The sequence below is a fragment of the Mobula birostris genome, chromosome 19 (assembly GCF_030028105.1).
Source record: "Mobula birostris isolate sMobBir1 chromosome 19, sMobBir1.hap1, whole genome shotgun sequence".
In the NCBI taxonomy this organism is placed as follows: Eukaryota; Metazoa; Chordata; class Chondrichthyes; order Myliobatiformes; family Myliobatidae; genus Mobula; species Mobula birostris.
In genome coordinates this window covers 32,691,034-33,196,869 of record NC_092388.1, presented here as the reverse complement: position 1 = coordinate 33,196,869, position 505,836 = coordinate 32,691,034, and the positions used below count along the sequence as shown (strand labels likewise).

At 41.3% G+C, this 505,836-nt stretch overlaps 4 protein-coding genes and 1 pseudogene across 10 annotated transcripts; 2 read left to right on the top strand and 3 right to left on the bottom strand.

Annotated features, from left to right (window-relative positions):
• Positions 1-93,422: 93,422 nt before the first annotated feature.
• On the bottom strand, positions 93,423-298,030 carry mylk4b (myosin light chain kinase family, member 4b). The gene is made up of 14 exons (XM_072283392.1): positions 297,770-298,030; positions 226,546-226,818; positions 155,753-155,849; positions 154,967-155,660; positions 141,673-141,974; positions 135,106-135,211; positions 134,448-134,541; positions 134,249-134,358; positions 129,366-129,507; positions 127,592-127,662; positions 125,546-125,674; positions 112,915-113,067; positions 103,401-103,533; positions 93,423-98,702 (listed from the first exon to the last, which is right to left on the bottom strand). Exons 2-14 carry the CDS (start codon positions 226,762-226,764, stop codon positions 98,622-98,624), a joined length of 2,331 nt encoding a protein of 776 aa, XP_072139493.1. The 5' UTR covers positions 226,765-226,818; positions 297,770-298,030; the 3' UTR covers positions 93,423-98,621.
• Positions 263,421-334,065, top strand: wrnip1 (WRN helicase interacting protein 1). 5 transcript variants are annotated; one of them, XR_011889735.1, is made up of 8 exons: positions 263,421-264,261; positions 297,314-297,508; positions 297,818-298,053; positions 311,114-311,343; positions 312,292-312,447; positions 320,312-320,391; positions 320,700-324,899; positions 325,259-325,346. XR_011889735.1 is itself a non-coding variant. In XM_072283393.1 (8 exons), the coding sequence occupies exons 1-8, from the start codon at positions 263,641-263,643 to the stop codon at positions 333,973-333,975; spliced, it is 1,791 nt and encodes a 596-aa protein (XP_072139494.1). In that variant the 5' UTR covers positions 263,421-263,640; the 3' UTR covers positions 333,976-334,065. The 5 variants fall into 5 exon arrangements, 4 of the variants coding, with proteins under 4 accessions (XP_072139494.1, XP_072139495.1, XP_072139498.1 ...); XM_072283393.1 differs by lacking the exon at positions 320,700-324,899 and adding an exon at positions 333,936-334,065 and having other exon boundaries at positions 325,259-325,491; XM_072283394.1 differs by lacking the exon at positions 320,700-324,899 and adding an exon at positions 326,679-329,054 and having other exon boundaries at positions 325,259-325,491.
• A 15,298-nt stretch (positions 334,066-349,363) lies between these two features.
• LOC140212509 (leukocyte elastase inhibitor-like) lies at positions 349,364-371,028 on the bottom strand. Its single transcript, XM_072283391.1, has 7 exons — positions 370,776-371,028; positions 367,445-367,621; positions 366,240-366,377; positions 365,153-365,270; positions 359,545-359,687; positions 354,191-354,358; positions 349,364-350,892 (listed from the first exon to the last, which is right to left on the bottom strand). Exons 2-7 carry the CDS (start codon positions 367,610-367,612, stop codon positions 350,488-350,490), a joined length of 1,140 nt encoding a protein of 379 aa, XP_072139492.1. The 5' UTR covers positions 367,613-367,621; positions 370,776-371,028; the 3' UTR covers positions 349,364-350,487.
• A 12,609-nt stretch (positions 371,029-383,637) lies between these two features.
• LOC140212297 (leukocyte elastase inhibitor-like) lies at positions 383,638-421,235 on the bottom strand (annotated as a pseudogene).
• On the top strand, positions 407,264-487,320 carry LOC140212508 (leukocyte elastase inhibitor-like). Of its 3 annotated transcripts, none has more exons than XM_072283388.1 (8): positions 407,264-407,571; positions 451,260-451,335; positions 464,990-465,174; positions 473,877-474,014; positions 475,732-475,849; positions 476,513-476,655; positions 480,389-480,544; positions 485,900-487,320. In XM_072283388.1, exons 2-8 carry the CDS (start codon positions 451,278-451,280, stop codon positions 486,302-486,304), a joined length of 1,203 nt encoding a protein of 400 aa, XP_072139489.1. In that variant the 5' UTR covers positions 407,264-407,571; positions 451,260-451,277; the 3' UTR covers positions 486,305-487,320. The 3 variants fall into 3 exon arrangements, with proteins under 3 accessions (XP_072139489.1, XP_072139491.1, XP_072139490.1); XM_072283389.1 differs by lacking the exon at positions 407,264-407,571 and adding an exon at positions 437,536-437,727; XM_072283390.1 differs by lacking the exon at positions 451,260-451,335.
• Positions 487,321-505,836: the final 18,516 nt, after the last annotated feature.

The following is a 505,836-nucleotide window of genomic DNA, read 5'->3' as shown; positions in this document are numbered from 1 at the left end:
CCTAGACTCACAGCTTCACTGACCTTTAGTTGCTGGCGGGCTCCCAACAGAGCAGAGTGGAATGGACTGCAAGTGGTGATCAGGCCTCCACCCCAATCCATCCCCAGCACTACCTGGATAACCTTTGACAGTCCGTGCTGACAATGAGAGATTTTAAAAACAGTTACATTGGAACAACCAAATTGCAACTAAAAATGAAAAAAAAATTGTTAAGAACACAGATTAAACTGCAGTTAATTAAATTTAAAAAATTAAATTCAAAGAGAAATTAACAAAAAATAAACAAGACTGAGGAAAAAAGCAGTAGATCTGTGGTGTTGTCCCAGTTCTTCAATCCTGTATCACCATTTCAGAGTTACAGTATATAGCAAGGAAACAGGCCCTTTGACTCAACCTATCCATGCTGACATTCCGATCCAGGGACCACCCCTCCATGCCCGCGCATGAAGGCTCCCCCCGGACAAGCTTTGCCTGGCGAAGGAGGAGTTCAAGAGGATGGAGGAATTGGGGATCGTACGGCGGTCCGACAGCCCATGGGCCTCCCCCTTGCAAATGGTGCACAAACCAGCTGGGGGCTGGAGACCATGGAGGGCAGCAGACACCAACAGAATCAACAAACCCATTTGTAAGGCCAGTGATGTTGTGGGGATGGAACTGGACTCTCTGACGGTGGTGTCTGAAAAGAGGATGCTGTCCAAATTGCATGCCATCTTGGACAATGTCTCCCATCCACTACATAACGTACTGGTTGGGCACAGGAGTACATTCAGCCAGAGACTCATTCCACCGAGATGCAGCACAGAGCGTCATAGGAAGTCATTCCTGCCTGTGGCCATCAAACTTTACAACTCCTTCCTTGGAGAGTCAGACACCCTGAGCCAATAGGCTGGTCCTGGACTTATTTCCTGGCATAATTTACATATTACTATTTAACTATTTATGGTTTTATTACTATCTATTATTTATGGTGTAACGAAAACCAATTTCCCACGAGATCAATAAAGTATGACTATGACTACGACTATGACTATGCGGCGACTACCGCAGACTGAACGAGGCTACAACTCCAGATCGCTACCCCGTGCCGCACATACAGGACTTTGCAGCAAACCTGCATGGGGCAAGCATCTTTTCCAAAGTAGACCTCGTCTGGGGATACCATCAAATCCCGGTACACCCTGAAGACATCCCCAAAACAGCACTCATCACCCCGTTCGGCCTGTTTGAATTCCACCCAATGCCGTTCAGCCTGAAGAATACCGCACAGACGTTCCAGCAGCTAATGGATGCGGTGGGACACGACCTGGACTTTGCGTTCATCTATTTGAACAACATCCTCATAGCCAGCAGTAGTCATCAGGAGCATCTGTCCCACCTCCGCTGGCTCTACTCCCGCCTGAGTGATTTCGGCCTTACGATCAACCTGGCCAAATGTCAGTTCGGACTCGACACCATCGACTTCCTGGGCCACAGGATTACCAAAGATGGGGCAACACCTCTGCCCGCCAAGGTAGAGGCGATCCGCCACTTCACCTGGCCCAACACAGTCAAAGGCCTGCAGGAGTTCATTGGTATGGTGAATTTCTACCACTGCTTCCTCCCCTCAGCAGCCCGTATCATGCGCCCTTTGTTCACCCTGATGTCGGGTAAAGGCAAGGACATTACTTGGGACGAAGAGGCCGTGGCCGCTTTCATTAAAGCCAAGAAAGCCTTGCTGGTGCACCCCAGAATGGACGTTCCAACCACCCTCACAGTGGACGCATCCAACACAGCAGTCGGTGGGATGCTGGAGCAACTCATTGAGGGGCGCTGGCAACCCCTGGCATTCTTCAGCAGGCACCTACGGCCACCCGAACTCAAGTACAGTGCCTTCAACCGGGAGCTGTTGGCACTATATCTGGCAATCCGGCATTTCATGTACTTCTTAGAAGGCAGGCTGTTCACCGCGTGCACGGGCCACAAACCGTTGACCTTCGCGTTCACAAAGGTGTCCGATCCCTGGTCGACCCGCCAGCAGCGACATCTGTCCTACATCTCCAAGTACACGACGGGCATCCAGCATGTCTCAGGAAAGGACAACGTCATGGCGGACGCACTCTCCAGGCCCTGTCCCAGGGGGTGGACTATGCAGCACTGGCAGAGGCACAGCAGGCAGACTACGAGATGCCCAGCTACAGGACCGCAGTCTCAGGTTTGCAGCTGCAAGGCTCCCTCATAGGCCCAGGTGAGAGGACCATCTTGTGTGACGTGGCTATCGGCCAACCTCGCCCCATCGACCCGGCAGCCTGGCGATGGCAAGTTTTCGACTCCATACACGGCTTCGCACACCCATCTATCAGGACAACTGTCCGGATGGTCTCCAGCAAGTTCGTGTGGCACAGACTTCGCAAACAGGTCAGCGAATGGGCCAAAACCTGCACGCCCAAAGCCAAAAGCCCCGCCTCAGCAGTTCGAACCCACCCACCGGAAGCTTGACCACATTCATGTGGATATCGTGGGGCCCTTGCCAGTGTCGCGAGGAGCGCGGTACCTCCTAACTATGGTAGACTGGTTCACGAGATGGCCAGAGGCGGTCCCACTCAATGACACCACTGCTGATTCCTGCGCCCAAGCGCTGCTTGCAAACTGGGTAGCACGCTTCAGGATACCGGCCCACATTACCTCCGACAGAGGCGCCCAGTTCACCTCCAGCCTGTGGTCGGCTGAGGCCAGCCTGTTGGGAACACAGCTACACCACACAACTGCCTACCACCCACAGTCGGACGGACTAGTGGAACGCTTCCACCGTCACTTAAAGTCGGCTCCCATGGCCCGCCTGAAAGGGCCTAACTGGGTGGCTGAGCTTCCCTGGGTCCTGCTCGGAATCCGCACAGCGCCCAAAGAGGATCTGCACACCTCGTCGGCCGAGCTGGTGTATGGCATACCCCTGGTCGTCCCAGGAGAGTTCATACCAGCCCCAAGGGGGCAAGAGGAAGAACCCGTAGCAGCCCTGGACAGACTATGCGAAAGGCTCGGCAACCTGGCCCCCGTACCAACTTCACAGCACAGACAGATCCTGACCTGCGTACCCAAAGACCTGCAGAACTGTAAGTTTGTATTCGTACGAAGGGGTGCACACCGGGCACCGCTACAGCGGCCGTACGAGGGGCCATTCAAGGTGATCAGTAACAATGAGTCCACGTACGTTCTGGACATTGGGAGGAAAAGAGGAGGTTTTCATGGTGGACCGACTCAAACTTGCCCATATGGACTTGGCGCAGCCGGTCGAGGTTCAGGCATCGCAGCACAGAGGCAGACCACCCAAACAGGGACTGACCCGGACTGTGGATATTGGGGGTGTATCGCTGGTTCTGGGGGGGGGTTAATGTGGCAACCCACTTTCTACACAAGCGAACCGGCTCACAAAATAGCCCGTGTGCGGGGAGAGACTTTTGTAATGCACGTCTGACGTCATTTCCACCTGGAGAGGGCTGGAAGGGCTGCTTAAAAGCCAGTGCTGCGAAGTTTGAATAAACGAGTCTCGAGTGTGACTTACAGACTGCGTGTCATTATTTCTAGCTCTATGTGTAGCACATCGCTACAGGTTCATAAATAATGAGTACCAGGTGATAATAAAAATAAGCTTAAAAAACAGCAGAAATGGCTGGCTCTATTGGAAAGACAGGCACATTTGAATGTACAACAGATTATGTTACTGAATGAATAGAGCAGTATTTTGAAGGAGGTGAAATAGCCAATGAAAAGCAAGTGCTCGTGTTACTGAGTGTAATAGATGGAAAACAATACAGTTTGCTTAAAAGTTTGAATGTTCCAACCAAACCAGCCAAAATGAGGTTTGCTGATATCATGAATTTAATGCAGAATATTTAGATCCAAAACCATTGTTAGTTGGAGAATGCTTTAGGTTTTATATACAGAATCAAGAGGAAGGGGAGTCTATTACAGCTTACATGTCTGAAATAGGAAATTGTCTGAGCTTTGTAAGTTCAGTGATGGGCTTAATAATGCACTGAGAGATTGTTTAGTTTGTGGAATCTTACAAGAAAGCATTCAAAAATGACTCATAACTGAAGCACAACTTACATTGAAAAGAGCAGTGAAAATTGCTGTATCAATGGAAACAGCAGCCAGAGATGCAATTTAGTTGTATTCAAGAATGAAAGTGAACATGAGCAGAATTGCAATGTCTAAGCAGAATGCTGCCTGGCTGAACAAATGGTTTAACTGTTGCGTCACAGGCTCACATACACCAGGCCAATGCAGGTTTAAAGTCAAAACTTGCAGAAAATCTAACACAGTAGGACACATCAGAGAGTATGTCAAGCAGACAAAAAGAAATGGACTGCACAGGGGAGAGAAAAAGCTAAAAAGTTTCATTGTAGTTTCAAAAAAAGCACTAATCTGCAGTTTGTTGATGAAAAATCTGATAATGATGAGAGTAACACAGGACTGGATAGCCTTGAGACTTATGATATGAAAACTAACAGGAGATAAACAATATGGCTTACATCAGAAGTGAACAGCATATTAAATAAAATAGAATTGGACACTGGTGCGGCTGTTTCAGGCATGTCACAAAGCGAGTTGAACAACATTTCAAAGATACTGAACTGAAGCCTGCAGATTTCCAACTAAGTACTTCCACCAGAGAAAAGATAAGGAATAACATTTGTAACAGTGAAAAACAACAACCAACAAGCCACGTTCCGTGTGTATGTCGTAAAAACAGGAGGGCCAGCATTGTGAGGCCGTGATTGGCTAAGACAACCACAAATTGATTGGAGATCCATCCATAATTAGCATGCCACGTCCTTTGTAACAGAGTCAATTTAAAGTGAATTAAGAAAGGTACTGGATGATGCCACATCAGTGTTTAAGGATGGCATTGGAAATCTCAAACATATCAAGGGTAAACTATTGTTAAATAAAAATGGCACACCCAAATTCCTTATACCATCCATGATAAAGTAGCCAGTGAGTTTGATTGCATGGAGGCTGAAGGAAATATTTTCAATGTTGTCTGGAGCTAATGGGCAACACCAGAGGTCCCAAATAGCCAAGAAAGATGGATCTGTCAGGACCTGTGGTGATTTTTAGGTCACCATCAACCCAATACTAAAAGCAGATTAATACTCTCTGCCCAGAATACAGGATATCTTTGCAAATCTTTTTGGAAGGAAATACTTCAGCAAAGTGGATTTAGCTGAGGCGTAGGAATAGAAGAAGAGTCCAAAGTATTTCTCACCATAAACACTCACAAAGGGCCTTATCTCTATAATAGGCTTATTTTTGGAGTGCTACAGGGCTGCCCAGGCACTCAGTGTTACTTGAATTACATCATTGTTACCGATGCGGTTGACAAGGAACATCTGCAAAATCTCAAGACAGTGTTAACAAGATTAGGAGATTATGGCCTCAGAGAATGATGCAACAAATGTAAATTCTTTAAACCAAACATCATTTATTGTGGTCACATCATTGACACACAAGCAGTAGACAAGTGTGCTAAGAAAAATCAAGCAATTCTGGATGTCCTGAGGCCAAAAGACATGGTACAGTTGTGGTCCTTTGTAGGATTTGTCTTTTACTATAACAGGTTCCTGCCAAACCTGGCTACTGTGCTCCACCCCTTGAACTCAATATTTCACATCAGGCAGAAATGGCAACAGACAAAGCAGGGTGAGGTGGCTTTCTAAAAGGCAAAGGAAATGGGTGATGTCAGACACTGTACTCACACATTATGATCCACATTGTCCAGAGCTGGGCTCTGTTTCTTGGAGGACAAAATTAAAAGATGGAATTCAAAAGGATGACTAACCATGGAAATGCTGATGCATTTCCCACACCCCGCACTTCCCGTTTCTACCTCCTACTCAAGATCCACAAACCTGCCTGTCCTGGCCGACCTATTGTCTCAGCTTGCTCCTGCCCCACCGAACTCGTTTCTGCATACCTCGACACGGTTTTATCCCCCCTTGTTCAATCCCTTCCTACCTATGTTTGTGACACTTCTCATGCTCTTAAACTTTTCGATGATTTTAAGTTCCCTGGCCCCCACCGCTTTATTTTCACCATGGATGTCCAGTCCCTATATACTTCCATCCCCCATCAGGAAGGTCTCAAAGCTCTCCGCTTCTTTTTGGATTCCAGACCTAACCAGTTCCCCTCTACCACCACTCTGCTCCGTCTAGCAGAATTAGTCCTTACTCTTAATAATTTCTCCTTTGGCTCCTCCCATTTCCTCCAAACTAAAGGTGTAGCTATGGGCACCCGTATGGGTCCTAGCTATGCCTGCCTTTTTGTTGGCTTTGTGGAACAATCTATGTTCCGTGCCTATTCTGGTGTCTGTCCCCCACTTTTCCTTCGCTACATCGACGACTGCATTGGCGCTGCTTCCTGCACGCATGCAGAGCTCATTGACTTTATTAACTTTGCCTCCAACTTTCACCCTGCCCTCAAGTTTACTTGGTCCATTTCCGACACCTCCCTCCCCTTTCTAGATCTTTCTGTCTCTGTCTCTGGAGACAGCTTATCCACTGATGTCTACTATAAGCCTACTGACTCTCACAGCTATCTGGACTATTCCTCTTCTCACCCTGTCTCTTGCAAAAACGCCATCCTCTTCTCGCAATTCCTCCGTCTCCAACGCATCTGCTCTCAAGATGAGGCTTTTCATTCTAGGACGAGGGAGATGTCTTCCTTTTTTAAAGAAAGGGGCTTCCCTTCCTCCACTATCAACTCTGCTCTTAAACGCATCTCCCCCATTTCACGTACATCTGCTCTCACTCCATCCTCCCGCCACCCCACTAGGAATAGGGTTCCCCTGGTCCTCACCTACCACCCCACCAGCCTCCGGGTCCAACACATTATTCTCCGTAACTTCCGCCACCTCCAATGGGATCCCACCACTAAGCACATCTTTCCCTCCCCCCCCCTGCATTCCGCAGGGATCTCTCCCTACGCAACTCCCTTGTCCATTCATACCCCCCCATCCCTCCACACTGATCTCCCTCCTGGCACTTATCCGTGTAAGCGGAACAAGTGCTACACATGCCCTTACACTTCCTCCCTTACCACCATTCAGGGCCCCAAACAGTCCTTCCAGGTGGGGCAACACTTCACCTGTGAGTCGGCTGGGGTGATATACTGCGTCCGGTGCTCCCGATGTGGCCTTTTATATATTGGCGAGACCCAACGCAGACTGGGAGACTGCTTTGCTGAACACCTACGCTCTGTCCGCCAGAGAAAGCAGGATCTCCCAGTGGCCACACATTTTAATTCCACATCCCATTCCCATTCTGACATGTCTATCCACGGCCTCCTCTACTGTCAGATGAAGCCACACTCAGGTTGGAGGAACAACACCTTATATTCCGTCTGGGTAGCTTCCAACCTGATGGTAGGAACATCGACTTCTCTAACTTCCGCTAATGCCCCACCTCCCCCTTGTACCCCATCCGTTATTCATATACACACATTCTTTCTCTCACTCTCCTTTTTCTCCCTCTGTCCCTCTGAATATACCCCTTGCCCATCCTCTGGGTCCCCCCCCCCCGCCTCCTTGTCTTTCTTCCTGGACCTCCTGTCCCAAGATCCTCTCGTATCCCTTTTGCCTATCACCTGTCCAGCTCTTGGCTCCATCCCTCCCCCTCCTGTCTTCTCCTATCATTTTGGATCTCCCCCTCTCCCTCCAACTTTCAAATCCCTTACTCACTCTTCATTCAGTTAGTCCTGACGAAGGGTCTTGGCCTGAAACGTCGACTGTACCTCTTCCTAGAGATGCTGCCTGGCCTGCTGCGTTCACCAGCAACTTTTATGTGTGTTGCTTGAATTTCCAGCATCTGCAGAATTCCTGTTGAATGCTGATGCATTGTCCTGTTTACCCTTAGAAAAGAAAATAGCTGGAAAATTTACAAAAGAGGACACTCGTCTTGGCATATTCTCCTTCATGCAAGTCCAAAGTCGCCCTTTTATGGTAGAGATGAGCCAAAGGAAAACCAGAAAAGACCCCACACTTTCTCAGGTCTACATGGTGTGATCAATATGAATGCGTTGGCTCAAAGCCTTGTCTGGTGATCAGCAGATCAAGCAGCATGCCATGAACTGTTTGGGATGTCAACACCTCCAGAAGATGCCAAGAGCAGCACCTCTCCATCCCTGGGTATGGTCTGCATTGCCCTGGCAGAGAATTTGTGTGGATTTTGTCAGATCATTCGTGGGCACAAGTATCTTGGTCGTAGTGGTTGCAGCTACAAAGTGGCCAAAAGTGTTTCCAATAGTATCCACTGAGCTTTACACACTGTTGATGTGTTGAGAAGTCTCTTCTCAAGGACTGGTGTTCCTGACCACTTAGTCAGTGACAATGAACCACAGATTTTTGTGGGACAGTTTCACTCTTTCCTAAAGATGAATGGAATAAGACATATTACATTTGTACTGTACCACCCAGTTACAAATGGCTTGGTGAGTGGTTTGTCCAGAGTCTAAAGAATGCACTGTGAACAATGTCAGTAGAACACACTGCACTGCCATTGAATCAGAAGCTTGCCAATTTCCTCCTTGCATATCACCATGCAGTACATTTAACAACCAAAAACACATCAGCTACAGTGTTCCTGGGTCATTTTTTGCACTCACATTTGGATCTCCTCAAGCACAATATCAATGGGTGTATGCAGGACAAACAGCTGAGACAAACAGAGGGCTCCTCAGCAAGGAGGTTTGATGTTTCAGTCCTAGACAAGTAGTCCTGGCAAGGGACTACAGAGATGACCAAAAGTGGGTACTTCGAAAGATTAAGGACGGAAATGGACCACACTTATACACAATGGAAATTGCGTTTGATGTCAACTAGAAACGACACCTTCAATAGCAAAGAGAGTAGAGTCAATTGTGAGAGAAGAAAGATGGCCAGAGCTTTCAGAGCCACTTCTTGCAGTCCCAGTGTCAATTCCTATCACCACCATGGAGGAGGTCCCAGAACCTGAGATTATTTCACAGCAGTAAGTCTCATCTGCCAAGCAGAGCAACCCCACTTGTCAGGAAAGACATTATCCCACAAGAGTAAGAAATCCTCCACGGCAATGAGGCCAAAATGGGATAGTCTAAAATGTTGTATTCAGTGAATGTCTATATAGTAGATGTATTATGTAGTAGACTGTGTATATAAGGTGTCTAGAGGGCAATACGTTATACTGTATATTTGAATGGAGATGCATTCCATGTTAAGTTGGAGTTTATAACTAAACAGGGAGGAGTGTAGTATATTTAACATTTCAGTAATATTTGAGTAATATTGTAAATATATTGTTTGATTAAGCATTCTTTGTTTAGATAATTCATCCTGGGTTATATGTAAGAAGTTCATGAATGGCCTATATCATTTTGCTGCCACATCATACGTGTGCACCTCACTAAGCACATACGTTCTCACGGGCTCACGTGTTTTTCTTTCAATCAGCTTCTGGAGTTACAAGGCATAACAATGTCATTTTCTGATTTGAGGACATAAGTACCCCATCAACTCCTCAATCAAAACTCACCGTGGTGTCAGAAGACGAGCTGGATCAGAGCTATCATCCACAGTATGAGGATATGGTATCTTGCTGTTCTAGTAAACTCAAGATCTGGAGTCAAGAATGTGTATCTTTTCAAGGCAGACGGGAATTTAAATTTAACCAATTTGCAAAACGTAAGTCAATAATGATGATTACAAAAGCATTAGTTTATTGGAAAAACACGTCTGGCTCATTACGAAGAAATCTGGCATTGTTGCACAGTTTGCCTCATGTGTGACTCTACAGCAACCAAAGTGTTTTGACTCTGAGCTGCCCGTGGAAAAGGCCTAGCAAAATATTTGGTTCAATTTTGACATCCACACACCCTAAATGAACACATTAAATAGTAACTTGAAATCAGAGCAAGATCACGAGTCATAATTAAACATTACCTAATTAAAATGATTTTTAAAACAAATTGATAAGCAAGTTGTCTAGTAATATCAGAGGACTTTATTTATTTAAAATATTATTCTCTTCTTCATACTTGTATCCTATTTAACACATAACTTTTGTCACAACGTTAAAAGGCACTACAGGTATCAAGAAGGTATGCTAATACTGAAAAATAAAGGATGCCCTTTCAGTTCTTTAGAGATACAGAGCAAATGGAATAATGTAACAAAAAGAGGGAAAATCGACATTCTTAATTCTCCTCGACAGACAGCATTTGTCAGTTTATTTATCACAGTGAAACAAAAACAATATTTTAGCAGACCATATTGATATCAGAAACAGCAGATTTAGTATAATGTGCATGTGAACAGAAATTAATCATTTTCAATGTTTTTCTAAAGTTATTCGTTCTTTTTCTATAATGAGGCTGAAATACAACCTAGGATGCGCTGTCACACATCATTAGTGTTGTAACCTGGGGTTATAAGATGTTTCGAGTTTTTTTAACATCAGAACCATTGAACTATTGAAGCTATTGACCCAGCCAGGTTTGATCAGGCCCTGGCTTGTGTCCCAGCAGCATTGGTCCACATATACAGTGAAACCAAGATGGAAGCACAGGAAATTACCAACATTTATGGGCAAGGAGGAGAAAGCAGAATAAACCAAGAGTGTTTGATGAAGCTAAGCCCGGGCTTGAAAAGATTGTTGATTGTTAAAGAAAACACAGGCAGAGTTGGAGTTCTTCAGTTTTTGACGTGCTGAGGAAAAAAATTATTTAGGCAATGATACAATTCACCTTTTTTTTCAACACAGAACGAATTAAGGATCAGAACAAAATTTACAATGTGGAGAAGCAAATAGGTACTTTTGGCTGACCAGACTCTGATCTTCCCCCTCAAGTTCAGTGTGGTTCTAACATCATGTCAATGCATTGGAACTTGGAAGTCAGGTATAAGCTGGAGGTTGAGAAAGCACACCCACTGTGCCAGTGGACTCATTAGTGAACCCACTGGTGGTTCTGGAACATCCTAAGCTGACAGGTCTGTGCCCTGGTACCTTCAAGCTAGTCATACCTGCTATTCAAGTAGAACCAACCTTCATTTGAATGTGGCCACTACTCATTATTAAACGAGCAAGTGCAGATTGTGTTCGCTTATTTTTCTTTAGTTACCATTTACCTTTTATTTACTGCATCTTAACAAAAAGATGTATTATTTTTCAGCTAAGTTCTTTTTAGCTATTTAAATACATTTAAACTGTTCTAAATGTTTCTGAAACCTGGAAACAGTAAAACACTGAAGAATGCATTTGACAGTGTGTCACATGCTGCTGGGGTAGTGCTCGGGGCAGGATTTCAGGTTCATCTATTTGAACCTTGTCACTATTTGAGTCCTGCGTCAACTAATGATACAACCACACTGTACAGATATCAGGCACAATGGATCCTACAGGGTTGCTAAAGGGAAGTCTGACTTTAGGTATTGTGTAGGAATAAAAGGTGATGATAAGCACGACCTGATTCACTGTGGCTTCAAGTCATGACAAGGCTCAAGTTTTCTCAATCTCTTAGTGATCAAAGTGAATTTTTAAAAAGTGGACCTGTAGCCTGAATAACCCACAAAAAGGTTAACTATTTTCTAAATGGATGCAATACAAAAAACTGAGGTGCAAAGGGACTTGGGAGTCCTTGAGCAGGATTGCCTAAAGGTAATTTGCAGCTTGAATCTGTGGTGAGGAAGACAAATGTAAAGTTAGCATTCATTTTAAGAGGACTAGAATATAAAAGCAAGGATGTAATGTTGAGACTTTATGGAGCACTGGTGAGCTCTCAACTGGAGTATTTTGACCAGTTTTGGGCCCCCTGTCTTAGACAGGATGTGCTGAAAATGTAACGGGTTCAAAGGAGGTTCACAAAAATAGTTCCAGGATTGAATGCCTGATCATATGAAGAGCGTTTGATGGCTCTGGGCCTGTATTCACTAAATTCAGGAGAATGAGGGGTGACCTCATTGAAACCTATTGAATGGTGAAAGATCTTGATACAGTGGCTGTTGAGAAGATATTTAGTGGGCGAGCCTAAGGCCAAACAACACATCCTTAGAAGAGAGGTGTGTCCTTTTTAGAACAGAGATGAGGAGGAATTTCTTCAGCCAGAGAGTGGTGAATCAGTGGGATTCTTTGTCACAGGCAGCTGTGGACGCCAAGTCTTTATGTATATTTACTCCAGAGATTGATGAATTCTTGATTGGACAGGGCATGAAGGGATAGGGAGAGAGGGCAGGAGATTGGGGCTGAGAGGAAAATTGGACCAAGATGATGAATTGGTGGAGCAAATTCGGCGGATGAAATGGCCTAATTCTGCTCCTATACCTTATGGTCTTAAGGAACATATTAATTGAAATACATGGAGCAAAAGGAGGAGCACGCAGGAGGAGAAGATGGTGGCGCGACGCAGTGCACAGCGGCCACTCTGGTGAATTGATATCTGTTATCTGTCAAGTAGGGTGCCATGCACAATCTTGATTTGATGGAGACAGATGTGAGAGCACGGAGGAACATCTGGAGAAACTTCTGAAATGCCTTCTTCGCTGCCGCTGTTACTGTGTGATCCGGAATCTCCGGAGGAGAAGGCCCCAAGTCCTTGGCTTTGCTTGTTGCTCAGCGGCCGGGGTGGGGTCGAAGCGCTTGGCAGAGAATGGTGCTTGGGAGGCTGTGTCGGAGGGGCTGGTCAGAGGCTCGAGGTTTCCGGAGGGACTCCGAGTCGGCTGTGGTCGGGTGCTTCCAATGCATCGGCAGTTGTCGGCGCCTGGAGGTTTATGGCAGGGAGGGTTTCTCCCTTTTGCCGCCTGCTATCGAGACTATCGGGAGTCGATCAGAACTTTGAGACTTCGTTTTATGGTGCCTATGGTCTGCTCTTTATCAAATTATGGTATTGCTTTGTACTGCTGTACTGTCAGTGTTAGTCTTTGGTTTGTCCTGTTTTTTTTTTGTGATATCACTCTGGAGGAACATTGTATCATTTCTTAATGCATGCATTTCTAAATGACAGTAAACAAGGACTGAGTGTCCTCATAATCTAATCTAAATCTAAAAACAAATTGTCACGATTGCTCATTGCATTGTGTCACTGACAATGCTGTTTATTGTCTGCCTGAATTGCACTAGATGGTCACTTTATTATGTTCATCTGCTTATTAATGCAAATATATCATCAGCCAACCACGTGGCAGCAACTCAATGCATAAAATCATGCGGACATTGTCAGGAGTTTCAGTTGTTGTTCGGGCTAAATATTAGAATGGGGAAGTAATGTGAATTAACTGACTTTGACCATGGAATGTAGTGTAGTGTTCATCTCTGAATGCAACAACACATCAAACCTTGAAGTGAATGGACTACAGCAGAAGAAAACATTGAACATACCCTCAGTGACCACTTTATTAAGTACAGTAGGTACCAGAGTGGGCACTGAGTGTAGCTTGCCTTTCAAAATTGTAATTTACTGCAACCACTTATAATTGATTTTTTAAATTAATGCTGTAAGGCTGAAGTCATCAGGAGGGGTGTGCCTCATTTGGATGCAGCCGCAGAACTTGGAGGTCCAAGCTGGAGCTCCAAGGCTTCCAATGCACAGGAAGGGGGAGAAATTGTAGTCATTTATCCCCGTCAGACCATCGGGCTGGGGATGTCGAATTGGGCCTGGGTATTCGAGCCAGGCCATTGGGCCACAAATGAAGCTCGATTGGGTTCGAAAGAGCTGACCTGAGTGGAGACTGTGTTGCTGCGTGCTACTCGGAGACACCGGGGTTGGTGCCTTCGAGTTGGCACGAAGGCAGCATGCAGTGAATATGTGAGTGTCTGTCTTGGATATTTCTTTTGTGATCGCAAGACCTTGTTGGATATTGATTGCTGCAGGCCTGCTTCCCTTGTTTGGTGGTGAGACAGGCGGTGAGGCAGCAGTGTCACCTTAGTTATAGCTAAGACTAGGCCTCAGTCCTCAGTCTTGCGTGGTAGAATGGCATCCGGTCTCAGCTGGAGGTGGCCTCTGTCTGTCTGTATCTTGTTTTACGGCGGTTGGCATCCAGCTTAATGGTGCATTACCGCCACCCTCTGCTCTGGAATGTGCACTAGACATACATTCTCAATCCCTTCACCCACACACACACACACACACACACACACACACACACATATATACAAACCTACACTTCACCCTGAGGTGGCCTCTTCTGTTGGTGCTGCCTTCTAGTGGCGGATCAGTGGAAGTACAGGCTGGCCTGCCAGGAACCATCCATTTGTGGGACTTGTCACTCAGGAACTTGAACTAAAAAGTTTTTTCCTTACATGACGATGTTCTTTATTTCCTTTCTTATTATTTTGAATTGTGCATATATGTTTTTGCACCTTGACCCCAGAGGTACATTGTCTCATTTTGTTGTATCCATATATGGTTGAATAACAATTAAACTTGATTTGATTTGATTTGATTTGATTCTGCTCAATTGCACACAGCTCCCACTGGGACTATAAATCACCCATTTTCCTAATACAAATGGTATCCTGCAAGAAACAGGCGGGAACACCAGGCACCCATCTGAGATCTTCACCTCCAGGCATACCTTGTGAACTCTTTGAAGGAGATAGCTTACTTACAGAATTTAGCATTTCAAGTTGGTTGGGGTTACAGAATTTAGCATTTCAAGTTGACTGTTGGTGTTGGGGAATGCGTGGCTGCAGGAAAATTTAGGTTAAGCCTATGTTATTTGTTGTTTCTCTCCATGGCGTGTGGTGCATCAAGGCAACCTTTGCCACTTCCTGTTTTTTATGAGGCCGAGTTGCTAGCTCGATGCTCAACTCAGCACGGATGGAAAGCGTGCAAGGAACCAGCCAGATTCAAACCCAGGACCATTCGCCTCAAAGTCCGGTGTAGATGCCACTACACCACCGGCAGGCTAGATCAAATCTGGATATGAGAAATTCTCCTCTCTCATTAAAACAATTTAAATTTCCCATCCTCCTACTGAGAGCTGTTGGCTATGTACAGCCTGAGCTTCTATTGTTAAACCCCAGAAGTGAACAGGAGGTATATTTAACTTGGGTTTGAGATATTAAAATATTAATTTTCTTTCATCAACCCAAAGCCATATATTTTAATCAACTTGTGACTCAGCGCAGTACACATCTGACAAGTTCTACAATGCATTTTGCTCAATAGCAATCAGCAATTGATTGTGTGCAATTAGCAACCACTGAGGCAAAGAGGCATACGTGATCTATTGAGATTTTTATAAAACAATTGGACATCAGTGGCTGTGAGTTAGTTTTATATTTCCTTTACTAAAGTCATAATTGAACTTAGCTTTGAAGTCAACCATGAATACACACCACTATCGCTTTTCTGTCAATAAAAAATGCTCCTTCAACTTTAAATATGATACTTTGGTAGATTTCTGATGAATGCTGAATAATTATTGAAAACATTTATAAATGTTCATGGATTTTGCGGAGATGGGGGTTTTAAATACTTTAAGATCTGGAAGTTAATTTACCGTAATATTTTGATTCAGCTGCAATCAGGAAATGGACTTTGCATGGTGTGATTTTCAAAGTTGGATTTTCTATTGATTTTAAGACCAAAAGGCCTTCAATGGATAGAGTCACATTGTGTGCTTCTGAACTTACCCAGACTCCTTGAGTGTGGGTGGTACGGCTGCATTCGTGATTGGTGGGGGCAGTGTGGTTTACAGGGTGTGATTGAAGGGGGGAAAAGAGAGTGTGAAATGGCCCACCCAAGTCCTGGGGGTCATTGCTGACAATCCAGTTCTCAGAGCAGGGCAGACACCTGCTTTGCTTGCCAAAACAAACCATCCTGTACCGTGGGCACACTTTAAAGAGTTCACTTTTAACGAAATGTGGCTCCAATTTCACTTTAACCTTCTCAAGTAACTGGTTACTGCATCAGGGCACATCATGTGCAAAACAAAAAGATCTCATTATATATTTGGAAAGCACCAATATGTATGCATGTATTGGTGCTAGAATTTCATGAAGAAAAGTCATTTCAAATTCTTCTATGGTGGTCTTCCAAGAGGAAGCAAAGTGCTATTTGTTATCTTTAGAGCTGCTAAGTACATCTGGTTTTGATTCTGCTAGTATAGTTTGTCTTCAGGATCAGCTTGAAGTTTCAAAGGGATTTTTTTTTCATAAATTGAATTCTCCAGAATTTCAGGCCCAGGATGGGAACCAAAAGAAGTTTGTGCTTGTTATACAAGCCTGCCATTCAGACACTGGCCTTTAGGTTCACAGCCCTGGCATAAATCAATTTCACCTGTTTGGCAGCAGTAGTACATATTGAAAGTAATAAAAAGCCATTAGCAGGATCAGATTTTGCCTGTGTGTTTTCTGATGTAAAATTAAGTGAACCCTTCTTGACCCGAGCTGCCAAATTTCATTTTACTGCTCTTGTAAACTGGTTATAGTGACCCACCAAGTCTTAAGTAATTATGTTTAAAAGATATTACAGTTCCTTTCTTTCACATGTTTGTAATACTTGTGATGTGCCTTACAACTGTCATGGATAAGTTTATATCTTGCAAAAGAAATTCTGGTGATCTGCAATAACACGTTTTCATCGAACGTTAAGAAGTCGAAAGAAAACCATTGATGGAAAATTCTACAAAACTCACAGGCTAGACTTCTTATAAATAAATTTGAAAAATAGTTCCCCATTTTCCCCGTTGCTGCTTTCTTTGGCTGCAGTTCCTCCTCCAACCCCAGTGGGCAGATCTATTTGGGTTATTGGCTTTATTACAGCAGTTCACAGTGATTTTCCGGGAGATGCTCCTTTGCCAAATTTTCAACCCCTCTCTTCCCTCTTTCCCAGATGTGCAGCTCCCGCAAGTTCTGTGGACAATAAGTTACAAAGCTAACCTCAACGGAGGTGAGTTTTGGATTCCTCAGTGTGACTCTGTTGATTATTGAGTCACTTACACAGTTTAAGGGAAAAAATTAAGTTTTTCCAGTGACATCACCGGTAAAGTTTGATGCAGATCAGATTTTTTTCCATCTACTTTCCATCAATGACTTTCTGTAGATTTCTTGACACTTGATGAAAACGTGCTCTGATAGGTCACAAGAATTTCTGTTGCAAGGTATAAATTTATACTGTACATGGGATCTGTGAAGCACATCACAAATATTGCCTGCTGGTGCTTTTTACAGGATGTGGGATTGCTGGCAAAGGCAGCATTTATTGACCATCCCTAATTGCCCTTGAGAAAGTTGGTGATCAATTGCCACCTCAGACAGTTACTCTCCTGTGGGTAAGGAGCATTTGAAGAGCGAGTTTCACGGAGGCTGGAGGAAGAAGTGTAGCCAAAGAAAGCAGCGATAGGGAAATGGGGCACTGTTTCTTAAATTTATTTTCTAAAAGTCTAGCATGCAACATATTTTAGAACTTTCCATCGTTTTCTGTTGACCTACATAGTAATAAAGAAACATTGAAAATAGAAAGTTTGAAGTGCCCTGTCTGATCCTCGCTCCCTATGATTCCTTCTTCCTCCGGACTCAATGTTCCACTTCTCTTGTCAACCATGGCTCGTTCACCCTGTCATCCTTTCACTGCCTCAGTGGAACAAACCTATCCTGAGTCCCTGGAATCAAGAATCAAACAGGACTCTTGAGAGTTATAAGGTAGTCAGGAAGGAGCTTAAGAAGGGATTTATGAGAGCTAGAAGGAGACATGAAAAGGCCTTGGCTAGTAGAATTAGATTAGATTCAACTTTATTGTCATTGTGCTGAGTACAGATACAAAGCCAATAAAATGCAATTAGCATCTGACCGGAAGTGCAAAAGAATACTATTATTTACAATTATGCTCAACCCCAGGGCATTCTACACATACGTAGAGTTCAAAGTAAGTTTATTACCAAAATACATATATGTCACAAGACACAACCCGAGGTTCGTTTGCTTGTGGGCATATTCAGAAAATTCAAGAAACATAATAGAACCAGTGAAAGACCGTACCCAACAGGATGGACAAACAACCAAAGTAGAAAAGACAACAAACAGAGCAAATACAAAAGAAAAAGGAAATAATAATTTATATATTTTTTAATGTGATACCATGTGGAGTAGGCCATTCTGGTCCTTTGAGCACACTGCCCAGCAACCCCCCAATTTAATCCTGGCCAAATCACGGGACAATTTACAACGACCAATTAACCTACCAAATGATACATCTTTGGATTGTGGGAGGAAACCAGAGCACCCGGAGGTCACAGGGAGAAGGTACAAGCTCCTTATAGGCAGTGGCGGAAATTTGTACATTTTCCTTGTGATTGTGTGGGGTTCCTCCGGGTACTTAATAAATAAATAACAATAAATATTAACAACATTAGATGAAAAATCCTTGAAAGTGAATCCATAATTTGTGGGGAACAGTTCAGTGATAGGACAAGTGAAGTTGAATGAAGTTATCCCCACTGGTTCAAGAGTCTAATGGTTGAAGGATGATAATTGTTCCTGAACCTGGTGATGTGGGTCCTGAGACTCCAGTACTTTCTTCGTGATAGCAGCCGCAAGAAGAGAGCATGGCCGGGGTGGTAGGGGTCCTTGATGATGGATGGTGCTTTCTGTGACAGCACTCTGAGTAGATGTGCTCAATGGTGGGTAGGGCTTTACCGAGATGGACTGGGCTGTATAAATTACTTTTTGCAGGTTTTTCCGTTCAAGGGCACTGGTGTTTTTGTTGCTGGCCTTGATGCAACCGGTCAATATACTCTCCACCACACATTTATAACAGCTTGTCAAAGTTTTAGGTGTCTTATCAAAACTTTGCAAACTTCTAAGGAAGTAGAGGCGTTGGTGTGCTTTCTTTGTAACTGCGCTGACGTGCTGGGCCCAGGACAGATCCTCTGAAATGGTAATATTGAGGAATTTAAATTTGTTGACTCTGACCACCTCTGATCCACCAATTAGGACTGGCTCATGGACCTCTGGTTTCCTCCTGAAGTCAATTATCAGCTCCTTGGTCCTGATGAGACTGAGTGAAAGGTTGTTGTTGTGGCACCACTCAGCCACTCTCCTCCCTGTATTCTGGTTCGCTATCACGTTTGATTAGGCCTATGACAGTGGTGCTGTCTGCAAACCTGAAGATGGCATTGCAGCTGTGCTTAGCCTCACAGTCATTCGTATAAAGTGAGTAGAGCAGTGGGCTAAGTACACAGCCTTGAGGTGCACCTGTGCCAATGGTGACTGTGGAGGAGCTGTTGTCGCTAATCTGAACTGACTGCGGCCTGCAACTAAGGAAATCAAGGATTCAATTGCGCAAGGAGGTATTGAGGCCAATGTCTTCAAGCTTATTGATTAGCTTTGAAGGGGTGATAGTATTGAATGCCAAGTTGCAATTAGTAAAAAGGATCCTGATGTATGATGATAAAGAGCAAAGGGATGACTAGAGTTAGGGTAGGACCAATCAGGATTAAAAATGGAAATACTGTATGTGCCTGGAGTGGGAGAGGATAGGAAAGGCCCTTAATAAATACATTGCTTCAGTCTTCACCAGAATGAAGGGCCTTGATGAATGTGAGGTCAGTGTAGATACTGGAACACCTCAAAGATAAGGAACACTATGTGCTAGAACTTCTGGAAACAATTATAAGTTTATGAGGTCAGATGGGCTATATTCTAGGTTACCACAGGAAGCAAAGAAAAAGATTGCGATGATCGTTGCATCCTCACTGGGCACCAGAATGGTATCAGAAGTTGGAGGATGGAAAATGTTATTCCCTTGTTCGAGAAAAGTAATGGGGATAATCGTGGGAATTGTAGACCAGTGAGTTACATCAGTGGTGGGCAAATTATTGGTGAAGATTCTTAGAGATAAGATTTACAACTACTTTCAGAAGAATAGTCATATTAGGGTTAGTTTGTATGGCTTTGTGAAGGGTAGGTCATGCCTCACGAGACTGATTGACTTTGAGGAAGTGACAAAACAAACAGATGAGGGTAGAGCACTGAACATGGTGTATGTGGAGCTTAGTAAAACATTCAACTAAGTTCCCCATGGTAGGCTCATTCAGAAAGTCAGGAGGCATGGGATCAAGTGAAAGTTACTTGCGTAGATTCGGAATTGGCTAACCCACTGAAGGAAGAGGGTGGTAATCGATAGAGCATATTCTGCTTAGAAGCCCATGACTAGTGGTGTTCCACAGGGATCTTTTCTGAGGCCCCTGCTCTTTGTGAGATTTTTATAAATTACTTAGATGAGGAAGTGGAAGACATGAAGGTTGGTGGTATTGTGGATGGCGGAAAAGGCTATCGTAGGTTACAATGGGATATTGAGAGGTTGCCTCATTATAGGAAGGACGTGGAAGCTTTAGGAAGGGTGCAGAAAAGATTTACAAGGATGCTCAAATGAGAAAATCTGCAGTTGCTGGAAATGCTGCAGATGCCGACTGGCCTGCTGAGTTCTTCCAGCATTTTGTGTGTGTGTAGTTTACAAGGGTGCTGTCTGGAATAGAGAGCATGTCTTATGAGAATAGGTTGACTGATCCAGAGCGTTTTTCTTGGCGGTGAAGGAGGATCAGAGATGACTTGATAGAGGTGTGTAAGAAGATAGGAGGAATAGATAGGGTGGCAATGGCTAATACAAGAGGGCATAATTTTAAGGTGATTGGAGGATCATATTGGGGGAATATCAGAGGTAGGCTTTTTTACACAGGAGAGTGGTAAGTACATGGAACGCACTACTGGGTGTGGTGGTAGAGGCTAATATATTAGGGACATTTATGAGACTCTTAGATAGACACATGGATAAAAGCCATGGAGGGTTTGTGGGAGGGAAGGGTTAGATTGATCTTGGAGTGGGTTGAAACGTCATCCCAACATCATGGGCTGAAGTGCCTGTACTGTGCTGTAATGTTCTGTGCTCTATGTTTTAATTTCTAATGTCTAAACTTGAGAAAGAGTGAATTTTATTCACATGATCCAATAGAGTACTGGCCAGTAACCAGAAGGTTACAATACTGCAGAATGTGCAAGCTTTGGGAGAAAGAGATGAGAAAGTGGAGAGCAAAATAGGAAAAATGTAACCAGCAAAATGTTAAAATGTCACAACTCTGGGGCTGATTTAAACTTCTCCTTGTGAAACAACAGGGACCTCAATGTGGGAAAGAAAGCATCCATCCTTCATCAGGTTCATCCGGGTAACTGTAACACCCCTGACAGATGACAGGGTTAGTACAGTGTAAAACAGAGTTCTATATCATTTAAAAGGCCCTGACACTATCTTAATAGCCTATATACGAGGGGTGATTGATAAGTTCGTGACCTAAGGTAGAAGCAGATGAGTTATTAACTTCAAACTTTCTGCATTATCACTCAAAGAGTTGAACTGCACGTGCATGTGACGAGAGCGTCTTGACCTCCAGGTGGTCCACAGCAGGGGTGATTGATAAGTTCGTGGCCTAAGGTAGAAGAAGATGAGTTATACAGATCTCGTTACATGCACGTGCAGTTCAACTCTTTGAGTGGAAGTGCAGAAAGTTTGAAGTTTCTCCTCATCTCCTTCTGCTTTAGGCCACGAACTTATCGATCACCCCTGCTGTGGACCACTTCTGGCAGTCCAAGACACCAATTTCTACAAAGAAGGGATCCGTATGCTCCATGACTGCTGGACTAAGTGTGTAAATGTCGGAAAAATAAATGTGTTAGGTTTTCTAAAATGGACTCCTTCTACCTTAGGCCACAAACTTATCAGTCAGCCCTCGTACATCTAATATCAAATCTAAACTTTAAAAAATCAGTTGTTATAGAAGCTGAGACCCTTTGAAGCAAGTGAAAATGTATTGGGGTGAGAGGTGCTAGCAGTGGGCGGCTGCAACCCTAATAGTCTTTAAGAACATTCAGATATATCAGTGTGTACCTTCCATAAATTAAACCCTTTCCATGACCCTACTGCAAACTATGATTGTCTGAACTCTCCCGACCACCACTTGCAAACCTCCTGAACTTGCCTCAGGGAGCTTTACCGGTTGCCCAATAATGCCTCAGAGGGAACCAGCACTCACCCTCGCCCCACTTAAGATACACTGCAGAACACCGGTTGGGTGGTTGAGGTCAAGTCCTTCTGCTGACATAATCAAACACCCCAGCCAAATTAGTCAACCTGTCAGCTCCCTGAAATGCCAATCTACCTCCTCTCTCCGAGTACATTTCCCAGACTGAGGTGCCACAGTCAGATTACTGTGGCATTTTTAGCTTAATTATTTCTGTTATGCGTAGAATAGTTACATAATATGAACAAATAAAAAATGAAAGAGTGCTTTTCAAAATAAGGTCACGGCAACACTGCAGTTACAATGAAAACAAGACCACAGATGGGTTTCAGAGCCAAGCTTAAGACATTTTAGTATTTCTATTCCTCCAGTGACCTTAGATAAATAATCACATAACTATCTTCTGGATATAATAGGAACTCTGTTTGCACATGTTTAACTGTCTTTGCAGTAGTGCTGGATGACTATTTAACTGATGCAGGATTGAAATTGGAGTGCCCCTTTCTTGAGCATCTTAGAAGACCACCGTTTACTTCCGTTGGCGTAGATTTGCTTAGAAATGAATAGTTCAATAATATAAATTAAGCAAATAAATGCACAATGATGTTTTAAAAAGTTCAAAGCCAATTTATTATCTAAGTACACATATGTCACAACATACAGCCTTGAGATTCATTTTCATGTGAATATACTCAATAAATCCAATAACCATAGTAGAATCAGTGAAAGTCCTCACCAACAGGGCGGACAACCAGCGTGCAAAAGACAACAAACTGCGCAAAGACAAAAAGAAATTAAGAAAAAGAAATAATAATAATAACAGGTAAGCAATATATATCGAGAACATAAGATGAAGAGTCCTTGAAATTGAGTCCATAGGATGTGGGAACGTTTCAATAATAGGGCATATGAAGTTGATTGAAATGATCACCTTTGGTTCAAGAGCCTCCTGATGGTTGCGGGGTAATAACTGGTCCTGAACCCGGCCGTTTGAGTTCTGAGTACCTTCTTCCTGATGGCAGCAGCAAGAAGAGAGCATGGCCTGGGTGCTGTGGGTCCTGATGATGGATGCTGCTTCCCTGCAACAACGGTCCCTGTCAATATGCTCAGTGGTGGGGAGGGTTGTATCCACTGTTTTTTGTATTAATTTCCATTCAAGGGCATTGGTGTTTCAATATCAGACTCTGATGCAGCCAATCAATATACTCTCCACCACACATCTATAGAAGTTTGTCGAAGTTTTGGATGTCAGGCGAATCTTTGTAAACTCCTAAGGAAGTAGAGGTGCTGCCCTGCTTTCTTAGTAATTGCACTTATGTGTTGGGCCCGGGACAGACCCTCTGAAATGATAACATCAAGGAATTTAATGTTGTTGACCCTGCCCACCTCTGATCCCTTGATAAGGACTGGGTTATGAACCTCTGGTTTCCTCCTCCTGAAGTCAATTATCAGCTCCTTGGTCTTGCTGACATTGAATGAAAGGTTGTTGTCATGGCACCACTCAGCCATATCCTCAATCACCAGCATGTCTGCCAATTCATCATACGACAGTGGCATCATCGGCAAACTTAAACATGACAATGGAGCTGTGCTTAGCCACACAGTCATAAATGTGAAGTGAGTAGAGCAGGGGGATAAGCACACAGCCTTGTGGTGCACCTGTGCTGAAGGAGATTGCGGAGGAGACGTTGTTGCCAATCCAAACCGACTGGGGTCTGCAAGTGAGGAAATCAAGGGGGTATTGAGGTCAAGGTCTTAACGCTTACTCATTAGCTTTGAGGGGATGATAGTATTCATTGCTGAGCTGTAGTTGATCTTCGCCGTCCAGATGTTCCAGGATTGACTAAAGAGCCAATGAAATAGTAACAGCTGTGTATCTGTTTTGCTGGTGGGAAAATTGGAGCTCTTCCAAGTCACTTCTCAGGCACGAGTTGATATGTTTCATCACAAACATTCAGATTTCATAGACTGAGTGCATGAATTTTCTCGATTTCTGAAATGGCGAATAATAGTCTTAATGCACTGGAGTTGCTGCATTTTGAGGGTACCAAGTTTTTTTCCTCCTATGTAATTACCACCAGTCTTTAAAAACTCTGATGAATATTTGCTGAAGAAAGAATTAAGCTGAAAAAAACTAATGATATTTTGAGGGACTTTCTGAGATCTCAAAGTACCAATGATTTAGAGTCTGACAGAATTAAAAAGGTCATGATTATAGTGACTAATGTTTCTGATCCTTTTTTTTTGGACAGTGGTTGACCATTATCTTGGTTACCCTTTACAAGGAATATCTTCTTTTGTTGATGATCTTTCAGTTTAGTTTACCATGTCCATACCTTGGACTATAGCCTGAATGTCATAAGCCTGTTTTCTTTAAAATCAAACAGTGATATGACATCAAATGAATGTCGGGGTAGTATATGGTGATCTACTTTGATCATAAATTTACTTTGAATTTTGAAATGCATTATTTGCATATTTGCTGTAATCAGTCACAACCATGACTGGGTCATGCTTCTCACTAACAAGCGGCTCGTCAGAGAACTGTTGTTTGGCTGCGGTTCTGGGTCTCAGCATTTGTGTAAAACAACACCTAGTCTGGATCAAGAAGGTGACAGATGCTGACACACCCAACCTTCTGCTTCGCCACTAGATATGACATTTTAGAGGAAAGGGCTTAACCCTAAATGTCAACTGTCCATCTCCCCCCACAGATACTACTTCACCTGCCGAGTTCCTCCATCAATTTGTTCTTTATCCAATTCATAGAGCTGGAAGTTAAGTCTACAGGCTCTACCTAATTCTAACTCTGAGCACATGTCTTCATGCTAATTATCGGCCGAGGAGTGATTTAAGATTCAAGGCCAGTGATAATACTGACATGTGCATATAACTCATGTTCTAAACTTATCTGATGTATCAGCTTAGGTTGCTCTTTTCCTGCCTCTTATGGTGGATCTGCTTACACATAGATCCACTGCTTTATTTCTCTGAGTAAGTCAGGGGAAAGACCATAGTCTGCAGTGCAGGTGTGCATCTTGGATAAGAATGGTAGATCACTCTGCTAATCTCTGCGAATGTGCCCACCAATTTTGCAGAGAGTGACATGATTTAATCGCCAATTGCACTTCCGAGATGTGTTGTACACACTGGATACTAAACTACTACTACTACTACGTCGACTCAGGCCTAGGGGGCTGGCGTTGGACACGATGACAGACTCTCCACTTCTCCCTCTCCCTCATCAGTGTGTTCAGTTCATCTACATTAGCCGCGCCCGCTGTCTTCTAGGAGCGTGTTGACCATAGTCATGGGAGGGCGCCCAGGGTTCATCCTCCCGTGCTTGGGCTCCCATATGATGACCAGGCTGGCAGGTAGCTCGAGATGGCGTAGACAGTGCCCCACTAGTTGCAGTCTTCTCACCTCGATTTTAGTGGAGGGCATCGGTAGGTTGTTATAGAGCTCAACATTCGTCATGTGCTGTTGGCAGCTCACATCAAGAGCCATCCGGAGCATTCGTGTATAGCAACCATCTAGAGACTTTCGCATAGTCTTGGTGACTGTCCACGTCTCGCATCCATACGTGAGAATGGACTCTATAACTGCTATGAAAATCCTCTTTTCAAGCCCTCTGGTCAGGTTCGACTTCCAGATTTCCTTCATGTCATTCATAGCCCTCCACGCCAGCACCTTCCGTATCTTTATGTCCTTCTCCGAACTCATCATTCTTGACCCGAGGTGCTTGTACTTGTAGCCAAAGACTTTCTTAATACTTAAACCATATGTCATCAGTGGCAGAAAAGAAGCAACAGGAGTCCTTCTTCAGATATTCTGATCAAAGACAACAGAAAGAAGATTGCTAAACACAGGAGATTCTGCAGATGTTGGAAACCTTGATGAACACACATGAATGCTGGAGGAACGTAGCAAGTCAAGAAGCATCTGTAATGTTTAGAAGTCAGGAAGATTTGTGTACATTTTGCCCAGCAATTCAGGACAAAGCAGGCATCAAGGCCAATGCAAAAATTATTACCACCCACTCCTATCCCTTTCCAGACAACAATAGCCACACTAGGCATTCTAATTCATATCTACTTTTATTTTTGAATATTCATTGTTCTGTAGTGTTCAGTACTCTTTCCCCACTCAACTCTACTGGGCTATTACAAGTATTTTGACACAGTATAGTCAAGACCTTACCACATAAATGTCTTCCCTACACATTGCAGATGGCAGATTAGTCCAGCTTGTGCACATGAATGGACACAGGGATACTCCTGTAACAAGGGCATGGCAAGGGTTGGGATAAATCTATCCTAATAGTGAATGAAGTCGTAAGCTGAAATGAATCAATCCAAACAACATCAGGGGGCCAAAAGAGTACATGCTTCTGTTCTACATATCTTAAATTAAATATTTAATCACCTCTACCAGGTAGATTCCAGATAAAAAATCCTGTTGATAATTTTCATCACTGTAGATAAAAATTGCACAGTTTATTCCACAAATTTTAAAAATGCATAGCCACTTTGCAGATGATGTCGGCACCTTGATTGCAATCAAGATTCTTCTTCCCTCTAGGTTTGCAGCCAAGGTCGCAGCACAGTTCCATTGCTTTGAGCTGCTCATGACCCAAGCAGTTTACAGCTCAGAAATACGCATGTCTGCAAACACATTTGAAAATGAATGCAACCTCCACTGAGATCACAGTTCAGATTTATGTAGTTATTTTTTAGGTTCTTTTAGGTTGGTAAAATGGTTTTGAGGACAAAGAGGGGGGTCAGGGAACAGCATAGAGTCTTAGGAACATGTCGGGGGCAATTAACGAATGGGCCAGAGTCTAAGCCTCTCTCTGCATTCAAAAGTCAGAAACATGGATGAGTTCAGATGTTGAACCAGCAGACCAGCGAGGATGAGGGTTTGTAGTGCCTCCCCCCTCCCACCCAGGTCAATGAATTGTTGGTAGATTCTGGGATCGGAGTTCCTTACGGGCAGGAGGCATGAGGGCTGCTGACTCCCTAGGTATGCAAATCTCGAGACTAGATTTCAGGACCTAGGGTTTGGGGGCCCCTCATTGGCAAGTCTGGCATTTGAGGTCTTAAGTTTGGGCCCTCATCCAGGATTCCTCATATGTCATCATCTGTGAGTCCTGAGTTGATATCACAACCAAAGTCCCAAGGTGAATTGGACGTCCAAGAGTCGGGACCCGATGGCTGGAGCCTTAAGACTCTGAATCTCTGCGAGACCACTGGGAAAGCTGAAGGCCCAGTGTCTGCAAACCCATGAGTCTGCTGGGGGCTGGAGGCCGAAGACAGCCTATGCTGGGTTAGACCACTGTGCGTGTAGGTGGGTGGGAGGGAGTGAGGATGGGTCATGCTTTGCTGTTGTTGTTTGATATATTCTGCATGTTGCATTCTGCGTTGTTCTGCTGAGCATGGTGAGCATGCTATGTTGATGCTAGAATGCATCACGACACTTGTGTGCTGCCCGTAACAGATCCTTGGAAGTGTTGCTTGTTAACACAAGTACTTTTCACTGTATGTTTCAAAGTGCATGTGATATATAAATCTGAACATCTGAATCTGAATTAGAAACTGATGCCTGCAGCCCCACAGCAGCTGGAAATTTTAGTTCCCCAAACACTCATTCATAAGTAGAGGCTGTGCACAAGTTGGGTGTTCTTAAGCTGGGGAGAACTTGTAGCTTTTTCTCTTAACCGCAGACCAAGAACATATTCAGTCATTGACTCCTGACTTCATTAGATCACAGGTCCAGTGTATTAACTATTCCCAGTTAAAATTACAGAAGTTAGCACTGGGTTAATAGAATTAGTTTGTCCACATTTGCAGGCTGGATCAAGAGACACAGACTCAAAGTGCCTGGAAAAGAAAGCTAGTTATGTCGTGATGTGTGAAGGCAAACTCAACTGTGCATTGCAAAAGAATTTAGCTGAATTTTTGAAAGTAAAATATTTGCAAGGCTGTGGAGAGGATAATGAGAATGATTGATTACTCTACAAAGAGATGGCACAGAATTGCTGGGCTGAACAGCCTTCTCCTTTGAAGTAAGAATTCTGCTCTGTGGTTCTATAGCAACTTTAGAGCATTAGTTCTCATATCCATTAACTCGATGAGGGACACATACTAATTCAAAGAGTCAAACAGTTCCTTCCAAGGTCATTAATTTGACAAAATTATCTCAATCTTGCTTACATTTAATTAAGAGGATTAATTTACTGTTGACAGATTTACTGTTACAACAATAAATTGGCTTTAACCCTAATAACCAGTTCCATATTGCAAAGTGAAACAGCTTGACAAACTGTTGAAGCAACAAAGCTGACTGCTTATCTCAATAAAAAAAGCACTTTATAATAAAGTGATGATTCTATTATATAAAATTTGTTATGTTTAAATAGAGCTATATAGCTGTTTCAGTAATATTCGAATACAGGTGTAACAAAGAGAGAATTTTTATTTTTCAGATTTGGTTAACATGTATCAAGGTAAGAATGGGAAGTCGGTGCAAAATTATTCAGAAAGAAAGGCGGTCATGAAAAAGAAAAGCTAGTCATCAGAAAAGAGCTTTTGGGGGCATAACATGAAGCCAGTGGCTGTGACCTGATATCTTTTGATTCAGCACAGCAGCAGAGACTAATTCTGGCGTGCAGGAATGTGTAACAGGTGCAGTATATACGGAAGAGGAATCGTTTTGATTATGTCAGATCTTCCGTGCAAAAATTGCCTTTCAGCCCCGTATGACTGCAGCAAAATTGCCTAATTTTAATTTGAAAGAGTTAAGTTTGTTTTAGAGCGGAAAATTTCATGTTAAAACAAATATAGAAAGTGAATAAAAATATGGAAAAGAAGATAGGATTAAAATACAGTGTAAAAAATAAGTGAACAAACATGACAACAATAAATTAATCTTGAATGAATAGGATCTCAAGCTAATTATTAGTATGATTAAGACTGAATCACAGAATAACAAAAAGGTACAAGATTGCAGGAAGACATTTTGCTAATCTTGCTCATGTGTCCCTAATCCACTCCTCTTTTCTCTTCCTTAGTTCGGTGCTTTTATCTATCAACTATTTATCCAGTTCCCTTCTGAATGACAACAAACGAGTCTGCATCCAATGCACACCTAGCAACACATGCCAGACCACAACCAGTTCGATGCATTAAAAAAATACTAGTGTTCCTTTCTTCCCCTTCGCCATCAGGTTTCTGAATGAGCACTGCACCCTTTTAGCACTATTTATTTATTTATTACTAAATATATTTCTTGTAACTTACAGTAATGTCTTTTAGGCATTGCACTGTACTGCTGCCCCAAAACAAATTTCACAACATGTACTGCATCAATGATAATAAACCTGATTCTGATTCTATTGCAGACAGCCATAATTCCATGTCCTCCGGGTCATAACAATTGCTCTCTCCCTCTTACCTTTTTTTTCCTCTCTTTCTCCTCTCCTACCCCCTCTCTCTCTTCCCCTTCTCTTTCTAGATTCTTCATTAACCAAAAATACTGATCATAATGTGATTTCCTCTCTTCCCCCTCTATTACACTGAGTCCATTCATGCTTCTCCTGTATACCAACATACTGTAACTAAGGCCCGTGATCATCTGTACCCACTCTACAATTGCCAGATATTATAAATCTGGTGACCAAGCCTGGAGATAACACTTCAGCTGTAATCATACTAGTGTTTTATAAATGTTCATCATGTCAGCTTTGCTCTTGTATTCTACATCTCAGTTTTAAAAGCAGAGGCTTAAAATTGTCAACCTGCATTGCTAATATCAATGCTAAAGTCGAAGTTGTGGTTATTGCCATATGCACAAATTCATGTCTACACAGATGCATACATGCAGCAGATCACAGGTAGATAGCATCATGTAAGCAGCATTCATAGGAACAGCTTAAAGGTGATATCTATAAAAAGAACACAATTAAAGGTTGGATAGGTTAGAACATAGGTAGAATGAATGAGAAGAGATTTGATAGAGGTATATAAAATTATGGAAGGTATAAATGCAAACAGGTTTTTTCCACTGAAGTTGGGTGCGACCAGAACTAGAGGTCATGGATTAAAGATGAAAGACGAAATGCTTAAGGGGAACATGAAGGAGAACTTCTTAACTCAGAGGGCGGAAAGTGTGGAACTGAAGGTCCTGTTCCTGTGCTGTAGTGCTTTATAATTCTTGAACCAGAGATACCACAAAATCAATTTTAGTGCAAGTATGTCTGTATATAATTTATACATATATATTTTCAGAACTATTTGCTCCTCTATCCATTTTAGAATCACATCCTCCAACTTGTATTTCCTCTCCAAATTCTTTTTCCAGAAATGGAATGCTTCACGTTTTTCTGTGTTAAATGTTACCTGCCACGTGATTGTCTGTTCTACCAGCCTATCCCACAACTCTGAAATCTCCTTCTATGCCCCTCATTGTTTGCATCACTTTCAAACGTGGCATCACGTTCTAATCTGTAGGGCGTACATCACATCCAAGTATAAATGTATTGATTTCACAATTAATGACAAATATTAATGCATATTTTCACGTCATCAGTTGAATATCGAGATGCAAAGGATGCTTTAGAATCCCATGGTGTTTATTTCATGTTCACTGTCCTCAAGAAGAAACTTTACAAAATTTTATTTATTTCAGTGCTGAAGCACATAGCTGAAGTATATCTAAATACATGGACATATGGTTCTGTGTGCTGTATTTGTGTATATAGATATTATTCGTGTTGGTCAGAGGAGTGTTTTATTATGTCTATATTGTAACAATGTAACACTAACAGGACCAATTTGTGGCAGAAATCTGAAACCTCAATATACAGTATATATCAAAGTGAACTTCACAATGAACTTATTTTTACTCTGATGCAGATATACCGAACATTATTATATTTGGCTCAACCTTACAAAGTGGCAATAATGATTGAATCCTAAACAGATTTTCATCAGGATTATTGGAGGTTATTGATGATTCCCACTGAGTGACCTTGTAGCACCAAAACTGATTTTCTCTAATTCTTCTCCTGTCACCTTTTGCATGGAATGCCAGGCAACAAATGCCTCTGTGTGCATGAAAAAGAGTGCAGAGCACACACAGCAAGACACAGTGGTGTTAACTCTGACACCTCCCACGTCCCTGAGGATGTTTTAAATGTCTCTCTGTAATTTCTGCAGGCACTAAAATTTAAGACATGGAATGAAATCCACTCTTACAGAATTTGTTTTTAAAACGTGAATAAAAAAGCGCAAGGTTATTTTTTTTCAACTCGTTCCTGAATCATGAATATGGTTTCGTGTTACAAAAAATCTACAATATGGATCATTTGCCAGTAAGTGATTCCCCCCCAACCCCATAATGCAGGGGTCAGATCTTCAAATCAAAAGATATGCTGGGGATTACATCAGATGTGATATTGCAAGAGTGTAAAATGATCAAATCTGCCTGTATAAAAAGGAATACTATTTTTTTTGGAGGGACAAATGTTGTTTGAAGTTGTATGGAGATTGAAAGTCTACGGAGGCTGAAAGGTAATGCTAAAATGAGTAAGTTTTGGACAAAGAATCAAAATCAAGATTAGTTATTTTGTTGAGAAAATTATTCTTTCTTTGCACTTTTGGGCCTCTAAAAAATTCTGCTGTACTCAATAGATACGAATATGTAGACAGGGAGACATCAAGTTCAATTACACCTATTCAACACACTAAATCTGAAATTCAAACTTGTATGTCAATTTGCTGTGTTGATAGAAATGGCATTCAAGTATGACAGTTTCATTAGCAAGTGAATGGGGTATAGATACAGTCCACAGTCAAAGAGCTATAGCAAACTTCAAGGAGTGACACATTCGATGAAATGAACCGTTTTCCTTCATTTCAATAGCTATTACTCACTGCAATGATGAGAACAACCAAATGTTTCCATTAGACTCAAAGAAACATTTCAGCAATTTGTAGATCCAAGGAAAAGATAAGTAACAAAAAGGAATCATTGGCAATTTGAAATGTCATTAGCAGGAAGGACTTGAACATTTTATTTCAATGGGGAGCTAGAATTGCACAGTATCAATGCCACAATCATACATAAGGATTCAGAACACAAGGTAATAAGATCAGGAATAGGCCACCTGGCTCTTCAGACCTGCTTGACCATGCAGTATGACAATGATGCTGTAAGCCAAGATGGTGCTGATGAACCATGGCAACATTCTGTGGGCTCTGTACAATGCTTCTAAATATACCTCTTTTGAAATACTCTCACTGCAATCTGCAGCAGATAATTTCCCTTTAAGTCACATACTTTTAAATTGACTAAATGAACTACAGATATCATGATCTTATGAAGGATTCGATGGACTTAACTGTCAACCAAGCAGGTACTGCATGTTTAAGTGGGTGAAGGTTCAGTGCTATAGCCAGAAGCAAGGCGGTGGGGGGAGGGGGGGTGCTCTAAGACAGTCTGAAACAGAGAGATGAGGCTGCCTCTCCCCAGCATCTTGTTAGCAACTGTGCAGTCACAGGAGAACAAAATTGAGGACCTGAGGGCAAGATTGCTGAATCAAAGGGAAATGAAAAAGTGTTGTGTTCAGTGTTTTACCGAGACATGGCTTACTCAGAGTACACCCAAAGGTTTCTCGATACACAGCGTGGCTCAAACTGCTGAATGGGAAAAGGCAAAAGGTGGGTGTGTGTGTTTCATGATGAACACTCTGTGGTGATGTGGCAGTTTTGTTCATGTTTTTGTTCGCCTGACCTTGACCACCTAATAATCTAATGCTGAACATTCTGCTTACCACAAGATCTTCCATGATCCTGACCGCAGTTTACATACCACCAATGGTCAACTGTATTCAAGCACTTAAGATTCTGCATGATGCCATCACCAAACAAAAAACAGTCCACCTTGACACATTTCAAATCATAGTCAGGGATTTCAATAAGGTTTGTTTGAAGAAATCCCTGTTCAGTTCCCTGCCCTTCAGACCAGATATCCCAACCCACTAGAACACAGCTAAATGAAAATAAGGAAAGCCTACCATTCCATTCCCAGACCGCAGTTTGGGAAATCTGATCACATGACTGTCCTCCTCCTACATGCATACAGGCAGAGGCTCTGGAACAAGGCTCCAGAGATTAGGACAACAAAGAGGTTGTCACAAGAGTCAGAAGAGTGGCTATGGGATTACTTCAAGATGGTGGACCAGGCTGTGTTCATTGACTCATTTGTGGAAGTGAATGAAATTGTTGTAGCTGTCATGGACTTTATAAAAACAATCATAGATGAATGCGTCGCTACAAAATCATTCAGAGCCTTCTAGGACAACCAGAAGCTATGGGTGAACCATGAAATCCACAATCTGTTTAGAGGTAGATCAAAGACATTCAAGTCTGGCAACCAACGAAGTTAAAAGAGGTCCAGGTTGAATCCCTGGAAAGCCATCTCATGAAGAGGCAATTCTAGACTAAAGTTGAGTCAACAGATGTGGCAGGGCTTGAACGTTATCACTTCTTACAAAGTGAAATCAAGCAACATAGGTAACACAGAGCTTCACTTCCAGGTGAACTCAATGCCTTCTAGGCTCACCTTGAATACCAAAACATGGAGGAACCATCACGAACTCACACTTAACCCAATGATCCTGTGATTTCAGTCTCTGAGACCAATGTGAGAGCATCTATCAGGCAGGTGAACCCACGAAAAGCATCCAACACAAAATGGGGTTCCTGGCTGGGTATGAAAGACCTGTGCTGATCAACTGGCTGGGGGGGGGGGGTTCAATGGTTCAACGGTTTAGTTTAATATCAGAGAGTGATGTTATAGTATACAACCCGAAATCCTTACTCTTCACAGACATCCACGAAACAGAAGAAAAACACCGAAGAATGAATACAGAAGAACGTTAGAACACCTCCCCCTCCCACGCACAAGCAGCAGCAAAAACATCAGCCCTCCTCCCTCCCCCTCCCACCACTTTTCCAGCAAAAGCATTGGACCCCACCATCCAAGCAGTAGCAAAGGTCCCAAAGACCACGACGTGAAGTCCATCAAAAACTACTGTCCACGACACTTCGACATCTCAGAAGGCTCTCTCTCTTACTAGCGAGGGAGAGAGATATCGCTCCAGTAACAGACAATAGGGGAGCCCAACAGCTCACTGCTTTGATGTTACAATCTGCAGCGTCACTTATTCGAGCTGCCCCGACTCGAGGACCAGCAGACTTTCACTCATCATCAAAACTGAGAAAGAGAAAGAGATTGCTTGAATGCAGGGGCCTCTGGCCCCCGTCTCAACATTTCAGACTCCCACAATGCTTCAGTCAGCAACATCGTCGAGGAACCGAGTCATCCACACCTCGAAAGTGCACTCCTTTCAGGCCACACCTGGAGATACAAAACACCAGGCGATTGGCGAGTTCGGAGAGCAGGAATCCACTGCTCATGAAGAACCATAGTTTGAGTGCAGCTGTAGATCACAGACTCCGACAGGACCCCAGCCACTTCGAAAACGCAAAAAAATATGAGAAGAAAAGGAATTAAACTGTTTTGCGGACATCCTGGAAGAAGTCGTCCAAGTCTGTAAAAACCTCTGGCACCATCTTTAGCTCCTTCCACTTGTACTGTGTTTACTGTAACCTCTTGCTTCAGCAATCTGAGGTCCTCACCTGCTTTAAGCAGGCTTCAATTACACTGAGGTCCAAGAAGAATATGATAACCTGCCTCAATGACTATTGTCCAGTTGCACTTATATCCACAGTGATGAATTATTTTAAGAGGTTGTGATGAAACCTACCAACTCCTGCCTGAGAAGTGACTTGGATCCTCTCCAATCTGCCTACTGGCACAACAGGTAGTAGATGTTCACTCAACCCTGGAATATCCGGAGAACTCTTTATTGACTACAGCTCATTATTCAGCTCTATCATCTCCTAACAACCAATTAATAAGCTTCAAGACCTTGTGCAATTGCATTCCTGATTTCCTCACTTGCAGACCCCAGTCTGTTTGGATAGGCAATAACATCTCCTTCACAATCTCCATCAGCACAGGTGCACGACAAGGCTGCATGGTTAGTCCCCTGCTCTGCTCTCTTTACTTGTTGCAGTTGTTCTGAGTTGTGGATGACCCAGTTCCTCGCCAAGTCGGGGAAATTCAAATAAGTTCTAATATCTTATTTAAGTTTGCTGATGACACAACTGTTGTTGGCCTAATCAAAGATGGTGATGAATCAGCACAGAGGAAAGTGACTGAAAATCTGGGTGAGTGGTGCTACAACAACCTCTAACTCAATGTCAGCAAGACCAAGGAGCTGATGATTAACATCAGAGGAGGAAACTGGAGGTCCATGATCCAGTCCTCATTGGAGAATCAGAGGTGGCGAAGGTCAGCAACTTTGAGTTCCTTGGTGTTACGAGTTCAGAGGAGCTGTTCTGGGTCCAGCATGTAAATGCCATCATGAAGAAAGCATGGCAGTGCTTCTCTCTTCTTAGTGGTTTGCGAAGATTCAGCATGGCATCTAAACTTTGACTAACTTAACTAGATGTGTGGCAGAGAGTATATTGATTGGCTGCACCATAGCCTGGTATGGAAACTCCAATGGCCTTGAATGGAAAATCCTGCAAAAAGTAGTGGATACAGCCCAGTATGTCATGGGTAAAGCCCTCCCCACCATTGAGCCCAGCTGCACAGCATTGTCACAGGAAAGCAGCATCTATCATCACGGACACCCACCGCCCTGGTCATGCTTTCTTCTCACTGCTCTCATCAGGAAGAAGGTGCATGAATCTCAGGTCTCACACCACTAGGCTCAGAAACAGTTATTATCCCTTGACGACCCTACAGAATGGTTATAAAGCGAAGGACATCAACTGGGGGCCTTTAAAAGTGCTGAAGGAAAAACCAGGAAACCTAACAACAAGGAGGAACCCGTCATCACCACCTGTCTTCCCTGTTTTTCCAAAGTTTCTGGAGGATCACCAGGATCCTGAAGAAATACTGGATTAATACCATCCACAAAACCAGTAAGGAAGCTCAAATCACAGCTTATGAGGGTCAAAGATAAGCTGGGACTCAGGTCGGCTGGTGTTTACAGAATTCCCTGTGAATGCAGAGTAGCATATATAGGTCAGATGGGACACACAGTGGAAACCCCCATGAAGGAGCACAGGGGTGTACCAATTTGGGTTACCAGGAGAAACCAGCGGTAGCAGAACATTGCATTCGCAATGGCCATAGGATTGATTTTGAATGCACAAAACTACTGTACTGTGCCAATGGTTTTTGGGACCACCTGGTAAAGGAAGCCGTTGAAATAAAACTAGAGGAAAAGAATTTTAACAAAGATGAAGGTCTCACTCTATGTAAGAACTGGAATTCAATTGTAAACAAGGTGGGAGATTGGAACCTGATTGGATGAGGGCTAACCAATCAGGAGGGATGGACGACGAGGGATGAATACCACTGGAGTAGATATGCCCCGGTGTCATCCCTGATGAAGATGGCAGAGTTTGTCATCGAAACATCGGTTATAATTGATACCTGTACCCAGCTGGAGGCCCAAGAAAAGTTTATTCATCATATATGCCAGGAAAGCACTAGACCCTTTTTTGAACTATATAGTTTGACAATGCTATCATATTCTTTCTTAGGCAAGGGAACTAAAACAATACTCCAGCTCAAACACACGAGACCAGATTTGCTGGGTGCGTCCAGCATTTTGTATGTGTTACTACGTTACTCCAGCTGTGGCCTTGGCCATACACTGTACAATTGTAAAAAATCTTCCCTATTTCTTAATTCCAAACCCTTTACAATAAAAGCCAATAAACTATTTCATCTCTTAACTACATATGTACTGCACTTGCCTGTGAACTTTTTGTGAGTAAAACACAAGAAGACTTTGTTCTCTCTGTACTTCATTCAGCACTTTTTTTTCCTTTTTAGATAATCTGGCTTTTGATTCCTCTTACCAAAGTGCATGACCTCAGAACCTCTGAATCAGAATCAGTGGCATATGCTGTGAAGTCTACTGTTTTACAGCAACAGTACATTGCAATCCATAATAATAAAAAATATAAATTACAAATAATGCTAAAAGAGAGAAAAAGATACCAAGGCAACGTTCATGGGTTCATTGTCCATTCAGAAAACTGATGGTAGAGGGAAAGAAGCTGTTTCTGAAATGTTCAGTGTGTGTCTTCAGGCTCTTGTACCTCCTCGTTGATGGTAGCAATGAGAAGAGGGCATGTCCTAAGTGACGAGAGTCCTTAACAAAGGACGCCACCTTCTTGAGCCATCACTTTTGAAGGTGTCCTGGATGCTGGGGAAACTAGTGGCCCTGATGGAGCAGGCTGAGTTTATATCTTTCTGCAGCTTTTTCAGAAGCTGTGCAGAGGCCCTTCCATACCAGATGGTGATGCAACCAGTTAGAAGGCTCCCTATAACGCAAACAACGCTATGGTACATCTGTAGAAATTTGCGAGTGTCCTTGGTGACATACCAAATCACATCAAACTCCTAATGTCATGTCATCTTTGTAATTGTATCAATATGTTTGACCCAGGATAGATCCTCAGAGATGTTGACACTCAGAAATGTGAAACTACTCACCCATTCCACTTCTGATCCCTCAATAAGAACTGATGTGTGTCCCCTTGGCTTCCCTTCCTGAAATCCACAATCAATTCCTTGGTCTTATGAATGTTGAGTGCAAGGTTGTTGCTACGGCACCACTCAACCAGCTGGTTTATCTTGCTTCTGTATGCCTCCTTGTCACCATTAGAAATTCTGCTAACAACAGTATGTTGTCAGCAAATTTATAGATGGAACTTGAGCTGTGCCTAGCCACACATTCATGGGTGTAGAAAGAGTAGAGAAGTGAGCTAAACACATCCTTGATTGTCAGCGGGGAGGAGATGTTAATTTTGATCTGCACAGATTGGTCTCCTGGTGAGGAAGTCAAGGATCCAGTTGCAGAGGGAGGTATAGAGTTTATTAGAACTTAGGGCTTATTGATTAGACCTGAGGGTATCATTGTGTTGAACATGCGAGTGTTAATCCTCTTGAAAGATGTTCTGAAGTCGGCCTCCAAGACAGAGTCACAGGGTTAGGGTGCTGCAGAGATTCATACAGATGTAGTTTTATTCTCTGTTTCAAAGCATGCATAAAAGGTGTTGAGCTCATCTGGAAGTGAAAAGTCTCAGCCGTTTATGATGTTAAGTTTCACTTTGTTGGAAGTAATAGCCTGCAAATCTTGCCAGAGCTGACATGACGTGCATCCAGTTCTATCTCTAACCTAAACTAGGATCATTTTCTTGCCCTTAAAATAACCCTCTGCAAGTCACACCTGAATTTTTTGTACAGTTCAGGATCACTGATCTTGAATGCTACAGATCTAGCCCTCAGAAGACTGATTTTCCTGGTACACCCACAGTTGTTGGATTGAGTACGTCTGGTACATTCTCAAAGGCACACACTCATCCACACTGGTCTTGATGAAGTCAGTGACAACTGTGGAGTATTCATTCAGACTCAAAGATGAATCCCTGAATATTGTCCAGTCTACCAACTTGAAGCAGTCCTGTAATCACTACTCCATCACCTTCACAATACCTTCTTGGTCCTCACCTCTGGTGCTGCGGTCCTTAGTATTTGCCTATACGCTGGGATAGAAGTACAGCCAGATGATCGGACTTTTCAAAACGTTGGCACGGGATGACACAGTAAGCATTCTTCATGGTCGAATAACAATGGTTAAGTGTGCTGTGAATTAAACTAATTTGGCAGGGGGATGGGAACCATGGTGACAGTGCTGAGGATGAGGTAGTTGGTTTACAAAGGCAACCTGTAGTAAGACTCCTAGCAAGGGACTTCTCCAGAGAAAGAAAGAAAATACATGCCAAAAGGTCAATGTTGCAATAGTCATGGGGGATTTCAATATGCAATAGATTGTGAAATTCAAGTTAGTGCTGGATCCCAAGAGGGGGAAATTCTAGAATGCCTACGAGATGGTTTTTTGGAGCAGCTTGTGCATGAGCCCACTAGAGACCAGCTATTCTGGATTGGGTGTTACGCAAAGAACCGGATTTGATTAGAGAGCTTAAGGTAAAAGTACCCTTAGAGGCCAGTGATCATAATATGATAGAATTCACCCTGCAATTTGAGAAGGCGAAGCTAAGGTCAGATGTATCATTATTACAATGGAGTAAAAGGGAATTATAGAGGTATGAGAGAGGAGCTGGGCGAAGTTGATTGGAAGGGGATACTAGCAGGGATGACGCAGAGCAGAAATGGCTGAAGATTCTGGGAGCAATTCGAAAGGTAGAGGATAGATACAGTATATCCCAAAGAAATAGTAGTATTCTAAAGGCAGGATGATGAAAATGTAACTGGCAAAATAAAAGTCAAAGAGAGGGCCTATATAGTAACAGAGCAAAAATTAGTGGGAAATTAGAGGATTGGGAAGCTTTTAAAAACTAACAGAAAAAGTCATTAATAAGGAAAAGATGGAATACAAAGGTAAGCTAGCCAATAATATTAAAGAGGATTCCAAAAGTTTATTCACTTATATAAAGTAAAAGAGAGGTGAGAGTGGATATTGGACCATTGTAAAGCGATGCTGGAGAGGTAGTAATGGGAGACAAGGAAATGGCAGACAAACTGAATAAGTCTTCACTGTAGAGGACACTAACAGTATGGTTGAAGTTCCAGAGTGTCAGGAGTCAGAAGTGTATGAACTTGCCATTACTAGGGAGAAAGTTCTCTGGAAAATGAAAGGTCTGAATCACCTGGACTAGATGGTGGATACCCCAGAGCTGTGAAAGAAGTGGCTGAAGAGATGGTGGAGGCATTAGTAATGATCTTTCAAGAATCGCTAGATTCTGGACTGATTCTGGAAGGCTGGAAAATTGCAAATATCACTCCACTTTTCAAGAAGGGAGAGAGGCAGAAGAAAGAAAATTATAGGCCAGTTATTCTGACTTCAGTGGTTGGGCTGACGTTGGAATCGATTGTTAAAGGGGCACTTGGAGGTACATGATAAAATAGGCCATAGTGAGCATGAACTCCTAAAGAAAAATCTTGCCTGACAAATATGTTGGAATTATTTGAAGAAAAACAAGCAGGATAGACAAAGGAAAATTGGTTGATGTAGAATACTTGGATTTTCAGAAGGCCTCTGACAGGAGGTGTTACAACACACACCCATCTGCACCAGTTTCTGAGGTTAAGACGCTCTAACTCCCCGGAGTATGGATGGCTGGTGTGGCCCCTTTGAAGATTCAGGACAGTCCTGCTAATTGGCTGGGTGCCAAGTATTGTGCATTAAAGGAGCCCCTGAACTGAGGTTCGGTGCTCAATCATAAGCCTACTTGTGATTCCGTCTCGAGATTGTTTTGTGCTTAGATTCTTGATGTAGTTTGAAACCATGTCTCGATCCTTGCCATGGATACTCCAGCATTTGGGTCCAAGCCATTCTTGCCAAGGACTCTTGTCACATGAGGCTGCTTAACAAGTTAAGAGTCCATTGTATTACAGGAAAGATACTAGCATGAAGAATGCAGTGGCCAATTGGCAGGCAATAAAGAGTGGGAATAAAGGGACCTTTTTCTAGTTGGCTGCCAGAGACTAGTGGTGTTCCACGGTGTTCTGTGTTGGGACTGATTCTTGTTGATGTTATATCTCAATGACTTGTATGATGAAATTGATGGCTTTGTTGCAAAGTTTGCTGACGATATGAAGATGGGTGGAAGAGCAGGTAGTTTTGAGGAAGTGGAGAAGCTATAGAAGGACTTAGGTAGATTAGGAGAATGGGCAAGGAAGTGGCAGATGGAATACAGTGTCGGGAATTATATGGTCATGCACTTTGGTAGAGAAAATAAAAGGGCAGACTATTTTCTAAATGTAGAGAAAATTCAAAAATATGAGATGCAAAGGGACTTAGGACCCTTGTGCAGGCTTCCTTGAAGGTTAATTTGCAGGTTAAGTCAGTGATGAGGAAGGCAAATGTGATGTTAGCAATTCCTTTCAAGAGGACTAGAGTATAAAAGCAAGGATGTGATGTAGAGGCTTTATAATGCACTGGTGAGGCCTCAATGGAGTATTATGAGCAATTTTGGGGCACATGGCCAAGTGGTTAAGGCGTTCGTCTAGTGATCTCAAGATCGCTAGTTCGAGCCTCAGCTGTGGCAGCGTGTTGGTGCAGTTAATCCCACATTGCTCTAGTGTCTGTGTGAGGAGTGGTGCCCCACACAAACTTCCAATCTGCACCTTGTAAGGCATGAAAATGCCCGACGCAGGCCTCTCATGGTCTGAGTTGACGTTCCCTCCTCCCTCCCTCCCCTTCTGGGGCCCTTATCTTAGAAAGGATGTGCTGACGCTGGAGAGGGTTCAAAGGAGATTCACAAAAATGATTCCAGGATTGAAAGGCTTGTTATATGAAGAGTGTTTGAAGGCTCTAGGCCTGTAGGTATTTGCCAGAATTCAGAAGAATAAAGGGTGACTGAATTGAAACCTATAAAATAGTGAAAGGTCCTGATAGAGTGGACGTGGAGAGGATGTTTCCTATGATGCGAGAGTCTAAATACAGAAGACACAGCCTTGGAATAGAAGGGCATCCTTATAACATGAAAATGTGGAGGAATTTCTTTAACCAGAGAGTGATGAATCTGGAATTCATTGCCACAGGCAGCTGTGAATATTTCAGGCAAAGCTTGATAGATTCTTGATTAGTCGAGGCATGCAAGGATTCGGTGAGCATGCAGGAGATTGGGGCTAAGAGGAATGATGGATCAGCCATGAAGAAATGGCAGAGCAGACTCGATGGGTTAAATGGCCTACTTCTGCTCCTATATCTTATCGTCTCCTCTGGTTCCACAAGTGCGATGTTGGTGGAAGTTGTTCAGAGATTTCTTCAAGCTGGCCTGGGTGAAGTCTCCTGCAATGCTAGCGAAGGCCTGACATTAAGCTCCTTTTGCCAAGTATTTGCCTACTCAGTCTATCGATATCCTTTTGCAGAATGAGACTGTCATCACCACAACTTGCTAATTTATCTATTTTGATATCACCAGAAGCAAAGGGCAGGGTGCTGATGAACAATCAGTTCATTAATGTGTGAGCTGACACTGTAATAACTGATGAAGGGGCTCAGCCTGGAATGTCAACTGTTCAATCTTTTCAATAGGTGCTGCCTGGCCTGCTGATTTCCTGTAATAATGTCAAGGCACTTAAACAAGTTTAGCCAGTTGCATTGATAGAAATCACTAACACACGGAAACCCACCCTGGTCAGGATTTATAAACAGCAGGGAAAATGAAGTGCTTTGGTTTATTCAGTGCCAAAAATTGGATCTCTCACATTTATTGTGTACTAAACACATGCTGTGTTAGTGCTGATCTTCAGGTAGATTTCCAGCAATAATAAATTAAATTGATCAAAAAAAAAGTTTAAAACAATGTTGTTAACTTGCTCTAATACAGGCACAAAAACAGGACTGTGCATTTTATATCAGGAGCCTGAAACTGAAAATGTCCAGAAGACCATAAGACGTAGGAGCAGAATTAGGCCATCTGGCCCCTCGAGTCCGCTCCGTCATTCAATCATGGCTAATCCTTTTTTCTATCTCCTCCTCAACCCCAGTTCCCATCCTTCTCCCCGTGACCTTTGATGCTATGACCAATTGAGCACCTATCAATCTCTGCCTTAAATACACCCAACAACCTGGCCTCCACAGCTGCATTTGGCAACAAATTCCACAAATTCACCACCCCTTGGCTAAAGAAATTTCTCTGCATTTCTGTTCTGAAAGGGCACCCTTCTATCCTGAGGCTGTGCTCCCTTGTCCAAACCCTCCTACCATGGGAAACATCCTTACCACATCTACTCTGTCTAGGCCTTTCAACATCCAAAAGGTTTCAATGAGATCCCCCTCATCCTTCTGAATTCCAGCGAGCACAGACCCAGAGCCATCAAACGTTCCTTGTATGATAACCTTTTCATTCCTGGAATTATCCTTGTGAACCTCCTCTGGATCATCTCCAATGCCAGCTCATCTTTTCTAAGATGAGGGGCCCAAAACTGTTCACAATATTCAAGGTGAGGCCTCACCAGTACCTTATAAAGCCTCAGCATCTCATCCTTGCTCTTGTATTCTAGACCTCTTGAAATGAATGCTAACATGGCATTTGCCTTCCTCACCACCAACTCAACCTGCAAGTTAACCTTTAGGGTGTTCTGCACAAGGACTCCCAAGTCCCCTTGCATCTCAGATTTTTGGACTTTTCTCCCCGTTTAGAAAATAGTCCACACATTTATTTCTACTACCAAAGTGCATGACCATGCATTTTCCAACATTGTATTTCATTTGCCACTTTCTTGCCTCTTCTCCTAATCTGTCTAAGTCCTTCTGCATCCTACCTGTTTCTTCAACACTACCTGACCCTCCACCAATCTTCGTATCATCTGCAAACTTGGCAACAAAGCTATCTATTCCATCACCTAAATCATTTATAAACAGCATAGAAAGAAGCAGTCCCAACACCGACCCCTCTGGAACACCACTAGTCACTGCCAGCCAACCAGAAAAGGATCTTTTTATTCCCACTCACTACCTCCTACCAATCAGCCAATGCTCTAACCACGTTAGTAACTCTCCTGTAATACCATGGGCTCTTAACTTGGTAAGCAGCCTCATGTGTGGCACCTTGTCAAAGGCCTTCTGAAAGTCCAAATATACAACATCCACTGCATCCCCTTTATCTATCCTACTTGTAATCTCCTAAAAGAATTCCAACAGGTTCGTCAGGCAGGATTTTCCCTTAAGGAAACCATGTTAACTTTGTCTTATCTTGTCCTCTGTCACAAAGTACTCCATCACCTCATCCTTAACAATTGACTCTAACATCTTCCCAACCATTGAGGTCAGGCTAACTGGTCTATAATTTCCTTTCTGCTGCCTTCCTCCTTTCTTAAAGAGTGGAGTAACATTTGCAATTTTCCAGTTCTCTGGCACCATGCCAGAGTCCAATGATTTTTGAAAGATCATTTCTAATGCCACCACAATCTCTAATGCTACCTCTTTCAGAACCTTAGGGTGCAGTTCATCTGGTCCAGGTGACATATATACCTTTAGGTCTTTCAGCTTTTTGAGCACCTTCTCTTTTTTAACAGTAACTGCACCCACTTCTGTTCCTTCACACACTACAACATCGCATACTGTTAGTGGCTTCCACAGTTCAGCAGTTATCTCCTTGTCCCCCTGTTATTATTTCTCCTGCCTCATTTTCTAGTGGTCCTATATCCACTCTCATTCCTCTTTTATTTTTAACATGCTTGAAATACTTTTACTATCCACTTTGATATTATTTGCTTGCTTGCTTTCATATTTCATCTTTTCCCTTCTAATGATTTTTTTAATTGCTCTCTGTAGCTTTTAAAAGCTTCCCAATCCTCTATCTTCCCACTAATTTTTGCTTTGTTGTATGCCCTATCTTTTGCTTTTACAATAGCTCTGACCTCCCTTGTCAGCCGTGGTTGTACTATTTTACCATTTGAGTATATCTTCATTTTTGAAATACACGTGCCCTGCACCATCCTCATTTTTCCCAGAAGCGCACGCCATTGTTGCTCTGCTGACATCCCTGCCGGCAGCTCCTTCCAATTTACTTTGGCCAACTCCTCTCTCATACCAATGTAATTTGCCTTACTCTGCTGAAATACTGCTACATCAGACTTTACTTTCTCCCTATCAGATTTCAAGTTGAACACAATCATTTGTGATCACTGGTTCCTCAGGGTTCTTTTACCTTAAGCTCCCTAATCGCCCCTGGTTCATTACATAGCACCGAATCCAGTATATCTGATTCTGTAGTAGACTCAATGACAAACTGCTCTAAAAAGCCATCTCTTAGGCATTCAACAAACCCACTCTCTTGAGATCCATTACCAACCTGATTTTCCCCAATGGACCTGCATGTTAAAATCTCCCATAACTACCATAACGTTGCCCTTTTGACTTGCCTTTTCTATTTACTGTTGTAACCTGTTATCCACCTCCCAGCCACTGTTAGGAGGCCTGTATATAACTGCCATCAACGTTCTTTTACCCTTGCAGTTTCTTTACTCAACCCACAAGGATTCAACATCTTCTGATCCTATGATTTGATGCCATTCTTTACTAACCGAGCCACACCTCCCCCTCTGCCTACCTTCCTATCCCTCTGATATAATGTGTAACCTTCGACATTCAGCTTCCAATTACAACCATCCTTCAGCCACGATTCAGTGATGGCCATAACATCATACCTGACAATCTATAATATTGCAACAAGATCATCCACCTTATTTCTTATACTACGTTCGTTCACATACAACACCTTGAGTACTGTATTTGCTATCCTTTCTCACTCTACATCCCTAATGATGTGATACTCAGTCTGGTGGCTGTAACTAAGTCCCATCACCTGCCTGCCCTTCCTGACAATCTAACTGCACTCTATCTTCACTTTTTTACCATCCATCCTTTCCTGAGTCCCTTTGCTCCTGTTCCCACCCCCGCCACATCTTTTGAAATACTGACTACAGGGAAGTGAGTCAAAGCTTAAAGAGCTCTCACATGGGAACCACAGAAGAGCTGCAGGAAAGATAGCCATGAAGCTGTGGGAAAATGTTGGTGAGAGGAGACCTTACTACATGGTTTGTTATCTTTTGCCACAAGTGATGTCACAGCACTACAAGTTGATAGTGCTCTCAGCATACAGCTCCAAAATGATTTGCCCAAGATGTTTCCATTAACTCCACAGATGCCTGGTAGATGCTGTGTAAAAATCACTTGCGTGCAAGTGTATATCATTTGTTTATTGCCGTTTGTCCAAGGGAGATGTGTTCCTCATTCTTTTATGAGTACTTTACCAGTGTCATATTGCAGCCAAAAACTCCAATTTACAAAGCAATGGAGCAAGCATTTGGTGTGCAACTGATACTGAGAATGTTGACCCCATGATAGTGAATAGCTCATGAAAGCCCTCAAGAAAATTTCCTGATGGACATAATCTCAACTGGAAATCATTGTTGGCATGATCTAATCAGATTAAAGTCACTTTAATGTTCAGGTAAAACACTAAAAGTTTGCCAATTATATCACTTCCACCTGTACTGGCCACAGTGTGGTTATTACAGGAGAGAGGAATACTCTTTTGGTGAATTGACAGAAGAAAATCTGGCCTATTGTCATTCTTCCTTAGCTCTATCCCAGGATCTTCCATCTCTCCTTTCCTCAGGTACTATCTTTCAGTTAACTTGCTTTATTATCTTTCATCATTCAAAATGAGTAAGTATGAAATAAAGTCTGAACCTCTAAATTCTGGGCATCTTTGGCAAGCCAATGGCTTTATGTCAAAGTTCAAAATTCCTGCTCGTCCTTCCAATGTTTTTACAATATTATAAGGTTTTGTAACACTTGCCACATAACATGCATCTAGCTCAGTAACAGCTCTTGGGTAGATATAATGAACCCTGCTTTTGTGAAAAATTCTCTCAGGTAATATTATCTAAAGTTAATAAGGGAGCTGTTCTATTATTTTTGATGGATATTACTTTTATTGATACATATCTATAATATTCAAGAAACCCTTTTTATTTAAGATTCGTCTCCAATCTGCATGTAAATGAGTAGCAGAAGTCTAAGAAGCTGTACTTTAATCTGTTTTATATACAATGAGCACACCAACATTAAAAAGTGAAGAAATATAATATTTATTTCTTGTCCAAAATATCTAATCTTTGAGGTTTAGATACATGGTTTCATTTCTTCATGGTTTGTTGTTTGCCTATTCATAAAATGTTTGGAAGACCATTATTAAATACCTCAAACCATCCTTGAATGGTAACTATCTTCTGCTATGATGAGGCTACTCTCAGGTAGGAAGATCAACCGCTCATATTCCATCAAGCAGCCTCCAACCTGAGAGCACGAACATCGATTTCTCCAACTTTTGGTTATTTTCCACTCTCCCTTCCATCTTCTTCATTTCGCTACACTGGCCTCTTAACTCTTCACCTCACCTGCCTATCACCTCCCCCTAATGTCCCTCCGCCTTCCCTTCCGGTAAGATGGCGACGCTTTCAATTGCAGTTGCTTCTGTGGGATCAACAAAGGTGTAATTATCCTTTTTAAACATAATTTTTATGATCGCAAGATCCTGCTGGACGTTAAGAACTTGAAGTTTTGGAAGCCTACCTCATCAGCGAGTTGCTCATTGGTGGAAAAGCTGAAGGAGCTGGACCTGGTGCAGATCGTGCTGCTGCCGGCGTCAGAGAAGTCGATTTGTGAAGGAGGTATGCATTCTAACAGTGAGTGACCATTTTAGTTGCTTTCCTAATGATTGTAAGGTCCTGTTGGATATTGCTAATGTGGACTGCTGCAAGTCCGATTTGTTTGTGGACAGTGGGGGAGCTGCATGGCCTCAGTCGTAGTGAGGATTAGGCCTCAAGCTGCGGTGTTGCCTGTTTACAGCCACCCAGGAGAGAGGGATTAGCCAGCGTGCTCCACCGGAGGCGGTTTGCCGTTGTGTACAGGTCGAACTTGGAGCTGCCCCCACAGTGTTTGCTCGGCAGCCGACAAGCTGTATTATGTTTGACTGCAGACTCCTGCAACATTCATGGACTCAGGGTCTTTGATTATATATTTTTGCGTGACTGTATTTTACTGATATCTTATACTGTATGTGCTTTGTGCTATGTATGACTGTTAGAACTGTGTTTTGCACCTTGGACGCAGAGTAATGCTGTTTTGTTTGGCTGTATTCATGAATATTCATATACAGTTGAATGTCAATGAACTTGAACTTGATCCACTCTCCTCTACTCTCAGATTCCTTCTTCTCTAGCCCTTTTCATTTTCCTCTTATCATCTCCCAGCTTCTTGCCTCATATCCACTCCCTCACCCACTTGGCTCAACATATCACCTGCTACCTTGTCCTTCCCCTCCCCCTTCCTTCTTATTCTGGCATCCTCCTTCTTCCTTTCCAGTCCTGATGGAAGGTCTTGGCCCGAAATGTTGACAATCTATTCATTTCCATAGGTACTAACTGATCTGCTGAGTTCCTCCAGCATTTTGTGTGCGTTGCTCTGGATTTCCAGCATCTGCAGGATGTGTTAATGGTAACTATAGTTCCTAATTGGCCAAGAAGACTGGTTCTATTTCCAGGAAATCCAGAGAAAGCATGGATTCAGGAAATATACCACAAATCTCTTTACTTCAGCTACTATGTGATCATTTGAGATGCTTTCTATCTTTGAAAGGCAGCAAAATGCATATTGGAAACATTTTAGTATTATATCTTCACCTGCCAAGGACGTTAAACCTTGGAATTCCCTACTAAAAAGATTCTTCCTTTCTATTTTTCTCTGATCCTTTAAGATGTTTGCTGAAGCTTACCTCTTGGAGCAAGCTTTTGGGCACCTGTCTTATTAATTCCTTACGTGCTGAAGTGTCAAATTTAGTTTTCATTCTTGTTGAATGCCTTGGGTTTTTTTTACTGTGTTAAAGGCCATATATAAATTCAAGTTGTTGATGTTCTAATTAGGCTTTAACTGGGAAACAAGTTTATTAATGAAGGAGTTTAAGAGAAAGTGAGTAGTGGTAGGGATGCTCCATATATTTTCACAGGTTATTATGTTGGCTTGATCTTTATGCAACAGATTTAATGTTTTGCAATCGTCGTACGTAACTATGCTATTCGCAATGTGTCAAGAAATGCCGATTAAAGTTGGGAGAACTGTTGCCTCATCTGTGCAAAGGTGAGAAACTCAAAATTCCTTCCAAGTGCTGAGTACATCATCTAGGAAGGCACAAAGGAATCACGCACTTGGAGATGCTGTTTGCCAGATGACATATTGATTCCAAAACAGATGCGGAATCAGAATCATTCTTACTGACAAAATTTGTTGAATTTTGTGGCATCAGTATAGTGCAGCATAACAAATTACTAGAAGTTGCAGTAATAAATAAGTAAATAGATAAATTAATAGTCAGATGGATAAATAGATAAAAAACAAATGAACAAGTAAATATATAGTGCAAAAGAGGAATTGCAAGGTAGTAGTCAAGGGCTGTTCATGAATCTAATGGCAGAGGGCAAGAAACTGTTCCTAAAACATTGAGTGTGTGTCTTCAGACTCCTATATCTCCTCCCTGATGGCAGTGGTGAGGGTCCTTAACGATAGATGCCACTTTCTTGAGGCACCATATTTTGAAGATGCCCTCAATAGTGGGGAGGCTTGCGCCCATAATGGAGCCAGCTGAGTCTATAGCTCTCTGCAGCCACCGTATTTTGAATACTGTCTTCGATGGTGGGGATGCATGTGTCTGTGATGGAACGAGCTGAGTCTACAACCCTCTGGAGCCTCTATACCAGACGGTGATCTGAGCAGTCAGAATGCTGTTCACGGTACATCTGCAGAAACTTTGCTGACGTACCAAATTTCCTCAGACTCCAAATGAAGTACAGTCATCATGATTGCATCCTCTGAGGTGCTGACACACCGGAACATGAAGGCATTCACCCTTTCCACCGCTAATACCCCCAGTGATGATTGGTGTGTGTTCTCCCAACTTCCCCTTCCTGAAGTCTACAGTTAGTTCTTTGGTCTTGATGACATTGAGTGCAAGTTTGTTGTTGCAATGCCACTCAACCAGCTGATCTACCTGACTCTGGTACATCTCCTCGTCACGGCTTGAGATTCTGCCGACAACAGTGGCATTATCAAAGAACTTACAGATGGTGTTTGAGCAGTACGTTAAATGGTGCCTGGCTGTTCCATGGCAGCAGTTAAAGAACAGGTAGAATTTGTCAGGAGTCTGACTAAATTTGTTTGTTTAATCAGAACTTGAACAAATTGGTCATTGATTCAGTGATGTTTTTCTGCCTTGTACTGAGGTAGGCTGACATGGTGCTTTACATATTAATAGCAATTACATTGGAATAGCAAACAAAATGCCATTTTTCCCTTTACTACTTGCACATTGAAGTGCAGGTATTTTATTCTGCTGCAGTCAGTCTAGTCTACTTTTAAAGCTCAAACTTAAAAAATGAGAAGATAACAGATATAGTAAAAAAGCGACTAGCCCTGACTAGAGCCGAGGAGTGACTTTTATCTCAATGGAGCCCTGGAACACCGGAGTAGCTCCACAACACTGAGGAAGTGAAATGTGATGCTGCAATCGTACAAGATGTTGGTGAAGCTGCACTTGGAAAACTGTGTTTAGTTTTGGTCGCCCTGCTATAGGGAAGATGTTCTTAAACTGGAAAGAGTGCAGAAAAGATTTACAAAGATGTTGCCAGAACTCGAGACACTGAGTTACAGAGAGATTATGTATAGGCTAGGACTTTATTCCTTGGAGTGTAGGAAACTGAGAGGTGATCTTATAGAGGTATATAATCTAATGGGGGACATAGATAGGGTGAATACAGTCAGTTCCCCCGCCCCCCAGGGTTGGAGAATGAAGAACTAGAAAGCACAGGTTTAAGGTGAGTAAGAAAAAATTCATTGGAATTTGAGGGACAACCTTTGTTAAGACAAATCTATGTGGAATCAGCTGCAGAGGAAGTTATTGAGATAAGTGTACTAGCAGCTTTTAAAAGACTGTTGGAAAGCTGCATGTATTGGAAAGATTCAGAATATTATGGGCCAAATGCTGGCAGCTTGGATGGGGCATGTTGGATGGAGATATGTTCAACTAAATGTTGATTGCTCATGACTGTTTGCATTATGTCTTGTAATTTCATGGTTGCTGTTGTACTGTCTGTTATGGCATTAGAACATGAACCTAGAAATTTACAGCACATCACAGGCCCTTCGGCACACAATATTGTGCCGACCACATAACCTACTCTAGAGACTGCCTAGAATTTCCCTAGTGCATAGCCCTCTATTTATCTAAGCTCCATGTACCTATCTAAAAGTCTCGTAAAAGACACTATTGTATCTGTTTCTTCCACTGTCACTGGCAGTGCATTCTATGCACCTACCAATCTCTGTGTGAAAACCTTACCCTTGACATCACCTTGGCACCTATTTCCAAGCATCTTAAAACTATGCTCCCTCATGTCAGCCATTTTAGCCCTGGGAAAAAGCCTCTGGCTATCCACACAATCAATGCCCCTCATCATCTTATACACCTCTATCAGGTCACCTCTCATCCTCCATTGCTCCAAGGAGAAAAGGCCAAGTACACTCAAACTATTCTCATAAGGTACTCCCTCCAATCCAGGCAACATCCTTGTAAATCTCCTCTGCACTCTCTCTATAGTATCCACATCCTACCTGTAGTGAGGTGACCAGAACTGAGCGCAGTACTCTAAGTGGGGTCTGACCAAGGTCTTATATAGCTGTAACATTACCTCTCAGCTCTTGAACTCAATCCCATGATTGATGAGTGCCAGCACACCATACACCTTCTTAACAACGCTGTCAACTTGCCCAGCAGCTTTGAGTGTCCAATCGACACAAACCCCAAGATCTCTCAGATCCTCCACACTGCCAAGAGTCTTACCATTTATATTATATTCTGTCTTCAAATTGGACCTACCAAAATTAAACAACTCGCATTTATTTGGGTTGAAGTCCATCTGCCACTTCTCAGCCCAGTTCTGCATCCTATCGATGTCCCACTGTAACCTCTGACTACCGTCAATACCTTCCATAACACCCCCAATCTTTGTGTCATCTGCAAACTTACTAACCCACCCTTCTACTTCTTCATCCAGGTCAATTATAAAAATCACAAAGACAAGGGGTCCTAGAATAGATCCCTGCAGAACACCATTGGTCACCGACCTCCATGCAGATTATGAACCATCTACAACTACACTTTGCCTTCTGTGGGCAAGCCAATTCTGGATCTACAAGGCAAGGTCTCCCTGGATCACATGCCTCCTTACTTTGTGAAGGAGCCTTCCATGGGGAACCTTATCAAATGCCTTACTGAAATCCATATACACTACATCCACTGCTCTGCTTTCATCAATGTATTTTATTACATCCTCAAAGAAATCAATTAGGCTCGTAAGGAACGACCTGCCCTTGACAAAGCCATGCTGACCATCCCTAATCAGATTATGTTTCTCCAAATGCTAATAAATCCTGCCTCTCAGGATCTTCTTCAATAACTTGCCTACCACTGAAGTCAGATTTGCTGGTCTATAATTTCCTGGTTATCTCTACTCCCTTTCTTGAACAAGGGAACAACATTTGCAACCCTCCAATCCTCCGGTACTTCTCCCATCCCTATTGATTATCACAAGAGACTCAACAATCTTCTCCTTCGCTTCCCACAGTAGTCTGGGGTATATCTCATCCGGTCCTGGTGACTTATCTAACTTACTGCTTTTCAAAAGCTCCAGCGCTTCCTCTTTTTTAATGTCTATATGCTCAAGCATTTCAATCCACTGCAAGTCATCCCCACAACTGCCAATGTCTTTCTTCCCTGATGAATACTGAAGCAAAGTATTCATTAAGTACCTCTGCTACCTCCTCCAAATCCATGCGCACGTTTCCACTGTCACACTTCATTGGTCCTAGTCCCTCACATCTTATCCTCTTGCTCGTCACATACTTGTAGAATGCCTTGGGGTTTTCCTTAATCCTGTTCGCCAAGGCCTTCTCACGGCCCCTTTTCGCTATCCTAATTTCATCCTTAAACTCCTTCCTGCTAGCCTTGTGAAGGATGTAAGAAATAAAGTCAATTCAGTTAATTCAATTCAGTTCAATTCATCCCCACAATTGCCAAGGTCTTTTTCCCTGGTGAATACTGAAGCAAAGTATTCATTAAGTACCTCCGCTACCTCTTCCGACTCCATGCACATGTTTCCACTATCACACCTGATTGGTCCTATTCTTACACGGCTCATCCTCTTGCTCTTCACATACTTGTAGAATGCCTTGGGGTTTTTCTCAATCCTGCTCACCAGGGCCTTCTCATGGCCCCTTCTGGCTCTCCTAATTCCATTCTCAAGCTCCTTCCTAGCAACCTTGTAATTTTCTAGAGCTCTAACTGTACCTAGTTTCTTAAACCTTTCATAAGTTTTTCTTTTCTTCTTAACTAGATTTTCTACATACTTTGTACACCATGGTTCTTTAACTCTACCATCCTTTCCCTGCCTCAATGGAACATACCTATGCAGAACTCCATGCAAATGTTCCCTATCTCTGTTACTGTTGGTGGGGGGGGGGGGAGCCTATAAAAAACACCCAGTAGAGTTATTGCCCCTTTCCCCTTTCCTGTTTCTGACTTCCACCCACACTAACTCAGTAGACAATCCCTCCATGACTTCCTCCTTTTCTGCAGCTGTGACACTATCCCTAATTAGCAATGCACACCCCATGTCTTTTGCCTCCCTCTCTGTTCTTTTTGAAATGTCTAAAGCCTGGCACACTTAGCAGCCATTCCTGTTCCTGAGACATCTAAGTCTCTGTAATGGCCACAACGTCACAGTTCCATGTATTGATCCACCCTCTAAATTCATCCACCTTGTTAATGATACTCCTTGCATTAAAATAGACACATCTCAAACCATCTGGCTGAGTGCACCTTTGCTCTAATATTTGCCTATCCTTTCTCACAAACTCCCTACAAGTTGTCTCTACTTGTGCTCAAACCTCCCCATCCTCTGCTTCTTCACTTCGGTTCCCACCCCCCTGCAAATCTAGTTTAAACCCTCCCCAATAGCAATAGCAAACCTCTCCGCCAGGATATTGGTCCCCCTCGGATTCAAGTGCAACCCATCATTTTTGTACAGGTCACACCTGCCCCAGAAGAGGTCCCAATGATCCAAATATCTGAATCCCTGCCTCCTGCTCCAATCTTTTAGCCACGCATTTGTCCTCCACCCCAATCTATTCTACCCATGTCGTCGGTACCAATATGTACCATGACCTCTGGCTGCTCACTCTCCTATTTTAGGATATTGTGGACATGCTCAGAAACATCACAAACCCTGGCACCTGGGAGGCAAACTACCATCCTTGCTTTTTTTTCATGTCCACAGAATCACCTATCTGTCCCCCTAACTATAGAGTCCCCTATTACTGCCGCCCTCCTTTTATGTTCCCTACCCTTTTGAGCCACGGAAGGGTATTGTTCCGTAATCTCTGCTTGGCACCAAAGCACAATCAACCCTGGCATGTTTCACTTACTGGCAATAAAGTTATTCTGATTCCTCCTCTCTGCCATCAGATTTCTGAAAGGACAATGAATCCATGTACACTATCTCACTACTTTTTTTGCTCTCTTTCCGTACAACTTATTTTTTATATATACTCTATTTCTCATTGTAAATTATAGTTTAAAAATCTATCATGCATTGCAAATTACTGCTACTGCAAAACAACAACTTCCACAAAATATACTAGTGATATTAAGCCTAATTCTGATCCTGATTTTGATTCAGTTTCAAGTTCCTGGGTGTCACCATCTCTGATGATCTATCCTGGGCCCAATTGATGCAATTACAAGGAAGGCTTAACAGTGACTATGTTTCATTAGGAGTTTGAGGGGACTTGGTATGTCACCAAAGACTCTCGCAAATTTCTACAGATGCACTATGGGAGTATTCTAACTGGTTGTGTCACTGCCTCATATGGAAGAACCACTGTACAGGATCAGAAAAAGCTGCAGATGGTTGTAAATTCAGTCAGCTCCATCATGGACACCAGTCTCCCCAGCATTGAGGACACTTTCAAAAATTGATGCCTCAAAAAGACGGCATCCATCATTAAGGAACCCCCCCCCCCAACCCCTGCCGCCCCGTTCACCCAGGGCATGTCTCAGGAACAGCTTCTCCCCTCCGTCATCAGATTTCTGAATGGACAATGAAATCATGTACACTACCTCACTGTCTTGCTTTCTTTTTTCTTACTCTCTTTTTGCACACTTACTTAATTTTAAAAATATATTTCTTACTGTAATTTATTGTTATGTATGGCAATATACATGGAACACAAAATTTCACAACATATGCCTGTGATGTTAAACCTGACTCTGATTTTGAGTTTAAATTCCACCTTGGCGGCTGGAGAATTTAATTTGAAGTGATTAAATCAATCTAGAATTTTAAAAAAATTAAATAATACTATCTTCAGCAATTGTGACAGGAATCTATTAAATTGCAAAAATCACATTTGGATTACTAACATTCACAGACTTTTTCATATAAAAATATAATCTTATCTGGTTTAATCTATCAGTGACACCGTCCCCTTCAATGTGAATAATACTTAACTATGTTGACATTCCCCTGGAGAGGCAGAGTTTGTAATCAACAATAATTTGACTATTGGCTTGAAGGCAATATCCACAGCCTATGAATGAGTCAAAAACCTGTGATCATCTAGATTGGCCTCACCTGAAAATGGCCTTGCCAATATTTTTGTTCCAGGTGGGCATTCGTTCTGTTAAAAAAATAGACACCAATGGACTACGAATGTGGACAAATTTATTTAGCTGTGTTAAGTGCTAAAATCCAATCTGCCAACAAGTTATCAAAGGCTGTCAAAGCTATCAAACATCAAAGAACCCATTCAAAACCTATCAAAGATCAAACATGCTGTTGAAATTTCTTGAAATTATTGAAATATTGATAACAAACAAAGAAATAATACAACACTTAGAAACAGAGACAAAATTCTAGACAAGTCCAATATGCTTATATTAGCTGAACCAGTCCCAAACAAAAGTTAGTTAAGACTTACATTTTGCATTGAAACAAATCACTGAACCAGCGCAAGGTCTTTTCTGAAAAGAGTGAAAGTTCATGCCCTATTGGAGATGTCAGTGAGGGGTCTAGTGTTGGAGTACAGTGGGCTTGCAGTCTGCTGTGCTGAGGTTTGGGGCTTCTGCTTTTGAAAAGTAAGCACTGGAAGTGAAAACTTCCTCACAATTTGAGGATAAAATCAAGGATCAGGCTCATTTTGGGACAAGAAGCTTTACCTCCAGCTCCAGGTATTTTCTTGCTACTTGGTAGTTCCAAATAATCCTGTACTGTAAATATAAGCTGCTGATGACTTTAGCCATTATTCCCTAAAATGCTTGTAACTGGGCTTTAACGTCCACCCAGTGGGGAGATTTACAAATGGAGTCATTGTATCAAATAAGACTAAACATGGTCTTGCAATTATATGAAAATCAGGAACCTGGACAGAGGCGTGGACACATTAACTCCTCAAGCCTGTTCTGGTAATCAGTACAATCATAAACTGATTTGTGACTGAGCTCCATATAAAACCTTAATCAAATATATCTACAAGGAGCTGACCAAGACAGGTTTTGCATTTGATAAATACTACTATTTGACTAGACTGGGAACTCAACATTTGGTGGACTTACACTCAGTGGCCACTTTATTAGGTACACCTGTATGCTTGCTCATTAATGCAAATATCAAATTAACCAATCATGTGGCAGCAGCTCATTGCATAAAGTCAAGCAGACATGGTCAAAAGGTTCAGCTGTTGTTTAGACCAGATATCAGAATGGGGGAGAAATATGATCTAAATGAATTTGACCATGGAATGATTGTTGGTGATACATGGGGTGGTTTGAGTATCTCAGAAACTGCCGATATCCTGGGACTTTCATGCACAGCAGTCTCTAGAGTTTGCAGAGAATAGTGTAAAAAAAACAACAAAAAACACCCGGTGAGCAGCAATTCTGTGAGCAAAATTACCTTGTTAATGAAGGAGGTCAAAGGAGAATGGCCAGACAGGTTCAAGCTGACAGGAAGGTGACAATAACTCCAAAAAATGTGTAACAACGGTCGTGTGCTGAAGAGCATCTCTGAATGCACAACACGTTGAACCTTGAAGTGGATGGGCTACAGCAGCAGAAGACCATGAACATACACTCACTGGCCACTTTATAAGATATGGGAGGTACTGAGTATAGATGGTCCCACCTATTGTGAACTTTGCAATGACCAAGCAACATGAAAATCATCTTGACACCAAATTTCACTGTCCTTGCCTGGCTATGTGCAGTCAGGTACTTAGCTGTAGAGTTGCTTATTGTGCTGGAAGAGTCACCCTGGAACGAGCCTACTTTGTTTCTCATTCTGTGGCAGATTCCGATTGTTGGCATTGTGCAAGAATCGATTGCAAGCAAGCTTTTGTGCTCTCACTGAAGTCTCTGTTGATACAGGTTTCATAAACAAATAATCTTTATTTCTAAACAGCTGCATTCATATTTTATTTAAATTTTTTAAAGCTTTTGTGTCTAATCTTCTGTGCCCAGTCTGACCCCAAGATTCGTTAATGCTATGCTGTGAGCCGCAAAACATCTGAATCAAGTCCAAAACCAATATAAGTTTTGAATGTTCCATTTTGTCATATTGTCCTGTGACAGACTGAACCTGAGCAGACCATGGTGAAGTTTATGTGACACCGTATTGGCCAGCACACCATGGTGCATTGTCTGCATGCACAGTCCATTTATTTAAACTTCTCCCATGGCCAGTTGGATAGCGCAAGGAATTGTACTCTCCAATATCAGATGCAAGGATGTTTCTTGACATCAAACTATACCTTTTTAAATTCAAATAAGGGAGTGCCTTTAAAGAAAGTCCGTCTGAGTTTTTTTTTTCAGTCATCTGAAACGAAGAATGTTAATAGGTCTATAAATTCAGTGTACAAGGAAATCATTCTACTTTGGATGTTAAAAACCAAAAAGCAGGGTGAACAGAAAGCAGCAATGGGAGAGCCAGCAGTCAGTTATGATTCTGGTTTAAATTTCTGAAGTTACAGGAAATAGAGTTGTAGAGCTCTGCGGAGGGACTGGTCAGTAAACCTTACAGGATTTATCATTGTGGTATCTTCCTGATTTATGCACCCAAATTCCTGAAAATATATAGACTTCTTTATAGCACCACAACTTCATAAAACAAATAATATGGTGCAAGGCAGACCTACAGAAGTTTTTAAATTGACCGATCAATGTCAATATCTAGAAGCTTTCCTTTATTAAAAAAATAAACCAGCAAGTAACAAATTATTTTAAAAAATGAAACAAGTTGGCTAAATTTAGGTGCTACATTAGGCAATCGTATAGATCATGAGTGAATATTGAGAAGAGAACATAGGAGACTGAAACGTAACTTAGCATTGGTAAAGTGAACATTCATCCCTGATCTCTATGTAACTGTTCATGTAATCTGTAAAGTGCAACGTTTTACTATCATTAAATCATCTCAAAGCTGTTCTAGATGCACAGAAAGATTATTTTGAACTAACATGGGATTTGCCTTGTTGTAACTGTGTTCCTTGTTAAATTTCTGGATAGTTTTTGTTTAATTTTATGTTTTTTTGTGAATGCTGCTTATATGATGCCGTGTGCCTGCAATTATGTTTTTCACTGCACCTGTGCATACATGTTTTTGTGCATTGGACAATCAACTTGAGTTTAACTTTGAAATATGTCTCCTTATATGATTTTCTTTTTTATATAGTGAAGCCTCATATATAGTCATAGACTCTATATCCATATATGCAAATGCTTCTTGCTCTCCAGATGCTGCCCTATTTGCTTGACTTGCTGAATTTTTTTGCATTTTCTGTGCATTGCAGATTGTGTTCCTACTCATTAGTTCTCACAGCTATGCAGATCTAAATATAAATATTACAAATATTATTTGCACAGAAGTCTTGATTCAGATTGGAGACACCTGTTTGCTGTTCTTAATTCACATTCTTTATTCTGCCAGATTAAATTCTGTTTCAATATAAAGATGAATAAAAATGAAAATTGAGGCCATTTCTGAGATTCTTTTTAACTAAAGGGCTAGCATTTGAATTCTCAATGTGTGCAATTTTGAGTAAAATCATTTTATTCAGGGAAATGAGAATCAATCATGATACAGTCCCTTTCCTTCCACATTGGGGAAAACAGCCGCAAAATATTGAACTGGCTATACCTCGCAATTCTTAGTAACACAACAGCTGGAGAGTACAAACAATTAGATCTGGTTCCCTGACAATTTTAGTTACTCCACTTCTCTAAACTTCCCTTTCATTTAAGAATGGCATACATAAAATACCGATTTTCAGAAAAAAAAATCATGTTCTGGAAATCGATTATTGATCCAATAGCACAATTTAGCCCTTCCAATGTCTTTCAATTCTCCAAAACACAGAAATAAACACTTTGACTGATAATTCACTTCACTGCTGTTCGTGGTGCATGGCTGAGCAAATAACATAGGAAATGTGGCAAGAGAATTTGTTGAGCTTAGAAAATCATATAGAGCATGAACAATTTGGTCAACAACCAAAACATTGGGGGCCATTTGCACTAAAGCTCCATTTTTATTCAATTACTGTACAAGTTTTCAAGAATGATCTCAATAAAGCTATTAGAGAGGCTAAGGGTGAGTACCAGTCCAAAATTGTATCCCAGTCCAGCCATCAGCCATGACAGGGCTTTCATATTATGACTCGTTACAAAATGAAGTTTGTAGCAATTCCAACAACAACATATCCCCTCCTGATGAGCTTATTGTATTCTATGTATGTTTTGAACAGAAAGGGTGTAGATAGGTCACCACCCATCTGGGCAGTCTCCAATTGTACATCAATCCACAGTCACTATCACAGACATAATATCAGCCTTTCATATGGTGACCCCGTATAAAGCATCAGGCCCAGATGGTGTCCCTGGCTGTGTCCTTAGATCCTATGTGAATCAGCTGGCAGGGGTATTTGCAGACATTTTTAACCTCCCCCTGTTTTAGGTTGTGGCTCTCTCCTACTTTAAGAAGACCACAAATATCCCAGTACCAAAGAAAATGAGCAAACATGGCTTAACGACTACCACTCAATGGCTCTGACATATACCATCAAGAAGTACTTCGACAGGCTGGTCATGGTTCCAGACAACTTTGACCTACTGTAATTTGAACAGTTCTACAACAGACACCATCTCACTGGCCTTATGCTCATGCCTGGAGCATATGGGCAGTAGATATCTATGTCAGACTATTGTTTACAGTTCTGCCTTCACTACTATTATTCCAAGCAGACACATCACAAAACTCCAGACACTGGGAGTCAATGACCTTTCTGAAACTGGATCCCTGATGTGCAGGGGCGAGATAGATCAGCTGGTGGAGTGGTGTCGCAGCAATGACCTTTGCACTCAACGTCGGTAAGACCAAAGAACTGATTGTGGACATCAGAAAGGGTAGGACGAGGGAACACACACCAGCCCTCACCGAGGGATCAGAAGTGCAAAGAATGAGCAATTTTAAGTTGCTGGGTGTCAACATCTCTGAGGATCAAAACCAGGACCCAACATATTGATGCAGTTACAAAGAAAGCGCAACAGTAGTTAAATTTCATTTGGAGCTTGAGGGGACTTGGTATGCCACCAAAGACACTTGCAAATTTCTACAGATGTACCTTGGAGAGCACATTCTAACTGGCTGCATCTCTGTCTGGTATGGGGGCAGGGGGTAATGGATGGGTCAATGTACAGGATTGAGATAAGCTGCAGAAGTTTTAAACTCAATCAGCTCCATGATGGGCACCAGCCTTCTCAGCATCCAGGACACCTTCAAGGAGCGATGCTTCAAAAAGGCGGCATTCATTGTTAGAGACGCCCATCACCCAAGGCATGGCCTCTTCCCATTGCTACCATCAGGGAGGAGGTACTGCAGCCTGAAGGCACTCACTCAACGATTCAGGAATAACTTCCTCTCCTCTGCCATCAGACTTCTGAATGGACATTGAATCCCATGTACACTTCCTCTACAACAGGAATTCTGCAGATGCTGGAAATTCAAGCAACACACATAAAAGTTGCTGGTGAACGCAGCAGGCCAGGCAGCATCTCTAGGAAGAGGTGCAGTCGACGTTTCAGGCTGAGACCCTTCGTCAGGACTCCTTCCTCTACATTTTTTTTTTCTTTTTGCACTACTTAATTTAACTTATTAAAAATATATACACTTCTTCCTGTAATTCATAGTTTTTAATATTAAATACTCCAATGTACTGCTGCCACAGAACAACAAATTTCACAATATATCCCAGTGATATTAAACCTGCTTCTGATTCTGATTGACTTCCTGATCAACAGACTACAATCAGTAAAGATAGGCAGCAGCGCCTTCAGCGTAATTATTCTAAACACTGGTGCTCCACAGAGTTGCAACCTATCCAACTCCCTCTGCACTCATGACCGTGTGGGCAGATTCTGCTTGAACTCCATCTGAAAATTTGCAGGTGATCTCACTGTGGTGGGCCGTGTCTTTAATAATGATGAGTCAGAGTACAGGAAGGAGGTAGCGAGCTTAGTGACATGACGTCATGATGACAATTTTTACCTCAATGTCATTAAGACAAAAGAGCTGGTCATTGACTTCAGAAAGGGGTCGGTGGACATATACTTGTCTATATCAGCGGCTGAGAAATCCAAGTTCCTCGGTATGAACATTAGCAGTTGCCTGTCCTGGTCCAATCATTTTGATGTCATGGCTTAGAAAGCTCACCAATGCTTCTACTTTCTCAGGGAGACTAAACAAATCTGGCATGTCCCCAGTAATCCTTACCAATTTTTGTCAATGCACCATGGAAAGCATTCGATCTGCGAACATAATGGACTGGTTTGACAACTGCTCTGAGAGTTGTGAATGCAGCTCAGCACATCACTGAAACCAGCCTCCTCTCTGTCTATACTTTTCACTGCTTCATGAAAGCAGGCAGCATTATGAAAGACCACACCCACCCCGGATATTTTCTCTTCTCCCTCTCCCAGAAGGGAGGAGATACAAAAGCCTAAAACATGTACCACCAGTCTCAAGGACAGCTTCTACCACACTGCCATCAGACTCTTGAATGGACCTCTTGTATGATCAAGTGGATTTCTGACCTCGCAATCTATCTCTTTCTTATACTTTATTGTTTACTGGATTTTACCTTATTTTACCCTTTATTCTGAATAACTATTGTTTTACCTTGTTCTAACTCAATCTCCTGTGTAATGATCAGTATGAACTGTATCCAAGACATGATTTTTACTGTAACTTTGTACATGAATTAATAATAAACCAATACCAATCACCTCCTTTCTCCATCAACAATTGATTCTTCCTCACTTCACCAGGAACTGCTTTCTCCCCCTCCCCTGTTAAAAGATATTATTTATTCTATTATTATACCAGCAACTAACTGGCTGCTAGAACTCTCTTCTTTGGTTTCTTTATCATCACTGTTAATGGAAAGGTATGAACCTTTATCTCTAACCCTGAGAGCATCTGATTAGCTGCCGCTGTAATCCACAAATGGAACTGATTGTCCCGTTATTCCATATCCAAATTCATATTTTCCTCCCATATTTTGCTGATTTCTTAACTAAATTTCACTAAGCAAGCGCTTCCTAGATGAGACCCACTTCTTGTATACTGCATGGAACTCTAATCTGTACAATCTGTCAGTATTTCCCCTTCCTAGGGTTTGCTCTCCTACCCAAAATACCTGATGCCCTAATTCCCTCTTCAAATAAAGCACAGCCTTGCATCCACAGTTTTTTCTCTTTCATTTGCACGGTGTAGTTAGATTGTTAAAAACTTCATATTTTCTATAATGAGTTTGCACATTCTCCCTGTGACTTCATGGGATTCCTCCAGGTGCTCTAGTTTCCTCCCACATTCCAAAGACATATGAGTTAGTGGGTTAATCGGTCACAGCCTCTAAATAAATAAATAAACAACAACAACAATATTACACGGTGTTTAAGTCCCACAAGAGAAAGCTTCAAAATCAAAGGCTTTCCCTGTAAGGACATGCAAAGATGGAGAAAAATCCCAAGAGGAGATTTGTGGCAGAAAAAGGAGAGAGTATACTCCAGAGCCTAGAGTGGAACACCTGAAATATCTGCTATGATTGTAGATATAGTGTGAGAATTACAGAGAAAGTAAACATTGGAAAAGCAGAAGACGTATTCACAATTGGAAGGAAAAGTGGAAGAAGGATGGATTCATTAGGATCAACATCAGACGCAGAGAACAGGTGTGATGGAAATCTGATTCCACTTTCAAGCCCTGAGTTATTCTTCAAATCCTATACCCTATTTTCAAATTTGCTGTAGCACCTATAGTTTGGATAAGTACATGGATGGGAAGGCCAGGAAGTAAATTAAGGTTTGGCATTAAATGCTGGCATTGCATCATATCGTGTGGGTAAATGATAAAAGCAATTATTTAATCTACCAACCCATTGCTGGTCTATGCTAACCATATTAAATACCGGCACATATTAACCGGAAACTTTTAATAAGTGTTTGATACTTTTTCTTTCCCTTCTGCATTTTTGTCAATAATCATACATGCTTTAAGTAAAGACTTCATTATTGCCAAATACTTCTAGTTATCAATGTTTGCATTACTCAAGAAATTGTTTGAATGCCATCAACGTCACTTCAATGCTTTCCTATATTTCTTGCATAAGATTAGAGACACAAAACGCCTACCATTCTTACCTCTCTAGAACCCCTTGTTTATTTATCAACATCTGTGCTTTTCAAATGATTAATTATGATGCAGTTAATTTACCTATCTATATATTTGTTCGTGCATTCCTAACTGATCTCAACATAATGCTGCAGATTCCAGAGGTTGCTTAGCTGGACCAGGAATTGGCCAGTCATCAGTCATGAAAAGTAATTTAATACAACTGTCTCTATGAGAATTTAATTTCTGTCTTCGCATTAGGTGTTGCAAATAACTTCAACATCAGCCATGTGTTCCTCTCCCTGTGGCTTCACTCTCAAGCAAAGGCGATGTATCAGAAAGACTAGCATGTCTATGGAACAGCTTTGATTCCATTCTGAAGAACGTCTTGATTGAAGTACTTGATTTTTAACTGAGAGGTCTAATAGAGGTCTATTTGATTGTTCATCTCCAACAGCCAATTAGAATTAATGTTGCAGCCAAAAAAAAGGGTTCCATTGGTACAGTGTGTCTCCTCTTAATCAGCAGTTAAATTTATGGACATGAGCTTTGCTACACAATGGCAGGGTGCTCAAAGACTCAAATACTATCAGCCCCAATCAGAGCTTCATACTTATCCATTTCCTATTAGTCTATCACAAAACTGTAAAATCTAAATCCATTTCTCTATTAAGAGAAGGAGAATATTTCTTCCAAACCTCTCTAGATTATTTTTAAGGAGATTCAAGGTGTAAATATCATAGGTGGGTCTTGGGTAGTATCATAGAATTACGTAGTGGGCTGCAGTAGTTTGGACCAAAAATGGGCCTTGGAATTAATTTGAGGTAAGCTCTTGTAGCTTTGATAGGCAGCAGGAAAAGAATCAATGAAGATCAAGCCATAAGATACTTCAACTGTATGAAGGCTTGTGGGTTAGGGACAGGTAAACAGAGGGTCAAAGACCATGGACTGGAAACAGAGAGGAGGGAAGACGTGAAAGTCACACAACTTCAAGCCAGTCATATCGTTGGAGCTTCAGACAAACATTAAGACCTTTCAATGAAAATTCCCCCCAAAAAAAACAATAGGTGGCTTCAGGTGAGCATATGAAGGCAGAGTACAATCCAACACTGAGACATATTTCCATGCCTTCTGCCGTCCATAATGGCTACTTACAGGACTACTCTACAAACTGAATACTGCACAACCAGATTTGTCAGTAACAGCAGAGGCTGGGATCAGGGCACATGTACCTTTATTTGGAATCAAAGGGATTATATATAAAGTAGCCTTATTTGCAGAGGGTATTAATGAATGAAAATACACTTAAGTACTTGTTCTATGGAGACTGCAGAACGCTGAAGCACCAGCTGGTTCTGCCCATTGATAAGACTTTAAACTTCTGTAATTGACTAATATGGTAGATGGTTATAATATATTTAAAGACTTCGTATTCCATAGCATTATCATTGATGATAATATTCTTGAGGAAGAACAAGTTTTGAAGCATTTTATTTTATTGATGTCTATCACAGACAGCAATATTTTTATAGTGGCTTTCTTGAGAAGCAATCTAGAACTAAAAATTATTGTCCTCTAGTGGTAGATAAATAGTAAAATGGATACAACTCACTCATGTAATTATAGATAATGGTCATCTTGCAGTAGAATTTAATCATGGAAAGAGGTTTTTACCAATTGGCATCCAGTGACATTATTACATATGTTTTGTGGACCTTTGATCTGACTTTTAAGTTTAGCCATATTCTTCTTGTTCATCCATCGTCGACGTCGATGAAGACCTCAACACCATTATTGATGGTGTCGAGACTAGCGCGTGACTTGGATTTAAGTGAGGGAGAATTGCGCAGCGTCAGCCTCACTCTCTCTTCCCAATTCCCATCTGGATTCCGTGGCAAAACAGAGTCGAGACGGCTGGAGATGGGACTAGGCGCAGTGGATGACCAGGATGTCTTCTGTGTCTTGTCCTGCTCTACACGTACCACGACGCTTGCAGAGACCGCCTTCTTGACCGTTGGACCTCCCATTGGTCTCGTCTGCTCAAACCGCCGGAGTCTGTCTTCACATGCTGGGATAGACAACTCCCTATCTCACCGAGGGTTTGAGACCCGTCGGCTACCCTCACCTGGTTTAGCCAGCTAGTCGAAGCCGTTGCCCGGGGTGTGGCCGCTGTCGCATGCAAACAGCTACGGGGAGCCACAGATGAGAGCTGAGTGCCAGGTGGGGACCAAAGGTGGACTAACCGCCTTGAAAAGGACGCGACATATTACCCCACCAGAGGTGCTACCCCTCCCTGACACCCCATAGCCATATACTAGAACAATATACATTTTAGCACAAGCTTTTTATATCCCAAAAATTGTGGTCAAGCAAATAAAACATTTTAAAAGGATTGAAGAAAAAGAATGGGAAAACAATGTTATATTAACAATGTTATGTTGTTCATAAAACTGAAACAATGGTTCTATTGTCCAAACACCCCTTTCTCCAAAAACTTTGAGTAATCAAATAAAATCAAATCAAGTCTAATTATCACTCAACCATATGCACCTCCATCATCCTGGAAGATGATCAATCACACATTCAAGCAACACACATAAAAGTTGCTGGTGAACGCAGCAGGCCAGGCAGCATCTCTAGGAAGAGGTGCAGTCGACGTTTCAGACTGAGACCCTTACGAAGGTTTCCTCCTCCTGAAGTCAGTAATCAACACCTTGGTCTTGTTAATATTGAGTGAGAGGTTGTTGTGATACCACTCAGCCAGATTTTCAATCTTCTTCTTATATGCTGATTTGTCACCACCTTTGATTCAGCCTGTGACAGTGGTGTCATCAGCAGACTTAAATATAGCTTTGGAGCTGTGCTTAGCCTCATGGTCATAAGTATAATGCAAGCAGACAAGGGGCTAAAACAGTCAGCCTTGTCGTACACTGGTACTGATGGAGATTGTGGAGAGATGTTGTTGCCAATCCAAACTGACTGGGGTTTGTAAGCGAGGGCATTGAGGATCTAGGTACACAAGGAGATATTGAGGCCAAGGTCTTGAATCCTATTGACCATTTTAAGGGGGTGATAGTATTGAATGCCAAGCAGTAGTCAATGAAGAGCACCCTGATGTATGCATCTTTGCTGTTCAGATATTCCAGGGTTGAGTGAAGAGGCAACGAAATGGCCTGTTGTGAAGGTAGGCCGGAACAGATTCAAGTCACTTCTCAGGCAGGAGTTAATGTGTTTCATCTTGGAGTGGGATGGTGAATTGTGTTAGAGGCAAGAGGAATCTCCAAGTTTCCATCAAGCTATTACCCTTTATGCAATTGATATCTCCACTGTGGGGGAGATTACATTGTAAACAATGCACAGTACACTAGATTGTGAAATCACTGCCTCACTTGGAAAAACAATTCGGTCTTTGCTAGTGGGAAGGGAAGAGGTAAAAGGACAAATGTTGTTCTCTCCTCTGGTTGCATGGGAAAGTACAATAGGAAGGAAAGTACTTGGTGGATTGGAAGAAAGGTTGGCTTTATGTGTCAAGGTATATCAAAACATCAAACCATACAGTGATATGCGTTATTTTTGCATTAATGATAAACACATTCTGAGGATTATGCTGGGGATAGCCCTTAAGTGACGCCACGCTTCCAATGCCAAAATAGCATGCTCGCAATTCACTAACCAAGAGTAAAAATGGGAAGTAATTGAGATATGGTCAAGGCTTTGACCACTGTGGGAGGAAGAAACCCATGGTTCAGAAAGAAAGTGGACAACTCATAGGCTTTTGTGTGTAAGGTTTCATCATTGGAACAAATGCAGTGGTGACTGAGGAAATGGAAGAATAGTATGGATTCCTTATAGAGCTAGTGTGGAAGGAAGCGCAGTCAGGAGAGCAATGGGAGTCTTTAGAATTGTATTTGCTAATGATGGTTAGAACTAACTTGTAAAAATTGCTTCATGGGTATCTTGAGTTAGTGTATGACTGATTTATTAGCAGACAGCAGGGGAGCTGCGTGGTCTTTGGTTGTAATGAGGAGTAGGCCCAAAGCCATGGTGTCACCTGTTTACAGCTGCCCAGGAGAGAGATAGTGAAGTTTGCCTGCCGGTCTGGTATGTCGTCCAAGCTGGAGTCAGTGCTGCCCCCAGTGTTCGCTCAGCATAAGAAAAGCTGTATTGTGTTCGACTGCAGACTGCTGCAACATTCATGGACCCTGAGTCTTGGACTACTTATTTTTTTGTGTGACTGTATTTTACTGACATCTTATATGTGTTTGCAATCTTATATATGCTACATGTGCCCTGTGCTGTGTGTGACTGTTGGTATTGTGTTTTGCAGCTTGATCCCAGAGTAAGGCTGTTCTGTTTGGCTGTATTCACGTATGGTTGAATGACAATTAAACTTGAAATTGAAACACGTCACGATGAATTAGGCAAAAAGGGATACTAGTAATCACCTTGTCATGTACTGCAACTTATCATAGTTCAGATTGGTCCATGAAAAGATAATAACACTCCCATGCACATCATCTTTCTGCCCTAGCATTCTTGTAAAAACGAGCCTGATACTAACTAGTTTGATTTTCCATATACACTCAGTAGCCACTTTATTAGGTAGACATGTACACCTGCTTGCTAATGCAAATATCTAATCAGCCAATTATGTAGCCGCCATGCAATGCAAAAAGCATGCAGTCATGGTCAAGAGGTTCAGTTGTTGCTCAGAACAAACATCAGAGTGGGGAAGAAATGTGATCTAAATGACTTTGACCATGGAATGATTGTTGGTGCTACACAGGGTGCTTTGAGTATCACAGAAACGGCTGCTCCCCTGGAATTTTCACAGACAAGAGTTAGCAGAGAATGGTGCAAAAAAACAATAAAAATCCAGTGACTGGCAGTTCAGTGGGTGAAAGTGCCTTGTTAATGAGAGAGGTCAGAGAAGAATGTTCAGACTTGTTCAAGCAGACGAGAAGGCAGCAGCAACTCACATAACCATGCATTAAAAGTGGTGTGCAGAAGAGCACCTCTAAACCACAACATGTTGAACCTTGAAGTAGATAGGCCACAGCAGCAGATTCATATGTATGGGAGGTACCTAATAAAATAGCCACTGAGTGTATGCGCAGTCACTGGTAATGAAATATTGAATCATGCTGTGCCATTGTGTAATATTGTTGAATTCTGCCAGGAAGAATTGGCCTCTACTTCACACGTATAATGATATTAAAATCTGATTGTCCTGTGATCCTTGCCAGAATGCAACATCTCTTTGTGTTAGGCTTTAGCACAAAGAAAGATTCTTTTATTTTGGATGCTGTACCAAAGGTTTATCTGAAATCTCTGGAATATAGAGATTTCACTTGTCAAGATCATTACAATTAAAAGCAGCTGTTATGAATTCCTTAATCCTCAACAGCTGCCATGAATGAATTTTGCAATAAGAAATGACTGGCGAGGTGTATGAAGTTGTGTAGCCAAGCTTAGTGATTATTAGGTAAACTTACAAAACTCAAGTACTTCAGGAGATCCATAAATTCAGAATGTTTCCATTCATTCCTTCATTATTATTCTTTCAGGGGACAATGAACAAGGTCACCTTCAATGACATAGTGAATGAATAAACTGCACATTATAGTCAGTCATCAAACTGGGTGCAAAGCACTATTTTACAAGACCAAACAACTTCTTAAATATGATTGTAGCAATGCATTCATTAAATAAAGGATGCTGAAATGATTCAGTTTGGGTAAGCACACTGCACCTCAAACTAAGCTCCTCCAGTGAGTTCACAGCTCTGACACTCATTCAGCAATGTAGAAAATAACCGCTGCGCCTATTACATTCAAAGGTGCTGGAGCAGGATTTTGGTGTCTGCATAATCATACGTCTAGGTGGTGTGTTTCACAGAGCTTTGGCACAATCGCACACATTGGCCAATTTCAAGTTAATGCACAATATGCTAGTTAACTTGCACATATGGCCAGAACTCTTAAAGCTGTGGTTTTTTTTTTGTTGAAAGCATTACTGGAATTGGTGGGTCAGTTTGCTGAGACCTAATGAAAACAGGTCTTCCTGCTTTTCCAATGCTGATGTGCACATTAGGGTGGAAAATCCAGTCCTCTAGGGAGATGATCCGATCAGACAGACTCTATCTCTTCCAGAAAAGGAGAAGGTTTCAGCTACAGAACACAGGAAAAACCTGCTCTATTCTCACTCTCACACCAATTTCCTGTAAATAACTCTATTACAGAAATGTATGTAAGGTCCGTCCATTTAAAGAACATTCAAATTAAGTCTCCTTCGTCTAGAGGCTGCTCTCTAGTGGACCATGCTGTTTCTTTATTATTTATCTAAGGTCCAAAGTTGTACAACATGCAAATAGAAAAACAGAAGTATCATAAAATTTTATCGGGGCACCCGCCATCATCTTCAGTGGGATCGACCAAGAATAGATCTGGGAGCTCAAAACTCCATGAAGTATTGAGAAAGACCTGCAGCATTGAAATCTTCATCATCAATATCTGTAACCCCATTGCCTCATCACATCTTTCACTCTACCCTTTCTATCAGTCCAAGTAACCAGCCGTGGTTTGTTTGAGTGCAGGAGGTACCTGGAAATGAGGTTAAACCAGTGATGTTGCAGTACAAACCAATAGCCATCTCAAACAGCAGAAGTCATTATGCACTGGGCAGAATCAAGTAATATCACAACCACAGAAGCTCGGTAGTCCTGTCACACTTAGTCATAGAAGGTGGTGGACAATTAAAGGGTTAACAAGTGGAGAAAGCACCAAGGTGAAATCCTCATGAACATGCTTAACCAGAAGGGATTAGATTAGATTAGATTAACTTTACTTGTCACATACTGTATACATCGAAACATCAAAACATACATTGAACATAGAACAGTACAGCATAGGAACAGGCTATTTGGTGCACAGTTTTGTGTTGAACCAGCTAAAAAGCAAATCAAAAACACCCAAACACTGATCCCTCCTGCCTACACCATGTACATATCCCTCTATCTTCCTTACATCCATGTGCCTATCCAAACGTCCCCTAAAAGCCTTTAAACGTTTCTCCTTCATGTGTTCTACCAGTCTGTTGTCCCCAGTTGAATCTTCTATGTGGTGGTGTGCTGGGGCAATGGCATCAACACTGGCGATGCCAACAGGCTCAATAAACTGATTAAAAAGGCTGGTTCTGTCAGGAGTCAAACTGGACACATTGGAGGCTGTGGTAGAACAAAGGACTGGACAATCTTTCCCATCCCCTGCATGCTACCTTGGCCGAACAGAGGAGCACTTTCAGTAATAGACTAAGAAAACTGCGCTGCTCCAAAGAGCACTATACCCTCGACCTTCAGGCTCTATAATGAGTCAACCTATAGCCAGGAAAGTCATCTTGTACAGCTTGTACTTCTTATTTTAAAGGTAACTTATTTTTATTCTTTCTTTCTTCTCTTCTAATATCTGCATAGCTGTGCACTTTGTAATGCGACTGTGACACTATAATTTCCTTTGGGATCAATAAAGTATCTACCTAATGTATTTGCCTCTACCACCATACCAGGCAGCACATCCACCATTCTCTGAGTAAAAAATTTACCACTCACATCCCCCTTGAACCTACTCCCTCTCACCTTCAATGCATGCTCTCTGGTATTAGACATTTCAACCCTGGAAACAGATGCTCTCTGTCCAGTCTATCTATAGCTCTCATAATCTCGTAAACATCTATCAGATCTCCTCTCAGCTTCTGGTGCTCCAGAGAAAAAAATTCAAGTTTATCCAGCATTTTGTGATAGCACATACCCTCTAAACCAGGCAGCATCCTGGTAAACCTCTTCTGCACCTTCTCCAAAGCCACATCCTGCCTATAGTGGGGTAACCAGAACTGTATGCAATTCTCCAGATGTGGCCTAACCAGAGTTTTGTGAAGTTGCAACATAATCTCTTACCTTTTGAACTCAGTGTCTCGACGAATAAAAGCAAGCATTCCATAAGCCTTCTTAACCACCTTCTCGACTCATGCAGCCACTTTCAAGGAGCTATGAACTTGGATCCCAAGATCTCTCTCCTTAGCAACACTGTTAAGGATCTTGCCCTTAACAGTGTACTGTCTCCTTGCATTTGCCCTACCAAGATGCAACACCTCACACTTATCTGGGTTAAACTCTGTCTGACTCTTCCATTATGTCTTCCCTGAGTCTAAGGCATCCGTTAGTCTTGCGAGACCATGGATCTGTGCCTGGAAAGTCTTCACTCTCCAGGGCGCAGGCCTAGGCAAGGTTGTATGGAAGACCAGCAGTTGCCCATGTTGCAAGTCTCCCCTCTCCACAACACCAATGTTGTCCAAGGGAAGGGCATTAGGACCCATACAGCTTGGCACCAGTGTCGTCGCAGAGCAATGTGTGATTAAGTGCCTTGCTCAAGGACACAACACGTTCCCTCGGCTGGGGCTCAAACTCACGACCAATGCCAATGCTAGTCCAATGCCTTAACCACTTGGCCACGTGCAGTTGTGATATTGTCCCTCATTAGTAGTGCAACTAACCCCTGCTTTTTACCTCCTCCTATATCTTTCCTAAAACTTCGAAAACCTGGTACATTAATCACCTATTCCAGCCCCTTTGATACCCTGACCAGTCAGGAAATGATCAACATCTGCCTTAAATATACCCACAGACTTGGCCTCCACTGCAGTCTGTGGCAGAGCATTCCACAGATTCACTACTCTCTAGCTAAAAAAAAATTCCTCTTTACCTCTGTTATAAAAGGTCACTCCTCAATTTTGAGGCTGTGCCCTCTAGTTCTGGACATCCCCACCATAGGAAACATCCTCTCCACAGCCACCCTATCGAGTCCTTTTGGCATTTCGTAGGTTTCAATGAGATTCTCCCCCATTCTTCTAAATTCCAGTGAGTACAGGGCCAAAGTTGCCAAACTCTCCGCATATATTAACCCTTCATTCCCAGAATCATCCTCGTGAACCTCCTCTGGACTCTCTCCAATGACAACACATCCTTTCTGAGATATGGGGCCCAAAATTGTTGATAATACTCCAAATGTGGCCTGACTAGTGTCTTGCAAAGGCTCAATATTATCTCTTTGGTTTTATATTCTATTCTCCTTATCAATATTGCATTTGCCTTCTTTACCATAGATTCATCCTGTAAATTAACATTCTGGGAGTCTTGCACGAGGACTCCTAAGTTTCTCTGCACCTCTGATGTTGGAACCTTCTCCCCATTTAGATAATAGTCTGCACTATTGTTCCTTTTACCAAAATGCATTATCATACATTTCCCAACACTGTATTCCATCTGCTACTTTTTCACCCATTCTTCCAACTTGCTGCAATATCCTTGCTTCCTCAGCACTACCTACCCTTCCACCTATCTTTGATTCATCCACAAACTTTGCCACAAAGCCATCAATTCCATTATCCAAATCATTGACAAACAATGTGAAAAATAGCGGTCCCAATACTGACCCCTAAGGAACACCATTAGTCACTGGCAGCAAACCAAAAAAGGCTCCTTTTATTCCCACTCGCTGCCTTCTGCCTGTCAGCCCGTCCTCTATCCACACTAGTATATTTCCTGTAAGGCCATAGGATTCTGTCTTGTTAAGCAGCCTCAATGCAAGAATCAGAATTTTGATGGAATACTCCCCATTTGAATGGACAAGTACTAATCTAATCACAGTCAGAATTTTGACAACATCTAGGACAGAGCAGCCCACTTTACCCTATTGTTACCCTATCCAACTCCCGAACCCTCCATTTCCTCCACCTTCTGCAAAATGCACTGCAAATACTCACCCAGCTATTCCATCAACACCTCCTAAATCCACCATCATTACCATGTGCTTCCAACCATCAACGAGTTCCTTTCCAAGAATCCTCAGGATGCAGAGGGCCTAATCGGTTCACAAGTGGCTTTGCAGTGGCCTAAATCAAAATACCTCTGACAGATTTTGATAACTGCAAGACTGTAGTTAGCATTTTATTTACTTTCTAGCTGTCAGTGATTTTAATTGCTTTAGACTTGTCTGATCTTGAGAGATAAACAAACCAGTTCAAATTGAAATAGAAAATAATGGGGTAATTTTCTACCTCTTTCATTAGAGGCATATATTATATCCAAACATGTGGAGATCTCAGACAAGGTTGTGGGGGGTGGGGAATGCTACCAGTGGGTGAGAAACACTATGATTAACAGGAAAGTAGTCATTCTTTGGTATCTGTGCAAGAATATACCTGTGCAATGGCTCTCAATTGACTGTGGTTTGATGTTCTGTTTGATCAAATGGCCCTCTACCACTTTCCAGTGAAAAGTAATCACATAGTAATGTATTGAAAGCTACTAATGTCAGGATGTGAACTATTAAAAAGTGATAATAGGGTGAAAAATACAATGGAAGATGAATTTCATTGAAAGTAGGTTTGTAAACTGGTAATCTCAGCTGGCAAAATAAAACTTGATTGTAGTTGTGTATCAGTCAGTGCAAAACAACTGTACAAAATGATGGAAGTCCTCTTCCCTGAATTTGTCTTGGCACCTTCACCTGAAATCTCTTGACGTCCATAAAACTTAAGAACTGTAATGTAATAGTTTTGTTTAATAAACATAAGTGAACAATCCTCTCAATGTATGTAACCTGTCATAATGTTCAGGCATGAGGTCTTAAATCACACAGCACTGTTTCAGACAGCAATGAGCACACAATTACTTTCAGCCTTGACAAGGAATTGGTTGTGAACACTAACGATGTATTCACTGTATGTTTCAATGTGCATGTGATAAGTAAATTTGAATCTTGAGTCTTGTCTAGGTTGTGAGGGCATTTCTCTCATCAGGGTTGTGTGTACAACATGAACTCTAGTTCAATGAATTTACCATAGTGTTCCAATAGAAACCTCTAAAACATGGATACGTCTACTGCAGTTACAAAATGTTATGATTTCTTTCTATATCTTTGTGTAGGCCCCCTGGCCACCCTCAGGGTCGCTCGGCTCGCTGTCGTCCAGGGAAACAGCCCTCGGCCCCGCCAAACTGGGTAATAAGTTTGTGTGGATGCTGTGTGATGTACCCCACCCCGCCCAAATAACAGACAATACACCAGATACAATTAAATGATTTAGTTTATAGATATTACTGGAACTATATAATTAATAGAGAATAAAATATAAAAGAAAAATAAAAGGCGCCACACTTATCAAAGTTCAATCTCCTCGTGCACAAAACAGTTGGAGCTCAAGAACCTTCTTCTTCACCCTGTGACCCCTCGGACCACCTCGACCGGCCGCCTGGGACCAACAACGGTGGTCGACCAGAGGCTCCACACGAGTCCGTCTCCGTCTCCTCGCCGAACGCCCTCCTCGGGGTCCGACCCCGTTAGCAGACATCACAGCACCTGGTCCATCCTCTGTCTCGCTCTGCCACCTTCTGCTCCAAAACCCAGCACATACAAATCTCCCAGATACACCAAAATCATAACAACTATCACAATTGGTTAATAGCACACTGCTATCTGTATTAACTCAAGTAAATGTCTAGCTAAAGACCTTCTCAGCATTTAACATAACAAAGAAGCATTCCCGAATACAACATAACAAAGAAGCCATTTTAATTAGCTTACGGAGTAAAAGACGAAAACCCCTTACATTTGTTTTAAGAAAAGCATCGAGAAGTAATCATTGGCATCCAAAGAAGCTGCCAGTGTTGGTCTAGAAATTCCATTTCACGTTCACGGGTGCAGTAGGCAGTTGCAGTGAGGGTGATATTGAAGTTTTCAGTAGTTGGCCTCTCCACTGAAATAGAATGGCTGTTGCTTTCCTTCTGAAATAAATATGTGCTGACTGACACCAAGGCCATGCTGTGAGGGGCTTGGTGGGGAGTGAAGGTCAGCCGCTTTGAGGTGTGCGAATGAGTGATCTGGGCCCGATTTTGTGGTTAATGTGGGATCAGGGTAGTTAGAGGAGGGCTATGGAATTTATTTATTTAACAATACTGTGTGGAGTAGGCCCTTCCTGCTCTTCGAGTCACGCCCCACCAGAATCCCCGACAAAGCCGATTAGCCCTAACCTAATTTACAATGACCAATTCACTCTGGACTGTGCAAGGAAACCGGATCACCTGTGGAATACCATCATATTCCATGGGGAGGGTGTACAGATGGTGCCGGAATTGAACTCCGAACTCGGAATGCCACAAGCTGTAATAGCGTCATGCTAATCGCTACGCTGCTGCGATGCCCGATTTAGAGGGGTGGTTGTGAAGGAACTGGGCAGAGCTGTGGATGAGTAATCATCATCTAGGATCAAGATGTCTTTTGCATAAGTGATGGTGATTTGCTAAGTAGGAGGCAGGTTGTTTTTTCCCCAGGAAATTATGGGATAAGGTACATGCAGACTTGAAGGGGTTTGGGAATGGGCTAAGTGTGTTTGGAGGTTGCAGGTGAGACAAGGCTTCTGGTGGCTGTGTGCAACATCAGAGTGTGGGGTGTGGGCTCCAATGGAATCATTGCATTGTAGGGTGTGTGATGGGCAGAAGAAGGAAAGGTAAATAAAATGTTTACCTTTCACTGATCCCAATCTACTGTTAGAGTGAGTTTTTGGGTAGATGATTCATTCACACTTAAGTGACTTTGGCCACCAGACTTCTATTTGACAAACTACCGTGGATTGTGTCCACAACAATGCACTTCTTAAAAAGGTGTGAATATCATATGCTTCTGGCGCCGTAGTTTGACCAGATGCTGTAGTTTGACCTGATGCTGTAGTTTCGAAGACAATGTTATCTATACTTTATAAATATGAATTGTCTTCTATGTTAGCACGTAAAATGCCAAATAAATGTATTGTGGATTTAACTTGCATTCCTAAAGGCTGTGGATACCAACTCAGACATGTTGGCATTGGAAGGAAAGGATGAAGTTAGGAGGTGTGATGTTTTGTATGTAGCTTCAAAAGGAAGCATTGTCTATGCATTGTCTATAACTTTTTAAATAGCGATTGCCTTTGCGTCTAGCCTATAAATATCAAGCCCACATTGGGCTAGCAGACCTTTCTACCGAAAGCGTCTCTGTCCGTATGATGCCTGCTGTACCTTGTTGTGTCGAATAAAGAAGCTGTTTTGTATCTACCAGTGACTCTGTCTCTCTGGTGATTTCATCTACGCTAAAACATCTACCACTACAAAGAGAATATCCAGCTACCCTGGGAGTGCCCAATAATGGCTGCTTCCTACAATAATCAGTCGATTTTGACCAGCAAAGCTCCAAAAACATCATTGCACAGGGAAAGATGTGGTCTTGTGCACAACCAAGTGGAAACCTCATAAGGTGCACGAGGATGATTTATACCAGAAAACACCTACTTAAATTTCCATACTGAAAGAAAATACACTGGAAATGGTTCATATTGTATTTCAGTCTGGAAAAGAATGATGTTTACTTATGTTAGGCAGGAAATAAGTATAACATATCTAATTTTTTAGACGATTAGCATTAAGTATTTTTAATCAGTTGATCTGAAAGGAAGGAAGATAAATACTGTTTCCTTAATGTATGTTCTCTGCTGTACTGAGACCTTGTCATTCCCAATGTCCCTAATCATTTTCCCTCACTCTCGTGTATTGCCGAAATCAAACAGGGGAGGAATATAATACCATTTCCTGCCAATATTCTGTGCTAAATAAGACAAGGACATTCCTATCGAGTGCATTAACCATTCCTGAAGTGAAAAAGAGAAATGCTGGAAGCACTTTGTGATAAAGTAACACCAATGAGGAAGGAGAGAAGGGTTTACAGTTCAGGTCAGGGAATCTTTTTCATGTTGCTCTAAAATATTGACCAATTAGTTCTGACTGTTTATTATTTTCCAATTATAGACAGGTGTATAACTGACGAAGGGCCTCGGCCCAAAACGTCGTCTACCGTTTATTCATTTCCATAGATGCTGCCTGACCTGCTGAGTTCCTCCAACAGTTTGTGAGTTGCTCTGAATTTCCCGCATCTGCAGAACCACTTGTGTTTAGGTGTAAACCTTTATTTTATATTTCTATTTGATTTACAGATACAGGTCCTTCCAGTCCAATGAGCTATACTGCCCACCTATTTAACCCTACCAATCACAGGGCAATTTATAATGACCAGTTGATCCCCTAACCAGTACACCTTTTGACTGTGGGAGGAAACCAGAGCACCCAGAGGAATTGCACACAGCCATGGGGAGAACGTAGAAACTCCTTACAGACTTATGGCATTAAACTTCGAACTCTGATGTCCCAAACTGTAACAGTGTCACGCGAACTGCTACACGACCTGGGTACCCCGTTAATAGGAAATCAGTGAATGGCTACACCATTCTAAAAAGGTCTTTTGGCTTTTTGTGTCCACATCAGCTCCCTACCTGGGCAATTCTCCAGCTCCACCCTCCTGCACCCTCTATGTCACCTTGTAGATTTTCCTTCTTTTGGAGGCTAATGGGAAATGTTGCATTTAGTGACAGAGCTATGGACAGAAGTAAAATGGTTCAGATGGTTCAACTTAATATCAGAGAATGTATACAATATGCAACTTGAAATTCCTACTCTTCACAGACATCCACAAAACAAAAAACCCACAAAGAATGAATGACAGAAATATCAGAACACCAAATAGTGAGATAATTCCCTTTGTTAGGCATCACAGTAGAGTAGCATTTAGTGAAACAGCTGAAAGCACTGGCGATCCTAGTTCAATTCCTGCCACTGTCTGTAAGATGTTTGTACGTTTTCCACGTGAGGGTTTCCTCCAGGTGCTCCAGCTTCCACCCACATTCTTTATGGGTTAGTAGGCATTGGCATACTATGTTGGCACTGGAAGAATGGCAACACTTGTGGGCTGCCCCCAGCACATCCTCAGACTGTATCAGTTGTGGAAGCAACTGATGCATTTCTCTGTATGTTTCGATGTATATGTGACAAATAAAGCTAATCGATCAAGGCTGTTAACCCGTCTGATGGACAATGATATTATTGCACATAATTGATACGTAATCATCTCCAGCCACAACATCTTCCTTGGGAAATTACCTTGCTTTTGTCTTTTATATAGACTATGAATGTACAATATTATTTATGCTGAATTATACATTCTGTCCACCTCAGTACTGACCACAAGTGGTCTGTACATTAAAGTCATTTGTTGCCTCAATTGAAGTTTTAAGATCAATGTATCCAGTAGAGACAGTCTCCAGATTAGTTCCCATGAACTGGGTATGAACTGAAGGAGTGTGTGGGGATGGAGCACTGAAATAGCTTTGACAGGTGGGCAAGCAGACAGTCATCCACCCGCCACACTGACTCACTGAGCGGATGAACGAGTCTGCTCTGCGTTTCCCAGCTCAGCATGGCTTGATCCTGGCTCCTGTTATTTATAGCTCAGTGGGGGAGGGTGGTGGGTGGTGGTGCTTGACGACGACGAGTTGACTGAAGGTGAGGGCTGGGTAAGGTTAGGTAGAGAAGGGACTTGGAAATACCCTGTTAACTTTTAGCAGAAGTTGGCAGCAGCCCCTCATCAGATGGAAAATCTATCTCCATTTACCCTATTGGCCTTCCAAGTACTCATTCATATGCATGGGGTTTCCAGAAGTTGGGTGTTGGTAGCCTGTGGAGGACCTGTATAATAACTATCTCACATTTGCTCCCCAGTGTAGTTAAAAAAAAAGCAGAATTAGCCTTTGGAAGACAAAACTCACTGATGAGTGACATACGACGCTGGAGTCTAGAGCCGAAAAGAAGCTGCTGGAAGGAACTCAGCAGATCAAGCAGCACCCATGGAGGCAAAGGGATAGCTGTTTTTTTTCCATTGGGCCTCTGCATCAGGGCTGAGGCGAAAGGGCAAAGGTGACCAGTAAATAGGGGTCCAGTAGGGGAGGCGTGGGACAGGAACTGATAAGTGAAGGGCAGAAGACAGCCAGGTGGGTGAGGAGCGGAAGAATGGAAAAAGCGAACAAAGGGAGAGGAAATCAGGGTGGACCAGTGAATGTTAGTTACCTGAATATGGAAAATTCAATGTATAGTACATACCATTCATCGCCATTGCAATCAGAATATGAGGCACTGTTCTTTTAGTTTATGTTTGGCCTGCCGATGGCATTGGAGAAGGTCAGGAACAGACATGCTAGTGTCGGATTGCAAATGGAAGTTGAAATGAGATGCGATGGAAACTCAAAATGGCCTATGCAGGCAGAATACAGGTCAACTGCAAAGCAGTTGCCTAGTCTATACTTGACCTCAGTGATGTAGAGGAGGCCATATTGTGAGTGCTGAATGCAGTACATGAAGTTGGAGGAACTGCGTGTGAATTGTTGCCTTCTCTGGAGCTATTTAAATCAACACACAAAATGCAGGAGGAACTCAGCAGGTTAGGCAGCATTTATGGAGGGAAATAGACAGTCATTGTTTCAGGACAAGGCCCTTCCTTTGGACTGAAGGATAAAAAAAGTGAATGAAATGGGTGTAGCAAGAACTGACAGGTGATAGGTGGATCCAGGTGGGACAGGAGGTGGTTGATAGGCAGTTGGGAGGGGGGACAGTGCCAAAAGCTGGGAGAAGATCAGTGTAAGTGACAAAACCTGAGGATAATGCAATATAATAGGAGAAAAAGATGGAGCATGGAATAAGGAGAGGGAGAAGAGGATAGTGAGGGAAGGGAACCAGTCGGAGGAGTTGGAGCCTTGGATGATAGTGAGGAAGGAGAGAGTGAATATTATTTTTGTAGACTAAATTGTGAATGAGATTTCACATAACTTGAAATAAAATGGAATACCAATAGAAACCTTTGCAGAATACCAAAGAAGGAATTTGCATTCTTGAATGTGAATGGATCCTGTAACCAAAACTTCTAGTGTTTAGCTTTTATTGAATTGAACATTTCCACATAGAGAACATCTTCCATATCTATTGCACAATAGCTTGCATTGATATAGCTCTTTAATTAAATGTCCCACTGTTCAACAAAATTTGATACTGAAACACACAAAGGTATATGAGGAAAGACTGATCAAGGCATAAGATTTCAAGGAGCATTGTAAAGGATTGATAAGGCTTGGACAGAGAATTCCTGAGTTTGGAGTCTTGAAGTTGAAGGAAGTTAGGTGAACCAAATAAAATAGAGGATGTACCTGAATTGGTGAAGCACAAAGATCTTGTAGGTTGGAACATGCATGGAGATTATGAAAGGGATATTTGAAAACAAGGGTGAATATTTTAAACTTTGGAGCCAATGAGGATGAGGGTAATGGGAGGGTGTATTTGGTGTGGAAAATGTCACAGGTCATATGTTTTGAGTGAGTTCAAGTTTATGAAGTGTAACAGATGGTGTAATAACCACAAAATGCTTGCAATAGTCAGATCTTTAGGTAACTCACACAAAAAAAAGGCTTCATTAGTGGCTTAGATAACTATATCAGAGCTTCTTTTCGTATGCTTTATATTTCCTATTATAAAGCATAATTTGTTGGTCAGACAGCAGAGTATTAGCATGCCCAGTAGTTGTCATGGAAACCGAAATGGCAGAAACTCAAAGGCAGTACAGGGGAGGCTGACATTTCTCATTTGGTATTGTTTGTGGTAAGAGGCTCAACTCCATCTTTGCCAATGCAGGAATCCTGTGCATTAATTCAGAACAATCAGAATGATTAAATTCACAAAGCAGCAACAATAAATTTAGGCATTTTGGTAATTATCAAGCAGGGCACAAATAACTCATTGTAACATGGTGTGTTCTGAATATGGTGGAAGTTTATTAGAAAAATATAAATATTCCCTGTTTCACCAGCAAAAAAGTTTTTATCCTTATTAATGCAAATATGTTGGATTTGATTTAATTATTTAAGGCACTTGGGTTTGATTTAATTATCTGAAACATTATCAATAAGTAAAAACACCTGTTCTTTTATTAAACCTTTCACTTACACAAGTAACAAAGAGTAGAAGAGGTATTTAAATGCACACAACCTTTCTGTCAACTTCCATTTACACAGTTCAGCTTCAACAAAAAATGTTCCCAGACAGATGTATTTGCTTCTTTTTACAAGGCAAGTTAATGATTTATGGAACAAAATAATCACCTGGATTCCTGACAGATCTGATTCCAAACTGAGAACGTCATCAGCACATAAAGTGTCTATGTGAAGATGCTTCAAGTTCCCAAGTTAGTGCTGGCAATCATTGGCGATGTTCTGTGGGCTGCAGAAAATTGTTCCAAAATTTCTTTTAAATATATCTCCCTTGAATTACTTTCACTGCAACCTGCAGCAGGTAACTTCTCTCTGAGCAACAAACTTGTAAATCAGCTCAATAATCTTCATATCTCATGATCGACTGAAGGACCCAATAGACTAGACAGACTCGGCATCTTTAAGAAGGTTTATCGACATGGCCGAAAGCGAGGTGAGGGGTGGGGGGTACTCAAGCTAGGCCGAAACACAGATGAATGAGGCCTCCTCTACCCAGCATCTTTTTGGCAAGTGTGCAGTCTCTGGAGAGTAAAACTAGGACCTGAGGGCAAGACTGCTGTATTGGAGGTAACTGAGAGACTGTTCACAAACAAGAGAAAATCTGCAGATGCTGGAAGTCTGAGCAACACACACACACACACACAATGCTGGAGGAACTCTGCAGGCCAGGCAGCATCTATGGAAAAAAGTGGTGGTTGTAGGAAGTAGAGGAGCAGTAATGGGATTGCCTTATGTCAGTGAACTGGGGCATGTTCAAGAACTCATCTAGGGATCTGAATGAATACATCATGATTGTAACTGATCGCTGCTACACTGTGATAAGGAATGCCTATCGTTCCTTCCCGAGACCGCACTTTGGCAAATCGGATCATTTGGCTGTACTCCTACTACCTGCATACCCTCAGAGCCCAAAGAGTAAGGCTCCAGAGATCAAGACAATCAAGAGGTGGTTACGGGACGCTGAAGAACGGTTGCAGGTTTGCATTGGGTCAGTGGACTGGGCCATGTTCAAGAACCCATCTGATGACCTGAATAACTACACCAGGGTCTAAACAGACTTTATTAAAACAGCTGTAAATGAGTGTGTCCCCATGAAATTGTTCAGTGTTTATCCCAACCAGAAACCCTGGATGAACCATGAAATCAGGAATTTGCTAGAGCCAGATCAGAGGCATTCAAGTCTGGAGATCAAGAATGCTACAAGAGGTGGAAGTATGATCTCCGGAAGGCCATCTTAAGGGTGAAGTGGAGATTCCATACTAGAATCAATGAGGGTTGCTCGACTGCTGTGGCAGGGTTTGAATGCCATAACCTCCTATAAAGTTAAATCTTGCGACATAGGGGACAGCAGAGCTACAGTTCCAGATGAGCTCAATGCCTTCTATGCTCACTTTGACCACCAGAACAGGGAGGAACCACCACACACCCCCATGTCTCCAGGTAATCCTGTGGTCTCAGTATCTGGCGATGATGTGCAGGCTGCCTTCAAGAGAGTGAATCGAAGGAACACATCCGGTCCGGACAGAGTTCCTGGCCGAGTACTGAAGACCTGTGCTGACCAACTGGCTGGAGAGTTCACTGATATTTTCAGCCTCTCACTCCGGCAGTGTGTGGTACCCACCTGGTTCAAGCAGGCTTCAATCGTACCGGTGCCCAAGAAGAGTGTGGTAACCCCCCTCGATGACTATCACCCAGTGGCATTTACATCCACAGTGATGGAATGTTCTGAGACGTTGGTGTTGGAGCATATCAGCTCCTGTCTGAGTGACAACTTGGATCCAGTCCAATTCAGCTACTGAAGCAACAGGTCTATAGCAGATGCCTTCTCATTAGCTCTTCACAAAACCCTGGAATATCTGGACAGCAAAGGTGCTCTTTATCGATTAAAGCTCAGCATTTAATGCCATCATCCCCTTCAAAACTAATCTGTAAACTCCAAGACAGAGGACTCAATACCCCCTTGTGCAATTGGATCCGGGATTTCCTCACTTGCAGACTGCAGTCAGTTCGGATTGGCAAAATCATCCCCTCCGCTACCCCCATCAGCAGGAGAGCACCACAGGGATGTGCTCTGAGCTCCCAGCTCTACTCACTTTACACCAATGACTGTATGGCTAAGTACAACTCCTGCACCATATACAAGTTTGCTGATGACACCACTGTTGTGGGCCGTATCAAAGGTAGTGATGAATCAGCACACACGAGGGAGACTGAAAATTTTGTTGAGTGGTGTAATAACAACAACCTCTCACTCAATGTCAATAAGACCAAGGAACTGATTGTAGACTTTAGGAGAGGAAAACCAGAGGTCGATGAGCCAGTACTCATCCGAGGATCAGAGGTGGAGACGGTCAGTAACTATACTGCTGGGTGTCACTATCTCAGAGGACCTGTCCTGTGACCCATCAGATAAATGTGGTTGTAAAGAAAGCACGATAGCAGCTCTATTTCCTCAGGAATTTGTGGAGATTCAGCATGTCATCAAAAAGCTTGGCAAACTTCTATAGATGCGTGGTGGAAAGTGTGCTGACTGGCTGCATTATGACCTGGTATGGGAACACCGATGCCTTTGAGAGGAAATCCTACATAAGGTAATGGATTCAGCCCAATACATCATGGGTAAAGCCCTCCTAACCATTGAGCACATCTACATGAAATGCTGCCATAGAAAAGCAGCATCCATCATCAAAGATCCTCACCATTCCGGCCAAATTCTTTTCTCCCTTCTGCCACCAGACAGAAGGTACAAATGCTTCAGAAGTCATACTAACAGGTTCAAGAACAGTTACTACCCCTCAGCCATCAGGGTCTTGAACAAAGAGGACAACTACACTCATTCTATTTCTGGTGTTCCACAACTGATGGTCTCAATTTAAGGACTCTCTATCTTATTTCATACTCTTGTTACTTATTGCTATTTATTTATATTTGCATTTGCACAGCTTGTTGTTCATTGATCCTGTTTGCAGTTACTGTTCTCTAGATTGGTTAAGTATGTCCACAGGAAAAAGAATGTCAGGGTTGTTTGTGATGGTGTGTATAAACCCTGATAATAAATTTTACTTTGAACTTTGGAATTTATTGAAAGAGCTGTAGATGAGTGTATCCCCTCTAAATCATTCAGTGTTTTCCCCATCAGAAACCCTGAATGAACCATTAAATCTGAAATCTGCTGAGGGCCAGATCAAAGGCATTCAAGTCTGGAGACCAAGAAAGTTACAAGAGGGGAGGCATGATCTCCAAAGAGCCATCTCATGGGCGAAGTGGAAATTTCAGACCAACTTGAATCAATAAGGGATGCTTGACAGTTGTGGTAGGGGTTGAATGCTTTTACCCGTTATAAAGACACATCAAGTGACATGGGGGCAGCAGGGCTTTGCTTCCAGATGAATTCAGTGTCTTCAGTGCTGGCTTTGATGATCGGAACATCACAAGCTCTCACAACCCCCGTTGATTCTATGATTTCAGTTTCTGAAGCTGATGGCGGGCTGCCTTCAGGAGAGCGAACCCACAAAAATAATCTGGATGGGACGGGGTACCTTATCACATGCTAAAGACCTGTGCTGATCAACTGGTTGATGTGTTCACTGAGACCTTTAACCTCTTGTTTTGGCAGTGAGTAGTGCCCACCTGCTTCAAGCAGACTTTAGTTATACCGATGCCCAAGAAAAGCGTGGTGACCTGCGTCAATGATTATTGCCTGGTTGCACTTACATCCACAGGGACGAAGTGTTTTGAGAGTTTGACAATGAAACATATCGGCTTGTGCCTGCGAGTGACTTGGATCCACTCCAGTTTGCCTGCCAGAGCAATAGGTTCACAGCAGATGCCGTCTCATGGGCTCTTCACTCAACCCTGGAACATCTGAACAGCAAAGGCGCATACATCAGGATGCTGTTTATAGACTACAGCTCAGCATTTAATACCATCATGCCCTCAAACTTAATAAGCTTCACAACCTTGGCCTCAATACTTCCTTGTGCAATTGGATCCTGGAGCTCCACACTGATAGACCTCTGTCAGTTCAGATTGACAACAACATCTCCTCTACAATCTCCATCAGCACAGGTGCACAACAAGACCACATGCTCGTCCCCCTACGCTACAATTTATGACTATGAGGGTAAGCACAGCTCCAATGCTATATTCAAGGTGCTGATGACACCACTGTTGCGGGCTGAATCAAAGGTGGAGATGAATCAGCATGCAGGAGGGAGATTGAAAATTTGGCTGAGTGATGTCATAACAACAACCTCTCACTCAATGTCAGTAAGACCAAGGAACTGATTGTAGACCTCAGGAGAGGGAAACCAAAGGTCCATGAGCCAGTTCTCATTGGAGGATCCGAGGTGGAAAGTGTTATAAACTTTAAATTCCTGGATGTTACTATTTCAGAGGACCTGTCTGGGCCCAGCACGTAAGTTCAATTACAAATGAAGCCTCTATTTCCTCAGGAATTTGTGGAGATTAGTGGAGAGTATATTGACTGGCTAATCACAACCTGGTATGAACAGAAAATCCTACAAAAAGTGGACTTGGCCCAGTACATCACAGATAAAGCCCACCCAACCATTGAGCACATCTACATGAAATGCTGTTGTAGGAAAGCAGCAACCATCATCAGAGATCCCCACCACCCAGGTCATACTATCTTCTCACTGCTGCCATCAGGAAGAAGGTACAAAGGCCTCAGGGCTTGTACCAACAGGTTCAGGAACAGTTACTACCCCTCAACAATCAGACACTTGAACATAAGGGGATAACTTCACTTAACCACACTTCCCATCATTGAAATGTTCCCAAAACCAATAGACTCATTGTAAAGGAATCTTCAACTTATGTTCTCAATATTTATTGCTATTTATTTATATTTACGTTAGCATAGTTTGGTGTCTTCTGCACTCTGGTTGAACACTCCAGATGGGTGATCTTTGATTGATTCTGTTATAGTTACTATTCTACTGATTGGTTCAATATTCCCACAGGAAAATTAATCTCATGGTTGTATATGGTGACATATATGTACTTTGATAATAAAATTTATTTGAACTTTTCAATTGCAATCTGTTGTTTTGGAGCTCTTTTTGAAGGAAAACGCTGATGTGAAATTTACCTTCACACCCACATGATTTAAGTCCATTTTCCTTTTATTCTCACAGAAAGTTTGTGCATCATAGAAACACACAGCAGTTCATCATTGATTTCTAATTGTTGCTGAACATAACCTCTAGCTAGATCGTTTAAGGGGCAATTGGGAGTGAACTGTATTGCTGGAGGTCTAGAGTCCTTTAGAGGCCAGATCAGATAAAAATTAATTCCTATAAGAAACTGGTGAAACAAATGTACTTTTACATCAACGCAATGGCTTCAATGTCATCAGTACTGCAATTCAGGGTTTTAGAAAATATTGTTGTTTAACTAACTGAACTTAAATTTCTTGCTACTTTGGAGTGATTTGAACTCATATTTCATCTAGTCTGGATTAATGAAAGACCAGAAACTCCTGGGAATATGCAGCAGATCAAATGTAACTTCTGAGGAAAGATCATTTACTTGAACTTTTATCTTCAGTCATAGTCATTGTCATACTTTATTGATCCCAAGGGAAATTGGTTTTCCTTACAGTTGCACCATAAATAATTAAATAGTAATAAAACCATAAATAATTAAATAGCAATATGTAAATTATGCCAGGAAATAAGTCCAGGACCAGCCTATTGGCTCAGGGTGTCTGAACCTCCAAGGGAGGAGTTGTAAAGTTTGATGGCCACAGGCAGGAATGACTTCCTATGATTTCCTATCTTTATTTCTCTCTCTGCTGATGCTGCATGACCTGCTGAGTATTTCCACCATGTTCTGTTTATATATCAGACTTTTACTATTTGCAGAATTTTGCAAAATTTGATGTATGCAGTCTTTGGATCTAAAAGCTATAAACATGACAATTTCTTCCCCTTGGCTGCCAGTATGTATGTATGTATTTGTTCAGTTATTCATTACTTCCAACATAACCAAACCCAGTTCCATGAATGGCAGGGTTGCTTCACTACCAGGATGAGCTCAATACCATTTTTGCCTGGTTTGATAGGAGAATATAACTGCATCTGTGAAGATCCATGCTGCACCTGGTGACGCTGTGATCTTTGTCTCGGAGGCTATTGTCAGGCTATCTTTCAGGAGGGTGAACCCGACAGGCCCTGATGGAGTACCTGGTAGGGCCCTGAAAACTTGTGCCAATCAACTGGCGGGTGTTTGCAAGAACATTTTCAGCCTCTCACTGCTATGGTTGGAAGGTCCCACCTGCTTCAAAAGGGCAACAATTATACCAGTGGCCAAGAAGAGTAGTGTGAGCTGCCTTAATGAATATCCTCCAGCAGCACTCACATTTATGGTGATAAAGTGCTTTGAGAGGTTGGTCATGGCTGGAATCAACTCCTGCCTCAGCAAGGACCTGGGCCCACTACAACTGGTCTACGGCAGATGCAAATTCAATGGCTCTTCATGCAGCTTTGGATCACCAGGACAATATAAACACCTATGTCAGGATATTGTTTATTGACTGTAGCTCAGCATTTAACACCATCATTCCCACAGTCCTGATCGATAAGCTACAGAACCTGGGCTTCTGTAACTCCCTCTGCAATTGGAAGACCTAACTGACAGACCACAATCTGTGCAGATTGGTAATAATATCTTCTCCTCGCTAATGATCAACACTGGCGCACCTCAGAGATGTGTACATAGCTCATTGCTCTACTCTCTCTATAGCCATGACTGTGTGGCTCAAAAGCCATCTATATGAAGGCAACCATTGCAGCAGAAGCTCAGATGAGACAAGGGGGGTACAGGAGTGAGATAAACCATCTAGTTGAGTGGTATCACATCAATAACCTTGCACTCAATGTCAGTAAGACTAAAGAACTGATTGTGGACGTTCAGAAGGTGGAGGACGAAGGAATATGAACCAGTCTTCATAGAGGGATCAGAAGCCAAGAGAGTGAGAATTTTCAAGTTCCTGGGTCTCAAGTTCTCTGAGGGTCCCAACACATCAATGCAGCAAAAAAGAAGGCAAGACAATGGCTATGTTTCATTAAGAGTTTGAGAGATTTGGTTTGCCACCTAAAACACTTGAAAACTTCTACAGATATACTGTGGAGAACATTCTGACAGGCTGCAACACTGTCTGGTATTGGATGGGTGGGGGGGGGGTCCACTGCACAGGATTGAAAGAAGGTACAGAAAATTGTAAAATTAGTCAGCTTCATCTTGGGTCTGTAATTGTACATCTGTGTGACTATCTTTGTGTGGTTACTTACTGTGCATCGTGGGCTTTTTGGTTTCACACTCTTTAACTTACCATAAATTCAACAACAGTAAAAGAGATTTTTAAAAAAACCATTTTTGTTTTTAACCAGGGTCCTTGACAACTTCAAGGAGTGGTGCCCCAGAAATACAGTGTCCATTATTAAGGACCCCCATCACCCAGGACATGCCCTTTTCTCATTGTTACTGTCAGGAGGGAGGTACAGGAGCCTGAAGGCACACACTCAGTGATTCAGAAACAGCTTCTTCCCCTCTACCATCCGATTTCGAAATGGACATTGAACCCGTGAACACTACCTCACATTTTTAAAAATTATTTCTGTTTTTGCACTATGTAAATCTAACTTTTTAATATACATATGTATACTTACTGTATTGATTTACTTATTTATTTTTTCTATATTTCTCATGTATTACATTGTACTGTTGCCGCTAAGTTAACGCAGTTCACGACGTATGTTGGAGATAATAAACCTGATTCTGATTCTGATTCATTGATTAACTCATTCATGTTTTCAGATCTGAGCATCAATGACAAAACCAGTGTTTAATGCTAAGCCTTGTTTGCTCATTGAAAATGTTATTTTGAAAGGCATATTTTAAAGACATCAATCATTCGGAGAAGTTCTGGAGTACAAACCAGACCAGATGAGGATGGCTAATTTAATTCCCTGAAGGACATTACAAAGTAAGTGGGTTCTTACAACAACCTGGTATTTTTTGTGGGTCTCATTTTTAAATGAGTTGCTGTTGTTCAACTGAATTTAAATTCTATTGGTGCTATGATGGGAAATGAAGTCAGCTGTCTGTATTCTTAGTCCAGGGCTCTGGAACACTAGTCAGTAATTTAGCTACATTAATCATCAGACTGTCCTGAAGAAAATCTGCAATCTACAGATCCTGCAATCTTTGAGATTTCCGACCCTGGAGTGTTCTCTTGTCAGTGCTCCACCAGATGCACAATAGGCTCTACTGAAGGAAAACTGAGGAAGGTACCAGGTACAACACTGAGCAGCTGATGAAGAGAAAAAAACTTCTCTAGGTGCCCTTTGTCTTTTAACTGCTTCAGAAAAATTGATCTCAAGGCAGGAGTAACTGTTCACAAAGTATAGGGAAGAGAAAAGCTCATACTGTTGTCTTGCCTTTTGAGCTACTGTCTCAGCTGCAAATCTCAAATTTATGGAACAGCAGAATCTCGTGCACACACTCAGTTTCACTGCTTCTGACACGAATATTTAAAGGAGGATTCACCACTTTATTGCCTCAGTGCCCCAGTGTGAAGGTACATCAGGCACCTCAAAGATATTAGATTTCATAAAAACATATACGGACAGTATGTTTACAAACCTTGTTTAACCTGCAATATATTCTTAGCTTTTGGCAATGTGCTTTCTTGGTTAATTAGGTTAACTATGTGAGCCTCTCAACTTATACAGAATCGACCAAATCTGACCTTCTTTTGACTTCAGCCACAAAGACGGAACGATTTTGCACTCCAACATAGCAGTGCCTTGTACTGACCTCCTGAAAACCCTTCACTTTCTGTTCCCAGATTGCCTCACTAAACCCGTGCTACAGTTTCCGTTTATTTTTTCAGGTGAGCAAACTTTGTATCATATACCAGTTTCTCAGTTGCTTTTAATTAGGCTTCTGAAATCTCCCTTTCATCTCGAACCATTTCTGCGTCAGTCCGCCCAGTCCACTTTTGGTTTTAAAGTGGTGTATTTATACTCAACTAATTGAAGGAATGCAGAACAAAAGATAAAAGGCTAATTGCTGTGATTTAGCTTTTCTTTATACTGGTGTTAAGTCATCACATATTTTTGACCAAAATGTCCACATGTGAAACATTTCCATTGTAAACTATAATATCTAGTAAATCGCTCATGTCTTATTGCACAAATTGTCATATTGAATAACTTCTCATTAAAATACTTCCTTCTATTTCACAAGTGGCGCTGTTGCTAGGGTTTTGTTGATGCTTATAAACATGTATTAGCAGCTACAGGGAAATTCAAACGCCAGAAGCCTATGGCCTTGTCCAATATTGCATGGGCTTAATTGAGGTAGTGCCTTTCCATCACGCATTGTTTTGCTAAATGTCTTAGTTGGGAACACACGTAGATAAACAGGTAAATCCTGGGCTGAGATAAATGATGGTTCAGGGGCTTATAATCCACAAGAACAAGACCTGGAAATGCAGATATCGTGTGGTGAATGGGTAGAGGAGTTGGGTGCTAGGGTAGGGTCAGTGATCATCAGTTGGGATGAGGATTATGATGCTGTAGATTGGCACTGGGATAGGGATGAGGGGTGTTGCATCATTTTGCATTCCTGTATTTGAAGGATTGTCCTTATACCTTATACAAACAAGAAATGGCAGATAGAAGACTCACCACCAAACCTTCAGTTTTGAGGTTGTTAAGACTATAAAACCATTAGACATTGGAGCAGAAATAGGCCATTCAACCCATCAAGTCTTCTCCACCATTCAATCATGGCTGATTTATTTTTTTCTGTCACCCTATTCTCCTGCCTCATCTTCGTAACCTTTGACACCCTTCTAATGAAGAACCTATCAATTTCCACTTTACATATACTCACTGACTTGCCTCCACAGCCGTGTACAGATTCACCAACATCTGGAAAAAGAAATTCCTCCTCATCTCTGTTCTAAAGGGTCGTCCTTCTATTCTGAGGCTGTGCCCTCTGTTCCTAGACTCTCCTTTTCTTCGAAACATCCTCTCCATGATCATTCTATTTAGGCCTTTCAATAGTCGATAGGTTTCGATGAGATCCCCCCTCATTCTTCTGAATTTCAGAGTTACAGCCAAGGCATTGTTATCATTTATGTAAACCCCTATCTTATGAGATCACCAAATTTTTTTGTATTAAAAGTATAAGGTGATATTAATAAATTTGAACTTCAACCTTTAACATCACATATAGCCACAGGATGGTAAATTTTAACTCTGAAATGATTATCTTGCTTCACTAAATGCCCTTGCTTGCAGTAACACAGTACGTAGCATATTGACATTGGAGTAAAGAAAATCTGGCTTCAAGTCTCACTCAAGTAGAAAACTGAGATTGGTACTGAAGTGCAGTGGCGAGAGTCTTTTATTCTCTCAAATAGGCATAACGGATTCAATAGCACTGTCTTGAAGAGCAGCCATTTATTTAATGCTCAGTTAATATGATTAAGAAGTGCATTTTTACTCTGTTGTTGAAGTAATTTGCCCAGTCCAAACTGGCTTCGAGGCTACTGAGGTTAAAACAAGTGTAGAGTACCTTGAGAGGTTTAATGTCATGAGAAGAACAATGGAAGTACATGTTTTTTCTTAAATGAGGAAATAGGATCCATTTTGTGACCTGGATTTTGGCTAATTCGAAAAGGCAAGCTGCATCCTTTGCAAGTACCCAAACAGTACACTGCCCAAACTGATACAAGATTAGGTAGCCTTGAGAGGGCCCATCTCAGTTCATGTTAAGTCCAGGATATGGTTCTGTGATTGTAGAACTTGGAAGGCTGGAATGTAAGCGTCCAGATTATTTTTTTCTTGATACAGCTGGAATTAGATCCATAATAGGCATTAGTGAAGCAAGCTGTGATGGAGAACCCTGATTTACATATTAGCAGGCTCTATATTTGATCCAAACCAGCAGCATCAAACACCATGCAAGAACCCATATGAAAATGGCTGTAGCACACCACTCTGCTGGCAGCGTGTGAAGTACACTACCAGTTTTAAGCCATTACTGGCCTGTTTAACACCAATTCTGGCAAATTAAAATGGATTTCAAAGACATTACAACAGCAGAGTGGAAATGTGTTTAAAACAGAGGTGTAGCATCCAAACGATGAGATGATCTCATGCTATAACCTATATTTGTTTATCTATAGCCATATCAATTTCATGACAGACAATAAAGCCGAGCACCATTTTTTGCCATTCTCTCTCTCAAAACAGTAATCTTCCCCACTTGTACGGCAGCATCTGATATATTTATCATCTTATTAGGTTCTTTAAGTAATACTCTGAAAAAAGAAGCGTTTTCACAAAATGGACTAGTTTACACTTCACAACCTGCTTCCTGTCTATTCCTGCATGTGTTAAACTTCAGAGAAGCAGTAACGAATTCATGGAAAATCTCTTCAGTCCTTAACAGAAGTGTACTGTGCTCTCCAGCTCTGCAGAGTCCATGTGGCTGAGGGCCAGGCTGCCTTTTTTTTTCCAAGTTGCGGATATAATAACCTGACTTTTAGAAGTGTTGTAGCAAGCTGGGGCCATGTTAGCCAGGTGGATGGGGCTGAAGAGCAAATCCATAGCTTGAGCCTCTAAACATTTTTCACATAACACGATGAAACGCATTCCTCAGAACTCTCCAAAGACTACGATATTAGTGAACTCTCAACAAAGATTCCCAATGTTATGTGTAATAGCTGTTAAATCAGAGCTGGAAACCACAAAGCAAAGAGGTAAAGACTTTATTTTAAGCAAATTAGCAAGTTTTATATCATTTGCAATATTTCATTATTAATCAACGTGCTTGCAAGTGAGACAGCTTGGGAAGAGCATGTCTCAAAACATAGAAATTTGCAGAATGACCCATACTTGGAGCCTCATGATGATAAATGCTTCTTAATCTTGGCTTCTCCCTCTAATGGGATGTCAAGTGATGATGATGTGCTCCTAGAGTTACTGGCACACTCCCAGCTGCTGTTTCAGTGTGGAGATAAAGATTACTGGTGGCTGTATTTGTTTGAACATGGGAAGTAAGGGTTGGAACGGTCCATGGGACTTCTAAAATCTTTTTCACCATCTTGGCTAATCTTCTACCTCAACTTCACTTTCCCTTTATATCCCTATATTCTTCATTTTTCAGACCTTATTCTATATATGTGGTCTAAGAAAGCCAGAGGACAGGAAACACATGGCTTTCTTACTCACCATCATCTTTAGTTAGGGTAGGAGTGAGCATTAAAGTTGATCTACATGTCCAGAGTCCTGGGTAAAAGGCTGAGCCAATTTCTCCACCAGGTGCCAGCACAATACTGGTGAGTTCCTGTCCACCAGTGAGAGAAAGCTCACGGACCATGGGAGATAGTAGGGATGAATAGAAGTGGGGGAGGCAGGTTGTGAGGGACACTGATGGTGAAGATTGGTAGTGAAAGAAATGTTTTACCCATTTTAAAGCACAACAGAGCCAAAGGCTCCATGTTAAAGGAAGGAAGGCAATCACCAAGGAAGGTTCATGGGCAGCCTGCAGTGGGCAAAAGTTTTGGAAGAAACAAGTGATTTCCTGGTTTTAGGTCAGCTAGCAGTGATCCCTGTAAGAATTGCTGGTGAGGTTATTGCATGCCAAATTTTAATGGACAGACCTTGCTTAGTCTCTGCACTGGTGTCCCAATGCCCACATTCCAGGCGGGTTCCCACAAGAAATTCATTGTGGAAGAGCCCCAGAGAAAAGAATTCTAGCAGGGGAACAGAGTCAGAAATGGGAGAAGTAACTACAGCTTTCCAAATTGTTCCCATTTTTTCCAGTCTGACAAAACTGCTGAGAGTTAGGCAAAGAAATCTTATTTACCCTATTAGGAGTTTCACTACTGGCCTCTAGTGGCAGAATAACAACAAAACACTTACTGAAGCAACACACACAAAATGCTGGTGGAATGCAGCAGGCCAGGCAGCATCTATAGGAAGAAGTACAGTTGACGTTTTGGGCTGAGACACTTTGTCAGGAAGGGTTGGTCAGACTCTTCATTACAAAGATCTGAGAATCTTCAAAAATCTAATTCCACAACTACAGTGTGTCCTTTTACTCTTTCTCTGAAATCTGCAAAACAGTGGTCTTTCTCTTTCCCACTGAATTCAAAATCATGTTTTGGAATGAAATCCTTTAATCATTGTAGAATGTTGTCTTAGTTAATCATGGGGGGTGGAGGAGTATTTGGTTGCAAACATCACCATTTCACATACAAATATCAGAAATTTTATTTAGAACAATCATACAACTGTAAAAAGCTTGGCTCATTCACAAAAAAGCAAAGGCTCACATGGCTCTGAAAATGCGTACATTTGCAAATTCCATCTTGCATGAAGATATAAAGGGCACATTACTATGAGGGTCAATGTTGAAGTGACATTTAAAGGTCTTGAAACCCAACACCAGTACATCCTAAAGGGATTGCACAGTCAGTACTGCCAATTATTAAACACCATCAGCATTTCAACTATGGCAAAAAACATCATGGATGGACTTCACTTCCAATGTGACATGCCACACTAGATAGTTATCTGTTGACAGTCAGGCCTTCAGGGAAGGTAAAGACAACATTCTCTGGTTTCTCAACTTGGGCAAGCAGCATAATTCATGTTTAGAAGATATTTTGAATAGTGATAGAGGAAATTATGTAATATGGTACCAGGAATTGGCTTCAGCATATTTCCTCATGCATAATTGCAAAAAGGTAGATGATGTAAAAATACTTATCCATAGTTTTTCAACTGCTTTCACACTAAGCCAACTTACATTTATCTGTTCCACAGAATCAAACATTTTCACTGGTTCTGATTGATTTTCCTAAAACTCATTAAAATTAGAGTAAGTTAAAACTATTATTGAAAATCTACATTACCTCAATTACACAACTTCAGCAGACTTTGTAATAAGACCATAAGACCATAGACATCAGAGCAGAATTCAACCATTCGGCCCATCGAGCCTGCTCTACCATTCCATCATGGCTAATTTATTATCCTTCTTGACCTCATTCTCCTGCTTTCTCCCCACAACCTTTGACACCCTGACTAATCAAGAACCTATGAACCTCTGCTTTAAATATAGTGACTTGGCTTCCACACCAATAGGATAATGAGAATGGTGTAATAAGATACCTCTAGCTCCATTCTCAGTCTTTTCACTGTCATATCTAATTAATATGTTCAAAAATTGTAGAACAAGCATGTAGTGTTCACTCTGAGATTCTCATATTGAACAGACATTATGATTCTAACTTTGCTAATGTACTACTAATGTATGCAGATATTCATCTTAAACCACAGCAGTCACTTTAGCACAGTTTACATAATGCATACATCATGCTTTACCTTATAAAATAAATATATTTAATAGCTCCTAGTGATCACAATTTATATGAACTTTGCTAAATTGCTCAGGACTTAAACAGCCAAATATTAATTTGATTTTCATGATTTCAAAAACGCTGTAAATTGGAAAATGTAAACTGATAATATTTGAACAACTGTATTAATGTCCACACTCAATAGGGCTTACAAGAGTCAAAAAATAATCAGATAATCCTCAGTGAAAACACAGTGAGATTAAGTGGAACGTTGAAATATTATACTTCAAGCCAATTGCTCTTCACTAACAATGTATCATGTTTCAGTAGCTTTGAAAACATTGTTACAATTTAATTTGCTTGTTTCAGTTTAAATTAGAAAGAAAATATGATACAGGAACCATAAATTCTTTTGCAAATTGAGGGTAACAGAATGTCTTGTGAAAGCAAGTCTTTAAACTTAGTTGTTACCTGTGATGTAATTAAGTTAGGTATACAATTCACTTAAATTAGCCTGTCAGAAATAAGACTTTGCCATACATTTTGAATGCCACATTGTCCAAAACTTCTCCTGTAAGAAATACAATTGAATTGCAAGATCTATTTTTTAAAAGGCCATAAGCTTTATTAAGTTATACTGCACATTATTATTTATGTTTGTTTGTTTTCTTAAATTAAACTCATCTCATTCATTAATATTTTTCAGGGGAGGACATTATCTGGTCTGTCCTATATTTGACTCCAGTTCTAGTGTGGTTGACTCTTAAATGTCCACTGAAATAGCTTAGCAAGATATGCAAATTAAGAGCAATTAATGATAATCAATAAATGTTGGCCTTGCAACACACACAAGATGCTGGAACTCAGCATTTTGTGTGTGTTGCTCGGATTTCCAGCATTTGCAGATTTTCTCTTGGTTGTAAATGTTGGTTTTGTTGGCTATCCAATCCCAAAGAAAGTAATTTTAAAAAATGTTTTAGTGTCCCATTTTGCTCAAAATTAATTGTAATTTCTTGTGCCTTCGAACTTTTCTCTTCAGGGGTTTCCTTAGGATCTCTGCCTTTTCCCTCTGAGTCTGGTCTCATTATCTCACTGTCTATCGTCTGATCATTTTCCATGGGGTCACCTCTGCCTCTGTTTAGTAGACTTAATGTGAGTAATAATTTCAAGGGTATGGCATTTTAACACTACCACTGTCCAACAGAAAAACAATGACACGCTACAAAGAAAACCAATGTTAAATAGTGGGTAAATCTGGCCAAATATCAGCAGCAGTGGAATTATAATAATACAGAATTACAATTTCTTAGAAAGGGAAATCACAGCATTACCCTGCATTGCTCTTCCCCCTTAAAATTCTAATTATGTTCAGGCATAACTGAAAGTAGTATCCGATGAACAGCCCCTCTTTCTGTCAAGATAAATTAAGATAAATTAACATGATTATTCACCCATAGATTGCATCTAGGCAGAGAACTTCAGCTAAATTTAAAATGGTTAGAGTGTAGACAATTTGGTTTGTTTGGAATTCCAATATCATAGTGCACTTTTAAGAATCATGTTAATGGAGCTTTGTTACACTCCCTTGCTATTGTCAGAGAGGCATGGGGGCTAGAGGTGGGGAGGTGTTGGGGAGTGGGCTTATGGCAGAGACCAAAAGCAGTTTCTCACACTTCTGGATTCTGACACAGAGACTGAACTTTGACTACCTATGACAAAAGTATGCACTTAAAAGTTTGAATCAATTGTCTTTTCAATCATTGCATTTGCCTATCTTAAGTCGATACTTAATTCAAGAATCTGAGGTTTAAATATGGATCATAACAGGCCTAAGCAATGTGAAAACTCAATGAAACAAGACGACAAATTACACTAGATGTTTGGCAACTTGTTGCAATGCCAATGTCACAGCAAAACTGAGGCAAAATAATCGTAAAATAACAAATTAAAAAATCACAATGTTCCATTCAACTCTCTGGTAAAGAGCTTGAGCACCCAGGCATCTGTAAAATGTCCAGTTCAAGGAGCTGTAAATCTGTAAAAGGTGAAACTAAAGAGATGCCACAAGAGGGTGGCAGTACACCAGTGTTATTAGGTTCAAGTAGAGGCAGACGTTCTGTGCCAGATCAGAACCAATTAGACCTTTGAAAATATACTTAAAAAAAAGTTTCCCTTACATTCTTTTGACTGAAGTTTTGTTTTAGATCTGCAGCGATTTAAGACAAAAACATTAAAAAATCTGAATTACCTTATTTAATTCAGTTTCTCCAACCTGGCATTTCATTGCAAAGGATATGAAAACTAGCAGTGTTGGGGGTATTTGCTGTCCCTAGCACTTAGTTTTGGGATGCATTAAAATGATAATTACACATCATTAACAAATGAAAGCTTAATTGCATAAAAATTGCAGCAAAATTAATATAATGAGTTTTACTAAAATAACTACAATCAAACCATACTGCCACTCTTGTGGTATAAGAATGAATAAATCAAAATGATGCTCATAAGTTTTCATGAATCATATTACTTTTACCCAAACACATACTTCTAAATCTAAACTGCTCTATTGAAAGGATAACTAAATGTGGTTCAACAAGGTTGAGGCAAATCCAGTGGGTGATGTCCTGACTGAAAAGGGAAGGTGCAGTAGGTCCAGTCAGTGGCAGCTCATACTTCAGCAGGGCCCAAAGCCCCAGAATCACTGAGTTTCTTCAATCGATTTGCAGCAGTTACTGCATAGTAATTCTTCTACATAGGGATAAAAAAATGAAATGAGAACACCATCTATTCTTTGTCACATCAGAATTTGTCAGAAGCATCAGTAAAAAAGAGACATGCATCATTTCTGACACAAAGATGTCACATTGCTGAAAATGTCTGACAGGAACTAGTTACTTCACAATGTATTAAAACACTATAAATCTGATAGCACTTTTTTCAGTTCCTCCATAATCATTGCAATTATTTTCAAAATCTGTTGTTAAAGCACATTGGGGATCAGCTTGAAGATTAAGAAGAAAAATTGACAATTTCAATCTGCTATAAGGTGCTATAATTTGTGATTGTTTCTGGATCGTTTTGGAGATGGGTTGTGGTGGGAAAGAAGAATTACCAACATTCTTTCCTTTTCCTCAATCTCTGTGAAGTTACTCAATCTAGGTACAAAGAAAGTAAAATAGTTTGGACATTAAAAATCTGAAATCATACTAGAAGATGTTGAAAGTCTTTAGCTGCTCAGTATTAGAACTAGTGAAAAGTCATTGAACTGAAATGTTATCTTTAATTCTCGCTCCATTAATACCACCTCATTTACTGACCATTTTCGATACAGCCAATCTTCAGTTTGTGTAAAGGCTCCATTACTAAGGAAAGTTTATTCACCTATTTTGACATGTCAGAAGTATTTATTTTCTATATTAACCTCTATCATATTTCTTTACATACACTTGCTTAAATTCTTTCCATGATACTGAATATTCATTCCTACTCTACCCATAATTAAACTAATAAAATATACAGTGGATTCCAGCTAATTAGGCCATTGGTTGATTGGGACAACTCATAAAGAACAAAACTAATTGAGAATATTGATGGGATTCCCTTCACTTACTTGGGACACTGCACTTCTTAATTGGGTCAGCAGACTGTTGCCAAACAGGTTCTAATCAACGTCAGTCACGCACACTTGTTTGGCCATTAGACACTATGCCCTGCTTAGAGCAAACAATTTTTAAGTAACATCAGTTGTGTATGTTTGTGTTCAAAAAGCAATGTTTTTTTTCACTGATAGTTGGCAAAAATGAACAGTAAGGCAATTCAGAACTGTTTTGCTCACTGGGGTTCCAAGCATTCAGGTTTGGAGATGTGAGAAACAGCTGGGAGTGAAAATGGAATTATTTCACTACTTCAAGTTCAGGACTACTTTAGAATTAAGCAGCAATACCTAATTCAGTTAATTAATGAATTTATGATTAAAAAGCTATTATTGGAAAGAAAAACACATCTTGGATGGAGAGATTTGCAGAACCTGGCTTATCCAGAAGCAATTTACCTAAAGTTGTTCAAGTGGCATTAAAGTGGCAAAACCATTTATACTGTCACCATGTCCTGAGCTACAGGTGGAATGCAGTAGCAAGAGAACAGAACAAAAGAGAAATAAATATTAACAAATTCTTCATTAAACACCAAATGTGAGCTCACAACATCCAATTACATTTAATACACATCTAATTACATAGTATGCAGAGAAAAAATGAAAAACAACATATATTAGAGAGTTTTTCAAATGTATCTGAGATATTTCTGAGAAAATTTTAAATTTATTAGCTTTATCCATCACACATGCAAATTTCATTACTATTGGTGCAAGGCTTGGAATGAAGTTAATACATAACTTATTTGTGTGAACAATGCAAAAGCCAGATAGTAACTCAGACTGAAATATGACCCACAGATGTGATCAATATGCCTTTTTGTCTCTGCAGGTAGAGGGTTCAATATGGTTGAGCTAAAAGAAATTGGATTACAAGGGGTGATTGATAAGTTCATGGCCTAAGGTAGAAGGAGTCAATTTTAGAAAACCTAGCACATTTATTTTTCAACATAATCCCTCCTACATTTATACACAGTCATTTACACACTCATCAGGGGTGATTGATAAGTTCGTGGCCTAAGGTAGAAGGAGATGAGTTATTAACTTCAAACTTTCTGCATAATCACTCAAAGAGTTGAACTACATGTTCATGTAACGAGAGCTGTATAACTCATCTCCTTCTACCTTAGGCCACGAACCTATCAATCACCCATGCTGTGGACACTTTCTGGAGGTCCAAGATCCGCATGCTCCACAGCCGCTGGATTAAGTGTGTAGGAGGGGACTTTATTGAAAAATAAATGTGCTAGGTTTTCTGAAATTGACTCCTTCTACCTTAGGCCACGAACTTATCAATCACCCCTTGTATTAAACGTTCTTGTTTTGGAAAATGTTGATTTGGCAAAATAAAAGCACAGTCATTTGCAAAATCTGCTGCTTCCAGAGTCAAAATTGCATCTGGAAATATTACCAGACATGTGGTGTTCTGACGTGAAATTGCTACATCTATTATTTCATGGGATCACAGATCATAGTGTGCAGACTCCTGGGAGCAATATGAGAAACTGGGTGATAACAAATTTATAGGTTTATTAATGAGAACAGGGAAGCGAGATGGTGTGTGGCGGGTATGTGAGGGGTTGCAAGTGGCGTTGACATTAGTGAAAGGATTTTGTGAGATGATCCGGCAGGTTTTTGGGAGGGTTCAGGTACAAATGATAATAATAATTACCTTATGAAGGGTTAAAGTTAAAAAAACACACTCATAAAGGTAGGAATATCTAGTAAATATGGAGGTTTGAGACCTTTGCACCACTTCATTGGCAGTGTTGTCCTTGTTAAAATAGCAATGGGAGTAAATGTACTAGGGATTTAGGGATCATTTCCATGACTTTATCCCGATGGAAGTCCTAGAGCCCTAGCATTAATTTCAGGAAAACAGAGCAAAAGAACATATTACTGAGTCTGTCCTATTCACTTTGTCTCAAGATCGCTGGGATTTTCCTGGGCTTTCAAGTTGAGAGTAGCCATGGCAGGCATGTAAGTAAGACAAGAAGTTAAGCTAGGCCTTCTATCTCAGCTTCCTTCTTATTGACTACCTCCTTAGCAAGGCACCCAGAGGAACTACCTTCTGCTCAATTTTAATGTTGTTTGCTGGTACAATTTTTAAAAATTATCATAACAGCTGCAAATAAATACTTATTCGTTGCAATTTACCTTCAGGGCAACTTGAAGTTCCAACCGGTTTTGCTAACATTTTACGTGTTGTACTCCGAGCAGGGACTTTCAACAAAATTGGCCGTAACGTTAGAATGAACCAATCAATTTTTGAAGCTTCTGCTAATTGTACTTGCAGGCCTTTGAACATGTCTCCAAAATTACCAGGATTCTTTCAACCCCAAAGATGCTAATTCACATAACTTAGAAGTTTTTTTAATGACATTTCTAATTTTATTTACCAAAAAAGTTATCATGCCTAATTCTAACAAAAGAAGTTTTTTTTTAAATGTTGATTAATTTAGAATCGAAGTACTCATAGGTGATGGTTTAACATCCTGGTGTTTTTATAATGTTTTAAAGTTATGTAAACTTTTTAATATAATGTTCAGCAGCTTTAACCAAATTACATGAAAGTAACCCTTTTAGTTATATGAATGAAATTCTTAAAATTGCTTTAAAAAAAAGATTGCATTTTAAAAGGCTACCAGTTCAAAACAGATTTTGCATTTGGCTAAATCCAAAAACCCAAAGGAAAAAAATTTGAGCAATGGAATTATAAAGCAACATACACAAAATCCTAGGGGAATTCAGCAGGTCAGGCAACATCTATGGAAATGAACAGTTGATGTTTCGGCCCTACTTCAGGACTGGAAAGGTGAGGGAAGATGCCAGAATAAATAAGCGGGGATAGGGGAAAGATAGGTGAAGCCAGGTGGGTGGGGAAGTTAAAGGGCTGGAGAAGAAGGAATCTGATAGGAGAGGAAAGTGGGTCATAGGAGAAAGGGATGGAGGAGGGGCACCAGAGGGAGCTGATAGTCAGGTGAGAAGAGGTAAGAGGCCAGGGTGGGAATAGAAGAAGAGGGGAGAGAGAGAATTTTTTTTACTGGATGGAGACATTGATATTCATGCCATCAGGTTAGAGGTTACCCAGATGGAATATAAGGTGTTGCTCCTCCACCCTGAGGGTGGCCTCATCATGGCACAAGAGGAATTATGAAAATAGAAACTTTGTGCCCTCATCTAATGACTAAAGCCTGTGATCCTTAGCTCAGTGACTCCAGGTGGTGGGTAAAGCTCTCCTCCTGCCTTAGAGTACAAGACTCAGGCCCCTCTAGTTGTTGTAATCCTGAGGCATTAGAATCTCCTCCTGCTGTTAGTGTTGGTGGATCTTCCCAATGGAACATAGCAGATAAGTACTGGAGAGTTTATAAAATCAGAATGGAGGGAAACGGGAAAAAATATCACCAATATCTCCAGTAAAAACTTCTGGAAATCAGTCTTTTTGAAATGGCAACCCGAATTCTAAAAGAATCTGCCCAAATAGTCACTGAACCCACTGAGGAGGAATAAAACCTGGCTTCTATTGCTAACATGTGCTTTATCATCATCCACTATTCATATTCCAGTGGAAACACATTTAAGGAGCGAGTCCAAATGGCAGTCAATATTGTACATTAGGTTAACCACCAGTGATGAGAGATCAGATTTTTCCCCATAAAATTTTCACTTTGGCTTTTAGCAGCTTATTCTTACATACATGGGCCATACTTCAGGTCCGTGGTTTCACCTTAACGAAGGGCAACATTAAAACTAGGAAATGATTCATTCAGTTCTATTGCAAGCTGTCGTTGTACCTTCCACAGCCGTCGCACCATGTATTTCTGAAGAAGGATCTGGGACTTGAGATGAACCTTACATTGTTTAGCTTTCTCTGCAATGTTATTTAGCCAGGGTTGTTTTAGACACTGGGCAGCACTTATTCTTGCGCTACACAAAACAGAGAAGAGGAATGTCATCTTTCAGTTTGTTGGTGTTACGGATCTTCTAAAGTTCATTAATGGCATTTACACACTTACACTTGCAGCAAGAAAAAACAAGAGTAACATTCACAGAAACAAACTATAGTCTCATGCATCAAGTCACTGTGAGGCCTCTTTGGAGATTTATAGCACTTGAATCAGAGCATGAAATTTAAGTACAAGAACATTATGTGCATTAAGTACATGCATAACTGACATCTCCAGCCATGGCTAGGATGTCAACTAGTGTGCACTAGCCACAGAAGCAAATTCATTTTTGTATTCACACTTCAACAAAAAGCTCGGCAAAGATTATAGCTTGGAATATCCTTGTGATCCACAAGGCATAAGAATTGTATGGGTAGAGTAAAGTGTTGTATGGGTAAACTAAGAAGACACTGCATGTTTGCAGTTTCCCCTGCAGTTTTTCCTCACTTTTCTACCAAAGCTACAGCGGTAGCTAAAACAAGTTTTAAGAATTTTGGTTTCCATTGCATTTTCAGTGAAATTGCAGCAGTTAGGGGCGGAATATAATTCTAAGGAAGTTCTTATTCTATGAATGAAGTTATTTAAATGTTGCAATACATTTCTGACCCATGCATATTTAGTATTCTATTCTATTGAAATATGGGTAGAGTTTTGAAGAGAATTGTGTAAATATGCAGCACAACCTAACTATTCAGTGAGGTCTTTGGAAAAGCAACCCATTGGTTTCATTCTGCTGCCACTTTCCATTCATTACTGTTCTTTTTAAGAGTATTTATGCATTCTCTTCTTGAAGAAAGTGTTCCTATCTTTACTGGAATTGCTACATTTAGTGGAAAAACTGACACAGGCTGATGTATGGCTGAAATTGGAAAACACTTATAGCATGAGGATTTTTGCTGCTCTTTGTGTTTCCTTTTTGAAGTTCTGCTGAGATTTTCCAAGTTTTCCCACACAGCTTAGAAACTGTGCCCAGTGCTAATGTGCCTGAATAAGCAGCCTGAGAATGGTAACAGAGAATAAAATGCAAGAGACAGAGAGGTGACAATGATTCACACATCATTTTATGAGGAAGATGACAAATAAGAGTGGGGGAGAGAAAGAGAGAGGCAACAAATACTAGCTGTCAAAAAGGCCGTGTATCCAAACTACGTGACTATCAGAATATAGTATATCATTTAAAAATTTCATTACAATCCATAGTACAAACCCATGCTCAGCTCCAAGCATCCATTTGCAGGCTGGAAGCACTAAGGTTACCTGTATGGGGCAGTTACTGTATTTTACATTTCTGTTCAGAAATAACAAATGAAAGTACTTGAAAATGCAATGGCTGAGAGGATAAAAAAAAATAGATATAGTAGATGAAGAAAAAAAATCAAAAACCAAGTTAAACAATGTAAGCACGCAAGGACATTTCACACGATTAACTGCTGTCATTTTTAAGAATTCTAAACAATGTTTAAAGACCCTCAGCCAATGCTTTGTGGAAGACTACAATCAAGATGCTGAAATGCAAAATCTGCTTTGAAAACTTGTTCCACAACCGTAAATCAAAGCCATTTTTGTAGCATAATTTTCAGTCTGTAATTTGACTAAGGTTTCAACAACGTGAGGTGAACCAGAACTGCAGTTATCAGTTTACATTGGGTCTATCATGACACTGGGGAGTTTATGGACATTTTAATTCAGATGCAAACAGCTAACATTTTGAGATTATTTTCAATCCTCATCTCCACCACCCACTCAACTTGAACTGGTTGCTATGGTATAATTACATTGCAACAGGGGATTGAATGTTTCATGTGTAGCTTGTTGATACTTTAATTTTCTGTTAAAATAAACCAACTTTCAGAAGCAATCTTGTTCTCTGACATGGGAATTTTGGAGCACGGAAACTTGCTGAGTTTATTCCCCTACTCAGTGAAAGTACGCCAGATCGTGATCCAAATCCCTGGACCTACTATTTCTTCATATACTGTACCTTCCAGCACTAACCTATTAATCACAGGTTTAAGATGATTAATTGAGCTAATGCATACTGTTTTTGAGGGAGAGTTTTAGGCTGTTCTTACCCATTATATATTCTTCTGACCCATTTGTCCTGTTTCTCAGTATGAACCATACCTGTTGGAAAACATTTTGCTCTTTCTCCAGGATCAAGCTTTTTCAGAATTCTGAAAACACCAATCAAATTCATTCCTAAACCCTTAATGTCCCGAGCCTAGATTTTAAAATTTCTGATCATAATCTAACCCATGGTATCTAAGGTACATTCTGAAAACTCGGCACTGCATTCCTTCAAGGCCAATATATTCTCCCTAGGGTGCAGGTGTAGTATAGTGAAGGTATTGCATAATTGGGTAGAACATTGCTCACGTTGCCTCCTATTCCCTAATCACTCCACCTTTCCATTGTAATCTTCTAGTTGTAAAGGCTAACCAGTTCCACATTTTTAAATGTTACTTTATTTTGACCACAATATTTTATGGAAAAGCTTTAAATTTCCATGGAGCATCCATTATTACAAGCTGTACCACTGTTTAAAAATATTCAGAGCAATCTTTTATTGCATTCAAAATTATACTTCAAACTTAACTGTTTTTAAATCCATTTGCCACAGTTTATTCTCACCTCTTATTCTATCAGTGTCTATTTGTAACTTGTACTCCTATTTACACCACGTATGCAACCTAACCAACACTGTGTCATAACAAATTTGGGTATCTGTTTTTTTTATTGCATTATTATCTATAAACCGATGTTCTGCTCCTTTTATGACATCATTAATCACCTCATTGTAAACTGAATACATGTCTATTACCTTAATTCTCTACTACCACTAAACTGTTCTCCTTAACGGATCAACTAATTTTAATTGCATAAACTTTAATTTTAAACCGATTATTTTAAATGTGAAACCTTATTGGTCCATTTAAACATATATTGACATTGTTATTTCCCTAATGCTTTAGTTACTTTCTCAAAAATTCAATTATGTTATTCAGACATGACTAAACTTTAAGAATTTATGTTCACTCTCCTCATCAGCTCAAATTTCCCTGAGTGCTCAATCACTTTGTCCCTGTTTATAGAATTCACCAACTTCACCACAACAGATGTTAGACTAATACATTTAGATCTCCATAGCTACTTTCCTGTTACCCTGCTAATACGGTTGGCTACCAGGGAACCTGTTAAAAAAGGTTGAGATATAATCAGTAGTCTCTGAGAATTCCAGAAAATCTATACTTCCAGATTTCATAATTGAAAACCCTTCTTCCCACTCTATTCCTGCCTTGAGCAAATATCTAGGCCTCCATGTCAGGATTGGATCTCATAAATCTTGGTCTAACTTACAGGCGTCCGTTAGTCTCGTGAGACCATGGATTTGCGCATTGGAAGGTTTCCAGGTCGCAGGTCTGGGCAAGGTTGTATGGAAGACTGGCAGTTGCCTGTGCTGCAAGTCTCCCCTCTCCACGCCGCCGATGTTGTCCAAGTGAAGGGCACTAGGGCTGATACAGCTTGGCACCAGTGTCATTGCGGAGTAATGTGTGGTAAGTGCCTTGCTCAAGGACACAACACACTGCCTCAGCTGAGGCTTAAACTAGCAACCTTCAAATCACTAGACCGACGCCTTAACCACTTGGCCACACGCCAACACTAACTTACAGAGCACCCAAACTGAGGGAGCATGCTGCTGCCATTCCATTGGCTGTCATTCAGCATTCACAAATGAGCTAGGAAAGAGCTGACGGTTACAGGAAAGATCAGCAAGCCTGTAGTAATATGAGGGGAGAGTTTTGACATGTGGAAACAGCTTCCATTAGAATGATTTCACTTCAAAGAAAATTCTGGGCCACATACAGTACATCTCAAATCAATAGTTCAACAGACAAAATGCTGGAGGAATTCAACAGATAATGCAGTATCTATGTAGGGAAATAGATGGTCAGTATTTTGGGCTTAGAACCTCTATCAGGACTGGAAGGGAAGGGGGCAGAAAGCAGAATAAGGTGGTGGGGAGAGGGGAAGGCGGGGATGATGTGAGAAGCTGGGAGTGAAAGGTAGAAGGTGTGTAGGGCTGAAGAAGATAGAATCTGATAGGAGAGGACAGTAGAGAATGGAATAAGTGGAAGAGGGTGGGGAACGCATAATAATCAAATTAATAGATGTTTGGTTATTGTGGGAATCAAGAGATAAGGGGGGAGAGTGACAGAGAGGTAAAAGATCATCATTGATCTCACTGAATGGAAAATCAGGGGCAATTCAATGAGAGGAGTAATGTATTATTCTTCAATATCACAGTAATATACATGCTCCATTTAGTAAGCAAAAGATTGAAATATTTGTCATTCATTTCATAATGCAAGTCATAACTGGTACAATATAGTAGGTACTGATAAAGTAATATTTAAAGCATGCTCCATCAATCCCAATATTTAGAGTCATAGAGCACTATGGTACAGAAGCAGGCCCTTTGCCCTTACCAGTCCATTCTAAGCTGTTTTTCTGCCTAATCCTATCTACCTGCACCCTTACGATAGACCTTCATATCCTTCTCATCCTGCACCTATTCAAATTTTATTAAATGTTGAAATTGAACCCACATCCATCACCTCTGTTAGCACTTGATCCACCCTCTGAGTGAAGAAGTTCCCCCTCAGGCTCCCCTTAGATGTTTCACCTTTCACCATTAACCAATGACCTCTCGTTCTAGTCTCGCCCAACCTCAGGGGAAAAGGCCTGCATGTATGAACCCTTCCTATACCCCCTACAATTTGGAATACCTCTATAAGATCTCTCCTTATTCTCCTTTGCTCCTGTGAATAACGTCCTAACCTATTTGACCTTTCCTTATAACTCAGGCTCTCGAGTCCCAGCAACATCCTCGTAAATTTTCTCTGCACTGTTTCAAGCATATTCATATTTGTCCTATCGGTTGGTGACACGAACTACAGACAATACTCCAACTTTGACTGCACCAACATCTTATAAAACTTCAGTGCAACATCTCAACTCCTGTACTCAGCATTCTGATTTATAAAGTCCGATGTGCTAACTACTCCCTTTATGACCCGATATGCCTCACACTCGTCTGCATTAAATTCCTCCTTCACACTTGTCTTTGTGAAATTCCATCAGCCATTTTCCAGCCCATTTTCCCAGCTAGTCCAGATAACGTTGATAGTATTCCTCACTGTCCACTATACCCACAATCTTGGTATCATCGACAAATTTTCCGGCCCAGTTTACCACAGTAATATACTGCAGATGATAAACAAGGAAAACAGCACCATAATTTCTGAATTATGGACACAAGTTCATTCGTAATGTGATTTCAGTTTTTCTTTCAGCTTGCAGATTACCTATTGCACCCAATAGATAATTCAACTAAAAGTTGATCTTCTTAATATTGATTTTTTTTTAAATAAATGCACACAGAACATTTTTCTAGAACTTCCATTTCTTGGTGCACAGGTGAATTCGAAAGTTCTGATTCACCAAGACTCTTTTTTAATTAACACCGCCATTCCATTCTAGTCCGAGTAGTAGCACACTCGAATGTAATCATGTCAATATGAGCTGAATTTTCAAATGTTCAAAAAAGTTGAAAAGTTTATCAAAGTACTACATATATGTCTGCATATATAACTCTGAGATTCACTTTCTTGTGGACATACTCAATAAATCCATAATAGAGTAATAAACGTAATAAAATTAATAAAAGACCCCACAAACTGGATGACCAACCACTGTGCAAAAGACAACAAAAACTGAAAATACAAAAAGAAAGAAATAATGAATAATTAAGCAATAAATATCAAGAGCATGAGATGAAGAGTCTTTGAAGCTGAGTCCATAGGTTATGGGAACATTTCAATGATGGGGTAAGTGAAGTTGAGTGAATTGTTTGCTGATAAAGAGAGTGCAGTTTTGAAAATTGATAGGTTCTTGATGGGTAGTTGGCACCGAAGATCATCCCGGCATTGGGATAGTCAGGCCCAAAGTGCAACCTATTTCAGATTTTGGCTTCACTGACATAGCACTGGTGAGTTTCAAACAATACATAGGCAGCTGACAGAAAATTGCTGTGAACCTGGGGCCTCAGCGTTGCTGGCAGTGAGTCTTAGATGTGCAACATGGGTGAAGGCAATTAGAATGGGGTTCAACATGGATTGGCAGTGATCTTTGATTTTCCCTTGATCCTCTGAATCCACACTCACCAGGAAGTTATTTAAAGCATGCTTTTTTGGTAGATCCATGCAGAAATCTCTTCAACAACATTAGATGCTGAATTGACATTGGAGTCAGCACAAAACATGTATTATTCAGGGCAACACACATCAAAGTTGCTGGTGAACGCAGCAGGCCAGGCAGCATCTCTAAGAAGAGGTACAGTTGATGTTTCAGGCCGAGGCCCATTCAGGGCAGACCAGTTTCCAGGACTGGGCCTGAAATGGGATGCCCATCCTCTTTCAGATGAAAATGCTCTCTTCCCTGATTCAAGCTGTGCTTCGGGTGCACCTGTTGCTGCCTTTGCCTGTGTTTCTAGAAGCTGTCGTTGAAACAAATACTGCATTCTGACCATCAGTTATCACGTCTCCTTTAACGATGCCAAGTCAACCCACTGATGTCACAAGTTCTGCAGTTAGCATTGAAACTGAGAAGATTGATAAGATTCCTATTTGTTCTCTTGTAGGAGATAAGCAAGCTCATGATGTAGTTAATGATAGACAAACTATTAACCAAATGTTGCAGTAACTTGCAATGATCACCACAGGGGTGAACGAGTGGGAGAGAAGTCAGATTGCAAATGGAATATGTATAGTTTATGGAGTAGAAATGACTTTGTTTGCAAATAGCAATTCAGATTCACAAACAAAAAATATGTTAATTTAGGATTAAGACCTTTCTGAAATTAACATGCAAAATATGCACACTATAAAATATTTTTTAGGCTATTTAGGAATATGGACTAAGCAATCAGCAACTCAAATTGTATAGTGTGCCCCATGCATAAGCTTTGTCAATATCATGCAAGTAGCAATTGTGGAAAAACCATAGCAAGCCACAGTATAAATGAAGCTCTATATCCTATTTAAATCATTGAGATTTTACTTGCAAGAAGTAGAAAATCTTCATGTGATTTAAAAATGTTCACATTGAAGTAACTTTATTTGAAGGTTATAAACTAGAATTTAAAAATAAAATTCTGCACCTATACATAAAATGTTCAAACTAGTGCAACATGCAATTTTCGACAGCACAAGACGCTTCCATGTTAAAGGTCAAGGATGATAATTGTAATTTTGTAAACATGGATGACCTGTAGTATGAAGCAAAGTAAAATCTGCTCTGTTGAAAGATGGAAACAGCAGCGATAATGTATCATTTATATCATGTCGAGCTTCATGCGGGTATCAAGCAGCTAATTGCCCTTGACGGTAATATTAGACTGCTTTTGCTATTTTATTTATGAGTGCCCTGAATGACATCCTCATCTATCACTCATGCAGATCGCCATGCACTCAGTACAAGCTGAAAAGAGGCAAAATGTCAAAAGTGACATGACTTTGTTTGTATTAATAAAACAATACTGAGTATATTTTCTTATGCACCAAGGCCCAGGTTTATGAAATACAGAAACTAATTAAAAGTATTTCTGTATTTGCATAAATGTTTATTGCTCATGTACACCAGTTTGACCTTTAAAGTACAAGGGCATAAGCAGCATGACAAAGCTAATGTACAGGTATACGTATATAGTACTGCTTTCATAACACTTATAAACAAGACAGGGACCTTGTACCCAAGCTTGTGGTGAAGATTTTGGTCTGACAACCAGGGGTGCTTAAGAGCCTCATTTGCACTTATTCTCCAGCTGAAGGAAAATAAAAAGTAAAATGACAGCAGTTGATACACAGTAGATTTGATGGTACAATGTATAACAGAGCCACAGCATTTGTACAAATTTGATATCACTGGAGTTGTTATCGGTGCAAAATACTTAAAATTCTGCCAGAACATTAGACAATCCATTGGATTTTCAAACAAAATGAAACACCATGCTTCAATTCTTTAAACATAAATTAATCCTGAAACCAAATGTACATTAGAACAGTAACAGTTTTTAATTATATAAATTTTCAGCTTAGGAATATTTAAAACTAACCAAAATGAAAGTGGTATAATTTATCTCCTACTGACTGCTCAGCAGCAATGAGGTGGGAAAAGAAACTCAGTCCACTGTAGATTCTGAGCCAGCTTGGCAGCTTTAACTATTCCTTAGAATGATAAGTCATTCTTGGCATTGTGTGTCCAGAGCTTTTGTTCTTCTTCATTTGCTTGTTCATGTACTTTCATATAGAGGACTTGAAAGATTTTTGAGCTGTTTCCATTCCTACACTGCAATTGTCTTTCTTACTTCTCCTTTAGCATCTATTTTCAAATCTTTCCCTTATAACTTTGTTCTTGAATCTTTACACTTTGGTACATTTGGTAGTCGTCTCAACCAACTTATTGCTGCTCATACCTTTCCACAAATTCCTGGCTCAGCTCTATTTAATGATATGGCGGTAACCAGAGATTTCCCTTTTTTAAAAAAATAACATATGCAATGATTCAGCAATCCATCACTCCATCACCAGATTTGTGAATGGCCCACAAATCCAAGGACACCAGCTCATTATTCCTTAATTTGCACTATTTATTTTGAAATTTATTGTAATTTTATGTCCTAGCACTGTACTGCTGCTGTAAAGAATGGCACAGCAGGGAAGCGGTTAGCACAATGCTATTACAGCTCGGGAGACTGGAATTTAGAATTCAGTCCCAACGTCCTCTGTTTGAAAGTTTGTACATTCTTTCCGCGTGTGCATGAGTTGCCCCTGAGTGCTCCAGTTTCCCCCCAGAGACCAAAGACATCCTGGTTAGTAAGTCGTTTAGTCATTGTAAGTTACCCTGTCAGTAGGCTAGGGTGATATTGGTGGGTTACTGGGTGGCACTGCTTGGTGGGCTAGAAGAGCCTGTTCCTCAGGGTATCTCTAAATTAATTAATTAATTATTAACAACATTTTTTTTCATATAGGATAGTGATAGTAAACCTGATTCTGATCTTAGCTTTCTGAGCTTTAATCTTTCGAGTCATTTTTATTTAGTCCTCACATTAAAATCTGCTCTAATACTTGACTTAAATTTCTTAATTTTTCATCCACTTCAAGAGCATTTTCCATTTCTTTGGTGTCCCAGTAAAAAAAGTCATTGCAGAGTACCATTTCATATGACCACCAGAGGTCAACACTGCAAAAACCAACAGCTGATTGATTGTAAGATGCATTAGGAAAATTAACTGATAACCTACCCCTTTTCTTTGATGAGGAGTTTTGATATGAATTCTTTGGCGTCTTCAGAGACATTTTCAAATTCTTCATCATCCAAGTCCCACTTACAGGCAAGAATGTTATTTAGGGTTTCATTGTCATCTTCCCCGAGGAATGGAGAGAGTCCACTGAGCCTTTTAATGAAAACAGATAAACAGGGAATTAATATTGACTGACAAGTGGTGGCGCAAACAGAATAAAGTGTTTTGGATTCTTTAAAAAACGTATATATCCTGTACGTGTTCAGCTAGAACAATTTGCATCAAACAAGGAAGACAATGATATAAAAAGAGAAAATTTTAAAAAATCATTAGTCTAAACTATACCATTGCCAAATGTTTGCAACTAGAAATGGATCAGAACAGAGGCAGTAATGAAGGAAATGGCAATATTAGAAACCATCATCAAGGACACTCATGGCCATGAAAGTTTTAGAACAGAAGACCATAAAAGGAATAAAAAATAAATTCCACCCCCTTTGTCTATTCCCCAATCTGACCTTTTACCTTTTCTCACTTGCCTATCACTTCCTCCTGGCTCCCCCATCCACCTGGCTTTACCTATCACTCTCCAGCTAGCCTCTTTCCCCTCCTGCCCCCCCCCTGTTCTGTTCTGGGATCTTCCCCCTTCATTCTCAGTCCTGAAGGAGGGTCTCGGCCTGAAACGTTGACTGCTTATTCATTTCCATAGATGCTGCCTGACCTGATGAGTTCTTCCAGCATTTTGTGTGTGTTACTAAGAAACAGGAGAAGGCTCTTTGTCCCCACAAGCTTGCTCCACCATTCAGTAAAATCCTGGCCAATGCAACTTCCCTCAAATCCATTTTCCTGCCTTATCTCCAGAACCCCTGGTTCTATTACAGATTAGAAATCTATCTCTACCATGCTTATCTATTAACCTGCTCCACGGGGTATTGGTAGGGTAATTGGTGACTATAAATGACCCCTTGTGAAGATGGCTGGTGAGAGAGTGAAGAGGCTGTTAATGTGTATGTGTAAGAGAAACTGTTTTGGGGAAATAAATAGGAAAATGGATAATAGACAGGACAACTCTGAGACCAGGCATTGGCTGAACTATCTATTCCCAACTCATAAGTGTATCCCCCCAGCCAACCTCAGGGTCGCTCGGCTTGCTGTCATCCAGGGAAACAGCCCTTGGCCCTGGCAAACTGGGTAATTAGTTTGTGTGGATGCTGTGTGATGTACCCCACCCCGCCCAAATAACAGACAATACACCAGATACGATTAAATGATTTACAGTTTATAGATATTACTGGAACTATATAATTAATAGAGAATAAAATATAAAAGGAAAATAAAAGGCACCACACTTATCAAACTTCAACCTCTTCGTGCACAAACAGTTGGAGCTCAGGACACTTCTTCTTCATGCTGCGACCCCTTGGACCACCTCAACCGGCTGCCTGGGACCAACAACGGTGGTCAACCAGACGCTCCACACAAGTCCGTCTCCGTCTCCCCTCCTCGCTGAACGCCCCATTCAGGGTCCGACCCCGTTAGCAGACTCACAGCACCTTCTCCATCCTCTGTCTCTCTCTCCCGCCTTCTACTTCAAAACCCCTCACATACAAATCTTCCAGATACACCAAAGTCATAACAACTATCCCAATTGGTTCGTAACATCCTCTTATCACCCCCTAACCCACAACAAGCTGCTAACGCAAAACTTTCTCAGCATTTAACATAACAAAGAAGCATTCCCAAGTATAACATAACAAAGAAGCCATTTTAATTAGCCTACACAGTCACATAAAAGACGAAACCCCCTTACACTCTCCCCCCACCAAATAAAGTCATGTTCTCATGACCTCTAAATAACTCGCCAAGCAGTCCTGCAGACACCCAACACACACATACACAGATGCACACAGTGACAGTGCTCCCCAAACAGTGGACCTTACGCCCGTCCCACGGGCGCTACATAGGCCAACCTATCTGGGAGCTTCTTAACCCTCCAAGACCTCCGTACCCCCTCACCTAAACCCAAAAGGCTCAGACACTACTAGGGATACCTCGGGCCTGCTTGCCAACTCCTCTCTCACTCAGGCTACCATTACAACTCGGAGCCCCCTGTCCCATGTCCGGGGCCCTGCCTCTCCTCCTTCCCAATCCTGCCGCAACTCAGACTGCCCACAGCTAGCTCTCCCCACTACACCTGACTCAGTGGGAGAAGGGCCAAAGGTCTCTTCCTCAATCACAGGGAAGCTAGCGAAAGGCAGCATGTACCACATGTGCAGCACATCATCCTTCGAATCCGTATCCTTCCTCATTCCTTCGATCGGTAGCTGCTGTTTGAGTTTCTCCAAACTGGAACATTTAGCCGGGGCTACCCCCTCAGCCTCCTGCAGTCGAGACGTCAGCTTCTTCGGGGACTCCTTCAACTCTCGCCACAGCCTCAGCAGCTCTGACTCAGGGTTCTTGGCCATCTCCATCTGGGACGCAGTTACCCCACCAGCTTCTTCCACCCTGACCTGAAAAGCAGCAGTTAAAGGATATTCAGCCTCCAGTTTTTTCTTCCTGATGACGTCTTCCAGGTCAACTTTCAGTTTTTCCACTTCATTTGAACTGTCGATAGTCATCTTCAGGTTCCTTTCAAGCGTCCGCCTCCCTTTTCCGAGATCTGTCCTCCATTTCTTCACCTCCTCGGGAGTGTAGTCGAACTCTCCTCCCGGGGCTCTCGATTTTCTGTTGGCCTTAGTCAGAACACTTCCTTGATCTTCCCCAACTTGTAAGTCTTCCAATCTTTTCTGAATCGACGTCTGGAGGTTCTGCTGATCCCTTCGAAGGTAGGTCATTGTTTCTGCTCGCTGGATTAATTCTCAATACATGACCGCAGTGTCGGCTTGGAATTCCGTTGCTCCTTCTCCACGTTGACGAGTGTGAATTCCAACTCTGCAATGGTCGTCCCACAAGTGCGGCACTCAGTCCCCAGCCGGCATTTCTGAGTACTCAGTTCAGCGGTGCAAATCCCCTCTCTCCCCTGTGTCTCATTCAGATTGACGACCTGGGTTTCCATCTCCAGGTCCACCACTATCTGTTCCAACACCAGGAAGTTCAACTGGTATGTCGGGTCACTTTCCTCACATTGCACCAAACTCCTCCGGCCAAAAACTCTTCCACATTTGACACTTCGCTTCGGTCGCCCGGGCTTAGCCACTCGCCTCGCCTCATAGTCCCCCCAGGCGAATCCAAGCTCTAGGCAGTCATCCACGTACGCCAAAACTCCACACACCTGCACCTCCCCCATGGTCTTCCTCATGCCCCGCGGGAAGGATGCAAGGGCTCCGGATATGCCCTTGGGCATCTTTTCGGATCGGAAGAATCCTAGGGAACTAATAACGGCCATCTTTGGCTCAACAGCCGCACTCCTCGGGATCTGGCAACATCCACTCCTCAGATCCAGCACATTAAACCACGTCGCATAATCCATACACACGCTGCCTTCATCTTCCACGCCGCCAGGGTCCAGTTGCTGCGACCTCTCCTCTCACTGAGGTGTCTTCAGCGGTCAACTCCCCTCCCTCGTGGTAGTTCGGAGCATCTACTAAGAGGGTCTCACCCTCAGCTACTTTCCCCAAGCCGTACCACCGCTGGGTCTCGTTTAAATTCGGTACCAGCTCAAGGCTGCTACACACGTCCTCAGAAGCAACTCGACACGCTGGGTGCCCAGACAATGCCCCCATGAATTCCAGGGTCATTAATCAATCATTGTCTTCTGGATAACCACTGGCACTGGTACCCAAAGTCTCCGGTGCCCTTGCGGTTGTCAAGGGTAAATGCTTCAGACACCGGTTGTAAAACGAACTGTACAACAACTTGACCTGCGCCCCGGGGTCAAGGATGGCTTTAGCATCACTTCCCTCTATCCGTAACGACACCCTGGGGCGTGGTACCTCTAAGCCTTCAGGAATAGGGTCTTTTCCTTTCGGAAGTTCATTGGTACATTGCTGGGAACGTGCTTCCCCAGAGACCCCAAACCGTTCCCCCACTGGGCCTCCACTAAGTTTCCCGACACCTCTCTGATCAGCTGAACAACTGAAGGAGGGGCTGATCCCCTGAAATGATCCCCCTGGCACTGCAAACAATTTAGCTGCCCTCTTAGCCAGAGAAGACACACTGAAAACTTTTCCCCCTCTTTCAAATAACTGACAGCTGTCACTACGGTGTAAGTGAACCTGACAGCTCTAACACCATCACCAGCCTGTCTACTCAAACTTTCAACCAATCCCTGTCGCTCTCCCTCAACCGAGCACTGCCACTCATCTAACAACTGCGAGATCCGCTCCGCCCACATCTCGCATGCCTCCGCCCCTTCTGGGGTGGACGCTATCCCAAACACCAGGCGGAGCCTGCCAGAGCTAGAATATTTATTCGCAGACACTACCTCCAAATTAGACCACTTTTTCCTCTCTCTCCCAACAGTATGGACAGCCCCGACTTCCACCTCCAACTCGTCAATGCCAGCCTGAACTCGAACAAAGACTTCACCCACCACGCATAAAGCAATAACCAGCAAATAACCCACAGAGACACACATTACCAATTTAAACGGGCCTACCACACAGCATACCAGTAGATCCAACTCCAGACGAAAGCCCACACAATGTATCCCCCCTGGCCAATCTCAGGGTCGCTTGGCTCGCTGTCGTCTAGGGAAACAGCCCTCGGCCCCGCCAAACTGGGTAATTAGTTTGTGTGGATGCAGTGTGATGTACCCCACCCCGCCCAGATAACAGACAATACACCAGATAAGATTAAATGATTTACAGTCTACAGGTGTCCCCCGCTTTTTGAACATTCGTTTTACGAAACCTCACTGTTACGAAAGACCTACATTATTACCCTGTTTTCACTTTCAGAAAGTGTTTTCACTGTTATGAAAAAAAATTCAGTGCGCGATAAAAAATCAGCGTGCGAAAAAATCAGCGAGCGATAAAAGGCCACGCGCCCCGAGCAGCCGCTCTCCCCCGGATTCGGAACTGCTTTGCTTTAACACGTGCCTGTGAGCAGCCGTTTGCAAGATGAGTTCTACGGTATCGGAAAAGCCTGAAAGAGCTCGTAAGGGTGTTACACTTACGGTAAAACTAGACATAATTAAGCGTTTTGATCGTGGTGAACGAAGTAAGGACAACGTGAGTTTGGCTTGTGGAAGCTGACGAACATGATGTTGAAGAGGTTTTGGCATCCCATCACCAAGAACTGGCAGATGAAGAGCTGATGCAAGTGGAAGAAAAAAAGGATAACAATCGAAACCGAATGAGTAATGATAAAGTACGACTTTAATTTTGAAAGAGTACGTCAGTTTAGGGGATATCTATAGGATGGTTTGAGTCCGTATTAAAGAACTGTGTGATAGAAAAATGTGCGAGTCTCAGCAGTCAAGCAAGCCTTCCACATCAGCCACAGCAGACGACGAACCTCGACCTTCGACATCGAGGCGGGCAGTCATAGGAGAAGATGAGCTGCCTGCTCTAATGGAAACAGGCGACGAGATGACACCCCAGTGTCCCACCACCCCAACCCCCGGGCCACGGACAGATACCGAATCGCGGAGAATGCAAAGGTAGCTGAGAGGCACACAGCACGTCTTTAAGAAAAAAGCCGAAATAAACATGCTAATTAATTAGGTGCCGCCGACATGTAATTGTCGGCCCAGATCAGAGACGACGCAATCGGAAATCGGCACGGATCTGGGCCGATAATTATGGGTGGCACCTAATTAATTAGCATGCTTGTTTCGGCTTTTTTCTTAAAGATGTGCTGTGTACCTCCCGGCTACCTCTGGACCCCTGCGTTCTTCGTGGTTCGGTATCGGTCGGCGGCCTGGAGGGTGGGGGCCACTGCACCACCCAATCTGTGACGACTCAGTCTAACACACCATCATCAGTGTGCTCGGCAAGCTATCTTCCCGATTTCCGTAAGTGATACTACACTGTACATACATTATTTCTACTTTATATAGGCGGTGTATTTTTAGGTGTTATTTGGTATGATTTGGCAGCTTCATAGCTTAAAGGTTACTGGAGAGCGCTTGCGCCGTGTTCTTGCCAACAGCGCTTGCGTGAGATTTTTTGCCGACGGCACTTGCGTGAGATTTTCACTATGGAGAACGGTTCAGTAATGATTGTAGAAAAGTATTTCTACTTTATATAGGCTGTGTATTTATCATATCATTCCTGCTTTTACTATATGTTACTGTTATTTTAGGTTTTATGTGTTATTTGGTATGATTTGGTAGGTTATTTTTGGGTCTGCAAACGCTCACAAAATTTTCCCATATAAATAAATGGTAATTGCTTCTTCGCTTTACGACATTTCGGCTTACGAACCATTTCATAGGAACGCTTTACCTTCAGATGGCAGGGAAAACCTGTATAGATATTACTGGAACTATATAATTAATAGGGAATAAAATATAAAAGGAAAGTAAAAGGTGCCACACTTATCAAAGTTCAATCTCTTCGTGCACAAACTGTTGGAGCTCAGAACCCTTCTTCTTCACCCCGCGACCCCTCGGACCACCTCGACCGGCCGCCTGGGACCAACAACGGTGGTCGACCAGAGGCTCCACACGGGTCCGTCTCCGTCTCCCCTCCTCGCCGAACACCCCGCTAGGCGTCCGGCTCCGTTAGCAGATTCGCGGCACCTGCTCCATGGTCTGTCTCTCTCTCCCGCCTTCTACCTCAAAACCCTGCACATGCAAATCTTCCAGATGCACCAAAGTCATAACAACTATCCCAATTGGTTCGTAACATCCTCTTATCACCCCCTAACCCACAACAAGCTGCTAACGCAAAACTTTCTCAGTGTTTAACATAACAAAGAAGCCATTTTAATTTGCCTACACAGTAACATAAAGGACGAAGCCCCCTTACATAAGAAATATCAAAATGGAAATGAGAACAGGGATGCATGAAGACTAAATAAAGGAGAGGACATGGCTGATTGATTTATTGTAAATTGGTAGGATAATTGCAAAGGATCAATCATTACACAAATAATGAGAGTGGGGGAAGGAATTGTTCTACCACTTCGTTCCATCTGTGCCACTGTGAAGAAGGTACCTGACTACATGCAATGTAAACTCTCTGCAAGTGCTTGGAGTACCTGTTGCTTCAAGATGGATTCATAACTAAAGGGCAAAAGGATAAACAAATAAACCAAGGTAATGCAGGACAAAAATGTTACTGATAACTGTGCTAGTTCAGTAGTAGTTGAACTGAAACCATGTTGGTATAAATATGGTACAGGAGCAATGTATAAAAAATACATTATTCCTATAAAAAGAGTGTGCTACACCTGAACAATACAAACACCTATGTCAGGATGCTGTCCGTTGACCACAGATCAGCGTTTAATACTGCCATACCCACAAGTCCTGATCAATAAGAGAAAGAACCTGGGCTTCTGTACCTCCTTCTGCAATTGGATCTTCAACTTGCAAACAGGAAGACCACAATCTGTGCGGATTAGTGATAACATCTCCTCCTCACTGACAATCGACAGTGACACACCTCATGGGTGAGTACTTAGCCACTGCTCTATTCCCTCTATAAGCATGACTATGTGGCTAGGTATAGCCCATATACCAGCTATAAATTTGCTGATGATGTAACCATTGTTGGTAGAATCTCAGATGGAGATGACAGGGCATACAGGAGTGAGATCTGCCAGCTAGTGGAGTGGTGTCACAGCGACAACCTTGCACTCAATATCAGTAAGATGAAAGAACTGATTACGGACTTCAGAAAGAGTAAGACGAGGGAACACAAGCCAATCCTCATAGTGGGATCAGAAGTGGAGAGAGTGAGCAATTCCACACTCCTGGGTGTCAAGATCTCTAAGGATCTAACTCGTCCCAACATATCAATACAGCTATAAAGAAGGCAAGACAGCGACTATATTTCATTAGGAGGTTGAAGAGATTTGGTTTGTCAACTAAACCATTCAAAAACTTCTATCGATTACCGTGGAGAGCATTCTGACAGGCTGTCTCACTGTCTGGTATGTGGGCGGGGGGGGGGGAGATGGGGGAGGACAGGAAGCTCCGGAAAGTTGTGAAACTATTCTGCTCCATCTTGGGTACTAGCCTCCGTCGTGTCCAAGATACCTTCAAGGAGCAGTGCCTCAAAAGATGACATCCTTTATCAAGGAACCCCATCATCCAAGACCTCCCCTCTTCTCATTGTTGCCATCAGGAAAGAGGTACAGAAGCCTAAAGCCACACACTCAGTGATTCAGTAACAGTTTCTTCCCCTCTGCCATAGGATTCCTAAATAGACATTGAAACTATGATCAGTACCTCATTTTTTAAATATATATTATTTCTGTTTTGCACTATTTTTAATCTAATCAACGTGCATTTATATACTTACTGTAATTGATTGATTTTTTTTCTCTTTCTATATAATCATGTAATGCATTGTACTGCTGCTGCTAAGTTAACAAATTTCATGACACATGCTGGTGATCATAAACCTGATTCTGATTCAAACTCTAAACAAAATGTTCCTGTAAAACTGCAGGGGCTTTGGTTATCTGGATCTTGTGCTGGACTCCAGCTGAACTCCGCTGATAGGAAAAGATCAGGAGCAGCTTTCGCCGCTTGGCCCTGGAAGAGGTGGAGCCTTTGCCTCCCCATAAGACCATAAGATATAGGAGCAGAATTAGGCCATTTGGCCCATCGAGTCTGCTCCACCATATCATCATGGCTGATCCAGTTTTCCTGTCAGCCCCAATCTCCTGCCTTCTCCCCATATCTCTTCATGCCCAACCAATCAAGAATCTATCAACCTCTGCCCTAAATATACATAAAAATTTGGCCTCCACAGCTGTCTGTGGCAACAAATTCACCAATGATTCAGCACATCTGACTCAATGTCACTTTTTTCCAATGACTTAATTTCATGTTTTACCCACAGAGCCATGTCACCCCATCTGTCTTCCTACTTGTCCTTTCAATACAATGTGTATCCTTGGACATTAAACTCCCTTCTATAATTTTCTTTCAGCCATGATTCAGTGATGCCTAAAACATCATACTTGCCAGTCTGTAACTGTGCTACAAGTTCATCAACCTTATTCCGTATACTGCACATCCAAATATAACACCTTCAGTCCTGTATTCAGCCTTTTCAATTTTGTCTGCCTTTTACATTGCAACTCATCCTGTTGACTGCTTTTTTGCCCTGTCATCAGTCTCTCCTTGCTAGGAGTCTCACTACATATTGCCTTTGTTTGTAAAACAACTACCTTATCTTCAGTACTATCACTCTAGTTCCCTTCCCCTTGCCAAATTAGTATAAACCCACCCGAACAACTCTAGCCAACCAGCTCTCAAGGATATTAGACACCCTCAGGTTCAGATGTAACCCATCCCTTTTGTACAGGTCATACCTTCCCCAGAAGAGATCCCAGTGATCCAGTGATGCTCAAAGCAGCTGTGCAGGTTGACACTGTGGTTAAGAAGGCATATGGTGTATTGGCCTTCACCAATCGTGGAATTGAATCGTGAGGTAATGTTGGACCCTGGTCAGACCACACTTGGAGTACTGTGCTCAGTTCTGGTTGCCTCACTACAGGAAGGATGTGGAAGCCATAGAAGGGGTGCAGAGGAGATTTACAAGGATGCATGCCTTATGAGAATAGGTTGAGTGAACTCGGCCTTTTCTCCTTGGTGCGACAGAGGATGAGATGTGACCTGATAGAGGTGTATAAGATGATGAGAGTCATTGATCGTGTGGATAGACAGAAGCTTTTTCCCAGGGCTGAAATGGTTGCCACAAGAGGACACAGGTTAAAGGTGCTTTGCTGATATCGTTTGATGCTAATGCTGTTGTTTCTTTTCGTACCTTGTGATGCATGGGGTAGCATTTTTGCCATTTCCTTAGTATTTGTCTGTTCTTTATTTTGAGGCCAAGTCGCTAACTTGACTCTCAACCCAGTATGGATGGAAAGAATGGAAGGGGCTGACCAGATTCAAACCTGGGACCATTTGCCTCAAAGTCTAGTGCTGTTGAAACTGCACCACCGTTCAACAAACATGAAAGTATTGCAGGAAAATTTAGAACCAAAACCATTGTTGATTGCAAAACACTTTAGGTTTCATAAGAGGAATCAAAAGGAAGGGGAGTCCATTTCAGCTTACATGGCTGAAGTGGAGAAATTGTCTGAGCATTGTCAGTTCAGTAATAGGCTAATGATGTACTGAGGGATTGTTTAGTTTGGAGGATCTTACCGAAGAAAAGCCTTCAAAAATGGTTCAAAACTGAAACACAACTTACATCTAAAAGAGCAGTTGAAATAGCTGTATCAATGGAAACAACAGACAAAGATAAAACTGAGTTGCATTTAGGAACAAAAGCGAGCATGAACAAAATTGCAGCATCTGAACAGAAACAGGCCTGGCTGAACAAATCACGTTTCCACTGTGGCAGAGGCTCATATAGACCAGACCAATGCAGATTTAAAAGCAAAACTTGCAGAAAATGCCACAAATTTCAACGCATACAAAGAGCATGTTGGACAGACAAAAATAAATGGATGGCATAAGGAAGAGATACAGATAAAAAAGACGTTGTAGTTTCAGAAATAGCACTAATCTGCATGCTGTTGATGAAAAGTCTGATAATAATGAGAGTGACACAAGACTGAGTAGCCTTGAGATTTACTATGTGCAAACTAGAAATAGAGAAGCAATATGGCTTTCACCAGAGGTGAATGGCAAATTAATTAAAATGGAATTGGACTCTGGTTCATCTGTTTCAGTCATTCCACAGAATGCGTTTGAACGGCATTTCAAAGAAACTGAACTGAAACCTACAGATAGCCCACTAAGAACTTTTACTGGAGAAAAGATAACTCCTGTGGGGATGACATGGGTAACAGCGAACTGCAACAAGCAAACAAGCAACACTGGGCTTGTACGTAGAAAATTCAAACAGGCCAGCATTGTGGGGTCATGAGTGGTAGAGACAACTGGTACTAGATTGGAGATCCATCCACCATCTGCATGCCACATCCCCTGCAATAGAGTCAATTGAAAGTGTAGAAGTAAGGTACTGGACGATGCCACAACTGTCTCCATGCTGTACAACATGAACCATTGCCCAACAGAGGAGAAGCACGTGTTGCTACTAACCTCTGTGCCTCTGGTTGGAAAGCACATTGGACGAAGGAAAGACCATGTTGCTCAGAGAAATCATGAAGGTAATGAAATTAGTGGTCTGACTACAACAATTTTTATAGGCAATATATCTGAGAAAGCTTCTGATATGTTAAAGAGACAGTTCCTTGCAAAATGTGGCTTTGTTTTAAGCTGGAAGAGAGTTCAAGGAGCTTCAGGAAAGCTGATATCATTTGTTTTTTTGTGAATCTACTGTTTGTGTTTTAAGGTTATTGCATGAACTTCAAGTGGGAGACAAAAAGCTGCTTATAAAAGTAGATGCAAAGACCAAAACCCAGTTGGATGAAAGGAAGGCCAAAAAGAAAGGAATCAATGGAGATATGAAAACAGAGGATTCATCTCATGATGTTGTGGATGAGGGAACCTTGAGGAGAGATCAGATTGTACAGGGAACAATAGGAGCATTAATAAGAGAGTACTCCAGTGAACTAAATACACCTTCCCAAATCAGAATGCACAAAAACTAGAAAAATAAAAAGAAAGGAGAAGAAAGTTGTCCAGAGCTGTCAGAACCACTTCCTACAGTCTCAGAGTCAATTTCAATAACCACCACTTAGAACCTGAGATAGTTTTCAAAGCCACAAGTTCACCTACCAAGCTGAGTAACTTCCCTTGTCAGTAAAGACTTTATCCCACAAGAGTAAGAAGTCCTCCATAGCGATTATATCTTTCAGCTTGAATAGGACAACTAAAAATTTACTATGTTGTGGATGTCTGTATAGTGGTCGTATAATCTGAGTTGATTTCAGGAGACCTGAGAACAAACCTGACCAATTTCCCCCGGGATCAATAAAGTACGACTATGACTATGACTATGACTATGACTATGACTATTGTATCATGTACTGCGTGTATAGTTGAGGTGCATTCTATATTAAGTCGGAGTTCATAGCTAAGCAGGGAATGTTGTATATTCAATATTTCAGTAATATTTGACTAATCTGGCAAATATATTGTTTGATTAAGCAATATTTATTATTTATATAATTCATTATGGTTATACATAAAATACATGAATTGCATATATTACGATGCTATGCTATGCTATGTGCATGTCTCACTAAAAGTAAAAAAAAACAAAGTTATTCTTACATTTTGGATTTGTCTTTTCCTTTAAATTAGTTTTGTGTTTTGGAGTTACTGTATAAAACATAATGAAGTCCAATATCCATTTACTATTTTGATCATTTTCTGTACTTTCCATGACATTTTAATGTAGCAGAATGTCTAAGATTCAATGGTCTCACAGTGCTTCTAGATTTCCTATATACTTGGGATCCACAGTTCAAAGGAAGTTTGGGGAAAAAAGTCCTGTTGGAAGTTAAGATCCTTGTAAGTAGCTGTAATTCACAAATATTCCATTTCCTTATCTCTCCCACAAAAAATATTCATTGTTCTTATACTTACAACATATAGGCAATTACTCCAAGACTCCACATATCAGTAGGAAATGATACAAAGTCATAATTCACAACTTCAGGTGCAAGAAATTCTGGAGTTCCAAAGTTTATTTTTAGTTTTTCTCTTGGTTTGTATCTGATAAAATAAATCAACAAATTATTATGTTAGACCTCTTTTATCACTCTACTTATTCATTATAAAAAACATTACAGTAAAACACCAGTTAAAGCTAGGATAGGTTTACTATACTTAATTATTTATTCCCCACCTTCTATTACATTAGTTCAGTCATCAGTAAGAGAATAGAAGAGAACATCATTAAAATATCTGAGCAAAGATAGTAAATGATTCAAATATATGGGAAAAATGATGAGATGAGCCTATTTCACATCAATGGCACTGATATGAGACTGATACATAATTGGTGGTCTAGGATTTATGTTAAAATAATGATGAATTTAATGGCTTTCAGTATTAACATACAAAATGTTGAGCAACTTGTTGTGAAGAAGTGAGACCTAATGATTTGTACAGTTTATCTGCAACTTACCTCAACTTGCACGAGATCTACGAAGTTGGTGAAGTTGCAGATTAATTGCAGCTACATTAGGGGTGATACTGATCAATGTAAATATATAATTAATCATGAGGTTAATGTTCTTAAAATGCCAATTAATTTTCCAGTCCTGAAGTGAAGAATTATTAAATATGGAGACTCATTTATCTAAGTTGTAAATGGATGTTGGAGATGCTTTCACATCTAAAATAATTATTCCTTTCTTCCCTTTGTACTTATACTTTTTTTCTTAGTTTGTCCTTTTTCTCATTCTCTTTCAGAATCTGATGTGACTGTACTTTATCCCCTTTATTTCTGTCTCATTGGTTAGGGAGCTAGCCTGAGCAGCACAACAGTGTAGTGGTTAGCAGAAATGCTTTACAACGTCAGTGACCAGTGTTTGGAGTTCGATTTCTGCTGCTGTCAGTAAGGAGTTTGTACATTTGCATCGTGACCACATGTATTTCCTCCAGGCTATCACATCTCAAAGATGTATGGTTAGGGTTAATGAGTCGTTGGCATGCTATGTTGCCACCAGAAAAGTGGTATATTTGTGGGCTACCCCCAGCCCATACAAAACAATAATGCAAATGACCTATTTCACGGTATGTTTTAATCTGTCGATGTGCGTGTGACAAGTATCTTTCTTTAGCTCTTTTTCTATTTCGTTCACTAAAGTCCTGAACAGCAGATTTCCGGAAACATCCACAACAAAGTGGCTGATTTGATACAAGACAGATTAAGTAGTCATGCCCCGCTCCAGCAAATTCTGGCACAACATTCCCAAAATACTACCTTCAGTATATTTATCAAGCTACCTTTCTGAAATATCTTCCACCATTTCCAATGGTTTGAGTACCCACAGGACTCAGTGAAGTCCACCTGAACTTCAATGGGATGATCATTGTTTCAGAGGTTAAAAGAATGTCAGAACATGTATCAGACCACAACATAGATAATTGGAAAAATTTTTTTCTATGGCTGCTGCTGGTATTTTATTAAAAATAACAGTGACAATATTTGTGAAATACAATTGCTTTTCAGCCAATCAGATTTACAAACGCAATTAGCTATTAAATCAGGACGAACCATATCCTGTAACCTTGAAGGGATCAGACATCCCTGAATAACTTTCTCAAGCAAAATTTCTAGGTTTGATTGAAAGAAGCTAAGTTTCATAATGATTCTTCCTGGCATACTGCTGAACCAGCTAAAATATAAAAATAATATCGTAAAGGCAATATGACTTAAGAACATTTGTTTTCTTTAAATTAAACTCTTTTGAGGAAATTCTGATACATTAAGTTAGAGAACTCAAATGCTTTTTCATCCTATTAGCAGACTACAGTTACTTCACGTTTATGTATTTGTTAATTAAAATAATTTCTTACGTTACATTTATTTATTATGTCCTTCACAATTGCTGAACATGTATGTATTTTAAAGACTGTAGTTACTAATATTTTGTTCATAATCCATAAATAAATGAGCATTACCTTCTTGCCAAGCCAAAGTCGATTATCTTTACTTGATTAGCTTCCCGGTTAACACACAAAATGTTCTCAGGCTGAAATTTTAAAGAAAATATCAATATTAAGAAAGAGAAAAGAGATTTGATGCATTGAAGCCCATCCTTCCACTGCGGAAATTCTTCCTACATGCTTTTTAATACAGCTCTAAGCTCTGTAATCTTTGATTTCAACTCCTTGATGAATTATTGTTAAAAAGTCATCGCATGGCTTTGATGAAAATCTGTTATTTGCATATGTGTATTCTTAAAATTTACTTTTCACTCTATTCCCATTCACAATCAGGATCTTTTATTGGTATCTGTGTAACCCTTTGAACCCATTCTGGCCTGCCTGACCTGCATCTCTCCTCTATTTACCTCTCTTTACTCCATTTCCTCCGATATGTTGATCTGGGTCGGGCTTCCCTCTCACGGGACGCCTGCAGTCACAGATAACTTTAGCAGCTGCGTGGCTCCCATCATCCTGCTGCAGCTGTTCCACAGGACGCTGCCAGTAAAGAGGCCCACAGGTGGGGAAACTGAGGCTGCTGTGCTGCTGATGGCCTGTGCACAGCTTAATGCACTCAGAAGGCCTTTCTCACAGCTTCAAAATAACTCTGAGGATCCCAAACATTTCAAAACAGTTTAATACATTTAAATTATGTTAACAATTAAAAATATGACTTTAAAAATTAAAGTATTATAATAATACCTAGGTTTCCCACAAATAATATTTTCATGGAATCAAAATGAATTGCTGTAGCTAGCCTGACTCTCATGAGAAAGAGCGAAGTCTTAACAGAATGTTGGGGGGGGGGGGGGGAGGGAAACATACTTTCCCAAATCTACTCTGAGATATTGCATTGCTTGTCAGCAGAGATGAGAATGTAGTATTATGCGACCTGAGTACAATATCGCATGCAAATATCTCACAGATTATGCGGCTGAATGATGTAACTGGTTGTTCATCTAGCCAAGCATATTAGGATGCTGGATGAAGTGGCACGGAGGCCCATGGCTCTCATAATCAGCTTACATAATACCTCCGCAACTTCAGTGCCATCAGTCGAGGGCTCAGTGCTGGGCTCCTCTATCAGTCGCAGCAGATACTATCACATCCTGAGCTTTATTTCCTTATCTTTCTATTCCTCCCAGCAACTCTTAAGTTTGCTTTATGAAACGCTAGGTACAAACGGCCTCCTCACATCGGCAGTAATACTCCAACCTGTGTCATTATGCACCCGAGTACTGTGGGTACGCACGTTCTCCATGCTGATCCAGAAATACTCCAGGTATCAAGCTATGCCATCAAACCCTTGGGTGAACAACTGCTTCTCCCTAACTGACTGGAATGTGACTTACAAAATAACAATCTGTCTTGGATGTTAAACCTTAGCTCTAGGGAGCAACCACTTGTACCTAGGTGTTTTAAATAACCTTCTCGTGGCATACATTAAAAATGACAGAGGCTAGAGACCAATAATATCTCAACATTGCATGAGTTAAATATGGAACACCAGGGAAATCTTAGGAAACACTGGGCCTGTGTACGGAGACAGGAATCACACACATAGTTGTGTGTAATTTGCTCTCCCGCATGAGAAAATGTTAATATGTTAGTCACAAGGGAAAAGAATATTCAGTTCTCTGAAATAACAATTTCAAGTATTTATAATTTAACTTTGTTATAATTTCTTTGCTGTGGGTAAATTTTAACTGGCTTGCAAAGGGGTTCACAAATATCTTTCACCACCATTTACCTTCAGGTCCAGATGAAGGATGTACATCTGATGCATATATTGAAGTCCTTCACAAATCTGCTTTACAAATAAGATTGTGTCCATTTCGGTTAAATTGTAGTTTTCATCTATGATCCTGTCAAATAGTTCGCCACCTTCAATACTGTATGGAAAAAGGTGAATTCATGATTCATTGAACAACATCCTGTGACAATTCCTGCTGCAAGATAGAAGAGTAATATTCATTGTTGGTCACACACCCTGAATGTACAATACTATGGCTGTTGCGAACTATGATCCTGTTCCCAAATGTATTTTCACTGAACTCCATGAAACTTCAGATCTGGAGTACAAGGCGCCATTTGCATATTAGCTTATGTGCTCAAAGATAAGTTTTGACCTCTGAGATTTAGTTCTTCAGCGTGCAGATTTCCTTTGTTTTTTGTTCTCATTAGGTTAATTGAGCTGGCTGCTGATTAGGACCAGGTTTGCTCTATGTGTTCAATTATAATGTCAGTAGTAACAAAATCAAAAACTACATACAGTATGCTATAAATCTCTAATGACCCTCAGTTAATCAGGCAGCCTCTGTAGGACTCTGCTTCTGAATTTCACTTGTTTCCTCTCTGCCCAGTTCTGCTGAAGGATTTCTTCTCTGAAACATGAGCTGTTTTTCTTTCCACAGATGCAGAGGTTTCCAGTACTTTTTGTTTTTAATATATTGACTGTACCCCTATTTTAATGTCACTCCATAATTAAGTTTGGTAAAAGATACTGAACATGGTCTTTGTTCACACTCATACCACTAATGATGCATTTTGTTTTAAATTGCTTAAACCCAGTCTATGAACTGGTTGCCTAAGCTTCCACTTCGGACATTGGAGTACACAACAAATGCGTGTGAAACTCCAGACACCTTCACCTGCTATTGACACCACTGAAAGTAAAACTGAGAATTGGCAAAAATGGAGCTGTTGTGCCCCTTCTCCATTCAAACAAGACCAGAAGACATGGGAGCAGAAGTAGATAACTTGGCCATCGAGTCTGCTCTGCCATTCCATCATGCCTGATTTATTATCCCTCTCAACACCATTCTCCTGCCTTCTCCCTGTAACCTTTGACACCTTGATTAATCAATGACCTATCGGCCTCCGAGTTTAAAGATGCCTGATGACGTTGCCTCCACTGCAACCTGTGGCAGTGAATTCCACAGATTCACCACCCTCTTGCTAAAGAACTTCCTCCTCATCTTTATTTTAAATGGCCGTCCCCCTATTCTGAGGCTGTGCTCTCTGGTCTTGAACTCCCCCACTATGGGAAACATCCTCTCAACATTCACTCTATCTAGGCTTTTCAATATTTGATAGGTTTTAATGAAATCCCCCCTCATTCTTCTAAAATCCAGTTAGTAAAGGCCCAAGGGCATCAAACACTCCTCATACATTTACCCTTTGATTCCCAGGGTTATTCTCATGAACCTCCTAAGGACCCGCTCCGATGGCAGTACATTCTTTCTTAGATAAGGGGCCCAAAACTACTCATAATACTCCAAGAGTGGTCTGACCAATGCCTTATAAAACCTCAACATTACATCTTTGTTTTTATATTCTAATCCTCTGAAAATGAATGCTAACATTGCATTTGTCTTCCTTACCACTGACTTAACCTGAAAATTAACCTTTAGGAAATGCTGCCCGAGGATTCCAAGTCCCTTTGCACCTCTGAATTTTGAATTTTTTCCCCATTTAGAAAGTAGTCTTTGCTTTTATTCCTTCTACCAAAGTGCATAATTGCATGATTATAGACTTCCCTACGCAGTATTCCTTCTTCCATTTCTTTGCCCATTCTCCTAATCTGTCTGAATTCTTCTGCAGACAGCCTGCTTCCTCAACACTACCTGCCCTTGCAAATATCTTTGTATTGTCTGGAAACCTGGCCACAAAACCATCAATTCAGTGATCCAAATCATTGACATATAATGGGAAAAGAAGTGGTCCCAATGCTGAACCCTGAGGAAATGGAAGAGCTCAAATACCTTAGCTAATGTGGAAGAGTCATCAGGCAAAGATATAATACTGAAGACACTAGAGACTACAGATGATGGAATATGGAGCAAACAACAAGTTGTTTGAGGAACTCAATACAGTATGAAACATATAACCGTATAACAATTACAGCACAGAAACAGGTCATCTCGGCCCTTCTTGTCCTTGCCAAACTCTTACTCTCACCTAGTCCCACCGACCTGCACTCAGCCCATAACCCTCCATTCCTTTCCTGTCCATATACCTATCCAATTTAACTTTAAAGGACAACATCGGACCTGCCTCAACCACTTCTGCTGGAAGCTCGTTCCACACAGCTACCACTCTCTGAGTAAAGAAGTTCCCCCTCATGTTACCACTAAACTTTCGCCCTTTAACTCTCAACTCATGTCCTCTTGTTTGAATCTCCCCCACTCTCAATGGAAAAAGCCTATCCATGTCAACTCTATCTATCCCCCTCATAATTTTAAATACCTTTTATCAAGTCCCCCCTCAACCTTCTACGCTCCAAAGAATAAAGACCCAACTTGTTCAACCTTTCTCTGTAACTTAGGAGATGAAACCCAGGTAACATTCCAATAAATCTTCTCTGTACTTGCTCAATTTTGTTGACCTCTTTCCTATAATTCGCTGACCAGAACTGTACAAAATACTCCAAATTTGGCCTTACCAATGCCTTGTACAATTTCAGCATTACATCCCAACTCCCATACATCTGTGGAGGCAAAAGGACTAGCGCAAGATTCACATGCAACTCCTTCAATGTGGTTTACTGCACTTGATGCTCTCGATGTAGTCTTCTCTACATTGGTGAGACCAAGCATGGACTGGTAACTCTTTTGCTGAGCTCCTGTGCTCTGTCACAGGGGCCATCCTGAGTGCCAGGTTGCAAGATATCTTAATGTCCTTATCTATTCTCACACTAACCTGTCTGTCCTTGGCCTTCTCCACTGCCAGAGAAGGGCCAAATACGAACTTTAAGAACAGCACCCCATATACACCTGGGTAATCTACAACCACACAGCATGAATATTGAATTCTCCAATTTCAGGTAATGAGAACCCCTTCTGTTCATTGCTCCACCCTTCTGATTCACCCAGGCCTTTCACACACAATCTTCATTCCAACCTCTGTCCATCACCCTGTTCTCTGGTCTCTTTCCCTACCCCCACATGGCTTCACCTGCCTATCACCCAGGCACTCAACTCAGTGAGTGCTCTATCTCCTTGTGCAGCTGTTCCCATCTGCCCCCATTCCTTCCCTCATCTGGTTCCACTTATTATCTTCCTTCCTTATCAGATGTCAGAATTTGCAGCCCTTCATTGTTTATAGTGACAACCTCCCAGCCTCTGCTGAAACTGGTATCAATACAATAGCTATTACACTGTCATATTGTTGTAAAACTCCAAGCAATGCATTAATGTCCTACAGGGAAGAAGACTTACAACCTTGCCAACATTAGAGCAGCGACTGGACACTTAGCTCATATTTACGATATGAAAACATATATCATGACATCTTAATTTGTTTTTGATAAACTTAGATAATCTAATGGTTCATTATTAATTCAAATGTATATTTTCAGATTCTTCTATTGGAAATTTGGCTGGAACTCCATTGCATTATCCAGTGAGGAATTTGGTGATTAATTTTGAATTGTATTGCATTAAATCAAAAAAAAACAGAGGATTAAGCAGAAAGCAGATGTAGTTGCCCACTTTGGTTGCCTATTCCCTTTCCGTGCTTCTACCTCTCGTCTTCTTACATCCATCTTCTACGCCCTAACCCTGTTCAAGCCAAATCAATAGTTAACAGTTTCTGCTACCCTACTGAATACTTCTTAACTGTGTGTGCGGGAGGAGAGAGAAGCCGCGTGCTGCGCGTGCACAGCCCTCCAGTGAAAAATGATATCATATCCGTTAAATAGGAGCCGTAAACAATTCTGATTTGATGGAGATGGACGTGAAAGCACAGGGGAACTCTGGAAAAATTTCTGAAATGCTCGTTCGCTGCTGTCGTTACTGCGTGGTCAGAAATCTTCTGGAGGGTAGGCCTCAAAATCCCCGGCTTTCCCTGCTGTTGGCGACCGAGATGGAGGTCGAATTGTTCAGATAGAGATGGCGCTCGGTACTCGGTGTCGGAGAGCTGATCAGAGCTCGAAGTTTTCGGATGACTCAGAGTCGAACCGTGGTCGGGTATGGCAGGGAGAGTTTTTCTTCCTTCTCCCGTTTGCGTGAGGTGTGGGACATTTGAGAGACTTTGAACTTTTACTGTGCTCATGGACTTCCTCATCAAGTTATGGTACTGTTGCACTGTTGTAACTATATGTTATAATTATGTGGTTTTGTTAGTTTTTTTCAGTCTTGGTCTGTCCTGTGTTTTGTGATATCACACCGGAGGAAATATTCTATCATTTCTTAATGCATGCATTACTAAATGACAATAAAAGAGGACTGCGTGTCTTCATAATCTAATCTAAAAACTACAATTAACGAATGCAGTCCTGACGAAGGGTCTCGGCCTGAAACGTCAACTGCACCCCTTCCTACAGATGCTGTCTGGCCTGCTGCGTTCACCAGCAACTTTGATGTGTGTTACTACAATTAACGAGTTCTTTTATCCAAGTCCAAAGCTTTCATGTATAATGAGGAATAAAATTGACCAAGCTCAATTTAAAATGCATGTAATCCTTCCAAAGTTGTTTGAACTTTCACTTGGATTGGTCTCAGTAGTGTTCATGACAACTTAGGATATGTTTGCTCTTGGCTATGCTTTGAGCACCAAGTGGAACACATCTTTATATCCTTAAGTATGAATGTCTAAGAACTAGAAACTTGACTGATGTTTGATGCAACTTACTATTCCATGATCAGAATGATATCATTCTTTGTTTCAAAAGCATCATACAGCTGGATGAGATTTGTATGATTCAGTTGATTCATGACTTGGATCTCATTCTTAACTTCCTCCTGTTAAACAATAATAATACATATAATGTCAAAAACAAATCAAATAAATCACGTTGGAAACAGCTGACATTATTCTGGAAGGGATATACCTTCTGCTTAGCTGCTCTAGTTTTAATAATCTTGGCTGCCAAGGTGAGGCCTGTAGCCTTTTCAATGCATTTATGTACTTGTCCAAATCGTCCCCTGTAATGAATAGACAGAAAAATAATAAGATATTTCAAGCCATTGCAACTTATTCGCTTAAATGAAGTTTGCATGAAAGGGGTGTATATATTGCCAAGAAATTTTAGAAGTATGACTGCATTAGCTACATATATAATAGCCTTGTGGCTCAGTTACTTAACTAGTCATCAAAGGCTTGGTCCATTGAGCTGAAGACTTCTAATCCAAATATGGCAAATAAAATAATTAGATTCAACTAATTATACTACATTTGCTATGTTCATTTAGTAGGTGCAACGTTACTATGATGATTTCTTGCAGTTAACGAAATGGTTTACTGATGTTCTGAGGCCTGGCCCACAAATGATTGCAGACTCACAGCAATGACGGTAAACTCTGAAATCCTAATTCTGAGTATTTAGGAACAATAGACGTTGGACTGTCCACCGATGCCCACTGGAGTAAATGATATATCATTAATCTCCCAAATCATTTTGGGGAAAGATGACGTGTGACAGAGTTAGAACTGTGTCCAATACCTCTTTGGCAATTTAAACCTTTAGATAAACTTTAAGCAGAACTGACCCTCCAAGGACTGCAGATTTCTGTATTGTATAGTAATTGCTGATCTGCGCTGCATTGGTTGAGACAATCCGATGCTCAAATGGAGCTGGTGGAACAGGGCCATCATCTGAACCAGAAAAGATAAAACAAGCAAAAATGTTGGCACGCGGATCTGTTGCAACCATTACATAACATTAAGAAGTTGACATTAACACTTAATGTATTGTACTATAATGGATTAAGAAGGAAGCAATGAATGAGTGACTTGTATTTTACATTGTTATACCTATTACAATGGCACAGAAGGGAAACATTGGCTCTCAAGAAATGAATCCTATCAGGCCCATTCACTCCTCTTTATTTACTTGTAACCCTGTATCTATCATTGATGCTGACGTGGAGACGGTTAAGACCTCCATGTTTCTAAGTGTTAACATCACCATAACTTGTCCTGGTCCAACCACATGGACACCATGGCCAAGCAAGCACAACAGCACCTTTGCTTCCTCATAAGGCTAAGGAAATTTTGCACGCCCCCATTGACCCTCAATAACTTTTATGGATGGACCTTTGAAAACATCCTATCTGGATGCTTCGCAGGATGGTATGGCAACTACTTTCTTTGCCCAAGACAGCAAAGTATTACAGAGAGCTGTGGACAATGTAATCAAAGACAATACTCTGGACATTCTCAGTTAACATAATTGTCAACATAATCAAAGGCAATATTCTGGACATTCTCAATTCTCCTCATTTCCATCAGGCAGAAGATATAAACTCTTGAACATATGCACTATCGGGCTCAAGGACAGCTTCTATTCCACTGGTATAAGACCGCTGAATTGATCTCTGTAAGTCAAAGATGAACATTTGAATCTTTAATCTACTTTGTCGTGGCTCTTCCACCTTATTGTTCTGCTTCACTGTACTTGCTCTGCAACTGTAACACAAAATCTGTTCTTGCTTTTCCTCGTGTACTATCTGGCTATCTTGATGTACTTAAGTTTTGAAATGAACTGTATGGATAGCATGCAAAACAAAGTTCTATGCTCTACCTTGGTACCTTATTCCTTCTCACCTGCCCATCTGCTCACTTTTGCTTCTATTGCCTACACTAAGGGATAATTTGCAGTGGATAATTAACCAACTCTGGGTGGTGGGACAGAGATACATCTCTACCAAAGGAGGTGTGGAGGTGTAAGGCACTACTTCCCTCCACTAGCCTGCAGGTCACCCTTGGGCAAGGTGTAGAACTTGTTTATCATCCCCCCCCCACCAACTAGAGTCACATCAAGCCATGGAAGCAGGTGGTGGATGATCATATGAACAGCTGGTGCATATCGCAACTTCCAGTTATGCGACCACTGACCCCAGGCAGACGGCCCCTGAAGAGTATTGATAATGGCTGGGGTCCTGTAAAGACACTGCCCAGAAGAAGGCAACGGCAAACCACTTCTATAGAAAAATTTCCCATGAACAATCATGGTCAAGGAAGGACCATGATCGCCCACGTCATACGACGCTGCTCATAACGAACGAACAAGTTATCCAACTGGCTTGGATTTAGTTTTATCATGAACTTTTAAATGAGACAGAATGTGTCAATGTGAAGTGATTATGGCACTGCTTGCAACACAATACTACTGTAAAGTATGTTCTGCATTAACACAGTTGACATTACCCTTCTTTCCACTGCTTCGTCAAAGGCTCTGCAAACACCCAAACCTCAGTAAAGTGAGCATCAAGAAATGTCAGTCAGTTGTTGATACTTAACGCACATGGCCAAGGAATTTTGGTGATCACAGGTTTAGATGCACACAAATATTCTTCACTGCACACTTTTTCTTCATGATTTTAGAGGAAAGAGTGAATGTTCCTGGAGAGTGTACTCACAGTGTTTACTTGATTTTGAAATTACTTTGGGTTTGGCACTCAATTTATACTCAAAAACATTAATATTAGTACCCTGTTTAAGTACTAACCCTGAATTGGATATGTGACAATTAGTTGGCCAGAAAATAATTGATTTGAAAACTGAGTGCATTCATTATTGGGGCCTGACTTAAGACCATAAGACATATAAGCAGAATTAGGCCATCTGGCCCATCGAGTCTGCTCCGCCATTCAATCATAGCTGATCCTTTTTTTCTCTCCTCCTCAACCCCAGTTCCCAATCTTCTCCCTGTAATCTTTGATGCCATGTCCAAGCAAGAACTTATCAATCTCTGCCTTAAATACATCCAACAACCTGGCTTTCACAGCTGCATTTGGCAACAAGTTCCATAAATTCACCACCCTTTGGCTAAAAAAATTTCTCCACATCTCTCTATCCTGAGGCTGTGCCCTCTTGTCCTAGACTCTCCCACCATGGGAAACATTCTTTCAACATCTACTCTGTCTGGGCCTTTCAACATTCAAAAGGTTTCATTGAAAGCCCCCCTCCCCCCCCCCGTCCTTCTAAATTCCAGCGAGTACAGATATAGAGCCATCAAACATTCCTCGTATGATAATCCGTTCATTCCTGGAATCATCCTTGTGAACCTCTTCTGAACCCTCTCCAATGCCAGCACATCTTTTCTTAGACGAGGAGCCCAAAGCTGTTCACAATACTCAAAGTGAGGCCATACCAGTGCCTTATAAAGCCTCGGCATCACATCCCTGCTCTTGTATTCCTAGTCCTCTTGAAATAAATATTAACACTGCGTTTGCCATCCTCACCACCAACTCAACCTGAAAGTTAACCTTTAGGGTGTTCTGCACAAGGACTCCCAAGTCCCTTTGCATCTCAGATTTTTGGACTTTCTCCCTGTTTAGAAAATAGTCTGCACATTTATTTCTACTACCAAAGTGCATGACCATGCATTTGCCAACATTATATTTTGTTTGCCACTTCTTGCCCATTCTCCTAATACGTCTAAATTCTCTGCATCCTACCTGTTTCCGCAACACTACCTGCACTTCCACCAATGTTTATATCATCTATAAACTTGGCAACAAAGCCAACTATTCCATCACCTAAATTATTTATATACAGCATAAAAAGAAGTAGTTCCAACACCGACCCCTGCAGAACACCACTAATCACTGGTAGCCAACCAGAAAAGGATCCGTTTATTCCCACTCGCTGCCTCCTACCAATCAGCCAATGCTCTAACCAAGTCAGTAACTCTCCTGTAGTATCATGGGCTCTTAACTTGGTAAGCAGCCTCATGTGTGGCACCTTGTCAAAGGCCTTCTGAAAGTCCAGATATACAATATCCACTGCATCCCCTTTATCTATCCTACTTGTAATCTCCTCAAAGAATTCCAACAGGTTTGTCAGGCAGGATTTTCCCTGAAGGAAACCATGCTGAGTCTGTACTATCTTCTCCTATGTCACCAAGTGCTCCATCACCTCATCCTGAACAGTTGACTCGGACATCTTCCCAATCACTGAGATCAGGCTAACTGGTCTATAATATCCTTTCTGCTGTCTTCCTACTTTCTTAAAGAGTCGAGTGACGTTTGCAATTTTCCAGTCCTCTACACCATGCCAGAGTCCATTGATTTTTGAAAGATCATTTCTAATGTCACCACAATCTCTAACACTACCTCTTTCAGAACCCTAGGGTGCAGATCATCTGGTTCAGGTGACTTATGTACCTTTAGGTCTTTCAGCTTTTTGAACACCTTCTCTCTTGTAATAGTAACTGCACCCACTTCTCTTCCTTCACACACTACAACATCAGGCAGACTGCTAGTATCTTCCACAGTGAAAACTGATGCAAAATACACATTTAGTTCTCCTTGTCCCCCATTATTATTTCTTCTGTCTCATTTTCTAGCGGTCCTATATCCTCTCTCATTTCTCTTTTATTTTTAACATACTTGTAAAAACTTTTACTATTCACTTTGATATTATTTGCTAGCTTGCTTTCATATTTCTTGTGGTCTTGTGATATTTTATCTTTTCCCTTCTAAGGATTTTTTTGGTGTTTTCTGTAGGTTTTTAAAAACTTCCTAATCCTCTATCTTCCCACAAACCTTTGCTTTGTTTTTTCCCCTTTCTTTTGTTTTTACAATTGTTTTGACTTCCCTTGTCAGTCATGATTGTACTATTTTACCATCTGAGTATTTCTTCATTTTTGGAATACATATGTCCTGCATCTTCCTCATTTTTTCCCAGAAACACACGTCATTGCTGCTCTGCCGACATCCCTACCAGCAGCTCCTTCCAGTTTACTTTGGCCATCTCCTCTCTCATACCACTGTAATTTCCCTTACTCCACTGAAATACTGCTACATCAGACTTTACTTTCTCCCTATCTTCCTATCTGTAGGTACAGAGGAGATGTCAGGGGTAAGTTTTTTTTTATGCAGAGAGTGGTGAGTGCATGGAATGGGTTGCCGGTGACGATGGTGGAGGCGGATACAATAGGGTCTTCTAAGAGGCTCCTGGATAGGTACATGGAGCTTAGAAAAATAGTGGGCTATGGGTAACCCAAGGTAATTTCTAAAGTAAATATATATTTGATACAATATTGTGGGCCGAAGGGCCTGTATTGTGCTGTAGGTTTTCTATGTTTCTATCAGATTTCAAGTTGAACTCAATCATATTGTGATCACTGGCTCCTGAAAGTTCTTTTACCCTAAGCTCCCTAATCACCTCAGGTTTTTTACATAATAACCGATCAGTATAGCTGATCCCCTAGTAGGCTCACTGACAAACTGCTCTAAAAAGCCATCTCTTAGGCATTCAGCAAACTCACTCTCTTGAGATCCATTACCAACCTGATTTTCCCAATCGACCTGCATGTTAAAATCTCCCATGACTACCATAACATTGCCCTTTTGACATGCCTTTTCTATTTCCTGTTGTAATCTGTGGTTCACCTCCCAGCCACTGTTGGGAGGCCTGTATATAACTGCCATCAATGTCCTTTTATCCCTATTTCGCATCACCTCCCTCATAGTTCCGCCTCCTTCTACTATTGTTCTCCTGCCAATCACCTCCCTGCTTCCCCTCCCCCACCCCTTTGTCTTAAAAATTACTGTTTTTTTCAACTACCAGCATTCTTCAAATCCTCCCCAAAGTTCTTCCTTCAGTCCTGACGAAGGGTTTTGACCCGAAATGTCTCGACTAATCTTTTCAACTGATGCTGACTGACCTGCTGAGTTCCTCCAGTGCATTGTGAGTGTTCCTTTTACTCTTGCAGTTTCTTAGGTCAACCCACAAAGATTCAACATATTCCAATCCTATGTCACATCTTTCTACTGATTTAATGCCTTTCTTTACCAGTAGAGCCACACCATCCCCTCTGCCTATCTTCCTGTCCCTCCAATATAATGTGTAACCTTGGATATTCAGCTCCCAACTATAACCATCCTTCAGGCACAATTCAGTGATGTCTACAACATCATACCTGGCAATCTATAATTGTGCAACAAGATCATCCACCTTATTTCTTATACTACATGCACTTCAATACAACACCTTGAGTACCGTGTTTGCTATCCTTACTGCTTCTGCATCCAGAATGATTTGATACTCAGCCTGTTGACTGCAACTAAGTCCCATCACCTCCCAGCCCTTCCTGACAGTCTGACTGCATGCTATCTTTATTTTTTTATCATCTGTCCTATCCTGAGTTCCTTCACTCCAGTTCCCACCCCTCTGCCAAATTAGTTCAAATTCTCCCCGGCAGCTCTTACAAACCTGCCGCAAGAATATTTGAACAGGTCATACCTCCCCCAGAAGAGATCCCAATGATCCAAGAACCTGAAGCCCTGACCCCTGCACCAGCTTCTCAACCACACATTTATCTGCCAAATCATCCTGTTTCCACCCTCATTGGCACATTTCTACCCTGATGGTGACTTACCTGCCATCCCCTACACTTGTTTGGCTTCAGATGAACTGATGGTAATTAATCATACTCACTGCATATTCTGACTGAATCTGTAGTTATCCAAAAGTAGTAGTGAGTGAATTTAATTATCAGTCATCTAAAATGCAACAACTGCAGGTTGCTAGGCTGGTTACCTTGTCAGGCCTCCCTAGTGCTGCTAATTAACCATCTCTGTCCACTGTTGTTGAGAAGAGTTAATGGCTGATGTGTACCGTGCACTTGAGTATGTATATTTGGGCATCCACCCAAATTATCCACAGTAAATCAAGGAAAACCCCCGTTTCAATCCTTTTCATCTTCCTTCTGTCTCAGCTGCTGGGCTTTTTACTCTTTCTGTCTGTATAATATTGATTTAGTTTAGTCTGTCTGCACTTGAAATATTAGTTATGTAAACCAATATTGTGTGTACTCAAGCCTTTTCATCTCTTTTGAACTTAGAAGTTGCTTCTGTACAGGTAAGGACTTTAGAAGATAACTCCAATTATAATATAAACATACTTTGGATCTGATCTAATACTAGATTGTGGTGCAGAGAGTTGCCCAGGTGAACTAGTCTCAATCTCCCTATCTTCAAAGTCAGAATGGTTTTGCTGCCTAATTTACTTTTCATTGGCTCAGCATTGACACTGCCTTGCATTGACATACATTGTCATGAGCTTTGATCCTCAAACAATAGGATATATATTAGGGCTGTACTTGCCAATCACGATGTGGCCCCTCTCTTCAGTTTTTTGTACCACCGTATTATTTTCTTGCTGTTTGGCAGTGGACGTTGTTGTATCTTGACTTAGCCTAGGCTCTGATGTGCTCTCCTGGCTGCAGACTTTTTTCTCTACTCTGCTCTTTTTGCTGTCATCTTTCACCAGGTCTTCTCTGGTTCCCCTTTTACTGTAAGTGCTCAGATCCTTGTCTTTCTGTTGTTCAATATTATCAGATATTTCTCCTTCAGGTTCTGCTGCTGCTGGTAGCAAAGAACTGGCTTCTCTTTCGTTCTCTCCACATCTATTGAAAGGTAAAGAGTACATTTTAGTATCCAGAAATAAGTCAATTAAAATATATATTCCATGATTTGATAGCGTTCCTGCTCTTTACATTAATCCTACATTGTTTTCTCCCCATTATCACATCAACCAACCCTTGCCCTGCACTTTGCCTCCCCCATTCCCAGATTCTATCACTCACATACATAGAACCATAGAACCATAGAAACTACAGCACAGAAACAGGCCCTTTGGCCCTTCTTGGCTGTGCCGAACTATTTTCTGCCTAGTCCCACTGACCTGCACACGGACCATATCCCTCCATACACCTCCCATCCATGTATCTGTCCAATTTATTCTTAAATGTTAAAAAAGAACCCACATTTACCACCTCGTCTGGCAGCTCATTCCATACTCCCACCACTCTCTGTGTGAAGAAGCCCCCCCTAATGTTCCCTTTAAACTTTTCCCCCCTCACCCTTAACCCATGTCCTCTGGTTTTTTTCTCCCCTTGCCTCAGTGGAAAAAGCCTGCTTGCATTCACTCTATCTATACCCATCATAATTTTATATACCTCTATCAAATCTCCCCTCATTCTTCTACGCTCCAGGGAATAAAGTCCTAACCTATTCAACCTTTCTCTGTAACTGAGTTTCTCAAGTCCCGGCAACATCCTTGTAAACCTTCTCTGCATTCTTTCAACCTTATTTATATCCTTCCTGTAATTTGGTGACCAAAACTGAACACAATACTCCAGATTTGGCCTCACCAATGCCTTATACAACCTCATCATAACATTCCAGCTCTTATACTCAATACTTCGATTAATAAAGGCCAATGTACCAAAAGCTCTCTTTATGACCCTACCTACCTGTGACGCCACCTTTAGGGAATTTTGTATCTGTACTCCCAGATCCCTCTGTTCCACTGCACTCCTCAGTGCCTTACCATTAACTCTGTATGTTCTACGTTGGTTTGTCCTTCCAACGTGCAATACCTCACACTTGTCAGTATTAAACCCCATCTGCCATTTTTCAGCCCATTTTTCCAACTGGTCCAAGTCCCTCTGCAGGCTCTAAAAACCTTCCTCACTGTCTACTACACCTCCAATCTTTTTATCATCAGCAAACTTGCTGATCCAATTTACCACATTATCATCCAGATCATTGATATAGATGACAAATAACAATGGACCCAGCACTGATCCCTGCGGCACACCACTAGTCACAGGCCTCCACTCAGAGAAGCAATTCTCTACCACCACTCTCTGGCTTCTTCCATCGAGCCAATGTCTAATCCAATTTACCACCTCTCCATGTATACCTAGCGACTGAATTTTCCTAACTAACCTCCCATGTGGGACCTTGTCAAAGGCCTTACTGAAGTCCATGTAGACAATATCCACTGCCTTCCCTTCATCCACTTTCCTGGTAACCTCCTCGAAAAACTCCAACAGATTGGTCAAACATGACCTACCACGCACAAAGCCATGTTGACTCTCCCTAATAAGCCCCTGTGTATCCAAATACTTGTAGATTCTGTCTCTTAGTACTCCCTCCAATAACTTACCTACTACTGACGTTAAACTCACTGGCCTATAATTTCCCAGATTACTTTTCGATCCTTTTTTAAACAACGGAACAACATGAGCCACTCTCCAATCCTCTGGCACTTCACCTGTAGACAGGGACATTTTAAATATTTCTGCCAGGGCCCCTGCAATTTCAACACTAGTCTCCTTCAAGGTCCGAGGGAACACTCTGTCAGGTCCCGGGGATTTATCCACTTTAATTTTCCTCAAGACAGCAAGCACCTCCTCCTTTTCAATCTGTACAGTTTCCATGGTCTCACTACTTGATTCCCTCAATTTCATAGATTTCATGCCAGCTTCCTTAGTAAATACAGATGCAAAAAACCTGTTTAAGATCTCCCCCATTTCCTTTGGTTCCGCACAAAGCCGACCACTCTGATCTTCAAGAGGACCAATTTTATCCCTTACAATCCTTTTGCTCTTAATATACTTGTAAAAGCTCTTTGGATTATCCTTCACTTTGACTGCCAAGGCAACCTCATGTCTTCTTTTTGCCCTCCTGATTTCTTTCTTAAGTATTTTCTTGCACTTCTTATGCTCCTCAAGCACCTGATTTACCCCCATATTAGGAGCAATTTACAGTGTCTAACTGAATTACCAAATGGTGCAGTTTTGTGATGTGAAACAAAATCAGAGAATCCTGGAGAAACTCATGTGGTCACAGTGAAAATGTACAAACTACATCACCACTGCCATTTTCCTCAGATACTTTGGAAAATGGCTTGAGTGAAAAAAGCAGACTGCATGGGTTTTCTCCGGGCACTCTGGTTGCCTGTCAGTTATATTGACAACAAGTATTGTAAGGAAGCCTTGAAAGTGAGCCTGTAGGTCATAGAATCAGTTCAGAATACTGGTGATTGAAGTTATCCATGCTGGTTCTGGGGTATCTGCATCTACCAGGTATAACTCTTCCTGAACCTGGTGGTGTGGGACCTGAGGCTACTGTACCTCCTGCCTGGTAGTAGAGAGAAGAGGGGATGGCCTGGAAGGTGGAGGTCTTTGATGATGGATGCTACTTTCTTGTGGTAGGGTTCCATGTAAATGGTGGAGAGAGCTTTGCCTATGATGGACTAGGCTGTGTCCATCACTGTCTGTAGCCTTTTCCGTTCCTGGGCATTGGTGTTCCCTGGATGTACCAGAATAACCTGAGATTTCACCCTCAGCAGATTATAAAATGAGCTATTATTCATACATCCTACCTACCTGATGTTATGTTTTGTAAATCCATAAACTAATTGAAAGAAAAGTGCAGGAACCTAGGAATAAATGTGCCTACTTAATTTTACTTCAGTGAGGGGCTCACATATGACGTGGTGGCATAATGACGTATGCCATTCACATACTTTTACATATAACACAAAAATGAACTATGTAGACAACAAAGAATACTTAATCAAACAAGATATATATACAATATTACTCAAATATTCCTGAAATATCCACAGCATAGTAAATTTTAAGTTGTCTCATTCAGGCCTAAAGATTTAATCGCTGTGTAGGATTTCTTACTCTTGTGGGATAATGTCTTTCCTGATAAGGTGCGGGGGGGGGGGGGTCACTTTGCTTGGCAAAAGAGACTCGTGGCTGTGAAACAACTCAGCTTCTGGGGCCTCCTCTGTGGTGGTTGGAGGAGTTGTCTCTTGGGATTGCAGGAAATGGTTCTGACAGCTCTGGATAACTTTCTTCTCTAACAATTTGCTCAGCTTCCTCAAATGAACAACATAGCTTGTTGCTTATTGTATGTCACATTTACGAATGTCATTCCCATAGGAATTATCATTTCTCCAGTGTACATTCTTAGTTAGATATCTGCAGGCTTCTGTTCAGTATCTTCGAAATGCTGTTCAAACTCATTTTGTGGAATGACTAAAACAGATGAGCCAGTGTCCAATTCCATCTTAATTAATTTACCATTCACTTCTGGTGTAAGCCATATTGCTTGACTTCACATTGTTAATCTCAAAGCTAGCCAGTCCTATGTCACTCTCATCATCATCAGGTTTTTCATCATCAGGTTTTTCATCAACAGTATGCAGGTTGGTGCTCTTTCTGAAGCTGCAACTTGATTTTTTTATCTTTTTCTCTTCCCTGTCCAGTCCAATTATTTTTGTATGCCCAACATGACCTCTGTATGTGATCCTACTTTGTTGCATTTTGTGCATTTTTCTTCTTTAAACCTGCATTGGTCAGGATTATGTGAGCCCCTGCCACAATGGTAACACAATTTACTTGGCCAATCTGGTTTCTGCTTAGATGCTGAAATTTTGTTCACGCTCAAGGACTGCAACTCAATTCCCCCTCTAGCTGCTGTTTCCGTTGATACGGTGATTTCAACTGCTCTTTTAAATGTGAGTTGTGTTTCAATAAGGAGCTATTTTTGAGTGCTTTGTTGTAAGATTCCACAGATTATCAGTGTCCCATCACTGAACTGATAATGCTTGGACAACTTCTTCAGTTCAACCATGTAAGTGGATTTTGATTCTGCTTATGAAACCTAAAGCATTCTGCAATCAGCAATCATTTTGGTTTAAATGTCCCTGCATTACGTTCACAATATCAGCAAAGCTCATTTTGGCTGGTTTGGTTAGAGCAGTCAAACTTCTAAGTAAACCTGTATGCTCTTTCACCAATTGCACTCAGCAAAACTGGCACTCATTTCACATCAGCTATTCCATTTGCTTCAAAGTACTGCTCACTTTGTTCAGTATACATCAGTCAGGTATGTGCTATGCAAACGAATGCATCTGTCTTTCCTATGCAGCCAATCATTTCTGTTTTTTATTTATGATTATTATCACCCAGTATTCACTGTTTATGAGCCTGTGAATTTCTTCTGTTTTCTGCCTTTTTTTAAATTTGACCATCTCTGTCCCCTTCCAAAGAAACATATACAAAGCCCTTAATTTAACTTGGAAGTCTTTCCGTTCAAAGAAAAAAATATGCTGCACTTCTACAGGTAGGCATTTGTCGCAGGTTAAACCTACCTCATTGCTACTGTTATGAACTGTAGCTCAAAAAATAAATGAAAAGAAAAACACAGGAGCCCAGGAAAACATGCCTACTTAGTGTTTCTTTCAGTAAGGCGCTTACATATGACGTGGTGGCATAATGCATATGCCATTCACATACTTTTACATATAACCCATAACAATGAGGAACGCTTAAGGAAACAATATATTTGCAATATTACTCAAATAATATAAAATACTAAATACTCACCTGACTTGCACTTACTGTTTGCCCTTTTCATATACAAAAAATAATTTATCCCACCTCTCCATCTCTCCCTTTCCAAATCCTCTCAAATTTACCTTAATGTTGAATGCATTAAAATATATTTCTGCCAATAAACAAACTGTTGATGATTACTGGGGATTTTGTTTGCTTTCAAAATTTGATTAAATTATGCTATTTAAAAAAAAGAATTCATAGGAGAATGTAGAAAGGAAACATTCTTTCATTTCAAAAGCTTTCATTTCTTTCCTTTGCTTTTCTCCCATCTTTCCTCATAAGTGTCAGTAATTGAAATGCTCATAAGACAACTTCAATTATGTTATTGTGTAATGTGTAATATTTATAATGCTGCTTAAAAATCTTACTTGGGACAAAATATTTTTATAAATTGGGAAAGATATTTGCTAATAGCATAATTAATTTTAAGCTTACATCAACTTAAGCTTGTGTTTTATTTACAGATGGTAAATTATTTTCATATCTAAATATTATTTATGCATTTCTAATCTTCTATTTCCATTAAAATATGTTTGGGAAATGGGAGAGTGGCCCACTGAAAAATAAATATGTGTATTTGACTGGAGACGTTGTAGCAGGATTCCTATTACCAGTTCTAGAGTAGAACATACTGTACTTTATCCCAATGGGGATGAGGTTTGTCACCATGGAATGATTATCTATTGCTTTACAGGTAAGGGAATTAGGATAACTATTCTTGATTAATCTGAAAATACTCAGTGTACTGGGAGATACAATCAATATTAGGATTTGTGGCTATGGTAGCAGTTCTGGGTGAGCTCATGGTTGAAGAGACGGAGGGTTACAGAGATCACAGAAGGGGAGCTGCGAGAGAGAGTGTATCACTGGGAGTGGGTTATATAACTGAGAGCATAGAATATAGCTATTACAAAACAGAGATTAGGAAGTGAAGGTGATCAAGGAGGACTTCAAAGGTTAATGTTCAAAGACCATCTATTATCAAAGTATTTATACTATGGACAACCTTGAGATTCATCTTCTTACAGGCTGCCACAAAAGAAGGAAACCCAACAGTCCCCATTAAACAAAAGACTGTCAAATGCCCAAAGTGCTTCACCTTAAACTGGAATCGAAGAGAATGAGTGCAGGTGCACAAAGAATAGTAGATAAGGTGAGGAGTGTGCGCCCCTGATAATGGCTATGCTGGAGATCTGATGAGTGAAAACTTACTATAATATTGGGTGAATTTCCTGGTTGGACGGTCTGATTAGGAAACCCAGAAATAAAAGCTCCCCTTTTCGGACCAGAAGACATAAGAGGAGAAAGAGTCCATTCAGCCCACCATGTCTGACTTTAAACATACCAATTTATTTGGGTTAAAGTTCCTCTCTAAATCACTGGCTACAATATATTCTAGAAAATTAAAAGTAGAAAGATTGGCAACAGTGATAATAGATACTGGTTCATTTATGGAAAGGGATGCTGTGTTGAGGATTTAATTATATGAGCAAAGTCAAGAAAAAGATGACAGTGTTTGGTTTAGACAAGGAGATCTCAAGCAATAGTGGAGAAAATTTGGAGATGCACGCTGAAATAAGTGGCATCCTAATACAGACTAGTGGAACGGCAAAAAGGAGGAATTATTCATGTCATTAGGCAAGAAATCATTCTTAAATAGTTTGATTCCAAGACAAACAGGAAAAGAAAAGAGTAATCCATTTGTTATTACAGAATAAATGTCACAGGCAGAGAATGTTTCAATGGAAGAATGTTTAGGAAATAATGATCACAATGTCAATTGATTTAGAGTGGAGTAGAATAAATCAGGCAATCAAATGGTGAAATATTCAACTTAAGGAGAACTGACCCCAGTGATCTGTGAAGGAGTTGGTAAATTATAACTAAAGATTGGCTGGTAAAAGAGTAACGTTAGGAACAATATTGAGTAAAATCAAGGCAGATTCCACAAGAGGGAAAGCAGGAACATCCAAAGCTATAATTCCCCAGTTTGAGGATAAAAGTGTTAGAATAGAGTCATGGAAAAACACCACACAGAAACAGGCCCTTTGGCCCATCTAGTCCATGCTAACCATTTAAATTGCCTGAATGTTATTGCAAAAAAATACAAAGAATGACAAATTTGGAATGCAGTGTAGAACCAAACTGAATAAAGAAGAACTGATGGGGAATGAATTGAGAATATGTGAAAATACTTTAGCAAATGGCATTAAAGAGACACCAATTCATGGTGAATAAGTAGTCAAAGATAGATGGGATAGATCAAGAAGCAAAAAGGAATGGCTGAGATATGCAATAAACATTTTACATGCCTTCCTAAACTAGGCGAATGCTGATAGTCGATATGATAAAAATAGATTGAGAAAGTGATTAAAAGAACAGCCAAGCTGAAAATAGAAAGGATGCCTGGTGTGCATAGGCTGATTTTTTGCTGCTGAGGGAAGTGGGGAAGTAAGGGTGGATTTGGTAGAAGCTTAGTCAAAGACAAGTTTAATGAATGTATTAGAGGTAGACAGCCAGGAGGAAAATTCAAAAGTTAGGTCTTTGGCAGCTGAAGACACAGCTACCAAGAGTGAAGCAATTAAACGTGGAAAAAAAAATAGAAGACTAGAAGTGTAGAAGGATAAATTTTGAGGAGATCTCGTAAGTCAAAAGGAAGGATTATGGAGGATTTTGAAATTAAGGCATTGCTTAACTGAGGGGCAACAGTGGTTAACAGGAATAAGTATCTTGTTCATTGTGTGACTTGAGATTACAAGAGGGGTCGATTAGATTCATGCCGCAAATGCTGTATAAGTGCACTTTCAAAGGAAACTTGATAAAGTACCACATAACCAGCATTAGCTAAATAGAAAGAATATGATTAAAGAGTCAGCAGGAGCATCAATATAAGACTAGTTATGAGGGGGAGTTTTTTTTAATCAGCATGGAAAGGAGTAGGAGCATTTTGCTTTATGATGTATTAATGACCTGAACTTGTGATATGTTTATTGCAGTTTTTAAAAGACAACTGAGGAAGTTACATGATTCAGAGTAGTAAACCATGGGCAAGATCATTACAGGTTCAGAGGATATAGACAGTCTGAACAAAAGTGTAAAAGTATGGCAGATGACAGAACAGAGAAGTCATATAGACTATAAGTTGCAATTTTAAAGGGAACAGAAATTCTAGCACCTGAAATTTCATCTCTAAACCATATACCTCGGATGTTCTTTCATCATCATTGAGTCAAAATTCTGACAGCTTATCGAACAGCTCTCTTCAGAAAACAAATTGCAGTAGTTTAAGAATTTTCCTGACCACCTCTTTCTCAAGAACAAATAGCAATGGGGAATAAATGCACAATGCCCCATCCCGAAAACAGACATAATTTACCAAAAAAGTCGAAGGCAGTTTTGTAAGCACTGCTAGGAATTCATGAGAAAATACGTTTAAATAAAATGAGCAGCCTTTTAAAAATTTCCAATGAATATACAGAAATAACAGAAGTTACTCTAAACATGATCTAAAATGCTACCACAGCTTTTGTTATGGGCTCAGCTGAACTTTTTTAAAGATTAAGTTTTTTAAAAAATGGTCAAAGTTGAGAATTATTAGTACCTTTTATAATTTGTTTTATTGGAAAATCCTGAACAATCACTTCTATTGCTGATGTGTGCGTCTTTAAGAAGACAATGGCTTGAGTTTGAAGTGAGGTATAGCTAACTATATACAACTACCAAGGCTTTCATTATGATTAATATCCAGGCTAACAATTAATGGAGCATACAGGAACCACTATTTACAAGGCCTCTTCCGCTTCTACAATTGTGCATCAATGGAAAATTCCTGAAGACTACTAGTGAAACACATCTGAGAGTAATGAACACAAGCTATACTTCGTTACATTTGAATTTAAAAAAAAATTAAAACAGGGAAGCAGTTTTACTTTTTCTTGAGCTTAAGTGCTGAAAAAAGAAATGACAAGATTTAAGAGGATGTTTATTAAGAATAATTGATAAAACTTGCTGACTAGAGTCAACAGCTCTTATAGGAACTATCAGTGCTCTATCGTTTAAACTTCAGTAATCCTTGGACTTCTGCATGTGTTTTACTGAATGAGAAAGTTTGAGCACTGCTGTGTGAGAGATGGTGCTACATCTACCACTTGATGTTGGAGGGGTTCTGTGTCTGCATCTGCAGAATCAGAATTAAAAAGAAAGGCGAGTCTTTTTAATATTTCATTTCATTTTAATGTTTGTGATTTCAGTGGATTCCGATTAATTAGAATACATTGTGACCAGTTTATTTTGGGCCAATGAGCCAAAATTTCATGGAACTAGTTTAAAAAAGACAAGCTACCATTTAACTGAGTAACACAATATGTTTTTAAATGAAATGCAGAACAAATTAGAACACTACCAATATTACTACAGTGTAAAACTAGAAAACTGTGCATTAGTTCCTAATAGTTATTGACGGAGAAATTCATCCGGAGTATGCTGTTGTATTCTTTTGATTGACTGTAAATGAACAAAATCAATGCCAACACCTAGTGCAGATAATGGACAGCTTTCACTGCCTTCCTGCATGAGGTAGTGTCAAAAATCACTGCTTTTAATTCAGCGTCGGTTGGCCCAAATGAACAACGTGACACAAGCATACGCAACTGACATTATTTTAAAACTATCTGCTCTAAGTATGGTGCAGTGTCTAACAGCCACACAAGTGCACACTAGTTACACTATGCTAATTAGAGACTGTTGCATCCTCCAAATCATCATTTTCATTGTAACATTCAAGATGCTTGTTGATACCTTCAAATTCTTTGTAGTCATGAGATTGAAGTAGTGAAATAATTTTATTTTCACTCCCAGCTGTTTCTCGCACCTCCTGAATGCTTGAAACCCCAGTGAGCCAAACAGTTCTTATTGCTTATTTTTTATTGTCTTATTGCTTATTTCTTGCCAACTATCAGTGACAAGGATCACTGCTCTTTGAACACAAACACATGCAACTGAAGCTATTTAAAAGTTGTTCCCTCTAAGCACAGTGTAGTGTCTAATGACCACACAAGTGCACACAACTGACGCTAATTAGAAACTTTTAGGCAACAGTCTGCTGTCCCAATTAAGTGGAGTAGTACTCAAATAAATCAAGGAAATCCTGTCTACTTTTCTCTATTAGCTTTTGTTCTTTAAGAGTTGTTCCAAATCAGTGGCTGCCCCTAGTAACCGATGGCCCAATTAACCAGAATCCGCGGTATTTCCAAATGTTTCCAAATCAAAGGCGTTTGTGTGTTAAATTCACTTTAACCGTTATACAGAGGTCCCTCACTCATAGCCTTGCTGGCTGTCAAACTATTTCAAGGCTTCCTAAGCATGATGCACAGTATCTTCTACCTGAGACACCCCATCCTCCCGCACATCTCAGGCCTTGTCACTTAACTCCAGCGTGCAGGCAGTCAGGGATATTGGCTCACCACACCACCACACCAAACCAAGGTATGGGCAGGGTTGTGGGCACAGTGGGTGACAATTCCAGGTAGTGGTGTGTGGTTTATCATGATCTGGCCTGATGTGTTAAATATTTCAGGAAACATGTAGTTAGGGTAGTTAATTGTTGGGTTGAGTTGTCTCCAATCTTGGCAACGTACATGCAAATGTTTTGTCACCATACGAGGAGACACCATCAGTGCGCTGTTAATTGTGGTGTGTCCTCCAAATACTTGGGCTTTGTAACCTTATCAGTCAGAGCTGATTGGTCGTCATTTTGGAAACTCAATCGTGATATGAAGAGGAAAGGTGAACTTTGTGCATTGCGGTCTGCGATTTCGCCCACATTGTTCACGTTCATGTAGTGATACGTTGAAATTTTGCACTTTTAAACTTGTTTGTTTTGTTATGTTCTACAATACGTCCCCTAACTGCATTTCCTTTTGTGTAAAATAGGAAAATTGTTAAAATTAAAATACAATGCATTACACAAGCAAAGAAACACTATCTGATCTTAACTGCTATTTTACAGCTACTTTTACTCATTATCCTCATGTTGTCAGAGAGATTTCCTTTCTTCTGTCCATTCCTCCAATCCTTCTGAGCTACTGAAATCTGTTTTATTCTCTCTTTCCCAGTTCTGATTAAAGATCCCTAATCTGAAATGTTAACTTTATTTCTTTCCACAGATGCTGTCTGACCTCCTGAGTGTTTCCAGTACTTTCCATTTTAATTTGAGAAAATGGTTACTATGGTGGCAAATTCCAAAAGGTCATCAAAGTTGAACATAATTCCTTAAACTAAAGACACACTATATTGAGGTATCAACAGTCTAGCGATTAGCAGAGTGCTTGCTTTAAGAAATAATATTTTTGATTTTTTTCCTGAGTTTAATATTTGTTGCCCCCTCCCTCTTTATGAATGTATGCTTAGCAACATCTGCTCATAGTCCTTTCGTCCATCTGAGATTTAGCTATTAAGTATTGTAAGGGGAACAAAATATATTTGTTTCTGTCTGCTGTGCATTCAGAAAATATTCTCTCGTTTCTGGCTCTGTGGAGATTTAGGACCTGCACGCAGACAGCCAGAACTTCTCTGTGATGATAGAAGTAGGTGCCCTCAGATCCACTTACGACTTCTGACTCTTTTGCTGAAACATCAAACCATTTATTTACTTAGCTGCAGTAAGTTAGAGACACAAATGTATTTGTCTCCATCTGCTGTGGATTCAGAAAATATCAATTTTCAGGAAAAAAAGTCACAAGCTACAGTACTTGCTGCTGAGTAATATTCATAAAATATTGCTTCTATTTTGTTTAAATGGCATCAAACACTACTTTGGTGTTCTCATATTCCAACTCATCCCTTTTGCAACAGAGTGATTATCATCTCTGTTGGAGAGCTGCCATTTTAATTTCCTTTCATGAATCTATTCTTTTAACACAATTAGGTATCTTTGTTTTCACTCTGTTCCAGAGTGCGCAATGAAATAAAATTCCTGACCTCAGAAGAATTTTTTAAACTTTTCACGTTGGATGTGTTTGCTGTCTGCAAGTTCAGCACTGATTATCTGAATCTTAGTTGTACTTGTGAAGGCAGCAGTGAATTTCCTTGAACTGCAGCCCTCTGCACGGTGAAGGTTCATTGCATTGAAATTTATCCCTAGTAGGCGCAGTAAGCTGACTCTATCAGTAGTAGTCCATAAACTGAATCTTAATAGCCTGGGTATGAATTTCTGTGCAATTGTAACTGAGGCACTTGCTGGGTGTTCAAAGTTCAATGTATTATCAGAGTACGTACATGGCACCACATACAACCCTGTGATTCTTTTTCTATGGGCATACGTAGCAGATCTATATAAAAGTAACTCTAAACAAGATCAATGGACAACAAACTGCGCCAAGCAAATATAAGTAAATTGCAATAAGTAACAAATATGAAATAACAAAATAAAGAGGCCTTAAAGTGTGACCATTGGTTGTGGGAACACCAGAAGTAAAATGAGTGTAGTTATCCCCTTTTGTTCAAAAGCCTGATGGTTCAGGGTTAGTAACTGTTCTTGAGCCTGGTGGTGTGAGTCCTGAGACACTTGTACCTTCTACCTGATGGCAGCAGCAACTAGAGAGTGTGGCCTGGGAGGTGCGGATCTTTGATGATGGGTGCTGCTTTTCTAAGGCAACTTTTCATGTAGATGTGCTCAACTGTTGGGAGGGGCCAAATCCACTACCTTTGTAGGCTTTCCTGCTCAACGGCATTGGTGTTCCCAACCCAGGCCATAATGCAGCCAATGTTATCAATGGGCATACAATAGTCACTGGCATTGGCATTCACCAACTTGATATGAAACTCTGATGTTGCAGTCACAGAGTAATTCACTATGAAAAAGGACCAAAGACCCAACTCATCCACACTGACCATGGTGGTCAATAAAATTGTTCCATTTGCCTGTGTTTGGCTTATGTCATTTTAAATCCCTCTGAAATCTTATTTCTCATGTTAGAAATATTGATGGCTCTAAATTGAGGAATAAGTTGCCTAGGTTCTGATTTGTAAACAACACGATTTCTCTTTACAGAGGAGGAAGATATTGCGAATGCCTTCACCATAGATAATTTGAAAAGTAATAACTGGAAGTGAGATGTCATAGGTGTTGTAAACTATTCGCTAGGAAATTTGCCCTGTAGAATACACAAACCAACAAAAAGACACACTTTTACCTGTGAAGTAGAACTAGTTGCTGATCAATGCCCGATTCTTCTGTGCAACTTTTTTCTTTGGATTCCTTAGTGATTGTCATAGCTGAGTCAGTGCTTTCAAATCCTGTGTCCTTTTCTGCATCATTTGTTTCTTCAGCTTTTAAATGTGTTTTTCTTGTTTCCTCATTCTCCTTCTCTATTAGATAGTACTCTCCTCCTGTGGGCACTGCTTCTTTCATTAACTTTTTTACATGATATTCATTACTATCCTTCCCTGCTTGTATTTTTCCCTGTATTTCAACATTTTTTATTTTCTCATGCATTTCATTGTTCCTTTCTGTCCTGCCATCATTTTGCCTGTCGCTACTCGACTGGTTCAATATAGTGTCAGAGGTTTCTACAACCTTTAATTCAAATTGTTCTTCTGCAACAGGATCTTCACATTTGGTTTCATCACCAGTGTAAATGTCCAAAGTGGCAACAGGAAACTCTGGAGTAACGGCTGAGGGAATGCCCTCTGCCAGCCTACTAGACTGGAGATCAAAGTCTCCGGCATCTTCCTTCGATGTGTTTCCTTTTAATTTAGTTACATTGTTCTGCTCTGCCGGATCTTTGACCTCATGCTGAGCTTCAAAGGAGCTGTGAGCATTTTCTTTATTTAAGTTCTGGACTTTTGAATCACCAAAAGTATGGAGACTCTTCTGAATTTTCTCTACTGTGAAAACAAAGAAGAAAAAATGATAAGGCATTATTCCTTGTATGAATTTTTGTATGCAATGTGCATAATCTGTTGTCATTTTCGAATACCTGTGAATTCTGGGCATTTGTTTTTTGGAGATGACTTTACTTCTTTAGCATTTATAGCTTGCTTTCCTTTCACCTCATTGGCTCTGTGATCCTTCACCTGAATAACAATAAAAGAGAATTAAGTTTCCCTCCAGCTGAACATGCAGAGGAAACCTTGTCCTTCTGTGCATGACTTGCAGGATTCGCAAATTTTCTCCTTGCTTGGAAATACAGCGCCTTGGAAAAGTATTCAGCCCCCATCCCTTTGTTCGCATTAGTGAGTATTACAACCAGGAATTTTGATTAATTTAACTGAGGATTTTTATTTGTGAATCACATGCTCCTTTTTCACAGTAGAGTCCAAAAGCAAGGAAAATTGTTAAGCATGAAAAACTAAAAATTAAAAAAATTGAGAAGTCAGCAGTTCAAAAGTATTCATCTCCCTTTGCTCAGTCTTTAGATGAACCATCTCTCGCAGCTATTACAGACAGTAGTCTTTTTGAATAAGTCTCTATTAGCTTTGCACAATGTAATGGAGCAGCCATTCCTCCTTGCAAAATTGCTCAAGCTATGCCAGGTTAGTTGGCGAGTGGCAGTGGGCAGCAATCTTGAGGTCATGCCAGGAATGTTCAATTGGGTTAAGGTCAGGGCTCTGACTGGGCCACTGAGGACAACAATTTTCTTCATTTGAAGCTATTCCATTGTTGCTCTGGCAGTGTGCTTTGGGTCATTGTCTTGCTGAAAGACAAAACTTCCTCCCCAGTTTCACCTTACTGACAGAGGCTAGCAGGATCTTATCCAGGATCTCTCTGTATTTAGCAGCATTTATCTTCCCATCAATCCTGACCAGATTTCTAGGCTCTGCTGTTGAAGATCATCCCCATACCATAACGCTACCTTCACCATACTTTATAGTAGGGATGGTGTTGCCTGACTGATGTGCAGTATTAGATTTACGCTACACTTACTGCTTAGAGTTGAGGCCAATATATTCTACTTTAGTCTCATCCGACCACAAGACCTTCTTCCACATCTTTACAGTATATTCTAAGTGACGCTTTGTAAATTTTTACGGACAAGGATATGCTTTTTTTAGACAGGGCTTCTTGCTTGCTACTCTTCTATATCTACCCTTTTTGTGCAAGGCCTTAGAGATTGTAGAGCCATGAACTCCATTTGCAACCACTGACCTCTGCAGCTCATTCAGAGTGACTGTTGACGTCATAGTAGTCTCTCTTACAAGTGTCATTCTTCTACAGTGACTACGTATAGAGGGGCAGCCTGACCTAGGCTGTGGTTTCATATTTTTTTTTCCACTTTTTCATGATGGACTGTACTGAGGTGCAAGGTACGTTCAGTCCCTTTGAAATGGTCTTCTCCCCTTCCCCAGATTTGTGCTTATCTATTATTTTTCCCTGACTTGTCCTGATGCTCTTCTGTCTTCATTTTGGTTTTGTTTGTTGAAAATCTGCCATACTGCTAGACCTTACAGAGAGAGGGGATATTTAACCTTATGAATTCATTAAAAACTGGTGATTATCCAATTTTCGACATCAAAAAATTGGGTGAGTTGGTAAGGCAATGCACAGTATTACTCCGAAGAAAGTTAAATAACTAATTTCAAAGGGGATGAATACTGTTTTAGCCTCATAAATTAGGTTTTTAATTTTTAGTAAATTGTTGACAGGTTTTGGATTTTTCTTTTGATTTGACATGATGCACAATGTTTTGTAGATTTTCTCAAAATCCTACTTCAATATATTTTAAGTATAGATAAATGAGACAGTAAAATATGAAAATGGTTGTGCAGACTGAATACTTTTTCAAAGCACTGTACTAATCCATTTAGTTAGTAAAGATAAACCTAGGTAGGTAGAATAGAAAATTATCTCTATTTCAAATGAACCCATCCTTCAGCTCGCATACTGTTGTACTCCTGGCTCAGGCAATGGTCTCCACAACTTTAATTCTCTGTCCCACTCCCATTCTGGCTACTTGACATTATTCCAGTTTGATCCAGTGGAAGTTTGAGCAAAAACACCTCATCTTCTTCTTGTGCATTTGGCAGCCTGTGGGTCTCAATATCAAATTCAGGTAATACAGTATTATAATTGGTCCATTCTGTTGTCAGGTTATCCATCATAACATTAAGTTTTCTTTCGCTCTCTCCCTGACCTGCATTTCATAGCTTTTGCATGTCCATTTGATTGTGTACCATGTTCTATCCCTTTAATTTCCCTCATTATTCTACTAATCAAATGACTCCATGAACACTGAAATTACCTAATCAACCCAGGCCTCACTTCAGAAGCATTTCCATAGTCTTATCGACCTAATCCTCATCCTGACTGAAAATTAAAATGAGGTTGTTTTCTCAGCTTTCCAGTTCTGATAATCTTCAGCCTGAAATATTGACTCTATTTTTCTTCCGAAAGGTGCTGCCCAACTGTCTGAATGTTTCTAGCATGTTCTTTTTTCAGTTCTAGCATTTTTGTTGTGCAAGCTTCGATAGACCCTACTCCTTCCCTGAACAATACATTCAACTGCAAAATGACCCTTGGTTGAAATATTTCAATTTTGTTTTAAAATGGTAAATGTTGAGAAAATATTTGAGGATATGTTTAAAATTTTAATAGTTTTCTTGGCTATTTATTGATTCCAGAACCATTTCTAAACATTCAGGCTGTCTGATAGCTTTAACATCTGGGTCTTAGTTATTGTTAATCCCTTTTGGGACGTGCCAATTATTTACTGGGAATGCCCAAAACAAAGTCCAAACTGACAATACTGCTTCTGACTATTCCTTGACACTGTTTTTTTTCCCAAGTACTGTACAGAAACAGTTCCAGATCTGGAGAGCGCCTTTAGTGTCCTAGACCTATTGATGAAATCTTGTTGATGTAGCAATGAGATCCGATTTAGAAAAGACATTTTAGATTCAGACTTAGAAAATACAAGCCAAAAAAATTGGCTAAATGAACACAATCACACATTTTTTCAAGCTGCCTTGGACAAGACTGAGTTGTGTCCTCATGTTTTCCATATCAAGGGGCCAAAGGTTGAAAGGTGCACTGCAGACAACAATTTGCTTTGCATTATTTTATTGAGGACTAACAATGTTTGAATTATCTTTTTAATTTTGGAAGTATTTCTGAGATTTTTTTTTGCTTTCTATATATACAATCAGTGACCACTATTTAGGGACTCCCTAAAGAGGCCACGGAGTGTATATTCAAGGTCTTCTGCTGCAGGAACCCATATACTTCAACATGTTGTGCATTCAGAGATGCCCTTCTGCACACCACTGTTGTAACATGTGCTTATTTGAGTTTCTGTCACCTTCCTGTCATCTTGAACCAGTTTGACAATTCTCCTCTGACCTCTCTCACTAACAATACATCTTCATCCACAGAACTGTCACTAATTAGATGTTTAATATTTTTCACACCATTCTCTGTAAAGGCTAGAGACTGTTGTGCGTGAAAATCCCAAGAGATCAGTAGTTTCTGAGATACTCAAACCACCCCGTCTGGCACCAACAATTATAAGTCAAAGTCACTTAGATCACATTTCTTCCACATTGCAATGTTTGATCAGAACAACAAATGGACCTTTAATGCTTTGATGTATGCATTAAAATTATTGTAAGTTACAAAAACGTTTTTGACACACATATAAAAAGATAGGGTGCTAAGACTTTTACACAGTACTGTAGAAATTTTATGTATTGCACTGTACTGCTGCTGCATAAAAAACAAATGTCATGACAGACATGATATGGGTCTCTACTGTGGACTGAGAGTGGGAAGGGGGCACAGTGAGGAGAATCATGGTTGGAAATAGTGGAAGGGAGAGGGGAGACAGTGAGAAGCACCAGACAGACATTCTGTAAAGAATTGTTTGGAATCAAGTGACCTTGCTCAATGTCTCAGAGCTGGGTGTGTCTGTACGTGCACCTTTCCTCCCCACACCTGGCACTTCTTCTCTGCCACCAGCCCCACACCTCTCCTGCAGTGTTCCTCCCTTGCCATTCCCAACATCCTTTACTCCCAGCAGATTTACAAACTCGCTCTCTGCTCCACATTCACAAATACAGCACTGTGCAAAAGTCTCAGGTACTCTAGCTATGTATACAGTATGTGCCTAAGACTATTGCACAGTACTGTATATTGAGTTGCTGTCACGTGTTTGGCTGATTAGATATTTCCATTAAAGTGCAGGTGTATTGGAGTACTTAATAAAGTGGCGACTGAGTGTATATTGTATATAAAATCTCCAACATGCTCATGTCTAAGGGCAAGATCTAATCAGGTCTAGACAGATCTTGATGACTAAAGTACGCAGGAATTCATAAAGTAAAAATCATTGGCAAAGCATTTAGACATAACCTGAAGAAATTTTGTTTCCATTTCTAAGGTTGTCACGATCTGGAACATCCTGATGAATGTGTTGCAAAAGCTAATTCCACTGATGATTTAAAATGGAAATTGAATTTCCAATTAAATGGAAGCTGAAGAAGAGGAGCTGCCATGGATACAGACCATAACTTCAGGTGGAACTTCATGCAAAGTTTTCTCTCACACATTTAAATGTTTGCTCTGTACAGTTCTGAAATATTTGGGGTTTTATGTTTTCTAAGTCAATTAGATTTCCAAATATATATTGTGTAGCTCTGCTCTATATTTAAAAGAGACACAATGGGAATGATGGACTGAAAAGGCTGCTTCTGTATTGTAAGTATGCAATAGTGCAGGATACCAATTCTAATCCTGGCTAACAACTGTTGTTTAGAAACAGGTGTCACTTTGTAAAATTTGCACAGATGTAGCCTATCTGTGAATCAAGAATCAGACACCTCTAAAATATTTGATCATACTATTTTCCTACAAGACATGATATCAAGGTCAGATTTTAAAACTACACCAGTTAATATCTCTAGTGTTAGTGTTTTAACTGTACAACTTAAATATGTAGCATATTTACACTCTTACTCTAATTCTACAGACATATTGAAGTATAGACTCAGCATGATTTGATTTCTGAATGTGAGGCTAGTTTCTTCTCAGTTTGTTCATTATCTGCTGTTTCATATGACATGGGCAATCATGGTCTTTCCATGACCATGATTGTTCTTGGCAATTTTTTCTACAGAAGTGGTTTGCCATTGCCTTCTCCTGGGTCAGTGTCTTTACAAGACGGGTGACTCCAGCCATTATCAATACTGTTCAGAGATTGCCTGCCTGGGGTCAATGGTTGCATAACCAAGACGTGATATAGATCAGTTGATCATATGACCATCCATTACCTCCTCCCATGGCTTCATGTGACCCTGACTGGGACATGGACATGGGAGGCAGTTGTATTCAATTCACAGATTCCCTTTAATTGTTCGTCAATACACTGAGAGCTGAAACAGATTGAAGCTATTATCTGGTTCAGGACTATCCTTTGTTTTAAATGGATTTAATTTTAAACAACCACTGTTTCTGAAATTAAAAACAAATGTCCTCACGTGTGCTTGGGAAAGAAAGCTCTAAATCTATCATTATTTTCAGGAGCATCTACTAACCCACTGCTCAGTTTGAGCTGGAGTAAAATAGTTACAATATAATGAAGCACAATTCTTCTTATATTTTTTCCTTACCAATTTTCATTTATACCCCATTATACCATCAACTGCACATTACTGACAAGAGTGTGGCAGTAACCCATTTCAAGAGATTTCCAGTTTCTGTGCAGTCTAATAATTTAGTCTAATTCAGTGAGTTAACCAACCAACTATCTGACATTTCATTCAATGCTGTCATCTGTCTTCACCTCTTTTTTTGGGTATATTCACTGATACTTCTGAAGATATGTCTTCTGTCATCTTATTGGGCTTAGTCAAGAAAGCAATTTGAAAAAAGAGTCACCTGGCCCACCTGAAGAGAATTAAAAGTTAATAAGGAGAAAATAAGTGTTGCACCAGTTGCACCTTGCACTTCGTTACTCTATGCCATCTTATAGGAAATGGAGTACTTTAGAAATGTAGTCAATAATGTAATTTAGGGAATACAACTAACCACTTCTGCACAGCAAGCGCCAAGTGTCACATTAGTAATGTGATCGCATCAAGTATATATTATCAGAAATGGTGATAGAGAATAAATATCTGCCAGTACTCTGACATAAATCCTTTTCACTTTTAAATTAGTGGCATGACATCTTTTACATCTACCTGAGCAAGGAGACACCTCATCTAAAATATCTTCAAGTCAATTCTGAAGTCAAATGTACTCTTTCTTTTATCTTTTGTCTTACCCGTTTCTTCCCCTTTTCCTTTCCATGCTATAGATGCCGACATTGTACAAGGAACCTCGAGAGCATGCTGACTCGCTGTGTCACTACCTGATACAGGAACTGTACTACCCTCGATCACAGGGCACTGCAGAGAGTGGTGGGGATAGCCCAGCGCATCTATGGATGTGAACTTTCCTCTGTTCAGGACAGTTACAGCAGCAGGTGCATAAAAAGGCCCGGGAGGATCATCAGGGACTCCAGCCACCCCAACCACAAACTGTTTCAGCTGTTTCCACCTGGCAAACGGTACCGCAGCATTCAGGCCAAGATCAACAGGCTATGGGACAGCTTCATTCAGCAGCCCATCAGATTTATCAATACGCATTGACCTGATTGCATATCGGATTGTACATTGTATCTGACTGTGCATACATGTATACAAACAATTATGTATACAACTTTAGTGTTTGGGCAATATTTACCCTCCTTAATGCTTGTACATAGCAATGGAGACACAACATAAGTATTTTTACTCCCTCATGTATGTAAGAAATAAAGATGGATGCAAGAAATAAAATTCTAATTCTAGAACAGATCGATAGCTACCCACTGCCTGGTGCTACCTCTTAAGTGACCAGCTATCATGACAGGACCCTGGGGAGTGTTGTAGAACAGAGAAACTAAGGTGCATAAATACCTAGTTCCCTGAAAGTGGCAACAGAGGAAGATAAGGTAGTGAAGAAGAAGTATGTTTGCCGTCTTGTGATGGGACACTGACCTTGGGACCATGTCACACCTTTACAAGACATAAATGAGACTGCTCCTGAAAATTGTGTGCAGGTCTGTTCACCACACTACAGGAAGGATGTGACTAGGCTAGAAAGGGTGCAGAAAAGATTCAGGAGGATGTTGCTGGGACTGGAGGGTGTGAGTTATGAGGACAAAATGGATAAGCCTGGGCTTTTTGCAAAGGAGGAGTGACCATACAGAGGTTTATAAAATCATGAGGATACAGACAAGTTGGAAGGCCACAATATTTTCCCAGTATATGGGCACCTATGACCAGAGGGTACAGCTGTAAGGTGAGAGAGAAATGATTTAAATGGGACAGGAGGAGCAAGTTTTTCTTATGGAGGAGAGTGGGTATATGGAGCAAGCTGCCAAAGGAAGTGGTAGAAGCAGGTATAATACAATGTTTAAGACAAATTTGGAGCGTTCATGGATAGGAAAGCTTTATAAGGATATGGAGCAAGTACAGGTAAATGGGAGTAGATCAGGAAAGTACTTTGGTTGGCATGGAGAAGCTGGGCTGAAGTGCTATCTAACCTTATAACACACAATGTTGGAAACCTAGATGAGAGAAGTAACTGGCTTTTAGTCCATGGGAAATATCAAATTATAGTCCAAACTCAATTTTATCCAACATCTACACACACTTAGCGTCTTGCAGCAGTGACTTGTTGATGATCAGTAGTCCAGCCTGACTTACTCACCCAACCCAAAATGCTGAGATCCAAGTATAAACCCAACTGATTATCTAAGCCTATACAAATCCCATGAGATCTTCAAAGCAGTATGTTTCAGTTACATTCTCTCTTTACTAATGAAATATTGGATAAAAATTGTTCACATCATTAGGAATCTCATCAGAAAAATACATTAAAATAAAAAGAAATACAAGGCACCATTACAAACATTTTCCATTGGTTCCTGGCTATGTCCTCCTGCTCCCCGAAATACAGTAAACTTAAAGTGCAAAGAAGATAATTTGAATTGCTTCCTTACATTATATCATTCGGTTAATATTACTGAGCACTTCAAAATATTTACCTTTACTTTTTTACTTCTTAGCACTACTTTTTCTGAGGTAATTCTCTTCTTAGAAATCTTCTGCCCATCACTGCCCACAGTACTTCGTTGCTTTGAAGTTACTTGGCCTTTGAGAATAAATTCTGCTATTCTTGAATTTTTAAATGTCTCTCCTAAATAGTTAATAACTTGCTGCATTCCAAAAAGAACATTTTCAATTCCATCAATTTTTGTATTTTGTTCCTTTGAATTCTGATTCAGTGTTGACAGCAAGTCAGAAATTTCCCCAGAAGTGCTTGCAGTTTTATTTTCTTCTCCTTGACAGATGGTGCTTTGTTTCTCTCTTTCTTTGTCAGCCTTCAACATTTCAATGTCTTTTCCAATCCTTACTACATCTTGAGATATGCCATTCAGCTTCTGAACAACATTTTCTTGCACACCTAGTATTTTATCTACAGTTTGACTTAAAGACTCCAGTTTAATATCCATTGCGCTGAAACTATCCACAGATATGGTTCGACTGCTCTCTGAACATTTTCTGAAGGATCCCATTATCACTGGTGGTCCTTGGCTCTGAATGGGGTTAGAGTCAAACACCTTGGCCAGAGAATGTACCAAAGTTTTGGAGTTCTTCCTAGGTGGTGTATTCATTTTGGAATTTGATACAGTTAGAAGATTGAGGTCTTTGCAGCAAGCAATAAATTGACAAGCACAATCAAAATAGCTTACCTTAGAATTCAATTGTCCAAATCAGTTTTTACCATTAAAGTACGAAATACCACAGAGATTTTGTTTCGGTTTCAAATGAATAATCTGAGATGTTCAGCAGCATCTGCAAAGTTAGTCTGTTCTTGGAAGTGAGGTTTTAATAACTGCATTGGAGGCTTTCAAAAAAGTTTCAAATAACTCAGATCCTGCAAATGAGTCCAGCAGGATGTCCAACAAATATAGCTTCATCTACAAGCGTAGTGACGGGTGATTCTTTCAGTTCACTTAACTTCCTTTGTTCCTTTTATGTATTCTAAAGACATACAATGACTACATTTAGCTGAAGTAAACTGACATTGAAATTTTCCTACCCACTCCAAATGTCTGTTACCTTGTGACGCTCGCACTGAAATGTAGAAGGCTATTTGGGCACCCATGGCATTCAGCAACACATTTCTTGCATGACATTTGATATGCTTTAAAGTGCAAGGCCATTTTCATTTCAGTTTTCCTAAGCAAGAATGTGGCTGTGTTATGTGCAAGGTAGTTACTGGTTCTTTTATGTAAAAAGTAAGTCAGTAAGTAATTTTCTCTAAGTTCAAGCATTGTTGATAATCATGTTAACTAATAGAATTGAATGTAATCCTAATAAACATGCCCAGTTTTAAAACTCTAAGTACTCTGGAGTTTATTCCTAGTAGGAAAGCGTATTGTAAACTTTCCTTCCAGGCATTTGACATAAACACTTGGGAAAGATTTGGGCAGTAAACGCAAGTTGCTCTCTAGAGATGACCAAATTCAGCCTGATCTGGTAGGCCAGAGGGAGACAGAAAAAATGGCAATATCAATTTTCCCCACTATTCCAGATTTATTTAATTTTATTTAATCAGAATCACTTAACACTTCCTCCATGTTTATTCAGACACCCTATCCCTTCCTTACTGGCTATTTAAAGACAATTTTTCTTACCCCTGTTTATTCACACACTCATCCATTTCACCCCTTTTTATCCAGATGCTCTTTCCATACCCCCATCCAATGGCTCTTCTTCCTCTCCCCATTCTGAAGGCACACTGCCTTCTCCATTTATTCAGCAACCCCTCCCCAACACCCCTCTCCTTTTATTCAGCCAAAAAATCCATGCCAGCTCCGAGGAGTAATACCATCAGCAGATTGTCCCTTACTTCCACATGGTCCTGCAACTTATTTTCTCTTACGTGCCCATTAACTTCATTTTGATTCTTCTTTGTCATCAACCTACATCAAAGGGTAAATAACGGTTGGTTTTACGGTTGGTAAATAACATTTCCCTGGGAGGTTGGAGACAACTGCAGCCTGCAGAGAAACCCATACAGTCACAAACAGGATGTGCAAACTCCATAGGGCAGGACTTCCCAACCTGGGGTTCACAGACCCCCTCCTTAATGGTATTGGTCCATGGTATAAAAGAGCTTGGGAACCCCTGCCACAGAGAGAGGACCTGAGGTCAGGATCAAACCCAGGCCTCTGGAGCTGTGAAGTAGCATCACTTAATTGTGATGTGCTGCCCATTTATTTAATCGCACTTGTCCCTCTTCACCTTTGCTTCAGGCAGTTGGCCCTCCCTCTCCCTCCACATTAATTCAGTCATCTTTGCTCCTCTTCCCTGTTTAGTTACAGGTTTCTTCCTCACTGCTGACGTTGGCACTCTCTCTTCACTTCCTCAATTAGTCCTCCATTTAAAGGAGTTTTCTTGGTTTTCCCTTTCTTCCTTTTAAGCACATTTCCCAGTCAGTGCCTCATATTCTCCCCTTAACTGGTATTAATTTGTCTGTCCATCTATTGCCATTCAATTACCTCCATGTCTGTGACCATCGGGTTGCATTGGCACCAATTCCTACTGTTTCTGCCATACCATCCTTCCTTAGAACCCCTTCATTTACCCTTCACCATACAATGAATGTGCCCTGTGCTTGGGATCCCAAGCATTCAGCCCTTCCCATTTCTCCCCTCAACTTTATATTGCTCCCCTTCCTTCTTGCTGGCACAAGCATTCCTTGACACTTACCAGTTGTAGACATAGTGCTCATGACCTGAAACATTCAGGTACCATTTTATGGTGACCACAGAAACTCAATTTACAAGGAAATGCATAATAAGCACCATATTACATACATACTAGGCCAGCATAGGCACGTTAGACTGAGTAGTCTCCATTCTGCATTATCATTGTTCAGTAGAATGATTAGGCCAGGCTTTCTGAGGCCGAAGATGACAGAGCAGAGACTTTATATTACAAATCCTCAGCCATAATTCCAGTTCAATGTCTCTGTTAGAGGTACTTTGATGTTTGGATCGCGAATATCATAGTTTTTTATATTTCTCAGCTAATTAGTAACATTATTAATTCTGTATGTAGAAAATATCATAAATATATTGTTCTATCTACAAACAGTATATTATAAAATCTTAAGCTAAAGGCATCTATTTGCAGGCTAAATTATAAGGGAAGCCATAAGAGATTTTAAAATCAGCTGTGATGGAACTGAGATATGTTGAGGATTATTCAAAGATTCCTAGCCAAGATAATTCACTTCTGGAAAATGTAGAAAAGCTTTCTGGATTTTGGCTCTTTTGAATTTCTCAACATCAATACAACAACCTCTGTTATAAAATGTGAACAGCTGAGGTTCTCATCGTGGTGCACCCTCCTTGGTTCCAATTCAGTAATAAAGATCCACTTAGGCAGAAGGTGGGTGAGCAGGTCTGCAGCACAGGGGTGTATTGGGCAGAGCTGCTACTTTAGAGACCAGTAACACTGGCTCAATGTTAACATTTGGCATTATCTGTATGGAGTTTGCACATTCTCCCTGTGATTGCATGGATTTTCCCGGGATTGTGCACATCCCTCTCTCTTCATTGGTTAAAAGGCCACGGTAAATTTCTCCGGTGTATCGGAGAGTGGTAGAACCTGAAGAATAGGTGATGGGAATATGAGGAGAATAAAATGGGATGAGTGTAGGTTTGGTGCAATAATCCATGTCTGATAGCACAAGTTCCTATGGCCAATGTTCCTGTTTCTGAGCTGGATCACTTTCTGACACCGATTCACCGAGCTCACACTTGCAAACTTTTTCACCCATCAGATAAATACAAAGTCTGCTCCTATGCCAAACATGAGCAATGAGCTTAAACTTGAAAGATACTTGAAGAAAGACAACAAGGGCTTGAATGTTCTCGGAGACATTGATACAGCCCCACCACATAGGAAACTGCACTCCTGGTAGAATGACCTCTCTTGGAATCAAGGCAGGATTTGACTTAGTGAGACATCATGGAAATCTGGCAAAACTGAAGTTAGTGGCTATCAAAAGGAAAACACTTGAGCGTTTAAGATCAAACTTTGCACAAGTTGGTTGTGGTAGCCGGAGCTCAATCAACGTCAAATGCAGGGTATCACTCTAGCGATTATTCAGAGCAGTACAGCCCAACCATCTTCAGTTTCCTCACCATAGAAACATAGAAAACCTACAGCACAATACAGGCCCTTCGGCCCACAAAGCTGTGCCAAACATGTCCTTACCTTAGAACTACCTAGGTTTACCCATAGCCCTCTATTTTTCTAAGCTCCATGTACCAAGCCAGGAGTCTCTTAAGAGACCCTATCACTTCTGCCTCCACCGCCACCACCGGCAGCCCATTCCACACACTCATCCCTCTCTGCGTAAAAAAAACTTACCCCTGACATCTCCTCTGTACCTACTTCCAAGCACCTTAAAACTATGCCCTCTCATGCTAGCCATTTCAGCTCTGGGAGAAAAGGCTCTCATTATCTTGTACACCTCGATAAGGTCACCTCTCATCCTCCGTCGCTCCAAGGAGAAAAGGCCGAGTTCACTCAACCTATTCTCATAAGGCATGCTCCCCAATCTAGGTAACATCCTGGTAAATTTCCTCTGCACCCTTTCTATGGCTTCCACATCCTTCCTGTAGTGAGGCGACCAGAACTGAGCACAGTACTCCAAGTGTGGTCTGACCAGGGTCCTATGTAGCTGCAACATTACCTCTCCACTCCTAAATGCCACTTTAGACTCCTGTGTCTCATCTCCAGTGGCAGTTATGTGAAGAGAGCATGTCTCAGATGGTGAGGGTTTCTTGTTCTGAATGCCACTTTCTTGCAGCACCTCCTTTTAAAGATGTCCTCGATGGTGTGGGAGCTGGTGCCTGTAATGGAGCTGCTGAACCTACAACCCTCTGAAGGCTCTTTTGATCCTCCGCATTGGAGCCTCCATACCAGACAGTGATACACCAGTCGGAATGCTCTCCAGGTACACCTGTAGCAACTCGCTAGCTCCTTTTGGTATCATAACAAACCTCTTCAAACTCCCAATGAAATATAGCCACTGGTGTCCCTTTTCTGAGATTGTTGTACCCTGGATAGATTCTCTGAGGTGTTGATATCCGGGAACTTGAAGTTGCTCACCTTTCCATTGTTGGCCCCTCAGTGAGACAGGTGTGTGTTCTCCCAAATTCCTTTTCCTGAAGTACATAATCAATTCCTTAGTCTTGCTGATGTTGAGTGCATGGTAATTGTGACACCACTCAGCCGCCAATCTATCTTGCTCCTGTACACCTCCTCTGAGATTCCGTCAACAACAGTGGTGCTGTCGGTGAGTTTATTCTAGGCCGCTCACACATCTCCCAAACACTCAATCTCTGCCACTAAGAAGGTGTAGGACAGTAAGCCTGGGGGAACATCACCTGCTGGTTTGTCTCCAAGTTCCACTGCAAACTGGCTTGGAAATACATCACCAGCGCGTTGTTATCACGGGGAACTTCCTACCATAAGTATTGTGGAAATACCTTCACCACAAGGACTGGAGTAGATCACCATAACCTTTTGAGGGAAGTTAGAAAGGGGCAGCAAATATTGGCCATCTAAAAAACCCTATTCCTAGAGTCGGGACTAGGACAAAGTCACAAAAAAGAGAAGGATTTGTACTGAGTCAGCCATGATAATTATACTTTAAGCCATTTTTTTAACTAAATTAAAAATGTTGTTGCAAATGCTTTGGGAGCACTAGGAAAAGAGATTGCCAGTGAAACTAAAGGTAATTTAAAGGTCAATTTGCTTCAACAACCATATAAGCCACCCAAAGAATAAATGGTTTATACAGCTAAAGGTCATTTTGTTTTCCAGATGTTCAATACAAAATTGAGGTTCCCAGTCATACAGTTCTCATATCAGGGTCAAATAGCAGCACTTCTGCTTTGGAATTGGCTAACTATCCATCATTTTGTCTGGAGGTGCTGATCGTTGGGATTTTACATACTAATTCTGAAGTAAATATACTGAGTATTGGTTGGTGTTCAAATTCAATGGGCAGTTCAGCATCAAATTCCTCATTGCCGTTCAATTAGTTATTGCTTGGAAATCACAATCCCGGGAACAGTGGGTTCATTCATTCTGGATATTATTAACCTACAGAGATTAACATTTAACCAGAGGGGTCAATTAATTCAATTTGAACAAGTATGGAGCTCATTTGAAAATTATGTGACTGCCAAAAGGAGAAGAAAACCACCATGATATTATCTAGAAATAATTAGGACCAAATGTACCAACAGGTATCAACTTGATGTGTGGCAAGTACGACCATGTAAATTGGAAAAACAGCCAAGTAGATTGGAAAAATACCAGTAATGTTTTTAAACGTTGCATACTTGTATCTTTTATCATTGCTTGTCAATTTTATTGTTCTATTCAAAAGATTATTGAAAGTGTTTGATGGAAACAATTAGTAAATCATGAAGAAACAATAAGTGTTGAGGAATAAAAGACAGAATTATATTTATACAGCATGTTCTCAGATTTCTCAAAATCCTTCTAAGGCAACAAAATAGATTTAATTGCATTGGCTTGCTATGGTGTCTAAAAAGACCTTTTTCATGAGTTAAGCTAACACAGCAATAAAATAAATATTGATGCAGAAAGTAATTATAGGCAATCTTGAAAAGTTGTCATCAACAGCAGCTCCCTACCTGGCCTGAAATTTTTATTTGTATTATTCATTCACTGGGATGTGGGCATTGCTGGCAAGACCAGCATACAATTCATATAGAAAGAATATAATTGCCCTTAACAAGTGGGTGGTCAGCTCCCTTTCTGAATTATTGCATTTCTCTGGTAAAGATATCCCAACAGTGCTGTGTGGAGGAAGATTCAGGACACAGTCCTATGCCAATGAAGAAATGCCAATATACTTCCAAGTCAGAGTGGTGCATGAGTTGGAGGGGAATCTGCAGGTGATGGTGTTTTCTTAAGTGTCAAAAGCTTAAGCACCAGGCCCAGATGCTTCATTAATTTGTGTTACACAAGCTGCCGGTAGCTGCAACTTTTCCCAAGAAACTTGGGCACGTTATTGAAATGAGTATTAGACCATTTGCCTCTCCCACAAAGGATTACAAGTAATTCTCAAGAAGCGACCTGGATTGTTAATGGGAAGGCGGGGCTTGAATTTCTGATCCTACATTCATTTTGTAGACCATTAGCTCCTCTGTAAAGTGACTGCTTTACATTTCTGTCCAAGCCTATCACCTCAGGACCCAGCTGCCTGATCCTCTCCTGTCCTGTTACCGACATTATAGCACTTGCCACCGCCATTCCACAATTCTGCTCTGCCTCTCCCTCCTCCTTGAAACCCGACACTTTCATCAGGCTGTTCATGATCTGCACTCATATCCTAGATCAATGGCAACGTTATTCCTAAAATCTTGTCCGAGTTGTGGCTTGAAAGCTTTGACTGAATTAGAGGTGTTAAATGAATAGAATTTGTTGCTGTAACTTTGCGGGATGGAGAAGCATTGGAGCCAGTCCAGCAGTCTTCTAAGTGATCTTTATGGATCCAGAGAACAGCTTCTCAGAACTCAGGGATCAGTTCTACTCTTATTAAGCAAGCATCTGTCAGCTTTGCTGAGCGGAGAGTTCGTAGCAAATGCTTTGCCACTGATTTTGCGTGGGTCTCAATGACATACAGTATATATATATATATATAGATAGATATATACATACACACACACACACACACACACACACACACACACACACATATATATATATAGAGAGAGAGAGAGAGAGAGAGAGCTAGGATGCCTAAGACTTTTGCACAGTACTGTATTTGTCAACATAGAGTGGAAAGTGAGTTTGTAAACCTGGCATGAGCAAAGGATGGTGAGGATGGTGAGAATGGTGAGGTTAGAGCTCTGCGGGAGGGGTGTGGGATAGGTGTGGGAGGGGTGCGGGAGGGGTGTGGGATAGGTGGCAGAGCTCTGCAGGGATGGGTGGGGTTGGTGTGGGTGCAGACATGCCCAGCCCTGAGACACCAGGCAAGGTCATTTGATTCCAAAACAATTGGTTTTATTCATTATTACAGAATGTCTCTCTGGTGCTTCCCACTCCTGCCCCTCTCCTTTCACATTTCCCAACCATGATTCCCCTCTCTCCCTTCCCCTTCCCACTCTCAGTCCACAACAGAGACCCAGATCAAAATCAAGTTTATCATCACTCACATATGCCATGAAAGTTGTTTTTTTTTTGCTGCAGCAGTACTGTGCAATACATAAAATTACTACAGTACTGTGCAAAGGTCTTTGGTATATATATATTTACCAAAGATCTTTGCACAGTACTGTAATGAAAACCCAATTTGCATGTACTCATTTGTTCCATATTGAGTTAGCAGATACCTCAGATTCCGATTCAGATTTATTTATCACATGTACATGGAATATACTGTAAAGTGTGTCATTTGCGTTAACAACCATCATGCATAACGATGTGCTGGAGCAGCCTGCAAATGTCACCACACATTCGAGTGCCAATATAACATGTTCACAATGCTCAGCAGAACAACAACAAGCAGCCAAACAACAACAGCAAGAGAAGTCCCTTTCTTCCCTCCCACATGGATGGACAGACCTCCAAACCCAGGACACGCCTCCAGTTTCCAGTCTCCAGACCTCAGGTTTTGGCTATCAGGCTTCAATTTCTGGACTTCCAATCAACCTTCGGGCTTCCATCTTTGGTATCAACCCCCAGACCAGCTGATTACTGGACCCCAAACTCTGGGCGCACCGAGTCACTGGCCCTTGTACCTCCCAAGACATACTGACCTGAGACAGCCCAACATCCACAGATGTCCTTCATTACCTGTCCACATCCTCGGCCTTTGAGCGCAGAGCCAAGGCCTAGATTGTGGATGTGCTTCATCACCAGTCCACGCCGGTGGTCTTCAAACACGGGGCAGAGGCCTAGACTCCACCCTGACCTCTAACTCTTCACATCCCAGTCCCTAAACCCTAATCTGGCCTCTAAGTCCCCCACATCACTGTCCATAAAATCTAACCTGACCCCTAACTTCCCCCCCCAACCCCAAAACCATCCCTACAAATTTAAAAAAATAACAACTTGGACATAAGGTGAGCAGAAGACAAGGGCAGTAATTTATTTTTAATTCCTGTCCTGTCTGGCTTCTGGTGGTGGTCTTGAGACAGCAGTTATCTTAAAAATTATCACACTATAGTACATTACAGACTCTTCGACCCATAATGTTGTACTGACCTTTTAACCTACCCTAAGACATCTATCCCTTCTTTCCTACATAGCCCTTCATTTTACTATCATCCATGAGCTTCTATCTTCTGTCTAAGAATGTTCAACTCTGTTATTGTGGATCATGGCACTTCTGTATCTACCAGAGGCTGGGAAGGCATTCCTCAAGTGAAAACATGATAGGATCCCAAAGGGTTAATTAGACAGATCAGGCTAAGCATTAAGAAACTGCATGGAATTGTTTAGGGCAGATAGCCAGAAGCAAAGTTAAGCCAATAGGTTTTACAAAATGTTTTAAAGGCAGAAAGAGAGGCAAATAAATTTTTGGGAGGAAATTCCCAAAACGTTAAAGTTCAGAATCAAATGAGTCAGATAAGCATGGAAGAATGGGGCTATATTATAGAAGCATGAGAAGAACAGGTATGGATTTTCCTCGCCCTTGTCATGTGTTTCTTCACAGTTGAAAGAAAGGGATTTTGACCTTCTTCCTGAAATTTTCTCTCACTGATGTCCTGCATGAGACCTTGTTCAACCCCAAACCCTGATAATGGATTGTCAATGAAAGAGCAAGATTTAGGAATGTTTTGCAGAGATGAGAGTTTGAGGAGAGGTGGGACGGAGAATAGCGATCAGACCTTGGGACTAGCTTAGCTCCTCATATGTTTAGCAACCTGAGAATGAAGTGACATCAGTAAATTGTTATGAGAAGTTGACTAAGTGAGTCACTTTTAATTGGATAAAAGATTTTCATGCTGCTACACCCAGTGAAATTTGTCACAGAAGGTAACAATTTATGCAGCAATGATTTAGAGAGATTTTGAGCAGTGATGTTGTTTGAAGCATTCTTGCATTACTTCTAGAAGTGTTTTGCCATTTGCAACTCCTCCGTAACTAATCCTACACAACATTCAGACAGGGTGGGTTAGGAATAAATATGATTTGTGCCATGTCAATGACCATCTTCTGCAAGGGCTAATCCAACCACTTGCCCTTGATATGTAGTTCCTGCATTATTGTTATCAAGTCACCTACCAGTTATATCCTGGGAGGTTAACATTGACCAGAACCTCAACTAGGCTTCATAAACATCCCAGAAATGCATATCCTGTAGTGAATGACTCACATCCTGTCACCCCAAAGCTTTTCCACTACCTGCAGACACAATTCAGACACGAGACAGTAAGCACAATCCCAGTAATTCATAAGCTCAGAACATCCAGGAGGCTGCAGCTGGCTTGATTTTCACTGCATCGACTACCTTTCCACATCTGATACTCAGAGCAATTACTTCTTTCAGCTACCCTGACAGCATCTGCCAAAACTGTGTGGTCTTACTTGGTGGTAGAGGTGAGCAGCAGCGCCTGGAACACCAGCAGCTAAAGTTTTCCTCAAAGCTGTCCATCGTCCTGATTTCAAACTATGCCAGTGCTTGGTCACAGCAGGTATTTGTAGGCAAATATAAAATCATAAAAAAGCACAAAGCAAGTAAAGACCTTTATGTCATTAATACACTTCCTTTTATTAATTCAACTTCAAACAATGGTCAATTAGGAACTGCAACATGTTCCAATAAAATGTCAAATTTTAGCTCCAGTTTCTCTGTCAGAAATATGAGGATGGACTGATTTCCTTTATTGCCACTTTCAAACCAGTGTCTTTGATTCTACAGTTATAATAAGACATCCAGCAGGACCAGAATTGGTCCATCTGGCCCAGTGAATCTGTTCAACTTTCCCTCACAATTCCATTCCTCTGCCTTCTCCCCATAATCTTTGACACCATTACTAATCAAGGGTTTCGTCCCCAAATGTCAACTGTACTTTTCTTCCATGGACGCTGCCTGATCTGCTGAGTTCCTCCAGCATTTTGTGGGTGTTGCTCGATTTCCAGCATCTGCAGACTTTCTCTTCTTTGCGATTTGAGCACCTATCACACTCTACTTTATACATACACAATGACCTCCATAGTCATCTTAGGCAATAAATTCCATAAATTCACCACCCTCTGGCCACAGAAATTCCTCCACATCTCTCTGCTAAATGGATGTCTTTCTATTCTGAGGCTGTGCCCTCTGGTTCTAGACTGTCCCACTATTGGAAATATCATCTCCACACCCACTCAGTTTAGGCCTTTCAATATTTGGTTGGTCTTAATAAGATCCCCCCTCATTCTTCAAAACTCCAGCGATACAGGCCCAAAGCCATCAAACACTCTGTATGCATTACCCCTTTCATTTTTGGCATTCTTATAAACCTCCTCTGGAGCCTCTCCAAAGCTAGCACATCCGTCATTAGGTATGGGGCTCAAAATACACACAGTCCTCCAAAATGTGATCTGACCAATGCTTCATAAAGTCTCGGCATTACATTCTTGCTTTTATTTTCTAATCCTCTCAAAATGAATGCTAATATTGCATTTGCTTATGCAGTAAAATAATCTTGTTTTTTTTTAGAATGCAGATGAATGCACAGTCGGAGAGAAGGTGCCAGTCAGAATGTTTCAGATTCCGTGAGCTTGGGGACCTTTGCTGGGGTAGGGGTGAGCTTTACAGCTTGGGCGAGTTACATCTCAAAAAGGCAGATCAAAGCCTTTGCAGAACAGTTCACTAATATTTTGCTGGAGAGGATTGCAGGTTCCAGTTTGAATTAATTTGACAGAGGAATGGCAAGTGGGATGTAGCATTGAATAAGTATAAACAAAGAAAATGGATGAGGCAGACAGAACGAGAGCAAGACATAATATAGTTTGAGATAGGACTATGTAAAGAGAAAATACAAGAAGATCTTTGATAATTTACATTTCACATGCTAACATACAAAAAGTATATAAATCAGACTGAAAATCCCCAGGCACTATTCTTCATCAAGTGAGATTATGAGGCGGTAGAGGTGAGGACATTACTAAAAGAAAAGGGGCTGGATTGGATACTAAATATTTCTTGTTACTTGGTGTTCAGAAAAGAGAGAGAAATGACGAAATGAAAGGTGACAACAGGACAATACAGAGAGAGAACATCAGGGACCAATCAGGGGCAGAAGCTGCAATGGTGCCATTACACTCTTTCTACATGATATTGAAGAATAAATTTGCAGGGAAGTTATTGAGTCATAATAAAACATTGATTATGGCACAGGAGAACTTCAACTACCCAAACATAGATGGAGATAGTAATAAAATAAGGGATAAACATGAGAGAATATTTTAAGTACATTCAGGTAAACTTGCTTGTGAAGTGTATTTCTGCCTCTGTAAGAAAGGAGGTGTTGCTCGACTTCTTTCTGGGGAATGAAATGGGCCAAGTGAAACAAGTATCATTGGGGATGTTCAAAGAACTTCAGTGAGAAGATTTTAAGATCTACCTGGGGTGATTGATAAGGTTGTGGCCTAAGGTAGAAGGAGTCAATTTTAGAAAACCTAGCACATTTATTTTTCAACATAGTCCCCTCCTACATGTACGCACTTAGTCCAGCGGTCGTGGAGCAAACGGGTCCCTTCTTTGTAGCAGTGGTCCACAGCAGGGGTGATTGATAAGTTTGTGGCCTAAGGTAGAAGGAGATGAGTTATACAGCTCTTGTTAGATGCACGTGCAGTTCAACTCTTTGAGTGAAAATGCAGAAAGTTTGAAGTTTCTCCTCATCTCCTTCTGCCTTAGGCTACAAACTTATCAATCACCCCTACTGTGGACCACTTTCTGGAGGTCCAAGATGCCAGCTTATACAAAGAAGGGATCCATATGTTCCACGACTGCTGGACTAAGTGTGTAAATGTAGGAAAAATAAATGTGCTAAGTTTTCTAAAATTGACTCCTTCTACCTTAGGCCACGAACTTATCAATCACCCCTCGTAGAATCATTGCAGAAAACAAAATATGGACCACTCTATGGTCGAAACTTCAGCTAGAGAAGGACTAGTTTCAGCGGGATAATGACAGACCTGTAAGCTATATTGGGCAGGAAAAGCATGGAACTGAATAAAAGGCAACATTCGAGGAGAAGTGTTTCTGGCAATCTTTAGGTATATAAAGTAGAGCAGGGGTGCAATTAAAGTCAAAGCTCTCTGGAAGACAAGAAATAAAGTAGTAAATAGAGCATCTGATGAATGAGGAGGAGAAGATGGCGGTGCGACGGCAGAGCGCACGGCCACTTCGGTGGTGATGTCTGTTATCTGTCAAGTAGGGGACTGTGCACAATCCTGATTTGATGGAGACAGACGTAAGAGTACGGAGGAACATCTGGAAAATTTCTGAAATGCCCGCTTTACTGCCACTGCTACTGTGTGGTAACCGGAATCTCCGGAGCTGAAGGCCTCGAAATCCTCGGCTTTGCTTGTTTCGGTGGCCGGGGCGAGGTCGAAGGCGCTCGGCAGAGGATGGCGCTCGGGAGGTTGTATCAGAGAGGCTGGTCGGAGGCTCGAAGTTTTCGGATGGATGGACTCAGTGTCGGCTGTGGTCGGCTGCTTCCAAGGCATCAGCAAGTTGACGGTGCCTGGAGGTTTATGGCAGGGAGTTTCTCCCTTTTGCTGCCTGCTATCAGGGACTCGGGAGTCGATCGACTCGGGGACTTTTGAGACTTTATTTACCATGCCCATGGTTTGCTCTTCATCAAATTATGGTATTGCTTTGCACTGCTGTAACTATGTGTTATACAAACAGTAATTATGTGGTTCTGTCAGTGTTAGTCTTTGGTTTGTCCTGTTTTTCTATGATATCGCTCCGGAGAAACATTGTATCATTTCTTAATGAATGTATGCATTTCTAAATGACAATAAAAGAGGACTGAGTGTTCTCATAATCTAATCTAATCTAATAACACAACTAAGAACCAGACTGATTACAGAAAGTTTGGAGGGTAAGTACATAAGAAAACAAGACAGGCGAAAAATCGGAATCATAAACAGGAAATTCCATGGGTGCTGGAAATCTGGAGCAGCACAGATGAAATGCTGGAGGAACTCAGCAGGCAGGCAGCACCCATGATAATGAACAAAGAGCCATCAGTTCAGGCTGAGGCCCATCCTCAGGACTGGAAAGGAAGGGGAAAGATGCCAGAATAAAAAGGTGGGGAAAGGGGAAGGAGGATAGCTGGAAGGGGATAGAGGAAGACAGGTGGGTGGGAAAGGTAAAGGACTGGAGAGGAAGGAATCTGATAGGAGAGGAGAGTGGATCATAGGAGAAAGGGAAGGAAGAGGGGTACCAGGGGAGGTGATAGGCAGGTGAGAAGAGGTAAGGGGCAGAGAGGGGAATAGAAGAAGAAAGAAGGGAAAAGGAATTTTTTTATATATTGGAAGGAGAAATTCATAATTATGCCATCAAATTGGAGGCTACCCAGATGGAATATAAGGTATTGCTCCTGATGGTGGCCTCATTTTGGCACAAGAGGAGGCTGTGGACTGACATGTTGGAATAGGAATCAGAGTTAAGATGTTTGGCCACTGGGAAGCTCTGCTTTTGGCTGATGGAGCGGAGGTGCTCATCAAAGCAGTCCCTCTGTCTATGATGGGTCTCACCAACGTCAAGGAAGCCACATCTGGAGCACCATACACAATAGACGATCCTCAGTAGATATGCAGGTGAAGTGTTGCCTCACTTTGGCCACTTGCAGGGGTAAGTGCCAGGACAGAGATCAGTGGGGAGGGATAAATGGACAAGCAAATCATGGAGGGAGTGATCTCTGCGGAAAGTAGAGATTGGAGAGAGAGGTAATAATCAGAATTAGTTTTATTATCACATGACGTGAAATTTGTTGTTTTGAGGCTACAATGTAGTGCAAAAATGAAGAATCACTGTAAACTACAGAACTAAATAAATTGTGCAAAAGAAGGAATAGTGAGTCCTGATGAAGGGTGTCGGCCGGAAATGATGACTGTACTCTTTCTATGGGTGCTGAGTTCCTGCAGCGGTTTGTGTGCGTTACTTGGATTGAAAAAAATTAATTCTGTTAGCATGTCAGCAGCAAAAAGGTTGTGAGAGGAAAGGTGGGCCACATGCTGGCAGAGGGCATAGCAGAGACACTAAGTGAGTATTTAGCTCTAATTTTACTAAAGAATAAAGAAACTGTTGGTGCATCAGCAATGGAAGATGTGGCTAAGATAATGGGAACATAGCAGAAATTGGTAAAGACTGGATACCAGAAAGGCCAGCTGTATTTGGAGTCCAGAATACCTCAGCACAAACATGTTTCAGTCAATCTGGTCTGTGCCAAACTATTAATCTGCCTAATCTTGTTCCATGGACCTACACCTTGACCATAGCCCGCCATATCCACCCCTTCCATGAGCTGTACCTATCCAAGTTTCTCTTACATTTTGAAATTGAACCTGCATCCATCACTTCCTTGCAAAGTAAAATGGAAGGCCGTTCATTTGAGTGGATTGAACTATATATAATGTTTCCAAGGGGTTGCTGCCATAGCCACTGCCTTTTTAAATACAGTGATTTCCAGTTAATTGAGCCATTGTTTAATCAGGTCACCCACTTATTTGGAACAACTCCTAAAAAAAAAACAACTAATTAAGAAAGTAGCTAGGATTTTCTTCATTAATTTGGGATACTGTGTTGCTTAATTGGGACAGAAGACTGTCGAACAGTTTCAAACTAGCATCAGTCATGTGCACGTGTGTGGCTGTTAGGCACTATATTGTGTTTAGAATGAACATATAGTGTCAGTTGCATGTGCTTGTGTTATGTTATCTATTTGGGCCAACGAATGCTGATTCAAAAAGCAGTGATTTTGCTTTTTTAATTTTGACTTTGTTTTTTATGTTGACTTTAAAAAATTCAGATCCCTGCCAAGATGTCATGAAAAGGTTTGACACCAGCCACTATGCTAAAAATTTGGACTTGGGTATACAGTGCATAATTTCCAAACTTGTGAACTAAACTAAATTTCAAAGTATAGTTAACTATTGAGTCACTAGTAATGGACTTCAACAAAACACAAGCAGGTGGAATAAGCAAAAACATGGCAGATTAAACTTAACAGAAACTGAGCTTGTGGGTACATGTACAGAAATTATTGAAGCTAGCAAGCAAGTTAATTAATTGGGGACAAAGTTGGGTCAGATGTAGCCTTGACTTTTATCTTCTATCTGTTGTGAATGTCTTGAGAATTTATCCTAATATGCAATTCCACTTTTTGGTCATCCATAAGGAATAAATCCTCTCAAGAATTTTAACTGAATTTACAGCTATACCTCTTGACTAGAATCCTTGTAGCGTCACAGGGTCACCTAGCAATGGGCTCACCACACCATGCCAATGCCAACATCAACCAGTGGGCACCAATCTGTAGTAATACCATCTTCCAGCACCTTGCCACCTCTGCCTAGATAACACAAGTGCTCAGCCAAACACTTCTTAAATGCTGTCAGGAACTTGACTTCCACCTCTCTCTCAGGTGGTGTATTCCAAGTATTCCCAATTCCAGGTATTCACCACTTGCTGGGTGAAAAAGGCCACCATTAGGTCTTCTCTTTCCCTTTATCCCAATTTTATATCCTTTGGTTTTAACTATTTCTGATATGGGAAAATCTTTCCTGCAGCCTACTTGATCTTTACCCCTGTAGTATTTTAGTTTCTTCAATCACTACTCTTCTTAACCGTTACTTCTCCAGGGTAAATAGACTTACGTGTTATAGTTATCCTCATAACTGAAACCTCCATCCAAGCAACATCTCCTCTGCACCCACTTGAGCACAATCTCATCTTTCTTATGGTGTGGTGACCAGAACTGCATGCAGTCCTCCAGATGAAATTGGACAAATGTTTTATAAAATTGGAGCATAACCTTCCTGCTCTTGTGTTCAGTAACTTAACCAATGAAGTCCAATATCCCAATTTTAACCACATTATCTACCCACTTCAAGGATCTATGCGCTTATAGTCAAAAGTATTGTAAGTACTGCCAAGGACTGCCATTCATGCTGTATATCCATGTCTCATTACTACTCCAAAATTGCATCACATCTTATTGATCTGGATTAAATTCTATCTGCCAATTCTCAGCCTATTTAACCAACACATCACTATCACCCTTTAGCCTATAAGTACTCTGCACACTGTCAACAACTTCCCCATTCTTCGAGTCGCCTACAGACTTACTAATTATGCCTTCTACATCCACAGCCAAGTCATTAGCACATACTACAAATAGCAAGGGTACCAGCACTGAACCTCATGGAACACCAGTCCTAAAAGTAACACTTCACTATCAGCCTTTTTGTGCCATTGCCAAGCCAATTTTGGATTCAACTTACCACATGCCCTTGATCCAATGGATGCTAACATTTGCATCAGTTTTCCATGTGGAACTTGTTGAAGGCTTTACTGAAGTTCATGTAAAGCACACTTTTTCCTAACCAGGTAGTTTCAGGTTGAGAAGATGTTGGAATAATAATCCTGAGATAAGTAAAATCCCAAGGCATCTTATTGGCAAATTGCTGATAATCTGTGCCAGTCTTTTAAAAGTTTTGCAAAACCTCCATCTCTGCTCCTGTCTCCTCAAGAATTTGATAAATAGCCTAATTTAAATGAGTCTCATCATAGAATTTTGGGCTGTTTATTCCTGTCATAGGAATAAAATTACATGAATTTTGTTTTGTCATGAAGCTGAAACCCTTTTGTTCTCTGAAAGGATCAACTGTAACATGTATTCTCACTCCCAGAAGTAATTATTTGCAAATGGAGGTCTTATAGACATCTTAATGTTTATTTTTCCTTTTTTCTTTATCAAACCTTTCATCCTCTTCTTGCATTTCTCATCCTGTGTAGGATTTGACTGGAAATCATTAGTCATTAATTTCACTAGTTAAAGAGAGAGCATTGTGCCCCATATCGACAGGTTCTAGACACCACACTAATTTTGTCATGCTCATTGCCAACTTGCCCTGTTAACTACATGAGCTGCGAAAACAATTTGGTCTGAAGAAGAAAGGAGAAGTCCAGTCCGTGATATTTGCCACAAAACTATAGTCCAGCTCTAGGAATATTTCTGGGCCACAGAATTGCTCTTTGAAAGAGTCAACCAGCATATCAGCAGCTGCTTTTGTGCCACCACAAGTATTATCATCGGCTTTCCTAATTAGTTGAAGATTATTTATATTAGGAATATGCCCTGCTGATGATTCAGGAGTTTTTATGTGGCAGGCAAAGCAAATTCCAATCATTGCTCCTTTGCTTGCCAACTCAATAAAATCCTCTGTCATTGAACTATAGGAAGCCTCGGCAAAAAAAAAAGATACGCAGCAGCTTAGCCACATTAAACAGCAAGTGGTGCAGGGCAAAGGGTAATATCTAGGGCTCGTGTCCCATTATGCACATTGTGCAATTTCCACTGTGTTGTCAAGTTCATGTAGTTTGTGAATTCATATGCCTGCAAGATAGTGAATTGCCAACTCTAAATTGCCCAAGTTGGAAGGTGAGTGTAGAATCTGAGAGAAATACATCAACCTCCACCATAGCTTGTGCCTGAGATACCCAGATGGATAGAACCTATTTAGTAGCTTTAGTAAACCCAAAGAAGCAAGATTTTTGACATCAGCATAAGGTTTGTCCTCCAGGAAATCCACAGAGTGCTGTCTATCATACTACTGAATAGGAAAGTCCCTTTCACTCCTGGGTTTACACCGTTTTACCAAGAATGTTAAAATAATGTTTATATGTTTTATCTAATCCTCTGCAACCGATCAGCTTTTATTTTATTTAATTGTGTAATAACTTTGTTGAAGCATCTTGGGGTATCTGAGAAGACACTGGAAGCTGCTAAATAAAAGAAAGTTATTTTTTCTTCAAGGAACACCTAAATCATTGTAAAGAAACATTAGAAATGTGTTTGCAGAAAAATTAAAATTGAGGGCAAATGGCAAAATAAATAATAAATAATCAGAAGGAAGAAAAGGAGCAAATACATAAATACATTTGAGGAAAAGAACTAAATCTTTTGACCATGGACTTTGATTTGAAATTGTCATTATAGACCTATGTGTCACAGATGTTTGTGTTACCATAGGTTTGAATGTCCACCAATTTACTCATGAACCCAACATATTAATAGCACAGAATGAACTGCACAACACTGATGCCTTTTTTGGAAGTGTACCAATGGGATTCAGCTGTATCTTGATCTAATCTATATTCTTAGGGTGCTGAAAGTGACAATGACACCAACAATGTCTACGTCCATTCTGACGGCAACAAGTTCAGGTCACAAACTAACGAAATATGGTCTCTCAGCGAGTTTTGGCCTCACTCTTTACTTTAACACCTGTTATTCACAGACAATTATAGACTTCTATTTCCATGATGCACAAACATTGTCTCTCATTTTTCAAATTATGCAATCTACAGTCATGTCTGCAATGGTTACTTGATATCAAAGGCATGCATAAGACAATGGATTGCTTAAACTTTTTTTTGAAGCACAGTGTGGTAAATGCACTAAGCAAATTCTGTTCGGATGATTTAATGAACAGGGTTCTATTCGTAAATAACCCATCTACAAACAGCCATTGTACATACAGCTCTGACATTAAAGACAGCTGTAGAGTTATACCTTCCTTTCGTGTGAATTTCTGTTTTGAAGTAATATATTTAACAAAGCAAGGTATGTAACTTGTTCCAAAATAGATTCCTGAGCCAGTGGAGAATTTATCAGTTGCCTGCAGAACCATAAAGAACATCAATCATTCTAAAATGCGCAGTACAAGTATTCTGCTGGATAGTTTGCCATACTCTAATGAATATTGCGCACTGATTCATTAAACCAGTAGCTTAGTGTGGATTTACAGAGCTGTAAATGTGATGGTGTGAAGCAGTTTGACTTCATTCTAGTGCTGCAACCACAATATTAATGCAAAATGAATCCAGATTTAAAACTCAAACAAACCCGACAGCAAACCATAATATGATTTCTTTTCACTGCAGTCTGACTGCAAAAGCTGTTAATTGAATGCAGAGCAAAGCCTATTTCTCAGACTGCAAGCCTGTGACCAAGTGAGGTTCCATGAGGACTAGTACTGGACCTCTGTTGTCTTTTGATGTGTGGATATATAAATGATTATGGAGAACTGTGTCAGGGCAAGCGCTCAGTCGGGGGGCAGAAGAAACGTTACAAAGACTGCCTCAAAGCGTCCCTCAAAGGCCTGGGTGTCGACATCAACACGTGGGAGACGCTTGCCCTCGACCGTCTAGCTTGGCGCAGCAAGATCACCACAGGAGCCCGTGCAGCTGAAGTCAGGCGCATCATCGAGGTGCAACGAAAGCGTGTTGTGCGCAAGGCCCGAGCAGCATCCACTGCCACGACAGCACCCACCCACTTGTGTCCCACATGTGGGCAAGCCTTCAGGGCCCGGATTGGCCTCATCAGTCACCTCCGGACCCACAGCCACCAATCTCCCATTTGACTTTGAAGCCATGGTCATCTTCGACTATGAAGGACGAACAACAACAATAATATAAATGATTAGGCTGAAAGAATAGATGTTAGGATTAGTAAATTTGCAAATGACACAAGAATTGGTGGTTATGAATATTGAGGAAGGTTGTCAAAAGATACTGCAGGATACAGACCAGTTGGAAATTTAGGCAGGGAAATGATAGAGATTAATCCAGAAACATGTTAGGTAATACCTTTTGAAAGGTTACATGCAAGAGGAAAGTATGAAGTAAATGGCGGGACCATTATGAACACTGATATACAGAGAGATCTTGGGTGCAAATCGATAACTCCCTGAAAATGGCAACACATATGGACAGAATGCTAAATAACGCATAGGCATGCTTGGTCGGGAAATTGGGTGTATAAAAGTTTGCAGGTTATGTTGCAGCTGTATAAGTTTTTGGTTAGACCACGTTTGTAGTATTCTGTACAGTTTTGGTTGCTACTCTGTTGGATGGATGTGGGAACTTTGGAGAGGATGCAGAAGAGGTTCACCAGGCTTGGATCAGAGTGTATAGCTATAAGGAGAGGTTGGACTGCAGAGGACTGTGTGCTCAACCCACTGCTGTTCACGTTGCTGAATCGTGATTGTACTGGCAGATAGCTCAAACCGTGCTGTCAAGTTCGCTGATGATACAACAGTGGTTGGCCTCATTGGCAACAATGATGAGTTTGCATACAGAGAGGAGGTAGAGAGGCTTATCAAGTGATGTGAGAAGAACAACCTGAGTCTCAAAGTGGACAAGACCAAAGAGATGATTGCGGACTTCAGGAAGGTGCTGGTCGATCACTCTCCATTGCACATCAATGTTTCTGCCGTCGAGAGTTTAAAGAACACAAAGTTTCTTGGTGTGCACATAACAGATAATCTAACCTGAACCCACAACACCTCCTTATTAGTTAAAAGGCACAACAGCATCTTCACTTTCTGAGAAGACTGAGGAGTGCAAGGCTCTCTCCCGCTATTCTAGGAACTTTCTACAGGAGCAACACCGAGTGTCCTGTCTGGCTACATCATTGCGTAATATGGAAGCTCCAAGTTGTTTGACCAAAAGATCCTACAGTCCATAGTAAAAATTGCCGAGAGGATCACTAGGGTCTCCCTCCCCTTTATTTGTGACATTTACTGGGAATGTTGTATATGGAAGGCTCACAACATTGTTGAGGATCCTTAACATCCATCCCACAATCTCTTTGACCCACTACCATTAGGAAGAAGGTGCAGGAGCATCCAGACAAGAACTGGCAAACTGGGTAACAGTTCTCCTCCCAGGCTGTGAGACTAATGAATTCCCTGCCACAATTGAGGTCTCATCACTAAGGCAGCGAGCAATGTGTATTTTGAATTATATATAATTAACATATTTCGGGTAACTTTTAGTTTTTGTGTTGTATGTGATATATGTATTGTGGTACACTGTGGTCCGGATGAAAGTTCTTTTGTCTGCTTGTACATATGTACAGTCAGATGACAATAAATTTGAACTTGAACTTGATGAACTTCGACTGTGCACTTGGGGTGAGCAGCAAACTGACAGAAATATATAAAGCTAGGCAAGGAATAGAGGCCAGATAGTCAGAGCCTTTCCCCCTGTGTGGAAATGTCAAATATTAGAGGAGATCGGTTTAAATTGAGATGGGGTAAAGTCTAAACGGGATGTGCACGGTAAGTTTCTTTGTACAAGAGAGAGCTAAAATGCCTGGAATGTGCAGTATGTGAGGTTGAGGAGGCAGTAGAAGCAGACATGAAAGCAACGTTTGTGAGGTATTTAGACAAACACATGAATAGACAAGGGACAGAGGGATAGGAACTATGTTCAGGTAGATGAGATTGTTAAATAGTCATCATGGTCAGTACAGGCATGGAGGGCTGAATGACCTGTTCTTGTGCATTCTTTCTATGCTCTACATGTTTTACATAAATGAAACTCATAATCTGAATCCCAAAGTTAATTTAGACAAAGTAAAATACTACAGATTTTGAAAAGCTGGAATGCAACCAGAAAATGATGGAAATAATATCTCATGCTGATGAAAGGCAAACAGGGTTAACTTTTTAGCCTGATGATCTTTCATTAGTCTGAAACGAAAGTCGTTTACCATTATTTAAACACATCTATTTTTTATTAGCAGGCATGAACTGACATAAATGCAAAATAAGCCAATGACAATTAAATGCAACACTCTCAAATCATGTTCCACTAGTTTGCATTTTCCAACAATTTTAAGCAATTATCCCCAGGGTATGTTGCTACCCAAACTTTGGAGACCGGTTGATTGCATTAGGAAAGCAACAAATAATTTCAAAATGTCCACAGCTTTTCACAATTGGAAGTTATTTATCTATAGGTTCTTTATTTGCAATAAGATAAAATTCCTGAAACACAAGCTATTTATTCATTCTTAGTATTTGGAAATGAATTTTTTTATGATATTATTTCCATTCAACTGTAAAAGTAATTTCAAATATTTTTAAAATATGCTAACACTTCAATTGTTCCTTCGTATATGTTCATTAATGTACTGATCCTTTTAAATACTTTTTTTAAAATCTGGTTCATTATTTCCCATAAACTTTCTTTGGAAGATCAGGGCTTACCTAAATTTTGCTCAGCTGGCAACTCTCTCACCTGCACTACAACATTAGTCTAGAAACTGTAAAACTGATGAACCATTTTAAGGACATGAAAAGCAATATATAAATGAAAACAGTTTATTTGATTTGAATGTAAACAAAATATCTATGTAAATTTTAAACTAATCCTTTTAAAAAAGAATTTTAAAGTTGATGGAGCCGTCGTGTAATACAGCACAGAAACTACCCCTTCAACCTGACTGGTCCATGCACATCTAAATTAATTCCCTTTGCCCGGGTTTGACTCATATCCATTTAAGTCTTTCGTCTCCATGCACTTCTCCATGTCTTTTAAACACTGTTGTTGTGCGTTCCTCAACCATTTTCTCTGACAGCTCGTTCCATATACCCTTCACCCTCTGCATCAAGAAGTTGCTCCTAACATCGCTTTTATATCTTTCCCCTCTCCTTAAACTCTGCCCTCTCATTTCAGATTTCCCTACCCTGGAAGGAAAGCTTATCTATGTTCCTCATGATTTTATACATCTGCATATGATTATCCATCTGTTTCTTATGCTCCAAGGAATAAAGTCCTGGCCTGCCCAGCCTCTTCTTGTAATTCAGGTCTTTGGGTCCTGGCCATGTTCTTGTAAATCCTGTTTACACTCTTTCCAGCTTAATAACATATTACTTATAACAATGAAAACAAATTTCAGCAGTTATAAATGTCCTACAAAAACTGACTTTTCAACTAGCTCCCAGGACATCAAAAACCCTTATGCCTGTTTCACAGATGTGGCAAGTTTCTGCCACATATAACTACCTCAAAGTATGAACACCTACCAATTAATATGTTCATTACTAGTTTCCAAAATAATTGTTCATGGGCAGACACTCTCATCTGAATTGTGCTAGGGAGTTCATGTTTCACTTTAAATAAACATTAATGTAGCTATTTTTTGTCTGCAGACAAGGCCAAGGTTTTCTCCTGGCATTAGTGTTTGAATAGTTTAATGCTGGAATTAATGTGTTTTGTCAGCTGTGGGTATATTCTAACTCACTAAAAACAGCAGCTTTTAGGTTCACCAATGCTTTGCAGAGCAGTGAGGATGATTCCCTTTAGGGTGATTAAAAGTTAATTAATATGATGACAAAAGTAGAATGCAAGAAAAACATCCGATTCTAATTGTCAATGAGAAATTTAATTGTTACTGTATTTTCAGTTCCTGCTGAATTTGGCTCCAGCAGAGCACAGTACTTGCAGAAGTACTTTTCACTCAGTATTGTCCATGGAATATGGATGGAATGCAAGTCAGGTGAGAAAGACACTACTGGTGAACTGAAGAGAAACTGCTAATTTAAAAATCTATTTTCTTAAGTCTTTAATTTATGCCAGCTGGCCAAAACTGGGGAAAAAGTTATATGCGAGTGCTCTGCTGCATTGCAAGTGAATTTACTGCTGATGATGACATGCAAGTCAAGTCAAGTTTATTGACATTTAACTATATACATGTATACCTTCAAACAAGACAAATATTGTAAAGTACAGAACAAATTAACCAGTGACACTTTGATTGTGATGCGGCAGGGAGTTCAAAAGCCTAATGGCCTGAGGGAAGAAGCTGTTTACCCATCCTGACCATTCTTGTCTTTATGAATTGGAGTCTCCTGCCTGATGGTGGAAAGTCAAAGAGGAAGCCAGATGGATGGGTGGGATCCTTGGTAATACCAAAGGCCCTGATAAATGTCCCTGATAGATGGGAGAGAGACCCTTATGATCTTCTCAGACATTCTAGTCCTTTGTGGGAACTTCTGGTCTAATGTTCTGCTGCTCCCATACCAGATGGAGATAGAAGACATTCTGAAGTTATACAAGGCACGAGTTAAATGCACATCTCTTTCCTCTTCAAGGTCAGCTAACAAATTAAATATTAAATTCAGAAAATGCTGGAGACACTCGGTAGGTGGTGCAGAATCTATAGGTAGCAAAATTGAAGTAAAATTTCACATTCCAGACAGTTCAGAGGAAAATGATAAATTAAATTAATTTTAAGGCGTAGAGGTAATTCAGGAGGGGTGAACAGGACAAAGCATGCATCTCTAAAAGGATGTGCCTAATCATGCCAGTCTTTATGAAGCCCTCTGGTTAATTGATTAATGAGGGCAGTTAAAGAGAAAAGAGTGATGTTAGAGCTGTGAAAAACAGGTTAGAGTGGCTGGTGAAACTAATTCGGAGGGAATCTGGACATGGGTCATAAATAAAACCAATAGTTCTGATCTGATTTTCACACTTTGACATTTCCCTTTATTTATTCATTCTCTCTCTCTCTCTCTCTCTCTCTCTCTCTCTCTCAGTTCTGATGGAAGATCAAACATTAATTCTGCTTTTCCTTTCACATTTGCTGTCTGTCCTGCGGAAAGTTTCTAGCATTTTCTGTTTTTAATTCAAACTCACAGCATCTGCTATGTATTTTCAATAATAATTAGTTATTTTCAGCAATAATAAGTGAAATTACCTGCCACTCCTGCTGCGCTGCTCTTCAAAGCGATGTCTGGAATTAGGCAGCAATGGAATGATTTTATTCAGACATGGAACATGGGCATTGATGACAGGGCCAGCAGGCTTCAACCGTCCCTAAATTCACGTGTGTGACGATCCATTACAGAGAGCAGAAGAACCAACAATACCGCATTGAATCTGGGATAGCATACAGTCCCTTTTCCACATTTCCTTACTACATAGGAAACCTTTTGGCCTGTTTTGAGTCTGTGCCAGCTCACAATGCAATCCCAGCAATCCCAGTACTTTAGTCTTTTTCTTAGCTCTCTGCCTTCTTTGTCTCTCACACATCCCCACCTACTTCTCCTTGATTCTTCTACCACGGATCCACAGTGGAGAGCAATTACAGTAACCCGTTAATCTACCAGCCTGCTGTGGGATGTGGCAGGAAATCAGAATAGAATCATAGAGTTATACAGCCCGGAAACAGGCCTTCGGCCCATCAGATCCATGCTGTCCAAGATGTCCACTTGCCTGAGATTGACCAGTTCCATCTTGGCCCTTTCTATCCACGTACTTGTCCAAATGTCTTTTAAACATTGTAATCTACAGCTTCCTCGGGCAGCTTGTTCCATATCCCGGGAGAATGCCTGGGAGAAACCTACACAGGGGGAATGTGGAAGCTCCACGCTAATAGCACATACGGTCAGGATCGATGGATCATTGGAACTGTGAGACAGCACTAATAGGTGCAGTACTATCCATCACAGGGACAAACGATTTTCTCTGTAAAGAGTTTAAATGAATCACATAGTCATGTCGGAGCCACTGGCATAAGCCATCATTACCAGCATTCCTGTGCAAATAAATATAATCTATTAAGCAGGAATTAATCTCATGGGCTGGGCTACAGTGTAGAATAGAACATGATAGCATAGAAACTGCTACTGTTGTGGTTACTAGCAGACAAAAAGTTTTACATTCCTTAACCCATTATGCTTGGGGAATCACTAACCATTAAAAAATAGATATAATCTGCAAGCTGTGCAAAGCCAATAAGCTTTTGTTTTGAAAGGATGAACACCTTCCAACTATAAACCAAGTACAAAGGTATGAAGGCAAAACCTGCTAAAGTAACATGAGGAAATTAGTTTAAAGGTAAAGAATGACAGATATTTATGAAAATATTTAATTATTCATAAGAAAAATGTATATTCTTTTGAGAAATAAAGACCAATATGAGAAATAACATACAATATTCAGTCTCACCAATCTATCTGGAGCAGGTGCCTTCATCCATAGTGGGACCAGTAAGTCATACTCATAGTCATAGTCATACTTTATTGATCCCGGGGGAAATTGGTTTTCGTTACAGTTGCACCATAAATAATAAATAGTAATAGAACCATAAATATTTAAATAGTAATATGTAAATTTTGCCAGTAAATTATGAAATAAGTCCAGGACCAGCCTATCGGCTCAGGGTGTCTGACCCTCCAAGGGAGGAGTTGTAAAGTTTGATGGGCACAGACAGGAATAACTTCCTATGATGCTCTGTGCTGCATCTCGGAGGAATGAGTCTCTGGCTGAATATACTCCTGTGCCCACCCAGTACATTATGTAGTAGATGGGAGACATTGTCCAAGATGGCATGCAACTTGGACAGCATCCTCTTTTCTTTCTTTTTCAATCTTTTTATTAATTTCAAAATATAGAAACAAAACATAGCAATAATACAGATAATATGAGATGTATTGTTACATTTAAAAAAAGAGTAATTGTAAAACCGAATAGTGGAAATTACCAAAACTCCCATACATGTAGAACTGATCACGGATAATATAAAGCAAAAAAAAAGGAAAAAGACAAAAAAAAGAAAAAAAACCCATCCCAAAAGAAAAAAAAACTAAACTAAACTAAAAGACTTGGGCAAAACTAACAACTTAAAAATGGAAAAGAAGAAAACCTCAGCGTCAACGCCTCCACTCCCCACCAACAACAGTACAGAGAAATAAAACCAGTTTGGGAATGATCAAATTACATCAAATGAAAATGCTGAATAAATGGCCTCCAAATTTTTTCAAACTTAATAGAAGGGTCATAAACTGCACTTCTAATTTTCTCCAAATTCAGACACAGCATAGTTTGTGAAAACCAATGAAATACTGTAGGAGGGTTGATCTCTTTCCAATTCAACAAGATGGACCTTCTAGCTATTAAAGTAAGAAATGCAATCATCCTTCGTGATGAAGAGGTTAAATTATTTGAGTCTATCATTGGTAATCCAAAGATAGCAGTAATTGGATGAGGTTGTAAGTCTAGATTTAGGACCGTTGAAATAATATCAAAAATATCTTTCCAATATTTCTCCAACAAGGGACATGACCAAAACATATGAGTTAAAGAAGCAATCTCAGACTGGCATCTGTCACATATTGGATTAATATAAGGGTAATAACGAGATAGTTTATCTTTGGACATATGAGCCCTGTGAACTACCTTAAACTGTATCAACCTATGCTTAGCACATACAGAGGATGAATTCACCAACTGAAGAATTTTTTCCCATTTTTCAGTCGGTATATTAATCTCAAGTTCTCTTTCCCAGTCAGCTTTAATTTTATTAGAGGCATCAGGACATAAATTCATAATTATATTATATACAATTGCTATTACACCTTTCTGAGAAAGAATTAAGTCTAAGATTTTTTCCAAAGTGTCCATTGGATATGGGTGTGGAAAATTAGGAGAGACAGTAATTAAAAAGTTTCTAATCTGTAAATATCTAAAAAAGTGAGATCTGGGTAAGTTATATTTATTAGAGAGTTGATCAAAAGACATAAAACAGTTACCCAAGAATAAATCACGAAAAGATATTATACCTTTGGTTTTCCAATCAAAGTAAGCTTGATCCATCATGGAAGGTTGAAAAAGAAAATTTGATATAATGGGACTTGCTAGAATGAATTGATTAAACCCAAAAAATCTTCGGAATTGAAACCATATACGTAAAGTATGTTTAACTATTGGGTTAAAGACAATTGGACTATTGTCTTTTCAGACACCATCGTCAGAGAGTCCAGTTCCATCCCTACAACATCACTGTCCTTACGAATGAGTTTGTTGATTCTGTTGGTGTCTGCTACCCTCAGCCTGCTGCCCCAGCACACAACAGCAAACATGTTAGCACTGGCCACCACAGACTCGTAGAACATCCTCAGCACCGTCCGGCAGATGTTAAAGGACCTCAGTCTCCTCAGGAAATAGGGACGGCTTTGACCCTTCTTGTAGACAGCATCAGTGTTCTTAGACCAGTCCAGTTTATTGTCAATTCGTATCCCCAGGTGTTTGTAATCCTCCACCATGTCCACACTGACCCCCTGGATGGAAACAGGGGTGACCGGTACCTTAGCTCTCCTCAGGTCTACCACCAGCTCCTTAGTCTTTTTCACATTAAGCTGCAGATAATTCTGCTCACACCATGTGACAAAGTTTCCTACCGTAGCCCTGTACTCAACCTCATCTCCCTTGCTGATGCATCCAACTATGGCAGAGTCATCCGAAAACTTCTGAAGATGACAAGACTCTGTGCAGTAGTTTAAGTCCAAGGTGTAAATGGTGAAGAGAAAGGGAGACAAGACAGTCCCCTGTGGAGCCCCAGTGCTGCTGATCACTCTGTCGGACACACAGTGTTGCAAGCACACGTACTGTGGTCTGCCAGTCAGGTAATCAAGAATCCATGATACTATGGAAGCATCCACCTGCATCGCTGTCAGCTTCTCCCCCAGCAGAGCAGGGCGGATGGTGTTGAACGCACTGGAGAAGGCAAAAAACATGATCCTCACAGTGCTCGCTGGCTTGTCTAGGTGGGCGTAGGCACGGTTCAGCAGGTAGACGATGGCATCCTCAACTCCTAGTCGGGGCTGTAGACAGACTGGAGGGGGTCTATGTGTGGCCTGACCATAGGCCGGAGCAGCTCCAGAACAAGTCTCTGCAGGGTCTTCATGTTGTGGGAGGTCAATGCCGCCGGTCTGCAGTCATTGAGGCCGCTGGGGCGCGGCATCTTTGGCACAGGGACGAGGCAGTACAGGAACCCTCCGGAACCTCAGGCTCATGTTGAATACATGGCGAAGTACTCCACATAGCTGAGGGGCTCAGGCTTTGAGCACCCTGGTACTGACACCATCTAGTCCTGCAGCCTTGCTTGGGTTGAGACGTTTCAGCTGTCTTCTCACCTGTTCAGCCGAGAAGCCCACCGTGGGAGTTTCGTGTGGGGGAGCGGTATAGTCATGAGAGCAGGGTGGGGGACTGTGAGGAGGGGTAGGAGGGGAGAGTGGAATATGTGTTGGTTGGGGGCCGACAACAGGTGGCTAATGTGGGGGATGGGCAAGGGTCACAATGTCAAATCTGTTAAAGAACAGGTTAAGTTCGTTGGCCCTGTCCACACTGCCTTCAGCTCCTCTGTTGCTAGTTTGCCGAAACCCACTGATGGTTCTCATCCCCCTCCACACCTCTCTCATGTTGTTCTGCTGGAGTTTCCACTCAAGCTTCCTCCTGTACCTGTCTTTAGCCTCCCTGATCCTGGCTTTCAGGTCCCTCTGTATTGCCCTCAGTTCCTCCTTATTTCCATCTCTAAACACCCTCTTTTTAGCGTTCAAGATGTCCTTAATGTCCTTTGTCACCCATGGCTTGTTATTTGAACAACGAAGGACAGTGCCTGCCAGTCTGTCACCTCAAAACAACCCTGGAGCGCCTCATAAGCCTCCTCCGACCATTTCCTCACTGACCTCGAGGTTGCAGGTTTACTCTTCACCAGAGGCATGTAGCAGGGCTTTAGATGCACCAGGTTGTGATCTGACTTTCGCAGTGGGGGGAGGGGAGAGGAGCTGTATGCATCCCTAATGTTAGCGTACATCAAATCCAGAGTCCCCTCCCCTCTGGTTGTACAGCTCACATACTGCGTGAAGTTGGGCAGTGTTCTAGCCATGGTAACCTGGTTGAAGTCACCCGAGATGGTAATGAGGGCACTCGGGTGCTGGGTTTGTAATCTGGCTATGACGGTGTAAATGATGTTACACACTGACGTCGGGTTGGCAGAGGGAGGGGTGTACACAACAACCACAATTGCATGCGAGATTTCCCTTGGCAAATAATATGGCCGGAGTCCAACAGCAAAAAGTTCAATATCCAGGCTACAGACACGTTCCTTGATTGTAATATGCCCAGGATTGCACCATCTGTTATTTACCAGAACTGCCAGCCCCCCTCCTTTGCGCTTACCGGTCTCAGTGCAATTCCGGTCAGCTTGAACGGTCTGGAAGCCCTCTATGGAAACGCTTTGATCGGGTATGTCCTCGTGCAGCCATGTCTCAGTGAAGCACATGACACTGCTCTCCCGAAATGTTCTCTGACTCCTGACAAGCGCAGTCAGTTCGTCGATTTTATTCCCCAGCAATCTCACATTTCCCATGATGAGAGAGGGGAGATACGGCTTATAACTTCTCTTCTCCATAAGCCTCTGTTATTTCGACCCGGTCCTCTTCCCTCACCTTTTTGATCCCCCTCTGCATCCTCTGTGTGTTTTCCTCCAGGTTTCAGCCGGGATGTCCGCTGCTCTATTTGCTAAACTAGCGGGCACAAGCACAATCAGCTGGTCCCTGGAATAAACAATGCAGCCATCCTGCTGCCACGCTAACGAGACGTGTCTGAATGTAACTAATTCCAGCGCTAAATAAAACAATTAGAACTCTCTCCGCCAGCATGTTAGAGAGGGTGCAGCTTCAACGTGTTACCGTGAAAAAAAAAATACAACAAATAACTAAGTTAAAAAGTTTAAAAGTAAGAAATTACGGAGCAACTGTAACCAGCTGTCCACGTAGGCAAAATCCCATATTCATACAGAAAACAGCCTTCGTTATGTTGCCTGGCTCTAGAAATATGCTAAATGGGAGAGACTCAGAACAAAACTGGTAACTGAACACTGAGAATTCAAGCGGCCCTGTGAAACATCAATGACAGCAAGAGCGTACATCTCTACAATGTGTAAACTCATGGCCCAGCTCAACACTCAGTTTATAATTACCACTTCACAAAAGTCAGAACCAGAATATGATTTATTATCATTGGCGTATGCCCTGAAATATTTTTTCAACAGCCGCACAGTGCAAGACATAAAAATCACTACAAGTTACAAAACTATCTACAGTGCTGTGCGCACACATATATAAATTAAAAACAAATTTCAGGACATATGTGAGTGACGCTAAAACTGATTCTGATATGGGTCTCTGTTGTGGGCTGGGGGTGGGGGGAGGGGAATCATGGTTGTGAAAGGGGGAAGGAAGAGGGGAGGAAGCAGGAAGCACCACAGAGACATTACGTAATGATCAACAAACCAATTGTTTGGAAACAAATGACCTTGCTTGGCATCTCGGGGTTGGACGTGTCTGCATCTGCACCACCTCCTGCCCTGGCACTCCTTCTCTGCCACCTGTACCACACCCTTCCGACAACACTCCACCCTCGTCGTTCCCAATGACCTTTACTCCCGCCAGATTTACAAACTCGCTCTCCACACCAGCTGACAGATAGCGGAAGGGAAGCAGCTGTTCCTAAAGCATTGAGTGTAGGTCTTCAGGCTCCTGTACTTCCTCCTTTATGGCCGTAACGTGAAGAGGGCATGTCTCTGAAACTGAGTGTCCTTAGTGATGGATGACAGCTTCTTGGGGCACTGCCCCTTGATATGTGCTGAATGGTGGGTAGGGTTGTGTACATGATGTAGCTGGTTGAGGCTACAACCATCTGTAGCCTCTTGTGGAGCGTCTGTACCAGGTGGTGATGCAACCAGTAAGAATACTCTCTCAAGTTCATCTGTAGAAACTTGCAAGACTTTTTGCTGACATACTAAATTCCTCAAACTTCGAATGAAGTATAGCTGCTGGCGTGTTCTTTTTCATGTTTGTGTTAATGTGTTGGGTCCAAGATAGACCCTCTGAGATGTTGATGCCCGGGAGCCTGAAGCGGCTCACTCTGCCCACCGCAGCGCCCCCCCCCCCCCCCCAGTGAGAATTGGTGTGTGGTCTCCCAACCTCCCCTTCCTGGTCCACAATCATCCCTTCGGTGTTACTGAGTGCAAGATTGTTGCTACAACGCCACTCGACCAGCTGATCTATCTCACTCCTGTGGAGCTCCTCGTCACTATCTGAGATTCCGCCAACAACAGGGTGTCACTACTGAATTTAGAGATGGTGCTTGAGTTGTGCCTACCCGCACAGCCGTAAGTCATATTTCAAAGGGCCTGCTTGGAAGCTACTCCAAGAATACCTAACGATGAGGTCATAAGCTAGCAAGGCTGATCTACAGGGCAATATGTGAGTTAAATAGTACTCAACAGTCCGATCAAAGCTGTGGAACCCTGTCGTGCTTACTTATGAAGGCCAGTGAACAATGAAACAGCAGATGGGAGAAGGAGACTCCAAAAATATCCCATCTTCAGTGGCAAGCCTAGCATGTAGGTGCTACGGACAAGGCTGAAACATTTGCAATCATGTTAAAACAAAAGAGGTGAGAGGATAATCCATTTTGGCTTCCTCATGATACTCCCACCATCACAAAATGCTGCCTCTAACCAATTCCTTTAATTCCACATGATATCAAGAAATGGATGATACACCAAAGACCAATTAACTAGACAGCAGCCCTGAAGTGGATACTGTAGGTCACCAATGTGAGAAATTCAACTGGATTTGCCATATAAATACGATAGTTACCAGTATGATTGGGTATCCTGTGGGCAAAGTCACACTTCCAAACATCTCAAGGCCTTTCCACCATCTACAAGACATATTAGGAGCATGCAGAATACTCTTTACTTGCCTTAGATAATAACAGTGCAATCAATATTCAATTAACTCAATGTCATCCAGGACTAAACAGCTCCCTTATTTTGCACCCCATCTGTTTCAGTAAGTGTCCTTCCCTCCACCTCTTGAACCTAATGGCTACAATCTGTATAATGTACAGTGTTCATCTAGGCTGCTCCAACATCAACTTCACAACCTACAAAGTCAGCCCAGCAAGAAGGGAAAAGGTAGTAGATGCATGGGGACTTCCCATGACTTTTTTCGAATTACAAAAATAAAATTAATTCATTATTTAAAATACATATGGTATAAAAGAATAAAAAATGCAAAGCTTTTTACATTCCTGGTCAATGCATTCAGTAATGTAATCTTACTTTTCTAAAACCATAGCACCATTGCCACTCATATGTTCCCCTAAGGCAATACACTATTTTCAATGTTTGAGGGGCTTCCCCACATGACTCAGCTCTACGTGCAGTAGTGGAAGGAGCATAGACTGTGGTCCTTTAGTGTATCAGTCAGCACGTACTCAGCAGCATGAACTGTGTTGAAAGATCACCAAGTTTTGGGGAGGCCAATGAGTGTCTTCCACCCTAAGTCCAAGATCTCATTGCCCGACATTACAATAGGACGACTTTCAGCAGGACTACAGCAGTTTAAGAGATGTCTCACCATCACCATCATCCTAAGCCAATTAAAGAAGGGATATAAATACCGGCCTTGTCAATGATGTCATATTTGAGAAATAAATTTTAAAAATCACAGATAGTGTGAGTATTCTTCTGTATTTCTGTTGTAAACTTAAATCTGTCTCAGTTTTCAATGTGAAGTATTGTTTTCCTTTGTAATACGGTGATAAAAAGGAATCCTGTAATTTCTTTTATCACATTGATCTACTGGATGTAGCTTAGAGCACTGTTTGGTGTTTCTAGCACCTGAACTAAAAGCATGAACTCTGTTCCTAGGGATAACAATGCTTACATGGCAAAATTATATGTGAGCACTTCCTAAATGGAGATCCATTTGAGAATAACGAGCTTGAGATTTATTGGAGCTTAGTTGTTCTGAACTAGCAATTCTTGAGGTAATGCTAGGTATGCAAAAGTTAAGACATCACGCGTTACATATAATTGGTTGCCCTTTTGAGCCATGAATTTTAATCCACAACATAAACAGATACAGTGGTTATTATTACAAACATTGCTGTATTTATAGTTTTAAAATTTGTTTCTCCCGGAATTTATTATCTTGAACAACAAATACAATTCAAAACCTTGTACAAACAAGTTTATTGGCAATCTGAGCATTTTTGAACTGCAACCAAATTTTCTGAGTTCTTCATGCAAGTCCAAAATCTAAAGGATTTTTATAACTTACTTTTTCATCTCTTCTTGCCTAGCAGATCTTTGTATATCTCCGCAGTGATATAAACATGATTGTCTTCACAAATATGCAAAGACTCTTTTCATTCACTGTAATATATTCTCAGTTATACCTTACACTGGTTTTTGCAAAGGAAGTTTGCATTTTAATTTTGCAGTTCAACATTACATTACTTTTCAGCAGACCAAATGATTTATTAGAGGGCTTAGATAATCAAACTAGAAAGCCGTTGCTATTTCTGACCTTCCACACCACAGATATCCAAGGTATCTCATTTAGTTTTTATTCCTTGCCCTTCCTTTATATCACATAGATTAATTTAATGCATTTCCCTGGCTTTCTCTCTCACCTTTTCATCATTAATTCTGAAAATGCTGGTCTTTGGAATGATTTTCTTTAGGCTGCTGCTGAAATGCTGAAATATCTATAATGCCAAGGCTTTATAACACATCTGTTTGACCGCAGTTGCAGTAGTGTGAGCACTCGTGGGCCCTTTAACTAAGAAAGGATATGCTGACATTGGAGGGGTTTAGTGGAGGTTCAGGAGAATGATCTTTTGAATGAAGACCGTTTGATGGCTCTCGGCCTGTATTCATTGGAGTTTAGAAGAATGAGTGGCGATCTCATTGAAACCTATCGAATATTGAAAAGGCTAGATAATGTGGACATGGAAAGGGGAAAGGATGTTTCCTATAGTGGGGGAGTCTGGAACCATAGGGCACAGCCTCAGTATACAAGGATGTCCCTTTAGAACAGAGACGAGGAGGAATTTTTTTAGCCTGAGGTTGGTGGATCTGTGGAATTATTTGCCACAGACAGCTGTAGATGCCAAGTTGTTGTGTATATTTAAAGCAGAGATTGATAGGTTCTTGATTAGTAAGGTCATTAAATGTTATGGAGAGAAGGCAGAAGAATGGGGTTGAGAAGGATAAGAAATCAGCCACGATGGAATGACGGAGCAGACTCAATGGGCCAAATGGCCCAATTCTGATTCTGTCTTGTGATCATATGGACCAACATTACCACAGCCATTCTCATTCATATCAACATATTACATGGAACCATTGGTATTGATATCAAGAGAAGAACATTGTCCAGTTGGAACACAGAGTCTGATACTTCCACTCATCTTCTTCAGGACTCCTGAGAGCAATCTGACTAAAGTGTACTCACCATAGCTATATCTCTCACCTGGAGCATTTCTAGCCTTCACTGTTCAATTCACCAGCTAAGTTCTGTCATTAGGGAGATCAATAATCTCAATGTTCTTTTGCCTTGTTGAAATGGCGGTCCAATAATGGAAGTGGAGCATTTACTATATCTATTCAGTCATTAACATCGTTGTGAACAATACCCTTGTGGGTCATTCTGATGGTTCATTTGAGAAGAATTTAAAGTAGCTTGAAAGGTAAAAGGGAACCTGCCAAGATTAAAAAGAAAGGTTGTCAATGTAAGGTAGCAAATTAATATAATATTTTGGATGGCCAAAGAATCAAAGAATAGAAATTATTTAACAGAGGAGTCTGGCAGACCTAGTTTGTATATCAAAGTTCAAAGTAAATTCATTATGAAAGTACAACCCTGAGATTTGTTTTCTTGCAGACATACTGAGTATATACTCCATTGTAAAGCGTTCAATGCTTAATCAAATTGAATTGAATTGACTTTATTACTTACATCCTTCAAATACATGAGGAGTAAAAATCTTTGTTACATCTCTGTTCAAATGTGCAATGTGCAATTATAATAATTTATAATAAATATTATGTGCAACAGGATATTCAATATAACATAGAAATACAGTTGCGTCAGCATGAATTAAGCAGACTGATGTCTGGTGGAAGAAGCTGTCTCGGAGCCTGTTGGTCCTGGCTTTTACGCTGCGGTACCGTTTTCCAGATGGTAGCAGCTGGAACAGCTTGCGGTTGGGGTGACTTGGGTCTCCAATGATCCTTTGGGCCCTTTTTACACACCTGTCTTTGTAGATGTCTTGAATAGTGGAAAGTTCACATCTACAGATGCGCTGGGCTGTTCATACCTCTCTCTGCAGAGACTTGAGATTGAGGGAAGTTCAGTTCCCATACCAGGCAATGATGCAGCCAGTCAGGATGTTCTCAATTGTGCCACTGTAGAAAATTCTTAGAGTTTGGAGGGCCATACCAAATTTCTTCAACCGTCTGTGAAGGAGGCACTGTTGTGCCTTTTTCACCACACAGCCGGTATGCACAGACCACGTGAGATCCTCAGTAATGTTTATGCTGAGGAACTTAAAGCCGTTCATCCTCTCAACCCCAGATCCATTTAAAGATGATGAAATGAACGCACAGGCTGGTTAGGGGATGTATGAAATTAAAACTGTTACTGAATCACAATTAAAGAAAGGTGAGAATGGTAATAACATTCCTTATTATATTGTCTATTAACATAATCATCATCATCATCATCAGGTACCATGCCCAGTTTGAGCTTTGACTGCTATGGCCCACACACTCCTGTTTCGTGTCAAGTGGATCAATTCATTGGTATTCATTTCCAGTTCTCTGGCTGCTGTCTCCATCTTCATTTGTCTTTGTCTTCCTCCCTTCAGTCTTTCCCATAATTACCGTGCATTCTAACTCCTCTTTCCTAATCACATGTCCAATGAAGTTACGTTGCCTTTTCATGATCTCATACATTATTTCTCTTTTTGTGTTTGCTCTGTTCATGACATCCTCGTTAGATATTCGTTTCGTCCATGATATTCTTTGCATTCTCCTCAAAAACCACATCTCGGCTGCTTCAATTCGTTTCCTCATGTTACTAGATATTGTCCAACATTCTGAGCCATATAACATAACTGGAGAAAAGTAACATTTCAGTGCTCTGAGGCGGGTTGTCATGTCTAGTTTAGTATTGGTCAATATACTCTTCATTCTCATAAAGGTATCTTTTGCCATCCCTATTCTTCTTTTGATGTCCACGTCGCACCCGCCATCCGATGTCACCCAGCTTCCTAAGTAGCAAAGGTTCTGTACTTGTTTTATGCCTTCCCCATTTCTTCTCAGCCTGTAGATAGGACTCTCCTTCTTTTTGGATATCACCATACATTCTGTCTTTTTGCAATTGATAGATAGGCCCATTTTTGCACTTTCTTCAACAACTATATCAATTAAGTTTTGTAGTTCTTCATCCTTAATTAAATCCTTTCAATAATTTCAGATATGCGGATGTCACTGTGTTAATTGCAAGTACGGAGGAAAAACCACAAAACTTAATTGATATAGTTGTTGAAGAAAGTGCAAAAATGGGTCTATCTATTTAACATAATACATTGTTTTAAAAAGGAGACATACAAATTAATTGCAGAGCTGCTGGCTTTGTATCAATTGCCAAATTAAAAAGGTATAAATTTGAGAGACATTTATCTTAATTTAGAAAGTCAAAGGTTAATCAAAGACAATGAATTTGTTAATGGAAATTTCTTAATGAGTTTACTTTTAGAGCAGACAACAAAGGTGGGGGGGGGTGGATGAGAGTAATACACTTGAAATTAACAGTATGAATTTTAACAAAATCCTGTATGATGAAATTATTGGTGTTGTAGGCATTAATAAAATACTGCATGTTAATTAGAAAAGTAAACCCATGTAAAAATGGTAAACAGGGTCCAAAAGTAACAAAGTGACCAGAGGAAAGAGGTAGTGTTCAATGGCGCTATGGTGTTTGAGAGGCTGTTTAGAGAGGGGTACCGCTGAGTTTACTACCAAGTCTCTCGATTTTCATGATGTAAGACAACAATTGGGATAAATCTAAAGGTAGTGATGAAGAAGCTCGCAAAAACTGTAAAAGTAATTTGTGTGGGGAACAGTGAAAAGAAAAGAAAAGATGGGCTCAGACAAGATGTAATTCTTAATGTCATAATCATTACCAGCAGCTGCTGCCCAAAGAAAGCAATCCCTCAATATGTTTCATTTATTCTAATGAAAACTCGGTTTCTCAATCTGCTATAAATTATAATTTCTCATTTCTTTCTGTTTTCATTTGCAGCTGAATGCCCATTCTCTCATGTAATGTCAGCACAACCGAGATGATTATTGACTTCAGAAGGAGGAAACCAATGGTCCATGGGCCAGTTCTCATCTGGGGATCAGAGGTGGAAAGGGTCAGCAAGTTTTAACTTTCTCGGTATTATCATTTCAGTGGATCTGTCCTGTGTCCAACATGTAAGTGCCATTACGAAGAAAGTCACAGCAGCACCTCTACTTCCTTGGGAGTTTACAAATATTCGGCATGTCATCTAAAACTTAGACAAACTTCTATAGATGTGTGGTAGAGGGTATATTGACTGGTTGCATCAGAGCCTGGTATGGAAACACCAATGCCCTTGTATAGAAAATCCTACAAAAAGTAGTGGATATGGCCATGTCCATCACGAGTAAAGACCTCTCCACCATTGAGTGCATCTACATGGAGTGCTGTTGCAGGAAAGGAGCATCCTTCATCAAGGACCCCTACCATCCAGGCCATGCTCTTTTCTTAGTGCTGCCATCAGGAAGAAGATACAGGAGCCTCAGGGCCCATGCCACCAGGTTCAGGAACAGCTATTACCCCTCAACCACCAGGCTCTTGAACCAGAGGGGATAACTTCACTCAGCTTCACTCACCCCATCACTGAACTGTCCCACTGAACTGGAATCACTTTCAAGCACTCTTTATCTCATGTTCTTGATATTTATTGCTTACTTATTCATTATTATTATTATTATTATTATTATTATTATTTAATGTTTCTCTTTCTTCATGTGTGAAGCCCCCTCACTGAGCTCTTATAGAAACTTGGTTCGTTGCTGGCCCTGCTAACAGTTATGGGACTCAACAGTGAGAAAGCCACACTTCAAGAACAATAGGAGTCTAGGATTGGTATGATTTTGGATTCAACCAAACAGGAATATCGTAATGTTCCGATTAAAGAAACCTCGATTTAGCGAACACTGCCTAAATACTGCCTTTACACAACTGTTGGTCAGCAAGAAATAACATCGTATAACACAAAGTTATAAAAGAAGTATATTGACCAATTTCAGCTTTATCAAACAGTTAGTAGGAAAAGAAAAAGAATAAATAAAAGGGCCCATTTCAGTTAACCCAGCCCAAATGTGCACATACACGTTGGAGCTCACACTGGAGTCTAACCCACATGCTGGACCCACAGTCTGCATGAAAGCACACATCACGAACCGAACATCACTTGAAATCCATCTTGAACAAACGGGCACCCTCTTGGGACTTTTGGTCTGTCCTCCTTAGCGGCCACTTCCCCCTGTCCGCTCCATAGCTTCTAACAAAAAAGACCCCTGGACCCGACTACTGTCCTTCAGAAAACTCTTCCCGACAATCCCGATTGGCTGACTCACATTCCTAAATTTGACAACATGTGTCCTTATTAAAACATGCTTTCAAGCATGGCACATTACTTTTACAGAAAACTGCTAAGAATGAAATACCTACAGCAGAGCTGTAAAAATCTTAACCTGGGGATTACAGGTGTTTGTACAGTTTGTTGTTTTCCTTTTGCACATCAGTTGTTGTCCCGTTGGGTGTGGTCATTCATTAATTCTGTTGTGTTTCTTGTCCTTACTGTGATTGCCTGCAAGACAATCAGGGTTGTATAGTACTGTGGAAACATCTTAGGCACATGTTAAAAAAATTCTGTAAGGCCAAGATGCTGTCAAAAATAATGAAATGAAGTTTCTAAATGTCAAAAATTTACTACAAAGAACAGTAAATGAACTACATCAAATCAATATTTGGTGTGCCCACTCTTTGCCTTTGAAACTGCATCAATTCTTTTAGATTCATGTTGTGCATTTTTATAATAAAATTGGCTGGTAGGTTGTTCCAAGTATCTTGGAGAACTTGCCACAGTTATGCACACTTTGGCTGCCTCACTTGCTTCTGTCTCTCCAAGTAATCCCAGACACCTTTGATGATGTCGAGATCGTGTCTCTGTGGAGGCCATACCATCTGAAGCCAAATAAAAAATCTAGGATGCCTAAGACTTTTGCACAGTACTGTGTATCATAACATATATGTACTTTGATAATAAATTTACTTTGAACTTTGAACTCTATCCACCTGATAGCCACCTGAACTTGAGCAGGGTACACCTGGGTCAATAAATTAATAAACTTTGAAATGGCAATCTAATTCCCTCCCTCCACCAGAATAAACTGTGTTTGCCTGAAAGAGATACATGCCTTTTTATAGTCAAGTAAAACACCTGTTAGTTGTTTTCATAGTTCCTTCAAAGACTGGACAGTCAAACCCATGGTCCTTGAAGGAAGTCCTCCTCTAAGGTCATGGCCAGCTGCCAAATAAGACAATATCAACCCCAAGTTTGTCAGATTGTCTTAATGGCCTTTGACAAGATCTTGCCTGTCTAGAAAGTTAGGCTGTATGGGATTCAAGGGCAGCTAACAAAGTGGAATCGGAATTGACTCAACAATAGGAAGCAGAGGGTAATTGTTGAATGCTGATTCTCCAACAGGAAGCCTGTGATCTATGGGGTGCCCCAGGGGTAGTGTTGGGACCAGTAAATGATTTGAATGTGTATGTATAGGGCACAGTTACCAGGTTTGCTGATGATACTAAATTAGGTGCTTTTGTTGATAGTGAAGCAGGTTACAGTGAATTACAATGAGATTTTGATCAGTTATGGAGATAGGCTAAAGAACGGCACATGGATTTCAATGGGTGAGAGGTGATGCATTTTGGACGTTCAAATCAGGGCAAGACCTATATAGTGAATAGTAGGGCACTGGTGAGTGTTGTGGAACAGAGGGAACTTGGAGTACAAGTGCACAGTTCACTGAAAGCTGCCACGTAAATAGACAGGATGACGAAGAACATATGCTAACCTTCATCAGTTATGGCACCTAATTTAGGAGTAGGGATATTATGTTGCAGTTATATAAGTCTTTGGTGAGAGCACACTTGGAGTATTGTGTGCTATTTTGGCCACCATGTTTTAAGAAAGACATTGTCAAGATGGACAGGGTGCTGAAGAGGTTTACAAGGATGCTGCCTGGACTGAATGGCCTGAGTTAGAGGGAGATGTTGGCCACACTGGATCTTTATTCCTTGAAGTGCAGGACAATGAGAGGTGATCTCATAGAAGTTTATAAAATCCTGAGGGGCGGTGATCTCATAGAAGTTTATAAAATCACAAGGGGCACGGAAAAAGAGCATGGACTTAGCCTTTTCTCCAGGGTTAAGGAGTCCAGAACTAGATGGTATAGATACAAGATAAGAGGGGAAAGATTTAAAAGGGTCCTGAAAGGTAACATCTTTACAGAGGGTATAATTACAACATATAAGAGGCATTTGGATAGACACATGGAGGGGAAGGACTTGGAGGATTATGGGCAAAGCAGTCAACTTGGATCAGAGGGAAGGTGCTGTAGTCGGCATGGCCCATTTGGGCCAAAGGGCATGTTTCTGTGCTGTATTACTCTATGACTTTATGACTATATTATTGGTCAACATCCCAGCTGGATGAGTGGACAGTAAGATTGAACTACTCCTGGGTTGAATGCCAAGGTCTGCAGTTCTCCAGTATAGACAAGGGCCTGGCTGGCTGGGATCACATGACCTTGCCATCATCTGCATCTTCACCATTATCTGATTTGCATGTGATCTAATGTATAGGGCAAATCTGCACCCCTAAACATCCATTTAAACATAGAAAGCAAAGGAAGGTAAAACTACAGAATTATGCTTAATTTTTCCAAAAACGATCACGCAGCACATTGGGTCCAGTTCTCCCCTCCCCAACAAAATTGTTTCCCAGACTCACCACTTATGGTCCACCATGCTGTACTAATTTTTGCTGAGCCTGAAGGGTCAATGTCACTGATCTCTACATCCAGGAGTCCATGATGAAGAGGTGCCATGCCATAAATGACAGAGATATTTTAGTATCCTCAGTCTGCTCCAATCAGGATGCTGATCTTGCACACTAAATCAGCACTAGAGTTGAGGAATCTAATGGTCACCAGGAGAAAGGACGCCATTAAGAAAGTTGACTTTAACTATTCTACCTGGGCTGCATGTTGGATCTTACTATTCACTCTTCAGTGAAAGGACAATCCTGCTGCTTTCAGATAGGTCCTACATAGCATCAAGCTCTCAGAAAGAGCTTTTTTTTTGTCTGCTTCAGAAAGGGTCCATATGATATCATGGTGTCTGGAGGATTTTTTTGAACGAGGCAGACAGGCTAGATGCTTTGCCGCTGTCACTCATTTCAAGTCAGACTGCAATGTATTGAGTCTTCCCAAATTTGGGCACTGAATATGCTACTGGATTCAACTGTGACCATTAATTACATTCAAATTGAAAGGTAACTTTAGGCAACCAGATAGTTAGCATTTGGTTCCCTAGATGCATCCCTTCTCCAGATACCATACATAAATGTCTGTGATATTGTTCCTTTATTTATGTTATAGCAATGGGCTAAGTTTGCCACAGGAAGTTAGTCTATGCTTACTTTGGTCCAGTTTCCCGTTGTAATTGTTACATACTCTATTTCTCCTTCATTCTTTTAACTTAAATTCTCTTTCCAATTCTTAATGTGGAATTCTAACATGGGGAGATTGTAGGATAGGATGCAGGTGGAAGGTGAAATCCTGGTTAATCTTTAGCATGTCTGGATGCTGGCTCTAGTATATGGATTTTTGTATTTCATTCCAATAAGTCTAGGCTTCACGCATGCAACCCTTTTGGGATAAGCTAACTGTCAATTTCATTATGTTATTTTCCCAGTTGACAAGATACTGACATGGATTTTGGACCTGAACTTGGGGTCCGTGTATTTCTCAGGTTTCATTGTGCTTGCCAGTGAAAGCAATCTGACAACAGTGCCAATTGAAGCAGATGAAGATTTTACAGGGAATTAGGCTAAGGAGCACTCATTCCTCACAGCTGCTATGTGTAAGGATTTGTTTGCAATATTTGTGCTGAGAGATAAGTTTATATAGGTCAGAAATTTGTTGGTTTTATCTGCACTTTGGTGGTCTGATCCACCAGCTACCCACGTGTACCATTTGCTGTGGTTCATGTGGACTCAGGTAAAGTTTAAGATACCCACTGATAACAGCATGGGCAGCAATTGCTGATAAATATAGAGTTGCAACTTCACCAGTAAGGAATCAGCAGATAAGTGTAGCTTGCTAGAGGCCAGCCTGGATTAGATCCATGGATCAGTTTCCTCAACGTTGCAGAGTATCAGTGCCTGAGTGCCTTAATGGTGACTATCAAACTGACCTCTTTTGTTATTGACTCCATCCTGGTCACCGCTAAAGGTATTTACAGGATCTCACAGAGAATAGTGCACAAAGGCTTGAGACAGGTAACAAGATGTCGCTGAGCTGTTCACAGATGAGTGACAGGCATTATGAACACACACACACACACACATGTGCAATGCATTTTGCAGTACTTTCTTGCTCTCTGTATAACTATTAATAATCCTGGAACTACATGCAGGTTGAATGAGTACCCACACTTACATTACTCTGGTTAATTTTGTCAATGAAACCAGTCAGAATGAGGTGACACTTACATTTCTGACTGGCTTTCCAAGAGGGATGGTGTGAGCAAATGTGCCAAATAGTAAAGAACATTGTTATTTATTGCATAGACTTAGCATCCAAGGACCTGGTTTCTTGAGAGACCTGAGTTAAAATTCCAGGGGGGCAAATGGGATTGATAGTGGCAGAGGGTGGGGTTGTAAATTAAATGTGATTGATTATTTCTGAAATTTTATTGAAAATTGTTACCAGTGATGGTAAAACATGAAACTACAAGATTGTCACAAAAACTCATCTCGATCACTAATGTCATTCAGGAAGTAAATCTATCATCCTTACCAACTCAGACCTATTCACGGTAAAGTATTTCCTCTGAAATAGCCTAGCAAGCTGAGCAATCCAAGAGAGAATTTATGAATAGACAAGGGTGTGGGACCCTATGCTAAATCTTTGATGCTCTGTCCTGCACCAAAGCACCATGTCTGATCTCTTTGCATCTGAAAGCAGACTTGGTTTGCTGGTTGTTCGGTGTCTTGAGACATTTCCACTGCTACTTGCTTGCTGGCTAACCTGCTGAGAAAGTTTAGCAGCTTTTTGTTTCAGTTTCTAACATCTGCAGCTCCTTGGATTTGTATACTAATCTATAGCTTTCCTTTTCCTATCACTGCCCTATATTGGAAGCTGCTTTGCTTTGGCAGAGATAGAGGTAGGCTCCTTAGATCCCTGAGGTTCTCCTGGGGGATATCAATTAATTTTGCATGTGAGAAGGCCTTCTTCGTTTTCATATACAGGAATGGGTGAAATAGTACCATTCTCAAAGAAAATGAACAGCAAGGAGATGGAAGTGGAATTGCTTTCATCAATGTGGCATATCTTCAAGCACAGAACGTGCTGTTTCTTCTACATTTGTGTATGTTAACACAGTTACCCCATTAGACAGCAGAATCATGTTGTGTCAAAGAAAATAAAGTTTCACAACCTGGAATATTCATTTTGCTCAATAGCTCAGACTTATCATGAGGATATTAGAAATGCTGTCTTGCAAATAAAACTCAATTATTTTCTCCCTCCCCTCCCCTATCCCTATTTCACTCTGCCTCCTCCCCCAGCTGCCTATCACCTCCCTCATGGTTCCGCCTCCTTCTACTACCCATTGTGTTTTCCCTTATTCTTTCTTCACCTTTCCTGCCTATCACCTCCCTGTTTCCCCTCCCCCACCCCATTATCTTTCCCCTTACTGGTTTTTCACCTGGAACCTACCAGCCTTCTCCTTCCCACCCTCCCCCCACCTTCTTTATAGGGCCTCTGCCCCTTCCCTCTTCAGTCCTGACGAAGGGTTCTGGCCCGAAACGTCGACTCATCGTTTCCATGGATGCTGCTCGACCTGCTGATTTCCTCCAGCGTGTTGTGGGTGTTGCTTTGACCCCAGCATCTGCAGAGTATTTTGTGTTTTCAGTTATTTTCTATGCCTTGGGGCATTCTGAAGATACTCTAACTGTGATTCTGGACTATTTTGTAGCTTCTTGCTACAGCACTGCACTGGAGAACACTTGGATGCAGATCTGTGATGCAATGAACAGCTAAGTTTGAGCAATCACTCACCTTATTCAAGATGACACTTGAAGTGTGCAGACTATTGTTGGGGGTCTGGATTGAACTCGTCTGATTGTCATGTGTGATGCTCCACACAGATGGTCTCTCTTTTCATGGATGAAGACATCATTCTAAAAGTGTGTGACATAGCGTCAGTCATGCTCAAGATGAACTCCTCCAGTGTCTCTGCAATATGCAGAATCCAGCTGGGATGCCTGCCAGTAAATTGCACATTCTTTGGTACTGCTCCAGAAATACCCTGTTGACCTGCAGCCCCTGAGGTACATTATCCACTTAAGTAGAGCTTAAAGGTTCTGTGAATACCAATGCTGCTCAAATTGCCCTCCCTGACTATGTCTCTTGCTCTTAATCACTGGTGAAGATTGAGTCACTAAACATTTCTCCAAATCCTCCCACCACTGAGCAAGCATACATTGGTGTATAATCCATCCAAGTCTTTTTCATGATCTTCTTTCCAGGTTTGGTGAGACTCTGTGAGTCCTTCTTCATAGCTACTTCTTGAAAGATCTTGAAAGAAAACCGTGGGTTCACCTGATGGGTGGAAAGTATTTGAGAATAATGGCTGTGAGGGATATATCAGGGATGTATGGATAGAAGGAGACTTTTGGAAGTGTCAGGACAAAGGGGAATGGAAAGGTGTTCCTGCAAGATATAGTTGCTGTGGGAAGTGACAAGTGGAACAAAATTGGTGAGAGCACAGTGATCGTGATGGACTGATACACATATCAAGATGACAATGAAAATCACAAAACCGCAGATGTTGGAAACCTGAAATAAAAATAGAAACTACTGAAAACACAGCTGGTCAGACAGCATCTGTGGAAAGCGAAATCATTAATGTGTGTAGTCAAAGATCCTTCATCAGAGCTGAAAAAAAGAGTAAACATATGTGTTCTAATTTGCAGAAGGCCAGGGGGGAGTAGATCAAAGAATGAGGTCAGAATAAATTTAGCATTGCATTCAGCTCTCATGCACAATCTGGGCCACTGAGCCATATCCTGCATTGTATCCAGCAGCTTGAAACCATATTTCCATTCTCTATTTCACTGGTAATCTGCAGCCTCTGCCAGCTGGAGGTACATCCATCGGTACCTTCCTGTGTGACCTTGCAGCCAACAATAGCAAGTGCTTAGGCAGCAATGTAGATACAGAGCGTGTTCTTTGTCTGTCTATATTCCATGCCAATATTCCTTTCTCTTGCCTTTGCAAATGCCATCTGCACAATCTTTAAATAGTTGAGTTTAAATTGTGTAATGCAGGTCATTATCTGATGTATTTATGCCAGCTAGGTGCAAACCTGGATTAACAGGCAAATGTTTGGTGAAGCCACTTATGGATGAATATATACAGTAAACCCAAGTATCCTGAGTGTGATTGGCATCTGCTATAACCATCAGGGTTGCACAAGAAAACTGATACAAGTAAAAAACAGGTGACTACATGCATAAAAGCCTGCACTTAGAAAACACTAAATATCAGAAAAGGAATTGGACAAAATATACAGAATACAAGATGCATACAGTAGATCTACTATGTATCCAAATCCCTATCATGTGAAGTTCCCAACCCAGAGGGAAATTCATAAAAATCTATGCCACAGAGTCACCAAAAATAAAGTGAGTGAGTAAGAAATAGATTTAAATTATTTAAATATTTTCAAGCTGCATGGTCCAGATGTTGTCAAAAGTTTGGAGATGTCCAAATGTTTCAGATAAAAACTTCAAAGATATGTAATTTAGCTCAATAGATGGGAAGGTTAGAATTATATCGGGTCAAAAGCCAGCCTGAATTTAGAAAGATGCTCAGATATCATGGCCTTCATTCTTATTATGGCTGCAGTAGTTAAATGTCACTGTCTTTTGTGAGGTCTCACTTATGAGTTACCAGTGAAGGAATTAAGTGCAATGTTGTTTAACTGAAAGAATTTGGCTTTTCAACATGAAAGGCATCAAATGTACAGTCCGTGTACTACGGCACAATACAAAACTTTAGACTAACTAATGCCACTGCTATGTGTACACAGTCATGGAAGAGAACTAATCAAATACCAAACCTATTACTCAATCCTGTCCTCAACTTTGTTTAGGGGATTAAATAAATGTAATTCAAGGTCGAGCTTTACGGCTGTGTTTGCAAAGGGAGCTATTAAGAAGGATAATGTATATTCCTTGTATTTCCTTTCAGGGAATATTGCATTTTAATATGTGCATTCCTGCATCAGCACCAGTATAGGACATGGAGGATGTGACAATTAAGATAGTAAATCATAAACACAAGAAAATATGCAGATGCTGGAAATCCAGAGCAACACATACAAAATGCTAGAGGAACTCAGCAGATCAGGCAGCATTAATGGAAATGAATAAACAGCTGTCGTTTCGGGCCAAGAACTTTCTTCAAACTAGGAAGGAAGAGGGAAGACACCAGAATAAAAGATGGGGGGAAGGAGAAGAGACTAGCTGGAAGGTAATAGGTGAAGCCAGGTGGGTGGGAAAGGTCAAGTTCTGTTAATATCTTTCAAAATTCTGTAGCGAGTGGAATTCTCCTGTAGATTGAAACATAGAAATTTGCGCCAGTCACTCTCTAATTCAATTTAAAATTGTACATTGTTACTATTTGACAAAGAAGAGACTGTCTAAAATATTTCCTAATGTTAATAGTCAGTGTGATAGATGTAAAACTGAGACAGCTACATTGACACATATGTTTTGGCCGTGTTCTGTATTGAAACAGTTTTGGAAATATATTTTTACTACAATTTCTAAAGCTTTAAAAATTAATTTACAACCTAATAAATTGACAGTTTTGTTTGGTATAATTCCTCAATATATTCATGGTATTTCTATATCAGACCAACACATAATTGCATTTGTCACATTATTGGCTAGAAGGGCTATTTTATTAAAATGGAAAGATGCTTCTGCTCCCACTTTGATACAATGGTTCTCTCAGGTGATGTTATGTCTTAGTTTGGAAAAAATCAGAAGTCAAACTTTTGATTCTCGATCTGACTTCGAGAAAAGGTGGGGCTCTTTTGCCCGCTACTATCATTTGATTTGAGTTAATTAAGATGGTCCCCTTCTGATTCTTGGGTAAATGGATTTGGTTGGCGGATTGATGTCTTTCTTTATGGAAGCTTGTATGGCGTATAGCTCTGGGTTTGTGCTCCAAGTGGGTTTTTTTCCTCGTTTTTTTTTGTTAGTAGGGTTTTTTTTGTTTTAGTTAGTAGGGGATCTTTTTTCCTTCTTTCTTTTCCAAAAAAAATAGCTTTAACATTTTGTTTCTTTTTCTTATTATTATTGATATACTGCTTAGCTTGGTTGATAGTTTAACTTTTATTATACATATTGATATGTTGACTTGATTATTTTAATGTATTTTTTGTTGTTGATTTTCAATAATAATAAAAAAGATTTTAAAATGAAATGAAAATGAAACATAGAAAGTAAGACCACCTTTTTGAAAAGGAGGAAGAAAGAAAACAGGGAAATGCCAACTCTTTACCTAATATCAGCAGCAAGCAAAATGCTGAAATCTATAATGAGGGGTGTAATAAAAGGACATCTTGAAAAGAATAATATGAAAGTCAGCATGGATGCAAGACAGGGAGATTGAGTTAGGTTCATCTATTGAAATTCTTTGATTATGTGATTCGTGGAATAGGTAAGGGGGGAGGAATCAGTGGACGTGGTGAATTTGGATTTTCAGAAGGCTTTTGGTAAGGTCCAATAATAGAGGCTGATCAACAAGTTTAGAGAATGTAGAGTTGAGATAAAGGATTGATAACTGGTATTTGTACAGAAAGCAAAGAGTGGGAATAGGTGCATCTTTCTCAGGTTGTCAAGCTCTGACCAGTGCAGTAATGTTTAGGCTCAAGCTTTTCAGGATCTAAATCAAAGAGGGGAGCAGAAGGTAATATTTCCAAAGCAACTGGTGACACAAAACTGGATGGGATTCCGTTTTAGAAGGAGAATTAAAAGAGGTTTCAAGAAAATGTAGACCAACTGCACTTGAAATATTACACCTAGTTTTCCCATGGAGGGAGTACAGCAAAGACTAAAGGACTATTTCCAGGGATAGTGAGTTTTCCATATGAAGAGTGATTGAACAGACTGTGACTTCAATTGAAAGAGTTTAGAAAAATGAGAGGAAATGTTATCAAAGGCAACAATTTCCTTACACAGTTTGACTGGCTGAATTCACAGAGGGAATGCTTCCAATAGCTAAAAGGTTTGAAACTAGGGAACTAGTCTCAGAATAAGAGGTGAACTATTTAGGAATTTAGGACAAATTTCATTACATGGTGAATCGTTGGAGCTCAGTGCCCTGGAGAATTTTGGAGGCTCTGTTACTGAGTTCATTCGGAACAGAGAATGCTGATTACTAAGGGACTTAAAGGACATGGGGATAGTGCAGGAAAATAGTAGTGGGGTCAAAGATTTTCAATGAGCTTGATGAATGTCCGTGGAGTCTCAAGAACTAAATGAGCTATACCCGCACCAATCTCTAATGTTCATATGAATAAATAACAACTTACAAGAACTCAAGTAGAAGTCTGGAACTGAATGGATGAATATGTTCTGGAACAATGTGCAGCATCTCATCATTACTCTTTGAATTTCAGTGTCTGTCTAGAGCAGGGGTTCCCAACCTGGGGTCTGTGGACCCTTTGTTTAATGGTATCGGTCCATGGCATTAAGAAGTTTGGGAACTCTTGGTCTAGGGGAAGAATGGAAACCAAAAAGTAACCGCTGATACTGGTAATATGAAATACTGTAAAACCAGGAAACAGTAGAAACACTCAGCAGGTTAGGCAGTAGCTGTGGAAAGGGAAACAAGGTTAGGATAATATTTCATGTCAAATGCCTTGCTTGGGAAATGAGAAGTACAGAGAAATAATGAACATGAACTTAACCTACAGCAACTACGAGAAAATGACAAGGAGCAGAAACAGCCATTGTCTATGGTCTTTTGTGACCCCATTACTAACCTTGATATCATCAATCGAGATAGACTGTGGACCATCCTTCTCAAATTTTGATGCCCCTAGAAATTAATGTCCATTGAAAGATTGCTTAATGAGGCAATAAAAACCCTGATTTTAGCCAATGGTTCACTCCAATCTCAGCAGCACAGAGATGACACTTGCACAGGGCACATTGACTGTTGACATATCTTGTTGTAACCATGAACACTGCAACAGAATTTTGGCACTTTCATAAGTGGGCAGCTGAGAAAAGGCAGCAATTGTGCATATGAGAATGCACATTCCAGCTAGTTTGGGTTTCTTTGTCTTTGTATTTAACTTCTTTCCTTTTGTTTCAGTCTTGTTAAGTGTTGACTTAAGCACCATGACAGCAACACTCCCTGCTTACCATAGTCCACATTCCAGGAAAAAAGGTTATTGATTTAGAGAGACATTGTTAAAAGAGCAGTATTAATTTAGTACTAGGGTACTGCTTTCAAGCTGAATTGATGGCATTAGTTTTTAGTTTGAAAATGTTTAGTTATTGGCTCTGTTGGCCTCACATTTATTATTTTTCTTTTGTTCTTATTAAAGCTCAGTGAGCTGTTCATTCTGTTACTGTGTCTCTTCCTCTGCACATGGACCATCCCAGCATAAAGGTCATAATCTAGCAGGCAGCCGTGATCCCTGCCCTATCTACAGCAGACTTTTCAATGTACTGGACATATATCACTGATGCTATCTTAGCAAACTCCTCTAAATCCACCTTAAAGAGTAAACAAAGCAAATTCTAGTGCCATCTCCCAGGCCAACATTCCAACACTGAGATCCTAATTATATTCAGTCTGCTCTGATCATTGGTTGTGTTCATTTCATGTCTCACTCATCAAAACATCCTTGGAAAATTGTAGCAGCCCAAGTAAACTTTGAGAATCCCTGCCCAGTGACCATTCAGATTGGAGAAGGAGCAAAGAAAATGGTGTTGAGAAGCTGGTGTCCATTCATCTGAAGAACATAGCAGTCCAGTGTAAATGGCAGAGGGTGCACTTTCATTCCAAATACCCATAAAGTAATTCTGAACTTAGTTATGGTCGAATAATCAGTCACCTCATAATCCATAATTGTGTTGGGCATGTGGCCAAGTGGTTAAGGCGTTCGTCTAGGCACCTCAAGGTCGCTAGTTCGAGCCTCAGCTGTGGCAGCATGTTTGTGCCCTTGAGCAAGGCACTTAATCACACATTGCTCTAGTCTGTGCTAGGAGTGGCGCCCCACACAGACTTCCAATCTGCATGAAAATACCCGACACAGGCCTCTCATGGTCTGAGTCGACGTTCCCTCCCTCCCCCCTCATAATCCTCTCAACAGTAATGGAAACAAATTTTCCTCAATGATGATGTACTGCAAAAAAAATGATTGCTGCATACAGCTAGTTGATGATAATCTGGTCTTCCAATTATAAACACAAACATTAATTTTTCAGTGAGAAATTTGTATAGCTTGCTGGCTGTGATGAGCATTTCTAAAGGGAACCATTATTATTCAGTTGTTAGTATGCAAGTCCCCAATATATGCCACCTTGCTGCATGTCCAAGGAATGAATGATTGATTCTGTCTCAGTTGGACTCCAGGTGGAGTTAGTAGTGGAGCCCAGTCTTGCTGGGAAAACCCAGGTTAATGTTGAAGAATATTTTTCCCATTGCACACTAGACAGACATGGTGCAAATTTGGAGATCCCATTCAAATGAATGGCGATTCTCAACATGTAGAATGGCACAACTAAGTTGTTTTACTTTGACTTACTGTTTGTATTCGCTTATATTAAAATAAATTAATTTTATTCTTCCATTTAATTTCTTAATTTAAAAGTCATTTGCAGAAATTTTAATCAAAATGGCTGAATTTTAGAGATACTTAAAAAGTTTTTAAAACCCCACCTTTGACAGGAAGAAAATTTCTATCCTCAGTTTTGTCTCTAAGGTTGCCACCCAAGCAAGCAGTCCACCACCTGCAGGGTGTACTGGGTCTGTTAGTTCAGTCCTCTGCACAAAGCCCAGCCCAGGGTGTTAATTCTAACTGGGGATATGTGTTCAGCACATTATGCCCCATAAGAAATATTGCGCTAGAGTCAAACCTTCACCATTACACCGCAATGATTGAAAAATTATTCATGTATTTGAATAAGTTTGTATTTCTAAGTCACATACGTGCTATGAAAAAGAGACTAGTGAGCAAATAAAACTTCCCATTTTCTTAAACAGTGTCCCTTTCTTCAAACTCAATAATGCAGTTAAGGATTCATTTGTGGAATAGTTCCGTACTGTAAACTCCCCAGATGTCAACAGAAATTAATATCATCCTCCTGCTTTGTTGTATTTTTAGCACCAGCAGACATCTGACCACATTTTTCTTCTATACGGTTAATTCACTGAATATGTCTGCTTTTATTATTCAATTAAGGGACCTGGACATCACTGGCAAAACCAGTATTTATTGGCTATCCCTAATTTTCCATAAATATGATGGCTTGCCAAAGCATTTTGGAGGAAGATTTGGAACAAATCATATACAAATTAAACTAAAGATTGCAAATTTCCTTCCCTGAGAATGTTACAGAACTGAATGACATCACTTTATTTTTTTTTTAGCTTGATTGGTACATCCATTATCATCTAATTACCAGGTACATTCTACTTTGTTCTATTTGCTTTCTTTAATCTCTTTGAAGATTCTGGGTTCATTTGGACTTCATTCTAACAGCAATATTATTGGCTTGTCCAGCAGATCCCCAAGCCAGCTTGATGCAGTCTGGGATTAATCCATGATCTTCACTCATTCACGTCTGCCATTTCTTGGCAATTTCATGTTATTATTTTCCAGTGGTCCTTAAAGGGCTGTCTGGTTTTTAAATACTCTCCCTATTGTAACTAATTGAACACATAATCTCCATTTTTTCAGCTTTCTTTTTTCTTCTCATCATCCCAGTTAATATTCATAGTGCTTGTTTTCAGCTTATCTTCCTATAAATGAAATTAATTTTTGAACAACTGTATCATCAAAATAAAACTTGAGATGCCCAATGTGCACATATTATATAAGTTAGCACCTCCATTGAAATTGCAGAGGGATGAATTTTATAAGCAGCACACACAAAATACTGGAGGAACTCAGCATGCCAGGCAGTATCTATGGAAAAGAGTAAACAGTCGATGTTTTGGGCTGAGACCCGTCATCAGTTCTGGAGAAAAAATGATGAGAAGTCAGAGTAAAAAGGTGAGGGGAGAAGAGGAAGAAATACAAGGTGGTAGGTGATAGGTGAAACTGGGAGAGGGGGAGGGGGGAAGTAAAGAGCTGGGAAGTTGATTGGTGAAAGAGATAAAGGGCTGGAAAAGGGGGAATCTGATAGAAGACAGAAGGCCATAGGGGAAAAGAAAGAGGGAGGAGAACCAGAGGGAGCTGATGGACGGGTAAGGTGAAAGTGGGAAATGGTGAAGGGGGGACACTACCAGAAGTTCAAGAAATCAATGTTCATGCCATCAGGATGGAGGGTAGAGGCTACCCAGATGGAATACAAGGTGTTTACTCCCCTAACCTGAGTGTGGCCTCATCACGGCAGTAGAGGAGGCCATGGACTGACATGTCGGAATGGGAACGGGAAGTGGAATTAAAAGGGTGGCCACTGGGAGATCCCACATTTTCTGACAGATGTAGTGTAGATGCTCTATGAAGCAGTCGCCCAACCTACGCCAGGTCTCACCAATATACAGTTGCCCACACCAGGAGTACTGGCTACAATAGATAACCCAACAGGCTCACAAGTGAAGTGTCACCTCACCTGGAAGGACCGTTTGTGGCTCTGAATGGTAGTAAAGGTGGTGGTGTAGGGGTAGGTGTAGCACTTGTTCTGCTTACAAGGATAAGTGGCAGGAAGAAAATCAGTGGAGAGGGACAAATGGACAAGAGCTCATGTAGGGAGCGATCCCTGCAGGATGCAGAAAGTGGCGGGGGTGGGGGGGGGAGGGAAAGATGTGCTTGCTGGTGGGATCCCATTGGAGATGGCATGAGTTATGGAGAATCACGTGCTGGACGCGGAGGCTGGTGGGGTGGCGGAATGATGGTGGAGGGCAGACGTGCTTGAAACAGAAGAGATGTGATTTAAGGCAGCGTTGATGGTGGAGGAAAGGAAGTCCCTTTCTTTGAAGAAGGAGGCCATCTCCTTAGTTCTGGAATGAAAAGCCTCATCCTGAGAGCAGATGTGTTGGAGATGGAGGAATTGAGAGAAGTAGATGGTACTGTATTTTTACAGGTAATAGGGCGGGAAGAGGGATAGTTCTGGTAGCTGTGAGGGAGAGTGGGTTTATGATAGATATCAGTAGATAAGCTGTCTGCAGAGATAGAGACAGAGAGATTGAGAAAGGGGGGGAGAGAAAGGTCGAAAATGGATCAGATATATTTGAGCGCAGGGTGGAAGTTGGAGGCAAAGTTGATGAATTTGACGAGTTCCGCATGGTTGCAGGAAGCAGCACCAATGCAGTTGTCGTTGCAGCGTAGGAAAAGTTGGGGAGTGATATCACTGTAGACTTGGAACATAGACTGTTCCATGTAGCCAATAAAAAGGCAGGCATAGCTGGGACCCATGCAAGTGCCCATGGCTATACCCTTTGCTTGAAGGATTTAGGAGGAGCTGAAGGAGAAATTATTGAGAGTGAGGACCAGTTCTGCCAGATAGAGGAGAGTGGTGGTGGAGGGGAACTGGTTGGATCTGGTGACTAGAATGAAACAGAGAGCTTTGAGACCTTCCTGATGGGGAATGGAGCAGTATTAAGGACTGGAGATCCATTGTGAAAATAAGATGATCAGGGCTAGGGAACTTGAAATCATTGAAAAGATCAAGAGCGTGTGGAGTGTCACAGATGTAGGTAGGAAGGCACTGAACCAGAGGAGGATAAAACTGAGCTGAGGAATACAGATTTGACGAGACAGGAACAAGCAGAAACAATGGGTCTACCTGGACAGGCAGGTTTGTGGATCTTGGGTAGGATGTAGAAACATGAGGTGCAGGGTGAGGGAACTACGAAGTTGCTGGCAGCGCATGGGAGATCCCATAGAGTTAATAAGGTCGGTGATGGTGCGGGTAACAATGGCCTGGTGTTCCTTAGTGGGGTTCTGTTTGAGGGGTAAGGAAGAGGAAGTGTCTGACCATTGTCGACTGGCCTCAGCATGGTAGATGTCAGCTCGTCAGACTACTACAGCACCTCCCTGATCTGCGGGTTCGATGGTGAGGTTAGGATTAGTACAGAGAGAGTGGAGAGCAGAGCGTTCGGAACGAGTGAGGTTGGAATTGGAGAGACAGGTGGTGAAGTTGAGATGGTTGATATCTAGTCAGCAGTTAGCGATGAAAAGATTCACAACAGGCAGAAGATCAGAGCGGGGTGTCCAGGAAGAAGAGAAGGGTTGAAGACGGGAGAAGGGGTCACCAGTGCGGGCTGGAAAGTCCTTGCCAAAGAAGTAGGCACGGAGGTGGAGATGGCGGAAGAAGAGCTCAGCATCGTTGTGGGCGTGGAAGTCACTGAGGCGTGGGCGCAGGGAGACAAAGGTGAGGTCCATACTGAGGACGGAACATTCTGCCTCAGAGAGGGGAAGGTCAGAAGGTATGGTGAAGACTCAACACGGACGAGAGCTGGGCTCAGAGAGGGGAAGGGGGCTTGGTAGTTTCAGAAGAGAGGGGAAAGTTGGGGAGGTCAGGGAAGGAGGGGTGAGAGGAAGATGGAGTCTATGAGGACCCAAGATCTGGCAGTGGGACCTGAGGGACACGGGATTGCAGAGTGGTGGTGATGGGAGGGGTGATGGGGGTTCCAGCAGCAGCGCAAAAAGTCCCAGCCTGAATTTTATAAGGTCTCTTAAAGGCATTGCAGAATAACAATTCTCATACATATGTTTTTCCACTTGTCTTACATTGCTTTCAACAAAAATACACTTCTGTTTCTTGCTTCTCATTCCCTTCCTTGAAAGCCATCCATTCCCCCATTGCCTCCACAGTTTAAAGAGTGCATTCATTTCTTAGTCTTCTTCATCATAAAATGCTGCAGTTCTTTTTCTAGCATGGCAACATTCTAACACTGATCACTTGAGATCATCATGGCAAGTCAACAAAACAGTTCACCAGATAGAAATGCCTTATTAAAATGCGAACTTCTCTGAGCATAGAGTAAAGTATTTTTACTTACCATGTATAATTGTATAATGTAGCAGTTTAAAGAAAGGAAAATGTAAATCTGGTTTTTTTTTGTTTGCCAATCAGCTTTGCTTTTTGACACCTTTAACTGCTATTTTGCCAGGCAAGTGTTCGACAACTCATGTAGACTACAGCCAGGCCATCATCCATTGTTACAGAAGATAATAATAGAACAGGTAATCTTTATCCCTTTGGTATGTGAATAAATATATAGGATGTTTGATGACAATGATGAAATCTGAATCTTTATGTCTTTCAGAAGCATATGGTTTCTATATGTTGTGTGCTCATCTAAAGACTTCACTTTAGTGAAAATAATTGCACACCTTGAAAATACAGAGCTTATTTTGAGCTACACCTAGCACATGATCCGCAGCTCGCTAAGTATAGAATATTAATTACTCTCACTGCAAATTATTTGAATCCTAACTCCAGGCAGTTTCTGCAATGTCTTTCTAATCCATTTATATATTAAATGACATTGTGTAGCAGCCAACAGCTAAAATAATCACAACATACTATGGACAGAACGATGACTAAAAATAGGAGAATTCTCAAACATAAATTAAATAGTCAATTACTACCTGTAGGTCTTGGAATGAAGACTTCTCTCTGTGTTGATTGTAACTAATTAATGTCCGGAATTTGTGCCAAAGGTACGCTAAAAGGCAAAGGCTGCCTCCTATCCAAAATGATTTTGCTTTGCAAAATAAATCCATTGCTCATGTAAGGTAATTTTGCATCATGAGTACTTCAGGTATAGATATTTGTATTTGCTCCTAATTAAAAGAACATTATGTAGCTTCAATGAAGCACGTGTATGAAGTAGTCTCTCTGAAAAGTTATGCAGCCGAAAGAAAGCAGATGTTGCCAAGAGCTGTACGTAAAAGGAAAAAAATGCATTGGGCCTATAACAAGTCTAAAACAGGTGCCGAGAAAGATGTGTTAAGCAATTCTCAGCGTGTCATTTTGATATGCTACTCTGAAGCATGTGGATGTACTACAACACCATGCACAGGAAACATACTGGAGACTACGGTGTTGCTTAGGAGTGTTATATATGCATGCTTCAGACCCAGGGTGTTGGTGCTCGGGCTGCACTGAAAAAAATGGTTCTGTTTAGCAAAATTCCTAACTAAAAATTTACAATGCTAGAATTGTATCCATTAAATTTGCTCAGGAGTTACACAGGTACCTATTATACAGGCTAATCTTACAAACCCTTTCCTATTTTAATCTATCTAAAATTGGACTAGCAGTTGGAGGAGGTGCATAACATTAACACTCAAATATGGGAAGATGTATTGTGTCTAAATATAAGTGAATAAAGCATGTCATACAATGCATGTTAGCTATAGTGACATTTATATGTTAGATATAGCCTTCCTGACAACCTGGAAAGCTAGGTTTTTTGATGACAAAGGAGTTTATATTTTAAAGGCTGGCTTCCTGTGTGCAATACAAATTTGTTTCGCAGCTTCGCTCTGTAAATGTCTGGCCGAGGGGCCTTGGTCTCCGCGCTCACCTTTAGCTTGCCGCAAATATTCCGGCGGAACTGAGAAACAATTTTATGAGAAAGTCAGTGTGCAAAATTTCATCAAATTGTTCACACATTTATAGACAACCTTTGTGCCACTTAAGGATTCAGAGATATTGGTGTGACATAATAAAAGTGAAGCCTGAATTTCCTTGCACAATTTCCCAACATTGCCTGAGCAAGCAAAGTTGAAGAGTTGAGGAGAATAGTATTAAGGAATAGGCTATGCAACCCCTTGAAGTTCCAGTCAGTTTTCTGGAGGGAAGCCCGTTAAATACTAATTTTGGTCTCTTCCAGTTCAGTATATTCCTGGCAACCAGGTAGCAGATTAAGGGACAGGCAGGAAGACATTATTTAAAGTATTTCTGCCATCTTTTTGCTGAATGAGGCCTCCTCTGTCTATTTGGTAAATGACACAATAAAAGTGTCTCAGACAACAAAGGAGTCCTCTCGGTTGCCAGCCTATAATACTAAAATAGTTAATCATTTGTTCTTTATGGAATCTTGCTCTATTCAAATTGCCTGAAACTTTCTTACAAAGCAATTATTCCTCCATAGTTCCTCAGTATCTTTGAAGTGTGTGAAATGCACTTTAATGCACAGAAATACTTTAAAAGGAGGTGGGAGGAGAAGATGGTGGCGCGACGCAGCGCGCGCAGCTCTCCGGTGAAATGATATCATATTTGTAAGTAGGACGCCATGCACAATTCTGATTTGATGAAGACAGACGTGAGGAGCAGAGGAACCTCTGGAGAAATTTCTGAAATGCCCGGTTTGCTGCCGCTGCTACCATGCGATCGAGAATCTCCAGAGGGAAGGCCCCAAGATCCCCAGCTTTGCCTGCTGCTGGCGACCGAGGCTGAGGTCAAAGCATTCTGTAGAGATAGTGCTCGGTACTCGGTGTCGGAGGGCTGATCAGAGCTGGAAGTTTTCGGCTGACTCAGAGCCGGACTGTGGTTGATCATGGCAGGGAGAATTTTCTTCCTTCTCCTGTCTGCGTGAGATGTGGGATTTTGAGAGACTTTGAACTTTTTTACTGTGCCATGGCCTGTTCTTCATCAAGTTATGATATTGTTGCACTGTTGTAACTATATGTTATAATTATGTGGTTTTTGTTAGTTTTTCGGTCTTGGTCTGTCCTGTGTTTCTGTGATATCTCACCGGAGGAATATTGTATCATTTCTTAATGCAGGCATTACTAAATGACAATAAAAGAGGACTATGTGTTCTCATAATCTAAATGCATTAAATAAATGCAAATTGATTTCCCTATCTTTAAAGAAAAGCTAAACTTTACCTGCCCCCAGGATCTCAGCAATATTCAAAGCCATCCTTTGCCTGCCTACCCCATTTCTGCACTAACTTGTCATATATCAGTGTGTTGTTTTCCTGTTCACCTCACAAACTCCGACTGAGATTCATCTACTAGCACCATTAAACTTTCCTGGTGTAGGTTCTTGTCGCCTGGATTTCAGTATTATGTGCCTTCCAACCGACATAATAAAAATTATTTTGGTGTTTCGAAGGCTCATAATACTGAAAAAACCTGAAGGTCTCAGCCTGAAACGTTGACTGTCTATTCATTTCCATGGATGCTGTCTTACCTGCATTTGGTGTGTGTTCCACATTTCTTTCCTCCTGCAGTCCGCGTTTCCACTGCCTACACCATCACAGCTGCACACATGGGGACTGAGAGAGGACCCGAACTGCAAGCTTTGTGGTCAGTGGGGTTCACTGGCACACATACTGTCTGAATGCAAAACAGCTTTAACACAAGGACAGTATAGGTGGCACCATGACAAGGTCCTACTATCCCTTGTCAACACACTGGAGTGGCAGAGGTGGAAAAAGAGACCAGCTGGCAGAGAGGCAAACAGGGCAGTCATTTTCGTCAAGGAGGGGGCCACGCCAGTCTTATCAAAGAGGCCTAAATGCAATCTGCTGCAAACTGCCAAATCATTAGAGATGAGGGTTGATGTGTCACATCCTTCCTCCCATGGTACTGTGGTCCACTGAAGACAAGAAAATCATCCCAGTGAAGTTCATTGTACCATGGGAGGAAGGATACGAGGAGGCTCATGAGAGGAAGGCCCTGAACTACCAGTCCTTAGTCCAGAAGTGAAGGGACAAAGGATGACAGTCGTGACTATTCCGCATGGAGCTCGGTTCTGGCAAGGTCAGCATGGAGGTTGCTGTCTGCTCTGGTCCTGGATGAAAAGAGCAAGAACCAGGCAGCTCACAGGATAGTGGAGGAAGGAAGCAGGAAAAGCCTTTTTCTGGATGTGGAGCAGGCGAGAGGAGTTGAGCTGGAAGTCAGGAGCAGTGACTTGGCCAGCACTGCTGACCCGCCAGCTGGAGAGTGCAATGGTTAAGGGTCGACACACTCTATGAAGGTTGGGCACTACCTGACAACATCTGCCCCTGGCCAAAGGCTACGGTTACCTCATCAGGTAAGAGAGCACCCCAGTGTATGATGCAAGGATTTCCAACATTTGCAGACTTTCTCATGTTTACAATAAAAATACCTGACACACAAATGGTTTTTCTCCTTTTACAAATACTAAAAGGTTTTTTTTAAACTCCCTTTGATTCAATCAGTGTCCCTTCAATCCTTTTTACTTCCAATTGCCAAAAAACTAACTTTGGCAATTAGAATTACTTCTTAATTTGTTTTATCTCAGAAAGCTATTTTCTAAGATTTTCTTCAAAAGCTGTCATAAAGAATAATTTATTTGATAACTTTAAGATCATTTATCTCCACAGCTATTTCACCATCTTATTCCAATGCATTACTAATGCACTTGTGAAGTTCTATTCCAAGACGTTCCAGAAGAATTAGTTTGCATATTAATATCATAAGCCACATGTTTTCTTAGGTTGGGTTCATGGAAGGTATCTCTCTGGGTTTGGCTGAATCAGGTCCTGCAGGGTTTGTGGTTTTGGGACTTAGTGGAACTGCTGAAAGTCTCTTACTGCATTGAAGAGTCAAGCATAGGCTAGACACATTCATGAAGATACAGAAAGCAAAGAAGAGGATTACTCTATTCAGTGCATTTATTTTTGAATATAAGTTTCCTTGAAATTAATTGTTCATAGACATAAGCCCCATTACAGGATTTGACCTCATAATCAGGGCAGCAACATATGAGTTCATAATAGTAATCCTGTTTGCTTTCTTAGATGAATGTAAAACATCTATTGCAAAATTTAAAAGAAAGATCTAAGGCATTCTCTGATTTATCTTCCATCTCCAAATTTATTCTTCAAAGGCTATTTATTTCACTGATGTTTGCAGTACCTTGCTGTGCACGATGTGCTACAACTGTGGACTACCCTCCAAATAATGCTTCATTCACTTCAGGATACCAAAACTTATGAACAGTGCTTTGCAAAAAGAGATTTATTTGTAGTATGGAGGAAATATATGATGAAGCCCCATGGGACATGATTTGCTTTCCATAATTCACATTTCATTACCAAATCAGTCCCTCAGGGACTTATTTTCCAAGGCACTCTGTATTAATTAATTCAGAGGCTTGACAAGTTACTGCATACTGTAATTACAATTTGTAAACAAAGGACAAGGCAGACATTTAAAATCAACTTGCCTGTTTGCAGAGTGTATTACAGGTGTTTCAGCTTGAGCTTAATGCAATCAGATCTTAGAGGCAACATGCAGGCTTCTTCAATTAAACTTATATTACTTTGGATTCAAACTATAAATGCTAGGGCTGAGGTGTATATTCAGGAATAAAGCTTACATCATCGTCCTCCGTGTTGCCATCTGGTTCACTGGTTTTTTCTTCCCAGAAATTCCTCATAGTTTCCACTCTTTCCAAGTAATGAAAGAAAGCCATTTTTCCTAACCTTCCACTGTTGGATCTCTTGTTGATTTCCTTCAATCTAGACACCTTCCATGATTTATTAGACTCGGTCAGCTTTATATCTTCGTACCTTCCCTGTTCGTGACCACCTTTCATGCTTCTTCCATAAATATCTCACTTTACTGGCTCACAGATGTTTCCTCTTTTACTCTGTGAATGAAAAAATAAACATATTTCTCTTGTTTCTGGCTAAACTTATTTAACACATTTTGATGCATGTAAAAAGTTCTCCTACATTCAAATACAAAGAAGTAAAACATTACCAATTTTCAATTGCAATTGGAATTTACACATACACACATATATACAGTGGCATGCAAAAGTTTGGGCACCCCTGGTCAAAATTTCTGTTACTGTGAATAGCTAAGCAAAATAAAAGATGACCTGATTTCCAAAAGGCATAAAGTTAAAGATGACACATTTAATTAATATTTTAAGCAAGATTACCTTTTTATTTCCATCTTTTACAGTTTCAAAATAACAAAAAAGGAAAAGGGCCCAGAGCAAAAGTTTGGGCACCCTGCACGGTCGGTGCTTACTAACACCCCCTTTGGCAAGTATCACAGCTTGTAAATGCTTTCTGTAGCCAGCTAAGAGTCTTTCAATTCTTGTGTGGGGGATTTTTGCCCATTCTTCCTTGCAAAAGTCTTCTAGTTCTGTGGGATTCTTGGGCCGTCTTGCATGCACTGCTATTTTGAGGTCTATCCACAGATTTTCAATGGTGTTTAGGTCAGGGGACTGTGAGGGCCATGGCAAAACCTTCAGCTTGTGCCTCTTGAGGTAGTCCATTGTGGATTTTGAGGTGTGTTTAGGATCATTATCCTGTTATAGAAGCCATCCTCCTTTCATCTTCAGCTTTTTTACAGATGGTGTGATGTTTGCTTCCAGAATTTTCTGGTGTTTAATTGAATTCATTCTTCCCTCGACCAGTGAAATATTCCCCATGCCACTGGCTGCAGCACAAGCCCAAAGCATGATCGATCCACCCTCCTGCTTAACAGTTGGAGAGGTGCTCTTTCCATGAAACTCTGCACTCTTTTTTCTCCAAACATACCTTTGCTCATTGCGGTCAAAAAGTTCTCTTTTAAGCAACACGCACAACATGCTGGAGGAACTCAGTAGGTTGGGCAGCATCTGTGGAAACGAACAGTCAACATTTCGGGCCGAGACCCATCATCAGGACTGAAGAGGGAACGGGCAGGGTCCCTATAAAGAAGGTGGGGGGAAGATGAGAAGGAGAAAGCTGGTATGGACCAGATGAAAAACCAGTAAGGGTGCTGCCTGACCTGCTGAATTCCTCCAGTGTGTTGTGTGTGTTGCTTTGACCCCAGCATCTGCAGAGTATTTTATGTTGAAGTTCCATTTTAACTTCATCAGTCCACAGGACTTGTTTCCAAAAGGCATCAGGCTTGTTTAGATGTTCCTTTGCAAAATTCTGATGCTGAATTTTGTGGTGAGGACGCAGGAAAGGTTTTCTTCTGATGACTCTTCCATGAAGGTCATATTTGTGCAGGTGTCGCTGCATAGTAGAACAGTGCACCACCACTCCAGGGTCTGCTAAATCTTCCTGAAGGTCTTTTGCAGTCAAACGGGGGTTTTGATTTGCCTTTCTAGCAATCCTACGAGCAGTTCTCTCGGAAAGTTTTCTTGGCCTTGCAGACCTCAACTTGACCTCCACCATTCCTGTTAACTGCCATTTCTTAATTACATTACAAACTGAGGAAACAGTTACCGGAAAACACTTTGCTATCTTCTTATAGCCTTCTCCTGCTTTGTGGGCATCATTTATTTTAATTTTCAGAGTGCTAGGCAGCTGCTTAAAGGAGCCTATGGCTGCTGATTGTTGGGACAAGGTTTGAGGAGTCAGGGTATTTATAAACTTTTGAAATTTGTATCACCTGGCCTTTCCAAACGATGACTATGAACAAGCCATAGCCCTAACAAGCTAATTAAGGTCTGAGACCTCGGTAATTTTGCGCACGACTTGCCTCACCCTATTCTCCCATTCTCCTGCTACCCCATTAGGAACAGGGTCCTTCTTGTCCTCACCTACCACCCCACCAGCCTCCACTTCCAGTACATAACTCTCCATAAGTTTCACCATTTCCAACAGGATCCCACCACCAAGCACAGCTTTCCCTCCACCTCCAATTTTCATGTTCCGCGGGAATCGCTTCCAACGCGATTCCCTTGTCCATTCATCCCTCCCCACTGAGCTCCCTACTGGGACTGATCCTTGCAACTGGACAAGTCCTACACCTGCCCCTACAGCTCCTCCCCCATGACCACTCAGGGACCCAAACAGTCATTCCAGGTGAGTCTTCACCTGTGAGTCTGTTGGGGGTCATTTACTGTATCAGCGATCCTGGTGTTGCGTCCAGTATATCAGTGAGACCCGGCGGAGATTGGTAGACCACTTAGCCAAGCACCTATGCACAGTCTGCCAGAAAAAGTGGGATCTCCCAGTAGCCACCCATTTTAATTCTATTTCCCATTCCGACATGTCAGCCCATGACTACTTAATTCTAGTAAGTGATATTGGAATAGAATGACTCAGTGACTGTGGTATGCACAAGAAATCAAAGAGCTGTATGATCATGAGTGTAATCTAAACATTGATCTGGGATTTTGGGTTCTCCATACCCATACCATCCACATACCTATCCAAACTTCTCTTAAATGTTTTGAAATCAAGCTCAGATGCACCACTTGCACTGGCAGCTTGTTCAACACTCTCATAACCCTCTGAGTGAAGAAGTTTCCCCTCATGTCCCCTTGAATTTTTCACCTTTCACCCTTAACCCATGACCTCTAGTTGTAGTCCCACCCAAACTGAGTGGAGTAAGCCTAATTGCACTTACCCTGTCTATACCCCTCATAATTTTGTATACCTCTATCAAATCTCCTCTCAATCTTCTACATCTTCTAGGAATAAAGTCCTAACCTATTCAAACTTTCCTAATAAGCTCAGGTCCTCCAGATCCTTGTAAATTTTCTCTGTACTCTTTCAACCTTATTTGGTTGGATTAAATTAAAACACACTTTTCATATCAAGTGTAAGAGAAGATAAAATTTATAAAAGCTTCATATTGAACATTCTTATATTTTACAGATGCAACAACTAGAATTTTTGATTCTTGGCAGTGATCAATAAAGATCTTGGATAGATAATTGTTAAAGTATAAATATTGGAAAGGCAAGTTAGTGATGGCAAGCTTATAGGGTTAGTAATGGTCAACAAAACCATTTAAAGAGTATTTATTGAATCCTGTGAGAACTTGTAACTTGTTAGTACTCATAAAAATAATCAGAATTGGATTGAAATGGAACGTACTTCTCCTGTACTAAAATAGAGCACATTATTGAGGAACTGGATTATGTTATGTCACTACCAACAGAGGAACTAGTCTCAATACAGGTTTCTTTTGTTTTGACTCGGCTTTAGAGAATATTTTATTTTACCCATATCGTCCTGTATCCAATGATGTCACTGAGCGAATTTTCCATCCATTAGCAAACTTTTCATAAACTACTATACAATTATGCAGTCCACGATATGTTTTATCCCTGCTATGCAGAACATGATTGAGCTCAGTTTAACCAAACCTGGAGGGAAGAATGGAGTCAAGGTTGAAACAGGAACACATGATTCTCAAATCATGAGAGAAGCAATGCAAGCAACATGATAAAACTCATAGTTAACACTCCCTGAGCAAATCTGACATTCAAAAATGGGAGCAAAAATCTGTCTGTCCACAGGTGCTGCCTGACTTGCTGAGTTCCAGATTCCACCATCTGCAGTCTCTTGTGTCTCAATTCAGAAATAGGATATTGGTACAATGGTATCGTTTGGATGTACTAAAGGATTAGATGGGCCAAAGAGCCTGCTTCTGTGTTGTACTTTTCTATGACTCTAAACCGAGTTGTCAGCTGCAATGTTTGATCCCCACATCCGAAGTCTCAGTGATATTGAATCTACAGCAGTAGTTCAGTTCATTATTCATTATTTATCATATAATTATACTGAGATAAGAGAATGGCGCACTTTTGTATTCTTTTGGTAACTATTATTGATACTTCCAATGGGATGAAGGAATGTGACCACAGGAAAAGGACTGCCTAGTACAGATTGATGAAACTTTTTTCACAAACAATTCCTGTCTCTGTCTCACTTTGAGTATATATCATCCATGCAGATTGTGTAAACAAACATATTTTTCTTGAATGCTGTTGCTTACTTGACTCATTACAGCTCCCAATCCATAATTCAGGAATCAATGAAGATTCACTTCTCCACTTTTCTTACATAAACCATAGAGTCATGCTATTCTGTTTGGCAATTTCACTTATTGTTTTTCTTTTGGAACAGATATGTAGCATCAGTACTATTGCAGGGTCTGGAAGAATTCTAGCATTGTTCTATACCATGACTAAGTTCATGTTTAATTATCATTCAGCCATTGAGGAATATAGCCAAATGAAACAGTGTTCCTCCAAGGTCAAGGTGCAAAACACATTACCAACAGCACACAGTGCATACCAGACATAGAATGTATGGTTACAATACTAAAAAAACATACAATCACAAAGGAAAAAAGTAATATAGCCCAAGTCCCTGAGTGGCTTGTTCTTCAACCGAACAAGCACTGAGTGAACAGCAGAGGGCAGCATTGAGTGACACCACCCCCACCCCTGGAGGGCAGCACTAGCGGGAGGAGGCAGCCACCACCAAACACTACAGATTCCAACACACCTGCAGAGGCCTCTGCTCTCTCACATACTGTCACCAGTAGGGTTGCCAACTTTCTCACTCTCAAATAAGGGACAAAAGTAGCAGTCAAATACGGGACACTTGTGTTTACCCCGAGAAAGACTACCATGAACATAAAGCCTTGTGTGGGCACCTGTGTGCGCATGCGTGACAGGCGCATGTGTGACATGCGCATGGGCGTACGTGCCGATTTTTTTTCCACAAATCGGTTTTGGCTTAATCTTCCCAACTACACTGTATATACATTATTTCTAATTTATATAGGCTGTGTATTTATCATATCATTCCTGCTTTTACTATATGTTAGTGTTATTTTAGGTTTTATGTGCTCCATCACCATCGAGCAATTCGCTGAACAATTCCCGCAGTACGTGATGTTCTTAATATCCAGTAGTGACTTACAACCACAAAAAAGATGCAAAGGATGAATAATTACATCTTTGATTGGACCTGGAGTGGCCGTTGCATTGTGGTAAGATGCATTCTATCCAGTTTCCTTAATTTCACAGTCATTTTCTCCTTTTTATGACTTTTATTAATTCATTTTTCAGGGCCTGTTTATTACTGGCAAGGAAAGCATTTATTGCCCATCTCCTATCGCCCAAGGCATTGAGCAGCTTGCATGATTATCTAAAAGTCAACTGCATGGTGGATCTGATACCACATTCGGATGTTAGAGTAAGCATGCAGATATCCTCACTGAAGTTTTGTGGTTATTATTAAATAATGACAAATCACATTAAAATTTGAGATTATCAATTGAATTTAAATTACACAGCTACATGGTGGGATTTGAACTCAGATTGTCATATTGCAGTTGCTGTTATTCATCTGATAACTTAGCCATTGCATTACCATCATAACCATAAATTGTCTGGTTGCAAAATAAACTAATATGTTACTACTTTCAATACAAATGCACTTTTCCTTCTTTTGAGCTTTATGTTGTGCTTGTGTAGGTGTGTGAAAATTTCTCACAAAGATTTTTTTTCATTATTTGCATCTATTATTGTAGATTGTTGTATTATTATAGATTAAGTATCATCTTGATTGTTCAAAGATCTACAAACGTTGTACAACTAGTAGTGTCTTGTACATTGTGATGTGATGATCTCACACGGTGTGGTTGACTGGAGTAGTAGTGAAGACTTTATTGATTCTCAAATGTTGTTGACTCTCTTTATCCAAATTCAGCTGAGTATTTGCATGTGGCTAATTTGGTAAAAAAAAATCTTTTTTTCTCCTGCCAACTCTACATATAGATTCAACAAAAAAAAGCAATGTGCTGCTCATGTTCAATTGTGTGGTTCGATGTAATCATGTAAATATCACATTGTCAAGCACGCTTGTCCAATTTTGACATGACTATAATTAGTATAACTAGGTCACGCAGGCTCATCTCACCTGAACTGAATTTTGTTCTGACTTATCTACCAGTAAGGTGGCAGCGTATATGGTCGCAGCGGCCACTCCAGGTCCAACCAAAGGTGCAATTGTTCATCCTTTATGTCTTTTTTTTATTATCACAAGACACCATTGGTTAACCAGAACATCAAGTACTGCAAGTCCACCCCATCAAAGAGTTGCTCGGAGGTTATGGAGCTGAATTTGGTGCAGACTGTGTTGCCACCTGCTACAGGAAACGTTGGAGTTGGTGCACCAAGGCAGTGTACAGTCTAGCAAATGAAGTAAGTGATGGCCTTGGACATTTTTCTTGTGATCTCAAGACCCCATTAGACCTTGGTAATGTAGAATTCTGCAAGTCCATTTCACTAGTTCATTGGCGAGACTGGCATCGGGGGAGATGCAAAGCCTCAATTGTAGTATAGACTAGGCCTCAAGCCACAGGCTTGCCTGTTGCAACTGCCGAGGGAAAGACAGCAAAGGTGGTGTGGGAGAGAGCAGAGATGTAGCTGCTGTGCTCGTTGGGGCCTGGCCCTGCCTGTCAGTGCTGCCCTCCAGTGTTCGCACAGTGAAAGACAAGCTGGATTGCATTCATCTGCGGACTGCTGTGAGCTTCCTCTTACCAACAACATCCATGCATCATCAGTGGAAGTTTCTCTTTTACTGATTATTGAGGAATATCACAAAATGCTCTATTTGCACTTGTGGAAAGATAGTCCCATTGAAATTGACTGTACTTGATTCTGGGAACAGAGTTTAATGTGCAGACCCTGCTATGTTGGAGCTCTAAACAATGGTGACCAGAGGCTAATCCTTGTCTCATTGATCATGCCACAAATCATCCCAAAAACTTTGTACTCAACACTCCAAATATCAATGTTCAAAGCGAGAAATTGTTTAGTGAAATAAATTATGTCATGTTCAAATCATAAAGATTTAAACATTGAACAACAATGGAATTTTGCAGATTTACACCACCTGCACCAGAGGTTTTAAGAAAGCCCTTGCACACTTGTTATTACCGATAACAGCTGGACACCATTTGGAATTGAACTTCTCACTCTTTTGTTCTGGTGAGATGGCAGTGCGGTTGGATGCACCAACCTCTCCTGGTCCAACAAGAGGTGTTTTTGTCCATTTTTTTATGATTGCAAGACACTGGTGGATATTAAGGGCTTCAGTACTGCAGGTCTCCTCCATCAGCAAGTTGCTCAGTGGTGGGACAACTGGAGGAGCTGGGCTTTGTGCAGACCGTATTGCTTCCTGCCACAGAAAGGTGTTGGCGTCGGAGTCGGCGCACGAAGGTGGCGTGCAGTCTGACAGTAAGTGATAGCTTTGGATGTTTCCCTTGTGATTGCAAGACCACTGTGGACATTGGTAATGTAGAATACTGCAAGGCCATTCACCGGTTTATTATTGGGGGGAGCTCACGGCCTCAGTAGTAGCGTGGACTGGGCCTCATGTCACAGGATCACTTGTTGCAGCCGCCCAAGGGGGGAGACGCTGGAGACGATGTGGCATGGTGTCCCTTGTTTCAGTGCAGTCCTCCGTTGTTCACTTGGTGTAAGACAAACTCGATTCCATTTTCTGCGAACTGCTTCAGACTTGTTCTTGATGACAACTTCCATGCACAAGGACATGACACTCAGGGCCTCGGGTTCTGTTATATATATTGTTGTGTGACTGCACGTTACTGCTATCTTATATGTTCCTTGTGCCATGTATGACTGTTTCGTACTTTGGCCCCATTTCATTTGTCTGTATTCAAGGGTATTTATGTATGGTTGAAGGACAATTAAACTTCAACTTGAAGTTGATTTTTACTTTAAATAGTGGTGTTGTTCATGGCTTCTACAGTATAGTGCAAAATGTGAATTACGTACTGGAATAGAGAAACCAGTTATTTGTTGGATGTCAAAGATATTACTCCAAAAGGGGAGCAGTTGATAGGATGCCTATTTCAGCTTATGTCGGCTTAGAGAAGATACAGAATCCATGCTGCCACCGATTATTAGGATCCACGTGCACAGCCATGGCAACCAATGATTTTTCTGGCTCCACACTTGTTGGACTCTGAAATGGGGAGCCATGATTCTCCCAAATGTGTAACATTTTCTTTTACATGAAGGAGAGTTAGACAGGAAGAAGAGAAATGATGCTAAAGGAGGAAGAAACAGGGGAAAGTGGTCCTTCATGTTGAACTAACAGGTATGAAACCTGCACAGAGAGGAAAAAGCCTGAAAGCTATGCAGACTTTTTCTCAGGAGGCAGTGGGCAGAAATATTTAGTATATCAATGCTAAAGACATTTCGTTCCTACTAGGTTGAGTAGCTTTGAATCAAAACTCCACTTCTCAGTACCGAAATTTACTTACAATACTGGCAGTCTACACAGCACTGCCCTCTAGCACTGCAACATAAACCCATGCACTCACTACGATTACAAACTTCGCTTACCAAACAACTCATTCTTATGCCAATTCACCGTGTTCCGCTGTAGCATCATCATTTTCTCAAAACCTGATACATCCTCTTCATCTTTACAGGTAAAGATTGTACACCATACAAGCCAAAAAAAAACCTGCCCATTGAACCTTGGTTTGAATATTTTCAGGGCAGAGCTGGACGCATACATGATAGGTAGATAGGTGAAAGGTTATCAGGGGTAGGCAGGAATGCGGAGCTGTGGTTAGTCAGATCTTGTTAAATGATGTCACAAACTCAAGGGTCTGTGTGACATTCTCTGCTCTGAATTCATTCAGTTTATCTCAGGCACTGAAGATTTAGGAAGAAAGGAATCCAAGGAGTGTGTTCAAATGCCTACTCAATAAGCTTCAAGACCTGGGCCTCAGTAGCTCCTTGTGCAATTGGGTACTCAATTTCCTCACTTGCTGACCCCAGTCAGTTCGGATTGGCAGCAACATCTCCTCCGCAATCTCCAACAGCACGGGTGCACCACAAGGCTGTGTGCTTAGCCCCCTGCTCTACTCACTGTACATTTATGACTGGGTGGCTAAGCATAGCTCCAATGCCATTTTCAGTTTGCTGATGACACCACTGTTAAAGACTAAATCAAAGGTGGTGTCCTCATCAGAGAGTCAGTGGTGGAGAGGATCAGCAGTTTTAAATTTCTCAGTGCTTTCATTTTGGAGGACGGACCTGTCTGGGCCCAGCACGTAAGTGCAATTACAATGAAAGTACAGCAGTGCCTCTATTTCCTTCAGAGTTTGTGAAGATTCGGCATGACATCAAAAAGTTCAACAAACTTCTATAGATGTGTGGTGGTACTGAAACACCAATACTCTTGAATGGAAAATCCTACAAAAAGCATCGGATATGGCGCAGTCCATCATGGGTAAAGCCCTCCCCACCATTGAGTACATCTACACAGAACGTTGTCGTAGGAAGGCAGGGACCCCCACCACGCAGGTCAAGCTTTCATCTCACTGCTGCCATCAAGAAGGTGGTACAGGAGCCTCTGGACTCACACCACCAGGTTCAGGAACAGTTATTACCCCTCAGCCATCAGGTTTGTGAAAAATAGGGGATAACTTCACTCAACTTGACTTGCTCCATCACCGAAAAGTTCCCAACACCTATGGATTCACTTTCAAGGATTCTTCATCTCACGTTTCCGTATCTATTGCTTATTTATCTATTATTATTCCTTCTTTCTTTTTGTATTTGCACAGTTAGTTGTTTCTTGCACACTGACTGGGTGCACAGTTGGTGTGGTCTTTCATTTATTCTATGATAGTTGTTAGGCTGTTATGGATGTATTGAGTATGCCTGCAAGAAAACTAATTTCAGGGCTGTATATGATGACAGAAATGCACTTTGATAGTAAATGTACTTTGAACTTTGAAATGAATGAGCTTGTTCTGCTCTGCACCTGATCTGTGGCCCAGGGTTCCCTGGGGCTGAATCTGTGTCCCATGTGACAGCCTTGTATACATAGGGAGTTGTTTGGATGAGATTTCAAAAACACAATGAGAGCTAAAAGCATCACTCACAGTAGTAAATAGGTTGAGCACCACCCTATTAGATCATGGCTGGTCTGTATTTTAACTCCCTGCAGACAGCTTGATTCCAATATCTTTAACATCAATCTTGGATTTGAAATTTTCCATTAACCTAGTCCCAGCAGCATTTCTGGGGAAAGTTCCAGAATTTCACTTCCCCCATTGGTGCTTCCTGTCATCACTTTGTCAACCTGTGACTTTAATGTTATTTCCTTTTTTCTAGACCCCAGAATGGAAATTGGTTTCTCTCTCTGTCCTAACAAATCTATTAAACATCTTAAATGCCTCAGTTCCATCAGCCTTTGAACAAAGTCTGTCCAATCTGTGCATCTACCTCCCAGAAATTAACACATTTGGTGCCATTCTCAGTCAATGCAACAAAACAACACCAAGAAGGCAAACGTTTAGCCAAGTTAAAGAAATAAAGAATTATCTTGGAAATACTGGTGATCCTTTGAACTGATGCTGGGAGTAGGGCTTTCATGCTGTTTACTACCACATGCTGAATGGGATGAACCACGATAACTCAAGTATTGGGAAGTCCAAAATAGAATAGCTCAATGCAGCACAACAGCCATATTTTTTCCAAACAGAATGAGACTGATATGCGTTTATTGACTATGTGATTTCAACTGTCCATACTGTCAACTGTATGGCGCCTGCAAAGTGATACCACGTAGCCAAGTATCTCAAAGTTCAAATTAAATTTATTATCAAAGTATGCATATATCACCAATTGCTACCCTGAGATTGATTTTCTTGCAACCATTCACAGTAGAACAGAGAAATACAATCGAATCAACGAAAAACTGCACACAAAGACTAACAAACAACCAATGTGCAAAAAAGACACACCGTGCAAACTGTACAAATAGATGGGTGAATGGATAAATAAATAAAGAAATACTGAGAACATGAGTTGTAGAATCCTCAGAAGCGAATCCATAAAGTAGCTAGAAATGGGATGCTGGTCTCAATGGGCAATGGAAGCAAACTATCTCATAACACTTATTAGGATGAGCTGAGATAGAGGTTACAAACTATGTACTAATAACTAAAATTAGTATAGATAGGCACTTACTGGTCAGTATGGACATTGTGGGCCAACGGGACTACTCCTATGCTGTATGGCTTTATGACTCTGAAAACTGAAACCCATACTTGCCTGCATATCTCTGTAAAGTAAAAGCATCCGTTAGTCTTGCGAGACCATGGACCTGCGCCTGGAAAGTCTTCACTCTCCAGGGCGCAGGCCTGGACAAGGTTGTATGGAAGACCGGCAGTTGCCCATGCTGCAAGTCTCCCCTCTTCACGACACCAATGTTGTCCAAGGGAAGGGCATTAGGACCCATACAGCTTGGCACCGGTGTCGTCGCAGAGCAATGTGTGATTAAGTGCCTTGCTCAAGGACACAACACGTTGCCTCAGCTGGGCCTCGAACTCACGACCTTCAGGTCGCTAGTCCAATGCCTTAACCACTCGGCCATGTGCCCACATAACTGTACTGCTGTTCAGTTATCAATGAGAGAGAGGTAAAGAAATTCTTGAGTAGTGAATTATGTTCATAAATATTTTGGAACTTAAGGAGAACTAAACCCAGTTATTACACAATTATTTGAGCTATACTCTTTCTGAACTGAATTAGCAATTAGAATTCATCAAACATTGTTGAAATTTCCTCCGTCAAGGAGGAAATACAGAAACCTGAAAATACACGCTCGGTTGTCAGGAACAGCTTTTTTCCCCCTGCATCGTCAGATTTCTGAATGGATGATAATCTCATGAACACTACCTCACTATCTTTTTGCCCCCATTTTGCACTGCACATTTAATTTAACCTTTTTATATATACTTATTGTAACTTACAACATTTCATTATTCTGTATTGCAGCTGCAAAATAAAAAAATTTCACAACACATGCCAGTAATATTAACAACAGGAATTCTGCAGATGCTGGAAATTCAAGCAACACACGTCAAAGTTGCTGGTGAATGCAGCAGGCCGGGTAGCATCTCTAGGAAGAGGTGCAGTCGATGTTTCAGGCCGAGACCCTTCATCAGGACTAACTGAAGGAAGGGTGAGTAAGGGATTTGAAAGTGGGAGGGAGAGGGGGAAATCCAAAATGATAGGAGAAGACAGGAGGGGGGAGAGATGGAGTCAAGAGCTGGACAGGTGATTGGCAAAAGGGATACGAGAGGATCATGGGACAGGAGGTCCGGGAAGAAAGACAAGGTGGGGGGGAGGACCCAGAGGATGGGCAAGAGGTATATTCAGAGGGACAGAGGGAGAAAAAGGAGAGTGAGAGAAAGAATGTGTGTATAAAAATAAGTAACAGATGGGGTACGAGGGGGAGGTGGGGCCTTAGCGGAAGTTAGGGAAGTCGATGTTCATGTCATCAGGTTGGAGGCTACCCAGACGGAATATAAGGTGTTGTTCCTCCAACCTGAGTGTGGCTTCATCTTTACAGTAGAGGAGGCCGTGGATAGACATGTCAGAATGGGAATGGGATGTGGAATTAAAATGTGTGGCCACTGGAAGATCCTGCTTTCTCTGGCGGACAGAGCGTAGATGTTCAGCAAAGCGGTCTCCCAGTCTGCGTCGGGTCTCGCCAATATATAAAAGGCCACATCGGGAGCACCGGACGCAGTATATCACCCCCGTCGACTCACAGGTGAAATGTTGCCTCACCTGGAAGGACTGTTTGGGGCCCTGAATGGTGGTAAGGGAGGAAGTGTAAGGGCATGTGTAGCACTTGTTCCGCTTACACGGATAAGTGCCAGGAGGGAGATCAGTGGGGAGGGATGGGAGGGATAAAGTCAACTCGTTGACTTTATTAACTTTGCCTCCAACTTTCACCCTGCCCTCAAGTTTACCTGGTCCATTTCGACACCTCCCTCCCCTTTCTAGATCTTTCTGTCTCTGTCTCTGGAGACAGCTTATCCACTGATGTCTACTATAAGCCTACTGACTCTCATAGCTATCTGGACTATTCCTCTTCTCACCCTGTCTCCTGTACTGGACTATTCCTCTTCTCACCCTCTACTGTAAAGATGAAGCCACACTCAGGTTGGAGGAACGACACCTTATATTCCGTCTGGGTAGCCTCCAACCTGATGGCATGAACATCGACTTCTCTAACTTCCGCTAAGGCCCCACCTCCCCCTCGTACCCCATCTGTTACTCATTTTTATGCACACATTCTTTCTCTCACTCTCCTTTTTCTCCCTCTGTCCCTCTGAATATACCTCTTGCCCATCCTCTGGGTCCCCCCTCCCCCCGTCTTTCTTCCCGACCTCCTGTCCCATGATCCTCTCGTATCCCCTTTTGCCAATCACCTGTCCAGCTCTTGGCTCCATCCCTCCCCCTCCTGTCTTCTCCTCTCATTTTGGATCTCCCCCTCCCCCTCCAACTTTCAAATCCCTTACTCACTCTTCCTTCAGTTAGTCCTGACGAAGGGTCTCGGCCTGAAACATCAACTGCACCTCTTCCTACAGATGCTGCTTGGCCTGCTGCGTTCACCAGCAACTTTGATGTGTGTTGCTCCAGTAATATTAAACCTGATTTTGAATCTAAAAGTAGTCAAGTAAAGGGAAGAACTGCTCTGAATTTACAAATTATGGAACAGAAACGAAACTCATGATTAAAATATCTTTGTGGAATTGATTAGAAAAATAGCATCTGTTTACAATGGCTACATTGTTGTCCAATCAGCAATATGGCAATAACCATATTGTAAGGAAAATGAAATGAACTGCAGATGATGGAAATTCAAGGAAAGAATGTTTGACTTTATAAATGTTTCATTCTATTTTGGTAAAACTTGAATGATAGCAATTAACTCATTTAGCACACATAAGTAATTTAACTCAAATTCTTGTTCACTTTCACCTAAATTTGTGCCTCCTTTTTCTTCTGCAAAAGTCATCGCAACATTAAATACCTGTGTAGAATACATGAAGTCAGTGAGAAAAACACATTACCACATCAAATAAAAATACAGCATTTTGTTCTGGTCACAGTAAATGGGATCCAGAATGTTTTCACTCCAAGATTAAGGTGTCTGTTCATTAACAATTCCAACAGAGAAAGCCAATGGCTCTGTTTTCTAATACTTAATATGTTTCTTGGCAAATAATCTGGAATGTCCACATTAAAGACACGAGAGGTGCTTTGTGAAAAATAAAGAATTTTGAAAATAATATGAATTTATACATAATTGTTGATACCTAAGCATTCAAATAAAATAGACTTCAAATGCTTCAAATAAACTTCTATCATGCTAAGAAAAAAATGTATGAGAGGTCATTTATTTAATTAGAATTAAGAAGCATTAACCAAAACTTTCATTAATGAAACAAGAGGACATCGGCTTATGATATGAGGAATGAGTTTAAAAGGAAACGTTGGGAGTTTTGTTTGATATGTTTGGTGCTTGGAAGTAGGTACAGAGGAGATGTCAGGGGTAAGTTTTTTTATGCAAACAGTGGTGAGTGTGTGGAATGGGCTGCCGGCAACGGTGGTGGAGGCGGATATGATAGGGTCTTTTAAGAGACTCCTGGATAGGTGCATGGAGCTTAGAAAAATAGAGGGCTAAGGGTAACCCGAGGTAATTTCTAAAGTAAGTACATGTTCGGCACAGCATGTACTGTGCTATATGATTACATGAATCTTTTATTCAAGGAAATATAAAAACATAAATTGGATTTATAAGGATTATGTTGGACTGAGACATAATATACATAGGCAATACATTGATTCAGATCGATGTTTGGTGAAACAAATACAATCAAAACAGAGAGTGGGCCTATACATTTCAATGGTCTGGATTTTCCAGAGGGAACCTGTTGCCCACACATTTCCAGTTCCCCTGAATTTATCTTCCAAAACCTGAAAAGCCAAGATGGACCCAGACCACAGGCAATGCAACTGAGGCACAAGAATAAGCCAGAACCAGGCCCTCCTTCAGAAACCTTTGCAAGCTCAGACCTCTACCTTGGCTGTCTGCCAATGCTGTCAAAATATTTCAGCAGCAATCAGAAACATATGAAATGCTTTAAATGTGAACTAAATGAATATATCGATAAAAATGGTTAAACATAAAACCAAAATAAAAACACTTAAATACACTTTCTCCCATTACAGCCATTTATCTGAATGCCTATCAGCCAAATAAACCAGATTGCTACAGGTAATTGCAGGCAGACAGCCACTAAGCCATCTAGTAACCTTCTCTGACTAACCCTCCAACAAGCTGTTGCTGTCATTTTATTCAGGTGTCTTGTTAAGATAATAATCTGATCGAGAGTGTTACTGCTGGGGTAATGGACAACGAAGATATCCTTGAATGTCAAGAGAAAGTAGTGAAACTTCCGTTTCATGAAGATATACTTTGTCAATTGTAATGACGTGATGGTGATGTGAAAATTATCATTTGAATTAAAATAAGGAAAAATCTTGGGTTTGGCAATGGAGTGCATCCCTGCACCCCTTCTGTGATCTGAGCAAGTGGTGAGATGTCTTCAAGTGAATCTCCAGAGTTTAGCATCCACTGTAGTCCGTGAGCCAGGACCCCAAATTTGGGCCACTGGTACCATCTGAAGGGAATAATTCTTATGGGGATTTTTGGCAAGGCATACACCCCTAGTGCTAGAAAATATGGGATATTGGTGGGAATATAGCTCAGACTATATGTTTTTCAGAAAAGTTGTTAAAATTAGCATCTCTACAAATGTCATCTATTACTGGCAGTGACGACACAGTCACTGTACATTACATAAGATGTACTTCTGTTTTCATGTTCTGTTTCACATTGATATCTTGTATATAACCATTTATATCACCTTTGCAGCAGGTGTTTTTTTCACCAGCAATGTTAATGTGATTTTTTTTCTGTTTCAGGTACTGTGGTAGTGGGATAGTCCTGTACAATAGAGGAAAGAGAAGAGTAGAGTAGATTTAAATCTAGAGTAGCCGTAAGTACTTTGCTTCAGAATGGAGAGCCGTAAGTACAAAGAATCTATTAAGAGGCAGTGTATCATACACCGGAAAACATCAAAAGAAGATGATGACCATTTAGTTAATCCTCAACACTATAAATCCTGGAAGCAGCCAAAGTGAGAAACTATGCCCCTATTTTAGACATTACTAAAGAACTTGGAGAGAAAGAAGTCCCAAGAATCTACTATCACCAAAAATGCCAAAGCCTCTTCACCATGACAAGAGACTTAGTGACTCTGAAAAGGAAAGCCAAGGGAAGCATTACTGATGAAGCTGGTGTGAATACCTGTACATCAAAAAGGCCAAGTAGGAGATCTTCATCAGAAGCAAGGGTGTATGATCAAATCTGCATTTTTTGTAATATGGTGACATTTCTGAAGGGCTCCAAGTCATGTGAAAAGCTTACACAAGCTGTACAACTCAGAGTTGATCAAACACTACGAGAATGTGCAACCCTAAAGAAAGAAGAAAAGATTCTAGCAGCAACAAGCAGAGACATAGTTGCTGCAGAGGCCCACTATCATGTTTCATGCTATAAGGATTATACCAGAATCAAGGAAAAGGAACCCGAGTACAAAGAGAATGACGATGAAACAGATGGTGATGAACTGTATAAAAGGTCTGAAAGGGAAGCCTATAAAGACCTTTTCAAGTATATCAGAACTGATATCATACCCAACAAGATGATTGTACAAGTCACTTCTTTGTTCACAAAACTTGAATCTTTCGTGCTATCTGGTGGAGTTCCACTCCTGCAAGATTCTACGAGGAAGCACATTTGAAGGAAACTGGAATCTGAGCTGGACAATTCAGTAGATATATTTCCAGATGACAAAGGAAAGTTGTTAATGGTTCCTGAAAGTGTATCATTAAGGAACGTTGTCTTGGAAAATCAAACTTTACAGAAAGAACTCAAAGTTTAGAGGGCCGAGGCAACCAATTTCGAGCAGTAGAAGAGCAACTCCCAGGCAACTCTGGACAGTGGTTGATGGAATGAACTTGTTCCAAAGAGTGAAAGGTGATCAAGTTAATTTCAGAGATGTTTCCACAACAATTCTGGGTATGGCTCTGAGGGAAGGCAGTCAGAGTAGCAGAATAGATGTTATGTTCGACACATACAAGGAGAACTCTATCAAGAATAGTGAAAGATCTCTACGGGGTGAAGGGACAGGTCATGAGTTGCAAGGTATCACAGGCACACAGATGGTGAGGCAGTGCAGGAGCTTCCTGACCAAAGTCAGTAACAAAAATAGTCTCATTAGCTTCATAGTCCATGAATGGAGGAAGGTGGAGTACAGAGCAAAGCTACAGGAGAAGATTCTGTCTGCAACTGTGAATGACAAATGTTACAGGATCACATTTCAAGACAGCGAGGAGGTGCCAGCTCTTCAGTGTCAACAAGAAGAAGCAGATGGCTGCCTACTTCTCCATGCTGCCCATGCCACAAGAGAGGGATACCAATCTGTAGAGATCTGCTCAGAAGACACAGATGTCTTTATCATGTCTTTAGCATTTTGTGACAAGATTGAGCCCCCATTGTTCCAGAAGTGTGGCTCTAGAACCCGTACAAGGCTTGTAGACATCAGGAAGGTTGTTGCCACTGTTGACATAGAGGTTTGTAGGGCTCTCATCGGGTTGCACGCATATACAGGATGTGACACCATAAGCGTTTTTGCAGGAAAAGGGAAGACAAGTGCCCTAAAACTTCTGACCAACAAGAGGGAAACTCAGGACGTTCTTGGAGTTGGGTCAGGAATGGGACCTCTCCCCAGAAAGGATGGACAAACTGGAGGCATTTACACGTCTCCTGTATGCCCCAAAAGCATTGACCACCAAGGTCAATGAGCTCAGGTATCACCTCTTCTGCGCCAAAAAAGGTGAAATCGAAAGTCATCAACTCCCACCATGCAAAGACTGCTTAACAAAACAGGCACAGCAAGCCAGCTACCAGGCTGGTATATGGAGAAGAAACCACAAGTGCCAAGCCCTGTTGGCAGAGGATGGAAGATGGAGAGAGAAGAGGAAGCTGAACAGTTAGTGGTGCATTGGATGGAAGGCCAGCCAGCACCCGATGCCATCCTGGATCTACTGCCCTGTAACTGTCCAAAAAAATGTTCACTCCCAAGATGTATGTGTTTTGCAAATGGTCTCAGGTGTACTGACATGTGTAGACTGGCAGACTGTGAGAACCAGGCATCCACCTCAGAGAGTGTGGAAAGTTCAGATGAAGATAAGGAAGATGTGGAAGACTTGAAAAATTATTATGATTATTAATAGGTTATGAAAGTATGGAAAACAAAGTATGGAAAGCAGTCTTTGATTAAATATATTCATTTTACAACCAAATGGGACCTAGGTTATGGCCGTGTGGAACCCCACATTTGAATTATTGTACTGTAATTCTATGTGCTATGACAAAAGCTTAAGATTGTTTTGATTTGGTACAACAATATGGAAAGTTCCACGACATTGATAAAACTCCAGAAATCTCTGCAAATGAGGGTTTTTTTTACCTTTTGGGGGGCGGTAACAGTTTCTGCTGTACTGATGTTAATATGGAATATATACAAAAAGTGATTCCTTATTTGAAGTAATAAAGCTACCACTGGTGCAATGCTATCACATATTTTCTAACTCTAGAGATGTATACCTTGCCAAAAATCACTATGAGCATTATTCCCCTCAGATGGTACCGACCGACCCTACTGGCTCACGGACTATTGGAACTTCAGAAAGTTTTTGACAAGAACAGGCCATTTGACCCAACAAAGCATGCCAAATTTATATTCATATAGTGTATTGAAATAACTATCGAGTTTAGGTTTGAAAGTCTCTAAGGTGCTACCCTCAACTACACAACTAGATAGTTTGTTCCATGTGTCCACAAGTCACTGTGTAAAGAAATGGTTCCTGATGTTAGTCCGAAATCTCCCTTTAACTAGTCTCCTCCTTTGGCCCCATGTCTTTGATGATGGGTTAATTTTAAGCAGCAGCTGTGCATCCTAACAATATGTCTGGAGACAACCTCCCTTGATCACCCTCTTTCTCCTCTTGATGTGCAGCAGACAGGGACAGCCTGAGCCTTTACTTAGTGATGGCTCAAGGCGTGTCCCCACTTCAGGCTTTTAATCTATTTTCAGGTGCTGTTAGTGATTTATTTTGTCAACCGTGCATGTTCTTTGTGTGTTGACATGTTACGTACCTAATTAGAGGAATTGATCACAGTCACAGAAAAATACAGTACAGAAACAGGCCTTTTGGCCTATCTAGTTCATGCCAAACCATTTAAACTGCTTACTACCATTGATTTGCACCCTAACCATAGTCCTCCATACCCCTACCATCCATGTACCTATCGAAACTTCTCTTAAATGTTGAAATTGAGCTTGTGTGCACCACACACACTGGCAGCTCATTCCACGCTCTCATGACCCTCTGAATAAATTAGTTTCACATTCCCCTTAAACTTTTCATCTTTCTTCTTTAACCCATGATCTCTAGTTGTAGACACAGTACAACTAGAGGAAAAAGTCTGCTTTCATTTACCTTATCTATACCCCTCAAAATTTTGTATACTTTTATCAAATCTCCCCTCAATATTCATAATTCCAAGGATTAAAGTCCTAACCTATTCTATCTTTCTTTATAATTCAGGTCCCCTAATCCGAGCAACATCTTAGTGAATTTTCTCTGTGCTCTTTCAACCTTAGTTACATCTGGTGGGAATGAGTCATTTTCCGAGCTATGCAATTTACTTGCAGAAGTTTCATCACCATACAAGAAGACATCATTAGTGTGCTGTTAATTTTGGTGTATCCTCTAAATGCTTACTCTTTAAATACAGTACTTATTATCAGCTGATTGGTCACCATTTTGGAAACTCATTCGTGATGTGGAGAGGAAATCTCATTGCGTGATCAGTTGCGTGGCGAACTTAGTGTGTTTTGGTCTGGAATTTTGTCCGCATTGGATCATAAGTAGAATTAAGGTCTACATGTTTTGTTACAGAATTTTTTGTGGAAAACCACACTTCTAGGAATTCCCTTGCATGCCACATTTTTGCTTGTGCCATGACTTTCACTGATGCCTACTTCTCTCCTGCTTATGTTATGTTCATCTTTATTTTGTTTTAACACCACCAATCAACACGTTTCCATCTTACAAACAGTAGTTTACATTTTACTAAATTAAAGAAGCAATTTTTCTGCTGTTTTGTATCATTCATCTGAAATCAATCACTATGAAATTTCAGTTGTTTCTTCTGAATCCATGCTCTCTTGTGGTTGGGCAAAGATATGGTCCTTGGCCAAAAGTAAAGGTAAAGTGGATAAAAGCAAAGAAAATAAGACAAAACATTCTCCAAAAGAAGCTAATAAATCAGTAATTATCTATGCAGAAAAACCTTCACAATTTGGTGGGGACATTGAACTATCACTCTACTAAAAGTGGCAGATGGAACAGAAAACAAACTAAATGTTATTGATACTCTGCTGGTCACTGTACACCAAATCCTGCCAACTCAATTTTCAGTAAATAAATTAAGAGTCCAATGTGGTTGACCAATTCTATTTTCAGGAACCAGTAAAACGTGCTACAAATGACCTTTTCTTTGATGTTTCATGCGGAACCAATGGACTTGAAAGGTAGGTATGGATTCATTCTTTAAGTGTATTCCTTTTTGAAAGGGCTTTAATCAAAGTTCCTACTCTGACTGGTACTGTGTTATGACTATAGTGCCAATTATACCCTGCCAGATGAATGATGTACTAATATGTTGTATTTCAGAACTGTCTTTTATATCTTTAATTTCACCTGAGTGAAGTTTGTACTGGTATTGCTTTATTACTGTCACTTGTGCCAAGATACAGTGAAAAGCTTGTCCTGCACACTGTTTATAGGATGAAATCATTACACGGTACATTGAGTGAGAACAAGGTAAAACAATAACAGTGCAGGACGAAGTGTAAAAGTTACTGAAAAAGTGCCAGCCCCCAACTCAGTACAGAATCCAGCAGCGCACAGCCAGCTCCACCATCTCCTTTGCCGGCAACCCTGAGGCACGAGGGCCTTGTCCAAGCAACAACCGAGTCAACACAGTTACCCCACTCTCCAGTGAACCAGTGAATCAGACTCGTAGTATTCTACCTTACCAATGTCCAACAGGGTCCAGCAATCAAAAGAAAAAACATCTAAGCCAATCATTTCCACTCTGTGTAGGATCACATACTGCCTGGGTGGCTGAAGCTGGCTGCACATCCTCAAGCAGACTCAAAGTTGGCACGCAGTGAACTCTGTGGTCAACAGACTTGAATCCTCAAGTGCCAGCCTTAAGTCTGTTTGAGGTGGCTGAAGCTGGCTGCAACACATCAGCAGGTGTGTTGAGGACTGTGTACCAAAGTGGACAATTAGGTAAGATGGTAGTCTGCACAAGTCCAGTTCGATCGCTAGTCTGCAGCTCACTAGTGAGGTAGAGCTGCTGTACTTGATGTTCTTACTATCCAGCAGAGTCTTGAGGTCATAAAAAAGACATAAAGGATGAACAACCGCACCTCTGTTTTGAGCCAGAGGGAGGATGCTGTGTCCAAGCACACCACCGTCTTACCAAATTGTCCACTTTGGTACACAGTCCTCAACACACTTGCTGATAAAGTCCTTGTTGGCAGTGACATAGTCATCGAGGCTGGCAGCTGAGTCTTCGAACATGAACCAGTCTACCGACTCAAAGTGGTCACATAGAATGTTATGTTTCCTCAGACCAGCACAGCACCAATTGCTTTCCTGGACTCTCCTGTTCTTATTCAGTTTGTTTGCCGGGAATAGGAGCAAAAGCCTGGTGGTCTGATTTACCATAGTGTGGTTGAGGGATGGCTCAATAGGCATCTTTGATAGTTGTGTAAAAATGGTTGAAGATGTTTCGGTCCTCAATGGGACAGGAGACGTGCTGATAATTTCATGGTACCATACTCTTGAAGTTGCCTCATTGAAGTCACCGGCAATGATGAAAAGGGCCTATGGGTATCCTGATTCAAGGCTGTTGACCACAGAGTATAGCTCGTTGAGTGCCAGCTTTGAATCTGTTTGAGGTGAGATGTAAACTGCCTTCAGGATGGCTGAAGTGAACTCCAGTGGTAGGTAGTATGGGCAGCACTTCATCATCAGATACTCCAAGCTGGACGAGAAGGAGCTTGCCAGAACCAACATGTCTGGGCACCACAAGGAGTTCATTAAGAAACAGACCCCTCCGCCTCTAACTTTCAGTAATGTTTACAAAAACATAGCTGTATTGTAACTTCACAGTTAAATAGGTTTGTGTTATCAGATAAAAGTAGAGATAAATTTAACTGAATAAATGTAAGAGGTGGCTTAACATTTCATGTTTTATTTTAATCTATAGGTTTTCAAAAGACCAAAAGAATATGTAAGTACCAACCAGATCATTAAGATTTGTATATTTGATGAAGAATTTTTTTAACTTGAGAAAGCAATACACAGATGCAGATAATCAATATAGGTGCATAAAAATTCAACAAATCAAAGTACAAGATCTTTGAAAAATAATGATAAAATTTTGAAGCCCAAACTGTTGTTATTCTCTCATTTAATGGTCATTTAATGTTGTTATTCTCTCACTTAATGCTTTAATGGTCATGAAACTCTGTGTTAAAGTAAATCAGTTTCACTGGTATTTGTTTGTGAGATCAATTTTTCACATAAATAGTGACTATTTTATTTTCTGTTATAAAACGTGATTGTTAGAGAAACTGGTTGGCGTTTGAAAGATGAGTGAAGTGTGAGGACTGATACCATTCCATACGCCGGGCAATGAAAAGACAAATAATTGGGGAACACTCAGTGCCTGGATCTGGAAAACACATTCAACTGTTATTCTCACACCAGTAATGGGGAGAGACTGGGAAATGATTTGGTGCATTGGAATTCTACACTTGGACTAGCTATGTATACATGTGGAATCAACTGTTTTGCAGGAAAAATGTTTGATTTCTGTGGAGGTCTGCGAATTCCAGAAATTACAAATAGTACCATTGTGAGACAGCCACCATGTTCAATATCACTTCATCACATTTTATGTGTAAAAAGTCAATTCTGTAGTAAATTTACTGACATGGAAAATCCTGGAATCATAATCACAGCTTTAGCTTTGTGGCTATTACAAATAGACATTGGCCAAAAATATTCTGTCTCATTTTTTAAAAATTGGATGTGTAATTAAATGATTACAGAGTAAAGGCCTACTTAATAACCTCCATCTGGTCATCTAATCAATCATCAAACTTTAAACAGTTGCTCTGAAATACACCCACCATGACGTGCATACCAAAGACATGTTTTACAGATGGTTCAGAGCTGGTTTTCAAGCATTCAATTGAAAGGTCATTTGTCAATTAGGTGTTAAAAGAAGAATCTGGCATCGATTTCATGCTGGTTTTGCTTACAATCAGCAATTATTCATCACATGTATCATATTTTTGCAAGACCTAAAATAACTCACTAGCAGGCTTCATCTTGGGTTCTTTATCTAATGTTGAATCTTCTGCGCAACAGCATATTTAGCAAACAAAGAAATTGCCTGTGAGTTTTCCGTAGGATAAGTAAGGTAAAATAAGGTATTTTAGGTTTGCTGTGATGCCTTCAATTTATAACTCAAAATAAACACTTCCTTGTAGACTGTGCCTTGGCAGTGATGGATGCAACAGCAGCAGCTGTAGAGGATAGACAATAATGTAACAACGCCAAATAACCGCGTTACTTGTTAGTGTTAACCAATGTTACAGATGCCAGAATTGCATCCCTTTTATAAGATGTGCAGCAGGGAAGGAGAGTCGGCGACTATCTTCTGGTCCTCATTTTGTAAGGTAATCATCATAAAACCTGCAGACTTATTTTTATCTGATCAAGAAATAATTCATTTGCCAAGAAATTGATCACTGCATAGGTTCAATATACATTCTTACGTAAGCATTTTTCAGTCACATTGTATCTGTTCACACATTGATACCAAAAAGAAAGTTTTATCAACAATATGTGGTAATAAATTCATAAGTCTGTTGAATTCGTAGTGCTGCTGCAAGTTACAACTCCCATATACATTAAGAAAAGTGTTTTTCTCTCTACACTCTTGCTACTTTGCCTGAGTTTTCCAGCATTGCCTATTTACTCTCCTCAATTCCTAGCATGTATATTTTTAAAGTAGCTTTTAATTGGTGGAGAATGGAAGAAACAATTATGTTCTACTGAAAGGTTTAGTGGAAAACTACACATTTCTGAGTACACAAAATAATTTAGCAGACACCTGTGGGTATAATGGGACCAAGACAATTTCAAGGTCTCAAGTACTAGTGGTGGAAATGTTTGTCAATTTAATGCTAAGCTTCACAATTCATACAGAAGCAACTTGATGAGGAACCAAAGCCTGTAAAATCTCACTTCTAAAAAAGATTTCAAGGAGGTTGAGAAAATAAATATATTCTATTAATACTAATACAGAAGATAAATAAATAATTAAAATTCAATACTCCAAATGTTGTTTTTACCATTTGACATAATTTAGTATCCTCTTTTTATTGTCATATTTAGTTTTGGATTTTTTTTCCATGCATGGTTAAAGAAGTAAATTCTTTTTAGCCAAAACAGAGAATGTTAAATATACATGTATACTTGAGTACTTTTTTCAGCTTGTAAATACTATTCAATAAATGGGAGATTATTTTGTGCCCCAAATGGCATGCCTCTGACAACCAAGTCCAACTCTCGGCCTTCATGTGTGGCTTAACTACAAAGCCCAGCGGAACTGTTTCCACTGACAACAGAAGGGGCAAAGGTGGACCACTGGCGCCTCAAAACCAGTTGCTTCGAACAAGTTGGGCTTGTCAGCCTTGGAGAAGGAAAACTCTGATTTTAAACCTCCACTGCCTTGCAGCCATACCCACCCACAGGAAAGGCTTCTGGAGTAAGCCCCAAGGAAGAAATCTGGAGCCAGGGTCCCTCAGGCAGTTTGATGCTGTTTACAACTTCACTCTGGCAGCCTCTGCAACAACACTGGTGCCAAGCTGTATCGGTGCTTGCCTTTCCCTTGGACTATACCAGTGACGTGGAGAACAGGAACCCGCTGCACGAGCAACAGCCGGTTCTTCAAATCTTCCCAGCCAGGCTTGCACCCTGGAGAGGACACAGTCCACCAGAGGCACAAACCCATGATCCCCTGGGATCGACGGCTGCCTGCTACTATGTTGTTTATAGTCTCCCTAAAGGACATGAGTGAACCTGATAAGTTAGCGTGACAAATTGTGACAAATTCATGTCATTATTAGCAAGAACTAGTTGTTTACTCTAGATACGGTTAGTTAATCAACTAAGTTTAAATTTTACAGCTGCTATAAATTCTCAAGATCATTTGTCTAAACGCATACAATATTGAAAGCACTGCAGCACTTTATCCAATAAAATTATACTGTATTACCATCAGCAACATTTTCATCCTCAACGTTGCACAAACCTGTTTCAATTGCATTATATCAGTGTACTGAGTATGCATATGCTAACACTAACAAATCTGGAAAAGTTTCAGGTAGACAGCAATTTCATTTTAATAAAACTATTTTAAAAACTTATTACCATCACAATCTAAAGACTGCTTGGGCTGGGTCTGACCCCTTCCAATCCTACCCCTTCATCCCCACATTTTCCCTTGAGCAGCTGCAGGTTCCTGTAAATGAGGTCTGGTAGGTTTTCCACTCTGCTCTGGAAGGATTCCTACCTATCTAGGAAATATTCTGTCTTGGGCAGGCAGTCAGTCTTGAAAAATAAAAAAAAACACAGCGAAGTTAAGACCCTTCAGAATGGGGAATAGGAAGTACAGTTTTCACTGATACTTCCTCAAATTTCAAAGTTCGGAGTAAATTTATTACAAGGTACATCTATATCACTTTATACAACTCTTTCATTTTCCTGTAAGAATTCATTTTCTTATGGGTATACTCAATAGATCCATAATAGAATAAGAACCATAACAGAATCAATGAAACACCTCACCAACTTAGGCTTTGAACCAATGTGTAAAAAACAATAAGCTATGCAAATATAAAAAAGAAAGAAATAGTCATAATAAATATATCAAGAACATGAGATGAAGAGTCCTTGAAAATGAGTTCATAGGTTGTGGGAAAATTTCAATGATAGGGCAAGTGAAATTATCCCCAAACATTGTGGGGTAATAACTGTTCCTGAACCTGGTGGTGAAGCCATGATTCACCATACCATTGATATGCCAAGTGTTACTATTTTAATTTATATTTAATTAAAAGAAAACAAGAACATTTAAGTAAAAATATAACGCTGCATGTTTACTTGATGGTCAAATGAGCTGAAGGGCTTAATGAGAAGTTCTCTGGTTGTTCCACTAGATGTCCCCATTCACTGCACATGTGTCTGACACACTTCCCACTCACAAATGCAGAGGGCACCATATTAGATTCTGTCCGTTGGCGTACCAAAGAAACATGCAGCAAACCCATTCTTGAAACCTTTAAACTGCTCTGTGATGGTCAGTAAATTTTCAGCCACTGCTGTTGCATTGACAGAAGGGTTTGAAAATAAATGAAGAACAGAATGAAGATAAAATAAATGGATGCATACAAAGTCCCAATTAAGTTACAAATTGTATACACTATTCAGATTCAGAATAATTATGGGCAATAACAACTAAGTAATTGATCAACTTACAGTAGAAGTGACAAAAAATCATTGTAGTGAATTAACCTGTTCCTCTGAGTAAATCCAAAGTTAAAGATTTTTTTTCTGTCTTTCCTGAAAAACTCTTGTTTGGAATTGAGATTGCCAGTTTTACAACTATTGATGACAGTCAGGTTAAACATTTGACCCAGCAATGGAGTTGAGAGTGCACATAGAGTTTACATTTCAAAGTGTATCATCTTGAATTTTTTTCACAAGACAATTTACAAATAATATAAATGTAGAGGATAAAATGGGTTGTCACATATTGAATAGTTGTAAATGTTGTGAAAGTGTTTCCACCCACCTTAGTTACAAATCTGAAATTCAAAGGTTCAAAGGTTAATTTATTATCAAAACATGTATCCATATACAACACTGAAATTTGTATTTCTCCTGATGGCCATGAAACAAAGAAAGAACATGAAAGTCGTTCAGAGAGAAACATCAGACCCACCCTCCCTCCTTACAAAAATAAATGGAATCCTGATCATCAACCCCCCTAGAAATGAACAGGTACATCAAACCCCAAAAAATAACAACCTCTCCCCCGCACAAAAAACTAACAGAACACAATCAACTCCCACAACAAACAGAAAATGAACAGGTGACCAAAAAAATATTTGGAGTATATTCCTGATACTTGAATTATTATTGCTGAATACCTGATACTTTCTACTTGCTTGCTGTCCACAGATTCATCTCAAAAAAAATTTATGTCCACTGAAATAAATTTAATAATTATTTTGTTTGGTAATAAGATCTGGCACTTTCAGTATATGCCAAGATTTTCTTTGAGCAATCTTTTAAAGTTGCAAAAGATTATAAAGATTATGTTAAGAAATTATTTGGGTGTATTGAGGATCTTGTCTGCCTAAAGAGAAAACCAATGGCATTATGAGACTTCATACGCTAACTTTAAATTGGCCAGAAAAGTTCTTCTGAGGGTTATTTATTTTCCAATCAGATTCAATCTTCAAAGTGAAATCCCAAAATGGCATAAGTAATGTTAAGAAATTCCATAGCAATTGAATACATGATGAGCTTGAAAACAAACTATATTATAATACTGTATTTTACAGTTATAATATTTATGCTTTCACTTGCATGGAGAATTCACAGACAACAGGAAAAGTCAATTCGTTTTACTACTTTTGCAAAGATTGTTTTCAAGCATCTTTCTAAATTACTTTAGTGGAGATATCAATTCCATGTTTACAATTCAGTTCATTGGCCTGCCATCAATTAGCCTAAACACTCACTTGATCTTCCATACCTTTGCTGCAATTTATGCTTTTCACAAAATGTACTGTTCTACCTCAACCTGATTACTTCAATACAGTGCACAAAACTGTGAACTTTATCATTCAGAATAACTTTATCACTCTGATTTGAAAACATTTAGTCACTTTGTCATTGTTACTGGGATTCAGTTCAACGTTTTAAGTGAATATATTATCAAAGTACATATACATCACTGGATACTACCCTGAGATTCTTTTTTTTTTGTGGGCGTACTCAATAAATTAAATAACCATAATAGAGTCAATGAAAGACTGCACCAATCAGTGTGCAGAGGTCAACAAATACAAAAAGAAAGAAAAAATAAAAAAAAATAATAAATAATCAAGCAATAAATATCGAGAATATGACATGAAGAGTCCTTGAAAGTGACTCCATTGGTTATGGGACCAGTTCAGTGATGGGGCAGCAGTGAGAAGAAAGTCTGACCTAGATGGTAGGGACCGCTGATGATGGGTGCTGCTTCCCTACAACAATGCTATGTATAGATGTGCTCAATGGTGGGAGGGGATTTAACCGTGATGGACTGGGCAGTATCCACTACTTTTTGTAGGATTTTCCATTCAAAGACATTGGTGATTCCACACCAGGCTGTGATGCAGCCAGTCAATATACTCTCCACCACACATCCGTTGAAGTCAGTCAAGGTTATAGATGACATGCTGAATCTCTGCAAACTCAAAAAGAAAGCAGAGGTGCTGCTGTTCTTTCTTCGTAATTGCACTTACTTGCTATGCCCAGAACAGCTCCTTTGAAATGATAACACCCAGAAGTTTAAAGTTGCTGACCTTTGGAACCTATAAACACCATCATCGTAAGGACTGAAATAGTCCATGAACTATCACAATCATCACAAAGAGAGTCAGGGACTGATAATGTCTGCTGGCTTTGTTGACGATGCCCACATATCCCGAAAAATAGATGAAAAAGACCCCTTGGAATAGCACAGCCTCACACCCAACACCAAAAATTACCACACAATGAACAATCTGCTGGAAGAACTCAGAGGGTCAAGCATCATTTGGAAGGGATAAAGAATTGTCAATATTAAAGGTCGCAACAATGCATCAGGATTGAATGTGAAGATGGAAGAAAACCATCACAGAGAGTGCTAGGGCATTTTGAGGGGGTTAATACATAAAGCAAATAACTTCAGCAACTGACTTCAGCCACCAATCTTCAAATATGAATATATACTGTAGGTTAAATTTAAAATGTAGCTCTGAACAATGGGTTCATAAAAGCCATGAACCACAGTTATTGGGAAGATCAGACAATGCTGATTAAAATGCATTTAAGTATCTGTGGTGTGTGTGCGAATTGGGAGGAATGAAGTTATTTGCGCAGTTCAAAGGAAGCATTGTGGATGCATTGTAAATATGGAATTGTCCTTTGATCTTTAGCACGTAAAATATTGTGTAGCGATGGGTTGAGCAGAACTTCTTCCTCTGAAAGGGTCTCCATATGATGCTTGTTGAGTTTAATTTTGCTCATCTGACAACATCAGGGGGCTTGTCTGGGATGCCGTTGCAACCCATTGTGTGGCCAGTGATCTCAGCAGTCAAAGTGGGTGAGTACTTTTTAAATTAGCACTTGCACTTGAACCTGTTTGGGTTGGTGAGTATTGGATCACTTGGTGTCTTGACCATGGTGGAGCGCTGAACTGGTAGATATAAAAGTCGTGTATCTGTGTGCATCCAAGTGTGTTTATGTAAGAGGCTAAACTTTGTGGGTTAATTTGGTGAGACAGGGCCATCAGTTGCAAAAGGTGGTTATTAAAGGTTTGGGATGCTAGTGGGGGCGTGTATACTCATTCTGGGATCTGTAACTTAGCATATGGGTTTGCGAATGTGTGTGCTTTAGTGCAAGCACCATAGATGCAAAGGAATACAGCAGGAATCATGAGCTCAGACTCGCATAAGTGGCAGGTTGCAGAATCACATACTCTATGGTTTTAAGTATGTATTGTTTAACTTGTATCCATCACTTATGTTTTGTGTGGTTTTGGAATTAGTATGGAGTTAATTCAGGGAGAAGCTTTACCCAGATGCTATTTGTTAGGATAGTACCTGTTGAGGTCAGGCAATGTCAGGCTGAGAACCTTGATGATCCAAGTCACCCTTGACATTACTTACGACCATTCGGAAGCACTTTACTCCTGGGAGAAACAGAGCATTTTGTCAGAGTTGCCCTTATTTAAGTCGCATGTGGGAGTTCAAAATTCTTGTGCAAGTTCAAGGCAATTGTTGAAATTCACCCTTAAGATGCACGCTAAAGGTATCCATGTGTTGGTAAAGGTGAAGTGCCCGAGGAATATGTGGGATATTATGGCCAGGGGAGTACAGGGTGGTACGTGGACACCTACTAGGAATGCCAGTAATGAAGACAGATATGACTTTTTTAAAGGGGAAGTGTGGCAGCGACTGTGGGGGAGGTGAGAGAAACCGGGGAGTGATAATGTCAGTGATTTAGGGAGCTGAAGAGCCAGCCATGGATTATGCAGAATGTAAATATCGAGTGTATGAGGAGTACTCAGGGTTGGATAATGCAGGGAAAGACAACCCAGTCTTCCTGAAAATGCTGAAGGAAGGCCTGAGCCCAGCCCACCAGAAAGTTTTAGATTTGGAGACAGCAGAGGAATCGACCTACTCCGCAATAGTACCATGGGCCATTGAGATAGACCAGAGGGGAAGAGAAGCTGTAAAATGGTGTAGTGAATGTAGCTGCCATGACATCATGGAGAACTTGCTTTGTGTGCCAGCAGCTGTGTCATATAGCAAGGAACTGCTGGAATAGATGTGGGAGGGTAGAAGAGCTAATCTGTTACAGCTGGGGACTTCTCAGGCCATGGTTAGAGGCAGTGCTCTGAGAAATGAGGAAGGTGTGAAAATCACTCACCAAAGCAGGCAGAATCCACAGTAGTGCCCTCTCTTTCCAATTTGACTGTTGACTAGATTACAGAGCTGGTGAGGTCAGACAAATGGCTGATGGCAGCCTCTATTGCCAGTGGTGGTCATCCATGGATGTACAGAAGAGGTTTATTAGGGGGGCAGCAATGTGAAATGTTAGTGGACATGGGGTCATCAGTATTGATAACTGATCTACCCTTGGCTATGAATGGAGAAGTGATTTACGTTACCAGTGCTGGAGGTAAAACAATGAGGACAGAAAGAAGTCAGCCCCAGGTACGTGAGATTGAGGGACTACATCTTTTTGTAGATTTCTGGGTGTGCCCAAACAATGAAGGTACTATCCTGGGAACAGACACACTGAGTAAGGCCAGCACAATCATAGGCTCAGAAAAAGGAGAAATAATATGGGCAAGGCATGGACAGCGAACATGTGTGACCTGAAAAGCAGCTAACATGGCTTACATTCAGCTAAATGGCCCACAGCAGCTCCAAGCAGAGGGGAAAGACAGGGTGATGTGCTGGAATCATGTCAGGAGGCCCCAAGGGGAAGGTCCACACAGTCAGGAGCTGTTAGAATTAGTGCAGCTGCCTGAGGTGATCACAGTAAAGGCTCACCAGAAAAGGGAACAGAAAAGGGAACGAGTGGGCGGACGTCAGTGTGAGACGGGCAGCAGAAGAAGAAGAAGCAACAGAAGTTACAAATGTACAGGAAGTAACTACAACTGCCAATTTAGTAAGATTACATGGAGATGTGAAGGACCAAGCACAACAATTGCAGCACATTGCTGATCACAGACAGCCTGAGGGAAAGGAAAGTCCTCCCACAGCTGCGTGACCAAGTCATGGTGACGGTGTCGCCTGAAAACCAGGGCTTGCTCCCAAATGGGTAGGGCCACAGACGGTACTTTTGACACTTATCTCTGTGTGCAGAGTTGGCAAGGTAGCCAGCGGATTCAGGTTAAAGCGTACAACTCACCTTCTTGTCGCCCCACCCCCCCAGACAGAGCGGGAGATCAAATATACCCAGTAACAGTGTCATTGCAAATAACCCAAGTGATGAACACCAGACGGCTGCACCAGACCTGACCACAGCTGATGGAAGCAGATCCACAGCAAATGTGAGGGCAGAAGGCACCTGGAGCATGTCAGAAAGTCACGAATAGCATGTTAAAGTGTAATGGTAATGGCGTCTGAATACAGCCACCCCCAGGCTGAATGGGGAGTGAATACAAATGAGCTGGGCCTTTTCGGTGGTTGGGGCAGTGATTGACTGGACAATTTGGAAGGGGTGCCACGAGGGAGAGGTCCTTGCAGTCATTCAAATAGAGACCACTCAACCTCTCCTGTGCATTGATGAGAGGACCTGTGAGCCTGATACATTAACTTTGCTAGTACCCCTGGAAAGAGAGAGTTTTAGCTATCAGAGAATGAAGGGGTGAAGATAAAGAATGTGATTAAACTGCAATCAGCCAGCAGGGAAGGAGGCAACAGGCATATGACTGACGAAGCTGCATTTTTAAAGACTGTTGTTCAAATTACTGGAACAACCTCTCTGCTTAGAACTTGTAGGTAGCCATTAGGGATGATAGGGTAGATGTAGATGCACATAGAGTAATCGGGAGGGATTCTGAAGCAGGGCATTACTGCTGCCCTATTCGAGTAGATCCTCCTGTAGGATGCCCTTTCCTGGGACACATTTATTTTTGTCCAGGAAGGCCAAGAGGAAGGACTGTTAGGGTGTTTTGGGGGTTAGCACATATAGCAACTAATTTCAGCAACTGACTTCAGCCACCAATCTTCAAATATGAATATAGATTGTATAGAATGCAGCTCTGAACAATGGGTTCATAAAAGCCGTGAACCACGGTTAATGGAAAGATCAGACAATGCTGATTAAAATTCATTGAAGTGTCTGTGGTGTGGGTACGAAGTGGGAGGCATGAGGTTTGTGTGTAGTTCCAAGGAAGCAATGTGGATGCATTGTAAATACGTAATTGTCCTACAATCTTTAGCACATAAAAAGTGTTGTGTAGCATCTGGTCGAGCAAGCCTTCTTCCTTCAAAAAGGTCTCTGTATGCTGCCTGCTGTGTCTCATTTTGTGGAGTAAAGATACTACTTCATATCTCCCAGTACTTCTCTCTGGTGACTTTGTTCATACGACTTAAGGGGAGTGGGGGAAATGGGAGACGGGGGATTGTGAGTGATTGATGGACCAAGGATGGGTGAAGGATGATGGGAAGTTTGAACCAAGTAGGGGAGGGGAAGGGGTGGAGTTCAGAGACTGAGGTGGGTGTACAGTAGGATGTGGCGAGTAAAAGAGATATAGATGGAACCTGCTGTGGTGGTGGGGGGGTGGGGGTTAGGATGAAGGTAGAAATAAGAGGGGTGATTGATAAGTTCATGGCCTAAGGTAGAAGGAGTCAATTTTAGAAAACCTAGCACATTTATATTTCAACATAGTCCCCTCCTGCTGTACACACTTAGTCCAGTGGTCGTGGAGCATATGGATCCCTTCTTTGTGGAAGTGGTCCACAGCAGGGGTGATTGATACGTTCGTGGCCTAAGGTAGAAGGAGATGAGTTATTAACTTCAAACTTTCTGCATTATCACTCAAAGAGTTGAACTGCACATGCATGTAACAAGAGTGTCTTAGACCTCCAGGTGGTCCACAGCAGGGGTGATTGATAAGTTCGTGGCCTAAGATAGAAGGAGATGAGTTATACAGCTCTCGTTACATGAACATGCAGTTCAACTCTTTGAGTGAAAATGCAGAAAGTTTGAAGTTTCTCCTCATCTCCTTCTACTTTAGGCCACAAACTTATAAATCACCCCTGCTGTGGACCACTTTCTGGAGGTCCAAGACACCGACTTCTACAAAGAAGAGATCTGTATGCTCCACAACACTGGGCTAAGTGTATAAATGTAGTAAAAATAAATGTGCTAGGTTTTCTAAAATTGACTCTTTCTCCCTTAGGCCATGAACTTATCAATCACCCCTCATAGTGTCTGAGGTGATAAACAGGAACACAAAGAAATAGCAGTGCTGGAATCTGATAAGTAAGGAAGAAATGATTAGGGGGCGAGGTAGGCAGATGGAAGCAGAATAGGGGAGGTGAGTTAAATAGGATAGGATAGGATAGCTGATGGAAGGAGTCAGGAAGGGAATGAAATACTGCTGCTAATACAATTTAACACTTGGATTTCCTGTTTGCTATGCCTGGCTTCCTGTCTCACAATTTTCTGTCACACTTAACCAAACACAAACTTATCCCACAATATTTCTTTCTGTGACCTTTGAAAATATACAGATCATTTGGAATGTATATTGCACTCTCCAAAAGTTGATCAGATTCCAGTATTTTAAAATATTTTTATATACTACTTATTGTAACTTAGGCGGGTAGAGCACTCCTTATCTGAAATGCTTGGGGCCAGAGGTGTTTGAGATTTCAGAATTTTTTTGTATTTTGGAATATTTAATGAGATAGCTTGGGCTCACCATCATTTCTGACTCTGAATTTATGTGCTACCGTTAAGGAGACATTGTCTTACACGTGTCCATCACACATATATACTGATGCAGCCATTCAGCTTGTTAGATTTTTATCAGTGATGATCTTAGTAAATTCAGCAATGAATTCCTCTGCTGATTCGTGATCAGCAGATGCCTGATCACTACAAATCTTTAAAAATTTAGTGCTGTGCCTTTGCACAAATTTCTGAAACCGGCCCGCTGAATGTTCGCAATTACCATCAATTTTCAATTTGTTGTGATAGACCTTTGCTTGTTTCATGACCACATACCATTAAGCAGCATATGTTCACTCTGACACTGACAAATCCACTCTTTCAATACATGAGCAAGCTCTTCATTTTTCACTTTATGCAGAGTTTATCTACTTTTCATTAACTTCTGTTCATTACATATGCGAGGTTACTTCTCAGAATTGTCTGTGGTGCGCGAAGACCTGCGCATCACCTGGGAATTTCACAGCGCCTTGGAATTTTCTATTTGGAATGTAATGTCAGTGCTCAAAAAATTTCAGGTTTTGGATAAGGGGTACTCAACCTGTAGTATTTTTTATGTATTGCAGTGTACTGCTTTTGCAAATTTCACAACATGTGTCAGTGATTATAAACCAAATTCTTGAAGTCATCCAGTCCATAGACTTGAGACCAAAGTACCAGGCTGCAGTATTAGGGTTGACTCCATTCACCTACTATCCATATATTTGAAGCTCCCCTCCCACCAACTCTGGTTGAGGCATTAATACAGATGCTTTATCAAACCACATAATTGGACACAAACTCTCCCATGGAATTATTTTGATTTATTCCCAGTGCCCTATCCACTATTTATCCCTCATGCTATGTTAGCATATCTCATTGCTATTTGTGCCAATTCGTTGCATCTAAGTTGGCTGCCGACATCATAAAATGTCATACTTCAAAAGTGTCTCAGTTGACACAATACACCGTGGTGACCTGAGCTTGTGTTAGTAACTAGATTTCTTCCCTTTTTATTGAGTTGCTTTCCTTACTGCTCAAAAGAAAATAACACCAGAGTCCCAACAATCAATGACTTACACATCCCTGAACTCCATCCCATTTGTGATTTTTGATTGAACAGCAATTACAAAACTCTCAGAAGCTTACCAAAAACAAATCACAATTACTAGGAATTTCAGAACGTATAAGTACAAGGGGTAGTACTTCATAATGATTTTAAAGAGACATTATCTGTAGTTGTAACACCATGGTGATTCAAGCCATTAGCAACACGAGTTCTATATTAGTGCGCATTGAAAGTTCAACAATGGGGATATATATTTTATATCACTAGTGAATTATTAAGAAAAGGATTTTGATGTGAAGATGATTTTAGGAAATGTATCTCGTTTCAATAAGATGATAAATTTCAGATCTGATTTCCACATCATCAGTGAGGAACGCCACCAATATTGTCTATTGTCACCTTGGGGAAAACAAAACTTCAACCTAGTTGTGCAGTAATGTAAATTGATTCTTTTATGTCACCATAATTTTACATAATCCTTATTTCTTTATTGAGACATTAATATTGGCCTGACATAACCAGTTACATTCTTGTACAAATGAAAATATTAACGTTTGAAGGTTTTTTTTGTATTGATTTTTTTATCATTAACAATTTTAAAAGTGCAGGTAGAAAATTACCATTTTCTAATTAAATAAACAATTAATATTGTCAATCTGAAATATAAAATAAAACCAATGGTGCTGACTATATCTCCCGTTAATTAAGTTTTACTTATTAGTTTACTGCATCAACTCCAACAAAAGCAGTGCTCATTGAAAAAGCTTTGTTTGTGCGTTCTGCTTTTTTCTTCCGAATGTAACTAATTATTGCAACAAACACTACTTGTCTCTGTATAACTCTTCAAACTGCTTACGTTAGTAGAATGTACCAACTATATAATCAGTGCATTCTACTAAAGTAAAGAAGCAAACTAAACAATTCTCTGTAAGTCAGCTAGTTTGGTCGATTCCAGTGTTTTGTTTCTGTTCAGGAAGTTGCTCATAGGCTTGCTGACAATATTTCCGGGTTTCTTTGCGCTTGCAAGAGGCTACTTGAATTGTAGCGTATGTTATTAGTAGTAGAAGTGAGCATCTCACTAATCGACTAACATAAAATATTTCCCTAATCATTTTATTTCAACTAATTACGCAGACAATTCGTACGAAATAAAATTCAATACAGGGGCAGGTAGAGCATGAAAAATATGGAAAGTGGCAAGTGAGTTTTCAATAGTGCTCTGTGCTGAAGGCACTCAAATGGCGCGGTATCAGGGTAGGGAGTCGGCTGTGCAGTGTCCTGTATGTTCGCAAAAAATGGAGAGTTTTGAGATCAATTCCCACTTGGACCACTGTCTCGGTCTCGGGACGAAGACGGCGACAGGTAGCTCTAGTGAGGAGAATGTGGGATGCGGCGGCCATGGGGAACCCGGCTGCAAGAAAGCACGTTTGTGGCCGGCGCAAGGCAACGGAATGTCGCCCGGTGGCAGGCGAGAGGCCGCTACTAAGTCCCCGGCGCTGGGCAACTGGAAGCAGGCCGGGGACCAGCCGCCGGTCTTTGCGCTCTTTCAAAAAGTGCAAAGGCCACCAATTTCAACAGCCAGGACGGATGTGCCGGAGAACCCAGGACCAGAGAGCATTGCTGTCCCCTCTGCTGCACCTTCACAGCCTGTCTCGGACGCGAGTCAGGAAGATCAGAGGAAACTGGTGCCGTTAAAGGAACTTGAATCAATGCCACTGGCGGAAATCATGAGACCCTGTGTTTTAACAGAGATTATTGGCCAAAGTAAAGTTTTGGGAGAAAACACGCTTCTGAGGACTCTGTTGGAATCCCATGAAATCCCATCCATAATTTTGTGGGGTCCTCCAGGATGTGGGAAAGTAAGTATGTTGGAGAAATCCGCCACAGCAAATTCCCTGTTGTCCCAACTGTATTTTTGACTATATGTGCCCAGCATTCTATTTTCACATCTCTCTCTTACTCAGTTTTGCTCACACTTGCCCATAAACTCCCCTGGGTTTTGTTTTGTATGAGTTGATTTGTAGTAAACAGTTAACTGCAGGATATAGAAGAAACAAAATGGGCACAGAGAGAATATGGTGGCAACACCTGTGGCCAGGATCAAACTCTGGTCCTTGGTGTCATGAGGCAGGAACACTAACTACTGGACCATTGTACTGGCCTGAGAGTAGAGCATCTGATTCAAATTTGGTTGCCCCTAGAATTTTGGCTCCATCTTACCCTGACACATAATGGATCTGTGACCTGAACCAACAGATTCAGAATAGACCCAATCTTAGTGCAGACTGGTGTAGTGAGGATCTCAATCATTTCCCCAACGTTTTTCTCAACCTTTCTTGCAGTACTGCTGCAAATTTGATCCAAGCTGTATTTCTTTTTGGAGCCCCCCTTCTTAAATGCCTCTGTATCATCGTCTCCCTGCTTAAAGTAAGACCCTTATTAGTTACAAAAATAACTAATCTTGCCGTCATATTCTCTAATGTCTCCTCATGTGGCTCAGTTACATTTTTTGAATGATCATACTGGAAGTCATTTAGGAAGGGGATTCCAGAATAAAATTGAACATGGATCAAACTTACAGCACTAATGCAAGAAAAGTTGAGAAAAGTGTTGGGGAGATGACTGAGATCCTCATGACACCAGTCTGCACTGACATGCTCTGAAACAGTGGGCTTTTAAATGCTACCAATCAATGCACTCCAGGTTCTCGATGCCACCCTAAATGCTCGTTCCGCATTTTGAGCAATTATGCACCAAGAATTCCCATCACTTGGTGGGTACATAACACTTTTTAATTGGAACCTTTGAGAAAATATCTGAATATACCTGTCTTGTGCTTGCAAGAGCAAGGAATGAAATTTTTAAAAAACATAAGACGTCAAAGGAAGTTATCTCCGAATTAGTAGTAGCTACATGCAGTAGCAAGATTACAAAATCAGGCCAATTAATGTGAAGCTGAAGACACAGAGCAAGGATCAAGGCTTCGAGTTGCTGTGCAGTGGAGCTAGTTCTGGTACAGGCGGCTCTTAAAACATCCTTAGTCATGCTTGAGGTACTGGAGTATAGCTAATGTTGTCCGAGAAAGGCTCTAAGAATGAGCTGGGAAATTATAAACCAGTGAGCCTGGTGGCAGTTGTGGGTAAATTATTGGCAGGTGTTCTTAGAGACCATATATGTAAGTATTTGGATAGATAAGGCCTGATTAGGAATACTCAACATGGCTTTGTGCATGGTAGATCACGTCTAAACAGGTTAAGACTTACAGTGCGTAGTGTACAGTAGGGCTGTGAGGTCGACCACAGAACAAAATCTCTGGGAATACAGATCCGTAATTCCTTTGCAGTGGCATCACACAGGTAGACAGGGTCGTAATGAGAGCTTTTGGCACATTGGCCTTTGTAAATCTGGGCATTGATTACAAGAGTTGGGATGTTATGTTACAGTCATATCTGCCATTAGTGAGATCATGTTTCGAGTTATGTGTGCACCTCTGGTCACCGACTTAGAAGAAAGATATCAGTAAGCTGGAATAAGTGCAGAGAAAGCTTACATGGATGCTGCCAGGACTTGAGGATCTGAGTCATAATGAAAGATTGAGTAAGTTAGGATTTTATTCCCTGGAGTGCAGGAGAATGCAAGGAAATCTTATAGAAGTATACAAAATTATGACCCGTACAGATAAGGAGAATGCCTGTAAGCTTTTTCCCCTCAAGTAGGGTGAGACTCAAACTTGATATCATAGATTTAGGGTGAAAGGTGAAATATCTAAGGAGACTCAGGGGAAGACTGGGTTGAATTGTTCTCTGATCTTGGCAATTAATTTGCAAATGTTTTATCATCAAATAAGGATATATCATCAATGTGCTGTTAATTTCCATTCTGGGGAAGCTTCTTCACTCAGACGGTGATCTGAGTATGGAAGGAGCTGGCAGTGGAAGTGGGTTCAGTTGTAACATTTAAAGGAAATTAGGATAGGTGCATAGATGGGAGATTTTTGGAGGGATGTGATCCAGGTGCAGGAAGATGGAATTAGCCAGATAATCAGGTTGGCTATTACAGGAAAGTTACTGGCATGGTTGGAGTATTGGCTGATTGGTAGGAGGCAGTGAGTGGGAATAAAATGATCCTTTTCTGTTGGCTGCCAGTAGCCAGTGGTGTTCTGCAGAGGTCGGTGTTGGGACCATTTCTTTTTAAGGTGTATATCAGTGATTTAAATGATAGAATAGCTGGCTTTGTTGCCAAGTCTGCAGATGATACAAAGATGGGTGGAGGGGCAAGTAGTTTTGAAAACAGGGAGGCTGCAGAAGGGCTTAGATAAGAAGAATGGCAAGAAAGTGGCAAATAAAATACACTGTTGGAAAATGCATCGTCATGCACTTTGGTAGTAGAAATAAATTTGCGGAATATTTTCTAAACAAGGAGAAAATCCAGGAATCTGAGATGCAGAGGGACTTGGGAGTTCTTGTGCAGAACACTTTAAAGGTTAACTTGCAGGTTGAATTGGTGGTGAACAAGACAAGTGCAATATTAGTACTCATTTCAAGTGGTCTAGAATACAAGAGCAGGGATGTGATGCCGAGGTTTTATAAGGTACTGGTGAGTATTGTGAATAGTTTGGGGCTCTTCAAAGAAAAGATATGCTAGCATTGGAGAGGGTTCAGAGGAGGTTCACAAGGATGATTCTGGGAATGAAAGGTTTATCATATGAGGAGCGTTTGATGGCTCTGGGTCTGTACTCTCGGATTTAGAAGAATGTGGGGGGGGGTTATCTCATTGAAACCTTTCGAATGTTGAAAGGCCTTGACAGAGTAGATGTGGAAAGGATGTTTCCCATGGTGGGGGAGTCTAGGACAAGAGGGCACAGCCTCAGGATAGAGGGGCATCCATTTAGAACAGATATGAAGAAATTTCTTTAGCCAGATGGTGGTGATTTTGTGGAATTTGTTAACATAGGCCACTGTGGAAGCCAGGTCATTGGGTGTATTTAGGGCAGAGCTTGATAGGATCTTGATTGGACATGGCATCAGAGGTTACAGGGAGAAGGCCGGTGAGTGGGACTGAGGAGGGGGAAAAAAGGATCAGCCATGATTGAATGATGGAGCAGACTCAGTGGGCCAAATGGCCTAATTCTGCTCCTATGTCTTATGGTCTTATGGACTAAGTTGTTCTGTGCTGTTGTACTCTTTAACTCCGACCTGTTCAAAATGGAGAGTTAGCACCTTCAACAGGATCTAAACAATTGTCCTCATTGTGAGATTCATTAATGCTGTCAGGGAGGACTTAAATTGAACTCACAAGAGATTAGGCATCAGCATAGAGTCAGAGAAAAGTGTAATGTGAGAAACGGTGGAGGGGCGAGTTAAAATGAAGTAGCAGTTATAAGTTAGAGGGGGAGGGTAACTTGAATGGGATCAGAAAGAATTGACCAGGATAACATGGAGACAGAAGTAGAAGTTTATTTTTCTGACAGAAGAGTGAGAGACAGCAGTTTTCCATTGGACTTGTGCCATGGCCATTACTTTGGTTTTTACATTCATGGATGCTTCTTGACTTGTTGAATTCCTCCATCATTCTATGTGTGTTGATTTTAGTAAGTTCGGATTGGCAACAACATCTCCTCCACAAACTCCCTCAGCATAGGTGTACCACAAGGCTGTGTGCTTAGACCCCTGCTCTACTCACTTAATACTTATGACTGTGAGGCTAAGCATTGCTCCAATGCATTATTTAAGTTTGCCAATGACACTACTATTGTTGACTGAATCCAGGGTGGTGATGAATCAGCATAAAGGAGTGATATTGAAAATCTGGCTGAGTGGTGCCACAGCAACCTCTCACTCAATGTTAGCAAGACCAAGGAGCTAATTATTGACTTCAGGAGGAGGAAATCAAAGGTCCATGAGCCAGTCCTTATTAGGGGACCAGAGTTGGAGAGGGTCAGAAATGTTAAATTCCTCAGTGTTATCATTTGAGAGAATCTGTCCTGGGTCCAGCATGTAAGTGCCATTTCAAAGTTCAAAAACTCAAATGTAAATTTATTATCAGAGTCGATAGATGTCACCAAATACAACCTTGAGATTCTTTTCCTGTGGGCACTGTGACGCTGAACCAAGTTATCAGATGATTGATGCTAATGAGAGAGATAAGGGAGACAATGGAGAAACGTTCAAAATGTTAATGAGAGAGGAGAGAGAGATAACGGAAAAGAAACACAATTCAGAATATTGACAGACTGGTTGCCTTGATCCTGAACTGTTTGAAGTTTGATGGACAGGCGATACCCCAGCAGGGGGATAAAAAGAACAGGTTCACTAAGGCACACAACACACCACGAGATCACAAGATAACGAGACCCTGGAAGAGCGGTGTGCCCCCACAAATTGGTGGGAGTTTGGAGGTCGGGTTCGCGGGAACTGACCATAGACTCACAGGGTGTAAAAGGTACGATCGGTGGGAACCTGGTGTGTGTGTCTGCCCTTGTCTGGGTGCCGGGTTTACCGTGGAACAACGGTCGTATCCGGAACGGAGGGGTCTCAGTCGGTGACCACAGCGGGATAGAAGACATCAAAGGGTCTGCCTGAAACCAACTGTGAAGACATCCAAAAGGGCTGCCTGAAACCAAATTGCATCTCTCTCTCTCTCTCTCTCCAACGGCACAACAGCGATTACTGCGAACTGTACTAAGCTGAACTGAACTCTGCGTCACTTAAGACTGATCATTTTACCCCTAGACTGCGATAGAGCTTGGTTGATTCCTATTACCCTAGTTCTGTGTACATGTGTGTTCTATCATTGCTAACCTGTTGCATTTATAGCCTTACGATTAGAGTACTGTGTTACTTATTTCTTTAATAAAACTTTATTAGTTCCTAGTAATCCATACTCCAACGAGTGGTCCATTTCTGCTGGTTTGGCAACCCAGTTACGGGGTACGTAACAGCACACTTAGCAAATCTATAGAACAGTGACTGTAAACAGGATCTGTAACCCGTAAACATCAGAAACTGTAAACTGAAACAAACTGCAAATGCAGATACTAAATAAATAGCAAAAAGTAACGAGCATGAAGTAACAAGTTAAAAGAGTCCTTAAATGAGTGTAGTTACCCCTTTTGTTCAAGAGCCTGATGGGTGAGGGGTAGTAACTTCTTAAACCTGGTGGTGCGAGCCCTGAGACACCTGTACCTTCTACCTGATGGCAGCAGGTGGCCTGGGTAGTGAAGATCTTTGATAGATGCTGCTTTTCTACAGCAATGTGTTCAATGGTTGGGAGGGCTTTACACATGACGTAGGGGGCTGAATCCACTACCTTTTGAAGGAATTTCCACTCAAAGGCATCGGTGTTCCCATACCAGGCTGTAATGAAGCCAGTCAGCACACTTTCCACCACACATCAATAGAAGTTTGCCAAGGTTTTTGATGACATGCTGAACCTCCAGACTCCTGAGGAAGAAGAGGTGCTGTTGTACTTTCTTCACTGTTATGTTTATATGATTGGTGCAGGACAGATTCTCTGTGATAATGACACCCAAAAATTTAGTTACTGGCCCTCTCCACTTCTGATCCTCTGATGATTACTGGCTCATCGACCTCTGTTTTCTCTCTCCTGAAGTCTACAGTCAGTTCCTTGGTCTTACTGACATTGAGTGAGAGGTTGTTATTTCATCAGTCAGCCAAGTTTTCAGTCTCCCTCGTGTATGCTGATTCATTACCACCTTTGATACGGCCCAAACAGTGGTGTCATCAGCAAACTTGTATGTGGTTTTTGAGCTGTACTTGACCAAACAGTCATAGGTGTAAAGTGAGTAGAGCAGGGGTCTAAGCACACAGCCCTGTGGTGCTTCTGTGCTGATGGAGATTTTGGAGGAGATATTTTTGACTATCCAAACTGTCTGGGGTCTACAAGTGAAGAAATCCAGGATTCAATTCCACAAGGGGGTATTGAAGCCCAGGCCTTGGATTTTACTGATTAGTTTTGTGGGGATGATGGTATTAAATGCCGAGCTGTAATTGATAAAGAGCATCCTGATATATGCACCTTTGCTGTCCAGATGTTTCAGGGTTGAGGGAAGAGCCAATGAGGTAGCATCTGTTGCTTTAGCAGGCAAATTGGAGCTGATCCAACTCGCCACTCAGACAGTAGCTGATATGCTTCAACAACAGCCTCTCAAAACACTTCATCACTGTGAATGTAAGTGCCACTGGGTGATAGTCATTTGGATAGTTTTAATAAAGTCCAAGAAAGTTTTGAAGAAAGCACGGTAGCACCTCTATTAGAAGTTTGCGAATATACCGCATGGCACCTAAAATTTTGACAAACTTCTCTAGATGTGTGGTGTAGATTATATTGACTGGTTGCATCACGGCCTTGTATGGAAGCACCAATGCTCTTGCATAGAAAAGTTTACAATAACTAATAGATACAGGCTGGTTTAATATATATTTGCACAGTGATTGTCCACCCATTGGGTGTGGTCTTTCTTTGATTCTATTATGCTGCTTGTATTTACTGTGATTGTTGTTTGTTGTTCCTCTCCATGCCTTGTGGCGCATTGAGTGGTAAACATCCCATTTCTTTAGCATTGTATTTAGTTTTTTGCGAGGCTGAGTTGCTCACTCGACGCTCAACCCAGCACGGATGGAAAGCATGCAAGGAGCCAGCCGGATTCGGAACTGGCATCGCTCGCCTTGAAGTCTGGTCCTTATGCCACTGGCTAGTAGTGATTGCCTGCTAGAAAATGAATCTCGGGGTTGTATATAGTAACAAGCTGTGGTTACTAGGGTAGCAAGAAAGGGGCTGAGGAGAGCAAGAAGGGGGCATGAGAAGGCCTTGGTGAGTAGGGCAAAGGAAAACCCCAAGGCTTTCTTCAATTATGTGAAGAACAAAAGGATGACAGGAGTGAAGATAGGACCGATTAAAGAAAAAGGTGGGAAGATGTGCCTGGAGGCTGTGGAAGTGTGCAAGGTCCTCAATGAATACATCTCTTCAATATTCACCAGTGAGGGGGAACTTGCTGACTGTGAGGGCAATATGAGTGAGGTTTGTGTTCTGGAGCATGCTGATATTAAGGGAGAGGAGGTGTTGGAGTTGTTAAAATGCATTAGGACGGATAAGTCCCCAGGGCCTGATAGAATATTCCCCAGGCTGCTCCACGAGGCGAGGGAAGAGATTGCTGAGCCTCTGGTTAGGATCTTTATGTCCTCATTGTCCATGGGAATGGTACCAGCAGATGGGAGGGAGGCAAATGTCGTCCCCTTGTTCAACAAAGGTAGTAGGGATAGTCCGGGTAATTATAGACCAGTGAGCCTTGCATCTGTGGTGGGAAAGCTATTGGAAAAGATTCTTAGAGAGAGGATCTGTGGGCATTTAGAGAATCATGGTCTAATCAGGGACAGTCAGCATGGCTTTGTGGAGGGCAGATCGTGTCTAACAAGCCTGATAGAGTTCTTTGAGGAGGTGACCAGGCATATAGATGAGGGTAGTGCAGTGGATGTGATCTATATGGATTTTAGTAAGGCATTTGACAAGGTTCTACACGATAGGCTTATTCAGAAAATCAGAAGGCATGGGATCCAGGGAAGTTTGGCCAGGTGGATTCAGAATTGGCTTACCTGCAGAAAGCAGAGGGTCGTGGTGGAGGGAGTACATTCAGATTGGAGGATTGTGGCTAGTGGTGTCCCATAAGGATCGGTTCTGGGACTTCTTCTTTTCGTGATTTTTATTAACGACCTGGATGTGGGGGTAGAAGGCTGGATTGGCAAGTTTGTAGACGACACAAAGGTTGGCAGTGTTGTAGATAGTGTAGAGGATTGTCAAAGATTGCAGCGAGACATTGATAGGATGCAGAAGTGGGCTGAGAAGTGGCAGATGGAGTTCAACCCGGAGAAATGTGAGGTGGTACACTCTGGAAGGACAAACTCCAAGGCAGAGTACAAAGTAAATGGCAGGATACTTGGTAGTGTGGAGGAGCAGTGGGATCTGGGGGTACATGTCCACAGATCCCTGAAAGTTGTCTCACAGGTAGATAGGGTAGTTAAGAAAGCTTATGTAGTGTTAGCTTTCATAAGTCGAGGGATAGAGTTTAAGAGTCGCGATGTAATAATGCAGCTGTATAAAACTCTGGTTAGGCCTCACTTGGAGTACTGTGTCCAGTTCTGGTCGCCTCACCATAGGAAGGATGTGGAAGCATTGGAAAGGGTACAGAGGAGATTTACCAGGACGCTGCCTGGTTTAGAGAGTATGGATTATGATCAGAGATTAAGGGAGCTAGGGCTTTACTCTGTGGAGAGGAGGATGAGAGGAGACATGATAGAGGCATACAAGATATTAAGAGGAATAGATAGAGTGGATAGCCAACGCCTCTTCCCCAGGGCACCACTGCTCAATACAAGAGGACATGGCTTTAAGGTAAGGGGTGGAAAGTTCAAGGGGGATATTAGAGGAAGGTTTTTTACTCAGAGAGTGGTTGGTGCGTGGAATGCCCTGCCTGAGTCAGTGGTGGAGACAGATACACTAGTGAAATTTAAGAGACTACTAGACAGGTATGTGGAGGAATTTAAGGTGGGGGCTATATGGGAGGCAGAGTGTAAGGGACGGCACAACATTGTGGGCCGAAGGGCCTGTACTGTGCTGTACTGTTTTATGTTAACAGTGTGGAGGTTAGTAATAGACTATATAGAAAGTTGTGGAATGATTTAATAGGCTGGCCTTGGCAAATGAAATACAATAAAGAGAGATGTAAATCGATGCGTGGTGGCAGAAAAAAGCACAAGGAAACCTTATAGGCTAACTGGCAGAGTTTTCAAGTGTTTACAGGAATAGAGGACCTCATAAAACATGTCCTTGAAAGTGGCAGTGCCTTTGAGACTGTAAAACATATGGAACCCTGGAACTCGTTCACAGTAGTCCATAACACCATGTTAGAGAAGTTATGCTGAACTGGTTTCACACTCCTCTTTCTTAGGAATTTCTCTCAGGCTGAGGATAACTTGCTTCCACTGCTAGTTTACAGGTTCTGAAGTGGCTGATGAGGAAATGTGAAATCAAGGCTGGCTAAACAGCTTGGGGCTGTATTCTTTGGAGTTTAGAAGAATGAGGGGTGATCTTGCATGGGATTCCAAGGGGTTATATCACAAGTGCAAGGGTCTTGAAAGAGAGCGTATGGAAGATGTAGTTTCAGGATAAAGGCTGATCATTTAAATAGAGGCATATAGAAATTCCTTCCTGAAGAGAATCGGAATTAGGCTTAATATCACTGGCGTGTCATGAAATTTGTTGTTTTGTGCAGCAGTAAAGTGCAATACGTATTAATAAGAAAAACATAAATTACTGTAAGAAACTATAAAAATTTAAGTAGTTCAAAAAGAGAACAAAAAAAGTGAGGTAGTGTACATGGATTCATTGTCCATTCTGAAATCTGATGACTGAGGAGAAGAAGCTGTTCATAAAACATTGATTTTGTGTCTTTAGGCTTCTGTACCTCCTCTTTGATGGTAGTAATGAGAAGAGGGAATGTACTGGGTGATGTGGATCATTCATGATTTTTTAAGGCATCACCTTTTGAAGATGTCCTTGATGGAGGGGAGTCTAGTGCCCATGATAGAGCTGGCTGAGTTTGCAACTTTCTGCAGTGTTTTCTGATCCTACGAAGGGCCCCTCCGTTCCATACGGTGATGCAACCAGTTAGAACGCTCTTCATGGTACATCTGAGGAAATTTGCACGAGTCTTTGGTGACATACCATGTCTTCTCAAACTCCTAATGAGATATAGCCGTTGTCGTGTCGCAGTAATTGCATCAGTATATCAATATGTTTGGTCCAGGATAGATCCTCAGAGATGTTGACACCCGGGAACTTGAAACTGCTCATCCTATCAATATCATCAAGTACCTTCTAGTATTGCTAAAAATTACTTTACTTATCTTGGTATTAAAATTACTAAAAATTTTAAGGACCTATATAAATATAATTTTCTCCCATTAATTGATTACACCCAACAAATGCTTTCTAAATGGTCACCTATGACGTTATCATCAATAGGTTGAATTAATACTATTAAAATAATGGTTCTACCAAAATTCTTATATACATTTCAGGCCGTTCCTACCTTTGTTTCTAAAACGTTTTTTGATAGAATAGATTCTATAATCTTATTTTATATTTGGAATAATAAAAATCCTAGATTGAAATTAAAAAAGGATGGTGGTATGGCTTTGTCAAATTTTAGAATGTATTATTGGGCAATTAATATTCGATATATTACTTTTTGGATTCATTACTCAGACATACATGAATGTCCTTAATGGTTGGATTTGGAGGAAAACTCGGTGAAGGGGTTCTCTCTGGCCTCTTTACTGGGAGCTCCTCTTCCTTTTTTGTTTTCTAAGATTGGTAGACAAGACTTTAATCCTATTATTAAACATACTTTAAGAATTTGATTTCAGTTTCATAGATTTTTTGAGTTAAATAATTTTGTTCTTTCTAGTAATATCCATTTTAATTATTTTTTAAACCATCAATTTTGAATAAGACCTTTTAAATTTGGAAAACCAAGGGAATAACAACTTTTTCAGAAATGTCTTTTTCTCAGTTAGTGGATAAATATGGTTTACCTAATGTACATTCCTTTAGATATCTACAAATTAGGAATTTTTTACGTGGTTTGCTGCCAAATTACCTTTCTGATTATCCACCTAATATGGCAGATGCTCTTTTTCATCTTAAACCACTTCAGAAAGGGTTGATAGCTATAATTTTGCATTGATATTGAATTAATGAATGATATCTAACAATAAAATTAAACGTGCTTGGGAATTGGAAGTTCAAGAGTCATTTTCAGATAATCAATGGAGTAAAATTCTTCATTTGGTTAATAACTCATCTATTTGTGCCCATCTTTCCTTGATACTTTGCTCGACGCTGGCCCCCTAGGCATGAGTCGACGTAGTACTAGTAGTTCCTTGATACAGTTCAAGGTAGTGCATCGGGCCATATGTCAAAGGATAAACTACCACGTATTTTTTCCAACATCAATTCTATTTGTGACAGATGTAATAGTGAGGTGGCCACTTTAACTCATGTGTTTTGGTCTTGTATAAAGCTAGACAATTTTTGGAGAGATGTTTTTAAAACATTATCAAAAGTCTTGGATTTGGACCTACAACCTAATTTACTTACAGCAATATTTGGGATTACCCCATTGATACCAGGAAATATTCTTATTTCTGCTCAACGTATGATAGCCTTTTCGACTTTATTGGCTAAGAGAGCCATTTTACTGCAGTGGAAGGATTCGAATCCACCTACTGTCTTTTATTGGCTTTCCTCCATTATGTCCTGTTTAAGTTTAGAGAAAATAAGAAGTCAGACATTTGATACATCCTTTAAATTTGAGCAAGTCTGGCGACCTTTTATTCAATATTTTCATTTAATTTGATTTATTATTCTTCCAATTTATTTTTTTTGAAGTTTTAGATTTGATCAGAAAGTCTTTCTTTTTTTTGGTTGTATCCTCAGAATGGACTGCCCAGTCCTTTTTTTCCCCTTTTTTTTGTATAGTGTAGTGGGGGTCTTTTTTTCTTCATTTAAAATTCAAAGTTTTTTTTTCTTTCCTCTTCATGAACTGATAAAGAGGAGAATTGCTGTTTTCTTTTTTATTATATATTGTATACTAGCTTAACACTACGTATGATTTTTGATAATGTCTATTTCAATCTCTGTATTGTTATTGATATATATTTGAGATAATTCTCCTCTTGTTTGTATTTATGTTCCTTAATCAATAAAAAGATTAATAAAGAAAGAAACTGCTCATCCTTTGTCCTGCAGATCTCTCAATGAGGACTGGTGCATGTTCCCTCGACTTCCTCTTCCTGAAGCCCACAATCATTTCCTTGGTTTACTGATAATGTCACCACTCAACCAGTTGATGTGTCTCACTCTTTCACACTGGTCATCAGCAAATTTATATAGATGGTGTTTTAGCTGTGTCTAGCCACACGGTCGTAGGTGTAGAGAGAGTAGAACAGTGGGAAAAGCAGACATCTTTGAGGTGTACCAGTGTTGATTGTCAATGAGGAGGAGATGTGGTCTCTCAATGAGGAAGTCAAGGATCCAGGTGCCGAGGGAGGTACAGATGCCCAGTTTTGGAGCTTGTTGATTAGAACTAAGGGTATGATGATGTAGAATGCTGAGCTGTAATAAATAAACAGCAGCCTTATGTAAGTATTGCTATTGTCCAGGTGATCCAAGTGCTGTAGACCTGTTGTGGCAATATGCAAATTGCAGTGGGTCCAGGTCCTTGCTTAGGCAGGCGTTGATTCTCTCCATGACAAACCCCTCAGAATTAGAATCAGATTTAATATCAATGGCATATGTCGTGAAATTTGTTACGCGGGAGTAGTACATTGCAATACTTAATAAAAACTGATTTACGGTAAATGTGTGTCTATATATATTTTCTGATGGTAGAGGGGGAAGAAGCTGATCCTGAATCATTAACTATGGTAGCAATGAACTCCGTATGCCATTTTTCTGCTCAAATTTCCAACTGATTCATACTTTACTATATCATTTGAAAGCTTTCTTCACTGTCCATCCCTCCTCTAGTTTTTGTGTCATCCATTAGTTTTCTCTACAATCTTTGATTAAGGGAGGATGTGAGGCAGGACCAGACAGTTTGCTGTGGAATGGAGCCAAGAACAGATTGTGCTGAGGAGTTCTTCAGTGTTCCTTCCGTCAGACAGTGTGGTGGGAGGCAGGGTATCTGGGTTGTAGATGGTTTTGACTGCAGATATCACAATTGGAAATTACTGGATCTCCAAGTCACTTTCATAAACCCTTAGAATCACTTCGTTTCCCTTGAGTTGTGGTGATGGTTCTGGTCTGAGAGCACCATTAGTTCCTGCATGTCCCGTTCATCTCTTCAGACCAGCCTTTGTGTTTTCAGGTAGAGAAGTCAACAATCTTTCACAGGATGCTCTTTCTGGTGGATAACCCAGGTAACTGTGGATCCTTTTGGTTTAGAGTTATTAAGTTCTTTTTGAGGAGCTTCCTGAGAAGAGCTCTCTTTTATTGAGGTCTTCATCTCTAATTTCAATTTTGCCAGTCAGGTTGTGTCTCCAGAGAGGGGATGAACAGTCAGCTTTTTGGGAAGAGAGCCTTCAGCAGGACTCTGATGCTTCTTGACCTGCTGAGCTGCTCCAGCATTTTGCGTTTGTTTCTCTGGATTTCCAGCACCTGCAGAATCTTTTATTTTCAATGTTGTTGCTGTCATTGTTTTGGAGCCAGGCTGACATATGTAAAGTAGTATTAAAGAGGTGATCAGTTCTATAGTCAAACTCTTTTATTTCTTAGTTACATCCATCAGACTTGGTATGTGAGACCCCTTAGGAAATAGCATTTACAGAGTTTGGGGAAGAAAGGTCGGGATAGAGATTGACAGGGTTACTCTGCCAAGAGCTGGCATACCCTCTTGGTGGTTAATGGCCACCTTCTACACCATAGCAATTCATTGTTTCTCGAAAAGTTTAAAAAAAAGTCCTGACACACCAGGTGTCTTGTTTTCTAACCAAGTATGAGATGAAGTGTTTCAGAGATATGAAAATGATCTTCTAATAAGTGATGTACAATTTGGGTTTTAATATTTGCTGAGCTGAGAATATTTGAGAAAAGAATTGTTCAAGTAAACAGTATAATCTACCACTACCCTTTTCTTCCCGTTTGACATGTTGTTATTTTCAGTTCCATTCGGCATCTCTGCACACTAGTGTTGTTTCCTTGTACTGTACTTCTATTTCCTTGATTTTTATGCTTCTATTTTAGGTAAATATCAAGTCTGCTATTTACTAATCAACAAGTTTGAAATGAGTAGAGAAATTCTGTTGTTTCTGTGTTTTTTGACTCAATAAAATAGATTAAGCATTTAAGCAGCAAAAATCTATCAAAGCCATCTTTTAAATTATAATCTGATGGAATACAATGTCTGCAAGATCAAGGTGGCATATTTAACACTATTCTTTCTGTTAACATGCTCATCAAAAAATAAGTGATGGGAAAGAATTCAAAAACTGTCTTTAGTTACACCTAAAGTATTCTGTTTTCTGAAATCTTGTGATACTGCAACTTAATGTTAAACATAATTAATGTGTGAATAATAACCTCTAGTGTCAGTGAAGTAACAAGAGAAAAGATGCCTGACCTGCAGAGAGAAAAGCATAATCAATGTCTAGAACCATATATGTGACTTAACAACAGAAAAATCTGCAAATATTCATTATGTAAATATTTCAAACTGCAGAATTTTTATAGGCATTTATTGAATATCCTTCTTTGTTTAAAAGAAATAATTTAGTCACAGCCTGGATATCCTCCTATAATTGTAAGGAAGCTCTAAAACTTCTGCACAAGTGCAGAAGTCCCAGTAGTTTTGAAATGTTTTGACTGCAGGCACTTACCCATTAAATCTACACTATTCCAGATCTGAACTGGATTACTCCATTGTGGGCCTGTATTCAGATCTAAATAGCTGTGTAAGAATGGCAGATTTCTTCTTTTTAAGGCAATCTGTTGGTTTCATTGTTGCCATTACCAAGACGTTCTTTTGATCTCAGATTTAACCAATTATTGAATTTGAATTTAATATTGCATTTGTTACATTGATAGCTAGGAGGGCTATTTTGTTGAAGTGGAAGGATACATCAGCTCCCACTTTGTCACAATGGTTCTCTCAAGTGATGCTGTGTCTTAGTTTGGAGAAAATTAGAAGTCGAACCTTTGAACCTTTATTTGATTTTGATAAAAGATGAGGCTAATTTGCTCATTATTATCATTTGAGCTAATTGATAGATTTTTTTTCCATGATCTAATTGTAAATTTTTTGGTATATTTTCTTTTCTTGCTGGCAGTTTGATGTTTATTTTTAGAAGCTTTTTGTACAATGCATGGCTCCGGGGTTGTACACCTAATGGGTTCTTTTTTTCTTTCACTTTTCTGCTTAGTAGGTTTTTTTCGTTATCACAATTTTTTTTTCAATCTTTAAGATGTATTTTGAGACATTGTAAGTGTTGTTACTTCAATGTACTCGTGTTATTTCTTTTATATAATATAACGATAGAAAGATATGAAAAGAAAGAATTTGAATTTAAATTTGCATCTCTAAAATCCAGATGTCCAGATACTGATGCAGTTAACCACTATGCTACTCCATCTGTTGCTTCGTGCAATATGAACAGAATGGCACTACATTTCCCAGAGAAATCTTACTTTTGATTTTTTTCTAAATGTAGTGCAATATAACACACCGTGTACTGCAATTTCAGATCCAGTGTGGACAGTATCACTTCACCCAAGACAGAAGTTATGAAAATGTTATTTTCGTTTAGTTCATGAGTGTTAATGTTGTTTCTCCCTATACCCAGGTTATATTATGGTTGCACTGTTCTACAGTCTGACAACTGATCTATTTGGTTACAATCAGTCATTAGATGTGCTGCATAATTTATTGTGTTTGCATAATTCAGCACCTCATCTATAATACTACAATTTATATGCATATCTATGTATCCTTCATTCTAATGTAGCTTAGCTTTGTTTATTTCTTAAGTAAACCAAAGGTTTCAAGGCAAACTCTATAATCTATTTGACCTACAGTGTTCATGTTATATAGGAAGCTTGATTGGAAATGTGTATCAGGTGCAACAGCAGCTGCCAGGTCAGTGACAATGTGGCTGACTCAATGGATCAATAGGTACATTTAATGTCAAAAAAAACATCCAGGAAAACAGAGGAGTGCCCCAAAGAATGAATGACAGTTAAATGTTAGAACCCAAAAGTCCCCCCCCCGAGCTCCCCCCTCCCATGCATAAGCAGCAGCAAAACAATGCCCCCCCCCACAAGCAAAAAAGCATTGGCATCCCCCAGCAAGCACTCAAGCGTGCAACAAAGCATCAGTAAAGACACAGACTTGCAGTACCCCAAAGACTACTCGTTCACCCAGTAATTCAATATATCCCCCTCTCTCCCCTCTCCCCCTTAAGGGGAAAAGAGGTGTCCCCATTTCACTCTGACGCTCAGCAGGGAAAGGTAAAATCAAACAGCAATATTGATATTGATAAGATAATCAGTAGTTGAAGAGACAGACAGATAGGAGACTCTGTGGCTGGGAAAGAATCAGAATCCATTGTAATATCACTGGCATATGTAGTGAAATGTGTTGTTTTGCAGCAGCAGTATATATGATGGCGGAGGGGAAGAAGCTGTTCCTGAAGTGTTATGTCTGTGGCTTGGGCTCCTTTACCTCCTACTTGATGGTAGCAGTGAGTGAGAAGAGGGTAGGTATTATTTGGATGGGGGTCCTTAATTTTTTTTTGAAAGTGTCCTTGATGTTGCAGAGGCTAGTACTCATGATGGACCTGGCTAAGTTTACAACTTTCTACAGTATTTTTAATGCTGTGCAGTCTGCCACCTGCCCCCACCTCCCCCCATAACAGGTGATGATACAACCTGTTAGAATGTTCTCCATGGTACATCTGTGGAGATTTGTGAGAGTCTTTGGTGACATACCAATTCCCCGCAAACTCCTGACGAACTATAGCCACTGTTGTGCCTTCTTTATCATTATGTTGGGCCCAGGATAGATCTTCAAACATGTTGACACCCTGGAACTTGAAAACTGTCACTCGCTGAGGACTGGTGTGTGTTACCCTGACTTCCTCTTTCTGAAGTCCACAATCAGTTCCTTGGTCTTACTGATGTTGAGTGCAAGGTTGTGTTGTGACGTCACTCAACCAGCTAGTCTGTCTCACACTATGCATCCTCTCATCGCCATCTGAAATTCTGCCAGCAATAGTTGTATGATTGGCAAATTTAGATGCCGTTTGAGCTGTGCCTAGCTACGTAGACGTCGGAGTAGAGAGAGTAGAGCATTGCACTAAGCATGCATCCCTGAGGTGCGCCACTGTACACTTTCAGCAATGAGGAGGCGTTATTTCCGAGTCACAGACTGTGGTCTCCTGGTGAGGAAGTAGAGGATCCTGTTGCAGAGGTTGGTACAGGGGTCCAGGTTTTGGAGCTTGTTGATTAAAACTGAGGGCATGATCGTGTTGAATGTTGAGCTTTACTTAATAAACAGCAGCCTGAATTGCAATTGTGCAGGTGATCGAAGGCCAAGTGGAGAGTCGGTAAGATTCTATTCGCACTTGATAGGCAAATTGCAGCAGGTCCATGTGCTAGGCAAGAGTTGATTCTGGCCATGCCCAACCTCTCAAAGCTCTTCATCACAGTAGATATGAGTACAGCTGGGCGATAGTTGGCTCACCCTGCTCTTCTTGGGCACTGGTATGATTGGTGCCCTTTTGAAGCAGGTGGGAACCTCCGACTGCAGCAGTGAGAGGTTGAAGATGTCACTGAACACTCCCACCAGTTGGTTGGCACTGTTTTTCAGTTCTCTGCCAGGTACACCATTAGGGCCTGACGCCTTCTGAGGGTTCACCCTATTGAAGGATGTTCTGAGACAGAGATCACAGGGTCACCAGATGCTGCAGGGATTCGCACAGGAATAATTTTAGTCTCTCTTACAAAGCGTGCGTAAAAGGCATGGAGCTTATCTGGGAGAAGCATCACAGCCATTTCTGATATTAGGTTTCACTTTGTAGGAAGTAATGGCCTACAAACCCTGCCGGAGCTGATGTGCATCCGATTCTGTCTCTAACTTGTCAGAATTTTTTTTTTGCTCTTAATATACCCTCCATAGGTCGTACCTGGTTAGTATTCAAGGACTCGGCAGCTGACCTCGATGAGTATGCCTCAGCTGTCACAGACTTTATTTGGAAATGCATGGAGGACTGTGTGTCTCGCAAGACGATCTGGATATTCCCTAACTGGAAACCTTGGATGAATTATGAGGTCAAGTCCCTTTTAAAGGCTAGAGCTGTGGCTTTTAGGTCTGGGGATACCAGTCACTACACGAAATCCAGGCGTGAACTCCAGAAAGCCATTAAGGGCGCCAAGAGGCAATATCGAGCCAAGTTGGAAGCCCAGGCTAGCCAAAGGGATGCCAGTAGACTATGGCAGGGTCTAAATGAGATCACTGGGCACAAAGAAAAGGCTGCGAGTATCAATAACTGTGGCGCTTCTCTTCCTGACGAACTTAACATATTCTACGCAAGATGCAAACAGAAGAGGAGCGTCCTGCTCCCTCTGGATGAACCGGACCTGGTGGCATCGAGATTCATCGTCACCGAGGAGGACGTTAGAAGAGCCTTCCTGAAGATAAATCCAAGGAAGGCGACGTGCCCAGATGGCATCCCAGGACGGGTTCTCCGGACCTGTGCAGGCGAGCTAGCTGGAGTGTTTGCTGACATCTTCAACTGCTCCTTGCTTCAGTCTAAGATCCCCTCATGTTTTAAGAAGGCAACGATAATCCTGGTGCTGAAGAAGAGCAAGGTGGCATGCCTGAATGACTATCGACCTGTGGCTCTGACATCAATTGCTATGAAGTGCTTCGAGAGATTGGTTATGGCACACATCAACCACAGCCTACCAGTCAACCTCGACACTTTGCAGTTCGCCTACTGGAGCAACAGGTCAATGGCAGATGTCATCTCTCTGGCCCTACATTCCTCCTTAGAACACCTGGAGAATAAAGACGCATGCATCCTTTTCATTGACTACAGCTCTGCCTTTAATACCATCATTCCAGATAAACTGATTCCTAAGCTCCGGAACCTGGGCCTTAGCACTCAGATCTGCAGCTGGATCTTCAACTTCCTCACAGACAGGACCCAGGCTGTAAAAATAGGGAACAAGCTCTCCTCTACAATCACTCTGATCACCGGTGCCCCACAAGGCTGTGTACTCAGCCCCCTGCTGTACTCACTGTACACCCATGATTGTGTAGCCAAGTTTCCATCAAACTCAATATATAAGTTTGCTGAAGACACAACAATTGTAGGCCGTATCTCAGGTAATGATGAGTTTGAGTACAGAGAGGAAATTAAGAACCTGGTGACATGGTGCGAAGACAATAACCTATCCCTCAACGTCAGCAAGACGAAGGAATTGCTTGTTGACTTCAGAAGGAGTAGCGGACCGCACAACCCAATTTATATTGGTGGTGCGCAAGTGGAACAGGTCAAAAGCTTAAGTTCCCCGGGGTCAATATCACAAATGACCTGACTTGGTCCAACCAAGCAGAGTTCATTGCCAAGAAGGCCCACCAGCACCTTTACTTCCTGAGAAAGCTAAAGAAATTTGGCCTGTCCCCTAAAACCCTCCCTAATTTTCATAGATGCACCGCAGAAAGCATTCTTCTAGGGTGCATCACAACCTGGTATGGAAGTTGTCCTGTCCAAGACCAAAAGAAGCTGCAGAAGATCGTGAACATGGCGCAGCACATCACACAAACCAATCTTCCGTCCGTGGACTCACTTTACACTGCACACTGTCGGAGCAATGCTGCCAGGATAATCAAGGACACGACCCACCCAGCCAACGCACTTTTCGTCCCTCTTCCCTCCGGGAGAAGGTTCAGGAGCTTGAAGACTCGTACAGCCAGATTTGGGAACAGCTTCTTTCCAACTGTGATAAGACTGCTGAATGGATCCTGACCCGGATCTGGGCCATACCCTCCAAATATCCGGATCTGCCTCTTGGTTTTTTTTGCACTACCTTACTTCCCATTTTTCTATTTTCTATTTATGATTTATAATTTAAATTTTTAATATTTACTAATTTTAACTATTTTTAATATTTAATATTTGTAATCCAGGGAGTGTGAAGCGCAGAATCAGATATCACTGTGATGATTGTACGTCCTAGTACCAATTGTTTGGCGACAATAAAGCATAAAGTATATAAAGTATGAAGTACCTGAATTTCTTATACAGTTCTGGATCACTGGTCTTGAATGCCACAGATCTAGCCTTTCGGTAGACTAAGAGTCTCCTGGTCCATCCATGGCTTTTAGTTTCGGTATGTTGGGTACAGCATGTTATCAAAGGCACACACTCACACATGCAGGTGTTCAAGTTGTTGACAACTGTTGCCTGTTCGTTCAGATTCACAGATGAATCCCTGTATATTGTCCAGTCCAGCCACTCAAAGCAGTCCTTTAAGCACCACCTCCCTTGACCATATCTTTTTGGTCCTCACCACTAGTGCTCTGGTCTTTAGTCTCTGCCTATTTGCCAGAAGTAGAAGTACAACCAGTTTTGTCAGACTTTCCAAAGTGTGGATGTGGGATGGCTTGGTAAACATTCTTGTTGGTTGTGTAACCATGGTCAAATATGTTGTCTCCTCTGGTTCCACACACGGGTGATATGTTCGTGGTAGTTGTTCAGAAACTTCTTCAAGCTGGCCTGGTGGATATCCACTGCAATGATAGGGAAGGCATCCTTGTCCGCTGTTTCGTGACTGCTGATCTCAGTGCTCAGCTCCTCCAGTGCTTGCCTGACGTTGACCAGAGGTGGAATGTACACTGCTACCAGAATGTTTGCCAAAAGCTCCCTCGGCAGGTAAAATGTACAACTCTTAACTGCTGGATTTTCAGGGTCAGGTGAGCAGGATTGAGACAAAACTGCCACTTATGTGCAATCTTGCTCTGAGGTCGACAATTATCTTTTCCAGAGACTGTACATTTTCCAGAAGATAGTCAGACGTTAGGGTCTAAAGCCTCTGAATTTCAGTCATACCTGCAGACCAGCTTGTCTTCCACACTTCCCTTTCCTTAAAGGGGAACTGTACTTAGAACTCAAGTCTTTAGTCTGGGATCCACTGATTTTGAATATCAATGAATTTTCTTAAACATCTTAAAATGATGTTGCTTACTAAGTACCCATGGCTGTAGAAAGGGAGAAAATGTCCTGTGCAATGAATATAGGGGATATGGGAAGAGGCTGTAAAGCAGGTAGTCATTTCTGGATTACCCCTGGCACCATATGCTAATCAAGGTAGGAATAAAAAAAGTAGAACAAATTAATATGTGGCTGGAGAACTGGTGCAGAGGGCAGAATTTAAGGTTCTTGGATTGTTGAAATCTCTTCAGGGGCAGAAGTGAACTGTACAAGAGAGATGGGTTGCACCTAAACAGGATGGGAACCAATATTCTGGCCGGGAAGTTTGCTGGAGCTACTCAGGAGGGTTTTGTACTAGTTTGGCAATGGGGCAGATGGGTAGAAGTGCATGTATTTTAATGCCTGAGGTATTATGGTTAAAGATGATGAATCTAGAGCATAGCTCAGTGCATGGAATTATGATGTGATTACAGTATAACAAAGATGTGGTTGAATGAGGGACAGATATGGCTGCTGCTTGTTCTGTGATCTTGATGTTTTAGAAAAGATAAAGGAGAAGGTAAATGTTGGTTGGGGTGGGGTTGTTGCACTATTAATTGAAGACAATATCACATGGACATATTGGAGTGCTTATCCACTGATTAAATGGGTAGAACTGAAAAATTAAAAATGTGCAAACACTGAAGATATCACACCAGCAGCTCCACTTTAAGAGTTGGAGGAGATTAGGTATGTCACAAAGACTTGCAAATTTCTACAGATGCAGAAGAGAGAACACTCTAACTGTTTGTCTCACTGCCTGGTATGAATGCTTCAATATAGAGGATCAAAAGAGGCTGCAAAGGGTTATAGACCCTCACAGGCACAACCCTCCTCACCATTGAGGACATCCTTAAGAAGCAGTGTTTCAAGAATGCAGCATTCATCATTAAGGAGCTTCACTGTCCAGGTCATGGCCTCTTTTCATTACAGCCATTGAAGAGGAGACACTGGAGCCGTTTTCCCTCAGCCACCGGATTTCTCAATGGCACGTGAACCCATGAACACGACATCACTACCTTTTGCACTATTTATTTATTGCAACTTTAGTGATTTTCGTGTCTTGCACTGAACTGGTGCCACAAAACACCGAATTAACAATATATGTCAGTGATAACAAATCTGATTCTATTTTTCATCTTATTTACATGCCTTGCTATTGTCAACTCCTAAGAGTTGTCTTACATTGTATATACACCAGTGAATATAATAAAGTGCAATGTGGTAAGGGAAAGGGCTACCATAAAATTGATTACAGAAAATAGCCGGCAAGATTTATTTGTCTTGCATTCCTAATTTGGGTTCTGTATTTATAGGTTTGCAGCATGAACTTGGCAGTGTTGCCAGAGGGTGTTTGAAGAAAAAGCATTCTGCTGGAGGAAACCAGTGGGTCAAGCAGCATTTGTGGGAGGAAAGAAAATGTTGATATTTTGGGTCTAAACCCTGCATCAGGACTTAAAAGTTTTGGCCCAAAACACTGACAATTCCTTTGCCCCCTTTCAACGCTATCAATGTGTTAAGTTGTTTGTTGCTCAAGATTCCAACAGAACTGCTTGCCCACAGAAGGCAAAGAGTGGTTGTAGACGGGTCATATTCTGCATGGAGGTCGGTCACCAGTGGTGTGCCTCAGGGATCTGTTCTGGGACCCCCTACTCTTCGTGATTTTTATAAATAACCTGGATGAGGAAGTGGAGGGATGGGTTAGTAAATTTGCTGATGACATAAAGGTTGGGGGTGTTGTGGATAGTGTGGAGGTTACAGCGGGACATTGATAGGATGCAAAACTGGGCTGAGAAGTGGCAGATGGAGTTCAACTCAGATAAGTGTGAGGTGGTTCACTTTGGTAGGTCAAATATGATGACAGAATATAATATTAATGGCAAGACTCTTGGTAGTGTGGAGGATCAGAGGGATCTTGGTGTCCAAGTCTATAGGACACTCAAAGCTGCTGCGTGGGTTGACTCTGTGGTTAAGAAGGCATACGGTGCATTGGCCTTCATCAATCATGGGATTGAGTTTAAGAGCCTAGAGGTAATGTTGCAGCTATATAGGACCCTGGTCAGATCCCACTTGGAGTACTGTGCTCAGTTCTAGTCACTTCACTACAGGAAGGATGTGGAAACCCTAGAAAGGGGGCAGAGAGGATTTACAAGGATGTTGCCTGGATTGGGGAGCATGTCTTATGAAAACAGGTTGAGTGAACTCGGCCTTTTCTACTTGGAGCGACAGAGGATGAGAGATAACCTGATAGAGGTGTATAAGATGATGAGAGGCATTGGTCGTGTGGATAGTCAGAGGCTTTTTCCCAGGACTGAAATGGCTAGCATGAGAGGGCACAGTTTTAAGGTGCTTGGAAGTAGGTACAGAGGAGATATCAGGGGTAAGTTTTTTACGCGCAGTGGTGAGTGCCTGGAATGGGCTGCCGGCGATGGTGGTGAAGGCGGATACGATAGGATCTTTTAAGAGACTCCTGGACAGGTACATGGAGCTCAGAAAAATAGAGGGCTTTGAGTAACCCTAGGTATTTTCTAAGGTAAGGACATGTTCGGCACAGCTTTGTGGGCCGAAAGGCCTGTGATGTGCTGTAGGTTTTCTGTGTTTCTATCTGCAGTCTCTTGTGTCTCTGGTGGACCCATCTGGGGAATTGCATCTGACAATATAGATAGTTTATAACGTTGACAATTGACCCATGGTATATTGATATTAAAACAGTTATAACTGACATGCAAGATGCCAAAAAAACCATCTGACTGCTATATACTAAAATTGAAATAGGTTAATACATCTCAATACCACTTCATAATATTGTAGTTTTGCTTATACTATTAAGTTGCATAGCTTATTGACAGTCTAATCATTGGGTGGGCAATAAGAATAGATTAGAAGTTTTGTGGCAGCTGGATTTGGTATACATAACTGTCCTCACTCTTGCAGGAGCTTCCTATGGTCCCTGCATACGCATCAGAAAATGAAAGGATGCACAAACTGTTAAAATAGCTGTTTTATTGAAGGCCTATCAGTTTGTGTTCACAGGCTAGTTCTCCTTGAATGCAGGTGACCTTTCATTTGTGAAACTGGTTGAGTTCTTTTCATTCATTCATTTATTTCCTGTCAGAATAAATTGCCCTGAAGGACATCTGTGAACCAAATATGTCTTACAACAATCTGGTAGCTTTAGTGCCATCATCACTTATGTGTTTTTAAGTAAAAATTTTCCAGGTCATTAATTGAACTTAAATTCTACAGCTGCCATTGTAGAACGTGGACCTGAATCTCTGGGATTTTCAGTTTTGGCCCCTTGATTACTAGTTCGTTCATTTAACTCCTATAATTAAACCTCAGCACCACAATTAGAGCAGATTGTCACTTTGTCAACCAGGTCTAAAGTTAACATTGCCCATTATAGAAGCCACATTACTTTCATTTCCAATGTCTTCAAGCATTGGCTGTACTGTATATCACTTGAATAAAGCAAAGTATTTTGATCTAAAATTGATCAGCAGTAAAGCCATTACGTCCTACATGTTCTGAATTGTTGCGCCCAGTAGATTACACATTTAAAATGTTGCATTCATTTCATGTCTCTATCAGTCTGGCTTTGACAGCTATCACCACTTAAATTGCAAAGGTCAGTTTGCAGTTCCCCAGAGGGAAAAAAACATGGTTGGTGGTGATGGCAAAGGGACTCTACAAGGGCGTGGTATCATAATGATAACATTAATGACTTAGTAATCCACAGAATTAGAATAGTAATTTTGAATGCATGAGTTTATGACAGCTGTGTAAATTAAATTCAATTAATTTAACAAATAGTGAAAACCATGAAATTCCCAGAATTTTTTAAAAAACCTGTCTAGTTGACTAATAGCCTTAAGAAAGGTTTACATATGACTCCACACCAATGTGTTGACTCGTAATGACCTTAAGAAATGGGCTGGGGAAATAAAAGGCTTTTAGAAGTGAGCCATAGATGTCAGCCAAGCCAGGTAAGCTGTGATCCTGTGCTACGATAAAAGAAAAGTGGAATGTGGCCAATTCATTGTTTAATTTTACTTGTAGGTAAGTCCAAGTTGGTCCATTTTGCTCGGAAGAACAAGGAGGTCATGTAATCATTGTAATGGTCTAATCTGGTTAGAGTTACAAGGAGATTGGATAAAATGATGAAAGGATTTAGCAAATCCTTTATCTGAGGCAAGCACCATAATGCATAAATTGTCAGCAAAAACCCAGAAGTTGTTACAATGCTATAGAAGTAATTGGTTGGAATAAACTGGGGGAAGGAAGAGACACTCGTAAAGATTCAAACAAGATTTACAGTGGTAACACCAGAATTTGATAATATATGGATTAAGTACAGCTGTAGACCATTTGTCTCATTGCATCTGCTCCACCATTCAGAAAGCTCACAGCTGACCTTGTCCCTCAGTGACAATTCCCCATTTCTTATTATTCCCTTGATATCCAAAAAATGTATTCGTCTGAGGGAGAAACTGAACAGGCTGGACTTGTTTTTCAGGGAGCTAAAGAGGCTGAGGAGAAGTATTTACGACAATGAAAGGCATAGACAGGATAGATAGTTTCACTCTTTATTCTCTTGGCGGTGGTATCAAGAACATGATGGTTTAAGGCTGGAGGTAGGGTTTTTAGAGGGGTAATTTTTTTTTTAAAATACAGAGAATTGTTGATATCTGGAATGTGCTGCCAGGGGAAGTGGTGAAATCAGATACAATTGCTATGTTTGAGGTATTCAGACAGACACTGAAATAAGCAAAGCATATGGTACTGTAGCAAGCAAATGGGATTAGCGTATAGGAGCAACAGGTTCAATATGGACATCGGGGGCCAAGGAGCTTGCTTCTGGCTTGCACAACTCTTACGACTGGATGCAAAAAAAAAATTACTTTGAACCTGCCATGCAATGATGGCCATTCAAGTTCTGTGGTAGACGCACCAGCCATGGGAAGTGTAAAGAGAAGGGGCCAGGTGCAAACTGAACATGCAGGGCTCAATGCTGACATCTAATATCCAGGGCTAAGCCAACATGCTCATGCACAGAGACAGAAGTCTGGATGACACTGCCACGTACACTCAGCAGGTAGCCAGTGAGTCTTTTCCCAATCATGAGTCAGCAGTTTTAGTGCTACCCATCCCACTATATCATTCATATATACTGCATTTATATCTCAAATGAAACGTCATATTAGGTTGAAATGCAAATTCAGAGCCCAGGAGAATGAAGCCAGTGAGCCCGGGTTTATTAAGGCATCAGACTAAATGCCTTAATAAAACTAATAGCTGAACTTTTAGATCAGAAGTCCATCTACGTTGTGTTGGTGTGATAGAAATTACAACAGGCTCACAATATGAAGGCAGAGGGATGGAAAAGGATTAATTGTGAACGGTCTCCGTGTTTGAACTTCAGAATAGAGGTTGGTTGTTGTAAGCAAAGGCATTCACTCCGAGACTGCAGCTGGAGGTAACAATGAATTGGTTATTCACTTCATTTCAGTGTGCCCTAAAATTGTATAAGACATTGGTGAGGCCCCATTTAGAGTATTGTGTCAGTTGAGCCGGCATGGTAGCATAGTAGTTAGCGTAACACTTTACTGTGCCAGTGACCTGGGTTCAATTCCCGCCATTGTCTGTAAGGAGTTTGTACAACTTCCAGGTGCCCCGGATTCCTCCCATGTTCCAAAGACATACGGGTTAATAGGTTAATTGGTCTCATGGGTGTAACTATGTGGAAAGGCCAGTTACTGCGCTGTACCTCTAAATAATCCAAATTTTGGTCACCAGCTAAAGGAAAGATGTTATTAACTGGAAAGAGTGAAAAGGAGATTGATGGGGATGCTGCTGGGAATTGAGGGACTGAGTTACGGAGAGAGGCTGAGCAGGTTGGGACAAAGGAGAAAGAAGGGATGTCTTATAGAGGCTTATAAAATCATGAGGGGCATAGTATTTTCCACAGGTTCGGGGAATCTTGTATTAGAGCGCATAGGTTTAAGGTGAGGGGGAAGAGATATAGAAAACTGAGGGGCAGTTTTTTCACCAGGGATTGTAAGTATATGGAATGAACTGCCAGAAGTGGTTGAGGCAGATGCATGAACAACACTTAAAAGTGCATTTGGATAAGTGCATGGATAGTTAAATTTTCGAAGGATATAGGCTAAACAAGGGCAAACGTATTGGCTCGAATGGGAATCTTTTTCGGCATCAACAAATTGGGCTGAGGAGTCTATTTCCATGCTGTGATTTGAATATAATCTGTGACTGAGCCTCTACAGCAGTCTCGAGTAAAGAATTTCAAAGATTTCCTATTCTCTAGGTGAAGAAATTCTATCTTTTCTCAGTCCAGAATTATTGTCATCTTATTTTGGGACTGTGATCCTAGCTTTTGACAATAGAGCAAAGTGAGATTTTATTCCTTCATCTGTGCTATCAACCACTGTAAGAATTGTACATGCTTCAATGAGAATAGCTGTCATTCTACAAAACTCAACAGTTTAGACCTAGTTGTCGTAAGCTCTCTTTTATAAGATTATTATCCTGTCCCAGGAATTAATCTGTTTAAATCTGTAGTATTTCTATCATTAAGCAAGAGACCAGTATTCCATATTTGGTCTTATCAGTAAATAGTTTCAGTAAGAGACGTTTGCTCAGGTACTCTGATTCCCCCACAATAAAAGCCAGAGTATCTTTTGATTTCTGAATGCTTGTTGAATTTACAGTTTAACTTTCTGTAATTCGTTTACAAAGACACTGAATCTCTCTGGACACCAATGCCTTTCAGACCCTCAGCATTTAAAACAAAATACTCCTCTTCCCTATTTTTAAGAAAATAATGATAATATATCTATTCAGAAGGATTGAATATGCTCTTTTCCCTTCTTTATTTGAGAAAAGACAACCATATACATTGTGATGGGATATGTTAGAGTAGATTTAAACAGTGTTTCTGTGGCGGGGGGGGGGGGGGGCGGGGAGAGAAAATCCCAAACCTAAAGTCAAAAGAACATAGCTTGTATTGGCCCCAGGATCACTGGCTGTTTGCCCCTGCTGACAATTTCAGTTGTGCAGCCAACTGTCTGTGGATCTCACAGGCTCTGCACCAAAGCTGTGCTGTTTGTCTCAGCATGGCTCCTTGGCTGAGTGTTCTGCAGGGAAGTGAGTTTGCAGCGCGTGGCACAGGCCAGCATCGCTCTGAGGCTGTCTGAGCATGAGCACTCAGCTGGGCTCACAGGGAGACTTTGATACCCAATAAGGCTCTATCTACCCTGGCTCACCAACCTAAACCTGACTCACCACTTTAAAGATACAGAGAAGAGTATTTGTGAATTATCAATGTCCTTGTTCTTTACAAACATTCAGTAATACTTAGGATATGTAGAAAATATATTTTCAATTATATTAAACATGTTAATTTTTTTTGTACATTTAAAAGCTAAGGAATACACCTATATGTTACACTTCAATTCAAAACCTTAAAACTAACTGAAAGAAATAACGAAAACATTCCTGCTTGCCTTTCTCTTGGGAGGTAGTGTCTCCCATTGATAGAACATAAAACAGTAAAGCGGAGTACAGGTACTTCAGTCTACATTTTGTGCCTACTCCACAATCAATCTAGCATTTCCTTCCTACACAGTTTATATCCATTCATTTTCCTTACGTCCATGTACCTATCTTAAGAGTCTCTTAAATGTCCCTATTGTATCTGCCTTAACTACCACCCCACTAGTGCGTTCCAGACACCTACCATCTCTGTTTTTAAAAAAGAATAAAATAAAAAAAGCCTACCTCTGATATCTCCCCTAAACTTTCCTCTACTCTGCCATCCTCCAATCCTCTAGGCCTACTCCTGTTGACAAAGATCGTTGTCAATGCCCCAGCAATCTCTTCCCTTTCTTCCTGTAGTGACCTGGGACATATCCTCTCCATCCCCAGGGATTTAGCTATCCTAAAATTTTTCAGAACCTCCAATATTTCCTCTTTCTTGATTTCAACATGGTCCAGCACATTAGTCTGTTCTATGTTGACCTTACATTTGTCGGTCGCTCTCCCTGGTGAACACTGAAGAATACCCTCACTCTAGTTATCTTCCTGTTCTTCGCAGACACATAGAATGCCTTGGGGTTTTTCTTAATCCGACTTATCAAGGCCTTCTCATGTCTCCTAGCTCTCCCAAATTCCTTCTTAAGCTCCTTCCTGACTATCTTACAACTCTCAGACTCATAAAAATAAGCAGTGTGGTTGTAATAGTTATAGTTATTGAGGAAACCTTCTAATCATGGATTTAAATAACAATTGGATCAAAGTTTTGCTCTTGAATCCCTTCACATTGTTATTACCTAGTGATCACTTCACTACCGATGCACTTAACAGTATTTTAAATATTGCTGATATTGTAGGATGATATGGATATAAAGGATATTACAGATGTTGTGAATCATTAGGTTTATTTTTATCTTTTATTACTTGCCTGTGATAGATTTATTAATGTTGGACGGCATGTCTGATCCATTTCAACTGACCTAAATATACTGAGCCCTAGCACTTCTTCACTATTTCAAAACTGCCTCTAAGTTATCAAGAAGGAGAGCTCTTTTATTTTTAATGAATAACGTATGCAAGCTAGATAAATGTTTACTTCCATGGAAAATATTAGTTGTAGGAAGAGCAGGAAAATGTCACGTTCTGCTTGGGTATTTAGCAATATATTTTCAGGTATTCACCAAAGAATTATAATTACTGTTTGCTTCTTCTCTTACTCAATGCTCTTTTTTTAATATATTTTATGGTGATTAACCGTGAACATAGCTCGTTGGGTTAAAGTAATCTTTGTTTACAGTTTGTTTCTATTTTGTGCTGCTGGTTGCCTTTCTAATTCATAAAGGATTATGTCGGCACCGTAGAGGAACCATTTAAAAGAAAGAGAAGCACAACCATCTATGTAAAATACTTTCCCCTGGGCTCTGTTTGATCTAACTTTATATCTAAGTGTCCATTGAATGGTTTACATTCCAGATAGACCAAATAGAAAGCGTCTAAGCTCTCTAAATTAGTTGTTCTGTCAATCCAGTTGAAAGATATTTATGAGCGATGTGATTACACCAAGAGCCAATGAGATTTTCAGTAAACTTCCACAATATTTCTTGTTACCAAGATTGTTTAATGTAATTTCTAGTATACAAGAGTAAAAGAGAACAAAAAACTTGTTACTCCCGATCTCATGCAGCACAGAAAAAAACATAGATAAAGAACACAATAAATTAAATATGTTAAGATAGCTTATGCACATAGGTTGTACGTCTATACTGTGATGCTAGGCATGAGAGTGTGTATGTAAAGTGATTGCTAGGAAATGATAAAGTGGTGATGGTTGGGGTGTGGAGAGGTTGGTTGGTGGGTAGAGTAGTTGATCAACCTTACTACTTGGGGCACACAACCAACCATGCTGTGTAGACAGGGTGCAGAGTGTTAAAGGCCAGAGCTGCAACTCATTTGCTCCTATGTATCTACTATGATTGATGATAAGATAAGAAAAATAGCTTATCATGGTTTCTGTATGCACCAGAAAGATACGATTCGGGGTTGTGATATAATATGGAATTAAGAAAATAACTTTCAACAGAAAAGGATGGTATCCGTTTAAAAATCTTATAAACTGTTAATCAGCATTTAAAGGAAAAGGTTTTTGTCAAATAATACTTTTCACCTCAACAAAAAATAACTACAAGCTATTAGTCCATTCAAATTTTAATTGTTTTTCCTTTATCTTAGAAGATGCTCACCACTTCTTGCTCATCTTGTCAGAATTCAGATGTGTATTGGGTCAACTTGGAGCCTTTACTTTGTCAGTTGCTCTGCTCCATTTTTCCTTTCCTGCATTGCCAGCTTCTCCTTGCCCTATCTATAGTGTGTTACAACTAAGACTAATGATTCATACTTCCTATTTAATTTACTTCCTTAATTCAAAGTCTTGGAACCTCCACTATAGATCATTTAATGTACTAATGGAAGTGTAGTAGTAAATTTCTGACTTTCACCTTCTCTGTGCTGTTTGTACAGAGTGAAATGCGTTTAAATATTGTCAAAATATTTTTCAGTTGCCTGGAGGGAGGCATGATTTGGGTGCCTACTTCTAACATGAAAAGTTCTCATCTGAACTTGTGCGTTCAGCCAGTAGTTGCTTTCTTCACCTGATATGATAATGTCTACAATCATGCATACAATGGCTAAGATTCTTCTTCATGTATCTTTGCCCGATTTGTGTTTTTTTTAGTAGTTCCAGTTCAGACAGTCTTGGTGAAGGAAATGCCATACTGCACCAGCAGTGGGATGTGCCCCTGTCATTCTTCTGATGGGCATATCAAGAGCCTCTCTTCTATTCCACTGAAGATCTGTTCTTCTGATTTTATGAGCGAACTTGGCTGATGTTGACTTGGGATATGATTATTGTGGGCCATTGCTTCCAATATTTCACCAAAGCAGCCTCTGGGTCTTACTCATTTCTCATATTTGCATACAACAAGAAGGCAGTCAATCAGCCCATCCAGTCTCTGCTGCATCCCATATAGTACCATCACTCATTTCCGTGCAAGCTGTTCTATCTCATCTGACACCTACTCCAGCCTGATTCTCCAAGCATGTACAGTACTGTGCAAACATCTCGGGCACAAAAATCCAGCGAATGGCTGTTCTGTGAGCGAAAACATCTTGTTAAATCCAGTTGCTGGATGCTTTTTTTTTTGTTTTTGGCACCATTCTTTGTAAACTCCAGAGTCTGTTGTGAGTAAAAATCCCAGGAGATCAGCAGTTTCTGAGATACTCAAATCACCCTGGGCCGCACCTAATTAATTAGCTTGTTTATTTTGGCTATTTTCTTAAAGATGTGCCAGACACGCTGTGGCTAGCACAGCACCACTGTTCTAGTCACACCACTGAACCCTTGTGATCCCACTGAAAATGTGCAGTAGAGGTGGTCCACAGCCAATGTGCTGTCATGAGTCACTGGAGAAAGTGGTTCTCTTTTAAAGTTATGTAATGAGCAAGATGGAATTCTCCTATTGATCATGGTCACAAAGCTCTGGAAAACTCAACAGTCAGAGTTGTGCATAGTTCTTCTTGTCTTAGCTGCATGGCATTTGGTTAGTCATGTCTGGTCTGTTAGTTAAGTAACCTCTCTTGAGTCTCTGAATACAGAGCCCTTGCCTCAAGAGACTTTGATTTGTACAGATGTTGGTAGATTGTCATTTCAAACAAATCTATTTATTGCAAAATTCAAGATTTTATTTCGAGCAATTGCACCAAGATGAGACCAAAAAGAATCCCCTCTACCCACACACAGATTAATGATTTCCACAGAAATGCTCAGGACAGGCAGCTGTAGTTTCAGATCACTAACAGCTGATGCAAGTCAAATGCATTTTGTTTGTTTTTATTTTGTGGATGGATTCATGAGCACGTCACGCCTTTCCCTCCTGCTGGATGTGAGTCTGTGGTGAAGGGTGGAGAGGATGGTGTCAATATAACAAGTTTAATTTGTGTTTGCTTAGTGCATGCCAATGATTTCTTGCACAGATGCATGGGGCACCCACAGTATTGGAAGCAGATATGCTCATAGGCTGAATCCTGAGTAAGGTTAAGCAGTGCCTGCCTGCCCATGCCAGGAACTTGATCCTGTTTCAAAAAGAGTTCTTATGAGTCTGTGTATTTTGTTGTATGGTCGAGAGAGATCCTGTGGGTTTCACAAGGAAACCACACGTCTTCCTCGTTAGGTGATCTTTTGATCCTGCCACATTTTACAACCACCACCCAGACCATTCCCTACCTCAGTAAATTGTAATATTTTCCTTAAATTGAGTCCTATTAAATTTGATAGGTCAGGTATCTCCTTGGCATGCTTGGTTTTCAGTACCCTACCATATTCTACGTTATCTACTACTTCCCTATTAATATCCTGTCGACTTATTGTAGAATTGCATTAGTTTTAATTGTTGATCAAAAACTGCACTCTCGATAGTTGTGCTCAGAAGTATCTATATTACCTAAATTCGTAAAACAAATTCCCTTTTTCTTCCAGACTTCATTAGCCCATGTTTTAGCGAACAACAGCAGAAAACAGAGCAATACAAGATTTGTCAGTCTTTCCGCTGCAAGTGCAACCGTAAATAATGTTCGGGAGGTGATAAAGCAAGCTCAGAATGATCAAAAGCTACTCAAAAGAAAAACAATTATATTCTTTGATGAAATTCATCGCTTCAATAAAACACAACAGGTAAAGAACTCACTTGGTTACTGAAACTTTGGGAATTTGAATGTCTTGAGACATTTTGATAATATTGAAAATATTTCTTGAGATAAACTGAATACTTAAATTAGAAATAGGATTTCATGCACAGTATAATAATTTAGCAAGACTAGCATGCCAAGATTTGACAGACTTTCTGGATTACTTTATTTGCAATTTCTGCATTTTATTTAAACTTTCTTATTTATTTGACAGAGAGAGCTGTAAATAATTGAAAAGAAAACTTACATTTTGTTGACTCTTGTGTGGTAACTACTTTCTTCCTCACAACCTCAGGATACTTTTCTGCCTCATGTCGAGTGTGGGACAATCACACTGATTGGTGCAACAACAGAAAACCCTTCCTTTCAGATCAATGCAGCCTTGCTGAGTCGTTGCCGTGTCATCGTTCTTGAGAAGCTGTCAGTAGAGGCTATGGAAACTATTCTGTTACGTGCTTTAAACTCCCTTGGGATCAGTATACTAGGACAGGATAAAGAAGCTGGCTCGATGGATGGCAGCAAAGAGTCTGAGTAAGTCCCTTTAGAACACAGCTTGTTTTAAAAAAAGCAGCATGTCCAGAATCTAGTGGCATAATGCCAGCAGGGGACAGTCCTGTGTTTATATTTTATCTCTATGAGGGAAAACTGGGATCCCATAGGGGGAGAAAAACAAATGCCAAATTGAGCATGACCCTGTAAAATATTATGACTGACTTAAAGCTGATTTTTATTTTCTCTTTCAAAGCACATTGGTCATCAGGATGACCCCAGTTTTATTTGATTAATCAGACCCTGTTGATTACACAGAATTCATTAAATTCCTTTAATGACAGGTTCCATAAAAGCTAGTTGAAGTGATCTCTCTTCATAATAGAACTGACTGTAAGAAGTACTTTGCAGATAAATGCCCTCGTTCATGTTAAGTGGCAGAGTTTGTTTTGTTTATTATTGATTACAAACCGAGTTAACACCCATTACAGAGCTACACTGACCTACAATTAGCAAGCCTCTTCATGAGAGCTTTGGCATTCTCCCATTTATCATCTGAGAGAGGGTTCTTTCCATTAGTGTCTCGTTATAATTACAAGCAGAATGCTTCAGTTTATTACAGGTCGACCTTCACTAATCCAACTACCTGTAATCCGGTTCCTTTGATAATCCGGCACTGATTATGCTTAAAGTGATCCTTCCGTAATTCGGCATTTTCACTAATCCGGCAGCTCCTCAGGTCCCAATGGTGCCAGATTAGTGAAGGTCAACCTGTATTAGGAAATGATTCTGATATTGGTGAAAATAAAAATAAATAAATAAATAATGGACGCTTATTAATCGGAAATTGATGAGGGGAAGGTTCGATGTGAATTGCAAGCATGCTGCAAGTTGCTGGCTGACTGTTTCCTCCACCATAGGCTTCATGGTTCCATAAGGTTGTCAGAGCTGTGGGTGGGGGTAGGGATGCGGTAGTGGGGATAAGCTCTGACTACCTATTAAACGCTTCCAATGGCATGCATCCAAAGTAGGCTCTAACAACCAAGTCCAGCTCCTGGCCTCAGGTGTGGCTTAACTACTAAGTCTGGCGGAACCGTTTCTACTGACAGGAGAAGGGGGGGAAGACGTGTTGCCAAAGGACCTTAAAACTAATTGCTTCGTGCAGAATGAGGCTTGTCAGCTGTGGCTGGAAGCTTATCTAGAAGTAAAACTGATCTCAAAGCTCCGTTGCCCTGCGACTGTTCCACTCACAGAGAGAGCTTTGGGAGTAAAACCCCCAAGGAGAAGTCCAGAGCTGGAGCCCCCAGGGCAGTCCGACATTGAGTTCAACACTGACTGGTAACTCCAGCAATGCCGTTGGTGCCAAACTGTATCGATCTGTGGTGTCCGATTGGATTCGTCAGCTGCACGGAGAGGTGGAACCTGCTGCGTGGGAAACAGCTTGCTCTCCATATCGTACTACCTTGGCTTGCATATTACAAAGACAGCTCCCACACAGCATCCATGGTCAACCCTTCATAGGGCCTCGTATGCTTCAGGCAAACAGAATCATCTTATTTTTGTATATATAAAGTCACTTCAGTTGAACATTATTTACCTTTTAAAGTAATCATTGGAAGGGATCTATTAATTAACAACGCTATTAAACAACACAATAACTGCCAATCAACCATTCCTGTTCTAAAAGCAAATAATTCAAAAAAAAAACTCAATTTCTTCTGATGGTAAAGTATTTTGATATTTTTTTAAAATTTCCTTCATCCTTTCTGTCAGATTTTATATTTTTCTTGTCTGCTTGACCCTTAGTTCATCCAGTCAATTCAATCTTAATACATGATTATGTTGTTGAGCAGCAAGGTTCCTGTTGTACAAGGTTTGTGATACTTTCAACAATTTTGTGAGCAAATAGTTAAGTATCTAACTAAAAAAGATTTATGCAATAGTTTCTTTATAAAACTGTTTAGATCACACTGGGAATGTTGCGTTCAGTTCTGGTTGCCTCATTAGAGGAAATATGTCGAAGCTTTAGAGAGGGTGCAGAGCTGAATTTACCAGGATGCTGCCTGGATTAGAGAGCCTATTTTAAGAGGAGAGGTTGAGTAATATTATGTATTGCATTAAACTGCTGCTGCTAAGTTAACAGATTTCACAACACATGCCAGTGATAATAAACTCGATTCTGATTCTAAATTAGAGCTTTTCTCCTTGGACCAAAGGAGGATGAGAGATGACTTCATAGAGGTATGTAAAACGATATGAGGCTGGATAGAGTGGACAGCTAGTACCTAGATCCTGGGCAGAAATGGCTAATATGAGAGGGCGTAATTTTAAGGTAATTGCAAGCAAGTTTAGGCAGGATGTCAGAAGCAGCTTTTTTACACACAGTGATGAGTGCATGGGGCACGCTGTCAAGGGTGGTGGAAGAGATGGATGTATGGGGGGGGATTTAACAGATCCTTAGATAGGCACATGGATGAAAGAAAAGTGGACTTTGTGGGAAGGGAAGGTCTGATTGATGTTGGAGTAGGTTAAAAGGATGGCACAGCATCGTAATCTAAAAGGCCTGGTACTGTTCAATGTTCTTAATAGTTATTCTGAGAGATTTCAATGCAGAGAGTGCAAATTTCAGTGAATCATGCTCAAAGATTAATTAAAAAGTAAAATAATAACTCCAAAGTTAAAGGGGAAATATCAGCCTGATAGGTATGAAGTAATTTTCTGCTTCACATTTACAAATTAACCATTTACTCTGGAGTGAAGCTTATGTATTAGAGAGTTTGTATACTTGGATTGTTCAAATTTGCCTGGAATTGGAGATGAGATTCTTTTCTGCACTGGTCCTCGACCCCTGCCAGTGCTGCAGGCACATCATATATATTAGGTTCATATTGTAAATTTCCCTGATGAACTGGAAGATTTTTGCCAAGATTACAAATAGTCCTATTAATCTTCCAGATGTATTTGGTTGTCAGATCATCAAAGGCAGTTTTTATTTATGAAAACAAAATCCACAGGCGCTGAATACACAGGGTAGCATTATAAATGTATTAAATTTTACTTGAGATTTAGTTCCATTCATCTTAATCGTACAGAATTTTGGAATGAAATACTATTTGCATGTGCCACAATATATTATGTGTTTTGCATACTGTACTGAGGATGTGTTACCACCCCATACATTTCTGTGTAGAGGGTTCTGTACTCATCTGAATAGGAGTTGGTGGTGAGATTTAATTAACACAGCATCACAGGCAACCAGGGTTTCATTATTGTAAAAAACAGAGGAACCTTAGGCTCCATGTCTATAAATTCTTTGAATTTCTTGTGCAAGTTAATAAGGTGGTTAAGGATGCATATGGTGTGCTACCCTTCATTAGTTGGCAGACTGAGTTCACGAGCACCAAGGTAATGCTGCAGATTGATTAAACCTATGGTTAGACCACAGTTGGGTTATTGTGTTCCGTTCTGGTCGATTCGTTACAGGAAGCATTTGGAACCTTTAGAGAGTGCAGAGGAGATTTGCCAGGATGCTGCCTGGATTAGAGAACATGTCTTATGAGGAAAGGCTGAGTGAGTGAGTGAGGGCTTTTCTCTGTGCAGTGAAGTAGGATGAGAGATTTCACTATCAAGTTTAATAAGATAAGAGGCATTGATGGAGTGGACAGCCAGTGTCTTTTTTTCCCAGGATAACAATGGCTAACAGGAGAAGACATACTTCTAAGGTGATTGGAGGTAAGTGTGGGGGATAGGGCGATGTCGGAGGTAGATTTATTTTCTTACACAGAAAATGGTAAGAGCATGGAATGCACTGATGGGTGGTGGTAGAGGCTGATCCATTAGGGAGTTTTAAGGGATTCTTAGGTAGGCACATGGATGAAAGAGAAATGGAAGGATTAGATTGATAAATTAAAGGTGCAGCTGAAGGACCTGTACTGTGCTGTGGAGTTCTATGTTCTATTGTATCATCCAAGTAAGTACAACACTATAATTTCAAACAGACCGGCTTTTTCCAATAGCCGATGAGGTAGTTATAAAAGCCTGTTGTGAAGCTCTGGATCCTCAACTGAGAATCGCCCAAGAACTCAAAAAGTTGCAGCATATCTCCAGCTTCTTCTGCCTGTGGCTTCTCGATATCCTAATTGTCTGGTTTGTGCAGACTCTGTATTCATACCCACTCACCATAGCAAAGTAAATACCACATTGGCTTCTAATACTGGAATATCTCCCAATAAACATTTCCAGCTTGTCAGAAATTGGCTTGTATTACAGTGAATTGATTTTGTTCTGTGCTTGAATTCCCAAATTCTTGATCATGAAATTTATGTTGAACTAAATTTTTATTTAATAACAGTGACTTCTAGATCTCTATATGAGATTACTTGCAGGTTGGGAGCTTGTGGCAGTTAGTATTATAGACAGCATTGACTTTCTATGTTGAGGTTAAAGTAAAACTCACAATTTAAAACAAAATATTCACAATGCATTTTAAATCTGATGTTAGAAGGTGACCAGTCAGAGGGCTTCCTTTATTTCCACAGGGCTCTCTCCTTATACTGTGGTTGAGAAATCTTTGTTCTGTATTTCATTGCTGAGAAGTATTTTACTGTTATTTTTAAAGCTCGTTTCCAGCTGTATTTCATTAAGCAAGGCACTTTAATAAATAGGATTATCCTTTTATATTTTCAAGATCTAAGTTAACTTAGGGTGACGGGGTGGAGATGCTTCTCTACCAAAAGAGGTGTGAGATGCTCCTTCTCTCCACTATCCTGCAGGTCACCCTTGGATAAGGTGTAGCACCTGCTTAGCTCCCCCCCCCCCCCCCAATCAGGGTCACATGAAGCTATGGGAGCAGGTATGAGCAGCTGGGACATATCACTGACACCAGGCAGACAATCTCTCAGAAGAGTTGATATGGCTGGGGTCACTCCTCAGGTAAAGATACTGCCCAGAAGAAGGCATTGGCAAACCACTTCTGTAGAAAGAAGTTGCCAAGATCAATCATGGTCAACTATGATCGCCTTTGTCATACGGCACAGCTTATAATGATGATGACCAAGTTAACTTATGGTGTAGTGAGTTGTTGTAGTGAATATCTTGGTTGCAAAATACCCTCTTTCACTAGAGATTCATTTGGTCAGAACGTCACTTCTGTAAAGTTGAAGAGATGGTTTAGTTATTAATATTGAAAGATTAACTGCTGTTATTGCTATTTCATGCCTAAGTGCATAGATTGGTGGCTCAAACTGATCCATTGGCCTATCCTGTATTCAAATCAAAGTGTCAGTGTTCCAAGTGATAAGAAATTACTGTGTACGATGACAAATGATAGACAGTGACCTTCACTCCCAATGGTCTAAGTCATTGGAGACAAAAGAGACTGCGACCTGGAGTGAAAAATGAGTTCATGGAAGAACCTTCTGTTTTGGGCAGAATCTGCAGAGGGAAATGGACAAAACACGTTTTGGGGTGAGATCCTCCATCTGGACTGCCTTGATATAAACATACCAGTTGACGTGAGCTGGCTCCTGAAGTTTGTGAATTTCTTCTTCAGTCTCTTTCTTCCCAGAATCTTCTAATGACAGGGGGAGAGGCGTCGTATTGTTTAGTGCATTCCAAATCTGTGTAGAACTCCCAGGGCTTTCTTGAACTGTTTTTGGAAACAGTGTCGTGAGAAGCTCATCAAATGATGCACCTGTAGCTACTCTGCCGAAGATTTCAGACCAGAGGCTTTTCCTGCTCAGGGCAATCAGGCACATTATAGAATCTTATTGGGATGCTAATCTCCATTTAAGAGTAGGTCAAGGAAATTTTAATATGAAAGTTTTGCAGCCAAATTTTGCACTGTACAGTTAGCTGTTGCCTGTTCTTCCTTTCCTAATGCCTTTTGATTCTTCTCAAACACAGGTTCTAGGACAACACACACAAAATGCTGGAGGAACTCAGCAGGTCAGGTAGCATCTATGGAAAAGAGTAGAAAGTCAGTGTTTTGGCCCAAGATCCTTCATCAGGACTGATGAGGAAGAGGAGAAGTTAGAATAAGGTGGGGGGAGGGAAGGAGAGGAAGAAATACGAGATGGGTGATAGGTGAAACCTGCAGAAGGGGAGGGAAGAAGAGGAAGACGTACAAGACAGGTGATAGGTGAAACCTGCAGAAAGGGAGGGAGTGAAGTAAAGAGCTGGAAAGTAGATTGGTGAAAGAGATAAAGGATTGGAGAAGGGGGAATCTGATGGGAGGGGACTGAGACCATGGAGGAAAGGGAGGGGATGGACAGGTAAGGAGATAAGGTGAGAGAGGGAAATTGGAATGACGAATTATGACAGGGAGAGTGGGCAGTTACTGGGTTTACCCCTGTCCCCCCGTCACGGTTTCACCTATCACTTACTGCCTTGTACTTCTTCCTCCCCTCCCCCCACCTCGTTACCTTGACTTCCTTTCCAGTTCTGATGAAGGGTCTCAGCCTGAAACGTTGATTGTTTACTCCTTTCCATGGATGCTGCCTGACCTGTCAAGTTCCTCCAGCATTTTGTGTGCACTGCTTTGAATTTACAGGATTTGCAGATTTTCTCGTGTTTGTGACGGCAGTTCTACAAGATGTTTTGTGGTTCATTGATTATGATTATAATTTTATCTTCGCCAAGCTTTGGCATCACCTTCTTAATTTCTTTCCAAGTTATATTGGTATAAGCGATAAAGTTGACAGGATGGTTAGCCTATTGCTATGCATTCTGAATTGCTGTTATCTAGGTGAATGCTCAAAGATCAAAGTTGAAGTAAATTTATTTCGAAGTACGTATATGTCATCATTTACTACCTTGAGATTCATTTTCTTGCAAGCATTTACAAGATAATGAAGAAATACAATAGCATTTATGAAAAAACTATGAATAACAAAACTATAAGACTATAAATTGACAAACAACCAATATGCAAAAGATGAATTGTGCAAATAAAACAAGTAAATAATACTGAGAACATGAGTTCTTAGTTACACAGTTAAAATGTTACACAGACAGCCCTTCTCTGACTGAATTCATTCAGCAGCATCTCTCTGTTTGCATCAATATATTATTGTGTAGTTTTTCCTCTATATTTCATTCGTAGGATTTCCTTGTTTTTCCCTAACTATGTTGTAGTTTAATCCTTTAAAATTTTTTTGGAGCTTTGCTTACTTGTGGGATTATGGGTGTTTGCTTTATCATATTTCAAACTGTGAGTGTAAAAATATTGCAATTCAATATTCCCACATAAACTTAACTAAAACTTACCTTCCAAAGGGATATCATTGCAAAATCACGTTTGTGAAAAAACAGTAATGGTAGATCACTGATAGAATACAGGAAGTCAATGGTTTTTTGACATTTCACTCTGAGAAAATATAATTCACTTTTTTGTGGCAATTAAAATTGAAATAGGTTTAACCATATGTAACAATGTCATGAAGGGAGCTTATACTTTGGTTTGTAACTGATCATTTAGTCAAATAATCGTGTAAGCCTTATTTTGGACTGCAGGATAACATGGGGTGTAGAATAAAGCATTGGCATTCAGACAGTGTCTAGGCAAGCTGACAGTGATACAGTTCCTTGCCTCCAAGTGTTATCTGAGACGGTGTGTGGTTGCAGCCAACTTTAACAATATGGCATGAGCACTTTAAAAAATGCTGTTTATCATCATTTAAGCCATCAGCTTTTCAAATTTTCAAATCACTGCATCATTTTAAAGAAAATATGCAGTATCAAATTCAGAAATGGATTTTATTGATGTGATTTATTTTTAAATGAAATCTGGAGGATAAATATAGATAGTCGCTGTGGCGTGTTCAGATGAAGTATCTAATCTAGGAGTCAGGTTACAATGCAAACAGCAAGAATAAATGTAGTTTTTACAACTGTTCTCTGAGCAGTTGGGATTAGATTGCAAACTCAAATGTCTCAACTATTTATAGTGCTTGTCTCTGTTGTTTATCATTTTGTCATTAAGTACATTAGACTTGCTATTTTCTTGACAGCCGATGTGTTCCAGAAGGTGTTTTATGTGTTGGTAACGTATTTTTCTCTAAAAGCTAGTGTGGTGATTCTTAGTGTAGATTTAAAAAAACATACCTCCCAACACAACAATTAGAGAAACAAAACTAAATTCTGGCCGTGTTTCTGTCTTGTTATTGAATGCTACTTTTTAAAATGCTATTACAGGTGTTTGCAGTAAATAAATAGAAGTAGCTGAGAACAAGAATTCCAAATAATTCTTCATTTAAAAAAAAGTCACCCATAGTTAATATTATTGCTGCATATTTACAGAAAAATGATGAACTCTCTATGGGGAACAAGAGTTGAGGGTGCATTAAATTAGCCACTACATTTTCCCTTAATTAATTTCTGTTTGTTAAATGTTAAAATCTTCAACTTTGTTACTTTGATTATTGCACTTGTAATCTGTATGTGCAAGCATACACATTTTGTCAGCTCTTTGAGTCTTCTCTACCTTTCAGTAAGTTCATGATATATCTGAATGCAACTTGCATTCCTGTCTACCCCTGTATCTTTTCATCACTACCCCTTATTATGAATCTATCTAGTTATGTCTTAAGAATGTGCAAGGACACTGGGTGTAATTGCCCTATAAGAAGTTATTATGCTGCTGTTAATCCACAAACCAGCAAGGAGTTTAGTACATTTCTGAATTGCTGAAGTTTATTTTGCATGATTCGCACTTAATTGAATTTGTAATAAAAGAAAAGGCTCGTGTTGAGTAACTAGAAACTGGAAGTCTAATATCACGTATGGATTACACCACACATTTTTTATTGATGTGTTTCTGATTTTCAAAGTTGTGTGAGTACTAGCCTTAACTAAAGCAGGTTTTCTCTGATGATAAGGCTGCATATCCCATTTATTACCTATGTACACCTTTGCATAGAAGCTGAAAGAGACAGACTATTTGTTCCATTGTGTATGTAGTGTAGCTTAACTTTGATTTATAACTTGATCAGCGAAATAACGTTCCCTAGGATTGACTTGTGCTGCTGCTTATTGTCCATTGAATATCTCTTTGCTTGGCCTCCTGACCCAAAGCTGCATCCCTTTCCACATTCCCCACCAACTTAACTATGGTTATTTAACAGTTTCTTGTGCCCATCGCTTCTTCCACAAAAGTCTCCTCTGGAAAAGCTTTATGCATATTCTTTTGGCCATTGAGTCATTGATTCTGCACACCTACAAAAAATGAGCGTACCTGTAACTACAGTGAAAAGAAGGGCACTATCCTCATCTTAATGAACAAGTGTGGATTAGCTGCATATTGTGATCCTTGCTCCTGTTTTCAAGTGTTAGGCAATTTCCCTGCTATGCAGTCTCAAGTGCTTTCTAAAAATAATTTCATTCTGACTCCATGTATTTTTAATTTATTTTGAACCGTATTTAAATTTGATACCAACATAAAAACTTCTGTGCTTTCAGCAGCATAAAAAAGCATTGTCAGTATTCCAATACACATCAAAGATTGCAAAACATAATCTTCTTCCTGCCAAACAATTTGGTTTTGCCTTGGAGCTAACTGAAGTTGCAGCCTTGTCCTTGGACTGCGTCAAGTGTGGTATCAGTTGTGAATCAGCAAGGGGTTTTGGAGAAGCACAGCTGTTCATGTGCTTTTACCACAACAGGAATTTGAATGGTTTCCTGTTCAAAAAAGGTATGACAAGTTCAGCTGCACTGCTAAAAAGGTTCAGCTTTATTGCACCCTAGGCTCTTTCCTTTCCTTTGGAATTTATCAACTGCAAGATAAGCAAGTGTTGTAACCAGATACGAATTATGGTTGATGAACTGAAGGCATTTAAATGGGATGGGATACATTCGTTAACAGGAATCTAGAAATTAATGTTGCCAGAAACAGTGACAGGCATTTAGAGTGCTCATATGACAGTTCTCTGTCCTATTAAAAAAGCAACCTGGTTAACCAATTAAAAAAATAAATGGATTAACAACAAAAATATTGTGCAATGTGCTTCACATATACCACATATTAAGCAATTGTAATCCACCTTAACTGGTTTTTATGATAACCTAATTTAATAGTTCACAGTCACAATTTTAAAAATTCCTTCTGGTTTTGAAGGATTGTGATAGGATCTAAAACAAGAACAGTCTGAAGATTATTTAATGACTTTTAAAGATAGAAGTCCAGCTACACAGATTGGCTCCATGTAATCAGACGTGAAGAAAAAATAACTAACAAAAATATGGGGAAATATTATCTTTGTTGGTCTTTAACCTTCATAGTAAAAGCCCATATCCTGAGATCAGCTGGTATGTTGGTGTCTCCATAGCTAAAGCTCTGGGAATTTTTATACTTTTCATCTGTTGTCATTTTAATGCTGCACCTAAAATGGGTGCAATCAGTTCCATTGAGTCTAGACTGTAGGTGCTCCATTCGTCATTGTGCATTCTGTACAAGTAACATATCTAACAACTTATAAGTTTTTGGGGGGCAAATACTTTGAACTGAATTGAATTTCCATGTAAATGGAAACGAGGTATTCTTCCACTGAGTAAATATAAGCAATGTGTCATTTCGAGAAAACAGATGTAAACCCAACCTCCCTGTACAAAGAATATTTTTCTGAGTACAGGAGGAAGAAATGTCAAAAAGGCAATGTTATGATAGTCATGCAATATGCAAATAGATTGGGAACATCAGGTTGCTGCTGGATCCCAAGAGGGGGAATTTGTAGAATGTCTACGAGATAGCCTTTTAAAGCAGCTCAAGTTACAACCCACTAGGAGATTAGCTATTTTGGATTGAATGTTGTGCGAAGAACCAGAATAGATTTGAGAGCTTGAGGTAAAGGAACTCTTAGGAGCCAGCGTTTATAATATGATAGAATTCACCCTACAGGTTCAGAAAGCGAAGCTAAAGTCAGATGTATCAGTGTAACAGTGAAGTAAAGGGAATTACAGAGGTATAAGAGAGGAGCTAGCCAAAATTGATTGGAAAAGAACACGAGCGGGGATGATGGCAGAGCAGCAATGGCTGGAATTTCTGGGAGCAATTCAGAAGGTGCAGAATAGATACACCCCAAAGAAGTGGTATTCCAAAGTCAGAATGACCTAACCGTGGCAGACAAGAGAAGTCATAGTCAACGTAAAAGCCAAAGAAAGGGCATAAAACAGAGCAAAAAATTAGTGAGAACTTAGAGGATTGGGAAGCTTTTAAAAAACCAACAGAAGGCAACTAAAAAGTCATAAAGAAGGAAACATTGGAATATAAAAGTAAACTAAGAGGCAAGAGGCCAGAGTGGGGAAATGAAGAAGTTGTAAGAGGGAGGGGGTAAATCACTGGAAGTTGGAGAAATCAATGTTCATGCCATCAGATTGGAGGCTACCTAGACAGAATATGAGGTGTTGCTCCTCCAATATGAATGGTTTCATCACGACAGAAGAGGTGACCAAGATATCAGAATGGGAAAGGGCATAGGAATGAAAGTGATTGGACACTGGGAAATTCCACTTTTTGTAGTTGGAGCTGAAATGCTCGACACAGCAGCCCCCAGTCTACATTGGGTCTCAGTCTCACCAATGTACCTATTTTCCTCATTTGCCTATCACCTCTCCCTGGTGCCCCTCCTTCTTCCCTTTCTCCCATAGTGCACTCTCCTGTCCTATCAGATTCCTTCTTCCCCAAACCATTACCTTTTCCACTTATCACATCCCAGCTTCTTACTTCATCCCACCGCTGCCCCCCCCCCGCCAATCTTCCTGGTTTAACCTAATAGCTTCTTAGCTTTGTCCTTCTTTCCCTTCCTCTGCCACTTTATTTTGGCATCTTTCCCCGTCCTTTCCAGTCCTGATGAAGCGTCTCGGCCCGAAACAACAACTGCTTATTTATTTTCATAGATGTTGCCTGATCTGCTGAGTTCCTCAAGCATTTTGTGTGTGTTGCTGCTAATAATGCAAGCTTAGTCCTTATCTCCAGCTGTGATGCTAAAAGGGGACGAGGGAAAAAAAGAAAGATCAAGAACCCTTCACTAACCAGACCAAAACCAATGCACCAAGGTTTCATCACTGATGCATTGCAGTAATTGGCAGCACTCTCTCCTTTGGGGGTAAAAGGGATGAAAACTGTGTATAACTCGGCCTGAGTTACTATTACTGATCCCCGTTATGCGCCATTTGGTCCTACAGGGAGGTAAAGTTATATCGGTGCCATGCACGGTTGAATCCTGATTGGTCAAAATGTTGGTTGTTGAATGGTGAGAGTGACTTTTGTGCCATGTGAAACAGATGAGAATCAATTGTAGAATATGACCCAATTCCTCTCTTTAATTCCCATTCAATTAATCCCATTGTTTTTATATTCTGGAGAAGGGGGTTGCAGTAGATACCTGAAGGATATTTTGTTGACAGCTTGCATCATTTTGCAACAGTTATTTGAAAATGATCTATTAATTATTAAATGCAAAACCATAACATTTCTGTATTATAATATTGATATAATGCTGTACATTGACACCTGATAATCATTATTGTAATCTTCCTTACTCTAAACTCCAAGCTCATTTCTGGCATCAAACTATGATAAAGGAAGGACGGGGTAAAAAGAATAAAGATCAAGAACCCATTTCTTTAGTCTTACTTATTTGTCCCAAATTATTCTCCTCTTTCTGAAAGGTGCCAACTTACACTGATAAGATTCCAGACAGTTCTCATGTGCATCTTTGTGTTTGACAGTTTACTTATCTGTGATGCTGATGTTCCTGCTCTGTGTATCTCACTGAGGCAAACTTTACAACAGCAGCCTACGCTGTTGGTTTCTCATTCATATGTGGCATGAAAGTTACCTCAAACGTCTAGACTTTCATTCAACTGAGTCACCTATTGATAATTAACCTGATTATCTGACCTAATTTTTCACTTTGCAGTGCTTGTGATTTCTACACAAGCTGGTTGGTATATGTCCAAAAATAGAATGTGACAATATCTCGGGTATACTAATTTTTTTTTGTAGTCCGCTTTGACATTTCCTGATAGGATGCCATTGTAGGAGTTTCTTTCAAAAGCTGGCTAAGAATGAGGTCACGATCCTTGAACTTTAACTATTGTCTTTCAGAGTTCAGATCTTTATTGAGCCAGAAGCAGTACAGAGTGTTGCGTATTTTTCTGATGGTGATGCGAGGGCAGCTTTAAATGGACTTCACCTTGCAATTCAGGCAAAGATTGCAGAAGCAAAAAAACAACAGAACAATAATAGGCAACAAAATACTCCAAAAAAGATTATTATTAAAGAAACACAGATAAAGGAAGGACTTCAGAGGTCACATTTACTGTATGATCGAGCAGGTAAAAACTTTATGCATTGAACTGAAAACCCTTACTATATACTAAAGGTGTATTCTTGAAGTAGAAATTCCAGGTAAAGTAAAACCCTGATAATCTAGCGCCCTTTAGAATTTGCCAGGCTGGTTGATTTTCTGGAGTATTGTATGTTACTTCCATTAATAGCCAAACTCTTACATTTCATTTTTGCTTTATATATTATACAATAGCACAATTAAATTCTCCAGTGAGTTTAAAGGCAACAGGAAATATACAAGTGCTTCATTGCAAACCAGTTATGTTCCCGAATGCTGGTGTTCTGGACCCTAAACCCAGCTCTGGTTGCACAACTAGTTCACGCTCTGTCATTTTCCAGACTAATGAGTGAACCAGGTAGCTGACCATCAGGATTTCCAAGCAATCGAATGTTGGATTATGGAGTTTTACTGTAAATGCCAGCAATAAATCTTTTTAATCCTCACTTTACCTTTGTATGTCCTCCCTAAGTTCCACCAAATAATTTTCTGTGATATAGGATGCCATTTGAAGCGAGGGTACATTTTACCAATGTAAAGGTAAGCTACTGGAAATGAAAAGTAGTGCCTGGAACTGTAAGCCAAAGTAAGCTTTGAACAATGCACAGTATAAGAATGTTGTAAAGGTTAGTTTATTGTTTGAGTATATGAAGCCATCTCGATACCAGCAGCAATAACAAATGCATGTATATAGTGCATGTTCAAGTCGAAAAAATGTTACCTTGTATAGACATTAATGATGCAGAGCCAAAAATTGGAAAGGATGACTAAAATAGTTTGGTTAAAAAGCTTAGATTCTTTAGAATAGAGGGGGAAGTGGTAGGAGGTTACTTTACCTAAAGGATAAAATATGACACCTGTAATTTAAATAGCAAACAAGATAAATACTGATAAAGTCACTAAGTCAATTACCATGTAATACCTGTTTACTTCAAAGGTGAAGAACATTATAATTGTATATCAGCGTTACACAAAACCATGCGGGCCTCAGATGAGAAGTCTGCCCTCTACTGGCTAGCCAGGATGCTGGAAGGTGGTGAGGATCCCCTCTATGTTGCGAGGCGACTAATACGATTTGCCAGTGAAGATATAGGTAAGATTTCAGAATGGCAATCTATTTTATGGCAATTCCAAATCTTTGAATTTAGTAATGGTCCGTTGAGTGAAGCGAATGGGTCTGTACTTGCTGAAGTTCAGAAGAATGAAGGGGTTTCATTGAAACCCACAAACTATTTGAAGGCCTAGATAGAGTGGAAGTGGAGAGGACATTTCCAAAAGTGGGAGAGCCTGGGACCAGAAGGGACAACCTCAGAATAGAAGGATGTGCCTTTAGAACAGAGATGAGGTGGAATTTCTTTAGAGGATGGTGAATCTGTGAAATTCGTTGCCAAGAATGGCAGTGGAATTCAAGTCATTGGGTATATTATCTAAACTGGAGATTTATTGGTTCATGAATAGTAAGAACATCAAAGATTATGGCGTTTTTGCGCTGTACAAACTACTTCTTTACTGGTTTTTTTCTTTATTGTAGAAACTTTTTCTTTTTAAATCTTTTTATTAATTTTTCAAAATTACAAACTCAATAACAAAGTTGGTACAAAGAGATTGGAAAAATGTTAATCAACATGTATAAAATGAATTTTAAGTACATAGATATAAAAGACTTCCAAACTCATAATGAGATTAAACATTTAAAAAGAAATAAAAAGAAAAAAAATATAAACAAAAAAAACCCCGAAAGAAAAAAAAACCCAAGGGAAAAGAAAAGCAAAACAGGGCTAGACCAACAGCTTATATCAGACATGTTCAATAATGTCGTTAACTCCGCTCCTCTCATCATATAATTTAAATTTAGAAAAAAGTTTCGGAAAGGTCAGATTACATCATATGAAAATGTTGCATAAAAGGTTTCCAAGTTTCTTCAAATTTAACCAAAGGGTCAAAAATATCACTTCTAATTTTTTCTAAATTTAAACTTAATATGGTTTGAGAAAACCATTGGAATGTAGTTGGAGGATTAGTTTCCTTCCAGTTCAACAAAATAGATCTTCTCGCCATTAAATTAACAAAAGCTATCATTCGACGGGCTGAAGAAGACAAAGATCTATGTTCTACCATTGGCAATCCAAAGATTGCCGTAATAGGATGGGGTTTTAAATCGAAACATAGAACTGTTGCAATAATATCAAAAATGTCTTTCCAATATTTTTCCAAAAGAGGACAGGACCAAAACATATGAGTTAAAGAAGGCACTTCAGAGTGACATCTATCACAAGTAGGGTTTATATGGGAATAAAAACGAGCTAGTTTATCTTTGGACATATGAGCTCTGTGTACTACTTTAAATTGTATTAAAGTATGTTTAGCACATATAGAAGAAGAAGTACTAACTAATTGAAAAATTTTATCCCATTTCTCTGTAGGTAGGGAAAGTTGAAGTTCCCTTTTCCATTCATTTTTAATTTTGTCAGATATATCTGGCTGTAATTTCATAATCATATCATAAATTATTGCTATTAATCCTTTCTGCAAAGGATTAAAGCCTAAAATTTTATCAAGAGTGCCAGAAGGATTGGAAGTCGGAAAGGTAGGCAACGTAATATTTAAAAATTTTCTTATTTGTAAGTATCTAAAAAAAAATGGGATCTAGGCAAATCAAATTTCTCAGATAACTGCTCAAAAGACATAAAGCAGTTATCCAAAAATAAATCGCGAAAACATATTATGCCTTTCGTTTTCCATATCAAAAAGGCTTGGTCCATTACCGAAGGTTGGAAAACAAAATTAGATATAATAGGACTTGATAACATAAATTCATTCAGGCCAAAAAATTTACGAAATTGAAACCATATTCACAATGTATGTTTAACTATGGGGTTGAAAATTTGTTTATTCAATTTAGATAGTGCAAAAGGCAATGAAGTTTCTAAAATGGAGGCTAAAGAAAACCCTTGTACAGAATAGCCTTCAAGGTTTACCCAATGTGGGCTTGGAGTTAGATTCCAATCTTGTGTCCAAAATATTAAGTATCGGATATTAATTGCCCAGTAATAAAATCTTAGGACAGGCAATGCCAAACCACCTTCTTTCTTAGATTTCTGTATGTTTTACTTAATCTGGGATTTCTATTTTGCCATATATAAGAAGAAATTTTAGAGTCAATAATATCAAAAAAAGATCTAGGAATAAAAATCGGTATCGCTTGAAATTAATATAAAAATTTGGGTAAAATAATCATTTTAAAAGCATTAATACGGCCAATCAATGATAGAGACAAAGAGGACTATTTAGTAATCAGCTGTTTAACCTGATTAATTAATGGTAAAAGGTTGAAATTGAATAGATCCTTATGTCTCTTAGTAATTTTAACTCCCAAATAAGTAAAATAATCAGTAATCAATCTAAATGGAGAATTTCTATAAATAGGAACCTGCATATTTAGTGGAAAGAGTTCACTCTTACTTAGGTTCAGTTTATAACCAGAAAAGCTACTAAACTGAGCAAGCAAAGTTAATACTGCCAGAATAGATTTTCCTGGGTTAGAAATATATAATAGTAGATCATCTGCATATAGTGATAATTTATGAGTCTCATTTCCACCAGTAATACCAAATATATTAGGGGAGTCACGAATGGCAGTAGCTAGTGGATCCAAAGCAATATCGAATAGTAATGGACTAAGAGGGCAACCCTGCCTAGTACCACGGAATAAATGAAAGAAAGGGGATCTTTGGTTGTTAGTAAATACCGAGGCCAAAGGGGTAAAATATATCAGTTTAATCCAGGAAATGAATATCAGACTAAAATTAAATTTCTCAAGGGTATTAAATAAATATACCAATTCAACTCTATCAAAAGCTTTTTCAGCATCCAATGAGACGATACATTCTGGAATTTTGGGTGAAGGCATATAAATGATTTTCATTAATCTCCTAATATTAAAAAAAGAGTAGCGATTTTAATAAATCCAGTTTGATCAGCAGAAATAATTTGGGGTAATACATTCTCCAATCTCGTTGGCAATATTTTAGAATCGACATTCAGCAGAGATATAGGCCTATAAGATGCACATTCAGTAGGATCCTTAGCTTTTTGAAGAATTGGGGAAATAGAAGCGCGTTAGAAAGATTGTGGTAATTTACCTATTGAAACTGCATCCCTAAAAACACTACATAGCCAAGCAGTTAGTGTAGTTGAGAAAAATTTTAAAAATTCTACTGTAAATTCATCTGCACCAGGTGCTTTACCTGAATTCATTGAAAAAATAGCATTCTTTATTTCCTCTACAGTAATAGGTACATCTAGTTTTGAATGTTCATTAGATAATTTTGGAATATTCAATTTCTTAAAAAATTCATACATTATAGTGGAGTCATCAGGAAATTCTGATTGATAGAGAGAGGTATAAAATTCTTGAAAGGATTTATTAATCTCGTCATGGTCAACTGTCAAAGTGCCATCTTGTTTACGAATTTTAAGAATCTGTCGTTTAACCGAGGCCGATTTCAATTGATTAGCTAAATGTTTCCCAGTTTTATCACCATGTATATAAAATTGACTCTTAGTTTTGATTAATTGACTTTCAATTGAAGATGATAATAAAAGGTTATGTTCCATTTGAAGTTCAACTCTCTGTTTATAAAGTTCTTGATTAGGAGCTATAGAATGTTTCTTATCAACTTCTTTAATCTTGTCAACCAGTTTAAGTATTTCCTTATTAGTTCACTTTTTTAGTCCAGCGGTGTATGAAATAATTTGTCCACGAATATATGCTTTAAAAGTATCCCAGAGGATCCCAATGGAAATATCATCCATGGAATTCGTTGTAAAGAAAAACTTAATCTGTTCATCAATAAACCTAACAAAATCTGAATCTTGAAGCAAAGAGATATTAAATCTCCATTGTCTAGAATTCGTAGATATATCCCTTAAGTTGATAAATAATTTCAACGGTGCATGGTCAGAAACAGCAATAGAATCATATTCACAACTCGTAACAAAAGGAATTAATCAAGAGTCAATAAGAAAGTAGTCATTTCTTGAATAATGCTGATGTACATGTGGAAAAAAAAGAGAACTCTTTGTCATTCGGATGCAAGAATCTCCAAATTTCTGAGATTCCAGAGTCAACCATAATAGAGTTAATAAGGGTAGCCGATTTATTCGGAAGTGCTTGATTAAACTTGGATCTACCTATCAAAGGGTTTAAACAACAATTAAAATCACCACCCATAATCAGCATATAGTCATTTAAATTGGGAGGAGATGTGAGGAGATTCTTGAGAAAATCAGGACAGTCAACATTTGGGGCATAAACATCGAGCATAGCAACTTTTTTGTTAAATAGCAAGCCAGTAATCAATAAAAATCTGCCATTAGAATTTGAAATCGTCTCATAGTGCGTAAATGAAATTGACGAATCTATAAATATAGAAACACCTTTTACTTTAGCTTGTGAATTCGTATGATACTGCTGGCCCTTCCAGAATCTAAAGAAACATTGATTATCCTCTTTCCAGACATGAGTTTCTTGTACAAAAATAATATGAGCATTCATCCTGTGGAATACTTAAAAAATTTTCTTTCATTTAACCGGGTGGTTTAAACCATTTGTATTTCAAGAAACTAAATTAATGGTCTTATCCATCATAATGAGCTTAAGTATAAAGAATGTAAAGGGTTAACCAGAGTAGAGACTCATGACCCTGGAAGAGGAAAAAAGGTCCAAAGAGGAACCGGAAGTTACGACATTTCAGACATTTTAGTAGTTTCTGGTCAGCCCTTTTAAAAAGAAAAAAATGAAAAAGGAATAAAAAGAAAAATACCACCCACCTCCCACAAAACCCCAGAAAAAAGCCAGACAGTGGACAATGCTAAATCTAAGACTAAACCTACCCCCATCTTTCCGGAGGGCGACCCAACAGAAATATGTTTATCAAGAAAAACACCACCCTTATGGAAAAAAGTAAAAACTAACTATAACAAGGAAAAAAAAACCTAAAGTGATTAAAAGCATTAAAAAGTTCCTTGCTACTCATATTTCAAAGAACGTCAAACATTAAATCATATTACTATATTAATTTTTCAAATATAAATGATCGGAAATGACGTAAGAAACAGCAAGGATTCTGGGGAAAAGAAAAAAACAATCCTCCATTTTAAAATATAATACTTTAGTAACATTTGGAAAAGAAAACAATCATTAAACTTATAACTAAATAACTACCCAAAGGTATTAAGGGTAAGATATACAGGATCACTAACAGAAAAGCCTAATATCGTTTAACTGTATAAAACGAACCTACACTGCCAGATCGAGAAAACAAAACCTCGAACTAAACAATCAGAGACAAGAGAAAAAAAACCAAATGATACATTGATTAATCCTCCGTAAAGGGAGGCAGATCATCGAGAAAACTTTGGACTTCCATCGGATTTTTAAACAGACTGCGTGAGTTATCTGGCATAACCACACTCAGACGGGCTGGAAACAATAGCGCTATTTTATAGCCCTGACGATAAAGTTCTGCCATCTGAGGTTTAAAACCCATCCGTTTTTTCAGTACGACTTGGCTGTAGTCTTCAACAATTCTGAACTTGAAATCTTGAAATTCGATCATACCTTTCTTCCGAGCCACTCGGATAACTCATTCCTCCTCGTGGACATAATGAAACCGAATAATGATCGGTCTCGGTTTAGCCGATTTCTCCGGATTAAAACGGAATGAACGTTGAGCACGATCTGATATCGGTGGTTCTTCCAACATATCAGAGCCGAACACATCCATTAGCAATTTAGAAAAATAGTTAGTAGGATCTCCCTTCTCCACATCCTCAGGGAAACCAATTAAGCGCAAATTCTGTCGTCGGGAACAATTTTCAAGATCGATAGTCTTAGCTTGATAGCGTTCCAATTGCTGAGTTACCGAAGTTAAACTTTTCTCGAGCGCTTCAATTCTTTTTTCTCTTTTACGGCCATCTTCATCTAATTCCGAAATTCTGACTTGATGTTGGTCGATTTCACGTCTGAATGTTCTTGATTCTTCTTTCCTCAAATTCAACACTTCTTCAATTGCGGTGAGTCTTCGATTAACTGTATCTTCTAAAAGTTTCTTCATTTGTTCCATAGTTACCGGAGCATCCTTCGAAGTTCCAGGATCACCATTTTTTTTGTCCGTTCCCGGCGGAACCTTTCCCTTCTTTGGCTTCTCGTGCTCTGGTATTCATTTTCAATAAGTAAAAGTCGTAGTTCAATAATATAGATCGTTTAGTGTAGGTATAGGTAAGGTAAGTAAGAGTGGTTACATGTAAAAATGTAAAGGGTATGGAGCAACGCCCAAAAGCAGCTCACTCCATGAGTCCCCTGCCGGAAAGTCCCTATTGTAGAAACTAATAAAAAAAAATTTAAAGGTTATGGGGTGAAGGCAGGAGAATGGGTTGAGAGGAAAAATAACCCACTATGATCGATTGACAGAGCAAAGTTGGTGGGCTGAATGACCTAATTATGCTCGGAAGTCGTGTGGATCAGCTGTAGGACTAAAATAATCATAAGCTTTAGTGCTTCTTTTTGTGAAGTTCAGTGCTTTATTGTGTTAAATTGAAATATTTCAAAATTTAGGAATATCATGTAAATTTTAAGCTATCCTATAATACCTCTTTAATTATATAAAATGATCTGTGTCTTACAAAGATCTTTAAGGACAATTTACGACATACAGGAACGAGACTGAAGATTAAATTGTTCCCTTCCATCGATTGTATTAACATTTCTTGTTAAAATAATATTTTCTTAATTATTATAGCTATATTTCTTAGCAAATTGATTACTTGCCATAAAATTGTTGTAGGTCCTTTTAAAACGCATGCTAGTTTAAAGTGAGATCTCTTTATACCTGGAGATGTTGTATAAACATGACAAGCAGGTGCTGGAGTTAAATCCCTGTGGTGTATGTCTTCACAGTTGAACTGACAGACTTACTTGCATGTGAACAGTTTTGTGCAAAATTGCATGTGGTTGTTTTTCCAGGAAGATTTATCCCATTATGCTTTAATAGGAATACAATTAGATGAATTGTATTCCTGTTGAATCTATAATTTTAAAAATTCAATTAAAATAATATAACATTTCTCTTCTGATAGGTTATTGAGATACTTTGTTCCTTATATACACAATTTCCACTTAACAGTCGGGTTAATTTCTAACTGAGAGTAGCGGAGGAACATTCAAACAAACTGCTGTGCCTAACATTTGGTTTGGATCCTAGTTCTGACAAAAGTATAAGCATTTAGTGCGACTATGTGGTTGACTCAAAGCACCTAGTATTTGAAAATAATTCTGCCAAATCCATTTCATGACATCTCAGAAAGTAATATTAAAAACAATAATGAATTAATTTCACCCTTTCTTGTGCAAAGAGATTCTGTTGCAATTATTTTTGTATGAATTCATGGTACAGTATTCCAGTTCAGGATTTCTCTCCCAAGTGCTTTTTATTTCCATCTTGGAAAAAACCAGGACAAACTATACCTAACAAAAAATGAACTGAAGAATGAGTTGTACATGGAGCAGCTTACCAGGTTAGGATCTAGAAATAGTTATGCGGGAGAGCGCACTTTCATAGAGCACATTCATCTGTGTATTTGCATCAAGGTGCTTTTGGCTCCTGTTATACTGGCAGTTTCTTGTTCCTTCCTTCTGACTTCTTGATCATTTTATTTTCACCATTGACCTCTATTCAGGTAAAGATTTTGTTGTCTAGCTCTAACATTGTTTATATTCCAAAATTTTAACAGACTATTAGTATTTCAGTAACACTTTCAGACTCGGAAATTGTACTTACTTCATATTCTGCACTTTAACAGTATAATTATATCTGTTTCAAATAAATATTTGATGTTTTTACAGTGACTGAGAAATGCTATATTAAATTCAGCTGTCACTTTATGATCTTTTATAGGACTTGCGGATCCTTTGGCTCTGACCCAGGCAGTATCTGCTTACCAAGGGTGTCATTTTATAGGGATGCCTGAATGTGAGGTATTTTAATATTTTAATCCTGTCTCTGTACTTGTATCAGGAACACAATTATCTTGTATTTTCTAAATTCTTTGTTGGGCAGTATACTCTATAAGGCCCTCAGCTAGATTCAGCCATTCTATACAAAATCGGCATCAAAACGTTTAACGTATTTAAACCCTCAAGAATGCTGTTACTTAGTTTGTGGAAATGTATTTATTTAGGCATGATCTCTATTTACTTTAGGACATCCTATTACAGTAGTTTACAGAATATCAGAAGTTGATGTTTGTACACAGCTTAATTTATATTTTAATTTTATTTTAAAGGTCTGCATTTTAAGGGTGTTACCCATGAGATTATGAGATTATTTCATATATCAAGACTTCAGTTTCTAACTATACTCTTATAAATTAAAATCAAATGACATAGGCTTTGCTTCCAGATGAGCTCAACAGCCTCTATGCTCACTTCAACTGTCGAAACATAGCGGAACCATTTTGAACTCGCACACCCCCTATAATCCTGTGATTTCAGTCTCTGAGGCTGTCGTGCGAGCATCCTTTGGGATGGTGACCAGTGGGAAGCATCCAGCTCAGATGGGATGCCTGGCCAAGTACTAAAGACCTGGGCTGACCAAATGGCTGCAGTGTTCACTGAGAACTTTAACCTCTTGCTTCAACAATCTGAGGTACCCACCTGCTTCGTTTGTACTGATGCCTAAGAAAAAGGTGGTAACCTGCCTTAAAGTCTATCCTCCAGTAACACTTGCATCTCAGTGATGAAATGTTTCGAGAGGTTGGTGATGAAACATATCAACGCCTATCTGCGAAGCGCCTTGTATCTGCTCCAATTTGCCTACCGACACAACAGGTCCACTGCAGGTGCTAGCTCATTGGCACTTCACTCAACTCTGAAATATCTGGATAGCAATTATGCGTACATCAGGATTCTCATTATCGACTACAGCTCAGCATTCAATACTATTATCCCCTCAAAACTAATCATAAGCTTCAAGACCTTGTGCAATTGGATCTTCGATTTCCTCACTTGTACAACACCGATCCCTTTGGATTGTCAACAATATCTCATCCACTATCTCCATCAGCGCAGATGCACCACAAGACCCTGCCAATAACTTTCCTTTAATACTATGGGCTCTTAACTTGGTTAGCATCCTTATGTGTGGCACCTTGTCAAGGGCCTTCTGAAAGTCCAAATATGCAACATCTACTGCATCCCCTTTATCTATCCTACTTGTAATCTCCTCAAAGAATTCCAACAGGCTCATTGGGCAAGATTTTCCCTTGAAACCATGCTGATTTTGTCCTATCTTGTCCTGTGTGACCAAGTACTCCATAACCTCATCCTTAACAGTTGACTCCAACATCTTCCTAGGCTAACTGGTCTATAATTTCTTTTCTGCTACCTCCCTCCTTTCTTAAAGAGTGGAGTGACATTTGCAATTTTTCAGTCCTCCAGAACCATGCCAGAGTCCAGTGATTCTTCAAAGATCATTATAAATGCCTCCACAATCTCTATCTCTAACTCTTTCAGAACCCTTCGGTGCAATTCATCTGGTCTAAGTGCCTAATGAACCTTTAAGTCTTTCAACTTTTTGAACATTTTCTTCCTTGTAATACTAACTGCACTCACTTCTCTTCCCTCACACCCTTCATCACCTGGCACACTGCTAGTGTTTTCTACAGTGAAGACTGATGCAAAATACTCATTTAGTTGATCTGCTATTTCCTTATCCCCTGTTATTATTTCTCCGGCCTCATTTTCTAGCAGTCCTATATCTATTCTCATCTCTTTTATTTTTATATACTTGGAAAAGCTCTTTCTAGTCCCCTTGATATGGTTTGCCAGCTTGCTTTCCTAGATCATCTTTTCCCTTCTATTGATTCTTTTAGTTGCTTTCTGTAGGTTTTTAAAAGCTTCCCAACCCTCTACTTTCCTGCTAATTTTTGCTTTGTTGTATGCCCTCTCTTTTGCTTTTACAGGAGCTTTGACTTCCCTTGTCTGCCACGATTGTACTATTTTGCCATTTGAGTATTTCATTGTTTTTGGAATACATCTATCCTGCAGCTTTCTCACTTTTCCCAGAAATTCAAGCCATTGTGGCTCTGCTGTCATCCCTGCCAGCATTTCCTTCCATTTTACTTTGGCCAACTCCTCTCTCATACCACTGTAATTTATTTCATTTACTCCAGTGAAATACTGTTACATCAGACTTTACTTTCTCCCTGTCAAATTTCAAGTTAAACACAATCATATTGTGATCACTCACTCCTAAGGGTTCCTTTACCTTAAGCTCTCTGTAATTGCCTCTGGTTCATTACATAACACCCAGTCTAGTATAGCTGATCTCCTTGTAGGCTCAACAGCAAATTGCTCTTAAAATGTCATCTCATAGGCATTCAACAAATTCACTCTTTTAAGATCCATTACCAACCTGATTTTCCCAATCTATCTGCATGTTAAAATCTCCCATGACTATTATAACATTGCCTTTTTCTATTTCCCTTTGTAATCTGCAGTCCACATCCCAGCTACTGTTTTGGGGGCCTGTATGTAACTGCATTCAGGGACCTTTTACCCTTGTAGTTTCTTAACTCAACCCACAGGGATTCAACATCTTCCGATCCCATGTCACATGTTTCTAGTGATTTGATGCCATTCTTTACCAGCAGAGCCACACCGCCCCTTCTGCCTACCTTTCTATACCGCTGATACAATGTGTAACCTTGGACATTCAGCTCCCAAGTACAACTTCAGCCATGATTCAGTGATGGTCACGACATCATACCCGACAATCTGTGAAAGTGCAACAACATCATCCACCTTATTTCTTATACACCATGCATTGAGATCTAACACTTTGAATGTTGTATTTGCTACCCTTTCTGATTCTGCATCCCTCATGTACTTATTCTCACCCTGCTGGCTGCAACTTTGTCCTGTCATCTGTCTGCCCTTCCTGACAGTCTGACTGCACACTATCTTTGCTCTTTTTTTTAACCATCCGTCCTATCCTCAGTCCCTTCATTCCAGTTCCCACTGCCCTGCCAAATTAGTTTAAACCTTCCCCAACAGCTCTAATAAACCTGCCTGCAAGAATATTGGCCCCCCTCTGGTTCAGCCCGTCCCTGTCCCTTTTGTACAGGTCATACCTCCCCCCAGAAGGGGTCCCAATGATCCTGCTCTGCTCCCTGAACCAGTTTCTCAGCCACGCATTTATCTGCTAAATCATCCTGTTTCTATCCTCACTGGCATGTAGCACAGGTAGCAATCCAGAAATTACTACCTTGGAGGTCCTGCTTCTCAGCTTTCTGTCTAGCTCTCTTACTCTCTCTTAAGGACCTCTTTGCTTTTCCTTCCTATGTCATTGGTACCAATATGTACCAAGACATCTGGCTGTTCTTCCTCCTCCTCCAAAATGCTGTGGATGCAATCTGAGACGTCCCTGGCCCTGGTACCTGGAAGGCAATGTACTGTACAGGTATCCCGTTCATGTCCGCAAAATCTGTCTGTTACACTGACTATTGAGTTCCCTGTCACTACCACTCCCCTGTTCTCCCTCTTTCCCTTCTGCACCATGGACACATGATCAGTGCCAGTAACCTAGTCTCAGTGGCATTCCCCTGGGAGGTCATCCCCCACAATAGTATCCAAAGTGCCACACTAATTAGTGATGGGAGTAGCCACAGGGGTGCTCTGCGCAACTGCCGAGTCACCTTCCTGTTCCTTTTCCTGGTAGTCACCCAACTACCCGCCGCCTGCAACTTTGGGCTGACTGCTTCTCTGTAACTCCAATTGATGATCTCCTCACTCTCCCGTATAAGCCGAAGGTCATCCAGCTGCTGTTCCAGATTCCTAACACGGTCTTCAAGGAGCTGCAGCTGGATGCACTGCAGGCAGATATAGTTCCTTGGGGATCTCTGGGTCTCCCAGGACTCCCAACATCTGGCATGAAGAACACTCAACGGCCATTTCAGCTACAGTAAGTATCCCTGACACCGTAAGAAAAAAGGGAAAATGAACAGAAACTTTCCTGGATAGCTTACCCAGAGCCAACGTCTGACAATCCCACTCTCACCAGTGGCCCACTCCCAACAATGTTCGTACCGCTTGTCCATACGTACTTTTATTTACTCCTCTCAGCACTGCTTCCACCGCTGATTGGGCTGCCAGACTGACACCAAACACCCACGAATCTCTCGTTTTTAAACAATCTGAGTGATACATTGAAGTATCAGTCTTGTGTGTGGTGTAATCTTTTATCGTCAACAACAGAACTAAACCAATCAACAAGCCAGAGTTGCCTGATTGGCACCACTAATAAAATAGAAAGTTGCACCATTTGTGTTTGGGTCTCTGGCAGAAGATTTGAAAGCGTCTTCAGGCTGTAAGGTGACGATGATTCCTCCGATGTATAACTTCCAGACTCTTTGAGCCCAACTTGATCATTAACATTACAGAGGAACAGGATGAATGAAAGAATTACCGGTGAAGGAAACCTAAAGGTAGATTAAGGAAAGGAATTTGAATCATAACTATTAAATGACAAGGCTTGGAATAATTAAATTACTTGGATGTGATGATTTCCCAGGACATTAAAAGAAGTAAATGATAGAATTGCAGAATCATTGGTTGTAATCTTCTTGAGCTCTTTTGTGTTCAATAGGTCTTATTGCTTAAAGTACTTAAACTAACATCAAAGATTTGGATATGACAAGTATTTCTTCACAGTAAATCTCAGGGCACCACATGACTGGTTCTCCTATTTTAGTATAACATTGTTTTGGGAGGCATAATTTAATTAGTAAGGATATGATTGGTTACATTTAAGATTCAGTAATGAGCATTTCTTTTAATCTTCCAGGTTATTTTGGCACAATGTGTAGCATACCTAGCTAGAGCACCAAAGTCTGTTGAGATTTACAGGGCATATGAAGCTATTAAGGAATCTGTGAGGAATCACAAGGGACCCTTGCCTTCTGTTCCACTGCATCTACGGAATGCCCCTACAAAACTCATGAAGGATCTTGGCTATGGGAAGGGTTATAAATACCCTCCAGACAATAAAATGGAGGATGGACCCTGTACAACAAAAGAGTAGGTGCTTTGTCATCGTACTTTCATTTTACCAGATCTAGTAAAGACAGTTGCATTTGTTTTTGTCTACCTAATGTTAACAAAATAAGGTACTGACCAACAAGAAAAAAAGGAATATATCCAATGAACCATGTTTCATGAGTTGTCAATACCTACTGTCAATTTCGTGCATAGAGCAAGATCTTTATTGTAATACTTAAGAGACAAGACAGTCTGTGTAGGTCTGAAAGTCAACATGGATTCTCCTAGTCTGTTCTATGCCACTTTTCTGAATGTCCTTTTAGGTATTAGAATTCCTTCCCAATTTGTTGTTCTCTCAGGGAATGATGAACATTTTAATGGATTCATGAAGGCAGATATATAACTAAATTTATAGTTAATTAAATTGCACTACACTACCACAAGTTTTATCTAAAATTTTGGCAGCAATTTAAAAAGAAAAAAGAAGCCCTTCAGAATAGGAATGGTTTTGTATCATACAGTTATTACAAGCCATGTTCTTGAAGTGAACAGGACCCCATAATAAGAAAAAGTAAGTTAAATACAGGGAGGAAAATAGCTCACTAAATTAGTCTGTATTAATAATTCATTTGCCAATGAATTGAATTCAGACTGCATTTCTGTGTTACTGAAATGTTGCACAGGTGCTCATAGAAGATATTTAACCACTAATTTTGTGATCTTTCTGATTAAGAGAGTCCAGACTGGTTAATGTTTGAAATGGAATTTATTTTTAGTTTAGCTTGGGTTGCCATTGACCTGTATGCTGAATGTTCATATCTAGCCATCCTTGGTGTTTCATTCTTAAAACCAAAATCGCTTTACTTTCCCAGGAACTTGATTTTAAAAAAATATTAGATCATGCTGGTTGAGATGAGTTAAACTATTTCCAACTTCTCGGCTATATTATTACAGTTAATTGGCTGAGAATACAATGTGAGAAAAAATATCATTACTGTTCTGTTCAAAATTGAATATTTTATTCTTCAGCATAAAAAAGAACAAAATTTATTTGCCATCTTTCTGTTTGTAAAATTTAAAACTTTATGAATGGTATATTTTCTGTATTGTCCAGTATATTTTTGGTAATGTCATATATATTTTGGTAAAATACAAAAGTTATTGATGGAATATTTCTTGAAATTGTTCCATATTATTGTCAAGTTTTGTTTGTGCTTCATTACTAGCTCATTTAATACAAATTAAATGTGATATGCCAACCATCATATCAACAGTATTAACTTAAAAGAAGACTATTTATGTTCTGTGTAAAACTGATAAGAGGACATGAGTTGCTGAAGTCCATTATAACCTTCCCACTACCCTCATGAAAAGGCTTTGCAGGTAAGCTGTGAAGCAACCAACATTATCCTGCAACTACAGGATTTCTGAACACGTCCACTCAGATGGCAAGGTATGGCAATTTCTACTTGCCCAAGATAAAGAATTCACAAGGAGCATCCTGCCTCGGGTTAGATTAACCACAGGGAAGACTTTGCCAATGGTTTCAATGAAGCGATATTGCTGAGAGGAAGTCTGCTGAGTATGAACTGAGTTTAAAAGTCTGAGACATTTGGAAATGTCCAGAATGTGTAGCCCATGTGACAGTTCCAGCTAAACCAGGATTGTGGGTAAACTGGCTGTAAATTTCTATACTGTGTGCAGCACAGGTTCTGCGTGGCGCTGTGTGATTCCATTGTGGCACCAAGGATCCATTTGTTGTTCTAGGCTTCTTCAGGAGGATTCAGTCAGGTCCAAACCTCATAACCTGGCTAACTAGATTATACCAGGTAAATCTGTTGCTTATTTGGAAGTCAGCAGTGAGCATGAGCAGTTCACAGTTACTGAACTCTAATCAACAGTACTGGAGACAAATACACTACTGAGTTGGTAGTAATTGCTATTTTGAAGCATAACACAGTAGTAGAAGAAATTATTGCAACAGCAGCATTTCATTGCTCATGATAATTTAAAATATTTTGTCATTTCAGATTTGTAATATTTTAACATAAATTCCAAAGAATTGTTAAAATGCAGTGTTGATTTTGAATGATTTATTCCTACTGTGTTGTGGACCAACGCACCTTTATAAACAGTTTGTGATTATGATCGTTGCAAGCTTACCTATCAAAAAGCAATGATTTTGTTGGAATGTGCTTCTATACACATTTAGCACCCTCAATTCTTAAAATGCCAGCTGTTATTCACGTGTGACCTTTGACAGTCAACATTGGTAGGTTGTCCAACCTTAGATTTTGGGGAGGGTGCTTAAAGATTCCAGTACTGTACTCATATTACTTCCAAAGCTGCAAATAACAACATGCGTCATTGAATAGTGATTAGTGGAAACTTTAGCTAAGTTTATTTCCTTCTCCTTGCTCCAGAGGTGAACCCAAACGTAGTTCCTCTACTGTTACCAAGACAGAGAGCTTACTCAGCACAGACATGGAACTTTATGTTCTGTCTGGCTCTGCCGTGCTTCAGATAAACTTACTGAACCGTCGGAGGAGTTGACAGAGCATTTGACTTGGTTATTTACTGTGGGTGCTGATACTGAAATTGTAATGAAATAGAATCCACAAACTCTGGTTTGAGTACTCTGCTGTATTTTTCCAGATCATGGATTAATAAAAAGCAGGCTCTTGAAGAAGCATTATTTTGAGGTGTTGAACTTTTAGATGAGCTGCTGATGCCAGATTAACTGCATGACAGCCTACTTACTCACCCTGTTGTACTAATGTCAAAGACTAAATTACTGTTCTTACACTCTACTGAGTTTGATATCTGTTGGGGCACCACCTATTCATTTTTCAGGTCAAAGTGGGAAAGTTAACTGGTGCTTCCTCACTAGAAGGAAGAGTAAATAAAGAACATCTTTCCACTTTAATTTAGGGCAGCAGTGAGCAAAGCAATATTAAGAATATAGAGGAAGCTTTATAACGAGATAACTAACTTTTCTAAACTTTTAGCTGTGTTTGACAAGAAATGTGAGTAATGCCAGAAGGATGTCATTCAAAGACCATAGAAAGTTACTGCACGGAAGGAAGCCATTGGACTCTTTGTAAGAATACAGGTGCACGTTCCTTTATCCGAAATTCTGAAATCCGAAAAGCTCTGAAAACCGAAGTTATTTTCGCCGACAGCTGACATCACTCAGGTGTGACGTGGCAGCACTAGCAGAGGCCACCAGACGTCAGCTGTGGCTCAGCGCTCATACTGGTTACACCTGCATTTGCTGTTAGCTGATATTTTGTGTTCACTGTTGACTTTGTGTTTAATTTCACAGTGAAAATGTCAAAAAAGAGCTGCAGATACCCCAATGGGTAACAATGAGAAAAAGAGAAGGAATCTTCTCTGTCAATAACACAGAAAATGGAGTTATTGCAGAAGCTTGATCGTGGTGTGTCTGTGCGGTGTCTTACTGAAGAAAGTAGTGTCAGAACTACCACTGTATATGATTTAAATAAACAGAAAGACAAGTTACTGAAGTTTTATAGTGATAGTGACGTTCTACATTTATTCCAATAAGTCATTTACCATGTGTTTAATTCGGTTCGTTTGAAGCTGTATATTTTTATGTTTTATTGAATGTTTTTGTTGGAAATAAAATTTTTTCTTGTCATTATTCCCTAAACAATACAGTATAACAATTATTTACGTAGCATTTACATTGTATCTAGAGATGATTTAAAGTATACGGAAGGATATGTGTAGGTTTGGTCCGCCGCTGGATCTTAAAGTCCACCATACTGAGATAGGTTAAATAAGGGACTTGAGCATACCTGTTTTTTGGTATGGGGGGGGGGGGGGGTCTGAAATCCAAAAAATTCTGAATTCCGAAATGCAACTGGCCCCAAGGATTTTGGGTGAGGGATTGTGGACCTGTATAATAATTAGTCAATTATAGGTCATTGTGCCTTACATATCCATTCAATAAGATAACTGACTAATTTTCAACCTCAACTCCACCTTTCAGAAGCTGTCTAATTACAGGTTTCTGAAGATTCACAGTTCACTGGGCAAATTTTATTTTTCTCTGTACCTGGACATTTATATTGATATCTGGATTCCCAGTAGCTATCTTGTTAAACCTTTAAGTATGTTTCTATGAGATAGCTAGGTTATGTAAGTTCTGGCCCCAATTAAGTTCGCCTCAGAGAACACATTCCCAAATCCTAAGATCAGTCTGTGAACTTGTGCTATACTCCCTTGAAATCCAGTTTGTCTTGGGCAAGAAGAAGAAAACTATGCAAATTACTCTAGGTTTAGTCACACAAAGCATTTTTGGAGTTGCTTCTTTATATATAAAATGTATACTTGTCAGATTCTATTATTTCCAATTCATGTGTTGTCTTTGCCCCAAAAAATTAGTATCTGCTTTCTCTCCCCCTCCCCCGCCTTACAGAACTATGTGTGCAATCTTCCTCAATATCCATTTTAAAATGCATTTAGGGAGTCAAAACCAATGCATCCCTGTTCATTGTTGCCTACAACTTTTAGGATGAAGCTTGTCATATTTAGATAATCTGTAAGTAATTTATCACATTTCATTGTACAGTACTGGTTTCTCAATGCTTCTGGAATGATTTTTTTCTGCTTATTTAATGTTTCTGTTATTCCTTATTCATCCTGCCTTTGTCTACAAGAATCCACTATTACTTGGCCATTTTGATTCTTCTGGCATACATCCAAGGAAGGCTTTTCAGTCTGTTTTTAGCTCTCTTGGCGTTTCTTTGTAGTTATTTTCTTTACCAATTTTTATCCCTTGCTGAAATCCCATGAGTCCTCAGAGTTAATCTTATTTTCTGCAGCATTATATACATCTTCTTGAACATACCATTGTTTCTGAGCTTTCTTCTCAGTCCACCATTGGGTTACTGACCAATTAATCACACAATCCCTTTCCTTTCCATGTGGCCTTGCAGTAAATTTCCAGTATACCCTCAGTGGCCAGTAAAGTGACTACTGAGTGTATGTTCGTGGTCTTCTAATGTTGTTACCCCTGTACTCCAAGGTTCAATGTGTTGTGTGTTCAGAGATGCTCTTCTGCTCAGCGCTGTTGTAAGGCGTGGTTAAATGAGATATGTCGCCTTCCTGTCAGCTTGAACCAGTCTGGCCCTTCTCTTCTCTGACCTGTGTCATTAACAAGGCTTTTCACTCACAGAACTGCCACTCGTTGGAGACTGTTGTGCATGAAAACCCCAGGAGATCAGCAGTTTCTGAGCTACTATCTGACACCAACAATTATTCAAGGCCAAAGTCAGATGGATTATATTTCTTCCCCATTCTAATGTTTGATCTGAACAACAACTGAACCTCTTGACCACACTGCATGCATTTAGGCACTGAGTTACTGCCAAAAGATTGGTTGGTTAGATATTTGCTTTAACGAATAGATGTACCTAATAAAATGGCCACTGAGTGTATATCTGGTTCCTTTTTTGAAGCTGCTGCTAAACATACCTCAGTGTCCTTTAAGGCATTTCATATCAAGTCATCATTGATATATAAAATAAAATCTCATTGCACTGGATTCCTCTTAATTGGGACACATCAAGACCAATACATTTTGGCCCAATTAAGCGGCTGCCTCAATTAGCTGAGGTTAAAAAGTTGAACTAGGTTGGAATAGGTTGAGGTTGAAATAGTTAAAAGAGAGAAACTACCATTTAATTGAGTAAAACATTATGTATTTAAATGAAATACAGAACAAATTGGAACAACCATACTGTAATAGTACTGTACTATAAAACTGTGTAATAGTTCCTATTAGATTATTGATAGAGGAGTTCTTCTCCTGTACATTGCCATGATCTTTCAAATGACCGTAAATCAACAAAATCAGTGCAGGTATTTAGGGGATAATCTTCAGTTTCATTGTAACATTCAAGAGGATTGGCGATACTTTCAAATTATTCATAGTTCCTAACTTGTTCAAGTAGTGGTATTGTTTCATGCTCATTCCCAGCCATTCCTGGCATCCAAGCCTGAATGCTTGAAACAGCAGTGAGCAAAACAGTTCTGAATTGTTTGACTGCATGTTTCTCACCATCTGTGAATGATAAACTGCACTGCTTTTTGAATCAGCATCTGTCATATAAAATAACAAGCACATGTAACTGGTGCTATTTGAAAACTGCTCGCTCTAAGCACGCTGTAGTGTCTAAAGGCCACACAAATGCACATAACTGGTCTCCTGTCCCAATTAAGTGGCAGAGCATCCTAACTAAATGAAGGGAACTTGGCTGTTTTCTTGATTTTTTTTTTTATTCTTTAGGAATTGTCCCCAATAGGCAGTTGCCCCGAATAACCGATGACCCAATGAACCGGAATAAAAAATATTTTCCCCTCGTAATGTTGTCTTGACTCTAACCTCCCAGGGCATTGAACTTTCTTTATTATATTAAAACCCTTCATGATCTTGAGTGCCTCTGTTACGGCCACTAATTACAGCTTTTTTTTAATATTCTGCTTGTTGCAAGATCCTTGTCCTATGTATCATGCTGATAAAATTCCCCTGTATCCTTTCCATGACCTCAATTTCTTTCCCAAAATATGACAGCCAAAATTTGGGTACAATAATTCAGCTGAGACACAGCCACTGAGGGTTCAGCAAAAACTGTTACTTTTTGCCAAAGATCACTTACTTTTAACGGCATAAGCATTTTGCTCTACCGACTTGTACTTTGAACTCCTATTGTACCCTATATAATAATAGCGAGTAATCTTATTTTGCTTCCCTCATTAACTTAACAAAATAAATTTTGATAACAATTTCTTTGTAGTTAAAATGGACATCAAAGTGTTCTTATGTTCTAAAGAATGTTTATTTTCCTGAAGTTATTTTCATTTGTGCTGCTTCACATTGCCTGTAATTAAAAGCAGATTTCTGTTAAGATTATTTTTAATAAAATATTTAATGGTATTGTGTAGCAGTAAAAGTCACAGGAAAATGAAAAGAACTTCATTAAAATGTTAAGGAACATTTTAAAAACGATTACACATGAGAACTAATGCTCTTTTTTAGGTACATCATTAACAAAAATCAATTAATTCATAATTGAACCTTAATTCAAGTAAAGGACTTTAAGAAATTTTGTGCATTGATGCAATATTTAAGACACTCAGAAGTAAAGTTGATCCATCATGATTCAAAATAGTATTGATATTAGTTTATTATTGTCAAGTGTATAGAGATGCAGTGAAAAGCCTTTATTTGTCAGCAATCCAGACAGATCATTCCATATGTAAGTAAGTCAGTGTAGTAAGAAGGAAAACAGAATACAGTGTTACGGTTACAGAGAGTGCAGTGCAGATAGACAGTGGGAAGGCCATGACGTGGTAGAGGTCAATGGCCAATAATCTATATGGACAGATGCAGGGTCAGAAGGCGCTGTGAACGAAGACCGGCGATCCCTGTGGTGAATAGGTTGCAAGTTGAGAGGTCAAAGCCTGGAGTTGAAATTCTGTGATTGGCAAATCCTTGGGTTGATACCATAGACCAAGGTCAGGGGCCTGATAATCTGTGCACCCACTGAAGGCTGGAGGTCTGTGTGTGTGTGTGAGTGGGTGGGTAGGAGGGAGAAAAGAGGCTTGTTTTGCTGCTGTTGCTTGTGTTGTTCTGAACATTGTGGGCATGCTATGTTGGCAGCAGAACACGTGGCAACATTTGCGGGCTGCCCCACCACATCCATGGGTAATGCTGGTTGTCAACTGTATTTAACTTATTTCAATGTATGTTTCCCCGTACATGATTATAAGTATGTGAATCTGAATCTTTTGGTGTATGAGAGGTCCATTTAAGAGTCTAATAATAGTCGGATGGAAGCTACCCTTAACCTAGCAGTGCATGCTGTCATGCTTCTTCTTGACAGTAGAGAGAAGAGAGAGAGAATAACCTGGCTGGGAGGGGTCCTATGTTACTAAGGCTGCTTTCCTGAGGAATTAAAGTATGAATATTGTGGTGCGTGTATTAGTTATAATTCATTAAGCATTAAAAAGAAATTATATGATTTTTATCTTCTTGTATGATCTCATTCTTCAGTTTTTTTTCTTAACAGAAGTTGCTTAATTTGCTACTACTGAGTTTCAGATCTAAAGTAGACTATGTGAATGGTTACTAACAGGAATGCAGTTCTTTTTCCAAAAATTGACAGATTTTGTGTTGAACTGCCAGTAGTTGCAAACAAATGTGCAGATCTCAAACATGCTAACAACTTACGCTATCTGTTAGTCAACTAGTGTCCAACACTGGACTCTACGTGGTTGGAGGTCACAGCATTATGATGGGAAATATGTTCAAGTAATGCTCAGAAGATTGAACTGGGCGTTTGATTTCAATGGAAGAAATGTTATAAAGAATTAAAAGTCTGGTCTTTGTGATTGAACTGTTCTGCTGTTTTGCTGGGTTTTTTTTGATAATTTTTCATTTTCTCATTTTTTAGGTTAACACCATTAAAACCGGCCAATGAGGGCGATTGTTAATTAAGCTTGCTGACCTCACTGCTTTAAGTATCTCAAATTGATTTCATGTACCTGCATTGCAGTTTTCTGCAAGAATTACCTTGTTTGTGCTGGGAGAAGATATTGCAGTACATATTTTCTTGTTTTTTAAGAAAATATACTGAGTAAATTTTTTTTTGCTGTACTACCGGATTAGTGTTGGATCCTTTTTTTTTTTACTTTTTTTTTAACAATTTATATCAATTTTGGATGAAGGAAGTAAAACTAGTTGCTAAGCTAGCCCCATTTATGTTCGGTTGGCTCATATCCCTCTAAAGCTTTGCTAACCAGGTAACTGTCCAAGTATCATTTAAATGTTATTGTATCTCCTTTGACTACTTGCTCCAGCAATTTGTTCCATTCTCCCTGCTCTGAGTGAAAAAGTTGCCTCTCTGGTTCCTATTACCGCACCCCCCCCCCCCCAGCTAAGCCTATGCCCTCCATTTCTTTGTTCCACAGCCCGAAGAAAAGGACTGTGCATTCACCCTATTTATGTTCCTCATGAAATTGTACATCTCTATTCTATCCTCTTATGAATGAAGTCCCAGCCAGCTCAACCTCTCTCCATAACTCAGTCCCTTGAGTCCCAGCAATAAATCTCCTCATTCTTACCAGATTAATGTTATCTTTGCTATTAAAAGGGTAACCAAAACTGAATACGTTATGCCAAATGTGACCTCAAAAGTGTCTTGTACAACTGCAATATAACATCCCCACTACTATTCTCATTGCCCTGACTGACTAAGGCTTACATGCCAAATGCCACCTTTACTACCCTGTCTACCTGTGACTCCATTTTCAGGGTCGGATCTGCTGAAATTTAGAGGAGTATTTGATAGAAAGATAAAAGATACAGGCTAGTCTTTTTAGGATGGATGAAGCGAATGTGTTTCTTGTGGAAGAATCAAGAACTAGGATCTATTGTTCAAAAGAAGTAGTTGTACATTTCAACTAAATTAAAAATAGTATTCTTTTCTGTCAGAATTGTGAGCCTTGGGAATCTGGCTTCCATCACACTTTGAGGAAGAAAGTCCTTGAATATTTTTAAGATCAGGATTGATAAGCAAGGGGATGAAGGGTCATTGGAAGATGGGAATGCGGAGATGATGTTACATTCAGCTTTATTGAATGGTGAAGCAGGCTCAAGATACTAACTGACCTAGTCCGGGCCCAACTCTAATGTTTGTATGTATACTCATATGCCATCTTCCTCTGTCTACACCACTCCCTCTTGTTTTCACCTTCATAGGAAACTCCGCCAGATCACTCATGATTGAATAGCTGTTGTGAGGGCAAACAATAATAATTTAACATGAGGAAAATGTCTCATGATGTAATAAGTAATAGGCAAAACAAAAAAAAACACTGGCTTTAAATGTTTAGTTTTGTGTATGGAGTTTCAGAATTCAGAATGTACTGTTGAAGATTTTGCAATATTTGGCCTTTTTCTCTTTCTGTCCCTTTTATCTCTGACATAGTTTCATCATCCTTCTCCCTCATATTGTTTTCTGTCCATGAACTTATAATGAAATTATATTATTACAATTTGTGTATCCTGGTTCAGAGGCTATAAAGAAGATATTTTCCACTAAATACAGTACTGTGCATGCAGAGGTCTTAAGCACATGTATATACCTAGGGTGCCTATGACTTTTGCACAGTACTGTAGTAATTTTATGTATTGCACTGTACTGCTGCTGCAAAAAAAAAACACATTTCATGATATGTGAGTGATGATAAACCTGATTCTGATATGGGTCTCCTTGATGGACTGAGAGTGGGAAGGGGGAAGGGGGCAGGGAGAGGGGAATCACGGTTGGGAAAAGGGAAACGGAGAGGGGAGGGAGTGGGAAGCACCAGAGAAACATTCTGTAATGATCAATAAACCAATTGTTTGGAATCAATAGACCTTGACTGGTGTCTCAGGGCTGGGCGAGTCTGCACCCATGCCACCCCCTGACCCGGCACTCCTTCTCTGCCATCTGTCCCACACCCCTCCCACAGTGCTCAATCCTTGCCATTGCCAATATCCTTTGCTCCCGCCAAATGGTACAAACTTTCTTTCCGCTCCACAATGATAAACGCAGTACTGTATAAAAGCTTTAGGCATCATAGCTATATATTACATGCCTAAGACTTTACATAGTACTGTACATGCGTATAGCATCAATTCCGTGTTGGGTTATACTTCTGCATTTCAACTGCTTTGGTTTCAATTGAAAGTAATTTTGGAAGAAGATTACAGCAGATAACATGAATACACCTTTAGATTAAGCAGCCCAGAGTTAATTCCTGCATCTGTATGATGTTTCTTCAATCAGATTAGGAGAAAAGGCTTTTTGTTTTACCTGCTCACCTATGCAATGGGTCTGCTGTACGCACTGCTGGATGTTGTGATGGATATTCACTCTCCAGAGGGCCTTTTTCATTTTTGCTGAGCTCAACTGTCTAAATACAGCAGCTGTGAGCTTCTAAACATCAATGTTTTGTTTTTGATAAGTTAAATTTTCAACCAATATTCTTAGTTTAAACTCTTGTTGTAAACAGGAGCCAGTCTTCAGTTCTCAATGTAAATGGAAAGTGGTAATCAGTTTGATAGGATAGCCTTTCAAACAAGCACTGTCTGTAGAGCCACAGACTTGCTGGCTCCATTGCTCTAGAGGTGTAGTATAAGACAATGAGTTATTTAATTTGGCCTGTTTCAAACTAGAGAACATTGACACGAGGAAATCTGCAGATGCTGGAATTTCAAGCAACACACATAAAAGTTGCTGGTGAACGCAGCAGGCCAGGCAGCATCTCTAGGAAGAGGTACAGTCGAAGTTTCGGGCGGAGACCCTTCGTCAGGACTAACTGAAAGAAGAGCTAGTAATAGATTTGAAAGTGGGAGGGGGAGGGGGAGATCCGAAATGATAGGATAAGACAGGAGGGGAAGGGATGGAGCCAAGAGCTGGACAGGTGAATGGCAAAAGGGATATGAGAGGATCATGAGACAGGAGGCCTAAGGAGAAAGAAAAGGGGGAGGGGGGAACCAGAGGATAGGCAAGGGGTATAGTGAGAGGGAGAAAAAGAATGTGTGTATATAAATAAATAACGGATGGGGTACGAGGGGGAGGTGGGGCATTAGCGAAAGTTTGCGAAGTCAATGTTCATGCCATCAGGTTGGAGGCTACCCAGATGGAATATAAGGTGTTGTTCCTCCAAAGTGAGTGTGGCTTCATCTTTACAGTAGAGGAGGCCGTGGATAGACATATCAGAATAGGAATGGGATGTGGAATTAAAATGTGTGGCCACTGGGAGATCCTGCTTTCTCTGATGGACAGAGCATAGGTGTTCAGCGAAACGATCTCCCAGTCTGCGTCAGGTCTCGCCAATATATAGAAGGCCACATCGGGAGCACCGGATGCAGAACTCTGGCTAAGTTAGTTAATTCATATATAGTGAATGTGTTAATAGTTGGAAGGCTTGTGTACTCAGGGAGTCAGCTTCACAGCATTAATTATGGGTGCCAGGGATCCCTGTCTCCGGAAGCTTTGAGACCACTTGTGTTAAAAGGTGTCTGAAAAAATATCACGTGTGTGAAGTCATCTAAGTGGCAAAAAGATACTATAAATGAAGAGAGCAGCTCAGACTTTTTAGGAATGGTCCATCAAGAAGCATGACAGAAATACGGGGTGAAATGGACTCCACTCTGCTGCCTTCAGTTTTTGCAATGGATGACTAGTTTCGCTGTGGCTCATGGGTATGCCTTTTTAGCTTATGGGAAATTGTGCCTATGTTTTGGAAATCCTTTGTGTTTTAGAAATGGTTTGTAATTTGGAAGTCTTTTATAAGATAGAAATCCTCTGAGTTTTGAATATGTTTTAAGAATGTTGTTTGAATTTAAATATGTATCACTTTAAATAAATGAACTGTGTTTAAACTACTTTATTAGCTGGAAGTATCTCCTCAGTAGGGTGGTGAGGGTGGGGAACCCACCACTCAAATAATGGGTATTGGCAGCTAAACTCGTCATGGAGAATAAACAAGGAAATAAATTAGTCTTTGAAAACTGAGTAGTTGCAGTATAACTTCCCTTGAGTGAAGGTACTTGGAGATATCTATATCAGAAAGGGCTTAAAGTCTTCATTTTAGTTTTGAACTTTACTGTCAGCAGGCCCAGTTCCATCACAATGTAAAGAACACTTCGTTGACAGTCACTGAGCACTTGCACGTATGTATGAAAACAGTGCTCCTCTGCCATTGACTTTTGAATCTGGACCATTACATTTAAAAATTGAAATGACGAGTGGTGTGTAATGTTATATGACGTTCCCCATCATTTGATGTAGAGGTTGTAAAATCTGTGTTTTGGAACAACTTACTCCTGGCTACTGCAACAGCTGGACTTGGTTGAAATCCTCTTAGATGGTTAATAATGACCTATTAAGTTCTCTTATTTCAGTGGTATCATGCATTTATTTCGTTCCTTGAACTTGAAAAATACTCTGAGTGCTCTGAAAGAAAAGGATGCTGTACTAAAGTAAAAAAAAGTTAGAGGATCTGAATGTAACAGCAAGTAGCGCTGGTGAAAATGGAGGCAGTAGGTTTAGGGCAAGAAATCTTTCCATGGCTGAAGTTGTATCCACTGGCTCCCTGACCGCAATTCTACCCACCTGCCCTCCTCACCCCCCTCAGGTGGTTCCATGCTTCACTATCCTTTCCTATCAGATTCTAACATCTGCAGCCTTTTAATCCATCTAACTCTCAGACGATATTGCTATTTCCACTGTTCCATCGTCCATCTGCCAATCACTCCTCACCTGGATCCACCTATCACTTGCCAGCTCTTCCTCCCACCCAATCTCTTCATCTCACCTCTTTATACTAGCCACTTCCCCTCTACTCTTTCAGTCCAGATTGCTCACTGTGTATTTCCCTCCACAGATGTGCCTTATCCACTGAGTTGCTCGATCATTTTGGGTTTTTTTTGTTGTGGAGTCCAGCATCATCAGCCTCGTGTTTCTCTGTAAATTGAAGTATTGTAACTGTGATTGCCAGTTACTAAAACTAAGTAGGTAAACATTAAATGCTAAGATCAATGAGAAATCTTTGGTTGCATCCAGATGTAGTAATACTGTAAGTGGAAATGGAAAATTACTTAATGCACAGCCCAGGGAGATATAATGTGGCTTATTTGTTGGCATTAACATAGCCTTTCCTTAAACTGAAAGCCTGGGGAAAGTACTCCTATGATATTGTAATCAGCACCTGGTATAGTGAACGCCAGTATTTGTGCAATCTCCTTTTCATTGCTGAATGCTGATTTATTACTGCTCTTCCATTTCCGAACTCTGTATCTGCTGAACACATAAAGGTTGGAAGAATTTAGGCTGGAGATAGCAATACTGTATCTACACCAGTAATTTTAATTTCAAAAATAAACCTTATTCTTAAAATATTTATACAATAAATACAAAAACAGTGTGTGGCTTATTTTTTGACACAAGGTTTTGCAGATGCTGGAAATCTGGAACAACAAAAAATGCTGGAGGAATTCAGCGGTTTAGACAGCACCTATAGAAAGCGAAAATAAAGAATGGGCATTTTGGACCAAGATCCTTCATCAGGATTGGAAAGGAAGGAGGCAGAAGGCAAATTAGTAAGGTGGGGAGAGGGAGGAGACTACAAGATAGAAGGTGATGCGTGAAGGCACATGAGAGGTGTGTGACGATGTGAGAAGCTGAGAGGTGATAAGTGGAAGAGGTAACGAGCTGAAAAAGGAGGCATCTATATGAGAGGACAGTAGACCACAGCATAAAGGGAAAAAAGTGAGAAACCAGAGGGAGGGTCATCTGGGCAGGGGAGGAGAAGAAAAAGGGTAAGAGGGTAACCTGTATGGGGGAAATGGAAAAAAGAAGAGGGAAGAGAAACAGGGGAGAGATCTCTGCAAATTATAGGTAGTGATGTTCATACCATCAATTTGGGTGCTACCCAGGTGGAATATGTGGGGTTGCTCCTCCAACCTGAGTTTTGCCTCACCATGGCTGTAGAGTATGCCATGTACAGATATGTCAGTATAGGAGTAGGAAATTGAACCGAAATGGGTGGCCACTAGGAGATTCTGGCTGGTGCGGTGGATAGAGTGATGATGCTTAATGAAGCAGTCTCCCAATTTGTGTTTGGAATCACAGACAAAGGTGGCAGACTGACCTCTACCTTGCTGAGGCCAGACAGCAGCTCTCCGACACCTTCTCTTACTTTCTCCTGAAACAGGGCCCCTCTAAGAAGAATCAGGCCATTGCCTCCTGCACCGTCACCAGATTCATTGAGTCTGGAGATCTCCCATCTACTGCCAACAACCTCAGTTCCCATACCCCACACTGCTTGCCTTTACCTCCTACCCAATACCTACAAACCTAACTTTCCTAGTAGGCCCATTGCATAGAACCAAAGAATGCATCACCGAGTGTCATTGAGTACTGAGGTCCTACCTGTCCCCAGTACTGCAGAGGATGGGCCTGGTATTGTTGCCGTGCAGTGTTCCATTCGGCTAGACATTGGCACATTACCTGTCCTTCATGGAGAAGTTCTTTTCTGGAAAGCACATTTGATCATGAGTCTATCAGACAGAGTTGTTTGTCTTACATGGAGTGATTTTCTTAATAGATCATAATGCCTAATTTTCGTTTGACATCAACTTCTGTTTGTGGTCATGAATCTGAAATGATTTGTACACAATACACTGTGAAACCTAACTATTCATTATTGTTTCCTCTGACCAGTTATTACATTTGTTGGTCTAATTAATGTCCCCAACATTGATTTACCCAGGTTAAATTTTCATTGAAAGAAAACCGGATTCCTTTCTGATTTTGAGGCAGTTCTTGAGAGAACTTGAGATGAACTAGATATTTGGAGGGAGGAAATCATGGAATGAGTTACAGAGTGCGGATAGAATAAACATTCCTGAAATTAAGCAATTTTCTCCCTACTATAGAATTATCTCCCAGTTTTATTTATCCCTTATTTTCCTTAACTAAGCATAATTTGGACTCGATTGGGCTTCTTTCCTAATACCTGAATGTGCTATTCAAATTTTGAATGGTATGAGATGATGACAAGACGAATCTCAAGGTTGTATACTTCATATATACTTTGATGATGAATGTACTTTGAAACTTTGATATACAGCACTTTAATACTCATACATCTTGTGTTATAATCACACTTGAAATCTTTGCAGTATGATGTGTGTTGGAGTTTAGGTAGCCTGTTGTGCTCGGTTGCTTTTACAAAAACCAACTGCAATTTAACAATTAAATTTGCTGCTTGTAAGATATTGAGAGAATAGGGATTAGATAAATAGTGAAAATGCTACCACTAAAATTAAGAATATAGCTTCTTTAAATTATTTTCATAAAATACCAACATAAAACTTTCTCACTTGTCAAGGTGTAAGTAAGGTTAGACAAATCAGTATTAAGCAGCAGCAAGCTATTACTATGAGTTTCACAGGGCAACATTACTATTCCTAGCAAATTGAAAATGTTCTAAAATTATTTTCGGGTTTTACACATTCAGTAAGCTCTGAGTCTGGTTCCAACCCCATGATTCCAGACAATTGGAGTCCAACAATTACTTTTTGCACTTTCATTTGGCTTATGCCATGTTTATTCCACATCTCTGTAATTTCCTTTATCCTGTTACTGCCACCAGAGGCTGCTGTGTAGCTGTGCACAGAACTCTGGATCAGTACGTTTCGCCTTCACAACCTTGGGCTGCAGGCCCAGATGGCAACTCAGATTAAGGTTCAGAACAGGTACAGAAGGCCCACAGTATTGTTTCTCTTCTAAATAAATATAATGAGAAGATTTTATATGATTTTTTAAAATGCCAAAATTTTCAAAATATTTAAAGAAAAGGAGATGCACGTGTCTGTGACCTTTTAGACCAGGGGTTCCCAACCTGGCTCTCAAATAAAGGTAGGGGTCCAAGGCATACGAAAGGTTGGGGAGTCCTGTTTTAGACCAGCTCGTTTCCCTTGCCAAGAAATGTGCCAGAGTCTTAGCGTGATTTCAAACTGTCTCATGGGGCAACCAACATAATCTTCATTGCCCATAAAATCCATCAAAAGTTATAGAGCAAAACCAGGACATGTATAATCTCTTCTCTAATTCAACAAAAGATTGACTCTGTCCATTCTGAAGCCTTAAAGGAGGTTTTGGTTGCCTGGTGATATTTAAGTTTTAACACTTCACGATTACTTCACTGTCTCTGTTCTCTATCAGCTTGCAGATGGAGCTATTTGTCATCTAAACTGGAGTCAATTTATATTAGAGAGATACAAGTATTGTTTATGATGAAAGCTAAAGTGCAATATGAATACAAACTTATTTCTTGTATTTAGCTAGGGATGCTGAGAAGCAGAATTGGGAAGAATATCCCAGTTTTTTTACTGAAGAAACAAATGAGCACTGACTGGAGGCTGAAACTTGAGGACAGGTGAAGACCGTCCTCCCTTGATGATTTAGCACCATTCATTCCGATCATGGCACAATTAGTGGACATTCTGCTTCACGGTTCCAATGAATACGGCTCACTCCTGACCTCTGGTGTTGTGTGGAAATTGCATGGAATCGGGGTTTAATACTCAGTAGCCCAAAGGGCTTCTTCCTTTACTGTGTGACACAGTGCATGATTTACTTATCTTGATAATCTCAGCAAATAAAGATCTATGTAGGATTATAATTGTTCCAAAGTCCATGGCCTTTATTGAGGGCGTTTCTAAATTGTCACTCAGCTTCATATTTTAAAAAGCCCTTTACTATTGTGTTTGTCTATTATTGTGACTTGGATGAAGACCAGACCGTATTTTATGAGCAATTAATGCAGAAAACCAGGGAACTGCAAAGGGTTCACAAACCTTTTCCTGCAACTACAGTTAGGTGGGGAGTGAGTCTGAGCAAAGGTCCAAATCGTCTGTGATGATGGCAGGGATGAGTCTGAGCAGCAGTCTTAATTGTCTGACTTAACCCCATATCTGCTTTACCAGTGGTTCAACAGTTTACCTTGTATCACTTCAAAAAGTATGCTTATTTAGTGGACAGTTTTGCAAGATGTGCCGTGATTGAGAATCAGAATCAGTTTTTTTATTACTGACATACAGTGATGTTTCTTTTTATGTACAATATAAGACAAAAAATTTACTGCTACTATAAAAAAAATAAAGTATTTAAGCAGTGCAAGTGAGGAATAGCTAGAGTGGTTCATGAACACTTCCAGAAATTTGATGACACAAAGGCAGTTGGCTCACAAATAGAAGAAGTTTGGAGACAGTGCGAAAGGGAGGATAGGCAGGTGATAGAGAAGGGACGCGCTCAGACCGATGGTTTGAGATGTGTCTATTTTAATGCGAGGAGTATTATGAACAAAGCGGGTGGAGCATGGATCAGCACTTGGAGCTATGATGTTGTGGCCATTACTGAGACTTGGATGGTGCAGGGGCAGGAATGGCTACTTCAAGTGCCAGGCTTTAAATGTTTCAGAAAGGACAGGGAGGGAGGCAAAAGAGGTGGGGACATAGCACTGTTGATCAGGGATAGTGTCACAGCTGTAGAAAAGGAGGAAGTCATGGAGGGATTGTCTATGGGTCTCTGTGGGTGCAAGTTAGGAAAAGGAAGGGGTCAATAACTCCACTGGGTGTTTTTTTATAGACCACCCAATAGTAGTAGGGACATCGAGGTGCAGATAGGGAGACAGATTCTGGAAAGGTGTAATAACAACAAGGTTATTGTGGGAGATTTTAATTTCCCAAATATTGATTGGCGGCTCCCTAGAGTGAGGGGTTTAGATGGGGTAGAGTTTGTTAGGTGTGTTCAGGAAGGTTTCTTGACACAATATGTAGATAAGCCTACGAGAGGAGAGGCTGTACTTGATCTGGTATTGGGAAATGAACCTGCTCAGGTGTCAGGTCTCTCAGTGGGAGAGCATTTTGTAGATAGTGATCATAATTCTTTCTCTTTACCACAGCGTTGGAGAGGGATAGGAACAGACAAGTTATGGAAACGTTTAATTGGAGTAAGGGGAAATATGAGGCTATCAGGCAGGAACTTGGAAGCATAAATTGGAAACAGATGTTCTCAGGGAAACGTACGGAAGAAGTGTGGCAAATGTTCGGGATATTTTTGTGGGGTTCTGCGTAGGTACGTTCCAATGAGACGAAAAGATTAGTAGGGTACAGGAACCGTGGTGTACAAAGGCTGTTGTAAATCTAGTCAAGAAGAAAAGAAGAGCTTATGAAAGGCTGAAAAAACTAGGTAATGAAGGAGATCTAGAAGATTATAAGGCTAGCAGGATGGAGCTTAAGAATGAAATTAGAAGAGCCAGAAGGGGCCATGAGAAGGCCTTGGTGGACAGGATTATGGAAAACCCCAAGGCATTCTACAAGTATGTGAAAAGCAAGAGGATAAGACCTGAGAGAATAGGACCTATCAAGTGTGACAGTGGAAAAATGTGTACGGAACCAGAGGAGATAGCAAAGGTCCTTAATGAATACATTGCTTCAGTACTCACTATGGAAAAGGATCTTGGCGATTATAGGAATAACTTGCAGCAGACTGAAAAGCTTGAGCATATAGATGTTAAGGAAGAGGATGTGCTGGAGCTTTTGGAAAGCATCAAGTTGAGAAAGTCACCGGGACTGTTCGGGATGTACCCCAGGGTACTGTGGGAAGCAAGGGAGGAGATTGCTGAGCCTCTGGCGAGGATGGGAGAGGTTCCGGAGGATTGGAGGATTGCAGATGTTGTTCCCTTATTCAAGAAAGGGAGTAGAGATAGCCCGGGAAATTATAGACCAGTGAGTCTTTCAGTGGTTGGTAAGATGATGGAGAAGATCCTGAGAGGCAAGATTTATGAACATTTGGAGAGGCATAATATGATTAGGAATAGTCAGCATGGCTTTGTCAAAGGCAGGTCATGCCTTATGAGCCTGAAGAATTTTTTGAGGATGTGACTAAACACTTTGATGAAGGTAGAGCCGTAGATATAGTGTATATGGATTTCAGCAAGGTATTTGATAAGGTACCCCATGCAAGGCTTATTGAGAAAGTAAGGAGACATGGGATCCAAGGGGACATTGCTTTGTGGATCCAGAACTGGCTTTCCCACAGAAGGCAAAGATCCTTTGTAGATGGGTCATATTCTGCATGGAGGTCAGTAACCAGAGGTGTGCCTCAGGTATCTGTTCTGGGACCCCTACTCTTTGCCCTTTTTATAAATGACCTGGATGAGGAAGTAGAGGGATGGGTTAGTAAATTTGCTGGTGACACAAAGTTGGTGTTGTAGATGGTGTGGAGGGCTGTCGGAGGTTACAGCAGAACATTGGTAGGATGCAAAACTGGGCTGAGAAGTGGCAGATGGAGTTCAACTCAGATAAGTGTGAGGTGGTTCATTTTGGTAGGTCTAATATGACAGAATATGGTATTAATGATAAGACTCCTGGCAGTATGGAGTATCAGAGGAATCTTGGGGTCTGAGTCCATAGGGCACTCAAAGCTGCTACACAGGTTGACTCTGTGGTTAAGAAGGTATACAGTGCATTGGCCTTCATCAACCGTGGGATTGAGTTTAAGAGCTGAGAGGTAATGTTGCAGCTATATAGGACACTGGTCAGACCCCACTTGGAGTACTGTGCTCAATTCTGGTTGCCTCACTACAGGAAGGACCTGGAAACCATAGAAAAGGTGCAGAAGAGATTTACAAGATGTTGCCCGGATTGGGGAGCATGTCTTATGAGAAAAGGTTGAGTGAATTCGGCTTTTTCTCCTTGAAGCAACTGAGGATGAGAGGTGACCTGATAGAGGTGTACAAGATAATGAGAGGCATTGATCGTGTGGATAGTCAGAGGCTTTTTCCCAGGGCTGAAATGGCTAGCATGAGAGGGCACAGTTTTAAGGTGCTTGGAAGTGAGTACAGGGGAGGTGCCGGGGTAAGTTTTTTTTACGCGGAGAGTGGTCAGTGTGTGGAATGGGCTGCTGGTGGTGGTAGAGGAGGAGGAAACGATAGGGTCTTTTAAGAGACTCCTGGATAGGTACATGGAGCTTAGAAAAATAGAGGGCTATGGGTGAGCCTGGGTAGTTCTAAGGTAAGGACATGTTTGGCACAGCTTTGTGGGGCGAAGGTCCTGTATTGTACCGTAGGTTTTCTATGTTCCTACATTACAGAAATGAAATTCAGGGTTGATGCTTGGTGTGAGCTCAGTGGCCCAAAGTTCCCTGTTTCCTTGCAATGTGACTTTGTGAATGATTTACCTACCTTATTACCCTAAGCAAACAAAATGTTATGAAAGATTATAGTTGTTCCAAAGTCCATAACTTTTAGTGAGAGGGCTTTAAGATTGCCACTGTCCTTTGTATTTTTAATGTAAAAGTCTTCTGTCCATGCCACTGTCTTTCTTGTAATACCATGAGCTGTCATTTTGTTTAGCAGCCTCACATGCAGCACCTTGTCAAAGGCCTTCTCAAAATCCATGTAGAACAACCACTGACTCTCCTTTGTCAATCAAGCCCTTTAAGGAACCTATGATAACCTTGGCCTATTTTATCATGTCCCTCCAAGTACCGCAAAACCTCATGCTTAATAATGGACTCCCATCATCTTCCCAGCTGCTTAAATCTGGTTAACTGGCTTATAATTTCTTTTGTTTTGCTTCCCTTCCTTCAAAGGAGGAGTGAGATTTGCATGTTTACAATCCTCCGATACCATTCCACAATCTAGTGATTCTTGAAAGATCATTACTAATACTTCCACAGTCTCTTCAACTACCTCTTTCTGAACCCTGTGGTGTAGTCCATCTTTACCTTCAGACTTTTCAGCTTTCCAAGCACTTTCTCCTTAGAAATAGCAACTACGCTCACTTCTGCCTGACACTTTAAAATGTCTGGCATACTGATGGTGCCTTCCACAGTAAAGACCAGCACAAAGTAAGTTTTGTCTGCTATTTTTGGGCCCCAATAGTACCTCTCCAACATACTCTTCCAGCTGTCCGTTATTTACTCTTCTCTTTTATTCTTTACTGTATATATGGGGGGGAGGAACTTTTGATATCCTCTTTGATATTATTGGCTAGCTTGCCTTCCTATTTCATCTTTTCTCTCCTTGTTATTTTTTCTTAGTTGCTTTCTGTTGGTTTTTAAGAGCTTCTCTATCCTCTAGCTTTCCACTAATTTTTTCTATATTGTACGCCCTCTCTTTTGCTTTTATACTGTTATTGACTACCTCTGTCAGCCAGGGTAGCCTCATCTTCCCTTTTAGAATACTTCTTCTTTGGATTGTATCTATCCTGCACCTTCAAAATTGCTCCCAGAAACTCCAGCCGTTGCCGTTCTGTCATCATCCCTGCTTGTGGCCCCTTCCAATCAACTTTGGCCAACTCCACTCTCATGCCTCTGTAGTTCCCTTTACTCTACATTATTGGTGATACGTCTGATTTTAATTTCTCTATCTCAAACTGCATGATGAATTCTATCATATTATGATAACTGCCTCCCAGAGCTTCTTTTACCTTCCGCTCCCTGATCAAATCTGGTACATTACACAACATCCAAACGAGAACTGCCCCTTCCCTGGCGGGCTCAACCACAAGTTGCTCTAAAAATTATTTCAGGTATTCCACAAATTCCTTCTCTTGGGATTCAACATCAATCTGATTTTCCCAATCTATTAAAATACCCCATGACTATTGTAGCATTGCCCTTTTGACATGCCTTTTCTATCTCCTAGTTGTACCCCACATCCTGGTTACAATTCGGAGGCCTGTATATACTGCAACTCCCATCGGGGTCTTTCTACCCTTGCAGTCCTTACCTTGTCCTACAATGATTCTACATCTTCCAATCCTATGTCATCTCTTTCTGAAGATTTGATTTCATTTTTTACCAACACAGCCCCCCCCTCCACTCACCTGCCCTTTCAATATAATGTGTATCGTTGGATGTTAAGTTTCCAACTGTGATCTTTCAGCCATGACTCAGTAATGCTTATGTCGTACCTGCTAATCTCTAAATGCACAAGATTATTTATCTTATTCCATATGGTGTAATCATTCAAATACCTTCAGTCCTGTATTTATCATCCTTTTCAATTTTGCCACCATGTTATCATAAGTTAACTTCTTACTTTTCTAACCTTTGTCTGTTAATTTAATCTGGAGACTTTCATAATCTCTCCTGCACTCTCCTTCCCTCCGACTTTATCTTAATTTTCGACATTGTTGAAACTATTTAAAGACACACTTCAACACTGTCTGCAATTTTTCTCTATCATCTGCCTAATCTTCTTCAGTCTTACTACACACTGCATCTACTTGTATACTAATAACCCCATCCTCCTGCCAAATTAGTTTTTAACCATCTTAAACAATGGTATTATTCAGCATCTTCCAGTGTTCTGGCAGAACAATAGTAGCCAAACAGTATTAGGAAACTACAGTTAGTGCCTGCTCTATTTTCTCTTTCATTTCTTTAAAGAACCTAGCATACTTTTTATTCTTGTTGAGCTTTTGGTTTTATGAGTTTTCCTACTTTTTGTGTGTTTCTTGAACTCCACAGGGTTCTAGAATGTACACAATTTTTCCCTAAACTCTCACACTCTCCTCCACCATCACTTAAGAATTCTGGCACTGATTTAAGTAGTTGTTTCAAGTTAGCTGTTGCTAAATCTAACATCAACCTAGTAAGATTGCCACAGTCCGAAACCCATACTTCTTTGTCCTCAACTATAAATGAACCATTTCTGACCCCAGTCATCTTTCCAACTTACCCAGGTCCTTATTACAACTTTAATTCTTGTTTGCCTTTCTACATTCAGAATTAGTATTCTCAAATGCATTTGAAGAACTCAACTCCTATATCATTTCTTCTGCCACTGTTTCTGTTAATGTTAGTGTATTTGTAAATCCCAACTATTGCTGTACTTCTCAGATACATGTCTGCTTATTTGGTTTTCTATGCCCCTCTAAGGATCATGTTGACCTGTGTGATTGCTACCTTGTTGGTTTCACAGTTCAACCATATGGCCTCATTTGTCCATATTTCTTGACAATGTGGATTTCTCCTGGGTACTCTGGATTTGTTCTCCTCCATTCGAGAGAAACATTGATGGATCATTAAGCTGTTGTAAATTGCCAAGAGTATTGCTGCTGGTATGAGAAATTGGGGTAGTTGGGTGCATCTTAGAAGGGAAAGATTGCTTGAGAAATAAGTGAGGCAATAGGACTGATGCTGGCATAGACGTGAGCCATGTTCCTCCAGCAGATTGTTTGTTGCTGGCAAAGACCTGATAGGTTGAATAACCACCTTCAGTGGCAGAAGAATAATAATAAACTCCAACATCAAATAAGGTAAATGCTTTTATTTTGCACTATACACATGACATAATACAATGCATATTCAATCAGAGTTTTAACACAACTAGGTGCTAGCATCATGCTCTTGGACCATTTAGAAATCATATTTCAAAGATTACTCTTGGGGTATAGTGGATCTTAATCATGATTCACCCAAGCATGTGATTTCTCCAACAGATAAAATTTACAAACTGAAAATGACCACTCCCAGTGCCAGTTCCTGTTGCAGGACTTAATACAATCTGTTCAGTGTATCTGTCTCTTTATCTATTTAATACAAAGTGCACCTTTTTTCATCAACATCTTCCAATAATATTCATATTTGTTCATTGGATATACAAATGTAAAATAATTTTTTTTTCCTCTGCTGTAACAACATGCCCCAGGCAGAATTTCTTAAAATCAAGCTACGGGTTTCTTTATGATCTACCATTTTATTGGCAAGTTGAAATGTGATAGTATATACTATGACTTAGACTCAAAGTAGAAAAGTTGAATCAGAATGCTTTATAATTGCCAAATATGTGGACACGTACAGGGAATTTGACAGTTAATTTGAGAAAACTCTCAATGTCTTGTTATTTACATTAATTATAGCTTTGTGGACAAAGTCATACAAGATGATATGTTGAAAGTGAGAAATTCTGCAGGACACTTTACACATGGTTCTTAACTTATTCATTCACAGGATATGGACTTGTCTGGCAATAGTGACAGTTGTTTTCCTATCCCTAACTGGCCATGAATTGTGTAGCTAATCACATTATTGGACTAACCATGACAAAGACGACAGGACTTTCTCCCTTACAGCATGGGAATGAATCAGATTAGTTATAATGTAAATGACAACCTTTCAAGTTAGTAAACAGGGAAGTTAACACATCCAGTTGTTATGTTAATTTCTTGATTAAAAACATCAAAATTATCTTCAGATTTCAAAATACTCAGACATAATCTAAGGTTTTTATGCTTGGCTTCTAAAATGTACTGTGTGAAATGTTTTCAAATTGACCTTTAATTAGCATTCCAGTTTATTCTTCTGGTAACATGGAAAATTATCATTAAGATTTTATTCCCCCCCCCCCCATTACTTGCACTTAGTCAGTTGTTTAGGGACAAGTGCACCGACCAAAGAAGAGAATACTATTTGTTTTGTTGTGCCGAATGAAGAAGAGGAAAGGGTGATCTGCAGTAAACTGCTCTTCGAGCTCCAGTGAACAAAACTGGACCATTACTGCTGTAGCAGCTGCTGCTTCAGTTCCTTCCTCATTCACCTCCACAAAAGACTTATGAACAGCCTTAGACACAAACAAGTCACGTGTCCCAGAAATTCCAGAGAGATCTGCCTTCGAACTATCAAAAAGATCTGTTATCCCCAGAGAGGAAAGTGTAGGTTTGAGCTCAAAGTTATCCTCCATTTTAAATCTAGGTAAGTGAACTGAAACTTTATTTCTTCCCATCTTGGTTTGAAGTGTCCATTCTTGCAGCTTTTCTAGGGTAAGTGTCTGCTCCAGCTGAGGTGGGGGGAAGGGGGGAAAAGAGCAAAGGAATTAGAGACCATAGCTGGAAAAGTTCCGTTGCAATAAACAAAGACATTGATAATCTGGGCTTGTTTCAGTCTTCTGGGGTATAGATTGAGAAAGTGGAAGAATTTTATCCGGAAAAGTGTGAGAAACCAGAATTTTGGAAAGAAGTTTATTTTAACTTGTCATATCAGATGGATTTTAGATGGAATGGAGGGTGTACATTGCAAGAGAAAAGATCTTGTGATCATATGGAGAAAATTGGACAGATTACAGAAATTTTCTACAAAATTCTATAATTATTAAAGATACAACTTTCAGATAAGAAATTTCATCTTCACACTGTTGGCCAGAAGAAACTGCAGTCTGATCAAGGCTGGGGAAGCAGACAAGTTACTTTGTTTCCCCCATTTTGTGGACTCTGAACAGTTTCTTGCTCTTCGATAATCAAATCAGAGCAACTGAATGTGGACATGGGAAGCTTCAGGTCATGATCTGCTAAACCTGAGACTGTTCTCAAACAAATAGCCATTTGTTATGTAAAGGGCATGGACCCTGAACTGATTCTTGCTCTGGGACAATCTAATCACAGCAATATACCAGAGACCATTCCTAGAGGAGTAGCTACTTTGTTTTGTAAAATGCCAGACCTGCAATCGGTAATCTCGTTAGACTCTGTCTGGGTTGCCTCATTTAACTGGTGTGGACCAGTCAGAGTGTAAAGACACAAAGCAGGGGTGGGCAGAGCCATGAATCAATGTTGGCTGTAGCCCTGTACAATGACCAGTAAGAAGGTGACCCAGGTAGGTCAGGTGACCTTCAGCCAATGGGATGGAGATTCAATGGTTCAATTGACGAGGAACCGTGTAAAACTCAGGAGCTCCAAATGTGCAGGGGCAGTAACTCTCCAGCAGCCAGAGACCAACTATCATGGATAAGGAGGACCCCACGGAGACGTGGAGATTGGGACCACGAGGAATGCCAGTCCAGCACAGACTCCTTTCCCGGGTAATATCCTTTTCTCTTCATGGACTGTCGGGGAATTCTAGTAGGGTGCACACAGAGGCAGTTTGTGAACCCTTGTGCTTTTAGCTGAAGCAAAAATTACTTGTCAGTAACTACAGATTCTCTGTGCCATGCTGATCATTATTACAAGGGGTGATTCTTGTAACAACAAGAATGTGTACTTTTAAGATCATAAGACCAGAAGACATGGGAGCGGAATTAAAGTCACTCAGCCCATCGAGTCCACTCCACCATTCCATCATGGCTGATTAATTATCTCTCTTGTTCTCTGCACCAGTGATCCCCAACCGCTGGGCCACAGTCTAAAGGTTGGGGGCCACTGCTCTACGCCGTTCTCCTGCCAAATCCTAGTAACTTTTGATACCTGGACTAATCAAGACACAGCCCTCCCCACCAATGACAGCATTTACCCAAGGGGGTGCCTCAGAAAGCAGCAGCTATTCAAAAAACCTTCAACATCCAGGTCATAACTAGGCCATCAGACTGATTAACTCATACTGACTTGAGAGCATTTCTATGTTACATTGACTGTTCTATTACAAATTATTATAAATTACTATGATTGCACATTTAGACAGACATAATGTAAAGATTTTTACTCATGTATGTGAAGGATGTAAGAAATAAAGTCAATTCAATTCATAACCTTTTTCACTGATACTGTTGGCCAGGAGGTTCACACCACACCCATGTTCACAACAGCTGCTTACCTTCAAGCAACCCCAACCCTACATCAGCATTATAGCACTACATACAACAGACTTCTCAGTATGACTTTTGCAGCTTCTTTATTTCTGTTGTCTGAAGCTACACGAGTGTGATGTTGCTGCAAGTTTTTCCCCCATTCTTCCTGTACCTTGCCAGACTTGTGCACATGAAAAGATAGCGTACAAAAGCTTGAATACTAATGGTTGAAATTGGAACCTCAACTGCTCTGTTTCGCAAGCTAAAGGTACTTGCTATTTTAGTGAACAATACCACAAATCACTTGTCTACTAGAAAGTTAGACGGTCAATATCCTGAAGACCAAGCTGCCTCTGAAGTCCCTAAGATTTAGGGAATATTCAGCTCAAAACATATATGCTGCCTGACCTGTTAAGTTCCTCTAACATTTTGTGTGTGCTGCTGTGGATTTCCAGCAGCTGCAGACTTTCTCATGGTTAGGGAATATTTTCCTTACATTCAGTGGCCACTGTATTAGGTACACATGTACTCATTAATGCAACTATCTAATCAGCCACTCATGTGACCACAACTCACTGCATAAAAGCATGCAAATGTGGTCTGTTATTGTTCAGACCAAACATCAGAATGGGGAAGAACTGTGATCCAAGTGACTTTGACCATGGAATTATTGTTGGTGCCAGAAGGGGGGGGGGGCAGTTGAGTATCTTAGTAACTGCTGATTTCCTGGAGTTTTCATGCAATAGTTTCTAGAGTTTACATAGAATGGTGCAGAAAAGCAAACAAAAAAAAAAAAAACCTCATTGAGTAGCAGGTCTGTGGGCAAAAATGTTTTGTTATTGATGAAGGTTGGAGGAGAATGGCCAGACTGGTTAAAGTTGACACAAAAGCAACAATACCACAAATAATCATGTGCTACAGTGGTGTGCAGAAGAGCAACTCTGATTGAAGGCACAATACATCCAACCTTTAGTGGATGGGCTACAGCAGTACAAGACCATGAATGTGCAGAAACTGTGTCCATTTTATTAAGACCTCGTGTACCTAATAAAGGAGGCCACTGAGTGTGTATGACTGTCTTTTGCTCCAATCATGTTTAAGAATAGAAACACCATTCAGGACAAAGTTGCCTGCATGATTGTTGCACCATTGACCATCCTTAAATATGCTATTCCGCCCACCCCCACAGCCATGTCTGTGCAATTTGGAAAACACATTGGAATTAGCCACCAAGGCTGTTCTAACAACACTTCCCATCACCAAAGCAGCTCCCTTGACAGTCAAGGAAAAGATAACCATGGCAACTCCACCACTTAAGATTCCTTTTCAAGTCCCCATCTGGACTTGGGAATATATTGCTGGCATTCTTTATTATTGCTTCCAAATCCAAGAATCCACTTCAAATTGCCTGTGGTTATATCCAGTAGATGGCTTAGTGGCAACTGCTCAAGGGATAATAAATGCAGGCATTCCCAGCAATACTTAGATCCTCAAAAAGAATCTATTGCAAGATCATGCAACTCAAAGTCAGTTTGTAACCATAAAACAATCATGTGTACTTATGAAAAAGATATTTTACCTTTTTAAGACCTGTCGAATCATCCATGATGTCATCAGGCAGCAAGATGATCATACTCACATCTTTCTCAACATACGGAAGTTCAAGAACTTTGATATTGACTTTAGGGATGTGACGGAACAGAAACTTATCACTCTTGTACATCATTTGCACTGGTTTGCTTTCATTCTAAAAAAATAAAATCAAGAATCAGTTCATTTGGTTTTAGAGGTAGTACACAAGGGTAGCATTAACAGAATCATTTAAAAGCAAATCTTCATGTTAAAAAAAATGCAGATGACTGCTAGGCTTGCACATGTAGGCTCCTGCCAGTCTCCATCCAGGTAATAGAAGCTATCTCCCACTTGTTTCTAACTCATCACATGCAGCCTATTTAAACCTAGCTCTCATCCACAATCCTTGATTACCAATTAAACCAGCCAGCATCATTCAGTTGCTCCTAGCCTCCAGTTACCTTGTTCTGCTAAGTATAGTTTCTCTCCTGTTTTATGGCCCCTCAGGGCTTGTTATTTTGCAGCTTATTGTTAAAGTTGTCACTAACTGCTAAGTAGTCTCCACTGCTCTGCATTTGGGTCAAGTCTCCTCTACGTTTCCTGACAGATGACGCAGTGTTTGAACTGAAAACTAGTGTGGGACTGACAGAGCTCCTGCATTTTGGATGGAATATTGAACCAAAGCCCTCTCTGCTTTCTCACGTAGGTGAAAAATTTCCCTCAGCACCAATAATGGTGAGCAATGGGAAGATTTCCTTGTTTCTTGGCCAATGTTTATTCCTTACTCAGAAGTATTAAGAAATATCTGGTTATCCTCACATTGCCTTTGTGAGAACTAGTGCAGAAACCAAATATAGCAGGTTCTGCCTTACAACAGGTAAAAATATTTGACTGTCTGAAATGGCTTAGAACGTCCTAAAAAAATAATGCAACAAGCATAGCCTTCGTGGCAGTTTCTTGGACCAGGACTCTGGCCAATCACTCAGCAGGAGTACATGAAGAGAGCTACCTTTTCAATCAGTTCCGCACTCAAGATGAAAAAGGCAGAACTTCACGGCAGTTTCCTGGACCAATCCCTGAGCAGGATTCATCAGGGGGGCAAATAAAAATAAGGCAGGTGCACGTGGAGTGGCCATTATTTTGGTAGGTCAGTGTTTGGAGTGGCTATGGCTCATCAGGCTAGGGCAAGGCAAAGTTTTTTTTAGTTCTTCATTCTTCATTCCTCATCTGTTCGGGCATAGTAGTGCAGTGAGAATAGCTCCAGGGCAGTGTTTTGTACTATGTGGAAGATGTGGGAATTTTGGGAGACTTCCAATCTCCCAGATAAACACATCTGCACCAGGTGCAGCGAGCTGCAGCTCCTCTGAGAATGCACTAAGGAACTGAAGCTGCAGCTCAATGACTTTCACCTCCTTAGTTTCCCATATGAGCTGATAGGCAAGAGTTACAGGGAGGTAGTCACCCATAGGTTGCAGGAGATAGGTAACTGGATGACTGGAGAAGGAAGGGAAATGCACAGTACCCTGTGGCTATTCCCCTCAATGTATACCACTTTAGATACTATTGAAGGGTCTGACTGACCCACCAGGGGTGGCGGGGGGGGGGGCTGCAGTGAATAGTTCTCTCGCACCGAGTCTGGTGCTGTGCCTCAGAAGAGGAGAGGTGCAGCGGTGACAGGAGATTCCATAGTCAGAGGAACAGGGATGTGATTCTATAGGTGGATAGGCGTATCTGGATGGTATGTTGCCTCCCAGGTGCCAGGGTCAGAGATGTGCCAGAGCAGGTCCACGGTATTCTAAAGGAGGGTGAGCAGCCAGAAGTCTTGGTACATATTTACACCAATGACATAGGTAGAAAAGATGAAAGAGGTCCTGAAGAGGGATTTTCAGGAGCTAGGAAAACTGAAAAACAGGACCTCCAGGGTAGTATCTCCACTGTTCCCTGTGCCACACACCAGTGATGGCAAGAACAGGATCATTTTGCAGGTGAATGCGTGGCTGAGAAACTGGTGCAGGGGGCAGGGGTTCAGATGAATCATTGGGATCTCTGTGGGGTAGGATAAGACCTATACAAAAGGGACAGGTTTCACCTGAACCCAAGGGGGACCAATATCCTTGCAGACAGGCTTGCTGGAGTTGTTCAGGAGGGTTTCAACTAATTTAGCAGGGGGATGGGAACCAAGGTGATAGTGGTGAGGATGAAGTAGTTGGTATACAAACAGAGGCAGAGTGTAGTGAGACAGCTACCAAGGAGAGGCTGATGAAAGGGCAAAATTGCAGTCGAACAGGATGAGTTGCAATGTAAAAGGCAGACAAAATTGAAAAGGACAAATAGAAGACAGAATGTGCTATATTTTATTGCATGTAATATACAGAATAAGGTTGGTGAACGAGTAGCACAATTACAGATTGGCATGTGTGACATTGCGGGCATCACTGAATTGTAGCTGGAAGAAGATCATAGTTGAGGTCTTAAAGCCCAAGAATACATATTGTATTGAAAGGACAGTCAGGTGGGCAGAGGCGTGGGGTGGATCTGATGATTAAAAAATGAAATCAAATCATTAGAAAGGAATAACATAAGGTTGAAAGGAGTTGAATCATTGTGGGTAGAGCAAGGAACTGCAAGGGTGGAAAAAAAAAAAAGACCCTGATGGGACTTAGCTATAGACCCCCAAACAGTAGTGAGGATGTGGTCCACAAATTACAATGAAAGAAAATGCGTGTCAAAAGGGCAATGCTAGAATATTCATGGGGGATTTCAATATGCAGGTAGATTGGGAAAAAAAAAAAAATCAGTGCTGGATCCCAGGAGGGGGAAATTTTTAGAATGCCTATGAGATGGCTGTTTAGAGCAACTCATGACTGAGCCCACTAAGGGATCAGCTATTCTGGATTGTGCAATAAACCAGAATTGATTAAAGAACTTAAAGTAAAAGAACCTTAGGGGTAAGTGATCATAGTATGAAGAATTCACCTTGAAATGTGAGATGGAGAAGGTAAAGTCAAATGTATCAGTATTACAGTGGAGTAAAGGAAACTAAAGAGGCATCAGAAGAAATGGCCAAAATTGATTGAAAAAGAACACTGGCATGGATGACAGCAGAGCAGCAATGCCTAGAATTTTTGGAAGCAATTTGTCAGGTGCAGGATATATACATGCAAAAGTAGGAAGAATTATTCTAAAGACAGATGACAACTGTGGCTGACAAGTCAAAGCAAACATAAGCCAAAGAGAGGGTATTTAATAGCAAAGATTAGTGGGAAGTTAGATGATTGGGAACATTTAATAGAAATAACAGAAGGCAACTAAAAAGTCTTTAAGTAGGAAGAGATAGAATACGAAGGTAAGGTAGTCAATAATATTAAAGAGGATACCAAAAGTTTCTTTAGATAAAGTGTAAAAGAAAGGCAAAAGTGTATATTGGACTGCTGGAAAGGTAGTAATGGAGAACAAGGAAATGGTGGATGAACTGAGTAAGTATTTTGCATAAGTCTTCACAGTGGAAGACACTAGTGGTATATGCCAGAAGTTCAGGAGTGTCGGGGGGGGGGGGCAGAAGTGTGTGAAGTTACCATTTTTAGGGAGAATGTTCTTGGGAAACCAAAGGTTCTGAAGGCAGACAAGTCACCTGCACCAGATGGCATACCTCCAGGGTTTTGAAAAAGATGGCTGAACAGAATTTAGAGACATCAGTAATGATCTCTCAACAATCAATTGATTGTCATGTTTCTAGAGCAATGGAAAATTGGAAATGTCACTCCATTCTTCAAGGGTGAGAGGCAGAAGAAAGGAAACTGTAAGCCAGTTAGTCTGACCTCAGTAGCTACGAAGATGTTGGAATCGATCGTTAAGCACGTGGTTTCAGGATACTTGGAGGCACATGATAAAATAGGTCATAGGCAGCATGGTTTCCACAGGGGGAGAAAAAAAAAACTTGCCTAACAAATCTGTTGGAATTCTTTGCAGAAAGAACAAGCAGGATAGACAAAGGGGAGTTGGTGGATGTTGTGCAGTTGAATTTTCAGAAAGCCTTTGACAAGGTGGTGCACATAAGGCTGCTTATCAAGTTAAAGTGCCCAAGGTGTTGCAGGAAAGATACTAGCATGGATAAAGCAATGGCTGATTGGCCAGAGGTAAGAAGTGGGAAAAGAAGGAGCCTTCTGTGGTTGGCTGCCAGTGACTAGTGGTGTTCCATAGGGTTCTGTGATGGGACCACTTCTTTTTACATTATTAGTCAATGACTTTGATGACAGAATTGTTGGCTTTTTGTCCAAGGGTTTGGATGGTACAAAGATAGCTGGAGGGGCAGCGAGTGTTGAGGAAGCAGAGAAGCTACAGAAGGGCTTAGACAAATTAGGAGAACGGACAAAGGGGCAGAAAGGAAAGTGTATGGTCATGCACTTCGGTAGAAGACAAAAAGGGTAGATTATTTTCTGAACGGAGGGAAAATTCAAAAATCTGAGATGCAAAGGGATTTGGGAGTCCTTGTGCAGGATTCCCTAAAAATTAATTTGCAAGTTGAGTCAGTGATGAGGAAGACAAATGCAATGTTAACATTCTTTCCAAGAGGACTAGAATATAAATAAGAATGTAATGCTGAGGCTTTAAAAAGCACTGGTGAGGCCTCGCTCAAGAGTACTGAGAGTAGTTTTGGGCCCCCTTATCTAAGAAAAGATGCACTGACATTGAAGAAACTTCAATGGAGGTTCACAAAAATGATTCCAGGATTGAAAGGCTTGTCATATGTAGAATGTTTTTCATAGCTCTGTGTCTGTACTCACTGGAATGCAGAAGAATGAGGGGTGACCTCATTGAGACCTATTAAATGTTCAGTGGCCTTTACAGAGTGACTGTTTCCTATGGTGAGAATCAAAGACCAGAGGACAGCCTCAGTATTGACAGGCATCCTTTTTAGAATGCAGACGAAGAGGAATTTCTTTAGCCAGGGGGTGGTGAATCTGTGGAAATCATCGCCACAGGTGGCTGAGGGTATTTTAGGTAGAAATTGATAGATTCTTGATTAGTCAGGGTACGAAGGGGTACGGAGAGAAGGCAGGAGATTTGGCTGAGAGGGAATATGGATTACCATGATGAAATGGCGTAAATGTCTGGACAGGCCAGATGGCCTAATTCTGCTCCTATATCTTTTGGTCATATGGAAATGAATACATGAATAATGGTGTACACTTTAATACAATAGCTCTTTGGAAATTATAGTAATTGTACATGACAGCTATATTTCTATGATACAAATGGTAATTGTTAGAATGGGACATCATAAAAGTTTTCTTGAGGGAAAGAACTTAGAAAAGGCAAAGTACACAACTTGGATCAATGCTGATACTTCATTCAAAATACCTTATTCAGTCTGAATGGCATTTCCTGTGTGCATTGTTCATCGAACTTTTCAGCCCAACTTCCTTTGAAGTAGATGGCATTCACCAACACCAGTCGGGTGTCACTATTAACTGAACCTTCAACCAGCAGATCTTGGATCTTACCTGAATGAAAATTGGCAAGTAAATATGTAAACTATACAAAAACAGAAAAATAGAATGTTACTTTCTGCAATGTGCTTTAATATTTAAGTTTTCCCAATGTCTGTTATTGCAAAAAGTCTCTTTCACCTGACAAAGATCATGCATTTTCAAATATTAATCACTTTTTCATCTCAAAAAAAGAAAAATTTGCAGATGCTGGAAATCCAAGTAACACACAAGTTACTCAGTTTTTCCATATATTCATGTTCAAATACCAGGACAAGGTGTGACACAGTTAGAGATGGAGCAAGTGTACATGTTCCGCCAAAGACCATACAAAACAACCAACCAGAAATCAACATTTTTAATCACAATTGAGTAACTGATATGTCATTGACTGAAAATTCAGAAAGCCCGATGTTCTAGTATTTCATTCACCAGTTGACCTTTGTCACACTCTTAACTCACCAACATTAAAAGCCTTGAATTAATAGATTAGATTGGATTATGAAGACACATAGTCCTCTTTTATTGTCATTTAGTAATGCATGCATTAAGAAATGAAACAATATTTCCTCCGGTGTGATATCACAGAACACAGGACAGACCAAGACTGAAAAAAACTGACAAAACCACATAATTATAACATATAGTTACAACAGTGCAACAATACCATAACTTGATGAGGAAGTCCATGAGCATAGTAAAAGTACAAAGTCTCTCAAATTTCCCACATCTGACACAGACGGGAGAAGGAAAAAAACTCTCCCTGCCATGCCGACCACAGTCCGACTCGGAGTCATCCGAAAACTTCGAGCTCTGATCAGCTCTCCGACACTGAGTACTGAGAGCCATCTCTGTCCAAATGATTCGACCTCAACCTCGGTCACCGACAGCAGGCAAAGCCGGGGATTTTGAGGCCTAACCTCCGAAAGATTCCTGACCACGCAGTAACGACAGCAGTGAACAAGCATTTCAGAAGTTTCTCCAGATGTTCCTCTGTGCTCTCACGTCCCTCTCCATCAAATCAGAATTGTCCATGGCCCCTATTTAACAGATACGATATCATTTTTCACTGGAGGGCTGCACACGCGTCGTGCGCTGCTCTCTCTCCTCCCACCTTAGCAATACTGTAGTCCAAAGCCCCTAGCACGCTGAATAGTGAAAAACATACACTAAATAACCACTACATTGGCTCCTACTGCACCTCATAAAGCAGCTAATAAGTGTGGTTCGTGGTCTTCCACTGCTGCAGCTCATCCACTTCAAGGTTTGATGTGATGTACATCAGAAATGTTCTTCTCCATACTGCTGTTGTAATGTGTGGTGATAGGAGTTAATATCACCTTCCTGTCAGGATGAACTAATCTGGCCACTCTCCTCTGACCTCTCTTATGAAGGTGTTTTTGTCCACAGAACTACTGCTCACTGGATGTTTTGTTTTACTATTTTCCACTCCATTCTCTGTAAACTCCTGACCTGAAACTGTAGTGCATGAAAACCCCAAGAGTTCAGCTGCTTCTCAGATACTCAAACCATCCTGTCTCCTACCAACAATCATTCAAATATCAAAGTCACAATTCATCCCCAGTTTGACATTTGGTCTGAACAATAACTAAAAACTCTGGACTATGTGCATTCAGTTGCTGCCACGTGATTCAATCATTAGACATTTGCATTAACCCAGTGTACCTGATAAAGGGGTATCTGAGTGTACATTAACCATATTGAAATTTCTTTAGGGAGATTACAATTACTGTAAAAATTAACTTTTAAAAATGCAAACAACAGGAATTCTGCAGATGCTGGAAATTCAAGCAACACACATCAAAGTTGCTGGTGAACGCAGCAGGCCAGGCAGCATCTCTAGGAAGAGGTACAGTTGATGTTTCAGGCTGAGGGTCTCGGCCTGAAACGTCGACTGTAACTCTTCCTAGAGATGCTGCCTGGCCTGCTGCGTTCACCAGCAACTTTGATGTGTGTTGCCTAAAAATTAACTTGATCATTTTCCTCCACAAAACACTTAGTCCCAGCAGTGTTCTGGAATGTACGGCACCTTACAGTGAATACACTGAAGAATCTATTGAAATATCTTGTATATTGTCAGTTGGAAGAAAGACTTCTCCCTGCCTGACAAAGTCATTCTGGATTCAATGGAACAACTTACAGCTGATTAATGTGATCCCATTTTCCATACAAGGCCACAGCAAATTCAAGAACAGGAATTTACTTTTTCATAGCTGGCTCAATTTAAACACAACTTGCACATCTTGGTGCTATTGGCTCGCCTTGGCTAACTAGACTCCAATGTGCCATGCAAGGAAAGAACAGAACAATACCAGTGGTATTTAGATCAGCTGAATAATGCAATCATTGTGTTGGGCCATTGGAGTCTCTTCTGGTCATAATGCAGATAAAACTGTATTATAAATGGAATGGACTTCAAACCTCAAAGCTCAAAGTAAATTTATTATCAAAGTATATATTTGTCACCACCTGAGATACATTTACTTGCAGGCATTCATAGTGAATATAAAGACAGACAGTAAAATCAATGAATAGCTGCACTAACAAAACATGACTAATGTGCAAAAAACTCAAACTGTAAATACCAAAAATGATGGTAATAATAATAAAACATTGAGAACATGAGATGAAGAGAGTCCTTCAAAAGGTTGTAGAAACAGTTCAGTGATGGGGCACGTGAGGTTATCTCCGCTGGTTCAAAACCATGATGGCTGAAAGGTAACAACTGGTCCTAAACCTGTAGGTGTGGGTCCTAAGGCCTCTGTACCACCTTCTTGAAGGCAGTAGCAAGAAGTGAGCATGACCTGGATAGTGGGGAGGAGGGGGTCCCTGATAATGGATGCTGCTTTCCCGTGGCACTGCTCCATCTAGATGTGCTCAATGACTTTACCCTTGATAGAGAGCACTGTCTCCACTACTTTTTGTAGTCGTTAATGTTCAAGGGACTAAATGCAACTGTCATTATACACTTCACCGTGCAGCTATAGAAGCTTATTGTCACTGACTACAAACACCAGTCCTTAAGAGGCTTCTCAACACATTAACAATGTGTGAGGCTGTACTGGAGGCTACTGGGACTACTTCTAGCCATTTTGCAGCTGCATCCAGTACTACCAAGAAATTTGTGCCCATGAATGGTCAGGCAAAAATCCATGTGAATCTTCCCAGGAATGGAGAGGTATTGCTCTTAGCATTTTCTGAATGTGTTGGCATCCTAAACAGTGCACAGCAAGCTGCTCAATCCGATCTCCAACAGACAAAGCTTTAAGCCAACACTTCTGTTTTGACCACACCTAGCTCTTCCAATATTTCAGCTCTCAGCTTGGCTGGTACAACAATTCTCAATTCACACAAAATGCAACCTCCATCAAGGCAGATTCATCCCAGCAATAGTAAAGAAATGGGGGAAATGGTATTTCTACTACACATTCCAGCCATTTTGGGTGGCTATGTAGATCTGAAAAAAAAAGTGTGGGGTCTTGTCAGGTTTCCCATTGGATGATATTTGCCATAATAGAGACTTTTCCTTGCATTACGGAAAATGTCAATAGGAGTATCCTCTTTGTAAAATTTTCAGGAATTTCTTTTTCCAAGGGTAAACAGGGCAATCCATCTATATTTCTATGATTAGTTGTCCTCTTGAATTCAATCTTGTAATTGTGTCATCCAAGAAACAGAGCCCATCTTTGCAATTCTGCTGCTACTGTTAATGGAACACCCTTCTATAGGTTGAAAATTGACACTAGATCTCCCCCATACAAGTACTGGTTGAAATATTTTACACCCCAAACCAGTCTCAGGACCTCCGTCAATCTGTGCCCAATTTTTTCCTGCAGTGGCAAGGGAACAGAATGCAAAGACTATGGGGTGTTCACTTCCATCACTCACAACATCTGACATGACTGTACCTATATCACAAGGTGAGGTATCACACACAAGCTTCACTGGATGAAGTGAATTATAATGCGAGTAGTGTATGATGTCCCCATTTCCTTTGTAATTTGGAAAGCTACCTCACAGCTTTGTCCATTGACATTCACCACCCCTCCCCCACCAATCTGTGCTAACAATTTCAAGGGGTGGAGCACAGTAGCCAGGTTTAGCAGGAAACTCAGTCATTGACAAATCCTAAAAAGGAACACAACTGCAACATATCTTTTGGCATTGGGGCACCCACCACTGCTTGAATTTTCTCAGCACAGTTGTGTAATCCTTGCGTGTTAATGGTTTGACCGAAGTGATACTTTGCTTAATCAATTCATCTCATTGTGTTGTGCTCAGAGTCCATAATCTTCTAATCTTTTTAGACACTCTCTTGAGATTTTGGAGATGTTCCTTGTCATCCTCACCAGTAACAATTATGTCACCTAGGTAACACGGAGTTGCAGGGCAGCCTGGCAGCACCTGCTGATAACTTTGCCACAGCACAGGTGTACATGCTACTCCAAAAAATAAGCCTATTACAGTGATAAAACCTTGAGTTTTTGTGGTGAGAGATACTTCAGACTCTGCTTCCATCTCCATCTGTAGTAAAACCTCAGCCAACTCCACTTTGCTGAAGTGCTTCCCTCCAAAGGTTTACAAAAATATCCTCCATCTTGGGCAGAGGGTTTTCAACTACTTTCAGGACTGGGTTGATGACCTTAAAATCACCAGACATCCTGACAGACTCAATATTCTTGGCTGCTATGACCACTGGCATTGCCCATGGACTCCACTCAAGCTTGAAAAGATTTTCTTCATCCTCCATGTGATCTAGCTAACTGGCTACTTTATCATAGATGGTACAAAGAATTAAACTGGCTTTGTAAATCTTGGGTGTGGCATTTTCATTTAACACCATTTTACCCTTTGACACATTTGAATCCTTGCCATCCTTGAACATTATAGTGGCATCATCCAGTAGCTTTCGTTATTCACTTCTAGTGTCACTATTATAGAGGATGTGGCATGCAAATGGTGGATGGATCTCCAATCAAGTTTAGTTGTCTTAGAAATTGTGCCCGCACAATGTTGGCCTACCACATACAAGCCAAATTTGGCTTGTTGGTTGTTGTATTTCACTATTAAGAAAGTCTTCCCACAGGAGTTATCTTTTCTCCAGGGTAAATTCTTACTTTATGTTCTTAGTTGTAGGCTCCAGCATCCTTGGAATGCTGTTCAAACTCATTTTGTGTAATGACTGAAACAGCTGAGCCGGTATCCAATTCCATTTTAATTAATTTCCTGTTCACCTCTGGCGTAAGGCATATTGCTTGTTTATTGTTCATTTTCACATAGTAAACAAATCTCAATGCCACCCAGTCCTATGCCACTCACATCATAGTATGCAGATGAGCAAATTGACTGTTGTGACAAAAGCCATGAAGGGTGCTGGAGCATCCTGTGGAGAACATTGAAGAGCGAGTCTCTCCATTTTTCACCATAATTAATCATATTGAACATGCAAGACAACTTACCTGACGTCTGTTCCTCCACCCATTTATTGATCTCTTGTCTAGTTTCATTTGCAGACGCTCTGAAATCAACTGCAGACAAGGCTGCTCCATAGAAGTTTTTGCAGGATTTACAGAATTCCTGCACAATAGAAATAGGGAATTCCAGCCATACTATTGTTTTAAAGGCTCTTATGACAGTCATTTACACTAGAAAAATCAATTAGTGAATTTTTGTAACATGCGCTCTGAATTCGATCAAACCAAAATAGTTGAGACATACAAGAACCTGATGAGGATTCATAGTGTAGATGCCAACATGTGATTTCCTCAGGTTTGGAGAACTGGGAGGGGGTGGAGTTGGGGCCGTGTAACAGGATATGAAGATGTAAATTATGACTGATAAGAGGCAAAAATCTTCATTTAAAGGCAACGCTGTTGAGTATCTTCAAGGGTGACATCAGAGAGTGGGGAATGGGTACTCCCTGTAAATATTGTGCATGATTCATGTTTCTGTTTTGTGAATACTGCTGAGTTTTTACATAAAAAAAACTTGTGAATTTGACAATAATCTTAATTTTGAGAGGGAATTAACTGGTGAATGGATCAAAATGGTCAGTAGATTAACACTGAATTTTCTGAAAATTTTAATAGGTTTGGTCAATGTGGCAACACACATCAAAGTTGCTGGTGAACGCAGCAGGCCAGGCAGCATCTCTAGGAAGAGGTGCAGTCGACGTTTCAGGCCGAGACCCTTCGTCAGGACTAACTGAAGGAACAGTGAGTAAGAGTAATCTCTTACTCACTCTTCCTCCAGTTAGTCTCTTACTCACTCTTCCTTCAGTTAGTCCTGACGAAGGGTCTCGGCCTGAAACGTCGACTGCACCTCTTCCTAGAGATGCTGCCTGGCCTGCTGCGTTCACCAGCAACTTTGATGTGTGTTGCTTGAATTTCCAGCATCTGCAGAATTCCTGTTGTTTGGTCAATGTGGGCTGAGTTTCCACTCAATTGTGTTCTTGTATCATAGCCATGGCACAAGGCATTCTTCATACAAAATTAGCTTGGTCCCCTATCACTAAAGAAAGTCAGAGGAGATCCTTTCGCTACTTACTTCTAGGAATTCATACGTCTTTTCACCATACAGTTGATTGGCCATTTTTAGCAAGTATGGCGCACCAGCTCGGTTAACTTCCAATTGCATTTTCTGGAAAGCAGAATGCAGATCCCCAACTGCATCAAAATGGAGAGCCTGGTATTGAGATAGAAGGGCAACTATGAGGCAAAAAAAGTGGGGAGAGGAGGGAAACAAGTTATAACTATCAATTTTTCAGCTGCTTTCAGCCAGTTTGTTTGCTGCCTGCCTGATATCATCCATCCTGCAGTAGGTTACCACTCTGCATGATCAAACACACAAACCCTATTCTTTGGGTTTTAACCAAGAAAGCGTATGCCAATTGTTTTTTGCCCGATTGCAGGGGCATTTGAGTAGAGCCCAGTTCTGCTCTCAACTAACATATGCACATATTCAATGGAAATCATTCAGTTGTGAGAAAGAGCTGGCACCCTGCTGATCCTTTCCACCATTACTATTTCAGCTGAGATCAGTAAACTCTCGTGTGCAAGGCATTTGTCCAGGAGGATCAGTTAGGTGTCTGCTGTCATTCTTAACATTAATCAGACCTCACACCCTTTCAAGCCACACCTACCGCAACACTGCAAGAGTCTGCAGATCTCATTTGTATTAAGATTCTCAAGTGACTGAGCTCAATTAAATCAACTCTCCTCCCCAGGGTTGCCAGAAATGATCACTAGAATTAAGTGAATTAAAATAAATCATTCCCTTTCAGTATTAAGAATAATGGCTTGTTACAAACAGCACCGTTTTGTTCCAAATGCATCCAAAATTTTCCACTGCTGATAGACTAAATATTCAGCAGGAACATTCACATACTCACATCAGATATCCACCCCATAAAATACAGACATTATTTCAAAGGAACAGGCATTTTGGCTCACCATGTTGTGCGGAACTAATACAAGAGAAATCAAATCCACAAGTGAACTAATCCCTTCTGAATATATAATGTCCATATCCTGAATACTCATATGCTTAGCCTAATAGCCTCCTGAACACTTCTACTGTATGTGCCTCATCACCATCGTGGCAGTGAATTCCAGACACCCACCACTCTGCATAAAAATCTTCATACTTGCTCCTCGACTTTTGCTCCACAGTTTGGAAGAAAGTCTTTTCAAAAGTTACTTTTAATGTAAGAAAACACACATTCATGTACATCAGTAGATTGTCATATGTACCTTTGCCATTTGAGAGGCAGAATGATTTTTTGCACCAAGGTAGACCATGGCCAATGCAGTGGAAATGCTGAATGGAGAAAAGAAGATGTTGCCCACTTGATTTCCTTTTATCAGCTCGCTGAATAGGTCAAGGGTGAAATGATAATTGGCTTTACTTAGTTTCTCCATTGCTTCAAACTATGGAAAAAAAGAAAACAAATGATTAGTGATTTTGGAACGCCAGAATTCTCCAACTAAGGACACAAGGCTTCATAAATTAGTTGCTGGCTGAATGAAACATTTACAACCTTCTCCAAATTATGTATTACACATCTGAAGTATATACATGTCATTGCACTCACCAGTATGGTGAAACAGCTTTTGGTGATTGATGGTTTCTAGTAATCAAGGCACTCCTCCCAAAATTGCTTGCTGAGTCAACATACTATTTGAAATAAACCACTATCTAAACTGTTGAACTATTGCTAAAGCAGGTATGAGGCTGAATCACACACAATTTAGACTGCTGCCCAGACCCTCCCTGCCACCAAATTCCAACCAGTAAAAGGAACACGGGCAATTCCCTAGAACAGGGTTCCCGACCTTTTTCATGCTGTGGATCCTGACCATTAACTGAGGGGTACATGGATCCCAGCTTGGAAACACCACCCTAGAAAATTAGAAAAATGTCTGGTAATGGTATTAAAAGACATGTAAGCCATGGACAACTAAGACAGTTGTAAACTACTCATATCAGGCTCAGTGGCTGCAGTTCATTAGCATAATATCCTCCACAATAAATAAATTTCTTATTCACATAGTTGTCAGTGAAAATCTGCAAGGACAATGAATTGTGCATGGTGAAGCATGCGCTTGACTTATCGTCCCTTCTGCAGTTTACTTCTCCTTCCAGCAACACATTCACACATGGGACCTCCCAATTCAACAGGCTAGGATGTATCAAACCGTGAAGCAGAAACAAAAATTTAATTGTGTGTCGTAGTGGGTGAAGTGGGGGATACAAAAGGGCTTGTTGTTACAGCAGAGTGTGGGTGGTGAGATAGAGGGGTGGAGAGGATATATAGGATATCTCTGGCAGGTTGAAATCAGAATTAGTATTGGGATAACTTTTAGAAGTCACCCTGTCAATGAGTTAATAGGTCATTTAGAGAAAAACAAATCAACAAAAGCCATGAAATGAGGGCAGTCAGAGTGGGAAAGCACAAAGGAATTTAAACATTCTGAAATGCAGAGCCCAGTCAGGCTGTGCTTCTGGAAAGAGAAACATTGCAGAAATAGCCAATTCTGACAAAGACAGTGAAAGCAAATTAACAGAAGTGACAGAATTCAACATGGAATCACAAAGATTGCAGCATTCCCACACAAAAGAAAAGGATGCAAACACGAGGAAATCTGCAGATGCTGGAAATTCAAGCAACACACACAGAATACTGGTGGAACACAGTAGGCCAGGCAGCATCTATAGGAAGAAGTACAGTCGACATTTCGGGCCGAGACCCTTCGTCAGGACTAACTGAAAGAGGAAAGAGATTTGAAAGTGGGAGGGGGAGATCCAAAATGGTAGGAGAAGACAGGAGGGAGAGGGATGAAGCTAAGAGCTGGGAAGTTGATTGGCAAAAGGCATACAAGGCTGGAAAAGGGAGAAGATCATGGGACGGGAGGCCCAGGGAGAAAGAAAGGGGGAGGGGAGCACCAGAGGAAGATGGAGAGCAGGCAAGGGGTTATTGTGAGAGGGATAGAGAGAGAAAAAAAAGAGGGTGGTAATAATAAATAAATAAGGGCTGGGGCAAGAAGTGGAGGGGAATTAATGGAAGTTAGTGAAATCAATGTTCATGCCATCCACACTCAGGTTGCAGGCCACCCAGACGGAATATAAGGTGTTGTTCCTCCAACCTGAGCGTGGCTTCATCTTGACAGTAGAGGAGACCATGGATAGACATATCAAAATGGGAATGGGACGTGGGATTAAAATGTAAGGAGTTGTTCCTGAAGCTTACTTAGGCTGCATTATATCAGTGCAAGAATCCAGAAACTAAACAATATTTCAGAGTGGGAATGGGCTGGGGAATTAAAATTACTTATCCTCTGAAGATTGAAGACACATGCTCGGCAAACTAGTAGTCTGGTCAGCATTTGGTTTCTCTAATGCAGGGGTGACTTTTCTATAAACACCCAGTGCAGTACACTAGATAGAAAGTACAAGTGAATTACTGTTCCACATGGAAAGACTGAGTTCTTTGAATATGGAGGATGTGAAAAGACGGGTGTTATATGCCTTGTGGTTGCATGGGGAAGTGCAGCAACAGGGGAAGTGGCTGGAGGTCAAGGAGAGCAGAACCAGGGAGTTGTGGAAGGATCCTGTCAAAATGCTGAAGCACCGGATGTTGTTCTCCGTGTGCGTCCCCGGAACAGCCCGTAGATCAGAGAGTCCTCTGTTACGCAGCTGCTGGGAATGAAACGTGACACTAGCCCGTCCATCCTCCTCCACACCTCCCTGCGAACTAACAGTGTGCAACGAGGTGGGTCACAGACTCCTCCTCACTGCAGTCCTCCCGTGGGCAGCGGGCGTACCGGAGGGACCCTCTCACCGCCAGCCAGGCGAGGTCCTGGTGCCTGTTGGTGAGGTCTGGCGATGAGGCAATTTGCCAGATGAACTGGACGGTCTGCTCAGAGAATCACCCCACTGTGTCCCTCACGTCCTTCTCCTGCAGTGCCTGCAGGACATTACGTGCCGACCACTGCTTGATGGCCCTGTGGTCAAAGACGTTCTCCTGGAAGAACTTTTTTCGAAGGACAGGTATGGCGGCAACGACCAGCTGACTGCGGCGTTGCGCGGGAGTGGGGCCAGACCCATCCTTCATAGCCAGGGCGACAGGTAGAACCTGGGCATATAGTGGTACTTGGTACCCACATATCTGGGTTCTACACACAACCTGATGCAGCCACACACGAAGCTGGCCATCAGGGTGAGGGCGACATTGGGGACGTTCTTGCCCCCATTGTCCTGGGAGTTCTGCATGACTGTGCGTCTGACCCGCTCCATCTTGGATTTCCAGACAAATCTGAAGACAGCTCAGGTGATTTCCGAGCTGTAGGAGCGGGGGACGGTCCACACCTACGCCAAGTACAGCAGCCTTGAGAGCACCTCACACCTGATGACTTGACAATTCTAAGTAGAAAACACCGCTGAAAAATGGACGAAAACAGAAATGATTCTTTGCTGTATTTAGTGTTTGCAACGCGAACACGGAACGGTTGTGATACTAAAATTCCTGGGTGTGATGTGAAAGTAGATTATGTATCAAAAAGATTTTAAAAATTCAAAACCTACCTTCCCACGTTCAGCTTCCACACCTTCCCTTCCCAACTGAACCTCGCCCTGTGTGCAGCGCTTTTTAACCCGAAGCGTCCTTCCTCCACCCACCCTCAAACTGATAGGAGCAATCTGCTGTCCATCACAGCAAAGGTCATTGTAGGAAGTTTAGACGTTTCGCGTGTACTTTGAAACTGTGATTAAAAAGAAAAAAGAACGATATACAGCAGGTAACTTTGCTGTACAGCCCACCCACTGTTTCTTTGTGTTCTTGCCATTCACAGTGCTAATGAGCAGAGCGATCACTCGAGTCCAGTATGATGTTCTCCTAAGGGGTTATTCCCTTGATGGAGAACGCCCATGCGTGACTTTGTTTAACTTGCGGAGGCGGGTGCACGGGCTGTTACTACCCAGCCTTTGACAGATCAGGGTCCGGGTCCAGTAGCATGCAATGCAAGAGGATTAGTCACGGTCAGTCTTCCTCCATCTTCACCTTCGTTGTGATGCGTCATCCTCTTCCACCAGCACTACGATTCAGGTCTTGGTTGGAGTCTGGCACCTTCCCCATGACTTTACCGCCATGGGTGAACCTACCAGGACCAAAGCTCTAGTCGGTATTTTTCTCGGCATCTCAGGAACCCACGAACCCTTCTACCAGAAGGACTCAGACACGAGGAAATCTGCAGATGCTGGAAATTCAAGCAACACACACAAAAAAATGCTAGTGAATGCAGCAGGCCAGGCGGCATCTATAGGAAAAGGTACAGTAGACGTATCGAGCCGAAGGGTCCCTCTTCCTATAGATGCCGCCTGGCCTGCTGCATTCACCAGCAGATTTTGTGTGTGTTACCACAAGGACTATTCTTCAGCTGACCAAAGCAAGAAGTGGTAATCAAGCGAATTGTTTACCCCATCGATCAGCTGATGAACAAGACTTAAGGGGGTCTGAAGTTAATGCTCAGTGCTGTCACCTCACAGTGCCATGGTCTCTGAACTGCCTTGCCAACAGGACAGAATATACCAAGTGCTGTTGATTCCCTGAGTATTAATGAAACAGGATTTATGCTTGATTTGATTTGTTGTTCAACACTCCAAACTCTGAAAGAATTAACTAGGCTGTGTCGACTTACATCAGCACTAAAACTAGATGATAAGTCCACTTTTGTTCCTATTAATCCTTCGATTAGTTTGTGGAACAATTAAGAGCTGAGCATTGCAGTTGTGTTAGAGTCATGTGTGGGCAGGCTGGCTTAGGACAGTATCGGAATGTGGGAGGAAGGCTGAATGTCCGGAGGAAAGCCACACCTGTTTCTGGAGAGAACACACCGCCTGATACACAATGGCTAATTGAACCTGTGTTGCTGGCACCGTAATTGTCATGATAGCTGCTGCAATGCTGTGCTGACTGTGAATTTGCAACAGTTTGAAGATTTTTGTGGGTTGCAATGCCAGCGATTATTTCCCAACCTTAAGTGCCCTTCAGCAGTGCTAGTGAGGCATACACCTGATATACCACTGTCCATTTCGTGATATTTCTTCATTTCGTGATATTTCCAATGTGCCATTGGATAGTGAATTCTTGGATTTGGACACAAGCCCTGTTGGGGACTTGAAAGGGAATCATAGAGAATTGAACCCAGGTCACTCGGCAACCCCTTGGAAGAATTCCAAATTCAAAGTTATTCTCTCTTGAAACTTATTCCAATATTCCGTAAGTCGAAATGAAACCAAATTGGCAGTGTAATACACTGTAATAACAATGATATTGTCATAAGGAGGTGGCTGGGAACGGACCCAAGTGCAAGACACAGACACTGAAGTACTAAGGTCAGGACTAGGATACAGCGTGAGGGCTAGGACATGGACACGAAAACTGGGAACCCGGAACAGGACTGGACAAGAGAGCTAGGAGCCCGGGCTTGGGCTCCGAGCCAGAGACTGGACAAGGACCCAGAACCTGTGTCTCACCTCTGTCTCAGACCCCAGAACTGGGCAAGGACGTGACTTGGCTGGCAGGCAGGGCGAGGCTGGAGACCAGAGACTTGCGGCGAGGCTAGAGGCTTGGGGTCTTGAATCTCCTCCTGGGCAGGGTGTGGTACTCCACCCGACAGAGGCAAGGGACAGGAAGGACAGAACCAACCGCAGGGTAACGGCAATACGGCCTGGTTTACCTGACGGAGGCAAGGGACAGGAAGGGACAGAACCAACCGTAGGTAACCGCAAGATCGCCTGGCTTACCCGATGGAGGCAAGGGACAGCAAGGGACAGAATCAACTGCAGGGTAACGGCAAGACGGCCTGACTTACCCAGCAGAGTCAAGGGACGGGAAGGGAGCTAGGTACAGGCCGGCTCCAAGACAAGACTACAGGCAAAGCGAGGCGAGAGTTACCGGCAAGACAAGGCAAGGCTTCAGGCGAGGAAACAAAAGGCAGGGTAAGGGATACAAGGAATAAGGACAAGAACAATCCAGCAGCCATGCCCTGGTCTCTGGAGGTATTTATGCAGCCAGCCCCAACGAAAATCGGCTGCCTCAATTAGAGCTCAACAGGAACAGAAACCGGGTAGACAGGAAAACCTGGAGCAAGGGTCGATGGACCAGACCATGAACCGGAATGCGGACTTCACGGACCGGTCCATGACAGATATGCACTAGGTAAGGAATATGGGAATGGTGAAACATGTTTGAAATGGACAAAAGCTAGCTTAAAATATGGTAAAATATGATGCAAGAATATAGTATTAATGGTAAGACTCTTGGTAATGTGGAGGATCAGAGGGATCTTGGGGTCCGAGTCCATAGGACACCCAAAGCTGTTGCACAGGTTGACTGTGTGGTTAAGAAGGCATAGGGTGTATTGGTCTTCATCTACCGTGGGATTGAATTTAAGAGCTGAGAGGTAATGTTACAGCTTTATAGGACCTTGGTTAGGCCCCACTTGGAGTACTGTGCTCAGTTCTGGTCACCTCACTACAGGAAGGATGTGGAAACTATAGAAAGGGTGCAGAGGAGATTTACAAGGATGTTGCTTGGATTGGGGGGCATGCCCTATGAGAATAGGTTGAGTGAACTTGGCCTTTTCTCCCTGGAGCGACGGAGAATGACAGGTGACCTGACAGAGGTGTATAAAATGATGAGAGGCATTAATCGTGTGGGTAGTCAGAGGCTTTTTCCCAGGGCTGAAATGGCTAACATGAGCAGACACAGTTTTAAGGTGCTTGGAAGTAGGTACAGAGAAAATGTCAGGGGTCCGTTTTTTTATGCAGAGAGTGGTGAGTGCGTGGAATGGGCTGCCTGCGAAGGTGGTGGAGGCAGATAGGATGGGTCTTTTAAGAGACTCCTGGATAGGTACATGGAGCTCAGAAAAATAGAGGGCAATGGGTAACCCTAGGTAATTTCTAAAATAAGTACATGTTCGGCACGGCATCGTGGGCTGAAAGGCCTGTATTGTGCTGTAGGTTTTTGGTTTCTAAAAATATATACTGCATGATCCAAGATGATTCCAAAATATATCCTGGCTTCAAACCTAGGTAGCATACAAGTCTGCACTTTGTTCTGGAAAGGATGTTGTTAAAATACCATCATCTATTTGGTAGAGTTATTCCTAATGTGCCATTGGATGGTGAGTTCTGGGATTTGAACCCAAGTCCAGATGGGGGCTTGATGGGGAATCTTATAGACAGTGGCAGAATGGAATCCAGATTGCTCAGCAATCATTTGCAAGAATTTCAAAATCAAAGTATTATTCTTTCTTGAAATTTTGCCAAACAATTCTGTAAATTGAAGCAAAAGCAAACTTCTGTAGGTACACACTGGGTTAGGTGGCATCTGTAGAGGGAACTGAACAGTCGCCATTTCAGATCAAATACATTTAGACGGAGACGTAACGTAAAGATATTTACTCCTCATGTATCTGAAGAATGTAAGTAATAAAGTCAATCAAATTCAATTCAATTCAATTCAAAACCTTTCATCAGAACAAAAATATAGAGGGAGATGGCCAGTATAGAGAGGTGAAGATAAGGTGTGGTTCAAGAATGGGTAAGCTGTAGATGGATCCAGATGGAGAAGGGGTGATTGAAAGAAAGAGGAAATAGCAATGGAAGCTAGCATGTGATTGGTGGAGACAATAGTGTTGCAGATGATGGAATCTGACAGCAGAGGGAGCCTCAAACCAATAAGGGAGATGGGGGTTATGCCAGTGTGCAGAGTGTATGTGTGATGGAGTGGGTGCAGAAGGGAAAGTCACAAGATGATCATGGTCTGAGTATGTCACATTACATGTTGGAACTGACAGAACCCAATTCCAGGGGAAAGACAGTCTCTCATGTAGAGATGGTGACCGGAGTTTATACATCGAAATTCCAACAGAACGTTGCTGGCTTAGCTGAGTGACACTACGAGATGTAACCTTCTTAAAACTAGGACCCTGCGATGGTGCAAATAGAGCATACGCTTAAATAATACAAGTCACACAGGATCCCTGAGACGATCAAAATACATTTAACAAGGAAATATAAATAATTAACGAATATCATTACACAATTAACCATTTCAGGTGCTGTAAAAACCTGGCAGCCCTACACTCTCCAGAAAGCTCATTAGAGTAGCGTTGTTGTAGATGTGTAAGAGCAACTGATTGAACTAGGAAGAGAGAACAGTGAATAGAAGGCAGACATTACCTAAAATTGGAAAATGCGATGTTATTCGGAATACAGACTTGAAATTACCTGATGCTTAAACTTAAGTACCAATATAGACCTGTCTGAACTGTCACAGTGTAGGTCAGGTTACACACATCAGTACTGAACAGGTGCTATTATTTTAGGTGATTTACAATTCCTGGAAAAATGAAAAAGTTTGCAAATTGTGAATTTTGAATATTTAGCAATTTCTGCATGTGATTGCAGATCCTTGGTCAAACCACACTTAATAATTCAGGTACAACTTCCTCCCTCCATCATCAGATTTCTGATTACTCCATGAAGATATCAATGCTGCCTCATTACTCCAGTTTTTGCATAATTTTCTGTCTTTGAAATGTACTGCTGCTGCAGAGCAACAAATCTCATGTCGTCTCAGAAAGTGTTAATACTCTTTGTGCTGATTTTGTTTCCTGACAAATAGGGTTCCAGAATTACTTGTTGGTACTTTTATTTTGCTGTAATGGTGCTTATTCCACATCACTGTACTTTCCTTTGTCCTGTTATTGCCAGCAGAGGCCGCTGTATAGCTAAGCATAGTATTCTGGATTAACGTGTTCCACCTTCACAGCCTTGGCTCCGGAGCCCGATGGCATATCAGCAAAAGGTGCTGAAACAGCGCGGAAGGGCCACAGACTTGTCTCTCTTCTCATCGGGTACAGTGAGAAGATGTTAAGGTACTCGAGAGATGCTGGAGTAGTTACAATCTATAAAAGAAACGGAGATATGCTCGAATGTGGAAACAATTCAGGCATGCTTTGACCTCGTCGAGGCTGTATCTTTTTAGTTTAAAGTTCAAAGTAAATATAATATTAAACTACATATAATATACAACCCTGACATTCTTTTCTTTTTGTGGGCAATCATAATAAATTTAAGAGACACAATAGAATCAATGAAAGACTTCACCCAACAAGGCAAATATCAATCAATGTAGAAAAAAACAACAAACTGTGAAAATACATACATAAATAAATACATAAATAAATAAATAAGCAAGCAATATATATAATAGATATATAAACAATAAATATTGAGGATATGAGATGAAGAATCTTTGAAAATGGGAACAGTTCAGTGATGGGTCAAGTGAAGTTGAGTGGACCATTCTGGTTCAAGCACCTGATGGTTGATGGGTAATAACTGTTTGTGAACCTAGTGCTGCAGGTCCTGTGGCTCCTTTACCTCCTTCCTGATGGCAGCAATGAGAAGACCGTATGGCTTGGATGGTGAGGACCCTTTATGATGGATGCTGCTTTCTAGCGCTCCGTGTGTATGTGCTCAATGATGGGGTGGACTTTTAGACCCAATCAGTTGGTATCTATACACACCCTTTTCTGATTTAACAAAAGATCAATGTGAAACCTTTTTTGCTGCCCACAAAAATTTAAGTCTTAACACTTCATATTTAGTTCACTAATCCTGTTCACTGCAATGGCTGGACATGGAAACATGACATCCAAACCATGATTTCCTCCTGATTTCCAAATCTGTCTGGGTTGTTAATTCATCAGTCTAAAATGAGCTGAGTACTTAATATGTTATAGTGTTAAGCATCCGGCCTGAACACTGGGTCAAAAGGCCTCTGCTGGTCGCTCTGGATCATGATAGTCTTTAATTTCTGTTTTCTTTCACCTGGCCTTGTGGGTTCTGGCCCAGCCCCTTTCCTTTTTGGATTTCCTCCAATTACCTGCTTATCTCCTCATTTGTACCCACCTGTTTCTAATTTTCACTTATTACCCTGTCCATTTAAACCCTGCCTTGACTAGCATTCTCTGCCAGTTTGTCCTAGTTTTGACCTGTGTTGTTCTAGCCCGTCATTGTGACTTCTGCCAACTGATTTTGCCCGATTCTGTGTTTTGGATTTTGCCTGTTCTTAGACCTGATTTTTGCCTGTGTGCTCTGGATTGTCTGCCCTCGCCTGACTGCCTTTCCTGGTAAGACCTCTGCCTGCCATTTTGGATTTGTGCCTGCCTTCTGTTTTTGAAAGACTGTTGCCTTTATGGTCCCTAATAAACCCTGGTGAAAAAGTATTCATTGGTCTGCACCTGAGTCCTACCGAAACCTGACAGAATGAACTGGCCAAGATGGACTCAGCGGACCCCAACCAGGTGCGTGAGGCCCTCTCCTGACAGGGCATGTTGTTAGGGAGACATGAAATGCAGTTTGCCTCTATCAACCAGTCGATGGAAGCCTTTTCCACCACTCTGACCAGCATAGCCTCCCAGCTACGGCAGATTCAGCTGGCGCTGAGCTCTAACCCGCCTTCTCTTGCTGCGCCATCAGCCCCACCGACTCCAACCCAACCAGCCCGAGAGCCTTGTTTACCTCCACCTGAACTTTACAATGGTGAACCAGGCACCTGCAGATCCTTCCTGTCTCAATGCTCGCTGATTTTTGAGCTGCAGTCCACTACCTTTCCCACTGATCGATCCTGTATTTCTTATGTTATCACGCTGCTGTCAGGAAGAACAAGAGAGTGGGGTATGGCTGAGTGGGACAGCAGAGCCCCTTTTTGCCACACGTTTAAGGACTTTTGTGAGGAGATGAGAAGAGTCTTTGACTGTTCCCAGCAGGAGTGAGAGGCAGCAAGGGAGATGTTGTGAGTTCGTCAGGGTAACTGTTCTGTTTCGGACTACGCAGACGTCCCACCTCTCCCGGAAGTTCCGGGAGGCTTCCGCATATGAATAGTGGCTCCCTGATGCCTGCACATTATATACAATATCATGGAAATCAATTTTTTTGAGAGCGAGAGAGCACGAGAGAAAGCAAGCAACAGCGCACGTGAGAGAGAGAGAGCGCGCGCGCACACACACACACACACACACACACACACACACACACACACACACACACACAGTGTTCCAAAAAAATATATAAAATGTCCGTCACCCCAGACTACACTAAAGTGTACCCCTGCCTAATAGGAGTCAAAAATAATGACAGTGTTGCTCACTGCACTGTTTGCAACAGTGACTTTTCTATAGCCCATGGTGGGTTAAGACTGTAAAAGACATGTTGAGGTGAGTTTAACAGGTGCCATTTGTTCATTAGCATAGCTAATGTTATTTAAACTAGCTGACTAGCTGCTAAGGAGCTACTCTATTGCAGACATCCCACCTCTCCCAGAAGTTCCGGGAGTCTCCTGCAAATTGATGGTGCTACCTCCCTGAAAAGAGTTTTTGCAGGGTGGGACGTCTGACTACCCATTCAGTTCCGCACACTAGCCGCCACTACCAACTGGAATTCGGCGGCCCAATCTAACGTGTTCCTCTATGGGCCTAGCGAAGAGGTTAAGGATGAACTAGCCACCCGCGACCTGCCTGCTGGCTTCCAAGAACTGGTCGATTTGACCATTAAGATTGGCAGCCGCATAAAACAGCGTCAGCAGGAGTGTGATGTCCGGGGGTCACGAAGAACCACCAGGAGAGCATTGCTTTCCATGTAATAGATTCCCCCAAAGCTGAAGTTGTGTTAGGCCACCCATGGCTAGCTCAGCACAGTCCACACATTGATTGGTCTAATAACACAGTGTTAAGCTGGAGTCCTTTCTGTCTAAATCATTGTCTGCAAGTTGCTCATGCTACTCAAAGTCTGGTTCCTCTGCCTGCAGAAGAGTTTTCCGATCTGTCCTCTGTACCCCCTGAATATCTGGACCTAAAGCTGGTATTCAGCAAAACTCAGGCCACCACCTTACCCCCGCATCGCCCCTATGACGGCGCTATAGATCTCCTTCCAGGAACCTCGCCACCTAGGGGCTGTCAGTATTCCTTGTCTCCACCTGAAAGGGAAGCGATGGACGAGTATATCCAGGAGGCCTTGGCTGCAGGAATTATCCGTCCCTCTTCCTCCCCAGCAGGCGCAGGGTTCTCCTTTGTAGCCAAGAAGGATGGGTCCCTGCGTCCTTGCGTGGACTATAGAGGTCTCAATGAGATCACCATTAAGAACTGCTATCCTCTTCCTCATGTCATCTGCATTTGAATTGCTCCAGGGTACTTCTATCTTCTCTAAGCTCGACCTCCGCAACGCTTACCATCTGGTCTGCATAAGAGAGGGGGATGAGTGGAAGACCGCGTTCAATACGCCATCTGGATACTACGAATATTTGGTAATGCCTTTCAGACTTTCTAATGGTCTTGCTGTGTTCCAGTCCCTGGTGAATGACGTCCTCAGAGATGTGCTGAATCAATTTGTATTTGTGTACTTTGATGACATTCTGATATTTTCTAGGTCCCTCTCTGAACACATCCAGCATGTCCGTCAGGTGCTCCAATGACTCCTGGAGGATCAGTTATTTGTGAAGGCAGAAAAGTGTGAATTTCACCGGAGATCAGCTTCGTTTCCGGGATATGTGATCAGCGCTGGAGGAATCCAGATGGACCCTCAGAAGATCAAGGCGGTAGAGGAGTGGCCACAACCCGCCTCTCGACGAGATATCCGACGCCTTCTTGGGTTTGCCAACTTCTATCGCCGATTCATTCGAAATTTCAGCATCCTGGCTGCCCCGCTGACTGCTCTAACCTCCTCCAAGTCGAAATTTGCCTGGAATCCAGCAGCTGAGAAAGCCTTTTTTGATCTAAAGACTCGTTTCACCACGGCACCTACCCTCCTTCAGCCCGATGCTACAAGGCAGTTTATTGTAGAGACTGACACATCTGATGTAGGAGTGGGGGCTGTACTGTCACAGTGTTCAGCAGAGGACAACAAGCTACACCCGAGCGCCTTTTTTCCCACAAATTTTCACCCGCAGAACACAACTATGACATCGGCAATGCAGAGTTACTGGCTGTTAAACTTGCTCTTGAGGAACGGCAGCATTGGCTTGAGGGAACGACTACTCCTTTTCTAGTCTGGACAGTCACAAGAACCTGGAATATATCCGTTCAGCCAAATGCCTCAACTCCCGCCAGGCTCGGTGGTCCCTGTTTTTTGCCCGTCTGGCCTACCGTCCTGGCTCTAACAACGGCAAGCCTGACGTGCTCTCCAGGCAGTTTCCAACAACCAACGAGGTGCCCCGAGGTTACAACCATTCTCCCCAAGCAATGTCTGGTCACCGCAGCACAGTGGGAGATTGAATCTGTGGTCCAGTCTGCCCAGCAGGGTGAGCCTGTTCCTAGTGCCTGCCCTGCTAATCTATTGTATGTTCCCCAGTCTGTCCGCTCTCAGGTTCTCCAGTGGAGACGCACCTCCAGACCGGCATGTCACCTTAGCATCAGACGCAAGATGGCTTTCATCAGTCGAAGGTTTTGGTGGCCATCCCTGAGGAAGGATGTTGAGAGCTTCATTTCTGCCTGCCCAGTCTGTGCACAGAACAAGACCTCCAGCCAGCCACCAACTGGTCTCCTGCAACCCCTGCCTGTTCCTAGAAGGCCCTGGTCACACATTGCACTGGACTTTATCACCAGACTCCCTCCGTCCGACGGTGACACTACCGCTCTTACCATAGTGGATCGTTTTTCCAAATTGGTCCACTTAGTTCCCCTTCCCAAGCTGCCCTCTGCCAAGGAGACTGCCAACCTGGTGATTCAGCATGTTTTCCGTATTCACCGTCTCCCCGTTGAAGTGGTATCTGATAGAGGTTCGCAATTTACCTCCCACTTTTGGAGGGCCTTTTGCAAACCGAGAGATCAGGGTTAACCTCTCATCTGGGTTTCATCCACAGAGTAATGGCCAGACCGAGCGGGCTAATCAGCAGATGGAGGTGATGCTCCGTTGTGTGACGTCTCAGGAATCTTTCTCTTGGAGTCAGCAACTTCCCTGGGTCGAGTATGCCATTAATTCTTTGCCTTCTGCTTCATCAGGTTTATCACCATTCCAGTGCTGTCTTGGCTGTCAACCCCCCTTATTCACGTCTCAGGAAGAGGAAATGGGCGTTCCCTCAGCCGAAGCATTTGTCCAGAGGTGATCACGGACCTGGAGACGAGCCCAAAAGGCGCTGCTTCAATCTACAGCCAGAATGAAGCAGCAAGCAGACCGTCACTGCTTCGAGGACCCCCCCCCCCCCCACCCCCGTTACCGCCAGGGTCAGAAGGTGTGGTTATCTTCACGTGACATCCTCTTGAAGGTGGACTCCCGTAAGCTGGCGCCACACTACATTGGACCTTTCCCCATCACCAAGGTGATCAGCCCTTCGGCGGTATGTCTAAAACTACCCCCTCCCTTCGCAGAATCTGTCCTACATTCCATGTTTCAAGGATTAACCCCTTTGTCTGCAGCCCCCTCTGTCCCACCCCCAATCCCCCTCCCCCTCCCCGTCTCATCGATGGCTCAGAGACCTTCACTGTGCGCTGATTACTGGACGTTCGACACAGAGGTCATGGAGTGCAATACCTCGTTGATTGGGAGGCTTATGGCCCCGAAGAGAGGTGTTGGGTTCCCACTTGAGATATTCTGGATCTCTCTCTCATTAAGGACTTTCATAGGAGCCATCCCGTACCAGCAAGAAGGGTGTCTGGGGGGGGGGGGGGGGGTTACTGTTAAGGATCCGGCCTGAACACTGGGTCGAGGGGCCTATGCTGGTAGCTCTGGATCACGACAGTCTTTAATTTCTGTTTTCTTTCACCTGGCCATGTGGGTTCTGGCCCAGCCCTTTTCCTTTTTGGACTTCTTCCAATTACCTGCTTGTCTCCTCATTTGCACCCACCTGTGTCTAATTTTCACTCATTACCCTGTCCATTTGAACCCTGCCTTGACTGGCATTCTCTGCCAGTTCATCCCAGCTCTGACCTGTGTCGTTCTAGCCCGTTATTGCGACTTCTGCCAACTGATTTTGCCTGATTCTGTGTTTTGGATTTTGCCCGTTCTTGGACCTGATTTTTGCCTCTGCTCTCTGGATTGTCTGCCCTTGCCTGACTGCCTTTCCTGGTAAGACCTCTGCCTGCCATTTCAGATTCGTGCCTGCCTTCTGTTTTTGAAAGACTGTTGCCTTTGTGCTCCCTAATAATTCCTGGTGAAAAAGTATTCATTGGTTTGCACTTGAGTCCCACCAAAACTGGACAGAACCCACCACATAGAATCTGGATGGGAGTTAATGAGAATGAGGGGAGAATAGAAATGGACTTCAGGTTTGATGCTCAATGTGTACTCAGTGGCCCCAAGTCCCTGTTTCTTTGCTGTGTGACCTTGTGGAGGATTTACCTGCATTGTTATCCTCAGCAAACAAAAACATATGAAAGATTATAATTGTTCCAAAGTTCGTAGCATTGGCCTACTTCCAGGAATTAATGCTGTAGAGATACCTAATACTGTAGTGGATCAAGTTAGAAACAAGTTTTCACACATCTGCAACACCCTATGCCAAGTTTTGTTATAGAGTGGATGTTTAATCTCTCACTTTCACAGGCGTTTCTTCTTTCTTCCACGATGATTGCCAAATATACTCTACAATCATTAACATCCTTGTCAGCCTCTCAAAAATACATCTGGTCAGACTTGACTTTCCCTTAACCAGTCCACACTGACTGCCCTAGATAACCTGTGCCTGTCTAACTGTTGACTTACGCCATCATTCAGCAAGTTTTCAGCAGTTGATCCATGGCCCGTCAGATTGACTGGCTTTACCTTTCCTTTGTCCCTCTTTAATCAACAGTAGTATTCAGCAATTCATTTCGTGCGTGTGTGCGTGTGTGCGTGCGTTCGTTCGTTCGTTCTGCAGGACACTTTACAAATGTTTCTTTTAATTTATTCACTCACAGGATACGGACTTCTCTGCTGATACTGGCATTTGTTTTCTCAGTCTAATGAGCCCTGAAATCAGAGTAGCCAGTTAACCACACTGCCAGGCTGACTGTAGGTAGGAAGGTAGGAATTCCTCCCCTTCAGCATGCTAATTGACCAGGTTAATGAATCAGATGGGTTATCATTTTAATGCCTAGCCGTCACATTAATGAAGAATGTAGTTAATACAAATCCAGTTGCACTGTTAATTTGTTAAGGACATAAAATGCTCAGAGATGAATTTTAAATAGGTGATAAATCCACCTTCAAATACCCAAACAATCAGAGTCATAATCTGGGAATTTTTTTTCCCCAGAGTTGGCATCTAAAATTTACTTTGCAATACATGTTCAAATTGACCTTAAATGAGCATTTCAGTTTATTCTTCAGGTCAAGTGGAAATTTATCATTATGACTTTGTTTCCCACCTCCACCCCCCTATTACTTGCACTTAGTCAGTTGCTTAGGAACAAGAGCACCAGCCAAAGAAGAGAATACTATTTGTTTTGTTGTGCCGAATGAAGAAGAAGAAAGGGTGATCTGCAGTAAACTCCTCAAGCTCCAGTGAACAAAACCTAATTCTCACTATTGTAGCAGCTGCTGCTTCAGTTCCTTCCTTGTGTGCTTCCATGAAAGACGTGTGAACAAACTTAGACACGCACAAGTCATGTGCTCCAGAAAGTCCAGAGAGATCTGCCTTTGAACCATCAAAAAGATCTGTTATCCCCAGAGAGGAAAGTGTAGAATTGAGCTCAAAGTTATCCTCCATATTAAATCTAGGCAAATGCACTGAAATTTTAATTTTTTTCATCTCTGTATGAAGTGTCCATTCTTTCTAGCTTTTTTAGGCTAAGTGTCTGCTCCAGCTGAGAGGAAAAAACAAACCAGGAATTTATGATCAAAGCAGGAAAATCTGAGTTACAATAAACAAAGACACTTATATGGATACTGGGGTGTGGTGGTTGGAGGAGTTGACTCTGGGATTGCAGGAAATGGTTCTGATGACAGTGGACACTTTTCTTTAGCAATTGAAACTGATTTCAATTGATGGTCGTGTCATCTCCAGATCAAATCAGACACAATCTCTGCTTTCGGTTGAAGATGCCACTACCGAAGATGTGTGATAGCTAACTGGTAAACCATAAAGCAAGAGAATCAACTAACATTTCTTCTGAAGCAAACTGTAGTGAACTATTTCAAAAGATAGTGAGGAAACAGATGGAGTTTGTATCACTACCAGAAATGGAGTAAGCGATTTGGAGAGGAATCACTGCAGAAGAGTTTCTGTGCATTTTGTTAGAGCGATTTTGGGTAGATGATTCATTTACACTTAAATGGCTTGGCCACCAGTCTTCCGTTTGACAAAGTACTGTGCATTGAGTTCATAACAATGCATTTCCTAAAAGCTGTAAATACCAGATGCTGTAGTTTCGAAGACAGTATTACCTATACTTTATAAATATGAATTATCCTCTACGTTAGCACGTAAAATACCAAATAAATGTATTGTGGATTTAACTTGCATTCCTAAAGGCTATGAATACCAACCTAGACATGCGGGCATCAGGAGGAAAAGATGAAGTCAGAAGGTGTGATGTTTTGTACGTAGCTTCAAAAGAAAGCATTGTCTATGCAGTGTCTATACTTTGTAAATAGGGATTGCCCTTTGTGTTTAGCAAATAAATATTGAGCCCACATTGGGCTAGCAGACCTTTCCACCAAAAGCGTCTCCGTCCGTATGATGCCTGCTACACATTGTGCTGTTGAATAAAGAAGCTGCTTTGTATTTACCAGTAACTCTGTCTCTCCGGTGATTTCATCCACGCTACAGCACATTTCTGCCCCGCTGCTGTGATGAACTGGAGACAGAGGCTTGGGCCTACACCAGCCACAATGTCCACCCAATCTGGGTGCGAGGTTGGATTGACTGAGCCGATTTAGTGAGATTGAGAACAGCTTTGAGCTGGCGGCCCAGGAGTGTCACTGTGCCTGTAATATGTCTTATTCCATTCATTTTCATGGATGACTGACACTATTCCACACCAAACTGTGGTCCATTTTCACTAAGAACATCAGTCCTTGAGAAGAGGTTTCTTAACATATCAATAATAAGCGAAGTTGAGTTGGAGGCTTTTGGGAACACTTCTATCCACTTTGTAGCTGCATCCACTACTACCAAGAAATTGTGCCAATGAATGGTCAGGCCAAATCCATGTGAATCCTCTTCCAGAGCAATTCAGTCCATTTGCAGGGAAGGAGAGGCACTACTCTTGTCATTTTCTGGATGTGTTGGTATCCTGAATAGTGTTTGGCACTGTTCAATCTGCTGATCTATCCAAGGCCACCAGACAAAGCTTCAAGCCAATGCTTTCATTTTGACCACATTTAGATGAACAGCATGTAGCTCCTCCAACACTATAGCTCTCTGCTTCAATGGTACAACAACTCTCAATCCCCACATAAAGCAATGTCCGTCAAGGACAAGTTCATCCCAGCACTGGTAGAAATGGAAGAACTGGAATTTCTAATACAGCCATTTTGGGCAGCCATGTAGATATGAAACAATGTGGTGCCTTTTCTGGTTTCCCTTTGGATAATCTCTACCATAATAGGGACATTTTTGCTTTGCATTGGGGAGAATACGACAAGCGGATATCATAGGGCGATGGCTGGGAACGGACCCAAGTGCAAGACACAGACACTGAAGTACTAGGGACAGGACTAGGATACAGGGTGAGGGCAAGGACATGGACACGAAAACCGGAAACCCGGAACAGGACTGGACAAGAGAGCTAGGAGCCCGGGCTTGGACTCCGAGCCAGAGACGGGACAAGGACCCAGTACCTGAGTCTTCCCTCTGGCTCGGACCCCAGAACTAGGCAAGGACAAGGCTTGGCAGGCAGGCAGGGCAAGGCTGGAGTCTTCGGGCTTGAGGCTAGAGACTAGAGACTTGGCGGCTTGGCAAGAGGCTAGAGACTTGACTTGGCTTGGCAAGGCAAGAGGCTTGAGGCTCGGCAGGAGGCTGGAGTCTTCAGGCTTGAGGCTCGGCAGGAGGCTGGAGTCTTGAGGATAGGCTGGAGGCAGGAGACTCGAGGTGAGGCAGGAGACTCGAGGTGAGGCTGGAGGCACCTCCTGGGCAGGGCGCGGATCACCACCCGACAGAGGCAAGGGACAGAACCAACAATAAGTAACGGCGAGACGGCCTGGCTTTTAGGTACAGGGTAGCTCCAGGACAAGACTGCAGGCGAGACAAGGTGAGAGTTACCAGCAAGACAAGGCAAGGCTTCTGGCAAAGCAAGGTGAGACGGGAACTTCAGGTGAGGCGAGAGTTACTGGCAAGACAAGGCAGGGCTTCAGGCGAGGAAACAGAAGGCAGAGTAAGGACAAGAACAATCCAGCAGCCACAGCTGGGTCTCTGAAGGTATTTATGCAGCCAGCCCCAACGAGCATCAGCTGCCTCAATTAGCTCAAGAAGAACAGAAACAGGGTAGATAGGAAAACCTGGAGCAAGGGTCGATGGACCGGACCGTGAACCAGAATACAGACTTCACGGACTGGACCATGACAGTAAGCACCCCCCCCCCCCCCACTACGGGAGCCTCCTGGCGACCAAACAGGGTATCCAGACTATGGACGACTCGGGTGGGTGGGAGGGAATTAAACCGAAAGGGACCCCGGGTGGCTAGAGGAAAACAATAGTGTCTGTGTCGCTGGGTCCATGGTTGGCTGGATTGTTCTGTCATAAGGTGGGTGTCTGGGAACAGACCCAACTGCAAGACACAGACACTGAAGTACTAGGGACAGGACTAGGATACAGGGTGAGGGCAAGGACATGGACACGAAAACCAGAAACCCGGAACAGGACTGGACAAGAGAGCTAGGAGCCCGGGCTTGGACTCCGAGCCAGAGACTGGACAAGGACCCAGGATCTGGGTCTTGCCTCTGGCTCGGACCCCAGAACTAGGCAAGGACGAGGCTTGGCAGGAGGCAGGAGGCTAGAGTATTCAGGCTTGAGGCTAGAGCCTAGAGACTTGGCTTGGCTTGGCAAGAGGCTAGAGGCTAGGCAGGAGCCTGGAGTCGTCAGGCTTGCGGCTAGGCAGGAGCCTGGAGTCGTCAGGCTTGCGACTAGGCTTGGCAGGAGGCTGGAGACTTGAGACTTGAGGTGAGGCTGGAGGCTGCAGGCAGGAGACTTGGGGTGAGGCTGGAGGCTGCAGGCAGGACTTGGGGTGAGGCGCCTCCCGGACAGGGTGTGGATCACCACCCGTCAGAGGCAAGGGACAGAACCAACCACAGGTAACGGCGAGACGGCCTGGCTTACCTGGGCGGAGACAAGGGACAGGAAGGGAGCTAGGTACAGGGTGGCTCCAGGACAAGACTGCAGGCGAGACGAGGCGAGAGTTACCGGCAAGACAAGGCAAGGCTTCTGGCAAAGAAAGGCGAGACAAGAACTTCAGGAGAGGCGAGAGTTACCGGCAAGACAGGGCAGGGCAGGGCAGGGCAGGGCAGGGCAGGGCAGGGCTTCAGGTGAGGAAACAGAAGGCCGGGCAAGGGATACAGGAGTAAGGACAAGAACAATCCAGCGGCTATGCCTGGGTCTCTGAAGGTATTTATGCAGCCAGCCCCAACGAGCACCAGCTGCCTCAATTAGCTCAACAAGAACAGAAACAGGGTAGATAGGAAAACCTGGAGCAAGGGTCGATGGAATACGGACCTCATGGACTGGACCATGACAGCGGAATGTCCTCTTATGTAAAATTTTCAGGAATTTCCTTTTCCAGGGTAAACGGGACAATACTATGATTAGTTGTCCTCTTGAATTCGGTCTTGTAATTGTGTCCTCCAAGGAACAGAGCCCACCTCTGCATTCATGTTGCTGCTGTTAATGGAGCACTTTGTGGATTGAAAATGGACTCTAGTGGTTGAAGGGTAAACACTCCCATACAAGTATTTGTTGAAAAGTTTCAGACCACAATCCAGTCTCAAGGCCGATCTGTCAACCTCTGCACAATTTTTCTCTGCAGCAAAAAGGGAGTGGGATGCAAAGTCTATGGGGTGTTCACTTCCATCACTCACAACGTGTGACATCATTGCACCTATACCAACAGTAATGTACATATCCTAGAAGGGAATGAAACTGTGGTACATATTTTAGCACTGGGGCATCCAACACTGCTTGAGTTTTCTCAGCATGCTTGTGCAATCCTTCTGTGTTAATGGCATCATCAAAATGATATTTTGTTTAATTAATTTGCCTCATCGTCTTGTGCTCTGACCCCATAATCTTCCAATCTTTTTAACACTGTCTTGAGATTTTGAACATGTTCCTTGTCATCCTCACTGGCAGCAATGATGTCATCCAGATAACTTGGAGTTGTTGGGCAGCTCTGTAGCACCCAGTCCATAGCTTTTGCCAGAGTGTAGGTGCAGATGTTCCTCCAAAAATAAAGTTGGAGGAAATATAAAAAAATAAAGTTGCAGATGTTCCTCCAAAAATAAAGTGATAAAGTTCTTTGTGAGTGTTCATGGTGAGAAACACTCTGGACTTCTCTCCCATAGCTATCTGCAGTTAGGCCTCAGCTGTCCACTTTGCTGAAGTGCTTTTCTCCAGAGAGATTTGCAAAGGTATTCTCTATCCTGAGCAGAGGGTATTGATCTGCTTTCAGTATTGGGATGAAGGTAACATTAAGATAACCACAGATCTATTCCTTTTGGCTACTGAGACCATTGGAACTGCCCATGGGCTGCACTCAACCTTGGAAAGAATTCCCTCAGCCTCCATGCGATCTAGCTCACTGGCTACTTTATCACAGATGGCATAAGGAATCAGAGGGGCTTTGTAAAATGTTGGTGTGGCATTTTCATTTAATGATATTTTACCCTTGATATTTTTGAGTTTCCCAATGCTATCATTGAACAGTGCTGTGGCATCATCAAGTAAGTATCTTTCTTAATTTGCTTTCAGTTGTCTCTATTGCAGGGGATACAACATGCAAATATGCAGATGGTGGATGGATCGCCAATCAAGTTGCAGCTGCCTCAGCCAATCACAGCTCCACAATAAAGGCCCTCTTGTTTTTACCACATACAAGACCAATGTGGCTTTTTGGCTGTTATTTTGCACTGTTACGAATATCATCGCCACAGGAATTAACATTTCACTGTGTAAGTTCTTAGTTGGATATCTGCAGGCTTCAGTAACTTTGAAATGCTATGGAAACTCATTTGGTGTAATGACTGAAACAGCCAAGCCTGTGTATAATTCCACTTAAATTAATTTGCTGTCACTTTTAGCGTAAGCCATGTTGCTTGTCTCTTGTTAGATTTTACTTTGTAAATCTCAACGGTACTCTCTTATGATATGCCGGCATAATAACGTACTTCACAATCACATACTTCATATATATAAAACCCACAATTAATTATATAAACAAAATGATAAATCAAACAATTTAATTACAATATTATTCAAATATTACTGCAATATTGAATACACTGCTCAAGAGATTCTGCAATGCTGGAACTCCAGAGCAAAAACACACAAAATGCTGGAGGAACTCAGCAGGTTAGGCAGCATCTAAGGAAATTAGTAAACAGTTGACGTTTCAGGTCAAGACCCTTCATCAGGACTGGAAAATAGGGGGTAAGATGCCAGAATAAGATGAGGGGGTGGGGGGGTGAAGAGGATGGAGGATATGATAGGTGAAGCCAGGAAGGTTGTTACGGGGTGTGAGGTAAGAAAGTGGGAGGTGACAGATGGAAAAGTCAAAGGGCTGGAGAAGAAGGAATATGATCAGAGAGGAGAGTGGAGCATAAGAGAAGGAGGAGACCCAGTTTGAGGTGATAGGCAAGCAAGAGGCCAGCATGGGGAATTGAAGAAGATGGTCTGTGGAGGGTAAAGACTGACTGGATGTTGGAAAAATTAATGTTCAAGTCATCAGATTGGAGGCTACCTAGATAGAATATGAATTATTGCTCCTCTAACCTGAGAGTGACCTCATCATGGCAGAAGAGGCCGCCATGGACCAACACATTGGAACAGGAATAAGGATAGGAATTAAAATGGTTGGCCATTGGGTAAATACATTTATTGCCGATGGAGCCTAGGTGCATGACCCCCAATCCACAGCGAGTCTCACAGATGTTGAAGAGACCACGACAGGAGCAACAGATACAGTAGTTGACAGTTTTACAGATGAAGTGTTGCCTCATCTGGAAGGACTGTTTGGGACCCTGAATGGAGGTGAGGAAGACAGTGAATGGCCATGTGCAGCTCCCCTGCTTGCAGGGATAGGTGCCAGGAGGGAGATTAGTGGGGAGGGATGAATGGACAATGGAATCACGGAGATGACGGAAGTTGAGGAGATGATGTGTTGGATGCGGAGGCTCCTGAGGGTGGTATATGGACAGGAAAGGAATGGAGGGTTATGGGCTGAGTGCAGGTTGGTGGGACTAGGTGAGAGAAAGAGTTCTGCATGGACTAGAAGGCCAAGATGGCCTGTTTCCGTGCTGTAATTGTTATATGATTATATGGTTATTAGAAATGGGCCAACTAACTTAAGGGCAAGGTGGAAGTTGGAGACCAAGTTGATGAAATTGATGTTCTCAGCATGGGTGCAGGAAACGGTACCAATGCAGTTGTCAATGCACCGTTGTAAGCATTGGAGAGCATTACTGGGCAAGACTTAGAAAATGGACAGTTCCATGTAGTCAAAGAAAAGGCCGGCATAGCTCGGGACCATGTGGGTACCCATGGCTACACCTTGAGCTTGGAGAAAGTGGGAGGAACCGAAATAAATTGTTGGGGGTGAGGACCAGTTCTGCCAGATGGAAGAGTGTGATGCTGGAGGGAAATGGTTGGGTCTGTTGCCAAGTAAGAGGCAGAGAGCTTTAAGGCCTTCTTTATGGGGTGTAGAAATAGATAAGGACTGGACATCCATGATAAAAATGAGGCAATTGGTGCCAAGGAATCGAAGGATATAGAGAGCATGTGAAGTATCATAGGAAGGGCCTGAACCAAGAGATGAGGTATGAGGACACGTTCAATGTGACAGGAGCAGGCTGAAACAATAGTCCTACCCAGTCAATCAGGTTTGTGGATCTTGGGTTGGAGATAGAAACTAGAAGTTGGTGGCAGTGGATGGGAGATCTGGACCAGTGATTATTTTGCCCAGTTTCAATCTCATGAGGAATGGAATGGATGAGCAGAGAAATTTTCATTGGGCAACTAGTGGTGTGTGAAACCAGAAACTTGGAAAGAAGTTTCCATGTTAACCTACGATATCAGATGGATCTTGGATGTAACGGAGAGAATGTACATTGCAAGAGACAAGATATGGTGATCATGTGGAGCAAATTGGATAGATCACAGAAATTTTCAAGGGCAGTTAGAGATGGACAATAAATGCATTGTCAGGAATATTCAGATCCCAAAATGAATCTGGGAATTTGTTGCAAATTCATAGTTGACATCATGCAACTCAAAGTCAGTAGTTTGTAATCATAAAACATAATCATGTGCAATTATGAAAAAGTTTTACCTTTTTAAGACTTTTCAATCATCCACGATATCATCAGGCAACAAGATGATCATACTCACATCTTTCTCAACATATGGAAGTTCAAGAACTTTGATATTGACTTCAGGGACGTGACGGAACAGAAACTTATCCCTCTTGTGCATCATTTGCACTGGTTTGCTTTCATTCTAAAAAAACAAAATCAAAATTCAGTTCATTTGGTTTTGGAAAAGATATGTAAGGATAGCATGACCATCATGTCTGCACATGCAGGTTCCTTACAGTCTCCATCCAGCTAATAGGAGCTACCTGTCACCTATTTCTAACTCATCCTATACAGCCCATTTAAAACTAGTTCTCCCAGCCAACCTCAATGCAGTTCCTCCTAGCCTTCAGTTACCTTGTCATGTTTAATGTCCTTTCTCTCCTGTTTTGTGTTCCTTGCAATTCATTATTATACTTATCACTGACTGCTAAATCATCTCCACTGCTCTGCATTTGGGCCAAGCCTTCTATACATTTCCTGACAGATGATGTCATGATCTTAAAAGGATCAAACTCTAGTGCACAACTGACATTGCACCTGTGTTACAACTGCTGCAGTTTGGATGGGATATTGAACCAAATGCCTGCCTGTTCCCATGTGGATGAAAAAGTTCCCTCAGCACCAATAATAAAGAGCAGCAGGGAGATTTCCTTGCTTCTTGGCCAGTGTTTTTTCTTCATTCATAACTATTAAGAAATATCTAGTTATCCTCGCACTGCCATTTGTGTGAACTAGTGCACAACAGCAATTCCTTCTATACATTCTGCTCAATAGTGACTCCTTTGAGTTCATCTATGAAAATAGTTTAATATCTATTTTTGACGTCTCTTTTTTTCCTGTTCAGGTTGGATGGGGTTTTGTTGAAGACTCTGACCTGGAGTTACACTCAGTCTTTGGTTCTTCAAAAACCCAAGGACGCAACCTGGAAGACGAGCACACCTTCAGGGTTCTGTGGATGCACTGATTCTCAGCTAGGGTGGCCATCTCCAAATTTCCAAAAAGGAGGACATTTCATACATGGTCATAGCTTACCAATATACAGTGCGCTTCAAAAAAATTTATTTTTTTAATAAAATTTATACCATATTGCAAAAACTACAAATGCAAACGGATGATCACTTTAGTTATTTTATTAAATAAAAATTCTAACATGATACTTATTTGCCTCTATAAATCCAGCAAAAATCTAGCTATTTCAACATTAATTAGTGATTTTCTGCCAGAGCCCTTTTTCCTATTCAATGATTCATCATTCTGCGTATTACATACATGTATTCATACAGTATAAATAAAGAACTGAGAAAAGAGAGAGAGAATATTCATTTTTACTCCTGCTGAAGCAGAAATGCTAACCAAATTAACTTAGTTCACAAACTAAAGGAAGTAGCCTTCTTAGGCCTACCATGGACTGCCAGGTATGGATGTCTGTTTTTTTGTATTTCTACCCTTTACTTGCTATCTCCAAGAGTTTTCTGTTGGCCAGGTGTATTTTTGTACATGGCTGGGCACTGTTCTGAGAAGTTGTTACATATTTGGAGCTCTGCTTTGACTGAGTCCACTTTATACTTTATACTTTATTGTCACCAAACAATTGGTACTAGAACGCACAATCATCACAGTGAAATTTGATTCTGCACTTCACACTCCTGGGATTACAGATATTAAATATTAAAAATATTTAAAATAGTTAAAATTAGTAAATATTAAAATTTTAAATTATAAATCATAAATAGAAAAATGGGAAGCAAGGTAGTGCAAAAAAAAATGAGAGGCAGGTCCGGATATTTGGAGGGTACGGCCCAGATCCGGGTCAGGATCCGTTCAGCAGTCTTATCACAGTTGGAAAGAAGCTGTTCCCAAATCTGGCTGTAGGAGTCTTCAAGCTCCTGAACTTTCTCCCGGAGGGAAGAGGGACGAAAAGTGTGTTGGCTGGGTGGGTCGTGTCTTTGATTATCCCGGCAGCACTGCTCCGACAGTGTGCGGTGTAAAGTGAGTCCACGGACAGAAGATTGGTTTGTGTGATGTGCTGCACCATGTTCACAATCTTCTGCAGCTTCTTTCAGTCTTGGACAGGACAACTTCCATACCAGGTTGTGATGCACCCTAGAAGAATGCTTTCTACTGTGCATCTATAAAAATTAGTGAGGGTTTTAGGGGACATGCCAAATTTCTTTAGTTTTCTCAGCAAGTAAAGGCGCTGGTGGGCCTTCTTGGCAGTGAACTCTACTTGGTTGGACCAAGTCAGGTCATTTGTGATATTGACCCTGAGGAACTTAAAGCCTTTGACCTGTTTGACTTGCGCACCACCGATGTAAATTGGATCGTGCGGTCCGCTACTCCTTCTGAAGTCAACAACCAATTCCTTCGCCTTGCTGACGTTGAGGGATAGGTTATTGTCTTCGCACCATGCCTCCAGGTTCTTAACTTCCTCTCCGTACTCAAACTCATCATTACCTGAGATATGGCCTACAGTTGTTGTGTCATCAGCAAACTTATATATTGAGATTGTTTCTCTCGCTTCTCCAAGCTGAGGTCATCATTGAAAAACTCATTCTGTGTGAGCATTGCTGCATGGAATAGACAAGATATAAGCACTCACCTTCTTCAGGTTTTTAAAAGAGACCTCAAATTTATTGAACAGCTTGAGAGGACAAGCTAGCTCACAGTTAGTTTTTACAATGTCCCCTGAGACGGTGATGTGCCTGTCATGTGAGATGTGGCAGTCTTAGGGGAACGCCCCTCTCCCGCAGAGTCACATTTGCCAGAAGTGCATACGGCTGGGCGATCTGGAAGACCGTGTAAGGAATCTGGAGCAGCAGCTGGATGACCTTCAACCTTCGTAAGGGAGAATGAGGCAGTCATAGATGAGAGCTACAGGGAGGTAGTCACACCTAGGCTGTCGGAAGCAGGTCATTGGGTGACAGTCAGAGGGGGGAAAGTGAAGGTGAGCAGACAGGTAGTGCAGAGCACCCCTGTAGCCATTCCCCTGAATAATGTTTACCATCCTGGATACTGTTGGCAGGGACGACCGACCAGGTGTGAGCCATGGTGGCAGGGCCTCCGGCACTGAATCTGACCCTGTGGTGCCAAAGGGTGGGACGGAGAAGAGGAGAGCTGTTGTCATTGGAGACTCTATAGTCAGGGGAGCAGACAGGAGATTTTGTGGACGGGAGAAGGACACCCGCATGGTTTGTTGCCTCCCAGGAGCCAGGGTCCGGGATGTCTCTGACCGAGTGCACGACATCCTGGTACGAGAGGGAAAGCAACCAGAAGTCGTGATACATGTTGGGACCAACGACATAGGCAGGAAGAGAGATGAGGTCCTGAAGTGTGAGTTTCAGGAATTAGGCAGAAGGCTGAAGAACAGGACCTCAAGGGTGACATTCTCAGAATTGCTGCCAGTGCTACGTGACAGAGATGGTAAGAATTGGAGGAGATGGCAGTTGAATGCGTGCCTGAGGAGTTGGTGCAGGGAGCAGGGTTTTAGATTTTTAGATCATTGGGATCTCTTCTGGGGAAGATGGGACCTGTACAGATTGGATGGGTTGCACCTGAACTCGAGGGGGAGCAATATCCTTGCAGGTAGGTTTGCTAGCATGGTTCGGGAGGTTTTAAACTAATTTGCGAGGGGGATGGGACCCAGAGCGATAGAGCAGTGAAAGAAGTGCATGGAGTAAAGCCAGATCTAACATACAGAGCGGCTTTGAGGAAAGAGAAGCAGAATAAATGGTGTAAAGACAGTAAGGTAGAAGGGCTGAAATGTGTGTACCTCAATGCAAGAAGCATCAGGAACAAAGGTGATGAACTGAGAGCTTGGATACATACATGGAATTATGATGTAGTGGCCATTACAGAGACTTGGCTGGCACAAGGGCAGGAATGGATTCTCAATATTCCTGGATTTCAGTGCTTTAAAAGGGATAGAGAGGGCGGAAAAAGGGGAGGAGGGGTGGCGTTACTGGTCAGGGATACTATTACAGCTACAGAAAGGATGGGTAATGTAGCAGGATCCTCTTTTGAGTCAATATGGGTGGAAGTCAGGAACAGAAAGGGAGCAGTTACTCTACTGGGGGTATTCTATAGGCCTCCTGGTAGCAGCAGAGATACAGAGGAGCAGATTGGGAGGCAGATTTTGGAAAGGTGCAAAAATAACAGGGTTGTTATCATGGGTGACTTTAACTTCCCTAATATTGATTGGCACCTGATTAGTTCCAAGGGTTTAGATGGGGCAGAATTTGTTAAGTGTGTCCAGGATGGATTCCTGTCACAGTATGTGGACAGGCCGACCAGGGGGAATGCCATACTAGATCTAGTACTAGGTAATGAACCGGGTCAGGTCACAGATCTCTCAGTGGGTGAGCATCTGGGGGACAGTGACCACCGCTCCCTGGCCTTTATAATTATCATGGAAAAGGATAGAATCAAAGAGGACAGGAAAATTTTTAATTGGGGAAAGGCAAATTATGAGGCTATAAGGCTAGAACTTGTGGGTGTGAATTGGGATGATGTTTTTGCAGGGAAATGTACTATGGACATGTGTTCGATGTTTAGAGATCTCTTGCGGGATGTAAGGGATAAATTTGTCCCGGTGAGGAAGATAAAGAATGGTAGGGTGAAGGAACCATGGGTGACAAGTGAGGTGGAAAACCTAGTCAGGAGGAAGAAGGCAGCATACATGAGGTTTAGGAAGCAAGGATCAGCTGGGTCTATTGAGGACTATAGGGAAGCAAGAAAGGAGCTTAAGAAGGGGCTGAGAAGAGCAAGAAGGGGGCATGAGAAGACCTTGGCGAGTAGGGTAAAGGAAAACCCCAGGGCATTCTTCAATTATGTGAAGAAAAAAAGGATGACAGCAGTGAAGGTAGGACCGATTAGAGATAAAGGTGGGAAGATGTGCCTGGAGGCTGTGGAAGTGAGCGAGGTCCTCAATGAATACTTCTCTTTGGTATTCACCAATGAGAGAGAACTTGATGATGGTGAGGACAATATGAGTGAGGTTGATGTTCTGGAGCATGCTGATATTAAGGGAGAGGAGGTGTTGGAGTTGTTAAAATACATTAGGACAGATAAGTCCCCGGGGCCTGACGGAATATTCCCCAGGCTGCTCCACGAGGCGAGAGAAGAGATTGCTGAGCCTCTGGCTAGGATCTTTATGTCCTCGTTGTCCACAGGAATGGTACCGGAGGATTGGAGGGAGGTGAATGTTGTTCCCTTGTTCAAAAAAGGTAGTAGGGATAGTCCGGGTAATTATAGACCAGTGAGCCTTACGTCTGTGGTGGGAAAGCTGTTGGAAAAGATTCTTAGTGATAGGATCTATAGGCATTTAGAGAATCATGGCCTGATCAGGGACAGTCAGCATGGCTTTGTGAAGGGCAGATCATGTCTAACAAGCCTGATAGAGTTCTTTGAGGAGGTGACCAGGCATATAGATGAGGGTAGTGCAGTGGATGTGATCTATATGGATTTTAGTAAGGCATTTGACAAGGTTCCACATGGAAGGCTTATTCAGAAAGTTAGAAGGCATGGGATCCAGGGAAGTTTGGCCAGGTGGATTCAGAATTGGCTTGCCTGCAGAAGGCACAGGGTGGTGATGGAGGGAGTACATTCAGATTGGAGGATTGTGACTAGTGGTGTCCCACAAGGATCTGTTCTGGGACCTCTACTTTTCATGATTTTTATTAACGACCTGGATGTGGGGGTAGAAGGGTGGGTTGGCAAGTTTGCAGACGACACAAAGGTTGGTGGTGTTGTAGATAGTGTAGAGGATTGTCAAAGATTGCAGAGAGACATTGATAGGATGCAGAAGTGGGCTGAGAAGTGGCAGATGGAGTTCAACCCGGAGAAGTGTGAGGTGGTACACTTTGGAATGACGAGCTCCAAGGCAGAGTACAAAGTAAGTGGCAGGATACTTGGTAGTGTGGAGGAGCAGAGGGATCTCGGGGTACATGTCCACAGATCCCTGAAAGTTGCCTCACAGGTGGATAGGGTAGTTAAGAAAGCTTATGGGGTGTTAGCTTTCTTAAGTCGAGGGATAGAGTTTAAGAGTCGCAATGTAATGATGTAGCTCTATAAAACTCTGGTTAGGCCACACTTGGAGTATTGTGTCCAGTTCTGGTCACCTCACTATAGGAAGGATGTGGAAGCATTGGAAAGGGTACAGAGGAGATTTACCAGGATGCTGCCTGGTTTAGAAAGTATGCATTATGATCAGAGATTAAGGGAGCTAGGGCTTTACTCTTTGGAGAGAAGGAGGATGAGAGGAGACATGATAGAGGTGTACAAGATAATAAGAGGAATAGATAGAGTGGATAGCCAACGCCTCTTCCCCAGGGCACCACTGCTCAATGTAAGAGGACATGGCTTTAAGGTAAGGGGTGGGAAGTTCAAGGGGGATATTAGAGGAAGGTTTTTTACTCAGAGAGTGGTTGGTTCGTGGAATGCACTGCCTGAGTCAGTGGTGGAGGCAGACACACTAGTGAAGTTTAAGAGACTACTAGACAGGTATATGGAGGAATCTAAGGTGGGAGCTTATATGGGAGGCAGGGTTTGAGGGTCAGCACAACATTGTGGGCCGAAGGGCCTGTACTGTGCTGTACTATTCTATGTTCTATGTTCTATAATGTTCTTCACTATGGCTATCTACCTTCTCAGGAGTATTGATAATTGCCTCCACAATCCCATACTCTTCATATAATTCATTCATATCAATATCTTGAAGGTTACAGGCCTTGACTGCATCACAGAATTCTCCAAAAGGTATGGCACTTGTTAGATAGATAGATAGATAGATATACTTTATTAATCCCGAGGCTCAATTTTGACACTTTGTTATGAAAGCTGTTTTCAGAGAAGTCATACCTGTCACTTAAGTACTTTATGACTCTTTCATAGAAAACAATGAAGTCTGCTTCGCATTTCTCAGACACATCAGGGGTAAGCTGGCTAAGCTTGGTGTTCACTGCAAAGCCAAAAAAAAAAACAGTCCTCTACTCTTCTGTCAAGTTTGCTTTTTAGTTCAGCCATTACCTTAAATACTGAAATTATGCTGAATGGCTTGGCTTCTAGTGCTTCAATAGTGTCTGAGAACAATTTAAGAGTGTGACTGAGGAAGAAGAAATAGATCTCGAATGATTCACAGGCATTTCCTTCATCTCCAAAGCACTTCCACAGTACCTTGGGGCATTCCTTCTCACCTAGACTCTGAAAATAACTTCTTAGAACTTCCCAGCACTTAAATATTCTATCAATAGATGGCAAGAGAGAGAACCATCTAGTCACAACATGCCGTAACAGATTACGATTATCAACATCCACGAATTCACAGAATTCCTTTGACTGTGCTGTTTTTAGCTGAGATGCAGAAATGGTTGTACACTTTGAGCACAATATTTTCAACATCAATTTCCAGTTTCCCTGTAGCAAATCTTGTTGCATTGTACAAAATATGGGCCAGACAATTTGTAGCAATAATGTTCTTTTGAGCTATTTTCAGTTTTTGATAAGTACCGTTGTGTTTTCCATGGTTTACACTTGCATTGTCAGCAGTGTATGCAGACACTTTATTCAGATCCAGACCTGATGTCTCTAGTTTAACCAGTAGTTGATTTGTTATGTCCTGATGATTTATTGTTACCGCTGTAAGTCAAGTAACACATGTTGCACTCCCTTCTCAAAATGAAAGTATCTCAGAAGTATTTGGAAACACTTTGTTGCACCTTTGTTTGAATCATTAATTGCTACTGAAAAGGGCAAGCCTTTGATATACTCCACTTGCTTTTGTTGTCATGGTCCTGTCCGTGAAGTCCGCATTCCGGTTCATGGTCCGGTCCATCAACCCTTGCTCCAGGTTTTCCTGTCTACCCTGTTTCTGTTCCTGTTGAGCACTAATTGAGGCAGCTGATCCTCGTTGGGGCTGGCTGCATAAATACCTCCAGAGACCAGGGTGTGGCTGCTGGATTGTTCTTGTCCTTACTTCTTGTATCCCTTCCCCTGCCTTCTGTTTCCTTGCCTGAAGTTCTTGCCTTGCATTGCCTGAAGCCTTGCCTTGTCTTGCTGGTATTTCTCGCCTCGCCTGAAGTCTTGTCTTGGAGCCACCCTGTACCTAGCTCCCTTCCTGTCCCTTGCCTCTGCCGGGTAAGTCAGGCTGTCTTGCTGTTACCCTGCGGTTGGCTCTGTTCCTTCCTGTCCCTTCCCTCTGTCAGGTGGAGTACCGTGCCCTGCCCAGGAGGAGATTCAAGACCCCAAGCCTCCAGCCTCTCCTCAAGTCCCTGGTCTCCAGCTTCGCCCTGCCTGCCAGCCAATTTCCATCTTTGCCTAGTTCTGGGGTCTGAGACAGAGGCGAGACACAGGTTCTGGGTCCTTGTCTAGTCTCTGGCTCGGAGTCCAAGCCCGGGCTCCTAGCTCTTTTGTCCAGTCCTGTTCTGGGTTCCCGGTTTTCATGTCCATGTCCTAGCACTCACCCTGTATCCTAGTCCTGTCCCTAGTACTTCAGGGTCTTTGTCTAGCACTTGGGTCTGTTCCCAGCCCCCACCTTATGACAGAATAATCCAGCCAACTATGAACTCAGCGACACAGACACTGTCGTTTTCCTCTTGCCACCTGGGGTTCCCTTCTGTAAATACCCTCCCACCCACCCATAGTCTGGATAACCTGTTTGGTCACCAGGAGGCTCCCGTGGTCCGGTCCATGAAGTCTGCATTCCGGTTCACGGTCCGGTCCATCGACCCTTGCTCCAAATTTTCCTGTCTACCCTGTTTCTGTTCCTGTTGAGCACTAATTGAGGCAGCTGATCCTTGTTGGGGCTGGCTGCATAAGTACTTCCAGAGATCAGGGCGTGGCTGGGCAGGAGACGGGCTCAGTTTGGGGAGTGGCTGAGTTGGCTCGACTGGAAGCTGGCTGTGTTTTGCTTGATGCGTGAGTGTGTTTTGGAACCTGTTGAGGGAAAGAGAGTGGGGAAGGAATGGAAATTGCTGGGAGGGGCTCGTGTGGGTCCGGTAATGGTGGACAAGATAAGAGGTGGGGTTGAGGGAAAGAAAGTGGAGAAGGAGAGGGATAGAGACTTGGGACCAGAGGTAGGCAGCTGGGGAGAGGTGGATTATTGTGAAGGGAGAAATAAAGGGAATGAGGAGGTAGTGAGGGGTTGGATGAATAAAAACCAAGACAAAGGGAATAAAAGAATAAGAAATGATAGTGGAGAAAGCTCTGAAAGTGAGGAAGATGAACAAGCTCAGAGGAGGTGTTGTCATAATTAGGTTTAATGAGAAGGCTCAGGGACATATGAAGAAAATTAACCTGTTTGTGCTAACAACAACTCTGACAAATAAGATAGGGGAAATAGTATTTGCAAAAGTCCTTAATGATGGCAACTTATTGGTAAGATGTGCAAATGAGGAACAACTTGAGAAAGCACTCAAGCTAAAAGAGATAGGAAAATGCAAGGTGGAATACACTGGGAGGGTGGGAGCACAAAACAGTGGTTGTAAAGGAGTGATCATGGGGATACCAATGAGTATAAATATGGAGGAGATAAAGAGGAATATCAAAGGAGGGAAAGTAATGAATGTTCAAAGACTGAAAACAATAAAGGAGGGAGTGAAAAAGGAAAGTGAATAATTATTGATTGAATTTGAAGAAGAAAGAGTGCCAAGGAAGGTGTTCCTGGGTTTCATGAGTTACCCAGTAAGGGTGTATGTGCTAAAGCCATTGAGGTGCTATAATTGTCAAAGGTTTGGACATGTGGCTAAAAACTGTAAAAGGCAGAGGAGATGTGCTAGATGTGGGGGTGATCATGAATATGGAAAGTGCAGAACAGGAGTTCAACCAAAATGCTGCAATTGTGGAGGAGCTCATAATGTTGCATATAGTGGGTGTGAGGTTGTGAGACGGGAGACTAAAATTCAAGAAATAAGAGTGAAAAGAAAGATCACTTATGCAGAAGCTGTAAGAATGTCAAGAGAACAGAATAATGTTCCTAATGAACGGGGAGCAATAGGGATACGAGAGATGCAACAAAGAACAAATGACAGGATTTATGTAGACAAAAAGGCTCTAGTAACATTCATTGCAGGAGTGATTAATAGTACGGCTGAGGAAAAGTCAAAGTGACAAAATTCAGCTGGTGGTAAAAGCAGCAGTAAACCATTTAGGGTTAGTAGAACTGACATGGGAGGAAGTGAGGGAGAACCTCAGTAATCAGTCAAGCCAGGAAGTGTCATGTGTTAGTTAATACTAATTATGGTGATTCTTTTACGATGGAATGCAAGGAGCTTACTGGCCGATAGCCAGGAATTCAAGCACTTTATTAAAGAAATGGTTGTAAAACCGGATGTAGTGTGTATTCAGGAAACTTGGTTGAAACCAACTTTAGACTTTGTGGTATATGGGTATACAATGATAAGGAAAGATAGAAATCTAGGGGGAGGAGGGGATTGTGCTATGTTAATCAAGCAAGGTATACCATATAGGGTACTGGAAAAAGGAGATGATCAGGAATACATAGTGGTGGAAGTGTGGGAGAGAGGGGAGGGAGTGGTTATAATTAACTACTACAATCCATTAAAAGGTTGGATTTGGACAGCCTATTAAAGATACAAGGACAAAACAGACATAAAGTAGTGTGGTGTGCAGATTTCAATGCTCATAGCACAATATGGGGGGATCAGATTACAGATCCAAATGGAAAGATAATTGAAGATTTGATGGAAGAAAGGGATTTGGTGTGTATGAATGATGGTAGCGGCACAAGGATAGATATAACAAAAGGAACTAAGTCAGTGTTAGATATTACGTTAGTGTCTAATACCTTGGCTGGCATTAGTAACTGGGGAGTTTGGACTGCTTCAACAGTAGGCAGTAATCACTACCCAGTTTTGTGTTTAGTGGGTGAAAGAGGTGAAGTAAGATCAGGTGGCGGAACCCCAAAGTGGGTGTTTGAAAAAGCTGATTGGGGTAAGTTCCAGAAGTTGAGTGAAGAAGGGTTGACAAAGATTGATATTTCTGGAAATGTAGATGAATTAAACAGTCAGGTGACTTCAGCAATTATCATGGCAGCAGAAGGATCTATACCTAGGAGTAAAAATAGGATGAATAGAAAACTGGTACCATGGTGGACAGAGGAATGTTGTCAGGCTGTAAAAAAAACAGCAATAGAGCATTCAGGCTAGTTAAAAGAACCCATAATATGCAGCATTTGGTTCAATATAAGAAAGCACAGGCAGTGGTGAGAAGAACTATACGTCAAGCTAAAAGGGCAAGTTGGAGGAGTTTTTGTGACAAGGTAGGAAGAGCAACACCTGTGGGAGAGATATGGGGAATGATTAAGAGGATGGGAGGAGATAGAAGGGAATGGGAATATCCAGTAATGATATCTGAGGAAGAAACTGCAGTCTCCAGTAGGGATAAGGCTGAGGTCATGGCCAAGTCATTTGTACTGATACACAGTTCAGAAAATTTGTCTGAAGGGAGAAGAAGAAGGGAAAGAATAATGAGCCAACACCCAGGTGTGTTAAGCAGGAGGGAAGGAACAGATGATATAATTGATGATCCAATTACATTAGCAGAAATGGTGAGAGCAATAAAGAGATCGAGACCAACCTCCCCAGGGAAAGATCTGATATGCTCTGTGATGCTAAAAAATCTAGGAGAAGGAGTGCTCTTGAAGTTGCTGCATTTTTATAACGGAGTGTGGGAGGAGGGAAGATTACCAAGTGCATGGAAAGAAGCAGTAGTAATTCCAATAAGGAAGCCTGGCAAGGATCTGTCAAAACCCACTAGCTACAGACCAATTGCATTAACATCGAGTATATGTAAGATGATGGAAAGGATGATAACAGAAAGGTTATCATATGAGCTTGAGAAAAGGGGAATGCTGGCAAGTTATCAGAGTGGTTTTAGAAAGGGAAGGAATTCCATGGACTCAGTGATTATGTTAGAGACTGAAATAAGGAAGGCCCAGGCAAATACAGAGTCAGTAGTGGCAGTGTTCTTTGACATTGAAAAAGCCTATGATATGATGTAGAAGGAAGGATTATTAATTAAACTGCACAAGATGGGGGTTGGTGGGAGAGTTTTTAATTGGATTAAAGATTTTTTGCTTGGTAGAAAAATTCAAGTTCGGATTGGTTCAGAATTATCAAAACAGTACATAGTGGAAAATGGCACACCTCAAGGTAGTGTGATTAGCCCGTTACTTTTCATCATTATGATCAATGATGTCTTCACAAAGGTACCAGTGGATATAGGTAGGTCACTGTTTGCGGATGATGGGGCCTTGTGGAAAAGAGGCAGGAACATGGACCATATAATCAGGAAACTACAAGAAGCAATTGATGAAGTGGTGGAGTGGGGTTATGATTGGGGATGTAGATTTTCAGTAGATAAAACTCAAACTGTATTTTTTACCAGGAAAAGGGTTGAGGTAGGGAAGAAGTTAAGAATGTATGGGGTTGAATTAGAAAGGGTTGCATCATTTAAATTTCTGGGAGTTATATTTGATTCACGATTAACATGGGCAGACCATATCAGGAAAGTTGAGGAGAAATGTAAAAAAGTAATAAATGTGATGAGATGTTTGACTGGTAGGGAATGGGGAGCAAGTTGTTCAGCTTTGAAGAGAATGTATGTGGCTTTAGTGAGATCTGTATTGGATTATGGAAATATAGTATATGGATCAGCAGCTAGGTCTCTTATAAGGAAACTGGATGTGATTCAGGCTCAGGCCTTGAGAGTGTGCAGTGGGGCTTTTAAAACATCACCAGTGTCAGCCCTACAGGTAAAAATGGGAATAATGCCTTTGGAACTAAGAAGGATGCAACTGATGGCAAAGTACTGGGCTAACTTACAGGGGCACAATGATTCTCACCCTACTAAAGGAGTGTTGCAGGAGTGCTGGGAAAATGGGAGGTTTCAGAGGGATACCTTTAGTCGGGTAGGGAATGATATTGCGAAAGAATGTGAAGTATTTGATCTGAGGAGAAGTCCTTCAGTAGTTTATCCGGTTGTAGCTCCATGGAAGCTTGTATGGCCGGACATAGACTGGCATTTGTTAGAGGTAAAAAGGAAAGAAAGATATAAAACAGATGGCCGGACATAGACTGGCATTTGTTAGAGGTAAAAAGGAAAGAAAGATATAAAACAGATTTGGTAAAATCTGTTTTATATCTTTAACTGTCGTGTGATGGAAATGTAGTGACTATACTCACATTTATATGGATGGTGGGAAGGAACCTGAAACAGGAGTGACAGGGTTTGGGGTGGTAATACCAGCAAAAGAAATTGGAATCAGCAGAAGAACATCTAATAAGTTAGGGGTGTTTACAGTGGAGATGCTGGCAGTGTTGGTTGCGTTGCAATGGGTACAGAAAGCCAGACAAGCCAAAGCATTGATATGTTCAGATTCATCCTCAGTTCTAGCAAGTTTAAGGTCTTTTCACACAAACAGTCGGCAAGATGTACTTTATGAAGTCCTTCAGTTAGTTACAAGAATTGCAAATCAGGGAGGTCAGGTAAAATTTCTATGGGTTCCAGCACATGTAAGGGTGAAGAGGAATGAGAGGGTGGATGAGTTGGCAAAGAGGGTGTTAAAGAAAGAAAATGTGGAAACGCACATTAGTATCAGTAAAGCAGAGGTTAAGTGTGTAATCTGGGAAAAAGTCAACCGAATGTGGCAAGAAAGATGGGACAGGGAGGGGAAAGGGAGGCATTTATATCAAATACAAAAGAGTGTTGCAGTTACTAGGGTAGGTAATGGAAACAGAAGAGAGGAAATTGTGTGGACTAGGTTAAGGCATTGTGCATTAAGCAAAATATTGAAAATGATAGGGAAACACCAGACAGGATTGTGAGGAATGTCAGGAAGAGGGGTCAGTAGAACATGTAGTTCTGAGTTGCAGGAAGTATGGGATACAGAGAGAGATGATGAGAAATAAATTAAGGGAGTTGGGGATGCAGGAATTCACATGAAAAGGGTTGCTGGGCATGGGTGAGAGAGCACAAGTCCGGGTATTTTTAGCATTTTTAAGGGGTACAGGGGCTTTTTATACAATATGACGAATAAGCAGGAATAGGATACTAGGATGGTCAAAGATGGGAGGGTGAAGTGTAGGTTTGTGTGTATATATATATATATGTATATGTACGTGTGTGTGTATGTATGTGTATATATATATTGTGTGTGGATTTAGAATGTATGTCTAGTGCACATTCTGGAGCAGAGGGTGGCAGTAATGCACCATTAAGCTGGATGCCAACCGCCGTAAAACAAGATACAGACAGACAGGGCGTGGCTGCTGGATTGTTCTTGTCCTTACTCCTTGTATCCCTTCCCTTGCCTTCTGCTTCCTCACCTGAAGTTCTTGTCTCGCCTTGCATTGCCTGAAGCCTTGCCTTTTCTTGCTGGTATTTCTCGCCTCGCCTGAAGTCTTGTCTTGGAGCCACCCCGTACCTAGCTCCCTTCCTGTCCCTTGCCTCCGCCAGGTAAGTCAGGCCATCTTGCCATTACCCTGTGGTTGGTTCTGTCCCTTGCCTCCGTCGGGTAAACCAGGCCATATTGCTGTTACCCTGCAGTTGGTTTTGTCCCTTCCTGTCCCTTGCCTCCATCGGGTGGAGATCCGCGCCCTGCCCAGGAGGAGCTTCAAGACCCCAAGCCTCAAGCCTTGCCTCAGGTCTCTAGTCTCAAGTCTCTGGTCTCTAGCCTCGCCTCAGGTCTCTGGTGTCCAGCCTTGCCCTGCCTGCCAGCCAGCCAAGTCACGTCCTTGCCTAGTTCTGGGGTCCAAGCCCGAGGCAAGACTCAGGTTCTGGGTCCTTGTCCAGTCTCTGGCTCGGAGTTCAAGCCCGGGCTCCTAGCTCTCTTGTCCTGTCCTGTTCCGGGTTCCCGGTTTTCGTGTCCATGTCCTAGCCCTCACCCTGTATCCTAGTCCTCACCCTGTATCCTAGTCCTGTCCCTAGTACTTCAGTGTCTGTGTCTAGCACTTGGGTCATTCCCAGCCACCACCTTATGACATTTGTACAGAATACGGCGCTAGAATATTTTCACACAGAGCTTTTGCTTTAGTTTTCCCACGTTACACCTTTCACTATCAATGAGTCACTGTATTGTCAACTTTTACTCCACAATCAACACTTCTGTATGACTGATGGAGCTTCACAGCATGATACACTTTACACAGTTCTGCAGCCAAGATTTTGTCGTCTTGAGTTGATCGAGCTGGGGAGAAAAATGATAACAATGATGACGTACCAGCAGTACGAGTGTTAACTTTATGTTTATCTGTGGTAGCGTGTCGTTCAACTGTACTTTTTCCCTTACTGCCAATCGCCACATCACAACGGCAGAGTGTACAAAAAAATGAAAGACGTCTTTTCTGCTTTTAGCAATAGATCCAAATTCTTCGGCCGATTCATGGTTAAATATATTTTTCGGCATTTCTTTAGGGGCTTAAAACAAGAACAAAAAGCTCAACCACTCTCCACTGTGACGGCGGCCTTGGGCGTCTGACCCTTTCGGACGTGATGACGCGACTCGTACACTGGTTCATCAGCGGTGTGGACAACGGCAACTACATATAATAAAAATACGTTAACGGTTGTTATAGCTTTCAGTTCCCACTGTTTTAAGTATATCTGAGGTAATTTATATAAGTTTTTTAGTCAGACCCAAAAAAGGAGGACCGGCTGGAGGTGGCGCTGAACGGAGGACAGGGTTTAAAAGCCGGACGTTTGGCTTCCCTATTCTCAGCTGGCGCCGCCGACTGAAGAGTCGGGAGGGAGATCGGTACATCGGAAACAGCGGATCGGCTGTCGGAGTCTCTGTACTCGGCAAATCGCGCTCTCTCTCTCATTGGTGGGTAAGAGTTTGTTGCCAATTCTCCAGTCGGAGAATTCACGGAAAAACGCTGCGCAACAGGCTTTTAATACCGTAAATCAGTGAGCTGTTTTGTTATGTCTCCCCTCTCGCTGCGAAAGGGGCATCACCTTTTCGCCCGTAGCAGGTCTGAGTGACAAGTAAAAAAAATTAGTTTTTGCTGAACTGCATATCATGGTCTTTATTGAGAGTTTTGCTATTACCTGTTTGGTGAGTGAGGCTGCTGATGCTTTTGGCAGACTTGAATAGGGTGGGTCGTTGCATTGTAGCTGCTTATGTGTGGAAGGGGGAGTGGGCGGCTTTCGGGTTCTAACGTTTTAACTGTCACTCATTCTTAGGGGCACTCTTCTGTTTTTGTGGCTGTCAACCAAAAACAATAATTTCAGAATGTATATTGCATACATTTCTGATAGTAAATGGTACTATTGAATAAACCAAATGCAGCATGTTCTGACTTATAACAGGTAAACATATTTACCTTATTCGGTCTGAATGGCATTTCCTGTGTGCATTGTACATCGAACTTTTCAGCCCAACTTCCTTTGAGGTAGATGGCATTCACCAACACTAGTTTGGTGTCACTATTAACAGAATCTGAAGCCAACACATCTTGGATCTTACTTGAATGAAAATTGGCAAGTAAATGTGTAAACTACACAGAAACAGAAAAATAGAATGTTACTTTCTGCAGTCTGCTTTGTTTCCCCAAGATCTGTTATTGCAAAAAGTCTTTCACCTGATACAAAGATCGTACATTTTGAAAAATTCATCACTCTTTCATCTCAAACGAGATAAAATCTGCAGATGTTGGAAATCAAAGTAACACATAAGTCACTCACTTTTTCATATATTCCTGTTCAAAAATCGGGACAAGAGGTGACACAGTTAGAGATGGAGCAAGTCTGCATGCTCTTCCCAAGACCATACAAAAACCCTAACCAGAAACAACACTTTTAATCACAATAGAGTAAAACTCTGATATTTCATTGTCAGAACGCCCAATATTCTAGCATCTCATTCACCAGGTGATCTTTGTCACACTCTCTTCAACTCACCAACATCAAACCTTTAAGTGTCTTTAAGTATTAATAGGAATAATGTACAGTATAGTAGTCCAGGAAATCTACTGGCCCAGCGTCGCTAGCGTGCTGAATTAGGGAAAAATTATACACTCAGTAACCAATTCATTAGGTCCCTCCATTGCCTAATAAAGTGGCTGATAATTGTATGCTAACAGTCTTCTACTGCTCCAGGCCATCCACTTCAAGGTTCAATGCCTTGTGCATTCAGAAATGTTATTCTGCACACCACTGTTTTAATATATGGTTATTTGACTTACTGTCACTTTTCAGTTTGGTCATTTTCCTCTGATCTCTCTCATTAAGACAGGGATTTTGGCCACAGAACTATTACTCACTGGATTTTAAAACAAAATTTGTCCCATTCTCTGTACACTGCAGGGACTGTTGTTCATGAAAACCCCAAGAGATCTGTAGTTGCTCAGATACTCAAACCATGCTGTCTGCAACCAACAGTCATTCCAATGTCAAAGTCACCATTCATCCCCATTCTTATAACTGAACCTCTTGACCATGCCTGAATTCTTTTTGCCATGATTCATTGATTAGATTTTTGCATTAATCCAGTGTACCTGACAAAGTAGCCTCTGGGTGTACATCAACTGTATTGAAATTTCTTTAGGGAGATTACAAGAGAATAATTACTGTAAATATTATCTTGATCATTTGTGTCCACAACACACTTAGTCCCACCAGTGCTCTGGCATGAATGTCACCTTATGGAGAATACACTGAAGAATCTATTGAAATATCTTGTATATTGTCAGTTGGAAGAAAGACTTCTCCATGCCTGACAAAGTCATTCTGGATCCAATGGAACAACTTACAGCCGATGAATGTGATCCCATTTTCCATAGAGGTCAGCTCAGATAGAAGCCCACAGCCAATCCAAGAACAGGAATTTTCTTTTTCAGAGCTGATTCAATTTAAACACAACTTGTATGTCTGGGTCCTATAGGCTTATTTTGGCTAACTAGAATCTAATGTGCTATGCAAGGAAAGAACAAAACAACACTGATGATATTCAGATCACCAGCTTGGTAATGCAGTCATTGTATTGGGCCATTGGAGTTTGTTCTGGTTATAATGCAGAAAAACTATTTTATAAATAGAACAGACTCCAACAGACCAAATATCGAAGTTCAAAGTAAGTAAGTTTATTAATGAAGTACATACATGTCACCACATAGAAACCCGAGATTCATTTTCTTGCAGGCATTCACAATAAATGTAAATAAACACAAATAGATGCAATGAAAAATTACACATAACAATACAAACAACTGATGTGCAAAAGACAACAAAATGCAAATACAAATATAAGAAGTGCCAATAAATATCAAGAAGATGAGCTGAGGAATCCTTGAAAGTGAGTCCATAGGTTGTGGGAAAAGTTCAGTGATGGGAGGGGTGAAGTTATCCTCTCTAGTTCAGGAGCCTGATCGCTGATGGGATATTAACTGTTCCTGAACCTGGAGGTGTGGCTTCTGAAACCTCTTCCTGATGGTGGCAGCAAGAATAAGAGAGCATCACCTGGATGATGCGGGGTCACTCCTTGTGTGCTGGACCCAGGGCTAATCCTCTGAAATAATGACAACAAAAAATTTAAAGTTACCTTCCACCTGCACCTCTGATTCCCTGGTGAGGAAGTCAAGGATCTAGCTGCACAAGGAGGTATTGAGACCTAGGTCTTGAAGCCTGTTGATTAATTTTAAGGTCATGATAGCATTGAATGCAGAAATGTTGTCAATGAAGACCATCCTGATGCATGCATCTTTATTGTCTAAATGTTCCAGGGTTGAGTGAACAGCTAATCATCTGTTGCCCTGTTGTGAAGAGGCAAATTGGAGCAGATCCCAGTTGCTTTCTCAGTCAGGAGTTGTTAGGTTTCATCACTAACTTCTCAAAACACTTCATCACTCTGGCTATATGATATTTATTGAGGCAGGTTACCATGTTCTTCTTATGCACTGGTACAATTGAAGCACTCTTGAAGCAGACTGCTGAAACAAAAGACTAAGATATGGTGAACACTCCAGCCAATTAATCGCCGCAGATCTTTAGTACTCGGCCAGGTATCCTGTTTGGGTGGGCTGCTTTCCATGGGTAGACCCTCTCGAATGGTGTTCTCACATCATTTCCAGAGACTGAAATTGCAGGGCCATGGGGGGCAGTGGGAGTTCGTGGAGGAACCTCCACATTTTGATTGTCAAAGTGAATATAAAAAGCATTGTGCTCATTTGGTGCAAAGCCTTGTTATCACCTCTGTTGCTTGGTTTCACTCTGTAGGAGGTGATAGTATCGAAGCCCTGCCCAGCGATTAAGCATCCTTAAGAGATTCAAATTTGGTCCAGAATAGTCACTAAGCATGATTTGGCTTTCCAGAGATTGTACCTGGACACCTTAGTTGGTCACCAGACCTGAATGCCACTGATTTGGCCCTCAGCAGTTTGTGGATTTATTGGATCATTCAGGGCTTCTGGTTGGGAAAAGGCTAAATGATTTTGTGGATACACACTCACCTACGACTGTTATTATAAAGTCCGTGACAGCTGTAGTGTATTTGTTCAGATCCTACAATGAGTCCTTGAACATGGTCCAATTCACTGACTCGAAGCAACTGCTCCCCTGCCTCCCCTGAGCAGCTCCTTGTTGTCCTCATCTCTGAAGCCTTCCTCTTTAACCTTTGACTATATGCAGGTAGGAGAAGGACAGCCATGTGAACAGATCTCGTGAAATGTGGTCTAAGCATGGAATGGTAGGCATTCCCAAGTGTTCCAAATGTCAATGTGTGGTCAGTCATAGACACAGGTGTTATGTTTTGTAACATCACAACATTAAACTATTTAAAGGAAAAGATGGGCATTCAAAATGTGAGTTCAACTTGTGATTTCTTCAGATGAGGGTTGCGCATATGATGTGGTAGTGACAAATCCCATTTAAATACTTTTCAATATAGACTGTAATGAATTACTTAAAGAATGCTTAATCAACAGACTGTAGTTCCAACATTACTGAAATATTATATACACAACTCTTCCCCCCCCGCCCCCATCCGATCGAATCAAAAGACATTACCTGGTGTTCATGTCTGGTGTGGCTGCAGCCACGCCATCCCCCACTCCTAACAGTCTTTCTCTGCCACCTGTCCTACACCCCTCCCGCAGTACCTCACCCTTGCCGTTCCCAACATCTTTTGCTTGACAAATACAGTACTGTATTATATATTTATTAGTAAATTTTAAATTGTCCCATTCAGGTGTAAAGATTTAACTGGCTATGGATGATTTCTTATTCTTGTGGGATAACTTTTTTCTTGGCAAGTGAGGTCACTCTACTTGACAGGTGAGACTTGTGGCTGTGAAGCAATCTCAGGTTCGGTCCTCCTCCATAATGGTTGTAGGAGTTGACTCTGGGACTGCAGGGAGTGGTTTCAACAGCTCTAGACATCTTTCTTCTGGATGTTGCAACATCCTGATCAGTGCATGCAAAGCTTCACTGGATGATGTGTATTATAATTTGTGAGTACAGTGTCTGACACCACCATTTCCTTTACCTTTTTAAAAGCTACCTCACTCTGCTTTGTGCATTGCCATTTCTTCCCAGATTGAAGTAACGAATTCAAGGGATGGAGCACAGTAGCCAGGTTTGGCCAGGAATCTGTTGTACTATTTGACAAATCCTAAAAAAGAACTCAACTGTGACACATCCTTTGGTCTTGGGGCATCCACCATTACTTGAATTCTCTCAGCCACTTTGTAATACTTGTCCGCCAATGATGTAAACACAAAGTCATTTTTTGTTAAAAAGAATTCATATTTTTCGTGTCATGCTCTGAGCCCATAATTTTCTAATCTTTTTAACACTCTCTTGAGATTTTGGAGATGCTCCTAGTCATTCTTACCAGTAACAATTATGTCATTCAGTAACACTGAGTGCCTGTGTCCCGGTCTGTAGCTTTCTGCCAGATTACATGTGCAAGTGCTACTCCAAAAATCAGCCTATTACAGGTTTAACCTTCAAGTGAACCACCAATCTTCTTGTGGTTTGTAGGCATCTGTGCCTTAATGACCTGGAGAGCTATGTTGGCTGGAGTTGAGGCTTTACGCTTTGACTCTTGGTAGTGTCACCAATGCCAAACAGGTCAAAGAGTAGAGGTAGTGTAAGTGTGGTCCACAAATCCTCCAGGTTCAGGAGTTCAACTCAGGGTAACATCCCTGACCAGTAAAGCAAAATTGTTTCAGAAACCCCATTGAAGGATCCTTCTACATTTGAATGCGATGGTATTCCCAAGTCTCCACCCAGGACTTGCATGACTGACAGTCATGCAAACCAAGACGAAGCTACTGGCACAATTGGAAAAAACCCTAAACGCTGACAGAGATGGAGGACCTTCATGGTTGCCTTAAACAACAGCAGCAAAACAGTCAGTAAGTATTATAGCAATAAAGCCCTTTGGAAGTGTTTGAGATGCACTTTGGTCTCATCGTCCATCTCCATCTGTAGGTAGGTCTCAGCTAAGTCCATTTTGAAGTGATTCCTTCCAGAAAGAATTGCAAAGTGGTGTGCTAATGGTGACCTTAAAATTACTAGATCCTGACAGACTCAAACTTCTTGACATTTGGGACCACTGACATTGCCCACAGCCTCCACTCAACCTTGGAAAAAATTCCTTCAGCCTCTATGAGATCTAACTCACTGGCTACTTATCACAAACAGTATAAGGAACTGGACAGGCTTTGCAAAATGTGGAAGTGGCATTTTCATTCAACTTCCCCCAAACTAAATGATGTCAGTGCATTATTGTGGTCATTACTGAACTGACAATGTTCACGCAACCTCTTCAGTTCAGCCCCATTCACTGAAATGGACTCCTCTTTCTTTTGATTCCACATACGAAACCTCAAGTATTCTGCAATCAACAATGGTCTTCGTTCTAAACGTTCATGCATTACTTTGACAATATTTTGGCTGGATTGGTTGGAGCAGTTAAATTTCTAAGCAAACTGTATGCCTTTAAATGCAATGCACTCAGCAAAACTGGCACTTGTTTCTCATTGGCTATTCCATTTGCTTTAAAATAATGCTCAATCCATTCAATATACATATTCCAGTTATCTTTATGATAATCAAATATGTCAATCTTTCTAATGCAGCCAGCAATTTCTATTTTTTAAAAAAAAGGTTATCAGCCGCCACTCACTGTTTTTGAACCATGAATTATTCTTTTTACTGCCTTTAAAAAAAACAATTCTCTTTCCTCATATTTTAAACTTGTACATTTCTCACTGCACTTTTTTAAAAACTGTAAAATCTCACTGTGCTTCAACAGTAGTCTTTGAGTTTCTTTAAAACTTCCTCATTGCCACTGTTATGTTTTGTAAGTGAAACATTAAACTAATTTAAAAAAAAGACAGGAGTCCAAAATACGGGTTTAACTTTGTGTTCACTTTAAGCGTGCACATCTGACATGGTAGCTCATGACGCATGCCATTTACATACTTCTATTGTACATATATCCCATATAGAATTTTTTAAACAAAAAAGGCCTAATCAACAACATATTAGCAATATTACTCAAAATATACTGAAATATTTATGTAATTCTCGCTTCATCTGGCAGCTTAATATGGAGGGTGATAGACCCCGGCGATGTGTCTCCTATTATAAGTCAGTACCCCGAAATAACAAACAGTACACAATATGTGATTAAACGATTGAGCTTTATAATTCTTACTTTGAATATATGGTTAGTAAAGAAAACAAAAAAAAAGGAAAAAGGGCCCATTCATAAAACACTATACTGCGCAAGGTTGGAGCTCACTGACAAGCCGGTCGTCCGCCATCTATACTTCTCTGATCATCGCTGACCTTCAGACCCTCGCTCCAAGTCCACTCCGTCCAGCGGATCTACCAACTCTCTTCATTCGTGTCTTCTCTCCTCATCTCTCCCCAGCTCTTCCCAGCAAAAGACAGCGAAAATCTCTTCTAGACTCACAAGAAAGAACAAATTTTCTCTGATTGGATAGCCCCAGCATTCCAAACCCCGTTACCTCTGGCTGCTACAGAGAAACCATTACATTGGCAGTGAAACCTCACATCGTGTTACATTTAATACATAGACGACTGCAGGTTCTTGATATTTTGAGCGACACGCACAAAATGGAAGAAACATTCAGCAAGTCAAGCGGCATCTATGGAAGGAAATAAACAGTTGACATTTCAGATTGAGACCCTTCATCAGGATTAGAAAGGAAAGATGAAGAAAGAGTGAGAACAAGGGAAGGGGGCCTGCAGAGTACAATCTGTCAGGTCATTCACAAGGATAGATGAGAGGGAAGGCAGGGTGATAGGAGAAACTGGGAGGTGGTAAGGGGAAGGGGTAAACGATGAAGAGGACTCAATCTAATAGAAGAGGACAGTGGAAGAGAGGGAGGTGATGAGGGTCAGGAAGGAGAAGGGGTGCAAGGATAACCAGAAAGGATGACCCAGCTTTTCACACCATAACCACTCCCCTATCCATCCACCTGGCTTCATCCATCACTTTGTACTCCCTGCTCCCTCCCCCTCCGTCTCCGTCTCTGTCTCCATCCCATTCTGGCTTCTTCCCCTATCCTTTCCAATCTTGATGAAGGGTCTCAACCGGCTGTTTATTTCCCTGTTTGACTTGCTGAGTTCCTCCAGCATTTTGTGCATTGCATGATCAGTCAGGATGGTCCAACTAGGAACTGCAAGTTGCACAAGACTGATTACTAGAATCTGTGAGTGTCTTGATACAATGAATCATTGTCAATTTTATATTATTTGATTCAACAGCTCATCTTGACTAAATTTCAGTGTCTGCAATTGGAGTTCAGTACAACAATGTTAGACATTTCCTTGTAAGTCAAATTGTGGCATGATGACACATCACCCACAAGCAGTGAAATGTATAACACCCCCTTCCCTTCTCCTGCCCCCCTCCTAAGGCGGCGGCAGCTAAATGCATCACACTTCCAGGAATGGCAGGTGTGCAATAGTCCTACCCCACCCATCCATATTATTAATTTTGGACTGCATTCCTGAGGTTTTAGAGTTTATTTTATGTATATATTCTTTGTCATGCTGCAAAACATTGAGCTGCTAAACTGTGTTTCATTGCTCCACAACAATGACAATAAAGATATTCTATTCTATTCTATTCTGTTCTAATTCAAGTTCTTTGTGCACACAAGGTATCTTTTACTGGTCAATCCAATGTTGACTGCTTCTAACAAAATCAATGCACAAGAAAGTAGAATCAGACAGTATGAGATATGTCATGTATGATGTTATACCTACTAGAAGTATTCCAAATTTTGGACAGGGCCTGAATATTAAACCATGCTCAGCACCAAATGATGCAAAGCAGAACCACAATATTAAAACATGGCAGATCTCATTCCAAGCTCTTTAATTTAAACACTTGAATCCAGTTTCATTCTCTGAAATGTAATAAAGCATCACTATTACTAGAGAGGGATTTATGAAATGTATTCATATTCCTGAAAATTTTTTTTAATATACTGAGCAAAGTTTCCAGTAATAGAAATGGAGAAAACCTACAGCACAATTCAGGCCCTTCAGCCTACAATGCTGTGCTGAACATGCACTTACTTTAGAAATTACCTAGGGTTTCACATAGCCATCTATTTTTCTAGACTCCATGTACCTATCTAAGAGTCTCTTAAAATACCCTATTGTATCTGCCACCATTGCCAGCAGCCCATTCCAGGCACTCGCCACTCTCTGCGTAAAAAAAACTTACCCAACATCTCCTCTGTACCTACTTCCAAGCACCTTAAAACTGTTCCCTTTCATGTTAGCCATACAGTTAAACTTGAACCACCTGCAAGTGGATGGATCAATGAAGAGTATTTTATACAACTGCTTTACACATCATGGATAATATTTTTTTCATTCTCCATCTCTGTAAGCATGGACACAAGGTATCAGATAGCAGGTATGTGCAGATGTGCTGTTTCTCCCCATTGCCTGGGCTAATCCTTTCCCATGGTCAGAAGTGGGTCATATTGGGCTTTTGCCATGCACACCTCAACATACTGTGTGGCATACATTGTGACTACACTTTGGTCGCAATTATGTCCAAAGCATTCAGGGATGTTTTGCTAATCATCTGGTGTTTTCCCCCTTTCACAGCAAGGTAAGAGACAAGTCAGCCCGTGTTTGTTAAAAGGAAAATCAGATTGATTAACTTCTTTGAAGAAGCAGAGAGGGCGAGATCAAGATAACCCAAAACCTTTTCCTCCTCCTCTATTGAAATGAAGCATGAATGGATTTTTGAATGGCATTCTGTTAGCCAAGTTAAGGCCAATAGGATAGAGGAGGAAGTGGCAGCATGGTCAGAGGCTGCAATAATGTACAGAAGACTGGAAGTGAGTCTGTAGAAGTACAAGGCTGGCTGAAAATAATTGGCAGGTCAGGCGGCACCTGCAAAGAGACAAACAGACTTAAGGGTTCTGGTCAATGACTCTGCATTAGAATTGAATTCTGCAGTAGGATCACATCATTTCATTCATGAGAAGCTAGAGGGAAATAACACCTTCCCTTAGCACAAAACTTAAAGCTGAAGGTAACATGAGTTACAACTTTGTATTTCACTGTTGTTCTGAGCAGATTGATGGTTGTGACAAAAGCCATGAAGGACCTTGGGGTGTCCTGTGAAGAACAGTAAAGGCAGGGTCTGTTTTTCACCATTGTTCGCCAAATTGAATGTGCAAGACAAGTTACCTGCTGTCTGTTCCGCCACCCATTTATTGATCTTGTCTAGTTTCATTTGCAGAAGATCTGAAATCAACTGCGGACAAGGCTGCTCCATAGAAGTTTTTGCCTGACTTAAAGAATTCCTGCACAATAGAAATAGGGAATATTAACCATACTATCTGCTTTAAAGGCTCTTATGACAGTCATTTACACCAGAAGGATCAATTTGTGAGTTATTAGAGTTGTGTAACATGCATTCTGAATTTGATCAAACTAAAATAATTGAGACATACAGAATCCTGATGTGGATTCATAGTGTAGATGATTCAACCTTTATTTAAAAGCATTGGAAGTCTCTAATCTGGACAACTGAGAGGATAATACTGTTGAGACTCTTCAGGGGTGACTTCAGAGAGTGGACAGGGAATACACTCCTGTAAATATTGTGTATAATTTATGATTTACAAAGGTACATTTAATGTCAGAGAAATGTATACAACATACATCCAGAAATGCTTTTTCTTTGCAACCATCCACAAAAACAGAGGAGTGCCCCCAAAGAATGAATGACAGTTAAATGTTAGAACCCCAAATTACCCTCCAGCTCCCCTCCCCCACGTGCGTAAGCTGCAGCAACCCCCTCCCCCCCATGAGCAGAAAAAAATCATTGGCACCCACCACCAAGCACTCAAGCATGCAGCAAAGCATCAATAAAGATGCAGACTTGCCATACCCCAAAGTCTACTACACAGGCTCGCTGTCTCCCTAATAAGGGAGAAAGAGGCATCTCTGTTTCACAGCGAGTTTTTGTGAAGTCTACTGAGTTTTGCACCTCTACCTACATACGCTTGTGCACCTGACGAAAATAGCACTGCATTTTCTGAAAAATTTCAATAGGTTTGAGCTCAACGTGGGCTGAGTTTCCAGTCAATGGCATTCTTGTATCACAGCTATGGCATGTGACATTTTCTGTCCTTCATACAAAAATAGCTTGGTAACCTATCACTAAAGAAATTCAAAGAGGAGATTCATTCTAGGAATTTATATGTCTTTTCACCATACAGTCGATTGGCCATTTTAACCAAGTATGGAACATCAGCTCAGTTAACTTCCAATTGCATTCTCTGGAAAGCAGAATGCAGATCCCCAACTTGATCAAACTGGAGAGCCTGGTATTGAAATAGAAGAGCAAGTATGAGGCAAAGAAAGTGGGGAGAGGAGGGAAACAAATTATAACTATCAATTTTTTCAGCCAGTTTGTTTGCTCCCTGCCTGGCATCATCCATTCTGCAGGTTACCACTTTGCATGATCAAACACACAACCCCCATTCTTTGGATTTTAAACAAGAAAGCGTATGCCAAAGTTTTTTTTGCCCAATTGCAGGGGCATTTGTGTAGAGCCCAGTTCTGCTCTCAGCCAACACGTGCACATATTCAATGGAAATCATTCGGATGTGAGAAAGAGCTGGCGCCCTGCTAATCCTTTCCCTTGTTGTGATGGAGAAGCTTCTGTGGTCCTGTGATCCCACGAGCAATGCTTCTGTTAGGGTCACCCATGGCGGTAAGGTCAAGGGTGAGGTCCCTGACAAAGAACAATCCAACCAAGACCTCAATGGTGGAACAGGCGGACGAAGTTACTTTGAACTCAACGGCTGTGAAGGTGGATGAAGGCTGCAACAAATCCATCAGCTCCAATCGTCGTGGTTTCCATGCCATTGGAATCAGTTGGTTGATTTGTGAAGTATCATGTGCTTCTTCGAGTGCAACATCAAGTACACGTTAAACAAATACACACACAGGTGTTTTCACTCTGTGGGCCACTTCTTCAGAACGAAGACCATCATCCTCGACCTCGAGGGATAGCCACGACGATGAATTCAGCTGAGACCAGTAAACCCTCATATGTAAGGCATTTGTCCAGGAGGATCAGCTAGGTGTCTGCAGTCATTCGTAACATCAATCAGACCTCACACCCTTTCAAGCCACACCTACCCCAACACTGCAAGAGTCTGCAGATCTCATTTGTACTCAAATTCTCAAGTGACTGAGCACAATTAAATCAATTCTCCTCCCCAGGTGTTGCCAGAAATGATCATTAGAATTGTGAATTAAAATAAATAATTTCCTTTCAGTATTAAGAATAATGGCTTGTTACAAACATTGTTTTTGCTCCAAATGCATCCAAAATTCTCCTCTGCTGATAGACTAAATATTCATCAGGAACATCCACATAGATACCCACATCAGACATCTATCGCATAAAATATAGACATTACTTCAAAGAAACAAGCCCCTTGGCTCACAATGTTGTGATAAACTAATTACATGAGTAATCAAATCCCCAACTGAACTAATCCCTTCTGTCTACATAATGTCCATATCTGTCTATTTCCAGAATACTCATACGCTTAGCTTAATAGCCTCCTGAACACTTCTATTGTATTTGCCTCATCACCATCACGGCTGTGAATTCAAGGCACCCACCACTCTGCACAAAAAAATTCTTCGTGCATAAAGAGCTTCACACTTACTCCTCAACATTTGATCTACAGTTTGGAAGAAAGTCTTTTCAAGAGATACTTTAAGAAAACACTTCATTCATGTACATCAGAAGATCATCATATGTACCTTTGCCACCTGGGAGGCAAAATTGTATTTTGCACCAAGATAAACCATGGCCAATGTGGAAATGCTGAATGGAGATTGCCCGCTTGATTTCCTTCTATAAGCTCACTGAATAGGTCAAGGTTGAAATGGTAATTGGCTTTACTAAGTTCCTCCACTATGTCAAACTATGTGAAAAAGAAAACATAAATGATTAGAGTGATTTTGGAATGCTAAGATTCATCAACTAAAGAAATGAGGGTTAATAAATTAGTTGCTAGCTGAATTGAAATATTTACAACCCTGTCCAGCGGACGAAAATATTACACATTCCAAGAGAGAGAGTTACACAACTGTAGAGGGTTAAGTGCACCAAATTCCTGTGAGTTCACATCATGGATGACCTCTCCTGGTCTTTCAATATCACCTTCCTGAACAAGGCACAGCAGAGCCTCCACTTCCAAAGGAGATTGGGGTAAGTGAAGATCTTTCCACCCCATCCCATCTGCATCTTAACTGAAGTTTATAGGAGCACCGTTAAGAGTATCCTGAGAAGCTGTATTTACATCTGGTATGGGAGTAGCCAAGCATCAAAACATAGGTCCCTATAAAGGACTGTGAGAATGGCTGAGAGGATCATAAGAGTCACCATACCATACATCAGGGATGTTTATCAGGAACGCTGCATACACAGGGCCCTTAGTATTATCAAAGATCCCACCCATCCAACCAGCATTCTCTGACTTTCTACCATCTTATGTACTACTTGTGTTTACCCCTTCGGCCAGAGCAAAGTTGTCTCATTTGACTGTATAAATGTACATAGTTCAAAGACAATAAACTGGACTTGACTTGATCTGAAGTATATATATGTCATTACACTCATGTGAATGTGTGGTGAAACAGCTTTTGCTGACTGATGATTTTCAGTAAACAAAGGCCTCTGAATCAAGGCACTCTTCCAAATCTGTCTACTAAGTCAACATACTTTTTGAAATATGTCAACGTAAACTGCTGAGCTGAGCTATTGCTAAATTAGCCATTGGCCAGAAACATAAATAATTTGGACTGCTGCCCAGACTCATCCCTGCAACCAAATTCACACCCCACCAAGTGTAGGTGGCAGAGTGGAAAAAAAGCAACACCTACAATTCCCTAGAATGGGGGTTCCCAACCTTTTTCATGAAGTGGATCCCGACCACTCACTGAGGGATCCATGGCTCCCAGGTTGGAAACCCCGCCCTGTAAATTAGAAAAATGTCTTGTAAAGCGGCTAAAAGAAATGTAAGCCACAAACAACTATGACAGCTGTAAGCTGCTCATATTGGGCTCTCTGGCTGCAGTCCAATAGCATGCTGCTAAATAGAATAATATCTTCCACTAAAAATGGATTTCTTATTCACATGGTTGTCAGTGAAGACCTGTAATGAACAATGAATTGTGCATGGTGAAGCACACACTTCTGACCGTCCCTTCTACAGTTTACTTCTCTTTCCTGCAACACATTCACACAAAATAGATACAAGCCTATCAGTGTTTCACATAGACCAAACTGAGTGTCCGTCTTCCTTTCAATATATACAGTGGCATGCAAACATTTGGCACCCCGGTCAAAATTTCTGTTACTGTGAATAGCTAAGCGAGTAGAAGATGACCTGATTTCCAAAAGGCATAAAGTTAAAGATGACACATTTCTTTAATACTTTAAGCAAGATTACTTTTTTATTTCCATCTTTTAGAGTTTCAAAATAACAAAAGAGGAAAAGGGCCCAAAGCAAAAGTTTGGGCACCCGGCATGGTCAGTACTTAGTTACACCCCCTTTGGCAAGTATCACAGCTTGTAAGTGCTTTATGTAGCCTGCTAAGAGTCTTTCAATTCTTGCTTGGGGGATTTTCACCCATTCTTCCTTGCAAAAGACTTCTAGTCCTGTGAGATTCTTGGGCCGTCTTGCATGCACTGCTCTTTTGAGGTCTATCCACAGCTTTTCGATGATGTTTAGGTTGGGGGTCTGTGAAGGCCATGGCAAAACCTTCAGCTTGCGCCTCTTGAGGTAGTCCACTATGGATTTTGAGATGTATTTAGGATCATTATCCTGTTGTAGAAGCCATCCTGTTTTCATGTTCAGCTTTTTTTACAGACAATATGATGCTTGCTTCCAGAATTTGCTGGTATTTAATTGAATTCATTCTTCCCTCGACCAGTGAAATGTATCCCATGCCACTGGCTGCAACACAAGGCCAAAGCATGATCGATCCACCCCCATGCTTAACAGTTGGAGAGGTGTTCTTTTCATGAAATACTGCACTTTTTTTTTCTCCAAACATACCTTTGCTCATTGCAGCCAAAAAGTTCTATTTTAACTTCATCAGTCCACAGGATTTGTTCCCAAAATGCAGCAGACTTGTTTAGATGTTCCTCTGCAAACTTCTGATGCTGAATTTTGTGGTGAGGATGCAGGAAAGGTTTTCTTCTGATGGCTCTTCCGTGAAGGTCATATTTGTGCAGGTGTCGCTGCACAGTAGAACAGTGCACCAACACTCCAGAGTCTGCTAAATCTTCCTGAAGGTCTTTTGCAGTCAAGCAGGGGTTTTGATTTGCCTTTCTAGCAATCCTACGCGCAGTTCTCTCGGAAAGTTTTCTTGGTTTTTCAGACCTCAACTTGATCTCCACCGTTCCAGTTAACTGCCATTTCTTAATTACATTTCATGGCTTGGCTTCGTGAACGAAGATTTAGGAAGGGGTCTGCCCACATCTGCTGCAGGCTCGCTGGTGGCTGACGGGGCCAATACAGGGCAGGCAGGCCCGGCCACAGTGGCTGATCGTAGACGTGGGCGTGCCCTTCAGCCTGCGCCATGGTATTTTAGGTGGAGTGCAGTGTGCGCGGTACTGGCCCCACCCTTTACACCTGGGGTTCATCTGCCATAGCCTAGCAAGCTGGGATGGTGACACTGAGGTCCTCGGGTCGTAGGAGTTAATGTCAGAGTGTCCTTCTCCTAGGTGGATGGCCTTACAAGGTTAGCGAGCCCCTCCTTCCCGGGTTTGGATTCAGAGTTGTCGTTCCCTTAGACTGGCTGCCAACCAAGGCTAACGACCCCAGCCTACCCATCCAGTTATACCGCCGGGTACTCAGTCATGCTATGACGTAGCGAGCTCAGTGGAAATGGGGGGCACCGACGAGAAGGTGTTGCTAGGATGCAGTAATGTAGGAGAGGCCACTTGAAGTGGCCTCCTGCCTAGCGGGCCAGACAGTGACCATGCAGCGATCACTACCCCAGGAAAGGAGAGGCGATGTATTGCATGTACACTTTCCCTGGGTGAGCGGGATGCAGGCCCAGATCTCACCCGTAATTACATTACGACCTGAGGATACGGCTACCTGAAAATGCTTTGCTATCTTCTTATAACCTTCTACTGCTTTGTGGGCATCATTTATTTTAACTTTCAGAGCGCTAGGCAGCTGCTTAAAGGAGCCCATGGCTGCTGATTGTTGGGACAAGGTTTGAGGAGTCAGGGTATTTATAAACCTTTGAAATTTGTATCACCTGGCCTTTCCAAACAATGACTATGAACAAGCCATAGCCCTAACAAGCTAATTAAGGTCTGAGACCTTGGTAAAAGTTATCTGAGAGCTCAAATCTCTTGGGGTGCCCAAACTCTTGCATGGTGCTCCCTTCCTTTTTTTCACAATAAAATTGTACAAAACAAAAATAATACATTAATCTTGCTTAAAATGTTGAAAAGAATGTGTCATCTTTAACTTTATGACTTTTGGAGATCAGTTCATCTTCTACTCACTTAACTATTCACAGTAACAGAAATTTTGACCAGGGTGTCCAAACTTTTAAGCAACATATTACGGGTTATGTATATAAATACATGAATTGCCTACGTCATCATGCTACACATGATATATGTGTATCTCGCTGAAGTAAATCTGAAGCTAGATGAGCTTTCCAGGACTCCTTTGTCTTCCTTTGAATCAGTTTAAGGTTTTGAAGTTACAAATCATATCATAGGTGAGTATATATAAAAAAAACCAGCAGTTTTCAAGGCAAAACACACACACACACACGCACGCACGCACGCGCGCGCGCACACACACACACACACACAAGGCTTGAGGAATGCAGTAGGTCAGGAAGCATCAATGGAAAAGAGTAAATGGTGGACATTTTGGGCCAACCCCTTCTTCAGGACTGGAAAGGTGCGGGAATGGGAAAGAGTCAGGCAGGAAGGTGATAGGTGAAGACAGGTGGATAGGAAAGATCAAGGGCAAGAGAAGAAAGAATCTGATAGGAGAGGAGAGGAGAGTGGATAATAGGAGAAAGGGATGGAGGAGGGGACCCAGGGGAAGTTATAGGCATTTGAGAAGAAGTGAAAGGTCATAGTGGGGAATAAAGGAAAGTGGGGGGAGGGGGGAGTTCTGTCACTGGAAGAAGAAATCAATATTCATACCATCAGGTGGGAGGCTACCCAGTCGGAATATAAGGTATTTCTTCTCCACCCTGAGGGCTGATTTATACTTCCGTGTTAAATGGATGCTGTAACCTATGCAATTGGCCTACACGCATTGTGAGCATTTATACTTGTGCGTTGGTGTGTCTGCATCGTTCTGCAATTCGGGCACGTCATGCATGTGCTCACATCTGCCCGTGCAAGGCTTCATGGTCATGGTAGTCTTTCTCAGGGTAAACAAGTTTAAAGCGAGCGTCTTTTTTTGTGAAAGCGAAATGTGTCCTCCATAATTTCGGAGGTCTGTAAAGCTTTATGGAAAGCATTGCAGCCAGAGTTCCTTCCCTGCCCTTCAGTCGCCCAATGGGAGGCTATTGCAGCGTAGGAGGAAATGCTATGCTACCAAGCGGACCAATCACAGTTGTTGCAGTCTGCATTGCCGTGACACGTAGTTACATTTTGGGAGAGGTGCGCGTCAGGCTACGGCGTAGGGATCTGTGTAGGGTTTGCGGCTACGGCGTAGATATGATGCAGAAGTATAAATCAGCCTTGAGGATGGCCTCATTTTGGCACAAGAGGACGCCCCACGGATCGACATGTCGGAGCAGGAATGGGAATCGGAATTAAAATGGGTGCCCAGTCATGTTTGTGACAGGTGGTAAAGAGGTGCTCAACAAAATGGTCCCCCAACTTATGACAGGTCTCACCAATATAGAGGAGGCCACATCGGGAGCTCTGAGTGCAATAGGTAACCCCCAGCAGATTTGCAGGTGAAGTGTTGCCTCACCTGGAAGGACTGATTGGGACTCTGAATGGAGATGAGGAAGGAGGTGTTTGGGCAGGTATAGCACCTAGGACACTTGCAAGGATAAGTGCCTGGAGGGAGATTAGTGGGGATGGAAGCGGAGGGGGAGGTAAAGGTGTATTTATGGTAGAATCCCTTTGAAGATGGCTAAAGTTGCAGAGGATAATGTGTTAGATGGGGTGGTTGATAAGGACAGGATGGACTCATCACTGTTATGATGGTGGGCAGATGGGGTGAGTGTACGGGAAATGGAGGAGATGTGGGTGAGGGCATCATCAATAGTGGAGGGAACCCCTGTTCTTTGAAGGAGGAATGGAAAGCCTCATCCTGGAAGCAGGTGTGGTGGAGGCAAAGAAACAGAGAAAAGGGAATAGCAGTTGTACAGAGATAGGGTGAGCAGAGGTATTGTCAAGGAAACCAGGGGAGTCAGTAAGTATGTAGAAAGGAAACAGAGAGATCAAGAAAGGGGAGAAGGATGTCAGAGATGGACCAAGTGAATTTAAGGGCAGGGTGGAAGTTAGAGACAAAATTGACAAACTCGGTATGGATACATAAATCAGCACCAATGCAGTTGTTAGTGTAACAGAGGTAGAGATGGGGAGTATAACCAGGGAAGGCTTTGAACATAGACTGTTCTACATACCCAACACAGGCATGGCTTGGGTTCATGTGAGTACCCATAGCTGCTTCTCGGGCTTGGAGAAAGTCAGGGGAGCTGTAGGAAAAATGGTTCTACCAGATAGGGTGGTGGTGGAGGGGTATTGGTTGGTTATCTTGTCATAAAAGAAGTGGAGGGCTTTGAGGTCTTCTTGATGGAGGAATAGATGTGTATAGGAACTGAACATTCATGGTGAAGATGAGGCAGTCAGGGCCAGGGGAACGTTATTGAAAGATCCAGGGCATGAGATATAGGTGGGAAGGGACTGAACCAAGGATGGCATTAGAAAACTCAAATATATCAAAGGTAAAATAGAGTTAATTGAAAATACCGCACCAAGTTTTGCAAAGTCCGTCCACATCATTATACCATCCATGATAAAGTAGTTGATGAGCAAAATTGCATGGAAGCTGAAGGAATTCTTTGCAAGGCTGACCTCATGGGCAATGCCAGTGGTCCCAGCAGCCAAGGAGAATGGATTTGTTAGGATCTGTCACACTTTATTAAAGTTGCTGGTGAACGCAGCAGGCTAGGCAGCATCTCTAGGAAGAGGTACAGTCGACGTTTCAGGCCGAGACCCTTTGGAGACCGTCCTGACGAAGGGTCTCGGCCTGAAACGTCGACTGTACCTCTTCCTAGAGATGCTGCCTGGCCTGCTGCTTTCACCAGCAACTTTGATAAAGTGTGTTGCTTGAATTCCCAGCATCTGCAGAATTCCTCTTGTTTTGTTAGGATTTGTCATGATTTTAAGGTCACGGTCAACCCAGTTCTGAAAGTAGATCAATACACTCTGCCCAGGATAAAGGATATATCTGCAAACTTTTCTGGAGGGAAACACGTCAGCAAAGTGGATTTAGCTGAGGCCTGTGGACTTACCATGAAGCAGGTGCTGAAAGGCTGCTCGCACACCTAGTGTTACCTGGATGACATCATTATTACCAGTAAGGATGATAAGGAATGTCTCTAACCTCAAGACTGTGCTAAAAAGGTTAGATTATCAGCTCAGAGCCTGACACGAGTTTGGATTCTTTAAACCAAGCATCAGAAAGCAAATGTGTTAGAGTTGTACATGCATACTTTGACAACAAAAACGAACCTTTAAACTGAATGTTGTCATACAATTGACGGACAACGTTTACATTAACATGCTGAGGAAATTCAAGCAGTGGTGGAAACCACTAGGCCAAAGGATGTGTCACAGTTGTCTTTTTTTAGGATTTGTCATTTGCTATAATAGGTTCCTACCAAACCTGGCTCCTGTGCTGCACCCTTGAACTCAGTACTACAGGTCAGGAAGAAATGGCAATGGACAAAGCAGAGTTAGGTGGCTTTCAAAAAGGTAAAGAAAGTGATGACATCAGGCATTGCGCTCACACCTTATGAAGTTTGCCTGTGATGCCTAGCCTGATGGGATATGTACAGTCATGTCACATGCTCTGTGTGACAGAAGTGAATGCCCATATCCTTTGTATCACGTTCCTTAGCACTGCAGAGAAAAGTTATGCACAGATTCACAGAGAGGACTTGAGTCTGGTTTGGGGTTTAAAACACTTCAACCAGCACGTGCATGGGAGAGAGTTCATCCTCATTACTGATCATCAACCACTAGTGTCCATTTTCAGCAGCAGCTGTATGAATACAGAGGTGGGCACTGTGAACACAATTACAAGAAAGTGAATTCAAGAGGACAAATAATCATGGAAATGCTTATGAATTGTCCCGTATACCCTTGGAAAAGGAAGTACTGGAAAAATTTACGAAGAAAAGACACCGCTCTTGATACATTCTCCCTAACACAAATCGAAAGTCTCCCTATTACAACAGAGATGATACAAAGGGAACCCTGAAAAGACCCCACACTGTCTCAGCGCTACAGAGTCACCCAAAATAGCTGGAATCTGCAACAGAAACTCCAGTTTCCCTATTTTTATCAGCGCTGAGATGAACTTGCCCTTGAAGGAGGAAGGCTCATGTGGGGATTGAGAGCTGTTGTGCCATCTGAGCTGAGAGCTAAAGTGTTGGAAGAGCTACATGTTACTCTTCTAGGCATGGTCATAATGAAAGAGTTGGCTCAAAGTTTTGTCTGGTGGCCTGGGATAGATCAGCGGATTAAACAACTTGCCATGCACTGTTCGCAATGCCAGCACGTCCAGAAGACACCCAGAGGCAGTGCCTCCACATCTCTGGGAATAACCTGCATTGCACTGGCAGAGAATTCATGTGGATTTTGCCAGACCATTCGTGGCTACAACTTTCTTGGTAGTAGTGGATATAGCTACAAAGCTGCCAGAGGTGTTCCCAATCGCTTCCATGACAGCCTCACACACTGTCAATGTATTGAGAAGCCTCTTCACAAGAACTGGCATTCCAGAACACTTATTCAATGACAATGGACCATAGCTTGTGGAGAAGCAGCTTCAATCATTCCTAAAAATAATGGAATAAGACATGTTACATCTTCTCTGAACCACCCAGCCACAAAAAGTTGGTGGAAAGGTTTGTCCAGATTTTAAAGAACGCACTGCGGGCAATGTCAGCAGAACACACTACACGCACACTGAACTGGAAGCCCACCAATTTCCTCCTTGCATATTGTAACGCAAACACACTCCACAACGAACATCTCACCAGCCGTGCTGATCCTGGGTCGTTCCTTGTGCTGACACTTGGACCTCCTCAGGGCCAGTCTCAGAAGGAGTATGCAGGACAAATACCTGCGCCTAATTGAAGGCTTTTCAAACAAGGAGGTTTGATGTTTCACTCCTGAACAGGCAGTCTTGCTGAGCGACTACAGAGGTTGATCAATAGTGGGTACTCGGAAAGGTTAAGTACAGTAATGGACCACTCTCCTACATCGTGGACATTGCGTCTGATATAATCTGGAGACAAAACATCCATCAGTTGGGGAGAGCAGAGTCAATTGCTAGAGAAGAAAGTTGGCTTCTACTATCAGACCCAGTCAACTCCTACAACCACCCAGAATCTGAGATTCACAGCCACAAGTTTCACCTGCCAAGCAGAGTGATCCCCTCTTGTCAGGAAAGATGTTATCCCACAAGCATAAGAAATTCTCCACAGCAAATAAATCTTTAGGTTTGAATGGGACAATTTAAAATTTACTATACTGTGGATGTCTGCATGTAGTAGAAGTGTGTGTGTACATGTGTCTGTATGTGTGTGTGGGTACAATTGCAAGAATAAGTTTGTAAACCCTTTGCTGTTACATAGATTTCTGCATTAATTACTCATAAAATGGGCCTGATTTTCATCTAAGTCACAATACTAGACAAACACAATCTGCCTAAACTAATAACACACAATTATACTTTTCATGTCTTTATTGAACACATTAGAAACATAGAGAACCTACAGCACAATACAAGCCCTTCGGCCCACAATGCTGTGCTGAACATGTACCTACTTTAGAAATTACCTAGGGTTACCCATAGCCCTCTGTTTTTCTAAACTCCATGTACATATCCAGGAGTCTCTTAAAAGCCCCTATCATATCCACCTCCACCACCATCGCTGACAGCCCATTCCACGCTCTCACCATTCTCTGCATAAAAAAAAAACTACCTTGACATCTCCTCTGTAGCTACTTCCAAGCACCTTAAAAATGTGCCCTCTTGTGCTAGCCATTTCAGCCCTGGGAAAAAGTCTCTGACTATCCACACGATCAATACCTCTTATCATCTTATACACCTCTATCAAGTCATGTCTCATCCTCCGCCACTCTAAGGAGAAAAGGCCAAGTTTACTCAACCTATTCTCATAAGGCATGCTCCCTAATCCAGGCAAAATCCTTGTAAATCTCTGCATCCTTTCTATGGTTTCCACATCCTTCCTGTAGAGAGGCGACCAGAACTGAGCACAGTACTCTTAAGTGGGGTCTGACCAGGGTCCTATATAGCTGCAACATTACCTCTCGGCTCCTAAACTCAATCCCACAATTTAGATTATGAGAACACTCAGTCCTCTTTTATTGTCATTTAGAAATGCATACATGCATTAAGAAATGATACAATGTTTCTCCGGTGTGATATCACAGAAAACAAGACAGACGGAAGACTAACACTGACAAAATCACATAATTATAACATATAGCTACAGCAGTGCAAAGCAATACCATAATTTGATGAAGAACAGTCCATAGGCACAGTAAAAAAAAGCCTCAAAGTCCCAAATCGATCAACTCCCGAGTCCCCGATAGCGGCGGCAAAAGGGAGAAACTCCCTGCCATAAACCTCCAGGCACCGTCAACTTGCCGATACCTTGGAAGCAGTCGACCCCAGCCGACCCTGAGTCCATCCGTCCGAAAACTCCGAGCTTCCGAGCGGCCTCTCCGATACAGCCTCTCAAGCACCATCCTCTGCCGAGCGCCTTCGACCTCTCCCCGGCCGCTGAAACACACAAAGCCAAGGATTTCGAGGCCTTCAGCTCCAGAGATTCTGGTTACCACACAGTAGCAGCGGTAGCAAAGCGGGCATTTCAGAAGTTTTCCAGATGTTCCACTATGCACTCACATCTGTATCCATCAATTGATCATTGTTTAATCATTTACAGTCCAGGCTGGAAGATTTATGTGAACCCTTGTATTTAATAATTGGTAGAACCTCCTTAAGTAGCAATAAACTCCACCAAATGTTTCCTGCAGCTGCTGATCAAACTTGCACAACAGCGAGGAGGAACTTTAGACCATTCCTCCATATAAAACTGTTTCAGTTCTTCAATTTTTGTGGGATACCTTGCATGAACAGCCCTCTTCAGGTCATGCCACAACATCTCAATTGGGTTAAGGTCTGGACTCTAACTTAGCCATTCCAAAGCACGAATTTTCTTCTGTTGATTTACTCTTGTGTTTCAGATCATTGTCTTGTTGCATCATCCAACTTCTATTAAGCTTCAGGTGACGGACCGCTACCCTAACATTTTCCTGTAAAATGGCTTGATACAATATTGAATTCATTGTTCCATCAACAATTACAAGCTGTCCAGGCTCTGAGGCAGCATAGCAGCCCCAAACCATGATGCTTCTTCCAGCATACTTCGCAGTTTCTTTGCGATTTTGGTATTGGTGTGCAGTGCACTTTTCCCTCTAAGGATAGTGGTGTGCGTTACTGCTAAAAAGTTCAACTTTTGTCTCATCTGTCCACAGGACATTGTCCCAGAAATGTTGAACAACATCCAGGTGGTCTTTTGAAAACTTGAGACGTGTAGCATTGTTTTTTTTTGGAGAGCAGTTGTTTCCTCTGTGGTGTCCTTTCATGAATACCGTCCTTGTTCAGTGTTTTTCATACAGTGAACACATGAACAGAGACTTTAGCAAGTGTTAGAGCTTTCTGCAGGTCTTTTGCTGTTGCCCAGGGGGGTGGGGGTTTCTTTTTCACCTCCTTCAGCATTGCACATTGTACCTTTGGTGTGATCTTTGCAGGATGCCCACTTCTAGGGATGGTAGTAACAGTACTGAGTTTCCTCCATTTGTAGACAATTTCTCTTATAATTGTGACAAAAGAACCAGTTATCAGAAGATTGATGCCGATAAGAGGACAATGGGGGAACATTCAAAATGCTATTAAGAGAGAGACAAGAGAGATTACCGAAAGGAGACGCAGTTCCGAGTATTGTCAGAGACCGGTTGCTTTGAACTGTTTGAAGTTTGATGGACAGGCGATACCCCAGCAGGGGGATAAAAAGGGACAGGTTTGCTAAGGCAACAGACACACGACACCACGAGGTAACGAGACCCTGGAAGCGGTGTGCCCCCACAAGTTGGTGGGAGTTTTGGAGGTCTAGTCGTGGGACCAGCCATAGACGCACAGGGTGGAAAGATACGGTCGGGCGGGAACCTGGTGTGTGTGTCCGCCCTTGCCTGGGTGCTGGGTTCACCGCAGGAGAACGATCGTATCTGGAACGGAGTGGTCACAGTCGGTGACCTCAGAAGACATTACAAAGGCTCGCCCAAAAGCTAACTGCGAGGAATATCAAAGGTCTGTTTGGAATTCGATTTGCATATTCATTCCCTCTCTCTCCAACGGCACAACAGCGATTACTGCGAACTGAACTAAATTGAACTGAACTCTGTCACTTGTGATTGATCATTTTACCCCTAGACTGCGATAGAGCTTGATTGATCCTATTATCCTAGTTCTGTGTACATGTGTGTTTATTCATTGCCAACCTGTTGCATTTATATCCTTACTATTAGAGTACTGTGTTGCTTATTTCTTTAATAAAACTTTCTTAGTTCCAGTAATCCAGACTCCAACTAAGTGGTCCATTTCTGCTGGTTTGGCAACCCAGTTACGGGTACGTAACATAGTGGACTGATGAACACATGATAAACAGATATTTCTTGAAAAGATCAGGCACTGTCAGTAACCTGGCTTAGTGTGTCTTTTTTTATAGGGCAGGGCACCTCTGCAACCCACACCTCCACTCTCATTTCGTTAATTGGAATATTTGACTCTATATAGCATTTGCAAAAGGCATTATCCCAGAGGTTTTGAACTTAGACAGTGATTGTTTAAATGGCATACTCAATATTGACAAGAGAAACACAATTATTTGTGTGTTGTTAGTTTAGGCAGATTTTGCTTGTCTATTATTGTGACTTAGATTAAGTCACATGAGGAATGGTGAAATAGAGCAGCACTTGTTCTTCAGACAAGTTAAAAAACAGAAGAATTCATGAGTTCATAAACAGTGAGTATCAGGTGATAATCATTTTTTTAAGAAGCAGAAAGGAATAGCAGCATTGGAAACATTGATGTGTTTGATTACACAAAAAGTAACTGGAAAATGTATGCTGAGCTAGTTCAAAAATACTTTGAAGCAAATGAAGCAAATGAGAAACAAGTACCAGTTTTGCTGAGTGCATTGGGTTTAAAGGCATAATGTTTATAGTTTGCTTTGTAGTTCAACTGGTCCAACCATACCAGCAGAAATGAGCTTTGCTGATGTTGTCAAAGTAATACAGGAACATTTAGAACCAAAGCCATTGTTGATTGCGGAACGCTTTAGGTTTCATAAGTGGAACAAAAAAAGAGGGGAATCCATTTCAGCATATGTGGCTGAATTGAAAAAATTACCTGAACATGGTCAGTTCAGTAACTGGTTTAACACTGAGAGATCATGTAGTTTGTGGGACCTTACAAGAAAGCATTCAAAAATGGCTCCTAACTGAAGCACAACTCACATTTAAAAGAACAGTTGAAATTGCTGTAACAATACAAACCACAGACAGAGAGACAATTGAGTTGCAGTCAGGAATGAAAGTGGGTGTGAACAAAATTGCAATGTCCAGATAGAAACCAACTCGGCCAAACAAATTGTGTTGCCATTGTGAAAGTGACTGATTTACACCAGACCAATGCAGGTGTAAAGGTGAAACTTATTGGAAATGCAACAACATAGGACAGATATGAGTATGTTGGGCAGACAAAAATAAATGGACAGCACAAAGTAGAGAAAAAGCTAAAATATGAAGTTGCTGTTTCAAAAAGAGCACACTGTTGATAAAAAATTTGCTAAGAGAGTTGACAGAAGACTATGTAACCTTGAGATTTACAATCTGAAAACTAACAACAGGGAAGTAATATGGCTTTCACCAGAGGTGAATGTGAATAATTGAGGAATTGATGGCTTCATGGCCAAGTTTGCGTGACAATTTGAAGACAGGTGGAGGGGCAGATAGTTTTGAGGAAGTACAGCTACGACAGAAGGACTTAGATTACGAGAATGAGCAAAGGAGTGGCCTATGGGATACAGTGCCTGGATGTGTATGGTCATGCACTTGGGTAGAAGAAATAACAGCGTAGACTATTTTCTAAATGTAGAGAAAATTCAAAAATCTGAAATACAAAGGGAGTTGTGAGTCCTTGTGCAGGATTTCCTAAAGGCTAATTGCAGGTTGAGTTGGTGGTGAGAAAGGCAAATGTGATGTTAGCATTCACTTTGAGAGGATTTGAATATAAAAGCAAGGATTGAGGCTTTATAAAGGCTTCACTTAGAGTATTGTGAGCAGTTTGGGCCCATTGTCTAAGAAAGGATATACTGGCAATGCAGAGAGTTCAGAGGAGGTTCACGAGAATGATTTTAGGAATAGAAGAGTTACCATATTAGAACTGCTTGATGGCTCTGGGCCTGTACGCCCTGGAATACTGAAGGATGATGGGGGATCTCATTGAAACTTATTGAATGTTGAAACGCCTTGATAGAATGGATGTGGCGAGGATGTTTCCTATAGTGGGGGAGTCTAGGACCAGAGGGCACTGCCTCAGAATAGAAGGATGTCCATTTAGAATGGAGATGAGGAACTCCTTTAGTCAGAGAGTGCTGAATGTATGGCAACTGGGAGGAGGCATACAAACCGAGTACAGTACTTCTTTCATTCTTTCGTGTCCGCAGAATCTCCTGTCAGCTCCTCTAAATATGCAATGCACTGAAACTATTCCACTTCTCTCATTCCCAAGCCATCACACCCCTCCTGCCACTGACGGAGACTCAGAGCCAGAGACCGAGGGTTACCTTTGATAGGTTGCTCCCTCCCCAACAGCATCCAAAGGAGCTGCAGCTGGATGCACCTTGTGTCTATTTTGTAATCAGGGTGACTGGAGGTCTCCCAGAGTTCCCACATCTCACATGAAGAACATACCACTGACCATGGATCCATAGGCCAAGTGAAGAGTTGTTGTGGGTAATGAAACCAAGAGGATACATCAGATTGTAAAGGGAACATAGGAGGATTAATCAGGTGAACTAAATGCATCAAGGTCATTTAGAAGAAGAATAAGGAAGAAGACAGGTGGCTACCACTATCAGAACCACGTTCTGCAGTCTCTAAGAGTCTCAGAGTCATTTCATACAACCACAACGGAGGAGACCGGAGAACCTGAGATTGTTCACAGCCACAAGTCTCACCTGCCAAGCAGACTAACTGCCCTTGTCAGAGAAGTTATACGAGAGTAAGAAATCATCCACAACCATTAAATCTTTAAGGCCTGAATAGGACAATTTAAAATTTACTGTGCTGTGGATATCTGTATATAGTACACTGTGTATTTAGTTGAGTTGCATTCTCTATTGAGTTGGAGTTTATAGCTATGCAGGGATTGAGTGTTATGTGTTTAATGTTTCAGTTATATTTGAGCTATATTCTGTGTGTATATATTGTGTTCGAGCCTTGGCTGAGGCAGCATGTTGTGTCCTTGAGTAAGGCACTTAACCACACATTGCTCTGCGACGACACTGGTGCCTAGCTGTATGGGTCCTAATGCCCTTCCCTTTGACAACATCAGTGCCATGGAAAGGGGAGACTTGCAGCATGGGCAACTGCCGGTCTTCCTTGCCCAGGCCTGTGCCCTGGAAACCTTCCAAGGCGCAAATCCATGGTCTCATGAGACTAACAGATGCCTATATATATAATCTTTGTGTGTGTATATGTATGTATGTACACATATATACGTTATGGGGAGGGGTTCACATACTGTACAAGCAGTGTTATCAATAAAGTTCAGTTGAATATCCTGCAAGGCTAGTGTCTGGATGCCTTTCTCCACACTGTCCCTCAATATCAAACACAACATGGTGTCATAAGTGGTGATCATTGATGAATTGGTGCTACAGAGATCCCCATCAAGAAAAAATTTACACTAAGTTTGTTCTTGTTCACATATATCTATGCTAAATATCCAGAGACTTGTCAACCTAAAATGCCTTTGCTTCTTTGCTAATTGCATGCGCCGTGTGAGCTGAGAACTGGCCAGAGTTGCAAGGCAAAGTCTTTAAGCTACACTCAAGTGGATTCTGTACATTGTACCAATCTGTGGGCAGACACAGCAGAGAAGTTCGTCAAACTGTCAAGGAGAGAAAAGACTACTTTCGTAATCCAAGTAAATGAAAAACTAAACAAATAGGAAAATGGAGAAAATACCTGCAGTACCTACATATACTTACTTAATAAAGCCCCCTGAGACATTGATTTTTCTAATGCAGGGGCTCAGAGGCTTTGAGAGATTTAGGGTTCCAAGCAATTGCACTCAGGCTTCAGAAGAGCATCAAGTAAGCACACTGATATACTGCATGGGTGACAAAGCAGATGACATCATAGGTGGAGTAGAACTGACAGGTGCTCAGAAAAAGGAGTACAAAACAGTGCAGGACAAATTCAAAGAATATTTCACAGAAAAGTGAAATGTAATATATGTGAGGGCAAAGTTCAACTCCAGAAAGCAGGAGCCAGATGAAAGTAAATTCCTTCATCATAGCATTGTATGCCCTTTCAGGCAACTGTGCATATGGAAATCTGAGAGATGAGCTCATTAGAGACAGGATTGTTATCAGGCTACTAGACGCCAAATTGTCAGAGAGACTTTTGTTGCAGACTAACCTCACACTAGAGAAAGCTATTACTATGGTCAGGCTGACTGAGAATGTTCGTCAGCCACAGGCAGAACTCAGCATGAAAATGATGCAGAAGTAAAGTGAGAATCTGTACAACAAGATTACAAACAAGGTGCAGTCAGAAAGACTACAGAAAGAGGTGGCAGTAGGGCTCAGCTCGAACAAAACAGACAGGAGAAGCATAGAGCAGGTAAAATGCTCAACTGCAGGAGATGCGGCAGGTCTCTATTCCACGTCAAAGAGCTCTGCCCAGCCAAAGAAGTGAAGTGCCATCAATTCAATGGTGCTGACCATTATAAAAGCCAGTGTGACTCTACCACAGTTCCTCAGGAGGTCAAATGAAACCATGATTCAGATGAAAAGAGCTTTCCTTGGTGCTCTAGATTCAAAGAGGTAAGCCTGCTTTACTGCTCAGTTGCAAGATGAGGCAGTGACTTTCAAAATGGACACTAGGCAGATAACACAGTCGTCCCCATATTCCTGTTCACAAAACTGGTGAAGAAAACGGGCATTATGCTGAACCTAACAAAGGGAGTGCTCATGGGGCCAGGGAAACATAAGCTCAGTGTGAAAGGAATGTTTACTATTTTCATCCTTTAAAATGAGAAACAGATAAAAGAGAATGTCTGTGTTGTTCAGAGTCTCTTCTCACCACTACTGGGGTGACATGCCATCAAGAAACTGAACCTTGCTGCAAAGGTTGGATTCACTAAACAATGCTCAGTGGCAGGAGAAGTACCTGGACTTGTTCACAGGCCTGGGAGTACTGAAAGAAGAGTACTTTATCCAACTGAGGCCAGGAGTGACATCCTACTCTGACCACAGTGAGCATATACCAGTCCCATTGATGAACAAAGTCAAAGCTGAACTTGAGAGAATGGAGGCACTTGACATCATAACTAGAGCGAATGGACTCACTGACTGGTGTGTGGGCATTCTTCCTGTTCCCAAGCCAGACGGCACAGTCAGGATCTATGATGATCTAACAAAATTGAATAACGTAGTGAGGAAGGAGAAGTTTATTTGCTCTCTATTGAGCACACATTGGGTAAGCTGGGTGGAGCAAAGTTCTTCTCCAAATTAGGTGCAAACTCGGGGTTCTGTAAATTTGTTTAGCTCCTGAGTCACAGAATGTCACAACTCTTATTGCACCATATGGATGCTATGCCTTCAAGAAACTCCCTATTGGTGTCTCATTATCCCCAGAACTCTTTTAGATGAGGATAAAGCTGATTTTGGAGTGGCTGGGAGGAGTAGTCTGTCAAAGAAGAGAAAATCTGCAGATGCTGAAGATCCAAACAACACGCACAAAATACCAGGCAGCGTGTATGGAAAAGAGTACAGTCAATGTTTCAGGCTGAGGCTCTTCAGCAAGACTGGAGAAAAAAAGGTGAGGAGTAGGGGGAGGGGAGGGAGAAACACAAAGTGATAGATGAAACTGGGAGGGGGAGGGGTGAAGTAACAAGCTGGGAAGTTGATTGGTGAAAGAGATACAGGGCTGGAGAAGGGGGAATCTAGCAGGAGAGTACAGAAGGCCATGGAAGAAAGAAAAGGGTAGAGGAGCACCAGAGGGAGTTGATGGGCAGGAAAGGAGATAAGGTGAGAGAGGAAAAAGGGGATGGGGAATGGTGAAGGGGGGGTGGGGGTATTACCGGAAGTTCAAGAAATCGATGTTCATGCCATCAGGTTGGAAGCTACCCAGACAGAATATAAGGTGGTGTTCCTCCAACCTGAGTGTGTCCTTATCATGACAGTAGAGGAGTTCATGGATAGACATATGGGAATAGGAATGAGAAGAGGAATTAAAATGGGTGGCCACTGGGAGATCCCACTTTTTCTGGCGGACAGAGAATAGGTCTGCAAAGCAGTTTCCCAATCTATGTTGAGTCTCACCGACATACAGGAGGCCATACCAGGAGGACTGGACACAGTAGTCTACCACATGGATGATATACTCATCCTTAGCGGCTCAAGTGAAGAATCATGATAATATTGAAGTTGCCTTGGAGAAATTGAAACCGGCTGGGATTACCCTGACCAAAAAGAAATGCAAATTTGGAAGTGAAGCCACCAACTGTCCTCAGAGGAAGTGCATCCAGATTCAGATAAACTGGCAGGAGTTTGGAACATGGAACAATGTACAAAATGTATCAGATATCCACAGTTTCCTTGGCATGGTAAATCACCTGGGAAAGTTCATTCCAGATTTGGTGTAGTAAACAAAGCCACTACAAGACCTCCTGTCAGAAACGCTTTGACCTGGGATGCACCACAGGAGAAGTTATTCTCCTCACTTACAAACACAGTTTATCTCTCTGCCAATATTGGCGTTCTTAAATCTGAACAAAGCAAACAATGTTGCAGCAGACACCTGTTTCTTTGGCCTAGGGGTAGTAACACTGCAGTGGTGCTTGGAAAGTGGTGACATATAGCATTGACTCCTACTGCACAGCATTATCCCCAAATCAAAAAGGAGATGCTGGTTCTCATGTGGGTTTGTGAATGCCTCAGCTGCTACTTGTTTGGCACTAGGTTCCTTCTTGACACAGACCACAAGCCATTTGTCAGCTCCCTCAGCTCGAAACACTTGGATGACTTACCTCCACATCTGCAAAGATTCAGAGTGAGGCTTATTCGATACTGTTATGACATTGAAAATCCTCCTGACAAATTTTTCACAACACCAGACACTGTCAAGGATGCCATGCAAAAGTGAATGGACAGAAGCTGACTCCACTGTCATCAGTAATACCAACATCCACTTAGCTCAGGTATGTGAAAGCCTTCCTGTATCTCTGAGTAAACTGGATGAAATTCGCACTGAGTTGAAAAAGGACCAAATCTGCAGCAAGTTCCTACAATATTGTGAGCATGGATGGCTAGCTGTTCCAAAAGGAGCTCACGAACTCAGACCTTACTGGATTGAAAGAGACACAGTCAGCATTCTTGATGGCTTGCTGCTAAAGGGCTCCAGACTCCATTTCTGCTTCTATGCATGCCAAAATCATTAGCCAAATCTACCAAGGACATCAAAACATCAAAAACTGTCACCGAAGAGGAGGGCAATCCATGTGGTGACCTGGTCTGAGCACACAGCTGGGAGATCAGGTAAAGCAATGTGAAGCATGCAGAAAACTGCACAAAAATCATGCTGAACTTCTCTGCCCCACAGACTTTCCATGTCAAATTGCAGGCACAGACATTTTCGAGCTGAAAAGAGAAAAATACCTTCTCACTGTAGATAACTATTCATGGAATGTTGAAGTGTCCGAACAGTCCTCTACATCCTCAGCACCCTAAAAGCTGTGTTCGCTCACCATGGAATACCAATGACCCTTGTGTCAGACAGTGGTCCACAATTCAAAGCCTTTACTAGAGACTATGAGTTCAAACACCAGACAGGCAGTCCGCAGTACCCACAGGCAAACGGAAAAGGGGAAAGAGCAGTGCAAACTGTTAAGAGTCCCCTACCGAAGGCAAAAGACCTCTACAAAGCACTGTTATCGCTCCACACCTCTTGCGAATGGCTACAGCCCCTCAGAGCTGTCAATATGCCAGAGACTGCAAACAAGCCTCCTTGTTTTTCCTTCTCCAACTTCTCTTACTGAACAAAGTCAGAAATTTTGAGACAACACACAATAAGAAGATGAAGAGCATGCATGATCTCAGACACAGAGGAAAACTTTTGTTGCCAATTCAGATTTCAGACTAATTCACCAAAGGAACAATAGTTTGGCAGCATGCACCATGATCATTTCTGATCAGAACGTCACAAGGCGAAATCAGGTGGAACAGAGTGTACAGGGGGTGATTGATAAGTTTGTGGCCTAAGGTAGAAGGAGTCAATTTTAGAAAACCTAGCACATTTATATTTCAACTTAGTCCCCTCCTACATTTACACACTTAGTCCAGCGGTCGTGGAACATACGGATCCCTTCTTTGTAGAAGTTAGCGTCTTGGACCTCCAGAAAGTGGTCCACAGCAGGGGTGATTGATAAGTTAGTGGCCAAAGGTAGAAGGAAATGAGTTATATGGCTCTCATTACATGCACATGCAATTCAACTCTTTGAGTGATTATGCAGAAAGCTTGAAGTTAATAACTCATCTCCTTCTCACTTTGCCAGAGTAGTCTACCCAGAACAACATTAGATTTAGCAGCTTTTTAGAAAAAAAGTTCTAATATTGAAAATGTTTCACAAAATGAGACTGTTCTTTTTAAAAAAAAGATAGAAAAAGCGGAGGAAAAAGAAGAAAGTTTGGGACCATTAAAAAGAGAAAGACAGTTATAATGTTGGCAATTCTTTTTTATGTTATGTAAGGAGCATGAGTTACATGCTTTGGATAAAGTGAACTAAATCGCTCAAATTCAATGACTATAATTTCAATGCAGTTCTATGGACAGGAAGCACATAGTTCTATTTTCTTCTTCAAGAAGGGTAGATGTTGTGCTAGTTTATAGGTTGTTCATATGCAACTAATTTAGCGACTCCCATATGGGAGTGGTTCAGTTGAGTACCTGCATGTTGCTGACACCTTTGTGTGCTCTGCACTCTCCCTCGATATCGAACATAAAATTTATATGTATAAATATGTTGTTACACTACCATCTGATGCATGCATGCCTCGCTTGAAGTAAACTTGAAGTTAGACCCACATTCCCAGACTTCCTAATCTTCCTTTGAATTAGTTTAATGTTTTGAAGTTACAAAACATAATACTAAGGTATTTCACATGTACTTTGAAATATTGACTAAAAAAACATTCAGACCTGTATATAGCATGTAAATTTGTTTTAATTTACTATAAAACCCATCCAATGTTTCTGCTGTGTTCTTGCCGTTCTCAGTGTTGATGGCAGAAGCTGACAGGAGTGATAGGCAATAATCAGCTGATGAACGAGACTTCTTGGGATCTGAAGTTAATGCTGAGGATTTACATTAAATCTGTCACCCCACAGTGTCACTGCACTTCTGCTCACCTTGTCAACAGACAGAACATACCCAGTGTTGTTGATTTCCTGAGTACTAATGAAACAGGATTTATGTGTGATTTGATTTGCAGCTCAGTTCTGCTGACTCTGGACTATGTCAGTTTACGCATCACAAAACTAGCTGTTAAATTCACTTTTGTTCCTATTAATCCTTTGTGGAACAATTAAGAACTGAACATTAGAGGTGGATTAGAGTCGTGTGGGCAGGCTGAGTTAGGGCAGCACAGGAAGACGGGAGGAAACCTGAGCATCCGGCGGAAACCCACGCAGCTTTGGGGAGAACATGTACCTTACAGAGAACAGCCAATTGAACCTGTGTTGCTGGTGCTAATCTAACAACTATGAATTTGCACCAGCTTTAAGATTTTTTTGGGGGGAGCTGAGTGTCACTGGCAATGCCAGTGTTTATTATCAATCCCTAAATTCCCTTGAGCAATGCCAGTGAGCCATCCACTGTCCATTTGGTGAAGTTATTCCTAGAGTGCCATTGAATAGTGGTTTCTTGGATTTGAACCGAAGTCCAGATGAGGAATCTTAAAGACAGTAGTACAATTGGACTAAGGTCACTCAGCAGTCACTTGCAAGAATTTAAATATCAAAGATTTCTTCTCTCTTGAAATTTTGTCCTAAATTCTGTAAATCGTGAGCAAAATCAAACTGCTGGAGGAATTCAGTGGGTCTGGCAGCATTGGTAGAGGGAAATGAATAGTCACTGTTTCAAATCAAATCCCTTCATCAGAGCTAAAAGAATAAAGGGAGATGGTGAGAAGGCAGAGGGCAAGGACTGGCAAGCTGTAGGAGGATCCAGGTTGAGAAGGGTGATTGACAGGAGAAAGTGGAAATGGAAATTGAGTGGTGGAGGCAGCAAAGGGCTGCAGATGAGGGAATTTGTCAGCAGAAGGGCATGGGACCAATAAGGCGGTGGGGGGTGGGGGGGTGGTTAGAGAGGAACAATTAAAGGAGGGAAGCCAGTGTGGGGAGAGTGTGTGATGGGTAGATGGAGTGGATGGAAAATGGGGAAAAAACAGTGATCAGGAAGTTGTTGGACGTGTGCAGTTGGAACTTGTTGGACTAGCAAGAAAGAAAAGTGGACCAAAGCAGAACGGGTTACTTGAAATTGGAGGATTCAATGTTATTCAGAATACAGACTTGAGAACTTAATACAGATTCTTGAAATTACCTTATGCTTAGACTTAAATACCAACATAAAACTGTCTCACCTGTCACAGTGTAGGTTAGGTTACACAAATCAGTATTGAACAGCGGTTGTTATTTTGATTTTATATGTGAGTTACAATTCCAAGAAAAGTGAAAACATTTGAAAATTATTTGCGACTTTTCAATACTCAGCCATCTCTGCATATTATTATAGTCAAACCACACTTAGCAATTCAGGCACAACTACTTCCTTCCATCATCATATTGCTGATTGATCCATGGAAACATGAATGCTACCACATTAATCAATTCTTGCATTGTTTGTTGTTTTGTATTTTGGGCAATTTTATGTCTTGGCACTATTACTGTTGTTGCAAAACTAATTGCAAGTTCAAGTTCAAAGTAGATATTTAATTGTTATTCAACCATTCAGGAATATAGCCAAACAAAACAGCATTACTCTGGGGCCAAGAGGCAAAACACAGTACTAACAGTCACACCCAACACAAGGTACAGATCGCACATAAGATAACCAGACATTTCTGTTTAAGCTTTATGATCACCTAATACTGACTGCTATGAACCCGTGAATTTGTCCAGTTTCTGCTTTTTTTTAAAACTCTACTGCCCTGAGGAAGCATGTGCTGCACTGCTATTTTTTTACTCAACCGTTTCTTGCTGCACTTTTCAACTTGCAGTGTGGTATCGTCAGAATGTGCATATTCACAAGCACAATTGCCGAACCTGCTACGCAGTCTGCCTGCAGGAATGCATAGACCCTGCAGCAGAGTCTGTGCTTTTGACAGTATATGGTGACATATATGCACTTTGATAATAAATTTGCTTTGAACTTTGACATTTGAACTTTAAAGAAATGTGATAACTGGAGAGGTTAAAGCAAGTTGGAATGATTTGCATGCTGCTGTTGCCATCTTCAGAGATCTATTTTGTTATTTGTTGAATGCTTTTGACTGTAGACACACCATGGAGGTAGCACACTAATGCAAACTGGGTGGATAGTGGGGATTTTCCCTTTTTTCAAGGAATCTTTGCCTTCTGTTAATCTCATTCCACGACAGAGCTCAAAATAGAGTTTCTGCTTCAGGAACCTGGTGATTAATTGAATGTAACTCAGACTTCAGTGCTAGGGTTTTTGGTTTGTGAGAGGATGCTTTGCCTTCCAATGAACTGAGAAGATTTTGTGATGTTAGTTTCCTTGAGGTCTTGCTTTCAGTAGGGCAGTTCTCAGGGATATAGGGACTATGGCTGCCCATGTATTTTCCATCAATTTGTAGGGTCTCAATTTCAAATCCCCTTTCCCTTAGAAGATGATAGTTAATTTAATCATCATCATCTACCTTCACTGAGAGGTGGTTCCAGAGAAATGGGAAGTGGTACATGTTGTCCTGTGCTCATACAGAAAATGACTGAGGGCAGTGTGGTGTAGCAAGGGTAGGTTGCTGGAGAACTTACACCCTGTGAATGTTGAGTGTAAGGGCCTCTCAATTTTTTTTAAAGAATACGTCAAATCTATTTAGGTGCTTGACCTCCAAGCATGTGCAATTGAAAATATTGACTGCAGACTGCAACAGAACTATTGGGAGTTGGTGATTTTGCTTCTGGGGTGGGGTCTTATGAGCTGAACAGCTTCCCAGTTCTCCTGATGATTAAGTTCAGAGCAATGAGAGGCTTATCGAAGATGAGATCTCCATGAGGTGAAAAAGATTGAGAAATGCTTTGGGCAATGTTTGACACTGGTCTCCGTTGAGAATATTCCTGTGCTGGAATTCTATGGTTTCTCTCCTCAGCTGCTGCTTGATGCACTTGAAGCTGCTCTTCCTACACCAGACATTTCTTTCTAGCTACAGAGACTGCAGAATCCCGTCAGTCTGTCAACACTTGGAACAAGTGCTTCCTGTTCTGAGCAATGGACTTCACTCACTCGGATATATCCTTGAGTGTCTGGTCACAGCAAACAGTGGTCCAATACTCAACCTTCAGCCTGAAAGGGAACTTACCACAGAGAGAGTGGTACATTTTTGGAAATAGCTCCATAAGGTCTATAGTTGAGGCAGGTAATGATGACTATTCAAAAGACATTTAGGTAAGAATTTGGATAGGAAAAGTTTAGAGAGAAATAGACCAAACAAAGGCAAATGGGACTAGCTAAGTTGGGCACCGTGCCCAAGCGCCCACACTTGATGTTTTAGGAATATCTTTTTCTCTTCCACTATAAAATTTCTGAATGATCCATGAAAACACCCTCATTAGTCATCTTTTGCACAATTTATCTATTTAAGGTAACTTTTAGATTTCACACTTTACTGTTCCTCAAAACAACAATCTTCACAAAATATATTAGTAATAATAAACCTGATTCTGATTCCATGCACAGTACTCTGTGTTGCACCCAGCTTGACACATGCTGTTACGGCAATCTCTGCACATTGAACCATGACTAATCTATGCTGTGGGTGGGAAAGGATTCATAACAAGTTCCCAGCACCTACTTTCTTTGTGCAACACTCTTTGCCAACAGTAAGGGCAAGAAATTGAGCCAGTTCCTAGCACTACAACAGGAAGTGTAATGGTTTGAGCCAAGTACCCAGTACAACAGGATGAGGGTGTTGCAGTGGGGCATTTGGGAGCGGCTGGAGCGGACCCAAGTGCAGGACACAGGCACGGAAGCTTGATACGGAGATGGACTTGGACATAAATTGGACTCGGAGACAGATTTGGACATGACTGAAACACAGAGCCTGGACTTGGACATGACTGGAACACAGAGCGACAAAACCAAACAACGACAGACAATTCGTATCGCAGCTTGGAGCAGTGACAAATGGCCTGCAATACTCAGCCGGACACAAGAACGACAGAATTCCCAAAGCAGCCACAGGCACCGAAGCAACTTAGAGTTCACAATTCTCGGCGGCTCCAGGACGAGCATAGCCTCACTGGCTATGGTGACGAACCAGCAGAGAGGAGTTGTAAGCCGGAGTTTTTATGCTGCCGGTTCGAATGAGGATCAGGTGCCCTAATCAAGGAGCCCAGTGGAACACGGGGAAAAGGAAATTAACTGAAATGAGGAGTCAATGGACCGGACCATGACAGAAGGGGGCAGCCAGAATCATAGAACAACAGTCCATCAATGGCACAACTCTCTGCATATAATTTGATAATAATCCAATTCGCCACTGATTCCATTAGTATTCTCATTCTAGGGAACATGCTAATCCTGAAGACCATGTGATACAGCAGTGTACACTTCAATTACTGCACTAATTTGTAAAGACCCTTAATTAATGTATTTGAATTAGGATAACTGATTACTTCTAATATGCTTAGAAATCTTAAAATCTTACTAATGAAACAACTTCTGGGTTTACATTAAGTGGATATGAGCCAGCTACTTGATTCAGAATATCCTGTTTGAGCATGTATATCTGAAGGCTATCAAGCATATGCTGCCGATCTGCATATTTTTATCTGGTCCCTGTTACTTTTCTGTCATTCCCACTAAGCTTTGAATCTGGAAAAGCCTACTCAGATCATGTCTCACAGATAAAATCTGGTGCATATTCATTGCACAGGATCTTAGTAATTGTTGGTTGAGTTCCAGTGGCATGGAGCCAAGATCAATGAGTCTATTTCCCCATTACAGTTACTCTGTGTGTGCAGCCCTCAGTTTTCCATAGTTTTCTCTGCCATTAAGAACATTTTGGATCATTCTTGGAGTACAATGTTTCCTTTGACCTTACTGCCACTGACTTTCTCCTCATCCAGCTGTCTCCTTGTTCAAAATCAACTCTACTGGCTCAAAATTCTCTCCAGCACCTTTGCTTGACATGAGCTGTTGGGTCCAAGACAAAGCCAAATGTTATTGAATGCCAACACGAGAAAATCTGCAGATGCTGGAGATTCAGGCAACACACACAAAATGCTGGTGGAACGCAGCAGAACAAGAGACAATCTTGAATTTTGGCTGCTTTAGGATTAAAACAAAACAATCTTCAAAGGCATCCATCATCTTTAATTTGCAGACGAAAGTTTGGTGATGTCAGCCTTCTGCATAGGATGACTTGAGTCTCTTATCTCCTTAATACAGCAATCCGCAACCACCGGGCCGCGGACAGGTACTAGGCTGTAAAGCATGTGCTACCAGGCCGCGAGGAAACGATATGCTTTGGCGATATGAGTCAGCTGCACCTTTCCTCATTCCCTGTCACGCACTGTTGAGCTTGAACGCACGAGAGGTCATTATCTGCGCGTCATCCATGTCAGCGCGGGAAGGAGATCAACTCCTTGAGCTTGCAAATGACGACGGGCTGAAAAGTATGTTTGACATAACATCTGTGCCAGTATTCCGGATCAAAGTCAAGGCTAAATATCCTGAGATAGCCACGAAAGCACTGAAAACATTGCTTCTATTTCCAACATTTTTCTGCAAAGCGGAGTTTTCTGCAATGAATGCAACGAAAACTCAATTGCTGAATAGACTGGACATAAGGAACCCCCTTCGAGTATTGCCGTCTCCCATCACCCTTGATGGGACCATCTTGTTGCAGGAAAACAAGCCCAGCGCTCCCACTGATTCAGCGATATTGGTGTGTTACAATGATTTTATATGTTCATATGGGGAAAATATGTGCTATGTGTTTAATAGCCAAACGTTACTTAAAATGTTATGATGCTATTGACTTATATAACTATACAACAATTACAGCACGGAAACAGGCCATCTCTGCCCTTCTAGTCCGTGCTGAGCGCTACTCTCACCTAGTCCCACCGACCTGCACTCTGCCCATAACCCTCCATTCCTTTCCTGTCCATATACCTATCCAATTTTTCTTTAAATGATAATATCGAACCTGCCTCTACCACTTCTACTGGAAGTTCGTTCAACACTTACTTCAAGCTCCCCTGATAATTGACTTATCACTATATTCATGTGAGGAAAATATGCGCAGTGTGTTTAATATTAAACTCGTTAGATAAACCCTTTTAGAAATGAAATTGAGTGTATTAGCCACTTATCACCTATATTCCAGTCATGATTAACACCCCACCCTCAACAGAATCGCCAACAACGATTTGTAGAAAAAAATCGGCATGTACACGCATGCGCACACAGGTGCCCGCGCAAGGCTTCATGGTCATGATAGTCTCTCTCGAGGTAAACACAACGTATTTGACTGCTACTCTTGTCCATTGGCAACCCCTCCCCCCCCCCCACGCCCCTCCCCGGGATCGGCCAGTCCATAAGAATATTGTCAATAATAAACCGGTCCGCAGTGCAAAAAATGTTGGGGACCCTTGCCTTAATATTTCGCATAAGAGCCTTGGCCTGTCCCTGAACATTGTCAGCACAAAGGTTCTCAACCAACTTTCCTCTGTTCTATCCATGTGGTTTGTGGTATGAGGAACACTTAGACAGTGCCCCGTCTAACGAGCCTACCATTGATGGGGAAATCCAGCACTCAGCTGTACCACTGCCACTTGCTTTGAATTATGACAATGGATCTTTTAAAACAGAAGTCTTTTGAAGTTGACTGTTGTTCTAGATTAAAGGGCTGCTGTACTATTCTCTCTCCAAAACCAGGACTGTCCACCAATGCTACATTCGATCTTTGAGAGGTTCCACTGGTGATATTTGTGCCAGATGCTGTGACAATATGAATGCTTTCCAGAATACAAGCCTTCATCTTGAGCAATAATCTTCAATGGGTAGGCCAGTGCATCTGGATGCCCAAGTATTGTCTCCCTCTTCAGGATCTCTCTTCTGCACACCGGGAGCATCGAATACACATGTGAAGTGATGCCTGTTTGGGGCCCTGAATGGTGTTGAAGGAGGAGCATAGGGTCTTGCTTTCCTTTCTTTCACTGGTCACAGAGATGGAGTAGGGGTAGAAGTAAACCAAAGATGTAGTGACCCAGACAGAGAACTAATGATACCTTCCCCCCTCACCAGGCTTCACTTTCTAGCTTGCATTCCATTCCATCTCCCCACCTTCTTATTCTGGCTTCTTCCCCTTCCTTCCCAGTCCTGATGAAGGGTCTTTGCCCAAAATGTCTGCTCTTTATTCCTCTCCATAAATGCTGCCTGACCTCCTCTGTTCCTTCAGCATTTTGTGTGTATGCTCTGGATTTACAGCATCTTCCGAGTCTCTTAGGTTAATTATGTTATGTTGATTTTCTTCTCTTTGTCAGCTTGCATTAGCTCTACTCTTGATTCTGCTCTTTCCTGCCCAGCATCTTTTTATGGCCCTTTCTAGATCATATCTGATATACCAAGCACGGAGCCCAGTTCTAGGCAATGCTACCCCAACAGCAAGCTTAGGTGCATCAACAAATTTTTTTAAAAAATCACAGTCTGGTCCCCGTTTCGGTGTATTATTTTCTTAGAGTAAAAAAGAAATCACAAAGTTTACTTCTTTACCATGTGAAACATCTGATATGTAATGTGAACTTCTTCGTCAAATAATTGAACAAAACTATCTGAACAAGGATTTTGTTGGACATTGTGCAACTGTGTTTTACACCCTAGTTCAAAGAATCTTCTCATTTATATATATATACGTTATATACATGTATATGGTTATATGACAATAAACTTGACTTGATTTGCAGTGTTCAGTCTAGAATGGGGTAATTAGTGAAGCAGGATTCTATAATACAGTTGTGATTCTTCCTTCAACAGCACTTAGACCAAAAGATGAGCAGGAGCCGATTTAGGCCATTTGCCTTCTTTTATTTGCTCCGCCGTTTCATCATGGCTGATCCATTCCCCTCTCAGCAGCAATCCCTTGCCTTCTCCTCGTAACCGTTCTCACCCTGACTAATCAAAAACCTATCATCCTCTGCCTTAAACATGCCCAACGACTTGGCCCCCAAAGCCACCTTTGACAATGAATTCTACAGATTCACTGCGCTCCAGCTAAAGAAATTCCTCCTCATCTCCATTCTAAATGGACGTCCCTTTATTCTGAAGCTGTGCCCTCTGGTCCTAGAGGTGACTCGGCTACTTGGACCCAGGGAAACTGGCTTTAACTGAGTGTGCCTTGTTGAGAAACATTTAGCATTATTTTTTCCAAATGAAGTTTTCACTAATTACAGTTCACTATCAAAAAAATGATAGGATGCTTTGGAATGACTCCGGAGCCCAGCTGACATATTGTAAGAAATGGCAAAGCAACTTAATCTATTTTCTTATCTCATAGTTCAGATGAAGGGTCTCGACCTGAAATGGCATTTATCTCCACAGATGCTGCTCAACCCACTCAGTCCTTCCAGCAGGTTGTTTATTGTGCAGTATTCCAGTATCTGCAGTCTCTTTTGACTCCATTATCTATTTACTTGGATTTATCCAGAACTACACGCCCACAATCTATTTTAAACTGAAGTGCAGATTTCACAATTTTGATTCCATCTAACACACCCTGAGAAAAAAGAAGTATTCTTCATATTAACAGCACATGACCTGAGGTTATCATGACTAAAAGTTGTCAGGTGACTTTTCTGTTATAAAGAGAGCACATTGCTGCAAGCTGTCAGTAGTGCTCTAAACCGTTTGACTGCGAAGGTCCTTCCAGTGCTTAAGACATCAAAGTTAGTTGTTTGCCTCTTTAATTTGTACAAGTATAGCATCATATCCTGAGCACAGAGTGAATCCAGACCTTCTGGATGTGGCCATGACATATTAGCAGCAGCATTTCATACTTCGGCAGAGGGGTGGATTTTTTCCACTGAGTCCTTGATTTCAGCTTTGTGTAAGTCTGTTCAGTTTCCAGTCTGCCTGAGTCAGGTTTCATTAATGTCTAAAGTTTTCGTATGTCATCTTGACCTGGAGTCCCTGCAACAGATTATTTGTTGCTGCAGGTATCCAGCAAGTGCTCTCTCTGGTTGACAGATCCCTGTGGTGCAGCTCACTGTGTATCTTTCTCGATTACTGAGTTGTAGATTCTCTTTTTGGAGCCACAGGTGGAGACACATAAGCTTGTATTTGATTATAATATTTAAGGACTGATGTAATAGTGAGAAACTTTGGTGGATGTACACTCTTTTTGGAAGGAACATAGAGCTTCTGTCTTGTGTCTGAAAGAAACAATCCTCCCATGGCAGTGGATCAAAGATTAAAACAAAGCTATTTATTATTTCCAATATCATCTTTATCATTTGCTCAATTTTATAAAAATTAGATTAACTGGGCATTATTTCATTGTTATTTCTGGAAGATTGCTGGATTCAAACTTCCTATACAACAGCAGTTGCTGTGGATAAGAAGAAATTGTACCTGAAATCCAAGAGATTTGCTGTTGCAAAATTTATAGTGTGAGAGCTTCCATAGTCAACATTCAGGGTGTTGTCATTGTTGAGTATATTCCACATTAATGTGGGACTGTGACGTTCTTGATTTGATTTGCTAACTTGTTCTTATGAAAGGTCATCGGATCTGAAATATTAAAAGTTTCCCACTCCACAAATGCTAAATCGCCTGCTGATAATTTCCAGAATTTCATGTTTTTGCTTTGAAATTCTAGCATCTGCAAATTCTTGCTTTTGTGCTGCTTGCTGACACCAACGCTTCCTTTGATTTCTTTTTTGGCAGCAAGAGAGTCCTGCATGACAACTTGAGCACAACAGCTCAGTTCAGAAAAAAATCAATACTGTACCATGTTTGGTCATGAGGTTTTGCATTTCTCCCTTGCAGCATACACTTGCAAAACTTTTATGATGCAGATCCTATACTTACAAGTTTGTTGTCCTTTCTCTAGGGTGAGCAACTTTCCATAATGGAGGCTCAAATGTTAACTCAGAGAGAATTATTTGTAGTAGAACCTTTGGAGCTCGGTAAGTTTCAGCAGTGACCTTACAAACTTATTTTGATAAGTTTATTTCCTTAAACCATCTATTGCGAATGCTAGAGCAGACACATTTATTGGAGAATATCCATCGGCCTGATGCTGGTAAGAATCAGGGAGAATATTTCTACTCCCATTGGTTATACAGTGCCACTTCAGCGCCCAACCAAGGCAGACAAGACACTCACTCAAGGTACATGAGCCAAATTGGGGCGAACCTTTAGGATTTTGTTTTTTGCTTCTGCAGTCCCAGCTGTATGTCTCATGAAGTAGTGAGACCGAGATCTGTACGAGAGCAGGAACTAATGAAAAAAACAAGTCCCTTTATGCACGCAACACACACAAAAGCTGGTGAACGCAGCAGGCCAGGCAGCATCTATAGGAAGAGATACAGTCGACATTTTGGGCCGAGACCCTTCGTCAGGACTAACTGAAAGAAGAGATAGTAAGAGATTTGAGGTGGGGGGGAGATCCAAAATGATAGGAGAAGACAGGAGGGGGAGGGATGGAGCTAAGAGCTGGAAAGTTGATTGGCAAAAGGGATACGAGGCTGGAGAAGGGAGAGGATCATGGGACGGGAGGCCTAGGGAGAAAGAAAAGGGGAGGGGAGGCCAGAGGATGGATAAGGAGTTATAGTGAGAGGGACAGAGGGAGAAAAAAGAGAGAGAGAAAATTAATTGTACGAAGGGGAGGTGGGGCATTAACGAAATTTGGAGAAGTCAATGTTCATGCCATCAGGTTGGAGTCTACCTAGACGGAATATAAGGTGTTGTTCCTCCAACCTGAGTGTGGCTTCATCTTTACAGCAGAGGAAGTTGTGGATAGACATATCAGAATGGGAATAGGATGTGGAATTAAAATGTGTGGCCACTGGGAAATTCTGCTTTCTCTGGCGGTCAGAGCGTAGGTGTTCAGCGAAACAATCTCCCAGCCTGCTTCGGGTCTCACCAAAATATAAAAGGCCACATCGGGAGCACCGGACGCAGTATATCACCCCAGCCGACTCACAGGTGAAGTGTCGCCTCACCTGGAAGGACTGTCTGGGGCCCTGAATGGTGGTGAGGGAGGAAGTGTAAGGGCCTGTGTAGCACTTGTTCCACTTACAAGGATAAGTGCCAGTGGGGAGATCGGTGGGAAGGGTTCGGGGGGACGAATGGACAAGGGAGTCGTGTAGGGAGTGATACCCTTTATGTGTGAGTTTTACTTGTCCCAATAAAAGGAAATGAGGTTTAAGTAAAGCAGCCATTATCGGAGATGCTTTTGTGTGGGGAACTGAGGCATCATCGAGAAGAGGTGGTGGCCAAGGTCCTGGAAGTCATTTAGGATCCGCTATTATGTGAGTGGGCTGGTGTAGGAGTCTAGGTTTTAAGGCTTTGTCTGAAGAGGTTTTGGCAAGGAGGCATGGGTGAGTTCTAGCTAAGAACAGGTAAGTTTTATTTACACGATTGTTACCTAAAAGGATACAAAAGTAAACTAATTAAATAAATAAGGGAAGCAGGATCAGGTGACATGTTGTAGTTGCATGTTGTGGTTCCCGGTGGCCACATCTGCAGCAAGTGTTGTTTACTTAAGGAAATCAGGCTCAAATCTGGTGACCTGGAGTATGAGCTTCAAACACTATGATGCATCAGGGAGGAGCCTCCTGACATTGTGTTTCGGGAGGCATTCACTCCCACTAGATTAACTACTTCAAATTTGGGCTGCGGCTAAGAGCAAGAGGGTGTGACTGTGCATGAGGTATGTAGGGAGCTCCGGAAAGTAGTGCTGGAAGAGCCTCAGCCCTTAAAGCTTACCTAATAGGTCTGAACTTTTGAGGAGGGGGCGTAGGGGTTTAAGAAGAACGAGCAGACAAACTGTTGCACTGTGGTTCAGGCAGCCATTCAGGGTGTGATCTGAAGAGAAATGTAGCTGTAACTGGAGATAGTATAGTCAGGAGAATAGAAATAGACAATAGACAATAGGTGCAGGAGGAGGCCATTTGGCCCTTCGAGCCAGCACCACTATTCACCGTGATCATGGCTGATCATGCACAATCAGTATCCAGTTCCTGCCTTACCCCATAACCTTTGATTCCGCTATCTTTAAGAGCTCTATCCATCTCTTTCTTGAAAGCATCCAGAGACTTGGCCTCCACAGCCTTCTGGGGCAGAGAATTCCATATATCCACCACTCTCTGGGTGAAAAAGATTTTCCTCAACTCCGTTCTAAATGGCCTACCCCTTATTCTTAAACTGTGACCTCTGGTTCTGGACTCACCCATCAACGGGAACATGCTTCCTGCCTCCAGCGTGTCCAATCCCTTAATAATCTTATATGTTTCAATAAGATCCCCTCTCAGCTTTCTGAATTCCAGAGTATACAAGCCTAGTCGCTCCAATTTTTTGACATATGACAGTCCCACCATCCCGGGAATTAACCTTGTGAACCTACACTGCACTCCCTCAATAGCAAGAATGTCCTTCCTCAAATTTGGAGACCAAAACTGCACACAGTACTCCAGGTGTGGTCTCACCAGGGCGCTGTACAGCTGCAGAAGGACCTCTTTGCTCTTATACTCAATTCCCCTTGTTATGAAGGCCAGCATGCCATTAGCTTTCTTCACTGCCTGCTGTACTTGCATGCTTGCTTTCAGTGACTGATGTACAAGAACACCTAGATCTCGTTGTGCTTCCCCTTTTCCTAACTTGTCCAAGTCACCCTGCATTCTCATAACATCCTCCTCACATTTCGCACTGCCACTCAGCTTTGTGTCATCGGCAAAATTGCTGATGTTACTTTCAATTCCCTCATCTAAATCATTACTATATATTGTAAATAGCTGCGGTCCCAGCACTGAACCCTGCGGTACCCCACTGGTCACCGCCTGCCATTCCGAAAGGGACCCGTTAATCGCTACTCTTTGTTTTCTGTCAGCCAGCCAATTTTCAATCCACGTCAGTACTCTGCCCCCAGTACCATGTGCCCTAATTTTGCCCACTAATCTCCTATGTAAGACTTTATCAAAGGCTTTCTGAAAGTCCAGGTACACTACATACACTGGCTCTCCCTTGTCCATTTTCATAGTTACGTCCTCAAAAAATTCCAGAAGGTTAGTCAAGCACGATTTACCCTTCGCAAATCCATGCTGACTCGGACCAATCCTGTTACTGCTATCCAGATGTGTCGTAATTTAATCTTTTATAATTGACTCCAGCATCTTTCCCACCACCGACGTCAGGCTAACCGGTCTATATTTCCCTGTTTTCTCTCTTCCTCCCTTCTTGAAGAGAGGGACAACATTAGCCACCCTCCAATCCACAGGAACTGATCCTGAATCTATAGAACATTGGAAAATGATTACCAATGCATCCACGATTTCTAAAGCCACCTCTTTAAGTACCCTGGGATGCAGACCATCAGGTCCCGGGGATTTATCAGCCTTCAGACCCAACAGCCTATCCAACACTATTTCCTGCCTAATATAAATTTCCTTCAATTCATCCATTACCCTAGGTCCTTTGGCCACTATTACATCTGGGAGATTTTTGTGTCTTCCCTAGTGAAGACAGATCCAAAGTACCTGTTCAACTCATCTGCCATTTCCTTGTTCCCCATAATAAATTCACCCACTTCTGTCTTCAAGGGCCCAATTTTGGTCTTACTATTTTTTTTCCTTTTCACATACCTAAAGAAGCTTTTACTATCCTCCTTTATATTCTTGGCTAGTTTACCTTCGTACCTCATTTTTTCTCCGCGTATTGCCTTTTTAGTTACCTTGTGTTGCTCTTCCCCAATCCTCCAGCTTCCCACTCGTCTTTGCTATGTTATACTTCTTCTCTTTTATTTTTATAATAATTCTCTGTCACAAAGATCAAAAACCCTGAAGGGAAAGATCTAGTATTCATGATCCACATGGGTGCTAATAACATAGGAAAACAAGGAAGATTGTCTTGCTGAGGGAATTTGTGTGGCCGGAGACTCAGTTAAAACACAGAATCAAAAAGGTACTAATAATTGTTACATGAGTCACACGCAAATTGGCACAGGATTAATAAGATCAGAGAAGCTAAATAAATAGCTCATAGATTAGTGTGGAAGAAGTGGGTATGAATTCAATGCTTCAGTCGTTCCACTTAATATCAGAGAATGTATACAGTGTACAAGCTGAAATTCTTACTTTCCGCAGACATCTGCAAAGCAGAAGAAACGCCCCAAAGAATGAACGACAGGAAAGCATTACAATCCCTAAGCACCCCCCCCTTTCCTCCCACACACAAGCAGCAGCAAAAGCATTAACCTTCCTCCCTCCCCCCCACCTTCCTCAGCAAAATGCATTAGCACCCTCAGCACCTAACATGCAAGCAATAGCAAAGCCCCCAAAGAGACCAAAATCTAAAGCGCATCAAAAGCCATTTTTACCCCAACAATTTGACATGCCACACTCTCTCTCTCTCACTAACTAGGGAGAGAGTGGTATCACTCCTGCCCCAATGAAAGGGAGACAAACAGCTCATTGTTTCGATGTTACAGTCTGTAGTATCATTTATTTTGGCAGTAGTGTACACTGCTGTCTCAATGTTTTGATCTCCCGCGATGCTACAGTCGGCAACATGGGCGTGGTATCGATTTGCCTGCAGAGCCGTACCCCAAAGCCACTTGTCTTCCAGCCCACTCCTGGAGATTTTGAGATGTTAGGCCGCTCGGCAAGCGTCAAGAGCGGGAACCACTGCCATGGAGAACTGCAGTTTGAGTGCAATTGTAGATCACAGACCCTGACAGGACCCCAGCAACCTTGAAAAGGAAAGAGAAGAAGACATTAGAAGAATTTTAAACTGTTTCATAGATGAACTGAGAGAAGTCGCCCTCTGGCACCATCTTTAACTTTGTGGAACATTGGCACCAGTATTTGGGAAGGAAGGAGCTGTTCTAATGGAACAGGCTCCATCTGAACCATAACGGGACCAGGGTCCTAGCGAATCATATAACGAGGGTTGTGAATATGGTTTAAAATTAAATAGGAAGGGGGTGGATTCAATAGCATGAGAAATACATATAAGTAAAAGGGAAAGAGAGTGCAGGAAGGTTACTGAAGTCTCCAGAATAACACAGCTGGTGGTTGTCCATCACGTCAATGAAGACAAGAAACCTGTGAGGGAGAGGTTTTAAAGTGGAGAAGCCATCGCACTGGGGCAGCTTCACTCTCTCGACCTCGAAAGTCCAGGTCCAGTGGTACAAACAGACGTCACAAACTGGGGTTTTCTTTGGTTACAGTGGATGACCATGATGTCTTCTGTGCCTTGTCATGCCCTTCGCTCTCCACGGAGCTTTGCAGTACTGCCTTCTTGGCTGTTGAATCTCACTGTAGAATAAGACAAGAAGCTCAGAAAGGGATAAGAATTTAAGTTCATGCAACATGGAGACAAAATTGAAAAGGAGGATGGGAAATACAGGACTGCAGGAGGTGTTATATTTCAGCGCATGCAGTGTACAAAATAACATTGATGAGTTGTAGCATTGTTAGAAATTGGCAGGTATGATGGATATCACTGAGGCATGGTTGATAGAAAATCACAACTGCGGGTTGGCTGGTGGCGCAATGACATCAGCGCTGGACCCCAGATCGGAGGTTCCCAGGTTCGAAACCAGCCGGGGCCGCTCCCGAGTACGCTTTCAATCCATACTGGGTTGAGTGCCAAGATCGCAACTCGACCTCGTAAAATAAAGGGAAAAATACTGCGAAAATGTCTGTGTGAGGAGTGGCGCGCCTCACAGTCTCTCTTTCGCTCCGTGTCTTGTAAAGGCATGAAAAGGACATCATCGCGCACACGCACAGATGCACACACCCGCATACGCAGACGCACAGGTACAGTTGCAGATGCACGCACGCACCAAAAAAAAAAGAAAGAAAATCACAACTGGAAGCTTAATAAGTAAGGATACATTTCAAACCAAAAGTGCGGGCAGGTGGGCAGAAGGAATTGTGTAGCTGTATTAGTAAAAAAATGAAAACAAATGCTTAGGAGGAAGTGACATAGGATCAGAAGATGTAGGCTCCTTGTGGATAGAGATAAAGAAAATGCAAGGGTAAAAAGATGGTGATGGGAGTTATATACAGGCATCTGAACAAACCAGGGGAGGCCTGTAAAAAAGGGCAGTGCTACAGTGGTCATGGGACATTTTAATATGCAAGTAGATTGGGTAAATCAGGCTGTTGCTAGTTCTCAAGAAAAGGAAGTTGTATTATGACTACAAAGTGGCTTTTTAAGACACCTTGTGGTCAAGTCCACCAGGTAAAAGGCATACCTGGTTTGGGTGTTACGTAATGAAGCAGATTTGATTAGCGAGTTTAAGGTAAAGGAACCCTTTGGAGGCTGTGATCATAATAAGATAGAATTTACCCTGCAGTTTGAGAGGGAAAAGCTAAAATTGGATGTATCAATATTACAGTTAAGTAAAGATAAGTAGAGAGGAGTTGTCCAAAGTTAATTAGAAAGGGAGACTCGGAGGGATAATGGTAAAGCAGCAACAGTTGGAGTGTCTGGGAGTAATTTTGAAGATATGGATCAGATCATCCCAAAGACACCGCTTTCTAAAGGGAGGATGACAAAAGAGATCATAGACAGCATAAAAGCAAAGAGAAGGCATACTATATAGCAAAAAAATTTAGAGGATCAAGAACCTTTAAAAACCAACAGAAGGAACTAAAAAAGAAATAAAAAGCAACTAAAAAATGAAATATGAAGGTGGGCTAGCCAATAATGTAAAAGAGGATAGTGATTTTTTTCAGATATATGAAGAGAAAAAGAGAGGTGAGTGGATTTTCAAACCCCGAAAAATTATGCTGGTGAGGTATTAATATGGAACAAAAAAATGACAGATGAACTGATTAAATACTTTGTATCATTTTTCACTCTGAAGAAACCAGCAGTATGCCAGAAATGCAAGTGTGTCAGGGACAGAAGAGAGTGTAGTCATTATTGTTAAGGATAAGGTGCTTAGGAAGTTGAAAGATCTGACAGTAGATAAGATGTGTGGACAAGATGGACTACACCCCAGGGTTCTGAAAAAGATAGCAGAGGAGATTGTGGAGGCATTACCAGTGGTCTTTCAAGAATCACTGGATTCTGGAATGGTTCTGGTTGGCAAAATTTTAGAGTCCATTATTAAGGTTTCAGGGCACACGATAAAGTAGGCAGAAGTCAGCATTCTTTCCTTAGGGAGAAATCTAGCCTGAAAAATCTGTTCGATTTCTATGAGGCAGGATTAACAAAGGAGAATCAGTAGATGTTGCTTGCTTAGATATTCAGAAGCCCTTTAACAAGATGCTGCACAGGAAGCTGCTAAACAAGAAAAGAGCCTATGGTATTACAGGGGAAATACTAGTGTGCACAGAAGAGTGGCTGATTGGCAGAAGGCAAAGAATGAGAATAAAGGGGCCTTTTCTCGTTTGTGGTGTTCTGCAGGGCTTGATATTGGGTCTGCTACTTTGATGCTATATAATAATGATCTAGATGATGGAACTGATGGCTTTGTGCCAGGTTTGCGAGGGATATACATAGGTGGAGGGGCAGGCAGTGTTAATGAAGCAGGGAGTCTGCAGAAGGACTTGGACAGATTAGGAGAATGTGTCTTCAATCTTTCCCATAATTACCGTGCATTCTAACTCTTTCCTAATCACATGTCCAATGAAGTTATGTTGCCTTTTCATGATCTCATATGTTATTTCTCTTTTTGTGCTTGCTCTGTTCATGACATCCTCATTAGATATTTGTTTCGTCCACAACATTCTTTACATCCTCCTCAAAAACCACATCTCTGCTGCTTCAATTCGTTTCCTCATGTTACTAGATATTGTCCAACATTCTGAGCCATATAACATAACTGGATAAACGTAACATTTCAGTGCTCTGAGGCGGGTTGCCATGCCTAGTTTAGTGTTGATCAGAGTACTCTTCATTCTCATAAAGGTGTCTTTTGCCATTCCTATTCTTCTTTTGATGTCCATGTCGCACCTGCCATCTGATGACACCCAGCTTCCTAAGTAGCAAAAGTTCTGTACTTGTCTTATGTTTTCCCTGTTTATTCTCAGCCTGCAAATAGGATTCTCCTTCTTTTTGGATATCACCATACATTCTGTCTTTTTGCAATTGATAGATAGGCCCATTTTTGCACTTTCTTCAACAACTATATCAATTAAGTTTTGTAGTTCTTCCTCCATGCTTGCAATTAACACAGTGTCATCCACATATCTAAAATTATTGATGTTTTCACCGCCAACTTTGATTCCTAATGTCTCTTATTTTTTGTAATATTGTTTGACTGTACACATTAAATAAATCAGGGGAGAAAACACATCCTTGTCTAACGCCGCTCTTGATTTTTGTAAACTGACTCACTTCTCCATCTATTCTTACAGCGGTAGTTTGTTCCCAGTACAGATTTCTAATTAGGCGGAGGTCTTTTGAATTTAGATCTAGAGTTTCCTATAATTGTGCTTCACTTTATCAAATGCTTTTGTGTGGTTGATAAAACAAACAAATGTTTTTGCACTTGAATAGCTCGTTCTGATAGTATATTTAACACCAATATCGTGTTTCTTGTACCTTTGTCTTTCACAAAACCACATTGTTCTTTACCTGTTTCAGCTTGTATCTTACTTTTAGCTCTTGTGTTCAAAATTCTTAGAAGTATCTTAGTGATATGACTCATTAAACTTACGGTCCTATGTAAATCACATTCTATTGCACCAGGTTTATTAGAAAGAGTGATAAATACTGATTTTTTTCATCTCTTCTGGTATTATTCCAGTCTCATGAATGTCATTGATTAAATCAGTATGTTTTTCAATTCCATAATCTTCAAGAGCAATAATTTGTTCTATTACTAATTCATCAGGACCCGCTGCCTTTCCTTTCTTCATCTTATTTATTGCATTACGAACTTCAGATTTTAAAATACTTGGACCTTCAAAATTCTTAATTTCTACTACTCAGGGTAAAAGAGAGGCAAGACTGCGCAGGCGCGTGATGTCAGCCAGTAGAACAGGAAAAGTTTAGAAAGGAGACCGCCACATCCAGCAGGCAGTGGAGTGAGAAGTAGCAGAGTGATAGGGCTTTGGCTCAACAGGCTTAGGCAGTAACGAGGCGAGGTAGGTTTACCTGTGTTAATTGCGGAAAGGAAGTATGTGTGTGAGGACAGTTTCCTGTGCTCGGTGTCAGATGTGGGAGGTCCTGGAGTCTCCCAGCCTCCCAGACGGCCATATCTGCACCTGGTGTGTCGAGCTGCAACTCCTAATGGACTGAGTTAGGGAACTGGAGATGCAGCTCGATGACCTTCGTCTGGTCAGGGAGAGCGAGGAGGTGATAGAAAGGAGTTATAGGCAGGTGGTCACACCGGGGCCACGGGAGACAGACAAGTGGGTAACAGTCAGGAGAGGGAAGGGGAAGAGTCAGCTACTAGAGCGTACCCCTGTGGCTGTACCCCTTGACAATAAGTACTCGTGTTTGAGTACTGTTGGGGGGGACAGCCTACTTGGGGAAAGCAACAGTGGTCGTACCTCTGGCACAGAGTCTGGCCCTGTGGCTCAGAAGGGTAGGGAAAGGAAGAGGAAGGCAGTAGTGATAAGGGACTCTATAGTTAGGAGGTCAGACAGGCGATTCTGTGGATGCAGGATAGAAACTCAGATGGTAGCTTGCCTCCCAGGTGCCAGGGTCCAGGATGTTTCAGATTGCGTCCAAGATATCTTACAGTGGGACGGAGAACAGCCAGAGGTCATGGTACATATTGGTACTAATGACATAGGTAGGAAAAGGGAAGAGGTCCTAAAGAAAGACTACAGGAAGTTAGGAAGGAAGTTGAGAAGCAGGACCGCAAAGGTAGTAATCTCGGGGTTAATGCCTGTGCCATGCAACAGTGAGTATAGGAATAGAATGAGGTGGAGAATCAATGCGAGGCTGAGGGATTGGAGCACGGGGGCAGGGATTCATATTTCTGGATCTTTGGGACCTCTTTTGGGGCAAGTGTAACCTGTACAAAAAGGACAGGTTTCACTTGTATCCCAGGGGGACCAATATTCTGGCGGGGAGGTTTGCTAAAGCCACTGGGGAGAGTTTAAACTGAAGAGACTGGGGTAGGGGCAGTTGGCTCACAAATAGAGAAAGCTTGGAGGCAGTGTGTGAGGGAGGATAGACGTGATAGAGAAGGGATGTGCTCAGATGGACAGTTTGAGATGTGTCTATTCTAACGCAAGGAGTATTGTGAACAAAGTGGATTTTAGAGCGTGGATCAGTACTTGGAGCTATGATGTGGTGGCCATTACAGAGACTTGGATGGCTCAGGGACAGGAATGGTTACTTCAAGTGCTGGGTTTTAGATGTTTCAGAAAGGACAGGGAGGGAGGCAAAAGAGGTGGGGCATGGCACTGCTGATCAGAGATAGTGTCATGGCTGCAGAAAAGGAGGAAGTCATGGAGGGATTGTCTACAGAGTCTCTGTGGGTGGAGGTTAAGAACAGGAAGGGGTCAATAATTTTACTGGGTGTTTTTATAGGCCGCTCAATAGTAACAGGGATATCGAGGAGCAGATAGGGAAACAGATCCTGGAAAGGTGTAATAATAACAGAATTGTCATGATGGGAGATTTCAATTTCCCAAGTATCAACTGGCATCTCCCTAGAGCAAAGGGTTTAGATGGGGTGGAGTTTGTTAGGTGTGTTCAGGAAGGTTTCTTGACACAATATGCGAATAAGCCTACAAGAGGAGAGACTGTACTTGATTTGGTATTGGGAAATGAACCTGGTCAAGTGTCAGATCTCACAGTGGGAGAGCATTTTGGAGATAGTGATCATAATTCTATCTCCTTTACAATAGTGTTGGAGGGAGATAGGAACAGACAAGTTAGAAAAACGTTTAATTGGAGTAAGGGGAATTATGAGGCTATCAGGCAGGAAATTGGAAGCTTAAATTTGGAACAGATTTTCTCAGGGAAAGGTAGGGAAGAAATGTGGCAAATGTTCAGGGGATATTTGTGTGAAATTCTGCATAGGGAAGTTACGGTAGGGTACAGGAACCGTGGTGTACAAAGGCTGTAATAAATCTAGTCAAGATGAAAAGAAAAGATTACAAAAGGTTCAGAGAGTTAGGTAACTTTAGGGATCTAGAAGATTATAAGGCAAACACGAAGGAGCTTAAAAAGGAAATTAGGAGAGCCAGAAGGGGCCATGAGAAGGCCTTGGTGGGCAGGATTAAGGAAAACCCCAAGGCATTCTACAGGTATGTGAAGAGCAAGAGGATCAGACGTGAAAGAATAAGACCTATCAAGTGTGACAGTGGGAAAGTGTGTATGGAACCGAAGGAAATAGCAGAGGTACTTAATGAATACTTTACTTCAGTATTCACTATGGAAAAGGATCTTTGTGATTGTAGTGCAGACTTGCAGCAGACTGAAAAGCTTGAGGATGTAGATATTAAGAAAGAGGATGTTTTTGGAAAGCATGAAGTTGGATAAGTCACTGGGACCGGATGAGATCTACCCCAGGCTACGGTGGGAGGTGAGGGAGGAGATTGCTGAGCCTCTGGCGATGATCCTTGAATTATCAATGGGGACGGGAGAGGTTCCAGAGGATTGGAGGGTTGCGGATGTTGTTCCTTTATTCAGGAAAGGGAGTAAAGATAGCCCAGGAAATTACAGGCCAGTGAGTCTTACTTCAGTGGTTGGTAATTTGATGGAGAAGATCCTGAGAGGCAAGATTTATGAACATTTAGAGAGGCATAATATGATTAGGAATAGTCAGCATGGCTTTGTCAAAGCCAGGTTGTGCCTTACGAGCTTGATTGAATTTTTTGAGAATGTGACTAAACACATTGATGAAGGAAGAGCAGTAGTTGTAGTGTACATGGATTTCAGCAAGACATTTGATAAGGTACCCCATGCAAGGCTTATTGAGAAAGTACAGAGGCATGGAATCCAAGGGGACATTGCTTTGTGGATCCAGAACTGGCTTGCCCACAGAAGGCAAAGAGTGGTTGTAGACGGTTCATATTCTGCATGGAGGTTGGTGACCAGTGGTGTGCCTCAGGAATCTGTTCTGGGACCCTTACTTTTCTTGATTTTTATAAATGACCTGGATGAGGAAGTGGAAGGATGGGTTAGTAAGTTTGCTGATGACACAAAGGTTGAGGGTGTTGTGGATAGTGTGGAGGGCTGTCAAAGGTTACAGTGGGATATTGATAGGATGCAAAACTGGGCTGAGAAGTGACAGATGGCGTTCAACCCGGATAAGTGTGAAGTGGTTCATTTTGGTAGGTCAAATATGATGGGAGAATATAGTATTAATGGTAAGACTCATGGAAGTGTGGAGGATCGGAGGGATCTTGGGGTCAATTCTATAGGATGCTCAAAGCAGCTGTGCAGGTTGACGCTGTGGTTAAGAAAGCATATGGTGTATTGGCCTTCATCAATCGTGAAATTGAATTTAGGAGCCGAGAGGTAATGTTGCAGCTATATAGGACCCTGGTCAGACCCCACTTGGAGTACTGTGCTCAGTTCTGGTTGCCTCACTACAGGAAGGATGTGGAAGCCATAGAAAAGGTGCAGAGGAGATTTACAAGGATGTTGCCTGGATTGGGGAGCATGCCTTATGAAAACAGGTAGAGTGGACTCAGCCTTTTCTCCTTGGAGCAACAGAGGATGAGAGGTGACCTGATAGAGGTGTACAAGATGATGAGAGGCATTGATCGTGTGGATAGTCAGAGGTTTTTTCCCAGGGCTGAAATGGTTGCCACAAGAGGACATAGGTTTAAGGTGCTGGGGAGTAGGTACAGAGGTGATGTCAGGGGTAAGTTACTTACTCAGAGAGTGGTGAGTGCATGGAATGGGCTGCCGGCAACGGTGGTGGAAGTGGATACGATAGGGTCTTTTAAGAGACTTTTGGATAGGTACATGGAGCTTAGAAAAATAGAGGGCTACGGGGAAGTCTAGTAATTTCTAAGGTAAGGACATGTTCGGCACAACTTTGTGGGCCGAAGGGCCTGTATTGTGCTGCAGGTTTTCTATGTTTTCTATGACTGACAAAGTGGTCAGGAGCATGCCTAGAAACTAGTCTTCCTGGACAACGCATGTGGCTAATTGGCTTCATTTTGGCCAGATCTGAGTTAGCTGTGTAGTGGAGCCATCAAGTGCGGTGAAATGCAAGGGTTATTGGGAGTTGGTGTTCAGAGTAGAGCACTAAATAGACTTGCCTGGGCTGGTAAACTATTCGGGAGAAATGATTTCTAATCCCTGAGGAATTGCTGCTAATGGTGACTTGGTGGCTTACAGGTTAGTGTAATGCTGTTACAACACCAACGACCCAGAAGTGTCTATCAGGGACAAACATTGTCCTACAGTTATTCCATTTAGGCCCAGTACTGGATCTTTGTAAGGTGGGTTGCTCTGAATAAATAGGGATAGGGACAGATGATCACCCTCTCTAATTCCATGAATCCTGAAATATAGTCTTTTGCCAAATTGCCTGAAAAATAGTTAGTAACATTTTTTCCCCTTGCCTTCATCAGAAGTCAGCTCCTAATCCATTATATATGAAATATAAAGAAAGTAGCTTCTTGAAAAAGTCTTGGTTGAGGAGACATCAAACAAAGGTCATGCCTAATGAAACTTCTGTTTTAGTTCCAGAACGAATAGAAATGGATCCTCTGGTTTCTGCAAATATCCAGTTTGCACTTGATCTGTTCAAACAGTTGGATGAAGCTAACAAAGTTGGCAACCTCTTTATGTCTCCATTTAGTATATCGTCTGCACTTGCCATGGTGCATCTTGGTGCAAAAGGAAATACAGCAACTCAAATGGCTGAGGTAGGTATAGCCTGACGTTAGCATCAGAAGATACAGCATGCCTTGTTTTTGACCAACTGCAGCATGTTGGATTATTTCAGGTAGGGAGAAGCGGTGTGGCTAAATCTCGAAAAAAATATTTTGGTGGACAACTAAAATATTCACTGTTGTAGAGATAAAGGCACTCAGTCCAAAACAAACTTTTTATTTCCCTCTATAAATGCCTGACTTGCTGAATTCTGCCCACAATTGTGTGTTTCTCAAATTTTCCAGCATCTGCAGAACTTCTTGTATTTAATATAAGCAGCATTTGTCTTGATGGCTGCAAATAATATTCCTGTTTACCATGTGTATTCAGTAGGTAGTGGACTTGATATGTAAATTTATAATAAATCCATAAATGGATACTATTTCAGTAAAAGAAGAAAATACAGACAATGCTGGAAACATTCAGTAGGCCAGGCTGCATCAGGCTTTGAAAAGAGTAATCAGTTTAAAATTTCCGGTCAAAAACCCTGTGTCAGAACTTAAAAACAGAGAAAACAAGTTAGTTTTAAGTTGTAGCAATCCTGGAGAAAGAGGTGCAACACAAAGAGAATCTCTTGTTTCAGCCCAAAATACTAGCTGTACTTTTTTCCATAGATGCCTCCTGGCCTGCTGAGTTCCTCCAGCATTTTGTGCGTTCCTCTCTGACAGGGTAGGTTATCAATAGGATAAGCTTGTAGATATGTAACTTCATCTCCACCTTATCACCATGGTAATTGTGACATCCCTTAACAGAGGTATACTAACTCTTCATTATCTATGAGGCAAACCAAAAGCATGAGATATAGCAGCACGAGTAGGTCACCAGGCCTCTCAATCCTGCCCTACCTTTCACCATGCTCATAACTATTCTATGCTGACATCAACTCCTTTTTCTGTGCTAGCTCCTCACAACATCAATTAATTCATCTTTAAAATATTTAATCTATTTCCACCTTAACTATTTCTGACAATTTGACCTCCACTGCCCTCTGGGATAGAGAATTTCTAAGGTTTGCTGCCCTCTGTTTGTCTTACTACAGAAAACAAAAATGTTGGACACCATTAAAATCCTCTCCTTTGTACCTAAGATACCTCTGAAATAAACATAAAATTTCCCTATAATGTTCCTAAAACATCAACATAGATAAGGATACACATTAAAGTGTTTTAAATACCTGAAAGTAAATTATATTAGCTAACAGTTTACTTCCATTGAACCTCGTAAGCAACAGCTGGCAGGGAATCAATTGACAGATGTGTCCTGGAAGTTCAACACTTTGCCATATGACTAGAGGATATGACTCTTTTACCAATCAAGGACTCACCAATCTCTGCCTTAACCACACTCTCTTGGCCTCCAAACCCTCTGTACAATCATTTCCTCTAGCTGAAGAAATTCCTCTTCATCTCAGACTTACAAGGATGTCCCTTTATTCAGTGATTGTGCCATCAGATCCTACTCTCTCTAACTAATGGAAGTATTCTCTCCATGTCGACTGTATCCCAGCCTCTCATCCAGTAAGTTTCAATGAGATCCCACTTCATCCTTAGCCCAGAGACATCAAGCACTCCTCATTTGTTAAGCCTTAAATTACTGGGATCATTCTTGTGAACCTCCTCTGGACCCTCTCTAGGCCCAGCACAATCCTGTCTTAGATCCATGACCCAAAATCGCTCAGCATATTCCAAATGCAGTCTGACCAGTGCCTGAAAGGGACTTGGTGATACATCATTTCAGCAAGCTGGAAAGCAAAAAAAAACACTGCCAGAGAGATAAAACTCAGCCTTTGAGGACATAATGGGTGCAGTGGATAGAGGGGAACAGGTGGATGTCATATACTTGGATTTCCAGAAGGTATTCGATAAGGTGCCGCACAAGAATCTTATAAATAAGATACGGATGCATGGAGTTGGAAGAAGTGTATTGGCATGGATAGTGGATTGGTTAACTAATAGAAGGCAGAGAGTTGGTATAAATGGGTGCTTCTCTGGTTGGCAGTCGGTGGTGAGTGGAGTGCCACAGGGGTCGGTGCTGGGCCCACAGCTGTTTACCTTTTACATAGATGATTTGGAAGAGGGAACTGAGTGTAGCATAGCCAAATTTGCTGATGACACTAAACTGAGTGGAAAAACAAATTGTACAGAGGATGTGGAGAGTCTGCAGAGGGATATAGAAAGGTTAAGTGAGTGGGCCAAGGTCTGGCAGATGGAATACAACGTTGGTTAATGCGAGATCATCCACTTTGGAAGGAATAATAGAAAAACAGATTATTAATAGAAGAGCAAATGGTGAAAGATTGCAGCATGCTGTTGTGCAGAGGGACTTGGGAGTGCTTGTTCATGAATTGCAAAAAGTTGGCTTATAGGTACAACAGGTTATTAAGAAGGCAAATGGAATGTTGGCCTTTATTGCTAGAGGAATTGAATTCAAGAGTAGGGTGGTCATGCTGCAACTATACAGGGTACTGGTGAGACCGCACTTGGAGTACTGTGTGGAGTTCTGGTCTCCATACTTGAGGAAGGGTATGTACTGGCTTTGGAGGCAGTGCAGAGGAGGTTCACCAGGTTGATTCCAGGGATGAAGGGGTTAACCTGTGAAGAGAGATTGACTAAATTCTATTATGTTTCTTTGATTTACTAAGTAGGAAAATGAATCTCATGGTTGTATATTGTGAAATATATGTACTTTGATAATAAATTTACTTTGAACTTTGAAATTAGAGCAGGCACATCCTGTTTGTAATTAACTCAAAGAGTGATGCTGTTCTATTTCATACATGCAATGATATTATCAATGCCTCCAGAGCAGGTTTCTGACATACCAACCTGAAACTGAAGATTCAGTCACATTTAGAACAGGAAGTATGTGAAGTACAGATTTGGAAATTACACTTGAATTAAAGTATACCAGTTGGAATCTTGATTTCACTGCCCTGCTTAGATACTGGAATGTTGTCTTTTCATAGCTGGATCAGAATATGTGCACTAGATGCTACAATCAATGGCTCCAATTGTTGCGGTGGAGCTGTATGAGCACGGTGTGAGTCAGTTTCCTAACATGTAGACCCATCAACCAAACACTGTTGTTCAGCTCTTCCACTGCAATGAAAAGAGCTCTCTTAAAAAAACTACCCAATTTCATCTCACTTTGCAACACCTAGCTCTGCACCATTGTAGTCGACAGTTCTTCAATTACACTAAAATATATTGATGGCTATGTCTCTACCCCATCAGACAAAGAGCTTCAGACCCCACTCACCCTCTGAGAAAAATATATTATTCCTCCTCTCTAACCCTTCTACCAATTTCTTTGTTTCCCTTCTTTTGAGCACCTTGCTAAAAGGAATAAATCGATCCTCTTTACTGTGTCTAGCTTTGATCTTCCTCAGCCTCCACCGTTCCGAAGTAAACAGCCCAGCTCTTCCATTCTTTCTTCACTGCTGCAAGTGTCCCATCATGGTAACATTTCTACAGATCTACTCCACATGCCTGCCAGTGCGATCACTATTTCATTGCAATAGTACTTCCAGGGCATCGGCAAGTTGACAGTGCCTGGAGGTTTATGGCAGGGAGTTTCTCCCATTTGCTGCCTGCTGTCAGTGACTCGGGAGTCGATCGACTCGGGGACCTTTGAGACTTTATTTACCGTGCCCATGGTTTGTTCTTCATCAAATTATGGTATTGCTTTGCACTGCTGTAACTATATGTTATAATTATGTGGATCTGTCAGTGTTAGTCTTTCGTTTGTCCTGTTTTCTGTGATATCACTCCGGAGAAACATTGTATCATTTCCAAATGACAATAAAAGAGGACTGAGTGTTCTCATAATCTAATATAGTGAACAGAAATTCACACTGCACCTAATCCGTTCAAACTTTTCTAGCATAACCGTCTTGCCTTTGTAGTCTCTACCTTAGAAAATAAAGCTTGCTTTTTCAGTCATCATACTGATCTGTCTTACTACCTTTATTCAAACATACCTCCACACCAATCAATATTACAGAAATTATTACAGCATGTGTTTATTCATTCATTATGTGCCATGTCATATGACATAGACGATCATGGTTTTTCCATGGCCATGACTGTTCTTAGCAAATTTTTCTGTAGAAGTGGTTTGCCATTGCCGCCTTTTTGGCAGTGCCTTATAAGACGGGTGACCCTAGCCATTATCAGTACTCTTCAGAGGTTGTCTGCCTAGTGTTAGTGGTGGCATAACCAGGACTTGTGATGTGCACCAGCTGCTCATATGACCATCCACCAGCTGCTCCCATGAATTTGTGTGACCCTGACTGGGGTAGCTGAGCAGGTGCTACACCTTGCCCAAGGGTAACCTACAGGCTAGCAGAGGAAAAGAGCACCTCAGACCTGCTTTGATAGAGATGTATCTCCACCCCACCACCCTAATGGAGAGATGCCTCAGTTAATTTTGGTATTTGTTCCAATTTGGGAAAACTCTTCTTCACTGGAGCACTGTAATTCCAGTAGTGTATATATTAATTGATCATAGAGTCCTAGAGCATGGAATCAGGCCACTTGGTCCATTATATCCACCTTGAGCCTTCCCACCTGACACTGCGTTAGTCCTGGCTTCCAGCACTTGGCCATAGCCTTGGAAGCCGAGGCTATTGAAATGTTTGTCTAGGCAGTTTTAAATGTCATCAACTCTCCTTCCATCAGGGAGTGTGTCCAGATACTCACCACTCTCAGTAAAAGAAAAATGCCTCCGGATCCCCTCTAAATTTATCACCTCTTTTCTTAAATCTGTGTTTTCTAGTTTTACCTGCCTTTGATATGAGGAATAGTTTACTGCAGTCTCTCCCATCTTTACCCCTCAAAATTTTATATACAGTACTGTGCAAAAGTCCTAGGCACATGTAAGAAATTTCTGTAAAGTGACAATGCTTTCAAAATAATGAAATGAAGTTTGTAAATATCAGAAAATTACTATAAAGATCAGTAAACAGTAAAAAAAAACTAAATCAAATCAATATTTGGTGTGATCCCCCTTTGCCTTTAAAGCTGATCAATTCTCTTAGGTACTCTGTCACGCAGTTTTATCAGAAAAATCAGCTGGTAGATTGTTCTGAGCACCTTGGAGAATCTCTCAGTTCCTCTGCAGACTTTGGCTGCCTTGCTTGCTTCTTTCTCTCCAGGTATTTCCAGGCAACCTCAATGATGTTGAGATCAGGGCTCTGTGGAGACCATACCATCTGAAATCATAGAAAAAAATCTAAGATGCCTCAGACTTTTGTGCAGTATTGTACACCAATCACGTCCCTTATTAACATCCTCTACCCTAGGGAAAACAGATCCATCCTCTCCGGTCTCCCCTCATAATGGAAACACGAGTAACATCCTGGTAAATCTCCTCCAGCACTATCAGATCTTACATTGCTGACACCAGAGCTACATGGAATACTCCAGATGATGTTCGACTAGCATTTTACCAAGATGGAGTACCTCTCTTGTATTCTGTGCCTGAACTAATAAAGGCCGGTATCCCATTTGCCTCTTAACTACAGTATATTACTTACCTGTGCTCCCGCCTTCAAGGTTCCCTTGGTGCTTCCCAAGACCCTACCATTCATGGTATATATCTTATCTTCATTAGTACTACTGAAATGTATTACCTCACATTTATCTGGATTCATCTCCATCTGCCATTTCTTAGCACATTTCAAGACAACATCAATTTCACCACATCATTGATATCATCCTCTATCTCCACACTACCAGCAGCTCTCCTTGAGTTTTGTGTCATTTTGAACTTGCTGGTACTGCCCCCTACTCCCACATCCAAATCACTTAAGCATATTAAAAACAGCAATGGTCCTTGGACTGATCCCTATAAAACACCACTAGTCGCAGGCATGCCATCACAAAATGCAGGAGGAACTCTGGAGGTCAGGGAGTATCTGTGGAAAAGAATAAACAGATGATGTTTTGGGCTGAGACCCTTCTTCAGGACTGAGAGGGAAAGGGGAGATGCCTGATTTAAAAGATGGGGGGTGAGGGGAAAGAAGCTAGCTGGAAGGTGATAGATGAAGCCAGATTAGTGGGAAAAGTCAAGGGCTGGAGAGGAAAGAATCTATCGCCCTGTGTCTCTTACAGTTAAGCCAACATAGGGTTCAAAATTGCTTGTCGTTGGTGATGGCCTGGAGCACTGCTGAAGCCTAGCAGTATAAAATTGGATCAGTATCAGAATCAGAATCAGGTTTATTATCACCAGCATGTGACGTGAAATTTGTTAGCTTGTCGGAGCAGTGCTGTGAGGATAATCAAGGACATGACCCACGCAGCCAACACACTTTTCGTCCTTCTTCCCTCCGGGAGAAGGCTCAGGAGCTTGAAGACTCCTACGGCCAGATTCGGGAACAGCTTCTTTCCAACTGTGATAAGACTGCTGAACGTATCCTGACCTGGATCTGGGCCGTACCCTCCAAATATCCAGACCTGCCTCTCGGTTTTTTTGCACTACCTTACTTTCCCTTTTCTATTTTCTATTTATGATTTATAATTTAAATTTTTATATTTACTATCATTTTGTACTCCAGGAAGCACGAAGCACAGAATCAAATATCGCTGTGATAATTGTAGGCTCTAGTATCAATTGTTTGGCGACAATAAAGTTCAGTGCTATACATAATATAGAAGAAAAAAACAAAATAAATAAATAAATAAATAAACCATTTACTGTATATGTATATTGACTAGATTAAAAATCATGCAAAAAACCAAAATACTATATATTAAAAAAGTGAGGTAGTGTCCAAGCGTTCAATATCCATTTAGGAATTGGATGGCAGAGGGGAAGAAGCTGTTCCTGAATTGCTGAGTGTGTGCCTTCAGGCTTCTGTATCTCCTACCTGATGGTAACAGTGAGAAAAGGGCATGCCCTGGGTGCTGGAGGTCCTTAATAATGGACGCTGCCTTTCTGAGACACCACTCCTTTAAGATGTCCTGGGTACTTTGTAGGCTAGTACCCAAGATGGAGCCAACTAAATTTACAACTTACTGAAGCTTCTTTCGGACCTGTTCAGTAGCCCACCCCCATACCAGACAGTGATGCAGCTTGTCAAAATGCTCTCCATGGTACATCTATAGAAGTTTTTGAGTGTATTTGTTGACATACCAAATCTCTTCGAACTCCTAATGAAGTATAGCAGCTGTCTTGCCTTCTTGATAACTGCATCAATATGTTGGAATAATGGTATTAAATGCTGAGCTATAGTTGCTGAACAGCATCCTGACATAGGTGTTTGTGTTGTCCAGGTGTCTAAAGCCATGTGGAGAGCCATTGAGATTGCATCTGCCATTGACCTATTGAGGCGATAAGCAAATTGCAATGGGTCCAGGTCCTTGCTGAGGCAGGAGTTCAGTCTAGTCATGACCAATCTCTCAAAGCATTTCATCACTCAGATGTGAGTGCTACTGAGCGATAGTCATTAAGGCAGCTCACTAATTTTCTTAGGCACCGGTATAATTATTGTATTTTTGAAGTACGTGGGAACTTCTGCCTGTAGCAGTGAGAGGCTGAAAATGTCCTTGAATACTCCCGCCAGTTGGTTGGCGCAGGTTTCCAGAGCCTTACCAGGTACTCCATTGGGATCCTCCGCCTTGTGAGGGTTCACTCTCTTTCAAGATGTCTGAACATCGGCTCTAAGTCAGAGTTCACGGGGTCATCAGGTGCAGCAGAGATTTTCACGGTTGTAGTTGTATTCTCCCTTTCAAAGCGGGCATAGAAGGCATTGAGTTCATCTGGTAGTGAAGCATCACTGCCATTCATGCTATTGGGTTTCACTTTGTAAGAAGTAATGCCCTGCAAATCCTGCCAAAGTTGTCATGCATCCAATGTCACCTCCAACCTCATCAAAATTGTCCTCTTCACCCTCGAAATCGCCCTTCGCAAATCATACCTGGTTTTCTGGTACAGGCTTGGGTTGCCAGACTTGAATGCCACAGATCTAGCATTCAGCAGACAATGTACCTCCTGGGTCATCCACGGCTTTGAATTTGGGAATGTACAATAAGTCTTTGTAGGCACACACTCATCCACACAGGTTTTGATTGATCTTATTCTCATAAAAAGAAGGAAAAGTGGAAAAGTGGAATAATGAGAATTTGATGGTTGGTTGAAAAATCACTTGTTGATAATAATCAATTTGTACTGTTCTCCTTGTGTATGAAGTAGGAAGTACACAATTCAGCAGTAAGCCAAACTCCATTCCATTGAAAACGGGGGTCTGGAGATAGTGTCCAAGCTGCAGGTGCATTGTTTGGGCAGCACTCACATTTACAATTGAATGACAGAAAACCCGAAAATTACCAAACATATTTAATATAGCAAACTTAAGATGATTAAGTCACATATTCATAAGAAATTAAGAATATATGAAGCCAGACTTACATGTAAAATATCCAAAAATTATACATGTAAATGAAGTTTTAAAAAATGCAAGAAGGTTAATATCATTAAGCATTGCTTAAATTACCAGGGTTGATCAAACACTATACTGAAAATCAGGAATAAACTTTTACATAATATTAACACAAATTATTGCACAGATAATGTTCTCTTTCACATCAATTCATATGTACAGTTCTCAAAAATCATTGGCATGGTTTCCTTTATTGATAACTGGATTACAAAATGCACTTTGATTCCATTAATGAATGTTTACCTCATCCTTTAGGTGCTTGGTTTTGATGAAGTCAAAGATGTCCACTCTGAATTTCAGAAACTGCAAGCTGATTTCATCAACCCTAAAGCAAATTATGTCTTGAAGACAGCAAATCGCCTCTATGGGGAGAAGACCTACAGCTTCCTTACAGTTATGTTCAAAAACATTGGTGTTAATAAGAACTTAACCTTTTCAATCTTTGAAAGTGATTTTGCTACATGGTTATATGTTGACAAAAGTGTTTGATACTATTTGAAGCATATATGCTAATTGTTGAGATTCACCAATCACATGTACGAACATCTTCCTTGCAATAAGATTTTGTAGGTTTGGTCCTTATTTATAAACGAGTATATTGACAGACACCTACACATCCAAATGGACATTATTTCAACCTTATTTAGACCATCAGATTAATTCCAGCTCCCAGCATAGCAATCCGATCAGTCCCATTTCAGTCTCCGAATCTCTGGTACACTTCAGCTTAGTCTCTTGCATTAGGCCCATCATTTCCCTTGGTTCTAACCCCCCCCCCCAACCTCCCATTTACCTACACTTGTGGGTAACTTACAGTTGTCTGTTAACTTGCCAGCACATTTTTGGCATCCTGAAAGAAACCAGAATTCCTAGGAGAAACCCATCATGGACTATTTTTGAATTTTCTGCAAATAAACTAGATGGGATGCTAAATATTAGAACTTTAATGAAGTTAGCAAATAATCAAGAATTTTTACTCTATACCATATAATAGAGGCATCCGTTAGTCTTGCGAGATCATGCATCTGCGCCTGGAAAGTCTTCACTCTCCAGGGCGCAGGCCTGGGCAAGGTTGTATGGAAGACCAGCAGTTGCCCATGCTGCAAGTCTCCCCTCTCCACGACACTGATGTTGTCCAAGGGAAGGGCATTAGGACCCATACAGCTTGGCACCAGTGTCGTCGCAGAGCAATGTGTGATTAAGTGCCTTGCTCAAAGACACAACACACTGCCTCAGCTGGGGCTCAAACTCACGACCTTCAGATCGCTAGTGGAATGCCTTAACCACTTGGCTACGTGCCCACACCTATATATATATAAATATAATTTATATATTATGGTATAATATATAAATATTATACCATATTCAATATTTATAAATCACAGATACAGTAAACATCACTGTATGCTTAAGATTATTTGGTAAACAGACCAATCCTCCATGTTTTATCATATTTCCTTGGTGGGGAGAGATAGAGCAGGGTCTACAGAGTAAGATTCCATTTGGAAGCCTAGGGGAAAGCAGGAGCAGAAGAATAGCAAACTTTAAGAAGCAACCATATTTACTCTTCTTCCAACTAGGATTTCTATGGCAAGGAGCTGGATACTACAAGAACACTGCCTGCATAGCACCATGCCAAACCTAAATAGGGTCCATTTATTTAGAAAGTTTTCACATCTAGTTTTTTTCATCTAGCCACTCCAAAAAAATTTTTTTGTCACACCTTACAGTTAAGAATTTTGAAGTTAACCATGTAAGAGATGAAAATTTTTCATAAAGCCAATGAGGTGAAAGCAATGCACCTGTTGGTTTCATACATCTATTTAAAAGGCAGAAGGAGTGGACTAATTAAAGACATACAGTATTCATACATTTAAGCAAAGTATTTCAATCTGCAGTTCAGCAACTGGTGAGTATTTATACCCTGATTGTTTACTTTAATTGTTTTTTTCACTCACTCATGGTCATTGAGTCAGTTGAGTGTGGAATTATCCAATTAACCTCATTTCATCTTGGAATAGCATTGTTGATAATATATAGCCAGATTTCAAAGAGATTATTTCAAGCCCTACCCACTGATTGTTTTGATCTGCTCCCTATAACCCTTCAGGAGTTTCTTGAGGCTTCTGGAAAATATTATCAGGCAGGGCTGAGTGCTGTTGACTTTGTCAATGCAGCAGAGGAAGTTATAAAAGAGATCAACTCTTGGATTGAAGAACAGACAGCAGGTGAGTAATGCTGAATAATTCTTTCCAGGAATTCACACAGAAAACATTCCCCTGCAGCCATCCAGCCTTCAGACTGAGAGATATTTCCCAACGCCAAAAGGCAAACATATCAGAGTAAGTATGGTACTAATCAGCCAATTGTCCCAATTGTGAAATGCATTGGTGGGGACCTCATTTTAAAAGGTTATATTGTTGGGAAGTGTGAACCTTTAAATTGTGTCCACATCTCATGTATTTCTCACACCTCCACTCTTGCCCCTTTTTCACATGGGCAGAGGAAGAACAGAGTCTCCCAGGTTCTTGCCTTCCATCTCACCCAGCTTCTACATTCACAAATCATGCTAAACAATTGTTATCAGCTCCAACAAAATTCACAACCAGACACATAGTCCTACCCTCTTAATGAATGGTTCCAGACCTGAAACATTAGCCATTTCTCTTTCCACAGCTATTGTCTATTTATCTATTTGGATTTCCACCATCTGGAAGATGTTTTTCTTTTCCTTTAAAGTCAAGTTATATTTTGGAAACTTAAAAGATCTCTTTTGTATCTGCTAAACCTCTGATTCATAACTTTTTGTGACTGTTGCTATTCATCAGCTATTTCCTTGTAATTTCACGTTTGATCTATTCATGTAAGTGGGCATTTTGTTTTCTCTTCAGGAAAAATCAAGAATATATTTCCGTCAAAAAGCCTGGGCTCTTCCACAAAGCTTGTCCTTGTGAATGCCATTTATTTTAAGGGAACCTGGAAGGAGCAATTTGATAAGGGAAGCACATACACTGGAAAATTCAAATTAAATGAGGTAATGAGGGAAAAGTTAAACAATGATAACTATTGCTTCATCTACTATTTCATTAACAAAGAATTGAAATTTCAGCAGAGTGTCACTCTCCAGCTAAATATACAGAATCATTTCATGCCTTTCATTGTATTAATTTGGGCATTATTTTTCACAGAGCTCATTGTTCTGTTTAAAAACAGTTGTCACTCTACCTGCTATAAAGTGTCTGCTTGCTTTAGTAAGAAAAATGGTAACAACTATGCCTACTACTGTATACTTCTCTGCCCTTTTTTCTGTACTGTTTCTTCTCTTTTAACTATTTTCTATCCCTCCTGGTAAATTGCACACAACCCAACATACTTAATTTTACACACTAGCTTCTTTGTGCGTATCTTCAAAAAAGGCTATCTGAAAATAGAAATGTAACCAATTCACTGGTTCTTTCTTAATCTTTCCCTGAAGTAAACTAGGGAAAACTTATGAAGAACGATTTCCCTTTCATTAGCACCACATTGTCTTTGTTTAATCCTGATGATATTTTGAAGTGCCCTGTTATCATATCCTGCAGAATGTATTTCCTCTGCAACTGATGTCTGGCCATTTAGGTCTGTAGTCCTGTTTTCATGCTCCCTCCATTTTAATACAATGGAGTTACATGAGTCACCCTTCAATTTTGTAGGAATTTAGTATTATTTAATATTATTAATAATAACTAATATCATGTTTATTGCATTTTTTTATATTTGCTATTTTTTTCTTTTGCACATTGGTGGTTTATCAGACTTCGTGTGTAGTTTTCATTGATTCAATTGTAAATCTTTGTTCAACTGTGAATGCCTGCAAGAAAATGAATCTCAGAGACGCATATGGTGACATATATGTACTTTGATAATAAATTTACTTAGAACTTTGAACAGTTGCATAATTTATAGAATTTTGGAAGATGACAATCAACACATCCACTATTTCTATTGTTCCCTCATTTAGTATTCTAAGAGTCAGATTAAAATTGTGCTAGGAATGTATTGGATTCCAGTCCCTTTGATTTCTCAAGTAATATTACTTCAGTTTTGCTCTGTTATTGGGCTCTTGGTTCTCCATCAATATCAAACCAAAATATTTGTTTAATTCGTCCACTATTACTTAAATTCAAATTTCAAATTCAATTCAATTTTATTGTCATAGGCAAGCATACATAGGATGTGAATGTAATGAAATTTAGCTCCATGCAGCAACAGCACAGTACGAGAATGACAAACTTAAGTTAACATGAACTTAGATTAACATGACTTATACATAACTTAAATGACAAAATAAACAAAATGCTACTCCTGTTTCTGACAGTAAGGAATCACTATTTTTGTACATTTACCTATTGGTTTCTTTTTACGTACTTGTTGAGGCTCTGTAGTCCACTTTTAAATTCCTTGCAAGTTTACTCTCGTACACAATTTTCCTTACCTTAATCAAATTTTTGGTCCTTTTTTATTTCTACATTCTAAACTGTTCTCATTCCTCAGACCAGATACATATATTGACCATTTTACATTCCTTCACTTTGTATCTAATGCTGAACTTAACTTCTGTAATAACCCATAACTGGGTTACTTTTCCATTTGCTTACTTCTCCAGAAAGATGGGTACATCTTTTTCAAGCCCTGCATGTGCTCTTCATGTTTTAGCCATTGTTTACCCACTAAGATGCCTCTTAATGAGGCCCCCAATCTATCATAGGCAACTCACTCCTCATACCATTACAGTTTCCCTTGTTTAAATTGAGGTTTCTGATTGAACTTCTTAATTTTTCAGCAATGCCTCCACCATGATTATTCTAAACCCTGGTGGTCAACAAGGCTGCATCTTCAGCCTCCTACTCTACTCCCTATACACTCATGACAGCTTAATGAAAGACTCCAGACGTTCTCTCTTCGCCCCTCTCCCATTGTGCAGAATATACAAAAGCATGAAAGCACGTTATCTCCGGACTCAAGGACACCTTCTAACCCATTGTTATCAGACTCTTGTTTAATAAGATGGACTCCTGGCCTCACATTCTACCTCATTATTGACTTACACTTTATTGATTTATGAACATTTGGAGAGGCATAATATGATTAGGAATAGTCAGCATGGCTTTGTCAAAGGCAGGTCGTGCCTTACGAGCATGACTGAATTTTTTGAGGATGTGACTAAACACCTTGATGAAGGTAGAGCAGTAGATGAAGTGTATATGGATTTCAGCAAGGCATTTGATAAGGTATATTGAGAAATTAAGGAGGCATGCAAGGCATATTGAGAAATTAAGGAGGCATGCAAGGCATATTGAGAAATTAAGGAGGCATGGGACCCAAGGGAAAATTGCTTTGTGGATCCAGAACTGGCTTGCCCACAGAAGGCAAAGAGCGGTTGTAGATGGGTCATATTCTGTATGGAGGCCGGTGACCAGTGGTGTGCCTTAGGGGTCTGTTCTGGGACACCTACTCTTTGTGATTTTTATAAATGACCTGGATGAGGAAGTGGAGGGATGGGTTAGTAAATTTACTGATGACACAAAGGTTGGGGGTGTTGTGGATAGTGTGGAGGGCTGTCAAGTTACAGAGGGAAATTGATAGGATGCAAAACTGGGCTGAGAAGTGGCAGATGGAGTTCAACCCATCTGTGAGGTGGTTCATTTTGGTAGGTCAAATATGATGGCAGAATATCGTATTAATGTTAAGACTCTTGGCAATGTGGAGGATCAGAGAGATCTTGGGGTCTGAATCCATAGGACACTCAAAGCTGCTGCTCAGGTTGGCTCTGTGGTTAAGAAAGCATATGGTGCATTGGCCTTGATCAATCGTGGGATTGAGTTTAGGAGCTGAGAGGTAATGTTGCAGCTCTATAGGACCCTGGTCAGACCCCTCTTGGAGTACTGTGCTCAGTTCTGATCGCCTCACCACAGGAAGGCTGTGAAAACCATAGAAAGGGTGCAGAAGAGATTTACAAGGATGTTGCCTGGCTTAGGGACCGTGCGTTATGAGAATAGGCTGAGTGAACTTAGCCTTTTCTCCTTGGAGTGACGGAGGATGAGAGGTGACCTGATAGAGGTGTATAAGATAATGAGAGGCATTGATTGTGTAGATAGTTAGAGGCTTTTTCCCAGGGCTGAAATGGCTAGCATGAGAGGGCGCAGTTTTAAGGTGCTTGGAAGTGGGTACAGAGGAGATGTCAAGTTTTTTTACACAGACAGTGGTGAATGCATGGAATGTGCTGCCGGCGATGGTGGTGGAGATGGATATGATAGGGTCCTTTAAGAGACTCCTGGATAGGTACATGGAGCTTAGAAAGGTAGAGGGCTATGGGTAACCCTGGGTAATTTCTAAGGTAAAGACATGTTCGTCACAGTGTTGGGGGCCGAAGGGCCTGTGCTGTGCTGTAGGTTTTCTATGTTCCTATGGTTATCTGTACTGCACTTGTTTGGTAGCTTTTGCACTTTATTCTACGTTTTCATTGCTTTACCTTATTCTACCTCAATGTACTGTGTAATGATTTGATCTATATAAAACATGCAAGAAAAGCTTTTCACTATATATCGGTTTAAATGACAATTATGTACCAATACCTGTCAGATTTTGGAACTTGTTCACGTGCACGTAATTGTGTGAAAGATGGTAACATCCTGAAATGTGTGTGTGGAAAATTCAGACAGTATTTCTTGTTTACCTGATCATGTGTGCTCCCTGACTTTGCTAATAATGTCTAATTTTACATGTAGAATCAAGTGAAAAATGTGGAAATGATGTGTCAAACCGAGTATTTTAGTTACATTCACATCCATGAATCTGCAGTCAAGATAATTGAACTCCCCTATCTTCAGGATAAGCTCAGCATGGTCATTCTATTGCCAGATGATGTCAATGGACTCGAAAATGTAAGTTGGACAGTATAATGTGAAATGTTATTTCAAGTTAGCAGTTCAAAAATGAATTCAGCAGTCTTCCAAAAATAGACTCACACAATTAACATAAGAATTCTCATTTTGTATTTTATGATCAAGCTAAAGTTGGGTTTGGCTAAGTTCTCCACATGGAAAAATGAAGCAAAGTTGCTAGTTTGAACTGTTTTAATGAGTACACTCAACACTAGCCAACAACATGCACTTGGGTTGGAGAAGTTTGCTTTGCAGCTTTAATCAGTTATATTCTGGCAAAAGTCAAATGGACAATATTTAAGCTAAAGATATCTATGGAATTTCCATAAATGGGACTATTCATAAGATCTCCCTTTATGCTGACAATCTCTTAGTTTGTTTCGAATCCTGAAGAATCCATTCCTAGTTTATTGAAATTATTAAATGAATTTGGAAAGTTTTTGGGATATAAACTAAAAAGTGAATTATTTCCTCTAAATTATTCTGCTTCTATATATGATGACATTCCTTTTAAAGTTACGGACTCTTTTGAATATTTATGTATTATGATCACTAAAAATCACCGAGACCTTTATAGAGTTAATTTGGTTCCTTTAGTGGATGTTATGAAGCAATTGTTTTGTAGATGGAATCCACTTACACTTTCATTAGCTGGCCAAATTCATGCAGTTAAAATGATGACTTTACCAACATTTTTATATGTATTTCAAAATATTTCTTTTTTTTAAAGTAAGAAATTTTTTGATTAGGTTGATTCTATTATTTCATCTTTTGTTTGGAATAATAAAAGACCAAAAATTGGAAAATATCATTTACAAAAATTTGAAAAGGATGGAGGTCTTGCTCTGCCTAATTTAAGAATGTACTATTGGGCTGTTAATATACATTATATGTGTTCCTGGTTGTATTGGGCTGATAAAAATGTAACGACCATCTTGGGCTGATTTGGAATTGAAAGCTGTGAAACAATTTTACTTAACCTCGTTATTAGGAGTTTCTTTACCTATACAACTGGCCAAAATTTCTAATCTAAATTTATATCCTATGATTAAGCAGTCATTACGAATTTGGTACCAGTTTCGTAATTTTTTTTAATCTCAAAAAATTTAACCTTCTTAGTTTAATTTATCTTATTTATTTATTTAAACTTTCATTAAGTGATCCTACCTTCTTTCTTTGGAGGAATAAAGGAGTCTATTCCTTCATGGATCTGTTCCTAGAAGGCCGATTGATGTCTTTTGAGAAATTAGTAACTAAATACTCTCTCTCGTACTCACAATTCTTGCAATATCTTCAGGTCAGACATTTCTTACAAGAATATTTAAGCCGTTTTCCATATATACAGGATTCTGACCTGTTAGACGTTATTTTGAAAATGAACCCTTTAGTGAAAGGTTTTATTGGGGAAATTTATACTGTTACAACAGTACAAATACCCTTCACTTAAGATTAAGCAAGATTGGGAAAGGGAACTTAACATGACCTTGATAACAGAGGATTTGTTGCGAATTTTTAAGTGGGTTAACTCTTCTTCGATTTGTGCCAGTCACTCTTTAATTCAATTTAAAATTGTACATAGGTTGCTATTTGACAAAGGAGAGACTGTCTAAAATATTTCCTAAAGTTGGTAGTCAGCGTGATAGATGTAAAACCGAGACAGGTACATTGACACATATGTTTTGGTTGTGTTCTGTATTGAAACATTTTTGGAAATCTATTTTCTCTACAATTTCTAAAGCTTTAAAAATTAATTTACAACCTAATAAATTGACAGTTTTGTTTGGTATAATCCCTCAATATATTCATAGTATTTCTATATCAGACCAACATGTAATTGCATTTGTTACATTATTGGCCAGAAGGGCGATTTTGTTGAAATGGAAAGATGCCTCTGCTCCCACTTTGATGCAATGGTTCTCTCAGGTGATGTTATGACTTAGTTTGGAGAAAATCAGAAGTCAAACTTTTGATCCTCGATTTGACTTTGAGAAAAGGTGGGGTTCTTTTGCCCGTTACTCAATGTATCAAAGAATGCAGACATGGTCAAGAGGGTCAGTTGTTGTTTAGACCAAATATCAGAATGGGAAAGAAATGTGATCTAAGTGACTTTGACCATAGACTGCAAACAACAGGAATTCTGCAGATGCTGGAAGTTCAAGCAACACACATCAAAGTTGCTGGTGAACGCAGCAGGCCAGGCAGCATCTCTAGGAAAAGGTACAGTCGACGTTTCAGGCCGAGACCCTTTGTCAGGACTAACTGAAGGAAGAGTTAGTGAGAGATTTGAAAGTGGGAGGGGAAGGGGGAGATCCAAAATGATAGGAGAAGACAGGATGGGGAGGGATAGAGCCAAAAGCTGGACAGGTGATTGGCAAAGGGGATATGAGAGGATCATCGGACAGGAGGCCCAGGGAGAAAGACAAGGTGGGGGGGGAACCCAGAGGATGGGCACGGGGTATAGTCAGAGGAACAGAGGGAGAAAAAGGAGAATGAGAGAAAGAATGTGTGTATAAAAATAAATAACGGATGGGGTACGAGGGGGAGGTGGGGCATTAGCGGAAGTTAGAGAAGTCAATGTTCATGCCATCAGGTTGGAGGCTACCCAGACGGAATATAAGGTGTTGTTCCTCCAACCTGAGTGTGGCTTCATCTTGACAGTAGAGGAGGCCGTGAATAGAAATGTCAGAATGGGAATGGGATGTGGAATTAAAATGTGTGGCCACTGGGAGATCCTGCTTTCTCTGGCGGACAGAGCGTAGGTGTTCAGCAAAGCGGTCTCCCAGTCTGCGTCGGGTTTCGCCAATATATAGAAGGCCTCATCGGGAGCACCAGACGCAGTATATCACCCCAGCCGACTCACAGGTGAAGTGTCGCCTCACCTGGAAGGACTGTCTGGGGCCCTGAATGGTGGTAAGGGAGGAAGTGTGAGGGCATGTGTAGCACTTGTTCTGCTTACAAGGATAAGTGCCAGGAGGGAGATCAGTGGGGAGGGATGGGGGGACGAATGGACAAGGGAATTGCGTAGGGAGCGATCCCTGCGGAAAGCAGAGAGGGGGGGAGGGAAAGATGTGCTTAATGATGGGATCCTGTTGGAGGGGGCGGAAGTTACGGAGAATAATATGTTGGACCCGGAGGCTGGTGGGGTGGTAGGTGAGGACCAGGGGAACCCTATTCCTAGTGGGGTGGTGGGAGGATGGAGTGAGAGCAGATGTGCATGAAATGGGGGAGATGCGTTTGAGCGCAGAGTTGATGGTGGAGGAAGGGAAGCCCCTTTCTTTAAAAAAGGACATCTCCCTCGTCCTGGAATGAAAAGCCTCATCCTGAGAGCAGATGCGGCGGAGACGGAGGAATTGTGAGAAGGGGATGGCATTTTTGCAAGAGACAGGGTGAGAAGAGGAATAGTCCAGATAGCTGTGAGAGTCAGTAGGCTTATAGTAGATATCAGTGGACATCAGTAGACATCGTTATCCTTGTAAGCGGAACAAATGCTACACATGCCCTTACACTTCCTCCCTTACCACCATTCAGGGCCCCAGACAGTCCTTCCAGGTGAGGCGACACTTCACCTGTGAGTCGGCTGGGGTGATATACTGCGTCCGGTGCTCCCAATGTGGCCTACTATATATTGGCAAGACCCGACGCAGACTGGGAGACCGCTTTGCTGAACACCTACACTCTGTCCGCCGGAGAAAGCAGGATCTCCCAGTGGCCACACATTTTAATTCCACATCCCATTCCCATTCTGACATTTCTATCCACAGCCTCCTCTACTGTCAAGATGAAGCCACACTCAGGTTGGAGGAACAACACCTTATATTCCGTCTGGGTAGCCTCCAACCTGATGGCATGAACATTGACTTCTCTAACTTCCGCTAATGCCCCACCTCCCCCTCGTACCCCATCCGTTATTTATTTTTATACACACATTCTTTCTCTCATTCTCCTTTTTCTCCCTCTGTCCCTCTGACTATACCCCTTGCCCATCCTCTGGGTCCCCCCCCCCCCGTCTTTCTCCCTGGGCCTCCTGTCCCATGATCCTCTCATATCCCCTTTGCCAATCACCTGTCCAGCTCTTGGCTCTATCCCTCCCCCTCCTGTCTTCTCCTATCATTTTGGATCTCCCCCTCCCCCTCCCACTTTCAAATCTCTTACTAACCCTTCCTTCAGTTAGTCCTGACGAAGGGTCTTGGCCTGAACCGTCGACTGTACCTCTTCCTAGAGTTGCTGCCTGGCCTGCTGCGTTCACCAGCAACTTTGATGTGTGTTGCTTGACCAAAGACTGATTGTTGGCGCCCAGTTTAGGTTGTTTGATTATCTCAAAAGCCACTGATCTCCTGGGATTTTAATGCACAATAGTCTCTAGAGTTTAAAGAGAAAAAAAAAACCAAAAAATCCAGCAAGCAACCGTTCTGTGGTCCAAAATACCTTGGTTGTGAGAGGGTCAGAGGAGAATGGCCAGAGTGGTTCAAGCTGACGGGAAGGCAACACTAATTCAGATGGCTACATGTTACAACAGTGGCCCTGTAGAAGAGCATCTCTGCACACACAACACGTCGACCCTTGACGTGGATGGGCTATATCAGCAGAAAACCACAAGGATAAACTCAATGGTCACTTTATTAGGTACAGGAGGTTTCGAATATAATTAATTAATAATTTCCTTCTGCTTGCATATTTCTACAAACTTGTTTGAAATCTGTTCCATGGGGAAAGGTAAAGTCTTAACTAGGCTGTTGCTAATGCTGATTCAACTGCCGCACTCTCTGGTGGTCATAAGCAAATTATCTCTAAAGTTTCAGTAAGCTAACTGAATACGTAATCTGCTGCCAATATATAACCTGCTGAGTCCATGGATTTTCATATTTTTCCTGCTTTAATTGCTTTATGAATGTACTTCATGGGCTGACTATATCTTTTAAAGTCACAGAATAACAGACATAATATCCTGACATTATTTGTTTATTTTTGAGATACTGTACAGCACAGAATAGGCGCTTTTGGCCCAGGAACCCCCAGCAATACCGATTTAACCCTGATCTAATCACGAGACAATTTACAATTACCTGTTAACCTACCCATTACATCTTTGGGCTGTGGAATAAATCTAGAGGGCCTGGAGAAAATCCACGCACTCCATGGGGTTGACATACAGAGACTCCTTATAGAGGACATCAGGACTGAACTCGAAACTCCAAAACCCCAAGCTGTAATAGCATTGTGCTAAACGTTACGCTACTGTGGTGCTGACTTTGCATCACTTGGAATTACTGTAATTGATTTAAAATTCTTTATTAATTTAGTTAATTTAATAACTTTGACAATTTAATGCTAACTTCATTTTCTGTTTATTCTTAGCTTCAACGTAGTTTCACTCTTGATTGTCTGAAAACTTGGACCAACCCAAAAAACATGTACCATACAAAGGTTAATGTCACTCTGCCCAAATTCAAGCTGGAGGAAAACTATGATCTGACATCAATCCTCTCCCAAATGGGGATGGAAGATGCTTTTGGTATAGGGAAAGCCAATTTCTCTGGAATGAGCAACAGTAATGATCTTTCTTTGTCAAAAGTCATTCATCAGTCCTTTGTAGAAGTTAATGAGGAAGGCACAGAAGCAGCTGCTGCCACAGTAATTGGCCTTTTGGAATGTGCAATGGGAACCATAGAAGAATTTAAGGCTGATCATCCATTCCTGTTCTTCATACGTCACCAAAAGACACAGACCATCTTGTTTTATGGGAGGCTCAGTAATCCTTAAATAAAGTGCCTTGTAACCTACATATCTTCAAATCAATTGGCTAATGTCTACAACAGCAAGTTTGACAGTGTGATCATGAAACCTTTTTTCAAAATAACCTAAGGGATTTCCTGGGGATTTACTAGAATGAAATTTATTGGTAGTTGAAAAATGGCGTGGAACTTAGTATAATTTATGCCTTGATTATTATAACATTCATTATATTTTTACGTTATATTCTTGCATTGTCTTTTTAACTTGAGTGAAGTGAATGGAAATTATGTGCTTCAAGTCCTTAAGTAAAACAAGAGGCACATGTAAAGGAGAGGAGCTTGTCTGATGTAAAAAAATTTATCACCATTAGGCCATAAAAGTTATTTTTTGATATTCCTAAAGAATGATAGAAGGTGACAAATGTAATAAGATGTTGGATAATGGAATTCAAACTTTTAATGATCTTTGCATCTCGTTCATCAGGACTCTTGACAAATTTTAATTTGGCCATTTGGAGACAGACCTTCCCCCTCGTCCAATAAAGCCCTTTGCTTTCTTGTTGAAATTTTCACTTGTTCATCCAAAGGTTTATCTCAGACTTTGAACAGTTTGCAAATAACTTCCAGATTAAAATTTGATCTTTGTCTACCAGTTTATATGCATTCCCCTCATCCTTTCTGCTTAAAGCTTAAAATTTACATTAATATTTTCTATTCTGTTATCTAAATGGTGAAGTTTTTTGACACTGTGTTTCTAGGTTAAAATTTGGTAAGGCAAAGTAATATCATTATCCAGTGCATGTTAATCATACTAACATAACTTAACTAAATACATTGTGGGAGGGTTGATAGATGGTAGAGGATCCAGCTATGGTGATGATTTTAATGTCAAAACCTTCCTGCTATGGGCATTGCTTTTGGATAAGCTGTAATTTTTATTAACCACAATTGTCTACTTTAGTTTGCTACAGAAATAATTGTTCATGTCTCTCAAATGAGCTATATTTGAATTTCTAACCGTTGTCAATAAAAGCCATTAAGCACCCTGTGCTGCAAAAAAATAGTTTTGAGCGATTTCTCAATTCACTGCTGGGTGTTCTAAGCTTCTTCTAAACCAAGTTAATGTGTTGGTTGGTTTTTCAGTCAGACATTCCTCTCTCATTGGAGAAAGTGGAGATAATGCCACAGGTATAAGAAAATTAATGTTTTAAGAGGAAGTTGTTTATGTTACAACTACCTCACAGACTGGCAATATGTTTGGGTGGCCTCCAGCCTGGTGGCATGAACCTTGATTTCTCTAGCTTCCGGTAATTTCTTCCCCCTCTCCTTCTGTCTTTTTCATTTCCCCATTCTGGTTCCCCCTCCTACTCCTTCTCATTTCCTCACCTGCCTATCATTTCCTTCTGGTGACCCTCCTCCTTCCCCTTTCTCCATTAATCCACTCTCCTCTCCTGTCAGATTCCTTCTTCTTTGGTCCTTTATCTTTTTCACCTATCACCTTCCCACTTCATTCCCACCCCACTCACCTACCTTCCCCCTTACCTGGGCTTCACTTGTCACCTTGCAGTTTGTACTCTTTCCTCTTCCCCCACCTTATTTTGTCTTCTTACCCCATCCTTTCCAGTCCTGATGAAGGATCTTGGCCCCCAGTGTTGACTCCTTATTACTTTCTATAGTTGCTGCCTGATCTGCTGATCTCCTCCAGTATGTTGTGTGTTGTTGTGGATTTCCAACATCTGCAATATCTCTTGTGTTTATGATATGCATTATGATTGTGGAAGAGGAGAGTATAGACACCAATAAATATCAGTGAGGAAGGGGAAGACTATAGAAATGGACACTCATGCATAAATGGAAATAATTCACATGGAGTCTGGTGTTTACCCTCAGAACAACTTCTTGTTTGTTAGAAGTTGACTTTGACAGGGTCCTCTATCCAAAGTTTCCATCATTCTTGTGCCATTTCATATCTACATTTTTCCCATTTACCCCTCCATGCTCTGTGTATAAATATAGTAAAACTTGTTGCAGCATCGAGCTTTTGTGCCTGTGTGCTACATAAGTCATCAAGCTTGAACGTATTGTGTGCTACATAAATTTTGTGTAGTTTCAAATTTATCTTGTATATACAATGGCAAGCTTCTGTTCTGGAGTTTATGGGACAGTTACTGGGCTGATAAAGAAGAATGGATTTATATAATTCACTTTAGACTGAAACGTGTTGCTTGGGTTGGCTTGACCCAGTTCCAGATACAGTAGCCCTGTCAGGTACAAACCGTGTAGAGTCCCACTTTGTCTCTCTCCTACAGAGCCATCTTCTACTGCAGTGCTACACAGCAATTTCACTGTTCTCCATTACACCATTACTTTTCTTTCCCACATAAACATAGCACAATACAGGCTCTTCGGCCCAAAATTCTGTGCCGAACATGTACTTACTTTAGAAATTACCTTGGGTTACCCAAAGCCATCTATTTTTCTAAGATCCATGTACCTATCCAGGAGACTCTTAAAAGACCGTTTTGTATCCGCCTCCACCACCGTCACCAGCAGCCTGTTCCACACACTCACCACTCTCTGCGTTTAAAAAAAACTTACCTTTGACATCTCCTCTGTACCTACTTCCAAGCACCTTAAAACTGTGCCCTCTCGTGTTAGCCATTTCAGCCCTGGGAAAAAGCCTCTGACTATTCACAGGATCAACGCCTCTCATCATCTTATAAACTTCTGTCAGGTCACCGCTCATCTTCCGTTGCTCCAAGGAGAAAAGGCCAAGTTCACTCAATCTATTCTCATAGGGCATGCTCCCCAATCCACGCAACATCCTTGTAAATCCTCTCTGCACCCTTTCTATAGTTTCCACAACCTTTCTGTAGTGAGGTGACCAGAACTGAGCACAGTACTCCAAGTGGGGCCTGACCAGGGTTCTATATAGCTGCAAAATTACCTCTCGACTCTTGAACTCAATCCCATGGTTGATGAAACCCAATACACCATATGCCTTCTTAACTACACAGTCAATCTGTGCAGCAGCTTTGAGTGTCCAATGGACTCGGACCCCAAGATCTCTCTGATCCTCCACACTGCCTAGAGTCTTACCATTAATACTATATTCTGCCAGCCCTCCACACTATCCACAACACTCCCAACCTTTGTGTCATCAGCAAATTTACTAACCCATCCCTCCACTTCCTCATCCAGGTCATTTATAAAAATCATGAAGAGAAGGGGTCCCAGAACAGATCCCTGAGGCACACCACTGGTCACCAACCTCCATTTAGAATATGATCCATCTACAACCACACTTTGCCTTCTGTGGGCAAGCCAATTCTGGATCCACAAAGCAATGTCCCCTTGGATCCCATGCCTCCGTACTTTCTCAATAAGCTTTACATGGGGTACCTTATCAAATGCCTTGCTGAAATCCATATGCATTACATCTACTGCTTTACCTTCATCAATGTGTTTAGTTACATCCTCAAGAAATTCAATCAGGCTCATAAGGCACGACCTGCCTTTGACAAAGCTGTGCTGACTATTCCTAATCATATTATGCCTCTACAAATGTTCGTAAATCCTGCCTCTCAGGATTTCTTCCATCAACTTAACAACCACTGAAGTAAGGCTACTGGTCTATAATTTCCTGGGGTATCTCTACTCCCTTTCTTGAATAAGGGAACAACATCTGCAACCCTCCTATCCTCCAGAAACTCTCCAGTCCCCATTGATGATGCAAAGATCATTGGCCAGAGGCTCAGCAATCTCCTCCCTCACTTCCTACAGTAGCCTGGGCTACATCCCGTACGGTCCCAGTGATTTATCTAATTTGATGCTTTCCAAAAGCTCCAGCACATCCTCTTTCTAGCAGAAACAAGAGACTGGGGAGGGGGAGTGGCATTAAGAGCACAGCAGGTTCATATGGAAATGGTGCTCAAACCAGAGTCCAAGGAAACAAAATATTAGGTGCACAGAAATTCAGCACAGATGGAGATGCTAAATGTGCATTATATCGGCACATGGTACCTGCCTCCAAAATCCAGTTCCTTTGATGTCAAGAGAATGACTTTCAGAGGTAAACAACAAAGTGCTCATGCTAATGTCTAGCACTGAGAAACGATGAATTTCTTCCAGGCAGTTGTTCAAAGAGGAAAGATTTTGACCACATCTTGGAGGAAACTGGATCCATGGCTTCAGAATACATTTCAGAACTGTGGTAGTATTATACAATCCATGCATCCATGTACCACACAAGCTCAATTCATCAGTTTCATTACATTCACAGTTGATCAATCAAAATACTCTTCCACTTATGGATTCAAATTTGCAATTTGTTGCCAGTTCCTTTTTGTTCTTCGGCTGGTGGCACAGTGAGATCAACGTCGGGTTCGAGAACGGAAGTTCCCGAGTTCGATCGGGTGACAGACTGCCCCCGTGCGTGTTCTCCATTCGCGTCGGGTTGATGTCGAGCTCACAACTCGGCCTCGTAAAATAATACCGCGAAATGTCTGTACGAGGAGTGGCGCCCCACACATCCTTTCGAACTGCACCTTGTAAGGCATGAAAATGCCTGATGCTGGCCTCTCAGGTCTGAGTCGACGTCGTCATCATCATCATCATCATCATTTTGTTCTTCTTTTTCCCTTGATTCCCCCTGTCCACCTCACTCATGAGTTCCCTCCTGTAACTTCTCATGCAACTTCTGGGCTGAACAAAATAATCAAATTCCGGGAATGGGTGAGGGGTGTGCTTGGCTTCTAGAAGGTAAATTCAGATCTTCCGAAGCTGTTAGAGCATGTTGTCTTGGAGTTTTGGCACTCCAAGTATGTGCACACCTCTGAGTCAATGGAAGTCAATGACATGGTTGATTTCCTTTCCTGGTGTCTTCTTTTTCCTGTCACCCAACAAACCTGTATTGGTGAATTGAGGGAGCAGGACGAATGAGAGGACAGGCAATGCCACATAATCGATGTTGTGAAATCTGAGCACGATCTGAAGGGACAATCTTTTCTACTCATTTTGCTTTCTTAGTCGTTGATAAACTCTGGGATAATCATGGAATTGAAAAAAAGATTAAAGCAGAAAGTGAAACTTCTTTTGATAAGGCATAAGAGCAGAATTAGGCCATTTGGCCCATTGAGTCTGTGCATTCCATCATGGCTGATTTATTATCCTTCCCAATCCCATTCCAAAGCAATATAGTATCTGATAGCATGAGTGGTGTGATGCATTATGTTATTTTTCTGGCTGGTGACCAGAGCTTTGAAAGCCAAAGAATACTGGAGGGTGTTCACCAGCTCTTCAACCATTTAAGAAGCAAAACCCTGTGCTTCACAGTGCTGTACTGACTCTCTAAGAGTTGCCTCTCCTCAGGAGAATTCACCTGGAAGCTCATAGAAATGGGAAGTCATCAAGACAGGGAATTTCTCTTGTTGAGGAGATCTAAGGGTGGTATAGTAGTACAGGGGCTAGGGTAACACTATTACAGCATCAGTGACCTTGCTTCAATTCTACAGCTGTAGAGTTGTGTACAGTTTACAGTTATTGTGTACAGTTCTGGTCACCGTATTATAGGAAAGATGTCAACAAAATTGAGAGAGTACAGAGAAGATTTACCAGAATGTTACCTGGGTTTCATCTCCTAAGTTACAGAGAAAAGTTGAACAAGTTGGGTCTTTATTCTTTGGAGCGTAGAAGGTTGAGGGGGGAACTTGATAGAGGTATTTCAAATTATGAGGGGGATAGATAGAGTTGACGTGGATAGGCTTTTTCCATTGAGAGTAGGGGAGATTCAAACAAGAGGACATGAGTTGAGAGTTAAAGGGCAAAAGTTTAGGGGTAACATGAGGAGGAACTTCTTTACTCAGAGAGTGGTAGCTGTGTGGAACAAGCTTCCAGCAGAAGTGGTTGAGGTAGGTTCGATGTTATCATTTAAAGTTAAATTGGATAGCTATATGGACAGGAAAGGAATGGAGGGTTATGGGCTGAGTGCAGGTGGGTGGGACTAGGTGAGAGTAACAGTTCAGCACAGACTAGAAGGGCCGAGATGGCCTGTTGCCATGTTGTAATTGTTTTATGGTTATATATGTAAGGAGTTTGTATATGACCACATGGGTTTCCTCTAAGTGCTCCGGTTTCCTCCCACAGTCCAAAGACATATGGATTAGTAGTTTAATTTGTCACATGGGTGTTATTGGGTGGTGTGGGCTTGTTGAGCCAAAAGGTCCTGTTACCATATTGTACCTCGAAATGAAATAAAACAATATAAAATACCACACATTCGCAAAAATGATGTGATCAGATGTTAGGTGGCCGGTAAGTCATGCCATCATCATTCCAAAATAGTAATATTTTGATTTAATTTAAATATTTAAAAATTCCAAAAGTGATATTGGTGTGGGTTTATTATTGTACCACATTACAGACGAAAACTTTTCTTTGCATGGCACCTTGACAGATTATATCACACAGACTGTAAATACTTCACGGTGATAAAAAGGAATATGGAATACAATATACAATTACATAGAAATGCAGGATCCAAGAACAAAAGTGATAAAAAAATAAGCTAAGTGAAATTCATGAAGCTTTTGAAATGTTTTACCACCAGACCATAAGACCACAAGACAAAGGAGCAGAAGTCGGCGATTCGGCCCATCGAGTCTGCTCTGCCATTTTACCATGAGCTGATCCATTCTCCCATTTAGTCCCACTCCCCCGTCTTTTCACCATAACCTTTGATGCCCTGGCTACTCAGATACCTATCAATCTCTGCCTTAAATACACCCAATGACTTGGCCTCCACTGCTGCCCGTGGCAACAAATTCCATAGATTCACCACCCTCTGAGTAAAAAAATTTCTTCGCATTTCTGTTCTGAATGGGCGCCCTTCAATCCTTAAGTCATGCCCTTTATAAAACTCTATATTCCAAAATTACAGGGGGGAACTTAACCCAAATTGACACCTTACTGAATTCTTTAGAGTTACCCACTTTAAGCAAAGAACAAAATAGAAAGATGACTGCTGACATAACTGAAGCTGAACTAAAAACTGCAATTAGTAGGCTTAAATTAAGCAAGTCACCGGGATCAGATGGATATACAGCAGAGTGGTATAAAGAGTTTAGAAGTGAGTTAATCCTTGTTTTACTCCCCACACTGAATTGGGCCCTGAGAAAGGCACAAATGCCACCCTGCTGGAAGGAAGCGATAATCTCAGCTATACCAAAAGAAGGCAAGGATAAAATGGAATGTGGGTCATTTAGACCAATATCTGTTCTTAATGTGGATTATAGGATATTTACCTCAATCATGGCCAAATGATGAGTTTCTACCCACACTGATACATGATGATCAGACAGGTTTCATACAACAATGCCAAACACAAGACAATATACGAAGGACACTTCACATTATGGATCATATTTTAAAAAATGAAATTGAAAAAATGAAAATGAAATTGATAATCAAGAACCTATCTATCTCTGCCTTAAATGCACCCAATGACTGGCCTCCACAGCTGCTCGTTGCAACAAATTCCACAGATTTAACACCCTCTGACTCGTAGTTTCTCTGCATCTCTGTTCTAAATGGACGTCCTTCAATCCTGAAGTCGTGCCCTCTTTTCCTAGACTCCCCTATCATGGGAAATAATTTTGCCATATCTAATCTGTACAGGCCTTTTAACATTCAGAATGTTTCTATGATATCCCCCCTCATTCTCCTGAACTCCAGGGAATACAGCCCAAGGGCTGCCAGACGTTCCTCATATGGTAACCCTTTCATTCCTGGAATCATTCTTGTGAATCTTCTCTGAACTCTCTCCAATGTCAGTATATCCTTTCTAAAATAAGGAGCCCAAAACTGCACACAATACTCCAAGTGTGGTCTCGGGAGTGCCTTACAGAGCCTCAACATCACATCTACCTCTAGGAAGGAATGCGAACATTGCATTCGCCTTCTTCACCACCGACTCAACCTGGAGGTTAACCTTTAGGGTATCCTGCACAAGGACTCCCAAGTTCCTTTGCATCTCTGCATTTTGAATTCCCTCCCCATCTAAATAATAGTCTGCCCGTTTATTTGTTCCACAAAAGTGCATGACCATATACTTTCCAACATTGCTTTTCATTTGCCACTTCTTTGCCCATTCCACTAAACTATCTAAGTCTCTCTGCAGGCTCTCTGTTTCCTCAACATACCCGCTCCTCCACCTATCTTTGTATCATCGGCAAATTTGACCACAAATCCATTAATCCCATAGTCCAAGTCATTGACGTACATCGTAAAAAGCAGTGGTCCCAACACTGACCCCTACGGAACTCCACTGGTAACCGGCATCCAGCCAGAATAGGATCCCTTTATTCCCACTCTCTGTTTTCTGCCGATCAACCAATGCTTCACCCATGTTAGTAACTCCCCTGTAATTCCATGGGCTCTTATCTTGCTAAGCAGCCTCATGTGCAGCACCTTGTCAAAGGCCTTCTGAAAATCCAAGTACACCACATCGACTGCATCTCCTTTGTCTACCCTGCTTGTAATTTCCTCAAAAAAATTGCAGTTGGTTAGTCAGGCAGGATTTTCCTTTCAGGAAACCATGCTGGTTTTGGCCTATCTTGTCATGTGCCTCCAGGTACTCCGCAATCTCATCCTTAATAATCGATTCCAACAACTTCCCAACCACTGATGTCAGGCTAACAGTTCTATAGTTTCCTTTCTGCTGCCTCCTACCCTTCTCAAATAGCGGAGTAACATTTGCAATTTTCCAGTCATCTGGTACGATGCCAGAATTTATTGATTCTTGAAAGATCATTGTTAATGCCTCTGCAATTTCTCCAGCTACTTCCTTCAGAACCCGAGGGTGCATTTCACCAGGTCCAGGAGACTTATCCACTCTCAGACCATTAAGCTTCCTGAGCACCTTCTCAGTCGTAATTTTCACTGTACATACTTCACTTCCCTGACACTCTTGAATGTCTGGAATACTGCAGATGTCTTCCACAGTGAAGACTGATGCAAAATATGCATTCAGTTCCTCTGACATCTTTGCATCTCTCATTACAATATCTCCTGTGTCATTTCCTATTGGTCCTATATCTACCCTCAACTCTCTTTTACCCTTTTTTATACTTAAAAAACTTTTAATATCTTCTTTGATATTAGTCGCCAGCTTCCTTTCATAATACATCTTTTCCTTCCTAAAGACATTTTTAGTTTCCTTCTGCAAGTTTTTATAAGTTCCCCAATCACCTATCTTCCCACTAGCTTTGGTTTCCTTGTATGCCCTTTCTTTTGCTTTTACTTTGGCTCTGACTTCACTTGTCAGTCACAGTAGTGTGGGCTGAAAGCCTTCTTCCATTCAAAATTTTCTTCTTATTTAGAATATATCTGTTTTGCACTTCCCTCATTTTTTGCAGAAACTCCAGCCATTGCTGCTCTGCTGTCCTTCCTGCTAGTGACCCTTTCCTGTCAACCTTGGCCAGTCCCTCTCTCATGCAATTGTAATTTCCTTTATTCCACTGAAATACCGACGCATTGGAATTTAGTTTCTCCTTTTCAAATTTCAAAGTGAACTTGATCATATTGTGATCACTATTCCCTTAGGGTTCCTTAACTTTAAGCTCTCTCTCCTCACCTCCAGACTATTGCACAACACCCAATCCAGCACAGCCGATCCCCTAGTGGGCTCAACAACAAGCTGTCCTAAAAATCCATCCCTTAGACATTCTACAAATTCTCTCTCTTGAGGTCCAGTACTGGCCTGGTTTTCTCAATCCACTTTCATGTTAAAATTCCCAGTGATTATCATGACATTGCCCTCTGACAGGCCTTTTCTCTATCTCCTGCTGTAATTTGTAATCCACATGCTGGCTGCTATTTGGAGGCCTGTATACAATTGCCATTAGGATTCTTTTACCCTTGCCATTTCCAAACTCAACCCATAGAGACTCTACACCTTCCGATCCTATGTCATCTCTTTCCAATGATTTAATATTATTTCTTATACACAGGGCCACCTCACCCCCTCTGCCTACTAACCTATCTTTTTGATACATTGTACAGTATATCCTTGGACGTTCAGCTTCCAACGGCAGCCATCCTTTAGCCAAGTTTCAGAGATGGCCACAACATTATACTATACTATCCTTGCCAATCTGTAGATGAACTTCAAGACAGTCTGTTTTATTTCTTATGCTGCATGAATTCAAATATAACACTTTTGGTCCAGTATTTGTTCCTTTTTTTTTAACTGCACCACGCCTCTATTGCCGTGTAACTCATCCCACTGGCTGTGATTTTGTCTCATCTCCCACCTGCCCTTTCTATTATCTCTGTTGCACTCTAACTTTGACTTATTTCTGTTTTCCCCTTCTTCAACCCTATCACTCTGATTCCCATCCCCCTACCAAATTAGTTTAAACCCTCCCTAACAGCTCTATTAAATGTGTCTGCTAGGATATTGGACCCCTTTGGGTTCAGGTGTAACCCATTCTTTTTGTACAGGTCGTACCTCCCCCAGAGGAGGCCCTAGTGATCCAGGAACCTGAAGCCCTGCCCCCTACACCAGTCTCTCAGCCGCACCTCAATACGCCTGATCATACTATTCTTGCACTCGTTAGCATCTGGCACAGGCAGCAATCCTGGGATTACTACCCTGGAGGTCCTGCTTTTCAGCTTCCTACCCAACTCCCTGAATTCTCTCTTCAGGACCTCCTCTTTTTCTACCTATGTTATTGGTACTAATGTGTACCAAGACTTCTGGCTGTTCACCCTCTCTCTTCAGAATACTTTGCACCCAATCGGAGACATCCGGTACCCTGGCACCTGGGAGGCAACACACCATGCAGGTATCTCTATTAGGCTGACAGACCTCCCGTCTGTTCCCCTCACTATGAAATCCCCTATGACTACCACATTCCTCATCACCTCTGTCTTCTGCACCACAGAACCAGGCTCAGTTCCAGAGACCTGATCACTGTGGTCATCCTCTGTCAGGTCACCCCCCCCCCCAAAAGCATCCAAAACGAGGTAACGATTACTGAGGGTGATGGCCACAGGGGTGCTCTATACTATCAGAGCTCTTCTCATCTCTTCCCTGACAGTCACCTACTTTTCTAACTCCTGCAGCCTCGGGGTGACTAACTCCTTGTGGCTCCTATCTATCTCCTGCTCACTTTCCCTAATAAGCTGTAGGTCATCAAGCCACAGCTCCAGATCCCTAACACGGTCTCTCAGGAGCTGCATCTCGGTGCACCTGGTGCAGATGTGGCCATCTGGGAGACTGGTAGATTCCCAGGCTTCCCACATCTGACACCCAGAGCAAAACATGCTCTCTATTCCTCAATAAAAAAATGCAAGGTAAAAAAAAACAGTCCACTTACCCACTTACCTCTCCAATCCCCGAATGAGCCAAAGCCCTACCACTCTGCCTCAAACCACTCAGTTGATGACCACACCTTTGATGACTGCTCCACTAGGCTGTGTCTCCCTTTAATGCCTGAACCTTCCCTGCTCTCCAACTCACGACTGGTGCTCCGGTTATAGCCGAGTTCTTGCGTAAATATCTTTAAGTTTCTATGTGGGCATTCTTGAGGCGCTACACAAAAATCTTGGTTGACGATTTATATATGTTTAATTAGATCTGTATTTGATTATGGCTGTGTGGTTTATGGATCAGCTTCATCTTCAGATTTAAATGTTTGGATGTGATACAAGCACAGGCTTTAAGACTGTTGTTAAGAAGGTTGTCTTAACAACCTTTAAGAAGGTTGTCCCCGTTTCGGTTTTACTGGTCGAAATGGGACAATTACCTTTATAGTTGCAGAGGTTGAAGTTGATGTTAACATACTGGATTAAGTAGAGGGGGCAGAGAAAGGATCACTCTGTTAAAAGACTGTTGGAAGACTGTTGGGAACATCACAAGAAGAGTGCTTTTAGTTTTGGGTGGCTGGTTTCTTATCACATTTGGAATATGGGTTTGCTGGATTATGTAATATGTCCCACTATAGCTTTCTCGGTAGCCTCACCTTGATTTTTTTTCCCCAAAAGTTTTTGCTGATTTTAGGTTGCACGATTTAATGAAGTCCAAAGATCCTGATATGCCTGAGAGTCAATGATTCGTCAAAATGTTAAGGAAAATTATTATGATACGTTAACCATCTGTATTGATGAATCAAAAGATAATTTAACAGGGAATGTTGGTGTGGCTGCTTTTGTGCCTGAATTACAGGAAACAATAAAGAAACATCTTACTAACCATTTATCAGTATATACTGCAGAATTGGTTGCCATCAAATTGGGCTTACAGTGGGTGAAGGAAATTTGTCCTTGCAAAGTTGTAATTTGTTCAGATTCTTTTCCAGTTTTGATTAGTCTTAAAACAGGTTGTTCTATCAGTAGGTCAGATTTACTGCTGGAAGCTCTTCAAACTCTATTTCACATTCAAGGTATTGATTTACATGTCTCCCTGCACATAAAGGTGTTGAGCAGGGATTGTTTGGCCAAAAAATGTTGCTAAACATTCAACTATGGATGAAGACCTTCCACTTAGCAAATCAGAAGCTAAGGAGTTGGTAGGCTTAAGAATTAGGGGATTTTAGCAAGTCTTTTGGGATAATGATCATATGGGGAGACACCTTTACAGAATACATAAACTGTTGGATTGACAGGAGCAGGGGGTAAAACGAGAAGGGAAGGAATTACATATATTGACACCACCCAGAAGTGGGCATGCGATGCTTAATTATTCCTAAAATCTTGTTAGGTTTGCCATCATTATGAAACAGTTGAAAACATTCTATTACAGTGTGAAGCACATAAAGTTGAAAGAAAGCAAATGCAGGCTTCAGTACTATCTTTGGGGTTGGCGGTTTTCATTTAAAAGCTTTATTAAGTTATGGAAGTGACTAATTTAATTCACAATATTGTCTTTCATTATGCACAGTCTATGAGGCTTTTGGCGTAATTTAGTTTTCATTTGATAAAGAACTAGTAGGGGTTTTATTTCCCAACTCTCTACACCACACTCCAGTCCAGTTGGTGGCGGTAATGCACCTTTAAGTTGTACTGCCAACCACAATTAAAAGTCAGAAGAAGAAGGAGCAAGTCAGGGTACTGAGAGGAGTCCTGGACATTGTAGTTGCTGTTAACGAATTACGGGGGTGGGGGTTTAAAGCACCTGTGATGTGATTGAGGGGACCCTATGGCAGGAAATTTAGATGGGGAGTTAAGTGATAGTATGAAATGGATTTTGGCAAGAAATGAAAGGAAAATTAGTCGGGGGTGGGGAGGGGACAGGTTTGGATAAGGAGGGTCGCTTGCTGAAGGGCATTAGGACTAGAGTAGAGATGCTGTTGATTTTAAGATAATTAATTACTTACGTATCTGGTTGTGACAAAAATCTTCACACATCCAGTTAGATTGACAAAGGCTATTCAGAAGGATTTTGGTAAAGTAAAATCAGCAATTATGTCTCAGCAAAGGTAGGGTGTTGGTGATTAAAAACAACAGGAGAAAATACTGAAAATGAAAACTCTGGACTGGAGTAACATTGTTAGTCCATCCATTGGGGGATGGGGGAGGGAAACAAAGGTTTAGGGTGTGGTTTCAGGTTTACTTCTGTGTGTATCTTTGGAGGATAATAGGAACAACATGAGAGGGAGCACAGTTGTTTTGGCTAAGAGATTACAGACCTCGAGAGAAGGGGAAAATGTGATAATTTGTCTGTTCTGTTGTGTTTTTCTGATGAAGTGCTCCCATCAAAAGTCTACTTTGCCTGTATTAGTTATTCAGTCAGAATGTATGACCCTCCACCGATGTGGCGTCTTAAGTGCCAATGAATGGGGCATGTTGCTGCTTCTTGCAGGGGGAATTTGCAATGTGCAAAATGTGGAGGTGAACATGATTATGGGAACTGTGAAGTAGGTGCTGAGGCAGGATGCTGCAACTGCACAGGTGCTCATCGTGCTGTTTATTTAGGTTGTACTGTTTTACAAAAGGCTCAGGAAAATTCAGAAGGTGAAGCTAGCGCATAATATTTATTACGCTGAAGCTGTGAGAAGATTTGGTTCTTCTACATTGTTGGGTGCCGGGTTAAAACAGACACTTAAAGGGATTCAGATAGAGGAAGATCATGGAGCGAGATTGTACAGGTGAGGAGTGGGGGGAGGTGAAATATCTTGTGAGGTATTGATTTTTCAAAAAAATAGATTTTCTTGTATTCCTATGTGCTGTGGTTGATGGAACAGTACAGGTGCGGAAGAAATCTGATAGACCGAGCATAGTGGTATTTGGGACTAGTTGGAATTAATGTAGAGCAGGTACATGAAAAACTTCAGAGAGAAGATTTGTGGGATGATAGTAGAGGGAATGGGCTGGTGGTGGAAGGTGATTGTATTGACCTCCTCTGATCCACTTACAATTCTTCATTGGAATGCAAGAAGTCTGTTAGCCAATGGACAGGAAATTAAAGCCTATGTTTTAGGATTTGATGTTCCTTTGAGGGTAATTGTGTACAAGAAACTTGGTTGCAATCACACTTATCCCTTAAGATTCCGGGTTATGAGCTTGTGAGATATTAGAGATGCACAGAGGTAAGGGAGGGTGTGCCACTTTTGTGAATGAGGGTTTATTGCACAGAATTCGGCCTCTTCCAGAGAATACCAAATGCATAATTATTGAATTGTTATACCCACAGGGTGAGTAAAAATTGTGAACTTTAGGCTGGGAACTATCTGTGGAGGGTTGGGAAGAATGGTGGGAAATTATTCTGGTAAAATTATCTTTTGTGGTGACTTTAATGCACATAATGGATTGTGGGGCAGTAAGACTACAGATGCTAACGGGGGCAGTAGTAGAGGAGTTTCAGGAAGAATTTAATTGAATTTGTTTAAATGATGGAAGAAAGACAAGGGTGGATATTACTGAAGGAGGGGGCTGTTGTCGGCACTTGACTCTTATTTCTGCTCCATTTGCTGGACTTAGTAGCTGGGATGTAATGGCTGATTGTATGGGGAGAGATCATTTCCCAGTCTTGGGTATCGCAGGGATCAAGGTTCACTGTCAGAATTTGGGTTCTGGTACAAAATGGCATTTTAAGAGGGAAAACTGTGGAAAATTTTCCATTGAATGTGAGAAATCATTTGATCAATAGTCTCTAGGTGGTACCATAGCAGAAGACTATCAGAATATAATTTCTAGTTTGTGTGGGGAAGCCCATCAAGCCATTTCTTTAGTGTCTTGGAAAGCTGGTAAGAAATGTGTTCCTTGGTGGACACAGGAATGTACAGAGGCGATCAGAGACCAGAGATAGGCATTTTGTGTTTTGAAGCATAGATTAACACCAAGAAGCCTTGCTAAACTTTCAGAAGAAAAGAGGGATAGCAAGGAGAGTTGTTAAGAGTGATAAAAGGGTGGTTTGGAGGGGATTTTGCTGATTGTTTGGAAGGAAAACTGGCATGACAGTGATGTGCAGAATGCTAAAGAAAATGAATGAGGTCAGAGGTTATAACCAGATTCCAGTGTAGGTGGAGAATGGACGTTTTGCTGCAATGGACAAAGAAAAGGCAGAATGTCTGGGAAACGTGTTTGCAAAGATACATAGACTAGACAATTTAGAGGATGAATGTAGAGAATACAGTGTATTTTGATGGCCAATGGCAAGATTGGTGAGAAACAAAAGGTGTTTGAGAGTGTCATGGATGGTGATTTTACATGGGCTGAACTGAAAGTTGCTGTCAACAGTGTGAGTTCTACAGCCCCAGGACGGGATACAGTTAGCTACCATATGCTCCAGACTGAGTTAGAGTATTTTGAGTAAGGTATCGACACTGAACCAAATTGTGTTTTTGTTTTGCCTTTTTAAAATGATCCCATTCAAAAGATTTATGATCTGCCCTTCTAACTGGTACTGTGCTAGATTCACAGCAATACTACAGGACTTTCACACATTAGTGTGATTCAGTGGGGTAAGTTCTGATAAGCTATTTCTTGCCTTCTGCAACATAGGGGTGACTTATTCCCTGTAGTTCCTTCCTACCTATCAGCTGAAGTGCATCAAGCTGCATCTCCAGTTCCTTAAGGGATAGGAAGCACTGGGATGAGGTATTGAGGCTGGCAAATCTGATTTGATTTACTTCAGTTCTTTAATAGGAGCTACCAAGGTTTGGGTCTTCATGAAGTCTTATGCCTACAGTGTAGAGAGCACCTTAAATCCCACCAAACTTCTCTTGGCTATGTTCTCAGGAGTGTTAATTTTGAATGACAAAGATATTACATGTATATCTAACTTGAGAGGCTGCTGAACATTTGCAAATACTGAGAAAAAAAATGATTTCCAACTGCAGTAATTGAACTTCAGATGATCCCAAATTGCACCAGACCTAGCCCTAAATCAAATGCAAAACTTACTCTCTTTTTGACTTTTCCTCTCTTTCCAAAGTAAATTAAAACACATTTGTTGCTGTCATCTTTAATGTTACACTCTCGTGTGTAAAGTCATGTGGGATGGACAGAGTTCAAATCTGTAAGCCCTTAGCTCATTCAAGTAAACGGGAACACGGTAAGTAGATATGGTGACCAATATGTTAGAGTAAGAAAACTACAGCATAGAAACAGGCCCTTTGGTCCATCTAGTCAGTGCTACACTATTACTCTGCCTAGCCCAATCAACCTGCCTTTGGACCATACCATTGTAGTAACCTTCCAATCCATGTACTTATCCAAGCGAGTCTTAAAACTTGATATAGAACCTGCATCCATCACCTCCACTGGCAGCTTGTTCCTCACTCTTACCAGGCTGAGGGAAGAAGTTCCCCTTGCTGTTTCCCATAAACATTTCACCTTTCACCCTTAACCTATCACAAATGAAGAGGTGTGGCACAGTGGGTTAAGGGATAGAAAGCACTGGGATGAGGTACAGGGTGGTACAGAAGTGTAACGCTTTACAGGGCCAGCGACCGGGGTTCAATTCCTGCTGCTGTCTGTAAGGAGCTTGTACGATCTTCCCATGACCACGTGGGTTTCCTCCTGGTGCTGCAGCTACTTCCCACACCCCAAAGACGAACCGGTCGGTAGGTTAATTGGTCACTGTAAATTGTCCTATGATTGGGCTAGGGTTAAGTAGGTAAGTTACTGGGTGGGCCGCAAGGGCCTGTTGCGCACCATATCTCTAAATAAATAAAGTAACCCATGATGTCCAGTTCTAGTCCCACCCAACCTCAGTGGAAAAGCCTGCTTGCTTTTACCCTATCTATACACCTCATAATTTTATATACCTCTATCAAATCTCCTCTCAATCTTTTATGTTCCAAGGAATAAAGTCCAAACCCATTCAACCTTTCCCTATAACTCAAGCCCTCAAGTCCTGGTGAAATCCTTGACTCATAGAGTCAAAAGGTCATACAGTACTTTAACAAGTATTCGAGCTCCCTTCAGTTCCCAGGTGATTCACTCTGCTTCATCTTGTTGGCTCTGCTCCATCTTGTTCTCGCTCTGCTTCACACCGTGTACAACTACAGTTGTACAATCCTGGATTTGACTCCCCCCATCCCCCCCTTACGGTCAAGTCAAACTAGAGTTTCTAGAAAGTATTGGGACCTAGAGGCAAAAGAAAATAAAATTTAAAAGTAATAGAAAGAATCACTGATAGACCGGATGGAACCCATTCCCTGAGCGCTGCTTCTGCCTGGAACATCGGGAGGACCCGACAGTATCACAGCGGCAGTCCGGGAGCAGCATTGGAATCTACGGTAAGATGCTGAACTTTAAATAACTTGAGAGACTGTTTCATGGAAAAGAGCACTGCTGTCACTGCGTTTTGGGTGGATCATTGCGCGTAGGCGCTTCTGGGAAATGGTGCGAGGTTTAAGAAGAGCTCGAGAACCTTCGGGGAGAGTCGCCCGGTTTGAAAACTTAACGGTCTACTAGGGAGCGGAGATTGTGCAGGTCGAATCCGTCTACAAAGTCCAGAGAGGTAGCCAATTTTTTCACCTACTGGCTAGTGGCTGATGGAATTAATGGGACTATCAAACTGCCGCACTTGCGGAAAATAAAAGGAGGGAAAAGGAAAAGTTGTTTGTCCTTGAGTGGATCCCAGTTAAAAAACCTTCAGGTAGACGCATTCAATCTCTTTCAAGTGGGGAAGTTGCACATGTTCAAAGAAGAAAAAGAAATCCGACTTGACACTTACTCTGTACATCCTGGTTCACCCCACATGATCAACTGGGCCACTAACCTGTCAGTTCCCCTCCAACGCCACCCTGACATCACCCTTTCAAGAGAAATATTCTGCCAAGGACAACAGATTCCCAAGATATTATTACAAACATCAGGATTTTGTTTGCCGGGTACACCACACCTTTATTGATTAACTGTAACATAGAGATCAATATTTGTTAATACCTTGATTTCTCCCATTCACATATTACCTGCTTTATTCTGGATTCTCCATCATGTGTCAATTCTGTATTAAATTTTCTGTGCCAGTTTCCCTTAAAATAAATGGCATTTACAAGAACAAGCCTTGTCTTGTCGTCAACAGATCCTTCAGCCAGTAGGTTTGTGATCTTGCCTGAGGAGCGGGATCAGTGAGAGGGAGGGAGGAAAAGACAACTCTGTCAATTAGGTCAAGAAAACAAACAGCATGGCGTACACTGCAAGTGTGAAAGACAATATTTAGCACATGTTTGCAGGATGTAAAGATTCATGGCTTGCACATATTGTTGATTCTCCCTGACTTCTAACACTAGACAGGACAAAGAAACATGGCACTTGGAGACACGCCCGCTTGCAGATTCCAAGGTTTAATTGATGCGATTTGTGGATTGTGAACTCTGATTCATGTTTATGATGTGTTTTCTGGTCGCTCCTGTTTTTGCTGATAGTTCGGGCGATTTCGAATTGGGGCCACCTCTGGATAATAAATATGAGCTGAACTGAAATATGTCTTTCAATTTTGTGTTTTTCACCCTGTGTTTTTTTTAATTGCCATTTGCGTGATTATTTTTTGTGTGCAGGGGTGTTGTGTGTTTTTTTTTCTCTTTGAATGGGTTCCATGGTTCTATTTTGTTTCGTGGCCGACTGTGGGCAAGACAAATCCTAGGGTTGTATACTGCATACATATTTTGATAACAGGTGTACTTTGAACAGAGCCTACAGTAGCCCAACTATTCCCGAAATAAATCCTTGCTGAAAGTTGTGCCTTTAAAATACCTACAATACCAAAAATCTGTGGCAAAGCATCTGCCTGGAATTTATCTGCTGACATGGAGATTTATTAGCTTATCAGTTCAATTAGCTGCTGCTGTGGAGGTGATTGTTTTCATTGCACTTATTTAGAGATACAGAGTGGAATAGGCCCTTCCAGCGGAGAAGCCCACCTATTTAACCCTAGCCTAATTGCAGGACAATCTACAATGACCAATTCACCTACGACTGTTACGTCTTTGGACAGTGGGAGGAATTGGAGCACCTGGAGGAACACGTGCTCACAGGAAGAACATACACACTTTATACTTTATTGTTGCCAAACAATTGATACTAGAACATAAAATCATCACAGCGATA

Excerpts from the sequence above, each read along its gene's own strand:
- mylk4b (XM_072283392.1), bottom strand. The coding sequence starts at position 226,764 with ATGAAAGGTGGTCACGAACAGGGAAGGTACGAAGATATAAAGCTGACC. Across the intron at positions 129,508-134,248 it reads ATCATTCTGATCATGGAATA|TATTGAAGGTGGCGAACTAT; the intron begins GTAAGTTGCATC and ends TTTTCCATACAG. Across the intron at positions 127,663-129,365 it reads TCCTTCATCTGGACCTGAAG|CCTGAGAACATTTTGTGTGT; the intron begins GTAAATGGTGGT and ends TTAAAATTTCAG.
- wrnip1 (XM_072283393.1), top strand. The coding sequence starts at position 263,641 with ATGGCGCGGTATCAGGGTAGGGAGTCGGCTGTGCAGTGTCCTGTATGT. Across the intron at positions 264,262-297,313 it reads GTCCTCCAGGATGTGGGAAA|ACTTCATTAGCCCATGTTTT; the intron begins GTAAGTATGTTG and ends TTTTTCTTCCAG. Across the intron at positions 297,509-297,817 it reads GCTTCAATAAAACACAACAG|GATACTTTTCTGCCTCATGT; the intron begins GTAAAGAACTCA and ends TCACAACCTCAG.
- LOC140212509 (XM_072283391.1), bottom strand. The coding sequence starts at position 367,612 with ATGGAGAAACTAAGTAAAGCCAATTATCATTTCACCCTTGACCTATTC. Across the intron at positions 366,378-367,444 it reads CTGCCTCTCAAATGGCAAAG|GCTCTCCATTTTGATGCAGT; the intron begins GTACATATGACA and ends TCTCAATACCAG. Across the intron at positions 365,271-366,239 it reads AGACGTATGAATTCCTAGAA|GAATTCTGTAAATCCTGCAA; the intron begins GTAAGTAGCGAA and ends TCTATTGTGCAG.
- LOC140212508 (XM_072283388.1), top strand. The coding sequence starts at position 451,278 with ATGGAGGCTCAAATGTTAACTCAGAGAGAATTATTTGTAGTAGAACCT. Across the intron at positions 451,336-464,989 it reads AGTAGAACCTTTGGAGCTCG|TTCCAGAACGAATAGAAATG; the intron begins GTAAGTTTCAGC and ends CTTCTGTTTTAG. Across the intron at positions 475,850-476,512 it reads GATTGAAGAACAGACAGCAG|GAAAAATCAAGAATATATTT; the intron begins GTGAGTAATGCT and ends TTTTCTCTTCAG.